The sequence below is a fragment of the Pseudorasbora parva genome, chromosome 25, assembly GCF_024679245.1.
Source record: "Pseudorasbora parva isolate DD20220531a chromosome 25, ASM2467924v1, whole genome shotgun sequence".
NCBI lineage: Eukaryota > Metazoa > Chordata > Actinopteri > Cypriniformes > Gobionidae > Pseudorasbora > Pseudorasbora parva.
The window spans coordinates 4,407,650-4,840,841 of record NC_090196.1 but is presented as its reverse complement, the minus strand read 5'-3'; the positions used below and the strand labels follow the sequence as shown (position 1 = coordinate 4,840,841).

The 433,192-nt window shown below is 39.9% G+C and overlaps 12 protein-coding genes and 1 long non-coding RNA gene across 20 annotated transcripts in view; 3 read left to right on the top strand and 10 right to left on the bottom strand.

Moving 5' to 3' along the window:
* Nucleotides 1-4,948: 4,948 nt before the first annotated feature.
* flnca (filamin C, gamma a (actin binding protein 280)) lies at nucleotides 4,949-26,778 on the bottom strand. 2 transcript variants are annotated; one of them, XM_067436064.1, is made up of 47 exons: nucleotides 25,703-26,778; nucleotides 24,128-24,376; nucleotides 23,243-23,340; nucleotides 22,524-22,674; nucleotides 21,704-21,822; nucleotides 21,520-21,597; nucleotides 21,251-21,413; nucleotides 20,972-21,172; nucleotides 20,099-20,236; nucleotides 19,679-19,805; nucleotides 19,114-19,250; nucleotides 18,830-19,023; nucleotides 18,630-18,743; nucleotides 18,324-18,467; nucleotides 18,051-18,174; nucleotides 17,809-17,969; nucleotides 17,632-17,722; nucleotides 17,387-17,556; nucleotides 17,156-17,273; nucleotides 16,769-17,031; nucleotides 16,077-16,674; nucleotides 15,819-15,995; nucleotides 14,847-15,009; nucleotides 14,560-14,720; nucleotides 14,270-14,437; nucleotides 12,838-12,961; nucleotides 12,582-12,738; nucleotides 12,302-12,491; nucleotides 12,172-12,195; nucleotides 11,774-12,021; nucleotides 11,480-11,579; nucleotides 11,248-11,388; nucleotides 10,235-10,363; nucleotides 9,971-10,144; nucleotides 9,700-9,861; nucleotides 9,416-9,619; nucleotides 9,149-9,301; nucleotides 8,925-9,047; nucleotides 8,546-8,782; nucleotides 8,184-8,453; nucleotides 7,957-8,094; nucleotides 7,750-7,865; nucleotides 6,999-7,131; nucleotides 6,597-6,773; nucleotides 6,211-6,429; nucleotides 5,778-5,990; nucleotides 4,949-5,662 (listed from the first exon to the last, which is right to left on the bottom strand). In XM_067436064.1, exons 1-47 carry the CDS (start codon nucleotides 26,073-26,075, stop codon nucleotides 5,475-5,477), a joined length of 8,100 nt encoding a protein of 2,699 aa, XP_067292165.1. In that variant the 5' UTR covers nucleotides 26,076-26,778; the 3' UTR covers nucleotides 4,949-5,474. The 2 variants fall into 2 exon arrangements, with proteins under 2 accessions (XP_067292165.1, XP_067292166.1); XM_067436065.1 differs by having other exon boundaries at nucleotides 11,774-12,018.
* A 14,720-nt stretch (nucleotides 26,779-41,498) lies between these two features.
* Nucleotides 41,499-85,886, bottom strand: ccdc136a (coiled-coil domain containing 136a). Of its 3 annotated transcripts, XM_067436137.1 has the most exons (11): nucleotides 85,758-85,886; nucleotides 78,368-78,499; nucleotides 64,777-64,989; nucleotides 50,864-50,938; nucleotides 50,346-50,648; nucleotides 47,644-47,679; nucleotides 47,336-47,447; nucleotides 46,823-47,102; nucleotides 46,592-46,723; nucleotides 43,140-43,207; nucleotides 41,499-42,859 (listed from the first exon to the last, which is right to left on the bottom strand). In XM_067436137.1, exons 3-10 carry the CDS (start codon nucleotides 64,955-64,957, stop codon nucleotides 43,202-43,204), a joined length of 1,125 nt encoding a protein of 374 aa, XP_067292238.1. In that variant the 5' UTR covers nucleotides 64,958-64,989; nucleotides 78,368-78,499; nucleotides 85,758-85,886; the 3' UTR covers nucleotides 41,499-42,859; nucleotides 43,140-43,201. The 3 variants fall into 3 exon arrangements, with proteins under 3 accessions (XP_067292238.1, XP_067292240.1, XP_067292239.1); XM_067436139.1 differs by lacking the exon at nucleotides 47,644-47,679; XM_067436138.1 differs by lacking the exon at nucleotides 78,368-78,499 and having other exon boundaries at nucleotides 85,758-85,876.
* A 23,588-nt stretch (nucleotides 85,887-109,474) lies between these two features.
* On the top strand, nucleotides 109,475-139,532 carry cdk10 (cyclin dependent kinase 10). Of its 4 annotated transcripts, none has more exons than XM_067437216.1 (15): nucleotides 109,475-109,889; nucleotides 114,990-115,127; nucleotides 116,600-116,722; nucleotides 116,820-116,892; nucleotides 117,014-117,085; nucleotides 126,399-126,501; nucleotides 126,606-126,687; nucleotides 128,352-128,419; nucleotides 132,087-132,139; nucleotides 132,462-132,531; nucleotides 132,625-132,684; nucleotides 136,375-136,498; nucleotides 138,667-138,806; nucleotides 138,948-139,000; nucleotides 139,094-139,530. In XM_067437216.1, exons 3-15 carry the CDS (start codon nucleotides 116,633-116,635, stop codon nucleotides 139,201-139,203), a joined length of 1,098 nt encoding a protein of 365 aa, XP_067293317.1. In that variant the 5' UTR covers nucleotides 109,475-109,889; nucleotides 114,990-115,127; nucleotides 116,600-116,632; the 3' UTR covers nucleotides 139,204-139,530. The 4 variants fall into 4 exon arrangements, with proteins under 4 accessions (XP_067293317.1, XP_067293316.1, XP_067293319.1 ...); XM_067437215.1 differs by having other exon boundaries at nucleotides 114,897-115,127; XM_067437218.1 differs by lacking the exon at nucleotides 114,990-115,127 and having other exon boundaries at nucleotides 139,094-139,532.
* A 977-nt stretch (nucleotides 139,533-140,509) lies between these two features.
* On the bottom strand, nucleotides 140,510-170,556 carry vps4a (vacuolar protein sorting 4 homolog A). The gene is made up of 11 exons (XM_067437214.1): nucleotides 170,359-170,556; nucleotides 161,978-162,089; nucleotides 159,762-159,906; nucleotides 159,579-159,640; nucleotides 159,357-159,476; nucleotides 155,135-155,291; nucleotides 154,906-155,054; nucleotides 145,089-145,170; nucleotides 144,783-145,002; nucleotides 142,632-142,772; nucleotides 140,510-141,393 (listed from the first exon to the last, which is right to left on the bottom strand). Exons 1-11 carry the CDS (start codon nucleotides 170,377-170,379, stop codon nucleotides 141,292-141,294), a joined length of 1,311 nt encoding a protein of 436 aa, XP_067293315.1. The 5' UTR covers nucleotides 170,380-170,556; the 3' UTR covers nucleotides 140,510-141,291.
* LOC137065538 (uncharacterized) lies at nucleotides 149,313-150,581 on the bottom strand. Its single transcript, XR_010901664.1, has 2 exons — nucleotides 150,110-150,581; nucleotides 149,313-149,557 (listed from the first exon to the last, which is right to left on the bottom strand). It is a non-coding gene; the product is annotated as an uncharacterized lncRNA (long non-coding RNA).
* Nucleotides 170,557-171,914: 1,358 nt separating the features above from the next.
* On the bottom strand, nucleotides 171,915-210,072 carry sntb2 (syntrophin, beta 2). The gene is made up of 7 exons (XM_067436147.1): nucleotides 209,318-210,072; nucleotides 186,734-186,935; nucleotides 185,924-186,131; nucleotides 178,859-179,001; nucleotides 178,469-178,665; nucleotides 176,375-176,553; nucleotides 171,915-174,008 (listed from the first exon to the last, which is right to left on the bottom strand). Exons 1-7 carry the CDS (start codon nucleotides 209,862-209,864, stop codon nucleotides 173,916-173,918), a joined length of 1,569 nt encoding a protein of 522 aa, XP_067292248.1. The 5' UTR covers nucleotides 209,865-210,072; the 3' UTR covers nucleotides 171,915-173,915.
* A 2,181-nt stretch (nucleotides 210,073-212,253) lies between these two features.
* Nucleotides 212,254-253,385, bottom strand: spire2 (spire-type actin nucleation factor 2). The gene is made up of 15 exons (XM_067436383.1): nucleotides 252,781-253,385; nucleotides 236,617-236,657; nucleotides 236,148-236,525; nucleotides 232,349-232,429; nucleotides 232,064-232,228; nucleotides 231,727-231,813; nucleotides 224,105-224,225; nucleotides 223,858-224,024; nucleotides 222,091-222,313; nucleotides 218,080-218,204; nucleotides 217,719-217,856; nucleotides 216,774-216,841; nucleotides 216,622-216,649; nucleotides 214,992-215,083; nucleotides 212,254-213,190 (listed from the first exon to the last, which is right to left on the bottom strand). Exons 1-15 carry the CDS (start codon nucleotides 253,043-253,045, stop codon nucleotides 212,965-212,967), a joined length of 2,205 nt encoding a protein of 734 aa, XP_067292484.1. The 5' UTR covers nucleotides 253,046-253,385; the 3' UTR covers nucleotides 212,254-212,964.
* Nucleotides 253,386-268,209: 14,824 nt separating this feature from the next.
* On the bottom strand, nucleotides 268,210-294,568 carry chst6 (carbohydrate sulfotransferase 6). The gene is made up of 2 exons (XM_067436274.1): nucleotides 294,499-294,568; nucleotides 268,210-271,772 (listed from the first exon to the last, which is right to left on the bottom strand). The coding sequence occupies exon 2, from the start codon at nucleotides 271,752-271,754 to the stop codon at nucleotides 270,561-270,563; it is 1,194 nt and encodes a 397-aa protein (XP_067292375.1). The 5' UTR covers nucleotides 271,755-271,772; nucleotides 294,499-294,568; the 3' UTR covers nucleotides 268,210-270,560.
* A 2,000-nt stretch (nucleotides 294,569-296,568) lies between these two features.
* tmem231 (transmembrane protein 231) lies at nucleotides 296,569-304,217 on the bottom strand. Its single transcript, XM_067436340.1, has 7 exons — nucleotides 303,679-304,217; nucleotides 303,425-303,591; nucleotides 303,199-303,327; nucleotides 302,177-302,320; nucleotides 300,392-300,473; nucleotides 299,973-300,075; nucleotides 296,569-296,745 (listed from the first exon to the last, which is right to left on the bottom strand). The coding sequence occupies exons 1-7, from the start codon at nucleotides 303,839-303,841 to the stop codon at nucleotides 296,580-296,582; spliced, it is 954 nt and encodes a 317-aa protein (XP_067292441.1). The 5' UTR covers nucleotides 303,842-304,217; the 3' UTR covers nucleotides 296,569-296,579.
* A 65-nt stretch (nucleotides 304,218-304,282) lies between these two features.
* Nucleotides 304,283-313,232, top strand: gabarapl2 (GABA(A) receptor-associated protein like 2). Its single transcript, XM_067436341.1, has 4 exons — nucleotides 304,283-304,458; nucleotides 306,032-306,087; nucleotides 307,699-307,871; nucleotides 312,776-313,232. The coding sequence occupies exons 1-4, from the start codon at nucleotides 304,425-304,427 to the stop codon at nucleotides 312,864-312,866; spliced, it is 354 nt and encodes a 117-aa protein (XP_067292442.1). The 5' UTR covers nucleotides 304,283-304,424; the 3' UTR covers nucleotides 312,867-313,232.
* Nucleotides 313,233-316,314: 3,082 nt separating this feature from the next.
* adat1 (adenosine deaminase tRNA specific 1) lies at nucleotides 316,315-349,049 on the bottom strand. The gene is made up of 10 exons (XM_067436479.1): nucleotides 348,909-349,049; nucleotides 348,669-348,813; nucleotides 348,519-348,587; nucleotides 348,386-348,440; nucleotides 346,619-346,749; nucleotides 342,146-342,707; nucleotides 335,575-335,720; nucleotides 327,094-327,193; nucleotides 325,763-325,849; nucleotides 316,315-316,552 (listed from the first exon to the last, which is right to left on the bottom strand). The coding sequence occupies exons 2-10, from the start codon at nucleotides 348,808-348,810 to the stop codon at nucleotides 316,420-316,422; spliced, it is 1,425 nt and encodes a 474-aa protein (XP_067292580.1). The 5' UTR covers nucleotides 348,811-348,813; nucleotides 348,909-349,049; the 3' UTR covers nucleotides 316,315-316,419.
* An 11,209-nt stretch (nucleotides 349,050-360,258) lies between these two features.
* Nucleotides 360,259-412,265, bottom strand: wwp2 (WW domain containing E3 ubiquitin protein ligase 2). 2 transcript variants are annotated; one of them, XM_067435744.1, is made up of 24 exons: nucleotides 412,172-412,265; nucleotides 411,373-411,467; nucleotides 405,050-405,206; nucleotides 403,012-403,133; nucleotides 401,504-401,641; nucleotides 396,003-396,081; nucleotides 392,629-392,771; nucleotides 392,044-392,239; nucleotides 391,874-391,963; nucleotides 389,698-389,872; nucleotides 383,105-383,159; nucleotides 378,950-379,031; nucleotides 377,881-378,009; nucleotides 374,604-374,682; nucleotides 374,432-374,503; nucleotides 371,352-371,444; nucleotides 370,222-370,377; nucleotides 368,140-368,273; nucleotides 367,888-368,028; nucleotides 365,281-365,401; nucleotides 365,062-365,166; nucleotides 364,890-364,986; nucleotides 361,572-361,644; nucleotides 360,259-361,470 (listed from the first exon to the last, which is right to left on the bottom strand). In XM_067435744.1, exons 2-24 carry the CDS (start codon nucleotides 411,443-411,445, stop codon nucleotides 361,371-361,373), a joined length of 2,610 nt encoding a protein of 869 aa, XP_067291845.1. In that variant the 5' UTR covers nucleotides 411,446-411,467; nucleotides 412,172-412,265; the 3' UTR covers nucleotides 360,259-361,370. The 2 variants fall into 2 exon arrangements, with proteins under 2 accessions (XP_067291845.1, XP_067291846.1); XM_067435745.1 differs by lacking the exon at nucleotides 377,881-378,009.
* A 13,164-nt stretch (nucleotides 412,266-425,429) lies between these two features.
* frs2b (fibroblast growth factor receptor substrate 2b) overlaps nucleotides 425,430-433,192 on the top strand; it is a 45,038-nt gene continuing 37,275 nt past the window's right edge. The window contains exon 1 of the mRNA XM_067436018.1: nucleotides 425,430-425,779. The gene's annotated coding sequence lies outside the window, so the exon portion shown is untranslated. The remainder of the gene's footprint in view (nucleotides 425,780-433,192) is intronic.

Genomic DNA, 433,192 nt, shown 5'->3' with positions numbered 1-433,192 from the left:
GAAATTAAATCATTCTGGGAAGAAGAAGAGTAATAATTGAGGGGATAATTTCAAAACAATTTTTACTTTACCCAAAGCTTTTTCTCGCATATATACAGTCTTGTTCAAAATAATAGCAGTACAATGTGACTAACCAGAATAATCAAGGTTTTTAGTATATTTTTTATTGCTATGTGGCAAACAAGTTACCAGTAGGTTCAGTAGATTCTCAGAAAACAAACAAGACCCAGCATTCATGATATGCACGCTCTTAAGGCTGTGTAAACGGAAGACAACCATCAAAATGGATAGAAGAATAACCAGAATGGCAAAGGCTCAGCCAATGATCACCTCCAGGATGATCAAAGACAGTCTGGAGTTACCTGTAAGTACTGTGACAGTTAGAAGACGTCTGTGTGAAGCTAATCTATTTTCAAGAATCCCCCGCAAAGTCCCTCTGTTAAAAAAAAGGCATGTGCAGAAGAGGTTACAATTTGCCAAAGAACACATCAACTGGCCTAAAGAGAAATGGAGGAACATTTTGTGGACTGATGAGAGTAAAATTGTTCTTTTTGGGTCCAAGGGCCACAGGCAGTTTGTGAGACGACCCCCAAACTCTGAATTCAAGCCACAGTACACAGTGAAGACAGTGAAGCATGGAGGTGCAAGCATCATGATATGGGCATGTTTCTCCTACTATGGTGTTGGGCCTATTTATCGCATACCAGGGATCATGGATCAGTTTGCATGTTAAAATACTTGAAGAGGTCATGTTGCCCTATGCTGAAGAGGACATGCCCTTGAAACGGTTGTTTCAACAAGACAATGACCCAAAACACACTAGTAAACGGGCAAAGTCTTGGTTCCAAACCAACAAAATTAATGTTATGGAGTGGCCAGCCCAATCTCCAGACCTTAATCCAATTGAGAACTTGTGGGGTGATATCAAAAATGCTGTTTCTGAAGCAAAACCAAGAAATGTGAATGAATTGTGGAATGTTGTTAAAGAATCATGGAGTGGAATAACAGCTGAGAGGTGCCACAAGTTGGTTGACTCCATGCCACACAGATGTCAAGCAGTTTTAAAAAACTGTGGTCATACAACTAAATATTAGTTTAGTGATTCACAGGATTGCTAAATCCCAGAAAAAAAAATGTTTGTACAAAATAGTTTTGAGTTTGTACAGTCAAAGGTAGACACTGCTATTTTTTTGAACACACCCCTTTCAACTAATTCAACTAATTGCCCAATTGCACAGCCTTAAGAGCGTGCATATCATGAATGCTGGGTCTCATTTGTTTTCTGAGAATCTACTGAACCTACTGGTAACTTGTTTGCCACGTAGCAATAAAAAATATACTAAAAACCTTGATTATTCTGGTTAGTCACATTGTACTGCTATTATTTTGAACAAGACTGTATATGGGCCAATCACATCATGTATACCCAGAGAATTATAACTATAGTGGAGATGAGGAAGCGTTTCTAGACCTCGGCTTGCTTTATGCCAAAGAATCGCTTTGTTGTGGACAAAAATTCAAAGACCAAGTAATACTTAATGGATAAAACAGATGTTGCCAAGCTTGTTCCCTTAGAAAACATAACTTGAATATTAAATCTTGCATATTACGGCTAAACAGCATATATTAGAAAAACATAAGCCCCTTTATTAATTACATTAAGGATTTGAATTTAACAGATTAAGAAGTAGAAGATTAATCTTTCTGGACATTGTGGTTCCAACCTCGTAGAATTGATAAATTCTTCAACATACAGATTTTTTTATTTTTGCCATTTTTATGAGTATAATTGTCAATTTTTAATAGATTACCTTGGGCTAAAACAGAGAGAGCATTTTTGTTTAGAGTGTGGTTGTTTTATGTTTGTTAATTTTATTTTAATTTAGTTTTTTTTTTAAATGTGTTTTTGTTTTGTGATGCAGCAAACTCGTGATTGTCTGGAATCTGAAAGCATGTTCATGAATCTAAAAAGGCCTTATTCAAAATGTTAAAAAGTGAAAATAAAATATAAACATTGAGAAAAAAGGAAAAAAAAGATTATCAATAATGTGTCATGTCAAGACGCAAATGAAATGTAATACATGTTTCTTAAACGTTCAGTTGTTTTGTAGTGTCATCATCATCATCTTCCACTTATCCAGGGCCGGGTCGCGGGGGCAACAGTCTAAGCAGAGACGCCCAGACTTCCTTCTCCTATCCTCCTCACTCTAACTTCCTCCAGCTCCTCAGACTTGGAGGTGCTGATTCTCATCCCAGCCGCTTCACACTTGTCTGCAAACCACCTCAGTGCATGCTGCAGGTCCTTGAGGTTTTGTAATGTATAATCCAAAAAAAGTGATCATCATTCATTTTCTTACTTCCGTATAGTATACTACAATCAGTGGCCAATTATTAGGATTTCCAAACAATTTTCAAGTTGGTGTAAGACATGACTGAATATAAGAAAATATAAAAATATGACTGATGTCAATAAGACATCAGTCATATTTTTTCTTTGTGATGAAAAAAGATATATTACATGACCGTCTTTGTTTATGCCTTCTTTTGTAACATTATGTGTTTCGGGGAAAGACAGCAAACTCACATTAAAAGCCAAGAGTCAAACTATCCAGCTAAAGGAAACCCTGATCACCATAATAGTGACCAAACATTTTCAGTAAAAAAAAAAAATCAACATCTAATCCTCTGTTAATTCTCAGAAAGAACCGTAGACAAATGACAGAAAGAGAAGTCAGTCTGGTTTGTAATAGGGGAGATTTAGGCCGTATTTACACTGCAGGTAATGATGCTCAATTCTGATTTGGTGACTATAGAATTTTTTTTTATTTATTTTTTTGATGACCATCTTACATCATCTTTTAAAGGTGACCCGTATCTGATATTTGCATTTACACTATACACTGACAACTCATTCACCTCCGTCCATTTTTCAAAGACGTATGACTCATCTGCTGGAGAATATCCAGTTTAACATGGCAGACGCAAATGTAAGTATCCAAATATCAGATTTATTACCGCATATGAGTGAGGCCTGAATCCGATCGGCTGTGCAGATACAAGTTATTATACATTAATGGTATTCCCTGTGGTTTAATTGTACTTGTTTTACAATACCCAGGTCAAGCAATATTATTTTTCACAGTTGTTATAAGCATTTTACAGTTTTTCACAATTGCTAAGGACATAAACCCCATTGTGAACCAAATTCTCAATAGCCTAAACTATTTTGTTGAATAAATCACTTTCTTTAAAACCTTAAACAAAGTCAGGCAGTTAGGCTCCATTTCCAAATCTCATAAACTCTTTCTGCAAAACCCTAAACACATCCATGGATCAGACTTTTGTTCAGCACATCCCACAGATACTCGATTGGATTGAGATCTGGGGAATTTGGAGGTCAAGTCAACACCTCAAACTTGTTCTTCTTGTGCTCCTCAAACCATTCCTGAACTAGTTTTGCTTTGTGTCAGGAGCATTATCCTGCTGAAAGAGCCACAGCCACCAGGGAATACAGTTTCCATGAAAGGCTGAACATGGTCTGTAACAATGCTTAGGTAGGTGGAGCGTGTCAAAGTAACATCCACATGGATGGAGGACCCAAGGTTTCCCAGCAGAACATTGCCTAAAGCATCACACTGCCTCCGCCGGCTCGCCTTCTTCCCATAGTGCATCCTGGGGCCATGTGTTCTAGGTAAGCAACGCACACACACCCGGCCATCCTCGTGATGTAAAAGAAAGAGATTCATCAGACCAGGTCACCTTTTTCCATTGCTCTGTGGTCCAGTTCTGATGCTCACGTGCCACTGTTGGTGCTTTCTGCGGTGGACAGGGGTCAGCATGGGCACCCTGACTGGTCTACAGCTATGCAGCTCCACACGCAGCAAACTGTGATGCACTGCTTGCCAGCCTTCGCTCCCCACGTGCATCAATGAGCCTTGGCCGCCCATGACCCTGTGGCCGGTTCTCCACTGTTCCTTCCTTGGAGCACTTTTGATAGATACTGACCACTGCAGACCAGGAACAGCCCACAAGAGCTGCAGTTTTGGAGATGCTCTGACCCAGTCGTCTAGCCGTCACAATTTGGCCCTTGTCAAACTCACTCAAATCCTTACGCTTGCCCATTTCTCCTGCTTCTAACACATCAACTTTGAGGACAAAATATTCATTTCTGCTTAATATATCCCACCCCATATGGTATGCCTTATCTGTGATATTCACCTATTTTCACCAATAAATTCACGCTTTTATATGCTTGGATGCTGTGTTCTCCATTTTCCATGTGACGTCTAATAAATGATCAGTTGAGTTTATATTATATTGTGTATGATCTGAAAGTGTTGTTTGATTTTGAGAGCAAGTGAAATGGTTTCGAGCTGATTGTTTGATTTTGCCAGCAGGAAAATGTGTTTTTTATGTTGTTGTTGTTGTTTTTTTCTGTATGTAGTTTTAAGGTTTAGTTAAGTGTTTTTGTAGATGTGACAAACATGAGTGAAGGTTTCAAGAAATGTGTCTTAGCAATTGTGAAACTGTAATAATATGAGCAGGTGTTTATGTCAAGACGAATGGAGAACACTGGGTTAATTTGAGGACTCCCTGGTCTAGACGTAGACTGAACAGAGCGTGTCTGAATTCCTAAAGTTGCAAAGAACACTAGCAAACCTTGGGAGACATATAGGATGTACTTTAAATATATTTAAATGAGCAAACTGGGCTCGCGTTCACATTAAAAAGTAATACACAAAAAAGATAAACATAGAAATGCATGTTTAAAATGTTCCACCTTTGCAGCAGGCAAAATACATGATAGTCCTCACTCGAACAGATTTATGTAATGGTTTTAATTGACCAGCTATCTGAGGCTAGTCTTTGAAATGATCTGTAGGTCCTGGCCTTCTGAAATGCTGTTTGTTTGGTCTTTGATTTTTTGTAAATGGAACAAACAACACACTTAAGTTTTATTTTTTATTTAAGTTTTCAAATGCATATTAAATAGTTGGTTAAGATAACAAAATGACATTCTATAAAGCATATAAAAGCACTGGATACATCTATACACTGTTGAAATTGTCAGAACACAAAACCATATTGCTACGATTTCCCCTGACCAACAAAAGTGCCTTTAAGAACAATAAATCTTCCTCTATTAAATACTCACATTTTCTCTTGGTGATTAAACAAAACAGGCTTTCAAAGACATACCTATTTAATTGAATTATATAACTTTTTTTAATGAATTAAAAAAACTCTTCACTCATTTAACAATAAATGGTGCATTGTGGCATCCCATACAGTATTAAAATGCATTTGCATCAAAAAAGTTAGCATTAAATAAAGGGCAGCGGCCTCTAAGATCAGCTTCTGACATAAAATAAGATATATATATATTGTGTGTGTATTAAGGAAATGTTGTTCAGTTGGGTTCTTTTTTTATTATTATTTCTTCTTGATTAGGAACTAGGTTTAACTGTAGGTGTTTAGGGAGCGCTCACATGGAAGGGACTTCCTGGTACGGTTTCATCCCCCCATTTAACAATAACTACATAGTTTCCTTTCTCCTTCACTGTGTAGGTTACATTGTAAAGCTTGTTTCCCATATGTTTAACAGCCACATCTTCACATGGAGTTCTGGGACCATGGACACCAACCATCAGCATGTTTGTACCTGGAAAAAAAAGGAGAAAACATTATGTTCCTCCAAAAGCAAAACAAATATCCCGTATAATTATGTATTTTGTTAGTGATGAACCATTATTGACTTATTTTTTGCTTTATTTTACCTGCTTTACTACAGTCAACTGAAAAATTGTTCTTCTGGCCCACAAAGGCTTTGGAGAGGCCAGCCCCATGACACACAACCTTACTGGCATCTGAAGTTGACTGTGAGCTGGACAGAGAGCTGTACGCTCCGGCCACCTTGGAGGTTTTGGTAACAGTTTCCACAATGACTGATGAGGTTTCATGCAAACTGTGGCCCCCAGACAGACGCATACCTAAAAAGAGACAGACATGTTAAAATCCACAGTCAAAACTCTTAGGTCTTATTATATAGCTGAAAAGACACAATGGATGTCCCATGACTTATTTAGGACAAAAACTAATTTAGGACAAAACTGTTCCTGGATCAATACAATCTCTAAGCTCAACGGCAGCATTTGTGGCATAATTATGTATTGAATACCAAAAAAAAAAAAAAAATTCAGTTCATCCTACCTGTAACTTTTGCTTTAAAGGGACTGCCAACAATATGCTGTGGCCCACCATATTTGATGCATATAAGATAGTTGCCTGGTGCCATAGGTGTGTACAACACTTTGTAACCTTCCGGGCACTCAGTGCAGTCCATTTTGACCTTTGAGGGACCATCAATAGTAACAGATAAGGCACCTGATCCAGCCTTGCATGTATTGACGACAAACTCAGAGGGGACCCCTACAGAAGAGCAAGAACATAAGATTAAAATTGTTCTATTGGTGGTTCATAACTGACTGAGCAAGTCCATCTACAGCAACTTCATGCTAAATCCTTCACAATACTAATCATTACACATATCACAAATTTTTGCACTTATCAAGCAGAATAGTGCAGTGGACCAATACCTGTGCGTCCACCCTCCAGTCCTGGACCAAAGGCAGACACCATTCCTGGATCTCCAACACTTTCTGCTTCTCCAACACGGACTCTGAACGGGCTGCCCGGGATATGGCTTCCATTGAACTTCACGTCAATGGAATGAACACCATTCTCTCGTGGAATGAAGCGAATTGCAGTCTTATCTGTAAAAATAAGGGGATTATAATGTTGGGACAATTAAATGTTGCCTTTTTCACTTAAAGTAACATCACAATAAGAACCATTTGTCATCTTTTACAATCTGTATTGTATAAAGCGCTATATAAATAAAGACGACGACCTATTTAAAAGCATGACAACGAATAATTAACGCTCTTGACAAAAAGTCTACAACTCAAAAATAAGACAAAAATATGTCTACAACTCACCGCTATCCAGTTCAGTCACATAACACTCCTCTACTACACCAGAGGGGGCGTGCACTTTAGCATCTATGACACCTCTCGCCCCATTCCTCTGAACCGCAAACGAGGCTTCTTGATTTACCTTCAAATCCTTCTCCTGCAGGTGAAAAGAGGAATGAAAGTTTGATTTTTCTGATTCCAAAAAGCTCAAATACACACCAAGATGGATGGATGGATAGACATATAGACAGACAGACAGACAGACAGACAGACAGACAGACAGACAGACAGAAAGATAGATAGATAGATAGATAGATAGATAGATAGATAGATAGATAGATAGATAGATAGATAGATAGATAGATAGATAGATAGATAGATAGATAGATAGATAGATAGATAGATAGATAGATAGATAGATAGATAGATAGATAGATAGATAGATAGATAGATAGATAGATAGATAGATAGATAGATAGATAGATAGATAGATAGATAGATAGATAGATAGATAGATCACACGTAAGAACACTTAATCCCTGCTCAACAAAATAATAGTATGACCCTGGACAGACATGGAGTCGAATTGCAGTTTGAGGACAAAAATAGCTCAGCCCTGACTCACAGATCAGAAAGAGTTGTTCTGGCAAGCTTTTATTACTACCATGTGTTCAATGCATGTTATTTAATATTCCTTATTGTATGTTTTGTAAGGTACAGGTCAGTTGTGCCTGGCTGTGACTGTGACTAACTTATAGCTAAACGTATTTCTTACCTGAAGGCTTGTAACAGTAAGTCGACGTGCTTCATCAGACAGTGTGGCAACAGGAACAACGAAGGGACTATCTGGGATATGCTCGCTATTGAACTTGATGGAAACTTCATAGTCACCTGAGAGGAGAAATGGAGAACGGTGGTTTTGCTATCAGGTTTTGCTATATGATTTTAACTTAAATCATGGCAACTTCTTTTTAAATCTTACCGGGCTCTTGCACAATGTAAATAACACCACAGGATCCATCTTTTCTGTCTTCAAAGGAGATTTCAGCCTTGCTTGGTCCCTCTATAGCAATGGAAAGACCCCCTGCTCCAGCCTCTCTTGTCCAAATACTGAATTCAGCTATCAGAGGGTAATGAAAAGAAAAAGATGTACATTAATGCCAATTTTTTTATTACAGAAATACGAAAAAAAAATAGTATAAAACTTACCAGGAACTCTTGCAACAGCCCTCTCTAGGCCTGTGCCTCCAGCCCGGACCTTGTGGGAACCTCCTTCCCCGAGGGGCCCAACTGTAAACTGGAAGGGGCTTCCAGGGACATGCTCACCCCTGTATTTGACGTTGACAGTGTGAGAACCCATTTCAACAGGTACGAAGCGGACTCTGTAGGTACTGTTCCCGCTATCAACAATCTCTGCATCTGTTACATTCCCACCAGGACTGGTCACCTGGGCTGTCATTCCTTGGATCCCTGTGTCTCCTGGAAAGGTAAGTTAAGGTAACAATGAAACAAGAGCTGTAGGTTGTGGCGTTTATTGTAAGTAGTACAGCATAATAATGATTTATCCTTACCCTCTTGTCGAACTGTACCAAAGCTACCCAGTCGTTCTCTTCCCAGGAAGGACTCAAATACATCTCTGAAGGGGTCACCGCCAAGCTCAGTGCTCTCCTCCACGTGTACTTCCCGCTTAGTCTCACCACCATGAGACTTGCTGATTTCGGTGCGCTCTGTACGTGTGTAAGTGTGGCTACTGCGCGTGAAGGTACGAGTTAAGCGCTCCTGTGCTGACATCATCTGAAACCAGTTTCCTGAGAAAAAATTAATCAGAGATTTTTTTATTATTATTATTACTTTATCACATTGTAGTTGTTTTCAGACACATTGGCTAATACTGTGGCAGTTAATTGTAATATAACTCACACAATCTCCTTTACTGGTATTTGATTTTACCTGGAATTTTAAGGTTTAGGTCACATGCGCTGCCCACTGAAGCAATAGAGGCAGCTTGCCTTTTCCTTGTTATACTCTCCTTCATCCTTCCTTCTCCTGTGACCTTCACTGTAAAGGGACTTCCTACAGAGTGGGGCGAGCAAACAAAATGTTACAAATCTCTGTTTTAATGGACTGCAAGCCTACATGAGCATTTCACTGTAAAGAAACACTGAAAAAGTAACCTGGTATGTGTTTGTCTGCAAACTTGATGTTGATGATGTAGTTGCCTGGTTCAGTGGGGCAATATGTCACTTTACATGTTCCATCTTCTACATCCTCACAGTTTATATCCACTTTACTTGGACCCTCGATGGACAATCCAAGTCCTCCATATCCTTTCAATCAAGACAATGTGGAAATAAATTCAATCAGGTGTATTACATCAGGTTTGTATTTGAAATTATGCAAACGTAAAAAATGAAAAGAGCAAAAAATCTGTAAGAGCATACCAGCATTTCTGGTGTCCACAAAGAACTCGGCCACTTCGAAGGTGTGTGCTTCAACTAAACCTTTCCCGAAAGCCTTGACTCTGCTGGCCTCGCCAATTTCAGATTGTCCCACCATAATTTTAAAAGGGCTGTTGTTCACGTGTTTCCCACTCTTCCTCACGCTGACCTCATGCTCCCCCACTTCTTTTGGGGTGAAGGAGAGACCTGGTAAGGCAAGGGGAGCAGAGATTAATCAAAGCCCATCTAGTATATACAGAAAGTATTTTATGGCCTTTTGCGTTTACCAATGTGCCGGTTGGGCAACCTCTTCAGTAGGCAAGGTTCGTCCTTTCCTGATGGAGCTTTGATGCTGGCTGTCAGATAGCTCAGGTCTGTTTCTGTGATCTTCAGTGAGACGTCTGCTGCTGTGCCAACGTTCAGCTGAGACCTTCGGAGTGAATCGTCACCTACATGAACAGACATATTACGGGTAAGGACGGTAAATCACCATGGGCAAGAATTAAGTTCTTTTTACCAGGTCTCATTTTTTTAAAATTGACAAATTTCTTATCATACCAGTAATTTTTGCAGTGAAGGGGCTGCCAGGAATATGGCTGTTGTCAAACTTGACAATGATGTTGTAATCACCAGGTGCAGTGGGCAAGTAGGACACAGTGCAGGTACCATCTTTATTGTCCTTACAACTGATTTCAGCTTTAGATGGCCCCTCTACAGCAAGGGACAAACCACCTGCAAAGGACAAACAAAATTGACTATTTGGCACACTTTTTTATAAAAATATATTTCTATATTTGCTTTGCTGCTAACACTTTTATGTACCTTGTCCGGCATTCTTGGTAACAACAGTAAAAGTGGCCAGTTTGTTGATTATGCCATGACACAAACCAGGTCCATAGGCTGTCACCATCCCACTGTTCATCACATCTACATAGAACTGCAAAGGGCTTCCTGGAAACATAATTGCATTCAAACTAAGATTCTGTCAACTCTATGCGGAGTGTATCGTTCCATTGACATCCTGAAGGACTCAAATTAAACATAAATTAAATTAAGTCTCAATACGTATTTGAACACTTAAAGGCAGGGTAGGCAATTTTTTTCTTAAACACTTTTTGTTATACTGGTTGAAACTCTCTTCACATCCTGATAGCAATGAATAACAGAAGTGGTCTAAATATTAAAAAGTGTACATATATCTTCTGTTGAAGTCTCAGGACCAAAAAATGTTTGTCTAATCAATTAATTCGGTCCGAATGCAATGATTGAATGTCCCACTTGCCTTCAACATGTGTATTACATGCCACCACGCACACTGCTTGGTGAGGCATCAAGTCATCAGCACTTTCTATAAGGCTATGCGGAGTTGTAGACATCAGTCACCGAGCACCACAAACAAACAGCAGCCTCCTTCATAACCGCAATTACGAGATGGCAACCTGTGACTTTCTATGCGGAGCTGTTCACGTCCTCAGACTCAGATTTATGCCTTTCTATGTCAACAATATCAAATTTGCAGTCGTCAGGTGGCATAAGTAAGCACTCTTTAAGTTGTTTGTTCATTATTATTGTAATCGCATGCGCTTTGAGACGAGGTAGTTTGTCGCCGTTTCTGCTGTGTGTGTTCATGTGTTTTGGATCTTATGCCTTAAAAGCTAGCTTGCTAATCATAGCCCATCCGAAATTGCCTACCTTACCTTTAAGACACATAAAAGTATACATTTTGTGTCAATATAACAATCCATCATAACATTTTAAAGAAAAAGCATAAAAGAAAAACTCTGCTCTGTTTTTTTTAGGGCCACTTCGCACATAATGTGAAAAGGGAGTCCAACCTGGGATGTGGTTGCCATCATACTTTATGTCCATTTCATGCAGGCCTCTCTCTGTAGGCTGAAATTGCACTGTGACTGTTCCATCTTTATTGTCCCTGATGAAGGGACGAGCTGTCTTACCAGAGGGCATACGCACCTCCCCTGCAAATAAAACAGACATGGTATACTTCTGACAAAAGTACACAAGAGTAGTAAAATTTTTGCTCGAAATGAACATGATTAAAGATGTTACCACTGAGCTCTCCTTGCTGGACAGTGAATGGGATAATTAAGTTCAGGGGTTGAAACATGGGCTTTGTGTCGTCTCTTGGAGAAATAGGCTGATCTGTAGCCTGAGATAGCATAAGAAAGACAATCAACAATGTTTTAAACAGTGTCCTGCTGTCTTTCTGTCACTGCAGTATTAGATATTTTAAGCATCTCTTTCAAATCCCTTTCTGCTGTAATGTCCCTGGTATTGATTTATCATGGCTTCATCAGGATAGTGATACACAGTTCAACACACCTGTTCAAGAATATCACTCACCATGACTTGAAAAGGGCTTTTAGGAATGTGTTGCCCTCCAAAGCGGATTGTGATGACATATTTTCCCGGCTCGGGTGCAGTATAATATATGTCGAATGTGCCATCTGGATTTTCTGTAACATCCATATCCAGCTCAATGCCATTTGGGGTTAGAACTGTACATGTCACCTTCCCTTTTCCAGCAGCCTTAGCATCCACAGTGATGAACGTCTCTTCTGCCATCTTAATATTGGGCCCAAGACTTTCTGCTTAAACAACAACAAAACAAAAAATAAAGAACTTAATTTTTGAAATATATTACTGTGTAATGATGTAATGGTAGATATTTCATTATAGAATATTCCACCATTATACAATAATTCATATAATTATTTTAAATTAATTTCCTGATTCCTTACCAACACCATGTCCTCCAATAGACACTGAAAATAAGAAAGCAACAAAACAATCAGTAAAACCAAAGATGCAAAGAAGCACAAAGAAGAAAGAATAAGCACAAAACACCAAGCACCAAAAAGAAAAGAATACCTGTGAGCAGACACTTGCTGGCATCACCAGTTGGTAAGGCTTGGATATTGTAAGGTGAGTATGGAATGTTATCTCCACCATATTTAATGGTTATGGTGTAGCGGCCAGTCATATCTGGCACATAAGATACGGTGTAAGTTCCATCTCTGTTGTCTTGAATGCTGGCTTTTTTTGGCTTTCCCTCTGGATCCTAAATGGAACACAACATTCAAATGTATTACTCTGGTTTGCCTTATTTTGAGGTTTTCTATTTATATATATAGAGAGAAAGAGTGCTCACAAGGATTTGAACTGTCAGAAGGCCTTTCCCTGCATCACGGGCATCAATGGTAAACTCCACTGGTAGACTGGCAGAAACTCCTTTAGTGTCCAGACCAGGTCCGCTAGCCCGCACCTTACTGGCATCATGTGAGGGGCCTGAATTGACTTTGAATGGACTGTTTAAAACCAAAAAATAAAAGAGATGCAAATTATGTATTTGAGTCATGTTACTGCTATATGGTAACAATTAAATAGTTTAAAATGTAAGATCTTACCTGCCAGGTACTTCTTGGTTGGCATATTTGACAGACACAGTGTGCGGCCCATCCTGTGCAGGGGTGTAGTTGACAGTATGTGTTCCATCTCTGTTGTTTTTAACAACAACAGGCTCAAGAGTTCCTGTAAGACGGAACAAGTTCAAGATTTCATCGGTCAGAGGCAAGTATGGAATATTCAGAACCGCATACTAGCATATACTGCTCTTGCTACTTTTACCTTTCTATGGCAAAACTGTAAAAAATACGACTCTATATGTCGTTTTTCTAGCACCTTATTACGACCTATATTTATGCTTTAAAGTCATGCCGGCGTAAAAATAATGACAGTGTCATGTTACGTTTGACGTCATGAAATGACTGTCGTTACCAATCAAAATGCATGTTCATTTTAATTGAATGTGTGGACTTTTTGCCACCATTAGTCATATTTCCATTTAGCAAAAATATTTATTTTAATTTACAACTACACCCACCCCATCCCTAAACCGACCCAGTGATTTATAGTGCATACACACTTCATGAGGACATGTGTTCCCTGGGATCAAACTCACAATCACATGATCACATGTTGTTGTTCTGTAGTGCAATGCTTTACCAACTGAGCTATGCAAAACCTGAAATATTAAGCATAGATAAAAGGGAAAATGCTTTAAAATGAAAGTGTCCAACTGTCAATAGCAGCACAACTATTTCATGATTTAAATATTGTCGACAGGGGCGCAACTTTAGTAAACGCTCCTATAGGTCATATTTCAAGGAACTGACAAACGACTTATATAGACGTATTGGTTGGAGAGATGGTACGAATAATATGCTAGTCTACAAGTTCAGCAACTCTTCTACAGTGTATAAGTACCTTTAAACAAAACAAGTAATTTAGTGTTATGGGTAAGATCTCAGTTATGCAACTTAATATATGAATAAAATGTATTAATTAGGTCTTATTTAATTCTATAAACTATTATACTGATCTGCCAACATTGTCGCTATGTGATAAATTGAAATGAGCTGATAACATCACCTTTTTCTCCAGAAAGTCTGTACAGCCAAATCAAATTATGTTGCAATATTATCCTGTTTAACACTGTGAAGCTGCTTTGAAACAATCGTCATTGTAAAAGCGCGATATAAATAAAGTTGATTGATTGATTGATTGAAGGTCTTGTACACTGAGTGCGAAATTCGCAAGTTGATAAATAAATACAACCCTTATGTTGTGTCAATCACCTTTACACACTTCCTCTGAAACTTTTGCCCGTCATGAAAAAAGATCAGGTTGATTTTTTTTTTGTGCATTTTTAACCTCAGTAGCAAGCATTTTGAGAGGGGTTTTGACAGTTCAGAGCCACGTGATGACGAATACAAAAACAAACAAATGCGCACATTTCGGACTCAGCACATTTCGGAAAAGGTCCATTTTGTAATGTACCTTTTGGTCCATACAGCTGCACCTCTAGAGGAGCCAGTCCTGCTTTGCTGCTGTCCACAGTGAAGGTTTGTGGAACATGTGCTGTAACTCTGCTAGCCAGTCCAGGACCTGAGCATTTCACCTTACTGACATCCACCACATCCTTTACCAGCACCCGGAATGGACTGCCTGAGAACCGGAACCCCAAATATAAAGTAGTTATAGAACTATACAGTTAAAAAAACAAGAATATGTATGTATAATATAGTAATGGGTAGTTAACATACGTATTTAGGTATATAATATTTCACCTGGAATAGGCTGGCCTCCATAAGTGATATTGACATCATAGTCTCCAGCAGTGAAAGGCATATATTCAACACTGCAACTACCATCTTTGTTGTCCTTACAGAACATTTTGGATTCTGATGCTCCTTCAATGGTCAAGCCCAAACCCCCCGTCCCAGCACCCCTTTAAAATAATAAGCATGGATCTACAATTAGATGTTCATTTCTCAAATCTAATTGAGCTTATTAATCTTATTAAAAGTATCCTCTTAGGGCGTCGATGATGCTTCAGTATATATAGTGTCCATACCTTGTCTCCACTGTGAAGCAGTTAGGTTTGTTGACAAGCCCACCTTCCAGGCCTGGACCATAAGCTCGAACACGTGTTGGGTCACAACCTTCTACAACTGACACCTTAAAGGGGCTCTTAGGAACAGCAACATCATCATAAAAGACCTCGATCAGGTGCAAACCTACACAAAGCAAAGAATTACTTCATCCTACTCCATAGGCTGCATATATAGCTGTCTTGCACATATTATTTAATATTATTGTAATATTTAGTTTATAACTGCATCTTTGAAATAAAAAGAGACGTCAGAGTTTGACAGCATAAAGCTTTTGTAGTGTTTCTAGAAAGTATTTTTATTAGGCTCTGTTTTATCAGTGAACTGCAGCTGTCTTTGGTATTAATGTAAGATTTATTTCTGTATGGATGTGCAGAGGCCCCTAGTCAGGCACACAACTATTTAATGATCTCTTTTTACAATGCATTTCCTATTTATAAACTCCCTCTCCATCTGTCATTTGCTCTCATTCAGTACCCCTTCTAAGCTCTGGAAGCTTCTCAAAATCTGTCTTGTCTGTTATATATATATATATATATATATATATATATATATATATATATATATATATATATATATATATATATATATATATATATATATATACCCCAGGGGTCCTTGATGTCCACTTTTCTGCAGAGTTTAGCTCCAACTTACCTGTAATTTTCTAGTTATAAAGACCTTGATAAGATGTGTTCGATTAGGGTTGGAGATAAATTTTGCAGGAAAGTGGGGCTGATATAGCTAATCCATTTCTTACATGTGTACATAAGTTAATGTATCTCTTTCTAAAAAGGTTCCTCCACCATCTTTACTAGATATCTAATGTGAAAAACTTAACAATCACTTACACCTCACATGTATTTATAATTATAAAATAATTCAAACACTCAGAAAGCCTTTTGAAAGGCTTTTGTTGTGTTTGAGTGACGTACCTTCCTCAAAAGCAGTATATTCCACTCTATATGTGCCGTCACCCTTATCAGTGATATAGGCATCTGTGTTAGCGCCGGATGGATTGATGATGCGAATCTTAACATGATTCCCTCCTTTGGTCTTAGTCTGTGCCCGGGCATCCACAATGAAGTGTGTTGTCACCTCCCTGAGGACCCCTTGATGGACAGAAAACAGGTAAATAAGGTATAATTGATTTGTGGTTGGAAAGTTAATCACAGAAAGTTTTTAAATGTTACCTCTGGGCTCGACTCCTGGTCCATACACTTTAATTCCACTTGTGTCCACGGATGGCTCCACCTGAACATGTATGGGGCTCTTGGGCACCTGCTGACCTCCATATTTAATTGTGATGGTATGTGTCCCATGAAAGAGTGGTGTGTAGGTAACCGAGAATGTTCCATCACTGTTCTTATGAATACAAACTTCAGCTTGAGCCCCTGAATCTGACACAATCTCAATGGTGAGTTCAGCCTCTCCGGCTCTGCTGCAGTCCACTGTGAAACTGGCCAGCTCACCAGCTTTAGCCTTCTCTAGTCCTGGTCCACTCACTATAACCTTACCAGCATCCAGAGCTGGATTGACAACAGATTTAAAAGGAGAGCCAGGGATATGAGCTTCCCCAAATAAGATATTGATGTTGTAGTCACCAGCCTCTGTAGGCAAGTAGAAAACAGAGCAGGTTCCATCACCGTTGTCTTGGCACTCAATCTTAGCCTCACAGGGACCTTCCAATGTTAGACCCAGACCACCAGCACCTGCCCCCTTTGTGTCTATAGTGAATGGTGCAGGCTGACCCACAATACCACTCTTAAGTCCAGGTCCATAGGCACGAACCTAGAGGAAAATCCAGTATCAATAAATTCTAGAGTTCACACAACAAAGTTACAAAGTCATGAGGCCTTTTATTCCTGACAAGTTGTGATCTTACCTTGGAAGGATCGGCAGGCATGAGTCCCTCCACAGAAAAGGGACTTCCTGGAACAGGGTTCCCATCATAGCTAATGTCCACCTTGTAATGACCCTCCTCAGGTGGGATGTATTTCACACAGGTGGCCTCTTTCGTCTTGTCTGATTCCAACTTGCAAGGTATTGGTCTACCAGAGGGTGAGGTTATGCTCACTTTTACCACACCCTGTCCACCTGCTCCTTTTGTGCAAACAATAAACTCTTGGTCCTTTCCAACTTCTACTTCTGCAACACATACAGCAGTTTAGTAAGAATTAGAGCAGTAATCATTTACAGGTTGTAAAGAGTACTGTTATAAAATAAAAATACTTTGGCATAAGTGGCTTAACTCTTGAGTTAAATTGCTTACTTTCATTAAGGCCCTGAATTTTGACTTTGCCAAGATCAAGTGAAGGGGCGACTGTGATTTTGAAAGGGCTTTTGGGAATGGGATCCCCACCATGTGTGACCATGATAGCCATCTCACCCTAATTTGCAGAATATTAGGCATTTATTGCTGGTTAAACATAAACTTTCCAATCTTAATAATATTCATGATAAAAGCAAAAACAAAATGGAAGAGATGATAGTGACCCCTGACCTGATGAAGAGTAGTGTACTTCACAGTGTAGGAGTAGTCATGGTTATCAATGATCTCAAAATCTTTAACAGCGTTTCCTTTGGCTGCAGTTTTGAACACCACCTCTGGTTTTGCCTTTCCTGCTCCCTTCGTGAAGATGGTGAAATGTGTTGGAATATCTACTTGAACGCCTGTGAAGCAGATTTGTGTCAATTTAAATTCACTTCTCTGAGGGTTAAGTTCTCAATGTTGTGGGTTACACCCACCTGTCTTGTTCAGTCCTGGACCTTCAGCTCTGACTTTACCAGCATCATGAGACGGATCCACCTTGACTTTGAATGGGCTGCTGGGGATTTCCTGTTTTAAACAGAGAACAGTTTGAGATGTTCACTTAGCATTAGTGTGCAATTGGGTGCAGGCAAGAAGTTTGTTCAGTGCTTTACCTGATCTGCAAAAAGCACCATGATGGTGTAACGGCCAGGGCCAGGGGGCGTGTACTTGACAGTGAAGGTGTCGTTGTCATTTTTAATTATGTCAAAATCTATATCTGCCTCTGCTGGACCCACCACACCTGGGGCACATTTGATCCCAATGCTGATATCACCTAAGATATAGTCAGAATGGTTAGCCACATCAAAACTCTATTACTGTGTCATATAACAAGAAAAAACAAACTCATGCAAACCTTGGCCAGCTTCACCGCAGTCGACAGTGAAGTAGGTGGGCTCATTTGCCTTTAGACCAGTTTTCTCAACTCCAGGTCCGTAGACCTTCACTTTGTCAGGGTGACAGCCTTCCCCAACAAGAACCTTAAAAAACAAAGTTCTAAGTTATGGTCTATAAAAAATCAGCAATGATGTGCAAAACACAAAGGAAAAATCTCAAAGAAAACAATGACTCATCTAATAGTGCCATTACGACACAGCATAATTCAAACCGAAATACTAGGAATACTCACTCTGAAGGGACTCTTGGGTACATTGACTTCCCCCCAGGTAATTATGATGGTGTGCTTCACCGATTTAGTAGGAACATACATACAAACAAAAGTGCCATCTCCCTTATCAGTAATCTGAATGTCAATCACACAGCCATCAGCATCCTAGAAGAAAAGCCAGTTTGCAGAAATATAAGAATTCACACAAGTTTGCACGTATGTGTTTTTGTCCTCTGTTACCTTTTATCTGATTCTATTGACAGGACTGATGTTTAACATGCAATCATTACCAAAGGAAAACATTGAGAATATTACATATGGACAAACCTGAGCATAGATCTTCAGACTGCCTTTGCCAGCTTCTCGAGCGTCAACAGTAAATTGTGTTGACTTGTTGACAATAACCCCGATGGGCGCCAGGCCTGGCCCAAACGCTTTGACCTGCACATGAGATCCATCATATCAAAAACACTGCCAGCGGAAGAAAATAAGATTATTTTTTATTATTGTTTCCATTTTATATCCACCTTCTCAGGGAAGACATCATTAGCTGCTGGAAGGATATGGGCCATGAATGGGCTGTCTTTGATATCTTCATCATCACAGATGACATGAACTGCATAATCTCCGGGTTCGGTGGGCCAGTAACGCACATCACAGGAACCGTCCCCTTTATCATCACACTCTATCTTTGCTTGAGAAGGACCCTCAATCGAAAACCCTTTAAAGAAAAGCGATGGCATATAAAAATAAGCTGGACGCATAAAAGTAATTATCTTAATTATGTTTTCCCTTATATAGAATTACCCACCTAGAGTTCCTACTTCTGTACCAATTGCCTCAACAACAAAGTCAGCTGACTTTCCAACCATTCCAGTCTTCAAGCCAGGACCCCAAGCCCGCACCTTTTGTGGTCCAGCTTCCTTGCTGACCTCCACTTCAAATGGGCTAAAATAATCACATATTAAACAGTGTTGAGATTGGACATAAAATATAATAGAGGAAACGTTGACACAGCGGAGGGGGGTGAATGTGATTTCACTAAGTAGAAAGCCTTGTTGATCCTGGAAAAACATTTCAATCATGAAATCAGATTTGAGGGATTGGTTTACAGTTATTGTCAAGTTTAGGCTTACAACCAGAGTTAGGTCCTTCTACATCTGTGTTATTCATCTATAACTGTAGAGCTAAGTTATGAGCAGGGTTAGTTTTAGGGGTAGGGATAGGACTATGTTTTTGGACAGGGATGTTGTTCCAGAATGAACAAAAGATGTTGACCCAAGAATATGTCTTCTTTGCCAAAATCACAGCAACCTAAAGTAAGGTGTGTATATTTGCATTATAGGGCTTAACTAAGTTCTACAACTAGCTCTTACCTGCGTGGGATAGGTTGGCCTCCCCATGTGATGTTTACATTATATTTTCCAGGCTTAACAGGACAATAATCACACTTGAACACTCCATCACCAACATCACGTACATTCACAGGAACCTCGACTCCTCCTGAAAACATGCATACAATTCTCAGCATTTTCTAAATGTAGCCACATTAATTGATGAGCAAAGAGACTAAAAATTACAGCAAAAATATCAAATTGATTCATAATGTAGTCAAAATGTACAAAATACATAGTCAATGTATCTAGCCATATGTAAGTAAGAAAATATTTCACATTTAATTGTACTATGTAGTATTTCGAATTTTAAAAGTTTTTCTCAGAAAGGTAATTGCGTAAGAATACAGGTATTCAATTTTAATAGTAAAACAATCCCCAGAAAGTTTATAAATGACTCACCTGGCCCTTTCACAGAGACCTTCAACTCTCCAGTTCCTGCTCCTTTGGTAAAAACGGAGAAATCTGCCACCTCCTTAACCCGAACGCCCTTAGGCTGCAGTCCCCGGCCAGTTGCACGACAGGCATTGACATTGCTGGCTGATGGGGAAAAAGAAACACAATAAACAGATTATTAAATGCCTCAAACCTTTTTACATGCAAAGACTGAATCATGGTTAGTAAGGTCAAGCAAGGTGCTATGCTTCTGGTCAGTTGCTCTGATAACAAACCGGAAAACTGAGTAAGGTCATCCATAAAATACAGGACATCCATAGAACATAATCGGATATTCATAAAATACAATTAAAAAAACGATTTTTGGAAATGCTCAAACTGACAGCATTACACCCAACCAAGCCCAAAAATATTCGCTCTATTTCAAAAAGATGTATACAAATAAAAGCTTTTTTGTTGTTGTTGTTTCCATGATGCTCATGCAACTGTCACAGTTTGAACAACAACTTCAGAATATAACATAATGTTATGTAAGTTGCAGTTCATGTGCTCCTCCAACAGAAACACACTAACTTTGGCATTGTCCCTCTCCTACCATGCCTCAAAATGGGCGATTTGATGTATGGTAGGAATTAAGCTGCTTTCAACAAGCAAGAAGCTTAGCTTTAGCCCGCAGGGTATGCACACCTTTCTTTTTATGAGGTGGTATCTGCTTCGGAGGCACAGCAGAAGGTTTAGGGTGTGCTACAAAATAAACAATTGTTGTTGTAGTTTCTTTGACTTTCTTTGTTGCCCACTGTTCCAATATGGCTGACATGTTATAAGACATTTGATTAATTCAGCAAGATTTATAAGAAAGGAAAATGATCAGATGCTTACCCTCGGAGATGTGCACTTTAAAGGGACTGTTGGGTATGGGCTGCCCAGCAAAGGTCACATGGATGGTGTGCGGCCCCTCCTGCAGAGGTTTGTAGGTGCACCGGAAGATGTTGTCACCCTTGTTTTCTAGAATCACTTCCACAGTGTTGTTTTTATTCTGAGGGTCAACAATGACCACAGTAACATCTCCAGCCCCAGCGCCTGAAATGAGACAGAACCGTGAGAGCGTCATCCTATAAAAAAACCTCTTCCACAGCATGTTTTGTACATTCTGCTCACCTGCCGTATAGATGTCAAAATAAGTGGGTTTATCGGCCACATTGCCCACTGGCTCCAGACCTGGACCTCGGGCCTGAACTTTGCTGGAATCACCTAGAGCCTTAGACACATTCACCATGTAGGGGCTCTTATCAATGTCCTGACCAGCAAAGAGTACCTTCACCTGTAATATAGAAGAATAAATAAACATCCATGCCACTGGAAGCAAACTGTTTTACATCCTCAAATGGACACTGTACAATCAACCATGTTCTTGTACTGATGCGTACCTTGTGTTGTCCCTCAACCTTGGGCACATAAGTGACAGAGAATGTCCTTTTCTTGTCATTGTTGGCGACAACTTTAGCCTTAATTTTAAGAAAATTAAAAGATGGATTTTAGTTTAAAATGTGGTTTGTTTCACATTGATGCAACATTTACAGAATTTACAGTAATATATCTGTCCTATCTTACCTCTTCAGTGTGACCCTCTGGGTCCTCTACATATACAATCACTTCACCAAGCCCTGCCTCCAGTGTTTCTACAGTGAATACAGCTGGCTTCAAAACCATGTTCCCCTGAGGCTCAATACCTGTTTAAAAAAAAACCTGTCATATTAAGTCTTTCAACAGCAGCACTCAGAACGTACAAATTGTATACTTGATTGCTACTCCGTTGATTGCATATTTCAAGTTTGATTTTATAAAAACAAGGGGTGTGACGTCGCTTGACAGCTTCTTAGAGCGAAGTTGTCACTGAGGCACTTGGAGCTTTAACTTTAATTTCTACATTTCCATAACAGTTTATTTCACACAACATAACGGGTTGTTATGCAGGAAATCTGTACTAACAGATACTGTGAGAGTGTGGATGGGGTTTTGATATCGCAGCTCTACTTCCAGCGCTCTACTGCGCAGATGTAGGTCTCAAATCAGCGCAAGATGTCAGTGCCATATTCGGACGTTGGCGGCTTCACTTTTATGCAATGGAAGATAGTAAAGAGGCATCATGCATCTTTTTTTACAGTCTATGGTCTGAACACAGGCAAAATTTGGGCTGTCAGTGAAAATGTAAAAGACGTCCTGATAGCCCAAGAATAGACTAGTCATCTAGATTTGAACATGAACATGTCAAAGAAACCAAACACCCTGTAATGACTGTTGACTTTGCTTACATGATGGAATATCATACATATTGCATGTTCTTTTTGGCAAAAATGACATGTAGCCAAATTCAAGGTGACTCATATATCGGGTCTATTGTTAACCGAGATGGTGAAATTAGTTTGCTCACCTGGTCCATAGGCCTTGGCTTTTTTGGGGTACAGCTGCTTTGGTTTGAGAGGGGCTCCAGGCTTCAGTTTAGCTTTGGGAAACTGAGAGAGGTATGTCATCACTGAATGCTCATCCACATCTCGATCCACAATTTCCTCTGGAGCTATGACCTAGAGATTAAATATTCATAGATGTCAGATGAAAATTAAGTATACACAGGGCCTCATTCACTAATAACTGTTTTAGTCCATATGTATATGCTCAGAAAAAGGTTATTACAATAAACCTCCATTGGAGAAGTAACTAGTGAACTAGTCAGAAAGCCTGTTTATGGTGAGATAAACATTGCAGAAAGAAGCCACTCCCTTCCAGCATTTTCTTTTCACCAATATGTTTGTTCTACCATCACAAGCTGGTGGCAATCTCTTCAGATACTATATTTATCCACAGAGTGCCGTGACCTACAACAAGCCAAGGGCAGGATTTACCAGGAGCCAGACCCCTCCCACATCCCCTCCACAGTCAGCAGAGAATTCAGCCCCAAGAATTTATGACACACATGCTACACCATCCATGGAATCTCACACTTATCCCATGAGGATAATGGAGCAGGCACCACTATGTGTCAAACTGCTGAAACCACTAACATTTGCCCAGACACTACCTTCCTCCCGACTACAGTAGTGTATAAAATGCATTGGCTGAACACGATGGTGTTAATGTTGAGTGGATGTTCACCTGTGGCACACCGAGCCAGTCATCGGCCTGCTGCATGGCCTCGCGAGCATTTGCAACAGGCTGGTTGGGGTCCCATTTTTGCCAGTCAGGGCACAGACCTACAGAAAGAGTTACATTGATATCAGTGAATCATTTTATTATTATTAGTGAAAATCATATTGAAACAATGAGCTAACTTTATAAATCAGTTATGACATCAGGCCTCCCATAAACTTGCTCTTTAGAAATTGTTTATAAAAAAATGTCTAAAGAAGAAAATAATGTAACCTAAACATATAAAGATAATGATAATGCTGTGAGTTGTCAAAAGCTAGCAGCACCCTGTATGGTCATGACTGTCTCACAGGGACTGTTTCATATCAGATACCCTGAAGTAAACACGTTCGTTCACTACCCCTAGAGTGGGGCAGGAAGTAGGTCAGGATTTACTTCATATACGAAGCGCTCTTCTCTATTGTATTGTAGAATTTATCCATTCCATTATACAGGATTTCCTTTATGTTTTAATTATTGCCATATTGTTATTTGGGGAAAAGGAGGCTATACATAAACAGTCAGTCACACAAAGCTTTTCAGAATTTAATTAAGACTGTATATACTAATTTATCTTTTTAATGAATTTATTACATAATTTACTCGCTTTATATTGGCACTGAAATTCAATACATTGTTTTTATTACAATGCGTTATCTTATGTTCTTGCCCCTTTGTCTAAAAAAAGAAGAAGAAGTTAACAGTTAAATATCATCAAAGCATTAAATATAGCATGAGATCCCCAAATTTCTGGAGAACCTTGATTGTTAACCTGGACTTACCCAAACCATAAATACCCAAAGTCTAACCAAGCAAACAGCTACACCTCATGATGTCAGAATGTGTCCTTACCAGGGGCACAGTTGTCCACGAGGGCACCCAGGGCCTTGCCATCCCTCCAGTCCTTGTTAAAGTTGTGAATGGGCAGCTCTGGGACCTTGTTCTGAATCCAGCCCAGCAATCTCTGTTTGGGAGTGAGTTTCTTAACCTCTTCATCATCTTCATCCTCCCACATGGGCATGGAGATGGAATAATGGAGAATGAGAGTCCAGATGAGACCCAGAATCAGCTTCAGGTTCCCATCTACAATGGCTTTGCTGTCTACACAGATCAAAGGCAATCACAAGAAAACTGATTTATTCACTGGTTTAAGTAATCACAATTATTTGAATCACTTGCAATCATAAAGTCGACTCCAAAGACCTGGGATATCGACATGCTCAAAAACGTGTACTTTTTGTGTTAACGCAAAACACATTTGTCTTCCAGCCTCGGGGCAGGGGACATTCATTAAAAGGGCACTATCACTAAAGCAGAAGATCTTTTTCATTAAATCTGAGAGCTTTCTGACCCCTCCATTATCAGTCTACGCAACTACCACTTCATAAAGAGATGGTAAAACTAATCCATATGAATGGAGACTCGATTACTTTATATGATGAACAGATTGAATTTAGGCTTTTATTCACATGTAAATATTCATCAACTCACACATCAGTTGTGGAAAACGGAAGCTTCTGTTTATGTTTTCACTGATCAGTGTTTATATGTGGATATTAATATTGTTGTCATATAAAGTGATCAATCGACAGCTCAATATGGATTCGTTTTATTCGCATTTGGATCTCTTTATAGACTTTTTGAAGCGTCAATGTAGTTGTGTAGAAGGTCGATGGAGGGGCAAAAAGCTTTCAGATTTCATTAAAAAATACCTTCATCTGTGTTCATAGAATGGAAGTCTTACGGGTTGGAACGACATTAGGGTGAGTCAACTATCCCTTCAAGTAGTCACGTCTCCCCAAAACACCCTCACACCACTGGTTTACACAAAGTGCTGTTCTTTAAATCAGCTCTAAACATTGACCACTAAACTGCAGACCTAGTGGTGTAACTGCCATATTTACTCTGTATTCATTTAATACTCCAACGAGATATTACAGCATGTCTACACAGATCGATATAACCTTTAACCTTTATTCAACAAACAAGCCGTAGTCCTTTGGAACTATTTTCCATTTCACTGACACGGAAGCCCAATGTGTACATGGGACTGAAATGCTCCTCACAGACTGTGAGCTGACACCTGAACTTTAGAGTGAGGTAAAGAAGTGAGCATCTGACTTTTTTTTTTACATTATTTGCTTTTGCATGTATGTTACCAGCATATTTGGCTGTTTGCTAGTATTTATAGGCTATAGCATTTAAATATAAACCCATAAAAGGCATTTGCCTTATTCTGCATGACCAGGTCCACCAACAACTACCCACTTACTATCAACTAGGAGTTTTTGAGGGAAAGTGTTCCCTAATATAAAGTAGGCCCTATTACCGAAATGTCTATAGCCTACAACAGAACGCAACTATATAAATAAACGTTAAGTGTTGCTGACAACAGGAATCTGTTTAACCCGTTAAAGCAGAACTTACCTATTGACACAAGTTTGATTCGCTCTCTGTCCAGAAACTCCAGCGCCACCGACACGTTCTCCAGTTTCATTTGTCTGAAGTTTGGTCTGACATTATGCTTTCTGTACATTCTCTTCTGACTGAGGACCTCCAGAAGCGCGATGAGTTTGAGCCCATCGCTCAGGTCTTTCTGGAGGTCGGTGATGGTCTTATTGACGCATTTCAGATGTTCATTGCACCATCTGGTGAAGGTGTTCTGCTGGATCTTCTTCCACGGCGCGTCCTCGGCCAGATCTTTCTCTGTCGCTGGCATCTCTTCGTCTTCCTCTTCCCCAAGGTCTGTGCCCTGGTAGTATTGTGGCGGAAGATCGTCTAAATGTGTGTAATTGCTCATGATGGACTCTTCTTTTTATACTTCTAATGCGGGAACTTCACAGCTCGTCACTTTTGCGAGAGAGTGTCAGGAGCGCTCGCTGTTAAACAGATCAAAACTTGGATGAAGTTTAAAAAAACAAAAAAACAGACAGACTTTCACGGATACTTGTGAAAAGTGCTCTCCTGTCAGGACGATGACAGATTATCCGATTTACGGTTTACAAGGCGGACGGTCCCCGTTTTTAATTCTCAGTCCCCTGACAAATGTAGTCTCTGCTTCTTAATGGACACTTCTCGTTTGAAGAATATCACTTTTTGAAAAATGATAAAGTCCCTTTGCTGCTCAAGGAGTGAAGCTCAGTTTGAAATGAAGAGAGGGTGAATGAAGGGGGCTTAAATGCTCACAGGACCCCTGAGATTGCATCACACTGATGTAATGCTGCAAACTGGAGTATGACGAACTAGTTTTCTAATTCTGAAGGGTCTCTCTCATAGATCAGATTGGCCGAAATGAACGAGACAGTCTGTGATTGGCCAGTTGAGACACTTATTTCTGGACTATCGGAGTAAGTGGGCGGCATGTCCCCTCATTTGTAAACTGTGCGGTCACCAGCCCTGTATGACAAAGTCACAGCAGAAAATAGAGAGTGACGGCGGCAACACTTACTTTATAGCGTGCGTGTCACATGATTATTATAAGTGATTAGTGTATGATCAACATATACAAACAGCTTCTCGTAGGCTACATATCCTACACTAAGTAGAAAAATGGTTATTAGAATGGACTTAACTTCAATTTAAATTATAGCTAAGCTAGGCATATTATATTATTATATTATATTATGGCTAATTATATATTATATTAGCCTATACTATATTATATTATAGCCTATTATTTTATATAATATTATATTATATTATATTATATTATATTATATTACATTATATTATAGCCTATAGCCTATTATATTATATTATAGCCTATTATAGCTATTATATTATATTAGCCTATATTATATTATATTATATTATATTGTATTATATTATTATTATATTATATTGTATTGTATTGTATTGTATTATATTATATTATATTATATTATATTATATTATATTATATTGTATTATATTGTATTGTATTATATTATATTATATTATATTATATTATATTATATTATATTATATTATATTGTATTATATTATATTACATTATATTGTATTATATTATATTATATTATATTATATTATATTATATTATATTATAGCCTATTATATTATAGCCTATTATATTATAGCCTATTATATTATAGCCTATTATATTATAGCCTATTATATTATATTATAAGGTAGTGCACTCGTTTTGTCAGTTTCTCTCTCATAGCCTATATAGGCCTACTCTGCATAATACAGCTTCAGTGAAGTGAGGCGTTCCTAATTAGTTTTAAAGTGACGTTTTAGAATTAGTAGCGGATGCTTGGGCTGGACTGTCAAACTGGCAACTTGAGAATTACATTTTTGGTATAAGGAAGTAGTTCTACACAAATGGGGGTTTTTAAAGACACTCCGTTGATGTTTCTTATTTACATTTACACTGCCGTCAAGCTGTTGTAAACGCATCACACTCGTAGCCATGGTGATAAGCCATATCCACTGCTACTCGTGTGATTAGGTTACCCATATATTATATTATATTAATTATATTATATTATATTATATTATATTATATTATATTATATTATATTATATTATATTATATTATATTATATTATAGCGTAGCATTGCATAGCATATTATATTATAGACTTACACTATACACTTTATATTAGGTGTCCTTAACTACTATACTTACATCAAAAAATAAGTACAATGTAGCCTACTTATTGTGTTCATATTGTTTTGGAAAACACTTGCTGATATTGAGGTGGGATACGGGTAAAGTTAGGGACAGGTGTGGTGGTATGTAAGTTTAAATGTCAGTGAAGTGTCAACAGTGTAGCCTAATTATAAATTTAAACACATAAATTAATTACAGATGTAATTCCAGGCAGGTATTTTTTTTAAAGTAAGTAGCCTACAACTTAAAAGTACATGTAGGCTAACAGAGGCCAGCTATTAGTTGATGTGCGAGTAACCCTCCCTCCTCCGCGACTGGCGCTAGAGGTTTCATCCTCTCATTCCGGTGAACCAGGGTTCGAGTCCCGGTCCAAACAGAAGGGGCTACATACACAAACACAATAAGTGCATTGTATCAAATTATTAAGTAAATGTTAGTTCACCTAATATAAAGTAGGTCTGAACTTTTTACTGTGCATGTGAAATTCATATTGTTTTTATATGCATGATATCTGAAATTTCAAGCAAAGGCTATATTTCTAAAAAATATATTCATTTGCAACAAGATCATTCAGAAGTTTTGTTTAGTCAGTCAGTTGTCTTTAAAAAAAAACCAATACTTAAATGTTAGGCTACAGGATAAGCATTTAAACTGTGACTGGTATCAGGTGTCACATGACTAAATGCTTTCAAATTTTAACCCAGTCAGAGCATGACGTGCTCTTGACTGTGTTCTCTTTCACTGTGGTTGGGTAATGTGAAAGCAGTTTCTATTTGTCTGTTTAGGGAGCAAATGTGTTCCTGTAGCCTAAAACATACATGGTCTCAGTGGGAATAATAATATGTTTTATTAGGGGGGAAATGCATAAGAGAGTGTGTGTGTATCAAGATTTGTTACTTCATCACATGTTTTAAGAAGGTCAATGTTCATGTTCATTTATAGACTCTGATTATAAATGTCTTAAGTTGCAATAGTATTTGGCAAAGATTGTGTTCACCAAGGTGTATTTTGGGCTGTCCCCTATGTATACAGAGCAATGACCAGACAAAGTGACTCAGCAAGGCAGATTTAGATAAACACTTCTGACTTACAGACACAACAGTGACACACCGAGTGATTAACCTGCATTGCACATGGTCACTGGCATTTTGGGTTCCAAATCAGATTTTAGTGACATGTTTAGCACACTTACTTATTGCTTATAAAGGTTGAAACACAAAATACCAATAAAAAAACACTTTTCAACCTGTTACTGAAGGCGCTGAGTGATCATTGATCAGGTAGGCTGGATAAAGTAAGTGAACCCTAACATTTAGAAACTTCTAGATTCTCCGATAACACTTAGGCAAGTTTTGGACCACCCTTCCTCAGAAATCTGTTCCAGTTTATCAATATTTATGGGTTATCTTTATAGCACAGCCTTTTTTTACCACAACATCTCAATTAGCTTCAGGTCAAGACTCAAGAAAACTAGTTTTCTTATTTATGTTTAGCTGTTCTTTATTTGTCAATTGTTTATTTTGATCATTGTAATGTTGCATGACCTCTCTCTAAAGCTTGAAGTCATGGACTGCTGTCTTGGCATTTTCGTGTAAAATGTCTTCATACGCTTTCGAATTCATTGTTCTTTCAGTGGTTGTGAAGTGTCCAGACCCGAGGTAGCAAAGCAGCTCTAAACCCTAGTGCTCCTTCTTCCATGTTTCACAGTTGGGATGAGATTTTGGTGTTGGTGTACAGTGTATTATTTTCTCAACTGTTCACAAAACATTTTCCAGATTTTTGCAATATGTTGTCTTGGCCAAACATATGAAATATAGGCAGCAGTGGTTTCCATGTCATTGTGCCTGGACACTAAACACTCAATGTATTAAATACAATTCTGAAAAGTACTGTTTGTGGGTTTTTAGTTTAGTCAAAGTGTGTTATTCTATAAATGGTACTTCCCTGTAGTACTCATGCATGTTACCTGTTCAATTGCTCCGAAGTACTGACATAGCAAATAACAAGGTTTAGTTTATTAACTTTTTTATTTTGAGTTCTTGCAAATCAAATGAGCCATTCACTTCACTTTAAACCCTAATAAGTTGTCGGAACTGAAAAAATTTGAATGAGATTTTTTTTAAGTTAAGAAATATTTTGCCAAAAATAACAAACTAATTCAGAAAATGACAATTTGCTTATTTGCTAATATGCACATATGTTATGACAACATATGTTTTTAAATTGTTTTAACTCATCAAAATAAGTTAAGAAGTGTTAAACTTTTTTTTTATAAGTTATATAAGATGTAACTCATTTTTTTAATGTCAGTTTAACATTATCTAAGTTGAAATAACTTAAACATCCAAGTCGATTGTACTGCAAAAGTTCAAAATTTGCCTTTTTTTACAGTGTGGTAACAATAGCATGATATAGCACTTACTGAATGAGTACAGTAACCTAAAACGTAGCTTACAGTACTAAACAAAGCAGCATGCGCCACTTCAAGTCACCTTTATTTAGTGTGTTTTACAAAGCTGATTATCTCAAAGCAGCTTCACAGTGATAACAGGAAAATAATGCAATATAATTTGATTTGGCTGTACAGCCGCTCTTGAGAAAACATTGATGTCATCCAATTCAGTTCAGTTATTATATAGTGTCAATGCAGCGTATATATCAGTAATACAGTTGAATATTTAGTGTCCCCAACTGAGCAAGTCAATAGCCAAAGGCGACAGAGGCGACGGTGGCAAGGAACAAAACTCCATCAGGTGACATAATGGAGAAAATAATCTTTGGTGCCAGTTCTCCTCTGGCCAATGGACAAATAGTGTATGACTGCGGCAACATTACAGGTCAAGTCATATTAGATCAGAATATTCAGAATATTTGTCCAGTTCCATCTGATTGAAGATCGGAGTCATCATCAAAAATATAAACCGAACAAACAACCCATGAGGGAGAAAACCAGACTAAAACCTAATCACAAGGATCAGGGAAACATAGCATGGCAGTGAACAGAACACTACAGCAAACACAAGGAGACTAAATAGGGAACAAACAAGGCAGGTAATGAGGGGGAACAGGTGGAGCAAATTAATCAATAACAAGAGGGAAGGGGTCAAGACAATAGACAGAAGAGCACATGGCACAGGGAAAGCCATGTGCTCACACCAAACATGACAATAAACAGTGTCTTGGTTCTGTCACAAACCCAAGAACAAAGTTAGACAGAAGTGACAGAACCATGACACAACTGGCCAGAATTTTGAGACCACTAAGGGACTTAAACCATTTAGTGCTTTGTAAGTAATTAGCAAGATGTTAACATTTTTACGATGTTTAATAGGAAGCCAGTGTAGTGTTGACAGAACTGGACTAACATGATCATACTTCCTGGTTCTAGTAAGAACTCTAGCTGCTGCGTTTTGGACCAGCTGGAGTTTGTTTATTAAGCGAGCAGGGCAACCACCCAGTAGAGCAATACAATAATCTAGCCTAGAGCTCATGAACGAATGAACTTACTGTTCAGCATTACAGAGTCTTGCATTGAAAGCATGTGGCGTAAACTAAGATATATGTTTAAGATGGTAGAATGCAGTTTTACAGATGCTAGAAATGTGGCTTTGGTATCAAAATATTGGTATCAAAGAGCACACCCAGGTTGATAACAAGGACTTGACATGTTAGACAGTATTTTAGGTTAAATGGACTGCATTTATATAGCACTTTCAACAGAAAAATGGCCACCACAGAGCTTTATATATTGCCTCACATTCACTCAATCATACACTGACAGCCGTGTCTGACATGCAAGGCGCCATCCAGCTCGTCAGGAGTAGATGGGGCTAGGAGTCTAGCTCATGGACACCTCGACACTTGGTCAGTTGGAACCGGGATTGAACCACCAACACTTCCGGTTTGTAGCCAACCTACATGAACCACTGAGCCACCTACACACCCCACTCACTACTCCAGGTTGCAGGAAATTACCAGTCATCCAATTTTTTTATATCAGCTATGATTCCACTAATGCCAATATAATTTTCGAGTCTATTCAAATGAATGTTGTGGTCAGTAGTATCGAATGCTGCGCTAAGATCAAGGAACAGTATTAACGAGGTACAACCACGATTAGATGATAGGAGTAAATCATTTGCAACATTAATGATACTCATCTCAGTACTATAATACAGTCTAAATCTTGACTGGAAATCCTCACAGATACCATTTCTTTCTAAGGAGCATAATTTTGAAGACACTGCCTTTTTTAGTACTTTTGATAGAAAGGGCTTGATTTGAGATTGGCCTGTAATTGACTAATTCTGTGTGATAAGTTTTATAAGTCATAAGGTATAAGTGGTTTAATAATAGCCAGCTTAAAAGTTTTCGGTACATATCCTAATGACAGAGATGAATTCATGATATTAAGACAAGGATCCATGACTTCTGGAAACATCTCTTTTAGTAGCCTAGTCGGTGTAGGGTCGAGAATGTTGTTGATTTTGATGAGTTAACAAGTTTAGCCAATTCTTCCTCTCCTATAGCAGTGAATGAGTGTACTTTTCCCTTTTGTTGCAACTTCGAGTTCCTCTAGTCTGAGGAGACTGGACTGGAATGCTGAGGAGATGAAACTGATGAGGAAGATTACTTAAAAAGCAATCTTTAGTGGTAGTTGTGAAAGTCCTGTCATATTTGAAATGAGAGAACAGCTTTGCAGCCTTAGCTAAATTAAGTATCCACGATACTAGATAATGATCTGAGATGTCATCGCTCTGCTGCAGAATTTCAATGGCATTAACATTTATTCTATGAGACAATATTAGGTCTAAAGTATGACACTGCAATGAGTGGGTCCTGACACGTGTTGCCTAACTCCAGTAGAGCTTAGAATGTCCTTAAATGCCAATCCCAATGCGTATTTTTCATTTTCTACATATATATTAAAATAACCAACAATCAATCAATCAACTTTATTTATACAGCGGTTTTACGATGACGATTGTTACAAAGCAGCTTCACAGTGTCAAACAGGACAATATTGCAACAAAATTTGATTTGGGTAGTTTAATTTGGATAGTTTATAGAATTAAATATGACCTAATTAATAAATTTAATTTGTATATTTAGTTGAATAACTTGGATCATAATTTTAGTGTCCCCCAACTGTGCAAGCCAAGCCAAAGGCGACAGTGGCGAGGAACCAAAACTCCATCAGGGCGTGATGGAGAAAAATAAACCTTGGAGAAACCAGACTCAGTCGGGGTGCCAGTTCTCCTCTGGCCTGTTATTAAACAGTGTATAATTATTACTCTGTCAACCCTGCAAGTCATAAATCATATTAGATAGGAATATTCGAAATTTTGGGTATCATGTAAGAGACGGGTTTATTTAGGATGGCGCGTCGATTACACAAGAATATTTGTTATTGCGCCGGAGACGGGTTTATTGAGGTTGAAAAACTCTGGCCAGTTAATAATACCTAATTTATCAGCTGCAGGCGGTCGATCCTTTTCCTATTTAGCACCTAAACTCTGGAAAAGTCTTCCTAGTACAGTCCCTGACAAAAGTCTTGTCGCTTATCTATTTTCTAGAAATACCTGATATTAACCTGACTTTTAATCAATTCATTGGTGTTAGAAATAGCTCATATGAAAAGCTAAAACCCTCCCAAATGATGTTTAATGCACTGAAATAAATAATGTTCACAGAAAAAAATATTTATCATTTAATCAAGACAGAAAGGTCAAATTTTGGCAAGACAAAAGTTTTGTCGCCTATACAGAAATTGAACAAATTTACTGCAAATACAAAAATATGTCAGCAAATTAAGTTGTGGTGCTGTGAGATCCAAATTTATTATCTTGTATGACTTCCATGAGCTTGAAGGACTGCATCCATGTGGTTTGGCAAGGATTCATACAATTTATTGATGAAGTCATCAGGAATAGCTAAGAAAGCAGTCTTGCATGCCTCCCAGAGTTCATCAATATTCTTTTGTTTAGTCTTCCATGCGTCCTCTTTCATCCTACCCCACATATGCTCAATGATGTTCATGTCTGGTGACTGGGCTGGCCAATCCTGGAGCATCTTGATCTTCTTCGCCTTGAGGAACTTTGATGTGGAGATGGAAGTATGCGATGGAGCACCATCCTGCTGCAGAATTTGGCCTCTTTTATGGTTGGGAATAAGAGGTAGCCAAGATTTCTTGGTATTTTAGACTATTGACCTTGCCTTCCACCCTGCAGATCTCTCGCACACCCCCATACTGGATGTAACCCCAGACCATGATTTTTCCGCCACCAAACTTCACTGTTTTCTGGGTGAATCTCGGATCCATTCTGGCTCCAGTAGGTCTCCTGCAATATTTGCGGTGACTGTGGTGTTATTCAACAGAAGAATCATCTGAAAAATCCACCTTCTGCCACTTTTCCTACGTCCATCCTTTTAGCAGGCTGTGGGCCTTGGCAAATGCCACACGGTTTTTCAATTGTCTTTTGTTTAGTGCTGGCTTCTGGGCACTGATTCGACCATGGAGGCCATTTCGAGACAGAATCCGACAAACTGTTCTGGTTGACACAAAGACTTCAGGTGATCAGGTCTCGTGGAGCTCTGCTGCAGTGGAAAATGGGCTGGCCTTGGATTTTCGAGCCAACAAACGGTCCTCTCGAGCAGTTGTCTTGCGGGGTCTGCCTGACCTGGGCTTGTCAAAAACGTCTCCAGTCTCTTCAAATCCTTTTTTTATCCTCTGTACTTGACACTGAGACACATTGAAGGTGTCTGCCACATCAGCAGTGGATCTGGTCTTCAGCCTCTTGATAATCAAAACTTTAGTCTCAGGGTGAATCTTAGGCATGTTTGCAGAGGTCTAGTTACAGAGGTCTAGTTGCAGTTGATGTGACGGTCTAGTGTACTGGGGTTCTTTTTATACACACTTGAGACCTAATTGATCCATTATTAGTCACAGGTGAAGCTCATATGACAAGGTGACAACACTTATGTCTTTGCAAAAATTGACTCAATGGGCTTTACCAAGCTGTGAATATTAGAATACTTTTTGAAAGTTTAGTTTTTTACTGAAACATTATCACAAAAGCTGGTGGGATTAAAATGAGCCGTTTCTTGTAAAAAAAAATCTTGATTAGAAATATATTTCAGTGGCACTTTAGGTCAATTTGTACACAAGCGACAAGACTTTTGTCAGGGACTGTATTGTTCGGGAGGCAGACATACTCTGTCAGTTTAAATCAAGACTAAAATTGCATCTCTTTATTATGGCATACACATAGACATTTTTTTACTTTCATTATTCAAATCAATTGACTGATTGTTAGGCTGCATTAACTAGGTCAGCCGGAACTGGGAACACTTCCCATAACACCTGATGTACTTGTTACATCATTAGAAGAGTGGCATCTACGCTAATGTTATTTTCTCTGTTTATCCCGAGGTTTACTGCAGTCGGCCCGGATCCAGATCAGATGCTGGACCTGAACCCAGACATGACCAGCTCATCCCAGAGTGTCTGCTGAGACCGTGTCAATCAGTGTCTCCTGATAATTACTGTAATTACCTACAGCCAAGTCACAACCGTTATGACCGATATTGCATGGCTACAAATGATGCTGACAAGACAAATGATATTGCTTATATTTCATTGTTTTATACATGTGCATATTACTATATATATATATATATATATATATATATATATATATATATATATATATATATATATATATATATATATATATATATATATATATATATATATATATAATAGTGTCTCAGATCTTAAAAATCATAAAAAAGAAAAGTCAATGTAAAGTATTATTACATAAAAAAATCTAAACACAGAAAAATACAAATTTTTGAAATGACAAACATATTTATTGTGTGAAAATGATTATATAATCTTTTTACACAGATTACTATACTGTCCCTTAGAGAAGGCATAAAACCACAGTCAACAGGTGTGTGTAATAAGTGCAAAAATATGATTACATTTAGGATACAAAATGAAAGTATCCTCAACATTTGACCCTTTTTGTGTGATATTTCAATAAGATTTTATATAAATATTGTATATTATATAAATATCACAGGAGAATTGGACATTGATAGTGTACAAATGAAAAGTGCAATTACTGAAAGTGTATTTAAAGAGAATTTATTTTCAAAAGTGTCCACAGCACCAAAAGTGCCCATGTTTGTAGAAACATCCATAAATGTTTTGGATGGATGGAATGTTATCAAATTGTTTGTCTTCATCAAATGTAAGGATACAGTGAAATTCAGTTCATTGCTAATGTAACCCTATTAATCACAATTAAACCTGATGGTTCATACTATCATCTTACTATTCAATGTATACAAATATTTTAGAAATTTTACATATTGAAATACAAATGTTTTGGTACCACTGTGACAAAACTACTACTACTAATAATGATGATAATTCCATTTGTTGCAAGGCTTTGATAATCTCAGCTGACTTTTGGCTGACTTCTTCGTTAATATTGAGCACACAGAGAAAAAGGGTGTCAAAAATGTACCTTTAGGGGTACAACAGCTTGTCGCTGGGGCAGTACCCTTAAAAGGACATCTTTGTACCTTTTTTTTACTCCTAAAAGGAGCACATTAGTACCTTTGATTACAAATGCATACAAATTGCGTGCTGCATACATTTTTCATTAAGTACGAGATGCGTACTTAAGGTACTACTATGAGGCTTTTTGTGGTAAAAATGGTACAAAGTTGTCTAGGGGTGACCTCGAAGAGTCAAAGATTCGATGTATCGATATGCGGAGCCGGATTCGACCACCAATCTCAAGGTCGAATCTTCTGGGGTGTTATGAAATCATCATACCATTTTGGCAATATGGTGGTGCTCAAAATTGGTGAGCGACTGGTGTGTGAGACCCCTTTAAGGGCGCTGAGTTTCGCACCGCGAAGCGATCGCGCAGCGCTTTTAAAAATTGAACACATTAGCTGTGTCTCATTTCAGAAGGCTGCGTCCTCTGGAGGTCGCATTCGAAGGCTGCATACGCCATAAGTCCGTCTCTTTTCAAAAAAGTGAGAAGGACTCTCCAAATACGACCTTCGAATGCGTCCTTCTTTCACAGGATTTCGGAGTGTGCATGAGGTATAGCCTTCACGGCTGGAGATAACCCACAATTCTTTGCGTCAGCGTTAAACCGTCTTTTAAAAAATATATATTATATGAGAAAACGGCACCACCGTCAGATATACATGCGAGTGTATGTGTGGTGTTTAAATGTAAGCAGTTTAAGCTTGTTTTTGTTTTTAAGCTCTATTACCTCAAACAGATAGTCGTGGTAAACAGGATTACAACTGTTTAGTTCTTTTTTTAAACGTTTAGAACAGTATTGCTGTCAAGACAAGAAACATTTCATAGTCATTTTTAAGTTATAAATAATTTTCATTAATATAACTGCCGTGAGAGCGCAACGAGGTTGAACGTGTTGGCATAGCAACGTGATACTTCCTGCCTGTGTGTCCTACGAAGGACGTCTCGTTTCATTCTGATTGAGGACACTCCGTACTGCATCCTACACAGGACGTGTCCTCCGGAGGACGCAGCCTTCGAAATTTAACAAAATGAGACACAGCTATTCAATGAGTGTACGCACACAGGGGGCGGCATTCGGCACCTGTCCGCGGCTACTCAGGAAGTTGTTTAAAATTCTTTAAAATCCAAGGTTTTATATTAAATTTATATTATATTTCCCTCAAATCATCAATGTATACTGATTTCACTGTGTACTACAAGATATACCCATGGTGCATCTCTTCTGTCAGAAGTCGATTCAAAATTGAGCTTGTGTGTATATAATAGTGATGGGAAGTTTGGATCATTTTACTGACTCTGATCTTTGAATCTCGTTCAGCAAAACGAACGAATCTTTTTTCAAGTCATTTCGTTCATTTAAGCAGAATCTAATTAAAATTAGATTAGTTTCATGTTACATTTTTCAACACATTTAGTAGGCTACTTTTGGAATAAAAAATAAACTGCAAGCTAATGCAGTCATGGCCAAGCTTTGAGAATAAAAATTAATAAATGAATTGTGCTTGCCTCACCTCCCGATCCAAATCATTACTTCTTTAGTCACTTCACATTTAATCACGTCTGTTCCAGGAAGCTTAGTAACGTTACACAGCTCGTGACTTCTGGTTCGGTCTATTCGATTGTCATCATCATCTGGGCCTCTTATGTTATACATGCGTCCGGAAACAGAAAAGATTAGTTCTCTCGACACTTCGAGTCATTCGTACATCAAATCCGAGCCCTATATAGGCAAGGCTATGCAGTCACCGGAAACAGAAGAGAGTAGTTAATCTCTCGAGTCTTCTCACTCTTCGGGTCTGACTCTGAGGCCCCGTCCACACGAAGAGCTTTCCCAATCCAATCTTTTTTTTCCCTCGTTTCAAGAAATATCTGCGTCCACACGAGATTACCGAAACCAACTAAAAACGATGTAGTATGTATGCCAGGCCAGTGTGTGGCACTGTAATTCTGCCACAGAAATACACTAAAAACGGAGAAGAAGAGTTGTGGCTAGAAGGGGTATAGCAGTGGTCGGAGGTGAGGCGAAATCTCACAATAAAATAACAATAAATACATTTGCTACTTAACAGATGTGTTTTATTAATGCCTACACCTACCCCAGCCCTAAACATACCCTTACAACAATGCAGATACGGTAATCAAATCACACGAATGATATTGATGTGTGCATGCCCAGTGCCCAGTTGTATCCCTTAACTCTTTCACCATGCTGGACGTAGTGTGATGACATCACCGTTTCAGAAAATATACGGATTTGCGGTACAAAATGTATACGTAACGAGTCTCTTCTTTTGTCACATGACCATGCCGCTTCAGTGTCTCACAAGTCGCAACATATACAACATTACATTACAGTTGGATTATTGACTGCATGTTGTAATATAGTTATTATTATAAAATAATCAGAAGATATGGGTAATAAACTGTTATTATGCCTATCCATTCTGACCAATCCTAGTGTCTCCAGGATTCATAGGAAAATTATTATAGACCTACTAGATCAAAAAATAAATAAAAAAAATAACATCTACGCACTTGTTTGTGAGGAAGGTTGTGAATGAACTATTTCTGTCTAGCACGGCTATCACGTGACAAAAGAACGAGACTAGGACCGAAAACTCAAGAGAACGAATCATTTCTGTTTCCGGTACAGACTGCATAGCCTTGTCTGTGGGGCTGGAACTTGATGAATGAATGACTCAAACCCGGACTCGAAAAATCTATTTGGGTATCGATGGGTATCGAACTAATCAGTTCTGTTTCCTGTACAGAACATATGGGATGTTGCGCATGCAAACATCAACACAAAATGAACGAATCGCTCTCTGAGAAAACCCATCGTTCTCGAGTCATATTAATAATCAAAATGAACGAATCGTTCATGAACGACACATCACTAGTGTATAATGTACACGTCTGGTGTGAGATACCTGAGACGCGACGCTGAGTTTCGTGTCCGATGTACGCCCCCTTTAAGCATAATCAGCTTAAGAACGTGCATGTATACGCACTCAAAGTGTTCTTTTCTTCTCCAGGCATGTATTTTTTTTAGGTTTATTTATCAAAATGTTCTTTTATACATATGTGTGATGTTCGGTACAGACATGTTCAGTTGGCAGGCAGTTTTGATCGCTTTATGAATAGTTGTTGCTGTGTGCAGTGTGTAAAGGAAAAAAAAATTTTTTACCCTCCTGCTGACTAGTGTTGTGCCTCTCCCAACCCATTCACACACACACACACAAACACAGATGATTTGACTATCGGTCGACCATAGAAAGAGTTGACAATTCTGATTTGAATGTGTAAATCCTTAGTTGGGGACACCTCTAAACTTATCCTTTCAAGGGTACTGACCCAGCGACAAGCTGTTGAACCCCTAAATGAACAATTTTACACCCTTTTTCTCTGTGTGAGGGAGGGAACGAGACAAAGTGTGGATGACTGACACTAGGGGTCGCACTTGGGATCCCCAAACACCTCTGATACTTTGAGAAAAGGCCAATGAGAATTAGTGAGTGGAATTTGCATGCCACTTCCCTGGACATAATGTATAAAAGGGAAATTACGTGTATCACTCATTCAGGTTTGTGCTGAGGAACTGAGACTGAGTATGGCCGGCATTTCAGTGGTCCTGGATCGAGTTGACACTTGACATCCTGATGTGACGTATATAAGCGAGCGATCTCAGCTTCAGTGCGGATAGTAAGGAGCTCCGTGGTCTCGACTTGTGTCCAGGCACATTTCTGCTTATTTAATTTAAGTTTCTTTTGTATACGAACACTCTCTGCGTTTAAAACACAGACGAGCTCTTCTGGCACTGCAGGGTTGTATTATTGAAAAAACAAGCTCTAGGAGTCGCATGATAACTACGTACACGTTGCGGCATTAGCTTTGGCTTTTGTTCACACAGCGCTTGTCCCAGGTCGAACCCCGCAATGTTACTAGATCCTCGACCCGGGTTCAATTCGGTAATCAATTCCGAATTGGATATTGCGGGTCTGACGTGCAGTGTGAAAGGGGCTTAAGAAAGGTGCCATTTGCTAAAGAAACACATGTGTGCAGGCCCTGGGGCCTGTTGTGAGCCAACGCATCCAAAACCTCCGCAATATTGCTAGCAACTTGAGGCAGTTGACTGGCTACTTCAGTCGAGGTCCTGTCCAGGAGTCTAACACTGCCTGCCTATTGCAAATTGCACCCCAGCCAGTTTTGAACACATCTGTTGTGACCACAACATGCCTAGACACTTGTTCTGAGGGAACCCATGCCCGTAGAAAAGCAAGCTGTCCAAGAGCTGAATAAGTTTTGAAAATCTAGAGACGGTGCTCATGGACTACTTTTGACGTCGTCTGGCTTTGTCGCTCAGAGAGCACAGTGCCTGCATCAGTCCCGGCTCAGAACTACCCTCGTGCAGCTCTTTTAAAGCAACTCTGTATCAGAACCCGAGGGTAGAGGTCCAGCAGAGTTTTAATGATACTTTGTTTTCATACATAGAATTAAAAATCAGGTGTGCCATGTGACTGTCAATGTCGTCCGAGAGCTCCACAGGGCACAACGTGCAAGACAAGGAAGGAGGCCCGTGGGGATTGACCCAGCAGAAATTGCTCATTGCCCTCGCTTTGCCCTCAGAACTAATCACCACATCAGCAATTTGCTTCCTTTCCAGAGGTTGTGTATAGATGACACTCATCAATGAAGAACAAATCTGACTGAGTGATGCACGGCATTTCCCTTATATATCTGAATGTACAGGGACTGGTAAACAAATTCCATTCCCCAATTCTAATTATCCTTTTCTCAAAGTATAAGAGGTGTTTGGGGCTCCAAACTGTGACCTCAAGTGTCACCATGTCAAACAGAATGACAGATACAGAACCAGATATATTACTGTAATGGCCCATAACTCTCTAAATCAGTATGGTGGAGATGATCTACAATGTCATCTGACTATTGGTTCAGTCATAAAACTTGAAGGTCTAACTTCAATTTATAGTTTAAAATAAATTTTATATAAATAAATAGAACATAGGTTAAGCATGTGAGTAAATTTATAGCAGGTGGCTCGGACAACTCAAACAACCTGACCTCAGTTCACTGAAGTGGTTTTTGTAGCGGTTACATTTACTTTTGACATCAGTGACCTTGAGAGTTTATGAACTAAATGCATGCCACATTTAATTGATCTGCACTATTTGTTGACTTAGGGGGCATGCCGAAATCCAGATTTGATCAATATGCAAATCTAAATACAATCATCTATATGGCACTATATATAGTGTTGCCTCATGCGGTAACATGCATAAAAATATAAAAAGAAAAGATCATAGCAGTTATTGCAAACCAATAGCATTGTGTAAAAATTCCTAAAATAATATATAAGGTATAAAGTAACTATTTTAAGTATTTCATTAATTAAATTTTTCACAAATGTAAAATATTATGTCTATTTCGAACCTTCTTACTTTACTCACCCTCAAGTCATCGTACATGACATTTTTCTTTCAGACGAATACAATCAGAGTTATGCTATTAAATATCCTGGCTCTTCCAAGCTTTATAGTGACAAAAAAAGTGCATCCATCCATTTTAAAAGTGCTCCAAACGACTCCCGGGGGGTTAATAAAAGCCTTCGGAAAAAGCGATGCATTTTTGTAAGATGAATATCCATATTTAACATGTTATAAAGTAAAATATCTAGTTTCCGACAGGCCACCTTCAGTATTCAACTTACGGAAAAAGTGTAACTTGATGACGTAAGCGTTTGAGCTATGAGAGGCGCTACACTTTCTTCCTAAGTGGAACGTTTTAAAAGTTTTTCTTACAAAAACCCATTGATTCACTTCAAATTTAGGGCTGCCATTCACTGCCATTTTAAAGCTTGGATTATAACCAGAGAATTTTGAAATATAACTTTGATTGTATTCGCCTGAAAGAAGAATGTCATATACACCTAGGATGTCTTGAGGGGGAGTAAATCATGGGGTAATTTTCATTTTTAGGTGAACTATCCCTTTAACAGAGCTTCTTTTGGCCTGTTACAATTAATATATTTCTTGCACTTCATCTAGTATTAGGAAGAATTAATCAATGTAGACTTATTATAATATTAAATCTATTTAAGCCTACAACACAACACAATCGGTAGCTAAATGGTGAATAAATCAAAAACATCATTAAAACTTTTGCTAAACTAATATAAAGTACATTTGAAGTATTATAAGAAAATGTAACAGAATATAACAGAGGTGAGAAGTTGCTGCTTTTGAATTTTACCAAGAGCAGTCATGTGTGATCCAGAACAGGCTGGAACTTCTTGTCTTGGTTATTATTGCAAAAAGACAAAATGACACACACACAAAAAGAACTACAGATGTTTTTGTAGAGGCTGTGATGAGTGCTGATCATATTGATTTTTGAGGTTGTCATCAGGGGAGAGCACATGTAAGAAAAAATAATTGGCATGTTAATAATCTGGCACACATGATTATACTAAAGGATGTCCTGCAGTCATAGAACGATTATTTGTTAAGATAAACTGTCAACAAAATAACCAAATAACTATATGACAATGTCAAAAGTCATCAGAAAGCATAATGTTTGTTAAAAAGAGAACTAAATATAAAGAACCCCATTATAAGACTAAAAAAGAATAACAATATCTCAAAGATAAATGTTACCTTCTATTCTTTATTCGATAAAGTTCAGACAGCCAGCAACAAAGCAGTGGTTTTTATCAGCATCATTCCTAGAAAGGAAAAGTGAAAAAAAGTGATGATGATATTATGGAGACTGAGAACAAAAGCAATGATCAAATGTGCACTATATTTAATATATATTTAATTTAGATTGTAATATTAAATCATACACATTTATTTATTGGTTAATAAATATATATATATTATATATATATATATATATATATATATATATATATATATATATATATATATATATATATATATATATATATATATATATATATATATATATATATATATATATATATATAAAATATATATAAAATATATATAAAATGTCCATTCTAGACAGTGTGTTACTCCCTGCCCTCGTTATATCACGGGTGGGGTCTGGGGATACACATGATCTGTGTGTAATGTGCTTTGGATCAGAGCATGCCCCGGCCGCCCTCGAGGGGGCTGGCTGTGAGCATTGCGAGAAGCTGTCAATGAAAACGCTTCAATCCCGCCCAGCACTCTTTGAGGAGGGTGCTTCGTCTCTCGTTCCTCAGGGCTCGGGTCCCGCTGCTGCCGAGGCACAGCGAAGGCTTGCGTCCTGGGGATCGCAGATGGATACCGTAGTGGTGTTGCAAGCCTATCAAGCCGACCTCCTGAGGGATATTGATGACGAGTGTGAGGAAGTGGGGAGAGAAACGATCTAGATTAGGAGAGCCACTGATTTGTCTCTTCGGGCCACCAAAGAGACGGCCAAATCCATCGGCCGATCTATGGCAGCCCTGGTGGCCACGGAGAGGCATTTATGGTTAAACTTGTAAGACATAAAAGATTGCAACAAAATGTTTTTACTGGATGCTCCTATCTCCTCTGCTGGCCTCTTCAGCGATTCCGTTTATACGGTCATCGAGAGGTTCCAAGAAGCGAAAAAACAAGCGGCCACATTCCAGCGGTTTCTCCCCCGAAAATCTCATCCCCAGCAGCCCCAGCCGAGTGCGTCCTCCTTGCACAGAGTGCAACAGAAGGAGAGCATTGCATCCCAGGCTCCCCCACAGAGAGACTGGGGGTTGGCGCAGTGCTCTCAATCGAAGTTATCCCGAGGTAGGGCAGACCTAAGGTCTGTCATTATCTCTAGGAAGGCTTCAGCAAAGAGGCCCTGACGTCAGGAGGACAGCGCTTCTGATGGCAGTCCCCTCCAAAAGGAAACGGTGCGCCGAGGCGTCTGTACACTCTCGGTGACATCAGGGGGCCATTCTGCCAACCCTGCCACCTCTGCTGCTTCAGGGCGCAGTGTTCCTCAGCGAATGCAAATCTCCATGTCCGCCCATAAATATACTAAAAACTATATAAAAAGGGTACAGAATTCAGTTCAGGTCACACCCACCCAGGTTCAACAAGGTAGTTCCTACAGTAGTCACCCCCATGCAGGCTCTGGTAATGGAGCAGGAATTGCAGGCTATAGAAAGGGTCCCTCCCCACAGCAAAGAGTCGGGGTTTTACACCTGGCACTTCATAGTTCCAAATAAGGATGGAGGGCTGCATCTAATTCTAGATCTGCGTCAGTTAAACAGAGCAGTAAAAAGATTAAAATTCAAAATGCTCACATTGAAGCAAATCATGTACCAAATCAGGTCCGAGGACTGGTGTGTCACAATAGACTTAAAAGAAGCGTATTTCCCCGTCTTCAGCCTTCCGCAGCACATGAAGTTCATCAGGTTTGCTTTCGGGGGCGAAGCTTACCAATATCAGGTTCTTCCGTTCGGCCTAGCGTTATCGCACCGCACTTTCGTGAAGTGTGTGGATGCAGCCTTGGCTCCTCTGAGACTACAGGGCATCCGCGTACTAAACTACAGTGCCTTGCGAAAATATTTGGCCCCCTTGAACTTTGCGAACTTTTGCCACATTTCAGGCTTCAAACATAATGATATGAAACTGTAATTTTTTGTGAAGAAACAACAACAAGTGGGAAACAATCATGAAGTGGAACGAAATTTATTGTAAAAGTATTTTCAAACTTTTTTAACAAACCAAAAACTGAAAAATTGGGCATGCAAAATTTTTTGGCCCCCTTAAATTAATACTTTGTAGCGCCCCCTTTTGCTGCGATTACAGCTGTAAGTCTCTTGGGGTATGTCTCCATCAGTTTTGTACATCGAGAGACTGACATTTTTGCCCATTCCTCCTCCAGCTGGAGCTCAGTGAGGTTGGATGGAGAGCGTTTGTGAACAGCAGTTTTCAGTTCTTTCCACAGATTCTCGAATGGATTCAGGTCTGGACTTTGGCTTGGCCGTTCTAACACCTGGATATGATTATTTTTGAACCATTCCATTGCAGATTTTGCTTTATGTTTTGGATCATTGTCTTGTTGGAAGACAAATCTCCGTCCCAGTCTCAGGTCTTTTGCAGACTCCATCAGGTTTTCTTCCAGAATGGTCCTGCATTTGGCTCCATCCATCTTCCCATCAATTTGAACCATCTTCCCTGTCCCTGCTGAAGAAAAGCAGGCCCAAACCATGATGCTGCCACCACCATGTTGGACAGTGGGGATGGTGTGTTCAGGGTGATGAGCTGTGTTGCTTTTACGCCAAACATAACGTTTTGCATTGTTGCCAAAAAGTTCAATTTTGGTTTCATCTGACCAGAGCACCTTCTTCCACATGTTTGGTGTGTCTCCCAGGTGGCTTGTGGCAAACTTTAAACAACACTTTTATATGGATATCTTTAAGAAATGGCTTTCTTCTTGCCACTCTTCTTGAGTCTCCCACCTCAGCTGTAGATCTCTGCAGTTCATCCAGAGTGATCATGGGCCTCTTGGCTGATCTCTGATCAATCTTCTCCTTGTATGAGCTGAAAGTTTAGAGGGACGGCCAGGCCTTGGTAGATTTGCAGTGGTCTGATACTCCTTCCATTTCAATATTATCGCTTGCACAGTGCTCCTTGGGATGTTTAAAGCTTGGGAAATCTTTTTGTATCCAAATCCGGCTTTAAACTTCTCCACAACAGCATCTCGGACCTGCCTGGTGTGTTCCTTGTTCTTCATGATGCTCTCTGCGCTTTAAACGGACCTCTGAGACAGTGCAGGTGCATTTATACGGAGACTTGATTACACACAGGTGGATTCTATTTATCATCATTAGTCATTTAGGTCAACATTGGATCATTCAGAGATCCTCACTGAACTTCTGGAGAGAGTTTGCTGCACTGAAAGTAAAGGGGCCGAATAATTTTGCACGCCCAATTTTTCAGTTTTTGATTTGTTAAAAAAGTTTGAAATATCCAATAAATTGTGTTCCACTTCAAGATTGTGTCCCACTTTTTGTTGATTCTTCACAAAAAATTACAGTTTTATATCATGTTTGAAGACTGAAATGTGGCAAAAGGTCGAAAAAGTTCAAGGGGGAATATTTTATATGCCTACTTTTATATAACTAATGTACCTCTTTTGCATCAGCAGCTCTCTCCAGCTCTTCCCTGCAGCGCAGTAACTCTAGCTCCAGTTCAGCTCGCTCCTTCTGACTGGTCTCATACATTTCCCGCAGATTTTGTAGTTCATTCTTTAGTCCATCACACTAACAGACACAATTAAGCAAAAAGTACAAAACAAATTCTTAAGAAAACTGATAAACTGATATTTGAAAAATTTAAAAAACTGATAACAGAGCGTTTACCTCTTGCTGCACATGTGTGGCCTTCTCTTCTGTCTGTTTGAGTTGATCTCTCAGTGAGAGGATCTCTGAAAATCCTCCTGTCCAGCTGGTGGGGGTGATAGGTTTGCCTTCAAACGATATATTCTTCTGGATACCTGTATCCACCAGCCTGCAGTTGGAGCCCATCTGATTCACATTCATATAAGAACCTCCAGTTTCCATCTCTGTTCCACACTGCATGTATTTTCCATCTTCTGTCTCTTCTTGTTCTTCTTTAAGACATATGTAGGAACTGTCTGAACTGTGACATAACAGCCAAAAGAAAGTGCATAATTACAGGAGAAACATCTAGATCAGGGCTATTCAAATCTTGCCCCGGAGGGCCAATGCGCTGCAGAAGTTAGCTCCAACCCTGATCAAACACACCCACCTGGGATTTTCTAATGATCCTGAAGACATTGATAAGCATGTTCAGGTGTGTTTGATTAGGCTTGGAGCTAAACTCTGCAATTGAGTAAAGGTGCAGTTGCTCACCTCCTCTTTTGTAGTATCTGCAATCTATGAGTCAGTCTAGAGTTTTCATCTTGCAGTGCATGGCATTGTTCCTTTAGACTCTTACATTCATCCATCATTTGACCCACATCACCTAATCAAGTAATGCAAGAAAGAAAGCTATGAGCTTTTACATTGGTATTAACAACTAGTTCACGTTTTGTAGAAAGACACATTCTAATCAAATCAACCTTAGTACATGCACCAAAACAAAAACTAGACAAAAAAATGTATATCATTTTATTAGTGACTGAAGTGTGTAAGGGATTTATTATTTTTATTATCCTTACCTGAAACCACCTTATTTATATCTGCTAACCCTATGCCTGCAAATAACAAATCACTTATTTACAACACATCCCCAGAAATACTGTAAAAAAAAAAACTCAGGTCTCCAATTGAACATTTTCTAGTGACTGATCACATCTACATTTTTCAGTTGGTTGAATTGAATGTATGTGAATTAAATTGCATCAATTCACAGAATTTCAATTCGGCCAACTGAAAAATGTAGATGTGATCAGTCACTAGAAAATTTTCAATTGGAGACAATTTCTTTTTATTTTGTTTTTTTTCTTTCACTCACATTGTGACTGTGACATAGTACTTTTCTTAACCTCTTTCTTGGCCTTACATTGACTGTAACAATCATTTCCATCCAGTGGGATGCATGTAGTCATCCACGCTCTTAAAAGCTTCAGTGTCAGAGTTTACTGCATCTTCACATAACAATGACAATGATCCACACCATCTGCTATTCTGCAGGAGCTCTTCCCGCTGGACACTGAGTGCTGCAAACGTTTCTGAAATGCTTTAGGGTTCCACCCTTTATTAAAAACTAGTGTGATTTATGGTCATCACTGCAGGATGCTAACCAGTTTTAGAAATTAAGTGAATTTATCATTCATTGATTTCAAAATGATGTCAACATGGACATTAGTGGATGTTTCAGACATTGTCTAAATAAAAACGTCAACACATTATAGGGAAAAAAAAAATACAATTCTTTAAACTGATTTTGAAATTCTTAAATACACAATAATATATAAAACTAGTAAACTAGGATGTCTAGTTTTCCTGGAGGAATTAGCTTTTTAATGTGTAAGTCTAGTAATATATTTTTCTCTTTTTTTATTGAAACCTGCATAGCCTGTTTAAAACGAATTCATGCATGACTGTGTTGAGTTAGTACACTCAAAAATGTATACGTTGGATTTATTTAACCTTTTTATATCAACTGGTTCCACTTAACTGGGTTATGTTGAATTCTTAATTTTGTCCAAAACTATTAAGTTCAATTATTCTAAAATGGATATCAAACAAAAACCATAAAAAGTAATCCAGGGTAATTATAAATTTACAAATGTTATTTAACAAAAAAACCCTTTACAAAATCTTATTGGCTAGCCAGAAGATGGTTTTATTACATCCATGCATGGGCGTCCGAAGCAAATAAAAAGTGGGTGGGTCAGTAGCGAAAATATGATAGGTGGGGAAATTGTTTTGCGGGGGTCTGGGGGTTCTCCCCCAGAAAAAAAAAAAAATGATTTCATAGATGTGATTTCGTGCATTATGGTGCGTTTTAGGCCATATCCCTTTCCTATACCAAAAAGACATCAAACCAGTCAGTACCAATAGTCTAATAAAAAGGCTATATTCATTTAACTGCCATAGAAATCAACAGTTTCACAAATAATGATAATGAACAAGTTGCATGTTTTTTATGCTCCGTGTCCAGACAGAAAAAGTGCCGTTTACTAAACGATTGACTGGGCCAGACAAAATGACAGAAATCACTGTTATTAATCGTGGCAATAGAGTAGAGGTAAGACACTTGGCATTTAGTTTAGATGCATATTGGGAGCATAGGTTCAAATCCGCCTTTTGCCACACTCGCTTTCCCCATCACATATCAGATCGGAAAGGTATTTATTTTCAATAAAAAATGGAAAATATTAGAAAAGGGGAAAAAAAGTGTTTAACATGTGTTTAATAATAAGTTTCTTAATAATTTTCTCGGTTAAGGGGTAGTCAATGTAAGCAGACATGTGCTGAATTAGAGCTGATAAAAGTGAGTGGGTCCAATATCATTGGTCTTAAAAAGTGGGTGGGTCTTGTCCCACACACACACACACACACAATGGTTCCGACGCCCATGCATCCATGGCATGCTCAAAATAGTTGTGTTTATTAATGAAACAACTTTGTTCTTAGCAGGTCCTGACCCTGAGCACATGCTCTACACTTCCCCACAGTGGTAACCTCCAAAAACACTAACATAACACACACTTTTAAATACCAACATTAAACATTAAAAAGTCTTATGAGTTAATTAAATAAAGTGAACAGCATCATGCAATATTTTTTTTTTGAGTGTATGGACTGTAATATTTTTTTAATCGACTTTCTAATGTAACTAGTATTTTAATGTATTTACTGTATTGCCTGTTCTTTTTTTTAAAATATTTGTAATATATATATATATATATATATATATATATATATATATATATATATATATATATATATATATATATATATATATACATACTTAACCATGAAATCTAGAAGCCACATGCTGACAGTTTTTTTTAAATACAATCTGCTAGCAATCACATAATTTATTACATGGCACAAGCTGTAGCCAATCTGTGCCAATGAGATTGCTTTCTCAACATGTAGTCTGGTTCAGTGTTTACTGTAAGCTGGTTCCTCTGAAACCCTCCCCCTCCCCCAGCTCCACCTGCCTAGATCTGCTACAGAGTTTATGTCTATTCATGCAGCAGCATATCTTACAACAGCGTCTGCACATCAATGGACAAGTTGATGAAAAAACGGATGACATAAATTGTTTTATTAAAAAAGTTCGGGAGGAACAGGTTCAAATTGTCTAACTGCCGAATTATTTATGTTAGTACTTGGTATTGCTGTAAATATTTTCATCTTAAGACATCTGACTCAAAGCTCTTTTAGTCTTGTGTTTTGCTCTCACCCTCTTTCCTCTGCTGTTGACGGAACTGGCTCTTCATCTCTATTTCTGCTCGGAGCGTGACGATCTCCAGCTCATACTCCTGTTCCGTGTTCTCCAGCCGTGAGATTTCAGCCCGTAAACGGCAGAGCTCCTCCTGCAGGCTGGCGATATCATTCTCCCGTTCGGCCGCAGCCTCCTCCGCCGCCTGCTGCAGCACCAGCACCTCCTCCTGCGCCGTCCGCAGTTCCTCCTGCGCTTCCAGAAGCTCGCTTTCCTTCTCCTCCTCTAGACTGTCCATCTCTTCTTGAACAGAACGAAGCTGGGCTACCGGGGTTGGGAGATAATAAGAAACGTATGACTTTTACAAACAGTCTTTTGCTTTTCAAAGCGTGGCAGCAAATGTTGTTCCAAAGATTTTGAATGAAATGTTTGCACATGCTTTGATATTATCTAGTGAAATAATATTCATAATTTAAGTAAATATTTCTGTGCTTCTTCATATCAATCTCTTGGTTTTGTGTATTCGGAGTCTCTGTTACCTTGCAGACGCTGGATCTGTCTTGTGAAGGCCTCTGCCTGATGAGCACTAGCTAAACGTTCCTCCTCAAGAAGACCTGAAACGAGGATAGAGAAAAACATTAGAAATATAGGGTTAAAATAATTAGCTAGTTAGAACATTAACACAATTATATATTATCAGATAAAAAGCAAGAGTGCTGTTGTTTCTAATACCTGCAATTATACAGTGCATCCGGAAAGTATTCATGGCACTTCACTTTTTCCAGATTTTATTATGTTAAGGTCTTATTCCAAAATGGATTATATTCATTACAATTCTACAATACCCCATAATGACAACATGGAAGATGTTTGTTTGAAAATTTATATAAAATTTTTTAAAATAAGTGGTGAATTTGGAACTGCATTGCGGTTCCAAATTCAGAATTTCTTTCATCAGCCTATTTTAGGAGTTAAAGCAATTAGTAATCTCCTTTTTTTTATTTGCTGCAAAATGAAATGCATTCTGCTTTTTCTTCAGTCTCTATCTTAAGTTTAAGACATCACACAGCACAAAAAAATAAAAAAAATAAATTATATATATATATACACACTGTTAAATTAGGTAAATGCACTACATTAAAATGATCTGCTTTGTACTAACATTTAAATGAATCATTTTATACAATGCACTTATTGTGTACATACATGTTTTTTTTTAAATTGAACTTTATTTAAATTATAATTACACCTCTAATTAATTGCTGTAATTAGATCCAACATGATATTCCCTTACATCCCCTACCCTTAAACCTACCCAGTCCCAGCCCCTACCCCCCAGACATAAGTACATAGCAGTACAAGACACCTACTATATAGGGGGACCAGAAAGCATTATACATATGGTACAGAACAACACACATTTTCTTTAAAAAATGGTAAATGGACTGCAATTATATAGCGCTTTCAACAGACCCTATATGGTCATCCAAAGCGCTTTACATTTTTGCCTCACATTCACTCATTCATACACCGACGGCGATGTCCGTCATGTAAGGCGCCATCCAGCTCATCAGGAGCAGTGGGGGGTTAGAGTCTAGCTCATGGACGCCTCGACACTTGTTCAGGTGAAATCGGGGATTGAACAACCAACCTTCTGGTTTGTAGGCAACCTACATGAACCACTGAGCCACTGCCGCCCCTTAAAAAGATAAGATAACTAAATAAAAAAAAATCACCAGAACATTTATATTATGGCTCCAGGCTCCCTGCAACCCTACAGCCGACAAGCGGTTTGGAGAATGGATGGACATTTATGTGCAAGGAAAATATTTAAGAGAAAGTAAATAATCACAGTAAAATTAAAAGACTTTAGCAACCCAAAACAAAACAGGGGAGGTGGGGCAAGCAGGGTGGGGCCAAGAGCTGTGGGAACAGACATGGTGTCCCAATTCGCATACTATCCAAACAAAATAGAATTCGAAAATAGAATTAGTATGTCCCAAACCGTTGAAAAGAGTATTCCAAAGATACCCGGATGATTTACTATTTCCGGTCAGAATTCGAAGTGCGGATCGATGCGCACTCTAATGGCTAATATTGCCCACAACCCATTGCAAGTTTGACAAGGATTCGATTAGCACTACAAACGCGGATAAAAAATGTGTTAAAAAACGACAAACATGATGGATGTGTGAGTCAGACGGTTAAAGGGTTAGTTCACCCAAAAATGAAATTGATGTCATTAATGACTCCTCCTAATGTCGTTCCTCACCCGTAAGACCTCCGTTCATCTTCACACACAGTTTAAGATATTTTATATTTAGTCTGAGAGCGTATGCAAGTGTGTGCACACTATACTGTCCATGTCCAGAAAGGGAATAAAAACATCATCACAGTAGTCCATATGAGACATCAGTGGGTTAATTAGAGTCTCTTGAAGCATCAGAAATACATTTGGGTCAAAAAATAACAAAAACTACGACTTTATTCAGCATTGGCTTCTCTTCCGGGTTCCTCAAATATAGAACGGCCATGAATCAGTGAATCGATCAATGATTCGGATCGCCAATGTCACGTGATTTCAGCATTTTGGATCACATGTCAAACTGCCAAACTGTTGAAATTACTTGACATTGGCGATCCGAATCGATTGATGTCATTAATGACATCAATTTCATTTTTGGGTGAACTAACCCTTTAAGTAGAGAGATTTAGATAAAGGTTTGAATTATCAATTATCAGTATTTAACCTGACGAAAAGATATTGATTCAGTTCTTTCCACATTATATTTAACCTGCAGCAGCATTGCAAACTTTTGTAATGACATGTTTGGCCATTAACTTTTAAAGTCATCATTATATTTAAACTGCAAACACGAGGAGAGTCTCTGCATTAAAGACACACACATGGCAGATCGACGAGCGGCTACATTTTTCGCTGATACGATAGGAGATTAAACTGAATGTGGAGGATTTGAACTGTGACAATGACTGACGGGATGCACGTAACTAAGAGACAGAGTCCGTTAAAGATGACGAAGCAGTGTGTCTCAAAGCAAGCATATTTTTCTGCTACACACTCAAAAGTATGTACCTTTTCTTCACAAAATGAGTACTCTTAGGACATAGTATAAGTAGGCAAATTGGGAAGCAGCAGGAGTGAGGCTGAGTACTAATCAAGATCACCTGTGCACCACACTGTTCTTGAGTCTCATGGAGGAGCTCTGGAAGGATAAAGGAGTGACAACCGTGCAAGAGGGAAGAGGACCAGGCCTGTTCTCGTCTCCTTCTTCCCTGAACTATGAACATACAGGAGGCTTTGTCCATCTTAATGTCAGAGGTGTGCTGTGGTATCTGGCACCAAGATGTTTGGAGCAGATCCTTTAAGTCATGTAAAGCCGGGTGCACACTGTGCGATTTTGGCCACGATTTGGCCGTCTGAGACAAATTTAGGAAATCCTAAAAGATTCCTCTGATCCTAGGCTAAAATCTGACGTCTTTGGTCGTTAGTTTGACATGTTCACCGGCAGCCGATTAATGAGCGCTGCGATCAAATTTTACCTCAGAAGAAATTCTGGCAGTGTCAGAAGATTTGGCACACAATCCTGCAGTGTGACTTCTCCTACGACGACAGTCAAATATCTCAGTTTTTCAAGACAAACTATGACCAAAACGAGTGCTAGAGATTTCTTTGTAGCCAGCATTTCAGTCCCGTGTGTAATGCAGCTCACTGTCACCCAACGCGTCATTCATTGATGATATGAACTCCGGGTGAGTTTTCTTGCACGCGTCCGTTTTTAGCGCGCCTTCACTATCGTGCAGTCTGACATTAATGCCAACTGAGATCTTACAGTGTGACATGGCGATCATGTTCGTACAGTCTGACAAGGGACATTCGCAAAGGATTTTGAAAAATCGCACAGTGTGCAGGACCCTTAAGTTGCGAGGTGTTTGCTGTGTATTCTGACAGCTTTCTATCAGAACCAGCATTAACTTCTTGAGCAGTTTGAGCTCCAGTAGCTCGTCTGTTTGATCGGACCACACGGGCCAGCCTTCGCTCCCCACGTGCATCAATGAGCCTTGGCCGCCCATGACCCTGTGGCCGGTTCTCCACTGGTCCTTCCTTGGAGCATTTTTGATAGATACTGACCACTGCAGACCGGGAACAGCCCACAAGAGCTGCAGTTTTGGAGATGCTCTGACCCAGTCGTCTAGCCGTCACAATTTGGCCCTTGTCAAACTCAAAATCCTTACGCTTGCCCATTTCTTTTAAGGACAAAATGTTGTGTTGTATACATACATTGGTGTATATAAAAACATGTTAATACATGGAGAGTATCTCATCCCCCATATTTTAAACATTAGTTTCAGAGTGTCTAATTTCTGTTTCTATGTTATGTTTCAGGCATGAGAAAACAGTCACAAAGTGCGCAGCTCAAAATACTTGAAACCTCTTTTGAACAACTTTAGCAGATGAGACTGATCTATGCTATGTCTGCGATCATGAATGAGCAGAGACAGCAGAGCATGCTGGTGACTGGAGATGATCCAGGAATAAAAGCATCTGCTGCCCTAGAGCTGGTCAAGACAACCAGCCTGGAATCTTCCCTCAGCATGCAGCTGTCATTTCACATGCCTGTCGTGTTACACACAAACAGCTCACAGTCACAGACCCCCGCATACTAAGATCATTACCAGAGTCCTAGGAGTCTGTCTGCCATATAGCAGGTGACTCATTAAAGAGCCATAAAGGATTATATATAGAACCTATTTTACTGGGCCTGTCATTGAGTAAAACAACTCATGGAGCTAAATACACTGACAGGCAGACGGATCATTATTAGACGGACAACTATATCTCTGACAAATAACTTTCAGTAAAGAAACATGTTGTCAAGGACATTGTGCACGATACTAATATTATTAGTCATTTGTCCAATACAAAATTCATTACAATTATTAGGTTTTGTATAATTTTAATATGGTTTATGCAGATATTATAAGTATATAATTAACTGTATACATAATATGTAGTCTATTATAAATAATTGATTGCTTAAAGTTACTCAATCACCCTGTAGCCTAGACTGACCACCTACTGGGTTGAGCCTGGATGTGAGACCTCCTGGGAAAACCTGCTGCAGGTGTTAGTGAGCCCAGCAGGGGGCATTCACCCTGTGAACCAATACTATTTTTATTTTATTTTGAAATATTAAGAATAAAAGGATTCCTATTATATAGTACTTTTTTAAAATGCAGATAAAGCAGCTTCAGTGTTAAACAGGAAAATAATACAGGAGACAAACTGGCTAAACCAACCGTCTACTAGCTGTCTCACGTCACCAGAGTCAGATAAATCCCAGCACATAGAGACTCTTTCACTTAGATATTATCACATAGAGACTGTGTCTGTTCCCTGAATTAGTAAATACAAAAAAACATAACGTAAAAATGTAATTGATATCCAACAAATAAACAACAGATATAATACATTTGTGTGGGCTACTGTATACAGGCCACAAGGGCACATACAGACTTTAACAAAGAATTTGCAGATTTTTTATCAGTTAGTACTGGCAGCAGATAAAGTACTAATTGTTGGTGATTTTAATATCCATGTAGACAATGAAAAAGACGCATTAGGATCGGCATTTAGAGACATTCTTACTACTGGAGTTAGGCAACACGTGTCAGGACCCACTCATCGCACTCAATTCTGCAGCAGAGCGACGACATCTCAGATCATTACCTAGTATCATGTACACTTAATTTAGCTAAGGTTGCAGAGCCGTCCCCTCGCTTCAAATACGACAGCACTATTATTGCCGCCACTAAAGATTGCTTTGTAAATAACCTTCCTTATCAGTTCCATCTCCTCAGCATCCCAGATAGCAGGATAAATCAAAGTTGCAACAGAAACTATTGACTCTCTTTTTTCGAGCACTTTAGACACAGAACTCCCCTTTGCTTAAAGAAGATTAAAGAAAATAGTCCAATGCTGTGGTACAAGCACATTCGGGCCCTCAAAACAGCTGCCAGAAAAATGGAGCGCAGCTGCAAGAAAATAAAACTGGAGGTTTTTCACAATTCGTGGAAAAAGAGCATGATTGCATACAAGATAGGCCATACAAACTGATAGATCTGACACTAGCACGAGCTCTCTCTCTCTCGCGCAGATGATCTGAAAACACCAATAAACAAGTAAGCTGCATTTTATCAATCTCCATTTGAGATGTTCTGCTTAAAGGGGGGGGTGAAATGCTGTTTCATGCATACTGAGCTTTTTACACTGTTAAAGACTTGGATTCCCATCCTAAACATTGACAAAGTTTCAAAAACTAATGTTGGACGTTTGATGGAGTATTTCTGTGTTAAAAATACTCCTTCCGGTTTCTCACAAGTTTCGTAGAGTTTTTTTCGAGTATGGGTCGGCTTGACGTTAATAGAGCGGAAGGTCCTTGTATGGGCCGTACGGCTCTTCTCCCGGTAGGGTGCGCGCATGACTAGAGCGAGAGAGGAAATGCACGCCGTAAACACTCTCAGGTGCAGATCCAGTCGTCCGTGAACACTTATGTCGTTATAGTCCGTGCCGCGCTCCACTTCATTCCTCCACTTTGACATTAAGCGACTTCAACGCTTCAGCACAGCATTCCGGGAAGGCAGCGCTGCATTTGAACTGATTTGAACGCAGAAATGCTTCAGTCGGATCGCAAAGTGGATCTCCACACTCCAAGAAGTGTGTTTTTGACGGAGCGGTCCCAGCGATAAAGGTTCGGTCCTGCTTTGGAAGCAGCCGGTGAGTAAAACTGCTTCAAATGTCTGTGCTGTTGGCTATTGTCACGTGAGTAAACATCAGTAAACGACACGATCGCGTGCTTCGTCATTCAAATGCGCTAACGGACTCCATTGTTGTTCTCTGTATAACGTTACACTAGTCTGACGTGCAAAACCGTTTTGCTTGCTACTAAGGTTTGGTCGCATACAATAGTCCATAAACCGAATCATGTCCTCATAAACTGAGAGTAAAGACAAATGTTGACAGGCCACTAAATACAGTCCATACCACAGAGACGGACGTCCTGCTGTTGTTGTTTCTATTTCAGCCTCCGAATTAGATTATTCATCAAATCTATTAGCTGAGATCGATAGCCATGGGTCTCTCCACCCTTGAGGACTTCACCGCTTTGCGCATTCGTCATTCTTTAGCTCCGCCCACACGATACTCCTCCAGGCGCTCGTTTTTTTCCGGAAAGACTCGGAACAGCCCATATTTCTTTTATAAATATAATAAAACTAAAGACTTTTAGACTTTTATATCGGAGATATGAAGGATGCAATACTATAGGTACTCAAGATTGACATGAGATTGACTGAAACTGAGTGTTTCACCCCCTCTTTAAAGTGTCAATTAGTCGGTCTGTGTTCTGTGAGGACGGTCAGGACTCACGAGCCGCTTTCCTGAACTGCTGTGAGCTGCTGAAATAAGCCAATCAGAGCAGAGCTCAACATTAATATTCATGACTCTTCCAAATAAGGCAAAAACAGAGCATTACATCCTAGGGACAATTTATAGGGTTGTAAATGGACCTGTACAACTGTATCTGGACAATTTTTGGCCTTAAATAAGCCACATACCCTCTATGTAGTTATCAGAGAACAATTTAACATATTGTTTTAACTCATTCTAGGGCACCTTTAATTTGTTTTCTGATATCTACATAGAGGATATGTGGCTTATTTAAGGGCATATTTTTTTAAGCCCCGTAAAATACTTTATAAATAAATTCTTGATGTTTTAACGTTGTCTGTTCATGTAGACATTTTGTACGGCTCTTGCCTACAGTAACGTTAACGTTAGTGATGGCGCTGGAGACCACATGTCTGATGGCGAACAATTTAGAATAATTCCCGCTCTTGCTCCTTACTCTACTTTAAGGTGAGACAGAGTAATTAAATATTCCTTGCACTTTTTTTACTGTATTGGTCAAACTAAATTTGCTATATTTTAATGTCACAGCTGATAGAACACTGATGTGAATATGGCATAAATATATTCACACAAAATACATATACATGTATACATAGAAACTGCAGAATTAATGTTTAATGTGATTTTCAGATACTACAGAATCCCAGAGGATATCGTGTCGGACCGAGGACCGCAGTTCATTTCCCGGGTCTGGAAAGCATTCCTGTCGCTCCTAGGTGTGACCGTAAGTCTCTCTTCTGGTTACCATCCACAGACGAACGGGCAGACGGAGAGGCAGATCCAGGAGATCGGCAGATTCCTCTATACCTTCTGCCACGGTCACCAGAACTCCTGGAACCAGTTCCTAGGTTGGGCCGAGTACACTCAGAACTCCCTTCGTCAGGCTACCACCGAACTCACACCCTTCCAGTGCGTGTTGGGATAACAACCTCCATTGTTTCCATGATCGGGGGAACTATCGGACGTCCCCGCGGTCGACTACTGGTTCCGGGAGAGCGAGAGGGTCTGGGACTTGGCGCACCATCAACTCCAGCAAGCCCTGCGCAGACGTAAGATGACAGCAGACCTTCGTCGTGCTACTACTCCCATCTTCCAGCCAGGAGAGAAGGTCTGGCTGTCCACACGAGACATCCGTCTACGTCTGCAATGCAGGAAGCTCAGTCCCAGGTTCATTGGTCCCTATCCCATAGTGAAGCAGATCAACCCCGTCACATACCAGCTCCAGCTCCATCTGAGTTCAGAATTCACCCCATGTTTCACATCTCCCTGCTCAAACCTCACTACCCTTCTGTTTCTTCCTCCACAGAGCCTGGCGTTGCCGAGGAGACCCCCCTCCCACTCATCGTGGAAGAAGGAACCGCCTACGAAGTAAAGGAGATCTTGGACTCCCGACGTCGTGGTGGCACCCTTGAGTACCTGGTGGACTGGGAGGGCTACAGCCCTGAAGAACGCTCTTGGGTACCCCGAAATGATATCCTTGATCCTAACCTGCTTGAAACTTTCCATGCCTCTCATCCTAACAGACCTGCACCTCGAAGCAGAGGTCGACCACCACAGCATCGGGGTCCTCGGCCCTCAGGAGCGGGCCGTGGAGGGGGGGGTAATGTCACAGACACGCCAGGCTCCCACGTCACAGACCCACAGCGATCACTTTCACCTGAGTTCTGATCACACACACCTGCTCCACATTACCACGCCCATCACCAGTAGCACAAAAGACACACACACGCACCCAGTCACTGTCCGGTCTCGTTTGCAATAAGGTACTAACTTCTTATGCTTACCTTAAGGACTCCCTCGAAGACTCTTACCCGTCTCCAACGTCTGCTTCCAAGTCTCCAGCGATCTCCTGTGTCCAGCGTGTGTGTGTGTTCAATGTTCTCCATCGTTCCCCTCCTGAGCCTCTAAAACCCTATATATATATTATTTTTTTTATAAAACATTTTTTTTTAATTCTGGCTAGTTATATTCTTTATGTTATAAAGAATATCCCCCCCCCCCTCCCCATATTATTTTCCAGGTTTCTGAGAAGGAAGGGGCTGAACAAATTCTCTAACAGGAAACCATGGCCATCTTTGTCATCAGAGATGCACAAGCTGTACCCAAAGACATTGGCATCATACTCGAGGGACAAGAGGTTCTGAGCAAGTTGGCATCAGTCGCCCTCAATCTAGAGTATCCCAAGAGTTTGAAACTGACATTTGAATATATCCAGAAAGTCATCATGGAGCTAGACCCAAAAGGCATGTCCAACAAAGTGAAGAGGCTCTATGACCAGCTCTACAATTGAGCTTAATGAGGGGCTCCCAGTTTAACCCTGCAAGTTGCAGTACTACGTTCTGCAGCATTCTAAAAGCTACTTGTTTACGAGACCGGACATTTTAATTCCTGACTTTAACAATATTTGTTTTCACAGTTGGATAACATTTGTAGCATCCTAAAAGACAATGAGAATTGAGATGCTTTTTCAGCTGCAGTTCTTGTATTTCCCTAATTCACTGCATTGTTCTCAATTTAAGACTGTTTTCTTAGGGCAATGTTTGCCTACAAATCTGACCCTTAAATACTTTTGTGGATGTGAAAGTAAAAGTTAATAAATATAGATGCCTTTTGATTCATTTTAATGAGATTAAATGGTCCTTAACGGGGGGAAAAATGTTTGATTAAAACTATCTTTTTACTAGCTTAAATTTATTTTTATTTGTTTAAATATATTCTATTAACTCAAAAATAAGAAATACTTGTTTAATTAAATCTATATATTTGATTGGATAAAGCAAATAATTTCTAATACATATTTCTTAAATTAGAAAAAAACTGTTTAATTAAATCTATATATTTTTGTTTAGATCAAAAATCTAATTTAAATTAATTAACTTTCTTCAACAAGAAAATTATACTTTGTGCCAAATTATATAGATTAGCTTTTAAAGACATAGAAAATATTGTTTAGGGCAAGTAATTAATTTTTCATTGGCTCAAGATATAAAATATAGATGTGAACCATTACCCTAAATTTTTTAATTGGATGAATGAAAATCTTTTTTCAGTGTATAAAAAATGGATGACCAGTAAATTTCTGAAACTTAATTCAGAAAAAACAGAATTTTTAATTATTGGACAGAAAAGCTCCACAAGTAGTAACCGAGAATACTGTCTAACACTTGATGAGTGCTCTGTCAAGCCCTCGTCGTCAGTGAGGAACCTGGGTGTGCTCTTTGATACCAATCTTTCATTTGAAAGCCTCGTTTCTAGCATCTGTAAAACTGCATTCTACCATCTCAAAAATATATCTAAATTGTTGAATAGTTAGTTTATGCGTTCATTACCTCTAGGCTAGATTATTGTAATGCTCTACTGGGTGGTTGCCCTGCTCGCTTAATAAAACAAACTCCAGCTGGTCCAAAACGCAGCAGCTAGAGTTCTTACTAGAACCAGGAAGTATGATCATATTAGTCCAGTTCTGTCAATACTGCACTGGCTTCCTATTAAACATCATATAAATGTAAAAATCTTGCTTACTACTTACAAAGCACTAAATGGTTTAGCTCCCCAGTACTTGAGCGAGCTCTTAACACATTATACTCCATCACGTCTATTGCGGTCTCAAAACTCTGGCCAGTTCAACTGAAATGATTGTTAGGCTGCATTAACTAGGTCAGCCGGAACCGGGAAAACTTTCCATAACGCCTGATGTACTCGTTACGTCATAAGAAGAGTGGCATCCACACTAATGTTATTCTCTCTGTTTATCCCGAGGTTTACTGCAGTCGGCCGGATCCAGGCCGTATCCAGATCAGATGCTGGACCTGAACCCAGACATGACCAGCTCATCCTAGAGTGTCTGCTGAGACCTTGTCAATTAAAGGAGTACTTCAGCGCTGGGAAGATGAATCTGTATTTAAACTGGGTCATTAATGTAGTAGAAATGTGAAATTATTTTTTAATTTGGACTGAGAAAAGACAGAAAATGTGTTTTTGTCTCATGGGGAATAAAGACAACAATTCCCAGAATGCTTCGCTGCCCTACAAGGCCATTCCCAAAGCCACCGCTACTGGATTACTGGATCACTTTCACTTTCCCACCGCGTTCATTTTCATAAAATCAGTTCAGTTAGAGAACAGACACTACAATTAAAAACTGAACGTGTCTGTTCAATATAATGTGATTTAGCAGGAGTCAGATTACACACATCGTGATGAGCTAAATGAGCTCTTGATGAGAGCTGAGGTAAACGTGACTGCACTCACAGGATATTCACACCGCGTGTTCAGTCTGCCGTGTTTTCAGTTCATGCCTTTGAAAGCTTAACTTTTTTTTAATTTGAGAAGTTAAAACACTCACTTTGCTCCTCCAGCCGCACCGTTTAAACATGTGTAGCGAATTAGCTCTTAGAGGGAATATTAATAATTATTCATAATTCATTATGATTAATTATGAATATTTGAATCATTTAAAAAGATTAACTTTATGTAGCTACATTAATATTGAAATCAATCAATCAGTTCATTTTGTGAACGTTCAGTATTGATTATTACTTAATTCTAAGAAAAGGATATTTTTCATGGCTACAGAAAAAATATTCTTCCTTTTTATTTACATAAGCGCTTAGAGCGCATAACCAGATCGATCATTTAAGGGAAAATTTGTTTGCAGGCAGGGAGTCAGAACCAAACATATATTGTGCACAAAATTTAATATCTATAAATCACGAACGAGACATGAAACACATACACAAAACATACACAGCAAGAGTTGAAGTGAAAGTGGTTAGGAGAACCGGGTCAGTATAGATGGATGAAGTCGAAAGAGTCTGAAACCTTGAGAGAAACCATCGGTGACTACAAGCCCCTTTGTCTGAACAAAGAGGGTTACAGTTTTACTCACTACACAGCAATTTGGAAATCGCAGGAGAAAGTTCGATGGTTTGGTCTGATGGGTTTTACCACGCATGATTCCTTCCGTGGTGAGTGAAGGAACGACGGTGAACTTGCAGAGTCTCTGATGGTCGAAGAAGGTCCACATGAAGTGTTGGGGCCAGCTGGCCCAAAAGTCGTGTGTGGGCCTCGGGTTTCTGGTCCCACACAGCACATGGCTCTGTGTACGGAGGCCTTCCCTGCTTGGAGGGCCTGCATTGGTGGCCTGGCTCAAGGGCCACCCACGATGACGTGTTGGTTCAGCCAGAGAGAGAAGAGAGAGGGAGGGCATCTGGGCACCTCTCTTATTAAGGTCTGGGAGTAGTCCCACCCTCCTGAGGTAGACTTGACCAATAAGATTGTTGGGATTTCCAAGCGGGAAATTTCTCTGGAGATTTTATGGCTGTTTGTTTCAAGCTTGAATCAATGGGTCTCTGCCCATTCATACTCTAATTAATGCAACAAACACACACTGCATTCTCTGAATAAGTGACATACACGGAAGTGTAAGTCGTGAAGTGAGCATTAATTTGATAGGAGACATGACATATATGAGGTTACCTGAACTAGTAAGTTGTTAAGACAAAGACAAAAAGATGCAAAATACCCTACAGAAGAAACATTTGACAAGACAGTTATGTGTTTACATATAATGTCCTGGGGTGCATGTTCATTTATAGATGGTTTGTCTATAATTTGAGGCAAAAGCGTGTGTTTTAGAAGCTTTGTGTCTTTAACTCTGGACTTTTCATGTGGCCAAATTCTTTTGGGCCGTAAAACGTCTTATCAGATGATTTCCAGGGTAACGGAGAATCTTTCTCTGTTGTGTTGGGGGAAGGTCTGTTACTCAGTACAAAGCATTCAAAGCAGATTTGTTAAATGTAACTGGCGATTGTGTGTTTGATTTGCCTGAGTCGCTACACATGAATGCCTGAGGGTGCGAGCTGAGCTGTGAGTGTGATCTCCAGCCCCCATGCGATTGAAAACATGTGGAAATGGCTCCCTCTGCTGGCTGTAGTCTTTAGCCTCAGGCCAACAATTCCTCCAATGACGCAAACTGACGATATTTGCGTCATCAGAGGAATTTTTGCAGAAAATTTTTTTTTTTCTCCATTCTGGCCCTGAAGGAGTTTTGGTTCCTTGCCACCGTTCTTTGGCTTTTCGCTTGCACAGTTGGGGAAACCTAAATTTGAACTATATTACCAAGCTGCCCGCATTGACACTTTATGATAATTTAAATTAGATGGATAACATCACCATTTTCACCAGACCGGCTTTACATCCGAATACAATTATATTGTATTATCTTCCTGTTAACACTGTGAAGATGCTTTGAAACAATTGGACTTGTAAAAAGTGCTATATAAATAAAGGTGATTTAAAAATACTCCCTAAGTGCAACTGTGCCATGCCCTACCGACCATGCGCTCAGATCATTAAAAGGGCCCTAGTGTTACCCCAGTGTCCAAGCCAAATTCCCTACATTAACCTTTATTAATCCTGGCCTGAGTGGCCTCCTAATAATCTCTATGCTTTGAATTGGCTATATCCTCTCCTATCCCCCTATATCTGGTGTGAAGTGAGCGTACCGGCACCGTTGTTTTGTGTCTGCTGTCCCATCATCAGTGGATGCTCACACTGGTGGTGGGTGAGGACAGACCCCTGATATGACTGAAAAGCGCTTTGGGCACAGTATACATAAATTTCATTTAATGACTCTTGCATTTCTACAACTTTGTGGCATGTGACTCAAAACCTTAGTGGTTATTTCAAATTATCAGAGAGAGAGAGAGAGAGAGAGAGAGAGAGAGAGAGAGAGAGAGAGAGAGAGAGAGAGAGAGAGAGAGAGAGAGAGAGAGAGAGAGAGAGAGAGAGAGAGAGAGAGAGAGAGAGAGAGAGAGAGAGAGAGAGAGAGAGAGAGAGAGAGAGAGAGAGAGAGAGAGAGAGAGAGAGAGAGAGAGAGAGAGAGAGAGAGAGAGAGAAAATAATAATACAATAAAGAAAATAACAAACTAAAAACGATGACATGACCTCTTTAAGTCTCACCTTGCAGCTCCAGAAAGCTTTCCTCATGTTTCTGAGACGTATCTCGAGCTTCTTCCAGCTCGAGCAGGAGCTGCAGTACCTGAGCCCTCAGCTCCTCCAGCTCTTCTCCATTCTTCTCATCCTTCACCTCCTTCTCCTCATCGCCATCATTCAGGACGCTGCGCTCTTTTTCTGTGCTCATGACACTCTCCTGATGTCAGATCACTGAGTCACCTGAGCAGAAGGAAAAATAAACAGTGTTTGCAACTGAACAATCAATGTCTCTATGTGTTCGACAAACTTAAGAGCTGGGAAATAATTCAAGGAATTCTTTTGGTTTCGGTTTAGTTTCTGCTCTGCATCATGGTAAATAAATAAATAATCAGAATGAACAATTGAATTTTAACACACTTACACAGCCCATTTAATCAGATTTTAATCTTAAACATCACTTAAGTCAATAGTCACAAATTATATAATCGTACAACACAAGTCCTCAGAACAACCTAAATCATCAGCATTGGTGTTATAACTCATTTATGGCACACACACACACACACACACACACACACACACACACACACACACACACACACACACACACACACACACACACACACACACACACACACACACACACACACACAAACACACAAATCTTACATTTGAGTTTTTTTTTTTTTTTTTTCATAGCATACATGAAAAACCTGATTAATAGCTCCATCTTGTGGCAAATAGGCGCATGCAAAACACCAGTGAATTATCAACCTGTCTTTGAATGAATGCTACAACGTGGATCCCCTTTCACAATGGGTGAGGAGAAGTCTGAGGATGTCTTCTTCAGCCTCAAGGGCTTTGGTGAGATGAAACAAATTTTAGCTAATAATTCCGCAATCGTGTGTGTAAGAATCAAATGTCTTGTTTCTTCTGATTTCTTGCTTTAGAGTGGAACATACTCTGCAAGAACAAATAAATGTGTTAATTTTTTCGAGGTGGCAAGGACAAAGTTTGTTCTTGCCACTACATTCTTCACAAGATAAGCAGGTGCCGATCATCTGCGTTTCTCTGCATTAACCACGGCCACTTTAAAATGTATGACCAATCAAACAATAGTTCTCGGACTCTGACACCCAAAAGAAAAAAGTTTTGCTGAAGGCTGCAACATACTCCGCTAGAACAGAGAAAAAAGTTCTCGCTCCAATGACGTCATTTTGTTCTCGTTTGGGAGTTCTCGGAGCTTGTTCTCGACCAAGGGGGTAATCTAGCGCTCGGAAAGCGTTCCACCCATAGGGGCGGCCACTGCTAACCAAGCCTCACCTGCTGTTAGCATCCCATTGACTCCCATTCATTTTTGAATCACTTTGACAGTGAATAACTTTACATCTGAGACGTTTAAAGACTCCATTTGTCCATTGATTATTTCTAAAGAAACACGACAATGCATAAAAGGCTTTTTGTAAAAATAGGCTAACGATTGCGTCATAACCAACGCGACTCTGTCGCACAGTTGAGAAATTACCGTATAGACCTGAGGAGACGCTCGCAGGCAATCTTTTACTGTCTATGAGACAGTCAGGGGGACGTGGAGACATAAAGTCTGATAAAGTCAAGGGGGAAGAATGGGGAGAAGCCCATAGTGAGCCAAAAGCAACGGGAGAAAATATTTAAACAACGTGATTCAGATTTCACTTTCCACATCTACTAGAAGACCTACAGCTGTCAGACAGGAGGCTCACGTCACATCTACGTCCTCAAGCTCAGTCTGAGCCGGCGCAGTTCGCTCAGCCATCAGGAAGTGAGTGCCCCTAGGTTGACTTCATTATTTCGCCGTTGACGTCAATGGGATCGCTCGGTCCATTTCTTTTACTGTCTATGTTCTCGACACATCGCCTGAGCAGAACTTTTTTCTTGTGGGTGTCCGAGAACTATTGTGTGATTGGTCAGAGATTGAAAGTGGGCGTGGTTAACGCGGAGAAACGCAGATGATCGGCACCTGCTTTTCTCGTGAAGTAGCTATCTGTACTGTACTATCTTGTTCTTGCCACCTCGAGAAAACAAACAAATATATTTGTTCTTGCAGAGTATGTTCGAGAACCAGCTGAGAGAACTCCCAAACCAGGGCTGCGAGAACAAAATGACATCATTTTGTTTTCGCAGCCCTAGGAGCGAGAACTTTTTTCTCTGTTTTTTTCTCTTTAGAAGCAGGAACAATGGGTAAGTGCTAGGTGCTCTTGTAGGGTAGCCTATTTCCATACAGTGGTCAGTGTCTATCAAAAGTGGTCCAAGAAAGGAACAGTGGTGAACCGGCGCCAAGGCTCATTGATGCATGTGGTCCGAACAATCAGACGAGATACTAGCTCAAATTGCTCAAAAAGTTAATGCTGGTTCTAATAGAAAGGTGTCAGAATACACAGTGCATCGCAGTTTGTTGCGCATTGGGCTGCATATGTGCCCAGGGGAACACATGGCACCAGGATGCACTATGGGAAAAAGGCAAGCCGCAATGTTCTGCTGGGAAACCTTGGGTCCGCCATCCACGTGGATGTCACTTTGACACGTACCACCTACCTAAGCAATGCTGAGACCATGGAAACCCTTTCATGGGAACGGTATTCTGGTGGCTGTGGCTCTTTCAGCAGGATAATGCTCCTGCCACAAAGCAAAAATGGTTCAGGAATGGATTGAGGAGCACAACAATAACTTTGAGGTGTTGACTTGGCCTCCTAATTCCCCAGATGTCAAACCAATCGAGCATCTGTGGGAGGAACAAACAAGTCTGATCCATGGAGGCCCTACCTCGCAACTTACAGGACTTAAAGGATCTGCTGCTAACATCTTGGTGCCAGATACCACAGTACACCTTCAGGGGTCTAGTGAAGTTCATGACTCGACAGGTCAGGGCTGTTTTGGCAGCAAAAGGGGGAGCAACACAATATTAGAATAATATATAAATTATGTATTTTAATATTATAGCTACATGATAACAATGTTATGCCTGATCAGTGTATTATATTATATATTACAAAAATATTCTAATGAAACAAACAGGGAAATACTTGTAAACTGCAAGGATATAAGTACAGAGTCAAACAGCACATTCAAATTTAGCCTGAAACAGGAAAGAAGAAACTGCAATTCAATAATTATTTGATTTATGTATACACTAGCATGTTGTTTTAAGTGATATGATTTTCTGTGTGTATTTCTGCATTCCAGTATTATACTATATTATGATATGTTCAAAATTATTACATGATACATTTACTTGAAAACATTTTACATTCGTGTTTAAGCACAACAGATTACACAGATGTTTTAAAGGTTAGAAGGCAACGCACATTTCAGAAACAAATTATGAAAATTGCTTCACATTCATCTGATATTATCATGTGGCTTATATGCAATTAATCTACATTCATCTTTTGCAGCTATATTTATTTTTCTGATTGGAACTTAGGCTATATATGTTTTTTTTTTAAATCAGAAAAAAAAAAAATCCTATTATTATTAGACAAAAATCTGAAAAAGAGGCTTTCAGATTCAACATCCTGTGAGGTATGGCCAACACAACTCAGATTCTACATTTAAAATTAAAAAGGAGTTTTTTCAATTCTAAATTTTGCCGAAATTTGTAATTCATTCTATATAATGTGAATGAATCAACGACACAAATTAAAGAAAGCCTTCAAAAATATAACATACATAAAAAACTTAAATAAATAAAAATAAATAAAGAAAAGCTCAGTTATTACTTTCTGCTCATGCAATTTAGCATGCTGAGCTAATTGGCTGTAATAAGAAACGCATTCTCTTAAACATAGATCTGACGTCAGTGTGGGAATAATCTCATCCATGAAGACATTAATCTGTCGCTAGAATGAGGATGTTTCATTAAAGTTTGATAGAGTCAAGTTGTGACTGGGAAATGAAGTGATATATCAAAGGATGTGCAGTGTTAGCTCTGAAGAGTGACCCATCCATGATACAGTATAAGCCTTTTATTCTTTTCTTGGTTCTAGCTTGTGATTTTCTAGTTTTGACTTCATTAAACTCATCACAATATTTGAAATGTATACATAAAATAAGGTTTCATTTATTACAGAAATATTGACATATTTTTGCCTGAAGTGATCATTTTTATTTATTTATTTATTTATTTATTTATTTATTTATTTATTTATTTATTTTTGTGCTCTGCATTTGTGAAATTGCCTTGAATTCATGAAACATATTTTTATGCATCAGCATAAGAGCAGATATACCTCTTCACGTAGTGTGCATGCCTTGTAATGGTTTTGGGACAAAAAAAATTGAACAAAGTCTAGCGTTTATCAATTGAAAAAATGTAGCACATGCTTTTTTTATTTTAAAAATACAAAAAATTAAATGTGTGTGTCTAATGTTTGTTCATCTTGTATTTGTGAAACCATGTAGGCATCCATGAATAATCTATGCCACCCCCTCCATGGTTCTCTGAAACAGCCCACAGGATGTTCAATAACCCACAGCATCACATGAAAAATCCTTTGAGCACCAAAGCTGAGAATGAAATCAAGATAAAAGCAGACACAACTCATTAAGACTGACAAAATAATATAATATATATATATAGTTATAGTTATATATATATATAGTTATATATATATATATATATATATATATATATATATAGTTATTGCTTGTTTCATTAGTGTTTGCATCTATGCCGTCAATATAACAAACAAAACAAGCATTATTTAAACCTCCATGTCATGCTGGCATTTAAAGGGTTACTTCAGCGATTAGCATATGGCTTTGTATCAGTAGAAACCATGGAGTATATTCAAATGATTGTGCTTTCCCCCCCTCATATCCCCCTGAGACGAGAGATTTATGCATTTTATTTCTGGAAAAATTACTCCGGTGAAGCAAATATTGTCAATTTGCGTCATCTGTAAAATGTTTGGCCAGAGGCTAAAGACTACAGCCAGCAGAGGGAGCCATTTCCACATGTTTTGAACCCACACATGGGGGATGGAGATCACACTCACAGCTCAGCTCGCACCCTCAGGCATTCATGGTAACAGTGCAGCTGGTCAGTATTTTATCTTCTCAAGTTAATTCCTATGAAAGTTTAATCTCCCAAAGGTATTAACTGAAAATGCGCCAGACTGAACACGCGCTGAGAACTACTGCCGCAAGCGTGGACGTGTTTACCTCAGCTCTCGTCACGAGCTCATTCAGCTCATCACGATGCGTGTAATCTGACTCCTGCTGCGTGTGTGCTGACACTCCCTCAGCAGCTAAATCACAATATATTGAAAAGACACGTTCAGTTTTTAATTGTAGTGTCTGTTCTCTAACTGAACTGATTTTATGAAAATGAACGCGGTGGGAAAGTGAAAGTGATCCAGTAATCCAGTAGCGGTGGCTTTGGGAATGGCCTTGTAGGGCAGCGAAGCATTCTGGGAATTGTTGTCTTTCATCCCCATGAGACAAAAACACGTTCTGTCTTTTCTCAGTCTAGAAAGCACCAAATTCAAAAATAATTTCACATTTCTACTACATTAATGACCCAGTTTAAGTACAGATTCATCTTCCCAGCGCTGAAGTACTCCTTTAAGTGTGTAGTGCAGTCAAAAAACAGCCAAAAGACACATTTCTATAACAAAAAATATTCAAAAAAAAAAAAAATTGCTGGCTGAAAGATAAAGTCAAAGGAGAGGCTGATGACAAATCAGACACAATTATTTATTCATTCTATTTAATGAATGATCCAGCAAACTTGATCTTCCTACAAAGTTTGGTAAAAACACCCCCCAGATGAGCAAGGAACCCATCTGTTACCATTAGATAAGACTTTAAGGATTTTCCAGTGAGCTGTGACTGTGATTCTTTTTGAAAAGGGAGTAAATGCCCTTAAAAAGACATTTCTGCATTAATTTATAGAAACAACGTTCTATAAATAAACATGCACCCCAGGACATTGTGTATTTAAATTGTTATATATTGTTAAATAAACAATTTAAATTGTTTTGTAAGGGGTCTCTTGTGCAGTGGCGGCTCCAGAGATTTTCTGTTGCAGGTGCTATGGGGATGCTTAACACTTAAGAGAAGGTGCTTTGAATTTTGCGTGCTTTGTGTTATTATATATATATATATAAATTATAAATTATAATTAATAATTAATATTAAATATAATTAATATTAAATATAATATAATTCTGGGCTCTCTTGAGGATGGTTGCTAATATCACCTGCAGCTCAAACCGTAACCATAGTTGCCAAGTCCACGTGTTACGCGACTTTGGGCTTCTTTTTGGGCAAGTCGTGTTAAAAATCTTGAGTCGTGGGTTGCGTTTTTTTGGGCTTATTTTTTAAAATGTGTTTGCTTGTTAGGAAAATATGACAAGCAACTTTGTTTCTTAATAGTTGCTGTTTTGTCCAGTACATTGCTGACACGGTCTTCTCACATCTAATGGCCATTCAATGCAACGATACTGCAATTCGTCCTCATACATCCCGCCTCGCTCCTCATTGAAGAAAAATTGCGTTCAACGTGCAGCATGTGATGTGACCATAGACTGGGACATTATAAATGCACGTAATGATAGTTCGTAGACGTAAATAGACGAATACATTTTTTGTTTTACAAACAATACAACCAGAAGACATGTACAGAGACGGAAGAAACAGAGGAGAGGCACCTAATTTACCGATTTAAAAAAAAAAAATGATAATAATAGATTTTATTTATAATGTACTTTTTAATTCCGAAGAATCTCAATGTATTTATCATTGCAGGCTATGATAAAACAATAAAATAAAATGTGTGCATGTTCACCACTGCTAATGTGTGCACTAACTCCGACTATGGGTTACCATAATTAGCCTTCACATCACTTTTTCCATCTCCAAACCTCTTCTGTTCACAGCCTTTATTGCAATTTGAATAATTTTGTAATATCACATCTGTTTTTGCTTTTCAAACTCTGAAAGGTTTCAATTTAATAGCAGGCTCATTTATTGATAAATTGTTGATCATAAATTATATTGATATGATAATAATTAATAATATAGTAATATTGGGCTTGTTTTTGAAGCTGCAGTTGATTATTTATCTCGTGAGAGTTGGCAACACTGACTGACTGTAACGTTAGCATCCTCAATGAAAACCGCCGCCGCCGATTCTCTGTCTTTAAGAATTGTCTTGTTCTTGAGGCTCTGTGATGTCGAGTGTTGTGTCTGCACCTTCACAGTCTCGTTTCTCCTTTCAGGATATGACTCAGAACGTGGATGTTTAGGGAGCAAAAAACGATCCATTTTGGTGTAACGTTATTTTACTTTGCTAAAACTCGCTATCAAAAACAAGCTCAGAGGTTCGCGGGCGCCGAGCCCATTGGCCAAAGATGATCACCTGTTTGGGCCTCATGTTATTTAAGACTAAAATATAATTTTAAATTATTATTTAATTCCTCATAAATTTTAAAAACATGAGAGAATATTCAAACATGACTTTAAAATATGAATATAAAAAATTACAGACATTTCTTGGGGGTGCTGGGCAGGTGCTATGACTAATATAGGGGGAGCTGCAGCACCACCTAGCCCCCCCTGGCGCCGCCACTGCTCTTGTGTGGTGTTTCGTTTATGCATGTCTTATGACCAACTTGTTCATGTAACCTCATATATGTCTCCTATTAAATGAATGCTTGTTTCACAACTTACACCTTTGTGTATGTTACTTCCTCATATGAAGCAGTGTGCGTTTGTTGTATTAATTGGAGTATAAATGGGCACAAACCCAGTTTCAATCATGCTTGAAACAAAGAGCCATTAATCTCCCACAGAGGAATTTCCCAATGGGAAATCCCAACAATCCCACTGGTTAACTCGATTATAAAGAGTGGGAGTTCTTGCAGGGGAGGCACACAGATTTTCTCTTTCTTCTCTCTTAATGGCTGAACCAGCACCTCATCTTGGCCAGCCAGCTAGCAGGCCACCACACGGCTTTTGGGCCAGTAGGTCCTTACTGCTCATGCGTCATGCAACTTCCTCAACCTCAATGGAGTCAAAACAACGAAGCAAGGTCATAATTTCTTCTTCAGTCAATGCAGACTAAATCGATTGCAACAACTTTGGATCAAACTATCAAGACTTTCTCCTGCGATTTCACCTCGGACGCTCTTCTTCTATTGCTCAGGCTACATGCAAGGAACGTACAATATACAAATCACTGTGTAAACTATAGAAAAACTGTAAACCCCTTTGATCTGACAAAGAAGTCTATCAATGATGGTTCCTCCCAGGTTTTAGACCCTCTTCATCCATCTGTTCTTATATCGGTTCTTCCAACCACTTTAACATTCTCTCTTACCAGGTGTGTGTTCATGTTAGTGCACAATATATGTTTGGTTCTGACTCCCTGCTTGCAAACAAATTGTCACTTAAATTATCGATCTATGCACTCTAAGCACTTACAAAGGAAGAATTATTTTTTGTAGCCATGAAAAATAAGCCTGACAAGCCAGACCCACATCAAGATGTTTGGTCTGGAAACTCACCATTGACAGCTCAATCTGAGGGGCGGATAAACGGTTGTCTTTCAAACTCCCTCTGCACGCGATAGGATAGCGCTACAACCAACCAGAGCAACGAAGGTGAAGCAGAGCTCGCTGACTGATTAAACATTCGCCGTATCCGGTCGGCTAAACTCTGAACACATCTTCCCTTCTTAAGAATGACTTCAGTGCCGTTCTTTGTTCTTTTCTCAGAGAAAAGCTTAACTCCAAGTCTTCCAGAGTCGCGGTCAAAGCTGATTCGAATGACCGCCGTTCGCCAGTTTCTGTGTTTACTAGAAGCACGCAAGCACACCTTGAGAGTTGCTTGACTACACTTGCGGCAGATTAGATTTGCTGCGGCCAGGGTGCATCTAGATTTCTAGGCTAATGAAAAATATCAATTTCTTAGAATTAATTAATAATCAGTACTGAGCATTCATGGTATGAGCGGATTAATTGATTGTAATGTTAATGTAGCCACATCAAGTTATTCTAATTCATATCATCACATCAGTTAAACTGATTAAAATATGCATTATTAATCTTCTGTTCCGCTCGACTGTTTCCTTCAGGGGTCGCCACAGCGAATCATCTGCCTCCATCTAGTCCTATCCTCTGTATCCTCTTCTCTCAGACCGACTACCTTCATGTCCTCCTTCACTACATCCATAAACCTCCTCTTTGGTCTTCCTCTTGACCTCCTGCCTGGCAGCTCTAACCTCAGCATCATTTTACCAATATATTTACTCTCCCTCCTCTAAACATGTCAAAACCATCTCAACCACCTCATCACTCCCAAAGAGAACCTCAACATCTTTAGCTCTACTACCTCTAGCTCTTCCTCCTGTCTTTTCTGTCTCCAAACCATACAACATCGCTGGTCTCACTACTGTCCTGTACACCTTTCCTTTCATTATTGCTGGTACACTTTTATCACACAACAGACCTGACACTTTTCTCCACCCATTCCAACCTGCCTGCACACGCTTCTTCACCTCTTTTCCACACTCCCCATTGCTCTGGATTGTTGAGCCTCAGTACTTAAAATCCTGCACCTTCTTTACCTCTTCTCCCTGTAACCTCACTGTTTCACTTTGTTCTCTCTCATTCACACACATGCATTCTGTCTTGCTCTCACTAACATTCATTAACCTTCATTCCTCCAGAGCAAACTTCCACCGCTCTAAACTTTCCTCCACCTGCTCCCTGCTCTCACTACAGATCACAATGTCATCCGCAAACATCATAGTCCATGGAGATTCCTGTCTAACCTCATCTGTCAGCCTGTCCATCACCACCGCAAACAAGAAGGGGCTCAGAGCTGATCCTTGATGCAGTCCCACCTTCACAATGAGCTATGAATAATTATTAATATTTCCCCTCTGAGCTAATTTGAAAAAAACTGAAGAAGACTTCTCTAAAGCAGAGTTCACACTGCCCGATTTGAGCCCCAATTTTGACTCGCTGACAGGTTTTGCAAAATCACTGACAAATGCCCGAGATCATAGGCGAATTGTCACAAAGTGTGAATGATCAAAGACACAAAAAGAGAGAAACGCTGACAGGTTGCCGATGTCCACAAGACATTTGGCATGCTAAATAACTTGACCTGTCAGCGATTCATAATCCTGCTGTGCGAAATTAGTTATTAGTTGAAAATGACATCGTGATGACAGATAGCCAATGAAAGAGTGAGATACAGGGCAGCAAGAGGTTCAGGGAGGAGTTATAGAGCAGAATATCAGTATTTTAATAGATATATTTACAATTCGATCAAACAGAAACAAAGCCCAAACATTTGCACGTCCAGCCGTTTGTCCCGCTTTCCACCTTTGCCCAATGCAGTTTGGAGCTGGAGAATATTTGCTTGGCAGATTTCCTGAAAGCACCTTTGTTCTGCTCCCTAGGGGGATTTAGGATTTAGAGCATGGCAGATGTGAGATGAGGTGGAGAGAGTTGAAAGAGCAAACCACTATTTCTCTTTAATTTTTCACACTCCCCAATTTATCAGATTGTGGATTAAAGCAGGATCCTCCACACCATTACACCACCACCACCAGCCTGCACAGTGGTAACAAGGCATTATGGATCCATGTTCTCATTCTGTTTTTGCCAAATTTTTACTCTACCATCTGAATGTCTCAACAGAAATCGAAACTCATCAGACCAGGCAACATTTTTCCAGTCCTCAACTGTCCAATTTTGGTGAGCTTGTGCAAATTGTTAGCCTGGCTCTGCCCTCCTACGTACTTCCGCTCAATTTTCATTTTCCTATGTAAATCTGTAGTCTTAGGTTTTCTCCGAACAAATTTTTACCGGTCCAATCAGCGAACAGAGGGAGTGGCTGAGAACGATGACGTTGATGTGGAGCGCTAGTTTGAGATGTGTTCAGTAATGGCAGCGGAGAAAGATGCAAACTAAACCATTCATTGCATTGTGGCACTGCTGCCGAAAATATCCAGGAGTTAAAGCCGGAGAAATAACAGTCTTTGCTGGGGTTTGTTGGTGGCCCTCCGACAGGGTAAATTCGGGAAAAGTTTGATTTTCCAGATCGCTTCGTTAGTGATGAAGGAGTTGGCTGAAGCTATTCGGACGGTAACTGTTTCTCGTGGGGTCGGAAGGTATTGCCATCATTTAAGTTACAGGGACTGGTCAGTTATTTTATTGCCGTCCGTCTCTCACCACCCGTGGAAAAATCCCCGGCCAAGTTACCTAACGTTACTGCTTTTGACAAACGCAAGGTCGTGTTGATGTAACAGCTGTCCGAATCCACATCTCTGAGTTTTCAACAATATATCACTTCAAAATGCACTGTTTGTAATCATTTTTGACCACTGCAGAACACCATACGGTTGCTTTGCTGTTATTTGAATGCATTTCTGGACTTGTATTTCCTAAAAATGCTGGCAAGTATTTAGAAGAGCAATATATTTCATCACCGCTCAAACAAATTAAAATAAAATCCCTTAAACATTTGAATTGGTCCGTTATTTATAGCAGCATTTATTATCATACCAAGCATATGACATTTTATTTACAGCATACAATGATGTTACGGACCGCGTGAGCGCCGCGTTTCCGATCACAGAACTTTCCTCTCCACCGTGGCGAGAATAAATCACAATCCGAATGCACGAGTTTTAGGTTTTATCCTATAGTTTTATTACTGAGGTAGCATGCACATGTGCACTTTTATTTTGTTGGATTTCCATGAGTGAAACAGGCGAAGGGCGCATGACATACTTCACAACCAAACGTTAGCGATTGGTTATGGCAGATCCAGAGTGGCTCAGGGCAGATCCAATAGTTTTAAACCTCAACAGGGTGCCTGCCTTCGCGGAAATAAACCCTTGTCAATGGAGAGTGGCCAGACTCTATGTACAAATGAAATGTACGAGAGTCTGGTAAAACCAGGCTAGCAAATTGTAGCCTCTTTGTCCTATTATTAGTGGAGATGAGTGGTACCCGGTGGGGTCTTCTGCTGTTGTAGCCCATCCGCCTCAAGGTTGTGCGTATTGTGGCTTCACAAATGCTTTGCTGCATACCTCGGTTGTAACGAGTGGTTATTTCAGTCAAAGTTGCTCTTCTATCAGCTTGAATCAGTCGGCCCATTCTCCTCTGACCTCGAGCATCAACAAGGCATTTTCTCCCACAGGACTGCCGCATACTGGATGTTTTTCCCTTTTCACACCATTCTTTGTAAACCCTAGAAATGGTTGTGCGTGAAAATCCCAGTAACTGAGCAGATTGTGAAATACTCAGACCGGCCCGTCTGGCACCAACGACCATGCCAGCCTCAAAACTGCTTAAATCACCTTTCTTTCCCATTCTGACATTCAGTTTGGAGTTCAGGAGATTGTCTTGACCAGGACCACACCCCTAAATGCATTGAAGCAACTGCCATGTGATTGGTTGATTAGATAATTGCATAAATAAGAAATTGAACAGGTGTTCCTAATAATCCTTTAGGTGAATGTAATTATTATCAATAAATGTTTATTACATACATAAGTAAACTCTCAAAATATTATTATTATGACTTATTCTAATTTTCATGTAATGGAGTAAAGCCAAATAAATAGCTGCACACAACATTGTAATCCTAAAATTTGCATTGCATATGCAAACTATATGAGTATAGCTTTCCAGAGTGTGGCATTCGATGGAATGGTGTAAGTGGGTTGAAAGAAGTTGATAATTCCCCTTAATCCCTGTCCTGAAACTGCAGAGAGTGGTTTTATATCCTTCACTATAAAATCCACAAGTAAATCTGTTATTACCTGTCTTCTCCTCCTTGTAATCCGGCATTTACAGAATTCACCAATGCTTATTTGCTTCAATGTTTCAGTCGTAGGTGGTTGTGGAGGGTGGTCATACTGCTGTTGTATTTTAAAGTAGTCTTACAGAGTTGAAAAATTACAATATTTTTGTCGTTCTAGATGAATCACTTCCACACATCTGATGTGGTGTCTGTTGGTGAAGTTCGCTGTTTTGAATTAATTTATGGCTAATGCAAGCCCGAAAAGTCGATTGTTTCCGACAGTGCCAACAAGTGGTTGAAGTCTATCTCTCAACTACTCAACTAGTCTATGCAAGCCCTAGTCTTAGGGTTACGTATGTAACCTGGTTCCCTGAAACAAGATGATAGGTTGCATTGCCACGCTTAGGGCATGCCTGGACATCTTCCTTCAGAGAGTTCAAAGCTGATTATGTCTAAATTAGCATCTCGTTCCCATTTCAGGGAACTGGGTTACATACGTAACTCTAAGAAGTTTTCTTTAGAAAAGTGAGGCGGGTAATAGTAAGTTGGAGGATGCTAGAAGGACTGAAATGTGGTAAAAGGATGAGGAACAAAAAAAGATATAGGGGGCTGTGATGTACCAGTAACTCACGAGGCCTAAAAAAGGGAAAACATCCTGAATAGGCTTGCCATTTGCTTTCATTGCTCCCTTACCTAACAAGCAACATATTGGCTACTGGATAGCCCATTTAATGGCCAATGCATCTCTCTATAGTAACTGCATTGCTGCAGGAGACAGCTTATGGCTAATGAATCACAGGAGTCTCCTTACCTTGTATGGCCTGTGTAAGGACAGCCCAAAATCCAATTTCGTATGTGTCCGTCCGAAAGATGAAGGGTCTGATGAAATTTTGAGGCAGGTAGAAACGCCTCTGTTTCTTTGTCAGGTCCTTTAGAGTAAAAGCTATTGAGGAGAAGTTAAGAATGAATCAAACAGTAGTATCTTGCCAACCTTGTCCACAAATGTGTCATATATTTTTTTTAAGGCTGCAACATCCATTAATCACTTGCAGTTCCAATGACCCCCTAGAAAACTGAGCACTGCCTTTCTTTACTGAAGCCGGCCCAGTACCAGAATCTAATCAGTGGTTAACAATTATGTGTTCTTATTCCTCCCAATTCTCCAGCTTCCTTAATGGTTCCATTAAAAAGTCATGATATATGGTAGTGGTTCCCAACCCTGGTCCTGGAGTGCTCAGTTCTGCATATTTTGGATGTTTCTCTTTTCTGATACACTCATCTGAGGTCTGATGTGTTGAATCAGGTGTTACTGATTAGGGAGACATCTAAACTGTGTAGTGCCGGGCATACTCCAGGGTTGGGACCACTAACAAGGAATAACTGAAGCAGGCCAAGTTCCAGAATCAAATCACTAAGGGTGCTTCTGAAATTAGTGATGCAGATGTTAATCATTGCAATTTTGAAGGTGAATGCCAGTATGCAGTAGGATTATACATAGAAAGCGCACAAACTGTGCTCCCTTTAGAATCGCTAAAACGCTGTCCCTCACATTGTTTCATCACATTCTCACCGTCTTCTGCTGCACTCTTGTGAAAACTTACATTACAAAGGAAGCTGTCTTTACTGCAAAATTAATATATTTTATATGATATATAAATTGTGTCTACACCTTGATTGTTATAATGGGAGGATTAGCATGCATACAGAATTCAGCACTTAACAAAAACTTTAGTTAGGCCAGTGTTCAAGAGATCAACACACATGTGATTGGCTACATTGCTCAATGCTGCAACATGCATAGCCAAATCTTTGAGGTCAATATGCTATAATAACATTTTAAACGGACAGTTTTCGTCCTTTTGTTTGAGTGTACTCAGCACGCTCTAGCTTCCCTTTAGAACCAAGGTAAGGTCAGGTTTGAAATAAAACTGGAGTCACTGAATATGTTGTCTAATTCATAGGGCACAAAATGATGTTGCTCAAATTTTAAATAATTACAAAACTTCATGGTGTGGTCCAGCTTATTGGTAATCACAATTGGGCTAGACCATATACTTCTTGATTCCTTTGTCACCTGAGTTCCAACATCTTTTGAACTTGTCTGGCTTTTGAACCTTACTTGGCCTCACTTTGAATCTTACGCATAGCCTCTTTAGAGATGCTCTATAATCATGCTGTATGACATTAAAGGGGGGGGGGGGGTGAAACACTCAGTTTCAGTCAATCTCATGTCAATCTTGAGTACCTATAGAGTAGTATTGCATCCTTCATATCTCCGAAAAGTCTTTAGTTTTATTATATTTATAAAAGAAATATGGGCTGTACCGAGTCTTTCAGGAAAAAACCGAGCGCCTGGAGGCGTATCGTGTGGGCGGAGCTAAAGAATGACGATCGCGAACAAAGCGGTGACGTCCTCAAGCGTGGAGAAACCCATGGCTATCTCAGCTAATACAGATAATGATCCAGAATCAAATCTGAGGCAGAAATAAATTGAACAGGAGAAACGGCAACAGCAGGACGTCCGTCTCTGTGGTATGGACTGTATTTATGTATTTAGTGGCTTGTCAACATTTGTGACCGCTCCGTCAAAAACACACTTCTTTGGTATGATTTGGTGCAGTCCTGACAGCAGTGGCGTGTAAATCCACTTTTGCGTCGCGACTGAAACGATGTTGTGAAGCTTCCCATCATTTCTGCGTTCAAATCAGTTCAAATGCAGCGCTGCCTTCCCAGAATGCTGTGCTGAAGCGTTGAAGTCGCTCGACGTCACCCATAGGAATAAAGTGGAGCGCGGCGCGGACTATAACGACGACTGGATCTGCAGCTGAGAGTGTTTATGGGCGTGCATGTCCTCTCTCGCTCTAGTCACGCGCGTGCGCGCCCTACCGAGAGAAGAGCCCGTACGGCCCATTCAAGGACCTTCCGCTCTATTAACGTCAAGCGGACCCATACTCGAAAAAAACTCTCCGAAACTTGTGAGAAACCGGAAGGAGTATTTTTGACACAGAAATACTCCATCAAACGTCCAACATTAGTTTTTGAAACTTTGTCTATGTTTAGGATGGGAATCCAAGTCTTTAACAGTGTAAAAAGCTCAGTATGCATGAAACAGCATTTCACCCCCCCCCCCCTTTAATTCATCAGGGGAGAGGTGTAAATACATCTGAAAAAGGCCCCAGAATATTTTGCAGCTTCTCTTTCTGGGTCAAAGAAAGAGGATTTTCTAGTGATGGCTCTGCGATGGCTCTAATTCCAGGCCTGTGTTATGACTGATTGAATACCTACTGGTCCTGGCAATGTATAAAAAGCATAGTTTTTTTTTTTTGTCTTACCTACATATTTGTACAGTTTAAATTCTAAATATATATTTTTTCAGATACGTTTTAGAACTCATCCTCCTCCACACTGAAAAAACAACAACAAAAAAAACATGATGGTAAAAAAAATGTATCACTATCTCCAGTGATATCATGAGGTAGACAATTGCATGTGAACTTCACACAACTGCACTTACTTTACCATATTACTTCTGTAGCTCACCTAGCAGCAGTGAGATAAGGTGCCAAGGAGGGAGCAGCGGATTCACTATTTTCATGGCCAAATTTGTGAAAGGAAATACCCTTTTCCCCAGAAGAATCCTTTTACTATTAATATTTTAAAATGTTTGTGTTCTGCTGCTGCTCTCTCTCTGTGTGTTTAATAAGCAAAGTGTATGTGCGTACTGCACCCGCCTATAGGCGTATATAACTAACACGCCTTTGAAATAAAATAAAAAATACTGTACTATTGACTTTAGAGCAAATATTTGTTGGTCAATGGCGCAGTCGTTTTCAGCTCCTCAAAGGACAAACACACCAACAAAGCACCTGACCTGAACCAAATACTTTTTTTTTTGAAGTGTCAAATTTGACATTGTATCTTGGCAGTTTGTTACTCCCTGATAACTGACAGTGGGCAAAGAGGTAAATGTAAATGAATGAGTTATTAAAAAAAATCACAGTTTTTGAAGGAGAAAATTAGTCGTGTAGACCAAAACCACAATTTGTGTAAACATGTTTTTTTCTGCTGTAAAGTTGTTGTTTTTTTTTACCATGGGGCTCAATTACCCCCTTTCCACCAGAATGAACAAGGTGCTAGTTCAGAGCCAGTGCTAGTGTCAGTTTTAACTTGGTTCGACTGACGAGCCTTTAAGAATGGGTTTGGCTTTCCACAGGCTAGAGAGCCAGCACAGAGCCAGGTCTTACGTCACTGTATACGTCTCAACTTTCTCAGGAACGCTAGCGAGGCAGCATGAAATACAAACACACCAGGCTTCTCTGATCCGCGTATAATATCAAAATAAAGCGTGATTCAAAAGCATAATAAGGCCGTGTGTCCACCAAAGCGTTTTTAGCCAGCAGAAAACGCTAGGCGCTCTGCTGAAAACGCCTCGCTGTGAGAGCTTGAGAGCGTTTTGGCAGGCAGCGTTTTTTCTCCTCAGTTGAGACTTGCTTGTTGTTATGATACAGAAAATCCGCGGAGGTCTTTCTAATTTCACAGGTAGTTTGTTCCTGTATTGATTCTATATAAACTTGCAGATACAATGTAAAGTATTTGCTCTGGCTTTTGTTTTAAATCATTTTATTCCGTTATAATTGCTTGTTGTCATTTGTTGACGACACGCAGAATGTGGCAGTTGGTCGGTGTTGTGTTTGTCCCGCCCCTTCTCTACTGTGATTGGACGCCCGAGTGAAGAGTGACAGTGATGAGCGCTGCGTTTTACTCAAAGTTGAACATTCTTCAACTCTCGGCGACCAGTAAAAACGCTGAGCGCTCAGCGCGTGAAACACTCGCTCAGCGCCTCGGTGCGCTCCAGGCGTTCTAAAAACGCGGCGCTCTCATTGAAAACAACTGAAAACGCCAGCCAGCAGCGTGAAAAAACGCTTTGGTGGACACAAGGCCTTCGAAATCGTTTGATCTCGCTGTACTTTGAAGTCATACAGTGATCGGGCTGCACAGCGCATGCTGATGCATCTCGAACAAGCCTTCCATCAACAATGGCTCATGGCTTTATGATCCTACATCGGCATCAAAACACCGCAAATCCAACGCATTCGTGTAGCTCACCATGATTTGTATAGATGGAGATTACAATGTAGCAGATGCTATTTAAAAAATGGTGGTCTCAAGTTTGTGTTCGTCTTGTTGATCACAGCAACCCCGCCCCCAGCCTCTGACGCAAGCGGTTCTAGCCCAGCAATGTTTTGGTGCTACTTAAGAACCACTTTTCCTGTTTCAGAGCTGGTGCTTTGGCTGTGGAAAGACAAAGAAACGATTTGTAACTAGGCTCTGGCTCTGAACCTGCACCAGCACTGCCTTGGTGGAAAATGAGGGGTAAATGAGATTCTGCTCCCTTCTTGAGCCTGTCTCTAGTGGCCAGTCAATGAATTGTAGTTTAAGTATTGGCTTCACAAGAGACCTGGGAAGGTTGCTGTTTGGCCTGAACACAACCTCCTTTCAGACCAGCATGCCCATGAGCAAACAGATGGGCACGAGTGCATTTGCTTTTTCACTCTTTCCCTGCCAAACACAAATTTTTTCGTTATTTTTGAGAAAACGCTTCCAGGCCAAACACTGAATTTGCCGGGTTTCTGTGTTTTCACTGTTAGACACTAGAGGGGCGCTATTACGCATCTCCTGAAGGAGTACTGAATCTCCTGATCAAAACACACGAGTAAGACGCCGTAAAACAAGCGATCGTATGTAATGATATATGAAAAATAACCAGATCATCATCATTAAACAGCATATGAATCAAAAATATATAATGTTAGTGAATGAAATGTGGACCCAGGATGAGCTACAGGACTGTGGAAGCATTAGGGGTTGATGGACTCGGATCTGGAAACGTGTTTTTCAGAAAAACGTGATTTTTTTCAGCTTTTTGTTCAAAATGTAACTTTTTGAATATGAAACTGATTCATATTCAAATGTTGATAAACAAGAATGCATAAAGCTAGAATTATTTTTTTTAATTTTATTTTTATTTTTAATAAGAGGGTCAGCTCTTTATTTTGATGTATTGCATGCAGATGTTCATAAAACAAAATATTCTATGGGCTATTACATTTTGGTGAAAATGGTTAAAAACCCTGGCGGTAACTGGCAACTTAAAAAAAAAAAAAAAAAAACACAGGCGGGGACGTGCTGAACGTGAAAATGATAACTGCGTCAGGCTGAAACTAGCATAAACACTAGAGTCGCGACTGGCATCGCACGGCCCTAAGACACTTAAAGTTTATGGAAACTGTTGAACTAGATTGCACAGAGATTATCATATGAGAGAATATTGACAGATTTCAAGCAGTTCGAGTCCTCTGAGGGAGCTCGGAGGTATAAGGATGAGCGACACCAATAAAGGACGAGAGATCACCAGACCTGGATTTTACGTTGAGTTGTGTTTGTTTTATTATATGTGTGCGTGGCAGATGTCCGTGAGGGGCTGCCCGCATTATTTTCATTTTGTTTGGTTAAGTCTTTAAATGTTTGCCGGTTCTCGAAAAACGATTCGGTCCTCCTTCTTCCCCCCCGAACATTCTGTATTACAAATTCTATGTCCAAATTACCATTGCACATATACGCAACAACGATATGCTATTTGACCCATCACGTCACCACCACTGTGACTTTTGTTGATGCCACTCGTAGCCCAGATGGAGTGAGCGTGGTAGGATTAGCAATGGGTGAAGTAAAAGTAAAAATTGGTGAGTGGAGTATATAAAATTGTTGACAGCGAGCCTATAAAGGAGCGAATGACAGCGAGTCATTCATGACGATGTTGTGATGTTGAGAGAGGTGCAAGATAAAAAAAAATAAAGCATTTTAATTGGAATAATTTTAGCGTGTGTGATTTATTGCAGGCACAGATCGGGTAACGGGCAAATATTAACGGGTCTGGGATGGACCCGTGCAGGACTCTGGTATGACTTAAGACCTGGCTCTGTTGTGGCTCTTAGCATGTGGAAAAGCAAACGGTTCTTAGAAGGCTCTCAAGTCGAACCAACTGAACTGGCACTAGCACTGGCTCCAAACTAGCACCCGGTTCATTCTGGTGGAAAAGGGGTCTCTCTCTCTCTCTCTCTCTCTCTCTCTCTCTCTCTCTCTCTCTCTCTGTGTAAGAGTTTAGGACGAGCTCATCAGTGCTGAAGGCATCTCTGCTCTTTTGCGTTATTGGTGTTAATGTGTGTGTGTAGGGGGGCTCAGGGCATCACTGCATTAGTGTGGATGGGTGTTCGTGGGCGAGAGTGTGTGTGGGTGCTGTGAATTGGCAGGTACAACAATGTGCTGTGTGGGCGAAACAGAGAACTGGAGTGAAGGGGTGAAATGAGGCAGTGAACACGGAGGAGGATCAAAGAAAACACATTAATTAATGGAAAAGAGAATATATGCATTATCTGTTTCAAAGCCCACTAATAATAAAGGGGTTTGTTTGTGATACCTTCTGAGATTCTGCTCTATTACAAATCAACACTTGAATGATAAAATATGAATTTGTTATCAAAATATGAATTTGTTATTCGTTAATAGTAAAGGTTCAATCCAACACACATTTAATTTTCATCATACAGCACTCGTAATACTGCATGAGCTCTAAAGGTGGTAAAATGATAGGATTTACCTTTACCTGTCCTCTTCGAAAAATATTCTACTGCACATAATGGATCAGTTTTGTTATGAATACTGATGTCCAAACCTTGCTAGCATTCAGTATAAACATTAGCATTTTGTGTATTTTTATCACACCATTGAAATATGACACACCACTTCTTGTAACTTCCTGTTCAACTGAGCTCCAGATCCAGCAATTTCATTTGGGTGGCAAAATCTCAATGACAGAATTGAGAACTGTTCATCTTTACTTTATCTGCATTTTCACCTTATCTTCTGATAAAACTACAAAAACATCTTTGGGAAAAAAAAGATACTTAAGCAAAATTGTTTACTTAAATTATTAATACTCACAATATGTCATACAATGCAACTGGTCTCCTTTTTTTAGTTATGCTAATGAAAAATATTTGACCGTGTAAAGAAAAAAAAAACAGCTAGTGACAGAACAAATAAACAGAATTCAGACCCGCAAAAGACAAAGCAATGAAATTACACACACACCAAAACATTCAGCAGAAGCTTCGGTATAACCTTAGGAACAGATTCTTTACCTGCTGATATGATGAATCCATGTCCATGATAACCACAGCGAAGAGTGTACAGAGTGAAGAGAGAAACACTGACACACTCTTGCCCTCACTCTCTTGCTCCATCCCTCCCTCTCGCTCTCTCTTTCTCTCTCACCAACAAATTATGTAAGGGATAACATTCACTCTGCCAGTCATAACCACGAAATAAACCCGACAGGGCAAGCAGGACGCCTACGCAAAGTGGAGCCATTTATTACACAGCTACTCATAAAATAAATTAATAAATGGACATTAAAATTTGATATAAATTAAATTATTTACTACGCAAGAAGAAAAAGATCAGCGAGTGTTACAAGAGACATGAAACCGGTAGAGAAAGAAATCTGTTGCCTGGGTGAACAGTCAATTATGGCCTGGTTTCACAGACATGGCTTAGATTAAGCCAGGTTTAGGCCTTAGTTTAATTAGGACATTTAATGGGCTTTTTTACATTTTCCTAATAAAAAAATAAAGATTACTGCTGTGCATCTTGAGACAAAGCAATGGCACTGACATACACTATATTGCCAAAAGTTTTGGGACGCCTGCCTTTACATGCACATGAGCTTTAATGACATCCCATTTTTAATCCGTAGGGTTTTATATGGAGTCGGCCCACCCTTTGTTGCTATAACAGCTTCAGCTCTTCTGGGAAGGCTTTCCTCAAGGTTTAGGAGTGTGTTTATGGGAATATTTGACCATTCTTCTAGAAGCGCATTTGTGAGGTCAGGCACTGATGTTGGACGAGAAGGCCTGGCTCTCAGTCTCCGCTCTAATTCATCCCAAAGGTGATCTATCGGGTTGAGCTCAGGACTCTGAGCAGGCCAGTCAAGTTCCTCCACACCAAACTCACTCATCCATGTTTTTATGGACATTGCCTTGTGCACTGGAGCGCAGTCGTGTTGGAACAGGAAGTGGCCATCCCCAAACTGTTCCCACAAATTTGGGAGAATGAAATTGTCCAAATATCTAATGTCTTGGTTTAAGCATTAAGAGTTCATTTCACTGTAACTAAGGGGCCAAGCCCAACCCCAGAAAAACAACCCCATACCATAACCCCCCTTCCACCAAACTTTACAGTTGGCACAATGCAGTCCGGCAAGTACCGTTCTCCTGGCAACCACCAAACCAAGACACATCAATTAGACTGCCAGAGAGAGAAGCGTGATTGGTCACTCCAGAGAACACGTCTCCACTACTCTAGAGTGATATAACGTTTGGATGATCTGCTTGTCCATGGAAACCCATTCCATAAAGCTCTCTACGCACTGTTCTTCAGCTACTGAAGGCCACAAGAAATTTGACGGTCTGTAGCAATAAAAGTTACCAACTTCTGCGCACTGTGCAACTCAGCATGTGCTGACGCCGCTCTGTGATTTTACGTGGCCTACCACTTCGTGGCTTCCACTTTGTTATAATAACACTAACAGTTGACGGTAGAATATTTAGTAGAGGAAGTTATATGAACCTATCCCGGTACCACACTTTTGTGTTCGACACTGAGCTCCTGAGAGCGGCCCATTCTTTCACAAATGTTCACAGAAGCGTCTGCATGCCTAGTGCTTGATTTATACACCAGTGGCCATGAAGTGATTGGAACACCTGAGTTCAATTATTTGGAGGGATGTCCAGTACTTTTGGAAATACAGTGTTTTTTTAAAGATATGTCAGTGTTGTTTCAGTTAAAACAGCTCAAACATGCAGTTTAGTCTGGAACTGGGCTTAAGTCTTGTTTGTGAAACCAGAGATATGTTTTAGTGTTTATTAACAAATAGTTGTATGTTACCGACAATATGTGAAAAGCAGGTATTGTATAGAATGCGTGACGTTTGTAGGCAAAGTAAGAAATGACTTTTTTTGTGTGTGTGATTACATTGCTTACTTTTCCTAGGCATTCTATACAAGTATTACAAGTACAATCTTGGCAAAGTATCAAAGTATTAAAGCATGCCAAATTTACATTTACATTTATATTACATCTTAAAGAGATACCAGAATGTTCCATATTTTAGATGTTTGAAATTTTAGACATTTGGATTTTTACAGACTAAAGCCTCTGTAGAGTTCAGCATGCTGTGATGAGCGCTTGTAAACAAACCATCCACTGCTTTATGAGATGTGGGTGGGTGTGTGGGTGGGTAAAACGGGACTAGGGACACACATAAACACATCACACAACACATACACACATACGTTCTCATGTCTTGTGGGAATAAAAAAAATGCTTCAGGGCAATGATCTTCTGTTCCAGTGTGGGCGTGCATGGGGAAGATACCAGAACATTACCACGGGGCCTGGAAAGTCGGATGGTAGGAATTACTTTAAAGAAATAACTCACAATTGTTTTATCAAAATAAAAAGTCATAATTTATACATTACATCATGTCATCAGATTCGAATCCCATTGAACTGTTAACATGCGATCAGAGCAGCCATTTGGATTCAAGAACTCAAGATCTTTTCGATGAATCAGCTGACCAAGTTAACAAACACGGACTGAATGATATTTTCACAAATCATACAGATGATATAGTTGCATCTACTTTGATGATACTTTAATGGTTTAAGTACATGAATCAACCACAATATTATTCAATACTGATAGTCTATATGCACTTTAGCAAAGACAAATACCTCTTGTATGTAAACATTATATTCTATAGTAAAGTTTAAATATTTCTCAAATTTTGTCGGTGCTGATGGCCTAGTGGTTAGCACACAGTGCAACTGTTAGTCTCTACTGTCCTGTCTGATAAGGCACAAACAAATAAATCTCCAATTTTTGAGCTTAGTGTAGTCTGGTTTGCAATAGATATGCACATTTGATGCAGAGATATACCACTAAATATTTACTTTTTTAATTAATTATCTGAATATTTTTCACTGTCATAAACAGGCATATGCTAGTTTGGGAAGTTAACCTGATAATATTATTTATTTAATTTATATATTTTATTTTTAAAATGAAGCAGTAATTCCTATAATCAGGCTTTCCTCTGGCAGTGCATTGTTGCTAAGCAACTAAATGGAAAATGTACAATGGAAATAGGACAGTTAGAGATTATAACAGACAGGAAAGAACACATACCAGGGGTGATGAATATGACAGCTAAAACTATTTACTCACTGCATCATCACCTAGCACACTGCTGTCACGTCACAGACAAGGGAAAATGGTGCGAGGACTCAAGTGCAGGAGAAGGATTATTTATTTACAAAAACAAAACATAAAACTCAAATCAACAACCCACGAGGGGGAAAAACACATAATAGACTAATAAAATATAAACTTAAACAAACCAACAGAATCACGGGGAGGACGGAAGACGCAGACATTACACAAGGATCCAACACAGACTGACAAACACAAGGAGATTATAAAGGGAACAAACAAGGCAGATAATGAGGGAGAACAGGTGGGGCAAATTAACCAATAATCAGATAACAAGGGGGAGGGAACTGACAGGGACACGAGCACATGCTCAACATAACAAAACCCACAAGTGCACACAAGACAGGACAGGCATGTGACATTACCCCCTCCTTAAGGAGCGGCTACCAGACGCTCCACTAGGGACGGGAGGGACAGACCCGGGCGGGACGGGAGGGACAGACCAGGGAGGGACGGGAGGGACAGACCAGGAAGGTACAGACAAGGGAGGGGTAAACAAGGGAGGAACGAGGAAAACAAAAAGTTCAGGAGGCCATGGTGGCCCACAAAGTTCGAATGGCCAGGGAGGCCCACCAAGTTCAAGCGGCCGGGGCGGCCCATAGAGTTCAGGCAGCCAGGGCAGTGCGGGTAGAGTAGGGCGCCAGGGAGGCGCGGTGAGAGCAGGGCGCCAGAGAGGCGCGGTGAGTGCAGGGGGCGCCAGGGAGGCGCGGTGAGAGCAGCACGCTTTAGTGGCGCGGTGAGAGCAGGACGCCTCAGCGGCGCGGTGAGAGCAGGACGCCTCAGCGGCGCGGTGAGAGCAGGACGCCTCAGCGGCGCGGTGAGAGCAGGACGCCTCAGCGGCGCGGTGAGAGCAGGACGCCTCAGCGGCGCGGTGAGAGCAGGACGCCTCAGCGGCGCACGGAGAGCAGGACGCCTCAGCGGCGCACGGAGAGCAGGACGCCTCAGCGGCGCACGGAGAGCAGGACGCCTCAGCGGCGCACGGAGAGCAGGACGCCTCAGCGGCGCACGGAGAGCAGGACGCCTCAGCGGCGCACGGAGAGCAGGACGCCTCAGCGGCGCACGGAGAGCAGGACGCCTCAGCGGCGCACGGAGAGCAGGACGCCTCAGCGGCGCACGGAGAGCAGGACGCCTCAGCGGCGCACGGAGAGCAGGACGCCTCAGCGGCGCACGGAGAGCAGGACGCCTCAGCGGCGCACGGAGAGCAGGACGCCTCAGCGGCGCACGGAGAGCAGGACGCCTCAGCGGCGCACGGAGAGCAGGACGCCTCAGCGGCGCACGGAGAGCAGGACGCCTCAGCGGCGCACGGAGAGCAGGACGCCTCAGCGGCGCACGGAGAGCAGGACGCCTCAGCGGCGCACGGAGAGCAGGACGCCTCAGCGGCGCACGGAGAGCAGGACGCCTCAGCGGCGCACGGAGAGCAGGACGCCTCAGCGGCGCACGGAGAGCAGGACGCCTCAGCGGCGCACGGAGAGCAGGACGCCTCAGCGGCGCACGGAGAGCAGGACGCCTCAGCGGCGCACGGAGAGCAGGACGCCTCAGCGGCGCAGGGAGAGCAGGACTGCTCAGGGGCGCAGGGAGAGCTGGGCGCCTCAGGGGCGCAGGGAGAGCAGGGCGCCTCAGCGGCGCAGGGAGAGCAGGGCGCCTCAGCGGCGCAGGCAGGGCGTTGGGGAAACTTCTCCAGTCCAGCAGTATCCACCGGCACTGGGACCACCGGAATACGATCTGCTGGCATTGGGACCACCGGAACATGATCTGCCGGAACTGGGACCACCGGAACACGATCCACCGGCACAGGGACCACCGGAACACGATCCACCGGAACTGAGACCACCGGCACACGATCCACCGGAACTGGGACCACCGGAACTGCCTCCGGGGCTTCGGATAAAGCCCTGTGCTCCTTCCACGCATGCAGGACTGCCACCACAAAGCATCCCATCACAGCCCTCCAGGCCGTTTCCGGACTCGGGACCACCGGAACACGATCCACCGGCACAGGGACCACCGGAACACGATCCACCGGCACAGGGACCACCGGAACACGATCCACCGGCACAGGGACCACCGGAACACGATCCACCGGCACAGGGACCACCGGAACACGATCCACCGGCACAGGGACCACCGGAATACGATCCGCCAGCATAGGGACCACCGGAATACGATCCGCCGGCAAAGAGACCACCGGAATCCGATCCACCGGTACTGGGACCCCTGGAATCGGGACCACCGGAGCAGGTACGGAGGGAGCCTTTCTCCTCCTCCTCCGTTTCGGGACCACCGGAGCAGGGACCACCGGAACACGCACCATGGAAGGACTGGGGCCCAGGCAGTAGACAAATTCCCAGAACCCCAGACTCCCCATCCTGTCCATCACCCCTGGAGAGAGGGGCATGTCGAGGCAGAGGTTAAAAGTCTCCTTCCACTCTGCCTCGTTGAGCCCAAAATGTTCGACCTCCTTGAGGAACAGTCCTGCAAACTCTTGTACATCCGACCCCTGTTGCCGGATGTACTTCGAGTTTAGGTGTCGCATCACTCGTAGTCTCTTCCCAAACTCCATGAGGGAAAAAAAAGGGAAAAACAAACAACAAAAAAACAAGTCCTGCTGAGTCCTCAGATGGTTGGATCCTTCTGTCACGTCACAGACAAGGGAAAATGGTGCGAGGACTCAAGTGCAGGAGAAGGATTATTTATTTACAAAAACAAAACATAATACTCAAATCAAGAACCCACGAGGGGGAAAAACACATAATAGACTAATAAAATATAAACTTAAACAAACCAACAGAATCACGGGGAGGACGGAAGACGCAGACATTACACAAGGATCCAACACAGACTGACAAACACAAGGAGATTATAAAGGGAACAAACAAGGCAGATAATGAGGGAGAACAGGTGGGGCAAATTAACCAATAATCAGATAACAAGGGGGAGGGAACTGACAGGGACACGAGCACATGCTCAACATAACAAAACCCACAAGTGCACACAAGACAGGACAGGCATGTGACAACTGCTTAGATTTTATGTAACTTTAAAATAAAACCCTTTGTATTCCATATGAGAAGGTTGTAGGACAAAAATCTCTACAAGCAAACAGCCACATTCACAAGGACTGCCTCTCCTCTCTATAACCCCATGTGTCATCTCTGTTAGTTGTCATGCCAACAAATAATGAAATGCAAAAAGCTTTGAAAACTGTTTGCCCTACATTTTACATAATAGCAATATGACACTGATACGTTTATCAGTACTGAAGATTCCTGAGTGGCATAATGGTACTTGGAATAAATACATAATATAAGCAGTCCTCATAAATCGAGTCTTTGACAAAGAAATGGTTTTGTGACAGCCAGTAGATCAGTTACAGCTGTCCCTGAGAGAGGTAAATGTGATGTGCTGCTGGTTAATGAGGTCTGTAGCTTAGGGCCCTATCACCCAGCGCAATGTGACGCCAGGCACAACACAAGTATTTTTTGCTACACTGTAAAAAATAATAATAATAATAATAATAATAATTGTTCTAATTGAACATTTTATAGTGACTGATCACATCTAAATTTTTCATTTGGCCAAATTGCATTACATTTACATTGGTAAAACTTTATAATACGGGTGCCTAATATATTAAATTATTAATGATTACTGCATCAACAACAATAAATAAATGTCATATTGTGTTAATTCCCTAATAACAGAAATGAACTAATAGTACAAATATGTTAATTACCAACAGGTCGAAGTCATGCATTTCAACTTAAAGTTGTCTGCTTTAATTACTCATTAGCTTATGATTTGCAAAGGTATCATTATGTTATGACTTTACTTTTTGAGGCATATGACTATTAACTAATTCAAAATTAATTCAAAAGCCATAACCACAATTACTATTAACTAATTGCTAAGTCATTGTGGTTATGGCTTGAATTACATTTAGTATAAGACACCAGCGGCGTAGCACTACATTTTGGGCCCTGGGTACAAACCATCTTGCTGGGCCCCCGTACCAAAAACTATTTTTTTTTTTTATCATAAAAACACTTAAAACGTAAACAAAATAAGCCACACTCTGATTAATGTAAAAAACTATTGACTTACTTACTTCTAAAGGGCCCCCCCAGCCTCGGGCCCTGGGTACTCGGTACCCTTTATCCCCCCAGTCCGACGCCCCTGTAAGACCATTTATAACCAGACCAGGGATGACGGTGGCAACAAACATATATGGACAATACGCCCCCTCCGAATAGGCGCGTCCTTGCGCCATGACGGGAACATCTGTGGAGGGAGGGAGACGGCTCCGGAGGAGGGCGTGGAAACAGAACCTGAAAACACAAAAGCTACAAAACAAAGAAAAACAGTCCAAGGAGGAGTGGAAGGTGGGAGGAGCCATGGGATGGCCTTGAACAGGGACGTCCAGATGAAGATCCAGGTCCCAGCCAAGAAAATGCCCCAAGGCGGCGTCGCAGGAGGGAGGAGCCAAGGTGGAGTGATCTACGACATCACCTTGAGGACGACTGGAGGTGATGACTATGGTGACGCCTACCTCGTAGACTGAGGGCCGATGGGGTGGAGCGAGACCTAAGATCTCGGGAGCCGCGACGGAGCCTCAATGACGACCCCATGAGGTGGAAGCAGGGATCTGGAGGACAGTGGTAGAGCGGGAGCGATCAAGGACGGAGGGGAAGCCTGAGGGAAGGTGGAGCTTGCCGAGGCTGGAGGGGTGGAGGGCCGGAGAGCAGCGAAACGGCTCACAAGTCCGCAGCAGAGGCATCGCGATGTCTGACCCAGGTGGAGCCGACATACCGAGGGAGCCCTGCGATGCCGATGGTCCGTGCTGGAGCCGAGGGAGGAAGGACTGAAGGCGGAGGAGCCAGGATGACAGGTCAAGGTGGAGCAGAGCACTCGGAGGCTGGAGGCGGAGCCCCGGGCTTACGATATCCAGGGATTGAAGACTCCCAGCGAGTCCGAGGGGTAGATACTGGTGACAGGACTTTGTTTGTTGAAGGCAGTTTTGAAAGGTGGTGGGAGATGGAGGATCGGTGGGCTTAACAAGACTGACGAAGAAGATTCAGAAGAGATGAGTGGGCTAAGGAAATTGGTCTTTCCGCACAAACACAGACTGTCCATGATGTTCCGGCAGTACTCACTCTCAATGGCGGGAGGGTGGGCAGGGCTCGTCTCCATTCATTTAAACTCCACGAGGACTCCCTCAGTGATGGAAATGTCAGTCGGCTCGCACACCTGGTCAGACGGGTTCCCCTCAGGCTTGGGTGAGATGTCCGACTCATACGTCCTTCCAGTGCGAGCTCTGACATTGCTGACGAAGTCTTCTCTCTGTCTGTGGTGGGCACATCCTGCCATTCCTCGCAGAGAGGTGGTACTGGGCTGGGTCCTGGATCAGGAGTGGGGCTGGCGGCATCCACGATGGTGAACGGTGAGTTGCAGGATGCCAGCACCCACTTCACATATGATGAAAAGCTCCCTCAAGGGCCATACCCGGACAACTGTCCTCGTGTGGCAGCGTTGAGACCACAAACAGGAACAAGCACAGGCAGTAGTTCGGGAAGGTGGTCTGATGGGCGAGATCCAAATACAGTTCTAAAATGTCTCTCGAGGGAGCCTTCTCCGAACTCAAGGCACATGAGCCTGACCGCTGGATGGTCCATGGTGCACGCAGGGGTGAAAAACTGGTCATAAAAGACTAATTATATAAAATGTACAGATCTGAAAAATAACAATAGAGTAACGCAAAATGAAAGCAATTATTCACAATACAAGAATAAAAACAAGACAAATTAAATTGTTACAAAGAAGCAATAATGCTATTTTTTAGAAAAATCAAGCTGGTAATAAAAAAGACAAATAAAATACAAATAATATTTACAGATGTGCAAAAAAAAACAATAAAAATTTGCAACAATTTAAAACAGATTCTATACCTTTAAAATAACTTAAAATGTGTGGGGTTTTTATATTTTGCAAAGGTGTTCCTTTATCTGCCACCCTCTGTCACCAGCTAGTTGAAACACACTTTTAATCATTTTTTCGACCTCCAGCTCAGTTGTCTGTACACACACACACACACACACACACACACACACACACACACACACACACACACACACACACACACACACACACACACACACACACACACACACTCACACACACGTTGGTCTATGTGGTTTACAGGGACTCTCCATAGGCGTAATGGTTTTTATACTGTACAAACCGTATTTTCTATCCCCTTACACTGCCCCTGCCCCTAAACCTGCCCATCACACACACACACACACACACACACACACACACACAGCCCCTGCCCCTGCCCCTGCCCCTAAACCTACCCATCACAGGAAACATTCTGCATTTTTACTTTCTCAAAAAAACATAATTTAGTGTTTTTAAGGCCATTTGAATTATGAGGACATTTGATATGTCCTCATAAACCACATTTATAGTGTAATACCAGTGTAATACCCATGTAGTTATACAAATTTGTGTCCTCATAAACCACATAAACAGGCTCACACACACACACACACACACACACACACACACACACACACACACACACAAACACACACACACACACACACACACACACACACACACACACACACACACACACACACGCACACACACACATCTAAAATTTCTTCTTACAGCCTCTAGGAGCATACAAATAAAGACTTAAAAATAAATAAAATGAACTATAGAGACAAAGCACTTTTATTACAAGACAATAATTAAAACTTTCAACATTCATGAACTTCTAGAAAGACTTGGAAACAAAGATGCACTTACCAATCATAACGTGCCTTCCCATGTACACCACTTTGGCAATGTCATTTTTGATTGCTTGATTCATAATCCACAAGAGCTTTACGTTCACTCCACCCAGCAATCCCAGTTCAAGTACCTGAAATATTTTTAATACATGCCGTCACTATTAAGTCAAAACACTAACAGTCAACACTAGAGCTTGCTTCAGCGCCATCTTGGGTTGGCCTGTTTTCAGGCTGAGAATTCGTTTATTTTTCCAAAGATTCAAACTCTTTTAACAGCCGTTTTTATCGTGTTACTTCGCTCACTCTAAGACAACATATTTTCCGTTAAGCATTGTAAACAGGGGCTGAGAATAATTCTAGCACCTCAAGCATTACAACAAATACAATCCAAACAAAGAAGCTAACTGCACACAAAAAAGCCTATAGATTCTAGCAGTACTGCGCTGTAGATGGGCGAGTCAAATCTAGTTAAGATTTAAAAAATGTAAGTATCAACTTACCTTGATCATGATGTATTAAAACTCCACAAGATAAAACCAAGATAGCTTGATTGTTGAAGTTAGAACAACAATTTGAATTTCACCGCGAGACAGTGTAACTTCCGGATCCTCTGGTAGGCGGGATGTTGTCACAGAGTGCACTCTGGGAAAAGTATAAATTATATATTATTCATTTATATATTTTAGACATTTACTTATGTCATTAGTTATTTTATTTATACCTCCCTGAGAAGACTTTTTGCTAGTTGGGATATGTCTGTGGACTTAACGGACACGCGCACACAGCAGCCATAGGACCGAAAATGCACATGAAGTGTGCCATTTGGGATATGGCCATAGTGTAGCTTAGCATGGGGCGAGTAAAAACTAAACAGACGTGTGTGCATATATACACTGCTCAAAAAATGAAGGGAGCACTTAAGGGATCATCACAGTATAATACTTCAGGGATATCAATCTGTCCAATTAGGATGCATAAGCATCGAAGAATTTCAAACTAGTTCCCAACTGGCTTCCATAAAATGGATTGAATTTTCTTTATGGTCCTTTGAGTCAGAGACAGAGATTTCCACAATTATGGTGATGCAGCCATCAAATGAAGTTCCTGTCGATCATCCCAGCTTTTCCTACACACGCATGTCTTACACGGTCAGTCAAAGACCCTAGACCACCCTAAACCAGTAGCAGCCACACAGAGACCAAGATTAACTGAATGTGTCAAATCTAAACTATACCCAAGATAGTAAATCTCATCCAGTTTTGCTTATCGGTTCTGACTGCCCTCATTTATTTAACACAGCCAAACCAGTTCGCTTGGGCCCCCCAGGGGGTCCTGTTGTGATTGGAACTCTCCTTGGACTTTGCAAGGACCAGTTCAAGTAACACAGTTCAAGCCTCATAGAGTAACAATGTCTGCTCAAAAGTTTGTCACTTTATGCCAATCTGCACACATAAATCGAAAGACTCTGGCAAATGGATGTCCTTCCTTGAAGAGATGAGAAGGTGAGTACTCGATAAGTGCAAGACCAGCAGTCACTGCAAAAAATGTCAGAGTGTGTGATATGCTACCCCACTGCTCAGAGTTTAAAATATGCCCCCTCTTCGTGCACCTAAAGGAGCGGTAATGCCTCAGTAAGTCTCCTGATCAAACAGCTATCTACCAGGCTGGGATTATACGACTGGAGCAGTCAGGTTGCATTGCTGAACTGCAGTCAGAAGCAGAAGACACTTCAGTGAGTTGGCATATCCCACACCATATGGCTGAACATAACGGGTTTTCAACTGTTAATTCTAGTTTCAAGGAAACCACCTCAATGAACATAAACTTCCAGGACCAGCACTGACTTCCTGTGCTAATAAGATTCAGAGAACATTTGTCATCAGCAGCGGACATTAAGGGAATATTCCACCAGATTAGACTTCTTTTTGAAAATTGATCCCTTCTTTGTTTCTTATGAAGAGATCAACAAAGAGAACTGCAGTCCAGAGTCTATGAATGGCAAGTTCTCCCCTTTGGGACCAGTAACCCAAATTGTGCTGGCATTGCCTTGTAGAATCTCTGATCTTTCAAGTATTCATATTCTTGTGTAATCGACGCGCCATCCTAAATAAACCCGTTTCTTGCGTGATACCCACAATTTTGAATATTCCTATCTAATATGATTTATGACTTTACATGACTTTACAAATTTACACTGTTTAATAATAGGCCAGAGCAGGGGCGATTCTAGGGTCAGAGCTTTAGGGGTGCTGAGCACCCAATGAGCCCCACTGCCACCAACCTAGAGACACACGTACCCTAGAGAAGAGAAGAGGATGACACCATTTGCTATGTGGGGATGTTTTCATTTTCCTCCTTAACACATACATTTTAAACCACAAACTACAGAGTGTATTTTGGACATTATTTAACCGTGTAAAAGACTAAAATTTTAAATAACACAATTTCTTACTCTAAGTTTTTACTGAAGCACCCCTAAAAAGGGGCTCGCCCATGCCTACAATGAAAGCAGAAAGCAGCATTTTGTCTAGCTGAGTATTCCAGCCATCTGAAACTTTTGAACCACTGTTCTTGAAAGGCTCTTTTTTTGTGTGTCAAACTGAGTATGAGGGTATTGAGACAGCTTTAACTGTTTAGGACCAGTGTCCTTATCCCCTAAGTCTGAACAGCTCTCTTCTGTCTCTGCTGCTTTTGCTTGGTACTCTCTCTATGTTGCACTCCCTCAGTCTCTTCATTTCTTTCACTATTCAATTCCCTCTTATCCCTTATGGACTCTCCCTGTTGTTTTACTCCTCCTTTATTATGAAAAAATGTGGTGTAAAATAATGTTACAAAAAAATTGTAATATAGGCTACTTAATGCCAATAGTTTTGTATAGGAGTACACACACATAAACAGGACTGTTTTGCTTGCCACTATTCACTGTATGTCAATTTATTGTTGTTGTTTCCTCACCTGATTCTTCCTGCATGCTCTCCCTTTCCCTTTCTCCTTTGCCATCTCCCTCTCTTTCCCTTGGAACTGACAATCATACACAAATATATTGTAGGCAGGAGAGTTGAGGTCAGTCTGTCATTTCACAAAAATGAGACCATGAGACCATTTACAGATTCTAAGGATATGATCAAACAGCCTGGTCTCATCCTTAATACGTAGGTATTAATACGTTACTTTCAAAGAGACTAAACGTATGTCTTAGTACGTTTGGAGAAGTGCTAAAATGTAAAATATAGACGTATTTGCAACATTTAAACGTAGTATTATTACATTTTTACAGCTAAAAAACGTGAAATATTTACGAATCCATCATGAAATCTTTTTTTTTAAGAATACAAAACTTTATTCTGGTAAAAACATTTTTTTTGTTTTGTTATATCATAAAGATATCTATATAATTTCCCTTTGACCATTTTATTGATTAATCTACGATCCCTTAACACTACCCAAACCCTAAACCTACCAATTTAATACAGAATATAAAGAAAATAAAAGGTAAAACGTTGGAAAATGACGATTTTGGTAACAATATAGCATTAAAAAAAATATTTTGAACGGCTAATCCTACACTTACCCCTAAACCTACCCATTAGCATTTATTAAAACAACGTACTGTTATAAATCAAAGCATAACAGACAGACCAGTGTAATCACAATAATTTATTTATTGCAAAAATGTCAAAAGCGGTACCAAAAGTAGTTCAAATGAAGATGTGTTGCAGTCGCAGTCCTCTCTGGTGGTATATAACGTTCATAGTTTTGTATGAGGTACAGAGCAGAATGTTAGCTATTAATCAATGAAAATATTAATCCGGCTTCTCTCTGTGAAGTTGCGCGTTTCCCATTTCAAATACAAATCGACTGAAACACGACATGTCAAAATCTGTGACGAAGCAGGCGAGAGCCAATGAGCGTTCGATGCCACTGCCGTAAATCTTGTCGTAACGCTTCATGAGGGCGCGTTTTTTAAATTTGAATTTACGAGCGCGAGATTTGATGTTTGCCGTCGCGCTACTGAGAGGAGATGAAGATCACCGGGCTCAATTTTAGATTTGTTTCTCGCAAACATATGGATTCTAACGATTTGGATTACAGCAAACGAATAAAGTGTTGCGTTTTGTGAATTGATGTTGTGTTTTGGTGTATATTGTGATCGCCAGTTGCTGAATAGGAGAAAATGCCTTTTTATGTCTCACAGCAAACAACAAGCTAAATACTACAAAATGGTTGGCAAGAATGTTATTCATCTGACGGTTTTAAAATTCAGTCTTCTTTTAACATTATCTAGTCACCCGAAATGAGTTTGTAGTTATGTCACGAGAGCAAAATGTTATTTTATATTTCTGTTATTTTATATTAGGTTGATTAACTTAGTAAAATGCATTTAATAAATGTGACTGAAAACATGTATTGATGGGACTATTGGATATAAAATAAACAATATTAATGCCACGATTTATGGGAGCCGGTGGCTGGCTGCTTACACGTTAACAGATACGTCGATAATTTACATTTTAGTGCTGTCAATACGTCAATATTGTACATTTTAGTGCTGTTAATACGTCAATATTGTACATTTTAGTGCTGTTAATAAGTCAGTATTGTACGTTTTATTGTGTGTGAAAACGTTAGTAAATGTACGTGTAGTAGAATCACACTTTACGTAAAAATACTCACGTATTTTCATGAGATCACGTTGGATCAAAAGGCACACAGAGGCGTGTCATTTTAAATGTCTTTATTATTATTATTGGGCTAAGAAACTTTTTAAATGACAAATTCATTTCACAAGAGAAGCTTGAGTTCCCTATATCGAGGGAACTTCGCACTGCGTCGAAACGACGAATTGGGGATGCTCCCTAAGCATAACCGCATCTGAAGTATGAATGAAACCTGTCCAATCCTGATTGGTGCAACGTCATGACGTAGATGTGACGGCATCACCGGAAGCTATAAAGGGATGTCCGGCGCATAGTAGCGCCAGTTATCGCTCTTCAGCATAACGCTCTGTGTATATTGTCCTGTCTATTTACTGTTGTACGTCTTTCTAGCAAAGTAAATTAAATATATATAGAGTACAAATGGCGACTAAGAGCACTGAGTTCAGGCGGTGTGTGCCTCCGTGTCCTCGATTTATGTCAGGCACGGACACACACTCGCTTTGTGTTCTATGTTTGGGTGTGCAGCATGCCACAGCGGCTCTCGAGGGAGCCGCTTGTGAGCATTGTGAGAAGCTCACACTCAAGGTGCTTCGCTCGCGGCTGGCCGTTTTTAATGACGGCGGTCAGCCCCGTGAACCCCGTGGTTCGGGACCCGCAGTCGCTGAGGCGGCTCGGCGTCTCAGATCATGGGGTTCACAACTGGATTTGTCAGCGGAGATTGAGACTGCCGAGGCACTTTCTCAATCATCCGCTGACAGTCCAGATGACCGTCCTCCCCGTGTGGAAGCCCGCGCTGCGGCTTCTTCCCCGGGGTGGGCGGTCCGATGCTCGTGCTCTCTGGTTCTGAGGAGCCAGATGAGTCCGACATCGAGGCGGGGGATGAAGATATATTGTCGCCACTTCATCCACCCGTCAATGAGGAGTTAGTGGAGGTGTTGACCCGTGCTGTGGCCAAATTAAATATTGAATGGCCACAAGAGAGGCAGGAGATCCAGCCACCCAGCAGGCTGGATGACCGCTTTCTCTCTCGCCGGGCTCCAACACCTCGCCGGGGCTTACCATTTTTCCCGGACCTGCACAACGAGTTGAGCAGGTCCTGGAATAAGCCTTATTCAGCGCGTGTTTCCAACCCCCCGGTACTGGATTATTCTAACGTACTGGGGGCGCGCGAGGCTGGTTATGGGACGATGCCGCGGGTGGAAGATGCTCTCGCGAGCTATCTTTCGCCCGAATCGGCATCGTCCCTTAAAGCCCCGGCACTGCCCACCAAGCCATGCCGTGATACATCTGCGTTGGTGGGTAGGGCATATATGGCGGCTGGGCGGGCTGGTAGTTCCCTGCATACATTATCTATTTTGCAGGCATACCAGGCCGACCTCCTCAAAGAGCTAGATGAGGGAGAGGGTCCCTCCCCTGAAGACATTTTAGAGCTCCGTAAAGCTGCTGACCTGTCTCTCCGCATCACCAAGGAGACGGCCCGTGCCATCGGCCGCTCCATGGCATCTATGGTGACTGTGGAGAGACACTTATGGTTGAATTTATCGGGGATGAAGGAGAGGGATAAAACCTTTCTCCTTGATGCCCCGATTTCGCCTTCTGGTCTGTTCGGCGACGCCGTTAATAACGTCGTCGACAGATTTCAGGAGGCGAAAAAACAGTCAGCAGCTTTTCGGCAGTTTCTCCCTCGTCGCTCTAAGGGGAAGGCTGCCCAAAGCGGGCAGCCTCAGCCGTCCACTAGCTCCTCGCACAGACAGGTGCAGAAGGAGAGCGTCGCTTTTCGAGCCCCTCCTCCGGGAGCTTGGCAACAAAGGCGGCGCTCTCAACAACAACAGCAGCAGCCTTCGAGGCCGAAGGGCGATCTGAGGAACGTCATTCTGGCTAAGAAGGCTGCTGCAAAAAGGTCCTAGCATCGGCTGGACCTTTAAGAGCGGTCCCCCCCGCGCGGACGCAACCGAGGTTGTTCTCCGCGCGGCGCTCGGGGGAAAACGATGTGGTAATCCCGCCGTCACTGACGCTTCGGGCCACATCGTTTTCCCTGGGACAGGTGCTGTCCCAGTCGCCTCAAAAAAGACCTGCGACGGAACAGCGCTTGTCCCCACACACCGAATATCGACTCCAGCTGCTCCCTGCCGGGGCTCCGCTTCAGGGGGCTGGGGACGAGATTCAAATAACACCCGAGGTCAGCCTCGAGAGGCTGATTCCCTTAGTAGATTATCTCGGCGCATGGAAATGCCTTCCGAATATATCAAAATGGGTCCTGCGTACTGTAGAGACAGGGTACAGACTGCAGTTCGATCACCCCCCTCCAAAGTTCAATGGGGTGACATGGACTGCAGTGGTGCCACAGCGGGTTCGGGTAATGGAACTAGAAGTAAAATCCTTGCTGGCGAGAGGAGCCATAGAAAAGGTTCCGATGTCGGAGAGGGATGCCGGGTTCTACAGCCGGTACTTTATAGTTCCAAAAAAGGATGGAGGGCTACGGCCGATTTTAGATCTGAGGTATCTGAACCGGTCTCTAAGGAGATTCAGGTTCAAAATGTTGACTATCTCTGCCATCGTGAGTCAGACCCAGCCCAAGGACTGGTTCGTCACGATAGATTTAAAAGACGCCTATTTCCATATATCCATCCTTCCATGCCACAGGAAGTTTCTGAGGTTCGCTTTTGGGGGCGAAGCATACCAATATCGTGTACTTCCGTTCGGTCTAGCTCTTTCCCCTCGCACGTTCACGAAGTGCATGGATGCAGCTCTGGCTCCATTGAGACTGCAGGGCATCCGTGTGCTGAATTATATCGACGACTGGCTAATCCTGGCGCAGTCGTACGAGATGGCAGTTCAACATCGAGATGTAGTTCTGTCACACATCCAGTGCTTGGGGTTGAGACTCAATTCGAAGAAGAGTGTGTTACAGCCGGCCCAGAAAACGAGTTTTCTGGGGGTAATATGGGACTCGGTTTCGATGCGGGCACATCTATCTCCCGCACGAATCGAGACCACTCTAGCGATAGTCTCAAAAATAAAGCTAGGCCAGAATATCACTGTAAAGCACTTTCAAAGAGTATTAGGGTACCTAGCGGCAGCATCCAATGTCATTCCCTTCGGCCTGTTACACATGAGGGCTTTACAGTGGTGGCTAAAGACCAGGGGGTTCTCCCCCAGGGGGAACCCTTTTCGTATGATCAGAGTTACGCGCAAATGCCTTCGGGCTCTAGTCATATGGAAGAAAGTCTGGTTTCTGTCCCAGGGACCAGTGCTGGGAGCATCGTGTTGCCGGAAGACCGTTTCAACAGATGCATCCCTCACTGGTTGGGGCGCGGTCATGGAAGGCCGCTTTGCGAGAGGTCCGTGGGAGGACCGTCATTCCTCCTGGCACATAAACTGTCTGGAGATGATGGCGGTCTACAAAGCTCTGAGGAGTTTTTTCCCGGATCTCCGCGGACACCACGTTCTGGTCCGCTCAGACAATATGGCAGTCGTGGCGTATTTGAACCGCCAGGGGGGGTTGAGGTCGCGCCCTCTGTGCAGACTGGCGCATCTCATCCTCCTCTGGTCACAGGAGAAATTGTTATCACTCAGGGCTATGTACATCCCAGGGATACAAAATCAGGGGGCAGACATACTGTCGAGGCAGGGGCTGAGGCCCGGGGAGTGGCGGCTCCACCCAGAGGTGGTGGAGCAGATATGCGAAAGGTTCGGCCCAGTGGAAGTGGATCTCTTCGCGTCTCGAGAGACGTCCCACTGTCCGCTGTGGTTCTCCCTCACTCATCCAGCCCCATTGGGGCTGGACGCCATGGTACAGACGTGGCCGAGGCTGCGTCTGTATGCATTTCCCCCGATCGCTCTGCTCCCCGGGGTCCTGGAGAGAGTTCGGCAGCAGGGAGTCAGTCTTCTTTTGGTGGCTCCTCGTTGGCCGACTCGAGTATGGTTCTCAGACATCATAGCTCTGCTGGTGGGTCAGCAGAGGAGGGACCTTCTGTCACAGGCGGGGGGCACAATATTTCACCCCCGGCCAGAAATATGGAGCCTGTGGGTCTGGCCCCTGAGGGGGCCAGGTACCAGGAGGCGGGACTACCAGCAGACGTTATAGAGACCTTACTCAGCTCTAGGGCTCCATCAACTAGGAGATTGTACAGCCTCAAGTGGAATGTCTTCGTCACTTGGTGTAGAGAACGTGAGGTGGATCCAGTTAACTGCCCGGTGGCTTCAGTGCTGGAGTTCCTCCAAGATCGTTTCTCTGCAGGGCTTACCCCGTCTACACTCAAGGTGTACGTGGCTGCCATTGGGGCTTTCCACACTCCTCTGGGTGATGGGCAGTTGGGTAGGCACCAATTGGTTGTACGATTCCTCCGCGGGGCTAGGAGGATGAGGCCTGTAGTCAGGACCAGGGTTCCTTCCTGGGATCTGGCGGTGGTTCTCGAAGGACTGGCTGAGGCTCCCTTTGAGCCACTAGAAACAGTTGAACCTAAGTTTCTGACCCTTAAGGTAGCTTTCCTTTTGGCTATTACATCTCTGAGGAGAGTGGGGGATCTTCAGGCCTTGGCTATTACGCCGACTTGCCTGGAGTTTGCCCCCGGGGGAGTAAAAGCTATCCTGCACCCTAGACCGGGCTACGTGCCTAAGGTGCCTTCTAGTGTGGTCAGATCTTTAGTTCTACAGGCTTTCCATCCTCCGCCTCATGTGACGGCGGAAGAAGGGAGACTTTTTCTATTGTGCCCCGTCAGGGCTCTTAGAATATATATTGAGAGGTCAGCACAGTGGAGGAAATCTGAACAACTTTTAGTATGTTTTGGTCCGCCTAAGAAGGGGTTGCCTGCAGCTACTCCCACTATAAGTAACTGGATAGTGCAGGCGATTGCCTCGGCATATCAGGTGCGCGGTCTGCCTTCACCTATAGCCGTAAGGGCACATTCCACCAGGGGCATGGGCTCCTCGGTGGCTCTTCTTTCGGGCGTTCCAATGCAGGATATCTGTGAGGCGGCCGGTTGGGCCACTCAACATACTTTTATTCGATTTTACAGTCTTCACCTCCCTGCGACTCCCGGCGCCAGGGTGCTCCAGTCCTAATTGTGCCTGGGTTCCAGCTTCACATTAGGGCAGGCGTACCCTTGGTGTGGCATAGTGGGTACTCGTTCCCCAATTCGTCGTTTCGACGCAGTGCGAAGTTCCCTCGATATAGGGAACGTCTCGGGTTATGTATATAACCCTTGTTCCCTGAGAGGGAACGAGCACTGCGTCTCGTCGCCACACCGCGTATCGCCTGAGAGCGTTCTGCTTCATCGCGATAATTGACGCTACTATGCGCCGGACATCCCTTTATAGCTTCCGGTGATGCCGTCACATCTACGTCATGACGTTGCACCAATCAGGATTGGACAGGTTTCATTCATACTTCAGATGCGGTTATGCTTAGGGAGCATCCCCAATTCGTCGTTTCGACGCAGTGCTCGTTCCCTCTCAGGGAACAAGGGTTATATACATAACCCGAGACGTTTTTTCACTCCAAACGCCAGGGTGACCAGACTGACCAGAAAAGACGCACGTGACGTCATGTTTACATGACTCTCGATTGTTAAAATGAGTATCAAATTAACGATAAACTTTAACAGAGACACAGGTACGCACTACACAGGTACGCAGTTTATTTGTCGCGCTTCTGTTTTTTTTTTTTCACACTCTAGCAGTTAATAAACAGAACTGCATGTGATTGTAACCGGCGTTACTTCTCTCCGTTTATGACTATGGACGAGTCACCCAGGTCCTGTGCTACTCCACAGCGGCGGCGACCCGCCGGACTAAAGTAGTCAGAGAATAAACACTTATTATAGGTGTACCACCATGGTGATTCAGGATACTGACTCCAGTACTCACCGATATGGTTTCGAAATCGGAACAACTCTAGGTAAAAGGAAAGAAGTGTAAGACACAGCTTTCAACCGATCACAACACTAACGTTACATCACGGGTTCTCACTCTGCGTGTGTTTCGCGCTGGATGACTGTCGTGCTTAGCGGTGCAGGTACAGAGGAGAAGTAGAAGAAGAGAAGAGGATGACACCATTTGCTATGCGGGGATGTTTTCATTTTCCTCCTTAACACATATATTTTAAACCACAAACTACGGAGTATGTTTTGGACATCATTTAACCGTGTAAAAGACTAACAAAAAATTTAAATAACCCAATTTCTTACTCCAAGTTTTAGGGGTGCTGAAGCACCCCTAAAAAGGAGCTAGCCTCGCCCATGGGCCAGAGGAGAACTGGCACCCCGACTGAGTCTGGTTTCTCCCAAGGTTTATTTTTCTCCATCATGCCCTGATGGAGTTTTGGTTCCTCGCCACTGTCGCCTTTGGCTTGGCTTGCTCAGTTGGGGACAATAAAATTATGATCCAAGTTATGATCAAAGTTATTCAACTAACTATACAAATTAAATGTAATAATTTGGTCATATTTAATTCTATAGCTAGCCAAATAAAAATTTTGTTGCAATATTGTCCTGTTTGACACTGTGAAGCTGCTTTGTAACAATCGTCATTGTAAAAGCGCTATATAAATAAAGTTGATTGATTGATTGATTGATTGATTGATTGATTGATTGATTGATTGATTGATAGAAGCATTATCCTGGAAAACAGTGAGTGATGAAAATGTACATGATAGTATACTGAAGTTATTTTATGTAGACAATTATTTGCCCTCTACCCTCTGTAGATGATGCAAGGCTTTTGGTAGACCAATTGCAGAGTATCTTAGCAGAAGGAGGATTCAAACTCCGGCAATGGGCCACGCAACTGCATAGTCACTTGCCAGTGGGATCCAGATCTGACAAGAGGAGAGATTGGGATGATCCCAAGTTACCTGCAGATTTAGTGAATGCTTGCAAAAGATGGGCAAGGAAGATCCAAAGCATGCACATCAAGAGTAAAACTATTTTTTTGCTCTAAATGGGTGCTCAACAAGAACAAAGTATGGCTTCCAAAAATCACAAATGAACAAACAAGCGAACATGACACACGAGCATAGTCAAGCAAAAGCCGGCATATATTAGTTCTCTGCTAATGTCCGTTGTGTGTTTTGAATACTGACATGCACTGAGTGTGCTCTTCTCACCATCATTAGTAGACACGCCCCTTACTGCTGATTGGCTACAAGTTTGTTATTGCACTCCGCCTAGTCCGTTTTGGAAAACAGTTTTGAAATTACACTTACCCCACCTTTAAAGGGCTCCAGGGGGCTAAACCCTCCTCATCCCCTCACAGTTCCTACTTGGGACCTGTCTGTGGTTATTAGGGGCCTTAAAAGACTGCTGACCTTCGCATAAGTGTTAATCTATTTATATTTTATGTCAAGTATGTTTGTACTCTTAATTTATTTGTAATGTGGGGATTGTAGGGGGAGGGTGACATTTATGTTTGTACTCCTCTTTTTTATATCTGTTAACCTTTGATGGGATTTGTATAAATCTTTATCTTTTCAAATTAAAAGATGTTGATTTGAATTGATAAACAAAGGTTTATCTTTGGTCTCTCTCAAAGATTTATTTTACTTAATTTTTACTTTTTGACTGACTACCAACCCTAGATGGGAAGTTATGGTACAAATAGATCAGCAGGGGTCGCTATTCTCAGAACTGTTCACAATGAGAGTACTAATAATGGAAGGTGGCTATACTCAGAGAGAGAGAGAGAGAGAGAGAGAGAGAGAGAGAGAGAGAGAGAGAGAGAGAGAGAGAGAGAGAGCAATTTATCTTCTTGAGAACCAAAGGGAAAAGGATTTTTTTTTTTTTTCATTGTTTGGAGAATAAGAAACATGGGGAAAAAAAAAACATTTTCAGGTAAAAAACATTTTTTATATATGTCTTAAGAAGAGGACTCAGTTAATAAGGAAATGAAAACAAGACTCTATTAACAAAACAATGCTTTTATAACCCATTTTTATACAGCTCTGGAAAAGAGAATATTGCAAAATTAGCAGTTTCTCTGGATTTATTATTTGTATGTGTTTGAGTGAAATTATTATTATTTTATTTATTTATTCCATAAACATAAACTTTAAATAAAAATGTAGAGCATTTATTAGCAGAAAACGGCATCTGGTCAAAATAATGAAAAAAGATGCCATGTTTTCAAATGTCAAATAATGCAAAGAAAACTAGTTTATATTCATTCAATCCGGAGATTGTGCTGGCCATGATGGGATCACCTTGATTGGCCTGTCTGTGTGGATTGGAGCATTGTCCTGCATGAAAAAACGAGTCCTTTGAGTTGGGAAACATTGTCAGAGCAAAAGGAAGCATGTTTTCTTCCAGGATAACCTGCATAGCTTGAGTCACACTCATTCTTCACAAAGACAGATCTGCATGATTCTGATCTTGTCTAAGAAGTCCAGTTTTCAACTTCGCCCAACAACTGATATATAAAGTAATATATGGTAACAATACATGTTATAGGTTGCAAAATGATTCATGAATTCATATCCTCTTTAACCACCAGATGGCAGGAACGGTTTGACTATAACTAACATGCGGTAGACTGTCTATTAAATGAAATCGTTAATCATGATGATTGTGTAAAATCTATTCGAAACCCCAAATTATGGTTCCTGGCCTGCTTATTGATGAAACATCGCCTGTTGAGTTTTTTTCTGGGGTTAATCTTGAGAGTAGCCTAGAAAGAATTGTTATCGAATTATTTTTTCCTCAGTGATAGATATGACTATATCTTTGTGACCAAAACCATGTTTTTGAACAGTAGGCTAGGTTCAATATTTCTAATTTAAAAGGGGAAATTTTATTTAATGTAACTGGAATGTGTCATCAGAAAGTGAAACGATTAATTTCATTGTAGCCTATTTTTTAATGCGACATAAATTCAACATTTGGTTAAACTCCTTTTACTACAAAAGGCTACAAAAAACACAAACTAATAAATATATCCCCTAAAAGCATAGTGAGATACTTGTGTTTGGTTCACTAAAGAACCGAGTCATTTGAGTCATTCATTTGGTAATCGTACAACTATGGTTTGATTCATTAAAAAGAACCTGCTCATAAGAGTCTTTCGTTCGGGAATCGGACAGTCTGCTCGGGCTGTAGTAGCCGTGGCATGTGGTGGTGGTGCAGTTGGAAAAGCCTCTGGCGAACAGCAGGAGTTTCTGTATTTAGTAGCATATAATATTCCGTCCGTCTCTGGGGAAGAATGCAGGCGAGAAATGACTGAGTTAAGAATCGGTTCTCGCGGTTCACAAGTCTATATTATCCATGGTAGTAATGTAATTCACGCCGGTGACGTGACCACTTGCGGATAATTGCGGAATTCCCAGACGTGTGTGCGATATTGACATTGGATCAGGACGCGAAAGCTGTCGGTCCTTTGACCATTAGCCTACTGCTCACAGAAAGAAACATTCATATTGAGCAGCAGAATTAATACAGAGAGATTTATTTCGTTGCGTGATGGGGAATGGGCTCTGCGCCGAGAAAGCAGGTTCTCCCAGGTAAAATCACTATTATTTTATTGGCTTTATGTTTTAAAAGAAACGAGACATAACAGTAATGACCATTTAAAATCTCCTTTTAGACATTAATTTAAATTAACTTTTTTTAACCCCTGTATGAAATATTGTTTGTCCTGTTGTCTAAGATTAATTAGGTTAATCTATAATGTTTTTTTCTTCTGACGTAAATTTCCCTTTAATCCAATTTAAAGGAGTGTGCACTTTAGTGTGATTAGAGAAAACCTGTACAACACACTAAAACACTTCACAATGAAACTCCTATTTGTTTTCAAAGCAAGATAAATTCAAACATTCAACAGTGTGTGATACATCTATATTTATCACACTGTTAAATGTTGGAATTTATCTTGCTTATTACAATGAGTATTGACCGGAAATAAATTCACCATAATGTAAATGAAAATATGTTACACTATATATAACAATAAATGATCATAATGCCAATAAATAGGCATACAGCAGTGAACACAAATAGGAGTTTCATTGTGAAGTGTTTAGTGTGTTTGCCTATGTGACCCTAGACCACAATACCAGTAATAATAAGTAGGCTAATCATTGTTTTATGTTTTTTTTTTGTTTTTGTTTTTTTAAATCTATGTATGGCTTGTTTGGATAGGATAATATTTGGCTGAGGGTGCAAAAAAGGCTAAATTTTGAAATCACATTTAAAGGGATAGTTCACCCAAAAATGAAATTTCTGTCATCATTTACTCACCCTCAAGTTGTTCCAACCCTATATGAGTTTGTATGAATTTGTTCTGCTGAACCCCCAAAAAAGATATTTGGATGGATGTTTGTAACAAAGCAGAGAGAACAACCATTCACTACCATAGTAGGGGAAAAATACTATGGTAGTCATTGATTGTTCTCTCTGCTCCCATTTCAAAAGATGAGAGAGGCCTGTAATTTTGATCATAGGTACACTTCAACTATGAGAGGCAGAATGAGGGGGGAAAATCCTGAAAAATCACAGATTTTTAAAGAATTTATTTACAAATTATGGTGGGAAAGTATTTGGTGAATAACAAAAGTTAATCTCAATACTTTGTTATGTACCCTTTGTTGGCAATGACAGAGGGCAAAGGTTTTCTGTAAGTTTTCCACAAGGTTTTTACACACTGCTGGTAGTTTGGCCCATTCCTCCATGCAGATCTCCTCTAGAGCATGTTTGGGGCTGTCGCTGAGCAAAATAGATTTTCAATAGAATTTCAATTCCTGACAAAAAATTTCTATGGGGTTGAGATTTGGAGACAGGCTAGGCCACTCCTGGACCTTGAAACGCTTCTTACGAAGCCACTCCTTCTTTGCCTGGGCGGTGTGTTTGGTATCATTGTCATGCTGAAAGACCCAGCCACATTTCATCTTCAATGTGCTTGCTGAGAAGGAAGGAGGTTTTTACTTAAAATCTCACGATACATGGCCCCATTAATTATTTCCTTTACACGGATCAGCGTCCTGGTCCCTTTGCAGAAAAACAGCCCCAAAGCATGATGTTTTCACCCCAGGCTTCCCAGTAGGTATGGTACAACTCAGTATTTTTTCTCCTCCAAACACCACACATTGAGTTTTAACCAAAAAGTTATATTTTGGTTTCATCTGACCATATGAAATTCTCCCAACTCTCTTCTGGATCATCCAAATGCTCTCTAGCAAACATCAGATGGGCCCAGACATGTACTGGCATAAGCAGGGACACACGTCTGGCACTGCAGGATTTGAGTCCCTGGCAGTGTAGTGTTACTGATGGTAGCCTTTGTTACTTTGGTCCCAGCTCTCTGCAGGTCATTCACTAGGTCCATTGTGTGGTTTTCTGATTTTTTGCTCACCGTTCTTGTGATCATTTTGACCTAACAAGGTGAGATCTTGCGTGGAGCCCCAGATCGAGGGAGATTATCAGTGGTCTTGTATGTCTTCCATTTTCTAATAATTGCTCCCACAGTTGATTTCTTCACACCTAGCTGCTTACTAGGGGTGTCCATGGTTAACCGATTGACCGATTAACCGTTAAAAATTGCGTAACTGAGTGAAACATTTTGCTCGGTTAAGTGGCGTGAATGACGTGCTTTGAATTTAGTTGTAATATAGGTTTGCACCCCTAGAGACCGCCAGAGCGCTCCCAGACATTTGTAATATCCACAAGAAGAAGTCATGACCCGCTTTCTAAGCGGGCAAAGAAAGCGTGGGAGCACTTTAAAAATGAGAGTGACGGGGCAAAATGCAAGTATTGCAATGCAGTGCTTACCGCATTTTTCAGGCTATAAGTTGCTCCGGACTATGAGGCGCATCAGTCAAAATATGCGTCATGAAGAGGAAAATAACATACGTCGCACTGGACTAAAAGTCGCATTAGGGCAGAGGCAGAGCGGGAGCCGCGCGCGCTGTGCATAACGGATCAGAAGAAAGAAAGTTTGAAGTGAGAAACTTGTGAATGACTAGAGAAAAGCAGACGTTACTTTAACTGTAATGAAGAAAACAAAAAAGCTAATCGCGGACTGAAAGCAAGATGGCCAGAGCTGAAGGGACGAGTCCACAGATGCTTGAACTCTGCCGGGAGAGGCTCAGCCGCGCGAGTCAAACGCTGTGTCTGTGTGAATCATTCTCGGCTGCATATTTTACTACATGCCCTAATCATGCAGGCGCCCTCGCGGCCACTTGCATTGCTCGTGAACTGGAGCGCATATCATCCTAATTTAACGAAACTCAGCGTACGCCTCACAGACATGAAATAGAGCTCAAGAAACTTGAAATGTCTTTTATCAATTTAAAACGAAAAGAAATAGGCTACTCTCTGATTATGTAATCCATGATGTGCATTTCTCTATATAGGCGCGTTCACTACGGAGATGGTGGTCGTCAAATTAATAAGCTAAAAATAACCCTGACGCACACTATGGTTAACCGAGTATTAACCGCTAAGGGCCTCGGTTAACAGTTAATGAAAAACTTGAAAACGTGCAGCCCTACTGCTTACCTATTGCAGATTCAGTCTTCCCAGCCTCGTGCAGGTCTACAATTTTGTTTCTGGTGTCCTTTAACAGCTCTTTGATCTTGGCCATAGTAAAGTTTGGAGTCTGACTCTTGAGGTTGTGGACAGGTGTCTTTTATACTGATAACGAGTTCAAACAGGTGACATTAATACAGGAAACAAATAGAGGACAGAGGAGCCTCTTAAAAAAGAAGTTACAGGTCTGTGAGAGCCAAAAAACGTGCTTTTTTTGTCACCAAATACTTATTTTCTACCATAATTTGCAAATAAATTCTTTAAAGGTGTCATGAACTGGCTTTAATTTTTTTTTTAAAGATATTTTATTTATATATATCTTAATATATATCTTAATATATATATATATATATATATATATATATATATATATATATATATAATTTATTTTTTAAATATATATTTATTTTATTGCTGCTGGCTAGCGTGATCCATGAGTCAGTGGGCGGGGCTACTGAATTACACATGCTTATTATTCTGTAGAGGCCTGTTTCGCCACTAGATGACTTCAAGATGCGAACACGGTCGTTTTCTGGGCCTGGTGTCTATAAAAGCTTTTCTTTGACTAACAAGGAAGTTTTCAGCTCTGAAACTTACAGGACAATCTTATATTACCATAGCCTGACGTGGTCATACTCAACTCTAGTCAGAATATGAGTCTGATGCTCCATTGGGCTGTGATTATGGGGCATGTTTCAACCCAACCAGGAAAGACATCAATTGGATAGACCAACAACCAATCAGAGCAACGAAGCGACGCATTGTCAAATGTCAACAGAGTTCAACTGCACCGTGTTGCCAAGTCCGCGTTTTTCCCCGCGGGTTGTTTTCTATGTCCGTGAGTTGAAGCGACTATTATGTGATATATAGACCCATGAGTGCGAATTTTAGCAGGCAACCTTGCCAAAATAACACACTTACCCCCCAAATGCCATTTTTCCCCCAGAGAACTTGGCCGGTTTTGTTGTAAAAACTTGGCAACCCTGTCTGCACATGCGCGCTGAAATCAGGCTGGAATAAACAATCTTTGCCGGTGTTGTAAAGAAATAAAATAATTTAATGATACCCAGAGAACTTACCCAACATGATCATCATTTCTGAGAGAAATTGTGAAGGTGAATGCAGATACAAACAAGCTCTCCGTTTAGAATTTGAACAAATATAACCCAAACCCCTTTGATGACGTGCATGATTACGTTACTGTTGATCATCTGTCTGTCATCGTCTAAAGCCCGCCCTGATGATTTCATTGGTCCGAAGTTTCTATTCGGGGATAATTACTCCTCTATGGATTGAGTCCAGACCGAACTGCCGACCTAAATATGTTGTGGGCGGGGCTGAGTTCGGCTGGCATCCAGGCTAATATTACCATAACCTTTTATATCAAAAGCTCAAGGGAAAGCTGATTCCTCAGTTAACCCCCCCTTTAAAAAAATTATAGATTTTTTTTCCTCATTCTGTTTCTCACAGCTGAAGTGTACCTATGATGAAAATTACAGGCCTCTCATCTTTTTAAAGTGGGAGAATTTGCACAATTGTGGCTTACTAAATACTTGTTGGTCCCACTGTATATTACTGATCTGCCCACATTGTCACTGTATGATAATTGAAATTAGATAATTAACATCACCGTTTTCACCAGAGCGGCTGTACAGCCGAATCAAATTCTGTTGCATTACCTTCCTGGTAACACTGTGAAGATGCTTTGAGACAAATGGACTTGTAAAAAGCACAATATATTAATAAAGGTGATTAAATTGGATAAAAGAAAAATCGATAATTTTGACCCATAAAATGTATTGTTGGCTATTACCACAAATGTACCCGTGAGACCTATGACTGATTTTGTGATCCAGGGTCACATAATAATATATTCAAGAATCATGTTTGGTAACAAAGTATTTGGTGCATATCACTGTCAATGCTATTCATTTGTAAAATAATAATGATGAAAGATACAAGTACTTTTTTTTTTATTCTCACAGTAGAGAAATCTCTCAGCAATGATTCATCATCATCATCTTCACCACCACCTTCATCATTAAATAATTCTGCTGTACCAATGATCATCATCACAGCTCCGTCTCGAGAAAACCTTTTGGATATGCCAGTGAGTCTGAAAATAGAGGATGCCAATAAAGAGGCACGGCCCATGGGAAGTCCTGTGTTTGTTGGTCGAGGTCGTTTTTGTCACGGGCACAGCCTGATTTAATGAGGTATGAAATGAAAATACTAGTTATTCTAGTCATGGGGTAAAAGTTACTGAGCTGTTGACTGTATACATAAAGTTACAGAATCTTTCCTTCAGGGGCGCCATGAGTTTTAGTCTTCTGTCTAGTCAAGTTAAGTTACCTTCATTTATTTAGTGTTTTATACAATACAGATTTTTTTTTTTAAAAGCAGCTTTACAGAGATAATAGGAAATTAATGCAACAAAGATTGGCTATACAGATGCCCTAGTCCAGCATAAAGGGATAGTTCACCCAAAAATGAAAATCACTCCATGATTTACTCACCATCAAGTCATCCTAGGTGTATATGACATTCTTCTTTCAGATGAATACAATCAGAGCTATATGAAAAAATGTCCTGGCTAGTCCAAGCTTTATAATGGCTTTGAAAGGGAACCAAAAAAAAATTAAGCCCATAAAAGTGCATCCATCCATTATAAAAGTGCTCCACATGGATTCAGGGGGGTTAATTAAAGCCTTCTGAAGTGAAGCGTAACTGACACAACGTATGAGGGTTACTTCAGCGAGTAGCATATGGCTTTGTGTCAGTAGAAACCCTGGAGTATATTCGACTGAACGTACTCCAGGGATGGTAGATCAGAGTAATCCAGTAGCGGTATTTGGGAATGGCCTCACAGGGCAGCAAAGCATTCTGGGAATTGTCTTTCATCCCCATGAGACAAAAATACATTTTCTGACTTTTCTCAGTGTAGAAAGCACCAAATTACAAAATAATTCACATTTCTACTACATTAATGGCCCAGTTTAAATACAGATTCATCTTCCCAGCGTTGAGGTACTCCTTTAATTAACCCCCCTGGAGCCATGTGGACTACTTTTATAGTAATATTATTTTTTTGAGCTTCAAATTTTGGGCTGCCGTTCACTGCCATTATAAAGCTTTTTAAAATAAATCTGATTGTATTTGTCTGAAAGAAGAATGTCATACCAAGGATGGCTTGAGGGTGAAGCGTATACCAAGCGTTGTCTGATTGCTTAGAAAGCTGAATAATATCTAAACCAGAATACTGGAAATGGACAACCTTTAATAAACATAATATCTACACCGTAAAGGCTTCGAAATACATTATTATCTAACTTAGACATACCAGCTCCTCCGTCCATTTTATACACGGCTACCACCCATCCCGTGTGATTATATAAACAACAACAAATTTCATATAATAAAAAATACAAACAAGCCATTTCAATCACAAATAAATCAATTACAAATACGCTCTTCGTCGTTTTTTATTCAGCATGGTGCTAATATAACTTGGCCCTTACATTTGTGTTGTACGAGAACATAAACTCTCTGAACGCTGACAGTTGTCCATTTGGATGTTCAAATGAGCGACTGTAAGCTTTCACGGAGTTACGAGTTCCTCTTCTTATAACTTGAGATGAACTAAATTTGCTCTGTGTTTACGTGCCTAACGTTATATGTGTTACATTAGTCCTTGATCCGGACGGCTTTGGAGTGATTGGAGATGGAAAACACAGCAGAAACAGATCTAGAGCCTTTAAAGCTGAAGTCTTTAAAAACAAACAAGACGTTTCTAATACCGCACAGAGAACGGGTAAGACCTGTTATCATTTGAATACAAGCTATATTTGTATTATTAAAAAAAGGGCTGCATAAACATTTATTGCCGTGTTTGTGCGCGATGTGCATAGTTGGGGAAATGCAGGAGTGTGAAGGAGTACGAGAAGATGAATCGGATCGGAGAGGGAACATATGGGATCGTGTGTGAGTCTCACCAGCAGGACTGATAATGTTCTTCAACATATAATGCATAATTATATCTGTAATGTGTCACCCATCGTTATCCAAACAGCTAACTTATTTAGATTTGATTGTGGTTTTACAGACAGAGCACGTGATACGAGGACAAATGAAATAGTTGCACTGAAGAAAGTGCGAATGGATAAAGAGAAAGACGGTCAGTTGATACAGTCAATTTTACTATATTTCAGTCTTACTTTATTCACTCTTATGACATTATTTACAAACCTTTATTATTTTCCTTCCCCATGAAACACAAAAGCAGATCGCATGAAAGCTTGTTTATCCTCCACAGAATAAAACATTTTAAAAGATAATCGTGACTTTATCTCACAATTATGAGTTTACATCTCCCAATTCAGAATTTTTTTCTTTTTTTTTTTTTTTGCTATAAGAGCAAATGGAGACAAAATATATTTAATATAATAATAATGATAATAGATTTTATTTATAACATACTTTTCATTCCAAAGAATCTCAAAGTGCAACAATGGAAAAAGGGAAAAATAACAAAAATGAATAAAAAGTAAAAATATAGAATAATAATATATACTCCTATAGCTAGGGCTGTGTATTGCCAAGAATCTGGCGATACAATAAGTATCACAATACAGGGGTTACGATACAGGGGTATATTGCGATATTTCTTTTTTTTTTATTATTTAAAAGAATAAAGAACACAACCATATGCCTAAAACACGAGACTACACGAAGTATTTTATTTAATTAATACAGTATAATTTATATCACAAATCACTATTTTGTGCAATCTGAGTGAAGTAAAATGTAAAGTGACTGCAGGATTCTTTATGTGTAAATGTTTTAAAGGTTCCCAGTATAGCAGTGGCTATTTAACAACAGAAAGTGCAGTCCATTTCATGACTGAATGACTGTTTGATATATATTTAATAACGTTAAGCTATTTTCTATAAAGCAGTCTATTGTATAAAGTGCTATTTTAAGTACTGAACTGCAGAGCTGGTCATCATATCCGCTATGATCTTTCGTTCTCCTGCCACCGCTGTCAGTTTTTGGTGTGTGTTTATTTTGTTACTGAGAGGAAAACGTGCAGTACATTCTATCGAAACATTTCTCAGCAGCGCGGGTGACGTCAGGATGTTAAGCGAGCTCTCTGTTTCAATGTGTTTCCCGAGTATTAGATTATAACTTGGCCTATTGTGCAAACAAAATGATTCTTGTCGATTTCCTTAGTGGCTTCTTTTTAGCTAAAGCCAACATGAGTCCACACTTCAGCTCTGTGTACTGCAGGAGCGGAATAATGCTATCGTCTTGAGAGCTGGGTTTGCTAATGTAAACACTAGCGATGCACTTTCACCTTGCGCTTCTCCGGCTGCGCGTCAGTTATACCTTCAGAGATAACACTGCCATCTAGCGGTTGGGTGTTATACAGTCTGTGGTTTAAACCGAACACAAAGCCACGAATCTTGGATGTAAATAAATAAATAAATATATAAATATCGGTACAGCGTTTTTGAGAATCGATACAGTATCGCCAAACATAATATCGCGATATTCACGTATCGATATTTTCTTACACCCCTGCCCATAGCCTAGAAATCTAGATGCACCCTAGCGGCAGAAAATGTTTCAGCCAGGGTCGTCTAGCAACTCTCCGTTGGCTTGTGACTTTGAAAAAACAAACTTTAGTCAGGTCAGGCCAATCACATCGTGTATAGAGTCGGTGGGCTTAACATAATGACGGCAGAATTTGACGGTTCCACGTGAAATACCTGGCTGCTACTAGCTACCCTACTAACAAAGAGTGGCACTGAAGTCATTCTTAAAAAAGGAAGATGTGTTCAGAGTTTTGCCGACAGGATATGGCAAAAATGTAATCTATCAACTAGCTCCGATGGTGGGAACATGCATGGGACTCAGCAAACAACCTACTTGTGATTGTTGTCTCACCACTAATGGCGCTCTGGTTGGTTGTAGCTATCGTGTGCAGAGGAAATTTGAAAGACAACCGTTTATCCCGCCCCTCAGATTGAGCCCTGCCAATGCTGTGTTGAATGAAAGTATTAACCTGACAAGCCAGACCCACATCAAGATGTTGGGTCTGGCTTGTCAGGCTAATACTCTTCTTCACCGCTATAAAAGTTAACCCAACTATGACAACATCCACTCTGAGAAACCCGGAAATGTGAAAAGGGTCTGTTGCGAGATATATAAAGTCAGAATATATAAAGTATCAAAATAATACAAGTTATTTTGGCTAGTTTGCCTGCTAAGATTTGCATTCCTGGGTCTATATATCACATAATTAAAGTCGATTCAACCTGCGGACGTGGAAAACAACTCGTTTGCTCTGATTGGTTGTAGGTCTATCCAATTGATGTCTTTCCTGATTCGGTTGAAACACGCCTCATAATCACAGCCCAATGGAGCATCAGACTCATATTCTGACTAGAGTTGAGTATGACCACGTCAGGCTAGAATCCTAAGGCAAGGGGGGATCGGAATTCGGCACAACACCTCTTACTGCTCTTTTCCACGCAATGACATTAGCTGTGTCTCATTTCAGAAGGCTGCGTCCTCTGGAGGTCGTATTTGAAGGCTACATACGCCATAAGTCCGTCCCATTTCAAAAAAGTGAGTAGGACTCTCCAAATGCGACCTTCGAATGCGTCCTTCTTTCACAGGATTTCGGAGTGTGCATGAGGTGTAGCCTTCACGGCTGGAGATAACCCACAATTCTTTGCGGCTGCGTTGAACCGTCATTTAAAAAAAATATATTATATGAAAAAACGGCACCACCGTCAGATATACATGCGAGTGTATGTGTGGTGTTTAAATGTAAGCAGTTTAAGCTTGTTTTTGTTTTTTAAGCTCTATTACCTCAAACAGATAGTCGTGGTAAACAGGATTACAACTGTTTAGTTCTTTTTTAAACGTTTAGAACAGTATTGCTGTCAAGACAAGAAACATTTCATAGTCATTTTTAAGTTATAAATAATTTTCATTCATATAACTGCCGTGAGAGCGCAACGAGGTTGAACGTGTTGGCATAGCAACGTGATACTTCCTGCCTGTGTGTCCTACGAAGGACGTCTCGTTTAATTCTGATTGAGGACACTCCGTACTGCATCCTACACAGGACGTGTCCTCCGGAGGACGCAACCTTCGAAATTTAACGAAATGAGACACAGCTATTGGATGACCAAATGCGTCCACCTGAAAGTAGTGAAAAAAAGAAACTGCACAGAACCTTCAGTGGTTCTTGCATATATTCAAGTCAATTTATTTATAATACACAGCTTTAACTTAGAGTAGATTCCTGCACGTGCAAAATCTTCCCCAGGGGAAGCCCTGAAATCTCTGAAATCTCTTTGTTAGCTCAAATAATTTAGCTCAGTTCCTGGAGGGCCACAGCCCTGCAGTTTAGCATCAACTGTAATTAAACACAACTGATCCAGCTTATCAAGTCCTTCAGGCTTATTCTAAAACTACAGCTATGTGTGTTGGAACAGGGTTCTTGGAACTAAAATCTCCAGGGCTGCGGCTCTCCAGGAACTGCACCCCTGATCTAAACCGTTTTAATCCTGGTCATGAGGATCCGTGGCTCTGCACATTTTGCATGTCCCTTATTTAGCACACCTGATTCAGATCATCAGCTTATTAAGTAAGAGCTTTAATGTGTCATGCCTGGTACACATTGCACGATTTTGGGCTGTCCCAGATGAAAGATGATTTATCATGGCTCCTAAACGGTGAGATGGATTCAAAGATGTCCGTTGGACCATGGATAGCCTGCAACAATTTTCAGAAATTTGATCGTCTCCTAGAATGCTTGCTGCTACGAACTGCGTCTACTGACTCGCTGATAAAAATGCACCATGAAATGGTGTCACAACAACGTTGTGGTCTATGGTTTCCAAAGGCCGCACTAGGATTGTACAGTATAAGATGGAAGATGCAGCCAATAAGAGCACATTCTGTACTATGATGAGGCATGACCTGACACAATTTCTTTACTAAAGCTGTTTCTCAGCAAAAAATAGACAGTTTTAATAAGGTGTTTTATTACTGCCATTTTGAAGGTTTTTGGTGTGTCGCGTGTGTCATAAAAGATAGTGAGGAGGAGGGTTTAAGGCATGGTTTTTAAGTTTGTGTCCACACACAATGCTATTGTATTTGGAGTATAACACACATCATATGGATTTCTTTCATGCTTTTTGTCCTTGTTGGAGCTTGATAGCCCCTTTCCCCCTTCACTTTTATTATATGAAAAAGCAGTTTAAACATTTAGCAAAATTTCACCTTTTGTGTTTCATGTGGAAAAGTACAGGTTTGAAATTACACGAGAAAAGGATGCACATTGAGTGCAACATGCACCAATTAAAGGCCAACTCCGGTGAGAAATGACCCTAGGGGTAATTAACAGATAGTTACCGAGTAGATCGTTCTCTGGGATGCGTTTTCATGAAAATCGAATGTAAAGAGTTTTATCTCTAAACACAGATTAGCTTATAACACTAGTCTATAGTAGCCTGGTTTTACCAGACTCTCGTACATTTCATTTGTACATAGAGACGTATGTCATTTCACTCATGGAAATCCGACAAAATAAAAGTGCACATGTGCATTCTACCTCAGTAATAAAACTATAGGATAAAACCTAAAACTCGTGCATTCGGCTTGTGATTTATTCACTCCACGGTGGAGAGGAGAGTTTTGTGACCGGGAACGCGGTGCTCGCGTGGTCCGTAACGTCATTGTATGCTGTAAATAAAATGTCATATGCTTGGTATGATAATAAATGCTGCTATAAATAACGGACCAATTCAAATGTTTAAGTGCTTTTATTTTAATTTGTTTGAGGGGTGATGAAATATTTTGCTCTTCTAAATACTTGCCAGCATTTTAACGAAATACAAGTCTATAAATGCATCATAATAACAGCAAAGCAACCGTATGGTGTTCTGCAGTGGTCAAAAAGGATTACAAACAGTGCATTTTGAAGTGGTATATTGTTGACAACTCAGATGTGGATTCGAACAGCTGTTACATCAACACAACCTTGTGTTTGTCAAGAGCAGTCGGTAACTCGGCTGGGGATTTTTCCACGGGTGGTGAGAGACGGACGGCAATAAAATAACTGACCAGTCCCTGTAACTTAAATGATGGCAATACCTTCCGACCCCACGAGAAACAGTTACCGTCCGAATAGCTTCAGCCAACTCCTTCATCACTAACGAAGCGATCTGGAAAATCAAACTTTTCCAGAATTTACCCTGTCGGAGGGCCACCAACAAACCCCAGTAAAGACTGTTATTGCTCCGGCTTTAACTTCTGGATATTCGGCAGCGGCGCCACAATGCAATGAATGGTTTAGTTTGCATCTTTCTCCGCTGCCATTACTGAACTACATCTCAAACTAGCGAGTTTTTTTTTTTTTTTTTTTTTTTTTTTTTTTTTTTTTATTGCAAGAACTTTATTGAACAAAAAGAATTTAACAAACAATTTGGCATGGTACAAAAACAAACAAACATACAATTCCTTAAATGGACAAAGGCAAGCATTAAAGAGAGAGTAGACAGAAAAAAAAAGAAAAAAAAATAATAGTAAAAAAATAAAATAAATAAATAAATAAACAAACACACCTAGGGGTTCTCAGCAAGATTGAGCTCCTCTACCAGATTATAGAGAGTTACAGCATTCTTTTTCTTCATTACTTTCAAAGATAAGAAGAAATTAGCTAATTCCTTATGAAATATGAAAAAGTTTGGTTGTGTTTTCAAGAATCTGTTTTTATGAAAGAAAAATTTCCCAAGAATAATAAATGTGTTAATAGCTAAATCATATGATTCTTCTTTCATAATCATACCAAAAATAATATTTTCTTTTGTTAAAACAGATAAATGTTCAATTTTAGGAAATAACCAGTAATGCATATCCTCCCAAAAGGCACAGGCATAGTTACAGTCATAGAAAATATGTTCTGTTGTTTCAATCTGATCAGCACAGAAAGAGCAGTTGTTCACATCAAGACCAAATCGACATCTTAACAACTCTCTAGAAGGATATATTCCATTAATAATCTTAAAATGGACTTCCTTTGATTTTGGTGAAACTGGGTATTTAAGGTATTTTGTTCTTAAAATTTTAACTTCAGCTTTGGAGAAGTATTTAAAAATTGAAAGTTTATTTGAGGAAAATGGATACAATTCCTTAACAAATGCTTTTCGAGTTGTGATATTAGGTACTTTTAAATTAGTGAGAGAAATTCCGTTCACCAAAAGCTTAGGAAGAGAAGGAGTTGCATTACTTTGATATGAATTGAGAGACAACTGGATTATCGATTGTGGAATTGCTTTGATGATAACATCATATTGTTTCCTGTCAGTTAACATGAATCTTGAACAAAAAATTTCAAAAGAGATAATTCCAGTATTGTCTAAAATATGCATCACAGACCATATTCCTTTCTCCCACCAATTTTTGTAAAATAAAGACTTATTCCTAAAAGTCACAAATCTACAGTTCCACAAGGGGATATTATGGGGACTGAAGTTATGCTTATAGATCAATTTCCAATAAAGTAAAACCTGTTGGTGAAACAATGACAATTTAACAGGGAGTCTTTTAAGGTCATAGTCACATCTAAGGAGAAAATTAATTCCTCCTAATTTCATAAAAATGTGGTTGGGGATATGAAACCAAAAACTATTTTCATTTTTCAAAAAAGATCTTAACCAGTTTGTTTTAATAGTGCCATTAATGCATTCAAAATCGATGGCTTTTAGGCCTCCTTCTTCAAAGTCTTTGACCAAAGTTCCTTTTCTAATGTAGTGTGTTTTTCCTTTCCAAATAAAATTAAAATTGGCTTGGTTTATAGCTTTTATTACATTATTAGAAAATGAAATTGAGTAAGCAGGGTAGATAAGTCTAGAAATGCACTCCAATTTCGTGAGAAAAATTCGGCCAATAATAGAGATATCTCTTTGAGACCACAAATTCAAATAAGTTTTGCACTTTTCTAAATTATTACAAATGTTAAGATTATTAAGTGATGTGTTATCCTTTGTGATGTGAATCCCTAAGTATTTAACAGTATCTTTTATAGGAATATTATAAAAAATAAACAGAGGGGAATTATGAATTGGTAATAATTCACATTTTTTAATATTTAGTTTCAAGCCAGATGCCCTAGAGAAAAGCTCCACAGTTTGAAGAATTTTTGGAACTTGGTTAATGTTTTTCATAAAAATGGTTGTGTCATCAGCCAATTGACTGATGACTAATTGTTTGCCAAATACTGTTAATTTTTCAAAATCAGAGTTTTTAATAAGAATGGAGAGCATTTCGGCTGCAGCAATAAAGAGCAATGGAGAAATGGGACAACCTTGTTTAATTCCTTTATCAATTGAAAATCTTGTTGTTGTACCCTGTGGTAAAATAATAGAGCTATTAGTGTCTTTATAAATTAATTTAACCATATTGATGAAATTCTTCCCTAATCCAAATAATTGTAATGTATGAAACATAAATTTGTGTTCGACTGTATCAAACGCTTTAAAAAAATCTAAAAATAAAATAAAACCTTCATCCTCAATTAAATAGTTATAATCCAGTAAGTCAAGCACAAGTCGTATATTATTGTGAATTGATCGGCCCTTTAAAAAACCTGATTGTGTCTCTGAAATTATCTGTGAAATACCCGTTTTTAATCTATTGGCATAAATATGAGTAAAGATTTTATAGTCATTATTTAGCAGGGTTATAGGTCTAAGATTGTCTATTAATTTAGGATTTTTCCCAGGTTTGGGGATGAGAGTGATAATTCCTTGTTTCATAGAAGGTGGAAGAATATGAGAAACCGATATTTCTTTTAACATATGAAAAATAAGGTCTTTAATATACTCCCAAAAATGCCTATAAAAATTACTTGTTAATCCGTCTGAACCGGGAGATTTGTCTAAAGATAAACATTTCATGGCTTTTTCCACTTCATCCATAGTGATATCTGCATCACACACATTTTTAAAATGATCATCTACTTTGGGAATCCAATCTTTAATATGCTCAAAGAAGGCATCGGCGTGTGTGTGTGAATAAGAGGAGGAGTAAAGTTTGCTATAGAAACTGTAAATCTCCTTAGAAATCTTATCAGGATCGGTACATTCTTGATTATTGATTAAAAGAGTCATAACACTATTACGCTCTTTTGTCTCTTTTTTTCCAATCTACAAAAATACGTAGAGCTCCTTTCACCTTCCTCTATCCACTTTGCTCTCGATCTTATAAAAGCACCTTTGGCTTTGTCAACATAAATGTTATCCAGTGATGTTTGTAGGAGAAGAAGTTTTTGTTTGTCATCAGCTGTTAAGAGGTTTTTAAAACAAATACTATTTATTTCTTGAATTATTTCCAATTCCTTTTTTTTCCTATTCCTGCTTAATAATTTACCATAAAAAATGGAGATCTGACGTACCTTATATTTTGTATATTCCCATTTTTCTCTATACGTTTTAAGAGTTGAATCACAAATTATGTTGTTAATTGTAGCTATAATTTTTTTACAGAATGGTTCCTCTGTTTACTGATTGGACCGGTAAAAATTTGTTCGGAGAAAACCTAAGACTACACAGCAGTCCCAGACGTAGTACTGAAGGAAAATGAAAACTGAGCGGAAGTACATAGGAGGGCAGAGCCAGGCTAAGTCTATGGGGCACAGAGCAGTAAAATTACTCAGACAGGCGCCATCTTGGAATAAAGTCTCGACGAGTCGAGCTGCAAACGCTGTGCTAAGTGAGCTGGTAGATAGGAATTAACTTTGTGAAATCTAATTACATGGAAATTTTTATTTATTTATTTTCTCTATTGCGTTCAGTGTTTTCTTCCGGAAACAACGGACTATATGAGATTCCAAGTCACAGTTCATCACTTAGCACAAATCTGTTTGCGATCCGCCATAAAACAAGAAGAAGAAGAAGTTCATCACTTAGCACAGAGTTCATGGCTCTTTTCTGTTTTCCAAGATGGCTGCTGTTTGTATACGCGTAAGGCACTATGTTTATAAAGTATCTTCTTATTAAACTGTTTGTACACTTACAAAGTTCTCAATGCTTCGGTTTGCATGTAGGGACCCTCATTATGCTGCTGTGTTAGTGTGAGGCTATTTTAAGTCTTGTTAGTGGTGTTAACTAGTGATTTAATTTCACTTATTCTGTGCCCCATTAGTGTTATAAGCTAATCTTCGATTTTCATGAAAACGCATCCCAGAGAACGATCTACTCGCTAACCATCTGTTTATTACCCCTAGGGTCATTTCTAACCGTAGTTGTCCTTTAATTCACTTAAATGTTCACTCAACATAATAATATCAACATAGCCACTATACAATATGACACTCATAATTACAACACTCCCAAAGGAAAGGCCTGACCTATATTTCACATCTGAAACGGAAACTTTGTATTGTATTTATTTTGTTTATCTATGTTTAGGGATTCCCATCAGCAGTTTGAGGGAAATTAACTTGCTGATCAGACTGAGACACCCAAACATTGTAGAGCTGAAAGAGGTGGTGGTGGGAAGCCATTTAGAGAGGTGACTTCATAAAATATATACTCTACATTCACAGATATAAACACAGACTTGAATGAAATGTATGTGTAATTAATTTCTTAATACTTTATTATTTCTAACATCAGCCTTTTTCTGGTGATGAGTTATTGTGAGCAAGATCTCGCCAGTCTGCTAGAGAACATGCAGTCACCTTTCTCTGAAGCTCAGGTGCGTTTGAGGAATGACCTCATCTTCATTCACTGTCGTAAATCAGAATCGGTTTTTAAAGACATGGTAAAACTTCTAAGAAATTTGACTTGGCAGTTGCAAATACTGGATGGAGTCCAAATAAATAAGACATAAACTAGAAGTTACTTAAAGCAAGTCAAATGAATACATATATTAAGAAAGAAGCAACAGTCTGCGACATGTGCATGGTTTAAACCAGGGGTCCACAATCTTGGTCCTGGAGGGCCACTCCCTTGATTAGCTGGTTCAGGTGTGTTTGATTGGGGTTGGAGCTAAAGTGTGCTAAACAGTGGCCCTTCAGGACCGAGATTGGGGACCCCTGGTTTAAAACAATATACACTGCCTGGCCAAAAAATGCTTAAGAGTGAATGATTGGATCATTAAAGTGATGATTTTTATGTTTTGAGCATGTTATATGTTTGGCAACATTTCCTCCAACCTTAATTGATGGAGTGTGTAGCTTTTCATTTCTTAAACAACCATGTAGGAAGACACATCACAGCCATATTCCAGGATGACAAAAGTCGAGACTCATCAGCTCAGATTGTGAGAGAATGGTTGGGAGGAAGCATGAAGAATCATTTTCACACGAATCAGCTCCTCTGAGTCCAGACCTTAAATTCATTGAAAGTCTTTGGGATGTGCTAATTGATGGAAATAAAGGTTGGGATGTTATTTCCATCAAGAGGTACATAAATCTTTGGTCAAGATCTTTGTTCATAAATAGTTAACAAACATATAACATGCTAGAAACATAATAATCACTGCAATAATGATCAAATCATAGGGCTATTACACACCCAGCGCAATGCGATTTTGTTGTTTGAATGTTTTTTTTGTTGCTTTCAGCGAATTCATATAAGTATAGTACATTCGTACAATTTCAAAGACTAAATAGAATATATAAGCTATCTGGTAAAGTCCCTTATTAGGGGCCGAATATTAGCAAGCTTTTCTTGATCATGGAAGTCTGTGGCAGCCCGTAGAAGTTAGGACCTCATCTCCTGCGGAGTCAAATGCGTACTATGGGTTTCAGCCTCTGTCCAACCAGAATTTATTCTGTTTTAAATTTTTAAATAGACATTTTTTGGGCTCCTCCTGTGGCCAGATGGATCATCTTGGGTCCATCATGATCAAAAGTTATTAAAAGCCGAAGCAAAGCAGGCTGTATTGCTTTGGCTTGTTGAATCTATTAAGTTTGACATAAATCGTCACCACCACACCCTGAAGATACCTGAGACACTACAGGTCTTTAAAATTGTATTAATGTAATTTGGCTGTATTGTGAATATTCTTATGTGCTTTATTGGACAATATTGCACACACATACGAATATTTTCCATCAGTGTTAAAATCCTGTTTTGTTCCTCACTTTTGATGTAGAATGAAGCCATGAAATCTAGGATCAAATTGGATCGTATCTGTGTTTTATAAATGAGGCCTCTTCAGCTTTTATCGGATCTCCAGCAAAATGTGACCATGGACCTTCTAGTTAAAAGTTTTACCATTTTCAAAACCATTTTCCTGTAATGCATCAATGATTCAAAGTTGAGGACCCCTAACAAGATGCTTGGTACTATTCTCATTGGAAATGCTATCAAACTTTGCAAACGCTGTATTGAACTTTTCTTTGCTTCTCACAGGTAAAGTGTATAGTTCTTCAGCTGCTTAAAGGACTGGCGTATTTACATCACAACTTCATTCTTCACAGGTCAGAGCGTGCTAAGATTAATTAAAGCGGTCTATTTCTTCAACTGCACGGTGAACTGTACCTGTCAAAAGTCGCAAACATTACAAATGATTGTTTTGGATGGACTGCATTTATATCGTCTCTCACCAAGGCTGCGTTTATTTTATCCAGTAAAAACTGTAATATTGTGAAATAGTATTAAAATAATTATTTTCTAGTTTAATATTTTAAAATGTAAACTATTCCTGTGATCAATTTTTGAGCATCATTACTCCAGTCTCCAGTGTCATTACTTCAAGAAACATTTATGGTTATTATTACTGTTATTATCAATGTTAAAAATGTTTTAGCTGCTTAAAGGATCAGTGCACTTCAAAATGAAAATTTCCTTCTATTTTACTAATCCCCATCTCATCCAAGGTGTTCGTGCCTTTCTTTCTTCAGTAGAAAAGAAATAAAGGTTTTAAGGAAAAAATCCACAATTTTTCTCCATATAATGGATTTCAATGGCAACCAAATCAATGCAGTTTCAAAGAAAGGGCTTCAGAGTCTCTGTGCAATCCCAGTCGAGGAATGGGTCTCATCTAGCGAAACCATCGACCATTTTAAACAAACATTTTTTTAAATTGTATATACTTTTTAGCCTAAATTGCTCATCTTGCTCTGCAACGCGCCAGAGATTATATAATCATTTCAGTCAATCACTTCACACGTCGCATGAAGTACCGCCCTCATGTTTACAAAGAGCACGTGCGAAGGCTAATGCAAACGTCCTTCAGCAAAAAAAGGTAAAACAATGATGTCGGATGATTTTGAAGTTGGATGTTTTTTTTGGTAAATGGAGTTTGTATTAGTTTATATTTTATTTTTTATTAGTTGATCAAGTGAAGACAAGTACAAAACAAATATGGTACAGTGTGGTACAGTTCAGAGTACATAGAACTTCAACTAAAATATAGAATGAACATGTTTGTAAACAACAATAATAATAATAAAATACTGAAATAAGGTATAATATTAGGACAGTTACATGAATTTGAAAAGCTTTAAATATTTTGTTTTGTGATCTCATGTTTGAAAGGGTTTAATGTATATTGTGAGATCAATGTATGAGTAATTCTTGTCTTATGAATTTACAACTTAGCCAAAATTATTAAACTGTTAATAATATAGTTTTATTTTTCAGAAAGAATGGGTTGTGAAAACAGAGTAAAATGTCACGAGGTTCTAAATTAAAGGCTTAGTTCACCCAAAAATGAAATGTATGTCATTAACTCCTCTCCCTAATGTCGCTCCACACCCGTAAGACCTCCGTTCATCTTCACACACAGTTTAAGATATTTTATATTTAGTCCGAGAGCGTATGCAAGTGTATGCACACTATACTGTCCATGTCCATTTTTGGACAATGCTTCAAGAGACTCTAATTAACCCACTGATGTCTCATATGGACTACTGTGATGATGTTTTTATTCCCTTTCTGGACATGGACAGTATAGTGTGCATACACTTGCATACGCTCTCAGACTAAATATAAAATATCTTAAACTGTGTGTGAAGATGAACTTACGGGTGAGGAACGACATTAGGGTGAGGAGTTAAAGCCACACTTGGTAACTTTTGCTCTCGGGGTCCCCCTACAGTTTGGAAAAAATAATGTCCTCAACTCCTGTCGTAAGATCAGTCATCCTACAACAGGAGACGCCATCGCGCCAGGGTTGACAGGACAACCCTGATAGCCCTGAACTAGTGATGCGCGGGTCGTCTCATAACCCGCGGACCCCGTATGTCTATTTAATGGTCGCGGGTGCGCGGCGGGTTGTAAAAATATATACAGTGGTGCGGGGCGGGCCAAATAACTTCATAAAAGCGTCCCGCGGGTCGGTGCAGCACTAACAGTTCCCCTGAACACTGCAGGAGGAGTTCACATGCAGGTGTTCTTCTGGCGGCGCGTGTGAAATGTCTTCATCCCAGGTAACGTTACAGTCAGTGGCATATGTTTCAGCATGTCATATGAATATAATTTCATGGGTTTTATTTTTTTCAAACGCCAAATAATCACGATGCTCACGTTTACAAGCCAGCGTCATTATAGTAGTCTATTGGTTAGCGTTTTACAGAATCTATATGATACTTCAGTTCAATGTTTGAGTGGTCGGTAATCACCATAACAAGCAGGACAGCATCGGTCGGGCACGCCTCCTTCAGCTCACGCCGACGAGCAAACGCTGGTCACATGTTGATCCTCGTCCGGCCTTTAATCACATCACTTTTCCGTTTCCTCTTATTGCTTTCCTCCAGCAAAACCTTTTCTTTCTTATTTGTCTCTGCTGCTTCGGACATGAGTATATTATTCGACGAACAAAGTTGGGCTCGCGCGTCCGAATGTAAGGAAGTGTGTGTGTTGGTGGAAGTGACGTGTATGCCGTAAAGCAGTCGAATTTTGTAGTTCTTTTTGTTCTCGGGTTACTACCCGAAACCTGAAGTTTAAAAGTACGATTAAAAACGATACAGACCCCATCAGGCTATGGCAGACGTGGCATTCAACCTATTGTAAGCCGATTTATCATCACAAGAGTCTTGAAAATATATTATGAAGGTTGAAAAGTTACCTAGTGCTGCTTTAATGACATCAATTTCCTTTTTGGGTGAACTAACCCTTTAAGAAGCGTGTTTAGTTTATTTGTCATATTTTGTTTTTTTGTCTATTTTAAAGTCAGTCCAAAAAGAAATAGAAAAAGGCCAATAAAAAAGTGTGTTTGTATTAGTCTTCGCACGTTCACTTGGGACGATACTTCTGCCTATGTCTAGCGTGCCCTTTCCGAAGTTACTACATAATCTGTGGCACGCTGCAGAGCAAAAGCAATTCAGGTTAAAAAGTTTATACTTTTACTTTTGTTTTTAAATGGCTGATGGTTTTGCTAGATAAGACCCTATTCCTCGTCTAGGAGACTCTGAAGCCCTTCGAAGCGCTTTACAAGCTGCATTGATATGAACCAATAAGATGTCCATTATATGGAGAAAAATCCTGTTGTAAATGTTTTCCTCAAAACTTAATTTCTTTTCGACTGAAGAAAGAAAGACATGAACATCTTGGATGAGATGGGGGTGAGTAAAATATCAGGAAATTTACATTTTGAAGGGAACTCATCCTTTAACATTTTTGTGGAAACAATGATACCTTTGAAACATTTGTAGTAAAACAACAACAACAAAAGAGTAAGAAATTAATACTTTTATTATTCAGTAAGGATGCAGTAAATTGATCAAAAGTGACAGTGAAGACAATTATAATGTTACTAAAAAATTTGATTTAATAAATGCTGTTTTTAACATTGATAATTATAAGACCAAATGTTTCTTGATCATCAGATCATCATATTAGAATGATTTCTAAAAGATCATGTTACGCTGACTGGAGTAATGATGTTCAAAATTCAGCTTTGATAACAAAAAAAATACACTTTAAAATATATTAAAGTAGAAAACAGTTATTTTCATTTGTAATGATATTTTACAGTATTACTGTTTTTATGGTATTTTTGATTACATAAATGTAGCCTTGTTGAGCATAAGAGACTTCTTTCAAAATCATTTGACAGGTACTGTATATTATCCAGTGTGAGTAACAAGGAACTTTAATGATGAATTTCATTATGTTGATGCCGAGTATTTGTTTTTATTTAAGGGATTTGAAGGTGTCCAATCTACTAATGACAGACAAGGGCTGTGTTAAGATAGGTGAGTGGTTATAAATAAAATGTCTTTTCTTAAAATATAACCGCTGATTATTACAAACGTATGAGAATGGTGATCATTTGAGGGGGAAATGTAATTGGCATGAATATTGTGAAAATGCTCTTGCTAGTAGGCTTGATTAACTTTATGTATAGCATAAATTCTTGTTTATCTCTTCTTGATTTTGGGGTGAACTATGACCTAGATATGTTCTTGGCAGGTTTTCTGAGATTCACCCACATATTCAGTATAAAGAGCTCAGTGAGCTGCTGTATGTGGATGTGTGTGTTCTGTCAGTGATGGGTGTCTGGTGGTTTTTCCACAGCTGACTTTGGTCTGGCGCGTGTTTATGGTATCCCTTTACAGCCCATGACTCCTCGAGTAGTCACTCTGTGGTAAGCAGATAACCTTCATGCCGATTAGTCTTTCTATCATCCTGCTAATCCGTCAGATCCCTCTTTCCATGACTGACAATGTTTTCCTCACAGGTATCGAGCACCAGAGCTCCTCCTAGGGACCAAAACCCAGACGACTGCCCTGGACATGTGGTGAGAACAGTGCTAGAACAAAGTCTTATGTAATCAGATTACCTTTTCAGATATCAGTCAAGACGCAGACGGAACGGAGAGACGTGTAAGACGTTGGCTTCTTGGTAATGTGTCTGGAGCCTATATTTCAGATAGACAACCGTCAGTGGAATTGATATATGGGTCTCCGAGTACAAAATAGCAACCGATAAGTCAACACAAATGGGGATAAGAAAAAATGTTGATGTAAAAAAAAAAAAAAGTGTGTAGAAGTTATTAAAAAAGTTATAAATTGAACTCACCTACTGTTATTACTCTTGCTGCTGTTATTATAAATGCATCAAGAATACCTATATCATGATTTTTCGAAGAGATAGTTGTCGGCGATTTGTTTTGTTCATTATGTGAATGTCTTTCTGTGGCATGTACTGTGTAAGTGTCACCCTGAATTAAGATCTGTCTTAGGTGGACAGCTCTAATACAGGTGTAAATGGGATACAAAATATATTGTTGATCACTCAAACCACATTTGGAGAGATGTCAGGAACGTGTTAACTTGCCGCCTACTCTCCTGTCAGTTAACCACTGCACTAAAAGGGAAACATATGAAAATTAACACCTGATTGAAAAAAGAAATTACGGATTAAAGGGTCACCTTATTGCCCAGAAGTTTTGGGATCCCTGCCTTTACATGAACATGAACTTTAATGCCATCCCATTCTTAATCCGTAGGGTTTAATATGGAGTTGGTCCACCATTTGCAGCTATAACAGCTTCAGCTCTTCTGGGAAGGCTTTCCACAAGCTTTAGGAGTGTGTTTATGGGATTTTTGGGCCTGGCTCTCAGTCTCCGCTCTAATTCATCCCAAAGGTGATCTATCGGGTTGGGGTCAGGACTCTGTGCAGGCCAGTCAAGTTCCTCTACAACAAACTCGCTCACCCATGTCTTTATGGGCCGACGCTTTGTGCACTGGGGCGCAGTCATGTTGGAACAGGAAGGGGCCGTCCCCAAACTGTTTCCACGAAGTTGGGAGCATGAAATTGTCCAAAATGTGTTGGTTTTAGTATTTAAGAGTTCCTTTTACTGGAACTAAGGGGCCAAGCCCAACCCCTGAAAAACAACTCTACATCATAACCCCTCACTCCAACAAACTTTACACTTGGCACAATGCAGTCAGGCAAGTACCATTCTCCTGGCAACCGCCAAACCCAGAATCGTCCATGGGATTACCAGACAGAGAAGCGTGATTGGTCACTCAGAGAACGCGTCTCCACTGCTCTAGAAGTCAGTGTTGCTGTGCTTAACTCCACTGCATCCCATGCTTTGCATTGCTCTTGGTGATGTAAGGCTTGGATGAGCTGCTCAGCCATGGAAACCCATTCCTGAAGCTCTCTACACACTGTTCTTGAGCTCATCTGAAGGCCACATGAAGTTTAGAGGTCTGTAGGTATTGACTGCAGAGAGTTAGCGACTTCTGCGCACAGTGCTGACTCTTTGATTTGCTGTTGTACCCAATTGCTTCCACTTTGTCACAATAGCACTAACAGTTGACTGTGGAATATTTAGCAGTGAGGAAAGTTCTCAAATGGCCTTATTGCACAGGTGGGAACCTATCCCGGCACCACGCTTGAGTCCACTTAGCTCCTGAGAGCGGCCCATTCTTCCACTAATGTGTGGAGAAGCGTCTGCAGGCCTAGTGCTTGATTTATTCACCAGTGGCCATGAAGAGATTGAACACCTGAGTTCAATGATTTGGAGGGTATCCCAATACTTTTGGCAATATAGTGTATAATTTAAGGCTTTACAGAACTTAATAATAACAACAATAATAATAGTCAGGTTAGCCGCTCATATCAAATTCAAGGCACTGATGTTTGCCTGCAGAAAAACACAATGGCTCTGCACGCTATACCCATTACTTCAGACCGATGTGCCCTCCAGAAGCTTGCATTTTTCTGCAAGTAAATGGTGCCTTGTAGTACCGTCCCAAAAAAAACCAAAATAACTTTTACTGACCTTTCCCTTGGCTGTTCCCTTTGGTGGAATGACCTGGTGAACTCAACCCGAGCTGCAGTCTTTAGCCACGTTCAAGAAACTTTTTCGTCAACACTTGACCAATTAAAGTGATAGGTCACCCAAAAATAGGAATCATCATTTACTCATCCTCAAAACAAAAAAACAACAAAAAATTCCCAACTTTTATGAGTTTCTTTCTTCTGTTGAACACAAAATAAGATATTTTTTTGGCTGATGTTTTAATAATATCGCAAGACAAATTATATTGCAAATTAGTTTTTCCAAATGGAAATTTGTTCTTACTGTATGTTTTGTAAAAGTTGTTAAGTTCAGACTTAGAGATGCAAATACATTAGAAATAAAACAAATAAATCCTTCTTTATACTTCTTTAAACAGTCACCTGTTTGACTACAAAAATCTTCAGTTCAACAGAAGAAACTCTTACAGGTTTAGAACAACATGAGGGTGAGTAAATGATGACATTTTTTGGTTAAACTATCCCTCTAATACTAACACTTTTCTATTCTTATCTTTTTTTCTGAAAACATACATACCTTGCTATGTGTACTGCTGTGACTGACTTCTCACAGCACTTGGTATAAGTACACTACACACATATTGGGGTCCTATTGTTGATTTGATTTCTTCTGTTGCTCTCATTTGTAGGTCGCTTTGGATAAAATTATTCTGCGAAATGATTAAATGTAAACTTCAGTGTGCCCCATCACTAGAGCACCAATATTTCTTTATTTTTTATGCTTTATCAACACACTGTGATGTTATGCAATCAGTGATTTGTTTGGCCACTTTAATCGGATCACCTGAGAGAGATCTTAAATAGATACTCCACTGCTTTTTCATATTAAACCATGTTATTTCCTTAACTAAGACGAGTTGATACATCCTTCTCTCGTCTCGCTCCCCTCCCCCCTATTGACAGAAATGAGAGATGAGGAGGAGACGTGAGGGAGGATTTTTCAGCCGGGACTGTTTACTGCGCCGAGTCGAAGTACTCTCAGAAGTGCTAATCCGCCACACATTATAGTTATATAAAAGCGTCACGTTTTATTTTGTGTCACCACACTTGATGGTTCAGCTATTGGTGTAACTGTATTTAAATAGAGGAAACGTGGAGGTGTTTGGTACTTCTAACTTGATCTCTGTTTGGTACCATAGTGAATGAACTGGGCTTAGTGGGCTAAGCTAAATGCTATCAGATCGTCACCGCGCGTCAGAGAGATTAAGAGCACACACTGAGACGAGAGAGGGATGTGTCAACTCGTCTTAGTTAAGGGAATAACAGTTTAATATGAAAAAGCAGTGGAGTATCCCTTTAACTGTGAGAGAGAGAGAGAGAGAGAGAGAGAGAGAGAGAGAGAGAGAGAGAGAGAGAGAGAGAATACCCCTTCCATCAAAACAAACGTAACGTCATCACTTTTGTGGAATGACAAAGAAAAGTTTCACATTTTTGTGGAGAGTTATCAGAGGTTGCACTACAAATAATCTGAATCTGTCACTTTTAAGTCTAGGTTGTTGATCTTCTGTCTTGTTCTGTTGTTATCAGTTCAATGTGACATTCATATCTCAAAGACGTCTGTAGCAAGAGCTCTTTCAGTCTTGTCCAGCACTGTTGTGTGATCTTGGACTCCCGTTTCAGTGCTTCATGAACAGATGACCATGTTCTCTTGTTCCAGGGCCGTCGGTTGCATCTTTGCTGAGCTTCTTGCCCATAAACCTCTTCTGCCTGGAGCTTCTGAGATCCAGCAGGTGGATTTGATCGTACAGCTGTTGGGGACACCCAACGAGAGCATCTGGCCGGTATGGAGTTTAGCTTGAAAATGAGATCCATAAATGGAGGAAGTGTATTATCGGAGTTAAAGGCACAATATGTAAAAAAAAAAATGATTAAAATATCCAAAAAACACTATAAAAGTGTTATATATTTTGTTGAATTGTGTACTTGCATTATCCCAAATGTTTCCAAGAATGTTTAAATCCAGAGAAATGTGCTTTTTTTTACCGGGAAATGTACCGTGTCCATCCGCTGGCTAGCAATGACATCATACCCGCGTTACCCTCAATTTTATTTAGTAGGAACCATGGAAACACCAGAGACACTTTTTGTGTTTTATTAGAGAGGTGAGCGACTGTTTGGATCATTACTAATATCGATTTAGCTCACTGCAGTGTCAACAAGTGTGTCACAGTAGCCACAGAGGGAATGCACAGAGTAACGTCATAACATCATTCAACAAGTCAAGTCAAGTCACCTTTATTTATATAGCACTTTTTACAATGCTGATTGTTTCAAAGCAGCTTTATCATAATAACAGGAAAATAATGCAACAGAATTTGATTCAGCTATGTTGCCACTCTGGAGAAAACAGTGATGTCATCCATCTCAGTTCAATTATCATTTAGTGACAAACAGTAAAATAGTTTTATATAGTTCAAAATGTACCAAGCCAAAGGTAACAGAGGCGATGGTGACAAGGAACCAAAACTCCATCATTACAATGACAATTGTTTCTATACAGCTTCACAGTATTTACAGGTAAATAATTAGAGGTGTAAACCTACACTCGTCTCACTGTTTGGTTTAGGGGTATCCATGGTTAACCGATTAACCGTTAAAAATTGCGTAACCGAGTGAAACATATTGCTCGGTTAAGTGGCGTCAATGACGTGCTTTGAATTTAGTTGTAATATATTTTTGCACCCCTAGAGACCGCCAGAGCGCTCCCAGACATTTGTAATATCCACAAGAAGAAGTCAAGCCAGCTTTCTAAGCGGGCAAAGAAAGCGTGGGAGAGTGACGGGGCAAAATGCAAATATTGCAATGCAGTGCTTACCGCATTTTTCAGGCTATAAGTCGCTCCGGAGTATGAGTCGCATCAGTCAAAATATGCGTCATGAAGAGGAAAATAACATACGTCGCACTGGACTAAAAGTCGCATTAGGGCAGAGGCAGAGCGGGAACCGCGCGCGCTGGGCATAACGGATCAGAAGAAAGAAAGTTTGAAGTGAGAAACTTGTGAATGACTAGAGAAAAGCAGACGTTACTTTAACTGTAATGAAGAAAACAAAAAAGCTAATCGCGGACTGAAAGCAAGATGGCCAGAGCTGAAGGGACGAGTCCACAGATGCTTGAACTCTCTGCCGGGAGAGGCTCCGCCGCGCGAGTCAAACGCTGTGTTTGTGACTCATTCTCGGCTGCATATTTTACTACATGCCCTAATCATGCAGGCGGCCTCACGGCCACTTTCATTGCTCGTGAACTGGAGCGCATCTCATCCTAATTTAACGAAACTCAGCGTAGGCCTCACAGACATGAAATATATCTTAAGAAAGCTTGAAATGTCTTTTAACAATTTAAAACAAAAAGAAATAGGCTTCTCTCTGATTATGTATTTCAGTCGCGGGTGGATGAGAAATAAATCATTGTGTTTGTTTGATAAAGACAAGATGCAGTTGCCGCTTTCAAAATAATCTCTCCCTGATGTGAACTGACAGCATAACTTAAGCTCATTAAATATGCTAATCTTATCCAATCCTAGCCGTGGGCGTTTACTTCCAAGTCTCCAGTGCGACAGCCCATCAGAACCCAGCGTTCAGGAGAGCGCCTCAAAACCAGTGTAGAAAATAGCCTATTACTTATTAGTTATGATGTTTTTGAATGTAAAAACCACGAACATTTACAATGATGATTGTGTATGTAACACTCAAATGTATGTAATCTGATAAAACAGCGCCGCATTACCCCACATACACGAGCGGAAGTAGCGAAAACGGTCGTCTGCGGCAGAATAAAAGCTCCACTGCTGTCGTGTGGCACTCAATCTCTGCGTCCCCTTTGTGTTGAAATGGCGACCTCTAGTTGCGAAAAACTACATATTGTGCCTTTAAGCTGTGAAAGATGATCAAAACTGATAAAGATTGATACTACAAGCTAAAGGCTTAGTTATGGATGTTATTGTGAATTTTAGGGATTCTCGCGTCTGCCGCTGGTTGGGCAGTACAGTCTCAGGAAGCAGCCCTACAACAACTTAAAGAACAAGTTCACATGGTTGTCAGAAGCTGGTTTGAGACTGCTCAATCTGCTGTTCATGTACAACCCACAGCGCAGGTACAATAAACACACATTTAACATACTGTATATAGAGAGAGATAAATAGTGGGATGTAATTGACAAGCAGTAAATGTTTCTGGTCCCTGTGACCAAAAACCACAATCATGATGCTATTTAATATCGCACCGTTTGTTATAGAGCCACGGCTACAGATTGCTTAGAAAGTTCCTACTTCAAAGAAAAGCCCTTGCGTAAGTACAGGCTTATTGAGTTTGTTAGTTTTCTACATTTGTCTTTATTGAGCAGATTTTGTTGTGATGTTTTCTCCATGTTTCCCTCTGCAGCATGTGAACCGGAGCTGATGCCCACATTCCCTCACCATAGAAACAAGAGGGGCGGTTCTGTGAATGAAAGCCAGTCCAAAAGAAGCAAAGTAGGATATTCTGTGGCCTGATGGGTGACGGCAGTCACAAATGATATTGCAAAGGAGTTTTTCCAAATGGAAATTTATGTTCTTATACTGTATATTTTGTTAAAGTTCAGACTTAGAGATGCAAATACATTGTAAATAAAATAAATAAATCCTTCTTAAGCTAGTTATACTCAAATCATACAGCTGCATTTTTTGTACAAATATTTCACTGTCCTAAATACAGTCTAATGTCACTTGTGTGAATTATTTATATAAAATGCCACCTTTGCTGTGAAACGTGACTTGCTCAGTAATTTTTGTTGATGTAAGAACTCATGGGAGATTTAGTGTTGAGAAACCGATGGCCTAAAGTGAGCTTGAAAATGTGGGATTTGAAAAGTGTGGTTGTTTGTACAAGTCATGATGGGGCCAGTGTCAGTCCCGGTATCTTTGTTCTCAGAATTAATTGGATGTATGCAATGTATTTGTCTGATAAACCACCAAACGTTACACGGTTATGGGATTGCTAGACAGAGAAGCGTGATTTGTCGTTCCAGAGAACACGTCTCCTCTGCTCCAGACTCGGGGGGGTAAAATGTGTTATTTTGGCAAGGTTGCCTGCTAAAACGCTTTAAACCCACGGACATGGAAAACAACCCGTGGGAAACCGCAGACTTGGCAACACAGTGCAGTTGAGTTCTGTTGACGTTTGACAACTAATGTTATGCGTCGCTCCGTTGCTCTGATTGGTTGTAGGTCTGTCCAATTGATGTCTTTCCTGGTTTCGGTTGAAACACGCCCCATAATCACAGCCCAATGGAGCATCAGACTCATATTCTGACTGGAGCTGAGTATGACCACGGCAGGCATGTATCAGCAAAACATTTGGTGAAATATCCAAGCAGGTAAAACTAATATCTGAAAATATCACATTTAGAGAGATATTTCACCCCAAACTAAAACGTGTCATAATACACTCACCCTCCAAGGAAGATGCACACATTTTTGTGCATCTTAGAAATGAAAAATAAGATATTTTTAATGAAACACGAAGCCCGAGACGATTCTGTCATTCCATTTCATCCAGAAAGGTTAAGGCATGGTTCATAAAAAATGAATTTGTATTTAGAAGCTTAACTAAAGTCTAATGGGTTTAGAATGACATTATTGCAGAAATGTAATTTTGGGTGAGCTTTAATTCGTGTATATTTACTTCAGAGCATTCTACATTGTTAAGAAAGTATCTGTTCCCTTTCTGAAAAGTCAGTTTTTGTCTGAAAACATAACAGCTATTGTTAAACCAGTTTCAGCAGATTAGATTGGTTGAAGACACAAATAATGCACAAACTGTTTTAAAAGTCAATTTTATCAGTTCAGGTCAGTGTGGTATTCTTCAGGATGAATGACAGCTATGTCTATAACACTTCATAATCCGAACACATCTGGTTGATTTATAAATAAGTGAAATGTAGATGATGAGCCTGTCAAATTCACAGTAAGGGCATATTTCACCCGAGAGGGGAAAAGAGAGAAAGTCTGTAAAATGGACTGGATTTTCTTCACGAATCAAGCCTATTTTAGCACTAGAAACATTTTTTTTTTTTTTTTTTTGACACTTACATGAAGCAAATTTAAATTTCTATATGTACAGATAAAAATCATCAACATAAATAATTGCCTTTTTTCCAGAAATATCCTTCCTTTTAATTATGGGGGGAAAACTGACCCCTGTTCATAAAGTAAAGTGCTGCAATACTGAGCTGGACACAACAGATACGGATGAAGCTCGAAACAATCTAGTAGTGAGAATAAATTTAAATAAGTATTCAATGATAGTTGCAATGTTCAAAGCCCATTTGAAATAAAGGGCAAACAGGCAAAACAATATCCTAAAATTAACGCTTTAACAAATTTGATCATGTAAACATAAAATAATTAAAGCAAACTTCATGCTCTCGATTAACATTAAACTGGTAAATGTGATGTTCTGTAGTGTTGTCCGATAAGAGACGTTAGATTAGATCACATGCTCCTGCCGTTCACCGCTGTGGTTAGTTTAGGCTAGAAAGTTCTGGTTGAGTTGGGACAGCTACACACGAATCGATGTTTGAATTGAAAATGTGTCGTGGTTCAGCCCTCCTGTCCAAAGTCCTCTGTGAACTTCTTCACCTTCAGCAGGTCTTCTTTGTTGACGGTGGGGCGTGTGGTGGCCAATGAGCGCAGCATGTCAGACTACAAACACACAAACAAACTCAGTTACGTAACAGCACATACATGACCTCTTTAAGGGTTAGTTCACCCAAAAATGAAAATTCTCTCATTAATTCCTCACCCTCTTGTTGTTGGACACCCGTCAGACCTCCGTTCATCTTCAGACACAGATGAAGATATTAGTGTTGAAATCCGATGGCTCAGAAAGGCCTTCATTGACACCAATGTCATTTCCTCTCTCAAGACCCATAAAGGCACTAAAGACGTCGTTACAAAGCCCATCTCACTACAGCGGCTCTACAATCATTTAATGAAGTTTGACATGCGATCCGAATCATGAATCGATATGCTGATTCATAACCGTTTTAAACATTGTTTTGAATTTGGCCCATCACTATACAAGTCATTATTTCGGGGGGGTTTTGCATACAAAAACTATCCTCGTGTCTTCATTAAATGATTGTAGAGCCGCTGTAGTGAGATGGGCTTTGTAACGACGTCTTTAGTGCCTTTATGGGTCTTGAGAGAGGAAATGACATTGGTGTCAATGAAGGCCTTTCTGAGCCATCGGATTTACACACTAATATCTTCATCTGTGTGTGAAGATGAACGGAGGTCTGACGGGTGTCCAACGACATTAGGGAAAGGAATTAATGAGAGAATTTTCATTCCTGTGTGAACTAACCCCTTAATATTTTTTTTGAGGTTGTGTCAATAACAATAATTATCAGTACATTTGCCACCAATTTTTGCAAACTTTATTTAGATGCATCATTTTTTGTCACCTTACATTGAATCTACAAGTTCTGTTAAAATAATAAGACACTACAGGCTGATGGTTTGGTTTGTGCCATGATTATGTATTTCTGCTCAGCTAGTGACAATGAACATCAACCACACTCACGTCTACTTTCTTTGTCTAACAATTCTATCTAATAATGTATTCGACAGGACTGTTCAACATCGTAAACTAATGAAGAAGGAGAATGGGAGCACTGTGTGCTCTGGTGCTCTCTCAGCTCCATCTAAAATAATAAATGTCTTCCATACCGTTAAAATAAACGTCACAACAACAAGTGTGGCTTACTTCACTTCAGAGTTCCTACTGATGGTGCGAATGCAACCAGGAAAACGGCCCTAGGCCTAGGGGAACTTTGGGTTCCTATAACTAACCTGTGCGAAAGGGGCTATAATGCGTCAAGAAGACCAGACTTGAATTCAGAGGCATGCTAAATGTGTCAAGAAGTAACTGATCTCACCATGCACACTATGGGCTCTAGTAGCTTGTCACTTGGGACATCCATCCAGGTCATCTCTATGGCATCAGGGTCACCGGGAGAACATGGGGTCAGGAGGTCATCCACCATCACAGAACTGTTACTGCGAGATGGCCCTCGCACCTGATGAGCAAAGAGAGCAGAATACCCTAAAACACACATCCAACTTAAAGGGGGGTGAAATGCTGTTTCATGCATTTTTACACTGTTAAAGACTTGGACTCTCATGCTAAACATGGACAGAGTGTCAAAAAAGTTGGACATTTGATGGAGTATTTCTGTGCCAAAAATACTCCTACCGGTTTCTCATACGTTTCTGAACGTTTTATTTTTTCGGGTATGGGTCTGTCTGACATCAGATAAGGCGAAATGTCCTCGTACGGGATCTTCTCCCGGAAGGATATACTAGAGCGAGATAGAAATGGCTCGCCGTCACAGGACTTCACGAAACCAACAATATCACCAAAGATATGCGTTTTTAGTTGTCAGGGCAGGAACCTTGCAAAGCTTTTACAAAGAACCCAGTGTTAGGGACAGTGGGTGAAGTTTGTCTTTCTGGAGTAGCAACAGAGGTGTGCAAGTGTTTTTGTTTGTTCCCTGCATTTCGGCAACAGTGGTTTATAAACAAGGACCAGCTCAACTCTGGATTTGTAGCTCATCTAATGCTGAAAGATAGAGCGGTTCCAGCGATTAAGGTTCACGTCGTATGTTGGAAGCAGGCGGTGGGTGTGTCTGTGGTGTTAGCTAATCAACTCGTTCATTGAAATGCGCTACTTTTCCATTGCTTTTCTATGCAAACATGCACTAGTCTGATGTGGAAAACCGTTCCACTTGCTACTGGTAACATTAAATCGCATACAATAGTCCATACACCAAATTTGGTCCACATAACCCACGAATAAACACACAAATGTTGTAAAACTCGCGCATGACAAGGCGCTAAGTATATATAAGTTACAGTACATTTGGCATACAAATAAAATAATCTATAGTCTATAGTTTCTAATGGACGCGAGGCAAACTAAACAATAAAATTACACCTCAAAAAAAATTTCCCCAAATTTAATGTCACTGAAGGCAGTTATCATCAAAGATTTCATTTCAAGTGTTCGTTTTTAAAATAAGTTTAGTTTGAGTTAGTTATCTGACGCTTTAAAAACGGGGGGTGTGACGTCATGATTGACAGCTGAGACTGACGGCTTCTCTGAGTGAAGTTGTCACTGAGGCACTAACAGACTTTTTTCAGGATTTTTGGGAGCAGATTGGAGCTTTAGCTTTAATTTCTGCATTTCAATAACTGTTTATTTCACACCAACATTATTAATTGTTCTGCATCTGCGATAGAGTGTGGGCGGGCTTTTGATATCGCAGCTGTACTTCCTGCGCTCTACTGCGCAACTCCGGTCCTGAAATCGCTACTGCGCAGACTCGGTCCCAAGATGTCCGCGCCGTGCAGGCCGCATGAAAGCTTCAAATATGGCAAGCGGAAACGGATGATGTCGAGTCGTCCATATTTTTTTTTTACAGTCTATGGTTTTGAGCCATAAAACTGTGGAAAACTTTTTTGGGGATTCTTTGATGAACAGAAAATTCAAAAGAACAGCATTGATCTGAAATAGAAAGCTTTTGAAACATTGTACTACCGTTCAAATGCTTTGGGTAAGTAAGAATTTCTTCTTTTTTGGGGGGAAAGAATCGATTCAGTAAGGATGCATTAAATTGATCAAAAGTGATTTTCTATTTAAAATAAATGCTGTTCTTTTGAATTTTCTATTCATCAAAGAATCCTGAAAAAATGTTTTACACAACTGTTTTTAACAATACAAATCAGAAATGTTTCTTGATCATCACATCAGAATGATTTCTGAAGGATCATGTGACACTGAAGCCTGGAGTAATGATGATAAATTCAGCTTTGCTCGCAGGAATTTCATTTTAGAATATTTTCAAATAGAACAGTTCTTTTACAATTTAATAATATTTCTCATTTTTGTATTTTTTATAAAATAAATGCAGCCATTGGCGAGCATAAGAGACTTCTAAAAACATTAAAAAATCTTTTCAACGGCAGAGTAGCTGAAACAACTGTTTCATAGCTGTTGAACTTTAGAAACCACTGATCGCTGCCGTTACCTTTTTGAAGTGCGTGGCGGACTGCACCTTCCTGACCGGCTGCATGAGAGCGTCTCGTACTATGACGCTTATGTCGGCTCCAGAATATCCATCTGTCTTGCGGGCCAACTGACGCAGGTCTGTCTCCGTCAGACTGTGAGGCGTGTTGCCCAGATGCAAGCGGAACATGGCCGATCTCGCAGGCTCCTCGGGGAGTGGGATGTAGATGCGCTTCTCAAACCTGCACAGGCCACCGGGAGTACTTTACAACACGCAGATAAAAGACATGTTTAAAACATGCTCAGGCCAAGCATTCATCACACTGACCTCCTGCGAATGGCAGCATCAAGGACCCAGGGAATGTTAGTAGCTCCGAGAACTAATATCCCATCACTGCTATTACCAACACCTGCCAAAGAGAGACGCCAGCAAACCATTAGACAATCTCAAGACAGATGAGTTTATGCTAATTATGTGGAATCCTGCAACATTTTCTATGTGGGTCAATGATTTTGTTTAATATCAGGGTAACTAATCCTGCCTAATTTCACTTTCAAAAGGAATATAAATTAAGAAACTGAAAACTTGTCATGTCTGTATGTAATGCCTTTTTAATGCTATTTTAAAGGGTTAGTTCACCCAAAAATTACATTTATGACGGATTGATTCATGATTTGGATCGCGTGTGAAGCTGCTGAAATCACGTGAAATTGGCGATCCGAAATATCGATGCGCTGGCGATCATAAATCAATACGCTGATTCATAACGGTTTGAATATTTATTTGAGAACTGAACACAAACCCAAAAGAGAAGACAATGCTGAATAAAGTCGTAGTTTTTGTTATTTTTGGACCCAAATGTATTTCGGATGCTTCAAGAGACTCTAATTAACCCACTGATGTCTCATATGGACTACTGTGATGATGTTTTTATTCCCTTTCTGGACATGGACAGTATAGTGTGCATACACTTGCATACGCTCTCAGACTAAATATAAAATATCTTAAACTGTGTGTGAAGATGAACGGAGGTCTTACGGGTGAGGAACGACATTAGGGGGAGGAGTTAATGACATCAATTTAATTTTTGGGTGAATTAACCCTTTAAGTAACTAAGGTTGTTTAAAGGGGTGATGAATTGAGAAGTCAACTTTCCCTTGAGCTTTTGAGATATAAAAGTTCATGGTAATATAAGAATATCCTGTAAGTTTCAGAGCTGAAAACGTCCTTGTTAGTCAATGAAACACCTTTATATACACCAGGCCCAGAAAATGATCGTGAGCTTCATCCTTACGTCACTGCGCGACGAAACACGGCCTCTACCGTGAGTCTAATCCAGTAGCCCCGCCCACCGACTCATGGAGGCGATCAGATCACAGCCAGAAAACAACAATAAACATGCCGAGGAAGATTAAGATATTGCGCTATTCCTGGTTGTGGAAGAACACAGTCGCTGCATAAGCTTCCTTCAGATCCTAATATTAGGAATGAGTGGTTGAACTTTATTAATGAAGTTCTAGCTGATGTGGGGAAGAACGTTTGTGTGTTCACTTCAGTTCACTGCGGAATCGTTTGTAAACAAATCTCCGGTCGATGCTGGATCCGACTGGAATGGTGCAACAGACCGATGTGAGTAAAACGTGTTTTTATATGTAATAGTATTGTATTCTTATAGATCGTTTTGCTTATGTGTACGTGTCTAACACAGCATAACTTAAGCACGCTGGACTCAGACACGTATGGGCCAGGGCTTGCAAAGGCCAACGCCCCGGGGCAGTGTGTTTTTCAGACGGGCTACCAAAACGTTAGCCCGTCGGCAGGCAGATGAATCTTAGGCCGGTTTCACACTGTTAGCAGGGCGTAAGCAGCGCGTGTTTTTTTCGGCGCCCATGTTAGGGTCATTGACGGATAAGACTTTTTAATAGGCCAATTTTAAAATACCAAAAATATGGATATATTTGGCCATTTTCTAAACATTTGGAATGTAGTGTACACATGCCTTTGTAAAGAAAAGTAAAAAAATGTACATTTTAGTGTTTTTACACTTAAGTTAATAATACATAGCCTTAAAAAAGTCATCTGGGGCGACCGCAATTTATCTGAAAATTCACATTTTTATGTATCATTAAGACTAGTTGAACTCATATCAGTAAGTAGATAAACTGATGAAAATAGATAAACTTTAGTGCCCTTTCATTTTATGAAAACCATTATTTCACAAGTTTATTCTATAATATCAGAGTCTCTCTCATAATCCAGTTACAATACTGATTTTTACTTTAAAAGCAAAAAAACTGAATTCATTTATACAGATATTACACATTTAACAATAGCATACCACTGATTAATATTTGAGGATAAACTGATGGATATTTGGTTATGAATTTATTCATTTATTCATTCATTTGTTGGTTACCCCACATGACATATGGTCGTCCCAAATGATAAGAGAACCACAGGTATAAAAATTTCAGTTAAAATGTACACAAAACAGTTCAAGACGAAAAAAATTGTAACTCTTTTTATTCAAGTAACATTTCAACATTTAAATATAACAAATCAGAAGGACATTAACATTTAAATTATATAATTTTTTTATTGCGACACACATTAAATGCTTCAAGAACTTAAGAAGCTGAGTAAAGAATCTCTTTTTTGGAACCTTTTTGATTCATTGGACAGGGATGAACACTACTTGCATCTCAATTAAACTTTCAACATTCAAATATCACAAATATTTTCCTTTTTCTGGGATTTTGCACGCACGCGTGGCCAACAAAATTAACGGATCACTTTCTGAGACAACTCTGTAGTCCCGGGTCATATTTAAGAATCATTCGACGTAGCCTACCTGCAGCACTCTAATCTACCGGTCTCCCTCTGAGTTCATTACACTGAGCATTACATTCAGATGATATAGCCCTGTTGATTTATCCATCTTTTTGAGTTAGAGCTAGGGATGGCTACCGAAACCCGGAATTAAATCAGCCCCGGTGCTAGATTATGAAAGACCGCAGTAGCCTATCGATAAGCTCTGATGCTATCGGTTCTGCTGTCAGTACTGGAGCAATGAAGAAAATACACTTACTATTATAGACCTTATTTTGCAAATTCTATATTGCTCCCCGTTTCTATAAGCAATAATATTAAACCATGTGTTTGATTTTGCTAGTCGCAAACCAGAAGAGAGAGAGCGATCTCTCACGCGTATACAACGCGCACAAAAGTCCCTGCATGAGTGACGATGGCCGACAAAAGCTTAGTCTGGTTACACTTCAGGCCTGTGATATTAATCTAATTGTATATTCGATTTTGGTTGCCAGGAATTATAAATAGATACGAGATAAAACTATTAAAAATGCCGCGTTCCGTCTTGCGCAACTTCCTTCCCTTCACAGCTGCCAGCATTGGTTCCCCTAAACCCTAAACTTAACGTCAGATTCAGCACAATCTGTGATTATTGTAAAATGCAGTCTACTGTTGCTAAATTGTGGAACGTGTTTGTTAATAAATAGATAGGGCTATTAAAAGCACAATAATCCACGCAAGAGTTTCCAGCTTCAAGGCAGCTTATGCGTGTGCGCTTGAAACCGACTACAACTTGCACATTATAGTAGCCTACCTACTTACTTTAGGCTTCGTGTGCACGCCTAAACCATCAAATACACACAATAAATAGCCTATGTCAAAATGACCGCTTGGAGAGTATTCACTTAAACACAGATTATGTCTTAAATGGGCATTAATAGTTGGGAGAAAATATTATTTATATAGATCTGCTTTCCTGGCTGACGATTGTGTCATTAATGTGAATCAAAACACAAAAGGCGAAGAGAAAGATACTCGCAGCTTTGTAAAGCATTAATCTATTAATTTGTTCAGTGAAAACTATGCTGTTTTATTTTATATTTGGTAATTAGATGTCTTTTGTAGGCCATTACCCAAACAGTAATGTTAGTAGACAAAGCACTGTATTTTATTTGTTTCTTTGTTTTATTGTAGGCTATATTTACTGTATTTATTTGACCATTTGTTTGTACTTTGTTTCTTGTTCTTATCGTATGCATATATAAAACAAAAAATGCCTATAAATGCACTGGTTAGATGTTTTATATTCGTTTTGTTTAAGCATTGCTGTTTATTTTGCTATAGATAGTTTGCATGTTCAGATCATAAAGTATACTTTGTTCTTAATGTTCATTTAATTTCTTTTCTTAATTTTTCTTTTTATTATAATAAAGTCTAACAAAAAGAACCAATAAGAATACCATTAAAGTACCGGCTCGATAAGCAGTATCGGTAAGAGTAGCAACAAAACATGGCAAGAAAATTTAACCGCCGCAGTATAAAATGCCGCATGCTGACCGAGAGTGTCATGAGATACATTGCTAAGCCTTTTAATACTGTGAAGAAACCAGCATTTAAAGAAATGCTCCACAACTTCAACAAGAAATTTGAATTTGTCAGGGAAAAGTACACATTTTGGAAAGATACATATTTTTCATTGAATAAATTACTTTAATATTTAAAGGCTTTAAGTGTATTAATGTGTTATTGCAAGTGACAACCTACAAGGGATTCAACTAAATAACCACAACAATTTGTATGACAATTAATCGTCAAAGCCCTAAAACAGACAATTAATCGCCATAATCGCAATTATTTATTACACAAATGCCTTCTCCATCTTCTCCATCTTTCTTCTCTCCCTGTATCCTCTAGATGCAGCCTTCCAATTTTGAGTTGACTTTCTGTCTATGACGAGCAGTCTTCTTTTTGCTTGTTAATCGTGCCATCTAGAAAATAGGTTAAAACTTGTTTTAAATGACTAGTACATGTATAGTCACATAAATAGAATGTTATTGTGTAGTTTTATGCAATATATATATATATATTTTTTACATTTTTCCTGTAGGATTGTACTACAACATTTTTTTTTATCTCTATAAAAGGAATAGAAAAAAAAGATAAAATATACAAATAATTATGCTTAAACAATTAACTCTATGTATAGAATTGATGTATAGAATATGAAAAATACAAATATAGGACATATATCTATCATTTAAAACACTCAGCAGTGGTCGCCCCACATGATACTTGGTCACCCCATATGATGTTTTCAAGTTCACTCAAGTATAACAGGCTAACAGTTAGCCTCAGAAACCAAACTAGCTTCTTCTAGAGACAAAGCACTATCAAATTTATCATCAAAATATAGAATTGTGGGGGAAAAATTATAATTAACAGTTTTGGGGTGGTCGCCCCACATGATGACCAAAAGTGACTACGACATTACAGCAGTTAAAAAACAGCTTTTTTTTACTATATGAGAGAGACTGATTTACCTAACAGTTGTTTCCAGGGGGTCTTCACTTGTGTCTGGCTGATGCATTATCCCATCCTTGAGATGTTTTTCAAAATAAAGGTCCCAAAATTGTGGTTTGTTGATGGTCGCCCCAGATGATATGGATAGAATCAACTTAATTCGGACAACATTCGTTTGTATATCATGATAGAAATATATGTGCAAATGCTTTATAGTTTTGTCAATTGATGTAAAACATGTTTGAAATTATGCCAACTAGGAAAAGGGATATATTTAAGTTGATTTAAACTGTTTTTAAACCAGTTGTCCTAACAAAAGTCAAGGCTGGACGGTCGCCCCATATGATGTTTTGGCACTTCGCATAGCAAAAAAATGATAAAAAACTTAAAAATTTGGAGAAGTTAGAGTGGTTTAGTAGGTGAAGAAGGTATAACAAGTAGATGAGAAATTTTTATGTATTTTTTTTTTCTTTTCTGCAAAATAAAATTAACCCGGACAGAAAAAGGGGGCGTCACGTCATTGACCCGTTAACAGATTAGAGCATTCACACCGCACGCAGAGGCGGCGCGGCAGCGCGACGCAGAAGCAGAGCAGAAGCAGCAGTGCCGAGAACGTTTCGGCGTTGAGTCTATTTTTGCCGATCTGCTCACACTGAATTAAAGCCATAGTGCATAGTTGTTGATAAAATTGACCTGGTTAACATGAAAAATAACTAATTTCACCATAAAATCTTTAAATGAAGTGTTCCGTGAGTTTCATTATCACCACATGAAATCCTGCGCTGTGAAAAAAATTAATGAAATGCATGAAAACACATCACTGCCAAAAGTTGTCTAAACTTCAACGGGCCGTTTAAATAATTAAACCCAGATGCATGTCTTAACTTTAAGGTTACTTTTATCATGTAAACTATCTATAATACAGCATGTTCTGCATGTGTTTTTGGGACAGAGGGGAAAACGGTTGCATTTGCAGCATTTACAGTATTGTTCAAAATAATAGCAGTACAATGTGACTAACCAGAATAATCAAAGTTTTTAGTATATTTTTTATTGCTACGTGGCAAACAAGTTACCAGTAGGTTCAGTAGATTCTCAGAAAACAAATGAGACCCAGCATTCATGATATGCACGCTCTTAAGGCTGTGCAATTGGGCAGTTAGTTGAATTAGTTGAAAGTAGAGCTGTAACGATATGCGATATGAAATCGAAATCGCAATACGCAGGTCCACGAACCTGTATCGCGATGTGAGAAGGCAGAATCGCGACACACCCCTTCCAACTGCCAGAATTATCCTTCCTGTCCAGGTCCAACTTTTAAGTCAGCAGTATGGCAACATTTCAGCTACCCGGTGGAGAAAAAGGATGGCAATTGTGTAGTTGACAAGACCCACACAATTTGCCATAAGTGTTTCAAGAAGCTTCCCCAACCGGCTGGCAACGTGGTGTGAGCGTGGCGTTTCTGTTGCGTGTCATCCGCGGGGCGGCTGCGTGGCGTTTTCTCTTTCTTTGCACACCAGAAGCGTGTCTGACGCGGCGCTTCTGTTGGTATTGATGTACAGGAGGCCCTATACTTCATGTTAAATATATATTGCCTATTGGTACCGCAAAGAAAACGTCGGCAGTAGCCTATTGACCATACAGATATATGGTATTGACGGCAAAATAGGCTACAGAATACTGTACAGAATAAAACTGTTTTGTCCCCCCCATATCGAGGTTTGTATCGTACCGTGGGTCAAAAATCGTGATACGAACCGAATCGTGGGTTTGGTGTATCGTTACAGCCCTAGTTGAAAGGGGTGTGTTTAAAAAAATAGCAGTGTGGCATTCAATCACTGAGGTCATCAATTTTGTGAAGAAACAGGTGTGAATCAGGTGGCCCCTATTTAAGGATGAAGCCAACACTTGTTGAACATGCATTTGAAAGCTGAGGAAAATGGGTCGTTCAAGACATTGTTCAGAAGAACAGCATACTTTGATTAAAAAGTTGATTAGAGGGGAAAACCTATAAAGAGGTGCAAAAAATGATAGGCTGTTCAGCTAAAATGATCTCCAATGCCTTAAAATGGAGAGCAAAACCAGAGAGACCTGGAAGAAAACGGAAGACAACCATCAAAATGGATAGAAGAATAACCAGAATGGGAAAGGCTCAGCCAATGATCACCTCCAGGATGATCAAAGACAGTCTGGAGTTACCTGTAAGTACTGTGACAGTTAGAAGACGTCTGTGTGAAGCTAATCTATTTTCAAGAATCCCCCGCAAAGTCCCTCTGTTAAAAAAAAGGCATGTGCAGAAGAGGTTACAATTTGCCAAAGAACACATCAGCTGGCCTAAAGAGAAATGGAGGAACATTTTGTGGACTGATGAGAGTAAAATTGTTCTTTTTGGGTCCAAGGGCCACAGGTAGTTTGTGAGACGACCCCCAAACTCTGAATTCAAGCCACAGTACACAGTGAAGACAGTGAAGCATGGAGGTGCAAGCATCATGATATGGGCATGTTTCTCCTACTATGGTGTTGGGCCTATTTATCGCATACCAGGGATCATGGATCAGTTTGCATATGTTAAAATACTTGAAGAGGTCATGTTGCCCTATGCTGAAGAGGACATGCCCTTGAAACGGTTGTTTCAACAAGACAATGACCCAAAACACACTAGTAAACGGGCAAAGTCTTGGTTCCAAACCAACAAAATTAATGTTATGGAGTGGCCAGCCCAATCTCCAGACCTTAATCCAATTGAGAACTTGTGGGGTGATATCAAAAATGCTGTTTCTGAAGCAAAACCAAGAAATGTGAATGAATTGTGGAATGTTGTTAAAGAATCATGGAGTGGAATAACAGCTGAGAGGTGCCACAAGTTGGTTGACTCCATGCCACACAGATGTCAAGCAGTTTTAAAAAACTGTGGTCATACAACTAAATATTAGTTTAGTGATTCACAGGATTGCTAAATCCCAGAAAAAAAAAATGTTTGTACAAAATAGTTTTGAGTTTGTACAGTCAAAGGTAGACACTGCTATTTTTTTGAACACACCCCTTTCAACTAATTGCCCAATTGCACAGCCTTAAGAGCGTGCATATCATGAATGCTGGGTCTCATTTGTTTTCTGACAATCTACTGAACCTACTGGTAACTTGTTTGCCACGTAGCAATAAAAAATATACTAAAAACCTTGATTATTCTGGTTAGTCACATTGTACTGCTATTATTTTGAACAAGACTGTATGCTTTCCATCATGTCGGAGGAGAACACCGGGAAATGTGACTGAATGGACAATATTCGTCTGTATTTGCAATACACGAGCCGCGGTTCATCTGCGCGAGACGAACGCTGCCAGTGTGAATGCACAACGGGAGCAAACAGCTCCCGCTCTCCATACGCACTACTTCTGCCCTGCCAACGCACTGCTTGCGCTTGTGTGTGAAACCGGCTTTAAGGTGCGTTCACACTTGTCATGTTTGGTTCTATTAAAACGAACCCTGGTGCGATTGCTCGGTTAGTGCGGTTCATTTGAACATATGTGAACGCTGCCATCCGAACCCTGGTGCACACCAAACAAGCGGACCGAGACTGCTAAAAAGATGGGTCTCCGTCCGCTTCCAAACGAACTCTGGTGCGGTTCGATTGATATATAAACGCAACACGGACCAAAGACATGCAAACGAACCAAAAACAGGACGTGATGTCACAAGATGCGACGCTACAGGTCAGCTGATTTGACGACGCGGAAAGATCGGTGTATCCAAAATGAGTAACGTTAACGTTAGAGGGCAAACGTGGAGCAACGAGGAAGAGCCTCATCAATACTTGGTCCGACGAGCATGTTTCGAAAATGCTAGAAAAAACGCACAAAAAACACACCTGGCTCTTCTCATCAAAGAAGTGTTGGCCATTAGTCGGTACAGACGACAGAACTGTCGTCTCTTTTGCAGCAGATCTTCGCTTCTGTATACAACAGAGGAAATCCTGCTGCTGTTTTGAATGTTTTGAACATTTTATGAGCTCTTCATGAGTTCTCAGTGGGTAAAAATAATGTAAATGCATAAAATGATCGCATTTAATCCGGCACACAGCATTGGTTTGAATGTTTGGAAAGCAAGCTCCTACGAACAATCATGTTGTGAGCGTCTCCCTGTGCCTTTGGTTCGGTAACTTTAGAGTCGCTGTTAAAAATGCCAGTGTGAACGCTAAGCGGACCAGGACAATATGTTTTGTTTTTGTTTTTTGGTCCGGACCAAACTAACCAAACTAACCGAACTACCAGTGTGAACGCACCTTTAAATAGTGAAATAACATTCCTTTCTTCATCTGCGTTGTTATCTCTCTCTTGACTTCACATTTGAAGGGCACACACGTGCACGCGTTTCACACTTATATCAACCGATTGTGCAGGCTTTGTAATACAAAAAAATATTCCAATTAATCGCGGGTGGATGATAAATACATTTTTGTGTTTGTTTGATAAAGACGTTTACGAGCCCTGTGGTCGAGAGAATCATTCTGACTGCCTCTTACAAAACAATCTCTCCCTCATGTGAACTGAACTGACAGGGGAGCTGAAGCTCATTAAATATGCAAATCTTATCCAATCCTAGCCGTGGGCGTTTACTTACAAGTCTCCAGTGACACGCCCAGCGTTTTGGAGAGAGCCTCAAAACCAGTGTAGAAAATAGCCTATTACTTATTTGTTTTTGAATGTAAAAACCACACAAACGTCATTAGTGACCTCAGAAAACAGTATAAAAAATTAAAAAAGCCAGTTCATGAGACCTTTAAAAAGATATTTTAAATAGTAGTCTGTTTCTCACCCTGCATCTGCACCAGGAACTCCGTCTTGATCCTCCGAGCAGCTTCACTTTCATTCTCATTTCTGGATCCACAGAGAGAATCCACCTCATCTATGAAGATGATGGACGGCTTATGCTGGCGAGCTAGATCAAACAGATTCTTCACCAGTCTGTAAGACAAGATAAGTCATTCAAAGAGTCCTGCGCCCCATGCAGACAGTCAGCAAAGTGAGCAAAGACCGAAACTCACTTCTCACTCTCGCCGAGCCACTTAGACATGAGATCGGAGGAAGACACAGAGAAGAAGGTGGAGTTATTGGCCTCGGTGGCGACGGCTTTGGCCAGATAAGACTTTCCTGTGCCAGGAGGCCCAAACAGAAGAATGCCCCTCCAAGGAGTGCGTTTGCCTGCATCACAATGCATACACAGATTGTAGAATTTAAATAACCAGCGTATTGAATCTTTAAAATAATGATCTTAAAATGTTAGGTGACATTAAATATATACATTAATTTATTACAAATCTTTCTGCAATCATTTGGTATAAGAAGCATACACTACCGTCCAAAGTTTGGGATTGGTGAGATTTTTTTCATGTTTTTGAAAAGAAAGAAGTCTCTTATGCTCATCAAGGCTGGATTTATTTGAAAAATACAGTAAAAACAGTAATGTTTATTATGCAATTTAAACAAATTAAATGTATTTCTGTGATGGCAAAGCTGCATTTTTAGTGGCCATTACTCCAGTCTTCAGAGACACATGATCCTTCAGGGGAACACTTTAGTATGGGGAACACATCCACTATTAACTATGACTTTTGCCTCAATAAACTCCTAAATTAGTGCTGATTAATAGGTAGTTTTTGTAGCCTTTAAGTTTAGGTATTGGGTAGAATAAGGTCATGCAGAATAAGGCATTAATATGTGCGTTATAAGTACTAATAAACAGACAATATCCTAATAATATGCATGCTAATAAGCAACTAGTTAATAGTTAATAACTGAACCTTAAAATAAAGTGTTACCTCCTTCAGAAATCCTAATGATGATTTGGTGCTCAAGAAACATTTCTTCACACTTATCACACTTATTATCAAAATGTCTGTGCTGCTTCATATTATTTGGAAACGTGTTAAAAAGATTATTCAGGATTCTTTGAAGAACAGATTTTACAGGTTTCCAGTCAACCTTCCTTCATAAAATAATTAATTTATTTTTTCTTTTCTTTTTTAAATCATACTGACCCTGTCTCGCAGAACATACAGTACGTAGAGTTGGGTCTATGACCGATCAATTATTGTTTTAAGGGAGATTAAAAGTCTGTTTGAGATTTCAGGATGGATATCATGTAATTTATTGTTTATTTACGGCTTCTATAATGATTGAAAGGAAGTCTAATGAGGGGGGATTTGACATTCTTCTTCTGGTAAGATTAATAGCCTCCTTTGCAGCCGTGCCAACAAAACATTTACATTTACATTTATGCATTTGGCAGACGCTTTTATCCAAAGCGACTTACATTGCATTTGTAAGAAACACTTTTTACATTTTTGTCAATTCTAGCTTTCCCTGGGAATCGAACCCATGACCTTGGCATTGCTAGTGCCACGCTCTACTGGTTGAGCTACAGGAAAACAGAACCATTCAAATATTTAAAGGTCCCTTTCTTTGCAATTCCATCTTTCAAACTTTAGTTAGTGTGTAATGTTGCTGTTAGAGCATAAATAATACCTGTAAAATTATAAAGCTCAAAGTTCAATGCCAAGCGAGATATTTTATTTAACAGAAGTTCCCTTTCAAAGCCTACAGCGAGCGGCCGGTTTGGACTACACCGCTGCACTTCCTTCTTTAATGACGCAACTAGAACCGTCTGTTGACGAACCCTCCGCCCACAAGAACACGCAAAATAGGGGGCGTTGTCCATTTGCTCTCGCAGGTCGAGAATAGGAAGCGTTGTTTTTGTAGAGTGTGTTTGTCGTCATGCCATTGAAACGCTGTTATTTTCATCCCGGAGTCAAATCACCTTTGTTTGGCCTTCCCACGGACGCTGTACGAGATCAATGAAACTATGGGCAGCACATTTTGCTGAGGACTGCTTCCTCAATCTCAATCAGTTTAATGCCGGATTCGCAGAAAGATTATTCTTAAAAGATGACGCAGTTCCCTCTTTGTCTGGAGAAGGCGTTGTTTATGAGCCACAACCGGTAAGTGTATTTTATTATTTAAGTCGGTCCGTTTAACAGTTTATGTAACTCATGACACAAAGTGCAACGCTGTTTAGCTTTGTTAACTAACGTTAGATGGTAATTGAAACTAATCCGAAAAACATCGAGACACCATCGATTGTTGGTGTTTGTAATGATCAGTTTAAACTACCGAATAGACAGCTTACCATTCTGAAACATCCAGCAAAAGTCTTTCCTGAGCAGGTTGTAATCGATCCTCTTCGATATTCTCCGGGTCTGATTCCGGCTCAAATTGATAAGGCAATATAGACATTTCTGCAATAACATTGAGTGCGCGTATCTACCCGTTCTGGTAAGAGGCGGGACCTTTCCGGGCAAAGTGCGCTAAGCTGCTGTCCAATCACAACACGGGAAGCGCTGGCCCAATCAGAACTCGTTACGTGTTTCTGAAGGAGGGACTTCATAGAACAAGGAAATCATCAGGCCGTTTTTAGGACAGAGGAAACAGCGCTGTACAGATAAGTCAATTGTGTGAAAAATACTGTGTTTTTTTACACACGAAACATGAACTCATGTTATATTGCACACTGGAAACATAATCAAAGCTTCGAAAACACGCGAAGAATGGGACCTTTAATGAGGTCTTCAACCCTGCTCCTGGGGACCCGTGCTGCATCAGAAATCACATACTGTACAGTAGGTACTACATTTGGTTTGAAACTTACTGTTCCTAGCCTAACTAATATACATTTAAAACATGAAAGACAAGTCAACAGTGAGTAATAAAATAAGCAAAAATTAACACAAATAAATACAATAGAACAAAGATACAAATAAAACATTCAGGTAGATTCTGTACAGATCTACAGAAAGGTCTTCACACCTTCCTCTCAGGTTGGTGACATTAAAAAACATAAACCCTTCCCCGGGAACACGCAACAAAGTTGTTGCCATGCTGTTGAAATTTCAGTAATTTCTGTAATCCAGTCCACCATGTTTATACCCTCACTAGAGCAGCTGGGCATAAAATGTCTCATCTATTTCAACATCATAACTTATATACTGTTTTTGGTGAGGGTGTGGGTGTGTGTGTGTGTGTGTGTGTGTGTGTGTCTCATGTCGTCTTGCACATCTCCATTCAAGTGCAAGACAACATGAAAGAGAGCTCAATTTAGTATTCTTCCTAATTGAGCTCCCTTTCGCATCTTGTGCTTGAATAAATTAGCACGGCTTAAACTTTTGTGACGATGCAAGCGTCCCAAGTGTCGTTCATGTTTGTTCATGTTCTCACAATATCGCATTGTTAGAATTCATAAAAATGTTACCCAACAACTATACTCGCCAAAGCAGATTTTTACTTGCATTTGGAGTTTGGCGAGTGTTAACTTTAGGGCCTGCTAATCCAACAAATCTTAACCAAGGGGGTAATCTAGTGCTCGGAAAGCGCTCCACCCATAGGGGCGGCCACTCCTAACCAAGCCATCACCTGCTGTTAGCATCCCATTGACTCCCATTCATTTTTGAGTCACTTTGACAGTGAATAACCTTACATCTGAGACGTTTAAAGACTCCATTTGTCCATTGATTATTTCTAAAGAAACACGACAATGCATAAAAGGCTCCATTGCCTTGTATCTTACACTATCGCCCCGCAGAAGCTGTTTTTGTAAAAATAGGCTAACGATTGCGTCATAACCAACGCGACCCTGTCGCACAGTTGAGAAATTACCGTATAGACCTGAGGAGACGCTCGCAGGCAATCTTTACTGTCTATGAGACAGTCGGGGGGACGTGGAGACATAAAGTCTGATAAAGTCAAGGGAGAAGAATGGAGAGAAGCCCATAGTGAGCCAAAAGCAACAGGAGAAAATATTTAAACAACGTGATTCAGATTTAGCTTTCCACAACTACTAGAAGACCTACAGCTGTCAGACAGGAGGCTCACGTCACATCTACGTCGTCAAGCTCAGTCTGAGCCTGCGCAGTTCGCTCAGCCATCAGGAAGTGAGTGCTCCTTTACTGACATCACTTAACGCCGTTGCAGTCAATGGGATAGCTCTGTCCATTTCTTTTACTGTCTATGATCTTAACTAGCTAATCAAGCTCTTCAGGATTGGAGGAAGAAAAGTTCAAATCACAGGCAGGTGTGCTGAAGCAGGAAATAAACTTTGCAGGACAGTGGGTCCCCAGGAGCAGGTTTGAAGACTGCAGCGTGTTTATAATCATCCCCGGTCTCTCCTAATAAAAAACATGTGAATGCTACATGATTTCGAGGACACAGACTGACCTGTGAACAGGTGTGGAAATTTGATGGGTAGAATGACAGCTTCCTTCAGGGCTTCTTTTGCCCCCTCCAGTCCGGCCACATCATTCCACCTCACATTGGGCTTCTCCATTACAATGGCACCTGAAAACATCAATAAACATCTCACCATTATGATCATTAACAAAACAGCAGGAGTGTATTGTTTTGCATTAACACAAATGAAACATAGACATAAAGACTCACCCATCAGATGCTCCTGGAGTTTCTTTTTCTCTGGATTTTCTCCCTCGCTGTCACTGTCACTTCTGCGCACACACACACACACGCACGCGCACACACACACACATACACACACACACTATCAGTGTGAGCGATGCACTATACTCGAATCATCAACAACATCCAGCTGAACAAACGAAAGCATACTTGTCATTGCTCTGTGTTTCCTTCACTGGCTTCTTGCCCTGTTTGTCCTTGTTTTTCAAGTAGTCCTTGAGTTTCTCAGCTCTGTCCAGATACTGCATACACTTCCCACGTATGCTTTCCTTTGCTTTGTCACTGTGTGCTTCATCTGAGACACAAAATGATCAAATGTGCCTCTTTAAAACATCAAATAGTAACACTTATTTTTATGTTTTTTTATGTTTATGTACATATAAGCTATAAATCTATATTACAGTAGCTTGTGAGAACCAGAGGACATCCACTGAAAAAGTTTCAGAAGCATTTGATTTGACAAACTTGTTTTTCTAATATCATGCACTGATTAAAGGTGCAGTAAGTGAATTTTGAAAATTTAAATCAACACCTACAACTATTTTGTGATTATATGCTAGACGTCTGTTCCGTGCTGCAAAAATATTGCGTTTGTAAATAGTCCTGGTTGTGTAAATAGGAGAAAAAACTAAGTGAAGCACTAAAACACTCCCACCGCCAATCAGCAGTCAGGACCGAATCTCATAACGGGGAGAAGAGTGAGCAACAGAGAGAAAAGGTCAAAGCAATATCACAGGGAAAAGAAGGGTTATCTTCATGACCCAAGCTAACATTAGAAAATGTGAATTTTAAGTAAGTAATGTGAATATTTTCATTTTGTCATTGTGGATGTATTGTATTGTTAGATGTATTTATTGGATGTTGTGTACTGTTAACTGTTCTGTAATTGTGTGGCGAGACCAAAGATCAATTTTCAGCTTAGGCTGAACAATAAAGTACAACTACTACTACTACTATGTTTCACATGATCAAGATATGCTGTTGTAATGTTAGCTATTAACTCTTTCCCCGCCAGGGTTTTAAAAAAAAGTTGCCAGCCACGACAATTTTCACCAAAATTTAATAGCCCATAGAATATTTTGTTAAATGAATATCTGAGCATGCAATATATCAAAATAAAGATCTGACCCTCTTCTTTTAAACAAAAAAAATCGTTTTATTCTAGCTTCATGCATTCCTTTTTTATCAACACTTGAATATGGGTAGGTTTCATTAAAAAAGCAACATTTTGAACAAAAAGCTGAGAAAATCAAATTTTTGTGAAAGACTGTTTCCAGATCAGATTCAGAGCGATGATCAAACACAGATGGAGGAGATCGAGTCCATCAACCCCTAATGCTTCACAGTCCTGTAGCTCATCCTGGGTCCACATTTCATTCAGTAACATTAGGCAGTTTTGATTCATATGCTGTTTAATGAGGATGATCCTGTTATTTTTCATATGCATATGACTACATGCGATCGCTGCGTCTTCCTCACGTATGTTTTGATCAGGAGATTCAGTACTCATTCAGAAGATGCGCAATAGTGCCCCCTAGCGCCCTGTGTGACTCGTGTGTTTTGAATAAGTGTGTGTGTGTGTGTGTGTGTGTGTGTGTGTGTGTGTGTGTGTGTGTGTGTGTGTGTGTGTGTGTGTGTGTGTGTGTGTGTAAGAAATTGCTTTTGTGAATATAGCAACACTGACCAAGTTGACAGCACGGGTGGTTTTCAGTGACTCAGGTACATCAGCAGCGTCAGCCCGACTTTTTCCCCCTGCTCCGCCAAGCCACCGGTTTCAGGAGTATGGGGCAAAACTCCAGTCCAAATCAAAACTTGAGCATTCACAGGCCAAGGGAAACACCCGCTAGCATCCGCTAACCAGGTAGCAACACTTCCTCTTTTCGATGTCCAACAACACACTTTTCCCAAAGATCCACTCACAATAAGTGCCTCCCCAAGGGAACGTACCGCACTGGTACTGGTCAGTTGAACCTTCCCACAGTCTTTAATACACGCCCCCTATATACATGTAATAATTTCCGTTAATTTTCTCTCCTCCAATCCTGCCAGAGTATAGTTTGGAAGGAGGTGCAATAAAGTGAAAGTAAATAAAGGGGCAGTACAGAAAATGTCTGTATTTGCCACAACTGTTGGAGCTGCTATGTTGCATAGCGTGTTCATTGTTTGGGGGGTCGGAGCGATGAAGTGAGGGTGTGTTTGTTTGTGTGTCGATTTCAAATATCAAAAGAGTTTCTCAGAAATTGGTTACTGCACCTTTAACTGGCACAATAAAATCAGGAATGTGTATTAGAGAGTCAACAAGTTCAATTTCGATTTCATTTTGAATGACATTCAGCAGATGTAGTTCACCAATAAGGCTGGCTCACATTTGATGGCGTGCAGGAAATACTCCACGGCATGCTGGTACAGTCTCAGTGCCTCCTCATAGTTCTTGGCCTTGTCCTCCTCTGTGGCTTTAGTCACCAGCTCAATCGCTTTCTGAACAAGAAAAGATATCCAGAGATTCTGATTTAAATAGGGTTACTGAAGGCTCTGTGTAATAAAGAACAAAATATTATTTATATGGAGATTTCGGGCCAACTCAGCCAGAGGTCTGTGGATCAAATTTGTTTTAATCTTTTTTCCGACTAGGTTATAGAAGAGAAAAATGAAGATATTCACTAAGAAATCTATTATTTCTTGAAGGGTGTTCAAAATGACATATTCCAGTTAATATTTGACACAAGTTTTCAAAGAAAGTGCTTGTTTTATTTCTCCATATCTTGGAGAACTGGTATGGCATTTCAGGCTTTTCATCTTCAGAAACATCTTTCCTCCTCTCCATATTGCATGAAAACTGTGATTCGCTATGTGGAACTTAATATGTGACTTAATATGTGGAACAACCTCTTTAAGTAGGGTTTCCATTTACCCAAGTAGACCTTGCAAACTATTTAAAAACCTGTCTGAGATTTGTACTAGTTATCTAAAAAAAAAATTTTTGGAAACATTTTACAATGTAATAATACAATTGCTTTGATGCTGTTTTGGGAAAATAAGGCAAACTTCAAGTTTAAAGGGGGGGTGAAATGCTGTTTCATGCATACTGAGCTTTTTACACTGTTAAAGACTTGGATTCCCATCCTAAACATAGACAAAGTTTCAAAAAATAATGTTGGACGTTTGATGGAGTATTTCTGTGTCAAAAATACTCCTTCCGGTTTCTCACAAGTTTCGGAGAGTTTTTTTCGAGTATGGGTCGGCTTGACGTTAATAGAGCGGAAGGTCCTTGTATGGGCCGTACGGGCTCTTCTCCCGGTAGGCTGCGCGCACGAGACTAGAGCGAGAGAGGAAATGCGCGCCCATAAACACTCTCAGGTGCAGATCCAGTCGATCCAGGCGACGCGCTCCACTTTATTCCTATGGGTGACTTCAACGCTTCAGCACAGCATTCCGGGAACTGGAAGGCAGCGCTGCATTTGAACCGATTTGAACGCAGATATGACGGGAAGCTTCACAAGTCGCGTCGCAAAAGTGGATCTCCACCGTTCACTGCTGTCACAGGACTTTACCAAATCATCCCAAAGAAGTGTGTTTTTGACGGAGCGGTCCCAGCGATAAAGGTTCGGTCCTGCTTTGGAAGCAGCCGGTGAGTAAAACTGCTTCAAATGTCTGTGCTGTCGGCTATCGTCACGTGAGTAAACATCAGTAAACGACACGATCGCGTGCTTCGTCATTCAAATGCGGTAACGGACTCCATTGCTGTTCTCTGTATAACGTTACACTAGTCTGACGTGCAAAACCGTTTTGCTTGCTACTGCTAAGGTTTGGTCGCATACAATAGTCCATAAACCGAATCATGTCCTCATAAACTGAGAGTAAAGACACACAAATGTTGACAGGCCACTAAATACAGTCCATACCACAGAGACGGACGTCCTGCTGCTGCTATTTCTCCTGTTCAATTTATTTCTGCCTCAGATTTGATTCTGGATCATTATCTGTATTAGCTGAGATAGCCATGGGTTTCTCCACGCTCCACCGCTTTGTTCGCGCTCGTCATTCTTTAGCTCCGCCCACACGATACGCCTCCAGCCGCTCATTTTTTTTTCCGGAAAGACTCGGTACAGCCTATATTTCTTTTATAAATATAATAAAACTAAAGACTTTTCGGAGATATGAAGGATGCAATACTACTCTATAGGTACTCAAGATTGACATGAGATTGACTGAAACTGAGTGTTTCACCCCCCCCCCCCCTTTAAACTTCTTCTTTTTCAAAAAATGTAAAATTAAAATGCATTCCTAGAGCTTTACTGACAGACCCATGTGTAAAGACATATTTTCACTTATCACACCATGTCCGCTCGCCGGCCAGAGGAGAACTGGCCCCAGACTAAGCCAGGTTTCGCCAAAGGTTTTTTCTCTCCATTCTGTCACCTGATGGAGTTTGGGTTATTGCCACTGTCGCCTCTGGCTTGGATCGATTGCCTGGACTGAACCCGAATTCAAATGCTCCTCCCTCCTCCGCTGGACTGTGTTCATATTATATTATTTGGCTCCGAACCGGGGTTCGTTTGCGTCATCAAAGAAGCAGCTGTTTACCGGTTGCTTAGTAACGACATCAAGTGTAAAAGCGGCGAAATGCATAGCGTTGCTCCCATCAATTTTATATTCTTGTTTTTTAACCGTTGGTTTTGTTACCAAAGCTTCAGTATGTAATGGCACTTGCGTCCATCTGCAGCGAATGCACTGCAAATGCTCTAAAGCAGTCATTCCCAAACTGTGGTCCGCGGACCACTAGTGGTCCATGAGGGTACTGCAGGTGGTCCGTGGAAAGGCAAAATAAAATAAAATAATATTTTTTTACCTTCATTTTACCAGTAAATTCCCATAAAAAATAAAAAGTAAAAAGAATATGTAGGCCTGTATTGATATAACATTTGTATTAAATTGTCAAGTTATTGTGCGATTACTAAAATAGCCTAGTGGCGCTCAGCTGTGGGGTTCAAGTTCAGTGCCGTTATGGATCGGATAGCAACGGGTTCTCTGAAGACAAAAGAGATAGAGGCAGAAGTTACAAAAAATTAAGAGATTGACAGTGAGTCGGATGCATCTATGAGCCAGATTCATCATAAAAAACAAAGAAAAGGAGGGTGAAGAGAAAATACTGCGAAAGCTATTTAGCATTAGGCCGCTTGAGTAAATAAATAAATTAAATATGTGGCAGTCGTTGTGTGCAGTTAACTTTCCTTTAACAAGCCTGTTGTACTGATGTGATGACTAGTTTTAGTTTTAGTGCTAGTAAGCCTATTTAGAGGTGCGGATTAATTCAGGCAGGACTGTGTGTAGATATTTTATTATGTGTTATGAGGTGGTCCACAAATTTTTTTGATTACAAACAGTGGTCCACACACACAAAAAGTCTGAAAACCCCTGCTCTAAAGAACACTAAAGATGAGCAGAAATTAGATCTACAGCTCTCTGCTTGCAGTATGTCAGTGACGCTCATCAGGTAAATGAGTGAAACACACAAAACACACATTTTTATCAAATTGTCCGTCATTAATTTAATCCTACCCTAACCTGCATCTAATATACATTTATCCATCTGACATTACCACACACACAACACAAGTGTGACAATGTACCATTTTATACAAATATACATCATGCGATAGCACAGGCATATATAAATTGTAAATATTGTCTAGTTCTGTGTGAGAACCTCACAGTTCCAATTTTGACCATGCCTACTCTCAGATAAATGAGGCCCATGATTAATCAGATGCAAACAGAAATATAAAATCAGTCCTAATGGAAAGAGAACATGTTGACAAAAAGATTGAATCCAAGATTGGGTGAAAATATGGTATATTGAGTGATTTACATGCCTTTATGACATTCTTTGCATCTTTTAAGTTTGAGAGGAATGGCGTTTAAAAATGGAGGGACAGAAGCCCCTCAGGTTTCATAAAGAATATCTTAATTTGTGTTTGGAAGTTAAATAAAAAAACGACATGATGGTGAGTACATGATGACAGCGTAACATTTGTGGTAGCCTACATTTGTTTATTTGTGTTTGGGTGAATTATACCTTATAAATAGGCCTATTACAGCAAGTTGAGCCTTGGATAAAACAACTCTATATTGCGAATCATCGTTTCCATCAACGATACTAGGGCTGGGCGATATGGCCCCCCAAAAAAATCCCAGATTTTTTCACCAAAAATTCGATTTACGATTTAAAACGATTTTTTCCCCCTCCTACTTAAAATCAATCTGCAGATGACAAAGAAATTGTTCAAAACAAGTTTTAACTTTATTTTGTTTAGGTAAAATTAAATATTTGCGGCTTGGTAGAAGTGCCTAACTGGGGTGCAAAACTTTCAGCATGTGAATAACCCCCGACTATTCCACAGTATAAATGGGCACCATTTATTTATCTTTTGCAATATACAGTATACATATCAAAGGTTTATGAATTGATATGCAGATAAAATTAACTTTTATTAACAACAGTAATGTGCACAAAAAGTATAGGGAAAATGTAAATGTTATGCTCTTATTAAATATAGATTAGCATTGTTTTTCAATAGTCTCACACTGAACTGATCGACAGCTTCATTGATTATTAAAGAAGCTCTTTACTTTAATGTAATTTAGTCACAATTTGAAGAAAAGTTTAGTTTTTCCTGAGACTGTGACTTCGTACTTTTCTCCATACATTAGAGAGTGGAAATCGCTAATAAATCAATAAATGCTCTTCTGCTGGTTATAGTGGTGGGCATTTTATATCTTTTTTTAAATAAAAATGCTACAAAATGGATTACACATTTTAAAAAAATAAACTAAAAAAAAACATTCCACTATTTCTTTCACAAGACCCCTTTAAACGTTTAGTTTTACAAACCATCACATTAAAAATAACATTACAGTCGGATATCTAGAGCTTTGAAGTGCTGGAAATAAGTGTGGAGCTCTTGAAAACCATTGGAAAGTGCTTGAATTTTAATCTCAAAAGGTTGTACGAATCCTGAGATAAATAATGACAACAACCACGTTAAATCCAAGTGGTTTTACTACAGTACAATCGTGGTAAATGTTGGTGATTTGTGACTGAAACCCCTGACCTTCGCTCAGCTCTGTTTGATCTGATATCTGTGGTTTATAACAGAATTGTGCGCCGACCGCTTCCACTAGATCACAGTAGCGAAGGTGTGTTGATTTAAACGGTCTCTCACTGGATCACCAGCGCTGTGTATCGTGTCTGTCACGAGATTGGCCCGTGTATGAGCTCGCGCTGCGTTCGTGTCAGCGCAGCTTTAAATGAGTATAGCGCCTAGCGCGGTTCCGTTCAGACTTCAAACACACTTTGCAGCGGGGTATTGTTAATTGTTCTGTGAAAAACTGAATGTTGACGCTATCCTTGTTGTTTGTGTACCTCTGTGGCAAACGCGCGCGGGGAGGGCTGAGCCATTACGGGAGCCCAGAGGGGAGCGTCGGCGGATTTTAAAGAGAAAACCGATTTTCATTCACAAAAATCGTCGTAAACTAAAAACTCGAATTAATCCATAAAATCGATTTATCGCCCAGCCCTAAACGATACATATCGTCATATTTTATATCGTGATATACCGTTTACCGATATATCGTTACACCCCTAATAATGACAAAAGAAGTTGGTGTGAAATCTTTGCTAATTTATAAAAAAAATATATAATAATAATCACATGTGCATAAAGTATTCTGGTTTCCTCCAGACATGACACTTGCCATTAAGGCCAGAAAGTTCAATCTTTGTTTCATCAGACCAGAGAATGTTGTCTTTTAGGTGCCTTTTTAAACTCCAGGGAGGCTGTCATGTGCCTTTTACCGAGGAGAGGCTTCCGTCTGTCCACTCGAGCATACAGGCCTGATTGGTGGAGTTGGTTGTTCTTCTGGAAGGTTCTCCTTTCTCCACAGAGAAGTGCTGGAGCTCTGTCAGAGTAACCATCAGGTTCTTGGTCACCTCCCTAACTAAGGCCCTTCTCCCCCTGATCGCTCAGTTTTGCCAAGCGGCCAGCTCTAGGAAGAGTCCCGGTGGTTCCAAACTTCTTCCATTTACAGATGATGGAGGCCACTGTGCTCTTTGGGACCTTTAATGCTGCAGAAAATGTTTCTGTACCCTTCCTAGGGGTGTAAGAAAATATCGATACACGTGAATATCGCGATATTATGTTTGGTGATACTGTATCGATTCTCAAAAACGCAGTATCGATATTTATTTATTTATTTATTTACATCCAAGATTCGTGGCTTTGTGTTCGGTTTAAACCACAGACTGTATAACACCCAACCGCTAGATGGCAGTGTTATCTCAGAACGTATAACGGACGCGGACCCGGAGAAGCGCGTGCATCACTAGTGTTTACATTAGCAAACCCAGCTCTCAAGACGATAGCATTATTCCGCTCCTGCAGTATACAGAGCTGAAGTGTGGACTCATGTTGGCTTCAACTAAAAAGAAGCCACTAAGGAAATCGACAAGAATCATTTTTTTTTGCAAAATAGGCCAAGTTATAATCTAATACTCGGGAAACACATTGAAACTGAGAGCACGCTTAACATCCTGACGTCACGCGCTGCTGAGAAATGTTTCGGTAGAATGTACTGCACGCTTTCCTCTCAGTAACAAAATAAACACACTCCAAAACTGACAGCGGTGGCAGGAGAACGAAAGATCATAGCGATGTGGATATGGATGCACCAGCGCTGCAGTTCAGTGACGTTACTTGAAATAGCACTTTATACAATAGACTGCTTTATAGAAAACAGCTTTAGGCGCACCTTAGTGCGCTTTAATGTTTCTAGGCAACCCCTTAATCACCTGTACTGTCAGTCAAATCAATGTAACGGTCAACACAACGGAGGCCCGCCGCTTCATTCATTCGATTGGACAACAGAACATAAGCGTGATGATGTTGCGCGCTTTTCTGCTCAGAGTTGACTTTTTTTCAACTTCATGCGCTCTGAGCGCTCCTTCAGAAACGCGAGGCGCCCAGGGGTCATAAGCAGCGCGCATAACGCTCTCTGCCAACCGAAATCCATTCAAAAAAGGCGCCTCTCGCTGCAAAAACGCGCTCTGTGTGATCTGGGCTGCTGTGTTAAATATATAACAAACAGTCATTCAGTCATGAAATGGACTGCACTTTCTGTTGTTAAATAGCCACTGCTATACTGTGAACCTTTAAAACATTTACACATAAAGAATCCTGCAGTAACTTTACATTTCCCTTAACTTAGATTGCACATTGCATATGATTAGTGATATAAATTATACTGTATTAATTAAATAAAATACTTTGTCTCGTGTTTTAGGCTTATGGTTGTGTTCTTTATTCTTTTAAATTATAAAAAACAAAAACACACTAAAAAAAAAAAAAATTTCAATATATTGCCTCTCTTACAATATCGCAATATATTGCAATATATCGTATCGTAACCCCTGTATCGTGATACGTATCGTATCGCCAGAGTCTTGGCAATACACAGTCCTAACCCTTCCCCAGATCTGTGCCTCGATACGATCCTGTCTCAGAGGTCTACAGACAGTATCTTGGACTTCATGGCTTGGTTTGTGCTCAGACGTGCACCGTTAACTGTGGGACCTTATATAGACAGGCGTGTGCCTTTCCAAATCATGTCCAATCCACTGAATTTACCACAGGTGGACTCCAATCAATTTGTAGAAACATCTCCAGAATGATCAGTGGAAACAGGATGTACCCGAGCTCAATTTTGTGTGTCATGGCATAGCGTTTGAATACTTATGTACATGTGTTTTTAAAAAAAATACATTTGATTTTTTTTTTTTACTTCTTTCAGTGTCCTTATGGGGTATTGTTTGCAGATTTTTTTTAGAAGAACAAAAGTTTTCTGTCTATGAATTTCTCCAACCAGTTGCTCACTTGTCTAATAAAACACAAAATCAAAAGTGTTTTTGGTGTTTCCGTGGTTTCTTCTAAATGTAACCAGAAAGCGAGGGTAAGATGTCACTGATAGGCGATGCACAAACACAGTCTGTGTCCGGGTTAAAATTGCTTATTTCCCTGGAATTAATCATTCTTAGTAACATTTGGGATGTTGTAAGTACACAAGTCAACAAAATATATAACAGTGTTATAGTGGTTTTTGGTTATTTTAATCCAAATATCTTACATATTGTGCCTTTAAATCAAAAAGGGTTGGGAAGAGACATCAAGTGTCAGTTGAAACGAATGAACTAATAGTCCTGCAAATTGTGCTTAGGCCTATTTCTGAGAGGAATTCTGCGTACATATTGATACTTATTTAATTTCAGCAATGACATGTACTGTGTACATTTGATTTGCTGTCATGTTGTTTACCGACAGCCTGACACATTGATACTGATAGGCCTGCTGGTAATATCGATATTCATTCAAAACATTAATTCATTAATGCAGTGTAAACTTGCAAATACATCTCCCTTGATAGTGCTGAAAAAATGTAGTTCAGTCTTATTTTCAATGTCTTAAAAACGATTATAAACTGAAGTGAGGTTTTGTTTATATGGTGTTTATGTCCCTTTAACATATTCTCCGCCGATTTCTGATGTTTTGCAGCTGGTCGAAGCCCCTGACGAGTGTGAATTACGGTATGAAGGACTAGTAATTACGGTTGATTTGTTCAATTAATGCTCAGTTAATAATATTATTAAATGGATGAGAGCTAACGTTAACTAGAGCTAACGTTAAAGTAAACTCACCTGCAGTGTTGACGTTGTCATTTCATCTCACGCGCCAGCGGTTTCACTGCAGTGTCCTATTGTTACTACTTATAATATATTCAAATTGCTCGTTAAATAAGAATAATAAAAAAAAAATTTATTTGATGAAGGTTCATATGTGGTACAAGTAAGCATAGAAACGGAAGTTGCTACCATCCAGGGTTCACTACTGTACTGTCCCCCGGAAACAAAAGATATACACGTTTGTTCCATAGCTAATATAATACAATATATATAATAAAATGCCATACAATTTATATAATACAACTTATTACGATATAAAATAGTATAATAAAACTTAATTTATATACGATATATTTCGAAGTTCAAAAGAACAGTATTTATCTGAAATAAAAAAAGCTTTTGTAACATTGTACTACCATTTAAATGTTTTGTTGTTGTTTGTTTTGTTTTGCGGGACAAATGTTGCAAAAGCTTAATATTTCAGTTAAACGCTGTTCTTTTGAACTTTCTATTCATCAAAGAATCCTAGAAAAAAAAGTTTTACCCAACTGTTTCAACATTGATAATAATCATAAATGTTTCTTGAGCAGTAAATCATATTAGAATGATTTCTGAAGGATCATGTGACACTGAAGACTGGAGTAATGATGCTCAAAATTCAGCTTTGCATTACCAGAATAAATTAAATTTTAAAATATATTCAAATAGAAAACAGTACATTTATTTTAATAATATTTCACAATATTACTGCTTTTTTGTATTTGTAATAACATAAATGCAGCCTTGGTGACCAGAAAAGACTTCTTTAAAAACATTTACAAATCTTACCTTTCTAAAACTTTTGATATATATATTTGATATATATATTTCCTTCATTTTCTCCAGTAATATATATAATATAGATATTTTAATGTAATTTAATATATCGTATTTTTATATAATAAATAATATTACATAATATTAAATATATCTTACTGGGTTAGTTAACCCAAAAATGAAATTGATGTCATTAACTCCTCCCCCTAATGTCGTTCCACACCCGTAAGACCTCCGTTCATCTTCATACACAGTTTAAGATATTTTATATTTAGTCTGAGAGCGTATGCAAGTGTATGCACACTATACTGTCCATGTCCAGAAAGGGAATAAAAACATCATTACAGTAGTCCATATGAGACATCAGTGGGTTAATTAGAGTCTCTTGAAGCATCAGAAATACATTTGGGTCCAAAAATAACAAAAACTACGACTTTATTCAGGATTGTTTTCAAACCTCAAATAAAGATTCAGACGGTCATGAATCATGAATCAATTCTAATTAACCCACTGATGTCTCATATGGACTACTGTGATGATGTTTTTATTCCCTTTCTGGACATGGACAGTATAGTGTGCATACACTTGCATACACTCTTAGACTAAATATAAAATATCTTAAACTGTGTGTGAAGATGAACGGAGGTCTTACGGGTGAGGAACGACATTAGGGGGAGGAGTTAATGACATCAATTGACATTTGTAGGTGAACTAACCCTTTAACATAACAGTATAATATAAAACACTCATTTAATTAAGATGTTTTATTTATATATGACATTTACATACAGACATAATGCATAGCTTTTGGTTACAGGCTTTGAGTTATCATACACATACAAACATTAGCAGTGTTGCATTTGATTGTGTACTGCAAGCTGCCAAGTGAACTTTGGTTTAAACATTTCCTCCTCAAAATCAAGAAGAATCAAGCTATTAACTCAAAACACTAAACATATATAAAATGAGGCATGTAACTATGGGTTTATAAAGTACATTCATAGTCTGAAGCATTGGTCATGTCAAATATCAGGCAGATGACAGGTCCAAACATATCACTTACACAAGTGCAATTTATTAACCTGGCCAAGTGTGTTTAACACAGCTTCAAAGTTAAGACAACGCACAACGCAATGGCTCTCAGTAAGAGGTCTGACATCATAACATATAATGAAAATAATATGGCGCACATAAGATGTCCAAAACTATGAAAGATCACCAACCTCAGTGAGGGAAAGAATAATCAATAAATCACAGCCTAAAGTGTCACATCTTCTTCACATGAATAAAATCCCTCTTATTTTCAAATATTTATTGTATTAGTACATACAATAGACTATAAAAGGTTAAGGGCACTTAAACACGTCACAGAGGTTGTATGTGTAGTCCTGTTGGGGGAAAAAAGGACCTAATCACCTAACACCTACTTGTGGAGTGACCCTTGTGCTAAAATATTGCTTCTGTTAACCTTGTGCAAGGAGTTATGAAGGAATGCGGTTCATACAATCTCATCTCAAGACATAATTACCTCCACAGTCATATCGTTCATATTCTCTTCCTACATAATCACACTGCCTCCACTGTGTGTGCTGTCTACTGCAATGAAACTTCTGAGGGGATGTTTTCAGTCACTGTTATTCTATGGCATCTGGGATTGTTTTTGTAAAGTCTAAAGGCTGAAAAGATTGGTTACTACAGGAGATAATGTGCTTTAAAACTCAGTTTGCATTACATGCACTACATAAACAACTAATATGGTAATAAAGAATATATAATGATGCTATGTTTGATATTACTGATAGATAAAGCGAATTTGCCAAAACAAACCACATATCAGTGCTAATAACTTTTTCAGTCTCAGATGAAAAAATGTTATATTATATATATATATATAAAGATTGTACTCACAAAAGACTAAGATGTTTAAGAGCTAATAATATCTAAAAAAAAAAAATATATATATATTTACTATAGAAATAATTTCTCAATGATTTCTTTCATTTCAAAGTTGCAAGATTCCAAACATGGAAATTAGTAAATGTCCTGATAATTGAGAGTTGAGAATCCTGTAATAAGGACTATAATCACGATTAAGTGGTAAAAGTGGAGAAAAAAACCGAAACAAAACAAAACTAATCAAGGCCTGGAGTTGGCTTGGTCATAAACAAGAAAAAATATGTTTCACGACATGTAAAGAACAGATATAAAACATTCCTATACATTATGTTGATTTCGAAATATTCTTTGAACTCAATCCTATTCAACACCTTATAGAGGAGAATTTGATCTTTTGGTCAGTCATGAGGGAATGCATTTAAAGCTTCATTTTCTCCATATTTGCATCAACAGCAGTCTGTTACTGCTATATTCAAATGACATTCATTAAGATTATAACACATAGATGTAACAGTCTTTGCCATGCAATACATATAAACATAAATACAGGAGTTACGTGGAAAACATAGATAATACAAGAAAAATGCTCACTTTGGTTATTTTGCAAAGCTTTACTCTGATCTTAAGCCTGAAAAATATCTGTAAAAGCTTGTTGACTCTAGATGAGAAGGCACGACTGGTGTTCCTGATCAGAGGAAAATATACGATTGTATTCTGCTTTAGAAAGCCACACACTCACACAACAACAACTGAACAAATGTGTCAGCTAGAAGACAAGTAGAACAATGAAAACACTGCTTGAGTAATAGTAGCTGTCAATTAACCAATGACAAATGAACCTCAATCATTTCCTGTTGATTTTACGTGAGCAGTCCCAAACGAGCCAGTTTGGCTGAGAGGAAAGAATGAAGCACAAAGACCACAGGCTTCGGCCCCGAGTGAAGCTCAAACACCTACAAAAGAGAAAAAAAGAAAAATAAGTGTGTACTTTGTTTTAGACATAGTAAAAAAAACACAGAGTTTAAGCACAATGGTTCACATAAATACACTGTTTAAAGGTTAGAAAGCTAGACACACATTATAGAAAAATTATAAATGCTTTTAGGCTGCAAATTATACATCGATCAGATGAAGTGAGGAACACTGATTATCTCTTCATCACGGCACCTGTTAGTGAGTGGGATATATTTATGAAGGTATATTTGTTGCAAAACAACTGAACACGTGTGTCTGTGAGAGTGAAATTTATATCTGTAGAGCATATCCACACATGTGTATCAATAAATTTGAAGTCACAGAGAAAAATCTTTTAGGAGTTGTAAACTTGTAGCTTTTTTTCTCTCTCTTTCAAACACAACACAACAGTTACACCTTCACACATTCTTCACTGCAGGTGCACGAATCCTCTTCTACGAATCACACATGAAGAAACTCATACGCTCATATTTCTGCTACAGTTGCTGCAGTGCATATGGTGCAAGATGCAGTCACACACCCGTATCAAAAATGTGAAGTCACGGACAAATTTTGCACATCCACGAATTAACATGTGAATCCATGCAATGAGAGGTGAACACTTGTAGAATATTTGGACACAAATGCATTACTTTGCTTGGATATTTTTCTTACACAATCACTACAACTGCTTGAATCTGCTGCTACGAGTCTCACGCGCAGTTTTTCCTTATTTGGCACGCGCAGCCTCATGCACAGTTTTTTATTATTTGGCAACTCCTTTTTGACAATTTTCTTCTGGATTAATCTTTGTAATCTTGAATTACATTTTTCTAACATCTACAATGGTGTGATGAACCAAGGACATCGGTGGTAAATTTAAAAGGTCTTGTTTCCGAATGTGAAAAGATTGATGGCTCATGTAATTTGTCAAGACTTTTGTGATGTTGTTAAATTGTATACTCTTCTGACAAGGGAAACAATGTTATTAAGTGGTGATTGAGCACTTCTCATTTATTTATGTGTTACTTGACAGTAACTGTTACGGTATGAACATATGTATGATACATACTCACCTAAAGGATTAATAGGAACACCATACTAATTCTGTGTTTGACCCCCTTTCTCCTTCAGAACTGCATTAATTCTACGTGGCATTGATTCAACAAGCTGCTGAAAGCATTCTTTAGAACTGTTGGCCCATATTGATAGGAGAGCATCTTGCAGTTGATGGAGATTTGTGGGATGCACATCCAGGGCACGAAGCTCCCGTTCCACCACATCCCAAAGATGCTCTATTGGGTTGAGATCTGGTGACTGTGGCGGCCATTTTAGTACAGTCAACTCATTGTCATGTTCAAGAAACTTGAATTGATTCAAGCAAATTGTGACATGGTGCATTATCCTGCTGGAAGTAACCATCAGAGGATGGGGACATGGTGGTCATAAAGGGATGGACATGGTCAGAAACAATGCTCAGGTAGGCCGTGGCATTTAAACGATGCCCAATTGGCACTAAGGGAAAAAAATCCCCCACACCATTACACCACCACCACCAGCCTGCACAGTGGTAACAAGGCATGATGGATCCATGTTCTCATTCTGTTTACGCCAAATACTGACTCTACCATCTGAATGTCTCAACAGAAATCGAGACTCATCAGACCAGGCAACATTTTTCCAGTCTTCAACTGTCCAATTTTGCTAAATTGTCGCCTCTTTTTCCTGTTTTTAGAGGAGATGAGTGGTACCCGGTGGGGTCTTCTGCTGTTGTAGCCCATCCGCCTCAAGGTTGTGTGTGTTGTGGCTTCACAAATGCTTTGCTGCATACCTCGGTTGTAACGAGTGGTTATTTCAGTCAAAGTTGCTCTTCTATCAGCTTGAATCAGTCGGCCCATTCTCCTCTGACCTCGAGCATCAACAAGGCATTTTCTCCCACAGGACTGCCGCATACTGGAGGTTTTTCCCTTTTCACACCATTCTTTGTAAACCCTAGAAATGGTTGTGTGTGAAAATCCCAGTAGCTGAGCAGACTGTGATATACTCAGACCGGCCCGTCTGGCACCAACAACCATTCCACATAGAAGAATTGCTTAATTCGCCTTTCTTTCCCATTCTGACATTCAGTTTGGAGTTCAGGAGATTGTCTTGACCAGGACCACACCCCTAAATGCATTGAAGCAACTGCCATGTGATTGGTTGATTAGATAATTGCATTAATGAGAAATTGAACAGGTGTTCCTAATAATCCTTTAGGTGAGTGTATACTGTGGACAAATAGAGCTTTCAAAATGACATTAGGGCCTTCAGAATTTGATGTCCATTTTATGTAAAGCACAGGTAAATATGATGTCATGTGTCCTACCATTTCGCCCTCTGGAGCACCAAAGTCCAGGTAAAGATTCCTGACTCCATCATCTGCAGACATCTTGAGCCGCTCATAGGGAAAGTGAAACAGCACAGATTCGCCAGATTCCCGTGTCACAGTGAAACCTCTGTCATAATGCAGGATCAGACGAACGTCCTGTCTGTTCAACACACAGCCTGAGGGGTGCAGACACAAATACACACACGACAGGGTGATTTAATGTGACTTTATATTTTATGGGCTGGCTGGCACTCAGGAAGGAAAACACTGAATATTTCCAACATTTCCTCCAGCCAGCTATTGTTCCACACCACAGAGGAAAAGATCTCTCAATTCAGATTTTTCTCCCACTCAGTTATGGCTTTGCTAAGCCCATGGTAACTCAGGCAAGTCTTACAGAACATCCCACAGGAATGAATTTGGACTTTTCAAAGAAAAACTCAATTCTCAATAAAATGTCACTTTAATTTGGTTCTTGTAAGATTAATATTCATTCAGCATGTATAACTATAAGAACATTTTAATTAATTAAAAGAATTCTGACTTTTAATTTATTCCTTCATTTATTGTTAAATTACCAAAAGTATTGTGTCTGCATCATTTAATTGCAATCAGTATGATATAGTATTGTGAACTTATTTAACTCATAAAAGTTAAATAAATAAAAATAAACCTATCAACATTTAAACTGAGTTGTTGATTGGATGTTCAGATATGGGTGCTGCACTTAAACTTGAGGCAAAGGAACACAAGCTTGCAGGGGCGGGGTTTAACCTGACTAAACGATTGGAGAAGTAATGCATACGTCACCAGAGAGAAGTCTGTCGGTTTCACCAGAAGATCAAGTTTTTTGATTATGAGGTCAAAAAAAGAAAAGAAAAAGGAAACGTTCATTAATCTAGAGCTGCAACTAACGATTATTTTTTCTGTCGACTAATCTAACGATTATTTTTATTACAATAAATAATTAATCTAATGTTCTTTTTTGTAATTAGCTCATGAATCCTTTGGATAACTTTACAAAAAAATATATAAGTACGACTTCTAATATAATATGTCAACCTTTATTCATTTTCAATCAATGTGGTTGAAGTTTTTACAGTATAAAATAATAAAGAGGCATACAATTATTTTACTATGGTAGTTTATGATAGCGTTTATAATTAAACCACAGTAGCCATAAATTTACAGTTGTCTGAGACGTCATGAAATGTTCTTTAGCATCACAAACCATAAAGTCTAGTCAGGGTTCTGCTATGGTTTCCAGAGATCTGGAGCTGATTCGGGGTAGCTCGGTGGTTTGTGACTGTTGTCTCGCGGTGCGCTGTCTTTTAAGGGGCCGTTCACATATCACGTCTTTTGCGCGCTCAAGTTCATTATTTCCAATGTAGGCGCGTGATAAGCGCTCTCATAATGAAAGCGGCGCGCTCGTTTTTTCCAGGCGCGTCCGCACCGCATCGAGTTAAAAACATCTCAACTTTTCAGAATGCCGCAAGCACAAGAATATCCGACCTGAACCAGGAAGTTAGTCACCAGATCACACGGAAACCAGTTAAACCGTAACACCGGAGAGCACCAAGAGATGTTTTCCTCTGAGGTGCTCGCGCATCGCCGTTGTGCTGCCGTGGTACACCATATCGGTTTTGCAAAAGGAGCAAAGGGCCATTTTATTTGTCCTCTGTTTAAAGTATTCCCATACTTTTGATAACAGTGGTCTCTGTTTTTGTGATAGAATGCAACTTTCTCCATTCCCTGTGTGCCATTACGCGAGATGTAAACAAACAGTGTGGCACGTCGACGCATTTCACGCACGTGAAATCGACGCGTCGTTGCAGCACTACATTAATCGTTCACAAAAAGATCTATTATATGCATTTAGAAAACTGAATTCTCTTTTAATGCTGAAATTATTCAAACTCTCATAACTTCTATGTACTTACATAATAACAAAAACGATACAAATTTGTCTAAAAATAATAATACTGGGATGGCCATGTTTGCTAAAGTAGGATTGGCCTGTAAAGTTTTTAAGGCAGGTTTTAGGGAAGGATAGATGCCTTTCTGATTGTATATATACACACACACACACACCTATGGAAACCTCTTTGATGAGTTCAGCAGCCGAATGTCCACCCTGCACCAGCGCACGTGTCCATGTGGACAGATCCCAGTGTGTCTCTACACGAAACACATGAGACTCGATCCCTCGACCTGTGCCTGTACGTGTAGCGAACACCAAATCTCCACCCAGAGCCGGAGAACTGCGGACGCTGCCTGAGTGAACAAGCCTATACACAGAACCAATACAAAACAGGCAATTGAGTTTATTCACAGGCAAAATTTTGAAAATGTATGTTTTAATAAAAGACTGGGAAGAGTCTTTTAAGAAAATATGTTACATAGCCTGTTTTAATGGAAAACAGTAAGGGTGGAAATCATAAATTATGAATGCTTAAAACTTTGCTAAAGCTAGAGTTTTACCGTGTGGCGAGTAGTGGGTGTGTTAAGAGAGGAGAGGTCCAGCTCTCATACGTCCACGGCACTGACTGGAACAGCAAGATGTCTTTCTCTGTAAGTGCCATGATGACTCGTCTGTACTGATGCCGCCCGCCATCCAGCTCGAGCTAAACAAGAACACAACAATCAGCCACTGAATCCATAATCCATACAGTTTCCATAGGCAACGGTAGGGTTGGGGAAAGGTATTTTAACCGGTACCTCAAATGTACCTAACGGTAAAATGTGTTCAGTACTTTATGATGTTTTCCTCAATAACTGTAAAGGAACTGTAAGTCATTTATAGAAGTGCAATTGATATTTTGCCATAGCTGCCTTGTTTGCTGTCTGTAATGTTTGTATGCTATAATATTTACTTGTAAAAAACTTTTTTTTTAAAGTAGGCTACTAGCTACTTTAAAGGGGTCATATAATGGTACATGCACTTTTACATGGAAATGTGTGTTGGCAGTGCCGGTACACAACCATCCTATACTGAGAAAAATGCGTCTAGTGTTTTTTTTTGTTTTGTTATCTCCTTATACACAAATCCGCCGTGAACTTTATGGGCGCCGCCATCTTGCCTGCCGCCATTACTGCATGCCTGCGAAGTGCGTGGCGGTGTGACACTTGCCGGTGTCCTCTAATGACATTTCAATGAAAGCGGATCCTGCACATTAAATAAATTGTCTGGTGAAAGGGAACATTGGGTAGATGATGTCAGGCAGTGGCCAAAACTTACAGATAAAGGTAATTTATTGACAACATGATGTATTAATGTATAAATGTGTCTGTAAATGTAATGTAATTAAGACAGCAATCAAACTGAACACTGTCATTATGAGCTGTGTTGCTAATATTAGGGCCCTGCTTTCCGTGATCACGGAATTGTTTTACACAAACACGTTTTAAGAACGTGAAATAACGAACAGTTATGAGGACTTATGCTGCACTTAGAGCAGCGCGCGGCAGTAATGCACGACGCACTGTAAATGATGAAGGATCAAATGAACGTAAAGAAAACCACTCAAAGACAGAAAATTATTAAAACATACGTGCGCGTTACAAAGGGACTTTAAGTCACAATTACACAAATTTACCTTTGTAGTTGTCTCTATTGTTACTGACGTTATGGTACGAGTCCACTGCCTGAAAACCTCACGACACTGTGATTCATACGCAGCAGCTGATCTGTGATGTAGGATGCAGTATCTGGCCGATCCATCCCGAACTCATGCCCTGTAGTTTAGGTTCTGACGCTCATCGCATGCCAGATGATTAATAAAATAATCTTATACCTGTAGGAAGATGTATTCTATTGCTACAACTGGCCGTGTTTATTTATTGCAGCTTGTGAACATGAGCACATCGGTGGGTCACGCAAGTTTACGTGCTGATTTAATAAGGCCATATTTCACGTTTCATATTTGTCTAATTGTGACTAAGTCCCTTTGTAATGGACACGTATGTTTTAATTATTCTGTCTTTAAGTGGTTTTCTTTACGTTCATCACAGCGCGCGCGCCGTGCATTACTGCCGCGCGCTGCTGTTTATTTATTTATTAATTTATTTTATTATTATTGAAAGTATCAAGATTTACAAACAAATATCGTTGCATAAAATCAACTTCTTCGAAATAGGATACAGAAAAGATATAGCCTGAGGGAGCAGCTCTTAATACAAACAGGGGAAAAAATAATAATAGTATACATTCGTATCAAAAATAAAAATAATTTATAAGGGGAAAAAAGGTAGGCTATTATAGCATGACATGAGGGGAGAATTAGTCATTGTTCAGCTATTAACCTCATTTGAGAAGTGTTTTAGTGTACACGCTGCTCTAAGTCCTTAGCATTAAGGCACGCAGTAATGGCGGCGATGCTTTACTTCCAAGTTTCGCCGGATTTGTGTATATGTTTTCTCCTGTCTCACATCAAGCTGTTCGACCGTGTGACACCACACACGCCCCTCCCCCGATTGTTGATTGACAGCAGCATTTCAACACATCCGCCATTGTTGATACGCTGGAGCAGAATGGCGTCTCAGCGATTGTGGTGTTCTGATCATGGGTGTAATAATGAACACAGCAGCCATTCTGATGTTCCTAAATCTGAACTGCTGAAGACGCAGTGGCTGAGTTGTTTTCAAAGGGAAATAAAGCAGGTTTTGCTAAGAAGCTGCTCCTGAATAAAGGATCAGTTCCAACTATTCGTGCTCCTGCTGCCCCTCCAGAAGAAGTGAGTGTAGTTTGAAATGCTTGCACACTTCACGATGAATGCGGCTAAAGTTTACAGGGCAAGTTAAATTACGGCATGCTTTATATGTATGACGTTCTCAATATAATTCATAATGCCACGTTTATAATGAACAACGCATTATTGTGTTATTACAAACTGTGTACGCTAGTGATAAAGTTAACGTGGTAACACTACACTAAGCTTACTTTTGTAGATGGTTTATAACAGTGTCTGTTACTGTAACAAAAAGTTTGTTTTAAATCGTGTTGTAACAGTTAATAAAATGCATAGATAACGTTATGCATCACTGACAAACCAAAACTAACCGAAAAAACGTTTTTCATGACCATTAGCTGTCACATCAATCTGTCAGTGAACTAACGTATACATCAGTAAACACATAGCATTCGTATCTCACTACGCTAACTAACATTACCCTGCCGGTGCATACAAAGATAGATCAAAGTGACATTACGTTAACCAACCATTCAGAAACATCCAGCTTGCTGGCCGTCATCTTGTTCTGGGTTCAAATTGATATGATGTGTCCTCAGAGTCTCCCACCGCCATTCTCTTCAAAATATACCGCAACTGTTGTCAAAGCAACTCTCCACGTGTGTGTGTGTGTGTCAAAACGGCACACAGAACAGAGGCGGGCTGAGCAAAGCTCATTATCATTTAAGCTGTATGCACTGAAATGGCTTTGTGAAAACCAGGCCTGCAGTCTCCCTCTCATTAACTGAAGCTTTCGCGCCTCGATCGCCCCCCGGTGACCGGTCCCAGTATAGCCGCCCCTCTGTGTTTTCTAATGGACGCGAGGCAAACTAAACAATAAAATCACACTTCAAATATTTTTTCCCCAAAGTTAGTTTATGTCACTGAAAGCAGTTATCATCACGATGATTTCATTTCAGGTGTTCGTTTTTAAAATACGTTTAGTTTTAGTTAGTTATCTGACGCTTTAAAAGCGGGGGGTGTGACGTCATGATTGACAGCTGAGACTGACGGCTTCTCTGAGTGAAGTTGTCACTGAGGCACTAACGGACTTTTTTCGGGATTTTTGGGGGCAGATTGGAGCTTTAGCTTTAATTTCTACATTTCCATAACTGTTTATTTCACACCAACATTATTAATTGTTCTGCATCTGCGAGAGTGTGGGCGGGCTTTTGATATCGCAGCTGTACTTCCTGCTCTACTTCCTGCGCAACTCCGGTCCTGAAATCGCTACTGCGCAGACTCGGTCCCAAGATGTCTGCGCCGTGCAGGCCGCCTAAAAGCTTCAAATATGGCAAGCGGAAACGGATGATGTCGAGTCGTCCATATTTTTTTAAGGTCTATGCTGAAAACAGAGCTGTTTTTGACCAGGTAAAATGAGTGCTTTTTTACAGTACTAAGGAGAATTTTTAATTAAAGTATATTACAATCTTTTAATTTAGACACTAAAGAATCAGATTAAAAATTGCATTATATGACCCCTTGAATTAAATGAATCCATAAAAACAACCATTTTAATGTTTTTATTCCCCCACCAAAAAAATGCAGAGTTCTGGTATTCAAATCCAGACATAAAACATTCAAACAACATGCTGCACAACTGGGGCTGTATTCACAAAACATCTTAAGGCTAAAAGTAGCTCCTAACTTGCCAATTTAGGAGAAACTCTTAAAAATAATTGCCGTATCAGTCCTAATTTTAGGACTCCTACATTTTTGTTCTAAGAGTATTTCACAAAACATTTTAGCACTAAAACTAGCTCCTAAATCAGAATGAAATGCTAGGAGTAGTCAAGGGGACTCCTAAGCCACTAAGACCAAATCACAAACAATCATAATGGATGTTGCAGCCAAAGACACTATAAAACATTAAGGCAATAGTGATAATTAATGTACCTTTAACATTAATTATGTTGTTTTTACAAGTTCACTCTAACAAATGATTGAATAATAAATTAGGAGCAGAATTGTTACATTTTATTTTACAATTACTTACATAGATTTTAAAGTTATCAGTCTAATAGGGGACATAGTGTATTTTATATTGGAAGTTTTGACGATGTGAAAGAGTTGCAATATGGTGTGCCCTCAAAGGAAGTGGTTTAGGGCCATTACTATTTTCTATTTTACCAATAAACTTCCTCTTGTTTTAAAGTGTGCACAGAAAATCACGTATGCAGATGAAACAACATTATATTTAACTGCAACATTAATTAAGCAGTTATCTACTGCTTTGGATGAGGAATTACAGTTGGTCAAAGTAGGAACAGAATAATACGCTGATTGTCAACGTGACAAACACCGAAAGCATTTTGGTGATCCATAAATCAGCGTAATATCTGTACCCAAAGTCAGATATACTATTAGAACAATTATTTCAGATTATGAATTAAAGATAATTACAGATTGTCTTTCTGCTTTGTTTTATAAGAAATAATTTAAAGTTCCTAATGTTGTTGTTTCCAAAACTACTGTAAGACAATGCACTGTAACACATCGAGGAATGGAAATATGGAATCATTTACTATTGCATATTATACATTTGAAGTAAAATAAAGTAAAAATAAAATACGTTGAAAAAAATCTTTAAAGGACCATTTAATTGCACAATAGTAAATCAATTAATTTTGGATTTGTATGATTCATTGACTTTTTATTGTTGTGGATTTATGCATTTTTACTTGTTGGGACCTCAGGAAGAGTAGCCACTGCCTAGGTATTGGCTAAGGTGTATCACAATAAATAGATCATAGATGAAGAAAGACAATTTAAAGGCAATTTACTAAGGAATATTTGTTTTGGCAGTTATAGCAGCACGTCTTGCCCAATGTCCACGACTTTTTAGGTGTCCTTAGAGTACGCCATGTATATGTGTGTCAAATTTGTTCTCATTTAATTTTGAGGTAATAGACCAGAGGTGTCCTGGTCGGCACGGCAGAGGTTAAAAATATAGCGAGTGTCATGCGTGTGCACATATCTGTGTGAGACGTAGAACATGCAGGAGTAATATTTAAATAGTATATATATATATATATTATATATATTCGGCTACAGCCTGGAGCCCTGTGCTTAGATAAACAGCGACTTAATGCATTGGCGGGTACCGAATAAACTCGGGACTTGGTACTACAGAAAATCTGGTATTGTCACATTTTTAAATTTCAGTACAGACTAGTGTTGTCACGATACCAAAATTATGACTTCGATACGATATCAGACTAAAATATCGATATATCGATACTAAATCGATACCACAGTAAAAAAATAAATAAATAAGATAAGATGCTTAATATGACAACAGAACTTGTTATTATTCATTGTTATTTTTTACTAAAAATTCATGTGGCCAGCATGTTCCTTAGGGTTGGGCATCGTTTTGATTTGAACAATTATTGATCAATTGATCAATTACTATTAAAATTATCTCACAAATTTTTGCTATCTCATATTATTATTTACAATGGGGTAATTGTGTTGCAATAGCTTACACACAGCACAAGAAAGCTTGATTTCGAATGGTAAATTGAATTAAAAAAGACGAGTAAACAGTAATGAAATAAGGACAAATAAACAGATTACAAACAATAGCACAAATAAATGCAATAGAATAGAAGATACAAATTAAACAGACTGCTTTATTTTTTCAGGTAGGTCTAACATTCAGATAAGAAACTGAATAAAAAAATGCATAGTAATTACATTTAAAACAACATTGGATAATGTTCTTTGTAAAAAATTCAATAGCGTACAGATGAAACTATTAAAGTTACACAAGTTGATCAGTCAAGAGCAGTTGATCGTGTCTTTTTGTAGTTTGAATAACAAATGACTGCGGTCCCTTTAAGACTAACAGACGCACGGATCCTAAACACTGTTCCTGTTCCTCGTTCTTCCTGAACTGTTTGCGACTGTGTTTACGTTAATACTCTTCCAGATGTGCACTGATAATTCTTTGAGTGTATTTGACCAATAATAAGCTGGAAAAGGAAGCAAATGTTTGCACTTGTATCATGTCAGAGGCGGCTTTATTACGGTAGGCTATGTGTGTGTGCGCTTCAGATGTGGAGCACGAAATCTGCGGGGATTAGTAGAATTAATTTATGTGCAATCCCGCGCGAAATTCAGACCGATCACTCACTAACACTAACACACTGTCATGAGGAAAAAGTCCAGCAGAACGCGCGTTCGCCCGCTTCGCCGTGCTCAGAGGTTAACCGGGCTGAGGGAGAATATGCCGGTGTGTGTCAACACACTAACACACTGTCATGAGGAAAAAGTCCAGCAGAACGCGCGTTCGCCCGCTTCGCCGTGCTCAGAGGTTAACCGGGCTGAGGGAGAATATGCCGGTGTGTGTCAACACACTAACACACTGTCATGAGGAAAAAGTCCAGCACAACGCGCGTTCGCCCTCTTCGCCGTGCTCAGGTTAACCGGGCTGAGGGAGAATATGCCGGTGTGTGTCAACCAGGTGTCAACTCGCTGATGGTCAGAGAGGAGAGCGCAGCTGATATCGATACTGTAAAAACTGAGAATCGTATCGTTTCAGATATTCCAGTATCGATATATATCGAAATATCGATATTTTTGACAACACTAGTACAGACTTGGTACTGAAGTACCGGTACTTGTAACATCCCTAGTCAACGCTCATGTAGGTTGCCAGTTTGAGGACATGCAACAGGAACGAACAAGCATCAACAGTGTAAGCAGATGAGCAGATTTATTTCGTTTTAATTCGCTTTTTTTTAGGTTGAGTACCTCAGAAATTACCTCAGAATGCAAGAGACATTCGGTGAGCATAGGTGTGTGTTTGAAATACCTGCTCTGCCAGCCAGCCGATGTGTTTGAGCGTGCAGTGTGTGTTGGCATTAGGGTTGCTCAAGAAGGAGTTGATGTGGGCAAGCATCTGTGGTAACAGGGCAGCAATGTTTGTGTGAATGGCTGTGAACCAGGAGTGAGCAGTGGCCCCGTCTTTACACCGCAACACCACAGTGTGCTGGCCGTCCGGAGAGTGAAGCTCCAACAGTCTGCACGAAACAAAGCATCACTCAAAACTGCTTGAAAGAAATGAGTAAAGTATCATGTTACTTTTTGAAGTTACAAAATAAAACTCAAGTTACTTCTTTAAATGTGACCCTGGACCACAAAACTCTAGTCATAAGTCTCACAGGTATATTTACATTGTATGGGTCAAAATTATCCATTTATACTTTTATGCCAAAATCATTTGGATATTAAGTGAAGATCATGTTCCATGAAGATATTTTGTAAATCCCTGCAGTAAATATATAAACAATTTATTATTAGTAGAAATATGCATTGCTAAGGACAACTTTAAAGGTTTTGTGGTCCAAAGTCACAAACAAGTAAAACATTTCTGTGTATTTATTTCACAATTTTATATTAATCAGCAAATACTGTCATTATTGTAATATTGATTCATATTTGGTTGAACTTATAATTCACAGCAAGCTAGTGTTGATTTTGGGAGTGAAACAAACATGACCTGGAGGTTTTCATGAGATTCATTTCCGAATGTAACTGCTGTGCTCACAGTAGAATGACAGTCAATCCCAGGAGCAAAATGCTGCTTTTGGTTACTTTTGAAAACTTACACACACACACAAACCTGTTTTCTAGGTCAGGCATGGTAAGGTTTCGGCTGATGAAGCTCATTTTGAGCGGGATGACCTTTCTGTCACGAGTTGCACTGCTCTTAGGCGAATCGTCGCTGCTGCTGAGGTTTGGAGAGTGAAGACGTCCATCCCACTGCAGATCTGCACTCATAGAGGACTTCTTAAAGAGTGGCGACACCTCCCTGATGTACTTCACTGCACACAAAACATACAGCCTTGACTGAGAATCCAATATCAGACACATCCAAAAGAAAAAGACAGTATTAATTGACAAGGCTCTTGAACCGGTTCCAAATTTCCCAGAACAGGTAATTCGATTTAAAAAAAAAATGCATTATAGCTTTAATTCAGCGTATCGGTTTCTGTGTGTGACTTTAAACCATTCAAGCGCAAAGAAGACATGTGCGAGGTTTTCAGAGATGCACACACACAAATGCCCACAAAATGGCTTCTCATTGTGGCTATTGTGCAATAATAAGTTCTGTTCCTCGTCTTCTTTTGCACAGCACACAAATGGACAAATACGCATAAAATTAAAGCTGCGAGCAGCGATGAAAGGGCCTTTGCACAAGGGACCACCGACAACCGGTGGCCTTAGGAAAACAATGAACAGTAGGCGACATGCATTTATTTAAGTTAATTCAATGTGCCACACTTCCTGTTGCCAGCAGGTGGCGCTTTGACTATAACTGTATATTGGCATGTAGAAGTCTTCAAGCTAGGGCTATTAACAGACATGTGATGTTTGGGGCATATCGGACATTGTATGCCTGAGTTAGAACAACTTCCCGTTCCGTGGCGTAAATCGCATACATTAGCACTTACCGAAGTGTTGTATGATTTAATGCAGGGGTCTCCAACACGTCGCTCGCGAGCATAGTTGCCAGGGTCGCGGTTTTCCCGCACAATTGGGCTATTTTAAAAAAGGAGTTGCGGGAAAAATTACGGAGCCGCGGGTTGCGGTTTTTTGGGCTACAATTAAAAAAGTACCGCAGCCGCGAAACAATATAAAAGAGCCAAAGAAAAAATAAAATGGAACGGTTTATTAGTGGGTATTGATCCCCGGCAACGAATTCACTTGGCAACAACCGCTGCACGTGAGTAGACACGTCACTTGAGCATTTCACAAATCAAGCATCATCCCGTCACATGAGTTATGCCTTTGGTGGTTGAAGCATCGGTTCGGTTGTCCGTGGATGAACAAGCAGCACTATAAAATATCAGGTAAATGGAGAAAACCATCACCACAGATGCTTTCTCTCTTTACTGCTGAAATCTATTCAGCACCACATGAGAAGGGTGGGGAAGAGAGCATATGTCTAAAAGGAGACAGCCCTGAGATTGTAAACTGTAACGTTACACACACACACACACAATTTTGGAAACGACTATTTTGATTGTTTTTGAAATAAGTATCTTCACCAAAGCTGCATTTATTTTATTAAAAATAAAAAGTAATGTTGACTGTAATATTGTGAAATATTATTAAAATGTAAAGAAACTGTTTTATATTTGAATATAGTAAAGTGTAACGTTAATTTATCCTGTGATTTAAAGCTGTGTTTTCAGCATCATTACTCCAGTCTTCAGTGTCACGTGATCCTTCAGAAATCATTATAACATAATTATTTCCTCCTCAACAAACATATGGTTATTATCAATGTTAAAACACTTTTAGGATTATTTAATTAATAGAAAGTAAAAAACAAAAACAAAACAGTATTCATCTGAAATAGAAAACTTTAGTAACATTGTACTACCGGGGGTAGGGGTGGGGTAAACAAAGAAAGGAATACATTTATTCAGCAAGGATGCCATAAAAATTAATTAAGTGACGGTATAGACATTTATAAAGTTGAAAAAGCTTTATATTTCAGATAAATGCTGTTCTTTTGAACTTTCTATTAATTAAATAATCCTGAAAAAAAAACATTTCAACATTGATAATAATAAATAATTCTTGAGGAGCAAATCATCATATTACAATGATTTCTGAAGGATCATGTGACACTGAAGACTGGAATAATTCAGCTGAAAATTCAGTTTTGAATCACATAAATAAATTGCATTTTAGATTATATTAAAATAGAAAAGTTATTTTTAATAGTTATTTATTTTATGTACAAATATTTCACAATAATACTGTTTATCTGTATTTTTGATCAAATAAATGCAGCCTTGGTGAGCAGAAGATATTTTTTTTTTTTAAACAATCAATTTTATATCACTTTTATATATATATATATATATATATGAGTTTATTTGTAGGCCCTTTATGGGAATCCAGTGGTTGTCTAATCTGATTGGACACTGAAAAATTGGGCTAGTTTTCATTCCATTTGGGCGGGTTTTGAGTTGTCATTGGGCTAGAAATATTTCTGGGACCTGGCAACCCTGCTCGCGAGCTACCAGTAGCTCGTGGCTTGAGTGGAGGTAGCTCGCCAAGAGGTACTTTGCATCTAATCAGAGTGAGCTAATTTTATCTGACTTAGAATTTTTTATTTATGAACAAATGTAAATGTAAACATGCAAATGTAGGGTTGTTATAAGTACAGGTAGTTTAGTACCATGTTGGTAGTGAAACTCTGGTGCTCTTCGGTCATTTCTGACCGAAAAATTTTCTGTTTTAAAATTTGTAAAATCCCAGCTTCATCAGAATGATATGAAACTTGGTGACTTTTTTAGCATTAGTTATGTAAACACACAAAAAAATTGGGGTCATGATTCGAGCATGCTAATTGGTCATTTAAAAAAAAGTAACGTTCATTGTCTTCAGTCATAAATGACCGACCATAGGAAATGAATGGGAAATCGGCAAAAATACAAAAATTCTCTGAATATTTGTGTGTACAATCTACAAATTGGCACAGCAAAAAAAAGTACACAGCAGTAAAGGGGTGACACTCTAAGGGTGCGTTCACACTTGTAGTTCGGTTCGTTTGGTTAGTTTGGTCCGGACCAAAAAACAAAAACAAACATAATAGTCCTGGTCCGCTTAGCGTTCACACGGGCATTTTTAACAGCGAACCTAAAGTTACCGAACCAAAGGCACAGGGAGACGCTCACAACCTGATTGGTCGGCTTATATGACGTAGGAGCTCGTTTACCGAACATGCAAAACAATGCTGTGTGCGGATTACACGCGCGGGCATTTTATGCGTGTACATGTGGCATTATTTTTTACCAGAGAACTCATGAAGAGCTCATGAAATGTTCACAACATTCAAAACAATGCTGTGTGCTGGATTAAACGCGATCATTTTATGCGTGTAACACATATGGCATTATTTTTTACCAGAGAACTCATGAAGAGCTCATGAAATGTTCAAAACAACGCTGTGTGCTGGATTAAACGCGATCATTTTATGCGTGTACATGTGGCATTATTTTTACCCGCTGAGAACTCATGAAGAGCTCATAAAATGTTCAAAACATTCAAAACAGCAGCAGGATTTCCTCCGTTGTGCAAAAGAGACGGCCGTTCTGTCGTCTGTACCTGCTAATAATGGGCAACACAGGAACTTTGATGAGAAGATCCAGGTGTGTTTTTTGTGCGTTTTTTCTAGCATTTTCGAAACATGCTCGTCAGACCAAATATTGATGAGGCTCTTCCTCGTTGCTCCACGTTTGCCCTCTAACGTTAAAGTTACTCATTTTGGATAACGTACACCGATCTTTCCGCGTCGTCAAATCAGCTGCATTATGCGTGGCATCTTGTGACATTATACGTCCGGTTTTTGGTCCGTTTACATGTCTTTGGTCCGTGTTGCGTTCATATATCAATCGAACCGCACCAGAGTTCGTTTGGAAGCGGACGGAGACCCATCTTTTTAGCAGTCTCGGTCCGCTTGTTTGGTGTGCACCAGGGTTCGGATGGCAGCGTTCACATATGTTCAAATGAACCGCACTAACCGAGCAATCGCACCAGGGTTTGTTTTAATAGAACCAAACATGACAAGTGTGAACGCACCCTAAAACATCAAGAGTGTGATACTGACACATCCACTCACACACACGCACACACACGCACACTTATACACACACACACACCTATGAAAAATTTAACCTATGAACCACATTTAGAATTTTTAAAAATCACAGCTTCATCTGAAAATTATAAAACTTTGTGACTTTTCTAGCATTAGGTATATAAACACACAAAAAAAAATAGGGCATTATTCGGGCATGCTAAGTGGTTGTAAAATAAATACTCCCACTTGCCATAGGAAATGAATGGGAAATCTGCAAAAACACAAATTCACAGAAAAAAAAGTAATAATATAAAAATAGTATTTGATTAATTTTATATATTTATTCAAATCCAGCTAAAAAAAATTATTAAATGTGTTGAAAAGTGAACTTGGGAATTCACAAGCCCCTTCATAGAGACCTCTAGTGGATTACACCCATGGTTGCATAATTTCTTAAATAATTCCAAAAGAGGGCGCTAATCTGCCTTCAATTTTTTTTTTTTGAAAGTCTCTATTTTAACCTAAAATACTGCAAATAAAAATAAAAAAAATGTTTTAATGTTTTAAAAAAATATATATTTTATCATTTTAAATGGCAAAAATAGACAATAATTATTGCATAAATATTAAAAAAATACCATCAAATCATCTCAAAATACAAAATTAAAAAGAAAAAATATTATTGAAGAAAAATAAATTGCATTGGTTTTACTGGGGTGGAGGAAGTTAAATTTTTAGGTGTCCGGTCACTTATGACCGGGAAGACAACCAATGTAACCCCTAAACGAGGAGCACCAGAGGGTAAAAAATATGACGATACCAATTACCAGTAGTACCGACTCCCGCGTATATTCGGTACACGCAGCTTCCGTGTTAATCCAAGCGCAGGGCTCCAGACTGTAGTCGAATATATACTAGTGTCTGTGAATATTAAACTGCAAATTACTATTTAAATATTACTCCTGCAAATTCTGGGTCTCTGTGTGAATAACGGGCGCAGATGCGACAGATGTATACAGATGCCCCCGCGTGATTCTTAAAAAAATTGTTAAATAAATAAATAAATAAATTGCTGTGGTACTAACATAATGAGTACCGTAAAATGTTTATGGTGTTGGTACCGACTACTGGAACTTCTACTACACTCTTTCAGATGTAAAACAGTTTGGATAGTTGCTAATATGAAAATTATGATGCATTATTTAGGAGTTTTAAGTATTGTATAACATGAGCAGCTCACGACGACTTTCATTTTTAAAAAGTAGCTCTCAAATGAAAAATGGTTGGAGACCCCTGATTTAATGTGTTTCTAGCATGTTTGGGACTTGGTGGCATATTTTAATGGTGTTTCTAGGAGTGAATTACTGAGTAAAGCATGCCATTTCCTGTTTCCAGCAGGTGGCGCTATGACTAACTGAGTATTGGCCTGTAGATGTCTTCAGGACAGGACACTTATCAGACATGTGAAGTTCGGGGCAGACCAGAAATTGGGGTTTGTTAAAGTACATTGTCTGGAAATGGTAAAAACTGCTAACATTCTTAGGGCCCTATTTTAACGATCTGAAACGCAAGTGTCAAAGCGTGAAGCGCAAGTAACTTTGTGGGCGGGTCTCGGCGCTGTTGCTATTTTCCCGGCGGGATAAATGGCTCTTGCGCCCGGCGCAAATCTAAAATGGGTTGGTCTGAAGTAGCTTCATTATTCATAGGTGTGGTTTGGGCGTAACATGAATAAACCAATCAGAGCGGCATCCAACATTCCCTTTAAAAGCAGCTGCGCAAGTTCCATTATGGATTGCTATTATTATGGCGTATTTACCAGGCGCACGCCAGGAGCGGTTCACAGCCGAAGAGACGGATGTTCTTGTAAGAGCAGTGAAAGACAGATGTCCTTATATACATATGTCTTGCCACTATTGGGCAAACAGGTCTGATCCTTAATTACTACAATAAGCCTGAATAATTTGTAAGCTAGATTTATGCCTATTTTTTCACATCTTCGTGGCACACCACAATGATTTCCGTCATCTCGTGTTGATATTTTTTTAGTGTAACAATTTATGATTTGCAAAAATATCTGTTGCATCTGTGTAGATTTCATGAGCAAAGTGTATGTGCATTGTGCACGCTATACATTATGGTCGAGCATGCGCCCTTAAAATAGCATAATGAACAACGCGCCGCTGACTTTAGACGAGGTTTTTTCTGGTCAGTGGCGTAACTGTTTAATGGAACAGCAAAATAGCTCCAGGGATTGTTTGCGCCGGAACACGCCTCCTTTTTTGCGCTGAACCGCCCAGGGAGCGCAAGTTCATTCACTAGTTTAGCGACGTGCTTCTGTGAAGGGAAAAGCGCGCTTTGCGTGGGTGCAAAATAGGAATGACACATGCGTCGGTGTACAAAGTCAATTGCGCTGAGTGCAAGATAGGGCCCTAAATATCACACTTCCTGTTGGATTTTTATATTTTGCACCCAGGGTCTTTTTTTGTAGGTATTAGGCTGTTACGTGTGTACCGAATTTCATACTTGAGCGGCGCTTAATTGAAGTTTTGTAGGTGGCTCTATTGAGCCATTTTGCCACACCTAATTTGACACGTGTGCAAAGTTTCTTGAGTGTTCAAGGATGTTTAGGCACTCAAAAATGTGATTATTTGGGAGAAGAAAATTAATAGGCTGAGCAACTACAATAGGTTCCTCACACCAGTGCTCGGGCCCTAAATATGTCAAAATGTTCTCATAAACAGTTAGTGATGTCGTAAATGACAGCAGATTTTCCTATGATAACGTTAATTAAAGACAATGAAAAATTATACTCGCTCTAAACACAATAACTTCTGTAATTATATTTGTAATGTATAGCCTGTATTTTATGAATAAGGTGCAGTTATTTTACATTTGATTACAGTTTTGTACTTCAATCGTGTCTTTGTTCAATTGTATTTATTTGTACAATCGCTACTTTGTTTATTTGTTCTTTTTTTTAATTGCTTAGTGTTTATTTATCTTTAAATTATGCTTAATCTATATTCTGGGATTTTTAAATCATAGTACCGTATTTTCCGGACTATAAGTCGCTCCGGAGTATAAGTCGCATCAGTCAAAAAATGCGTCATGACGCGGAAAAAAACATATATAAGTCGCACTGGACTATAAGTCGCATTAGGGCAGAGCTGGAGCCGCGAGCACCCGCGCGCGCATGCGAGCACCTGCTCACGTGCACTCGCTCGTGCCCGCTTCACTGCATAACCCGAGCAGAAGAAAGAAAGTTTGAAGTGAGTGAGAAACTTGTAAGGGACTGGCGAAAAGCAGAGGTTACTTTAATTGTGATGAAGAAGAAAAAGAAATCTACTTGCGGACTGTAAGCAAGATGGCCAGAGCTGAAGGAACGAGTCCACAGAGGCTTGAACTCTCTGCCGGGAGAGGCTCTGCCGCGCGAGACGAACGCTGTGAGACTCGTTCTCCGCTGCATATTTTACTACATGCTGTTTGTATTTTGCAGAATAAGATTTTCTTTATGGGAGCATTTTGTTTGTGTTCAGTCTTTCTAAGTTGTTGTCTATAAGTAAATATTAGGCTACAGGAGCAGCATAGAGCGCATTCTCGCGGCTATATGTTTATTCTTGTCAGTCAGTATGAATTAAATTTGATTTATAAGTCGCACCTGACTATAAGTCGCAGGACCAGCCAAACTATGAAAAAAAGTGCGACTTATAGTCCGGAAAATACGGTAAGTGTTCTTTAAACTGTTGATTTTTGTTCATTGTATTCAGCTAAAATTAAATGTTTTGTAAGATAGAATAAATGTCAATGATATCTATGTTTTTGTTCTTCTTTTTACCTAATTGGAATCGAAATTAGGAATCGACAAGAATAGGAAAAGATAAGTATCAGAATCAGAATCGTTAAAATTCAAACAATACCCAACCTTAAAACTTATTACACCGTTCTGTGGAATACTTCACAATGTCAAATCACACCATCCAACGTTATGTTATTTCCAGATAACAACGGTAAATTCTGATAACATCAGAATTAGGGGTGTCCATGGTTAACCGATTGACCGATTAACCGTTAAAAATTGCGTAACCGAGTGAAACATTTTGCTCGGTTAAGTGGCGTCAATGACGTGCTTTGAATTTAGTTGTAATATATGTTTGCACCCCTAGAGACCGCCAGAGCGCTCCCAGACATTTGTAGTATCCACAAGAAGAAGTCATGACCAGCGGGCAAAGAAAGCGTGGGAGCACTTTAAAAATGAGAGTGACGGGGCGAAATGCAAGTATTGCAATGCAGTGCTTACCGCATTTTTCAGGCTATAAGTCGCTCCGGAGTATGAGTCGCATCAGTCAAAATATGCGTCATGAAGAGGAAAATAACATACGTCGCACTGGACTATAAGTCGCATTAGGGCAGAGGCAGAGCGGGAGCCGCGCGCTGTGCATAACAGATCAGAAGAAAGAAAGTTTGAAGTGAGAAACTTGTGAATGACTAGAGAAAAGCAGACGTTACTTTAACTGTAATGAAGAAAACAAAAAAGCTGATCACGGACTGAAAGCAAGATGGCCAGAGCTGAAGGGACGAGTCCACAGATGCTTGAACTCTCTGCCGGGAGAGGCTCAGCCGCGCGAGTCAAACGCTGAGTCTGTGTGAATCATTCTCGGCTGCATATTTTACTAACGTTACATGCTCTAATCATGCAGGCGCCCTCACGGCCACTTGCATTGCTCGTGAACTGGAGCGCATCTCATCCTAATTTAACGAAACTCAGCGTACGCCTCACAGACATGAAATAGATCTTAAGAAACTTGAAATGTCTTTTAACAATTTAAAACGAAAAGAAATAGGCTACTCTCTGATTGTGTAATCCATGATGTGCATTTCTCTCTATAGGAGCGTTCACTACGGAGATGGTGGTCGTCAAATTAATAAACTAAAAATAACCCTGACGCACACTATGGTTAACCGAGTATTAACCGCTAAGGGCCTCGGTTAACGGTTAATGAAGAACTTGAAAACGTGCAGCCCTAATCAAAATGTTTTTTTTCTTTTGGGAAGCTAACAAAATAACTCAAATAAATTTTTGTGTCCAGATAATACAGTATGTCTTCTGATATTGCGGACTTGCTCTCTCGTTTCATACAAAGCTGCTACTACAATTTTGTGACGATTGTCACAAACACTAGACTGGGTAATCCCAGGTCGAGCTGCTGGTGATTTGATTTTGCCCTGCAGCTCAGGCTGGAAACCTGTATGTATATTACTATCCTGCTTCTGTTACAAATTTGCAGGGACCAATCACAAACCGGTTTATCCACCTGGCGCACTATTGGCGGGATTAACACAATAACATATAGAGAAGCGATGAATCGTTGGTCTGATTGGTTGAAGGACTATCCAATTGCATAGAGTCATTTGAATAATGCCTGTTGATCACGCCTCGTGCCATCGAGAGTTCAGCAGATAAACAAGCGTCACGCGAGGATGGCGAAAACGGCAGACCATGGAAATAAATGTCATGTTCCAGGCTGTGCAGGGGACGTGAGGACTTTTCATAACCTTCCCACAGATAAACAATGTCCAGAGTCATGGTTGATTTCAACCGTATTCCTGCAAGCAGTAAGTAGTGTTTTTATCCACTTCTTGACTGTCGAACCCATTCCGGGTTAAACTGAACGTTTCTTAGTAAGACATCATTATGATAACATCCCCTGTGTTGTCTAGATCTAACGCAAGATGCTAATACTGGAAACTCCGACTAGCTCACATCACAGTTTGTCAAATGACAAAGGTTAATATTTTTTCCTGCCAGTGTTGTCATAAAATACAACATTAGATACGCATGTCGATCCCTTTTGACGGATTGAAATTTAAATTAGCCTATATTTCATCCTTATCACATAACTCAGAAACTAACTACATTTACTACTACTGTTTATTTGCTTACAGATCGCTGAGTCGATCCTAACATCACCTTCACCATCTAAGTTGAAATGAAGGAAGGCTTCTAGTCAATTTGTTAAATAAATATACATTTTTGAGAACTGAAGTATGATTATTTTGCAGCGGGTGAGTAATAAACATGACACTGACTATTTTGAGTGGCTTCTACATTACTTTATTTGGCTAAATAAATCGACTTTTAAATCTGTACTCTACTGTCAAACTGTAACGTTACTGTAAACTACATATTTACGCGCTACCCAGTTCAGTTTTTGATTCAAAGTTAAGAAGCTATCATTGTAAAAACATTGCCATGACGGACGGTATAGGTGTTAGCCGTCATTGATTAGCAGTGAAACAGCCAATCAGAGCAGAGCTCAACATTAATATTCATGACCCTTCCAGATAAGGCAAAAACAGAGATTACATCCTAGGGACAATTTATAGGGTTGTAAATGGACCTGTACAACTGTATCTGGACAATTTTTCCCTTAAATAAACCACATACTCTCTATGTATATATCAGAGAACAGTTTAACATATTGTTTCAAATCATTCTAGGGCACCTTTAAAGTTTGACACATTAGAGTGCTAAAGAAACATCCATAAATGAGGGAGAAAAAAAGTCTTCGCTATTTAGCACAACAAGCTGCGAAAAAGAATGATAGAGGAATGATTGGGGAGAGAACAAACTCTAAACCAACAGAGAGTGTGGTGAGTTGAGTTTGGTGGAACAACGTCATATCATATTGTTAAACTTCCAATCTAGTTTTTGTTTAATGTCAAGCATGTTTTAGATAACTTTTTTGGAAGGATGTGGATATATGTTGAGTTTTTTTAATATATATATATATATATATATATATATATATATATATATATATATATATATATATATATATATATATATATATATATATACTGCCCGGCAAAAAAATAAAATTAAAAATACACTGCTCTACAGTCATTTGAAAGTGATTGCAGTACCAGTTTTGGCCACAATCTTACATACACTTCCTTTAAATAGACAAATGCTTCAAAAAGTCTATGATTGGATCATTTTTGCAATCATTGAAAGTCTTTGGGATGTGCTGGAGTGGACTTTACAGAGTGCTGGACTCTTGTCAACATCAGATGCAATGATGTATCAGCCAATAATCTGTATCGGCCGATAAAAGCTATTATTTTCACTATCTGCTTAAAAACAGGCAATGATCTGGGCCAATGGTATCCTGTCAATCAAAAGGGTGCAGAGAAACATGTCAAACTTCAACTCGTAGGGTGTGTGTGTGTGTGTGGGGGGGGGGGGGTCGAATTTAGGGCAAGTAATGAATCACCCGTAGTTCAAGCCAGGGTTGCCAGGTCTGATTTATTTTCCAACACAAAACATTATTTGTAGTGCGCCTCTCATCCAATAATCTCAAATAGCACTGTGCTTTGTTACTTCTAAAAATAAAGTGTCATCTTTCAAATTCTGTCCATTTTATTACGAAATTTAAACAATAAATGCTGTTTTGACACTCCTAAATGTGATGTGACAGACCGCTGTAGAGCGGCAGCCTTTTCACGATCAGCCCATTTTCAACATGCCTTGAAAAGATGACTCACCTCTTCCAGTTTAATACAAGTTATATCTCGAAAAACATGCATGGATATCAAAAGGTATGTTGAAAGGTAGTGCAACTTCCCAAAATCCATATCATGACTCGTGTAATCAGTAAACTCAGGTAAAAAAAAAATGTTTTGCTCACCAGCCATATTGTGGCTAGGGGTTTTCCAAAGTAACTAGCATTTTCACTGGCCACAATTTTGTTGCTAGGAAATTTGTTGTTGGCTATATGTAAATGAGAAAACAGTTGGTTGTCTGAAAAATACACGTTTTTTTGGTTTTAAATGTTCTTTATTATATATAATATTTATCCTCAAGCAATATTCTCATCAGCGTTCTATCAGCTATGACATTTAAATCTAGCATATTTTGTGTATGTGTGGTAACAGTAGCCTATGAAATACATATTTTCATGTGATAATATTTTTTGTTCAATATCAAAAATCTGAAGGGTGTGCATCAGACACCCAGATAAACACTTTACAGTTGGCTTTTTGACAAAGTCATTGTCTTCAAATGCTACTGAAGTTAGAAATATGTACCAATGATGTATGTAACTTTAGACACGGTCCCTAAATGCGCAAATATCGAACAACCAACGTTTCAAGCCGACGTTCTGCTGTGATCTTTGTTTGAAACTATTCAAGCTGCTGAACAAAACGGTCAATCACTGTATGAGGAATGAATCTCCTGCGTTCTCCACCGCACATAGACTATATCTCTGCTCTGTTGTTTACGATGAGATTGAAGATTTTAGTGAGTGAGCGCACTCTGAACAAAACTGTCGCTTCACCGATGACTAAACCGAATGCCTCTGATTATTAGACATTGCGTTCAGAAGCTCAAAAAAATTGTGTGTAATTGGTTATAACACACAACACAATTATAATAGATGTCTTTTGAGAAGACTACAATAATATTCAACCCGCCAAAGTGGCTGGTGGGTGGTTGTGTTACACGCCACAACTGAAAACCAACCGCAATGGCAGTGGGTGTTAATGTCAAGCCCTGCATGTAATCACTCAATCAGTGTTTCAACCACAGAACGACGTCAATAAAACAGCTGGTAAACAACAGGTCACTTAACACTGACAGCTCAGGAAAGTCCTTTGTTGTTCACAGTTTGTGAGTTAGCAATGAAGAAAAACTAGAGATGAGCTTATTGTTAATTATACAGTATATGTATGCTTGAATATATTTGTCATTAAAGGGGTCATATAATATGGAGGACCAACCCTGCACAAATTAAAAATAAATAAATGAATAAGTAAATAAATGAATAAATAAATAAATATACACATATGTAAATTAATATAAACATAAATAGATAAATAAATGTGATAATAGGAAAATAAATAACAGAATAAACGACTTGATAAAATAAATATGATTCATTTTTAATCAAATACAATTTTGTATTATCTTTCCCTTAATTTATTTTTTTCTGCTTTTATAAAAATATATCTTTATAACTTTCATTTGTTAATTAAATTTAACATTTATTTTTCCCTCATGTATTTATTTTTACATTTATTGATCGATTGATTCATTTCTTTTTCTTTTTCCGTGTGCAACATGTAAATGAGGAGGGCGGTCCTTGTGTAGCTTCAGCGCATCATTGGTTGAGAGCTCACCACAGTCTATGAAGCTCACGCAGTCAGACCAGCTGAGGAGAGTTGTCAGTAAATGACGGCCGCATAGTTCTTTCACTAAACAAACGTATCGATGTTTCCAGCAGTTTGACACATTGAGAGAAGTTCCAGTGGTCCTTATAGTAGTGATTTTGAACTCGACAGGTTGTAAGTTCAGCTCTTGCATGTGTATACTATGGTGGACGTTTCACAAACAGCTAACGTTAGTTAGAGAGTTGCGCTTAGCGAATGAAGTCGAAAACAACACATCAAATTACTGTTGTTAAAACTAGATGCGCTTATCGATGTTTTAGGAGGGTTATATTCCGATATGGATGTGGAAGTAAAGACTGAAATGTTGCCGCGATAATTAACAGACACGCTGCAAAACACTGTGTCCCAGCACATTCAAAACCCGTGAGTCAGATGGTAGTAAGGTGGAACGAGTCCATCTCTTCTGATAAGTACCATTGAAACGTATTTCTGAATGGGTCAAACAGCTGGAAACACTGATACGTTTGTTTAGTGAAAGAACTAACGCTATGCGGCCGTCATTTACTGACAACTCTCCTCAGCTGGTCTGACTCTGCGTGAGCTTCATAGACTGTGGTGAGCTCTCAACCAATGATGCGCTGAAGCTACACAAGGACCGCCCTCCTCATTTACATGTTGCACACGGAAAAAGAAAAAGAAATGAATCAATCGATCAATAAATGTAAAAATAAATACATGAGGGAAAAATAAATGTTAAATTTAATTAACAAATGAAAGTTATAAAGATATATTTTTATAAAAGCAGAAAAAAATAAATTAAGGGAAAGATAATACAAAATTGTATTTGATTAAAAATGAATCATATTTATTTTATCAAGTCGTTTATTCTGTTATTTATTTTCCTATTATCACATTTATTTATCTATTTATGTTTATATTAATTTACATATGTGTATATTTATTTATTTATTCATTTATTTACTTATTCATTCATTCATTTATTTATTTTTAATTTTTGCAGGGTTGGTCCTCCATAATATAATGCCATTTTTGTACAAGTTAATATGATTATTTAGTGTCTAAATTAAAACTTCGTAATATACTTTAATTACAAATTCTATTTAGTATTCTAAGAAATCACTCATTTATCCTGGTGAAAAACAGCTGTTTTCAGCAAGCCGTTTCTGTGCATGTCCCTTTTATGCTAATGAGCTTTGCTCACCCCGCCCCTCTGTTCTGTGGGGGTTTTGAGTGTGAAGCGTTGCTTAGACAACAGAAGAAAGTTTGACAAAGCGAGTCTCTCAGGACTCATCTGTGCAAGTTCAACCGTATCAATTCTATATATCAGATAAATCAACATCAAAATGGCTGCTGTGTTCATTATTACACCCAAGAACCGAACACCACAAATCGCTGAGACGACATTCTGCTCCAGCGTATCCCAGGCATAGACAGTAAAAGAAATGGACAGAACGATCCCATTGACGTCAACGGCGAAAAAATGAAGTCATCGGATGAATCGCGATTCAAAAACGATTCAGTGCTTTAAAATAAACATTAACATTTGATTATCTACTACCGGCGTGAATTAATAGAGACGTTGTGCTGTGTCATCCGCGCCCTGACAGCTGATCTCCTTCACAGACGCATGCGCTCTTTACCACCTTCACTGGACTGCGCTCGCCCGTCCGTAGCTCGTTATTTAAAATAAAATACTGAAGTTTTAGGGAAATGGGTCATACCTGAGCATTTGAAATACAACCCCGCTTATACAAGGATGCACATTTATTGCATGGACGGAACAAACACATTTATGTGTCTAAAATGCATACTCACAGTTCTGATGAGTTATATACATGAAATTTAACTAAATATCGTCTTTTAAATGTAAGTGAATTACGAAGCAAACTGCTAAAGTACTACAATATTAATAACACTGAAATAAGATTGTGTGGTGTATCTATCGATCAGAGCCGCATTAATGTAGCGCCGATACTATAGCAATAGTAGACACCGGCGCGATTACTTCAGAATCATCATAAGGAAAATGTTCCGTATAAAGAGAACAAAGAAGGCGTTTCTTTCTATTCCGTGAAGAAAAGTTAGTTTAAGATGTTTAATGCCTGGAACACACACAATAGATAGCCTTAACTAACAATACTTTTAAAGCCTTTTTAAATTTGGGCTTTTTTAATTTGCATTTGTAGAAATTTAAATCTACAAAACATTACTGTGTAATAATAATTAACATAATACATAATATATAAATAACAATACATAATATGAACTAACATTAACAAAAGACAATAAAATATATTTTTGGTATCACTTTACAGAAATAATGAACTGCACTTATGAAGCATTTATTTATCTTTGTTAATGTTAATTTGAGCTACTTCATGACTGTTACAAAAAAAAAAAAAAAAACACTTTCAAAAGCTATGGTTAGATGAAAAGCCATCCAATTAAAAAACAAACAAAAAAAAACAAGAAAAATAATTCTTGAACTAATCATGGCACTTTACACCCGGTCACCGAGGGAGACTGTCAGAGCATATCATAAAAATGTCTTCATTAAAAGCTGCTAATTATAACGGGATACATTCGCTTCATTTCCTTTAGAAGAATTAGTTTGTGCCAGTATCCTGTTCCTTCTCCATGCTCTAATCACCTTCACCAATCATAGCTGGCTTAATCACTCATTGCTGCTTCACCTCATTCAGTGTAATGTCACATCTTGATCAAATCCCATCCAGTTTTCCCAGAGGAATAATCCAGTACTGGTACTGTGCAGCATCATTGGATAATTTCTAAGCCATTTAAAGATCTCATTAGATCCACCAAGACCATCAAATTCAGTTCTTATTTTAATTAGGCCAGTGCCACTGAGGATAAGGTATGTGTGAGCAGAGCCCATCTCATGCGGCACTGCTCCACATATTTCACTGTCAGTCTCCATATCTCTCACCATGATGCAGGAGATTCAGCAAAGCTGTAGATCAGTGTCTGGGTTGCACTGTGGTGGGCTATTTGATTTGGAATGTGTACATGCATTGTTTACAAAATTATATGAGACCAACAAAACCATTTTCCTTTAACCTCTTAAACACCTAGTCTAGAAATCTAGACGCACCCTAGCGGCAGCAAATCTAATCTGCCGTAAGTGTCGTCTAGCAACTCTAAATACCCTTCTGAGCTGTGAAAGCCAAACTCTGGTTGGGCCAATGACATCGTGTATAGAGTCGGTGGGCGGGGCCATAATGACGGCCGAGTTGCGTTTGCGTGCTTCTAGTAAACACAGAAACTGGCGAACGGCGGTCTTTCGAATCAGCTTTGACCGCGACTCTGGAAGACTTGGAGTTAAGCTTTTCTCTGAGAAAAGAACAAAGAGCGGCACTGAAGTCATTCTTAAAAAGGAATTTTTTTTAAAAATATTTGTTTCACTATACGTTTGTGTTGTTGTCATTTATGAGCCGATTGCCAACAAAGCACACACATTTGATGCGGTTTCACTCGCCGCCTGCAGTTTCTACTCCGACCGGGAACAAACAAACACACGTGCTACTCCAGAAAAAACAAACTGCATCCACTGTTAAACGCTGGGTTATTTGGAAAGCCAAACAAAGTTATCTTTCCCTCACAACCAGAAACACACTTCTTTAGTGACATTGTTGATTTTGTGGTCTAAAAACAAAATGGCAGCGCCGCCGACGGCTTCTGTAACCGAACGAAGCTCGTTGATGGAGACAAACTTGCTCTGGTTGGTGTGTGTGTGTGTTTGTTTTCATCCGGGAGAAGTGCCCAGTAATTCCACCCTTTATAATATCATACAGGGCCATACTAAAAAAAAACTTTCCAAAACGTATTCGAATCCAGAAGGAGTGTATTTGGCACTTAGGGACCGCAGATGCAAATTAGCTATCTAAGCTAAGTCTGGCACAACATTTGTGTTGTCTATGGTCTCTGTTAAATAAATAAATAAACTAAACTAAACATAAATACTCTGTCATACGTCCAATTATTATTATTATTTTTAATTTTCACCATATTTAGCATGAGAATACAACTCTTTAACTCTTTTCCCGCCAAACACATTATTTTCCATTATTTGTGAGAAAACGCTTTCCTGCCAAACATGGAATTTTCTGTGTTTCTGTATTCTTCTGAACGAGTCCTGAATCTCCAGATTAAAACAAGCGATCATTTCTAAGTAGATGTATATGCAAGGGATAATGTACACCCAGCAGGTTTTTAAACGCAAAATAAACCCTGACAGAGTGAACAGGACCCAGAGTGTTTCAACTTTTCAAATGAATTCCTATGAAAGTTAAGCTTCCAAAGGCATGAACTGAAAATGCTCCAGACTGAACACGCGATGTGAATGTGTGCCGCGGCCGCGCTTACCTCAGCTATAGTGATCGTAATCTGCATAATTAAATCCTCATAATTGTTTACTTCAGGTACATTAATTATTGTTGTATGTTCTTAAAATAACAATTCCGTGATTGCGGAAATGATAGGGCCCTAATATTAGCAACACAGCTAGTAATGACAGTGTTCAGTTTTATTGTTGTCATCAATTAATACTACATCTTAATTACATTACATTGCATTTGGCTGATTCATTTTTACATTAATACATCATGTTGTCAATAAATTACTTTTATCGTTAAGTTTTGGCCACTGCCTGACATCATCTACCCAATGTTTCTTTTCACCAGACATTTTATTTCATGAGCAGGATCCGCTTTCATTTAAATGTCCTCAGAGGGCACCAGTGTCACGACAAATCCTGTCCGCCTGTGCATTCGTGTCCGCTGGTAGCGGTTTTAAATGCCTGATCAAAAACTGTTATACATAGCCTGACAAGCCAGACCCACATCAAGATGTTTGGTCTGGAAACTCACCATTGACAGCTCAATCTGAGGGGCGGATAAACGGTTGTCTTTCAAACTCCCTCTGCACGCGATAGGATAGCGCTACACCAACCAGAGCAATGAAGGTGAAGCAGAGCTCGTTGACTGATTAAACATTCGCCGTATCCGGTCGGCAAAACTACGAACACATCTTCCCTTCTTAAAGCTACACTGTGTAACTTTTTTAGTTTATTCTTAGCTAAAATCACTGAGTTCTTTCAAAAATATATGTGCTCATTAATGTATATTTACTTCTTTCAAGTAATAAAGTATTCTCGTAATTTTATGATATACCATTGAAAATACATACGGGTGAGGGTTCGGATGGCGGTCGCCATGTTGCTCCTCCATCTTGAAAGTACATTTGCCAAAGAGGGACATGCCCGTAAATTCAAGCTTCGCCTTTCGCGTTTTTACACTCGATGGCACCGTGCTGAATGTGAAGAGGAGGATTGCTTGAGGCTGCTATATGATGATGGAGGATCATCACTCTTAAGCCCCTTTCACACTGCACGTCGGACCCGCAATATTCCCGGAGCATTGCCGGGTCGCCTTCTGTGTGAAAGCAACCACGTCCCGGGATTGATTATTGAATTCGACCCGGGTCGGGGACCTAGTAACATTGCGGGATATGTATCAGAGTCGGCAAGGAAGCGGAAAAGAGAATTAAGACGGCAACGCAACGGGCAAATCAACAAGACTAAAGTAAATATTGGAGTGGCCTTTCCAAGAGGAAAGAGCTCATGAGGAGCAACGATTTTAAAAAGAACGCCGACGTTGCCTGCTTTCTTCTCGACAGGTAATATTAATTCAGCCTATTTGTGTATATTGGAAGTTTTATTGTTGCTTGGCTAATTATATCATGGTGTGCTGTGCATAACACTAGAACGACGTCTAGGATAGTTTTCCTCGCGTCAATGATGAAAAAGTATTGTTTACCTTATAACATAAATCCGTGTTCTATGACGGATAACATGAGATTAATATTTTAATTGCATTATAATTTGTTTGCCTTACGCTAGTGATGTCGTACAATATACAGAATAACGACAGCACTGATAAAAGTTACTTTACTAAGATTAGCTTGCATTCGTCTGGGAACCTGATAGCTGATGTTAGCAATGAACTGGTAAAAAATAACGAAAACATAAAACTATTATTCATTTTATATAGATTAATTTGATCATAGATCATTTGGTAAATTAAATAACTGCAAATTATAATAGTTTTCAAAAATTACCTCATCACTTGAGTTGAAGCAACACTCACCGAAGAGGTCAAACTGAAAGCCACGACTAAATCGGCCACCGTAGGAGTTGAAACGAAATCGAAATTGAGAGGAGCAGAAACTATTATACACTGGATGGTCATATACCTTTACACCACTAGATGGGGGAAAATATCACACAGTGGAGCTTTAAGAAAGACTTCAGTGCCGTTCTTTGTTCTTTTCTCAGAGAAAAGCTTAACTCCAAGTCTTCCAGAGTCGCGGTCAAAGCTGATTCGAAAGACCGCCGTTCGCCAGTTTCTGTGTTTACTAGAAGCACGCAAACGCAACATGGCCGTCGTCATTATGGCCCCGCCCACCGACTCTATACACGATGTGATTGGCCTGACCAGAGTTTGGCTTTCACAGCTTAGAAGGGTATTGAGAGTTGCTAGACGAAACTCGCGGGCAGATTAAATGTGCTGCCGCTAGGGTGCGTCTAGATTTCTAGGCTAGGTAATACATGATTCTGGACAAGCAATTGTTTACAAATAAACTATGAATTCATTGCCATACTAAGTACACACATACACACAAAACATTTATTTGAAATATGTAATTGATTGCTATAATGGGAGCAAAATGTTCTAAATTGTTTCAACTGATAAACTAAAGCCCCGTTTCCACCACAGGAACTTTACCCAGGAACCAGGAACTTTGGGTGGTACTTCGTGTGTTTAGACCGCAGGAACCAGGGTATAAATGAAGTTCCGGGTAAATATTTCCCCCTCCAAACGGCCCTGCTCGCGAGGTAGTACTTTTTCAAAGTTCAGGAACTTTCGAGGGCGGGACTTGGGCGCTGAACATGCTGATTGGTTGAGCTCACGCAGCATTTTTAAGTTCAACAGGCATTTTTAAAAGTCTTTTGTGAGGTTCGTTCTGCGTTCAATAAATATCAGTCTTGCTCTCTGTCTGGTGGCGCGCGGTCGTCTCAGCCATCTCACGTTCAATGTCCGTAATAGCTGATAATAATATATTGTCATTTTAAATCTAGCTTTACAAGCTTTCTGAATATGCTGCATGCTGCTGAATCTGCATATTAGTGCTCTTTTCTGTCGTTGTTAATTACCTCTTTAGTAAACCTATACATAACCAGCAAAAGCGGCACAGCTTGAATCTCTTCCATACTCGTTATTCATTTTTTTTCACCATGTAAACGACCTGACCGATTACTTTTAAGTGTGTGTCCTTACATGCCGTGACGGCGTCACGGCGCGCGCCGCGCTCATGTTGACAAGAGAGGAAAGTAAATTTTTCTGAGGGGTAAACTTTTTATTTCGTGAGTTATGAAGATAATGTTGGAGTAATGGCACAGCGTATATTGCCCCAGGCAGTTTTTACTTTAACTGCGCCTGACAGAAGATTTTTTTCTCTGGGATGATTATTACACTTTACAACAAATAGATATAAATAATACTGTATTAGTCCTGGTGACCGTTAAGAGTTGCTATGGCTACAGTAAACACATTCAGCTGCTGGAGAAAACAGCGGCGACATTTTTGATGCGGCAGACAAACTGCATGTGACAAAATGATTGCGATTGAAAGTCATCACATGTGAACACCAGATTGGTTTAGATAACGTCTCATGTAAACAGTCCACTAAATCTTTCAATCGGTACACTTAAAAATGATTACATGTCCTTCACTGATTTGGAGGAGCAGTCGCGTGCAGTCCTACATCACCGGACTAATTTGCCTAATCTTCTCGGAACTTTATCGCGGTCGAAACGCAGACAGCTGCAGGTCTGGGGGGGAGAAAAGTTCCTGTAAAAAAGTTCCTGGTACAAATTGTTCCGGGTAATTTTGGTGGAAACGGGGCTTAAGTAATACTACCAATACAAAATCATGACATAGTAATGTACCTAGGGCTGAACGATATTCTGATAACGATATACATCGACATCGTGATGTGCGCGTGTGCGATAGTCCCATCGCCGGAACATGCGATGTTAAGGGTCTTAGCCCATGGTGTATTAAGAGAACGGTAACACACAGTAAACACGAGTTTGTTGCTGGAGTGACATGCACGTTACACGAGCCTGCACTGTGATTGGTTTGCGGTGACGCTGCTCACAGGCAAACATTCACTGCTAAAATGCGCGACGAAGAGGATCCGAAGAGGACAAAAAAAGTACCAGAAGTCTGAGTATTACACACAAAACTAAAAGAAAGTTTATTATATTTTCTGGCTAGCTTACTTAACTTTTTATAATCATAACCATACTTTCACCCAAACTGAATAATTAAAACAAGTTTAAATGGGTAAATCTGCTACAGATATTTTTTATTCTTGGTTTTCTTTTTTGACATAGGCTCCAGTTATTGTTAAAATTCACTACACGTGCTTCTTGTGTGCATTTTAAGCATTTTTTTGTGTGAAATCATATTTATTTTGTCCATTAAAAGTGTGCTTTCACTTTGATTGAGCGTCAGCAGCGCAGCAAAAATAGGCTCGCCGCCAAAACCCGGATTTGTGTATAACCTTAAAAACTACACCCTGCACCTTTAATCCAAATTAACATGCCAAGTGTGAACATAACCTCAGAAAAACTGACATGTACTGTCAATACATAAAAAAATTATAAAAATAAAATTTAAGAGCTTTTTGATTTGTAATCAAATCAATTAATGACAACAACAAAAAGCATAAGGTAGGGTCAAACTTGATTTTGTCCATCGAAAACAATTGGATTGTAGAAAATGGCTGTTGCGGAAAAAAAGATAAAGTCCTTGTTAAAGATAACAAGGCCAACATTATTACTAAACAAATCAAATGTGTACACAGAGAAGTTATTTGCAATACTTCAGCATTCCATAAAATATACATTTTTGATTTTATGGAGACATAAAAATTATGAAAATCGAGAAACAGATTTCTTCACACAGAAAAGTTTGGCTTGACAGCCAAGCAAGTACAGTAAAGTACAGCTGACTATCACCTTCTCATTCCCACACATTCACGTCTGGTGTTTGGAGAAACATTAATGAGCACTGCTATTGGAGCAAGAGAAATTATCTGCTTGTTACCAGATTCATGCACTTCTAAAAGTTTAATAAGTTCTGCAAATGATTTTTAAATGTTAATGTAACTCGGACCTCTCCTCAATTAATTATATTTTAAAAGAGTAAAACGACTAGTTGAAAACAGTAAGAACACAAAACAATGACTAAACTAATTATCACCCGTGTGACATTATCAAACGTTTTGCGCGGGCCTGCGGAGTCCCCGCGGCTCGCGTGATCGGCTTACCCTCCAGCGTCACCTCCTTCCCAGCCTTCTTCAGCGCCTGCACCGCCGCGTCGTGCGTGGCATCGCGGAGGTCGCTGCCGTTGACGGACAGGATCGCGTCGCCGACACGCAGGGCTCGACTTTGATCCGCAGCTAAACCGGGGAAAATCTTTGATATGAGGATGGGCATACGGTTCTCCCGACCCCCTTTAATACTGATACCCAGTCCGCCGGACTCCTGCTTGACAATACGAACCCTCCGAACCCCCTCCGGCCCTGCCGGGTCACAATAACCACTGGACTCCGAGTCTGAGCCGGTCCCGTTGACGCGACCCGGGCTGTCGTATTGCCCGCGGCTCTGATAAACATCTCGGTTCTGCTCGTTGCCATTGGAAACGCCGTTTCTTAAATGAGAGTTGTGCTCCGAATAGCCCGCGGGCCCGCTCGGTTCTCCCTCCGCCGTCAGTGTGAGGGTGTCCCGTGTGAGTTCCGCGGAGACCCGAACCCAGCGATCACTCAACAGCAGGTCCAGATGACCCTGTTTTTCCGCGCGGGTCCACACGGCCATGATCAAACTTTAACTCATCATAAAGTTTAAACTCACTCGACACACCCACTCACACGCGCATTTCCCCAGGGGAAGCGAGAGGAACCGATTTTATGTCCGTCAATAAGTTAAAACATCGCTGTATTTCTGCAGCGGGTTGAATTTGTGATCACTGCACGAAGAAACTATAAAATAAAAAAACATCCTAAGATCGGACGGCGGAGATAACATTAGATTTGTATGTAATTAATTATTCATGAGAGGGGCGGGGGACAAAAACAATTTCTCTTCCCTTCCCACTAAAGCCAAGCCACTCGAGTGTGTGCTGTGCAGAGATGTCAGGCATCACGGTAAAAAAAAAAAATAATGCAGCTTTATTCTGGTTGAATCACTCTAACGCACGGATAAATGGACATTTACAAAGCCTGCTATGTGCCTTTTACTTTTAGTATGAGTAAGTAGCCTACCCACAAAAATCTCCGCCTCTCTCATTGATATTTAATTTGATTCAAATCTTTCTTTCTTTTTTAAACAACACCAGTAAGACAAAATAAACTAGTGTTCAATTACTGAAAAAAATATAATTAATAATAATAATGCAATAAATAAATAATTAAGCTGCCAAGCAACTTATTAGGCAGTAGGTCACAGATCGATACTGATTATATACTTGCTACTTTTACATTGTCTTTAATGGTGCTAGAACTCAATATATAAATTACATATTTGGATGTACATAGTAGGCCTATTAAATAATTCATGTATTTCCTCATCACACTAAAGCCAGTCATGGTCACTATTTTAATCTTCGTCAGAAGGGAATCAAGCTTTGTTGTGTTGAAGTCAAATGTTTGGTAATCTACTGGTCAATATAACACATATGTGTTAGCTCTAAATAATATTGACTCAGTAAAATATGTTGACTGTTCTCATTTGCTTTAAAGTGTTATTTATATTCTAAAGGCTCACCTCAGCTTGCCTATGTAGGCTACAAATTTTGAATTTATTAACAGTTAATAAATGCAAATCCTTTTCAAGCCCGCAAATTATTAAATATGTATGTTCTTTTGGGCAAAAAAATGTAGTTTTTTGTTTGTTTGTTTGCTTTGTTTTTAGCTTGAATATGGTGTACATAATATACATTGAACATGTGAAGTGAGTAACACTGATGATTTCTTCATCACGGCTCCTGTTAGTGGGTGGGATATATTAGGCAGCAAGTGAACATTTTGTCCTCAAAGTTGGTGTGTTAGAAGCAGGAGAAATGGGCAAGCGTAAGGATTTGAGTGAGTTTGACCAGGGCCAAATTGTGTTGGCTAGACGACTGGGTCAGAGCATCTCCAAAACTGCAGCTCTTGTGGGCTGTTCCCGGTCTGCAGTGGTCAGTATCTATCAAAAGTGCTCCAAGGAAGGAACAGTGGAGAACCGGCCACAGGGTCATGGGCGGCCAAGGCTCATTGATGCACGCAGGGAGCGAAGGCTGGCCCGTGTGGTCCGATCAAACAGACGAGCTACTGGAGCTCAAACTGCTCCAGAAGTTAATGCTGGTTCTGATAGAAAGGTGTCAGAATACACAGAGCAGCTCAGTTTGTTGCGTGTGGAGCTGCATAGCTGCAGACCAGTCAGGGTGCCCATGCTGACCCCTGTCCACCCAGCGAAAGCACCAACAATGGCACGTGAGCACGGAGCAATGGAAGAAGGTGGCCTGGCCTGATGAATCCCTTTCTTTTACATCACGTGGCTGGTCGGTGCGTGTGTGTGTCTTACCTGGGGAACACATGGCCCCAGGATGCACTATGGGAAGAAGGCGAGCCGGGGGAGGCAGTGTGATGCTTTGGGCAATGTTCTGCTGGGAAACCTTGGGTCCTCCATCCATGTGGATGTTACTTTGACACACACCACCTACCTAAGCATTGTTGCAGAGCGTGTACACCCTTTCATGGAAACGGCATTCCGTTGGTGGCTGTGGCTCTTTCAGCAGATAATGCCGCGCCACAGAGCAAAAATTAGGACAGGCGTGTTCAGGAATGGTTTGAAGAGGACAACGATGAGTTTGAGGTGTGGATTGGCCTCCATATTCTCCAGATCTCAGTCCAATCGAGCATCTGTGGGATGTGCTGAACAAACAAGTCCAATCCATGGAGCCCCCACCTTGTAACTTACATGACTTAAAAGATCTGTTGCTAACATCTTGGTGCCAGATACCACAGCACACCTTCAGGGGTCTAGTGGAGCCTCGATGGGTCAGGGCTGTTTTGGCAGCAAAAGGGAGACCAACAAAATATTAGGAAGGTGTCATAATGTTATGCCTGATCGGTGTATAATACAATAATCACAAAAGACACCCACATATGGCCCTTGTGTGCCATTGTTGTGATTATAGAAAAAAACACATAGGAGAGAGCAGCAGTTTTGTGACATTTGATTTTATTGCAGACTTGCAGACCTTACAAAATAAGAGTGAGTTAAACATGAGCTTAAGCTGTGGATCAAAAGGCCACTTTATTCTATTGAGAATTAGATACTATTATCTGCTTCATTCTGACCTGACTCGGTCCCAAGGTAATTACATAACACTAAATAGATCAAATCCCAAGCATAAAAATACATTTGCTATTAGAAATATGCATTTACTGATGTACTGTATAAGGACATCTCCTAAACATGGACAGACCTGGATCAGTTACATATAATACTTTTCAAGCTAAAATCAAGCAAAAGGATTGTCTTTTTTACCATAAGCCTTCAACACTCTCAGAAAAAAAGGTACAAAAGCCGTCACTGACGCGGTACTCAATGAAATACTACACCTTTGTACCTAAAGAGTGCATATTAGTACCTCAAACATAGTTTGCATTAACAGCTTTTGTGCCATTTCTTTCTGAGGGTGAAGCATTGCCTCTCTTAATCATACAGACAGTATTGTGGATAGATGTACATAGTGCAGGAGTGGGTGATAAGGCAGAAATGCTTCTCATGTGATCCACATCTCTATAGTCTAACACTAGCGAATATTTCTGAGGGAAAACCGCAGCTTAGAGTTTGTATAGAGCATGTGAAGAGTGTGTGTGAGGTTTTAGCTTTGGAGATAAAGCTAAGACTCAGACATCGGTTGATACATTCATTTACTCGTCCAATTGAAACCTTGTGGTTGTGGATATGTCGAGGTTGTCCGTTTATTTCGTTTTGGTGTGTTGTTGATGAAGTCCAAGCTTCTGCGACTGGAGGAAATGACATCAGCCACAAACTTGGTGCAGTCCGAGCACACATCTCTCAGGTTGCAGCCAGCAGCGTACAGGTGAGGAAACTCTTCCTCCACAGAGTGTCTGGACAGAGAGCACAAAGGCCTGCAGAGAAACAGCCAAGAAAGAATGTTAAATGACACGTATTCTGCATAATGACAACTAAGTTACTATGAATTCTGTTTAGCACAAGTTAAAGGGTTAGTTCACCCAAAAATGAAATTGAAGTAATTAATGACTCCCCCTAATGTCGTTCCACACCCATAAGACCTCCGTTCATCTTCAGAACACAGTTTAAGATCTTATTGCTTCGAGAGCGGCCTTAAGCTCATCCAGAGTGTTGGGTCTTGCGTCTCTCAACCTTCTCTTCACAATATCCCACAGATTCTCTATGGGGTTTAGGTCAGGAGAGTTGGCAGGCCAATTGAGCACAGTAATACCATGGTCAGTAAACCATTTACCAGTGGTTTTGGCACTGAGCAGGTGCCAGGTCATGCTGAAAAACCAAATCTTCATCTCCATAAAGCTTTTCAGCAGATGGAAGCATGAAGTGCTCCAAAATCTCCTGATAGCGAGCTGCATTGACCCTGCCCTTGATAAAACACAGTGGACCAACACCAGCAGCTGACATGGACCCCAGACCATCACTGACTGTGGGTACTTGACACTGGACTTCAGGTATTTTGGCATTTCCTTCTCCCCAGTCTTCCTCCAGACTCTGGCACCTTGATTTCCAAATGACATGCAAAATTTGCTTTCAAAAATACTTTGGACCACTGAGCCACAGTCCAGTGCTGCTTCTCTGTAGCCCAAAAGTGGCTTGACCTGGGGAATGCGGCACCTGTAGCCCATTTCCTGCACACGCCTGTGCACGGCGGCTCTGGATGTTTCTACTCCAGACTCAGTCCACTGCTTCCGCAGGTCCCCCAAGGTCTGGAATCGGTCCTTCTCCACAATCTTCCTAAGGGTCTGGTCACCTCTTCTCGTTGTGCAGCGATTTTGCCACACTTTTTCCTTCCCACAGACTTCCCACTGAGGTGCCTTGGTACAGCACTCTGGGAACAGCCTATTCGTTCAGAAATGTCTTTCTGTGTCTTCCCCTCTCGCTTGAGGGTGTCAATGATGGCCTTCTGGACAGCAGTCAGGTCGGCAGTCTTACCCATGACTGCGGTTTTGAGTAATGAACCAGGCTGGGAGTTTTTAAAAGCCTCAGGAATCTTTTGCAGGTGTTAAGGTGTTTAGAGCTAATTAGTTGATTCAGATGATTAGGTTAATAGCTCGTTTAGAGAACCTTTTCATGATATGCTCATTTTTTGAGACAGGAATTTTGGGTTTTCATGAGCTGTATGCCAAAATCATCAGTATTAAAACAATAAAGACCTGAAATATTTCAGTTGGTGTGCAATGAATATAAAATATATGAAAGTTTACTTTTTATCATTACATTATGGAAAATAATGAACTTTATCACAATATGCTAATTTTTTGAGAAGGACCTGTACGTATATATATATATATATATGAACATTTGGTATACAGGGTTTCTTTAAAGTTTGTGAACCCCTTGCAGAATCTATGAATAATGTTAACAAAATAAGGGGGATCATACAAAATGCATGTTATTTTTTTATTAGTACTGTCCTGAAGAAGATATTTTACATAAAAGATGTTTACATATAGTCCACAAAAGAAAAAATAGAGCTGAATTTACAAAAATGACCTGTTCAAAAGTTGTATGAACCATTGATTCTTAATACTGTGCTACTTTTGGTGTTTTGGTGATTCAAACAGCGGGGCTAATAACAAACAAGCATAGTTAACATTTTTCAGGATGTCAGCACAGACTGTTCCCAGTGTGGAATGTGGCTGCAATCCTTTAACTTAGACATAGTATATATTTACTCACTTATAGACATCACTCTTGTGACTCTTCGCACTGCTGTGAAATCCCACAGTGTACACTGGAATGTGTGCCATCTTTTTGTAGGGAATCTTCATCTGTTAAAAGGACAGAATAGAGCAAAAATCACCCATGGAGTTTGTTACATTGTTTCTACTGCTGAAATAACAATGTGTAATTAGAATTAATTGAGAAAACAGCGTATTACAAACTATTTTAAACATGAAGCCCTAAAGCTGTGGTCTGCAAATGGGAGAGCAGGCGGGTAAAAACAGAACAGAATGCAACTAACCACATCATCATGCATAGTTTGCAAATTAAATAAACTTATCAACTTTTGGAAGATATAATTTGTCACTTGATGTTTGTCCAATCAAACAGTCTATTGTATTCTGGAGTAATTTCATCAGTAATTTCATTCTATTAGTGCCTAGTAGGCATTTTAGGCAGATACCAACTTTGGAAAGGTTGTGTGACGTCCCATCCTCAAAAAACATGATCAAAATACACAGGATAAAACAAAATATGAGCTATACACATTAAAGGGTTTGTTCACCCAAAAATGAAAATTATATCAGTAATTCCTCGCCCTCATGTCGTTCCAAACCCATAAGACCTTTGTTCATCTTCAGAACACAGTTTATGAAAAAAATCAGAGCTCTGACCCCCATACACAGCAGTTTAATGAACACTTTCAAGGCCCAGAAAGGCAGTAAAGACATCATTAAAGTCTTCCATATGACTCCAGCGGTTCAACCTTAAAGGGTTAGTTCATCCAAAAATTAAATGTATGTAATTAATGACTCAACCTAATGTCGTTTCACAACTGTAAGAATGAATCAGCGTATTGATTCATGATTCGGATCGCCAATGTCACGCGATTTCAGCAGTTAGACACACGATCCGAATCATGAATCAATACGCTGATTCATAACCGTTTGCATCTTTATTTGAGGATTGAAAACAAACCAGATGAGAAGATAATGCTGAATAAAGTCATAGTTTTTGTTATTTTCGGTGTATTTTCGATGCTGTTTTCTATGTTCTGAAGATGAACGGAGGTCTTACGGGTGTGGAACGATATTAGGGTGAGGAGTTAATGACTTAAATTTCACTTTTGGGTGAACTAACCCTTTAATGTTATAAAGTGATGAGAATATTTTGTGCACAAAAAAACAAACAAAAACATAACTTTATTCAACAAAATTTTTCCCATCTGTGTCAGTCTTCTACGCTGTTTATGTTGGTCAGCTCCTGCATCAGCATCACACACATTTAAAATGAATCGGAAGGACTTGTCACCCTGGGTCACATGACCATTAATGATTAAATTACATCACATGTTCCCTTCGCTAACAGACTTAAGGACCCTTCATGAAAGGATTCAGTTGTTCACTCTAGTTCGGAACGACCATATAAATGGCGTCCCCTTCCCATAGTTTAAGGTTGCAAAAACGTGTTTGGAATTTGCCCACTGTCCTGCACAGTTTAGCTCCAAAATCTTGAAGATTGAACTTCCAGGCAGGTGTCTTGGAGCTAGTTGGAGATACACTCTGCAGGACAGTAGCCCAGCAGCTGAGTTTGACAAATGTGCTTTAGTGCTACATGAGATTTAAATGAAATAAATATTTAGTACCTTTGCACTGCAAGAGTTACAGACAGACCTAAAAGAGAAAGAATCAATACTGAATGTTAAAAACAGTGACACAGACCATAATATCCAGTTATTAACTATGATTCATGATATATAATATTTATTTTAATATTTATATAAAAATAAACCAAGACCTTTTACACAGGAGGCACGTGGACGGCCATGAAAAGAGTGGAAACTTTACTCGACAACAGCAACATATCTAAGAAACAAAGATTAACAAAACACATTGGGGTGCGGGGCTGATGTTCAGTAGCCTGGATGGCAGCCGAACTCAGCCCCGCTCACAACATTTGAGCTGGGGCAGGTCAGTCTGGACTCGATCCATAGAGGAGTGATTATGCAGAACAGAAACTGTTCGGACCAATGAAATCATCAGGGCGGGCTTTAGACGATGACGGACAGATGATCAACAGAAACGTAATCATGCACGTCATCAAAGGGGCTTGGGTTATATTTACTCGAATCCTAAACGGAGAGCTTGTTTGTATCTGCATTCACCTTCACAATTTCTCTCAGAAATGATGATCATGTTGGGTAAGTACTCTGGGTATCCTTCTCTTTTTTTTTTACAACAACGACAAAGATCGTGTATTCCAGCCTGATTTCAGCGCGCGTGCAGACAGGGTTGCCAAGATTTTACAAGAAAGCCCGCCAACTACTAGCCCTAAACAATAGCTTCTCGGGGGGTTCTTTGAAAAAAAATGGCGTTTGGGGGTAAAATGTGTTAATTTCGTCAAGGCTGCTGTTAAAATTTGCATTCCTTGCTTTATATATATCACATAATTGAGGTTGCTTCAACCCATGGACATGGAAAGCAACCCGTGGGGAAAAAACGCAGACTTGGCAAAACAGTGCAGTTGAGCTCTGTTGGCATTTGACAACTAATGTTATGCGTCGCTCCGTTGCTCTGATTGGTTGCAGGTCTGTCCAATTGAGGTCTTTCCTGGTTGGGTTGAAACACGCCCCATAATCACAGCCCAATGGAGCATCAGACTCATATTCTGACTAGACTTGAGTATGACCACGTCAGGCTAGATGTTAAATAAAATATGCACAAATCATACAAACTTTCTCACCTTGCCCTTCCTCAGATTATTATAAAGCTCTTTGTTCTGCATGTATTTCTCCATCTCAGCTTTCACAAGTATGCGGCGCACGTTGATGACCTCATCCACTGTTAAGGCCAGACTGTCGACTGGGTGACAGAATTCCTCCTGTGTGGGAGAGAGATAAAGAAGAATACTTGGGTCCTTCCGTCTGTAAGACTTTTTAACTATAATGTAGGCTATGGATCCCTATGGAGAAGTTTTTTAAAATGCTTCCTGTTCATTTTAAGAAACAGAAGAAAAAAAATAGAGTAGTACTCTGTGGTAATCAACCATGTCACAGATGCTACACACGCTATTCCTTTAAAGACTGGGGCAAAATACCACTGACCATCCACTGACGTCTAGAGATCCCATGGGATGCTGCAGAACTTCCTGCATCATCATTGCTTCTGTCATCTGAGCTAAAGGAGTGAAAGGTGGACGGGGGCATCCTGTCATACACAGGAAACGAGGCTGGAGAAAAAAGGGGAAAAAACAGTGGAGAAAAGAGAAACAAAGTCAGGCATCTTAACCTAATTCAAAAAGGATGCATTCATTCTCTCTCTCTCTCTCTCTCTCTCTCTCTCTCTCTCTCTCTCTCTCTCTCTCTCTCTCTCTCTCTCTCTCTCTCTCTCTCTCTCTCTCTCTCTCTCTCTCTCTCTCCTTAAACAGGTTAGCAATGTGCTCAAACATGCTCAAACATTCTAGCTAAAACATCTATTGGAGACTACATAGCTTCAAACTTCCCGCTTTTAAAACGACTTCAAATTTAAGACAAAAAACCTTTGAACTTTAAAGGTGCAGTGTGTCATTTGTAGTGGCATCTAGTGGTGAGGTTGTGAATTGCATCCACCCATTGCTCACCCCTCCCTTTCGAAGCACATAGAGAAGCTACAGTGGCCGTCACAGGACAGAGAGTGACTACAGCAGTTTGGGTATAAAAAGAGTCTCTCAGAGTGGCAGTGTCTCCCAGAAGTCATGATTGGCAGAGGGTCACCAATTCCCTCAATGCTGTAGCGAAAAATGGTGGAGAGTTTCTCAGAGAAAAATTGCAAAGAGTTTGAAGTTACCATCATCTACAGTACATAATATCATCCAAAGATTCAGAGAATCTGGAACAATCTCAGTGCGTAAGGGTCAAGGCCGGACCATACTGGATGCCTGTGATCTTCGGGCCCTTAGACGGCACTGCATCATATACAGGAATGCTACTGTAATGGAAATCACAACGTGGGCACAGGAATACTTCCAGAAAACATTGTTGGTGTATACAATCCATCCTGCCATTTGCCACTGCCGGCTGAAACTTTATAGGTTAAAAAAGAAGCCATATCTAAACATGATCCAGAAGCGCAGGCGTTTTCTCTGGGCCAAGGCTCATTTAAAATGGACTGTGGCAAAGTGGAAAACTGTTCTGTGGTCAGATGAATCAAAATGTGAAGTTCTTTTTGGAAAGCTAGGACGCCATGTCATCCGAACTAAAGAAGTTGTTCTCAGCGCTCAGTTCAGAAGCTGCATCTCTGATGGTATGGGCTCATGAGTGTGTGTGGCATGGGCAGCTTACACATCTGGAAAGGCACCATCAATGCTGAAAGGTATATCCCAGCTCTAGAACAACATATGCTCCCATCCAGACGTTGTCTCTTTCAGGGAAGACCTTGCATTGTCCAACATGACAATGGCAGACCACATACTGCATCAATTACAACATCATGGCTGTGTAGAAGAAGGATCCGGGCACTGAAATGGCCAGCCTGCAGTCCAGATCTTTCACCCATAGAAAACATTTGGCGCATCATAAAGAGGAAGATGCGACAAAGAAGACCTAAGACAGTTGAGCAACTAGAGGCCTGTATTAGACAAGAATGGGACAACATTCCTATTCCTACATTTGAGCAACTTGTCTCCTCAGTCCCCAGACGTTTGCAGACTGTTATAAAAAGAAGAGGTGATGCCATGGCCTTGTCCCACATTTTTTGAGATGTGATGATGCCAACATCAACTTATTTTCCCCTTAAAATTATAATTTTTTTCAGTTTAAACATTTGATATGTCATCTATGTTGTATTCTGAATAAAATATTGAAATGTGAAACCTCCACATCATTGCATTCTGTTTTTATTTACTGTGGCAAGCAGCGGGGTGAGGGGTTGCGAGAGCGGGCCGGTGACGAGTGATAATGAGTGCCAGCTGCGCGACACACCGGTCTCGTCTCGTGGCCGAGTGACGGGAGCATAAAAGGAGGAGCGAAGGGAGCGAAAGACGAGAGAGGACCAGGCCTGGACTTTATGTTATGTTTTGTTTACGTTTTGTTGTGGGTGTTTTTTTAATTTTATTATGTGTGTGTGTGCGGGCAGTCGTCCGTGAGGGGCTGCCCGCGGTTTACTTTCGTTTTGTTGATTTATTTTGAAATTAAAAAGTTTGTTGAATGTTCACCGGTTCCCGCCTCTTTCCTTCCATCAACGAACTTCGTTACATTCACAATTTGTACAATGTCCCAACTTTTTTTGCAATCGGGTTTGTACACATTGCACCTTTAAAAATAATTTCAAGTCAACACCAAAGTTTGTCTTAACAAACCTGATGTGTGTCGACAGTTTAATATTAAAATACTTAAATATCAATCTTTAATAAATCCACAGTATGAGAGTAGCACACAACAACATCCAAACATTGATGACCTGAAAACAACAAACAGAAACAAGGGCACTTAAAATCAGGTGCAAATGAGGTGATTAACAACACAGCTGACAGTGATGAAGACTCAAATCAGAAACCATGACAATAATAGTGAGAAATTAGCTTGCATGCAACATTCATCATTCTTTTAAGCAGACATATTTATTCTTATAAATTAAATATAGACTAATCCTTATTAAACCTATTAAAGTTATTCAGACAAGAGCAATGAGTGATTTTCTCTTTTTCTTTTGTTGTTTGATTAACATTAATGACAGACAACAGCAGGTTATTAGGCTGCTGTCCCTTTAAGGCTGAATGCACAGATCCAATATACTAATATATATCCAATATTCTTCTAGCTGTTTACATTCACTTAAGACATAACCGACTAAGTTTACTTGAATACTCAACAAAACGGACGTTTTTTACATAATTGTGTTTTACAATTTTGTGTTTTACAAATTTCCGGTCAAGCGTGAAAAGACAGGAAAAAGATCTTAATTCACAATTTAAGCAATATCTGAGAGGTGGATTTCTATGTGCGCACCGGACTAAATGCTCTCATCCACATCCATCACCCTTTCCTGATTTATCCATATATCTGGTCTTCTGTTTCTTCCAGACATTTACATTTATTCTGAAAATGTAACCTATACTTGTATTGCATTTTGAATTGGAGTCTTACACATTTCGTAATATACTGACGAATATACTGAATAAGTAACATTTTTATAGTTACTTATTAGAAACATACGTTTAATAAAATAAACATGACAGCTTCTAAATTTGCTGCTTTTATATGGGTGTGTGTAATTTACACTGTAGAGCAAAACGACCAAGTATTGTCAAGATGCATGCAACACAGTGTAGCTTTGCAGATACCAGTTTGTTTTTTGCAAACCGGTTTGTTCAGAGGGTTCATTTCAATTAAACTGGGTCAAAAACAAGATTGCTTTCCTCAACAGTGTTCACACAAGTCCTAGCAAATATTTTATTTGTTCTTGTTATTAAAGGAATAGTTCACTTTAAAATGAAAATTACTCGATGATTTACTCACCATCAAGCCATCCTAGGTGTATATGACATTCTTATTTCAGACGAATACAACCAGAGTTTTATTAAAAAAATGTCCTGGCTCATCCAAGCTTTTTAATGGCAGTGAAAGGGAGACCAAAATTTGAAGCTCAAAAAAGTGCATCCATCCATTATAAAAGTGCTCCACATGACTATGGGGGGTAACAAAGGCCTTCTAAAGCAAATCGATGGGTTTGAGTGAGAATAATATCCATATTTGACACATTATATAGTAAAGTATCTATCTTCCGACAGACTGCCTTCCGTATTCAACTAACGAAGATAGTTACACTTTCTGTGGAAGTTGAATAAGGCGAAGCTAGATATTTTACTTTAACATGTTAAATATGGATATTTTTACACCTAAGATGGCTTGAGGGTGAGTAACTCTTGGGATTATTTTCATTTTAAAATGAGCTAAACCTTTAAGATAAATAAAATAATGTGTTTTTAAGCATTATTATTTTGTATTAAGTGTATATGAATATGTTCAAGTTTAATGTTGACATCCTTTGTTTTTTTGTTTTTGTTTTTTATATAAAAAATATTATCACATATTTGTTGAGCTAATTTTATGTCTTAGAGATGTTTGTCCAGGTCCGACCTTGATAGATGTGTGGTGGTCCGACCCCTGTCAGCGTGTGTGATCGAGGTCTCTCTCCTCTTAGGGCCCCGACACCTGTGAGCTGAGGTAACTCTGAGCGGGATGACATCATTTCCCCTCTGAGCTCTTCCAGGTCGTGTTCAGAGAAGGAGCGATCTCTCTTCAGAGGTGTAGGAGAGCTCTCCACCCGCCTGATATCCATTCCATCTGGAGATTCTTCATCCTTCATAAAAACATAGAGGTGCAATTATTTCAATTCAAATTAAAATTCAAACTAATTAAGTCAGGGAGAGCTACCAGAGTTTTCCACCAAACCAGCATGTAAAATTATCATGTGAATCAGAAGTTTTGCTGGTTTTCTGTGCAACACTGATATAAAGAGATAGTTCAAAGACTGAAAATGACCCCATGTTTTACTCTCCCTCGAGTCATCCTAGGTGTATATGACATTCTTCTTTCAGACAAATACAGTAAGAGTTATATTAACTCTTTCCCCACCAAACTGAATTTTCTGTTATTTGTGAGAAAACGCATCCAGGCTAATAACAAAATTTCCCGGGTTTCCGTGTTTTCACTGCTAGACACTAGGGGGCGCTATTAAGCATCTTCTGAATGTGTACGCAGTAAAACAAGAGATCACGTCACGCAGTTCAAAACACACGCTACATCTGACGGTATTTGTCAGTCACACTTTTTACGTCAATTGAATACGGAAGGCAGTAAATAAAGTTTTAAATATGGATATTTTTTCTTACACAAACCCATCAATTTATTTCACAAAGCCTTTATTAACCGTCTGGAGATGTGTGGAGCACTTTTATAATGGATGTATGCACATATTTGAGCTTCAGATTTTGGGCTGCCATTCACTGTCATTATAAAACTTGGAAGAGCCAGGACTCTTTTAACTCTTTCCCCGCCAAACACAGAATTTTCCGTTATTTGTGAGAAAACGCTTCCAGGCCAAAAACGGAAATTTCCGGTTTTCTGTGTTTACACTGTTAGGGGGCGCTATTACACATCTCCTGAATGTGTACAGAATCTCCTGATCAAAACACACGCGAGTAAGACGCAGTAAAGAAAGAGATCGTATGTAATCCTATGAAAAATAAAAGGATCATCAAGATTAAACGGCATATGAATCAAAACTATCTAATGTTAGTAAATGAAATGTGGACCCAGAATTAGCTACAGGACTGTGAAGCATTAGGGGTTGAAGGACTCGATCTCCTCCATCTGTGTTTGATCATCGCTCTGAATCTGATCTGGAAACAGTCTTTCACAAAAACAGGATTTTCTTGTTGCTTTTCTTATGAAACTTACCCATATTTAAGTGTTGATAAAAAAAGGAAGCAAGAAGCTAGAATAAAATGTTTTTTTATTTTAAGAAGAGGGTCAGCTCTTTATTTTGATATATTGCATACTCCGATATTCATAAAACAAAATATTCTATGGGCTATTAAATTTGGGGGAAAATTGTCAAAAACCCTGGAGGTGGCTGGCAACTTTTTTTTTTTTTAAACGCTGGCAGGTAAAGAGTTAAGATAACTCTTTCAGATGATTGTATTTGTCTGAAAGAAGAATGTCATAAACACCCAGAAAGACTTGAGGGTGAGTAAATCATGGGGTCATTTTCCATTTTGGGTGAACTATCCCTTTAAATTCTTAATGTCAAAATTGAATTAATACAATTATATTTATTAATTAAAGCCACACAGGAAAGAGCAAGATAATACAATAAATGCCAACTCCACTGAAATATCTCACCTCAAATATACTCATCTCCTCCATTTCTGCCAGTGTTGGAGCTTTTAAAAGGACACGTGGGCGAGAGGGTGGGCGATACTGTGCTCCTGTGACTGACAGGTCAATGCAGGAAGTTGATTTGATGTCACATTGGCAGGTGTGCGCCAGACATGGTAACGAGCCGAATGCTGAAGAATAGGAAAATATGGCTGTGAGTGATCTAACACACAAACTTGCTTTGTTTCGGTGTAATGCGTGACTAACATACATCTCTTTGAACTGTGCGGCTCCACAGGTTTCAGTTTGTGATCCTGTCTGATCTCAGCCAGGACTCGATCATGGAGTGACTGCGGTCTCTGAGGGCGAGGAGGCAGGCTGCGTTCAGACACCTGCAGACGTCAGTACAGTCTTAAAACAAAACGGTGCATACATTTTGGTTGTATTGTATTTGCTGATGCTTTAACCACTCTTTAGCTGTGTTTCCACCGCATAAACTTTCCCCAGGAATTAGGGACTTTGGGGTGGTACTCTGTGTGTTTTAACCGTAGAAGTAGTTGCATAGAGCTAGCCACTATGTTAAGACTGTCTTAAGCACTACTTTGTCCAAGTAGCAATTATTCAAAATGTAATCAGTCTTACTTTTCTAATTCCAATTCAATCGATCTACCATTTTATGTAACTGATTTTAAAAAGTTAGGACCAGTCTTAAATAAAAAAAAATTAGATTACTTACTTTTAAGACTAGTCTAAGTGGTTGATACAACCGGCCCCAGGGTCTAAATGAAGTTCCGGGTAAAAATGGCCCCCTCAGAAAGTCCCTGCTCATTAGGTAGTACTTTTTTTTAAAGTTCAGGAATATTCAGGGCTGGGACTTTATTTCAACCACCATTTTTTTAAAGTCTGTTGTGGTGCGTGCAGCTAGCCTGACAAGCCAGACCCACATCAAGATGTTTGGTCTGGAAACTCCCCATTGACAGCTCAATCTGAGGGGCGGATAAACGGTTGTCTTTCAAACTCCCGCTGCACGCGATAGGATAGCGCTACACCAACCAGAGCAACGAAGGTGAAGCAGAGCTCGCTGACAGATTAAACATTCGCCGTATCCGGTCGGCTAAACTCCGAACACATCTTCCCTTTTTAAGAAAGACTTCAGTGCCGTTCTTTGTTCTTTTCTCAGAGAAAAGCTTAACTCCAAGTCTTCCAGAGTCGCGGTCAAAGCTGATTCGAAAGACCGCCGCCGTTCGCCAGTTTCTGTGTTTACTAGAAGCACGCAAACGCAACTCTGGGGTCATCATTATGTTAAGCCCCGCCCACCGACTCTATACACGATGTGATTGGCCCGACCACAGTTTGGCGTTTACAGCTCAGAAGGGTATTGAGAGTTGCTAGTCGACACTCGCGGGCAGATTAGATTTGCTGCCGCTAGGGTGCGTCTAGATTTCTAGGCTAGCGTGCAGTAAGAGTTGTTTACTATTCGAATCAACAGTGGAGTTGAAGTTGGTTCCTGGAACAAATTTCGGTGGAAACACAGCTTTTCTTTCTCTTCTCCAGAGGATCTAGGACCATTTACTGAAGCAAACCAGTAGCTTCAGTGTTACAGTTGCTAGTAAACTAAAGAAATGTACCTTTATCTTACAATTTAAAGGAACACTTCTTTTTTTTTATTTATTTTTTTTAAATAGGCTCATTTTCCAAGTCCCTCAGAGTTAAACAGTTGAGTTTTACCGCTTTTTAATCCATTCAGCCGATCTCTGTATCTGGCGATAGTACTTTTAGCATAGTTTAGCATACATCATTGAATCAGATTAGACCATTAGCATAACAAACACAAAATTAGTGCCAGTCACACTGGAAGTTACCTACACTGCAAAAAAATGCTTTTATTACTTAATATTTTTGTTTTGTTTGTAGTCCAAACATCTAAAAATTCTTAAAACAAGAATTGTTTACTAGACAAGCAAAAGCAATTGTCTTGCTTTGGGGGGAAAATAACTCAAAATGAAGAAAGTTTTTGCTTAAAAAAAGCAAAATAATCTGCCAATGGGGTAAGCAATATAATCTTAATTCAAACAGAAAACAAGATTATTTTTCTTACCCCATTGGCAGATTATTTTGCTTATTTTAAGCAGAAACTTTCTTCATTTTGAGTTATTTTTCCCCAAGACAAGGCAATCATTTTTACTTGTCTAGTAAATGTTTCTTAATGTAAGAATAGATATTTTGACTAGAAACAAGACAAAAATACTAAGTAAGAAAAGCATTTTTTGCAGTGTATCTGAGGACTACTTTCAGGCACTGCATAATATCACTGCGGCACTGAACTCATGGTACGGCCGCAAAGTTCTGTGATTATTACGCAGGAGTGAGAGAATAGTTCCTATTTATAATCAGTCTAAAATCGCAACTTTTCATTCTCCGTTGGTCTTAGTACATGATGTAACTACAGAATAGTCAAGTTATAAATAGGAAAAATATTATCTTTGAACAAATTAAGTCAAATTAGGTCATTTCTGATGCTAATGGTCTAATCTGATTCAATGATGTATGCTAAGCTATGCTAAAAGTGCTCCCGCCAGATACAGAGATCGACTGAAAGGACTCAAAAACAGTAAAACTCAACTGTTTAACTCTAAGGGACTTGGAAAATTAGCCTCTTTTCAAAAAAAAGTGGAGTGTGCCTTTAAAGAAAGAGCTCTAAATGCAACACTGGCTATATGATAATTAATAAAAATCACCATTTCAAGAAAAAAAGCAGACTGCTATGTTTGAGAAAGATAACATTTTCACAGTCAAACACAATAGTTGCAAAACACAAGGAAAAAACTAGCACTTTTAAAATACTTGCTAAACTTTACACTGTGTCCAAACCTGACACAATGCAATACATTTCCAGTGACAAGTAGTTTGAAAGTAAATGCTCAATTTCCAGTGTTGGGAAAGCTACTTGGAAAATGTAGTGACTCTACATTAAATTAAGCTTCACTACACTGAAGCTAACCCCCTGGGAAACGTAGCAAGCTAAGCTACAGCAACTTGACAAAAGTAGTTTACTACATCTAAGATACTTTTTATTTATTTAATTTTATATTGAACCCACTTCATTCCAATCAATGCTATTTCAGTGACCAATAAAAGTCAAGCATATAGACACATTTTTTTTTAGTTATACAAAAACTGTCCGAAATCAATTCAGCAACAAAAACATGTGATCCAAAATATTAACAAAACCAGGGGGTTATTGCACAAAACTAGGATAAGGGATTAAGCCGGGATATCTTGATGATCTTGTCATTTTTATGCAAAATTTAGTACACAGCTGTCATGTAAACATACCCTGAAGGCACACTCATGCCAAGAACGATAACGATAATGAAAGATAACTGCATATTAGTGGATAAATTGAGCCAGGATCACCAAAATATCCCGGCTCCATCCCTTATCCTAGTATTGTGCAATAGGCCCCTGTCGAGAGAGAGAGAGAGAGAGAGAGAGAGAGAGAGAGAGAGAGAGAGAGAGAGAGAGAGAGAGAGAGAGAGAGAGAGAGAGAGAGAGAGAGAGAGAGAGAGAGAGAGAGAGAGAGAGAGAGAGAGAGAGTGTGTGTGTGTGTGTGTGTGTGTGTGTGTGTATGTGTGTATGTGTGTGTGTGTATGTTCATCTGTATATGCATCCACAACTGTGTGTTTGCATTTATGCGCAATTTAGACTTGGGCACTTTTGCAGGACAAACTGTAAGTTAATTTACAACTCAACTTGTACAAAAAAGTCCAGTCCAGAAAGTACAGTAGCAAAATAATTAAGCCCTGCTCCAAACAGTACCAACATGGCAAAAAAACACACAAAAAAAACAGCCTCTGTGTGTCTCCCACACACATGAAACAAGTTTCAATCATTCGTTCATTCATATCAAAAGGTGGCCAGGCTGGACCCCGATACTTTTAACAAGAGGTGTTTATTCAAGGGACACGATAGATTTTAAAACTTTGCCGTTTCTCTTTTGTCACCGCACGGACGATGCGCGTGCAACAGAGTCAATCCTGACTCTGTCTTCATTTCTTCACTACTGGTCCTGGGTCATAAGCTGTTAACCCCTAACACTACTATGTAAACAGCATTTGATGCAAATAACTTGTATACATTGTACATAACTTTAACATACATGTTGTTACACTGTACTTACATTTAAAGATGCTGTATGTAAGAATGATAGCTAGTGGTTAAAACGGGCACTGCATTCCAAATTCAAAATATTGTTTGCCCGCCCCCTTCTGCTCAGTCTCGACGGTCACGCGGGTTGCCAGTTTAAGGACACACAACAGGAACGAGCGCAACTGACAATGGAAGTCAAGGAACCTAACACGCTATGTCCGTGTTTTTTAGATGTTTTTTAGTCCAGGTTTTTTAGGTCAGGTAGAATCTGCAATCTCTAACCCAGTTTGTTTTCTGGCTTCCATGGAAACTATATGCTGTTTTTACCACCAAATGGCAACCTGTGGTGTCGAAATACTATTTATTGGGTTAACTGGGAACATGCGCCATCGCACAGACCAAAACAAAAAACAGACATTTCGACACAGAAAGCACATTTCAAAGTAAAATAACTGGCTGTAGCTTTGTTTTTCTGAGAAACTAATATATGTGGAACTTAGCATGTCTCCTAATTATCTGCAAACATATTATGGTATTTTTATGCTTTAATACAGTCAGTAACTTACATACAGCACCTTTAAAATACATGCATTTAATCACATTTTTATATATAAATAGTAGTTAACTACACCTATAAAATATTATAAAAACGGGACGAAATTAACATTTAAAAATAGTTAAAGGGTTAGTTCACTCAAAAATTAAATTGATGTCATTAATGACCCACCCTAATGTCGTTCCTCACCTGTAAGACCTCCGCCAATATCATAAGATTTCAGCAGTTGAGATCGCGTCAAACTGCCAAACTGCTGAAATCACATGACACTGGCGATCCGAATCATTGATCGATTCACCGACTTATGAACCGTTTTCGAATCTTTTTGGAGGAACATGGAAGAGAAGACAATGCTGAATAAAGTCGTAGTTTTTGTTATTTTTGGACCCAAATGTATTTCTGATGCTTCAAGAGACTCTAATTAACCCACTGATGTCTCATATGGACTACTGTGATGATGTTTTTATTCCCTTTCTGGACATGGACAGTATAGTGTGCATACACTTGCATACGCTCTCACACTAAATATAAAATATCTTAAACTGTGTGTGAAGATGAACGGAGGTCTTACGGGTGTGGGACGACATTAGGGGGAGTCATTAAAGGGTTACTTCAGCGATTAGCAAATGGCTTTGTATCAGTAGAAACCCTGGAGTACATTCAAATTATCGTGCTTCCCCCCACTCATATTCCCCTGAGACAAGAGATTTATGCATTTTATTTCTGGAAAAATTCCTCCCGTGACGCAAATTGACGATATTTGCGTCATCTTTGGAATGTTTGGCCAGAGGCTAAAGACTACAGCCAGCAGAGGGAGCCATTTCTGCATGTTTTACACCCACACATGGGGGATGGAGATCACACTCACAGCACACCTCGCAGCTACAGGCACTCATTTAAACGGATGCTTAGCAATGTAAGTGTTTTAACTTCTCAAATTAATTTCTATGAAAGTTAAGCTTCCAAAGGCATGAACTGAAACGTGCCAGACTGAACACGCGTTGTGAATGTATGCCGCGAGTGTGGTCGCGATTACCTCAGCTCTCATCGCGAGAGCTCATCAGCTCATTTATGACGTTAAATGTAATCTGACTCCTAATCTGAGTTAGTGCTGTGAGACTCACACGGCAACTCGATAGTTATATTGAACAGACACGTTCAGTATTTAATTGTAGTGTCTGTTCTCTAACTCAGTCACAGTAATCCAGTAGCGGTGGCTTTGGGAATGGCCTCACAGGGCAGTGAAGCATCCTGGGAATTGTAGTCTTTCATCCCCATGAGACAAAAATACATTTTCTGTCTTTTCTCAGTCTAGAAAGTAGGGGTGTCAACAATAATCGATTCGATGATGCATCGCGATGCGGAGCATGAACTATTCAGCATCGATGCGGCAAAGTGCCATAATCGATTATGTCACTGTTTATTTTCTGGCGGACGATAAAGTTGTGTTTCAAATACTTCCGGTTCCGGGAGAATAACAACAACAACAAGGAAGATGGCTGAGGCGGAGGGAGATGACCGCGATAGACGGGTTATTTAAAAAATGCGCTAACGCGCTAACGACCCGAGGTGTGTAGGATTGTACATATTTTTTGCACAATAATAAATTCATCTATAATGACGAAATACGGCGCAATTCACCTTTATTCCACAAGGTGGCAATGTCTGATACCCAATGATGAAGTGACGTTTCACTCATAGTTACCTCTGACAGAAAACGAAACTATAATTATAATCTGCAAAACTTGAAATGGCTCAGTGATTTACCGCAGAAAGCAAGTACTAAACACAATCATATGTTAGTGTCACTGTCTCTTGATGATGGATGTGGTCAAGAAGCTGTCAGTGATCAAAATATTGATTTTGAAGACATTGAAAATGAGTTTGGAGAATATGCTGGATATTGCGAATATGAGTCAGATGCTGAATATACTGGTAAACGAGCTCTGACGAGGACAGATGATGATGGTATTAAACATCTGCTCAAACTGAATCCTTCCAAGCTCCAAAAGGTAACGAAATAGGTTTTATTTGATTCTTCTGTAGCTGTTACTCTAAAATCAGGAGTTTTATATATTATCACGACAGGTAGAGGTCTATCCATGTTAAATATAGATCTGGGTCGTTAACGACCTGAATATGTAAGAATGTTTGGTGAAACAGTCATGCATTTAAGAGTTAATTGCATTTTATTTAATTACATTTTATTTTATTTAATAACTTTTATGTCAAAGATACAGGAGACACATAGCAGCCAATACAATCTGTTGTTTAATATCTGCTTGTATTGCCTCATGACTGATGAAAAATTAGCTTTGTGTGCAGTACAATTTTGATGCATCACAATGCATCGTAGAATCGAATTGAATCGAATCGTTACCTGGTGAATCGTAATCGAATCGAATCGTGAAGGCAGTGCCAATGCACACCCCTACTAGAAAGCACCAAATTCAAAAATAATTTCCCATTTCGACTACATTAATGGCCCAGTTTAAATACAGATTCATCTTTCCAGCGCTGAAGGTGTACTAACCCTTTAAAAACCGCACTACCCATAATTGTCCAATCAACCAATCAGTCGCTGTTACCATGAAAACAGAAACCACGGCACAAGAATGTCCATTGTGAATAACATAACAATTAAAGTCTTCTTATACTATCTCCTCACTACGTCTACATTTATATTATGTGAATATTTTGCAAAAACACTTGCCATATTGACATTTTGTCCATCATTTAGCCATAATGTTTTTAATTTGATTATATTTATTCTCAGCACTTAAGCAGCCCATTGCCTCGAGTACACAAGTACAAGTAAATCTTTATATTTATAAAATTATAAAATACTTTATATTTTCATATACATTTTTGCTTCAAATCAATGTGTGTAATGTTATGATCATCTAAAAGCTGGTTGGTTTTATATATGGAATATAATTCATTATAGAAGTTTTTTAAATGCCGATGGACAAACTCGGTTTTGTTACACAAACCAATCTGTGGAGTGTAACAGTGGATGTTACCCAGCGCAAGACCATGAAAATTGAAACCAAATGATAAACAAAGTATCCTGCTGCTTGTTGTGATTGTGGCTAGTAAGAGATCGCATTTGTACCGTGAATTGCATTGTGTCTTGTAAGGACATGGTGTTACTGTACATAAGTTATAAGATATAATCAGTGACTAACTGGTTTAAGAGGGGGTCTTGATCTGATAAAGTCCAGAATCAGCTCATGAGCATTTCGTTTAACACACGTGGGAATATTTCCATCTACCTGCAGAAGAAAAAGAGGCATAGATTCATGATATTATAGTTATTATCACATATAAAAACAATGGTTAATCACCGTCATGCAGCATCAGCTGAAAAGTCTTTCCAAAGCCATAATCTCACACATATAGTCGACTTACCGAGTAAGGATAAGATTAATTCGGGGATAAACCACTTAAAATGTGCTTACTGCAGCAACCTCAGTGCCATTTCAGTGCCCTCAGCATGATTTAGCATAGTTAGAATGAACTCACCACAACTTTGCGAAGTTTATATTTGCGTGAGCGAATGTCCTGCATGAGCATCTCAAAAGGCGTGAGGCTGAACTCTGTGGGCAGAGGGTTAAACGGCTGTTCCTCCACCTTCTTGAGCTTCACGCCCTGCCTCAACTCCTTCATCAGCTGCACCCACAGCCGAGTCTAAATGAGCAGAAGACAAACACACACAGTCCATTATTACATTGACCATAGCTCACAAAGACAAATATGAATAAACAAAACTACCATTTCAATTACTGTTCTAACAAGCACATCTTTTACCCAGTCAGTGTGTTGAAGAGCATCAAGCTCAGAGGTGGCATTTTCCACCTTTGGTTCCTCCGTTCTGATCTTCTTCAGCATCTACAGACATTATCAGATACTTATCAGAACATAAGAAGCAGGGTGTGAAGCTCTGAATATTAAATTCTCACAGAAACTATATACTGTGGTTTTATATGACGTAAAAGTGTGTTTTTAATCCTCAAACCAGTTAAGAGCAAACTGCAATCACACTGCAACAAAAACAAACCCCTAAACATTTCTCTTAGTATAGTGTTGGTAGAACACTAACCAATCATAGATGTTTGTCACAAATGGATGGTCACAGTAGGTGTGGCTGTAGTGAAGCCAATCAGATACACAAAACACTCTTTTAATTGTAGAGTCAAACTAGTGCTGCGTTCCAGTTCGTTTTTATCATGCCCTTCACTCGCAATCTTCCCTCCGTCTCGTTCACTCGGATGTGCGTCATTGCCTACGTTGCATGAGTGCCCACTACTGGCGGAAACGTTGCAAATGGACTGAACTGGAACGCCCTAAGCCCTTGATCACTTGGAATCCACTATTGAGTTGATATATTATTTAATTTTTACCTTTACGAAATTGTTTAATGCAGCATTCTATATGTATATGGATGTGTTTGGGTTGTTTTAAATGTTTTTAAAAATAGTTATAGTTGTTTGTGGTGGGGTAAATTAAACGTGATATGTGGTGACGTCACAATCGCGTTGCATTGTGGTATATGAAGCTGTCTGAAGTGTACATATGAAGTAGGCTCGCTCACTCGGTCAAAATCGAGGGAGCAAGGGTCTGTCCATACAAACTTCCCTTGTCCACTTCACTTCAAAATGGCGGCAGGGATTCCCCCAAGGGGAAGTGCTTAGGGAAGTTTGCAAGTGCGTGTCTTAAAGTGGAGTGGAACGCAGCACTGGAAGCACGTAGGAGATAACGTGGAGAACACTGAACACTAAACCACATTACCATACAGGCACTACACAACATCAACGCAAGACAAAGAACGGACTGAAACTAAGGCCTAGCCCACGCGTATAGGTTTTTGTCTTGTTTTTTGAGGTTTCCTGGGGTGCACTTATAATTTTAGAATGCAACGAACGTTTTGCGTTGCTCCGTTGCTCTGATTGGTTGTAGGTCAATCCAATTGATGTCACTAATAAAATGTGAGTCACTTGTCAGACTGTTAGATTGATCTTCTTCTGCTTGCCTCCTTTTGACATCACAAATTACCACTTTTAAAAAAACTGGGTTGTTTGCTGGTTTCAATAAAAAAAAATTATTGAACTAACAAGGAAGTTTTCAGTTCTGAAACTTACAGGATATTCTTATATTATGATGAACTCTTACATGTCAAGAGCTGAAGGAAAATTTTATTTCTCAGTTCACCTGCCCTTTAAAAAAAAGCGTCAAAGCATGCCAAGCCAACAGGGGGCAATATAACCCTGACCTTAAAGGGTTAGTTCACCCAGAAATTAAATTGATTTAATTAATGATTCACCCTAATGTCGTTCCTCACCCGTAAGACCTCCGTTCATCTTCAGAACACAAATTAAGATGTTTTTGATGAAATCCGATAGCTCTCTGACCCCCATAGACAGCAATTTAATGAACACTTTCAATGCCCATAAAGGGTAGTAAAGACATCCCCAGACAGCAAAATCTTCCCTATGACTCCAGTGGGTCAACCTTCATTTTAGGTGTTACGAACTGCTCTGAGACAGAAGATTGAAGATCCAAACGCAGTATTTATTAAAGGGTAATCCAAAGTTGTAGTCCATAAAACAGGCAAAAGGTCATACACAGGTAGGCAGTTCAATCAGGCAAACAAAACAAGGGACAGAGGCAAAAGGGTAATCCGAGACAGGCAAGAAAACCAAAGAACCAAGAAACATGAAACCATAGAAACGCTCAGAAATGCAGTTGACACTAAACAAGACTTCGCCATGAATGACAGAGATAACCAGGCTTAAATAGGCAGAGGTAAAGAGGTGATGAGACACAGGTGTAAACATTGAGTGCTAATGAGTCCGGGGAAAGGATTATGGGTAATGTAATTTGTGATGGAGTGACAGTCCGGGGTGGAGTGCCCTCTGGTGGTGATCACGGGCACTCACACTGGTGAATTGTGACATTAGGTAGCGGCTATTTACACTAAGGGCAAATATCGATAGATGCTATTTTCACTAAGTGTTAACAGCAACTAGATTCTGATTCTGATAACATTTTCTCAGCGATAGATGATTTACTAAGTGAAAATAGTGATATATTCCATTTACACCATATAAAAGTAGCAGTTCTTTGTAATATGTGTTAATAGTAATTATAATTATTTTGACGGGCAAATACTATTTGCACCTCAGTATTGTTGTACATTAAAGGTGAACTATGTAGTATTTTTGCAGTAAAATATCCAAACCACTAGGCCAGTGTTATATATTTTGTTCAGTTGAGTACCTACAATATCCCAGATGTTTCCAACTATTTGTAAATTGTGAGAAAATTGCTGTTTTAACTAAGGACCGGGACGTTTCAGCATAGCGTTTAAGGAAGTCGTCTATCAATCGCGTCATATCTGCGCTACCCTCGGTTTTGGCTTTTATTTGGCAGGAGCGCTTTATTCTTAGCAGTGTGAACAAGTGAACCCACGGAGTAACGTCATAACATCGTTTTAAACACACTTAAATGTATCTAATATGATAAACAGAGCTGCATTACCTCATAATCATAACCGGAAGAGCGGATCAGTGCAGGCGCCCGGCGAATGTGTCCCGTAATAAAATAAAAGTCGTGTGTTCGCGAGCCGTGTGTTTGTGCAACAATCGCTCCAGCGGCCGTGCTCAGCTCCACAACACTCGGTCCTGCTCTGCTTTAGACTACAGTAACGTTAATAACCGCATCCATGAACGTGATTTCTGCCTGAGTCCTATTTTCCACCGGCTGTGATGTGAAGACCCCATGTCCCAAGATGCTGCGCTCACGCTTGGCGTCATCAAACTACACCTTTGTTTAGAATAGGCGCCCTCCAGTGGACGGAAAGTTGCATAGTGCACCTTTAACAGGATGCAATAATAGCATAGAATGTAAATGGATTCTGCCTTAATGGGACAAAGCCCTCCCTAACCCTACCCAATAAATGCTTTTGTTATTATTATTAAACATTTCGTTAGGCCCTTTATTTTTTCACATTTTAAATATTTTCTGAATATTTAATTTTATATTGAAAGTAAATGCCCTTCCGATGTGATTTGTTATGAGAAAAGGGAGAAGAGCGAGCTCTGCAAAAGGGAACCAGGGATTGCTTCAAAACCAAGATCCCTAAGCCTAACACTTTATTGATTTCACCACTGAAGACACTGAAACAGGTGCGCTGTTCAGGCATTGTTTGGCGGAGCTAGTGCGAATAGCACTTGCCAAAAAGGGGGATACACCGCTCTACAGTCATTTCAAAGTGATTGCAGTACCAGTTTTGGCCACAATCTTACATAAACTTCTTTTAATGATGTCTTTACTACCTTTCTGGACCTTGAAAGTGTTCTTTAAATTGCTGTCTATATTGGGTCAGAGCTCTCGGATTTCATCAAAAATATCTTACTTTGTGTTCTGAAGATGAACAAAGGTCTTACAGGTTTGAAACGACATGAGGGCGAGGAAATAATGACTGAATTTTCATTTTTGGGTTTTCACAATCCTTTATGTGTTTCATGTTTTATGAAAGATGCATTCTTTAAGAAGAAATATGATCACCGACACGACCCATGTGAGCACTGAGGTGTTTGCTTCTCACCTCTTTGGCATCTCTTATCCTGCTGAGGAAGGTCTGAAGCTCAAGGGTCTCTAGGAAAAGCGCCCGACATACGGCCTGGTAGTGCTCTGGTGCCAAAGCTGGATTTGCCAGTCGGCGGGCACAAAGCGTCATCACCTGATGGACAGTATGAATGCCATGCACTGTGCCTTCTTCCTCCTCTTCTTCATCCTCCTCTTGTCCACTGTAGCCCTCGTCTTTAGCTGCATTACTGCCACAATGTTTGGTTTTGCTGCAGTCCTGACCACCGACCATAAACTCAATGAGCTGTTCAAGCTGAGGGGTCAATTCCCGTTCCTCACTGTCATCCAATCCCCAGTCCAAAGCACGGTAGATCGCAACACCCATGGACTGAACCAGCTGCACACATGTAGGATGAAGACATGGGGTTTGTTAGAGAATGGAGACTGCACATATGACATAATTATATAATGTGCCATAATAGTCTCACCTTTCCATCAGCAGCGGAAGCACAGTTAGCATTACTGTCATCTAGGAAAAAGAAGGAAAAAAAAGATTAGCTGAAAGAAAACTTTCATTTTCTATTTAAGGAATTGCTTTCAACTATGTTAGCTAAAATTTGTGCAAGATATGCATATTAATTATGCATAAAATTAACACTACATTGTTAAAAATGTGTATTTAGATAATGAACCATTAGCCATAACATGTAGTTCAATTGATGTTTTAAAGGAACTGTATGTAAGAAATATATTTCAATGAATTATAAAATGGCTCTGATATGTCACTAGACATTAAGAAATCATGTTCATTTCAAATACTTCTATCACTGACAACAGTAGTTCGGTCCGGATATTGTAATTATAAAGTTGCTGTTTTTGATCAACTGATGTTGATGTTGACATGTTGTGTTTCGGCCTGAAGCTCCGCCCTCCACCTATCGACCAATCACAATGTCAGTAGTGTTTGGGCATCCGGGTTGCCAGATCTGCTCTAGTTAGCACAGCTGAGCTACAAACGTTCCTGCTGATCCTGCAGCCAATCTGGCAACCTCGAGTCAGGGGGAGGGGGATACACCGCTCTACTGTCATCTGAAAGTGACTGCAGTACCAGTTTTGGCCACAATCTTACATACACTTCCTTTAACATTTTTACACAATAAATTGAAAAAAGAATAAGAAATTTCTTTCAAAAGGGATATAAAACTTTGTTAAATACTGACAGTGTTGACAAAGGTCGAGCTGGGGCCAAATATGCAGTATATGTAAATAGAATTCCCCATTTGCAAACAACATTAAATCACATTATACAGACTTTTTGAGTGCACTTGTTAACCATTAGACATAAAACATGATGGGGTTATAGTCTGACAGAGTTGACCAGATGTAATTTTTCCACCTTAACCACATGTTGTAGACTGGAGCCATTTTGCCCACAGGTTCAATGGGATTGAGCCTTGTGGGACTTCGCATGTCCACTCTCAGACTTATCACCTATACTCACGTAATAACCGAACTACGATCTGGCACAACCGAATTGCGCTCTCGCCCAACCGAACTACACTCTGGCCCAACCGAACCACACTCTGGCCCAACCGAACCGCATTCTGACCAATGGACAGGCAATCACTGGTGCTTTAGGTCCTTATATGCAAGTATGTTACAGGCTCACACAGTCACAGCTGCTTGGCTTTTAAAACCAAAATTTGGCACCGAAAGATAAATAATTTTTTGATACTCATAATATCTGAGTTTTTCATTCAATAGCATAAAATTATCGTCGTTATAGCATAAAATGCCAGCCCTACGTGGTCGAGGGTGGTGGTGGGCTGGGCGGTCAACAAGATAGTAATGGTTCTGGCCCAACCGAACCACACTCTGGCCCAACCGAACCACACCCTGGCCCAACCGAACCGCACTCTGGCCCAACCGAACCGCACTCTGGCCCAACCGAACTACACTCTGGCCCAACCGAACCGCACTCTGGCCCAACCGAACTACGCTCTGGCCCAACGGAACCGCGCTCTGGCCCAACCGAACCACACTCTGGCCCAACCGAACTACACTCTGGCCCAACCGAACTACACTCTGGCCCAACCGAACCACACTCTGGCCCAACCGAACCACACTCTGGCCCAACCGAACTACACTCTGGCCCAACCGAACTACACTCTGGCCCAACCAAACTACACTCTGGCACAACCGAACCGCGCTCTCGCCCAACCAAACTACACTCTGGCCCAACCGAACCACACTCTGGCCCAACCGAACCACACTCTGGCCCAACCGAACCACACTCTGGCCCAACCGAACTACACTCTGGCCCAACCGAACTACACTCTGGCCCAACCGAACTACACTCTGGCCCAACCGAACTACACTCTGGCCCAACCGAACTACGCTCTGCTCTCCTCACACAACCGAACTACGCTCTGGCACAACCGAACTACACTCTGGCCCAACCGAACCACACTCTGGCCCAACCGAACTACATTCTGGCCCAACCGAACTACACTCTGGCCCAACCGAACTACGCTCTGGCACAACCGAACCGCGCTCTCGCCCAACCGAACTACACTCTGGCCCAACCGAACCACACTCTGGCCCAACCGAACTACACTCTGGCCCAACCGAACCACGCTCTGGCACAACCGAACCGCGCTCTCGCCCAACCGAACTACACTCTGGCCCAACCGAACCACACTCTGGCCCAACCGAACCACACTCTGGCACAACCGAACCGCACTCTGGCCCAACCGAACCGCACCCTGGCCCAACCAAACTACACTCTGGCCCAACCGAACCACACTCTGGCCCAACCGAACCACACTCTGGCCCAACCGAACCGCACTCTGGCCCAACCGAACCACACTCTGGCCCAACCGAACCACACCCTGGCCCAACCGAACTACACTCTGGCCCAACCGAACCGCACTCTGGCCCAACCGAACCGCACTCTGGCCCAACCGAACTACACTCTGGCCCAACCGAACCGCACTCTGGCCCAACCGAACTACGCTCTGGCCCAACGGAACCGCGCTCTGGCCCAACCGAACCACACTCTGGCCCAACCGAACTACACTCTGGCCCAACCGAACTACACTCTGGACCAACCGAACTGCGCTCTGGCACAACCGAACCGCGCTCTCGCCCAACCGAACCACACTCTGGCCCAACCGAACCACACTCTGGCCCAACCGAACTACACTCTGGCCCAACCGAACTACACTCTGGCCCAACCGAACTACACTCTGGCCCAACCGAACTACGCTCTGGCACAACCGAACTACGCTCTGGCACAACCGAACTACACTCTGGCCCAACCGAACCACACTCTGGCCCAACCGAACTACATTCTGGCCCAACCGAACTACACTCTGGCCCAACCGAACTACGCTCTGGCACAACCGAACCGCGCTCTCGCCCAACCGAACTACACTCTGGCCCAACCGAACCACACTCTGGCCCAACCGAACTACACTCTGGCCCAACCGAACCACGCTCTGGCACAACCGAACCGCGCTCTCGCCCAACTGAACTACACTCTGGCCCAACCGAACCACACTCTGGCCCAACCGAACTACACTCTGGCCCAACCGAACCACACTCTGGCCCAACCGAACCGCGCTCTGGCCCAACCGAACCACACTCTGGCCCAACCGAACTACACTCTGGCCCAACCGAACTACGATCTGGCACAACCGAATTGCGCTCTCGCCCAACCGAACTACACTCTGGCCCAACCGAACCACACTCTGGCCCAACCGAACCGCATTCTGACCAATGGACAGGCAATCACTGGTGCTTTAGGTCCTTATATGCAAGTATGTTACAGGCTCACACAATCACAGCTGCTTGGCTTTTAAAACCAAAATTTGGCACCGAAAGATAAATAATTTTTTGATACTCATAATATCTGAGTTTTTCATTCAATAGCATAAAATTATCGTCGTTATAGCATAAAATGCCAGCCCTACGTGGTCGAGGGTGGTGGTGGGCTGGGCGGTCAACAAGATAGTAATGGTTCACCCCGATCCAGAACAATGATTTCAGGGTCTTGCGTTGTATTGGCAGGTGACGACGAGATGGCAGACATTCTCCATGTAACTTAATAAATCATGGTTTATCTGAGCCATTCCAGCAAATTTTGCAGCTAATTCCATCTTTGGTTAGCAATGTTGCTGGTAAACATGAAAATGATGAAGGTTCAAACTAATTATCTGTTAAATCAAACAAAAAACAAAATAAATGAAATACAGACTAAACGTCCATGAAAACTAAATTAACTAAGAGTCCTGATGACACTGACATGTAATGTTTAAAAAAAAAAAAAAAAAAAAAAAATCATTAATTACAAATATGTTTAGCAGTAGAAAATTTTAACATTCCAAAAATATAAACCTGTGTAAATTATATATTTTTTTCTGAATGGTGCTGAAATTAATTAGTTAATTAAGTTAGGTCTAATTAATTAGACTAAAATTAGTCTTAGTTATTTTATACACATTATATACATATTTTATCTGTAAATCTCTTGTACAATTACTGTGACATACTGCACTACTACCCACTGAAAATGTAGGAAGACTAGGGCTGCTCTGTCAGTGCCTCTCAATATGCAATTTCACATACTTTCAGGTGGTCAATGAGGTGTAGATATATTCCAAGACCATGAAACTAATCATTACAAAGATAAAACCTTTATAAAATTCACCCAAAAAAACTAAACGAAAACACGACTTCCATAATAAAGTGAATGCCAAAAGGACTAGTTAGTGATTAGACAACTGTGCCCTCTGGCGGTATAATAATGGTATGACAGAAGTAATGGTATCCCCACAAACACAAGGTCTTCCTCAGGTCTAGACGTTGTTGATTGTTGTTGTTGATACTTTACAGGAAATCACATTGTCACAGCAGCTCACAAATGGGGACATGGATAAACATGAACACAGACATCTTCAAGTCTCTGTTGGGTCTTCTTGCTTGACTATTTAACAAAGATGCCAGACGTGGGACTAATAATGATATTCAATGACTGGCAGAAATCTCCAGACACCCATGAAGTGACCTGGGGGACTTCATGTCCCCACTATCACTGACCATCCAAAGCATATTGCACTCAAGACAAGAAATGGCTTTAACTATACAGGCCAATCCTAATGGGGTTCAGTTCCCATCCCTGGTCCTGGATTACTTGGGGGTACTCCCGGAGCACGGTTGGGAACCACGACTAAAGGCACCTGTTTGATATAATGTAATGGAAAAAGCCACAGATAAACATATTCCTAGTCCCAACTGCCTCCAGAATGGAAAGAAAAACTATAGCAAAGATGAGCTGTGTGTGTCTACTGCATTTACATAGCTCAGTAGCACAAAACGAAACCCAAGAGAAGATATACTGGTACAATAACATGTACTAATGCCTGAATTAATAGATACTTCTACATGAACTCATGATTAATGAATATATGAACTAATCATAAACCATTGAAGAGCTAGCCTTAACTAGGAGTCATAAGGATTCATGCATGAATAACAGCAGCCATAACTACATGTTAGATAATAAATGCATTTATTAACATTTAGGGGTAAACTAAATCTATCAGGCTCAGTAAGAATAAGAATATTTTAAAAGAAATATTAATATTTTGATTTCGAAATAAATAAATAGTTGTCATAATTTGAACTATTTTGTCATTTAAACATCAGCAGTGTCGTCATAAACATTACTGAAAGGCACATTATTAGTTTGTCATTATTTTCACTGATCCTCCTCATCAAACAGAAAATACCAAATCTATTAATAGTTTAGTTTAGGTCTCAGTCTTTTTTGTGATATTTTCTTTCCCATCAAACTCAACCTACAACAGTAAGGTCAGGGAACGTTTGCTGGGATCAGTACAGATCACTCTGCATCCAGAAACTGTGATACTGATACTGTGCCTCAGATTTCTTAACTGGGTTGAATAATAGTTGTTCTAGTATATGTATTTGATAGTAAGTATATGATAAATCATGAGCTGAATTTGGCAAGTAATTAACAGTGAATTCATCATGACGTGCCCCCCTCAAATAAAGACACATGCATTAACAAGCCATGCGTTGATGTTAGGGCAGATCTAAAACCGACACAATTTGACTCGGCTGTGGAGAAAACGGTGATGTCATCCAGATCAGTTCAATTATCATACCGTGTCAGTGTGGGCAGATTCAAATAATCATGTGCATTTCAAATCATTTACCGCAAGGCTGCAGATGGCAGATTATTACAGGTTAAATTATGAGACTATAAAATCACGTTTAATTCAAATTCCGGGTACTTCTTATTTATTCTTACAGAGCCCGGTTGATTTAGTTTGCCCCTAATTGTTAATTAATTCATTAATTATTAAACATTACTAATAAGTATGGCTGCTGCTATTCATGCATGAACATGTATAACTCCTGTCGCAGTTAAGGCTAGCTTTCCAGTGGTTCATGATTAGTTCATCTTCGTTGAAATAACTATTAAATAAGGTATTAGTACATGATTATTAATGTCCTGTTATTGTAGTGTTACCGAATTATGAAACATTTCTCATATTGTCATATGTCGCCTTTTGCTTGGCTTGCTCAGTTGGGGACACTAAAATTATGATTAAAGTTATTCAACTAATTATACAAATAAAATGTATGAATTAGGTTTTATTTAATTCTATAACACTGATCTGCCAACATTGTCGCTCTATGATAAATTAAAATAAGCTGATGACATCACTGTTTACTCCAGTACGACTGTACAGCCAAATCGAATTTTGTTGCAATATTATCCTGTTTGACACTGTGAAGCTGCTTTGACACAATCGTGATTGTAAAAGCGCGATATAAATAAAGTTGATTGATTGATCTGTAATTTTCTTTGTCTTTAGTGGATGTGTAAAGCAGATGTGGTATGCCTATTTGCCATCAGTATGTTAGTTCTTTCAAGTATTCATTACTATTTCTGTTTAGTATTTCTTTATGACTTATACTTCAACCAATTACAGCACTACAGGATCAGTGTAACACTGTACCTATTACACCGATCAGGCATAACATTATGACCACTGAGAGGTAAAGTGAGTAACACTGATTATCTCTTCATCACGGCGCCTGTTAGTGGGCGGGATATATTAGGCAGCAAGTGAACATTTTGTCCTTAAACTTGATGTGTTAGAAGCAGGAAAAATTGGCAAGTTTAAGGATTTGAGCGAGTTTGACAAGGGGTCCTCCAGGAGGTTCTTAGGGGTCCCCAGAAAATTTCAGAGAATAGAATAAAATTTCAAAGAATAAAAAGCAAAAAATGGATAAAGTCTACCGAACATTCTACCTGTTTAATTTCTAAATGTTTCTCTCCTTTCTTGGCGTAAACATACTTTCCAGAATTGTATGTTTTTTTTTTAATCTTTCTGAGTTTTTCTCACTATATTCCCCTTTATCTTGCTCACTGGAGTTGTAAGCCAGTATGTAAGCTGCTTACATACATGTATTGTGAAAGTTGCTTATAAAATAAGTTTTAATTGGTAAATGTTCTTCTTCTTGTCACGTAATATGAATGCATCATCTCACCTTTATTCAGAGGTGTGGTTTCTTTGCTTCACTCTGATCACGGACACCTGCTGCACTCATCACCAGGGCTATTTATACAAGGTTCTCACCCTGTTCTGTTGTCAGATCATTGCAGTTCGTTTGGTCTCTGTCTGCGTGGTGTTTCCTGTTCCTGTGTGTCTTGGATGTTCTGCTCGTCGCTCCGGAGTCCCTTCTTCCGTCGATTAGGATAGCCCATTGCAGCCCTGCCTCACAGCCCGGCGTGGTTCCATCTGCCTGGCTGTCCAGCTGGTTTCTGAACTTCCGCCTGCCTTTTCTATTGTGCTCCTGAGTATCTCGCGTCTTCCAGCGAACTGTTTATGTTCTTCAGAACTTGAGTATAATAAATGCTGTTGATTGTCTTTTCCGTCAGCAAACGTAACAGAATAATCTGAACATTCATCATGGATCCAGCGAGAATGGCAGAGCTGCAGGAATATTTGACTGCTAGTAGTCAACGTATGGAGGGCAAGAGGGACAGGCTTCCGCTACTGCTCAGGCAGTACAGGCACTTGTGACACAGATGGCCGAGCTCTCTACCCAGATCCAACAGCTAAGATCGCCTGCTGCGTCCGCCACACCGCCTGTTCCCCTCAACCCGAGTGACGGTTCCAGCCAGCACGAGCCCAGGATCCCGACGCCGGAGAGATACTCGGGTGAGCCAGAGATGTGTCTGTCTTTTCTGATGAGATGGTCTTTGTTTTTCTCACTCCAACCAGTAACATTTTCCACGGAGAGTTCCAGAGTGCCGTTAGAGCTTAGCCTCCTGTCTGGACGTGCTGCTCGATGGGGAGCGGCGGTGTGGGAGAATACGGATCCGTGCTGTTCCTCGTTCCAGGCATTCCAGGAGAAGATGAGACGGGTGTTTGACCGTGCGGTGGCAGGCCGCGAGGCGCCTGGAAACTGTCCAATCTCCACCAAGGAAAGCATTCCGTCTCCGACCATATGATACAGTTCCGCACCCTGGCCGCCGAGTGCCGCTTGAACAAGGAGGCGCAGTGGGACCGATTCCTAGGCTGGCTGACCGTATCCAACGAGAGATCTACACATTGGACCTTCCCAAGAGCCTTAATGGTCTGATGGTGTTAGCACTATGGGTCGATTAGGTTGGAACGACACGATTGTGTCCGAAGGCAACCTGAGACTCTGGAGTTCATCGTGGGGGACACGGTCAGCCCACTCAACGATCCCGAGCCTATGCAGGTGGGTAGAGCTCGGCTCTCCCGGGAGGAGAGAGAGCGTCGGAGAGCTGGAGGCTTATGTCTCTAGTTTGTTCTGCATCACAGTTTGTTGCGTATGGCGCTGTATAGCTGCAGACCAGTCATGATGCCCATGCTGACCCCTGTCCACCACCAAAAGCGCCAACAGTGGCACGTGAGCATCAGAACTGGACCACAACACAATGGAAGAAGGTGGCCTTGTCTGATGAATCATGTTTTCTTTTACATCATGTGGATGATCATGTTACTTTGACATGTACCACCTGCCTAAGCAATATTGAGATCATGTACACCCTTTCATGTAACAGATTTCCCTGGTGGCTGTGGCTCTTTCAGCAGGATAATGTGAAAAATGCCACAAAGCAAAAATGGTTCAGGAATGAATTGAGGAGCACAACAAGTTTGAGGTGTTGACTTGGCCTCCAAATTCCCCAGATCTCAATCCAATCAAGCATCTGTGGGATGTGCTGAACAAACAAGCCACATCCATGGAGGCCCCACGTCTCTACTTAAAGGATCGGCTGCTAACATCTTGGTGCCAGATACCACAGCACAACCTCAGGGGTCTACTGGGGGCTGTGCCTCAGAGGGTCAGTGCCCGGTTGCATAAAACACCTTAAGTGAAAATTTCCCTTAAGATCGCCCTTAGGTTTCCCTTAAACTTAAGGGTGTTGCATAAAATAACCCTTAAGTATCACTTAAGGGTTTATTAAACTGAAACGTCATAAACCCTTAGAATTATCCTCAAATGTCTATTTTTCACTTAAGTAATCCCTTAAAAACCGTTAAGCGTTGCATAAAGCCCCTTAACTGTCATTTTCCTAAGTATAGTTTAAGGTTAGGAAAAGTTTACCTTAAGAGTTGACGAACATTAATGAGAAAAAAATAGCTGAGTTTATTGATCCTGTTGAAGATGTAAATGTGCCAAAGCGAATTTTTCGCGATAGGGAGAATCCTCTGGACCATCTTAGCGATGAAAAACTGCTTCGCGAATATAGATTTGATCGCCGCGGGATATATGAGATCGCTAACAAACTGGAAGGCGATCTTGATCATGTTACCCAGCGTAACCACTCACTACCCTCTGTGTTACAGTTGCTTATAGCACTTCGGTTCTTTGCAACTGGGAGTTTCCCGTCTGTGGGAGATGTATTCCATGTTCATAAATCGTCAGTTAGTAAAGTTATTCACCGGGTTGCAGGGGCTCTCTGCCGTCATTTAAGCCAAACTGTGACATTTTCATCGCGTGTTGAACTGGATGCCATTCAAACCTCTTTTTTTCGGAAAGCGGGATTTCCTCGAATAAGTGTAATAGATGGCACACATGTCAGAATTCAGGCTCCCCGCACGCATGAAGATCAGCAGTATGTTAACAGAAAAAATTACCATTCTGTTAATGTGCAGCTAGTGTGACCATCTGTGCAGAATTAGAAATGTTGTTGCATCATGGCCAGGGAGTAGCATGACTCTAGGATTTAGACAGAGCTATAGCCTATTAACTTTAAAAAGTTGAAAATTAAGTAAAAACATATAGGCTATTGTCAACTTATTGATCATATTTTTTCAATGTATTAAAATGTATTTTGACTTGTTGATAATTATGGTCATCGTTTGATCCTAGGAAAGATCAAACTGATCAGATCAACGATCGGACAGCTCAAACGGAGATTTCACAGTCTCCACAACGAGCTGCGCGTCTGCAGAATTATTGTCGCCAGCGTTGTTCTTTTTAACATGTCAAAGATGTATTGTGAAGAGGGAGATGATGTCGAAGAAGAGGCTCAAGAAGCTGAAGCAGAAGAGGCTCATGAAGAAAATCAACAAGATTTTCAACGGGCTGGATTTGTTGTCAGAGATGCCATCGTAAATGCATTCTTTAATTAGTTTAGCTAGTAGCCTATGGACAAAAGTCATAAATATAAATAAATAAAATATAAATAAATAAATCATAAATAAATACAAAACCTGTCAGATCTGTCATAAAAAAAATATTCGTCAATTGATGTGCATTTTATTTTTCCTTCACTTTGTAGCTGCATTAGTTTGTTATTAAGAATGAAGTTGTAAAGGTCTTGATTTTCCTTCTCCTTTTTAAATTTTTCGATCTCTAATTGCAGTTTTGTCTTCTGTAGGCTCATGTCTCTTTGCAGTTTTTCTCTTGTCGCGGCTGGAGAGGATATTTGTGTCTTTCTGCAATTCACAAGTGTTTTGAAGGAATAATGAAAAAAATCTAAAAATTACATCGATGCTGTTCTAAGTAAAATTAACAATAGACTAAAATAATTGTTAACAAAGAAGCAATAAAACCTCACTTTGCTGCATGGTTTGGCGTGCTGCTGGCGCTCTGCCGGTGTTGAAGCTGATTTTTGCTGAGAAGGTCTAACGTGTTAAACAAATAACGTTACCAAGCATAGTATTTTATTTTGTCGTGATCTTCAAATCGTTTATCCTCAGCAGTGATCATTTTTATTTGATTTAAGACAATAATGTTCTCTCACTCCGTGTAATATTCCTCTTGTTGAATCTCAGCTTCACTCTCTAACCCGCCAGCGTAGCGTGTCTATGGCAACAATAGAATTTTATAACGGTAAAACCTGGGTCGCAGTCGTGAAACACTTACCGTGCGTTCACACCGCCGCCGGCGAGAGCGTCAAAATTCGCTCTTGCCGCCCTGACAACGACGCTGTAGAAAGCTCCGTGGACGTGCTGCCGCTCTGACGTAGATCGAATGTTTTTTCTTTATTTTTTAAACTGTTTTTAAAGAGGCCGCAAATCAAACAAGCATGTTGATGGATATACTGACCACAAGTAGGGTATAAATTAACTTCATGAAATCGTTTAAATGTGAAAGTAAGAATTAATTGCACACCCGCTGAACAACGAGCGTTCTAGCGCCTATAAAATAGTGTTGTGCGACTTCTTAACAAATTACACATCACTATGAATGATCTTGTCATAAATGATAGGGAAACCCGCACAGCAATGATCAACCTCTCCTACAAATTGCTTGGGAACTAATGTGGTCGGAACCAAAGTTTACAGGCCTGCGTTCTCTGGATTTCTCTCAAGCGGAGCACTTCTACATTTTGACTGGTTGCCGCCTGTTGCCGCCGAACCGCGTCATAGCTCATTACCATAAAGTTGAGCTGATTTCAACTCTCCTCGACGCCCAAATCGTCCAAGACGCGCCGCGCCGCTCTCGCCGGAGCTCGCCGCCCGGCTCCCATTGAAAATGAATGACTTCCGGCCAGCTTGACGCTCTCGCCGCCGGCGGTGTGAACGCACAGTAAGGGATTATATGCAACACCCTTAAATCATTCCCTTAGATAAGGGGAAATCACGCCTTAAGTATCATACTTAAGGGAAAAACTTAAGGAGTTTTATGCAACCGGGCACAGGGCTCTTTTTACAGCAAAAGGAGATCAACACAATTTTAGGAAGTTGGTCATAATGTTATGACTGATCGTTTATAGTTCTTTAGAACTCATGCTTTTTTAAATGTATTATTTTTATTACTTTTATCACCTAGAGTGCCTCATAAGCAGCAGAAGCTTTGTCCTATAGGGCTGTGAGAGTGAAAGACAAGACAATGACTTGGCCTGGCCAAACAAAACGGACATCCCTTAAGTCCCCATAACAGCAGGAGCTGGCAAGAAAGGCAGAGAGAAAAAATAACAAAGATAAATCTACTTTATACTCATCATAGAAGTCTGTATTACTCCCCAGAAACAGCTAAACGCATCTCACAATCAGATCAGTGACACGATTTTTTCACCATGTACTGCTGCTCTGGTATTTGACAAAGAGATAGCAGCCACTGAATCAGGGCTCAACGATAAGGATGGCCCACTGGCTCAGGGCCAGTTTGAGAACGTTTCAGGCCACTTGACAGAACCATCACTTGCCCTTTTGGACCAATGTTGAATTTACATTTAATAATTTAATTTAAACAACATAGGAAATCAAATCAACAATAGGACAACAATATGCAAGTGCTGTGAGAAGTCCCAGTTAGTCTACCACAGGTAGAGTGGGGTAAGATGAGCCAGAGGGTAAATTGACTCATCGCCTTTATCTGGGTAACTGTATGTTGTGGAGCCACCCAGAATGTGAAAAGGAGAGGCACATGGGAGGAGTGCTAGCACACATTTACTTTAAAAACTGTTTTTGGCTTGTCACTGTAACATTTTTAGCATAACAGATATAATGGCTGTTGCATCAAAGCAAATTTGTCCAGGTCTAAAATATTTATGATCCACATTGTGTTATGGGTGTCGGATGCAGCAGAGAAGAGGCGATCCAAGACTTCCAAACAAAACTAGCTTTATTCAAAACAGATCATCTACACCATTAACTTAACGTGAGACCGGACAAAGACAGAGTGAACAGGGGAGAACTAAATACCAACACCGATGGCTAACTAAATGATGACAATTAACTAAACACAGCTGAATGGGACTAAACTAATGAGGGTAACTATGACAACGGAAAAGTGGCGGGAAACAGAACAAAGGAACATGTGACAACTCAAAACAGGAAGTACAAGGAGAAAAACACAACCAAAACAGACCATACGTGTAACACATTGGTGATTTAGCCTTGTATAAAACCATACAAATCATTTAGCTAAATATTAGCCTGAAATGGTAAGCTAGCTAGTTTAAGGCAAAATGGCAGCTATGGGGCAAAGTAGGCTAAATGCTGTGGGGTAAATTTAACTTTCACTATTAACATAATAAACTGGTATAATTTCAATGTAATCCTATCATAACATCACATGTAAGTTTATCATTTTCTTAAATGTATTTTTTTATATTAATATTTGATAGGAACAATGCCTAAGTACACCAAATCCTTCTCTGATAAGAACCAGAAGAAGCTTCATCATTTATATCTTTCCACCTGTAGCCCTGATGACCTAACACTACCATGACAACAACATTTTGACTAACATGTTTATTAGTTTCAATGACATTTATTCATTCATTCTAAATACGTTTTTATTTGATTACATTTTTATTTAAATTTTACTCAACAAACTCTGTTTAGGCTGTTTTTGGGAAGGAGGTAAGGAGAGGACTATTGGATGAGCTTTACCCATGCATATTTGATCCCAAGTAGACATGTGCCGATTTTCGATAATGCGATTTATCACGATAATGAATATGCACAATATTGTTATCATGGGCACTTTAAAATATCGTAAATAATAATTTATTAACTATTAATAATTTTTTATAATGCACTCAAGAATACTTTGCCCATCAACCGTATAAATGCTCAACACCGCTATATTTTGCGTCAAAGGGACACACGCTCAGCAGGTGTAAATGAGAAGCACATGAACGAGTGAAGGAGATGCGCTGCTGAAGTGCCGCTCAGTGACAGCAGAGGGCGCTGATGAACTGCAGAATGCAGCCGGTTACCCCGGAAACCTAGCCTAGAAATCTAGACGCACCCTAGCGGCAGCAAATTTAATTTGCCCGCAAGTGTCGTCTAGGAACTCTAAATACCCTTCTGAGCTGTATTCCTCACAATCTGGTCGGGCCAATCACATCGTGTATAGAGTCGGTGGGCGGGGCCATAATGAGGACGGCTGAGTTGCGTTTGCGTGCTTCTAGTAAACACAGAAACTGGCGAACGGCGGTCTTTCGAATCAGCTTTGACCGCGACTCTGGAAGACTTGAGTTAAGCTTTTCTCTGAGAAAAGAACAAAGAACGGCACTGAAGTCTTTCTTAAGAAGGGAAGATGTGTTCGGAGTTTTGCCGACCGGATACGGTGAATGTTTAATCTGTCAGCGAGCTCCGCTTCACCTTCGTTGCTCTGGTTGGTGTAGCGCTATCCTATCGCATGCAGAGGGAGTTTGAAAGACAACCGTTTATCCGCCCCTCAGATTGAGCTGTCAATGGTGAGTTTCCAGACCAAACATCTTGATGTGGGTCTGGCTTGTCAGGGTACCAGAAACCCGCAAACAAACAAAACGCGTGTAGTTTTTAAAACAGCCATTCGTTTTTTGTAATCTCAATGTTGTTCATCACAGCACCAAATACTTAATACTTAAAGACTTAATAGGCTATTTATTTTCAAACTTAAACATTTTTATGTTTTAATCTGGACTACAGCATGCCCTAATGATTAAACTGCTCTGATTATTTGTTATTGTTCAGTAAAACTTTGAGACATCCGACTTCATTAGTTAACATGTTAATTCATTATTACCAAACTGACAATGAAAAATAATTATAAAGAATTAATTATTCTAAGTAATGTTAATTTCTTAGTTACTGTTTAATTTACTGTTTAACCCCAACATTAAAATCAAAATAACTTTTTTAATGGACCTAAGATAAAACTAACAATGATCAGTATTTCTTAACTAACATTACCAAAAACATTATACTTTCTGTTTTTTTCGAAAGTAAAAATGCAGAATGTTTCCTGTGATGGGTAGGTTTAGGGGCAGTGTGTGTGTGTGTGTGTGTGTGTGTGTGTGTGTGTGTGTGTGTGTGTGTGTGTGTGTGTGTGTGTGTGTGTGTGTGTGTGTGTGTGTGTGTGTGTGTGTGTGTGTGTGTGTGTGTGTGTGTGTGTGTGTGTGTGTGTGTGAGCCTGTTTATGTGGTTTATGAGGACACAAATTTGTATAACTACACTGGTATTACACTGGTATTACACTATAAATGTGGTTTATGAGGACATATCAAATGTCCTCATAATTCAAATGGCCTTAAAAACACTAAATGATGTTTTTTTGAGAAAGTAAAAATGCAGAATGTTTCCTGTGATGGGTAGGTTTAGGGGCAGGGGCAGGGGCTGTGTGTGTGTGTGTGTGTGTGTGTGTGTGTGTGTGTGTGTGTGTGTGTGTGTGTGTGTGTGTGTGTGTGTGTGTGTGTGTGTGTGTGTGTGTGTGTGTGTGTGTGTGTGTGTGTGTGTGTGTGTGTGCACTCATCTGGGTAAAGTGCCCATATAAGGAATTCCACGCGTTAGGACATCATACAGGGCCATACTCAAAAAACTTTCAGAAACGTATTCAAATCCTGAAGGAGTGTATTTGGCACAGAAATACTCCCTAATAGCCTACGTCCAACTTGTTTTTGTTTGTTTGTTTGTTTGTTTGTTTGTTTTCTTCATGATAATCCAACTCTTTAACAGTGTAAATAAGTCAGAATGCATGAAAAGTATGGTCATGTGCTATTATTTATTATATCAATGCCATATAATATAAATAAAAATATAGTACATGACAAATATAAGTCAAGCCAAGCTCAGCCTGTAAATCCATGAATCCATGCCAGCAAGTGTGAGGGTTAACCCATGAACATAGCCCATCCAACCCATCCAACAACACTGATGCAGAAGTATTATAAAATAAAACAAAAGTTTAATCATGTTGTTTCGCAAATCAAATATTTAAAAAAAAACACTGTTTACAAGACAAAGGCTTCAGCAAAACACACCCACTTAATAAATAATAAACACAGAGCACGCCATAATGCAGAAGCATGCTTCATGAATCAATAAAACACACAATAAAAACTGACTGGAGGGGATTAAAAGAACCAAATACGACAACCCAATGTAAGTGCTGTCTCAGTTTTAGTTTAATGCGTAATTTTATCATATTATTTTAATGTGAACAATCTTTTTTAAATGTGCTTTATTACTCATATCTCACTCGAGGACGTGAAACTACCACATCGCTGTTAGCCTACATAGATTAGTAAAGAAATAAACTCTTCAGTCTGTGTTATTCTTGAGCCTGTTGAAGGACACCGTGGAGCAGTTCGTGAAAAGTTTGAATAAATGAATGTCGAGTGACCGAGTCCTTACCGCAGCTCTCCAGATGTGCGGTGACGGTTCCGTCCCGGTGCAGGATTATCGACGACGGGTCCCGGATCAGAGACTCTCGGCCAGGCGGCGCCCTCAGCTCTCTGCAGCACTGGAAACACACTGCCCAAGCCTGCTCCTCATTGATGGGCTGCTCATAAGACTTCAGCACCTCCTCCAGAGACAGTTCCCTGATCTCGCCTCTCTCCGCGGGAGCAGATACCCTTGAGTCTCCGTCCTTACCGCTTCTGTTCGCCGATCTGGCCATTACGAGGCCCCGTTTTAGCCTACAGTTTCCTCAGGGTCCGCTTGAATCCGTCTGGAAACAGAATGATGATTCTGCTGATCATTCCGGGAAACGCGAGAGAAGCGTCTGCAGAAACGTCAGTCAGTGATGGGCAGAGGAGCGGAGGCGGGCGGACAGCTCTGAATGCGCAATTGTAGCAAAATAGAAATCATACGCGTGAAAGAAACTTCTTAATATATTGCCTACATGTATGTTGTGCGATGCATCTTTCTCATCGGTCAAGTTCCCCGCATCACGTCTGGATGGGTGTCGTATTCTGCATCCTCTGCAATGTGCTCTGACTCCACCCACACACACACACACACACACACACACACTGGACCACTGGAACAGATGAGCTGAACTTGCAGAGGAACTATACATAAACAACCGCAGGTTTTCTCAAACGTTGAATATGGTTTAGGTTCTGATTTTCTTTTCTTTAAAAAAACACAAAAAAACAAAAACAAACAGTTATGCAAGAATCAAAAAAATCAAAACAAAACAAGCATCAAAGTTGTTAAAAGGCTGGTTTGTAACACTAGAGAACGATGACATGTTCCTGGATCAGCATCTTGATTCTGGAACAACATTTTTGATTTAAAAAAAAAAAAAAAACATGAAATAATAATAGTCCTAACCCCAAACCTGCTTATCACATATCCCTAAAGACTACTCTTGACATTAACGGTAAACGTGCCCCTCAAATCTGACTCTAAAAAATTCTGAGTAAAAAACAACCCAATGCTGGGTCAAATATGGACTAATGTCGTTCCTCCGTAAGACCTCCGTTCATCTTCACACACAGTTTAAGATATTTTATATTTAGTCTGAGAGCGTATGCAAGTGTATGCACACTATACTGTCCATGTCCAGAAAGGGAATAAAAACATCATCACAGTAGTCCATATGAGACATCAGTGGGTTAATTAGAGTCTCTTGAAGCATCAGAAATACATTTGGGTACAAAAATAACAAAAACTACGACTTTATTCAGCATTGGCTTCTCTTCTGCATTTGTTTTCAATCCGTTTGTTTCAATCGGTTATTATGAATCAGCAATGAATCATTGATTCATGATTCGGATCGCGTGTCAAACTGCTGAAATCACGTGACACTGGCGATCCGAATCATGAATCAATACGCTGATTTGTAACCGTTTGAATATTTATTTGAGGATTGAAAACAAACCCGGATGAGAAGCCAGACGTAGATTTGGCACAATCGACAGGCGACACTAAACTTAGTGCTTTATCTGACCAAATTCATTAAAAACAATACAGCTACAGGTTTTAGAAAAACAAAAAAGCTCACAATGAAAAAATACATTACAACATAATCAGTTATCATTGGCTTTTGCATGTGTTCATACTTTATCTGTATGACAGCCTGGCCAAAAATTATCTCTGCACAATTTTGCATGTTCCACTGTGCTTTCACAAATAAAACAATTGACTCCAATAACAACTACGCAACATGATTACAAAATCTTCATCACAATTTTACAAACCCATTCCAAAAAAGTTGGGACTGTACAAATTGTGAATAAAAACAGAATACAGTGATGTGCAGGCTTCTGAACTGAGCGCTGATAACAACTTGGGTTTTCCGTCTTAGGCCTGAAGATCACGGCCAGTATGGTTTTCCGGCCTTGACCCTTACGCACAGAGATTGTCCCAAATTCTCTGAATCTTTGGTAACTTCAAACTCTTTGCAATTTTTCTCTGAGAAACTCCTTTCTGATATTGCTCCACTATTTTTCGCTGCAGCAATTGGGGAATTGTAGCCTGGATGCCAGCTGAACTTAGCCCCGCCCACACAATTTTTGGTTCGGTCTGGCCTCGATCTAGCCTGACAAGCCAGACCCACATCAAGATGTTTGGTCTGGAAACTCACCATTGACAGCTCAATCTGAGGGGCGGATAAACGGTTGTCTTTCAAACTCCCTCTGCACGCGATAGGATAGCGCTACACCAACCAGAGCAACGAAGGTGAAGCGGAGCTCGCTGACCGATTAAACATTCGCCGTATCTGGTCGGCTAAACTCTGAACACATCTTCCCTTTTTAAGAATGACTTCAGTGCCGTTCTTTGTTCTTTTCTCAGAGAAAAGCTTAACTCCAAGTCTTCCAGAGTCGCGGTCAAAGCTGATTCGAAAGACCGCCGCCGTTCGCCAGTTTCTGTGTTTACTAGAAGCACGCAAACGCAACTCGGCCGTCGTCATTATGGCCCCGCCCACCGACTCTATACACGATGTGATTGGCCCATCCAGATTGTGAGGAATACAGCTCATAAGGGTATTGACAGTTCCTAGACGACACTTGCGGGCAGATTAAATTTGCTGCCACTAGGGTGCGTCTAGATTTCTAGGCTAGCCTCGATCCATAGAGGAGTAATTATCCCTGAACAGAAACTGTTCGGACCAATGAAATCATCAGGCTGGGCTTTAGACGATGACGGACAGATGATCAACAGTAACATAATCATCACGTCATCAAAGGGGCTTGGGTTATATTTGTTCAAATCCTAAACGGAGAGCTTGTTTGTATCTGCATTCACCTTCACAATTTCTCTCAGAAATCATGATCATGTTGGGTAAGTTCTCTGTGTATCATTAAATTATTTTATTTTTTTACAACACCGGCAAAGATCGTTTTTTCCAGCCTGACTTCAGCTCATGTGCAGACAGGGTTGCCAAGTTTTTAAAACAAAACCCGCTAACTACTAGCCCTAAACAAGAGGGGTTGTTTTCCGGGGGAAAATGGCGTTTGGGGGGTGAAATGTGTGTTATTTTGGCAAGGTTGCCTGCTAAAATTCGCACTCATGGGTCTATATATCACATAATAGTCACTTCAACCCGCGGACATAGAAAACAACCCGCGGGGAAAAACACGGACTTGGCAACACAGTGCAGTTGAACTCTGTTGACGTTTGACAATGTGTCGCTTCGTTGCTCTGATTGGTTGTTGGTCTATCCAATTGATGTCTTTCCTGGTTGGGTTGAAACACACCCCATAATCACAGCCCAATGGAGCATCAGACTCATATTCTGACTAGACTTGAGTATGACCACGTCAGGCTAGGGGAATTGGTGATCCTCTGCCCATCTTAACTTCTGAGAGACACTGCCACTCTGAGAGGCTTACCTTTCCCAACGTTTTGGAATGTGTAGCTCTCATGAAATCCAAAATTAGCCAATATTTGCCATACCATTTCAAATTGTCTCACTTTCAACATTTGATATCTTATCTATATTCTATTATGAATAAAATATAAGTTTATGAGATTTGTAAATTATTGCATTCACTTTTAATTCAATTTGTATAGTGTCCCAGCTTTTTGGGAATCAGCTTTGTAATAATATTAAAAAATAAATGTGAATATGTCAATTTTCCTATGCCAGCGTCTACTGAATGGCTGGTTCATTGACTTTCAACTGATCTTCAATTCATGCATAAACCTTTGAGGATTTTGGCTTTATTTTGCATCATCTTCCTGTTAACTCTGTGAAGGTGCTTTGAAACAATTGGACTGGTAAAAAGCGCTATATAAATAAAGGGGACTTCCCTGGGGTTGTTGGAGCCATTAAGGAAACTCGTGTTCACATCAATGTAGGGGATTATACATGGGGCAACATTTTGCGTAATGTTGCAGAGTGATGTTGCAAAGCGATGTTGCTTGTGCACTTTCCTATTGAGAATGGGCAAAAAATTTCTATCTGGATACTTTAGATCGGTCTTGGGCCCTTTGTCTCACCTGGTTGCCCATTGTCGGCAACATTGCTCAAAAAGTTGCCTGTGGACAGTATCATCACCTTAACTCCAACTGTAAATGAGGAGACATCAGTAGAAAAGGATTCCACAGCATCAGTAATAATTAGTGATAAGTTTGCACAATGCAAAGCAGTTTTTAAAAATAGTGAAATAGTTAGAAGAGAATGTGCTGAGATTTGTGGAGAAATGAGTTCTTTAAGGTAGGTGGGAGCTTTGCCATGAATGTACTGATGTGTGAGGAGGGAAACTTTACTCGATCCGAGCGGAAATTGGAAGCCAATGTAGAGACTGAAGAATTGGTGTGATGTGTTCATATTTACGCACTCTCATCAGGATCCTAGCGGCACTGTTTGGTATGTGCTGGAGTTTCTGGATGCTCTTGCTAGGAATCCCAAAGAGAAGAGTGTTACAATAATCCAGTCTCGAGGAGACAAAGGCATGAACAAGTTTCTCAGCATCATGATGGGTGAGTGAAGGACGGAGCCTGGCTATATTCCTGAGGTGACAAAAGGATGTTTTGCAAAGATATTTAATGTCCAAGATTGGTGACTATGGATGACAGAGGAACGTCCTGGCCAGAAAATGTAATACAGGTTATGGTGGATGATCTGATCTGATGAGGGGAACCAATGAGGATGGCTTCTGTCTTAGAGCTGTTCAACTGGAGATAGTTGTAGTTCATTCACGTGCTTATCTCTTCCAGACAGGCAGAAAGTGTTGATAATGATGACGACGGTGACGATACTGATGAATGATTGTCAATTTTCAGATATAACTGTGTATCACCAGCGTAGCAATGAAATGAAATTCCCAAGCGAATGATGACTTTACATAGAGAAAGCATGTAGAGATTGAATAAGAGTGGTCCTAAAACTGAGCCCTGAGATACTCCGCAACCAACCGCATGCGAAAGGGACCTTGAGCTACCCATGGCCACAAATTCAAATCTGTCTGTGAGGTAAGACTCAAACCATTGCAAGACAGTGTTATCAAGTCCATTAGAATGAGAAGTATCTCATGGTCAACCGTGTCGAACGCTGCAGAAAAGTCCAGGAGGACAAGGAGGGATGTGACCTGGCATCAGCTGTCATTAGCAGGTAATTTGTAGCCCTCACTAAGGCTGTTTCCGTGCAGTGGCCAGAACCAAAGCCAGATTGGATCTTTTCTAAAATGTTGTTGTCGTTGAGATGGTCCTCGAGGTGCCTGGCAACTACCTTCATCAAAACCTTCGAAATAAATGGTAAGTTGAATATAGGCCTATAATTGGCAAGAGTTTGAGGATCGAGAGAGGGTTTCTTGAGTAACGGTCTAATTATAGCCATTTTTAGGAGAGACAGTACCTGACCAGACTGAAGGGATTGGTTTATTATCATGGTGATGAGGGGACTGATGGCAGTAATATATTCTTTCACCAGAGCTGTAGGGAAGGAGTCAAGAGCGCAGGTGGAGGAACTCATCCGACTGCCTCGACCTCAAATCTTCCATCTTAGATTGTTATCAAAATTAAAATCTATCCTTACTTTTAATGATTTGGAGAAGGCTGTTCATGCCTTTGTGTCATCGCGTTTGGATTATTGTAATGTGTTGTATCTGGGTGTGAGTCAGTCTTCCCTCTCCCGTTTGCAGCTTGTTCAGAACTCAGCTGCCAGACTTTTAACGGGCACTAAGAAGAGAGAACATATTACTCCAGTTTTAATTAAACTGCATTGGTTACCCATACGATATAGTCTCGGCATGGTCTAGCCCCTGAGTATGTTACTGATTTAATCAGCCGCTGTCACTCCAGCAGGTCTCTGCGCTCAAATGATCAGTTGCTTCTTGTGATTCCACAAACACATTTGAAATGTAAAGGTGACTATAATAAATTTTCATGTAAAAAGCATTCTAATATTAAACATCTTAAAACAATAAAAACAATGCAGTTCATGACCGCTTTAATGTATTCAGCTATAGCTTTTGCTAGAGAACTGTTGGTTTTGCTATAATTTGCCATGTCGATAAAAAAATAAAAGCACCTAATTGGCGACATGCTGTATTTTTTATGTAAAACCCAAATAGACCATAAGGATAGAGGGGTAAAAAACTAATATTAATAAATAATATTTCAAAATCATATTAATAATATATTATTACTATTAATATTAATAAGGATATTTATAACGCCTGTGTGGCCAATATACTGTAAGTCCTAACATTTTAAAACATGGTTCTTTATGAAACTTTAGCAACAAAAAGGTTCTGCTATTGTTACAAGCCAAATAACCCTAATTTAGTACTGTTTAGAACCATTTAAAGAGTGTAGGTTGCACATACTGTATTTTGTCTTGTATATGGTGGGATATGCTTTATGCTTTAGATCATAGATCATCTAATAATTTATCTAATAAGTGCATTCTGCCAGAAAATCAATCAATAAATTGATGAATAAGAATAGTGTAGAAGCCTCTAACCCTGGCTTAAACATTAACTGTATCCCTCAAATTTGACTGGAATGATGCTTAACATGGAAGGTGATCCAGGAACATGTTCTGCTTGGTGAAATCACATTCACCTTGCTTTTATGTGTCACATCATTATACTTCCTTGAGTTGGTTTAAAGAGTGTCTCGGATCACTTATTAATGAAGTTCATTGAAACAGCAGGGTTTATGTTGCCCATGCAGCATTGGACATCAGCTCATGCAGGAGACCGTTTTTTAATTTACGGCAAGGAAACCAGACTTTTTGTTAGAAACATTTGTTCAGGATCACTGCAACTGAATCTAGCATAATGTGATGATGTAAGAGTTTACATGGTAACAAAGTCCTTGAACAGAAGTAAAGGTAGATGGACTTAAAATACAGACAGCATTCAGGGGGGTCAAAATCAAAAGCAGCAGCCAGTGTCAGGTGCGGCCAGCGGCTGCTTTCAGTACGACAGTGTGTCTCATCCTCATGGACCGCACCAGATGTGGCAGATCTTGCTGTGAAATGTTACTTAAGATTTCAAGTGTTTGGCACTGCAAGGACGGTCAGCTGTCCGTAGCACTGTCTTAGGCGTCTAACATTACAGAGATTGCAGTTTATTGCTCTGTTCACATCTACATGTTTCTCTGCAGCAGGGATATGGCATGTTCTCACAGGGATCGGGGATCCTGAGCATCTGTCTTCTGGTGTTTTTCAGAGACAGTAGAAAGTTCTCTTTAGTGTCCTAAGTTATTACAGGTGCATGCGCAATTGATCATGGTTCATTGAAAAAAAGCAAGAAAAACATTGTTTAAATCATTTCAAATAGAAGTCTGTGGATTATAAGAATTTAACAAAATATTCTTTAAAATACAGTATCTTGAAACCTTGTACCTAGTAGTGACCTAAATCTGACAAAATCTCCTTTTGAGGACATATATATATATATAGTAGAAGTTGAGTTCATTGAGTGAGTTAATACAATGAAATTTTTTGAGAACCAACCTCCTTTATTAAAATATTATTAAAAGATTTTGTAAGCATATTGGGTAATTGTGTGTGTTTTATTTGTGATGACGCAGTGAAACATGCCAAATAGTGCTATTTTCATGATTTATCACATTTATGTGGTTCAGATACAACAATTTCCTTCATTGTATCAACTCAAATTTTTGAATAAATCAAATAAACTCAAAAATGTTGGTCATCTGAGAGTGTGTGTGTATGTATATATATATATTTGGGGTGACCCCTAATAGTCGAAGATTCGGTGCATCGATATGCAGGACCGGATTCGACCACTGATCTCATAGTCGAATCTTCGCGGGTGTTATGAAACGAGGATTATACCATTTTGGCAATATGGGTGTGCTCAATATTATTGTTATAAAGACGTGTCGCGGGACTCGCGGCGCTGAGCGATCGCCCCTTTAAGAGCACTGAGCTTCGCACCGGACGCATATACACAGACGGCGGTATTCGACACCTGTCTGCGGCGATTAAATGTATATTTCCCTCAAATCGTGAATGTACAGTATATACTGATTTCACTCTGTGCTACAAGATACACTCATCGTGCAGTGATTCAAAATTGAGCTCGCGCGGCACAAAATGTTCACGTCTGCCTGGTGTGAGATCCTGAGACATGGTGCTGAGCTTCAGTCCGGTGTGAGACCCGCTTTAGGCACAATCGGCTTAAGAACGCGCATATAAGCGCACTCAAAGTGTTATTTTCCTCTCTAGGCAAGTATTTTTTTAAGGTTTATTTATCAAAATGTTCTTTTATATATTTGTGTGATGTTCTGTGTTTCGATCGCATGTGTAAAGTCAAATAAAAAGTCTTAGTTTCCTGCTGACTAGTTTCCACACACGGATGATTTGACTATCAGTCGACCATAGAGAGATTCAAAAATTCTGATTCGAATGTGTAAATCCTTAATTGGGGACACCCCTAATATATATATATCATAACCGGGTTGTAAATGCTGCTTCAAAATGCCAAAAGACGAAACAGGAGCAAGAGACAAAAAATAGAGAGTAGGCAATTTATTGAAAACTGCATTTAAACTGAAACAGGCCGTTCATCAGCTGATCAAAAGTTTAAGACCATAGGCATAAAAAGGTCAAATCTGCACAAAAATATGGCTTTCATGGCATTGTCCTTCAAGCAGTCATACTGTCAAGATGTCCTGATGGCAAAGGCAAAAAGGCTTTCTCTCTTTGAACGTGACAGGATTGTTGAGCTGCACAAACAAGAACCTTTCACAATGCGCCATCGCTGCTGAGGTTGGACGCAGTAAGACAGTCATTTTACATTTCTTAAAAAATCCTGAGAGTTACGGGACAAAAAAAGTCAAGTGGTAGACCCAAAAAGATTTCACCTGCACTGAGCCGCAGGATCCGATGGGTTGTCCGTGAAGACACAGGTCGATCCTCAACCCAAATTAAGGCCCTTACTGATGCTGACTGCAGCCCAATAACCATAAGACGTCATCTGCTAGAGAAGGGCTTCAAGAACAAAAAATGACTTCAAAGGCCACGTCTCCTCCCACGACACAAACTTGCCCGTTTAGAATTTGCAAGGGAGCACCAAACATGGGACATTGAAAAGTGGAAGAAAGTTTTATTCTCTGACAAGAAATGTTTTGACCGGGACGGTCCTGATGGCTTCCAACGTTTCTGGCATGACAAGGAGATCCCACCTGAGATGTGGGACGCGGCACAGTGGAGGAGGCTCCATCATGATCTGGGGTGCTTTTTCCTTCAATGGGAAAATGGAGCTTCAGGTTGTGCAAGGGCGTCAAACGGTGACTGGCTATGTGGATCTGTTGCAGCGTGCATCCCTTTTGACCGAGGACCTCTGTCTGTGCAGTAATGACTTGGTCTTTCAACAGGACAACGCTGCAATTCACAACGCCCGCCTGACGAAGGACTTCTTCCAGGAGAATAGTGTTGTTCTTTTGGACCATCCTGCGTGTCCAAAAGGGTTTTTGTGTTTTTGTCTCTTGCTCCTGTTTCTTCTTTTGGCATTTTGAAGCAGCACTTACGACCCGGTTATGACCCACTAGTGCGCCATACTAATTCTGTGTTTGACCCCCTTTCTCCTTCAGAACTGCCTTCTACGTGGCATTGATTAAACAAGGTGCTGAAAGCATTCTTTAGAAATGTTGGCCCATATTGATAGGAGAGCATCTTGCAGTTGATGGAGATTTGTGGGATGCACATCCAGGGCACGAAGCTCCCGTTCCACCACATCCCAAAGATGCTCTATTGGGTTGAGATCTGGTGACAGTGGCGGCCATTTTAGTACAGTGAACTCATTGTCATGTTCAAGAAACCAATTTGAAATGATTCGAGCTTTGTGACATGGTGCATTATCCTGCTGGAAGCAGCCATCAGAGGATGGGGACATGGTGGTCATAAAGGGATAGACATGGTCAGAAACAATGTTCAGGTAGGCCGTGGCATTTAAACAATGCCAAATTGGCACTAAGGGGCCTAAAGTGTGCCAAGAAAACATCCCCCACACCATTACACCACCACCACCCAGCCTGCACAGTGGTAACAAGCCATGATGGATCCATGTTCTCATTCTGTTTACGCCAAATTCTGACTCTACCATCTGAATGTCTCAACAGAAATCGAGACTCATCAGACCAGACATTTTTCCAGTCTTCAACTGTCCAATTTTGGTGAGCTCATGCAAATTGTCTCCTCTTTTTCCTGTTTGTAGTGGAGATGAGTGGTACCCGGTGGGGTCTTCTGCTGTTGTAGCCCATCCTCCTCAAGGTTGTGTGTGTTGTGGCTTCACAAATGCTTTGCTGAATACCTCGGTTGTAACGAGTGGTTATTTCAGTCAAAGTTGCTCTTCTATCAGCTTGAATCAGTCGGCCCATTCTCCTCTGACCTCGAGCATCAACAAGGCATTTTCTCCCACAGGACTGCCGCATACTGGAGGTTTTTCCCTTTTCACACCATTCTTTGTAAACCCTAGAAATGGTTGTGTGTGAAAATCCCAGTAGCTGAGCAGACTGTGAAATACTCAGACCAGCCTGTCTGGCACCAACAACCATGCCTTTCTTTCCCATTCTGACATTCAGTTTGGAGTTCAGGAGATTGTCTTGACCATAGATATCCATAATAAAGGCTAGATGTCTTACGGCGGAGTCACCATCGGCATCACCGGCGGCCATATTGTCACAGGCAAGCTTTCTGTCGGGCTCTGTGGAACCTGATGTAAGATAAGTGATCTGTACGAACATAAACACTCTTATCTCGCTGAAATCTTGACGGATTTACAAATGGTTTGGTTTCTTACAAATGTTATTAACATGGGTACAGATCTGGATGCTTTCACACGTTGAAATTGCAGTTTTTCGTGTCGATAAACGACTTAATCGTGCAGCTTGTGTATGACGGCTAACTTACGTCCACTTTATCAAGGCTGAGACCACAATCGAGCTGTTCAATTATATAGGTTTATTGACACCAATAACGATTTTATGACAACCAATCTTTTGTCTAGTTAAAATAAACTTAGTTTGCATGTTTTTTTGTTTTAATTTAAAAAAATATATTTTATTATAATAGTGATATTCTTATTATAAAAGTATATATATAGCTAGCTCTGGAAAAAAAAATTCTGAGCTATGTGTGTGTGTGTGTGTGATATAATTAATAAATTTTCTCATGTTGCCATTCGGTACACAATTTTAGTAGCCTATATATTGATTTAACATAAATACCTTTTTTATTGCACCTATCTGTTCTGTTCAATGTTACTTTCATATCGAAGTCCATGGTTATAATTATTCATAAGTATGTAGTGTCATAACTACATCTCTGACGTTTATAACAAATGAAAGTTTGAAAATCGGTTGAAAATTGATCAAGTTATGGTTATTTAAAAGCACACATACCACACATAACACACTGTTACGAGTGAGCGAGCTGCCTGTGACAAGATGGCCGCCAGTTGCGGACGGCGACCTCCATTGGCCAATCACGAGACATCTAGCCTTTATTATGGATATCTATGGTCTTGACCAGGACCACACCCCTAAATGCATTGAAGCAACTGCCATGTGATTGGTAGATTAGATAATTGCACAGAGGTGGTAAAAGTACTCAAAAGTTATACTCGAGTGAAAGTATATACACCTAAATAAAAAAATACTCCAGTAAAAGTAGAAAGTCCTCCATTCAAACATCACTCGAGTAAAAGTACAAAAGTATCAGATTTAAAACGTACTCAAGTACCGAAAGTAAAAAGTAAATATTCAAATTAACTGTAAATATCAAAAATTAAGCAGATAAAATCTTTTGGGACTGATATGCAATGCTTTAATTGAACAAATGGTAAGATTAGATACTGCAATTAAGAATTTGTTAGATTTGCAATTAATAGGAGACAATGAAGCACCTTAACGCAGTATAGGGGTTAAACTTAAAATAGACATGTTCCATAGCATTAGCTCCATAAAACAGATGAGGAGCAAGATACTATTAACTAATTCAAAATTAATTCAAAAGCCATAACCACAATGACATATTACGTAACAATTAGTTAATAGTCATGTGCCTCAACAAGTAAAGTCATACTATAATTTTGCCAATTGCTATGATTAATGATGAATTAAACAGACAACTGAGAGTCGGAATGCATGGCTTTGAATACATGAATTTACATTATTAGTTAATGTAATATGTTATTAGGGAATTAATGATGTCATATTTAATTAATAGCAATTCATATATTACTTAATCTATTAATCATAGAGAATGTTCATTAGTTGCTGATGCAGTAATCATTAATAAATGGTTTAGTTCTTCATTAGTCATACATTAACTCATGATTATCTGTGCATTAGTTAGGCATGAATTATAATAGTGCACCTGTATTGTAAAATGTTACCGATGTTTTCATAGTAAATTGTGTGCCGCAAAATAAAAAAGTTGGGGAAACACTGAGCTAACGTTAGAGTGGCAAACAAGACTTGTCAGCCTTGTCAAGTCTATAGGCTACCCGACTGGATCATCCATGAATGTCCAGTACCGGTTTGAAAATCAAGTGTAATAAATACTTAATACTTGGAGCGGGCATGGGGAAATGTATTGGAGTAAAAAGTAAACTTTGCCTTTAATATTGTAGTGGAGTAAGAGTAAAAGTAGATGCAAATAAAATATACTCAAGTAAAGTACAGATCCCCGAAAAAAATACTTAAGTAAAGTATCAAAGTATTTTTACTTGATTACTTACCACCCCTGTAATTGCATTAATGAGAAATTGAACAGGTGTTCCTAATAATCCTTTAGGTGAATATATATATATATATATATATAATGAAAACAGAAAACTTTGATTTATGCAGAACATGTATAAATCAAAGTCTTCTGGTAGGAGTTTAGGGTGTGAGTTTTGGGTCCTAACTTTCTGACACCCCTTTCAAGTTTGTGTGTGATTTTACTGTATGTTGTTTATTATTTTGCACACATTATTACAGCAGGGTTTTAATAATCAGCTGTCCAAAAAAATGTAAGGTACAAACAAAGTCATTCACAGTTTTACTCCATTTCACCAAACATGCAACAATGATCAAATAGAAAGAATTAGACAAACCAGGTATAATGTTTTTACATTGAACATTTGCAAACAACCAAAAACACCAACCGTAATTATAAACCTAGAGACAACATAATACCACCAAACATAAATACTGACATTCTAAATGTGTACCATGTTTTTTTCTGGCTATACGTGGATTATGATGAATACATGATCCGACTTTAATCCTGTGGGGTATTCCAGAAAGCAGGGTTAATTTACCGTCACGTATACCTTGAACTCCAGGTTGATTAACCCAAACCATGTGTATGCTGGTTCCAAAACCGAGTTGGGGACTTCTGCTGCGTTCCAGGCAACCCATACCCCGGGGTTTTCCAACCTTCTACCGTGAAAGTGCACTGGAACGGCAGTCAAACCCGTGACTTTATACTAGATCGATGTACTCCCAGTTATACGCTCTGACGTCACATAGCCCAAACAATGTTGCCCTGTTCTACGGGTGCGGTGTTTATTAGATGCGTAGAATGACGTAAAATATAAGGTATAACAGCTTCTGTTGCCTTATGCCTTTTTCTCTTCCGTTTCCCTCAAATAAGCAAGGCAAAAGCACCTTTGGCAATATAAATCATTGTAAATGTACATAAGCCCCATACTCTAGTGAGTACAATTCCTTGTGCTCAGGCAGTTTGTCGTGACTTTGCCTGAAACACTAAAAGTTAGAGTCATGGTTTAAAGACCTACGGGCTTAAAAACCTGTCTGGAACGCAGCATAAGTTCAGACAACTCAGAGTATGTTCCAGGTTAACACAAGACATTCTTAACAGATCAAAATATCAATGATTCACCGTGAAAACAGATAAAGCTGCCATTGTATTTCCTCTTCTTCTTTTGTTTCTTAGTGCACATCGCCACAATTGGTGGTTGTGTAATCTTTTTTTTCAGTCTCTTCATTTAATAAATAATATTTATTCACTTAGCACGAGGATTATATAGTTTGATGCTAATTAATTGAATGCAGATCCATGTGTGAGATGACAATAAAATAAATATTAAATATATATTTGAATTTATTTAACATTTAAACATTTGACAAGTAATGTTAAGCGTCGCTCCGTTGCTCTGATTGGTTGTAGGTCTATCCAATTGAAGTCTTTCCTGGTTGGGTTGAAACACGCCCCATAATCACAGCCCAATGGAGCAGTTTCAGACCACATCAGGCTAGAGCTGCTCTGGAGCAGGTTTTGTTCAGACAGTGAGTATGGCTACTTGCATACCCTGAAAGTTACCTCTGTTTTTGGAATCGAAAGTTGAGGTTATCTGCTCACTCACTCTTAAAAATACCCGGGTATGTCACATAACCTGCTTTCTGGAATACCCCCCATAGCACAACAGGCAACAAAATATATTATTTTATCAGAAGAGACTCTTTGATCTTGTGTGATTTATACCTTTATTTACACTTCAACTACCGGTAATCTAAGTTCCTGCTTGGCATGTTCAATATAAATCAATGTGATTCAAACGTCAATAAAATACCAGCTCCCACTGAAATCAAACATCTCATGAAACAGCAACACCTCAATCAGTCAGTTTACATTTGATCACATTTTTTTCCCAAGTGTTTGGACAAATACTATAGCACAAAACACAAACAATAAAATCCCTTAGCAGTACCATTGTACTGAAAAATGCAAAAGTGTGTCTGAGATCTGAGTTCAAAGTTCATTTAGCTGGACTTTTATCACACTGTTTTATCACAAACAAACCTGTCATAAACTAATCACACATAATAAAAAAAAACATTGTGTCTGTAACACTTCAACAACACTTCATTTTCAATGATTAGTGATGACTGAGTAGCACACATGGCACAGTCGCTTTGTAAAGATCTTCACTGGTCAAGAAAAAAAAAAATCTTATTCTCTTAATAATTATACATTTTCTCTCCCAGGTGCATTTTCCAGTATTTCAAGGCTATCCTTTCTGCGCATTTAAAGGTCCCGTTCTTCGCGATCCCATCGTTTAAACTTTAGTTAGTGTGAAATGTTGCTGTTAGAGCATAAATAATACCTGTAAAATTATAAAGCTCAAAGTTCAATGCCAAGCGAGATATTTTATTTAACAGAAGTTCCCTTTCAAAGCCTACAGCGAGCGGCCGGTTTGGACGACACCGCTGCACTTCCTGCTGTAATGACGTCACTAGAGCCGTTTGTTGACTAACCCTCCGCCCACAAGAACACGCAAAATAGGGGGCGTGGTCTCGCTGCTCTCCCACGTGGAGAAGAGCGCACATTCAGTGCTTTCATCGCCCCGTTATGGTAAGAGGCAGGACCTTTCCGGGAAGAGTGCGCTAATAGGGACTTCATAGAACAAGGAAATCATCAGGCCGTTTTTAGGACAGAGGAAACAGCGCTGTACAGATAAGTCAATTGTGTGAAAGATACTGTGTTTTTTTACACGCGAAACATGAACTCATTATATTGCACACTGTAAACATAATCAAAGCTTCGAAAACACGCGAAGAACGGGACCTTTAATGGAAAAAATAAATGTTTCATTACTTTTTTTATTTGGTTACATAATTATTCAAGATTAAGAGCTCAAAACATTGAACTTTATCTCTTGAGTCATGTGACATTATTATGCTTTTTACCATTTTTTGTTTGTTTGTTTGTTTTTTGGTGGGGGGTAAAGTGTAAATCCAGTGAGAACTACAGTAGACATCAATCAACAACATTATTAAAATACCATAACACTAACATAAATCTAAACGTACAATCAAATATTAACTGCTTTATTAACGAGGACATTGACATTCAGCTTAATGCGGTAAAAGTCTAAATCTGTAGATAGGCTGAATGGCATTTCTGGGAAGTGAACAAAAAGAGAGAAACATGCCATCCCATCATAAGCTATGTTTCCATCCACTTATTTACAGCGCATTTTGGGATATTGCATCAAAAAATGCTGAATGGAAATGCCAAGATGCGCATACATTCAAAAAATGCGAAAACGTATGCTTTTATTTGAGTTGGATACATTTTCTATTCAATATGAAAACATGCGCATAAACTATGATGGAAATGAATTTACCGAATAAATTTATACAAAAAAATCATGTGACTTCCGGGATGTCACAGCACAACTGTTCTAAACAGCTGAAGAATCTTGTTGTAAATGCTGTTTTGGTCATTCAGAAGTCTGCCGTTAAAGATGCTCTGTAAAGATGCTCTGTATAAAGGGTTACTTCAGCAATTATGGCTTTGTATCAGTAAAACCCCGGGAGTATTTTCAAATGATCGTAGAGCTCTAGTGATCGTAATTGGACTCCTGCTGCATTTGTGCCGTGACTCTCGTTCGGCTCTCACACTCATTATATTGAACACACACGTTCAGTTTTTAATTGTAGTGTCTGTTCTCTAACTGAAATTTTTTATGAAAATGAACGCGGTGGGAAAGTTAAAGTGATCCAGTAATCCAGTAGCGGTGGCTTTGGGAATGACCTCGTATAGCAGCGAAGCATTCTGGGAATTGTAGTCTTTCATCCCAATGAGACAAAAACACATTTTCTGTCTTTTCTCAGTCTAGAAAGCACTAAATTAAAAAATAATTTCACATTTCGACTACATTAATGACCCAGTTTAAATACAGATTCATCTTTCCAGCACTGAAGTACCCCTTTAATTATATACGAAAATTATTATTTATGGTGGTTTTTCCTGCTTCTTAGTGATTTTTAGCGGCAGTTTATCAGGAAGTGATGATTATGTTCTCTTCGACTCACTGGATGGAAGAGGTTCTTTATTCGTAAATGTTTATTGAGATATTGCTAGCCTAGAAATCTAGACGCACCCTAGCGGCAGCAAATCTAATCTGCCTCGATTATCGTCTAGCAACTTTCAGTACCCTTCTGAGCTGTAAGACCAAACTCTGATCGGGCCAATCACATCGTGTATAGAGTCGGTGGGCGGGGCTTAACATAATGATGACCCCAGAGTTGCGTTTGTGTGCTTCTAGTAAACACAGAAACTGGCGAACGGCGGCGGTCTTTCGAATCAGCTTTGACCGCGACTCTGGAAGACTTGGAGTTAAGCTTTTCTCTGAGAAAAGAACAAAGAACGGCACTGAAGTCATTCTTAAAAACGGAAGATGTGTTCAGAGTTTAGCCGACCAGATACGGCGAATGTTTAATCTGTCAACAAGCTCTGCTTCACCTTCGTTGCTCTGGTTGGTGTAGCGCTATCCTATCGCGTGCAGAGGGAGTTTGAAAGACAACCGTTTATCCGCCCCTCAGATTGAGCTGTCAATGGTGAGTTTCCAGACCAAACATCTTGATGTGGGTCTGGCTTGTCAGGCTAAGATATTGCAATTTTGCGCACAAGTTAAATTCGCAGCTTTGGATGGAAACGTAGTTAATGAGCCCTTCAACCCGCATCTACTACGCCCATTTGAAATGCAGTTCTTTAAAAACAAAAACAACACCATAATTGTTTCATTGTCAATAAATACATCTTGAAGTTAATTATTGGACCATAATTTCTTCAAAAACAGTATCCAGTTGTAAAAGTTGTGTTAAGAAAGAGGAAAGCTCTTCTAGTCTGTTGTTTAACAGAGAAACTTCCCATTCTCTGCCGATCACTAGAACACTGCAGTGTCCACAAATAACAGATTCATCACAATTCCTAAGTCTTTAGGCATTTGATCTCCGAAGCAACTCTATACTTTAGCGGTAGTGCTTTTAGAAGGTAGCCAGCTGAAGTGATAGCGTTCACGAGGCGCCATGAGGTTTAAATCCAGCAGCTTTTGCTCTTTCTCACTATCCACCATCTTATATCCAAGCAGAGACATGGCTCCTTTGCAGACATCCTGGATTTGCTGGACTTTTTCAAACGGTAAGGTGGTTCGCCAAGCCAAGGAGACGTCCTCTGCATTTCGCGAAGTGATTTTGAAGGCGTCCTTCTTCGCTCCTTTGCCCTTACCGTGAGTGATGCGGTAGATCCACTCCTCCAAAGTTTCGGTCATCTCCAGACCCACAAACTTGTACATGGCTTCGATCTCCGCCAGCGTGTTATGCACTAGATCCTCATAACGTATCATTTTGTAGCGTCCCCTAAGGAAATCGGGTGCTTTAAACATGGCCGTCTCAAAAATGCGCACATGACTGCGGCAAATCTCCTGTAAGACGTGGTACGACCTATCGTTCTCAGGAATATCAGCCTGTTCAAGTACTATGGCGTTATCTTTCACCAGGGCTTTGACCGACTGCTCCCTGGAACGAAATACCGCTCGCGGGTCACGCACTAGATGGATGATGCGCAGATTCAGAGAGGGGTCCCGCAGTAAAGGGTAAAGAGACTCCAACTCGAAGAAGCGAACCTCTTTTAACACTACGTGGCTGTAAGTCCGACACGCCGCCTCCGCGAGCTTCAAACCTTGCGTGTCGCAGTGCTGTTTGCATTCTTGTTCTTTGCTAATTTCGTTGCGAGCTGTGAGAAAGCACGCGGGTGGGGAGCAGAGCGCACGGCTGTGGCTCCACATGAAGAGTTTGGAGACGTTTTGTGGTTGGGGGATGTAAGAATCCATCACTGACAAGTCGCACTGGAAGATGCTGCGGATCGTATCGCGCACCGCCATTCGCAAGCTACGTGCGCCGGATTTCTGTAAAGACGTCCACACGTGCCAGGCTGGTTCCATCAAGTAAAAGACATCCGGATGCTGGTTAAACACCTGGCCCAGGAAGGATGAGCCAGATCTCCAAGATGACAGCAGCAACACGTGCACCTTGCCCTCAGATGAGGAGCTGTTTTGAAGGGGCGAACGGCTGTACCAGCCGTACAGAAGCACCCCTGCGACAGCCGGAATTAGCAAAAGGCTCAACACAGTGGACTTTGGCGCTCTCCACCGCAGCATACTGTGAACTTTATTCACCTATGAAAGCAAGCACAGCGACATTTTAATGAATTGTCATGCCCTAAAGGTTTAAAACAATCTAATATTCTAGTTTACATGTATGCATTTGGCAGACACTTTTCTCCAAAGCGACTAACATTGCATTCAAGGTACACATTTAATATTTTGTCAATTCTTGCTTTCCCAGGGAATCGAACCCATGACCTTAGCGTTGCTAGCGCCACGCTCTACTGGTTGAGCTTCAGGAAAGCTTGATTTAAATTTAAACACATTTAACATTTAAAAACAAAAAGTGATGCAAAAATCCCAACTCAATTTTGTCACCTATTTTTAATTTAGTCTTGTGCTAAATGTCCTCTTTAGTTTTAGTCATATTTAGTCATTAACATATCTTTTTTAGCTAGTCAAGTTTTAGTCGACTAAAAGTCTCGTCATTTTAGTCTAGTTTTAGTAAAAAATCTAGTTAACATTTTAGTCTTTTTTTTTTAACATACATTATTACTGAGATTATTTCTACCATTTCAGTCAAATAGTGTTTCACACATCTCAAATATTGGTTAAATATCATATTTACCAGACAAAATACATTTGATGATTTTTTTTTTTAATGCAAAATGCAACGTTGTTCAATTTATCAATTTCGATCAGTATCAATTCACACACACACACACACACACACACACACACACACACACACACACACACACACACACACACACACACACACACCACACACACACACACACACACACACACACACACACACACACACACACACACACACACACACACACACACACAGCCTACTAAACTAAGTTTCCCTTTTTAAGCACTACTTCTTGGGTAAAATTATATTTGCTTGCATTCATTAATATTCACTTGTGTGTGCTTATATAAAAGTATTGAAAATGTCACATTTAAGGAAATCTGTCTACATGTATAGTTATTTATTAAAGAGCCATACAGGCACCAAGTGGGTAAACCATGGGATTACAAAGGAAAATTATTATATTTCCAGCCACAAAATGACTCTAAATTTGCCTCTTTGCATTGGAATTCTCTATTTTAACCTCAAGCACTACAATAATAGTAATATAAATAATAAATATATTTAAAAATAAAAATATTTTAAGTGCTCATTAATGGACCATAATTATTGCACAAATAGTTTTTACTCCCAAAAGATCTCCTCAAAATGTTCAATAAATATGATTGAACTACAATATAAAAACATTTAATTGAAAAATAGTTAAGGTGTATGGTCACATTTGACCACAAATGAATATGAGTGAGTGTGACATTAATGTTAACATGGTTGCATCTTAATCACTCTCCATAATAAAACTATACTGTAAATGTGGTTGAAGTAATAATCAATGAACTATGCTGTGCTGTTTACCTTTTATAGTGAAGCTGTTGTCTATTTAATGTATTGGCAGAGCTGACTTGTGTGGAACTATTGAGAGCTTCATGAGCCACGTGACCGCGCACCGCCGTGAGATGAACGCATGTCGTTATTCAACGGCTCTGGCTTTAACTGTAGAGCCCAATTTATACTTCTGCGTCAAGTGCACGCAGAAGGTACGCCATACCACCATACGCATAGACCCTCCGCTGTACCTGAGATTATTTTCACCTCAAAATTCACCTCTCCAAAAATGTAACTACACGTCAATTCTACGCAGAATAGCTAGATAACTTTTAAACAACTGAGCCCATGAGCCAAATGAGTGTAAAATTTGCTTTGGCGAATAAACTGAATTTAGCTTTATGCATTTAAATCAGAAAGCAAGATCAATAATGTGTGCCTCGTTTACTGAATCAAATATAAGAGACAAAAACAGCCCAATATAGGCACAAAGATTTATCATCAGACATTCAGCTAGGATGGCAGTTTTTTCTCTCTCTCAAGGGCGGCATATGTGACAACACATATATAATATTCCTTTCGAGTTCACCCCAAAATGATCCTCCTCTCTCTCTGCACTGCTGACTTACTAACACTAACCAGCAGATGGCAGTGGGTCTACAAATGAGGAGATAAAGTGAACACTGCTCGCTTCAATGAGATTCAGTGGGCTAGTAGAATATATACTGTCTAATGCAAGAGTTTCCAGGGGCCGCAAAGGAGTGACATGATAGAACATGTAAAAAATAATAATAATTGTATATCAATAATATATTTTAATTTTTTATCATAATTTAATATTAATTTATGTAATCAAATGTATTTGTTTTCTTTATCTGCTTAAGTCTAGAGAAAAAAACAAAACAAGTAAACAAATGAATTAGACTAAAATGAATGATTGAATGTTAAATTACCATGATAAAAACACACATAGGCTATATATATATATACACAGTGGAGATCAAAATTAGAGAACATATAATTTCCTAAATGTCAAGGTCACTTTTTGAAATGATCCTAACAGGAACAGAATGTCAGTTTTTAAGCATATTTCACAAGTTAAATATATTCTGAAGTACAGTATATACAACTTAAATAAGACAATTGAAAAATAATGCTGGTCAAAATTAGAGAACACTTTCAGACCTTCAAGCTTTGGGTGTTAATCTGGCACTTGGTGCTAATTTCCGTAATAATCTGGCAAACCCTATTTAAACTTGAAGCAAACTTTCCAGTTTTCACTGACTGGAAGATGGCAAGCCACTCTAAGGTGACTGAAACCCTACGACACCAGGTTGTCCAGATGAAGGCCTAAGGGATGACCCATTCAGATATTGCAAAAGAAGTTGGTCATTAAAAATCTGTAATTTCTAGAATATTGAAGCTTTACAAAGACACCAAATTCGTTCAAGTACCCAAAAAGGTACGCAAGACCAATGCTCGAGAGGACAGGACAATGCGGAGACTTTCTATGTGGAATCGGTTCAACACTGCAGCTGGAATTACTCGCCAATTCAGAGCTGAACACAGTAAGGATCTGTCTCGCCGTACAGTGTCTTATCATTTAAGAGAATTCAGACTGAATGTTCACTCTGCAGTGACCAAGCCTCTCATCAGCAGAAAGAATCAAAAGGCTAGACTGACCTCTGCTGAGGAGCATGTTGTGTGAACAGAGGAGAACTGCTCCAAAGATCATTTTAGTGATGAATGCAAGTTTAATTTATTTGTTCTGATGGGAAACATCATGTTCGGCATCAAACTGGGGAAAGATTGAACCCAAAGTGCCCAAAGCAGTCAGTGAAAGATGGAGGAGGATGTGGCATGGTTTTGGGGATGTTTCTGCAGCAGGAGTTGGGCCTGTTATACAGCTACATGGCAGAACCTCAGAACCTGTTCATCAGATCGTCCTTCGGCAGCATGTGGTTCCTTCACTGCGAGCATCTCCCAATCAGCACGTATTTTTTAAGGCAGACAATGCCCCTGATCACACTGTAAAAGGGTAAAGCAGTTCCTTGAATGTGAGAACACTGAAATAATGAAATGGCCAGCCCAGAGTCTGATCTAAACCCCAGTGAAATAAAATCATTGGCGACAAAGTTATGGCTAAGAAACCCACTACAGTTACCGAACTGTGGAAGAGACTGGAAGACGAGTGGACCAAGATCACACCGGAGCAGTGTGAGTATATAGTGACGGTGTGAGTATATAGTGACGGTGTGAGTATATAGTGACGGTGTGAGTATATAGTGACAGTGTGAGTATATAGTGACGGTGTGAGTATATAGTGACGGTGTGAGTATATAGTGACGGTGTGAGTATATAGTGACGGTGTGAGAATATAGTGACAGTGGCCCTCATTTATCAATCTTGCGTAGAAACTGGTGTATATGTTGGCGTAAGATTATGCTTACACCCCTCTCACCGCCTGATTTATGAAGCAGTGCGTACCTCTGCAATCCAGGTGTACGCAATACTTGCCCTTAATAAATGTGGCGGCTGAAAACGATCGTCATTAGAATAACACGCCCCTATATATTCAAGTCTCCGCCTCTCCCACGCCCTCATTTTACGCCATGGACAAACAGAAGACGGCAAAGAAGCGAAACTTCTTCGACGTGGAGATCGGGCGCGCTCAATCATCTCACTAGTCCACTAGTCAGGGCACTGACTAGGACATAAGTCAATGGGCTGACTCCCTGATCAGTGCTCTGACTACTGAACTAGTGAGATGATTGAGACGCGCCCATCGAGGCCATCACCAGGGAAGTGAAAAAAAAAAACCGAAATGGTTTTATTTGGGAGTTTAAAGAGTGGGATTAAAGGCACCTACAAAAACAAAATATGGACCCAAATTACGAGTATCTTAATAGTGTGGAGGTTGATAAGTGCACTCCAGCAGTTTAAATAGCTGTTTGGATGATAAATTACCATCACAATGCATTATTTTACAGCACGTTTTGAAACAATTAGCATTTAATTTAGTATCACGGCACATGTATTGGGGTGTACAATAGTGATGATGATGTGATGTGGAGTACTACCATTCATTCACATTAATAATTACATGACAATTTGTAAGATTCTTATTATTATTATGATTATTATTCTTAATGACGCTTGTTATTCAGAAGAAGAATGTCGTTTTTATTGATTTTATTATTATTTAAAAGAAGAAGGTCATTTTTTTATTTTGTCAGTCTGAATTATTTTAGTCCCAGTCCGTGCGCAGCTGCCGGGCCAGGCGCGCCGGTAAAGCGCACAGGCTCGCGACTGGAGGAATACATATGCCTACAAATCAAACGCTTTGGTAAAGTCACACAAATTAAACATTGACGTTCATGTTGCACAAAATAAACACTGAATGTTGTCGTTGTGGTTTTTAACAGTGGGTCATAATATAGCATATCTTTGTCAGTGCGTTTTGTGGTGTTAGGAATTGTTTTTCTGCGCATTTTCCCACTAACTCAAACGTGCGTACACCACCTCCTGAGCTGGCGTAGGATTTGAGCGTGCCGTACGCCAACGTCCATATTGATAAATCTCAAAGTCACCGTGGGTTTGGGTGTACGCAAGGTGTACGCTGGAAATTTGGTGTACGCACTTTTGATAAATGAGGGCCAGTGTGAGTATATAGTGACGGTGCGAGTATATAGTGACGGTGTGAGTATATAGTGACGGTGTGAGTATATAGTGACGGTGTGAGTATATAGTGACGGTGTGAGTATAGTGTGAGTATATAGTGACGGTGTGAGTATATAGTGACGGTGTGAGAATATAGTGACGGTGTGAGTATATAGTGACAGTGTGAGTATATAGTGACGGTGTGAGAATATAGTGACGGTGTGAGTATATAGTGACGGTGTGAGTAGTGACAGTGGCCCTCATTTATCAAAAGTGCGTACACCAAATTTCCAGCGTACACCTTGCGTACACCCAAACCCACGGTGACTTTGAGATTTATCAATATGGACGTTGGCGTACGGCACGCTCAAATCCTACGCCAGCTCAGGAGGTGGTGTACGCACTTTTGAGTTAGTGGGAAAATGCGCAGAAAAACAATTCCTAACACAAAACGCACTAACAAGATATGCTATATGACCCACTGTTAAAAACCACCACAACAACATTCAGTGTTTATTTTTGTGCAACATGAACGTCAATGTTTAATTTGTGTGACTTTACCAAAGAGTTTGATTTGTAGGCATTCCTACAGTCGCGAGCCTGTGCGCTTTACCGGCCCGCCTGGCCCAGCAGCTGCGCACGGACTGGGACTAAAATAATTCAGACTGACAAAATAATAAAAATGACCTTCTTCTTTTAAATAATAATAAAATCAATAAAAACGACATTCTTCTTCTAAATAACAAGCGTCATTAATAATAATAATAATAATAATAATAATAATAATAATAATAATAATAATAATAAGAAGAAGAAGAAGAAGAATCTTACAAATTGTCATGTAATTATTAATGTGAATGAATACTCCACATCACATCATCATCACTGTCGTACACCCCAATACATGCCGTGATACGAAATCAAATGCTAATTGTTTCAAAACGTGCTGTAAAATAATGCATTGGGATGGTAATTTCTTATCCAAACAGCTTTAAACTGCTGGGGTGCGCTTCTCAACCCCCACACTATTAACAGCTCGTAATGTTATAACGTATTTCAAACTACTCATATTATTACTCATATGAGCTCGTATTTCAGCTCGTAATTACTCGTAATTTGGGTCCATATTTTGTTTTTGTGGGTGCCTTTATTCCCACTCTTTATACTCTTAAATAAAACAATTTCGTTTTTTTTTTTTCCACTTCCCTGGTGATCTCGATGGGTGCGTCTCAATCATCTCAATAGTTCAGTAGTCAGAGCACTGATCAGGGAGTCAGCCCATTGACTTATGCCCTAATCAGTGCCCTGACTAGTGGACTAGTGAGATGATAGAGCGCGCCCGATCTCCACGTCGGAGAAGTTTCGCTTCTTTGCCGTCTTCCGTGTGTCCATGGCGTAAAATGAGGGCGTGCGGGAGGCGGAGACTTGAATATATAGGGGCGTGTTATTCTAATGACGATCGTTTTCAGCCGCGGGATTTATCAAGGGCAAGTATTGCGTACACCTGAATTGCAGAGGTGCGCACAGTTTCATAAATCAGGCGGTGAGAGGAGTGTAAGCATAATCTTACGCCAACATATACGCCTGTTTCTACGCAAGATTGATAAATGAGGGCCAGTGTGAGTATATAGTGACGGTGTGAGTATAAAGTGACGGTGTGAGTATATAGTGACGGTGTGAGAATATAGTGACGGTGTGAGTATATAGTGACGGTGTGAGTATAGTGTGAGTATATAGTGACGGTGTGAGTATATAGTGACGGTGTGAGAATATAGTGACGGTGTGAGTATATAGTGACAGTGTGAGTATATAGTGACGGTGTGAGAATATAGTGACGGTGTGAGTATATAGTGACGGTGTGAGTAGTGACAGTGGCCCTCATTTATCAAAAGTGCGTACACCAAATTTCCAGCGTACACCTTGCGTACACCCAAACCCACGGTGACTTTGAGATTTATCAATATGGACGTTGGCGTACGGCACGCTCAAATCCTACGCCAGCTCAGGAGGTGGTGTACGCACTTTTGAGTTAGTGGGAAAATGCGCAGAAAAACAATTCCTAACACAAAACGCACTAACAAGATATGCTATATGACCCACTGTTAAAAACCACCACAACAACATTCAGTGTTTATTTTTGTGCAACATGAACGTCAATGTTTAATTTGTGTGACTTTACCAAAGAGTTTGATTTGTAGGCATTCCTACAGTCGCGAGCCTGTGCGCTTTACCGGCCCGCCTGGCCCAGCAGCTGCGCACGGACTGGGACTAAAATAATTCAGACTGACAAAATAATAAAAATGACCTTCTTCTTTTAAATAATAATAAAATCAATAAAAACGACATTCTTCTTCTAAATAACAAGCGTCATTAATAATAATAATAATAATAATAATAATAATAATAATAATAATAATAATAATAAGAAGAAGAAGAAGAAGAATCTTACAAATTGTCATGTAATTATTAATGTGAATGAATACTCCACATCACATCATCATCACTGTCGTACACCCCAATACATGCCGTGATACGAAATCAAATGCTAATTGTTTCAAAACGTGCTGTAAAATAATGCATTGGGATGGTAATTTCTTATCCAAACAGCTTTAAACTGCTGGGGTGCGCTTCTCAACCCCCACACTATTAACAGCTCGTAATGTTATAACGTATTTCAAACTACTCATATTATTACTCATATGAGCTCGTATTTCAGCTCGTAATTACTCGTAATTTGGGTCCATATTTTGTTTTTGTGGGTGCCTTTATTCCCACTCTTTATACTCTTAAATAAAACAATTTCGTTTTTTTTTTTTCCACTTCCCTGGTGATCTCGATGGGTGCGTCTCAATCATCTCAATAGTTCAGTAGTCAGAGCACTGATCAGGGAGTCAGCCCATTGACTTATGCCCTAATCAGTGCCCTGACTAGTGGACTAGTGAGATGATAGAGCGCGCCCGATCTCCACGTCGGAGAAGTTTCGCTTCTTTGCCGTCTTCCGTGTGTCCATGGCGTAAAATGAGGGCGTGCGGGAGGCGGAGACTTGAATATATAGGGGCGTGTTATTCTAATGACGATCGTTTTCAGCCGCGGGATTTATCAAGGGCAAGTATTGCGTACACCTGAATTGCAGAGGTGCGCACAGTTTCATAAATCAGGCGGTGAGAGGAGTGTAAGCATAATCTTACGCCAACATATACGCCTGTTTCTACGCAAGATTGATAAATGAGGGCCAGTGTGAGTATATAGTGACGGTGTGAGTATAAAGTGACGGTGTGAGTATATAGTGACGGTGTGAGAATATAGTGACGGTGTGAGTATTTAGTGACGGTGTGAGTATATAGTGACGGTGTGAGTATATAGTGACGGTGTGAGTATATAGTGACGGTGTGAGTATATAGTGACGGTGTGAGTATATAGTGACAGTGGCCCTCATTTATCAAAAGTGCGTACACCAAATTTCCAGCGTACACCTTGCGTACACCCAAACCCACGGTGACTTTGAGATTTATCAATATGGACGTTGGCGTACGGCACGCTCAAATCCTACGCCAGCTCAGGAGGCGGTGTACGCACGTTTGAGTTAGTGCGAAAATGCGCAGAAAAACAATTCCTAACACCACAAAACGCACTGACAAGATATGCTATATGACCCACTGTTAAAAACCACAACAACAACATTTAGTGTTTATTTTTGTGTAACATGAACGTCAATGTTTAATTTGTGTGACTTTACCAAAGTGTTTGATCTGTAGGCATATGTATTCCTCCAGTCGCGAGCTTGTGCGCTTTATCTGACGTTTCAGGCCCGCGCCTGGCCCAGCAGCTGCGCACGGACTGGGACTAAAATAATTCAGACTGACAAAATAATAAAAATGGCCTTCTTCTTTTAAATAATAATAAAATCAATAAAAACGGCATTTTCTTCTAAATAACAAGTGTCATTAAGAATAATAATCATAATAATAAGAAGAAGAATCTTACAAATTGTCATGTAATTATTAATGTGAATGAATCTTACTCCACATCACATCATCATCACTATTGTACACCCCAATACATGTTCCGTGATACGAAATTAAATGCTAATTGTTTCAAAACGTGCTGTAAAATAATGCATTGTGATGGTAATTTATCATCCAAACAGCTATTTAAACTGCTGGAGTGCGCTTCTCAACCCCCACACTAACAGTAGCTACTCGTAATTTGGGTCCATATTTTGTTTTTGTGAGCGCCTTTAATCCCACTCTTTAAACTCCCAAATAAAACAATTTCGGGTTTTTTCCACTTCCCTGGTGATGGTCTCGATGGGCGCATCTCAATCATCTCAATAGTTCAGTAGTCAGAGCACTGATCAGGGAGTCAGCCCGTTGACTTATGTCCTAATCAGTGCCCTGACTAAGTGGACTAAAGAGATGATTGAGCGCGCCCGATCTCCACGTCGGAGAAGTTTCGCTTCTTTGCCGTCTTCTGTTTGTCCATGGCGTAAAATGAGGGCGTGTGGGAGGCAGAGACTTGAATATATAGGGGCGTGTTATTCTAATGACGATCGTTTTCAGCCGCGGGATTTATCAAGGGCAAGTATTGCGTACACCTGAATTGCAGAGGTGCGCACAGTTTCATAAATCAGGCGGTGAGAGGAGTGTAAGCATAATCTTACGCCAACATATACACCCGTTTCTACGCAAGATTGATAAATGAGGGCCAGTGTGAGTATATAGTGACGGTGTGAGTATAAAGTGACGGTGTGAGTATATAGTGACGGTGTGAGTATATAGTGACAATGGCCCTCATTTATCAATCTTGCGTAGAAACTGGTGTATATGTTGGCGTAAGATTATGCTTACACTCCTCTCACCGCCTGATTTATGAAGCTGTGCGTACCTCTGCAATCCAGGTGTACGCAATACTTGCCCTTAATAAATGTGGCGGCTGAAAACGATCGTCATTAGAATAACACGCCCCTATATATTCAAGTCTCCGCCTCTCCCACGCCCTCATTTTACGTCATGGACAAACAGAAGACGGCAAAGAAGCGAAACTTCTTCGACGTGGAGATCGGGCGCGCTCAATCATCTCACTAGTCCACTAGTCAGGGCACTGATTAGGACATAAGTCAATGGGCTGACTCCCTGATCAGTGCTCTGACTACTGAACTACTGCGATGATTGAGACGCGCCCATCGAGACCATCACCAGGGAAGTAAAAAAAAAACGAAATTGTTTTATTAAGGAGTTTAAAGAGTGGGATTAAAGGCACCTACAAAAACAAAATATGGACCCAAATTACGAGTACTGTTAATAGTGTGGAGGTTGAGAAGCGCACTCCAGCAGTTTAAATAGCTGTTTGGATGATAAATTACCATCACAATGCATTATTTTACAGCACGTTTTGAAACAATTAGCATTTAATTTCGTATCACGGCACATGTATTGGGGTTTACAATAGTGATGATGATGTGATGTGGAGTACTACCATTCATTCACATTAATAATTACATGACAATTTGTAAGATTCTTATTATTATTATTATTCTTAATGACGCTTGTTATTCAGAAGAAGAATGTCGTTTTTATTGATTTTATTATTATTTAAAAGAAGAAGGTCATTTTTTTATTTTGTCAGTCTGAATTATTTTAGTCCCAGTCCGTGCGCAGCTGCCGGGCCAGACGGGCCTGAAACGTCAGATAAAGCGCACAGGCTCGCGACTGGAGGAATACATATGCCTACAAATCAAACGCTTTGGTAAAGTCACACAAATTAAACATTGACGTTCATGTTGCACAAAAATAAACACTGAATGTTGTTGTTGTGTTTTTTAACAGTGGGTCATAATATAGCATATCTTGTCAGTGCATTTGTGGTGTTAGGAATTGTTTTTCTGCGCATTTTCCCACTAACTCAAACGTGCGTACACCACCTCCTGAGCTGGCGTAGGATTTGAGCGTGCCGTACGCCAACGTCCATATTGATAAATCTCAAAGTCACCGTGGGTTTGGGTGTACGCAAGGTGTACGCTGGAAATTTGGTGTACGCACTTTTGATAAATGAGGGCCAGTGTGAGTATATAGTGACGGTGTGAGTATATAGTGACGGTGTGAGTATATAGTGACAGTGTGAGAATATAGTGACGGTGTGAGTATATAGTGACGGTGTGAGTATATAGTGACGGTGTGAGTATATAGTGACGGTGTGAGTATATAGTGACAGTGTGAGTATATAGTGACGGTGTGAGTATATAGTGACGGTGTGAGTATATAGTGACAGTGTGAGTATATAGTGACGGTGTGAGTATATAGTGACGGTGTGAGAATATAGTGACGGTGTGAGTATATAGTGACGGTGTGAGTATATAGTGACGGTGTGAGTATATAGTGACGGTGTGAGTATATAGTGACGGTGTGAGTATATAGTGACGGTGTGAGTATATAGTGACGGTGTGAGTATATAGTGACAGTGTGAGTATATAGTGACGGTGTGAGAATATAGTGACGGTGTGAGTATATAGTGACGGTGTGAGTATATAGTGACGGTGTGAGTATATAGTGACGGTGTGAGTATATAGTGACTGTGTGAGTACATAGTAACGGTGTGAGTACATAGTGACGGTGTGAGTATATAGTGACGGTGTGAGTATATAGTGACGGTGTGAGTATATAGTGACGGTGTGAGTATATAGTGACTGTGTGAGTATATAGTGATGGTGTGAGTATATAGTGACGGTGTGAGTATATAGTGACGGTGTGAGTATATAGTGACGGTGTGAGTATATAGTGACTGTGTGAGTATATAGTGACGGTGTGAGTATATAGTGACGGTGTGAGTATATAGTGACGGTGTGAGTATATAGTGACGGTGTGAGTATATAGTGACGGTGTGAGTATATAGTGACGGTGTGAGTATATAGTGACAGTGTGAGTATATAGTGACGGTGTGAGTATATAGTGACAGTGTGAGTATATAGTGACGGTGTGAGTATATAGTGACGGTGTGAGTATATAGTGACGGTGTGAGTATATAGTGACGGTGTGAGTATATAGTGACGGTGTGAGTATATAGTGACTGTGTGAGTATATAGTGACAGTGTGAGTATATAGTGACGGTGTGAGTATATAGTGACGGTGTGAGTATATAGTGACGGTGTGAGTATATAGTGACGGTGTGAGTATATAGTGACGGTGTGAGTATATAGTGACTGTGTGAGTATATAGTGACGGTGTGAGTATATAGTGACGGTGTGAGTATATAGTGACAGTGTGAGTATATAGTGACGGTGTGAGTATATAGTGACGGTGTGAGTATATAGTGACAGTGTGAGAATATAGTGACGGTGTGAGTATATAGTGACGGTGTGAGTATATAGTGACGGTGTGAGTATATGGTGACGGTGTGAGTATATAGTGACGGTGTGAGTATATGGTGACGGTGTGAGTATATAGTGACACTGGCCCTCATTTATCAAAAGTGCGTACACCAAATTTCCAGCGTACACCTTGCGTACACCCCAAACCCACGGTGACTTTGAGATTTATCAATATGGACGTTGGCGTACGGCACGCTCAAATCCTCCGCCAGCTCAGGAGGCGGTGTACGCACGTTTGAGTTAGTGTGAAAATGCGCAGAAAAACAATTCCTAACACCACAAAACGCACTGACAAAGATATGCTATATTATGACCCACTGTTAAAAACCACAACGACAACATTCACTGTTTATTTTTGTGCAACATGAACGTCAATGTTTAATTTGTGTGACTTTACCAAAGCGTTTGATTTGTAGGCATATGTATTCTTACAGTCGCGAGCCTGTGCGCTTTATCTGACGTTTCAGGCCCGTCTGGCCCGGCAGCTGCGCACGGACTGGGACTAAAATAATTCAGACTGACAAAATAATAAAAATGACCTTCTTCTTTTAAATAATAATAAAATCAATAAAAACGACATTCTTCTTCTGAATAACAAGCGTCATTAAGAATAAGAATCATAATAATAAGAAGAATCTTACAAATTGTCATGTAATTATTAATGTGAATGAATGGTAGTACTCCACATCACATCATCATCACTATTGTACACCCCAATACATGTGCCGTGATACAAAATTAAATGCTAATTGTTTAAAAACGTGCTGTAAAATAATGCATTGTGATGGTAATTTATCATCCAAACAGCTATTTGAACTGCTGGAGTGCGCTTCTCAACCTCCACACTATTAACAGTACTCGTAATTTGGGTCCATATTTTGTTTTTGTAGGTGCCTCTAATCCCACTCTTTAAACTCCCAAATAAAACAATTTCGTTTTTTTTCTCACTTCCCTGGTGATGGTCTCGATGGGCGCGTCTCAATCATCTCACTACTCCACTAGTCAGGGCACTGATCAGGGAGTCAGCCCATTGACTTATGTCCTAGTCAGTGCCCTGACTAGTGGAGTAGTGAGATGATTGAGCGCGCCCGATCTCCACGTCGGAGAAGTTTCGCTTTTTTGCCGTCTTCTGTTTGTCCATGGCGTAAAATGAGGGCGTGGGGGAGGTGGAGACTTGAATATATAGGGGCGTGTTATTCTAATGACGATCGTTTTCAGCCGCCGCATTTATCAAGGGCAGGTATTGCGTACACCTGAATTGCAGAGGTACGCACAGCTTATTGTTATAATCCATCGTTGGATTATATTGACTGAAGTAGAGCTGCAACTAACGATTATTTTTTCTGTCGACCAATCTAACGATTATTTTTTCGATTAGTCGACTAATCTAACGATTAATTTTTTTACCCTTTGAAATTTTTCAAAATTCTGTAGCACCCCCTCGCATAAGTTACGCTAGAGGTGTAACAGTACAGACTGCTCACAGTTCACTTTGTATCACGATTTTAGGTTCACGTTTCAGTACAGTTTGGTATTTGCTATGTTCAGGGGAAAAAGGACTACTGTCAAATGAAAATAAAGAAAATAAGAACAGATAACTTAAATAGAAGCAGCAGCACAAATAAATACTATTGAGCAAAGATGAGAATAAAATAAACAATGCTTTTCAGGATTTTCAGGTAGGTCTAACATTAGTTTTTAGGTAGAGAAATGGAAGTAAGTAATCAAAAGTAAAATAACCACACATTTAACTGTTTAAAATTAAAAAATAATCCTTATTAAACTTACAAAAGCTATTCAGTCAGGAGCAGTGAGTGATGTCTTTATCTTTTGTTTGACATTAAACAGACAGCAGTGAATGCTACTGCCCCTTTAAGACCCACGGATAGTCGTCGTATTTTCTGTATAAAGTTCACTTAAGGCATAGAGTAGGCTATGACAGTTTGACATACTTTTTGTGAGTTTGTCCGTTTAAGCACAGGATGTGAAAGATAACTCAATATTTGCGCATTTTGGGACGAGTGCACAAAGACAGATCTTCTCATTCGAGTCTCCTGGCTACACGGGGGTGATGACGGTGAAAATGACTGCTCATATTCGGACGTACAGCAGCACTCGCATGCGTTTTATAAAGTTTACAAAGAGAGACCGTTTTGCCCACGTTTTTCTTTTATTATCGCTGTTGTTGTAGTGTATACCTGAGGAGTCAGCACGTGTATCCATCGACAGAAACATACATACAGCATTATTTTCAAGTTACAACCCATATTAAAGATGCGTCATCAGGTGTGAGATGAACCGAAGTGTAAGTGCGTCCCCGCAACTTTTGCTCGGGATCCCGGTTGGGAAACACTGGTCTGTATTGATTGATACCGCGCTTGTTTGTTTAGAATTATATGAGCGCCGTGACCGTGCGCTGCCGCGTGATGAAGGCTTGTCGCAACTCTGTTATTCAACTGCTCTGGTTTTAAAAGCTATGTCATACTAAATGCGCCAAAATGCAATAAAACTTGTTTTACGGTCGAATGCAACGCGTGTGTGTGTGAGTGAGTAGACGCGCAAAAGGGCAGAGAGAGAATTTAAGGAAATGCAGCTAAACGAATATGCGTGCGTCTTTTAAATAGCGTAAAAATGAATGAATGACGAATGTGGCGGCCGTTATTGATTATGTGGCAGTCCGCCACAAATTAGTCTATGTGTGGTAAACACTGTTTGGCCTCTGTTTAAAGTATTCCCATACTTTTGATATTCGCGGTCTAGGTTTTTGTGATGGAACCAGGAGCAGAAACCAACATTACGCGAGATGAACGTCTGACACGACGCGTCGACGCATTTCATGAACGTCGACGTATTTCCGTAGTCGACGTCATCGATGACGTCGACGCGTCGTTGCAGCACTAGACTGAAGCGACGATCATCCGTTGTTTTTAACGCCATAGCATGGCCGTCTACACAGTACTCCTTCCCTTATCTCAGGGAACTGAGGTTACGTAAGTAACCGAGTACATTCCCTTTCGAACGGTCAGTCGAACTGCGTCTTTAAGACGTAAATGGGAACCTGTTCAATTATATGCGTGCAAAACATGTACTCCCTCCAGTTGGACACGATTAAGGGCCCAAGACTAGAGTTATTGACACGTCACAATATATTTTATGCGTATAAATGTATATATTTTTTTTTTTGTGAACTGGGCTCAAGAAGGCCAGTAACTACAAGAAAAAAACCTTTTTAAAGTATACGAAGGCCCCAATGTCATATAATAATAAGACGGGCTTGTAGAGGCCGTCTTGTTATTTTTATACGGCAAGGACTGGTGCCTGCAGTGCAGGGACTTCCAGGCTGTAGAATCTGGTAAAAGTAGACGGTGAGACCAGCCTGCCGATCTACAGACACCTATGGGGCATTGAAGGCCCATGGTGGTGTAAGCTAACGCTATTGCATCCACTAGTCTCCTGGCTCCTTTTAGGAATTGTATGACCATGCCATGTCTGCCGACTGATTGGCCAGCTATCGGTGCATGAGAAGCAGTGATAGCTGGAATGTAGACTTTGAGCGTGGATGGAGTGCGTCCTGCATCCAAAATCTCTTGCAGAAAAACGAGTATCTGTGATATCTCGCATGATACTGGGTTATGGTTCCTGGCTGAACACTATTCAGAGAACACCGCCCATTTAAGGGCATAGAGACGCCTAGTGGACGGAGCTCTAGCTTCACTGATAGTGCTTAGGACATTCACTGGGAAGTATTCTAGGTCCCTTTGAGAGGCCAGACATGTAGTGCCCATAGTTTGGGACAGGGGTGCAAGACTGTCCCGTTCGCCTGAGAAAGGAGATTTTTTCTTAGGTGAATTGGCCATGGGGCTGCTGAAAGTAGCTGAATTAACTCGGCATTCCCTGATTCTTTTTAAGACCTGAGGGAGGAGCGGGACTGGAGGAAAAGCGTAAAGCAGACCGCTGGGCCAGTCGTGGGCCAACGCATCCCTGCTCTTTGAAAAATAAATTGGGTAGTGACAGTTGTCTTCGGAGGCGAAGAGGTCTACCTCTGCCCTCCCGAAAACATTCCATATCATCTGAACCATTTGGGGATGGAGAGTCCATTCCCCTGAGGACACGAGGCCCTTGGAGAGCATGTCTGATCCCTAGTTCAGTTTGCCCGGCACAAGCACAACTTTTAGCAAATGTAATTTGCCTTTCGCCCATAGGAGGAGATGCCTGACCTGTTGGTTTAGCCATCTCGACCCGAGCCCGCCTTGGCGGATTATAATGGAGACCACTGTTGTGTTGTCCGTGCGGACTAGGACATGGGCCCTCATTTATCAAAAGTGCGTACACCAAATTTCCAGTGTACACCTTGCGTACACCCAAACCCACGGTGACTTTGAGATTTATCAATATGGACGTTGGCGTACGGCACGCTCAAATCCTACGCCAGCTCAGGAGGTGGTGTACGCACTTTTGAGAAAAACAATTCCTAACACCACAAAACGCACTGACAAAGATATGCTATATTATGACCCACTGTAAAAAAACACCAACATTGTAATTATAAACTTCAATGTTTAATTTGTGTGACAATAGGCTACCAAAGCATTTGAGGCGCACCCGATCTCCACGTCAGAGAAGTTTCGCTTCTTTGCCATCTTCCGTGTGTCCATGGCGTAAAATGAGTGCGTGGGGGAGGCGGAGACTTGAATCTATAGGGGCGTGTTATTCTAATGACTATCGTTTTCAGCCGCAGCATTTATCAAGGGCAGGTATTGCGTACACCTGGATTGCAGAGGTGCGCACAGCTTCATAAATTAGGCGGTGAGAGGAGTGCAAGCATAATCTTACGCCAACATATACGCCCGTTTCTACGCAAGATTGATAAATGAGGGCCATTGTGACCTGAGAGATCTTGAGGGCTAGCACTACTGCCAGCATTTCTAGGCAGTTTATGTGCAACAGTGACTCCGTGCTTGACCATGAGCCGAAGGCCGGTTCGCCCTCGCACAGAGCGCCCCAACCCGTGTTGGAGGCATCCGAGGTGACCACCATCCGCCTGGAAACTGTCCTCAAGTTCACCCCCGCCTCAAAGAGGGGGCGCATGCACATCATGCCCAGCGGAAGTACTGGAGAAGCTAATGCCATTAGGCCTAGCCTTCTCTGAACATTTTTTAGGGGTCTGTTGGTTCCCGTTTTGAACGAACATGCAAGCTGGTGTGTAGTCAGAGCGCGTTTGTTTTTATAGCCCCGCCCTCATTTGGGCTGAGTCTAAGATCGTTCCCAGGAAGGATATTCTCTGCCTGGGAAGCAATGAGCTCTTGGCTGTATTTATTCTGAGACCCAGGCATTCTAGATGGCTGAGTAGCACAGATTTGTCAGATATAATTTCTTCCTCTGACTGGGCTAGTATGAGCAAGTCTTCGAGGTAGTTCAGGATGCGCATTCCTGCTTGTCTTAAGGGGGAGAGAGCTGCATCTATGCACTTTGTGAAAGTGCGGGGGGCCACAGACAGGCCAAATGGCAGGACTGTGTACTGATAGGCCTTCCCGTCGAATGCGAATCTCAGAAACGGTCTGTGACGTGGGATAATTTGGATATGAATGTAAGCATCTTTTAGATCCACTGAGAAAAAACAGTCCATTGGGCGGATTTGCGCGATGATCTGTTTTAATGTCAGCATTCTGAAAGGCCATTTGATAAGAGCCTTGTTCAGATATCTGAGGTTTAAGATGGGTCTGAGGCTGCCATCTTTTTTGGGGACGAGGAAATAGCGTCCGTAAAACGCTTGTTCGACATGGCTTGGAAGGATGGACTATTTTGGGCTGCCAGCCCATCACGGAGGGCGAGCAGAGGTGCACGGCCACCGTTTCCTCGAGTGGAGGAAACCTCTCTTAGCCCTTCTCGACTGTGCCGTCGATGGTGGAGAGTGCGTGCGAGATGGATGGACATAGAGGAGCGGAGTAGGGGGCGCGCCATGACTTCGCCAATTCCTTGTGCACCTCAGGAAAAAATGGCGTGGCTCTCTGCTGAGGGGCCTGCTGGCGCCCCGGCAGATACCTCGTCGAGTCAGCTGCGTGCAGGTTTTTCAGGGAAGGCCCAGTCCAGGCCGAGCCCATTGACGACCTTCGTGAGGACACGGATCAGCACCAGCCTTTGAGTCGCTGCACTGCTGGGATGCCGAGGGGATGGGGTCGTCGACCGAGGCTGACCATTCCTCAGCATCTGAGGCGGCGAGAGACGTGGAGTCATCATGTGGATGCTCGTCGTCCTCTTTGCCGCTGAATGAGACCAGGCCCTTGGCTTCGAGCTGAGGGAGCAGGTCCGATCGAGAGAACTTCTCGGGAGAAATGTCTCTCTGAGGCGAGAACGAGGCAAGTGGGCACTGGGCCGGTGTAAGCTCGCTCGCCTCTGTGTGCTCAGCTCTCTGGCGCCGCTGTTTTTTTCTCCGGGGTTCTGACTGGAAAGGGTACGGGAGAGCGCGAGGGATGGGGTCACGCCCTGAAAAGAGTGCTATCCGTGAGCGGAGAGAGGAGATGGGCATACTCTCGCAGTGAGAGCAGCCGGACCCAGAGAGAGCGGTGTCTGCGTGGGCTTTACCCAGACTGTGCACACACACATCGTGGCCATCCTCTTCATGCAGGTGAGTGCTGCATGTAACACATATATGTTGCGACATTACGTAAGTCGCTATTCAGTAAAACATTTTGAAGGATACACCATAGTGTGCCGGAGAGCGCAGAGGAAGGGCGCGACAGCTCACGGGACCGCTAGCAATTGAGCGCGCTGAAACAGGCCCCTGACTCTTTGCAGGATGTTCGGGGTGGCTCGTACGCGATTCCGCTACCGGCTCGTCTGTTCTCGGCGAGGTGGTATAGCTTCGAGTTTTTATATCAGCAAGAATCGAGATCGTCGCTGAAGGAGATTAATCTGATGTTTTTAGGGTATTACAGCGTATTTAAGGGCACCTTTTGGCAGTCATTCGTGCCCCGTTTGCCGGCTTTAAACCCCGTTTCAAGGGTTTTGTCCCCATTAGTTCGCTCAGTTACGCTGCTTTGCCATTAGTTCATGCAGTTCCCACTGGCCAGCCAATAGCGTGCCAGAATCTCTACACTGTTTTGACTGGGCAGTAGCACTGCGTGATTTTACAAAAATACTTCAGTAATTCGAGAAATAGATTTATTTCCCATTTGCGTCTTAAAGACGCAGTTCAACTGACTGTTCGAAAGAAAACCTGCGTTTTACACTACAGAGTAAGGTCTCATATCCGTGCCTATAAATGGACCAATCACCGCGGTGATGTCTTTTGCCATTTGAATCAGTTGGAAATGTCAGTCTAAATGCTGCGGGGATAGTTTGTGGCTGTTTCTCCTTTTTATCGTCTTGTTGTCGGCGTAAATGAGTTGACATGTATGAATTGACATGACATGAATTATTCCTGCTACTGTACCCTATTGTCATGTAGCAAATGCAACATACCGTTGTTTTTTATCCACCTCTCTCTTGCCATCACCATAGTAGCTTACAGGGAATCCAAAGTGCACCCAAACACCAGACCTGTTGGTTATTGGAGGATCTCAATAGCTATTTTGCAACGAGCATTCAATGCGTAATTTACTGAGTGAGCGAGCGCCTGACTGAGTAGCCTAACGTGTGTCAGGGGCATTGCCTGTTACGTCGTTTTGGTTATCGGGCTACCTTGAACACATAACATTATATTTCACACACTTTTTTATTTTCCAAATGTAATTAATTAGTCCAAGAACCATTCGGTACATAATGCGTACCGAACCATAAGCCTCATACTGAACGGTTCAATATGAATAGCCTACGCGTATCGGTACACCTCTAATATATATATCAAAAAGTTTATTTATTGCACTAATATACATATTACACACATATACATATATATTAAAAAAAATAAATGATTAAATGTTATATTTACATAATTAATGTAAATATAATGTTATATAAAAATATAAAAAAATGATTTAAATTAATAACATATGTGACTAATATAAATTATATAAACAGATAATAATATAAATACATATAAATTATATAAACAGATAATAATAATATATATATGTGCCTCTCCTCTCTTCCTCTGGGACCCTGATTTCCAAAGTAAATTTAAAATTTCCTTTAATCAGAACCTCTGATTAATATATTATATAATATTTACAGACAGTATAATATATGTATTATACTGTAATATACAGTAATAATAAAGTAACTATGTTACTTTATGTTTAATGTTAGGTTAAAAAAAATTGTGTGTTTATAAAAGTCTTAAATGTCTTAAATTTCAGGATGGGGTCCCTTTATATTATATTTGGGGGTCCATAATTATATTTAATATTTATTATATTTACTTTATATTTGGAAGTCTTCAGCATCTAAAGGTTTGAAAAGACCCGGTCTAATAAATATATCTACAGTATGTTAAAACTAAGTTGTGAAATGCTGTTTACCTTTAACAACAACGTAAATCATCTGTGAACCTGGAGCACAAAACCAGTCATGTGTCTCATGGGTATTTTTGTGGCAATAGCCAACAATACATGGGTCAAAATTATCCATTTTTCTTTTATGCCAAAATCATTAGGATATTATTAAATAAAGATTAAGTTCCATGAAGATATTGAGTAAAGATCCTACCGTAAATATATTAAACATGTATTATTAGTAATATGCATAAGGACTTCATTTGGACAAATTTAAGAGAAAAAAATATATTTCTAATATTACTTTCAATCATAGTATGAATCAAAAGAAGAGAAAAAGAATCGGTTGTGTAAAAAGCGGGCAAAAAAAAAAAAAATGCTACAAGAGCATTTAAAAACAAAATCTAACATAAACACTCCTCTACTCCACAAACACAGAAAACTCTTCCCTGTTGAGCGAACTTTGTGCCAGTCAGTACACACACACTGGAGGCACACAGACGTGAAATTAAATGGAAATGGATAGGCAAAGCACAATTTAAAACAAACGTGTTAAAGACAACCCTCTGGACGTATTTGTAAGCACAATCAAAACACGTTAATTTTAGACATTTGTTTTAAAGGGATAGTTCACCTAAATATTTCATTTCAAACTCAAGCCAAGCCCTGAAACCACCATAAAGCAGTTTGTAGGCTAGATTATACATCTTCTTATGAAATACAATGACTCTGTGTGACTGTGAGGAACAGACCAAAATGACTGAAATTATTATTTGCTTCTCACATCAAGCTTTTGTAGGCTATGGCTTCAGAAGACTTTGAATATCCCACATGAAAACATACTGTATATTACAGTAAAATTCCTCTAATACTATAGTGCTTTTGAACCATATTATAATAAAGAAACTACAGTAAATTGTAGTATAGCCTATTGTAGTAGGCTAGGCTATTTGCTGCACTTGTTACTTTATACAGCATATTGTAGTATTAACTAGTCAATTGTTTAAACTATAGTAAATACTGAGGTAGGCTATACCACAATTTACTTTTTTTCTTTCACAATTGAACAAAAGACAATGCGCGGGTTTAGAGCATCATGTAATGTGATTTTAATTTGTGGGTGATCTGTCGCTTTCAGAGCGTTTAAGGGAAAGCAGATGGGGAATGTGGCGTGTGATCAATTAAACATATATTAGATTCGTTTGTTTCCTTTGTGTGCTCTTTAACGGTTGCCCAGATGATGGTAAGGTTTCAAACCTATTTCATGGTTTGCGTCCTCGGGCCACCAGGAGCGGTTGCCGTGCCAATGGGGTCCGAAACACATTGGGGTGGGGAGTTCTGTTCTGAATGAGATTGCGTTGTTTAAATAGCACCAAATTAAATAACTGATCCATTTTTACAACATTAACTAACCGCGAAGTCTTGACTTGACTCGTTTGGTAAATACTTTAAATAAATCAAGTTGAAAACAAGTGACAAAACGGACACCATCACGACTCCGAAACGCGTTTTCCTCGGCGCGCGCTATGATGCCCAAACAAGCGGAACTTGTATATTCCTCAACATGCGTATCATTGAACTACTGTTTGGGGACATTACACACACACACATACACACACACACACAAACACACTATTCATTCATCTGTCGGGCATTACGTCTCTCTTTCTACAACAATATTGTTAACTTTATTGTTAGGTTTACACGCGGTTAACATCGCCCGAATGAGATGTTCTATGACTTCCACTAACAGAGGAAACTCGGCTGCCGTGCCATCTAGAAAAAGTAACACTCCCGCCAAACAGATCATTTAAAGAGTTATCCCACAAAAATACTTTAGCTAAAACACATAGGCTATCTATAATACCTCATGTCTACAGTGGAAGCATATATTATTAAAGCATAACTATTATGCCTTACCTCCAGTTGAGTAATGCGTCCGTATTCAGTGTTAAAAAGTTTCTGCCGTTAACTCTGGATGGGAAAAATCTGAGACGTGGCCTTTAAGGGTGATTGACAGGAGGTGGGAGGAACCATCTGCCCTCTGTAAAATGATCTGGGAATTCGGAACTTCAGATAATAGATACATTGTCCGCAATTTCATTGTTTTGGGAATAATACAAAGCTCATTGCTGCGCAACTGTATGTACTTACGTAAACTACGAATTTGTAAACTATATACAGCTAACCAACTTAGCAGTATCTAGGAACCTTTCCTAAAAGATTAATATGCACTAACTAAATATATGTAAAATATAATCCCCATATCTGAGAAGAGCATGTGTCACATGAAGGATGAATGAAACAGGAAAACATTACATCTGCATCCTGTCCATTGTACCAAACTTCCTGTGTTAGACCTTATTGGTAGGCCTGGAGGAAAATACAACAGCTAGGTTTTTTTTGTAAATTTGTATTTGTGAAATAAACTGAGACAAAGACAATATGTGGTGTTTTTTGGTTTGATTTAACAGTATCTGTTTCAGCATCTGTTTCTTTAGCTGGATTACTGACAACAATCGTCCAGAGGATGTTTATCACATGATTTAGTGTAACATACCCTAAGCGACATTAAAAATCTATCTACAAAACATGCAGTAGCTTAAAGGTGCAGTATGTAGGATTGACACCTAGTGGTACGGATACTGCAGTGCTCCGCCCCCTCCTCCTGAGACTCCACGTGTTGCCAGTTTGAGGACACGAAACAGGAGCGAGCGCATTTGACAATTCGCTTTTTAATGTGCTTTTGTTCATCGAGATTTTCTGATGGATGCTGAGGCTTTTTCTGCCTGTGTTTTCTGCCAACCTGTGGTGTCGAAATACTGTTGTGGGTTAACCGGTAGCAGACAGTTTCGCAAAACAAAAGTAGACATTCCTTCACGGAAAGGACATTACAAAGTAGATTAACTGGCTGTAGCTTTGTTTTTCTGAGAAACAAGCAGGTGAATTTAGCATTATGGTATTTGCTTTAGTAAAGTGAAAAACTTTTAGCAAAAGGCACCATGCTAAAATAATTTATTTACTTTTTAAAATAAATTCCTTCTTTACATTGAGTTCAGAGAGGAATAAATAATGTAGAAAATGTTTCTTCATATTTATCAAACAGCATGAGGCCATTTTATACAATCTTATCAGCTGGGCCACACGGAATCTGTGGACTTTCTTTGTGATTTCTGCGCTGAATTTTTGGGAAAATATGCATAATGGTTAAAAAGATCCAAGAGTATTGAAACTGAAAACATTACATATAAAATATTCACTTCTTAGCTTGTATTTAAGGTTTACAATTCAAATTCCAATAGAACGACTTGTTTTTAAACAAAATATAAAGAAAATAATGCTTCATCAATTGTAATGTACACAAATCATTAAATATACAATTTCATATCATTCAACAATGGAGAAAAAAACATACTTAACTAAAATTTACTACTTTTAATATCTCCAAACAAAAAAATAAAAAAATAATAATAAATAAAGTCAGATCAATCAGTGGAGACTCACAATCACGCTCACAAGAATGGCAATCTGCCCTGAAATCGGCAGTTTCTGCGGGCACAGATTCCCTGTCGGCCTGCTTATCAGTCATGTAAAGAACAAAAGAACAAGCGTTGTCGAAGGTTTACATGTATTTATTCTATCATTCTTTCACAACAATAACACAACAAAAACAACTTGCACAGTATACTACTAAACTTGAGGTACTTTAAAACAAGAAAAACCAGAAAAACCAGACTCCACAAGCATTCTGCTGGAAGTACTTGCACTGAAAAAAGACTATATATATATATATATATATATATATATATATATATATATATATATATATATATATATATATATATATATATATATATATATATATATATATATATATATATATACACACACACATACATACATATATATAATCCTCAACAATGAACGAAGGTCCTGATCATTAAAAAAAAAAAAAAAAAAAAAAATCATAAAAAAAGAAAGAATAAGACACCCAGGTGACATCAGGAGCGGTGCTGTTTAAATGGCGGTACTGTGGTGGTCGGTAAAACCTGGTTCTGAAAGATGAATGTTTGAATGTGCTGGAAAACCCAGAGAAAGATGAGCAGGACACTGACATACTGAATCCAGGCAAACTTGATCGTTTCCCAAAAACCTGGTCGATAGGTAGAAAACCCAGTCAAGGAAATTAAACTCAAGTCGATAAAATGAAGCATGACTGGCAAGTCTAGGAATGCACAGAAGTCAGGAAGTGACTGCATGTGTCCAATATGTGCTCATGAGAGACTAGGTCATAGCCACAAACTAAACAGCATAACGGGACAATTTCCTATCATGTGTTTTGTATCAAAATAATGCTATCTGAAAGAAACTTCAGACTTCTTTTTTTGGTATTAGCATTTTGTTGTAAACCAGATGGTTCATTTTAGTAACCAAGCAAGAAACCATACAAATATGCAATATATCCTCGAATCGAGTATTCAATATCCTGCTGTCCTGTGTCACATGTTTGGACTTTACTTTGAGTTCCCTGTTTCTGCTTTAATTGTTTCTTGTATTCCTCATGTTTCTTGTTCCTTTTTTATTTTATTTTCATGAAATACTTGTTTGCTTAGTACCACAACTCTGCCTGTCTCCCTCTGTTGCCCCGTGTTAAACCTGTATATATCCTTAAATAGATTGCTTTATAACAAAGGGTTGTACTACATAGGATGCAAAAACTATGCCAATAGAGTAGTATGTCTGAATACATAAAACTGTCATCGAAAAGTCCCCAGATGACCTACAGACTCTGAAGTGTGCATTCGATGGAGAGGATATGTGAATGGCAGTGGTCACATGACAATGACAACACAGCGGATGCACACAGATTCATAATAGAGAACATACTTTATAAATGGTTGTGAAGTAAGTTTCAATCCAAATGTAGTACCTACAACCAACTATACAGTATGTGATTTTGGACAGCATATGGCTTTTTTTCTTCTTCTGTGGAACAATTTTGAAGAAAGAAATGAGGACAGGATTTAAATTTGTTTGATTGATATATCCAATTGTTGTAAAGCACTCTATTTGAGGACATATATTGCACATTTTCATTGTTTCATACTTGGTTACTATGACAAAATGGCTTTTTATTTTTTTTATAATAATGAATTGTACTAAAATACCATACCACAGTTGGTAACACTTTACAGTAAGGGTACATGATTTATGCATTATTACATGGAGTAATATCTCATGAATCATCAGGAACTAACAGGAGTTCAAAGTCTTTCATTCATGACTTCATGGATGAACACCTTAATTAAAGCATTAACTAAGATGGCTACATCATCATGAATTATGGTGTATTATGCATGATCATGATGCTTTCTATGTTCACAAAAATATTGGTTAAGCTACTGTAAGTGTGAACTCCACATTACAAAATCCACATTACCTTATGCATGCATAGGCTAGACCAGTGTATTAATTAATGTGATTAACTAAAGTTTTTCTCTGAGTAAGCATTGTTCATGCCTTCTTCATAGTAGCCAGCAGGCAAATGGTCAGACCCCAAAACTGGCCAATCACAGCACATGAATTCTGTTGGCATTCAAATATAGTGGTCATCATTAATTAAGCATTGGCTTCTCATGGTTTCATCATGTGTGTGGCCCCTCAACTAAAGTAGTGACTTGGTCCTTTGAAACTCAATGTGTTACAATGTGTTAATAAGGATGGCATAATTGTGAAAATATATGAATGAATGTTTTTTTTAATGCATGAATTCATGATGATTCATGTACCATAACCATTGCTTTATATACACCATAATTCATGATGATGTAGCCATCTTAGTTAATGGAAAGACTTTGAACTCCTGTTAGTTCTTGATGATTCATGAGATATTAATGCATGTAGTAATGTTCAAGTCATGATTGAATTCATGTACTCTTACCATAAAGTAAACTAAAATGTGCTTAACAGCTATAACAAAGACATACATTTCTGGAATCTGTGCAGAATGAAAGAAATGAGGAATATATAATATTCAGAATCTCATTCCTGTGTATGTATGTATATATGTATATATACACACACACACACACACACACACACACACACACACACACACACACACACACACACACACACACACACACACACACACACACACACACACACACACACACACACACACACACAACATTATGACAAGTGAAGTGAATAACACTGATTATCTCTTCATCACGGCACCTGTTAGTGGGTGGGATAAATTAGGCAGCAAGCGAACATTTTGCTTTCAAAGTTGATGTGTTAGACGCAGAAAAAATGGAGTGAGTTTGACCAGGGCAAATTGTGACGGCTAGACGACTGGGTCAGAGCATCTCCAAAACTGCAGCTCTTGTGGGCTGTTCCCGGTCTGCAGTGGTCAGTATCTATCAAAAGTGCTCCAAGGAAGGAACAGTGGAGAACCGGCCACAGGGTCATGGGCGACCAAGGCTCATTGATGCACGTGGGGAGCGAAGGCTGACCCGTGTGGTCCGATCAAACAGATGAGCTACTGGAGCTCAAACTGCTCCAGAAGTTAATGCTGGTTCTGATAGAAAGGTTTCAGAATACACAGAGCATCTCAGTTTGTTGCGTGTGGAGCTGCATAGCTGCAGACCAGTCAGGGTGCCCATGCTGACCCGGGTTCACCAACAAAAGCACCAACAGTGGCACATGAGCATCAGAAATGGAGCACAGCGCAATGGGAGAGGATGGCCTGGTCTGAGGAATCATGTTTTTTGTTTTTTTTATCAGGTGTCTGGTCGGTGCGCGTGTGTCTTACCTGGGGAACACATGGCCCCAGGATGCACTATGGGAAGAAGGCGAGCCGGGGGAGGCAGTGTGATGCTTTGGGCAATGTTCTGCTGGGAAACCTTGGGTCCTCCATCCATGTGGATGTTACTTTGACACACACCACCTACCTAAGCATGTACAGCGTGTACAGCCTTTCATGGGAACTGTATTCCCTGGTGACTTGTGGCCTCTTTCAGCAGGATAATGCTCCTGACACAAAGCAAAAATGGTTTGAGGAGCACAACAAACAAGTTTGAGGTGTTGACTTGACCTCCAAATTCCCCAGATCTCAGTCCAATCGAGCATCTGTGGGATGTGCTGATAAAAAAAGTCTGATCCATGGAGGCCCCACCTCGCTACTTACAGGACTTAAAGGATCTGCTGCTAACATCTCGGTGCGATATACCACAGCACACATTCAGGGGTCTAGTGAAGTCCATGCATCCGACAGGTTTGCAAAAGGGTGATCACAATATTAGGAAAGTGGTCTAAAATGTTATGCCTGATAGATATATATATATATTTAATCGTGTATAAACACACACTGAGCCTGTAAAGGATATGTAATTGTTTCTACTGGATAGTTGATCTGTGCACTGATCTGGAATGGAGCATTTGCAGCTCTGCCCACTGTCCACACAGGAATGACGCCGGAGAGATGAGTTGTCACTGTGTGTGAGAAATGGATCATTTAGAGATAGAGAGGCTGCTAGGAACAAAAGTGACATTTCAGCATCCTGAATGCCTACATTACCAACAATGGTTGGCAAATTGGGTTTCAAGAACATATATCCAATTAGGTGATAAACACCAAAGTAAAACATTCTGGAATAAATATTATAGGTGAGCTCTTAGAAATAAAGTGACTACAAATCTGTCTTTTTGAAAGCAATGACGCAAAAATAAGGAAGACAAGAGAGATCATATTCATAATAACAATAAAATTAATCTGTTTATGAATAAGTTTTGTTTTTCATAATCTTACAGTTTCTCTGTTGATAGAGTCTAATGATGTTGGCCAGGTCATATGTGCTTGCAAACGGACTGGATGCATCAATCACTGATACCTGGAGAGGCAATTCAAAATAGATAAGTGATTTTTTGGCACACATTTTACACATAAATCTTATTCTGAGACACAGAGGCCTGCTTACATGAAACACATTTTTATGTAAATTCAGGTTTGTTCTTTTAAAATTTAGGACTGTGATGAAAATCTATGCAAATATGTTATATAATACCAAACCGATTCCAACAAAGTTGGGACAAATTGTGAATAAAAACAGAATGCAATGATGTGGAAGTTTAAAATTTCAATACTTTATTCAGAAAACAACATAGATGACGTATCAAATGTTTAAACCGGGAAAATGTATAATTTTAAGGGGAAAATTAAGCTGTGATTAAGCTGATTTTAAATTTTATAGCATCAACATCTCCAAAAAGTTGTGACAAGGCCATGTTTGCCACTGTGTGGCATCCTCTCTTATTTTAGAGTCTGCAAACGTCTGGGGACTGAGGAGACAAGTTGCTCAAATGTAGGAATAGGAATGTTGTCCCATTCTTGTCTAATACAGGCTTCTAGTTGCTCAACTGTCTTAGATCTTCTTTGTCGCATCTTCCTCTTTATGATGCGCCAAATGTTTTCTACTGGTGAAAGATCTGGACTGCAGGCTGGCCATTTCAGTGCCCAGATCCTTCTTCTACACAGCCATGATGTTGTAATTGATGCAGTCTGTGGTCTGCCATTGTCATGTTGGACAATGCAAGGTCTTCCCTGAAAGAGACGTCATCTGGATGGGAGCATATGTTGTTCTAGAGCTGGGATATACCTTTCAGCATTGATGGTGCCTTTCCAGATGTGTAAGCTGCCCATGCCACACACACTCATGAATCCCATACCATCAGAGATGCAGCTTCTGAACTGAGCGCTGAGAACAACTTGGGTTGTCCTTGTCTTCTTTAGTCTGTATGACATGGCTTCTTTTTTGACCTATAGAGTTTTAGGTGTGATCACAGGCATCCAGTATGGTTTTCCGGCCTTGAACCTTACACACAGAGATTGTTCCAGATTCTCTGAATCTTTGGATGATATTATGCACTGTAGATAATGATAACATCAAACTCTTTACAATTTTTCTCTGAGAAACTCCTTACTTAAATTGTTCCACTATTTTTCGCTGCAGGTTTGGGGGAATTGGTGATCCTCTGCCCATCTTGCCTTCAGAGAGTCACTTCCACTCTCAGAGGCTCTTTTTATACCCAATCATGTTGCAGATTTACCAAATAAGTTGCAAATTAGTCCTCCAGCTCTTCCTTATTTGTACATTTAACTTTTCTAGCCTCTTATTGCTACCTGTCCCAACGTTTTGGAATGTGTAGCTCTCATGAAATCCAAAATTAGCCAATATTTGCCATACCATTTCAAAATGTCTCACTTTCAACATTTGATATCTTATCTATATTCTATTGTGAATAAAATACAAGTTTATGAGATTTGTAAATTATTGCATTCTTTTTTATTCACAATTTGCACAGTATTCCAACTTTTTTGGAATCAGGTTTGTATTTCCATTGCCAATGTTTAAATTAAGATATGATCTTCCTGTTCACACACTTTTGACAAGATTGAGGCATTGCAAGTCAAACTGGTTCAGTATCATGCAATGGAAGAATCATCACCACATTAATTTGTAGGTAAGAGTAGGCCATGCACTGATGCACTTTGAATGAAACTGCCTTCTACCTGGGGTTGTTCAGATATACTCACATTGTAGGTACTATGTAAACCTCGGTGAGGAAGAGGAGTTCGTTGGTTTAGTCTCAGGTCTCCACAGACGGAAAGCTGAGAACCTGGGACAGGTGAGGAATGCTGCACAAAGGCAAGTGTCTGCATCACAACAGTAGACATTCTCTAGAGAGATGGACAGATAAACACAGAGGACAGGTGAATCAGAGAGAGAGAGAGTGAGTGAGTGAGTGAGTGAGTGAGTGAGTGAGTGAGTGAGTGAGTGAGTGAGTGAGTGAGTGAGTGAGTGAGTGAGTGAGTGAGTGTGAGAGAGAGAGAGAGAGAGAGAGAGAGAGAGAGAGAGAGAGAGAGAGAGAGAGAGAGAGAGAGAGAGAGAGAGAGAGAGAGAGAGAGAGAGAGAGAGAGAGAGAGAGAGAGAGAGAGAGAGAGAGAGCAGAGACTGTGTTCCCAGTGCTCTCCGAGACAGAGGAACACTTCCTGCTGCACTGTGATTACTATCACAACATCAGATCCGACTATTTCACTAATTCCAACAACTACAACCTAGAATGGTTCGGCATTATCAAATTCAGAAAAAAATGTATTCATATTCTAGGAGAAAAATCGAACTTGATTGCGACAGTAGCAAAATATGTGACAGCCTACCAAAAACTAGAAAGTCAGCCAGTGGACAAAACTAAAGTCAGAAGTATTCTTATCTCGTCTGAATGTGTAAAAATGAATAAAGCTTTTTATCATTATTATTTAAGTTATTGTTGTAATTATTTTCTTGATTATAAAATTATTATTTTTTTATTGTTTATGTGATGGCCAATGCTTTGGCAATACTGTACAAGTCATGCCAATAAAACTCATTTGAATTTAAGAGAGAGAGAGAGAGAGAGAGAGAGAGAGAGAGAGAGAGAGAGAGAGAGAGAGAGAGAGAGAGAGAGAGAGAGAGAGAGAGAGAGAGAGAGAGAGAGAGAGAGAGAGAGAGAGAGAGAGAGAGAGAGAGAGAGAGATTTAATTTGCTGTGGTGATATATGAATGCCCTGAATACACACAAACAGCTGGTATGAGAAGGTGAGGAGGAGCTGCACGCTGAACATCTGCTCTTCTGGCTTGAGTGGGATGCTGATCTGAAGCATGAGGAGGTCGGATTTCCCATCCTGGTTCCTGTCCTCCTCCTGGGCCTGAATAATGAACAAACCCAGAGCAGCTTTGCTTCCAGAGTCCAATATTGCACTAGCTATAGTAGTTAAATGAATTTGGTTCATATTTTATACTCACAGAGATATGTGGGATGCGTAAATTATCTCCAATCAGTCGATTAAAGTTGGGAAATGTGCTCCATGCTACATAATTCCCAGCTGTGTCTGTTGCTCCGATCAGGAATATGTCATACTGGAACTGTATGACCGGCTGCTCTTCATATGTGCTCCTCTTCAGCCAGAATCCTGTTCATAGAAAAAAACGAGGTCACTTTATTTTATCTCATATTTAGGATTTTGGAAATAATTTGCTTGGAATAAAATGCATCTTACCTTGACTTCTATAAGCCACCAGAAGAGGTGAAATATACGTGAGGCATAAAACCACGAAGACAAACAGGGTTGCTCTCGTGCAAACACATGCCCTGTATCTTATTAAAGCAGGGTGGGCGTAAACGTCATAAAAAGCCATTGTTATTAATATCCCAGGAAACATAAACTTCCATCTAACAATTCACAACACCATTTAAACACATGTATATCACTTGAGCTGTGCGTGCGTTGTCAAATATATTTACTAACAATGATTAACTAAAACTTTTGTTGCTTAATAGTGCACTTTTGACAACAAAAAACTTAATAAATATGACTGTTCAGCAAACAAACAGCACGCTGGTTGTTGTTCCGGTGGCTCAGCGTCGCCTGTTCACCATAGCAACAGCTCTAATCTTAGCCGTGCGAAAAGTATGCGCATAATGATTATTCGATAGCCATTAATTGATTTGTGTTTAAAAACCAAAACCATGCGTTTCACCATACGGTTTCTGCAAACGTAGAGGTGTACTTGCAGCAGAGATGTACGGATTCGTGTGTTAACTCCCCCGAATCGACTGAATGGTACGGCCGCGCTGTGACGTAAGCGCACGCTCTCGCGGTGACGTCATTACGCCTCGTCTCGTCTGAAGACGAATGTCTGCTGCTGTTACATTGTTGACGTTTTTAGTTTTAACGTTTAATTGACTTTAAATCATCAGATATTTCCACTTACAGGTCGCTCTTCGAGCAATACCTCTGCAAAAATGAAATGGATGTTTAAAGAGGACCATTCTCTGGGTAATTCATCGAAAATGCCATGTTATTATCAACAACGGCCTGTCAGATACGTGTAATTATTGATCTGTTTGTCAAACCGTTGTTTTTTAAATCACGTCAACCTGCTAGTTTTATCTAATTTAACACAATTTAGCATCTAAGAAGACCAATTTTATTTATTGGCTTATGTCAGGCCTGTTGTTTGCTCATAACGACTAGATAACGAGAATAAACCGAGTTACACTGTAGTCTGACCGTCTGTCTGGTGTTGTTGTTTAAGTGCATTTGATAAGTATTTTCTGTCATTTAGCTTGTCGCCTTTTTATCAACCATATATGTCATGCAGATGTATTATTTGATGAGAATATCTCAGTCTATGCTTTGGTCAAGCAATGTGAGCGTGTGTATTTATATTTTGTAATATACACTGCCCCAGCCAAAAAACAAAACAACAAAAAAGTTGCTGTTTGGATTTAAATTGGCAAATGCTTAAGAGTGAATGTTTGGATTATTATTGCAGTGATTTTTATGTTTTTAGCATGTTACATGTTTGTCAACATTTCTTCCAACCCTAATTGATGGAGTGTGTAGCTTATAATTTCTTTAAAAAAATGTAGGAAGACACATCACAGCCATATTCCAGAATGTTAAAGTTGAGATTAATCAGCTCAGATTGCGAAAGAATGGCTGGGGGGGTGCTTGAAGAATCATTTTCACACATGAATCGTGCATTGTCAATACAAGATCTGGACCAAAACCTGATGCACTTGTTGATGGAAATAAAGGTTGCAATGTTATTTCCATCAAGAGGTGCTTCAATTTTTGGCCAGGAAAGATCCTGTTTAGACAATGCAAGAGTCTAGCGCACTGTAAAGTCTCCAAACGTCAACTCATGCTCCCTCCCAACCATTCTTTCACAGATTGAGCTGATAAATCTCGACATTGTCATCATGGAAAATGGCCGTGATGTGTCTTCCTACATGGTTGTTTAAGAAATGAAAAGCTACACACTCCATCAATTAGGATTGGAATAAATGTTGCCAATCATACAACATGCTCAAAACATAAAAATCACAGCAATAATGATCCAATCATTAACTCTTAAGCATTTGCCAATTTAAATCCAGTGTATTTTGTTTATGGACCCCAAAACTAGTCATAAGGGTAATTTTACTTATTTTTATTGAGATGTATACATTATCTGAAAGCTGAATAAATGGGAATAGGACCATATTTGGCCAAGATACAACTATTTGAAGAGCTGGAATCTGAGGGCGCAAAATATTGAGAAAGTCACCTTTTAAAGTTGTCCAAATGAAGTCCTTAGTAATGCATATTAGTACTAATATATATATATATATATATATATATATATATATATATATATATATATATATATATATATATATATATATATATATATATATATATATATATTGTTACTTTTGAGCCATACAATATATTTTTGGCTGTTGCCACAAATAAACCGGTGAGATTTATGACTTATTGTATGTTATTAATGATGCAAAGAGCATTGCATGTTGAGCTTGCATGTAGACTGATAAATGTCTTTTCTTTTTCATCTGTCATTCAGAGCACAGGTGTGTGGAGTCAGCCAAAATCCGCAACAAGTACCCAGACAGAGTTCCTGTGAGTAAACATTTGAAAAAGTTCAGCAAATGTTATACTTTATCTTATCATTTATAACGTAAGTCACAGTGACAAACAATGCTCACTGATTTGCAACAGCACATCCTTTCAGATCTAGTCAATGACAGCATTTCCACACCAAATGTGAACATTCAGTGCAAACACAATTTTGATATTTTTTCTTCTTTGTCATGCAATGAAAGATAGACGTAACAGAGCATTTCATAGTGCTAATGCACTGAAAGCTATTTTTACAAGCATTAAACACCAAATGAGCTAAATTTGGCATTGAAGATGGATGTGAAGTGGCCCAAACCAGACATCCAAGCCCATTATTGAGTTATTTTCGCAAAAATGCACACTTTTTTGTCTTGCATAAGACATACAATTTTCCCGCTACTATCCATCTTTTGTCTGTCTCTTTCAATTTAAAGATTTGCTTTATGATAAACAGGATTGTTTTATTGTAGTTTATGAAGTTCCATTTTAAAAGTTTATTTTATAAAGCAATTTATTTAGTGATGCTGGTAGTAAAGTATTAGCCTGACGGGGTCATACTCAAGTCTAGTCAGAGTCTGATGCTCCATTGGGCTGTGATTATGGGGCGTGTTTCAACCCAACGAGGAAAGACCTCAGTTGGACAGACCTACAACCAATCAGAGCAACGGAGCGACGCATTGTCACATGTCAACAGACAGAGCTCAACTGCACTGTGGTTGTTTTCTATGTCCGTGGGTTGAAGCGACTATTATGTGATATATAGACCCATGAGTGTGAATTTTAGCAGGCAACTTTGCCAAAATAACACACATTTTACCCCCCAAACTCCATTTTTTCCCCGGAGAACCCCCCTAGTAGTTGCCGCGTTTTGTTGTAAAAACTTGGCAACCCTGTCTGCACGCGCGCTGAAATCAGGCTGGAATACACGATCTTAGCCGGTGTTGTAAAATAATTTAATGATACCCAGAGTACTTACCCAACATGATCATCATTTCTGAGAGAAATTGTGAAGGTGAATGCAGATACAAACAAGCTCTCCGTTTAGGATTTGAACAAATATAACCCAAGCCCCTTTGATGACGTGATGATTACGTTACTGTTGATCATCTGTCCGTCATCGTCTAAAGCCCAGCCTGATGATTTCATTGGTCCGAACTGTTTCTGTTCGGGGATAATTACTCCTCTATGGGTTGAGGCCAGACCAAACTGCCCGACCTAAAAATGTTGTGGGCGGGGCTGAGTTCGGATGGCATCCAGGCTAGTAAAGTATATATGATTATGAAAGACAATGGCCAGAGGTGAATTTCTGCAACCATGTTCGTGTCTCACAAAGAAAACTGATTCAGGTTTTCTCAAAATGGACCAAAAAACCAGCGTTTGAATGAAGATTTATTCAGTTTTGGAGTCTTTTATTAAATATCATTATACAAAAAAAAAAAAAAAGACTTAAATGTTTTGTTTGTGTATTTATTGCTAAAATTTGTGTTGTTGATTTTGTATGTATTTTTTGCATTTCTGTGTGTGGGTTTTCACATTATCATAACCTCAGGGTTTTATAAGTGCATTTTTAAAACGTAATTGGCTATAATTGCTCTTTCTTGTGTTTATCAGGTTATTGTAGAGAAAGTATCTGGTTCACAGATCGTGGACATTGACAAGCGGAAGTATCTGGTCCCATCTGACATTACTGTGGCTCAGTTCATGTGGATCATCAGAAAGCGGATCCAACTGCCTTCTGAAAAAGCCATATTCCTATTTGTCGACAAAACTGTCCCTCAGTCCAGGTAAAATCATGCTGTATTTATTACAATGATGATTTGACATTACAGTCTCTATTTTTTTTTACGTTTTCACCCCCTGGACATGCCCATGGTATGTAATTTTCTTTTTACAGCATTGAATAACTAGACTTTTTCTTGGTCTTTTAGTCACTAATAAACGGCAAACAACTGAAAGTAAAAAAACCCGTGGCTTTTGTTAAAGAAGAAAAAATAAAACAAAATCTCTTGTTTATTAAATGTTTTCATTAAAATACCGTCACTGGTTCAGGCCGTTGCTTTTAAAGGGTTACTTCAGTGATTTAGCATTAAGGTTTGTATTTAAACTGGGTCATTAATGTAGTAGAAATGTGAAATTATTTTTGGATTTGGTGCTTTCTAGACTGAGAAAAGACAGAACATACATTTTTGTCTCATGGGGAATAAATGACAACAACTCCCAGAATTCACTTGCTTCGCTGCTATACGAGGCCACTCCCAAAGCCACCGCTACTAGATTACTGGATCACTTTCCCACTGCATTCATCTTCATAAAATCAGTTCAGTACAATTAAAAACTGAACGTGTCTGTTCAATATAATGTGAGTGAGCCGAGCGAGAGTCTCTGCACAAACCCAGCAGGAGTCATTCATCACTATAGCTGAGGTAAGCGCGGCCGCGGCATACATTCACAGCGCGTGTTCAGTCTGGCGCATTTTCAGTTCATTCTTATAGAAGCTTAACTTTCATAGGAATTTATTTGAAAAGTTTAAATACTATCTTTTACACTCCGTTTACATGAATGCCTGCAGCTGCTAGCTGAGTGCTGTGAGTGTGATCCCACTCCCCATGCACGGGTTGAAAACATGCGGAAATAGCTCCTTCTACTGGCTGTAGTCTTTAGCCTCTGGCCAAAAAATCCTCCGATGAAGCAAAATGAAGATATTTGCGTCATTGTAGGATTTTTTTTCAGAAATAAAATGCATAAATCTCTCGTCTCAGGGGAATATGAGTGGGGGGAAGCACGATAATTTGAATGTACTCCAGGGTTTCTACTGATACACAGCCATGTGCTAATCGCTGAAGTAACCCTTTAAAGGTTGTATGAGTAGGAAGCAGATGACACAGAAAGCCTCGCATTTTAAGTTACAAATGGCCACGTCCGCTCTAATGCTAAAAATATGGTTGACAATTCCAGAACTTATAAACTAATAAACAGAAGAATAAAAAACACCACAAGATGTCCAAACCATTAAATATCTTTTAAAATACACTCAGAAGTGCTAATCCGCCTTACATTATAGTTCTCCTTTTTAATCAGATTAGAAAAGCGCCACGTTTTATTTTGTGTCACCACACTTGATGGCTCAGCTATTGGCGTAACTGTATTTAAATAGGGAACACGTGGAGGTGTTTGGTACTTCTAACTTGATCTCTGTTTGGTACCATAGTGAATGAACTGGGCTTAGTGGGCTAAGATAAATGCTATCAGATCGTCACTGCGCGTCAGAGAGATTAAGAGGACACACTGAGACGAGAGAGGGATGGATCAACTCGTCTTAGTTAAGGGAATAACAGTTTAATATGAAAAAGCGGTAGAGTATCCCTTTAAGTATACATGATATTAGGTAATGATCTGAGTCTCTGAGATGTCGTCGCTCTGCTGCAGAATTTCAATGGTATCAACATTTATTTCATGTGACATTATTAGATCTAAAGTATTATTACCGTGATGAGTGGGTCCTGACACGTGTTGCCTAACTCCAGTAGTTTATAATGTCTCTAAATGCCAATCCAAATGCGTCTTTTTCATTTTCTACATGGATATTAAACGCAACAACAATAAGTACTTTATCTGCAGTCAGTACAAACTCTGATAGAAAACCAGCAAATTCTTTGATAAAGTCTGTATTGTGCCCTGGTGGCCTGTATACAGTAGCCCACACAAATGTCAAACAGGATTTATCATTTATACTACATAACTTTACATAAAGCACCAAGAGTTCACAGGAATTATATTTGAAAATAGACTTCTGAGTAATATTAATGATATTATTATAAACTACAGCAACACCTCCCCCTTTACCTTTCAGACGTGGCTCGTGTTTATAACAATAATCTCTGGGGGTGCACTCATTTAAAGTAATGTAGTCGTCAGGTTTTAGCCAGGTTTCTGAGATTGAAATGGCGAAACAAAATAAATGTGTTTAATTAAGTGCTGCAGAAAGAGTAGTTTTGGTAAGCTTCGTTGAAAAGGCAAAGCCTGTCAGTATATTTGACGGGAGTCTGTAATCCATCAAACATCACTGTTCTTCATCTTGTATCTGAATTAATAAATATGGTGCCATTCTCAGATGGCTAATATTATGTGATTTTTATAGTTAGCTTTCAAATTAGCTGTGTTGTTCTAAAGTTAAGACAGTTTTTAGGATTTTCTGTAGGAATAGTAATTCTGTAATACGCTTTTCCTAACCCAAGTTGAGAATAGATTATGCACATAAGAAATGTCATTCTGTAATAGCTTTTGTCCCAAATGAGGTCCTTTCTGAAATTGCCACCTGGTGGTTATCTAGACAAAGCTTGGCAAAAAAATCATGACATCTCAGTTATAGTTTCCCAGAAAATATGTGGGCAATGCCAGAAGCCACCTAGAAGGTTAAATGCCACGTCTAGCAGAAACACCATTGTTGTTGTGATGTCTCCTTGAAAGCTAGAGTGTGAAATACAGAGAAAACTTGTGATGTGATTAACAACATTTGGGCATGTCTGTTACCATCAAAAATAATTTCAATTTGGCAGTAATAAACTTCTGTGGAGGCACAGTGGGCCAGGTGAACAACTTTAAAACACTGTTTCAAAAATATGATTGAAATGAGACCAGTGTGATAGAATTTCTTACTGAGTTTGTCTATATAAAGTTATATGGAAAGGTCATTATCATCACCACATTAAACCAGTAAACATCTGTAGTTTATCTGTAAGAAGCGGGTGAAAACTTTTCATAGGCACTAGCTCAGAGCTGGACAGTAACTAAGCTCATTTACTCGAGTACTGTACTTAAGTACACTTTTTGAGTATCTGTACTTTACCTGAGTATTATTTTTCTCTGGAAACTTATGACTATAACTTCCCTACATTTGAAAGACAAATATCGTCCTTTTTACTCCACTACATTTCTATCAAGGTCCTCGAAGTGGAAAGTCGTTTCTGTCGCAGCTTTGAAAGTCAGTGATGATTTTTTTCTTCTTTTAAAGGTGTTTGGGTTTTTGCAGAAAGCCTTTCAGGAATCACTCTTGTAGAGTCTCGTGAAGTTCAATGATTTCACAGCATTTATTAAACACTGATTTATAGTTTAGAGCAAAATGGAAGAAGACGGATGTCAAAATGGTCATTTTGGCGAGTAATCACATAAACAGGGTATAGGATCAGTGCATTCGGCCTTAAAGTGACAGCCTCTTTGTAAAGGGCTTTGTAACTTATACAAATATACATATACAAGTATTGAAATGAGTTAAGTTAGTCGTTTGCTGCTATTATGTCAGATGGAGCATCACTGACTGGCTTAAACCATGATGGCATAATGTGCATTTATACAACTATAATAAAATAATGCGGCGACATAAAAAAGGTAATTTACTTTTGATACTTAAGTACTTTAGAAAACAAATACTTCTGTACTTTTACTCCAGTAAAAATCTGTTTTTGGAACTTTCGCTTGTAACGGAGTAATTTTTGACCAGCAGTACTGTTACTTTTACTCCAGTAATGCGTACTTGTCCACCTCTGCACTAGCTTTCCTTCCACCCACACATCTCATGGCAAACATTCCAGGAAATAAAGAGGACAATGACGCTCCTGCCAGGCAATTAAAGCTGTAGGAATGCAGCTTACTGAAACAACCGCAGGAATCTATTGTTTTCTTATACACAATGTAGATTTACTTGAATTGCATCTTGAACACGCAACATGCAAGCTTATGAAACCGTATAGGGCTGTGATTGTGTCCTGTAGCTACAGATATGGCTTCAGGTTTCACCTGAAAGGGAAGGAGGCAGAGTTAAATGTCTTTCAGTGACACCTCACTTCACAACCAACATCCTCCATTTATATCCTAAATAATCTCTTTTTACTGCCCCCACCTGCCATCTCAAATAGACTCACCTGATATTCTTTAGCTTGGAGGTGTGTTGAGAACTGACAAAACAGGTTCAGACGGGAAAAATACGATTTTCTTTCTTTTTTTTTTTTTAGCAAGGAATTACTTTGGATTAATCTGTTCAGTGGTGTTCTTTTATTTTGTCATTTTCGTTGCCTATCACTCATTGTGTAAAATATTTATTGTTTTACTTTTCACAAAATAACTCATTAACTGCACATGACATGCAACCGAAGATATAAACATACTTAACTAAATTGAACTCTTGTGTAATGTTCAACTTATAAAATGTTGAAAGATGAAAGTTCAGAGTTGTTTTGTTACACTGGAAAAAATCAATTTCTAACTTTCTAGTCAAAATATCTAAAAATTCTTAAATAAAGATGCATTTACTAAACAAGCAAAAATGGTCTTGTTTCTGAGAACAAAACCCTCAAAATTAAGAGAGTTTTTACTTAAAATAAGCAAAATAATCTGCCAATGGGGTAAGCAAAATATCCTCTTTTTTACTGTTGGAAATAAGATTTAGCTTATTTTAAGTAAAAACTCTCTTAATTTTGAGTTATTTTTTCTCAAAACAAGACGATTGCTTTTGATTGTCTAGTAAATACGTCTTGTTTAAGAATTGTTAGATGTATTGGACTAAAACAAGACAAAAATACTAAGTAAGAAAAGCATTTTTTTACAGTGTAAGTTGAACACAATTATCTGGTTAAAAATTGTCTCTGCATATTTTTCTATGTATGTCAAAACACAATCTACGTTCTTGTTTCAGTCTGACTATGGGGCAGCTCTACGAAAAAGAAAAAGATGAGGACGGCTTTTTGTATGTGGCCTACAGTGGAGAGAACACGTTTGGATATTAATATCCCTGCCCGCATCACCCCTGGCTGTGCAACACGTCACTCCCGTTTCTTTTGGACTAGCTCAATTGTTCTGTGGTTGGAAACAGGATAGACTCATCTGTGAAATAATCACATAGCAGATGTGTTTGTACCTCTATTGTCACCTGTCATATTGTGCTCTGAAAGAGATTGACTCCATTAGTGATTTTTCTTCTTTTGGTGAATGATGTTGCAGTATTATTACAGACGCTTAATCTTGACACTGAGAATATATAGTAACTTTTAATGTTTTCATTTATCTGTATTTTCCCCCTGTAAATTATATATTTAAGATAATTGAAAGGTAAGGTAGCTGGATGACCTAACCAATAAAAACCAAAATCGAAACTCGTCGAGATGATTTTTTGAGACATACCCACCACTCTTGAAGAGATCAATTTCAAAAAATCTGAATTTACTCGCTCTCATGTCATTCAAAGTTGTATGACTTTCTTCTGTGGAATATATTTTGGAAGGCAACATTGGACCTTCTCTATAGTATAGACAAAATGCAGAAACAATCTTCTTTTTGGTTCCACATAAGAAAGTCATACAGGTTTGGAATGACATAAAGATGAGTAACTGATGACCTTCCTTTTAGTAGCAAAAATACAAACATCAAACATAACATACAAAACGTACACTAATCAGGCATAACATTATGACAAGTGAAGTGAGCAACACTGAATATCTCTTCATCACGGCTCCTGTTTGTGGGTGGGATATATTAGGCAGCAAGTGAACATTGTGTCCTCAAAGTTGATGTGTTAGAAGCAGGGAAAATGAGTAAGCGTAAGGATTTGAGTGAGTTTGACCAGGCCCAAATTGTGACGGCTAGATGACTGGGTCAGAGCATCTCCAAAACTGCAGCTCTTGTGGGCTGTTCCCGGTCTGCAGTGGTCAGTATCTATCAAAAGTGCTCCAAGGAAGGACCAGTGGAGAACCGGCCACAGGGTCATGGGCGGCCAAGGCTCATTGATACATGTGGGGAAGGAGGAGGCCTGGTCTGAAGAATTGCGTTTTCTTTAACATCATGTGGATGGATGGGTGCGTTTGCGTTGCACGTTGCGTTGGGTTAATGGGTGCATTTAAAGAAGGCAAGCCAGTGGAGGCAGTTTTATGCTCTGGGCAATGTTCTGCTGGGAAACCTTGGGTCCTGCCATCCATGTGGGTGTTACTTTGACACGTACCACCTACCTAAGCATTGTTGCAGACCATGTACCTTTCATGGGAACAGCATTCCCTGGTGGCTGTGGCTCTTTCAGCAGGATAATGCTCCTGACACAAAGCAAAAATGGTTCAGGGATGGATTGAGGAGCACAACAATGAGTCGAGGTGTTGACCTGGCCTCCAAATTCCCCAGATCTCAATCCACTCAAGCATCTGTGGGATGAGCTGAACAAACAAGTCACATCCATGGAGGCCCCATTTACAGGACTTAAAGGATCCACTGCTAACATCTTGGTGCCAAATACCACAGCACACATTCAAGGGTCTAGTGGAGTCACTCAATTATGTAATTTTTAATGCAAAGATATCATTGAGATGTCTTTATGACAACTTGACACAAACTAATACATCATAACCTGTCAGTGTTTTTGTCATGACAACTTGACATTCAAGACAACATAACCTGTCATAAATATGATATAGCAGATTAATTATAAAACTTACTTAGCTTTATTGGGTTAACATTAAACTATGTGGTTGGTTGATGTTGGCTGTCATGAGGCCATTATAATGTCATACTTTTTTAAAAATAAATTGAATTTGTCATTAACTTAGCCCGCATGTTTACGAGCTACGCATAGGACTTCTACCAGGCAGTCAAAGCGGCATTACGTTGTGAAAGTGCTGACTCAGAGGAAGACCGTGAGGGTTTATGGTGCTATTTGGGACAGAGCCATAGGCCGTTTCTCAAAATGCGTACTTGTCTGTACTTGTGTTCTCGTGGACTTGTGAAACGTCATCAGTCGCTGCCAAGTACTGTTCCAATTTCAAAGTTCACATCTAGCCAAGCAGGCTACAGTTAAAATCCCTATGGGTGCCAATTGGGACAGGGCCATAGAGTGGCATCACTGGTGCACCGTCAAAAGGGGTTCGGGTGGAAACGTTGGACCTATTTATACTCTTCTGGCCCAGGATCTAGCCGCAACCATTCCTTGTTCAGCCCGGGGTGGGGCTCCAAAGACTATTCCTCTTATGTTTATGCATCGGAAGAGAATTTATAATGTGAAGTTATTTGACAAAGTGTTATTTTTCAGTGTTTGTTTATGTGTGAATATTATGTTGATATATATGTTTATTTAATTCATTAATGATGACAGAGTATTAACACCTAATTACATTTTAATGACAAATTAAACTTGTGCCACTGAAAAAATAAAAGTATATTATAATGGCCTCAGTTAACATCAAAACCAACCACATGACAGTAATGTTAACCCAATAAAGCTAAGTAGTTTCTTAAATTTGATAATTAATCTGCTATATCATGTTTATTGACAGGCTATGTTGTCTTGAATGTCAAGTTATCATGACAAAAACACTGACAGGTTATGATGTATTGGTTTGTGTCAAGTTGTCATAACAAAGGCATTAGAAATGACATAACTGAGTGAATGACACTTAATGACAGTTGTCATAAACATGCATAAAAAATCCTTCATATTCATGACATGAAGGTGTCATGTCAGTCTTATGCACACCCCTTCAAGTAAAATTTCAACGAAAAAGTTCAACCAATCACGAAAACTCACCTGTTGTTGTTCTAAACCCATATTTGCATAATATATAAGCTACTCTTTGTCATGTCACTAATGCCCTTCATAACCAGGGGCTTTTAATCCACAAACGTGCATTATAAAAAAGGTCACAGCATTTGTGTGAAACAAGTTTTACTTAAATCGTCCCCTCTGTCGCAGCACATTCAAACTTGGTTGGTCACGTGAAAGCCAAAGGTGTTTGGTATCAGTGAGTCACTGAGATTTGAGAGCTTTGCCAGTGGAAAATCTTGAATAATATCTTAAATTTCAGCTCAAGTGTTCCTCAAACAAAGCTACTGTATAAATTGGCATATGGCCATTTTAGGCTTTAAAGAGTATGAGCCTGCTAAACATGTTTTACGATAGAAATGATGATAAAAAGGGCTTAGAATAAGCCAGGATAAGGCCTGAGTTTAATTAACATTAAAATAAGTTTTATAAATGTGCTTTAGAAAAAAAAAAAACATTACTGGTTTGCATCTTTAGACAAAACTAGAGCAGTTAAAACAGCTCAGACATGGATTGTAGTCTAGGACTATAAGCTTAAGCTTTGTCTGTGAAACCGGGGGACAAAGTCATGCAGGTTTGGAATGAAAAAACCGGGTAAGCAATGACAAACAAACTCTTAAAGTTCAGTTCTGTAGTATTTACACAACGAGAGTGAGTCAGTTTTAATACATTTATTAATGTGAACTGGGCTAAAAGACAAGATGCAGCTTCTTTTCAAGTGATTCGTTCAGGACAACTGGAATGATCAAATGTCCGATCCGCTAATAAAACAGCAGCAGTTCTCGCGGGCTGCGGAGCCACAGCGGGAAGGCCTGCAGTCGCAGCTGTGTCCAGGCCTGCTGATACGTCCCTGAAGCCTGCTTGTAGTCCCAGTATGTTCTCAAATCTTTTCCACTTCAGCAAGCAAAGAGAAGAAACAAACACATCGATCAGACACAACAGATACACAAACAACACCTGCGCACTGTGGGGAGCGCACATGACATGTCAGAGGTCAACGTGACTTTAAGGACAGGCATGCATGGCATCACATTTCTGTTTCAAACACAATCGAAGGCTAAAAAACAAACTTTACACAAGTTTGCAAACACACAAAAATGGCTGACTCAGGTTTTTTAACACTCTGGTATATGTATGAATGAATCTCGACAGCATTAAACTTCTACATACAACAAAAATAAGTCAGTGTACATGTCGCTATGAAAACTAGATACTTGATGCCACACAAACGTTTGCAACTTAGAGAGTTCATGCAGTTACAATACCCCCAAATTTCAAGATATGAGGGCAGAAAAAGCTCCAGTATGAGTTTTTGTCTATATTATATTTATTTCATCTTAGTTATATTTTCACGATGACAGATGTGATTGATTATATTCAGCATTTCAATAAACAAGTTCATATTGTGAGATACATTTTATGAATATATCACTATCACGTTTTAGGGTCAATATTTGCACAATACAAAATCTGGTTTTGCTCTATTTTACCAAGAAAGTTCCATCCATCCATCCATCCATTATCTTCCACTTATCCGGGGCCGGGTCGCGGGGGCAACAGTCTAAGCAGAGACGCCCAGACTTCCTTCTCCCTAGCCACTTCCTCCAGCTCCTCCGGGGGAACCCCGAAGCGTTCCCAGGCCAGCCGGGAGACATAATCCCTCCAGCGTGTCCTGGGTCTTCCCCGGGGCCTCCTCCCGGTGGGACGTGCCCGGAACACCTCCCTGGGAAGGCGTCCAGGAGGCATCCGAAATAGATGCCCGAGCCACCTCAGCTGGCTCCTCTCGATGTGAAGGAGCAACGGCTCCACTCTGAGCTCCTCCCGAGTGACCGAGCTTCTCACCCTATCTCTAAGGGAGCGCCCAGCCACCCTGCGGAGAAAGCTCATTTCAGCCGCCTGTATCCGGGATCTTGTCCTTTCGGTCATGACCCACAGCTCATGACCATAGGTGAGAGTAGGAACGTAGATTGACCGGTAAATCGAGAGCTTCGCCTTACGGCTCAGCTCCTTCTTCACCACGACAGATCGGTAAAGCGCCCGCATTACTGCAGATGCTGCACCGATCCGTCTGTCAATCTCCCGTTCCATCCTTCCCTCACTCGTGAACAAGACCCCAAGATACTTAAACTCCTCCAATTGAGGCAAGAACTCTCCACCAACCTGAAGTGAGCAAGCTACCCTTTTCCGACTGAGAACCATGGCCTCGGACTTGGAGGTGCTGATTCTCATCCAAGCCGCTTAACACTCGGCTGCAAACCGTCCCAGTGCATGCTGAAGGTCCTGGTCTGAGGTTGCCAACATGACAACATCATCCGCAAAGAGCAGTGACGAAATCGTTTGGTCCCCAAACCAGACACTCTCCGGCCCTTGGCTGCGTCTAGAAATTCTGTCCATAAAAATTATGAACAGAACCGGGGACAAAGGGCAGCCCTGCCGGAGACCAACATGCACCGGGAACAACTTTGACTTACTGCCGGCAATGCGAACCAAGCTCCTGCTCTGGTTGTAAAGGGACCGTACAGCCCTAAGCAAGGGGCCCCGGACCCCATACTCCCAGAGCACCCTCCACAGGGTACCACGAGGAACACAGTCGAATGCCTTCTCCAAATCCACAAAGCACATGTGGACTGGTTGGGCAAACTCCCATCCACACCCTCCACACCTCCACACCCTCCAGCACCCTGTGAAGGATATAGAGCTGGTCCAGTGTTCCACGACCGGGACGAAAACCACACTGCTCCTCCTGAATCCGAGGTTCTACTTTCCACCGAATCCTCCTCTCCAGTACCCTGGCATAGACTTTCCCAGGGAGGCTGAGAAGTGTGATCCCCCTGTAGTTGGAACACACTCTCCGGTCCCCCTTCTTAAGAAGAGGGACCACCACCCCGGTCTGCCAGTCCATAGGCACTGTCCCCAACCGCCACACGATGCTGCAGAGGCGTGTCAGCCAAGACAGCCCCACAACATCCAGAGACTTAAGGTACTCAGGGCGAATCTCATCCACCCCCGGCGCCTTGCCACCGAGGAGCTTATTAACTACCTCGATGACTTCAGCCCGGGTGACGGACGAGTCCCCCTCCGAGCCCTCAGCCACTGCTTCCTCAAAGGAAGACGTGTCGGTGGGATTGAGGAGATCCTCGAGGTATTCCTTCCACCGTCCAACAATATCCCCAGTTGAGGTCAGCAGCTGCCCATCTCCACTGTAGACAGTGTTGGTGGGGCACTGCTTCCCCCTCCTGAGGCGTCGAACGGTTTGCCAGAATCTCTTCGAGGCCAACCGATAGTCTTTCTCCATGGCCTCACCGAACTCCTTCCAGGCCCGAGTTTTTGCCTCCACAACTACCCGGGCTGCCGTCCGCTTGGCCTGCCGGTACCTGTCAGCTGCCTCAGGAGCCCCACAACCCAGCCAGGCCTGATAGGACTCCTTCTTCAGCTTGACGGCATTCCTTACTTCCGGTGTCCACCACCGGGTTCGGGGATTGCCGCCTCGACAGGCACCGGAGACCTTACGGCCACAGCTCCGAGCAGCCGAGTCGACAATGGAGGTGGAGAACATGGTCCATTGAGACTCAATATCTCCAGCCTCCCTCTGGATCTGGTAGAAGCTCTGCCGGAGGTGGGAGTTGAAGATCTCTCTGACAGGGGGTTCAGCCAAACATTCCCAACAGACCCTCACAGTACGTTTGGGTCTGCCGAGTCTGTCCAGCTTCCTCCCCTGCCATCGGATCCAACTAACCACCAGGTAGTGATCGGTTGACAGCTCCGCCCCTCTCTTCACCCGAGTGTCCAAGACATACGGCCGGAGGTCAGATGAGACGACCACAAAGTCGATCATCGACCTTCTGCCTAGGGTGTCCTGGTGCCATGTGCACTGATGGACACCCTTATGCTTGAACATGGTGTTCGTTATGGACAGGCCGTGGTTAGCACAGAAGTCCAATAACAGAACACCGCTCGGGTTCAGATCACAGGGGGGCCGTTCCTCCCAATCACACCCCTCCAGGTGTCTCTGTCACTGCCCACGTGGGCATTGACGTCCCCCAGTAGAATGATGGAGTCTCCAGCTATAAGCAAACCCACTCCAGCCCGCCGCCTCTCACCATGGGCAACTCCAGATTGGTAGAGAGTCCAGCCTCTCTCGAGAAGTGTGGTTCCAGAGCCCAAGCTGTGCGTGGAGGTGAGCCCGACTATTTCTAGTCGGTATCTCTCGACCTCCCGCACAAGCTCAGGCTCCTTTCCTGACAACGAGGTGACATTCCACGTCCCTAGGGCCAGTTTCCGTGTCTAGAGATCGGGTCGTCGGGGGCCTTGCCTTCGACTGTCGCCGGATCCACTATGCACCGGCCCCTTATGATCCCTCCTGCAGGTGGTGAGCCCACAGGAGGGCGGCCCCACGTCGCTCTTTCGGGCTGAGCCCGGCCGGGCCCCATGGGGAAAGGCCCGGCCACCAGGCGCTCGCATACGAGCCCCAACCCCGGGCCAGGGTGGGGCCCCGGCTGCGCCATGCCGGGCGACGTCTCGGTCCTTGTTTTTATACTGGTCATAGTGAGCTTGTGAACTGCTCTTAGTCTGACCCGTCACCAAGGACCTGTTTGCCTTGGGAGGCCCTACCAGGGACATATAGCCCCGGACAACATAGCTCCTAGGATCATTCAGGTACTCAAACCCCTCTGCCACGATAAGGTGACAGTTCAAAGAGGGGCCAAGAAAGTTGTTCCAAACAAAGCCACAAACGAGAAAAAAATGGAAAATTTAAAGGTGCACTATGCAACTTTCCGTCCACTGGAGGTCGCCTATTCAAACCAAAGGCGTAGTTTGATGACGCCAAGTGTGAGCGCAGTATCTTGGGACATGTGGTCTTCACCTCACAGCCGGTGGAAAATAGGACTCGGGCAGAAATCACGTTCATGGATGCGGTTATTAATGTTACTGTAGTGTGAAGCAGGACCGAGTGTTGTGGAGCTGAGCACGGCCGCTGGAGTGATTGTTACACAAACACATTCGCAAACACAGAGACTTTTATCATGACGGGACGGGACACATTCGCCGGGCGCACTCACTATTTCTGTGTTTCCGGTCATGAGTATAAGGTAATACAGCTCTGTTTATCATATTAGATACATTTAAGTTTGTTTAAAATGATGTAATGACATTACTCTGTGCGTTCGCTCGGAGCTGCTGTGACTTGTTCACACTGCTAAGAGAAAAGCGCTTCTGCAGAATAAAACCGAGGATAGCGCAGATATGACGCGATTGACAGGCGACTTCCTCAAACGCTAAGCTGAAACGTCCCGGTCCTTAGTTAAAATAGCAATTTTCTCACAATTTACAAATAGATGGAAACATTTGGGATATTGTAGGTACTCAACTGAACAAAATATATAACACTGTCCTAGTGGTTTTTGGATATTTTACTGCAAAAATACTACATAGTGCACCTTTAGTTTGTCAGTGCAGTTAACTAACCGCCACATGGGATATGAAGAATAAGAAAATCTTTGGGTACCAACACAAAATATAATCTAATTGTCACTATAGTCTAAATCCCAGAAAATATCAAGAAATAATAAATGTTTTAAGAATTTTTTTTTTCTTTTAATATTGTGATTTAGTGCTGTCAAATCAATGAATCACAATTAATCCATTTAAAAATAAAAGCGTTTATTTTAGATGTGATTAATCGATTTGAGAGCACCAGATATGATGATATTTTCTTCTTTTTTACTTGACTGTAATAGAGTGCTGTAATTTTATGTAACAACGTCCTGCCCAGGGATTACAGATGCTAATAAGCTATCTAGCTAAATAAATCTGTTAAACAAATGAAATATACTAGAACAAGTTCCAATACTGCTCCAAAACAGCTTTAGATGTTAATGCCGCCTACTGCATGTCACTCACAGCAAAATTGCATACTTGCACTGTGATATGAACTGCACTTTTCAGAACACAACACACACAACTTGAGGTAGAACTATTTGTGTTTGAGGGCCTATTAATGCTGAAAGTCATCTGGAAATCCAGCCATCAGTCTCACAGTAAAGTCCTCCTGTCAGAAAAAGGCAGAAATCCTTTGCTAATGAGATTGTGAAAGAGGACGGACGCGGGGTGATGGATTTATTTTCACATGGAGTGCATATAGAACTGTGTGTCCTGGGATCTGTGTGGACGGATCATTGTTCTTGGCCCTTGTGCGAGTCTGTCAGCGGTGTAACAAGAGCTGGACGCTGGGCAGGATCACTTCAAAGACACCAGGACTCTGAACAGAAGAACACTGTTCCCTGGGGTCAGCAACTAACAAAGATCTACTGTTTAATAATCATGCTGCTTTACACGAATAAAACACACCTATTATTAGATATAGAACACAAATGTACAAAAAAATAGGTAATTTTACACAGTGATTCAGTAGTCTAAATCAAAATAGAGTAATCCATCTGATTACCACGATTTATGCCGATATTGATTTATTGAGAGGCTCAGGCTAGTTGTTGCATGGGAAAGGGCCTCATGTTGGTACCCAAGAGTCAAGTGTCTTATTACATACATTATGTTGGTTTTATTTTTGTTCAGCTGAAAACTGACAACATTTTTCTGTTATAACTGTGAAGCTGCTTTGAAACTATCCGTATTGTAAAAACCACTATAGAAATAAAGAAGACTAGACCTGACTTTTGAATGTCATCATATTTTAGTAATTACTGTAGGCTAAGTATGGGGACAATAAAACCACACTGGGAATTATTAAGACATGAGAATATTTGCATTTAGTACATAATGAATGAACCCTAACCCCACAGTGTGACAACATGTTGGGTCTTTTGTGTTCATTGACCTGTATTTGTTTTTTTGTTCAAAAACTATAAAAATAGAGGAAGTCAAGCCACATTCATTTATATAGTACTGTATAAAATATACATTGTTTTAAAGCAGCTTTGCATTAAAGGTGCCCTAGAATGAAAAATTGAATTAACCTTGCCATGATGAAATAATAAGAGTTCAGTAGATGGACATCACATACTGTGAGTCTCAAACACCATTGCCTCCTCCTTCATATGTAAATCTCGTGATCTACGTAAAAAAGTGCTTCTCAACATAAACCCAACAGTGACCCAAGCGTTGGGGATCATTTATATACACGCCCCCAACATTTGCATCTGTCCGAACATGTTCATTGTCAGGCGGAACTGACGGAGCCGAATCATCAAAACAAGCTGCTCATGGACACACTTCATGTTCAGGCTGTGCAGGAGACTTTTCTACCCTTCCCACAGATAAAAAATGTCAACAGTCATGGTTGATGTTTATAATCTGATACCACGACAATTTAATTCAAGATCATTCGTTTGTTCGGTCCATTTCAAGCAAGCTTCGCTCAGCGTCTTAAACTGAAGAAAGGGCGACTATATTCCTGCAAGCAGTAAGTAGTGATTTATCCACTGATTGACTGTTTAAACAATTTCTGATTAAATTGAAAGTTTCTTAGAGAGACAGCATTGTCTAGATGACCCAAGATGCTAGTACAGTAACAACAGGAAACTCCAGTACCATACAAAACTAAATAGTGTGTCTAATGACAAAGGGGAATATTATTTTGTATTACAAAATACAACCGTAGATACGTTTCTTACAGATCGTTCACTCGATCCTTCTAGCAAACGTCACCTTTTCCACCATATAAGTTAAAACGACAGTCATTTGACAAGGCTATTCATTTTGTAAAAATATAAGTTATATATTTATATTTTTGAGAACTGAAGTATGGTGTTTCCTATGATGTTTTTGCCTATTTGTATTTCAGATTAGGCTACATCACAGTCACTGCGTAACGTTAGCCTACTGAGACTAACGTTATACGGGTTTCTTTTCACAGAAAAGCTCATTTTGGGGGATTTAGTTATAGAAATCTGGCAATCGCATGAACGCGAGCTCTTTCTAGCGCACGGATGATCTGAAAACACCAATAAACAAGTAAGCTGCATTTTATCAATCTCCATTTGAGATGTTCTGCTTAAAGTGTCATTCAGTCGGTCTGTGTTCTGTCAGGACTCACGAGCCGCTTCACTGAACTGCTCTGGGATCTCATTTATGATTGTATTTACGCTTCAATAAATAAGTAGGCCTATCTGTTTAAATTAAAATAGCCTAAACATCCTATATGTTCACATTATTAGCAAAACTGCATGAATGTTTTTGAGTTGAAGGGTTTACAATTAACGAAATATTTTGAATTAAAATAACATTTGGCCCATGGAAAAAATTTATTTAAAAAAAAATATCTGAGAAGTACTTTATACAATTTTGTTTTTATGGATATTTTGATATATTTATTCTAAAACATAAAAAGGATATTGGATGATTGTCAGCACTGTACTGTGTAAGGCACAAATGGCATTTATAGCGTCTTGTATATTAATATTTTCTTGTACCTTTGACAGTGTTAAACATGGTGTCACGTGGAGGTCATGCATAATAAAACTAGGCGTTGTAAGCTCCAATCGCCTTATAAAAACCAAATATCCCTGTTAATCAAATATCCTTGTAACTAATTATTCACCTGGCGGCCATTTTGCAAACTCTAACTCTGTTGTGGGGTACACAAACCCGGAAGCTGGACTCCAATACAGTACTAATCAATAGCAGCATTCTGTTTCACTGCACTTCGTCACTCAGGAAAAAATCCTACAGAGGACAAACCTTTCACCGTTTTCCGGAGGATAAGGGATTACATGGAGAGTGGATTAAAAAAATATCAGAAGGGATCCTGGTCGTAATTTCTGCTTTTTACTACAGACGAAGTTCGAAAGACTCAAGCAATAGCAAGACTGGGACATGTCAAGTCAGCTTTATTTAGCGCTTTTACAATGCCGATTGCTCCAAAGCAGCTTCACGGTGTAAACAGGACAACAAAATTTGATTCGGCTGCAGTCATTCTGGAGAAAACGGTGATGTTTTGTTATCATATAGTGTCAACGTGGGCAGATCAGTATTATAGTTGATACAGTTAATTTACATGTGGGAGATGTGTGTATGTATAAGCTACTGGATCTTCATATATATAAAATGTCCATTTATCTAAAGAATAAAGTACAATTTTATTACACATGGATGATGTCTTTCATAACTTGACAACTGGTCAGAACATCAGAAAGAAATAAGTCATTCAAAAACATTGATAGGCATACTGGTCTAGGTTTGTAAATGGTTACTATGTACATTTATTGGTATGGAGGAATACAAATGGCCTGCTTGTATATTGTAAGTATGGAAAAACGTACCAGAAAAGGGCAAAACATTAGAAATTACAATAGGGGGAAAATTAAAAAACATTAACAAATGAAAACTATATGCATAAACATATTATCAGTGATTCATTACATGATTTTGTTACACACAGCAGGCAGAAAGTGAGTGACACAGAATGCTGCTATTGATTAGTACTGTATCGGAGTCCAACTTCCGGGTTTGTGTACCCCACAACGGCGTTAGAGTTTTCAAAATGGCCGCCAGGTGAATAAGGCGAATATATGGTGATTTTAGGGAGGAGATAGGGTGGAGATGCACGTACGCACAATCTTCTGCTGGCTGGGATTTATAAAGGGATTTTTGCGCAGGTTCTGGCGTACACATGGTTTTATAAATCTGATTCTTTTGTGCGTACGCAAAATCTAGCTTTTGTACGTACGTACACTTTTAGGATGAAATCTACGCAAAGTTTTATAAATGAGACACTTAATATTCAATAATGTTATTGATCTGACTGCACGGACACTACTGGATGAGAACTGAAGTGAGCTGGACGATGACGTCCCCGTTTCCTGCAGAGCTGCTTTAGAGATGAAATTAACATATTTGATATTCTTCACACAGTTATTGAGTGGAACTGAATCAACACCGAACAGACTTCAGCTGAACAATGACACTATTGTCTTTTTAGAGCTGCGCTACGGCAGAACTGAACTCTGTTTGCATCACTGAATCATTATTTTCCTCTTATCATTGTGAAGCTCCTTTGAAACGATCTGTATTGAATGAAACGCTATATAAATAAAGGTGACTTGACTTGAGAGTAAAACTATTCCAGGTCTGTATGAAAACACTCACCGGAGGGTCTCTGGAAGCTGAGAGTCTTCAGTTGCTGCCACCAGTTTCAGAAACGAATGAAAGAGCTCCACTTTACTGATTAAAGACCTACATATGGAGAAATATCAAACTGAAATATGAAATATGATACTGTCGACAAAGTGACAAAAATTAAAATGACCCCATGATTTACTCTCCCTCAAGCCATCCTAGGTGTATATGACTTTCTTCTTTCAGACGAATACAACCAGAGTTATATTAAGAGTCCCGGCTAATCCAAGCTTTATAATGGCAGCCCAAAAAGTGCATCAATCCATTATAAAAGTGCTCCACATGGCTCCAGGGGGTTAATAAAGGCCTTCTGAAGTGAATCGATGGGTTTGTGTAAAAACTAATATCCATATTTTAAACTTTAAAAAGTAAAATATCTAGCTTCGGCCAGAATGCCTTATGCAACTTTTACACAGAAAGTGTAACACCTCACACAGTTCAAAACGCATACGCTACATCCAAAGTCATCGCTGAGCCAGTTACACTTTTTCCGTTAAGTTGAATACAGAAGACGGTCCTTCATATTTCATATCATATTTTACTTTAGAATGTGTTAAATATGGATATTTTTTTCTTACTCAAACCGATTGATTTGCTTCAGAAGGCCTTTATTAAAGGGTTAGTTCAGCCAAAAATGAAATGTCTGTCATTAACTCCTCTCCCTAATGTCGTTCCTCACCCGTAAGACCTCCGTTCATCTTCACACACAGTTTAAGATATTTTATATTTAGTCCGAGAGCGTATGCAAGTGTATGCACACTATACTGTCCATGTCCAGAAAGGGGATAAAAACATCATCACAGTAGTCCATATGAGACATCAGTGGGTTAATTAGAGTCTCTTGAAGCATCCAAAATACATTTGGGTCCAAAAATAACAAAAACTATGACTTTATTCAGCATTGTCTTCTCTTCTGGGTCAAACGTTTATGAATCAGCGTATTGATTCATGATTCGGATCGCCAGTGTCATGTGATTTCAGCAGTTTGACACACGATCCGAATCATGAATCAATACGCTGATTCATAAACGTTTGACCCAGAAGAGAAGCCAATGCTGAATAAAGTCGTAGTTTTTGTTATTTTTGGACCCAAATGGATGGATGCACTTTTTTGAGCTTCAAACTCTGATTGTATTCGTCTGAAAGAAGAATGTCATATACACCTAGGATGGCTTGAGGGAGAGTAAATCATGGGGTAATTGGACTACTGTCCCTTTATTCTGAATGCATACAGCACAACATCTTGCGAGTCATCAATATGATATTCTCAGAATGTAAGTGATTTGTTATTATGAGATCACCTTGCTTGCACTGTGCCCAAAGCTTTTTTCGTCACTCCCTGTTTATAGCCGTTAGCAGTGACATCTAGAGGCTGCTGGGATACTGCACACCAGCTGATGGCTGCAAGAATATTATAGTTCAGTTAAATCGGGACAGCAGGAGAAAACATTTCTTTATCAGAACAACTAAACTAGGCCTTATTTTACAATATCTGCAAAGAAAATGAATGAAACTGATAGTTAATTTGAACAGGTTAAAGAGGACTAATGACGACTCTATGTGCACACTTTTGACTTACTTGAAACCTTAAAAGAAATCATTCTTCAGCTTAACTACTTTGGAGGAGTTTTTTTATGTTCTGTGTGATTAAGACAATTTTGCATTAACATGAACATCTGTTCTCTTCATGACGTGTTTCTCGGTGGAGGGTAGGACTTAATATCTACAACTTATCCAAGCCCCTTTCACACAGAGTGTTGATCTCAGAAATTGCCATAAAAGTTGCTAAAGTTTAATCTGTGTTAATGCAAAATTGTCCCGGGATTGATCCCAGTATGGGGACCTAGTAACATTGCCGGGATCAGTCCCGGAACACGCCCTGTGTGAACAAAAGGCAGGCTCAATGCCAAATCGATAAAAGAAAAACATCATAAGCAAACTTAAGATGCGTTAAACACACACAAACACATTAAACAATACATCCTAATGTCACATGTCCTTCCAGGATGTGTGTGAAAATCCTGCAAAGATTCCAGAAAATCATTGGCAGTGTAAATGAACCAAAATTAAACAATGCCAAAACAAATACATCTCTGTGTATTTTCTGGAATCTCTGTGAAAGGGGCTTCGCAGCAGCAAATCGAATTGATAATCTAATCATCTAGCAACTCTTCATAGACTTGTGAGCTGGAAAAACCAAACTCTGGTCAGGCCAATCACATCGTGTATAGAGTCGGTGGGCGGGCTTAACATAATGACGGCCGAGTTGCAGATTAGAATGCAAAGACTGGGTAATGGCATTACAAATAAACATTATTATTTTTAAGCCACACAATGACTCTAATTTGCCTCCTTTAATTGGAATTCTCTATTTTAACCTTAATTACTACACTAATTGTAATATAAATAAGAAAAATATTAGAAGATTTTTTTTTTTAAGTGGTCATTAATTAACAATAATTATTGAACAAATATTATTTAGCACCAAAAGATCTTAAAATATTAAATAAATATTACTGAATTAAAATATAGAACATTTAGTTAATTGAAAAATGGTAAAGGTGTGTGGTTACATTTGTCATCAATGAGTATGAGTGTGACCAAACAGTAAGGAATACCTGAGGGCTAAATACAAGAATAACATTAATGTTATCAATGTTGCATCTCCATCACTCTCCATAATAAAACGATCCTGTAAATATAGTTGATTTAATCAATGCACACTATGCTGTACTGAGTCTCAAACACCATTGCCTCCTCCTTCATATGTAAATCTCGTGAATCCAAATCTCAGAAAAAAGTGCTTCTCAACATAAACCCAACAGTGACGCAAGTGTTGGGGATCATTTATATGCACGCAGACAACATTTGCATCTGTCCGAACATGTTCATTGTCAGGCGGAACTGACGGAGCCGAATCATCAAAATAAGCTGCTCATGGACACACTTCATGTTCAGGCTGTGCAGGAGACGAGAGTACCCTTCCCACAGATAAAAAATGTCAACAGACATGGTTGATGTTTATAATCCATGACAGCTCAATCCGAGGGGCGGGATAAACGGTTGTCTTTCAAACTCCCTCTGCACGCGATAGGATAGCGCTACACCAACCAGAGCAACGAAGGTGAAGCAGAGCTCGTTGACAGATTAAACATTCGCCGTATCCGGTCGGCTAAACCCCGAACACATCTTCCCTTCTTAAGAATGACTTCAGTGCCGTTCTTTGTTCTTTTCTCAGAGAAAAGCTTAACTCCAAATCTTCCAGAGTCGCGGTCAAAGCTGATTCGAAAGACCGCCGTTCGCCAGTTTCTGTGTTTACTAGAAGCACGCAAACGTGTCATTCAGTCGGTCTGTGTTCTGTCAGGACGGTCAGGACTCACGAGCCGCTTCACTGAACTGCTCTGAGCTGTGAGTTGCTGAAATAAGTCAATCAGAGCAGAGCTCAACATTAATATTCATGACTCTTCCAAATAAGGCAAAAACAGAGATTACATCCTAGGGACAATTTATAGGGTTATAAATGGACCTGTAAAACTGTATCTGGACAATTTTTGCCCTTAAATAAACCACAACTAGGGCATCATTAAATGCAGTGACACAGTGCTGGAAATGTTGAGCGCTCCAGGAACCACGTGACCAGCGCGTGCCGCAGGGAGACGAGAGCTTGAGGCAACTCCGTTTTCAAATGCCTCTGGCTTTAACATATGCCACATTAGTGCCAAAACGCTATTTATTGTTTGAATTTCACATTAAAACTTTTAAAAAAATTAAAAGCTTACTTTTGTTTAACATCAAAAGCAGGTTTGGCAATTTGGCATACGATTAAATTGGGCGGAGTGAGAGAATGACATAGAGCCTGAAAGCGTGTCTCACGCCAAATTGCATGAGAGTTGGCAACCCTGGGAAGTGAAGCTAACATTAGATTCGGACGTTGCTTGATACCTTTCTGCCTTCAAATGTGTCCTCCGAAGGCTGCATTTTCCAGGTTTCGGACGCAGCCTATGTCTGCTAAGGATACTCATCAAGATGGACATGTTGACATACTTTTTGCGTGAGTTTGTCCATTCAATCGCAAGACTTAGAAGATAACTCACTATTTGCGCGCTGTGAGACGAGTGCGCGCTTTGGGACGAGTGGACAGAGATAATCTTCTCTCAGCGCACGCAAGTTCTCATTCACATCTTCTGGCTACACACGGGTGATGACGGAGAAAATATCAGCTCGGACATACGGCAGCATTCGCATGCATTGAACAGTTTACAAAGACAGACCGCTTTGCCCACATTTTTCTTTTATCATCGCTGTTGTAACGTATCACTGAGGAGCCAGCACGTGTATCCATCGTCAGAAACATACATAAAGCATTATTTTCAAGTTACAGCCCATATTAAAGATGCGCATCAGATGTGAGATGAACCGCGGTGCAAGGGCGGGATACGCTGGTATAGACCAAGCCTGCAGCACCCCTCTCAGAAACTGAAGCCTCCGCGCCTCGATTCCGCTTGAATCATTTTAAATTGCTTTTTTGAACATGACAATGAGTTCACTGTACTAAAATGGCCGCCACAGTCACCAGATCTCAACTCAATAGAGCATCTTTGGGATGTGGTGGAACGGGAGCTTCATGCCCTGGATGTGCATTCCACAAATCTCCATAAACTGCAATATGTTATCCTATCAATATGGGCCAACATTTCTAAATGTTTTCAGCAGCTTGTTGAATCAATGCCACGTAGAATTAAGGCAGTTCTGAAGGCGAAAGGGGGTCAAACACAGTATAGCCCCTTTCACACTGCATGTCCGACCCGCAATATTCCCGGAACATTGCCGGGTCGCCTTCTGTGTGAAAGCAACCACGTCCCGGAATTGATTACCGAATTGAACCCGGGTCGGGGACCTAGTAACATTGCGGGGTTCGATCCGGGACCAGCGCTGTGTGAAAAAAAGCCAAACTAATGCTTTTTTACGGGTGCGTAGTTATCGCACGGGTGCGTAGTTATCGTGCGACTCCTAGAGCTTGTTTTTTCAATAATACAACCCTGCAGTGCCAGAAGAGCTAGTCGGTGTTTTAAACGCAGAGAGTGTTCATATACAAAATAAATTAAAATTAAACAAGCAGAAATGTGCGCAAACTGGACACAAGTTGAGACCACGGAGCTCCTTACTATCCGCGCTGAAGCGGAGATCGCTCGCCGTTATACGTCACATCAGGATGTCACGTGTCAACTCGATCTGGGACCGTTACGGGTTGTGTGTGAAAGCACACATATTACGGTATTTCGCTGGCAGTGTGAATGGGCCAAATCTAGCGGCCCGGGAACAAATGCCGGGTCGCATTATCCGTGTATTTGCCGGAATCGCAGTGTGAAAGGGGCTTATTAGTATGGTGCTCCTAATAATCCTTTAGGTGAGTATATATATATATTATTTGCAAATATTCATCTTCCCAGCACTGAAGTAAGTGTAGGGTTAGAGACAGGTGTGGTTGGATAGGTAGGTTTAAGGGTAGTTTTAGGGACAGGTGTGGTGATATGGGTCAGTTTAAGGGTAGGGTTTTGATCATGTGTGATGGGATGGATAACTTTAAAGGGTCATGAAACCCCCCTGCTGCAGCGGTGTTTTTTCACACCTTCGATTTGAAAAAGCTTGTTAAAAGGGGAGTGGTCGACTGTGAAAAGGTGGGATGGTATTGTGTGGAAAGAGGGAATGTTTGCATAAATAGGGGAGTGGTGTCTGTCAGTAGGTTCACGTTGGCATTGTTTACCACAGAGAGATTAAATGAGGGATGAGTACAGCGAATGAGAGAGCTATGAGTGGCGTGCAGCAGAGATCGCAAATCATTCAGCTCTTCAAAGTTCAAACCAGCATAATTCAGTGAGAAATGAAAAAAAATGTTATTCTGCATGACGAAATATTTTGCAAACGTGATAAAACTATATTTGTCCAAATATGCACGCTGTTTGGCAAGATGAACAACGCGCCGACGTGATAAGAGAACGTGAACCACCCAACATGCGATGTGATAAGAGATGTGTAATTCTAGATCGGGGTAAAAGCGAAGGTGTTTGAGGCTAGTCTCGACCGCGCATCTGAAGCACAGAGCGACGCGCGCTGGGTTGCCGTGACGATCCGCGCTGTCTATCACTCGGCAGCTAAATCTATATTTGTCCAAATATGCAGCACACTGTTTCACTAAGAGCCCGAACACATGCAGTTTAGTGCATGGCTGTGACGACAAATAAAACGGAGAGGACGTGGCTTTTGTTCATTGGCCTACAGATTACAGATTGGTTATTTTGCACTCCTGACATAGATAGTCAACGCTTGCAGGTTCGGCGTGCGATTCCTCAGGTGAATTTTACTTTACCGAGCCTTTGTAGCAAAAGCTTCCACAGACGGCGCCGCTTACAGCTCGCTCGGCGCCCTTTACGTTACTTCGTATCAGCACAACGCCTATAGCTTTCCTCCGTGACTTTTCCGCACGCTGCTTCCAAAACTTCCCCACCATATCTCTACAATAATGATGTAAGACGAGCCTGACAGAAGTGACTGTCTCATGCATATTAACTAAATTATCTTGTATGCATACTACAGCGCAGGGATTGGACTGAATGAGCTTTATGTCATGAATATATATCGAGAATTGCTCAGAGCGGTCGACGTCAGCATGTGCCCAGCTGCCCATACTTGGGCCGAAAAGGCCGTGCCGACGTCAGCATTTGTGACGTTGCTCCGACTAAACTTTTCAAACCGGAAGACAGAAATCGCTCTGAAAAATGCAAAAATAACTATTTTCACATATGCATACCATTAATGAGTACCCTTAGTGTTTTCAATGATGTTCAGCCTATACATATCTGTTTACATCTCAAAAAAAGTGTTTTGGGGTTTCATGACCCTTTAAGTGTAGGGTTTGGGACGTGTGGTGGTGTGGGTCAGTTTAAGGGTAGTTTTAGGGACAGGTGTGGTGATATGGGTCAGTTTAAGGGTAGGGTTTTGATCATGTGTGATGGGATGGATAACTTTAAGTGTAGGGTTTGGGACGTGTGGTGGTGTGGGTCAGTTTAAGGGTAAAGATAGGGACAGGTGTGGTGGTGTGGGTCAGTTTAAGGGTAAAGATAGGGACAGGTGTGGTGGTGTGGGTCAGTTTAAGGGTAAAGATAGGGACAGGTGTGGTGGTGTGGGTCAGTTTAAGGGTAAAGATAGGGACAGGTGTGGTGGTGTGGGTCAGTTTAAGGGTAAAGATAGGGACAGGTGTGGTGGTGTGGGTCAGTTTAAGGGTAAAGATAGGGACAGGTGTGGTGGTGTGGGTCAGTTTAAGGGTAAAGATAGGGACAGGTGTGGTTGTTTGGGTCAGTTTAAGGGTAAAGTTAGGGTCAGGTGTGGTTGTTTGGGTCAGTTTAAGGGTAAAGTTAGGGTCAGGTGTGGTTGTTTGGGTCAGTTTAAGGGTAAAGTTAGGGTCAGGTGTGGTTGTTTGGGTCAGTTTAAGGGTAGAGTTAGGGTCAGGTGTGGTGGTGTGGGTCAGTTTAAGGGTAGAGTTAGGGTCAGGTGTGGTTGTTTGGGTCAGTTTAAGGGTAGAGTTAGAGACAGGTGTGGTGGTGTGGGTCAGTTTAAGGGTAGAGTTAGGGTCAGGTGTGGTGGTGTGGGTCAGTTTAAGGGTAGAGTTAGGGTCAGGTGTGGGTCAGTTTAAGGGTAGAGTTAGGGTCAGGTGTGGGTCAGTTTAAGGGTAGAGTTAGGGTCAGGTGTGGGTCAGTTTAAGGGTAGAGTTAGGGTCAGGTGTGGTTGTTTGGGTCAGTTTAAGGGTAGAGTTAGGGTCAGGTGTGGTGGTGTGGGTCAGTTTAAGGGTAGAGTTAGGGACAGGTGTGGTGGTGTGGGTCAGTTTAAGGGTAGAGTTAGGGACAGGTGTGGTGGTGTGGGTCAGTTTAAGGGTAGAGTTAGGGTCAGGTGTGGTGGTGTGGGTCAGTTTAAGGGTAGAGTTAGGGACAGGTGTGGTGGTGCGGGTCAGTTTAAGGGTAGGGTTAGGGTCAGGTGTGGTGGTGTGGGTCAGTTTAAGGGTAGAGTTAGGGTCAGGTGTGGTGGTGTGGGTCAGTTTAAGGGTAGAGTTAGGGTCAGGTGTGGTGGTGTGGGTCAGTTTAAGGGTAGAGTTAGGGACAGGTGTGGTGGTGTGGGTCAGTTTAAGGGTAGAGTTAGGGTCAGGTGTGGTGGTGTGGGTCAGTTTAAGGGTAGAGTTAGGGTCAGGTGTGGTGGTGTGGGTCAGTTTAAGGGTAGAGTTAGGGACAGGTGTGGTGGTGTGTGTCAGTTTAAGGGTAGAGTTAGGGACAGGTGTGGTGGTGTGGGTCAGTTTAAGGGTAGAGTTAGGGTCAGGTGTGGTGGTGTGGGTCAGTTTAAGGGTAGAGTTAGGGACAGGTGTGGTGATGTGGGTCAGTTTAAGGGTAGAGTTAGGGTCAGGTGTGGTGGTGTGGGTCAGTTTAAGGGTAGTGTTAGGGACAGGTGTGGTGGTGTGGGTCAGTTTAAGGGTAGAGTTAGGGTCAGGTGTGGTGGTGTGGGTCAGTTTAAGGGTAGGGTTAGGGTCAGGTGTGGTGGTGTGGGTCAGTTTAAGGGTAGAGCTAGGGACAGGTGTGGTGGGATGGGTAGGTTTAAGGGTAGGGTTAGGTCTTTGTATTTAGGGAATGTCTTTTTGCGTGTCTTTGCCTCTTCATGACAGACCACTTCCTGTACTTCTCAGTTGTAAGTAACTTTGGATAAAGCGTCTGCTAAATGCATAAATGTAAATGTAAATCTACTTTGGGATTTTGTACACTTAATACATTTAAGATTAAAGGGTTAGTTCACCCAAAAATGAAAATTATTCAATGAATTACTCACCCTCATGTCGTTGGACACCCGTAAGACCTTCGTTCATCTTCGGAACACAAATGAAGATATTTTTGTTGAAAGCTGAGAAAGGCTTCAGAAAGGCCTCCATTTGCATTCAGTACATTCCCACTGACCCACTCACAAGACCCATAAAGGCACTAAAGACGACATTACAAAGTCCATCTCACTACAGTGGCTGTACAATCATTTTACAATGCGATGAAAAGTTATTGAGCGCACAAAAATCGAAATAACGACTTTATCCACCAAATTATTGACGTGAACTCGACGCATGCGCGAGAATATGACGCAGCTCCACCGTTTGAATACATGACCCGGAAGAGGAGGAGCCGCTATCGCATGAGTTCACATCGAAGACCTACACGGAAGACAATAACTTGGCGGATAAAGTCATTATTTAGATTTTTTTTTGTGCACAAAAACTATTCTCGCCGCCTGGTAAAATGATTGTACAGCCACTGTAGTGAGATGGACTTTGTAATGTCGTCTTTAGTGCCTTTATGGGTCTTGTGAGTGGGTCAGTGGGAACGTACTGAATGCAAATGGAGGCCTTTCTGAAGCCTTTCTCAGCTTTCAACAAAAATATCTTCATTTGTGTTCCGAAGATGAACGAAAGCCTTACGGGTGTATGAAATCATGAAATCATGAAATGAAATCATTTTCGGGTGAATTAACCCTTTAATATTTGAACATCTAACATTGTGAGAACACTTGTTCACACCCAATGTGTCCATTGGCATTGAAGCTGGTGTGCACTGGCTCTATTTGCTTTTGGCGTAACATGCCATTCAGGATACAAGCCTGAAACTTTCCAGCTGAATTAATTGCAAATATTTGTGAAGAACACAGCAGGAAAAAAAAACTAACAAAAACAAAACAAACAGAAAACATGTTTTTGAGCTCACCTGCCCCACAGGGAGATATTCTGCCCCGTGTGTGTGTGTGTTTGGACTCGATGTGTGTGTGGTTGTGAGTGAATTCCAGACTGGCCTGCAGAATCTCTGGAGCACGTACGGAAAAACCTGATGGCAAACCCCTCACATGAGAACATCTATAAGAGATCAAAAGTTACGTTTTAATTACAAAACTTCATTAAAAAATATATATATTGTCTTAACATATGTCATTCCTTTTCCTCTTTATAGATGAAAAATATTTTTTAATAAAATAAAATGTACATTAAAATGCATTAAATGTCCTTCATAATTGAAATGCTTGTAAACTACTGTATAAAACTGTATAACATTTCTATAAAATTATTATTGATATTTATTTTTAAATAGTAAAAAATATTTTTATTCTATGCTCATTTTTGTGTTTTAATGTGCATACAGTGTTTGCATAATTAAACGTTCTGTATGTTAAACAATTTCAACCTCAGATTGATATTCAGAGATATATACAGTTTCTGGTCATATAATTCGAATATCATCAAAAAGTTGATTTATTTCACAAATTCCATTCAAAAAGCGACACTTGAATATTATATGCATCCATTAAACACATCCTGATGCATTTCAAATGTTCATTTCTTTTAATTTTGATGATTATAACTGACAACTAAGGAAAATCCCAATTCAGTATCTCAGAAAATTAAAATATTACTTCAGACCAATACAAAGAAAGCATTTTTAGAAATCTTGGCCAACTGAAAAGTATGAACATGAAAAGTATGAGCATATACAGCACTCAATACTTAGTCGGGTTTCCTTTAGCCTGAATTACTGCAGCGATGCGGCGAGGCGTGGAGTCGATCAGTCTGTGGCTCGGCTCAGCTGTTACGAGAGCCCAGGTTACTCTGATAGTGGCCTTCAGCTCTTCTGCATTGCTGGGTCTGGAATATCACATCTCCTCTTCACAATACCCCATAGATTTTCTGGCCAATTAAGAACAGGGATACCATGGTCCTTAAACCAGGTACTGGTTGCTTTGGCACTGTGTGCAGGTGCCAAGTCCTGTTGGAAAATGAAATCTGCTTCTCCATAAAGTTGGTCAGCAGCTGGAAGCATGAAGTGCTCTAAAACTTCCTGGAATACGGCTGCGTTGACCTTGGACCTCAGAAAACACAGTGACCAACACCAGCAGATGACATGGCAGCCCAAATCATCACTGACTGCGGAAACTTTACACTGGACCTCAAGCAACGTGGATTGTGTTCCTCTCCTCTCTTCCTCCAGACTCTGAGACCCGGATTTCCAAAGGAAATGCAAAATTTACTTTCATCAGAGGACATAACTTTGGACCACTCAGCAGCAGTCCAGTCCTTTTTGTCTTTAGCGCAGGCGAGGTGCTTCTGATGCTGTCTGTCTGTTGTTTAAGAGTGGCTTGACACAAGGGATGCGAAAGCTGAATACGTCTGTGCGTAGTGGTTCTTGAAGCTCTGACTCCAGCTGCAGTCCACTCTCTATGAATCGCCCCCACATTTTTGAATGGGTTTTGTTTCACAATCCTCTCCAGGGTGCGGCTATCCCTATTGCTTGTACATTTTTTTTCCTTTTTTCTACCACATCTTTTCCTTTCCTTCGCCTCTCTATTAATGTTCTTGGACACAGAGCTCTGTGAACAGCCAGTCTCTTTTGCGATGACCTTTTCTGTCTTGCCCTCCTTGTGCAAGGTTTCAATGGTCGTCTTTGGATAACTTTCAAGTCAGCAGTCTTCCTCATGATTGTGTAGCCTCCAGAACTAGACTGAGAGACCATTTAAAGGCCTCTGCAGGTAGCCTGACAAGCCAGACCCACATCAAGATGTTTGGTCTGGAAACTCACCATTGACAGCTCAATCTGAGGGGCGGATAAACGGTTGTCTTTCAAACTCCCTCTGCACGCGATAGGATAGCGCTACACCAACCAGAGCAACGAAGGTGAAGCGGAGCTCGCTGACAGATTAAACATTCGCCGTATCCGGTCGGCTAAACCCCGAACACATCTTCCCTTTTTAAGAATGACTTCAGTGCCGTTCTTTGTTCTTTTCTCAGAGAAAAGCTTAACTCCAAGTCTTCCAGAGTCGCGGTCAAACCTGATTCGAAAGACCGCCGTTCGCCAGTTTCTGTGTTTACTAGAAGCACGCAAACGCAACTCGGCCATCGTCATTATGGCCCCGCCCGCCGACTCTATACACAACGTGATTGGCCCGTCAGGAGTTAGGGGAATACAGCTCAGAAGGGTATTGAGAGTTCCTAGACGACACTCGCGGGCAGATTAGATTTGCTGCCGCTAGGGTGCGTCTAGATTTCTAGGCTACTCTGCAGGTGCTTTGAGTTAATTAGCTGATTAGAGAGTGGCACTAGGGGTCTACAATATTAAACCTTTTCACAATATTCTAGTTTTCAGGGATAGTGAATTTGGGATTTGTTAGTTATAATCATCAAACTTTAAAGAAATAAACATTTGAAATATATCAGTCTGTGTGTAATGAATAAATATAATATACAAGTACACTTTTTGAATGGAATTAGTGAAATAAACCAACTTTTTGATGATATTCTAATTATATGACCAGCACCTATATACCTATATATATATATATATATATATATATATATATATATATATAGTTTTTTTATGTAATAAACATAAAAACATTTACTGGGGCTAATAACATTTTTAAATATATATTTTTGTAAAATTTTGCAACATCTAGGACAGTTTTGTTCTGCAAAATTCTGAATTTTGTGTAGGGTGGCAAGAAAAACAGAAAGCACCTGGCTCCAATCCAAGACCCTCTGAAGCTCTGGCATGTGGAAAACTTGTGCTATGAAATGAAGGGTTTATAAGATCATTTCTGGCTTTTTGGGTGTAACTCCTAATAAAAGTGAACACTGGTTGAAAATCAGCATAACAAGAAAAATGGAAAAAGAACCAAATCTGTGAAAACATGGAGCCGTTTCCACAACACCTGAACTAAGACAAAATTCTAGTTTAAGCATAACAGCAGTCCAAAATACACAAAGACATGTGATCTCTGGTTTAGCTTTTATAGATGACCTGTATCCTGTATTTCTAGTGGGCTAAGGCTTAACAAAACACACAGTGATGTCTATTACGACACAAGTATTATTTAAACAGGGTGGAGGAAACTCTCATTTAAATGTGTATTTTAAATGTATAATTATGTTGCCAAACCCATCTATATGTGTGATTGTGTGTGTGTGTGTGTCTCTGTGTATGTATCCTGGTAAACCCTACATTATGAGGAAAAAATGCTCCTACAAAGATGGCGATAAAATCCTTGGTTGTGGAGAAATTGTTTGGTCCCCATGAGGAAAACAAGCTTATCAATAAGACTAAACAATGTTTTGTTTTTGTTTTTCAAATGTAAAAATGCTGAGTTTTCTGTGATGATGAGAAGGTTTAGGTTTAGAGGATGGAATATATGGTACAGAATAAAAATCATTGTCTATGGAAAATCCCCATAAAACATGAAAACGCAATGTATACGTGTGTGTGTTTATGTGGGGCCATGCATAGTGCAAGGTATAAATGTGCTAACTTCTAAAATACTGTTCCTTTTTTTATTATTTTACATTTATATTACATATGTTCATATTAAATCAGAGTTTTCTCCGGATTTATTCAAGCCCTACAGTAGCTCTTTAACCAGCAGAATCTCAAACTCAACATTTTTACAACAGAATGTTACCAGAGGACTTATATCTGAGAAAACTTTAGGGTCCTATCTGGTCCTCATCAGAGATCAAAAATGAACCTAAATGTTTTACACTTTCCCCATAAACAATGAAGAGAAGTCTCAAATGCACATTATAACTACCTAGTTAGCCCAGAGACTCAAACCTTTATACATTTACCATTATTTGACTGTAAAACAATGTTTGCAAATGTTTAGTTAACCACATTCTTCAAAATATCTTCTTTTGTGTTCAGAAGAAGAAATGAACTCAGGTTTGGAACAACATGAGAACAATGACAGAAATGTAATTTTTGGGTGAACTATCTCTTTAAGGACAAGCGGTACCATGACCTTCATGCATGTTTAATAACAAGACCTGTACGTGTCAGATTTTCTCTTAAATTATTACTTTCACTTTAAACAAACAACTGTGTTCATGCAAAGGTTGTGTGTATTTGAGTATACACGCTTTGAGTGTATGTGCTCAGAAAAGCACATCAGCACGTGAATTAAATGCTTAACCGGCAAGCACATAAGGAGTTCTTGTCAATTGCAGTGTCCAATGAGTGTAACTCTACCTCTGCGTTAACATGTGATGTGAATGATGTGCACTGTACTACTATTTCATCAAAAGCAGATCGTGGACACATTTTTAAGCTGCAGTAGGTAACTTTTGTAAAAAAATATTTTTAGATATTTGTTAAACCTGTCATTATGTCCTGACAGTAGAATACGAGACAGATAACCCTCCATCCTTCCGATGAGAGGTTAAACCGAGGTCCTGACTCTCTCTTCTGTGGTCATTAAAAATCCCAGGATGTCCTTCGATAAAGAGTAGGGGTGTAACCCCGGCATCCTGACCAAATGTGCCCACTGCCTCTGTCCATCATGACCTCCTAATCATCCCCCTCTCCTGATTGGCTTCATCCCTCGGTCTCCTCTCCTCCAATCAGCTGGTGTGTGGTGAGCGTTCTGGCGCAATATGGCTGCCGTCGCATCATCCAGGTGGATGCTGCACATTGGTGGTGGCTGAGGAGATCCCCCTTCTATGTAAAGCGCTTTGAGTGTCTAGAAAAGTGCTATATAAATGTAACAAATTATTATTATCTGGCTCCTCCCAGTGGTCCTATTACCATTTGCAGATATAGACCACTCCAGATAATCCAGATCACCAGTGTGCTGCAGCTTTGCTTATGGCGGACCAAAAATGACGTCCCCTGCCTGATGCTCCGTGCACACCACGGCTTCCTCTTCTCCCCGCCCACTGACTCATCGAAGTCACTGTGGGTGTGAATTCCTTTACTTTTCGTAACGTTAGTTACCGTTATATTACCGTTACTGTTATATTATGTATTTATGCAAAATACGTAATTTTTTGAGGACCAAGTTTGTAGTCAAACTATGGGCAGGCCATAGTCAATGTAAATCTGAGGGGCTGTGATTGGGAGGAGCTGTGAGTTGTGCTTGTTTATATTTTCAGGCTAAAGCCCCATTCAGACGGTAATTGTTTCTCATGTGGATGTCCATAAAAATACATTTGCATGCCACCTCAGTGATACAACTTGTGCATTCGGATGGTGATTTATTCCCAGCGAAGGAGCGAGCTTTGTGATCCTCCGCACCTGGGAACGGCTGCTCACGTGATCAGTCGAATGACTGTCTGCTGTAAAAATGTCATATGCTTGAAATAATAAGAATAAAATTATATTTAATTTAATAATAGGAAATTATTAAATATTTAATTATTTAAATCTTCTGTTTAAAAAAAATGTAATTTAAAAAAATGTGGAAGTGACCGGAAATAATACAATGCTGCAAATTAAACCTATATAACATTAATTACTGAGTAATAACGGCTCATTTCAAATGTTTACGTGTTTGTCTTCTTTTTTGAGCGGTGATGAAAGATTATTCTTGTAAATACTTTCCAGCATTTCAGTAATAAAAGTGCAGTCGCTAGATCTTTACAATGCATGTGAATTACAGCGAAGCGCAACGATATGGTGCTCCGCAGGGGTCAGAAAGGATATAAACAGTTCATTTTGAAGCAATCTCTTCTTGAAAACTCAGAGATGTGGATTCGGAAGGCAATTAAATCACCACGAAAACTTGGTGTTGGATTAAAAACAGTAGGTAATTCGGCCAGGGACTTTTACGCAGGTGGTGGGAGAAAAACACTGACATTCTGGATTTGGACGGCAATAAAATCACAGACTAGCCGCTGTAAATGATGAAAATACCTTACGACCCTATCAATAATTACCGTTCGAATAGGGCTTTAGTCAACGTTTTCTAAAAACGACATACTGCAGCTTTAATCGTCCACGGACAAAAATTGTCCCATTGCAAACCCCTAGTTATGACCACTGACAGGTGAAGTGAACAACACTGATGATCTCTTCATCACGGCTCCTGTTAGTGGGTGGGATATATTAGGCAGCAAGTGAACATTTTGTCCTCAAAGTTGGTGTGTTAGAAGCAGGAGAAATGGGCAAGCGTAAGGATTTGAGTGAGTTTGACAAGGGCCAAATTGTGACGGCTAGACGACTGGGTCAGAGCATCTCCAAAACTGCAGCTCTTGTGGGCTGTTCCCGGTCTGCAGTGGTCAGTATCTATCAAAAGTGCTCCAAGAGGAACAGTGGAGAACCGGCCACAGGGTCATGGGCGGCCAAGGCTCATTGATGCACGTGGGGAGCGAAGGCTCCCAAAAATGTATGAAATTAAAAATGGTCAATCAGCCTCAACTGGGCCACTTGAGATTGACTGAACCAATTGTAAAAATACTAACCTTTCCTGTATTGCAGAAATAGTATGAGTTTTATGTCAATATGGTAGTACTGCAACACTTACCGTGTTTTCAGTGCTCTCTGCATTGCCTGATGGCTGTACGGACCCTTTCCAACCACCACAGCGCTGAAGTAGATCGGCCCTTGCAGGTAATGAGACAGCAGGGCACCCTGGAAGCCCAGAACGCCCCAGCGAGCAAGTTTATCACTGCACGAGAGAGAAAGTGTGCGATCCCCTCTGCCCGGCTTCAGCCGCAAAACCCCAACATTGTGATAGAGTAATCCGGGCTCGAGAGGGTCGGTTGGGCCATCAGGGACACACTTTGCCCCAGTGCGATGGAGGTCAGGCCCTTTCTTTACATTCGGTTGATAGTGCGAGACTTCATTTAATTGATTATGCTCTTTATTATCTGTTATAACTTCATGCTCATCGGCATCCCCTGATTTTCTGCATGATGAACGGTTGTCACTTGTCTTCATTACAGGACCCCGTCTGGTCTCCTCTAACTCACTCTCAGCGTGTCGCTTCAGGCCTCGTCTCTCTGATTCTTCGTCCTGAATTGCCTTTACTGGCTCGCAGGGCTGCGCTTGACTGCCAGTCATAGGAAATATGGAGGCATCACCACCTGAGGGTACATTAGAGTGACAAGATATACACACATATAGACACTTGGGGTGTAATGGTACACAAACATGACGGTTTGGTATGTACCTTGTTTTGAAGTCACAGTTCGGTACAGCAGGGGGGAGAAAACCAAACACAAAAGCGAACTAACATGCTGTGGACACTAAGTGCCTGAGGTAAATGTAATGATGATATTCTCAAGCTGTTTTATTGATATCTTCCCGCACTTTAAACACTGCTTCAAAGATTACATGTAAACATATTGATAGATCGTCTCTTCTGTGTTTTTAATGGTAGCAAACAACACTGCATTACCGTGCGCTCCCACTTCTAGATTTGAGTATGGATTATGGGATTGAATTCTCGCTAAATGTACTGCGGTTGCGGATCAAAAAATAATTCGCGTGATTTCAAAATTTAAAAACACGTAAATGAAAAAAATCATGCATAATGTTCAGAATAGCAAAAAACGTGGTCACGGATAATGAATACACTATGATACTTTTCCATTCACTAGAGGGCGCCTATTCAAAACAAAGGCGTAGTTTGATGACGCTAAGTTTGAGCTCAGAATCTTGGGACATGTGGTCTTCACCTCACAGCCGGTGGAAAAGAATCGGGATAGGACTCGGGCAGAAATCATGTTGATGGATGCGATTATTAGTGTGAAGCAGGACCGAGTGTTGAGGAGCTGAGCAAGGCCACTGGAGTGATGATTACGCAAACACACGCCTCGTGAGCAGGACTTTTATTACGACGGGACACAGTCGCCGGCACTATTTCCGCTTTTCCGGTCATGAGGTAACACAGCTCTGTTTATCATATTAGATACATTTAAGTGTGTTTAAAATTAGGTTATGATGTTACTCTTTGTGTTCACTCAGCGGCTGCTGTGACACTCGTTCACACTGCTAAGAGAAAAGCGTTTCTGCAGAATAAACCCGGAAACCGAGAGTAAGGCAGATATGATGCCATTGACAGGCGACTCCCTCAGACGTCCCAGTTCCTTGGTTAAAGCTACACTGTGTAACTTTTTTAGTTTATTCTTAGCTAAAATCACTTAGTTCTTTCAAAAATATATGTGCTCATTAATGTATATTTACTTCTTTCAAGTAATAAAGTATTCTCGTAATTTTATAATATACCATTGAAAATACATAAGTGTTGAGGGTTCGGATGGCGGTCGCCATGTTGCTCCTCCATCTTGAAAGTACATTTGCCAAAGAGGGACATACCCGTAAATTCAAGCTTCGCTTTTCGCGTTTTTACACTCGATGGCACTGTGCCCAATGTGAAGAGGAGGATTGCTTGAGGCTGCTATATGATGACGGAGGATCACTCTTAAGCCCCTTTCACACGGCACGTCGGACCCGCAATATTCCCGGAGCATTGCCGGGTCGCCTTCTGTGTGAAAGCAACCACGTCCCGGGATTGATTACCGAATTCGACTCGGGTCGGGGACCTAGTAACATTGCGGGATATGTATCAGAGTCGGCAAGGAAGCGGAAAAGAGAATTAAGACGGCAACGCAACAGGCAAATCAACAAGACAAAATTAAATACTGGAGTGGCCTTTCCAAGATGGAAAGAGCTCATGAGGAGCAACGATTTTAAAAAGAACGCCGACGTTGCCTGCTTTCTTCTCGACAGGTAATATTAATTCAGCCTATTTGTGTATATTGGAAGTTTTATTGTTGCTTGGCTAATTATATCATGGTGTGCTGTGCATAACACTAGAACGACGTCTAGGATAGTTTTCCTCGCGTCAATGATGAAAAAGTATTGTTTACCTTATAACTTAAATCTGTGTTCTATGACGGATAACATGAGATTAATATTTTAATTTAATTTATAATTTGTTTGCCTTACGCTAGTGATGTCGTACAATATACAGAATAATGATAGCACTGATAAAAGTTACTTTACTAAGATTAGCTTGCATTCGTCTGGGAACCTGATAGCTGATGTTAGCAATGAACTGGTTAAAAATAACGAAAACGTAAAACTATTATTCATTTTACATAGATTAATTTGATCATAGATCATTTGGCAAATTCAATAACTGCAAATTATAATAGTTTTCAAAAGTAACCTCATCACTTGAAGCAACACTCACCGAAGAGGTCGAACTGGACGCCATGACTAAATCGGCCACCGTAGGAGTGGAAACGAAATCGAAATTGAGAGGAACAGAAACTAATATTCACTGGATGGTCATATACCTTTACACCGCTAGATGGGGGAAAATATCACACAGTGGAGCTTTAAAATAGCAATTCTCTCAGATTTTATTAGTCGGAAACATTTTGGATATTGTAAAAATTCAACTGAACAAAATATATAACACTGGCCTGGTGTTTTTTTTGGATATTTTACTGCAAAAATACTACATAGTGCACCTTTAAGCTATTTCAGATATTTACATATAATTCCAAATGTTGGTTATTATTATGTTTCTGTCTGAGGCGCAGTACTAAATATTATTATTTTTATCCCTTATTTTTCTATGAATTCTTCAACTGAAATGAAATATACTGACTGGTCATTTTGATTGTTTTACTTTTTGGTTAAAATATTTGATGACATTTTTTCTAAAAACTAGTAATACCTGGATGAGCCAACACATTATGACCACTTTCAGCCTAGAGCAATCAAAGCGCCTGGCAACCGAATGGAGCCGCAGCTCACAGAACAGTATATATACCAACCGAGGACCGGCTTTAAAGGAAGTGTATGTAAGATTGTGGCCAAAACTGGTACTGCAGTTACTTTCAGATGACAGTAGAGCGGTGTATCCCCCTCCCCCTCCCCCTGACTCGAGGTTGCCAGATTGGCTGCAGGATCAGCAGGAACGTTTGTAGCTCAGCTGTGCTAACTAGAGCAGATCTGGCAACCCGAAACACTACTGACTTCGTGATTGGTCGATAGGTGGAGAGCGGAGCTTCAGGCCAAAACACAACATGTCAACATCAACATCAGTTGATCAAAAACAGCAACTTTATAATTACAATATCCTGACCGAACTACTGTTGTCAGTGATAGAAGTATTTGAAATGAACATGATTTCTTAATGTCTAATGACATATCAGAGCCATTTTATGATTCATTGAAATACATTTCTTACATACAGCTCCTTAAATCTGGTAGTTATGCTATATATTCCCCTACTCAGTATTTCCCTACTCTTTTGAATCATTATATTATACATTTGTATGAATGAGAGTTTAATAAAAAACACAAAACTTTGCGCACAAAAAATTGCAATTTAGTTAAAGAAGTTTTCCAAATGTCTCCTCTCTCTCACCTTTATAGCTTTATTTAATAAAACAGTAGCACATGATCTTCATAAAAAATGAAGACAATAAGAAACGTGTGTGGTTTCATTTTACATGTGACCGTATACTTTTTAACTTCTGAATGTTTATCTCAGCTGTTAGACATCAGACTGCCTGGAAAGACATTTTATAGGCCTACTATATTGCTGGTATGCCTACTTAAAAAAAGTTTATTTTATCTTTTTATTAATATCTTGTCTTTTGTTGTAATTTAATTAGTTTTTTCAAGTTAATAATTGTTTGATGACTATAAACAAGTTTTCCATTGTTTTGATATAATATTAATAATCAACTTTGTATAACTTGTATCATTAACCTGCAGGTATTTATTAGTCTGTTTTGTAAGCAATGCTTTTAGGTGCATGGCACCAGATGTGAGCCTCCATGCCCATATCCTATAGGCCTACCGTAACTATATCTGAGCGGAGGGAGGGGGCACAGGATTCCAGAGCTATTCTAATATAATGGCTCATCTGTGTATAATAAATGAGAAAGAGTGTACAAATATTTGACTGGTGGCCCACAGAACCTTTTTAACTAAACGAATATGTACAAGTAAGACATAAAGCTGGACTCACATGGTGTTTGACTGGAGAAGAAAAGGAAAGAAACTCCTGGTTTAATGGTCCATTTTCCCTTGTCAGTTCCTGGACAGAAGACATCAGAGCTCTGGCCACTTACTGCCCTGTACAGCTGCTCCGTCAGATACCTGAGGATAGAAAACATCAGTGTGGCTGAGCAAAGGCTTGAATGCTCAGATTCATTTAAACTCTTATTCCTTTAAAACCCATTTAGTCCCAACAGTGTTACCAAGAAGCTCATTCTTTTCATTTCAATTTTTATATTATTGGTGTCACATGAATAAAGCTATTTCATTTTTGTTTGCCCCTTAAGAAAAAAAAGACATCTGTCTATAATTCACATTATAAAACTGTATTGATTTTAAAGAACTGTTACATTAAATGAAAATAATACTACTGCTTAGACTATTTAGAAGCAAAACTGGGTAAGATAGTAAGCCTTAAATTATACACTTTATTGCCAAAAGTATTGGGATACCCTCCAAATCATTGAACTCAGGTGTTCAATCTCTTCATGGCCACAGGTGAATAAATCAAGCTCTAGGCCTGCAGACGCTTCTCCACACATTAGTGGAAGAATGGGCCGCTCTCAGGAGCTCAGTGGACTCAAGCGTGGGGCCGGGATAGGTTCCCACCTGTGCAATAAGGCCATTTGTGAACTTTCCTCACTGCTAAATATTCCACATCAACTATTATAAAAAAAGTGGAAACAATTGGGAACTACAGCAACTCAGCCATGAAGTGGTAGGCCACATGAAATCACAGAGCGGGGTCAGCACATGCTGAGGGTCACAGTGTCCAGAAGCCGGCTACTTTCTGCAGTCAATACCTACAGACCTCTGAACTTCAGACTTTAAGATTAGCTCAAGAACAGTGTGTAGAGAGCTTCATGGAATGGGTTTCCATGGCCGAGCAGATCATCCAAGCCTTACTTCACCAAGAGCAATGCATTGTGTTGGATGCAGTGGTGTAAAGCACACCAACACTGGACTCATTGTAGACCAGCAGTGGAGACGTGTTCTCTGGAGTGACCAATCACGCTTCTTTATACGGCAATTCCATGGACGAGTCTGGGTTTGGCAGCTGCCAGGAGAACAATACTTGCTTGATTGCGTTTTTCCAAGTGTAAAGTTTGTTGGAGGGGGATTATGGTGTAGAGTTGACTTACAGGGGTTGGGCTTGGCCCCTTACTTTGTGGGAACAGTTTGGGGATGGCCCCTTCCTGCTGCAACATGACTGTGCACTAGTGCACAAAGCAAGGTCCATAAGATATGGATGCGTGAGTTTGGAGTGGAGGAACTTGACTGGCCTGCACAGAGTCCTGACCTCAATCCCATAGAAAGCCTATGGGATGAATTTGAATGTCTTATATACTATATGGTTAGTTACATTTTTCATTTTAGAAATGTTTAGCAAAATATATTTGTTAAGAATGATGTTGCACTTCAAAAACATTAAAATACTCTGTACTAAGCTAAGTATTGCATAAAGTTGGTCTAAGTTTGGTCTAGATTTAGAGCCAGCTGTTCTAATGGCGTTCCATTACAACAACACATGCTCTTTAGCCATCTAACAGCTTCCAGGACATAACATCCGTTTGACATGTCAAATCCATGTACAAATATAGAACAGTAAACACACCCATCAGATATGCCAATACGATATGTTTACAGTGTGCCAATGTGCAGGATGTAAGAAGCTGTTTGGGTTTTGTTTGAGAATGAATCCATCACTGCAACGCAAAGAAATTCTGATGTCAAATACCTGACACACCCTCTTCGTGCAATAACCTCAGCATGACTGTCATTCAGAATATCACCTGCAAATCATCACAATACAAAATATATGAGACTGCAAAGTTTGCGTTTGACAAATTGTTAAAATATTTTACATTTACCCTTCATGCTCATAGCAGACTGGCCGATGCATTTGGTGCCCGTCCCCAAAGACACAACCTGCTTGTGAACTGAGATCAAATGGTTGGGAAGACATTTTGAGATATTCATATCACGTTTATGAGATGAACAATCAGTTAGGCATTGCTAACCTGTTTTCTGATCTGAACTGTCAGTCAGCAGAATTACAGCAGCCAGTAGAGTCCACTCTCTGTCCGCCTCTGGCTTTCCTCTTTTAGGAAGTTTATTAAAGTGATTATAACACACACTGGCTATTTCATCAGGACTCCACATGATCTGGTGTTGTACATTAACAGAAGAAATTCATGATAAAACTTAACTCACCATGTGTTTTAACAACATTACTATTAACGCAGTATTTGTGTACTCACACTTAAATGCCTGGCTAACACTCATGCGAGTTACGGGTGCAAATACATATGCAGTAGGTCATAAATGTGTGCTTTGTCGAGTCTTTGGCAGAAGTCTTACACCCACAGCAGAAGCAGAATATCAAGATTTCAAAATAAGAGTCTGCACACACGCTCGGTAGAGGGCGCTTTATTACAAGACAGCGTTTATTGTTTGATAGAGCTAACGTACAACTAAAGTAAGTCGATTTCTAGATGTTAGCTTGTTGTAGACAGTTGTTCAGTGGCAGAATTAATGCGTTTATTTACTGCGTTACATTTCTGCTTCTGTCAGGGGTTAAAATAGGCCCAATATTATTAAGAAAATTTTGTTTTCTTTAAACCCTTTATATAATGCATTATGAATTCATTTTTATGCAGTAATTACGCTTTGTCGTGCACCTTAACGCCTTGTATGAATAAAATAATAAAACACGACAAAAGAACTAAATTAGGATGTAACAAGGAATCTACAAATATTATAATGCATTTTAACTTTGTTACAATTATTTATTAAAAATATATATAATGCATTAACCTATAACGTACATCATGAATACCTTAGGCCTTAAGTGTGGCCAAATACAGTATTTTAATTGTTTTTAGTAAAAAAAAAATAATTAATTAAATAAATAAATAAATAATAATAATAATAATAATAATAATAATAATCGGTTTATCAGGCTGCTATTTATGACTGGAGTAAAAATAAAATAAATTAAAAAAAAAACAGACAAATGTGAAGTCCACAAACATATTTCTCTCACAAATGCACCAAAAATATTCTCTGTTATTTTATAAAGGTCATTGTTGTATTTTTGAGTCAGTATATATATATATATATATATATATATATATATATATATATATATATATATATATATATATATATATATATATATATATATAGTGTCTAACAGGAAACTCACCATTGACAGCTCAATCTGAGGGGCGGATAAACGGTTGTCTTTCAAACTCCCTCTGCACGCGATAGGATAGCGCTACACCAACCAGAGCAACGAAGGTGAAGCGGAGCTCGCTGACCGATTAAACATTCGCCGTATCCGGTCGGCTAAACTCTGAACACATCTTCCCTTCTTAAGAATGACTTCAGTGCCGCTCTTTGTTCTTTTCTCAGAGAAAAGCTTAACTCCAAGTCTTCCAGAGTCGCGGTCAAAGCTGATTCGACAGACCGCCGTTCGCCAGTTTCTGTGTTTACTAGAAGCATGCAAACGCAACTCGGCCGCAGTCATTATTAGCCCACCGACTCTATACACGATTGGCGTTTACAGCTCAGAAGGGTATTGAGAGTTGCTAGACGACTCTCGCGGCAGATTAGAATTGCTGCCGCTAGGGTGCGTCTAGATTTCTAGGCTACAATGTGACTTTAATGTAATAAAAATAAAAAAATGCCAGCACAATTGCAATTTTACCCAATATTCTGTCATATACAGGCATCAAGAACCTGTGGATACAGAGAAAAAAGGCGAACAAAGTTTATTTTGTGATCACAGAATAGCGCCATACAGGGACCATTTTAGCTTTTATTCTAAAAGAGTGCACATTGAGTGAAATATTTCATTCTCATATTTTTCATTTTAAATAGATCTTTAATAAAAGTTTATTTTGTCACTGAACAACTAGTGTCTGCTTAGTAATGAGATCTAGCTTTATCCATCTCCTCACTCGGCTGGCTGCGCTTTTTTTCCTTTTTTATTTAGTGCTAATTCAAATAAATGCACAAAAGATACCCAATATAGTAAAACTTTAATAATGTTCCAAATAATTTGTAATGCCTTCAGAAGGATTTGGTAATACTCAGTCCTTATTAGTAGGTTACACCAGGATCTTCACTTTATAATTAATTCTATAATTTTGTATGTCTCCCTAAAGACTCCCTTTAAATTAAATTTGGATCTATCACACCTGATTCAACTCATGAGCTCATTAGGGGAGATTGCAAAACCTGAAATGGATGTGTCAGATATAGGGAGACATAAAACCAGGGGTCCACAAACTCAGTCCTGGAGGGCCACTGTCCTGCAGTTTAGCTCCAACCCCAATCAAACACACCTGAACCAGTCTTTATAGGACCTAGTTGTCACATGCCTGTCCTGTCTTGTGTGCACATGTGGGTTTTGTTATTTTGAGCATGTGCGATTAGTGTTTGATTTCTCCCACCTGTTCCCTCTTGATTTCTTCCCTTTATAAGCTCCTTGTGTTTGTCAGTATTTGTCGGATCATTATGTCTACGTCTCCTGGGGCCCTGTGATTCCCAGTTAGTATGTTTTGATTATGTATTTTTCTCTTTATGTATTGTTTTGTATTTGTGTCCTTTTGTTAATAAATCACTCATTTTGCACTTGAATCCTCGCACCAGTTTTTCCTCTGTGTTTTCGTAACATGACGATCCGACCAAGAGATGATTCAGCAGGAGGGTTTTTTGTTTGTTTCCTTGGACCATGGAGCTTACCAGACTCATACAGGTTATGCAGCAGGTAAACTGGGGACCAGTGTAAGAGAGTTTGCCTGCCAATTCCTCATTGAGGTGCATCATCTGTACCTGGAAACAGTGGCCAAGGTACCCCTCACCCCAGGATGAGCGGCAAACTTGGAGACATGACCCCAGCGGAGAACGACAGATCGAACAGACTTCGGAACAAACAATTTACCCTCCGGACAAACTTGAGAAACTGTAATGCGGGTGAGCGCTCTCTTAACTGATCGCTTGACCCCCCAGGCGAGCGCCCCACAGCCCTTGGGCAAAATGGACTCGGTGGTGGAACCCTCCGCCGAGGAGCCGAACTGACGAGAAAGCGCATCAGGCTTAAGGTTCTTAGAGCCTGGTCTGAAAGAAATGGTGAAGTAAAACTGTTCAAAAAATAGCAACCACCGGGCTTGGCAAGAATTTAACCTCTTCGCAGAACGAATATACTTGAGGTTTTTGTGGTCGGTCCAGACGATAAACGGAACGGCCGCCCCCTCCAGCCAATGACGCCACTCACCGAGAGCTAGCCGAATGGCCAAAAGTTCACAGTCTCCCACATCATAATTATGTTCTGCAGGTAAAACCCTGTGAGAGTAGAAAGCACACGGAGGGATCTTGTTATCAATAGACGATCGTTGTGACAAAACCGCTCCCACATCTGAAGCGTCAACCTCCACAATGAACTGTTTCTGAGGATCAGGTGTAATTAAGATAGGTGCAGAGGAGAATAAGCTCTTCGGACGTTCGAAGGAGTGCTGAGCAGAGTCGGACCAGAGAAAACGCGATTTGACAGAAAAGGGGGGGGGGTAGAGGAGCTGCAATCTGACTGAAGTTACGGATTAACTGTCGATAAAAATTCGCAAATCCCAGGAAACGCTGAAGAGCTGTACGGGAATCGGGAACGGGCCAATCGATGACAGCTTGTGACTTAGCGGAATCCATACTAACCCCCTCTGCCGAAACAACGGAACCGAGAAACATTACAGACTCAGAATGAAGTTTGCATTTCTCAGCCTTGACAAAAAGGCGATTATCTAAAAGATGCTGTAACATGCATCGAACGTGTTGGATATGCTCCTGGAGCGAGGACGAGAAAATGAGGATATCGCCTAAGTACACAAAGACGAAGACATTTAGTACATCTCTCAACACGTTATTTATAGTGCCTGAAAAACTGCGGGAGCGTTTACCAGCCCAAAAGGAAGGACGCAGTATTCAAAGTGGCGTAGAGGGGTATTGAACACAGTCTTCCACTCGTCTCCCTCCTTTATGCGCACTAAATGATATGCATTGCGGAGGCCCAGTTTCGTGAAGATTCTCGCTCCCTGCAAGATCTCAAAGGCTGACGACATTAGTGGTAAAGGATACCGGGAGGTGGGGTGGTACCTGGGCGTAGATCGATGCTACAATTGTATGGTCGATGGGGAGGGAGAGAGGTGACCCGTGAACGACTGAACACTGCCTGCAGATCGTGGTACTCCTCAGGAACCCTAGAGAGATCAATTGACTCCTCCTGAAAAACAGAGATAGAGGAGACAGCAGGGACAGCAGACAAAAGACACTTGACATGACATGGTAAACTCCAAGATAAAATAGACCCCTCCACCCAATTAATCTGGGGATTATGCTGTTGTAACCAAGGGTGACCCAGAACGATAGGCGCAAGTGGGGAATGAAAAATAAAAAAATAAATAGTCTCTTGGTGATTACCAGAAATAGAGACTCACTGCTACAGTCTCTTGATGAATGTTAGACAGCACATGGCCATCTAAGGCAATGGCGGTAGGGGGATCAGACAGTTCCCGTAAGGGAATACCATGTTCCATAGCCCAGCTCTCATCCATGAAGTTCCCCTCATCACCGGAGTCAATAAGGGCAGCACAGGGAAATGATGAGCCCCGCACACGACAGCATCAAACATATTGCGGTTCTTGTGAAGTGGGGAGATGGGGGTAGCACTCACCAGTACTCCCCGAACTACTAGCGAGCTCTTGCTTTTACTGGACAGGAAGCAGCGTAATGACCAGAGCCGCCACAGTACAGGCAGAGACCCTCTTGTATCCGCTGTTGTCCTTTCGTTGGAAGAGATCCATGTTCTCCCCAGCTTGGCTTCAGGACCGGAACTTGATTCAGAAAAGGGTACGGAGGAAGGATACATTGGCTGCTCGGGGTTGCTACAGCGAGCACGTTGATGCAGATCAAAACGCTTGTCAAGGCGGATCGCCAGCTTCGCCAGTTGGTTAAACTGGGAAGGAATCTCTTGTGCAAAAATCTCGTCCTTGAGCTCGTCATTTAACCCGTCCAGGAAACATGCAGAAAGAGCGGGTTCGTTCCATTCACAGGTAGCGGCCAAAGTCTGAAACTCAATGGCAAAGTCAGTAGCTGAACGCTTACCCTGGCACAAGGCGGCGAGCTGCCGAGAATCCTCCTTTCCGAAGACAGAGCGATCAAACACCTTTATCATCTCCTCTTCAAAGGTAGCAAATTTCTAATTGCTGAAGTAACCCTTTAAGAAGAATGGCATCTACGCTAATGTTAGTCTCTAGCTGTGTCTCATTTCGTTAAATGTCGAAGGCTGCGTCCTCCGGAGGACACGTCCTGTGTAGGATGCAGTACGGAGTGTCCTCAATCAGAATGAAACGAGACGTCCTTCGTAGGACACACAGGCAGGAAGTATCTTGTTGCTATGCCAACACGTTCAACCTCGTTGCGCTCTCACGCCAGTTATATGAATGAAAATTATTTATAACTTAAAAATGACTATCTTTCTTGTCTTGACAGCAATACTGTTCTAAACGTTTAAAAAAAGAACTAAACAGTTGTAATCCTGTTTACCACGACTATCTGTTTGAGGTAATAGAGCTTAAAAAACAAAAACAAGCTTAAACTGCTTACATTTAAACACCACACATACACTCGCATGTATATCTGACGGTGGTGCCGTTTTTTCATATAAAAAATAAAAAAAAATTAATGACGGTTCAACGGTGACGCAAAGAATTGTGGGTTATCTCCAGCCGTGAAGGCTACACCTCATGCACACTCCGAAATCCTGTGAAAGAAGGACCCATTCGAAGGTCGTATTTGGAGAGTCCTTCTCACTTTTTTGAAAAGAGACAGACTTATGGCGTATGCAGCCTTCGAATGCGACCTCCAGAGGACGCAGCCTTCTGAAATGAGACACAGCTTCTCTGTTTATCCCGAGGTTTACTGCAGTCGGCCAGATAGTGGACCTGCGTCTGGACACGACCAACACATCCTGGAGTGTCTGCTGAGACCGTGTTCATTAGTGTCTCCTCTGAATTTGCCTCACCGGCATCTCATCCTCAATAAACCCATTTCCGGCACGATGACTCCGATCTTTCAAATATTCATACTCTAGTGTAATCGACGCGTCATCCTCAATAAACCCGCCTCTTGCGTGATACCCAGAAATGTTGACTATTCTGATCTAATTTGATTTCCAACCTGTAATGTTGGCAGAATAATAATCATACACTGTTTGCTAATAGCCTATTAGAGGAGAACTGGCACCCCGGCTGAACCTGGTTACTCCCAGGCTCTTCTCTTTCTTTATTTTTCTCCATCATGCCCTGATGGAGTTTTGGTTCCTTGCCACTGTCGCCTTTGGCTTGGTTTGCTCAGTTTAAAAAGTTTTAACATTTTATTAAAAAGATGTTCCTGAAATCTACCCTTCTGCTGGGATCAGTATAATCCAGGATATTTTCAAAGGAATCCCAATCTTACTAAAACGTTTTGAAAAACGCAAGCCTATGATTTGATATATACAGTATTGTTCAAAATAATAGCAGTACAATGTGACTAACCAGAATAATCAAGGTTTTTCGTATATTTTTTTATTGCTACGTGGCAAACAAGTTACCAGTAGGTTCAGTAGATTGTCAGAAAACAAACAAGACCCAGCATTCACGATATGCACGCTCTTAAGGCTGTGCAATTGGGCAATTAGTTGAATTAGTTGAAAGGGGTGTGTTCAAAAAAATAGCAGTGTGGCATTCAATCACTGAGGTCATCAATTTTGTGAAGAAACAGGTGTGAATCAGGTGGCCCCTATTTAAGGATGAAGCCAACACTTGTTGAACATACATTTGAAAGCTGAGGAAAATGGGTCGTTCAAGACATTGTTCAGAAGAACAGCGTACTTTGATTAAAAAGTTGATTAGAGAGGGGAAAACCAAGAGGTGCAAAAAATGATAGGCTGTTCAGCTAAAATGATCTCCAATGCCTTAAAATGGAGAGCAAAACCAGAGAGACGTGGAAGAAAACGGAAGACAACCATCAAAATGGATAGAAGAATAACCAGAATGGCAAAGGCTCAGCCAATGATCACCTCCAGGATGATCAAAGACAGTCTGGAGTTACCTGTAAGTACTGTGACAGTTAGAAGACGTCTGTGTGAAGCTAATCTATTTTCAAGAATCCCCCGCAAAGTCCCTCTGTTAAAAAAAAGGCATGTGCAGAAGAGGTTACAATTTGCCAAAGAACACATCAACTGGCCTAAAGAGAAATGGAGGAACATTTTGTGGTCTGATGAGAGTAAAATTGTTCTTTTTGGGTCCAAGGGCCACAGGCAGTTTGTGAGACGACCCCCAAACTCTGAATTCAAGCCACAGTACACAGTGAAGACAGTGAAGCATGGAGGTGCAAGCATCATGATATGGGCATGTTTCTCCTACTATGGTGTTGGGCCTATTTATCGCATACCAGGGATCATGGATCAGTTTGCATATGTTAAAATACTTGAAGAGGTCATGTTGCCCTATGCTGAAGAGGACATGCCCTTGAAACGGTTGTTTCAACAAGACAATGACCCAAAACACACTAGTAAACGGGCAAAGTCTTGGTTCCAAACCAACAAAATTAATGTTATGGAGTGGCCAGCCCAATCTCCAGACCTTAATCCAATTGAGAACTTGTGGGGTGATATCAAAAATGCTGTTTCTGAAGCAAAACCAAGAAATGTGAATGAATTGTGGAATGTTGTTAAAGAATCATGGAGTGGAATAACAGCTGAGAGGTGCCACAAGTTGGTTGACTCCATGCCACACAGATGTCAAGCAGTTTTAAAAAACTGTGGTCATACAACTAAATATTAGTTTAGTGATTCACAGGATGAATCAAAGAAAAAAAAAATGTTTGTACAGTCAAAGGTAGACACTGCTATTTTTTTAACACACCCCTTTCAACTAATTGCCCAATTGCACAGCCTTAAGAGCGTGCATATCATGAATGCTGGGTCTCGTTTGTTTTCTGACAATCTACTGAACCTACTGGTAACTTGTTTGCCACGTAGCAATAAAAAATATACTAAAAACCTTGATTATTCTGGTTAGTCACATTGTACTGCTATTATTTTGAACAAGACTGTATGTGTGTGTGTGTGTGTTTTTACTTTCTGTGTGGATATATTTAATATACAGTGTGTATATTTCATATGTGTAGTGTACATATTACATTTCATTATGGGAGGTTATAGGCTACACCACAAGCTTTTCGTGTTTTGTACTGCTGTTGAGTTTCTCAGAGGTGCTTTTTGTCTGCCACTCTTCTCCGCAGTCTTAACCTTTGAGTTGAAGTCAAGGAGAAAATGAACAGAGTCTGCACATTAGTGTTCTCATTTAAGCATCTCTTTTAGAAAGAGACAGATCCTGCTTCAATAGTAGGATATTAATATATCATAAAATAAAAATGCAGAAATAAATTAGACAGACAGAGCTAGTTCCTTAATAATAATCAATGAAATATTTCGACCATAACTAAATCTAGAGTTTGTCCACAATTGTGTGTGGGTCCATGTGCATGCCGAGTCAGATCAAATTTATTTAAAACAGTTATATCTTTTGCCATATTGATTTCTGCATTATCTACGTGAATATTAACATCTCCAGCAATACCAAAAGAGTCAAACTGAGGAAATGGTTGATAACAGCTTAGTAAAGTCCAATACAGACTGATCCAGTGCAGCTTTACAGTGATGCAGGAATATGATGCGTTTCAGCTGTTTCCTAGCTGAAGTCAGTCAGTGCCGATGTAAAGATCATCATTTGTTTAATAATGATAGTTGATGATAGTTTATTTAATCTATAAATCAGCTCTTCAAAAAATGATGTAGACACGGATGTAGACACTGCTGACATTCAGGGCTGCGTTTTTGTCATGTGCAGGTGCAAGTCGACCCTTTGATCTGGAAATAAACCAAATCTGTCTGACTACGGTAACCTCAAGATAAACTGAGAGAATAACATTAGTGTGGATGCCACTCTTCTTATGATGTAACGTGTACATCAGGTGTTATGGGAAGTGTTCCCGGTTCCGGCTGACCTAAAACCCCAAATCAGAAAAAGTTGGGACAGTATGGAATGTGCAAATAAAAAAAAAAGAAGTCATTTCTAAAATTACTTTGACTTGTATTTCATTGCAGACAATATGAACACAAAATATTTCATGTTTTGTCTGGTCAACTTCATGTCATTTGTAAATATGCATCCTTTCCTGTCATTCAGACCTGCAACACATTTCAAAAAAAGTTGGGACAGTAAAGCATTTACCACTTTGTAATGTTGCCATTCCTTTTCACAACACTTAAAAGACGTTTAGGGACTGAAGACACCAAGTGATGAAGTGTTTCAGGTGTAATTTTGTCCCATTCTTCCTGCAAACAAGTCTTAAGGTGGGCAACAGTACGGGGTCTTCGTTGTCGCATTTTGCTCTTCAAAATGCGCCACACATTCTCTATTGGAGACAGGTCGGGACTGCAGGCAGGCCAGTCAAGTACCCGTACCCTCTTCCTCCGCAGCCAGGACTGTGTAATGTGTGCAGAATGTGGTTTTGCATTGTCTTGTTGAAATATGCATGGACGTCCCTGGAAAAGATATCTTCTTGAAGGCAGCATATTATGCTCCAAAATCTCTATGTACTTTTCAGCATTAATGGTGCCTTCACAGAAGTGCAAGTTACCTTTGCCAAGGGCACTGACACAACCCCATACCATGACAGACCCTGGCTTTTGGACTTGTTGCTGGTAACAGTCTGGATGATCCTTTTCTTCTTTGGTCCGGAGCACACGGCGTCCATTCCTCCCAAAAAAATACCTGAAATACTGATTCATCTGACCACAGTACACATTTCCACTGTGTGATGGTCCATCCCAGATGCCTCCGAGCCCAGAGAAGTCGACGGCGCTTCTGGACACTGTTAACATAAGGCTTCCTTTTGGCACAGTACAGTTTTAACTGGCATTTGTGGATGTAACTACGTATTGTGGCACTTGACAAAGGTTTGCCAAAGTAGTCCTGAGCCCATGTGGTGATATCGCTTATAGATGAATGACGATTCTTGATGCAGTGCCGCCTGAGGGATCGGAGATCACGGTTGTTCAGCTTAGGCTTGCGGCCTTGTCCTTTACGCACTGAAATTCCTCCAGATTCCTTGAATCTTGTAATTATGTTATGCACTGTTGAATGTGAAATATCCAAATCTCTTCCTGTCTTTCTTTGAGGAACATAGTTTTTAAACATTTCAATAATTTTCTCACGTATTTGTTGGCAAACTGGCGATCCTCGGCTCATCTTTGCTCCTAAAGGATTAGATCTTTCTTGGATGCTGCTTTTGTACCAAATCATAATTTCAATCACTTGCTGACATCACCTGTTTCAAATCACAGCATTATTTAACCCTTTTACCTCATTACTAGCCCTAAATTGCTCCTGTCCCAACTTTTTTTGAAATGTGTTGCAGGTCTGAATGACAGGAAAGGATGCATATTTACAAATGACATGAAGTTGACCAGACAAAACATGAAATATTTTGTGTTCATATTGTCTGCAATGAAATACAAGTCAAAGTAATGTTAGAAATCACTACTTTCTTTTTTTATTTGCGTTTTCCAAACTGTCCCAACTTTTTCTGATTTGGGATTGTAGTTAATGCAGCCTAACAATCAGTCAATTGAATTGAATAATGAAAGTTAAAAATGTTCTATGTGTATGCCATAGTAAAAGAGATGCGTTTTTACTGACAGAGTGTGTCTGCTTCCCGAACAATACTAGGAAGACTGTTCCAGAGTTGCTAAATAGGAAAAGGATCGACCGCCAGCGTTTGCAGCTCGACTTGTCGAGACTGTTTTCCAAGATGGCGCCTGTCCGTGAATGCGTAATGCACTGTGTTTATAAAGTATCTTCTTATTAAACTGTTTGTACTCTTACAGAGTTCTCAATGCTTCGGTCTGCATATAGGGACCCTCATTATGCTACCGTGTTAGTGCGAGGCTATTTTGAATCTTGTTAGTGGTGTTAACTCGCGGTTTAACCCTGTGCCCCATAGACAAGTGTTATAAGCTAATCTGTTTTTAAAGATAAAACTCTTTACATTCGATTTCCATGAAAACGCATCCCAGAGAACGATCTACTCACTAAACATGTGTTAATTACCCCTAGGGTCATTTCTCACCGGAGTTGGCCTTTAAAACAGCAGCCAGAAAAATGGAGCGCAGCTGGAATAAAACAAAACTGGAGGTTTTTTGTAATTTGTGGAAAGAGAGCTTTGTAAAAATAGACTGATTGTTAGGCTGCATTAACTAGGTTTCATTGACGTAATAGTACTTTTACTTGAGTAGAATATTTCGTTACTCTTTCCAACTCTGCTGTTTGGAAAGGGTGTCAGGAAAGAGAAAATGGAGCTATACGGAGCTACAAACACAATTCCTGCAGGTTGACAGAAAACGTTTTTTAGAAATCGCTTACTGCACCTTTAAAATGCTTGTTGAGATGGACAGCAGTATTGGAGACAGCCATTCTCTGTTATGAAAAATGTACGAATGCCAAATTGGATACTTTATTTTTTATTTATTTAATTTTTTAAGTCAAACAAGGACATGCAGTTTTACTTGGGTAAAGAACCCTATAAAATTCCTATAACACAAAGACCTCATTAAACATTGTTGGTAAAAATGAATACATGTTTTGTTCCAAAATGAGGCTCCTTTAACTACGGTTTGTCCTGCAGAAAAAGAAACCTTAAGATGTACCTGGAAGAGTTTTGTTTCTTTACTTAAGCCACTTTGTTTAAAAATAATTTCAATCCAAAATGTTTTCACAGTCCATAACTGGATTTTATTTCAACTATGTACAGTGTAGCATGGCATGTCACAAAATTATGAAATCATGTCTGGTCAATTTCTTTAAAACAATTATTTTCTCTCAATGGTCCTCTAGCCCATATACACTGATATGACAAATGAGCTCCAGCTATGCGGCCCATGACATTTGCTGCTCTTTATTTTATTAGTATTAGCAATATTTCTGTGTTGAATGCTGCATTACAAGGTTGAGAATTTCAGCTCACACTGAAAATCAGGATTGATCACGTTATGATTTAGGCAAATTTAAAAATCTTGGTAATGAAATAATGCAGTGAACCGTGTCATGATTTGCATTGCTTTCTCTGCATAGAAATGTAAGGTGAATTTATCACTCCCAGAAGTGGCCAAATGAAATATTACATTAGGATAACTCATTTATCCGCAGCTGGTCCATCGGTGTTTCTGCTCTGCTGTTGAAAGGAATAGTTAAACACATACTGAAACTCATTTTGTTTTTACTCATCCTCATGTCATTCCAAACCAGCAGGCTGTTTTGAGGATCACAAAAGATGAAATCACCACACAGCTCTCTTCCATACAACAGTTCATCACGACCACAAAAAGCCTTCTTTTCTGTTGCACGGGAAAAATAACAGTATGTATACCAGTTTGTAATGACGTGAGGGTGAATTCAATTTTTTAGGTAAGCTAGTAATTGAACTGTAGATCTGCTGCCAGTCTCTTCAACGGTCTGTCTGTTCAGTCCACATTAGTGGTATTAATGGCCATGTCACAAGAAACTGGTTAATATTTTTCTTGGCCCTGTCCTTTCCATGCTGAGATTTAATGCGTCTTGTCACTCTTGTCCAAATCCCTCAGTTTCCTCGATGGCAAACAGAAGTTTTTCTCGGAGCTGTTCCAGGTTCTTATAGGGTGGCAGATCCAGACGATTGAAGCTGAAAATGTAAGGCAGGAGGGACAAAAACAGTCACAAAACTAATAAAAAATGGTACATTTGTATTACTTTTCCCATTTAGGTTGAACATTTGAATCTCACCAAGTGTGACTTCTAGGCAGCCATGTTTCCTTCCCCACTTTGTCTATGCAAAATTTTTGTGGCCCGTTGCTTCCTAGACAATGAGGCCATACAAGTGAACGATTAGAAACTATTTTAAACACTTCTAAACATTGAATATGTACTTCAGGTCATGTGTAAAGATGCTGGAAAGACTTCATCAAAAATATTTTTTTTTCTTTAATTGTATAACTTACTGTAAACCACACTGTATTTATGCTGCCTTCACGTGCTATCGGAATTTTTGTAAATATCCTTATTGAAAGTTTCCAAGTTAAAGGTCCCGTTCTTCGCGATCCCATCTTTCAAACTTTAGTTAGTGTGTAATGTTGCTGTTAGAGCATAAATAATACCTGTAAAATTATAAAGCTCAAAGTTCAATGCCAAGCGAGATATTTTATTTAACAGAAGTTCCCTTTCAAAGCCTACAGCGAGCGGCCGGTTTGGACTACACCGCTGCACTTCCTGCTGTGATGACGTCAAAGCTCCGCCCACAAGAACACGCAAAATAGGGGGCGTGGTCTCGCTGCTCTCCCACGTGGAGAAGAGCGCGCATTCAGTGCTTGCATCGCCCCGTTATGGTAAGAGGCGGGACCTTTCCGGGCAAAGTGCGCTAAGCTGCTGTCCAATCACAACACGGGAAGCGCTGGCCCAATCAGAACTCGTTACGTGTTTCTGAAGGAGGGACTTCATAGAACAAGGAAATCATCAGGCCGTTTTTAGGACAGAGGAAACAGCGCTGTACAGATAAGTCAATTGTGTGAAAAATACTGTTACTGTTACACGCGAAACATGAACTCGTGTTATATTGCACACGGGAAACATAATCAAAGCTTCGAACACACGCGAAGAACGGGACCTTTAAAAAATGGACATGTACACCCTCTCACATCATATTTACCACTGGGAAGCTCTGGGATAATTCTGAGTTGGGCAGACCAGAACACTTTTCTTTATCAGTGTGTTCCACAACACACACATCCCCTTGTCTTGTTGTTCAGGTTGAGCTATTTAATAATAATATATCATGTAAGGTGGCTCACAGGTGGACGGTAGGGCACCCCCTGTGAAGCTGAGGATATTAAAGGGATACTCTACCGCTTTTTCATATTTAACTGTTATTCCCTTAACTAAAACGAGTTGACACATCCCTCTCTCGTCTCAGTGTGTGCTCTTAATCTCTCTGACGCGCGGTGACGATCTGATAGCATTTAGCTTAGCCCACTAAGCCCAGTTCATTCACTATGGTCCCAAGTGAATGCGCTTTTCTAAGCGGATTAAAAAGGAGAACTATAATGTATGGTGGAATTGAGAATGAGGACATACGTCATGGTAGCTTGCTGTCACGTGAAAAACTGGGCAGTGTCTGAGCTCGTCCACTATTTTGGGATCCGACGCTATCGGATGCCAGGGGCAACATTGTAAGAGCGATACAGTGATCCGAGCAGGAAAGATGGTTTGAGGAATTATCATCACATCGTTTAAACATAGAAATTACGAGAAAATTGGAAATTTTGAAATGGAGGTTAACTACAGGGAGAAATTGATACGAGCACCAGGCAGAGGAATTAAGAGGAGCTGGACGATACCAAAAACGTTGAACCAAACGAGATGCCTGCAGCAGAATGGAACAGAGACCTAACGTTAGACGCTTCACTACCTTGCACGTTCCTGAAATGTTTCTATAAATATATTTTCTGCGCATTCTGAATAATAAATAAATATATCTCCCCACTATCCTGCAGCAGTCCAGTGCTCGTCCTCTCATTAACAGTGTTTTTCTCGTTCTGATCATATTTTATACCTGATGAGTTTACATTTCTAAATGAATTTAACTAATAAAAAGGAACGCTTGTGTGCGCTGGTGGTTTTAGTCCAGCCTTAAGTAAAATAAATGCTCAGTTCATGCATTAAATACATGTAATGTTAGAGGAAAATTCCAGTCAACTAGCAATAGGCCAAAGTTACCTTGAATATTTATTAAGTGTTTTGGCATTAACATATAAATTACATACAATAAAATGATTGACAACGAAAAATGACAGAATAGTTCTCAAAATGTTTAATACAAATAATTAAAGGATCGTGTTCATCAGATGTCAACACACTCCAGCATCGCGGCCCCTAGTAAGACGATGACTGACACCCTGTGGTGAAATAATGGCCTATGTTTACCAGGAGCTCTGCTTTCTCAGATCGGCTGGGGTGGGTTAAAACTTCATGTTCAATTGAGTTTGGAAAATTATGTACACGGTTATCATACGAATATCTCTTCTCCAGTCTGTCCGAATCCAATACCTGGCGGACCATCCTCCCAAAATGCCGGAGGGGGGAGGATGCTGTGATCGCTGGGGGCGGGGCGCGGTGTCGTGACGACGACATCTCATTCTCAATAAGCACTTCTGAGAGTACTTCGACTCGGCGCAGTAAAAAGTCACGCCTGACAAATCCTCCCTCACGTCTCCCCCTCATCCCTCATTTCTGTCAATAGTGGGGAGACGTGAGGGAGGATTTTTCAGGCGTGACTTTTTACTGCGCCGAGTCGAAGTACTCTCAGAAGTGCTAATCCGCCTTACATTATAGTTCTCCTTTTTAATCCGCTTAGAAAAGCGTCACGTTTTATTTTGTGTCACCACACTTGATGGTTCAGCTATTGGTGTAACTGTATTTAAATAGGGAAACGTGGAGGTGTTTGGTACTTCTAACTTGATCTCTGTTTGGTACCATAGTGAATGAACTGGGCTTAGTGGGCTAAGATAAATGCTATCAGATCGTCACCGCACGTCAGAGAGATTAAGAGCACACACTGAGACGAGAGAGGGATGGATCAACTCGCTTTAGTTAAGGGAATAACAGTTTAATACGAAAAAGCAGTGGAGTATCCCTTTAAAAGACTGATGGACTCATAATGGACATCCTTATGGTTAACCAGCTAATTTCTCTCTACAGAAGAACAATATTTAACTGAAATATTTTAAGTCAAGTCAAGTCACCTTTATTTCTAACATGTTTTTGGAAGGTTAACCACCTCCTTTCACTGACTCTGTTCAAGGCCCTATTTTGTACCTTATTTATGGAGCATGCAGTAATTTCATATTGTATGAAAACTGTCTATAGGGCAAAATTATTGAATTTATGTGTTAAGTTTGCAGTCAAATACTACTGGTGAACCAACAACTACTCTAATTGACTAATTGTAATCTATAGTACAATTGAAAATGTAACTAATACATTTTTTAAATTATTATTGTTATTATTTTTATTATGGTAAATAGTGTTATCAAGATATTATAAATGTACCTATCAGTTCTGCAAAACCTCCCACCGGAAGTCGACAAGTTCCAGTGACGAACTGCAGAAGGCGAATTCTCTTTTCATTGTCCATTTCCTTTACGACCTGTGTGACACAATAAAATAAGGAAACCGCAGATGTGACAGCATAAAAACACGCACGACTGAACCTGTGAATTACCTGCCAGAACCAGTGAATTTGCTTGCTGTTTTTGGTGTAATGCCGATAGATGGTGTTCTTCTGCCAGTCATTCAGATCGATTTCCTGCATCCCGCACAACATCAGCTGGAGCAGGAAACAATCACAAGCACAAGTTTTCTCAGTGGAGTGTCTTTATATAGATGAGGGGTTTTTATTGGACTGTTAGGAATCTATAGATGTCAAGATAACACCACACACCTCCAGCTCTTTCTCATCAAAATAACGCAACCACTCCAGAGGGACAACCTCATTGAAGCCATCCAGGAAGGCTTTAGTTTGTTCCTCCACCCCACGTGTGAACCTCCAATCAGTAAGCAGACTGCAAGAAAAACGTGTAATTAGTTTAAAATCAGTGTTAAAGGAACAGTCATTTAAAAAAAAGAATAAAACTGAATGGATGAGGGTTGATTGTTGCTTAAAGGAATAGCTTCCAAAAATGTTATCTAATGATTAAAGGGGGGGTGAAATGCTGTTTCCTGCATACTGAGCTTTTTACACTGTTAAAGACTTGGATTCCCATCCTAAACATAGACAAAGTTTCAAAAACTAATGTTGGACGTTTGATGGAGTATTTCTGTGTTAAAAATACTCCTTCCGGTTTCTCACAAGTTTCGGAGAGTTTTTTTCGAGTACGTCGGCTTGACGTTACTAGAGCGGAAGGTCCTTGTATGGGCCGTACGGGCTCTTCTCCCGGTAGGGTGCGCGCGCGTGACTAGAGCGAGAGAGGAAATGCACGCCGTAAACACTCTCAGCTGCAGATCCAGTCGTCCGTGAACACTTATGTCGGTTATAGTCCGCGCCGCACTCCACTTTATTCCTATGGGTGACGTCGAGCTACCTCAACGCTTCAGCACAGCATTCTGGGAAGGCAGCGCTGCATTTGAACCGATTTGAACACAGAAATGACAGGAAGCTTCACAACATCGCTTCAGTCGCGTCTCAAAGTGGATCTCCACGCCACTGCTGTCAGGACTTCACCAAATCATACCAAAGAAGTGTGTTTTTGACGGAGCGGTCCCAGCAATAAAGGTTCGGTCCCAAAACGGCAAAACCGTTTTGCTTGCTAAGGTCTAATGTTAGTCGCATACAATAGTCCATAAACCGAATCATGTCCTCATAAACTGCGAGTAAAGACACACAAATGTTGACAGGCCTCTAAATACAGTACATACCACAGAGACGGACGTCCTGCTGCTGCTGTTTCTCCTGTTCAATTTATTTCAGCCTCAGATTTGATTGTGGATCATTATCTGTATTAGCTGAGATAGCGATGGGTTTCTCCACGCTTGAGGACGTCAGCGCTTTGTTCGCGCTCGTCATTCTTTAGCTCCGCCCACAGGATACGCCTCCAGCCGCTTGTTTTTTTCCGGAAAGACTCGGTACAGCCTATATTTCTTTTATAAATATAATAAAACTAAAGACTTTTCGGAGATATGAAGGATGCAATACTACTCTATAGGTACTCAAGATTGACATGAGATTGACTGAAACTGAGTGTTTCACCCCCCCTTTAATGAAAATTCATCACAAGTCAACATGTATTCATCTTCAAGTTGTTCCAGACCTGTCTGTATTTCTTTCTTCTGCTGAACACAAAAGATGATGTTTTGAAGAATATGAGGAACCAAACAGCTGATGGACCCTCTTGACTTTCGTAGTAGGGGAAAAAACACTACGGAAGTCAAGAGGGTCCATCAGCTGTTTGGTTCCTCATATTCTTCAAAACATCTTCTTTTGTGTTCAGCAGAAGAAAGAAATACATACAGGTCTGGAACAACTTGAGGGTGAATCAATGATGAGTTGTGATCAATTTTCATTATTCAGAAGTATTCCTTTAATGTTTAAAAGTGAAGTGTGAATTTCTGCACAACTAGCATTACCAGCCAGGGTTGCAAATCATTTTAAACCGGTTTCTCTAACACTCAACAGGAGTTGAAGAATAAAAGGATATATATTGTACTTTATTTGTAATGATAGTTCCTTCCTGTTATTAGTGTATAGGACAGTAATACTCTTAAAGGGTGACTCACCCTTAAGACCTCCGTTCATCTTCAGACACAGTTTTAGATATTTTATATTTAGTCTGAGATCTTATGCAAGTCTATGCACACTATACTGTTCATTTCCAGAAAGGGAATAATATTGATTAATGATTTGGATCGTGTCAATCTGCTGAAATCACGTGACATTGCCAATCCGAATCATGAATCGATTTGCTGATTCATAACCGTTTGAATCTTTATTTGAGGATTAAAACAAACGCGGAAGAGAAGCCAATGCTGAATAAAGTCGTAGTTTTTGTTATTTTTGGACCCAAATGTATTTTGGATGCTTCAAGAGACTCTAATTAACCCACTGATGTCTCATATGGACTACTGTGATGATGTTTTTATTCCCTTTCTGGACATGGACAGTATAGTGTGCATACACTTGCATACGCTCTCGGACTAAATATAAAATATCTTAAACTGTGTGTGAAGATGAACGGAGGTCTTACGGGTGAGGAACGACATTAGGGTGAGTTAATGACAGACATTTCATTTTTGGGTGAGCTAACCCTTTAAGAGCAATTCACATTGCACCAACAGATGCCGACAATCACCAGATTACAGTATGGCACTTCTCAGACATTCCCTGACCCGACAAGCACCGCTTCAGCATCTTCAGTCGGCGAACACAAGCTCTGACAGACGCCAACAGGGGTAACACACAGATCCCACTCAACCTGGCAAAGCGCCTGTTGCCATCTGTCAGTACACTGTGAATCGGCCTTTATAGTCAAAGGAATTAATAGGGCAGCTGTACCCAATATACTCCTCCTTGTTGTCGTGAGTGACCAGTTCATTTTCTCCATCGTTCTTCAGCTGGTGTGTCGTCACCTTGCCCAAAATCTCCATGTCCTGAGCGAAGTACAGCTCCACGCCACACTCTTCCAAATCATTCTCTCTGTGAACGTACACCAGCATGGATATCATGTGATGCACAGATTGTCACAGAATTGTGTTGCTCGACATCCTTATTAAATAAACGAATGCAACCGCTGCCTTTTATACTCACTTGACCCACATGATGGAGTTGTAAAACTCTGGGTCGATAGACTCCAAGTCTTTCAGGGTAGGTTTCTTGTTAAGCATGCGCTTGTAGAAGGGTAGAGTGAAGCCAGTGTCAATGAACTTCCCATGATACAGTGCCTGCAAAGAGACAATCACAGATCGAAGGTCATTAAATCTGTTAAAGCTTCATGTAATGTTAGTGCAGTAATCCGACAGGTACTGCAATCACTTTCAGATGACAGTAGAGCGGTGTATCCCCCTCCTCCTCCCCCTGACTCGAGGTTGCCAGATTGGCTGCAGGATCAGCAGAACGTTTGTAGCTCAGCTGTGCTAACTAGAGCAGATCTGGCAACCCGAAACACTACTGACTTCGTGATTGGTTGATAGGTGGAGGGCGGAGCTTCAGGCCAAAACACAACATGACAACATCAACATCAGCTGAGGGCTGAAAAACTACTTTTAAATGACAATATCCTGGCCGGACTACTGTTGTCAGTGATAGAAGTATTTGAAATTAACATGATTTCTTAATGTCTAGTGACATATCAGAGCCATTTTATGATTCATTGAAATACATTTCTTACATACAGCTCCTTTAAGCAGACATACACAGTCGTCATTGGAAGTGGTCACTCATCTTAAAGCTTGTATGTAGGGTTGATTTCTGTGTTGTGCACACATCCAAAACGATGTTCACAGACAGCCGCCTCTCATACTGTATAATGTGTGATACTGAACCGAGATTCCATCTTTTTGCACTTGAACGGACAAATACACTCAAAAATATTTTAAATAGCCCCGTAAAAAGTCAACAAACACTTAAGTGACCTTAAGCAGTTGAGAAAGAAAACGCATGTGTAACAGTATATTGGTTCCGTGCAGGCATATTAGGTATATAATATATCTGCTGCTGTCATATAATAACGTTAATCAAAATTCACTCGCTGTTCTTGACTGGATAACTTTTGTAAATAACCATAAGTATATTTTGTTTCAGGAAAAGGTTGTCTTTTATTTTGAAATTTTTGTACAGAAATGGTTAACTTCCGGTCTATAGTCTACGTGCTTTTGTTTTCGTTTACCTTGAGAGGCGCGCAAACACATGCTAGTGCAGTTCAGTAGTATGTAGCTTAGCCAAAAACGTTAATAACTTTGTCACGATACTTACAGCCCCTCTGAAGAGGCAAAAGGTATGTTATAAACTGCTGAGATCTGAGCATTTTGTCTATTAATATGTTCGTTTTGCACAAATGTAAGACAGCACAGTGTAAACTGATCCGTTACATGTTTTGTATACGTACGTTTCAGCTCTTACGTTGGTGATATGGTGATGATTAGAGTTTATAAAGGATTAAACATCATAAAACCATCAGTAAAAGTCTCATCCTTGAATCGAGAGGCATGTCACAACTTTTGTAACTATTTTTGTTACGAAAGTGCAGTGTTATTTTACATTTGATTACAGTTTCTGTACCTGAAAATCTTAAAGACACGTTTATTTTCAATCATATCTTTGTTCAATTGTATTTATTTGTGCGATTGTTCAATTTTTATGTGTTATTTTTTACTTACTGAGTGTTTATTTGTCATTAATAATGCTTCAAATGTATAATAGTTAGGCTAGTTGTTTTTGCTATGGTATTTTTTAAACACAGGCAAAAGTTGCGTAAGTGTTCTTTAGCTTATTGTTTTTTGTTCATGGTATTCAGCCACACTGAAATGCTTTGCAACAAGTATATTTTTAAATTTTAAATTAAAATTGATTTTATAAACACTCAGAAATGTAATTTTGTTGTAAAGGACAGCAAATGGTTTAATGTAATAGCACAGAGAACTGGGAATGATCTCCAAAAACAACACAGACGCCCAGAGTCACACAGTCTGCTCAGAACAAGGACAAAATAGGAGAAACACAAGGGCTGAGAAAGAATTCAACATAGCATGGAGAAACGGCTTGTGTTCTCTCTGGATCTTAATATAACACCAGTCTCTATATCAGGACACAATGATTTCATTTTCAAGCCACGCACACACCAAAAAACCTTTATTTTAATATAAAACTACTAGAGTCTTAAGGCGTTCTCACCATGGCAATGAAGCGCCCGATGAAGCGGAAGTAAGTGAGGTGGTCGGGGTTGATGGAAGAAGCAGGGTTTATCTGCAGACAGTAGTTGTTTTTACCAGCATACTCAAACAGACAGTACATGGGGTTCAACACCTCATGAGACAGCAAGAAAAACCACTCCCTACAGACAGAGACAAAGAGAAATAGTCAGTAACACAACATGTATGGTCGCCTTTAGCTGGTATGATAATGAGTCATAAGCTATTTAAATATTCCCACGTCACTGAGACAAACTGAGTTGGTAATTATTATTATTTTTTTTAGAGATTAAATTAGGAATGATTTATGTCTTTAGTAAAGGGAACATCTTGACAGAAGCCTTGCACAATGTTTCCTTCCACAACAACTAGAGTAATGGGAAAGAACAGACAATACAGTACTGTTTAAAAAGCACAAAATGTCTACGTATGCTGGAAATATCTTGGCCGCTTTTCCTTGAAAATACACTCCAACTCACTTAACTTAAAAAAAACAATTTGTAAAGAAAGTAAAATGTAGGTATTTGTTTTTGCCTACAAAGCTGAAAACATTCTGTAAGCTACTTGAAATTTACAGAAAAATGCACAAATAATGAATAAAAATTGAATAAAAATAAAATGGAACAAAACAATGTAAAAAAAAAAAGGAATAAAAACAATAATTAAAAAATAAAAACAAATGCAATGCAAGATTCCTGAGATGGACAGTGTGCCACGTGAAGTGATGGAGATGAAGACAGCACAAACACACACATCAAATCATGACCAGTTCAACAGAACCCAAGGCCTGACTTTTGATCCCAGGGGGTGTTTGGAAAGAAGGTAAAGGGGCAAAGAGGGGACCATGATTGGGGGTGAGGGTGGTTTTGTCACACCACAGGACGACGCAGACACCTCCAGACATCCCGTCCGTGGTTCTACCCTGTGGTAGAACAGCATGACGTAACCTACCATAGGGTAAAACCACTGACAGGACACAGGAGACAGACAAAGACACAGGAAGACAACTATGAGGTCCAGACACCAAACGAGCAAAGTTACACCACAGCCTCCCCGAAACAAGAAACACTGAAGATGACGAACAGCGAGATGCCACAGGTGCACACAATGAACTTGCCTGGCTATTCCTCCGTAATCCAGTCCCTCCTCTCCTCTCATGATGATGTAGAGCCTCCGGCGGAGGTCATACGGCTTCATATTCATGATCTGAGAGGAAACAGTGACACTCATTAGAACCACAATCGGCACTAGGGCTGCACAATTAATCAAATTTCCAATCGCGATTACAATCACGGAGGTCACGATTACGAAATCGATTAAAGCCGCGATTACAAAACCAAAAATGTCACTTACATTACTCTGCTTAAGGGGTGTGCTTAGAGCATGTTACAGTGACTGGCCGAATGCACACGAAACACCAGCACGGTAGCCCTTGCCATTTTTAAAAAGCCGTGTAAACAGCCAAATAGTAACTCCACAAACTATCTCTATCTATGGTATAAAACGATTCAAAACATCATTCAATGTAAATAATCGTACTTAATAATCGCAATCACAATTTCAAGGGAATAATCGACAATGATTCTTTTTGTCATAATCATGCAGGCCATCATCTTTTAAATCTTTTTATAACTGCTTTAGTTTACCTTTGTTCTTATCTTTGGTCATTGTTATTTTATCTATATATCATCATTTATTTAATTTCATTCTCTTTACAACTGTATATTTCTATCTCGTATGCATCTGTTGATTATTATTTTTGGTTAGGGTTGTCTGACTGGAAGAGATTGGAAAAGAAGAGCAGTGTGCTTCGCTTCACTCTGCTTGTGGTAAGATAGTAAACAAGCGGACTCAAGAAAGGGGAGGTCCTGCGGGGAAAAGGTCACGACCCCTACAGGAGCCCATCTTGGACCGACTTGTAAGGTCCCGGAGACTTTGCGAACCCGCTCCATCTCAGATCGGGATATCCGAATTTAGAATCAGGCAGATAGGGATATATTTACAACTATTTTAATTGTCCTCGTTTTTATTTTAATTCTTACACATGGTATTCTTATTTCTTATGCACGTTATCATTATTCTAATAACATCAGCGTTTTCTCCAAATCATATTTTGTTGCAGTATTGTCCTGTTTAACACTGTGAAGCTGCTTTGAAACAATTGTCATTGTAAAAGCGCGATATAAATAAAGTTGACTTGACTTGACTATAAAGCTTGATAAACTAAAAATGTAGGTTTTTTTTTTTGTTGTTCCAGGTAATGTTGATTGTCCGGATTGTCTCAGGAGATCAGAATACAATTATATAAGCTGTATAGTCTAAATTAAGATTTAGACTATACAGCAATTTCCTGTATAGTCAAAATATATAACAATTTCCGTTATTGATGATCTAATATTGGCCAAAAATGAAAGACCCAAAAAAAGGGTTTGATCATTTTACTTAAAATAAAATTGGTAAGAGGGTTTAATGGAACGACAATGTACATTTTAGTCGTTGTATACAGTCAAGAAAGTTCTTTGAGGTTGTACAACCCAAAATCATAATGATCTATTATAATGAATTAAGGGGACAACAATGCATTGGGACAGCCTCTACACAGGCGCTATCAACAAGCCTCACTAAAGCCATTTTCCAGACATGTCGTCAGCATCGTGGAAACCCCAAAAGCTGGCAATGGTTCTACGGTCTACTTTGGCTTATGATGCTTTTGAGAAAGGCAGCCCTGGGCAGTGACAGTAAAAATGGGGCGGCAGTGCCTCAGTGGTTCACGTAGGTTGCCTATAAACTAAAATGTTGGTGGTTCAATCCCCGGTTCCACGAGCGTCCATGAGCAAGACTCCTAACCCTGCTGCTCCTGACGAGCTGGATGGCGCCTTACATGGCAGACATCGCCGTCGGTGTATGAATAGGTGTATGTGAGGCAAAAATGTAAAGCGCTTTGGATGAGTTACTTCTTCTCACCGCTGTTTCCCAATGGGTTTATAGAACAATTACTCCGAGTCGCCCTCTGTTGTTTCAAAGTATAGTACAGTGGCAAGCGTGTCAAATATAAAATGTCCGTTCGGGAAAGGCTTTACACTAGCCTGGATGCCAGCCGAACTTAGCCCCGCCCACACATTTTTTAGGTCGGGCAGTTCAGTCTGGCCTCGCTCCATAGAGGAGTAATTATCCTCGAACAGAAACAGTTCGGACCAATGAAATCATCAGGGCGGGCTTTAGACGATGACGGACAGATGATCAACAGTAACGTAATCATCACGTCATCAAAGGGGCTTGGGTTATATTTGTTCAAATCCTAAACGGAGAGCTTGTTTGTATCTGCATTCACCTTCACAATTTCTCTCAGAAATGATGATCATGTTGGGTAAGTTCTCTGGGTATCATTAAATTATTTTATTTTTTTACAACACCGGCAAAGATTGTGTATTCCAGCCTGATTTCAGCTCATGTGCAGACACCTGCTAACTACTAGCCCTAAACAATAGCTTCTCGGGGGGTTCTCTGGGGGAAAAATGGTGTTTGGGGGGTAAAATGTGTGTTATTTTGGCAAGGTTGCTGCTAAAATTCGCACTCATGGGTCTATATATCACATAAGAGTCGCTTCAACCCGCGGACATAGAAAACAACGCACGGGAGAAAAAAAACGCGGACTTGGCAAGACAGTGCAGTTGAGCTCAGTTGACGTCGCTTCGTTGCTCTGATTGGTTGTTGGTCTGTCCAATTGATGTCTTTCCTGGTTTCAGTTGAAACACGCCCCATAATCACAGCCCAATGGAGCATCAGACTCATATTCTGACTAGAATTGAGTATGACCACGTCAGGCTAGCTTTATACTGCAATAAATCTGAGACACAAAATATGAAAAAACCTCTCGTCTGCCTCCAGTGTAGACCGTTTTGGAGATTATAACAGAAGCGTCAGCGGTCCAAGTTTGAGAAGCCCTGCACAGCATCATAAAAACGGCCTCAAATGAACTAAAAAATGCGAAGAAAGTAGTGTCTAAAAGCTGCAATCTTTTATTTTTATCGGTTAAAATGATTGGAGAATATCTCGTGTGTGTGTTCCATGGGTCTGTTTGTTGGGGCAGTGTGAACATGACATTTATTTTCATAAAATTCGAAATCCAACGGCCAACTTGTTTATTTGTTGCCGTTTGTCTGTGCAGTGTGAATTGGCCTTTACTCACTCACCTGTTGAAACGAGTCCTCAAAAAGTGTCTGTCGGGATACGGAGATTTTCACGTGACTGGGAAGCGCGTTGGACTGCGTAAAGAAACCAGAAAAAGTAGAGCCTGTACATTAATTTGCTGATGCTAAATGACAAAAATGTCGCACTAGCACAATGCCTATAGGAACAACTCACATGACACAAGAAGCGGAACTGGTGATATTTCCACCTGAAGCTGCGGTCGTATGCCCCCGGAGACCCACCCTGTCTTGAACTAAACAGGAAGACAGAAAATAAAGCCAGAGCACTATGAGAACATTCTGACGTCATTTGTTCCGTGAGTGTGGCGCTTCAGACGCTGGCACGGACTTCAAATCAACATGAGTTCTCGAGCGGACATGAGCAATGAAAAGGAAAACAGGATAAACGCAACTTTACAAATGGCAGAATAAAGTCAGCCTCAGCACAAACTCCATAAACAGGTGACTGTGGCGCATCATACAGGACAGAATGTGGGATTCAGATCAGATAGAAGGTTTGCACAAGGCAGATTTAGGGAGTCTGGGGCTGCAAGGCCGTGTTAACACAAGCAAAAGGCATTTCACTTAACTTTAGAGAGAGGGAAAGTCTGAGGAATGAAACATATTTAACAAAAAGATGTGTTGAAGGAACAAAGGAGATACTGAGAGAAACAAAAAGAAAAAAATAACACTAACAATCTGTGCAAGTATATGTATATATACACAAATTATACACTACCCTAGCAAAAGTTTAGAATAATTCAACTTGTTTAATGTTTTTGAAGGCTGCATCAAAAATAGAGTCGAATTATAAAATTATTTGTTTCATTCATGTGATGCAAAGCTGAATACGCAGCAGCAGGCATTCATTTAGCCTTCAGTGTCACATGATCCATCAGAAATCACTTTTATGCTGATTTTGAAACATTTCAGTTTTTGCTGATTAATATTCTGTAGAAACCGATAAACATCCATTCAAAGGTTTGGGGCAAGTACAATCGTTATAAGAAACCCAATGCTTCAATATTCAGCAAGGATGGATCAGAAGTGACAGTAGAACTTTTATAATGCTATAAAACATTTATATTTCACATAAATGCTGTTCTGTTGAACTTTCTATTGATCAAAGAATCCTGATAAAAATTGATCACGGTTTGTAAAAATATTAAAGGATAGTTCACCGAAAAGTGAACATTTCGTCATCATTTACTCGCCATTAGGTTGTTCCAAACCCATTTGAGTTTTATTCACTAAAGAAGATATTTTATAGAAATGTTGGTAACCAGACAGTTAATGGCAGCCATTGACTTCCATAGTAGGAAAAAAAATATGACTATGGCAGTCGTGGGCAAATGTGAACACTTAAAAGAAGATATTTTGAAGAATGTTTTCTGTGTTCAGCAGAAGAAAGAAACTCACACAGGTATGGAACAACATGGAGGCGAGTAAATGATGACAATGTTCAATTTTCTATGAACTAGTTAACATTTATAATAATAAGAACCATTATTAATAAATGAGCACCAATAATAATAATAATTGAGCATCAAATCAGCATATTTAGCTCTGTGTGACACGAACATGTGACACGAAAATGTAGCTTTGCCATAACAGCAATAAATTACATAAATATGTTAAAATAAGTTATTTTAAATTTTAATTTCAAGATATTACTGTTTTCAATTGATTGTGGTTATATAAATGCAGCCTTGGTGAGCATATGAAAATACTTTCGGGAAAAAAATTGGTAACACTTTACAATAAGGTTTCATTTGTTAAGAATAAGTCATGCATTAATTAACATGAACTATGAAAAAAATGATTTTTTTTATCATTGTGAACTATGATTTTTTTCAACATTCAAAAATATGGTTGTTTATTGTTTGTTCATCTTAGTTCACAATACATTAAAGGGATAGATCACCCAAAAATGAAAATGACCCCATGATTTGCTCTCCCTCATCCTAGGTGTATCTAACTTTCTTCTTTCAGACGAATACAACCAGAGTTACATTAAAAATATTCTGGCTCTTCCAAGCTTTACATTTTGGGCTCCCTTTCACTGCCATTATAAAGCTCAAAAAAGTGCATCCATCCATTATACAAGTGCTCCACATGGCTCCAGGGGTTAATAAAGGCCTTCTGAAGTGTATCGATGGGCTTGTGTGAGAAAAAATATCCATATTTGAAACTTTATGCAGTAAAATATCTAGCTTCTGCTAACTGTCGTCCGCACATTCACAAGAGACTGGCGTTCCAGTGTATGGCGTAAGGTGAGAATATGCTAGTTCTTATGAGAATCAAGTTGTTTTGCTCTATCCTCTGTGTTTCCGTGTTCATCACCGGTTCTTACGCTGTGCCTGCGTCCGACACCCTACGCTGGAACGCCCGTCTCTCGTGAAAGTGCGGACGACAGTCAGTGGAAACAAGAAATTACAGTCTGTGAAGTTTTAAATATGGATATTTTTCTTACACAAACCCATCGCTTCAGAATTACTTTATTATCCCGCGGAGCAGTGTCCAGTTTCATAGTGGATGGATTCACTTCAAAACAGAAACATTCATTCACTGCCATTATAAAGCTTTGAAGAGCTAGGACTGTTTTTAATATAACTCTGATTGAGTTTGTCTGAAAGAAGAATGTCGTACACCTTGGATACCTTAAGGGGGAGTAAATGAGTCCTTTTAACTAATGTTATTAGATACAACTTCTGATTTTAATAATGTATTTGCCAATTTAGAAATTAAAGGGTTAGTTAACCCAAAAATGAAAATTCTCTCATTAATTCCTTACCCTAATGTCGTTTGACCCATAAAGGCACTAAAGACAAAAACTATCCTTGTGTCTTCATTAAACGATTGTAGAGCCGCTGTAGTGAGATGGGCTTTGTAGCGACGTCTTTAGTGCCTTTATGGGTCTTGAGAGAGGAAATGACATTGGTGTCAATGAAGGCCTTTCTGAGCCATCGGATTTACACACTAATATCTTCATCTGTGTGTGAAGATGAACGGAGGTCTGACGGGTGTCCAACGACATTAGGGAAAGGAATTAATGAGAGAATTTTCATTTTTGGGTGAACTAACCCTTTAACATGATCTAAGATGAATAAATGCTGTATTGTTTATCGCAAGTTCATATTCACAAATGTAGTTAACTAATGTTAACAAATGAAACCTCATTGTTCAACTTTTGAACGGTAGTGTACATATAGTTTATATATAAATATACATTTTTAGCTTTTTTTGTGTCATAGACCTGCATTGCTTTGGCCATCTGCTCTCAAGATATATTGAAAAACCCATGTAACTGGGTGTGAGTGAACCTTCCACAAACCCCTATCACCATCAGGTCCTTGATCTACTGCATGTCTGTCTCTCTATCGCAGTGAAACCTCCTGCCGACACATACAATCAAAACAAGCCATCTAAACTATAGCGTGTGTGATGTTTACCCTGACTCAAAGCCTGGTCGAGGGTCTTTAAAGGTGGTGGTGCGAGAATTGTGGTCCACAAAGTATCGCACCCCCTCTGCAGTGTACTTCATCTCCCAGCCGGGCGGCAGGGGCGGCTCCTGGATCATCCTGCAAATGGAGGAGGGCAGTGAGAGCAGCGCACCCTGCTGGACACTACACACATAAGACTGGGGGGAGGGGGGTTGCTCAAACTTAAAGTAACATGCTGTTTTTTTCTGTGCAATCTAAAATGCAATGTACAAATAAACAGAATGCAAAAATCAAAAAATGAGCAAACAAATAAACAATGCTTAGCAGCTTAAGTGGATGAGTTTGATAATGTGTGGTATTCAATGGTCTCTATTAAAGGACTTATACCAGTGTGGGTGAGTAAGCAACTAGACAAAGCTACCTTAAAAACAATGCAGCTTTCCTGGTAGTTTTACAGAGCCAGGCATAAAAAGTGTGATCCACACTGCACGGCCAAGAACCATCCGCATCCGACAGGAAAAGGCCTGTCTGACTGATGTGTAGCAATTAAGCCCAGTTCATTTGTTACGCAATATTTAGTGTGGGCAAATCTGAAATTGGCCATATATACTGCGCATTTTAACAGCTCGGAAACTGTAAAAACACCTTTGCAACCAAGGCAACAAATCGGCAACAATTTTAGCCAACTCTTGCCCACTCTTCTGACAAGTAGCATAACAGCTGCTAATATTTTTGTGGCACATATGGCGTGACATTATTATTTAGTTCCAGTACTTGAGATGTCAATAACAATGTTTAACTTAAGTCACCTTGATCAAAGCGTGTTGTATGACGCTTTAAGGGTTTTACACTACCAATCATTAGCAACTTGTATTGCCAACTACATTTTCGAAAGGTTAGTTTGACTGTAGCTCAACTGAATCATGTAGCTTAGAACTTTCAAAGTCGCTTCCCCAACACTGGTAAACTGACGCTTTACCAAGACACACACTATTATTTAACACCCACTGACTGAACTCCACTGGAATCCACAGATCACTTGCTATGTACGGATCATGTGACAGGAGGACATGATTACCCTTGGGTTCGAGGATCCTCCCACTGCGTAGTTCGGGTGTTGTGATTGACATAGTACACTCTTCCGTTGTCCTGGCGTTTCTCTGAGGGGGAAAGAGAGCACATTTAGTCTGTTTTGCACTCATAATGGTCGCACATTTACTTTAAAGGAGCTGTATGTAAGAAATGCATTTCAATTAATCATAAAATGGCTCTGATATGTCACTAGGCATTAAGAAATCATGTTCATTTCAAATACTTCTATCACTGACAACAGTAGTCCGGTCAGGATATTGTAATTTAAAAGTAGTTTTTCAGCCCTCAGCTGATGTTGATGTTGTCATGTTGTGTTTCGGCCTGAAGCTCCGCCCTCCACCTATCGACCAATCACGAAGTCAGTAGTGTTTCGGGTTGCCAGATCTGCTCTAGTTACCACAGCTGAGCTACAAACGTTCCTGCTGATCCTGCAGCCAATCTGGCAACCTCGAGTCAGGGGGAGGGGGATACACCGCTCTACTGTCATCTGAAAGTGACTGCAGTACCAGCTTTGGCCACAAACACTTCCTTTAAGCTTAACAGTTAGTCAGGAAATAAAGACAAAGAAATAAGGATCTTCCAGTTCTATTGTAGTTATGGACAACTTGCAAATTATATTTACACTTTTAAATAATATGCACACATTCACTCTTATTTTTGTCTCCCTAATGTGTAAAAATGCTAAATGTTTCTTGTCACATCAAATTCGGTTATGATTTACATAATTTAATATTTTCGATTCAAAATTGTGAAATTTTATTAAAAAATATCAAGAGGTTTCCATCACTTGATATTACTTTTGGTCGCTTTTTTTATTGTAAAAAAAAAAAGTTATCAATCACATAAACGTCGCACAACTGTGTGTGATAGGTGCGTAGGAGAGCAGGACAAAACAGTCCTATTATCATCAAATGAAAAGGAGAAGTCCCGCACACTATCAACTCGCAATTAAAAAGATTTATTGTTTCATTGCATCAACTCGCAATTAAAAAGATTTATTGCAATGAAACAATAAATCTTTTTAATTGCGAGTTGATAGTGTGCGGGACTTCTCCTTTTCATTTGAAAAAAAAAGTTATGAAATATTAAATGTTAATATTTCGGCTACTTAAATTTTATAAAGCACTCTTTCGCTGCTATAACTAAACTGTAGGCTCCGTCTTCTTTGATTTGATTGGCCATCTCACTCATTCTGACGAGCGCTGAGGCAAACCAATATAAGAATGTAATCTTTTACTTTTGTCTTCCTAGCAACAAACAGAGCAGCAGCAAGAATATAGGGGGGTATTGTCAATTTGCCCATTTCTAATTATTTGGGGGGACAATTATAATTATGGCCATGGCAATGGCAATAATTATGTATTACAATAAATAAATAAATTGCTTAACACTGTTGCTTCCCGTTTAGCATTCAGTGATTTAATACTGTTACCAGGTGTATTTGTTAAAATAAGATACATTGAGCACATATTCAGTCTTCACATTAAACTGCTCATTAAAGGAACTGTTCACCTACAATTAAATCTGTCTTTATTTACTCACCCTCGTGTCATTATAAACACAACACACACATATCATTTTTGTTTTTACTGTAGTGCCATCTCCTCAATTTAAGCTGTTTGTTAGGGCAATAATTTTCCCCATTTTAATGGATTGGGTGAACTATTCCTTTTCATACTCAGAAAATATCCAAATGTAAAGTTATCCTCTTTTAATCTCCACATAGGCTGATGGGTAAGACGGTGTCAAATCTGACAGAGCTGACCGAAAACTCACGAGTCAGTGGGGCATCTCACTAGCGCGTGCTCCAACATACCTTCTCGCATTTCACTGCAGCTTTTCAATTGGGTTTAACAGAACAGAGACCAGAAAGAAACCGTAACGATTTAAAGAGCAAAAAAGAAAAGAGAAAATTTGCTGGCCAATTCCTTTTCCCCACAAAAAAAAACATATCCCTCTGCTCAACAAGTGTAAGTGTAACACCCCTCACCCCCTCAACGTCTGACATCTTGTTTTCATTACCAGTCGTTTGTGGAGCACACAGTAGCCCTCACATTACTGCTCAAACAACACTCTCTTTTTCTGCTTTTCCCCCTCTTTAACCCTCTCATCACAGAGATTTCCCAGCTCCATTTCACAAAGTTATATTCCTGGATTCTCCTATTCTTTACGAAAAATGAAAACCACTGTTTTGACAGAAATAAAAATGTAAATATTAGTTTTTTTTTGTTTTTTTTTTACAGATAAGGATACAGATACAATTTTTATATTAAGCGTAAGATAAGACATGAAGATGCAATCTTAATTACAGTATTAAAAACATGCATTCTGAATGATGATGATTATAATGTAAGAATTAGACTGTAATAATTATAATCTCTCTCATAAAGCCCAAAATGTTTTGCATAATTAGGCCTAAACTGTATTATTGTCTATAAGCATATCACTCGCTACTGTCCCTTCTCACCGAATCAAACGTTTCAACTCCAAACAATCCTTCACGGGCATTTGTTTAGTTATTCATCAAGTAGCCATTTAATAATTCAGATGCTTTATGTTGGGGTTTGTGTGTCTGGTTGTACATTAATCCTTACTATTACATGCATGTACACAGCTGCTTTGTGAGCAAAATGGTTGCAAATTTCTTTTCTTTTTTTGTTTTGGGCTATGGCCTATTATGTTATGTAAAAGTAAATACATCAAATGTGATCTTGGAGCACAAAACCAGTCATGTGTCTCACGGGTATTTTTGTGACAATAGCCAACAATACATTGTGTGGGGTCAAAATTATCAATTTATGCCAAAATCATTAGGATATTAAAGGGTCAGTTCACCCAAAAATGAAATGTCTGTCATTAACTCCTCTCCCTAATGTCGTTCCTCACCCGTAAGACCTCCGTTCATCTTTACACACAGTTTAAGATATTTTATATTTAGTCTGAGAGCGTATGCAAGTGTATGCACACTATACTGTCCATGTCCAGAAAGGGAATAAAAACATCATCACAGTAGTCCATATGAGACATCAGTGGGTTAATTAGAGTCTCTTGAAGCATCAGAAATACATTTGGGTCCAAAAATATCAAAAACTACGACTTTATTCAGCATTGTCTTCTCTTCCGAAGACAATGTTTATGTTTCGTTTATGATTCGTTTGTGTTCAATCCTCAAATAAAGATTCAAACGGTTATGAATCAGTGAATCGATTCATGATTCGGATCGTGTGTCAAACTGCTGAAATCACGTGACACTGGCGAACCAAATCATGAATCAAAATCATAGTTTTTGTTATTTTTGGACCCAAATGTATTTCTGATGCTTCAAGAGACTCTAATTAACCCACTGATGTCTCATATGGACTACTGTGATGATGTTTTTATTCCCTTTCTGGACATGGACAGTATAGTGTGCATACACTTGCATACGCTCTCAGACTAAATATAAAATATCTTAAACTGTGTGTGAAGATGAACGGAGGTCTTACGGGTGAGGAACGACATTAGGGAGAGGAGTTAATGACAGACATTTCATTTTTGGGTTAACTAATCCTTTAAGATCAAGTTCCATAAAGATATTTTAGTACATTTCCTACCGTAAATATACCAAATATACCAAACATCTATTATTATTAGTAATATGCATTGCTTAGGACTTTATTTGGACAACTTTAAAGGTAATTTTCTCAATATTTAGATTGTTTTGCACCCTCAGATTCCTGATTTGCAAATAATTGCATCTCGGCCAAATATTGTCTCATCCTAACAAACCATACCTCAATGGAAAGCTTATTCATTCAGATGATGTATAATTCTAAATAAAATGAAAAAATGTACCCTTATGACTGGTTTTGTGGTCCAGGGTCACAAATAAGTTACTTCTCTCGACAACTGTTGTTTGCTGTAAACCACAGTTTTTGTTATGTGGTGTTGTGTGATCCACCAAATTCTACCATTTACCAGTAGATGCCGTACTAGAAAAGCATGAAAACTGGTAAAAAACAAACAAACTAATTTAGGCCTAGATGATTATAGGCCTCGCTCTATAACTAAAGTTAACATTTAAACAAAACAAGAAAAAAGCTCACATTGACCTCACAAGAGACACCTCTCACCTGAATATAAAGCATGAGTGACGACTTACCCCAGCCTGGAGGAAGCGCACCGAGCGGGTCATTCTCCACTGCAGCTCCAGACGGCTGTGAGAGACAAACAGAGAGATAGACAGACTGTAGTTAAGGCAGTTTTTGCACAACAGCCACCTCACACCAGAACCCAAGGAAACCTGTTCAAATAAACTACAAGCAGGAATGGGCTTCTACCTACAGTTGTACTGCAAAAAAAACCTTGTGAGACAAGGTGCAGATTCTGTTTCTAGAAGATGTAGAACCCAACCGAACACAGAGTTTGCCTCCTACTCTCAGAAGAGAGACTGACGGAGGTGCCTAGCTAGCGCCGTCCAAGTGCTACATGCCTGCTAGGGGCAGAAAAAGACACACACACACTGACACATACGCATGCAGTGTTCCAATGATCTCACTGGCTGCTAGAAAACCCCACCCTGTCTCCATCCGCCCAATCGCGACCCCACCCATGCCTCCGTCCTCTTCTAGCGGAGCTGTGAAAGTACACAGGGAGGCGCGATGTCTGAGCGGACTGAAGTGAACATTCATGAGTGCTCCAGATGGCCCAGCCCCCCACCGGACAAAAGCACCTTTATTCACCCTCTATGGCCGTGTTTATTCTGCGCACACATGTGTGTGTGTGTTTGGCACCAAAAACATCCACCCAGTGTGTGTGTGTGCTTTAGGCATAATTATAAATGAAAAACAGACAAACACACTCTGTGCGCATGTTTGTGAATTTATACCCAGAACGTGGTATAAATATGTGTAAGTAGATTTAAAAACTTAAGACAACATTATAAAGCTAAATGAACAGCAGACTTTTAAAACCAAAGGCTAAATCAAAATGTTGTAATACATTATGACAAAATGTCTAAAATATGCCCATTGCCCAAACTATTTGATTTTTGAAAGAGACTTTCTACTTTTCAATAATCCTTTTTATCTACAAAAACAAAACAAAACAAAAATCGAGGTAATAAGGTTATCACGTTCAGACAGTCCCCTATGGAGCATTTTATAATTCCCCCTATTGTGTTACTGTATGGAACAGTGCATTTCAAAACTGAACACAGCATTAAGCATTTTCTTAAAACAAAAACGCATATAAAGTGAATCCCAATTAGATGCTGAGGAAAATTAGGTTTTAGGATGCATCTTTTTATACTTCCCTCTAGAAAAAGTTTAGTGCTTAATCATCTGCAGATTAATATTCTTTCCACAAATCATATAATGTAATTTAAATGTTCTACATCATTAATAAGTCAATGTTATACATGTAAATATTTTTCCAGAAATTAGTATTGTTTAAATTATAGTGCTGTTAGTGCTGTCAAATCGATTAATCACGATTAATCACATCCAAAATAAAAATTGGTGTTTACATAATATGTGTGTGTACTGTGTATAATCATTATGTATATATAAATACACACACATATTTTAGAAAAATCTGTTATATTTATATATAAAATATTCATATTTATTAGTACTGGGCAATTGATTAATCACGATTAATTCCATCCAAAAAGTTGGTGTTTACATAATATGTGTGTGTGTGTACTGTGAGTAATTACAATATTTGCAAGTATATACTGTATATATATTTTTATATTATAAATATACATATTTTATATATTCATTTAACATTTTTCTTAAATATATACATGCATGTTTGTGTATTTAAGTTTAGTGAGTAATTAAATTTAGTGAGAACTAAATAAGCTTAGTGCTTAATCATCTGCAGATGAATCTTCTTTCCACAATTCATATAATGTAATTTAAATGTTCGACATCATTAATAAGATAATCCAAAGTCAATGTTATACATGTAAATATTTTTCCAGAAATTTGTATTGTTCAAATGATAGTGCTGTCAAATCGATTAATCACATCCAAAATAAAAGTGGGATATAATCAATATGTATATATAAATACACACACATACATGTATATATTTTAGGAAAATATGTTATATTTATATATAAAACATTAATATTTATTAGTACTGGGCAATCGAGTAATCGCGATTAATCACATCGAAAAAGTTTGTGTTTACATAATATATATGTGTGTGTGTGTCTGTTTACTGTGTGTAATTATAATATTTGCATGTTTATTCTGTATATATATTTTTATATTATAAATATACATATTTTATATATATAAATAAAAAATGTCTTAAATATATACATGCATCTTTGTGTATTTGTGTATAGTTTAGTGCTTAATCATCTGCAGATGAATATTCTTTCCACAACTTATAAAATGTAATTTAAATGTTCACAAAAAGTTGTGTGCACAAAAGTTATGTGCTTACATAATATGTGTGTGTACTGTGTGAAATTATAATATTTGCATGTATATACTGTACATATATTTATATTATAAATATACATAATTTATATATACATATAACATTTTTCTTAAATATATACATGCATGTTTGCATATTCATATATATATATATAAATAATTATACACAGTACACACACATATATTATGTAAACACAGACTTTTATTTGGGATGCGATTAATCGTGATTAATCGATTTGACAGCACTAATATTTAATCCTGATTATTCATGTGAATTAAGAAAGGGGTCCCTCACAAAGAGAAGATCATATTGTGTTTGAAAACACTGCTCTAACTGTGGTAGTCTGTTTTGCCGATGTTACACTGATGCCCGCAAATTATTGGCCTATACACAGAGTACAAGTGATCGCAAATTTAAAGTATGAGCACTCTCATAGAGTCACAGTTTCAAGGGAATCAACCAGTCTTTATTATTGTTGTCTGCAAATTGAGCTCGTCTATTAGCATTTTAACATCAAGTTGCTCAATCTTTAAAGGAAGGGTTGATGTTCCTATATAGGTAAAAATCCTATTGATTTTTTAGTTTACTCTAGCTTGAGAAGAGCACTAAAATAGAAATCATGAGAGTCATGCCATTTTCCTATGGGCCTTTACAGTGTCATTACATTCATTTTAAACTCGAGAGGCGTTCCTATGGTTGCAGCCAAGAGCTCTGACTAAGCTTAGTTTGAACTGGCATCTCGCAATAGCCATTTCAACATTGTTTTGTCCTTTTTCAAGCAAGTTATTTCATCAGTTGTGCTTCTGAATGGGGCGTATCTGAAAACCCACATCTTCATTTATGAATCATTACCCGTTGTATGCCCTAGTTGGGCTAAAGATGGTCAAAAATGAGGGGGAAGTTAAAAACTAGTGTGTGTCAGTAAGCCCCACCCTCAGCACTCTCTATGACTAAAAAAGGTAGGAAAAAAATGAAAGAAAAGCATGACATCATCTTCACTCCCACTGCACGGCCATTAGATCCAAACCAACCCTCAAAGAAACACACAGAGAGAGAGAGAGAGAGAGAGAGAGAGAGAGAGAGAGAGAGAGAGAGAGAGAGAGAGAGAGAGAGAGAGAGAGAGAGAGAGAGAGAGAGAGAGAGAGAGAGAGAGAGAGAGAGAGAGAGAGAGAGAGAGAGAGAGAGAGAGAGAGAGAGAGCAAAAAGAGAGTCAGAGAGTGAGAGAGGAGAGACGAGAGAGAGAAATACAAGTAAAAAAAGAAGCAACAGATCAAAATAAAACCGTTCCTCTCTCTTAAAGGAACAGGTCATCCCCCAAATTAATTCTGCCACGAGTCAGGGTGGCGCCATATTTAATGTTTGACCGGAATGAAAACGAGGCTGTGAGACATAGGAGTTGAGTTCAGCACATTCAATAGATGGAACTGTAGTTTAATAACGTGCCAATTGTTCAGCTGACAAAATATATAAAAAATTAATACAAAAAAATGTCATAAAACAAAAAAAAAAGTTAAAGTTAAGAGTTTTGAAAATGACACAATCTAGTACGATTATACAGTACACCATTATAAAGACAGTATCCCACATTCTTTCATCTATGTAAAATTCAATATGCCATAAAATTGTCAAATTAGCTTTGCATCATACGCTATTCACACAAGCAACTGTTTTTAATTGTTTTAATTTATATTACTAGCAAACTACCATTTTTGTCGGTTGAAAGGGTGCAGGATTCCTCTTCACTAGTTAATATTGGAGACAGGGTAGGTGATTTGCTTCAAAAAAAAATTTTTTATGCTGGTTGAATTCTCTTCACATCCTGATAGAAATCCACAAGTTAAAGGGGTGGTTGCATGCGATTTGACTTCTTTAACTTTAGTTAGTGTGTAATGTTGCTGCTTGAGCATAAATAGTCTCTGCAAAGTTACAGCACTGAAAGTTCAATGCAAACAGAGATATTGTCTTTTAAAGTTATGGCAGTTTATTGCCTACAAAAACGGCCGGTTTGGACTACAAAGAGCTTCTTCCTGGGTCGGTGACATCATAAACCCTCGCTAGTCTCCGCAGATGTTACGGTGTGGAATAAAGGGAGAATAGAAGAGAAATACGGCGTAAAAGATCACTGATACTGCCTCAAAGCGATGTGGTATACACATCGTTCCACGTAAGACCTCCGTTCATCTTCGGAGTAGTTTAAGATATTTTATATTTAGTCCCAGAGCATATGCAGTGTATGCACACTATACTGTCCATGTCCAGAAAGGGAATAAAAACATCATCACAGTAGTCCATATGAGACATCAGTGGGTTAATTAGAGTCTCTTGAAGCATCCAAAATACATTTGGGTCCAAAAATAACAAAAACTACGACTTTATTCAGCATTGGCTTCTCTTCCGAGTTTGTGTTCAGTCCTCAAATAAAGATTCAAACGGTTATGAATCAGTGAATCGATCAATGATTCGGATTGCCAATGTCACGTGATTTCAGCAGTTTGGATCGCATGTCAAACTGCCAAACTGCTGAAATCACGTGACATTGGGGATCCGAATCATTGATCGATTCACTGATTCATGACCGTTTGAATCTTTATTGAAGAACACGGAAGAGAAGACAATGCGCATGCCCAGTGCCCGTAGTTGTATCCCTTAACTCTGTCACCGTGCTGGACGTAGTGTGATGACATTACCGTTTCACAAAATATACGGATCGTCTGTGCACACGAAGACGCAAGAATTTAGTTTTCAGATTGATACATTTCTAGGTCAAAACTATCAATGATGAAACTCTCTATCTATCCTGATTATGCATGTGATCTATCTATCTATCTATCTATCTATCTATCTATCTATCTATCTATCTATCTATCTATCTATCTATCTATCTATCTATCTATCTATCTATCTATCTATCTATCTATCTATCTATCTATCTATCTATCTATCTATCTATCTATCTATCTATCTATCTATCTATCTATCTATCTCTATACATATATATAAAATGTGTAAGCATAAGGAGCCACAGTGAGCGCTGAGGGCCGGAAGTGCCTTTTAATGATACACAGTTCTCTCAGGAGAACCTAATGAGCTGCAATTAGCACACAAAGGCCCAGTGTGCTGTGTGTGCGGTGACGTGAGCCGAGGGCAATAGAGTAAGCGTCCTGTGTTCTCAAACCCTAATGCAGCAGCACTGCCAGGGCATGTCATGTTGGAATCAGCTGTCACATTTGACACTCATGTGAGAATGAAACCAAAGGCCTCATGAATAAATGCAGTGAACTGCCATCTAAACTTCATAACGTGATCACGCTTTGCCAAATGCACTTCAAACGTACAAACAGAAGTGCTTCTTAAGTAGCACAGCTGGAATAAATTTACACAGCAATTACAAATGTCATTAAAGGGATAGTTCACCAAAAAATGAAAATTACCCCATGATTTACGCTCCCTCAAGCCATTCTAGGTGTATATGACTTTCTTCTTCCAGGCGAATACAACCAGAGTTATATTAAGTCCTAGCTTATCCGAGCTTTATAATGGCAGCCCAAAAATTGAAGCCTCAAAAAGTGCATTCAAACTTGTGTGAAGTAGGGGCAATTATTAAGTAAGTAAGTTAAAATAATAAGTAAGTATTTTTATTGATCCATTCTCAGTATTACAATGTAAACATTGAACAAATGGCTTTAAAAGAAACACACACACTAAACTGTGTTTTTTAGAAATTCGAAAAAATGCCAAAAGGTTTGAGTGATGTAGGTTTAGGGTAGGGTTAGTGTAGGAGGATAGAATATAAATACAGTATAAAAACCATTACGCCTATGGAAAGTCCCCGTAAACCACATATTCAAAGTTTGTGTGTGTGGTATTTTAAAAGGAAAAAGATGGAGAGCCGTTGCTTGTGTGCTCACACAAAAACATCTTTCAACTTTTAACTGTACAGCTGAGATAATGTACAGTATTTAGCCCTTTTCATTCCGCCATTGTATGATAGTTTACAGAGTTTAAGTGGTTAATGACACGCTAACTTGAAATTTGTTATCGGTGCAACGATTAAAAAATGTTATGATCAAAATAATACTTTGATCAGTTTCCTCATTATCATGATTTTATTTTTTTGAAATCCTTATTCACTGTAGCCTCTTACTTCACCATATATGATATAAGATTAGGGTCAGATTTTTAAGGCAAAACTACTGTGTAGATCGTGGATACAGTAGGCAATGGGTTGTCAATACATACAAAAATGATAATAATAATTCTCCTGCGGTCATTGACTCTGTTAGGTGCTGTGTTTACCTGATAGAGGTATCTCTGGTTGAACTGCTGCATGGCTCCCTGCAGCTGACTGCGCTGAGACTGCCACTGCTCATAGTTGCGGACGGACTCTGCTGTGGGCCGCTGCCATGTTGTGGTTCTGGTGTTGTGATCCACATAGTAAAACCGTCCACGCTGGTCCACACGCTTCTCCCAACTACAACACAGACACGGATCATAGATTAACACCAGCCCTAGAAAGGTGTATAAGTGGCCATGTACAAAAGAGAATTGTAAATATATGCATGTACGAAAACAGAGCTCAAGCTAAAGGCAAACGTATGTTTCCTCTAAGTCGTGTCACGTTTATTTATATAGCACTTCATACAACACTACACTGTACATACAATACTTAAAATCAAGCAGCTTTCCTAACTTTAACTTGATTGTCTCAAAAGACTGAACAGAGGAAATTAACTGGAAATGATTTCAGCGTAAAAGAAGGTGCACATCCACCATTATGTAATCTTTACAATATCGCACACACCTAATCTTAGATTACTTCACCTTCTAGAGAGCAGGGATGCACTGATAGCACTTTTTACATATCGAGTCCGATACTGGTATCAGGGTTCTTGCAGGTTTCAGTAAGTTAAATTTAAGACCTTTTAAGACCATTATGAGTGAAATTTAAGACCAACACGACGCATTACTAAAAGCATTATAAATGATCTCAGAAACTCTCAAACATTCTATTTGTATTGATTCAGTTATAGAAACATTAAATAAACTCAGAAACTGATATCAAAATACTGAGTCCGATATTTTCGCATGCGGTTTTTCGTATTCCGAAAAATTCGTTACGCACAGAGATCTTGCACACTGAGTCCGATGCGTATTAATGAATGCGTTACGGGGATAAAAACGCAAAACAAGACAAAGTGACGTCTAGTGAGGATGATTTGTTTGTCCTGAGGAGATGTGGAGACTCCTGTGATCGCGTAGAGTTTCCCCTCCTTATCAAGCGGGATCAAGACCGACCGATTAAAAGTGTCAGTTTGATGCTTTGCTAGCGATACTGGAGCCACATATTAAAAAGAAGACCACTAATTTCCGTGAATCAATTGATCCCGAACACCTGGCAGTATGTCTATGGATCTGATCACACACACACACACACACACACACACACACACACACACACACACACACACACACACACACACACACACACACACACACACACACACACACACACACACACACACACACACACACACACACACACACACACACACACACACACACACACACACACACAGAGCTTTACAGAGACTTGATGTGCTATAATTATAGCTGTGATATAATAATATTATTTGTGGTATTTTTGCTAGAATAATAATTTACGCACTTCCAAAAATAAATTCGACCTCACGTTATGTCAATCACGCTTGCACACTGCCTCCGAAACTTTCGTCCGTCAAACATTTTTTTAGAACAGGTTCGATTTTCTGCGTTTTCGCATCCGTAAAAACGCATTTTGAGACGTTTTGACAACTCAGAGCCACCATACATATTCCAACATTAGCTTTTGAAACTTTGTCTATGTTTAGGATGGGAATCCAAGTCTTTAACAGTGTAAAAAGCTCAGTATGCATGAAACAGCATTTCACCCCCACTTTAATTTAGCATCAGAATCAAACAGAGAAGCGTGATTCATCACTCCAGAGGATACGTCTTCACTGGTGATGTAAGGCCTGGATGCAGCTGCTTGGCCATGGAAACCCATTCCATGAAGCTCTCTACACACTGATCTTGAGCTAATCTAAAGGCCTGAAGTTTGGAGGTCTGTAGGTATTGACTCTGCAGAAAGTTGGTGACTTCTGCGCACTCGGCAACTCACCATGTGCTGACCCCGCTCTGTGATTTAATGTGGCCTACCACTTCGTGGCTGAGTTTCTGTTGTTCCCAATTGCTTCCATTTCAAAGTAATTGAAACACCTGAATTCAATAATTTGGAGGTGTGTCCCAATACTTTTGGCAATGTTGCGTACATACATTCTTCTCTCTGTTTGCTCTGTTGTCTGTGTTTCTTTGTCACAAGCACAGTACTATATGTTGCGTGGTATTGGTTGCTGGTATCTTTGCTTTTTAATGAGTACGAGTGCATCCCCAACTGTTGGCAATGTAAAAACATGTGGAAAAGACAGATACACACCCTGGTGGAAGGGGCCTCTCCCATGTGGTGGTCTTTGTGTTATGATCCACATAATACACTCGTCCATGAGGAAGAATTCGCTGTTCCCAACTGCAAGAGATTGGAAACATTGAGAAAACTGATACGGCACGTGTTCATGTTTAAATTCAACCCCAGCTCTCTTGACGTACCCAGTGGGCAATGCATCAGTGGCTTGTGTCTCTGTGGCTGTACCGGTCTGGTCAGTGGTGGACGGGGTGTCTGCGGCTGGCGGCAGGGCAGAACCGTCTGTCGCAGCGGGGGGGTCTGAGTTAAGCGATGGTGAAGACAGAGCTGGACGTGACAGATGACTGCCCTCTACCCCATTAGTAGGCGTCTCACCTTTACCTTAGCACCAAGCAAAAGAACAACAAAAAAATCTGAATTAACATTATACCAAATCAGAAGCCTCAAAGAGGGTCTTGAGGGCCTATGTAGGGTTGGGTGATATTTCTCATGGTGACAAATGTAAATTGTCAATCAAAAGAGTTGTTGATACATATTTATAACACATATTCAGCTTTTAGTAGGCAGGAATTTTCAAAGCTACTGACACATCAGAGCAATAGAGAAACAGATTATTCAATAATACTGCCCTTAATACTGATGAGCCCTTAAAACATTGTATCATACTGTGTTAAGATCATATTTCACAGCAGCCTGAGTGAGTTTGTATGTTTGTAAATTTGAATGTGTGTGTGTGTGTGTGTGTGTGTGTGTGTGTGTGTGTGTCTAACCAGCATTGCTCAGGTTGTTCATAGCCGTCTTTGAGTTGCGGCGGCATGTTGTTTCTGCGGGTTCTCCGTTCAGTTCACCGTTAGTGAGAACAGCTCCTCTGATGTCAGATGGAGAATCTCCTAAACTTGAATGACCTAAACTTCTGAAAATATACGAGAGATTGATATAAGACACACAGTGGAGTGATTGTATGTATGTATGCTGGTTGTGTATTTCTTGTTATGCTTCTATAATCCCACACACAAAGTGAATCATTTTAATTATGGGTGTGTCCAGACTATTTATACGTAAGGCAAGTATTTTTAGTAAATCAGCTGCATGCCCACTAAAAGTGCATGATTTTTTTTTTTTGACTTCCCAAGTTATCCTTTATTTAGGATCTTAATAAATCAGGCCTAAAAACTGACTAGATCATGTTTAGCACTAAAATGCCCGAGGAACACATTTGCTTCAGTCATGCTTGTCTGGAACATACTGGTGGTGGGTAAGGCAACTCAGCTCCTGGTTTGATAGAATTAACCTTTTTCATAATTTTAGTTAATAAGGAGCGCAATATGGAATTTGCAAGCAAATTGTTACATTTCTATAAAACCACCCTTAAATTTTGTCCTCCAACCCCAAAACATGCTCCCAGTACTTTAATAATAATAATCATAATAAATGATTGTGTGTGCAATGTTACATTTTATTAAATTTCTCAGAAAACACGACTTAATTTTGCACGTCAAGTAAATGTATCTTGATTTAAGTACTTGAAAACAAAAATCCTGGGGTATAACTATCTCTTGCAGTGCATGCAATTAAATTTAGGGCCTTATGAAATCGGTTTCATAGTTTTATTCTGTTTATTCATAATCTTTCTGGACTCTGCATTAATGCTTTAATTACATTAAACTGCCTTTCATTAATCTTCGGAACACAAGTGAAGATATTTCTAATGAAAGATTTATATCCCTCCACTGACAGTCTAAGCAACTTCCATTTTAAAGGCCCTTTCACACCGGACACGCTAAGGAAAAAGCGAAGCAAATATTTCGCGTCAAAACCATTCACATCAGCCGCGACACGAATTTGCGACGTTTCAGAGATCCAACATTCCAAAACATTTGCACCAACAGCTGAGAAAACACGGACACTTCATCATTCAGTGAAGACAAACGTTTCATTTTATTTAAAGACTGAAAATAAGGTTTGGGGTGCACCCAGTCGTAAAAGAACAGAGTCTGAAGGGGAGTATGCTAATTTTGTACAGGGGCTAAAATTATATCATGGCCGGTTCTGCAGTTACTTTCTAAAGTCTGTGGGACAAAATGAGGAGCTCATCCCGAGACAGCTCGACATCTGACGAGACAAACCGCACACTCCAGGAACCAATCGGTCCGGAGAAGATGTTTCCAGTAGTAAACACAGCTGCAGGTGCACAGCTTTGACTAGAACTACAGCTGTAATCTCATGAGAAATGCCATACCTGGCGAAGGTTAATGTTGATTGAATAGCTCATGGCATCAACTGGACATTTCGTCCCCTTTGTTTCCTTGTAAGTGAATGGTTAGAGTTAGTGATGTGTCGTTCATGAACGATTCGTTCATTTTGAACGAATCTTTATTATGACTCGGGAGTAGCGAGTAGTCTCAGAGAGTGATTCGTTCATTTTGTGTTGACCGCGCATGCGCATTACGCAACATATGGCCTCTGAATGAGCTCTGAATCTCCGAATAACGTTTCCGTTATTGACAGCATAGACTCTATGGCACTAACAGGAAGAACGAAAGACTCAAACCCGAAAGACTCGTAAGAACTAATCATTTTTGTTTCCGGACCTGTGTCACGCACAGTCCGGGCGGCCCAGCCCCCAGATCTGATCAGAGTCAGACACAGACGAGTCGACAGCTAACGTCTCGAGGAGCTCGAAGACACGAGAGGCGGAGAACAAACGTGATAAATATGAAGTTGCAAGAGAAAGAATGTTTTGGATCAGGAGGTGAGGTGAACTAACAGAGAAACTGCAATAGCCTGCCCTGACCCAACAACTAATCAATTAATTAAACATTTCAGTTTCTTATAATTTGGCTTTGGTTGCAGTACCCTATAGTTTATTTTTATGTCGTTTTAAAATGTAATCAACATTTTCATAAGTACTAGATGTGTTGGGCTATTTAACATGTCATTTTGGTGAAATGAACGAAATGACTCGAAATGACTCGAAAAAAGATTCGTTCATTTTGCTGAACGAGACTCAAAGATCCGAGTCAGTAAAATGATCCGAACTTCCCACTAGTTAAGAGTAAAAACATCGACATCGTAACGGAAAAAAAATAAATGTCTTTTTTCCGCCGCAGCACATTCGCGTTCGGTGTGGAAGCGCTCGTTACACAAACAGCTGATCAAAAAATAAAACCATCGCATGAATTGTTCGCGCATCAAAATCGCGTCCAATGTGAAAGGGCCTTAACACTTCAAAAATTTCATAAAGAGATTGTAAATCGAATCCATTTGAATCAAGTGGTTTATTATAAATTTCTGAAGAGACTCAACTCGCTTTATATGATGAACGAAAGTCTTGCAGGTTTGGAAAAGCATGAGGGTGAGCAAAGTTTCATTTTTGGGTGAACAAATTCTGTGGCATTCTGCAATATAGTAATTTCCGTTTTTATGAATGGATTCTGCAATTCATTCCATGTTTTCTGCATCGCAGAAATGAATGCCATTATACTGAATTAAAGGCCTTAAATTGTTTATGGTCAAATTAAGACTTAAAGGGTTAGTTCACCTAAAAATGAAATGTCTGTCATTAACTCCTCTCCCTAATGTCGTTCCTCACCCGTAAGACCTCCGTTCATCTTCACACACAGTTTAAGATATTTTATATTTAGTCCGAGAGCGTATGCAAGTGTATGCACACTATACTGTCCATGTCCAGAAAGGGAATAAAAACATCATCACAGTAGTCCATATGAGACATCAGTGGGTTAATTAGAGTCTCTTGAAGCATCCAAAATACATTTGGGTCCAAAAATAACAAAAACTACGACTTTATTCAGCATTGGCTTCTCTTCCAAGTCTGTTGTCAATCCGCGTTCATGACTCCGCAGTCTCCCTCAGACTGTAAACGAAGCTTGGGCGCACCAGATAACACGTCAGCAGCGGATTGACCACAGACCCGGATATATTTATTTTAATTATTTAACACTATTTTACAACAGCTTTAAATGTGGTTTAGAACTTAGAGTTGTAATGAACTATTTTATAATAGGATGTTATACATAAAAACACAAGAATGTGTTTACTAGCAGAAAACAGCAGAAGATATGAAACGCACACATAAAAAATGAGACCGACATAAACAATTGAAAAATAGAAAGATTGTTCTGACCGTCCGCGGGGGCTGCTGGTACTGGGGGTGTCCTCACTATGAGCTCTGTGCAGATTAGACCTGCTCGAGTGAACTACCTCTGCACAGAAAAAAACACACAAAATCATTAGGACCACTGATTCACACATCATGCAGAGAGGTTCATCATTCCTACTTAGTTGATTTCATTAAAGCAATAATCCACGAGAGGCCATGTGTTACAAGGGTAAAAAAGAAGATAACGTTTTTAATCCAACCCAAGCCGTTTGGAGAAAGCAGAGGCTCAAGTGTGAGACCTGATGAATAAGATCAGTATGTACATTTAGTTAGTTGAGTAACATTTTTTAACCACTATTCTGTCATTTTTTCCCCATTGTCAACCATTTTTACTGTAAGTAATTTACATGTGTATGGCAAATTATTGAATTAATAATCAAAGTAGTCGACTGTCTCTCCTATACGCTGTGTGCGTTACTGTTTAAGATGAATTACATATTTAACATTCTTAAATTTTAGGCACATACCGCAAATTCATTCATTCAAAAATTTAAAAAGACGAGAATAAGAGCACCAGCACACACAAGCAATCCTTTTTATCAGACAAATTCATTTAAAAAAGTCAACTTAACAGGTTTGAAATATGATCAGTAAGATGAGCACTGGACTGCTGTAGGTTAATGGGGAAATATATTTATTTATTATTCAGAATGAAGAGTTAGAAAAAATATATATTTATAGGAACATTTCAGCAGGTCCAAGATAAACGCAGAGAACACGAGTCATTATTCTAATCAACTGGAGGCCACAAATGAAGTAATAATCTGCGTTCTCATGTATGTAGGTGCGCTGAATGCGGTTGAATAAGTATTGTTATTGTAATAAGTAGAGCATGGAAGCAGTTAGTGCAAGTAGTCCATTGCTGTGGGAGCCACTAATATTAGTAATCTTGTTAAGATGTGCGACATGATACGTACTGTACAATAGAAAATATTGTTCACATATACTATAAATCATACTATTATGCCTATACTTTTATGATGCCCAGTTCTGGATTAATTTTGTTTATATTTTGTTTATGTTCTGTATGGATATTGTGAATAATCCATGTAATCTAAAAATTGTTTGTCATTTTCCCAAATCTGTTAGCTAATGTTTTTAATCATTTTAACATGCAGTCAATAACCTTTAACATCTCTAAGAAACATTTAAGACAGTTCACCTTTATGTGTGTAATTTGTTGTTCCAAATGTATGACTTAATTTCTTCCAACTATGACCCCACGAAACAGACTAGCACTGAATATGGGGACAAGACACATCAGAAACAATGACATTATCTTTGTCTAAAGTGGCTCGGCACATCTAGATGAGCCACATATATAAACTTGAATGAGATCTGAGAGAGATTATCATCAGTAAATAATGAAATGATAAATTGCTATGTTCCTTACACAATGTTGTTGTTCACTGTATGGAAAAGAACAGAGTAAACATTACACAACATTCCTCATGTTCTTTTCCACAGAGGAAAGAAAATCATAGTTTGGAAGAGGAACAATTTAATTGTGGGAACATCCATTCATTTAATAGCGACACACTATATTACCAAAAGTTTTGGGACACCTGCCTTTACATGAACTTGAATGCCATCCCATTCTTAATCCGTAGGGTTTAATATGGAGTTGGTCCACCATTTGCAGCTATAACAGCTTCAGCTCTTCTGGGAAGGCTTTCCACAAGCTTTAGGAGTGTGTGTATGGGATTTTTGGGCCTGGCTCTCAGTCTCCGCTCTAATTCATCCCAAAGGTGATCTATCGGGTTGGGGTCAGGACTCTGTGCAGGCCAGTCAAGTTCCTCTACAACAAACTCGCTCACCCATGTCTTTATGGACTGACGCTTTGTGCACTGGGGCGCAGTCATGTTGGAACAGGAAGGGGCCGTCCCCAAACTGTTCCCACGAAGTTGGGAGCATGAAATTGTCCAAAATATCTTGTTATGGTGAAGCATTAAGAGTTCCTTTCACTGGAACTAAGGGGCCAAGCCCAACCCCTGAAAAACAACTCTACCCCATAACCCCCCCTCCACCAAACTTTACATTTGGCACAATGCAGTCACGTCTTTGCGTTTTATTCTTCTGTTTTTAATTTCACATGAGAGTGTCTGTTAACTCTTTCCCCGCCAAACACATAATTATCCGGGTTGCCACTGATCAAAACACACGCGAGTAAGACGCAGTAAAACAAGCGATCATATGTAAGCAAATGCATATGAAAAATAACGTGTTCATCAACATTAAACATCATATAAATCAAAACTATCCAATGTTAGTGACTGAAATGTAGACCCAGAATAAGCTACAGGACTGTGAAGCATTAGGGGTTGATGGACTCGATCTACTCCATCTGTGTTTGATCATCGCTCTGAATCTGATCTGGAAACAGTCTTTCACAAAAACAGGATTTTCTCAGCTGAAATGTTTTTGTTGTTTTTTTTTAAAAATAAAACGTATCCATATTCAAGTGTTGATAAAAAGGAATGCATGAAGGTAGAATAAAAACAAATTTTGTTTTAAAGCAGAGGGTCTATTCTTTTGATATATTGCATGCTCAGATATTAACCATAATATTATATGGGCTATTACATTTTTGTGAAAATGATCAAAATCCCTGGCAGTGGCTGGTAACTTTTTTTTAAACGCTGGCAGGGAATGAGTAAATGAAGCCATGCAATTGTAAAAATGAAAAACTTAAATGGAGCGACATTAAAGCTTTCAACAAAAATTACTTTAAGAATTTCAGGCTTAGAAAGTTTGAGCACAAGTTTCTGTTTACTGTGCGTGTGTGTGTGTGTGTGTGTGTGTGTGTGTGTGTGTGTGTGTGTGTGTGTGTGTGTGTGTGTGTGTGTGTGTGTGTGTGTGTGTGTGTGTGTGTGTGTGTGTGTGTGTGTGTGTGTGTGTCATTCTGGCTTTCCCAAAACCTGTACACAAAGACCTGTTTATGTAGTACATGTGTTTCAAAAAAAAAAAACGCCAGGGGAAATGAGGGAAAACTTTAAACCAACAAGAGCGACTTGAGAGTGAACAGAGGACCCTAACAGACCTACACACACTCCAACCTTTATCCACTGCTGAAGGTCAAATAGAAACTTGCACACTGAAAGAACACACTCCAGATCTTTATACCGTGTGTGGCAAAAACAGGGATTTGAGATCAGATCACAAAGCCAGTAGCTGTTCTGGTTGTGAAAAGACTCGAAAGAACATTTAAGCCAAACTGTCATTTTATTAAATGTGTGTGTGTGTGTGTGTGTGTGTGTGTGTGTGTGTGTGTGTGTGTGTGTGTGTGTGTGTGTGTGTGTGTGTGTGTGTGTGTGTGTGTGTGTGTGTGTGTGTGTCTTATATTGTGAAATATTATGACAAATGACTAGTAAGGACATATCACTGGTCCTCACTAGTTAAAAAGGCTTATAAATAATGTAAAAATATGTTTGTATTTGAATCTAGGTTTTTGCACGTCTCTGTGATGGGTAATGTTAGGTGTAGGAGTTGGATTAGGCCATAGAAAACTTCTGATAGGAACTGGATGAAATATTTAAATGGTACCAATCCACAATCTGACTTGTGATGCAGCCTGAATCATAAATCACACCACGTTCATTCGTTAATATTCAATTAATATTCTATTGGATGAAAACTGAACTTGGCTGGGCAATGACTTCACTGTTTTCTGCAGAGCTGCTTTATAGATAATAACTACTTTAATAACTGATGATCTTTACAACTGAACTGACTTCATCTGAACAGTGACACTGTTTTTTTAGAGCTGCTGTACAGCTGAAATGAACTGTTTGCATAATTTTGCTATTATCACTGTACAGCTGCTTTGACACCATCTGTTTAGTTTAATGGACTATAGAAATAAAGGTGACTGGACATAAAAATCAATGACAAGTCCATGCAATGTCCTCACTAATATAGTGAAACGAACGTGTGCGGGCATGTACATATTTCTGTTGCTGTCTTTGTCAAGCGTTGCGCGTATATATTAAATCCTTGTATTTTTAATGTTTAGTGAACGGTTGAAGCAGAGCTCTACACACACGTCCTGACACCTGCTGTCACACATCCACACACATTAAGAAATACAGCTCATATATGCGCTGTCCTCCTTAAAGTACCGGTACTAAAAAAAGTCAATTTCGTACCGTTTGTAATAGCAGGGTATCGCAATACTTTTCTAGTACCGGTATATCGTGCAACACTAATCTATATAATTAAAAAATATTTATCAGAGTGGGGTCAGCACATGCTGTGGTGCAGTGCGTAGAAGTCATCAACTTTATGCAGTGTCAATAGCTACAGAGCTCCAAACTTTGCGTGTCCTTCAGATTAGCCCAAGATCAGTGTGTAGAGAGCTTCATGGAATGGGTTTCCATGGCTGAGCAGCTCATCCAAGCCTTACATCACCGAGTGCAATGCAAAGTATCGGATGCAGTGATGTAAAGCATGCCGCCACTGGACTCTAGAGCAGTGGAGACGCGTTTTCTCAAGTGACCAATCACGCATCTCTGTCTGACAATCGGATGGATGAGTCTGGGTTTGGCGGTTGCTAGGAGAACGGTACTTGTCTGACTGCATTGTGCCATGTGTAATGTTTGGTGCAGGGGGGATTATGGCATGGGGTTGTTTTTCAGGGCTTGAGCTTGGCCCCTTAGTTCCAGTGAAAGGAAGACTTAATGCTTCAGCATACAATTTCATGTTACCAACTTTGTTGGGACAGTTTGGGGATGTAAAGCCAGGTGTCCCAAAACTTTTGGCAATATAGTGTATGTTGACTGATAGTGCTCTATATCATGTGTCGGAATTGCAGCACACACCATATGCTTCAGAGTATGAAACTTTTAAAAAAAGCTAGAGATGATCTTTCATCAACTACACTCACTTTCCTTAAACAGTAGAGCATGCCACTAGCAATGTTACGGGTTAAATTCCAGGCAAAGCAAAACTTGATAAAATGGAAATGTGTACCTTGAATGCAACATAAGTCACTTTGGATAAGGTTCTGGCAAAGGCATAAATGTAAATGTGAACTCGCCATATACCACTCTTTGTACAGTACCATAATCAATGTAGTACCTGTGTACTGTGTAACTGACACAAGACTTCTTTGTGCTTTCTAAAGCAACTTACTTTACTCCCAATCAAAAATTAGTGTATATGAGTCTGAACACATTACGCTTCTGAGTGGTCAAAGGACCCACTGACCTCCTGGGCTCTGTTTGTCAGTTTTGAGTACACAGAGGAGAAAAGCTCTCTTGTGAGCATCCGCTGGGTCTCCTCTGGTCAAACTCGACTCTTTCCATTCCAACCCCTCTCACCACAACCTCCTCTATTCCTGCATTTAGTTTAGGTGGAGTCACAGCCAAGGCTTTGCAAACTCATGAATGTGCAGTTGTTCATGTGTTCTGTGTGTTCTACGAGTGTTTTCTATGAAGTGTGCATGTGTGTGTGTGAACAGAACTTACTGTCTGGCGCAGCATTGCCATTGGGCAGCGATCCTAGATCAACAACCAGGCCGTCCAGACAGACGTTGAGCTCACCTCCTGCTACAACTGAGCCTTTGTTCTCTGTCTGTAGAACCAGACTGAGCTGAACATTCTCCACTGCCAGTCAAAGAGAAAGAGAGAAAGGGCTTTTTTTTTTTTTTTTTTTTTCATTTTTATAAAACCTAAATTTCATTTACATTCATGACATTTTATCTGACCGATTCATTGTTTTGGCAAAACACTCACTGGTTCCTATTTTGTGTTTTAAAATAGCAAGGAAGAAATGAAACTGGTTTAAAAGGGGAGTGCTCAGCTGTTCATGGAGATCTCATTCTATCCCACATTAGTCTCACATATCTTCGATTCATAGAAATAATTTATTTCTGACAGTGTGTAGAAGACATACTGACATAACTGCTGGCAGAACCCAACAAAACAGCAAAAGAACAGATCAAATTTAAAGCTGTTATCGTTTACCCTCATGTCATCCTAAACTTGTCTTCTGTGCAACAATAAAGGACATCTTTGAAGAATATCCGGTCTTGTGAATGAAAAAAATAAATAATAATAATAATAATTTATGATAGTCTTGAAAATTCGTACCATGGGCTGCTTCTCTGCACTACATATAATCATTTTTTTGCAAACCCAGCTGTCTTCTGCCAGAAATACAAAAGTTCAAGAATTTCTCTAAACAATGTGAAGCAAACTGCTGACTCAGAAACAACTTTACCAACTTGACCAAATAAAAAAAAATATAGGACTAACATTGTGGGGTGACTCTGCTGAATGTCAACCCTCAAATGTTCAGGGAAAACACTGCACTGAGCTGAAAGGAATTCATGCAGACCTATTCAAAATCTTTTGGTCAGTAGTGTCAAAAAAACAAAAACAAAAAAAAAACAGAAATGCTAAAGTATGAAGTACAAGGGACAGTTGGGGACACTTAATATTCAACAATAATATTGATGATCACTGAACTGACTTCAGCTGAACAACAGCCAAAATGTACAACTTTCCTGTTATCATTGTAAAGCTGCTTTGACATAATCTGTTTATTTTTATTTTTATAAGAGACATTCTAGCTTTATATTTTAAACTGTAAAAATAGGACTTTTACATCAGTTACAGAGAGTTATTGACAGGTCTGGGGTGATCAGCATTGATTTTGATATTAGGGCTGAGTAAAAATACTTGTTGAGTTTTAATATTAATATTTACTGTTTAAAATAATTACCAGTTAACACAGAATCTGTTGGCCTTCCGTTATAATGCTGAATGGCTGTAATTGTTCATTTCATCCCCAGAAACGTAAAAAAGAAAAATTGTATATATATGTTAAGTAAAGGCATGGGTATTGTTATCAGTAATACTGGCCTTCATTCATAGTTCTCAGTGAAAAAAGATGGCATTAAATAAACATTTAAAATACTGTCTTTGTCGTTTCCTCATATTTATCATCATTTTGTATTGTGTTGACAACTTACTCTTGCCATCATGTGTTCTCAGAGTGTCCAGTAAGTCAATGGTGGCACTGCCCAGAAGTTCCTTCCTCAAAGTGTGACAACTCCACAACTTCAGATCCAAATGACTCTGAGGTGTCACGTTCCTATAAAATAAAATAAACACACAAATAAATAAATAAATATTATATATACATATATATATATATATATATATGTAGAGAGAGAGAGAGAGAGAGAGACACCAATAACATAACATTATGACCACTGACAGGTGAAGTGAGTAACACTGATGATCTCTTCATCACGGCTCCTGTTAGTGGGTGTGATATATTTTAGGAAGCAAGTGAACATTTTGTCCTTAAACTTGATGTGTTAGAAGCAGGAGAAATGGGCATGCGTAAGGATTTGAGCGAGTTTGACCAGGGCAAATTGTGACGGCCAGACTACTCTGTCACAGCATCTCCAAAACTGCAGCTCTTGTGGGCTGTTCCCGGTCTGCAGTGGTCAGTATCTATCAAAAGTGCTCCAAGGAAGGACCAGTGGAGAACCGGCCACAGGGTCATGGGCGGCCAAGGCTCATTGATGCACGTGGGGAGCGAAGGCTGGCCCGTGTGGTCCGATCAAACAGACGAGCTACTGGAACTCAAACTGCTCCAGAAGTTAATGCTGGTTCTGATAGAAAGGTGTCAGAATAACAGAGCATCTCAGTTTGTTTTAGCGTGTGGAGTTGCATAGCCGCAGACCAGTCAGGGTGCCCATGCTAATGCTTACCTGGGGAACACATGGCCCCAGGATGCACTATGGGAAGAAGGCGAGCCGGCGGAGGCAGTGTGATTTTTTCACTTCCTGTCAATGTTCTGCTGGAAAACCTTGGGTCCTCCATCCATGTGGATGTTACTTTGACACACACCACCTACCTAAGCATTGTTGCAGAGCGTGTTCACCCTTTTATGGAAACGTTATTCCCTGGTGGCTGTGGCTCTTTCAGCAGGATAATGCGCTCCTGCCACAAAGCAAAAATGGTTCAAGAATGGTTTGAGGAGCACAACAAGTTTGAGGTGTGGATGGCCTCCAAATTCCCCAGATATCAGTCCAATCGAGCATCTGTGGGATGTGCTGAACAAACAAGTCTGATCCATGGAGGCCCCATCTCACAACTTTCAGGACTTAATGGATCTGCTGCTAACATCTTGGTGCGATATACCACAGCACACCTTCAGCGGTTTAGTGGAGTCTGTGCCTCGACAGGTCAGGGCTGTTTTGGCAGCAAAACTGGGAGCAACACAATATATCTGAATGAACTGATCATAATGTTATGCCTGATCTGTGTATACTTAGAGAAAGAGAGCGAGATATACAGGGGGTGGTCATTGCCTAATGGTTAGAGTCAGACTGGTAACCCAAAGGTTTGACTCTCAATACCGGCAGGAGAATGATGTGCCTTTGAACACTGGACCAACCCACAATTGTTCCCAGAGCAAAAATAGCTGCGTGTGTCAATGGTTTGCAGTGTGTGTGTGTGTGTGTTCACTACTCACTACTCCTAATGTGTGTGCACTGTGCCCTAACGTGGGTAGGTTAAATGCAGAGGACAAATGATGAGTATTTTTGAGTCCTTCAGCAAATTCTGGGTTACTACACTCTAAAAAATGCTGGGTTAAAAACAACCCAAGTTGGGTTGAAAATGGACAAACCCAGAAATTGGGTTGTTTGAACAGGGACCCGTTCAAATAACCCAATTTCTGGGTTTGTCCATTTTCAACCCAACTTGGGTTGTTTTTAACCCAGCATTTTTTAGAGTGCATACTTGGCATTTACATATCACTTATATAGCTCTGAAAATTTCTAGCCATTATATTGGCTAAACACGGCCCCCTAAAACTTGAAAGGCTTTTTCGAAAAGATTTTAAGAGATATAAATAAAAATAAACCAAAAGGTAGAAGACAGCCATCGCAGAAAAGCAGATTTCTTTACTTTACTGATTACAGAGAGCAATTCAATAGGTAATTGTTTTTTTTTTTTTTTAGTACTTTCAATTTTAAAAAAGTGATTTCTTACAGGGTGAGGTCTTCATTCCACTGCAGCTCAAGGTGTCCGGTGCGTTTGCCTGTTTTCTTCGTTTCACTGGTCAGGCCGTCTGCGGTCACTTCCACAAATGAACTCAGACGAGAGTGACGACTGGGAAGCTTAGGAGACTGAGGCTTAGCGGAAACCACTGTCAAATGAGCAGAACAGAAGAACACACAATTCTTGAATAAAAGGTTTGCAAAATTTCAACGAGAAATAGTAAATTTCAGTTCTAAACTACAGTGAGCCAAATCATGACAGAGCCATTCATCTCATATCATACTCACTGTTATTACAGTTGGCTCCAGTATTTTGGGGGCACTAAGCTAATTTTCAAAATGAGTCCTGTGTACGGTTTCAGCTAACAACTCACGTGCCCTAAAGTACACAACGTATACGTCCTACACTGACACCTCTAGGGCACTTCGAATATTTATCTTTAAAGACACTAGAAAATAATAAACTAGAGTGTAATAATAACATTTTTTGGTTTGTGAACTACCAAATGTAAATACAATGTAAATTAAATACAACAGAACAACACACAATAATAAAAAGTATAAATTAAACAAATATTTCAAACAGATTAATGCTGGGTAAGGAAGTAAACAGCCTCTATAGCAATCTTTTCTGTTCTGGCATGTTTTAGCCCTGATTTATACACTTATATGTGTAAACAACACAAATCTAAAATACAAAAATCGAAATGGCTCTTTGAAAACATTTCACATACTGCTTGAATCCTTTCCTCTGTGTGACATGTGGGTGTCAGATATTTTTGTGTAAAGCTTTGTGTACAGAGGTGTGATGGGGATCAAAGCGGTCACAAGGAGATCACACCAAGACGTAAAAATGGGGAGATGTTTACATGCAAAAATATGTTCATCACAAGCAGATGTGCAAATAAATACGGTTAAGAGAAATAAAACAGGTTACTAATAAAACTGTTAAGAACTGTTATGCACTAAAACCGTATAAATGTAACACTTTTTTGTCTATTTTGAATCTATTTATTAATCATATGGTGAGGCAATAGTTAGTTAAAAATGGTATGCTCTAATTATCAAGTGGGGAAATGTGTGTATTTAAACGGATAGTAAATATTATAAAATACACAGCAACAGTAAGAACACATGATGGACAAACTTCACGGTCCTTCCATCACAAGTTGTAATTGAATAACCACCGGTTTTCTGCCGTTTCATACACACCACCTACTGCCAGAGAGTGAATTTGCCTTTTCATTCAACGAACATCTGAACAATTCACACGATAAGGTGTCTCGAATTATTCAAGTGCCCACAATAACAATACTGTGCACATTCAGTGCCGCAATATACTGTATTGTAAGATGACACTGTTGGACACTGTTGGAGCACAGCATCGTCAAATAACAGCATTCCCGAAATGATGAACTGAACCTATAAGATATGAGCAGCAACCACCATTTCAAATAATGTATATTATTTGTACAATTTGTACAAAGGAGCTCAATCTTGCTCCTTTTGTCCCGCTTGGAAGAGCCAGGACATTTTTTAATACAACTCTGATTTTATTCATCTGAAAGAAGAAAGTCACTTATGATGGGTTGAGGGTGAGTAAATCATGGGGTCATTTTCATTTTTGGGTGAACTATCCCTTTCAAGACGATCTACATTTCTCAGTTTTACTCATGGTGAAAACATGAATGTGCATATAGTTTAGTGGAAGATTGCTGCCATCTCCTGGAAAACAAGCACATCTGCTAGTTCTCAATGAATAGTTTGTGCATGAATGCTAGATGCCGTTACTCTTCCTATTGTGTTTAGGCTGTGGAGTAGGTGATATTTTTGTATAGTTTAACCATCATCAGCCTCTTTTTATTTTATTTTATAATATCATGAACACAATGACAGGGTAGAATAGGCTGTGATAATTAATCAACCAATCAAAACTATATTCAAATTCAAGGCACTTGTGCTCGCCTACAAAGCAATCACTGGCTCTCCCTAAACTTGCTTGTTCAGACTTGCACATCCTCCAGAAGCTTGTGTTCTGCAAGTAAATGACGCCTCGTGGTGCCATCCCAAAGAGGCATGAAATCACTCTCACAACCTTTTCCTGGACAGTTCCCACCTGGTGGAATGACCTGCCGATCTCAATTCGAGCAGCTGAGTCTGTAGCCATTTACAAAAAACATCTTAAGACACAACTTTTCAGCAGCCCCTGACCAATAAAGAATAGCACTGACCTATTCTTTTCATTTTGTTTGTTTTATATATATATATATATGTGTGTGTGTGTGTGTGTGTGTGTGTGTGTGTGTGTGTGTGTGTGTGTGTGTGTGGTGTGTGTGCGCGCATTACAAAAATAAGTGTTTCCAATGCTTAGACTGATAACGTGCAGTGCTAAACCACAAAACACCAGGTAAAATCTAGTAGGGCTGGCTCTAATAACTGCTTATTTTATTATATGACTTTTCTCAAGAGCAGTTAAGTTCCAGGGAGTGTATATATATATATATATATATATATACAGTAGAGATTATTCAAAATTAGAGAACAGGAACAGAAGGTCAGTTTTTAAGCATATTTCACAAGTGAAATATATTCTGAAGTACAGTATATACAACTTAAATAAGACAGTTGAAAAATAACGCTGGTCAAAATTAGAGAACACTTTCAGATACCTTCAAGCTTTGGGTGTTAATCTGGCACTTGGTGCTAATTTCCGTAATAATCTGGCAAACCCTATTTAAACTTGAAGCAAACTTTCCAGTTTTCACTGACTGAAAGATGGAGGAGGATGTGGCATGGTTTTGGGGATGTTTCTGCAGCAGGAGTTGGGCCTATTATACAGCTACATGGCAGAACCTCAGAACCTGTTCATCAGATCGTCCTTCGGCAGCATGTGGTTCCTTCACTCCGAGCATCTCCCAATCAGCACGTATTTTTTAAGGCAGACAATGCCCCCGATCACACTGCAAAAGGGTAAAGCAGTTCCTTGAATGTGAGAACACTGAAATAATGAAATGGCCAGCCCAGAGTCTGATCTAAACCCCAGTGAAATAAAATCATTGGCGACAAAGTTATGGCTAAGAAACCCACTACAGTTACCGAACTGTGGAAGAGACTGGAAGAAGAGTGGACCAAGATCACACCGGAGCAGTGTGAGTATATAGTGACGGTGTGAGTATATAGTGACGGTGTGAGTATATAGTGACGGTGTGAGTATATAGTGACAGTGTGAGTATATAGTGACGGTGTGAGTATATAGTGACGGTGTGAGTATATAGTGACGGTGTGAGTATATAGTGACGGTGTGAGTATATAGTGACAGTGTGAGTATATAGTGACTGTGTGAGTATATAGTGAAGGTGTGAGTATATAGTGACGGTGTGAGTATATAGTGACTGTGTGAGTATATAGTGACGGTGTGAGTATATAGTGACGGTGTGAGTATATAGTGACTGTGTGAGTATATAGTGACGGTGTGAGTATATAGTGACGGTGTGAGTATATAGTGACGGTGTGAGTATATAGTGACAGTATATAGTGACGGTGTGAGTATATAGTGACTGTGAGTATATAGTGACAGTGTGAGTTTATAGTGACGGTGTGAGTATATAGTGACGGTGTGAGTATATAGTGACGGTGTGAGTATATGGTGACGGTGTGAGTATATAGTGACGGTGTGAGTATATAGTGACAGTGTGAGTATATAGTGACGGTGTGAGTATATAGTGACAGTATATAGTGACGGTGTGAGTATATAGTGACTGTGAGTATATAGTGACGGTGTGAGTATATAGTGACAGTATATAGTGACGGTGTGAGTATATAGTGACAGTATATAGTGACGGTGTGAGTATATAGTGACAGTATATAGTGACGGTGTGAGTATATAGTGACGGTATATAGTGACTGTGAGTATATAGTGACGGTGTGAGTATATAGTGACAGTATATAGTGACTGTGAGTATATAGTGACAGTATATAGTGACTGTGAGTATATAGTGACAGTATATAGTGACGGTGTGAGTATATAGTGACAGTATATAGTGACTGTGAGTATATAGTGACGGTGTGAGTATATAGTGACAGTATATAGTGACGGTGTGAGTATATAGTGACGGTGAGTAGGCATGTGCCGATATCAATTTTTCATGTTGTGATTAATTGCTGATCTTTTATCACGATATTGAAATAAGTTGCCAAAAAAAAGTGTTGCCATAGCATAACAGCTTTAAGAACTATTTTTGTAAAAACAAAAATAACTGAATGTTTAAATACAATAATGCACCAAAAATATATACAGCTCTGGAAAAAAAAATTAAAAGACCACTTAACACTTAAAATCAATGAGAAATCAATGTTAAGTGGTCTCTTGATTTCTTTCAGAGCTGTAAAAGTACAATTTTCAAACAGATTAAAGTGCAAAAGAATTAGGCTATAAAGAACAACAGGCAGGCGTACAAATTACAATAAGGTCTCATTATTTAATGCATTCACTAAGATTGAGCAATAGCTACATTTGGTACAGAAAGTTTATACATACACGTTTTATTTTGTGTCTTGATGGTTCAGCTATTGGTGTAACTGTATTTAAATAGGGAAACGTGGAGGTGTTTGGTACTTCTAACTTGATCTCTGTTTGGTACCATAGTGAATGAACTGGGCTTAGTGGGCTAAGATAAATGCTATCAGATCGTCACCGCGCGTCAGAGAGATTAAGAGCACACACTGAGACGAGAGAGGGATGGATCAACTCGTTTTAGTTAAGGGAATAACAGTTTAATATGAAAAAGCAGTGAAGTAACCCTTTAAGTATGTGGTGCTGTGATGAACAACATTAAGACAACAGTAGTTTACAAATAATAATTTTATTTACATAAAAACTTCACTAGCGGTTTCTTTTTGTTTGCGGGGTTTCCGGGGTAACCGTTACATTCTGCAGTTCATCAGCGCCCTCTGCTGTCACTGATGAAGTGCTGCCGGCACTTCAGCAGCGTGTCTCGTTCATGTGCCTCATATTAGGCCGGGGACACACTGTAAGCGTGCCGTGAGCATCTCGGCTGCGTGGCGTGTCTGTTTTTATTTCGTCTCCCATGTTAACCGGTTAGAGCTTGCATACTGTCGGCGGCTCACGCGCGGTCCGAGCCGCGCGGAAAACGCGTGCATGCTTCAAATAGAAGAGACGCCTATTTTTCACGCGACACGCGAGCATGTTGGAAGCGTTTCCAGGCAAAATAGAATAGGAAAAGATGTTTATATGCCATTTTGACACGAATACGTATTTAAAAAAATGACATTTTCATGTTTAAAAGTCTATAGGTTAACATAAATGCAGATATAGGCCTAATTGTAATAATAAAAAACAACATAATTATTGATTTTGAAATATTAAACTTGTCAATATAGAACAAAATGTTCTGTAGCCTATTTTGCCGTCAACACCATAGATATGTATGATCAATATAGGCTACTGCCGATGTTGTCTTTGCTGTATCAATAGGTAATATACTTAAATTTAACATGAAGTAAAGGGCTTCCCTGTACATTAATAGCAGCAGCAGCGCCGCGTCAGACACGCTTCTGGTGTGCAAAGAAGGAGAAAATGGCAGGCAGCCTCTATACTTCCTCATTTTTGACTGCTGTAAGAATCACATTTAGTTGTAATGTTTTTTTGTTTTTGTTTTTTTTTGTGCTGCATTGGTTATTGTTCTCTAATTCTGATCACGGTGTTTTTGACAAAATAAAGGTTTTTGTTGCAGTACCTTGGTATTTTGTAAAACATGCTAGCAGAACAATGGTATACCCACAGCTAATCTTCCTTCAGATATCAAGCAATGAAATATTATATTAATATTTCTAAAACAAAATCTAATGTTTCTAAATTGTTTTCTAATTTTGATCTCCACTGTGTGTATGTATGTATGTATGTATATATATATATATATATATATATATATATATATATATATATATATATATATATATATATATATATATATATATATAGGCAGTGATTATAATTCCAAGGTGGCAAAAGCATTTATAATTTGCATCCCTGTAAAGAATGTTCTATCAAACAGGAAATAGAAGTAAATGTGTCCTGACATGAACGCTCATAGTTGAGTTATAAAGTTATTATTCAGCACACATCACCCTCTAGAGGACACGCCGCAAAGTGCAAAAACACACGAAGCTCTGATGCTGCAAGTTGATGCGTCATATATGAGCTGATATAAAGCACATCAAAATGATCAGTTTGACATCAGTCAGTGACCATGCTGAGAGATGGGGCTAGATTAAAAAAGGGATGATTTTTCTTACCTTTCAAGGTCAACTGTGATTTCTCTGTGGCCTGAACGTTGGCAAACTGAGACACACTGGCAGCTGCCATCATCACATCACATCACATCACAGCCCTGAAACACACACACACACACACACACACACACACACACACACACACACACACACACACATCATCATCATCATTCATATTCACTCAGCTAGCTACAGTACATTATAATCAGAGGATAATAAACCATACGTGTGCGTTAACTGAGAGCTTCATCTATCAATAAAACTCACAATGATCATCTGAAGCACCTCACACACTCACATAACGTATTACAGTTTGATACAGGAAGATTTTACATAAACTGTTAAACGTTACAGAAATGTTAGGCGGGTCAACATTGAAGCCAGATTTCATGATTTGTATAACAGTGTCATGATAAAATAAGTGAATATCCGAGTCTGACAGACTCAACGCTCAGTAACTGATTCTGATGATCAGACACAAACACACAGAATTCATATAACTATGAAAAGGTGCGCTATACAGCAGGCTCGGCTGATTAGAACCCCATTTATTTTCGCATCAAGTTAGACATCAGAAAGACTTAACCGAAGATCATTCCTGCAGATAATAGAGGTGTATTATCATTTTTAATTTGAAGTTTAATGCGATAGTGACGCTGTTTGACTAGCTGGACATCATTTATAGAGAAAAGTCACAATACACTTGAAATCGTCAATAACGAATATAAAAGGGGGCGAGTTTATGTGTAATTGAAACGTTTGCTGTTAATAATAACAAACAAAAAAATGTTTTGATCCCTACCTTTTATCTGCTGTGAGACTGTGAATCGCTAACTGTCATTTCCGCTTTAATGTCATGGTCATGTGACTCAGACGAGCGCCGCGGTGGATCATGGGTCCGGTTACTACATAATCATTAATGTGACGGGCTTGCGTTTTCTGCTCTTAAACATGAACTACATTTCTGTAAAATATTTAAGATTTTATCAAACCAGGTTCATAAATATTCATAGGTTTTTGATCAAATGTTTACAAATTGCATTTGTGGCTTATGATTATTGAGAGATAAGCGACATTTTTTTTATTATTGAGATATAACATAATCTGAAAGCTGAATAAATAACTATATGGTTTCCATTGAAGTATAGTGTGTTAGGATAGGATAATATTTGGCCGAGATACAACTAGGACCATTTGAGAATCATTCTAAGAGTAGGCTAGGCTACCAAAATATCTTAATATTGAAAATATTTTTGCTTTTAAAGTTGTCCAGCAGGACATTTACAAAAAAAAAAAACTAGATGGAACATGTTTTTATTTAATGTCATTTTTGGCATAATAGAAAAATTGATAATTTTGATCCATACAATGTATTGTTGGCTATTGTCACAAATATACCCGTGAGCATGACTAATTTTGTGGTCCAAGGTCACAAATGATCAGAACAACTTAATGTTTTAGTTGCTACACAGTTCATTATACTTGAGTTAAAACACAACAGCCAAACACACTCATCACAGCAGTGTTTCTTGAAGGTATACGTCCACTCCAGAAGTCGTGATTACGAGCTTGTTGTGTTCAGGTGCTTTGTTGTCGGAAAGAATGGAGGACGCCAGGTTCATACTTTTTGTGCATCTTTATATATAACCATTTCAGTCATCTCCCCGTCCCAGAAAATCTTAGAATCACTGGCAAACACTACAACACGAAAGTATATTGTTTATAATCACATTCACAATAAAGGCATGATGTAGATTAGGCTGCTTAAAGACTAAAATGGCAATAGTTTTCAGCCATACATCCTAGATACTTTTACCACACTCAGCTTGCTCACTATTCGGGAATGATGTTCAACTACATGCCATTTTCAATGTGTTTAAAATACACAAAATATGCTTCAAATGATTATGAATTTATGTTAATATGTACTAATTTAACGACAAGACAAGACAATAAAACTGCTGCGGGAAAAAAACGAATAAAACACCTGCCACAGCAGAAATTCTTCTCCACTCTTCCTTTTCCACTGGTTATGCCGGTTAAGTATCAGGAATTTGGATATCAAAATTATTTCTAAACTTCCCAGGGGTAAACACGACATCAGAGGGCGTTCATGTGCAATGTTTAGCTCGGAAACTCGTATTTACGACAATTCCGATAGCACGTGAAGGTGGCATTGTCCCTTGTCAGACTTTACGAACATGATCCCCGATGTAAGCCATGTCACACTGTAAGATCTCAGTTGGCATTAATGTCAGACTGCACGATAGTGAAGGCGCGCTAAAAACGGACGCGCGCAAGAAAACTCGTTCGGAGGATTATATCATCAGTCAATGACGCGTTGGGTGACAGTGAGCTGCATTACACGCGGGACTGAAATGCTGGCTACTAAGAAATCTCTAGCACTCGTTTTGGTCATAGTTTGTCTTGAAAAACGGAGATATTTGACTGTCGTCGTAGGAGAAGTCACACTGCAGGATTCTGTGCCAAATCTTCTGACACTGCCAGAATTTCGTCTGAGGTCAAATTTGATCGCAGCGCTCATTAATCGGCTGCCGGTGAACATGTCAAACTAATGATCAAAGACGTCAGATTTTAGCCTAGGATCAGAGGAATCTTTTAGGATTTGCTAAATTTGTCTCAGACGGCCAAATCGTGGCCAAAATTGCACAGTGTGCAGCCAGCGTAATATGACATCTGCACGATTTGTTTGTCGGAACACGGAGAACTGGAACCCCGACTGAGCCTGGTTTCTCCCAAGGTTTTTTTCTCCATTCTGGCCCTGAAGGAGTTTTGTTTCCTTGCCACCGTCACCTTTGGCTTTTGGCTTGCTCAGTTGGGGACACTAAAATAGTCAACTATATTACTGATCGGCCCACATTGACACTTTATGATAATTGAACTGAGCTGATAACATCACTGTTTTCACCAGAGCGGCTGCACTGTAAAAAGTAATACGTTGACTTTACTTAGAAAAGCTGTGGAAACGGATTGCCTCAGAATTTTCAAGCAAATTAGGTCATCATTTTTAACTTGATACTACTTGCTACTACTTTGTAGAGTTAACTTGTGTATTTGGGTTACCATAAAACTTGAGTACAAGTAACTCAATTTCAAAAGTTCAGTCAACTTATAAGTTGGGTTTTTTAAGCAGAACTCAAACTAAATAGTTATTTTAACTAGTTCTTTTAATGTCTGCTTGTTCATTTTACTAAAAGAATGTGTGGAAACTGATTGCCTTAAAATTCTCAAGTAAGCTGAACTTAACACTCAGTTAAGTAAGCCTAATTGCATCAGGTTGTTCTTACTTAAATCATTCAAGTTGTGTCGACATAATTCTATCTGTGAGCTAAGGAAGTGTAATCCCAGAATGCATTGCAGCATGAATAAATTAATCATGGCAATCGTAACTCCGTTTTATTATTTTTGGCTTTATTTTACCATTTTATTTGCTGTCTTTTATCATTATAACCCCAATAATGACAGCATATGAACTTGTAATGGTCTTATTAAGTGTGAAAAAAAAATGTTACCATTGTTGTGTTTTGCATGCTGAATGTTGAAGTCTGTGTGTGACTCAAACAAGGTTTATTGTTGGATACAAATATAGAGGCATTATATCAACAATTAAAAGTCATCGCATGTCAAACTGCTGAAATCACGTCACATTGCGGATCCAAATCATTGATCGATTCACTGATTCATGACCGCTTGAATCTTTATTTGAGGAACACAGAAGAGAAGACAATGCTGAATAAAGTCATAGTTTTTGTTAATTTTGATCGCTGGCGCCATCTTGTGGCTGTTAAATACTTAAACAGCCATGCCTACAATGGAAAACTTCAAGGCGGGTTTCCTTTATAAAGTTTTAAATATGGATATGTTTCTCACACAAACGCATCGATTCGAATCAGAAGGCTCTATTAACCCATCGGAGTCGTGTGGAGCAGTTATTTGACAGACAGCTGCATTTTTTATGGACTTCAAAAACAGCTAACTTACAACTACTGCTGGGATTAACGTTAACCTGGACTTTTTAAATATAACTCTGATTGTATTTGTCTGACAGAAGAATGTCATATACACCTATAATGACTTGAGGGTGAGTAAATCAGAGGCTTGGTTTCATTTTTGGGTGAACTAACCCTTTCAGCATTCATTTTCAACATTTAGCAGCAATAGATAAAGGCTTAAAGCAGTTTGGAACTGTTTTTCTTTGCGGAAGCTTTGAGTAAGAATTATATAATATTTAATCTCAAGACAATATTTAGTGTCTAATTTATTTGAGACTAGTAGCCGTGTAATAAGCGGGATAATGTACACCCAGCCGGTTGTTATGCAGAATAAACCCATTCAGAGTGATCAGGACCCTGACGCGAAGCGGAGCATCACTCTGAAGGGGTTTATTCTGCGATAACAACCGGCTGGGTGGACATTATCACTTACTTAACAATGTAAGCCAAAAATTAAAGGTGACAGTGACAAGGAACCAAAACTCCATCAGGTGACAGAATGGAGAAAAAAGCTGGCGGATTAATGTGGGACTGAAAGACAGGTTTTAATTTGGAGACATGAAAGGCGGGGTGAATCCTCCCGTACGCTGGAGGTAGTTTGAGGCGGACTGTCACTGGGCTAATGATCTTAGTGACAGGAAACGGGCCAATGAATTTGGGAGCGAGCTTATTACTTACGGAACGCAGGGGAATGTTCTTGGTAGAAAGCCACACTTTTTGACCCACGATGTACACGGGAGGCTTAGACCGGTGGCGAACGGCTTGGGCCTTGGTGCGTCTACCTACGTGGAGTAGAGTCTCATGGGCTCTATTCCATGTGCGACGACACCTCTGGACAAAGGCGTGTGCGGAGGGGACCGCGACTTCGGATTCCAGACTGGGAAAGATAGGTGGCTGGTACCCTAAACTACACTTAAACGGAGAGAGGCCCGTGGCCGACACTGGTAACGAGTTGTGAGCATACTCAACCCAAGAAATCAGTTGGCTCCAAGAGGAAGGGTTCTTGGCAGCAATACATCGTAACACTCGCTCAAGATCTTGGTTGGCTCGTTCAGTTTGACCATTGCTCTAGGGATGGAAACCCGAAGACAGACTAACTGTCGCCCCCAGTAATTTACAGAATTCACGCCAAAATTTGGATACAAATTGGGCCCCCTGTCGGAAGCAACGTCTGTCGGAAGGCCATGTAAGCGAAAGATGTGGTCTACGACAGCCACCGCTGTCTCCTTGGTGGAAGGTAATTTAGGCAAGGGAATAAAATTAACCATTTTCGAGAACTGGTCCACGATGGTCAAAACGACCGTCTTGCCCTGGGAGGGCGGTAACAAAATCTAAAGCGATATGGGAACAGGGTCTCGAAGGAACAGACAGCGGTTGGAGTAACCCATCTGGGGAGCAATTGGAAGTCTTACCCATGGCGCAAACTGAACAAGCCAAAACAAACTCCTGGATGTCACAAGCCATACCAGACCAAAACCGTTGCTGTACCAAAAATGTGGTTCTATTGACTCCCGGATGGCAAGCTACATTGGAGCTATGACCCCATCGAATTACATCGGACCAAACTTCCTCTGGCACAAATAAACGATTCGGTGGGCCACCGGGCGGAGGAGTTACCCCTTCTAAGGCCGATATGACCTTCGATTCGACCTCCCATGTGAGTGACGAGACGATGAGTCTCTCTGGAAAAATGCACTCGGGAGTAGACGGGCGTTCGGAGAGGTCAAAAACGCGAGACAAAGCATAGGGTTTGATGTTTTTAGAACCCGGGCGATACGATAGAGTAAAATCAAAACGTCCGAAAAAAAGAGCCCACCGAGCCTACCTAGAGTCTTTTGGCAGATCTGATATATTCCAGATTCTTATGGTCGGTCCAAACGATAAAAGGAACCCCCGCTCCCTCTAACCAATGACGCCATTCCTCCAATGCAAGCTTGACTGCCAACAGTTCCCTGTTACCAATGTCGTAATTACATTCGGCTGGCGACAAACGGTGGGACAAAACCGCGCACGGATGCATCTTGTCATCCGAGGGAGAGCGCTGGGAAAGAACCGCTCCTACCCCCATCTCTGAAGCGTCCACCTCCACCACAAACTGACGTGATGGATATGGGGCGATGAGAATGGGAGCCGAAACAAAGCTGCTCTTGAGGTTGGTAAGCACCAGACCACCTGAACGTCACTTTGGGGGAGGTCAACGCTGTCAGAGGTGAGCCTAGTTGGCTGAAATTACGAATAAAACGTCTATAAAAATTGGCGAAGCCCAGGAACCTCTGCAGGGCCTCGCGGGAATCTGGGGTTGGCCAATCTATCACAGCCTTAACCTTGTCGGGATCCATGCGCATTCCCTCGGACGAGACGATGTGTCCAAGGAACGGAACAGACTGTGCATGGAAAGCGCATTTCTCCGCCTTGACAAAAAGCCCATTCGCTAGCAACCTCTGGAGAACTAGTCGAACTTGCTGGACATGTTCCTGGAGAGACAAAGAAAAAATCAAAATGTCATCCAGGTAGACATAAATGAACTGATCGACCATGTCTCCCAGCACGTCATTGACTAGTGCTTGGAAGACTGCTGGGGAGTTGGACAGCCCAAAAGGCATGACCAAGTATTCAAAGTGCCCCCTGGGGGTATTAAAAGCAGTCTTCCATTAATCCCCCCCCTCTTATGCAGACCAAATGATAAGCATTACGTAAATCCAGTTTTGTGAATATGGATGCTCCCTGCAACCTCTCAAAGGCTGAAGACATCAATGGCAAAGGATAGGTGTTCTTTACCGTGATGCTGTTCAGCCCTCGGTAATCAATGCAAGGTCGCCGGGACCCATCCTTCTTACCCACAAAAAAGAACCCCGCCCTCGCCGGAGAAGAGGGGCAGATGAACTTGGAGCGAATCAGAAATATATTTCTCCATGGCCTCCCTCTCTGGAATAGAAAGTGAGTAAAGCTTGCCCTTAGGCGGAGACGTACCTGGCATAAGATCTATTGCACAGTCATAGGGACGATGAGGAGGAAGAGAAGCAGCCCTGGACTTACTGAACACTTCCTTCAGGTCGAAATACTCCTTGAGCACCGAAATACTCACCGCCTCCTCCTGTAACACAGAACTAGACACAGACGTACGAGCAGACACAAGACAAGAGGCATTGCACTGATTTCTCCAAGCAGATACCGAACTGCGTCCCCAGTCAACCCTGGGGTTATGCTTGACCAACCAGGGATGACCGAGGACAACGGGCATGAGGGGTGTGTCAGTGATGTAAAAAGTGAGAGTCTCTGTGTGGTTGCCCGTGATAGTGAGTGTGACAGGGTCCGTGGTGTGTGTGTGATGGTGGGGAGTGTCTGTCCATTGAGTGCATGTACAGCAATAGGAGTGCTGAGGGGGTGCATGGGGATTTGGAGCTGGGTGGCCAGTGCACGGTCCATAAAATGACCCTCCGCTCCTGAGTCCCCAAACACTTGGAAGCTGTGTGACCGGTCTGCCCATTGCACTCTTCCCGGCAAGAGAGTTGCGGACGATGATCTCCTCAACGCTCCACCCGACAGTAGCCTCCTCTCTACTGCCGGGCTAGATTTTCTTAAAGGGCAATGATTGAGGAAATGCCCCGCCGCACCAAAGTACATGCACCGTCCCTCGGCTCTACGGCGCTCTCTCTCTTGCCGGGAAAGCCGAGCTCGACTCACCTGCATGGGCTCGGTGTCGCTGGGTGGGCTGACCGTGTTTTTTGCCGACGGCTGGGAAGGCTCAGGAGACTCTCTGACAAGGGTGCAGCGGTCTCACCTCTCTAATCTGGAGTCCACCCGTAGCGCTTAGTCCATGAGGTCTTCAAGGTGATGGGGAAGTTCCAGGGCATAAATTTCTCGTTGGACACGGTCAGCCAGCCCATGCAGGAATCTGTCCCACTGCACCTCTTCGTTCCACTTACTCTCAGCGGCCAATGTCCGAAACTGGATCATGTAATCCGACACCGAATCCTTGCCTTGGCGTAATTCTGAGAGCTGGTGGGCCGCTTCATGACTCGTAGAGGCACGGTCGAAGACCCGTCTGAGTTCTGCTGAGAGTGTTCGGAACGAAGAGCAGCAATGATGGTCGTTCTCCCACACCGCCGTTCCCCAGACCGCCGCACGGCCAGACAGTAGGATGATCACCAGCGCAACCTTGGCTCTCTCCATGGCGAACGTAAGCAGCTGGAGTGAAGGGTTGGGGGAAACGGACGGCGGGCTGGGCGCAGTGGGCAATGTTAGCTGTTTTATTTGAGTCGTGAGCTCGGACACCTGCTTCACTAGTGCCTGCATGGCCGGGCGTTGGCAGTGACATGCTCCTTCTGCCGCTCCATCCGCTGACTGTGGGCAGTCAAATACTCCTGTAACTCGATCAGTTTCGCTGGATCCATCTTTGGTCAGATCGTTCTGTCGTGTGCGCTGGGAAGAAAGAACAGCAAGATCCAATAGCGAAAATAATAATGATTTATTTCTCTCAGTCACGTCGCAAAGAACGGTGTCTCTCATGAAAGTCAGGGAGATCAGTCTCAGGTGGTAATCAGGTAGTGAAGCAGCGCAGTCCGTGTGGGGAAGCCGGCAGGCACAGATGATCCATGAGCAGGGAGGCAACGGCAGACGCGGTCGGCGGAACCGGAGCGAAGCAATCCCACAAAGAACATGAACAAACAGCAACCCACAAGACACACTGCAACGATCTGACACAAGACTGAGTGAGACACAGGAATATATGGGCCCAGTAATGAGGTGCAGCAGGTGAGGGTGATCGGTGAAGAGTAATCAATGACCACGCCTCCAACAACACCACACACCACAGACAGAAGGAGACAGTGAATTCATGAACCGTGACAACCTTTTATTTTATTTCTCTCCAGTTTTCCCCTTTTTATTTTTAAACCAGTCATTTATAGAGATTGGTTTTGTTTTATTTTTCCTCTTTTGCTAGCTACAGTTATTATTTAGGTTTTGTTTTGCTTTAGTCATAGTTGTTAGTTTGTCTGTTAAAGCTTGGAACATACTCTGCAAGAACAAAGAAATTTGTTCGTTTTCTCGAGGTGGCAAGAACAAGAACAAAGTTCGTTCTGGCCAGTTCATTCCATACTTCACGAGAAAAGCAGGTGCTGATCATCTGCGTTTCTCCGCATTAACCACGCCCACATTATCTGATCAATCACACAATAGTTTTTGGATACTCGCAAGAAAAAAGTTCTGCTCAGACAAGGTGTCAAGAACAAGCTGCAACATACTCCCCAGAAACAGAGAAAAAAGTTCTCGCTCCCAGGGCTGCAAAAACAAAATTACATAATTTTGTTCTCGCAGCCCTGGTTAGGGAGATTTCGCAGCTGGTTCTCGACACATCGCCTGCGCAGAACATTTTTCTTGCGGGTGTCCGAAAACAACACATTGCAGACGCTCAACAGCCAGAGGATGTGAGGATGAGAGCTGTGATATCTTTGCGCTCAAGTATCAGTGCTTCGCCTGTGCTTCCCCATAATATAGTCCCAAGTCAGTATCTGCCTAGGAAATCGCCTAGTCTTATTATGCATCGCTATTTGTACTCGTTGTGAATCTGCAGGCCACAATATTTTTTTTTTTTTTTTTTTTTGGGATCACTATTACTCAGGACATGCTAGCTGGCAACACAGGATTCCATTCATTATGCTAAGCTAAACTAGTGGAGACCCTGCCAAACTAAAACAATGCATACACTGAGACAAAAATGCATTTGCCCACATATCTAAATGTAGAAAAGAAGTTTTATAAGCCCTATTTCTAAAAACGGTGGAGTGTCCCTTTAAATAAAGTCAACAGTATCATAAAATATATTTTTTGATTGGGCCTGAGCTGTCCTGGGTTCGGGTGTGGGACATCCTGTGAGGCTGCTCCTTGATCCAAACCAAGATGTCTAAAAGGTAGACAAGGATATACAAACTGAGACAGCATGTGCATCAGGTTGGAATTACAAATAGAGCTGCATATCTTCTGCATAGTCATCGTGTGCCTTTGTGATCGTTCCCAATGTATAAACAGAGAAAAGAAGAGGAGGAGGCATTGAACTTTGAGGCACCCCATTGATTAGCTGATATGACTCAGACGTGTCAAAGGCAGCAGAAAGGTCAAGTAGTATCAGGAAAAAATGAACTGAATTTGGCTTTGCCATGTCTCCGTGTAGTGTCCACTTGTGAAGTCAAGTTGTTGTTCTGTAAAAGAAAAGCAGAGAAATTTGCAACTTGCACTCTTAAATGTGTCACTGGCTGTTAAATTCTTGGGTTTCTCATAATAAATTGGCAAACTGATTGAACACAATTCTGCTCTAGCAATGATTTTCCCTCCCAGCCTCATACTCACACGTCCCAGAGCGACACCCCATAAGCACCACCACACTTACTAATTCATCTATATGTCGATAGCATTCTAAAAGACTATGTGTGTGTTATCAACATGCCGATTTATTATAAGAAACACAAGTCTTTAACAGTCAATGACACATTTAAGAGTGCAAGTTGCACTTATGGAAAGTTGTGGCTTATCAGTAGCATATTAACAATGGACATTTGTGCATTTCTATCACTAACACTAATTTATTAAAGATTATTATGAACTGCATTATTAAGGACACAAAAAGTGGTCCACATCTTTTTAAAGGGTTAGTTCACCCAAAAGGAAAGTTATGTCATTAATGATTCACCCTAATGTCGTTCCAAACCCGTAAGACCTTTAGATCTTAGATCTAGACGGTTTAAGATATTTTATATTTAGTCTGACAATGCAAGTGTATGCACACTATACTGTCCATGTCCAGAAAGGGAATAAAAACATCATCACAGTAGTCCATATGAGACATCAGTGGGTTAATTAGAGTCTCTTGAAGCATCCAAAATACATTTGGGTCCAAAAATAACAAAAACTACGACTTTATTCAGCATTGTCTTCTCTTCCGCATTTGTGTTCAGTCCTCAAATAAAGATTCAAACGGTTATGAATCAGTGAATTGATTCATGATTCGGATTGCCAATGTCTTGTGATTTCAGCAGTTTGACACACAATCCGAATCATCAATCAATTCGCGTACAGAGAGGGCATGGGCTCAAAATGGCCCTCTTTTCTGGGGCCCGAACTAAGTAGGTCCCACATGGGCAAACCCAGATGGGCTACCCATGTGGGACCTAGTGTTAGCAGTCTTTTTTGAGCTTTAATATTCACAGACACCATTGAGATTTGATTGATTGTATAGCCCTACTTTTGATTTATGTCTTTCAACTACAACAACAAAAATAATGTCAATATTAAAATATCGCCCAGGAACACTTGGTAAGATGATGTAAAATTAGAACAGCCTTCTATCTGTAAAAGTTTTACTTCTTTGCTCGTTGTTTTGTTTTAATTCTCGTGCACTGACTCAGGGGTGTTGGGCAGGGGGTAATAGTGGAACTGATGGGGGGGGGGGGGGGGGGCACACATATATATTGATAATCCATAATATTAACATGACAAAATTAGTTGTTAGGGGCCCACCTGCACTGTCTCATTCAATGAGTTTGTCGAATCGCCAATGGTGCGGTATTAAATTAATCAATGAATCATAAAATGGCTCTGATATGTCACTAGACATTAAGAAATCATGTTCATTTCAAATACTTCTATCACTGACAACAGTAGTCCGGTCAGGATATTGTCATTTAAAAGACCCGTTCTTCGCGATTCCATCTTTCAAACTTTAGTTAGTGTGTAATGTTGCTGTTAGAGCATAAATAATACCTGCAAAATTATAAAGCTCTCGCTTCAATGCCAAGCGAGATATTTTATTTAACAGAAGTTCCCTTTCAAAGCCTACAGCGAGCGGCCGGTTTGGGCTACACCGCTGCACTTCCTGCTGTGATGACGTCACTAGAACCGTTTGTTGACTAACCCTCCGCCCACAAGAACATGCAAAATAGGGGGCGTGGTCTCGCTGCTCTCCCACGTGGAGAAGAGCGCACATTCAGTGCTTTCATCGCCCCGTTATGGTAAGAGGCGGGACCTTTCCGGGCAAAGTGCGCTAAGCTGCTGTCCAATCACAACACGGTAAGCGCTGGCCCAATCAGAACTCGTTACGCGTTTAAGGAAATCATCAGGCCGTTTTTAGGACAGAGGAAACAGCGTTGTACAGATAAGTAAATTGTGTGAAAAATACTGTGTTTTTTTACACGCGAAACATGAACTCGTTATATTGCACACTGTAAACATAATCAAAGCTTCGAAAACACGCGAAGAACGGGACCTTTAAAAGTTATTGTTGCAGATCAGCTGATGTTGATGTTGTATTTTGGCCTGAAGCTCCGCTCTCCACCTATTGACCAATCACGAAGTCAGTAATCGGGTTGCCAGATCTGTTCTAGTTACCACAGCTGAGCTACAAACGTTCCTGCTGATCCTGCAGCCAATCTGGCAACCTCGAGTCAGGGGGAGGGGGAGGGGGATACACCGCTCTACTGTCATCTGAAAGTGACTGCAGTACCAGCTTTGGCCACAATCTTACATACACTTCCTTTAATCATCAGCAGTTATAGAGAAGAAGTGGGAAGAGTTGGAGGGGGGTAGAGTAGAGGGGAAAATGTTGTAAATAGTTTGTAGACATAATAGACATAAGACATAAAATAGACATATGTGTCTGAGGTGTTGCTGATTTTGTTCTGGTAGCAGGAAACCTTGGCCATAGAAGCATTAGAGGTAAACGATGACAAACAAGATTTGCTGAGGTCAGCTTGGTCTTTAGCCTTTCGCCATTTCCTCTCAGATGTTCTGAGCTTGGTTTGATGGCTGCGAAGAGCATGAGCTAATGATAAAAACCGCAATAAGCGGATATGAACAGGAATGAAGAGTGAACAAGTTTGTTTATGTGTGTGTGTGTGTGTGTGTGTGTGTGTGTGTATGTGTGTGTGTACGTATGTGTGTCTATTAAAATGTTTCTTCGTTTGTGCATTTGTGCTAGTACCAATGCAGGCCTTGATTATGTGTGAAAATGTTAGGATGTATACAGGATTTATTGATTTTATTTGCAAATTTCTCTGTAGTCACAGTGTCTGCGTGTGAGTGAGCATGTTCGTTCCACTACAGTTATGCTCTAGTACCAGGCTTTTATTTCTGTGTGGAAATTTTCAAATTTATTGATTTCATTTTTTTTTGACACAACTTTTTGTGTTTCCCATTCCTTTTCAATGTGGGGTCATAAACTTCAATGACTTTTAAAGTAAACTTTTTTTCTTTTCTTTTTTTTAGACACCTTCAGAACAACCAAATCAAACCCAAATTTGTGTGTTTGTGTGTAGGCAAACGTGACAAAATCTCATGCCACTGAGATTTAAACTAAAAATTTTATCATATTGACCCCAGCGATCATTAAAAGGTTAAATATTTGCATATAAAACATTAGCATATAAAATGTTTTATATTTAAGCTTTAAGTCTTTAATATTTTACATAATTTAAATTACACACATTAGGTATATTGTTTACCATGAAGACTTATGAAACAAATGGTGTCATTGAGGAGAGTGATGTTTTAAGAAAATAAAGAAATATCTAGGTAAATATATGGACAGAATATTTAATTGTGCATAATTTCCATCAAAGTTGGCAACAAAATATTAATTGTGCACATTTAGGATACGCAAAATGCTAAGATACAGAATGTTTTTGAGATATCAATGGTGTAAATGTAATCTGTTGTTTCAAAAAATATTACTACAACAACAATTTTTGTGATGTATGTACAGTTTATCAACTGTTGTACTATAGCCGATTTAAAATAGTTTAACTAGTAGCCTAATGGAGATTAATAGTGTTTCAAGAGTTAGAGTCCATAAGACCAAAATTGTCCATCGTTTAAGAAATATTCAATAATGCTAGGTGCAGCACTGTGTATTTGAGAGATGATGTCGGTGATTTTTCTGAAGAAATGTATTAGGTACTGACTGTAAACTGTAGTTTTTAGGGCACTTACTCCAGACGAGACGACCCATTCTACGCTGAGCTTCCAACACTCGCTCCATGTAACCCACGTAAAATGACGCGCATGCGCAGTGTCTCCCAGCTAAATGCTAACGCTAGCACACACTAGTTTGCAGCGGCCCCAGATAGCAACAAAATTACCCAGGAAATAGCCTTAACTCAGAATTTACTCTTAAATATGAACTTTAACTTCACATCATCATACGCTACGCCGGGCCGTTGAACGTGCTTTATGTAGTTATCGTGTAGTTATTGAGTGCAAGAGGGAGATTATTTTGGCGCTCGGGCGGACTTGTGCTAGTTTGGCTAATGATTCTTACTCTTCATAAAGTTAACATATGAACCTGTGATAATATGTGGAATATTAATCGATGAAAAGTACCCACCCTGACTGATCACCAGCTTATCGTAAGTATTTTCCCCATGTGCTTAATAGAATATGTTTATCTAGCTAATCTTATCAGATGTCTGTTAGCTGGGCTGCGTGAATGCAGTTTGAATTCATGCAGTAGATGTGATGAAATACACAACACAAATGTGCCAGTACAAACTTTATTGGGTTTATTATGATTTGATCGAATAACAATAATTTGTATTTATTTTATTCCACTCTCAATTTGAATTATGTCAGTTGGTAAATGCTTAGATGGAAAGTTCACTTGGATATTTCGTGATGAGTTTAAATGTTAAATTTGAATTGAAACTATTCCTACCAAAGTAAACAGTGCTGCTTCACTTCTTATTAATATACGGAGTATATTTGCGTACGTTTATATATAAACCTTATAAAAGTAATGATGCGACCAACATGTATAAATATATAAAAAAATAAAATGTCATTCATAGAGAGCCCCTGATATCAGATAATGAACTAACTTCAGGCAAGGTTAGTTTAGGGTGCAACGTCACATGGTGTGACTCCACAAAAATGTATTAATTATTTTAAAAAAAAACTTGACTTTTTTTTTTTGCAGTCACGTGTGTGCGCGCAAGGTTTAGAGAAATATGTGACCCTGGAGCACAAAACCTTGCATCTCACGAGTATATTTGTGGCAATAGCCAACAATACGTTGTATGGGTCAAAATTATACATTTTTCTTTTATGCCAAAAATCATTAGGACATTAAATAAAGATCATGCTCCATGACGATATTTATTAAATTTCCTACTGTAAATATCAAACATGTATTGTAATTTGCATTGCTAAGGACTTTATTTGGACAACTTTAAAGGAGATTTTATCATTATTTCGATTTTTTTTTTTTTTTTTTTTTTGTACCCTCAGATTCCAGACTTTCAAACAGTTGTATCTTGCGTTAAATATTGTCCTATGCTAACAAACCATACCCTACATCTCAATTTAAAAAAATTCCGACTGGCTTTGTGGTCCAGGGTCACGTTATTTTTTTACTTGGTGTTTTTTTTTTTTTTTTACTATATATATATATATATATATATATATATATACACACACACACACCTAAAGGATTATTAGGAACACCATACTAATACTGTGTTTGACCCTCCCGCCTTCAGAACTGCCTTAATTCTACGTGGCATTGATTCAACAAGCTGCTGAAAGCATTCTTTAGAAATGTTGGCCCATATTGATAGGAGAGCATCTTGCAGTTGATGGAGATTTGTGGGATGCACGTCCAGGGCACGAAGCTCCCGTTCCACCACATCCCAAAGATGCTCTATTGGGTTGAGATCTGGGCCCGTATTTATCAAGCTTCTCAAAGTGCTATTTTAGTCTTAAGTGCTGAAAATTCATGAAATTTACTCCTACTTTCAAACTTTAGTATAAAAGCAAGTTATCAAATTTCTTAAAGCTAAGAATCACTCTTACTCTCCCAGTTATTTAAGACAGCTCGAGAGGTCTCTCAAGTGGTTAGGAGTTGCCAGTAGGGGCTTGTGATGGTGCTGAGGAGACAGAGACGTGCGCAAATCTTTCAATAGAGGGAGAATGTGTTCGAAATGTTTGACGACAAGCAGTTAATCAAACAGTATCGTTTGGACAGAGCAGACATCATCTTTTTCAGCGCTGGTTAATGTTGGGTTTTATTAAAAACAAACAAAAACAAAAACACAGAGTAATTCAGCAAGCAGGAGCGATCTCTTCTTCCTCCTGCCATGTCGGTTTTCTTTTGGAATCCATGGTGGTTGATTATATATTTTAAAAAAATCTAGGCTATATATAGGCAGGTATTTAACAGCACACCAGTTTAAAACATTTAATTAAATGGATGAAAACATGTTTATCTTTTTATTTAAAATGTGTATATTATAAGGTATTCTCTTGAAAACTCTATATTGTCAAATGTGTATTGGATGTAAACTCCTCTTAGGAATTTCACCATTCAATGTGAATTTATCTGAGGATATTCTTAAATAAGGACATCTATTCAGTGATTGGTTCAGGCCTATGACATCATCCAAAATTCCATTTGTGGCACAGCAAAGTGTCGTAAATCCACTCTAAGACTAGCACTTAAGATTTAGCCTAAAGTTTGCCAAGAAAACATCCCCCACACCATTACACCACCACCCCCAGCCTGCACAGTGGTAACAAGGCATGATGGATCCATGTTCTCATTCTGTTTACGCCAAATTCTGACTCTACCATCTGAATGTCTCAACTAATTTTGGTGAGCTTGTGCAAATTCCAACCTAGCTATCGGTATTGGTAAAATCCACTATCGGTCAACCTCTAGTCATCTGCTGTTGTAGCCCATCCGCCTCAAGGTTGTGTGTGTTGTGGCTTCACAAATGCTTTGCTGCATACCTCGGTTGTAACGAGTGGTTATTTCAGTCAAAGTTGCTCTTCTATCAGTTTAAATCAGTCGGCCCATTCTCCTCTGACCTCGAGCATCAACAAGCCATTTTCGCCCACAGGACTGCTGCATACTGGATGTTTTTCCCTTTTCACACCATTCTTTGTAAACCCTAGAAATGGTTGTGCGTGAAAATCCCAGTAACTGAGCAGACTGTGATATACTCAGACCGGCCCGTCTGGCACCAACGACCATTCCACATAGAAGAATTGCTAAAATCACCTTTCTTTCCCATTCTGACATTCAGTTTGGAGTTCAGGAGATTGTCTTGACCAGGACCACACCCCTAAATGCATTGAAGCAACTGCCATGTGATTGGTTGATTAGATAATTGCATTAATGAGAAATTGAACAGGTGTTCCTAATAATCCTTTAGGTGAGTGTATATCCACAACAGGGGCGGCGTTTATGTATGGCAAAGTAGGGGAACTAAACCGCTCATGATGCTGCTCTTTATTTCTGTTGCAGCTTTGAAAAGCAAATAAAAACAGCCTAACGCTGTGTCCCAACCAGACACAATGCGACAAGATATTCAGGGGTAAACCACACTCAACCTGAGATAAATCAATCAAAAACAGCACAGCCAATCAGTGTGTGGGTGGGCTCTCTCAAAAAGCGCGCTGACTGCATTCACAAGTAAAAATGAATAAGTACAATATCGAATTCTCCTGTCTCGTTTGGTTAGGACACCGTGAAGGCTTATATGGCTGTTTCAGTATTTGCGTTGTTAATGTTGTTAGAGGATTAGATCACTCAAAAATAAAAATAACCGCATGATTTATTCTCCCTCAAGTCATTCTAGGTGTATATGACATTCTTCTTTCAGACGAATACAATCAGAGTTATATCCTGGCTAATCCAAGCTTTATAATGGCAGTGACTGTTGGGCCTTTTTTTCATAGTCCATAAAAGTGCATCTATCCATTATATAACGGTTCCGGGTGGTCCTTCTGAAGCAAAGTGATGCAAAAATATCTAAATATCTTTTGTGTGTATATGTGTGTGTGTTTATATATATATATATATATATATATATATATATATATATATGGCCCTATAAAATCTGTTTTATTTTTTCCCAAATTCCGTTTTATTTCCCAAATTCCGTTTTATTATTTCCCAAATTCCGTTTTATTATTTCCCAAATTCGGTTTTTCCGTGTTAATTTTTGCAAATTCCGTTTTATTATTTCCCAAATTCCGTTTTATTATTTCCCAAATTCCGTTTTATTATTTCCCAAATTCCGTTTTATTATTTCCCAAATTCCGTTTTATTATTTCCCAAATTCCGTTTTTCCGTGTTAATTTTTGCAAATTCCGTTTTTCCGTGTTAATTTTTGCAAATTCCGTTTTATTATTTCCCAAATTCCGTTTTATTATTTCCCAAATTCCGTTTTTCCGTGTTAATTTTTGCAAATTCTGTTTTATTATTTCCCAAATTCTGTTTTATTATTTCCCAAATTCCGTTTTATTATTTCCCAAATTCCGTTTTATTATTTCCCAAATTCCGTTTTATTATTTCCCAAATTCCGTTTTTCCGTGTTAATTTTTGCAAATTCCGTTTTTTCCGTTTTAATTTTTGCAGATTCCTTTTTATTATTTCCCAAATTTCGTTTTATTATTTCCCAAATTCCGTTTTTCCGTGTTAATTAAGGTTAAGAGGCGTGCACCTGAGACCCGTAGCCGTAGTGACAACTTGTTTGACAGTTGTCAGACTCGCAAAGACGGATAGTGATTGGAGTGAGGACAGCAGCTTTGCAACAGAGCGGTCATCTAAAGTAGAGGACTTTTCTCCACCACCTTCACCTGAAGTGGAGGAGGGTGAAATGTCTGTAGACACAGAGCCTTATCAATCGAGCCGCTGGCACAAACTACGTTAACTCCCGATGCCGACGATGCTTTCATTCATTCATTCATGCTAGCGAAGCAGCAGCGCAAGAGAGAATGAGATCACTAACTAATCTATGAACACTGAATAGCCATATCCTTATACTTAATGCCACTAAAAAAGCGCAGGACCAATAATTTCAAACCTAATAGCCTTTTACAACAGATTTCCTCATATTAAATATTCCTCATGCATTAAATAAAAGTTAGACTACATACGCCAGCAGTCTAGCACGTTAAGGATTTGTTGTTCGTTACCACGGCAACCATTTGCGTGTCAGGGTTTGTCTGAAAGCGTCTGAGGTATGAAAATTATCTGTAGACATGACGGGCGGCAAAACTATCAGAAGAAAAGCTTAACATGTACTTACAACTGCATTATTTATCTGTATTTTCTTCATTAGGATGTTGAAAGCAAGTGAAGAGAGAGTTTCATTCATAATGTTTCTACTTCATTTAACATGAGCGCTCATACTGGACTGAAGCCGTTCTCATCATGTGATCACGGAAAACATTTCTCAGGGCGTGGTGAGCTCGTGCCAGGGGCGTGGATAGTGAGCCGTTGGAAGTACCATCCTACGTCACGAAGTACCACAACGTCCAATAGGAAAATTCAACTGCAGTAGCCACCGTTCAACCTTAAGAGGGCAGCACTAAGACGTTTTTACACCATATATTATAGAATTAAAACACTTTATACCCAAATGTCAAAATATTTACTCTAATCAATAAACAGCATTAATAAAGCCCCAGTCTTGCAGATCATTAACTAAAAAAAGTTGGTTTAGGGTTTAGTTACCCTTTAAAAGCTTTTAATGTTAATATAATAGAACATAAAAGAAAAAATAGGAATGTCCTTAAATTTATTGAGGTAACAAACATCACATTTACTTTTTAGGACAAATACTGCATGATGCAACATAACACTGCACTTTAAGTACTTCAAATATTAATGGTTATTAGCATTAAACTTTCCGGTAAATGAGTGCTCAATTAGCTTTTTATACTAATAAAACTAATAAAAATCAGAAGAATAATCTTTTACATACAGAACTGTTAAGTAAAACATTTAAAGCTGAAAATGAACATGAAAAAATAACACATTTCACCATGAAATCATGTAGTGCAGGGATTCCCAAAGTGTGGTGCGCGCACCCCCAAGGGTACGCGAGCTGCCACCAGGGAATTTTTCCAGGCAAGAGGAAAAATGTAATGGCGGTCTGTTTTTTTAATGAGATTTTCCATACAACAAAAAAAAGACAAGATGATCGCGAAAGATTTGGTTTCAAAGTGAAATGTAAAAGTGCCTATTTAAGTGAGTTTGTCATTGTGCGATGTTGTGTTTTTCATTAAGAATAATAGGCTAATGAACCCACAGTTCAAGCACCCCGCCCCCGAATCTGCGCTAATTCGAAACTAAAATCAGCTTGGCTGCATAGAGTGTGCACTTACTGACGAGCTGTCATTCACAGTGTGCGCGCACTGGCGCGGTTTCAGTTCATGCATATGGAAGCTTAACTTTCATAGGAATTCATTGAAAGTACTCGCTTTGCTCCGCTCCGTTATTAATGCCGGAGCAGCTGTGTGCATATGTTCCTTTCGGTTAGATAGAATTAGTGATTTAAAAACCCAGTCGGTGATACTGGTCACACGTTAATTAACCGGTGGGAATTTCCACACCGTCACATCTCTATGCGTGCCAACTCGTTTCATTCATTCCATATTATATATATTATATATATGACCGAAATCAGGGAAACAGTCAAGTGGGACGTTGTTATTGTCATTCGTGTTCTGGTTATTTACGCATCATTAAACATGAGTCTTTATATGGCGATAAAACAAAGCTTTGTTGGTTTTTTGTTTTGGTTTTTTTGAAGTGGGTATTTGGGGTGCGCCAACCCGTTCGGGACATAGAAGGGGGTGCGCAGGTAAAAACGTTTGGGAACCGCTGATGTAGTGAATTCTGTGTTTAACAATAACTATTATGATATCCAGAGCTGTGAAAAATGAAAATAAAATCCACGAAAACACAACACTGCCAGAAGTTTTTTTCCCCAACTTCAAAGGCCCCTTTAAATTATTAAAACTAGAGGCTTATCTTAACTTTAAGGTTACTTTTATCATGTAAATTACTCATATACAGCATGTTATATGTGTTTGGAACAGAGGGGAACACTTGCATTTGCAAGAGATATGCTGCCTAATGTGCCAATCATAAATCAAAGCATGAGAATAACAGGGGTCGAGCAGAACACCGGAAAATCTGACAGAATGGACAATATTTGTCTGTATTTGCAATACATGAGCCGCGGTTCAGCTGCGCGCGACCAATGGTGCCTGTGTAAAGCACAACGGGTGCGCGGCTCCCGCTCTCCATACGCAAAGCTTCTGTGCTGCCTGTGCGTGCAGTAGTGATGGGAAGTTCGGTTCTTTTCCGCAAACCGGTTCTTTCGGACAGTTCGTTTCAATGAACCGGTTAAAAAAAACAGATCATCGTTTTTTTTTACGTCCTTACGTAATCACGTCATTTCTATCATACTGGCGGACGAAAATACATTCAAACACATTTATATAAAGTATTTGTAATTAAAACAATAAAATAAAAAAATAGTATAGTAATAATTATTATTGTCATCATCATCATCATCTTGGATACGTTTTTTCATTCATGTTTTGCAAAAGCACTCAATACAGCCACTGTCGTGCAAACACTGATGTTTTACACAGATTTAATAAACTTACATTGACAACATAAACCTACACAAATCCTCGGTTCACCCGTGCTCATATATTATCAGCATCAGTTGTCCGAGAGAAACAGCTGTCCGAAATAACTCGGTTTAAGACGACGCTACGCAGAAGATCAAACGTGTCCGACAGAAACGGTTCTCGATTCTGTACTGGTGATCCGAAAGATCGAACGTGTCCAATAGAAACGGTTCTCGATTCTGTACTGGTGATCCGAAAGATCGAACGTGTCCGATAGAAACAGTTCTCGATTCTGTACTGGTGATCCGAAAGATCGAACGTGTCCGATAGAAACGGTTCTCGATTCTGTACTGGTGATCCGAAAGATCGAACGTGTCCGATAGAAACGT

Bases quoted from the DNA above. Each gene is read 5' to 3' on its own strand.
- vps4a (XM_067437214.1), bottom strand. From the start codon at position 170,379: ATGACAACGTCAACACTGCAG. The intron at 159,641-159,761 runs GTATGCTTTCGT...GTGTGTGCGCAG, and splicing joins GAAACACAGAGCAATGACAA to AAGTGACAGTGACAGCGAGG. The intron at 145,171-154,905 runs GTGAGAAACAGA...TCTCTTTGGCAG, and splicing joins GTTCCTGGTGCAGATGCAGG to GTGTTGGTAATAGCAGTGAT.
- wwp2 (XM_067435744.1), bottom strand. From the start codon at position 411,445: ATGATGGCAGCTGCCAGTGTGTCTCAGTTTGCCAACGTTCAGGCCACA. The intron at 378,010-378,949 runs GTAATCATGTCC...CTCCATTTGCAG, and splicing joins GAGGATCCTCGAACCCAAGG to GATGATCCAGGAGCCGCCCC. The intron at 365,167-365,280 runs GTGTGTGGTGTT...TTCCTGCTCCAG, and splicing joins TTGATGAGAAAGAGCTGGAG to CTGATGTTGTGCGGGATGCA.
- spire2 (XM_067436383.1), bottom strand. From the start codon at position 253,045: ATGGCCAGATCGGCGAACAGAAGCGGTAAGGACGGAGACTCAAGGGTA. The intron at 224,025-224,104 runs GTATGTTAGTCA...CCTATTCTTCAG, and splicing joins GCCGCACAGTTCAAAGAGAT to CATTCGGCTCGTTACCATGT. The intron at 213,191-214,991 runs GTGAGTAAATAT...GTTTCTCTGCAG, and splicing joins CACAAGAGTGATGTCTATAA to GCCTTTGTGCTCTCTGTCCA.
- tmem231 (XM_067436340.1), bottom strand. From the start codon at position 303,841: ATGTTTCCTGGGATATTAATAACAATGGCTTTTTATGACGTTTACGCC. The intron at 300,076-300,391 runs GTAAGATTATGA...TCTCACACACAG, and splicing joins ACTCTATCAACAGAGAAACT to TGACAACTCATCTCTCCGGC. The intron at 296,746-299,972 runs TACATATCCTTT...GACTGGGTTTTC, and splicing joins AACTATCCAGTAGAAACAAT to TACCTATCGACCAGGTTTTT.
- gabarapl2 (XM_067436341.1), top strand. From the start codon at position 304,425: ATGAAATGGATGTTTAAAGAGGACCATTCTCTGG. The intron at 304,459-306,031 runs GTAATTCATCGA...TCTGTCATTCAG, and splicing joins TAAAGAGGACCATTCTCTGG to AGCACAGGTGTGTGGAGTCA. The intron at 306,088-307,698 runs GTGAGTAAACAT...TGTGTTTATCAG, and splicing joins AGTACCCAGACAGAGTTCCT to GTTATTGTAGAGAAAGTATC.
- adat1 (XM_067436479.1), bottom strand. From the start codon at position 348,810: ATGTGGAGTCCTGATGAAATAGCCAGTGTGTGTTATAATCACTTTAAT. The intron at 348,441-348,518 runs GTAAATGTAAAA...GATGATTTGCAG, and splicing joins GTCTGCTATGAGCATGAAGG to GTGATATTCTGAATGACAGT. The intron at 325,850-327,093 runs GTGATCTCATAA...CTCCATATGTAG, and splicing joins TTGGGCACAGTGCAAGCAAG to GTCTTTAATCAGTAAAGTGG.
- cdk10 (XM_067437218.1), top strand. From the start codon at position 116,633: ATGGAAAACACAGCAGAAACAGATCTAGAGCCTTTAAAGCTGAAGTCT. The intron at 117,086-126,398 runs GTCAGTTGATAC...ATCTATGTTTAG, and splicing joins AATGGATAAAGAGAAAGACG to GGATTCCCATCAGCAGTTTG. The intron at 139,001-139,093 runs GTAAGTACAGGC...TTCCCTCTGCAG, and splicing joins CTTCAAAGAAAAGCCCTTGC to CATGTGAACCGGAGCTGATG.
- flnca (XM_067436064.1), bottom strand. From the start codon at position 26,075: ATGAGCAATTACACACATTTAGACGATCTTCCGCCACAATACTACCAG. The intron at 21,598-21,703 runs GTAAGATAGGAC...CTTAAAATTAAG, and splicing joins CAGAGGGTCACACTGAAGAG to GCTAAAGTTGTCGCCAACAA. The intron at 18,175-18,323 runs GTGAGTATTCCT...TTGTTTTTTAAG, and splicing joins TACCCAAGAGTCCCTTCAGA to GTTCTTGTTGGGGAAGGCTG.
- chst6 (XM_067436274.1), bottom strand. From the start codon at position 271,754: ATGCTGCGGTGGAGAGCGCCAAAGTCCACTGTGTTGAGCCTTTTGCTA.
- sntb2 (XM_067436147.1), bottom strand. From the start codon at position 209,864: ATGGCCGTGTGGACCCGCGCGGAAAAACAGGGTCATCTGGACCTGCTG. The intron at 186,936-209,317 runs GTAAGCCGATCA...TTTTGTGTGCAG, and splicing joins GAAGGAGGTGACGCTGGAGG to TGAAGTACATCAGGGAGGTG. The intron at 174,009-176,374 runs GTAGGACACATG...TCTCTTTTGTAG, and splicing joins GTGCTCCAGAGGGCGAAATG to GTGTTTGAGCTTCACTCGGG.
- ccdc136a (XM_067436137.1), bottom strand. From the start codon at position 64,957: ATGAGCACAGAAAAAGAGCGCAGCGTCCTGAATGATGGCGATGAGGAG. The intron at 47,448-47,643 runs GTAAGGATAATA...TTACTTGATTAG, and splicing joins TATAAATAAGGTGGTTTCAG to GTGATGTGGGTCAAATGATG. The intron at 47,103-47,335 runs GTGAGCAACTGC...GTTATGTCACAG, and splicing joins CAGATACTACAAAAGAGGAG to TTCAGACAGTTCCTACATAT.